The 566,744-nt window shown below is 44.0% G+C and overlaps 6 protein-coding genes and 4 long non-coding RNA genes across 18 annotated transcripts; 5 read left to right on the forward strand and 5 right to left on the reverse strand.

Annotated features, from left to right (window-relative positions):
* Positions 1–31,750: 31,750 nt before the first annotated feature.
* On the reverse strand, positions 31,751–187,499 carry LOC116789339. 3 transcript variants are annotated; one of them, XR_004357988.1, is made up of 7 exons: positions 187,381–187,499; positions 184,337–184,401; positions 178,927–178,955; positions 178,651–178,821; positions 116,208–116,325; positions 96,996–97,046; positions 31,751–31,798 (listed from the first exon to the last, which is right to left on the reverse strand). It is a non-coding gene; the product is annotated as an uncharacterized LOC116789339 (long non-coding RNA). The 3 variants fall into 3 exon arrangements; XR_004357987.1 differs by lacking the exon at positions 178,927–178,955; XR_004357989.1 differs by lacking the exons at positions 31,751–31,798; positions 96,996–97,046; positions 178,927–178,955 and adding an exon at positions 101,789–101,882.
* Positions 135,592–143,098, reverse strand: LOC116789340. Its single transcript, XR_004357990.1, has 4 exons — positions 142,967–143,098; positions 140,743–140,834; positions 136,784–136,932; positions 135,592–135,859 (listed from the first exon to the last, which is right to left on the reverse strand). It is a non-coding gene; the product is annotated as an uncharacterized LOC116789340 (long non-coding RNA).
* A 183-nt stretch (positions 187,500–187,682) lies between the features above and the next one.
* ACVR2A (activin A receptor type 2A) lies at positions 187,683–238,104 on the forward strand. Of its 2 annotated transcripts, XM_032693050.1 has the most exons (12): positions 187,683–189,502; positions 217,932–218,139; positions 220,047–220,156; positions 221,112–221,266; positions 225,784–225,807; positions 228,341–228,484; positions 229,251–229,394; positions 230,589–230,734; positions 232,879–232,993; positions 233,272–233,410; positions 233,975–234,105; positions 234,693–238,104. In XM_032693050.1, the coding sequence occupies exons 1-12, from the start codon at positions 189,448–189,450 to the stop codon at positions 234,885–234,887; spliced, it is 1,566 nt and encodes a 521-aa protein (XP_032548941.1). In that variant the 5' UTR covers positions 187,683–189,447; the 3' UTR covers positions 234,888–238,104. The 2 variants fall into 2 exon arrangements, with proteins under 2 accessions (XP_032548941.1, XP_032548942.1); XM_032693051.1 differs by lacking the exon at positions 225,784–225,807.
* Positions 235,990–251,934, reverse strand: ORC4 (origin recognition complex subunit 4). Of its 4 annotated transcripts, none has more exons than XM_032693063.1 (14): positions 251,899–251,934; positions 249,342–249,410; positions 248,067–248,146; positions 246,993–247,083; positions 246,024–246,099; positions 245,593–245,678; positions 244,413–244,461; positions 244,014–244,165; positions 242,655–242,828; positions 242,276–242,362; positions 240,482–240,590; positions 240,008–240,103; positions 239,855–239,922; positions 235,990–239,628 (listed from the first exon to the last, which is right to left on the reverse strand). In XM_032693063.1, exons 2-14 carry the CDS (start codon positions 249,408–249,410, stop codon positions 239,440–239,442), a joined length of 1,326 nt encoding a protein of 441 aa, XP_032548954.1. In that variant the 5' UTR covers positions 251,899–251,934; the 3' UTR covers positions 235,990–239,439. The 4 variants fall into 4 exon arrangements, with proteins under 4 accessions (XP_032548954.1, XP_032548950.1, XP_032548951.1 ...); XM_032693059.1 differs by lacking the exon at positions 251,899–251,934 and adding an exon at positions 250,992–251,145; XM_032693060.1 differs by lacking the exon at positions 251,899–251,934 and adding an exon at positions 250,992–251,122 and having other exon boundaries at positions 242,655–242,741.
* Positions 251,803–362,029, forward strand: MBD5 (methyl-CpG binding domain protein 5). Of its 2 annotated transcripts, none has more exons than XM_032693047.1 (15): positions 251,803–251,946; positions 296,385–296,482; positions 313,517–313,658; positions 316,250–316,440; positions 320,132–320,189; positions 327,513–328,204; positions 331,389–331,491; positions 331,853–332,033; positions 334,133–336,283; positions 345,707–346,699; positions 348,008–348,240; positions 350,001–351,206; positions 354,894–354,967; positions 356,874–356,949; positions 359,073–362,029. In XM_032693047.1, the coding sequence occupies exons 6-15, from the start codon at positions 328,092–328,094 to the stop codon at positions 359,142–359,144; spliced, it is 5,202 nt and encodes a 1,733-aa protein (XP_032548938.1). In that variant the 5' UTR covers positions 251,803–251,946; positions 296,385–296,482; positions 313,517–313,658; positions 316,250–316,440; positions 320,132–320,189; positions 327,513–328,091; the 3' UTR covers positions 359,145–362,029. The 2 variants fall into 2 exon arrangements, with proteins under 2 accessions (XP_032548938.1, XP_032548937.1); XM_032693046.1 differs by having other exon boundaries at positions 313,517–313,654.
* LOC116789342 lies at positions 253,994–254,306 on the reverse strand. The gene is made up of 2 exons (XR_004357992.1): positions 254,259–254,306; positions 253,994–254,107 (listed from the first exon to the last, which is right to left on the reverse strand). It is a non-coding gene; the product is annotated as an uncharacterized LOC116789342 (long non-coding RNA).
* LOC116789338 lies at positions 360,857–379,572 on the reverse strand. The gene is made up of 4 exons (XR_004357986.1): positions 379,544–379,572; positions 378,981–379,194; positions 363,559–363,861; positions 360,857–361,240 (listed from the first exon to the last, which is right to left on the reverse strand). It is a non-coding gene; the product is annotated as an uncharacterized LOC116789338 (long non-coding RNA).
* Positions 379,573–380,793: 1,221 nt separating this feature from the next.
* On the forward strand, positions 380,794–420,019 carry EPC2 (enhancer of polycomb homolog 2). The gene is made up of 14 exons (XM_032693049.1): positions 380,794–381,149; positions 395,350–395,509; positions 401,572–401,717; positions 403,527–403,733; positions 404,300–404,448; positions 404,709–404,841; positions 405,733–405,921; positions 406,171–406,260; positions 407,666–407,811; positions 407,904–408,247; positions 413,301–413,437; positions 415,140–415,299; positions 416,346–416,679; positions 418,639–420,019. Exons 1-14 carry the CDS (start codon positions 380,997–380,999, stop codon positions 418,709–418,711), a joined length of 2,421 nt encoding a protein of 806 aa, XP_032548940.1. The 5' UTR covers positions 380,794–380,996; the 3' UTR covers positions 418,712–420,019.
* Positions 420,020–427,298: 7,279 nt separating this feature from the next.
* KIF5C (kinesin family member 5C) lies at positions 427,299–499,800 on the forward strand. The gene is made up of 26 exons (XM_032693048.1): positions 427,299–427,511; positions 450,586–450,676; positions 455,117–455,190; positions 459,333–459,437; positions 461,973–462,021; positions 462,455–462,510; positions 463,397–463,484; positions 465,063–465,187; positions 466,584–466,688; positions 467,011–467,159; positions 469,518–469,666; positions 472,595–472,770; positions 474,075–474,143; positions 477,674–477,880; positions 478,757–478,903; positions 481,343–481,531; positions 483,238–483,355; positions 484,047–484,123; positions 485,150–485,259; positions 486,134–486,235; positions 486,859–486,919; positions 487,430–487,501; positions 487,999–488,103; positions 490,394–490,610; positions 491,714–491,827; positions 495,808–499,800. Exons 1-25 carry the CDS (start codon positions 427,386–427,388, stop codon positions 491,818–491,820), a joined length of 2,874 nt encoding a protein of 957 aa, XP_032548939.1. The 5' UTR covers positions 427,299–427,385; the 3' UTR covers positions 491,821–491,827; positions 495,808–499,800.
* A 1,909-nt stretch (positions 499,801–501,709) lies between these two features.
* LYPD6B (LY6/PLAUR domain containing 6B) lies at positions 501,710–550,085 on the forward strand. Of its 2 annotated transcripts, none has more exons than XM_032693077.1 (6): positions 501,710–501,818; positions 541,314–541,408; positions 542,589–542,740; positions 543,847–543,951; positions 544,824–544,954; positions 546,654–550,085. In XM_032693077.1, the coding sequence occupies exons 3-6, from the start codon at positions 542,626–542,628 to the stop codon at positions 546,816–546,818; spliced, it is 516 nt and encodes a 171-aa protein (XP_032548968.1). In that variant the 5' UTR covers positions 501,710–501,818; positions 541,314–541,408; positions 542,589–542,625; the 3' UTR covers positions 546,819–550,085. The 2 variants fall into 2 exon arrangements, with proteins under 2 accessions (XP_032548968.1, XP_032548969.1); XM_032693078.1 differs by having other exon boundaries at positions 543,847–543,945.
* The last annotated feature ends 16,659 nt before the right edge of the window (positions 550,086–566,744 follow it).

Genomic DNA, 566,744 nt, shown 5'->3' on the forward strand with positions numbered 1-566,744 from the left:
TTACAACTTTTGAACAGAAAGACAGAAAAGGTGTGGAATTCTGGACTTCCTTAGTGAGGGTGCTCCAAGGGCTGGAGCCCCTCTGCTCTGGAGCCCCTCTGGGAGAGCTGAGGGGGTTCACCTGGAGAAGAGAAGGCTCCAGGGAGACCTGAGAGCCCCTTCCAGGGTCTAAAGGGGCTCCAAGAGAGCTGGAGAGGGAATAGGGATGAGGGATGGAGGGATGGGACACAGGGAATGGCTTCCCACTGCCAGAAGGCAGGGATAGATGGGATATTGGGAAGGAATTGCTGGCTGGGAGGGTGGGGAGGCCCTGGTACAGGTTGCCCAGAGAAGCTGTGGCTGCCCCTGGATCCCTGGAAGCGTCCAAGGCCAGGTTGGATGGGGTTTGGAGCAACCTGGGCTGGTGGAAGGTGTCCCTGCCCATGGTAGGGGGTGGCACTGGATGGGCTTTAAGGTCCCTTCCCACCTAAACCATTCTGGAATTCTGTGACACCAGAACAGGAGCTACTCTCACCCTGTGTGCATTTAATGTGGTTGTGTCATTGGATTATAAAAAAAAAAAAAAGGATATTAGAATTTCCTTTTAAAATCCCTACTTTCTTCTGCTTCACAGCTGGCCTATAATTCATGTTGGGAATGGCAAGAATGAGGGGATATCCAAACTGTCCCCCACACCCTGTCTCCTCAGGAAACTCACTGTCATGTGGAATTAATTGCCTTTTTTTTAAAAAATACATATAATTTCAAGTTCATGGTCCAACATCTCTGATTCATAGTCATAAAAGTTGCACAACAGCAGAGCTGTATAGAACAAAGGTTAATTTGAGGGTAAAATACCCTTCCTAATGAAAGCCAACTGGAAACATGCTGGATTCAGGGACAAATCCCTGCAGCACTGTTGATCTTTAGTTTCTGATTGCCAGATTTAGAGATTTGGTGCCTTTAGACACCAGCAAGAGGAGGCACAGAGAGAAACCAAACCCTGCAGCTTCTGGCCTGGGATTCTCTTGAGATGTTCCAGGTTAATCCCTCTGTGTCACAGAACAGCTTTGGGACACCTTCTTCCCTTCGACATTTGAGTTCTCAGGCAACATCCAAACCCCAGAGATCACAGCACAGGTCTCTGGGCTACCCTCAGGTATTTAGAGACCACAGCTCTTGAACTCCAAAACGTTTAAAAAAATACCTCTTGACTGCTGGTTTTTGTAATTTCAGATTCTCTTCCACCCCAGTGAGGGCAGGACACGTCCTTCCTCCTGCAGCTCCGACCGCTGCAGCTTTGGGAAGGATCCAACCTATGACAAGACTCCCAACAGCACCAGGAGATCTGGGAGCCACGAGATCATGCTCAAAAATAATAAATGAAGCAAGAAAAAAAGCAGCAAAAGAGGAGAGGAAAGGATGGGAGAGTAAAGAAATGGAATTTTCTAAGCAGGAAGAATTATTGCTGAGGTCAAAACTGAAGCTGTTCCAGGAGTTTCTGATTAAATCCTCCTTTGTTCAGAAGTGCTGACGTGCTGAAATCCAAATGATTTGGAGAAGGGATCAATCTGATAGGACTTGTTCCTGTTGGGTCATTTGCCTACTTGTTTTACTCAAAACCTTGGCTCCCAGACAGCTGCTCTGATGGGCTATTGGGAAAGCCAGATTCCCAGGCTCCCCAGAAACTCGGGATTAAAAGAAATTAATTATTGATACAAGCCTGTGCTATGCATGTTTGCCTTATCAAGCGATCTGGAGCTGTGCCTGTGGCAGGGGAGAAGCTCATCTGATAGTGCTTTAATGAGGCAAAAAGCTCAGGCAAAATGCTCTGGGCTCCCTCTCCCTAAAAAACAGGAGAATAAGGAGTGAAATAAGAAGTTTTAAAGAGTTAAATATTCCCTGTTTTTATTAGGGAGATCATTTGAGCCCAGCACGCTGCCTACTGGCTTTGTAGGATAATTCCATGGTGAAATCATAAAATCCCGGGCATTTTGGGCTGGTTTAGGCTTTCAAAACCAACGTGGGCTCCCTCCAGCTCTCAGAGTTTGGGATTGAGATTTGAGCTCTGAATTGGGCAGCTTTTCCCGCTGGGAGAGGGCGGCAGCCGTGGCCCAGGGATGCAGGGATGTGGGATGTGGGGATGCGGGGATGCTCTGCACTGTGCACCGGTGCCATTAGGTGGTGCTTGAAACAGAAGATTGCAAGGCAGACAAGCAAGAGCTTGTGGGTGCTGCCCAGGCAGCCTGCTCGGGGAATATATTAGCCTAGCAATTTAAAATTACAAAATTTAATTTTTTTTTTAAAAAAAAAAAAAAAAAAGAAAAAAAAAGAGAGAGAGAGAGAAAAATTTAAAAAAAAATTAAAAAAAAAAAAAAGAAAAGAAAAAAACCTCATTCTAGGATTCAGTTTCAACTTTAAAAATCTGATTTCTAGGTCTTGGCAGAGCTGAGTAATTAAATAAATAAGTGGTCAACTCTTCCTCCTGCCTGGAGCATCTCTGCTGACACACACACGCCACACACTCCTTTAAATAAGCCTCTGTGTCAGTGCTCAGCCAAACTTCTCATCATGCCCCAGATCTCTATCTCTCAACTAAGGCTGATAACTGCATTTCCAGTAAGTTTTGAGTCAGAGATTGAAATGCTGTTTAATGCACCAGCTCTGACACAGGTTTCCAGGAAAAACTGTCCAAGGAAAACCTCAGTAGCAACTAGGAACAAGGTATATATTTATATATTTATATATTTACACTTTTTCACAGTTTCCCTTTGAAACTACGTTTGTGGGAAATGGCCTGTGACAAGCACTAAGAAGAGCTGATCAATAATTGAATTGGTAGCACAAATAAATTTGTCACTCCAATTTTATCTAATCCTTTAAACGCCTGTTGCACTGAGATCCAGGAGTCAGACTCCATGGTTCTATCCCTTCCTACTCAGGATATTCCATGATCCTATGAATAAAAAGTCCTTTTATTTCTTTTTTTTCCATCCTTGTAATTTCAATCCTTGCATTATTGAGTTATCATGAAATAATGAATAATCATATGTTATTCATGTTCTCTGTGCCACTCTCGATTTTACAGCAACTGTATTTTAACAACTCTCACAGCAAAGGACAAAATGGCTGAAGATTGAAAAAAATACAGAATCAAAGATCATGGAATCACCAAAGTTGGAAAAAACCTCCAAGATCATGGAGTCCAACCATTCCCCTGGCACAGCCAAGGCCACCACTGACCCATGTCCCCAAATCTACACGTTCTTGGAACATTTCCAGGGATAGGGACTCCACCAGTGTCCTGGGCAGCCTGTTCCAATGCTTGCCCACCCCTTCCAGGAATAAATTTTCCTTAATATCCAATCTAACCCTCCCCTGGTCCAGCTTAAGGTCATTTCCTCTTGTCCTATCGGTAACTGTTTATTCATCTATTTATAAACCCACAATTTCCTTCTGTGCTGCACTGAGCAATTAAAATAGAAATACTGAGAGAGATTTGAAGTGAAACACTGTGCTTAGGAAGGGAAGAACTGCTTGCCATGTTTGTATGAGATCATAAATCCCTGGAAGTGGCCTAAGCAGCGTTCTCACCTCTCCATGAGTTATCTTAAACACCAGGAGGTGGGAGGTAGTTTGGACAAAAGATAAAAATCCAGGCAGCTGATCCATTTTAAAGCCTCTCTCCTTCCTTTTAGGCTTCAGGTTTCACATAAATATTTCTTTAAATGCACACATCTATGTACCAAAACTACCGTTTGAGAAGCTTCCAAAACTTGGCTTTTAATTAAACCCATGAAAGTATAATGCTCACACTGAATAAGCCTCAAAAATAGAGGCAAAACTGAGAAAATATGCAGGCATTTTTCTTGGGTTTTGTCAGGCACTGCAAAGACAATTAAGTTTCTTTTCTTCACTGTACATATAATACTCAGAAGTGAAAGCTTAATTAACTTGTCAGAAACTCTGGCATCTCTTTTCTCGAGCTGCTGAACCCACCTTCCCCAAAAGACTTGAAGGGAAAATAAAAAAAAAAAAAAACCAACCTGAAATACCTGATCATGCATGACATTCCTGCCCCGTGCCACGGTCTGTCTGTCATTACCAGAGGGTTTTTTTATCCATCTGGGTGAGCACACTCTTTTCCCACTTGTCTGGCAGCATCTCAGAACCGGAGTTTCTCTGAGCTGATGGCCCCGATGCCACGTGCAGAAGGAGTGGGACATGGTGGCATTAATTACAAACATTTCTCAGGCAAATCCTGAAGCTTTCAGCAAAACATCCTCCATCACGAGGCTTTTCATGCCAATTTAAGGCCCTGGGAAAGCAGAACTTCTTTTACCCTCCCCCCGACAACACAACACCCTGTCCCTGGGGGGATTCGAAGCCGTGGGGATGTGACACTTGTGGGTTAGAGGTGGCCTTGGCAGTGCTGAGGTTGGACTCGATCTTAGGGGGCTTTTCCAACCTTAATGATTCCATGTGAGGTGACTGAGCAGGTTTAGGATGCAGGAAAAGGCAGAGCCCAAACATTGAGACCTATTTGTGCAGCAGGGCCAGCGCAGCAGCCCTGGGACTGCTCCGTTCCCCGCTGGCTGGCCCTGCTTTCTGCAGATCTTTCACATTTCTTCTGGCTCAGTCCAGAGGCAGCTGTGGCAAATAAGTCCCTGTCAGCAAGCACTGCCTGGAATTGTGCTCTCAGCAGCTGGAGGAGCCACTCCTGACCCTGCTTCCAAGAACCAGGAGGGGTTTGGATCAGAGTTCTACAAGAAACTCCAGGAGCAGAGAGAAGGACCGTCCTTTACCAAAGGTTAAGTTAACAAACCTAATGCTACCACTTAAATTTGGCAAGCGCAATAAGTGGCTTCCACATTTTCCGGGTTGGTTGCTTTTTTTTTCTTTTCTTTTTTTTTAACGCAGCCTTTCAACCTGAGCTCACTTAAGTCTGAAAGATATTGTGCTTTATCCTTCTGTAATCTCCTCTCAAGATCTGCATGTTTAACCAAAGAGCAAAGGTCCAGGTGCTTCACTGCATTAGTAACGACCCAATGTCTCCTCTTCAATAATGCAAAGCAGAGCAGAGCACGGCAGCTTTGTGCTTTCTCGTTTTAAAAACAGATTCAAACTTCTCTCTGTGGGGCCAGGTGACAGCACGAGGGAGTAGAAATTGGTGGGTTTTCTTCAAGGGATAATTTTTCACCTCCTCTGTAAATCTTTGTCTTTACTTCTCTGCTAACTTTGCTGCTGTTTCCAGCACTAAGCCAGGTTTTAGTGAGCTCTGGGATTTGGGGCATGGCACTGTCTGTTCAACAGACCTGAAGCCTGAGTAATTCCAAGTCCAGCAATCCTACACAAAACATCATATTGTGAAATCTTTCCCTCTACAGATAGATAATAAAAACACACACAATTCTTAACCCCTCCATACAAATCCATACTTTAGGTCTTTCTTTTTTTTTTTTTTTAAATAGAAGTAAATTAAGCTTCCACACTTTGCCTGTACCAGAGCAATCCAGAGGTTCACACTGACCCAACCTGTGTGTTTGCAGAACAATCTTCATTATTTCTCTTGATACAAAAGGAAGCTTTTCTGTAATGTATCATTATATGCCCAGGCCTCTTTGGGCACTCCTTGGAGAATACTTTATAAGCCCCTGTCTCTGTTATTTCATCTCTACAATGAATTAGAGTTCTTTGGTTTGATGTGTAGCTGCTCTGGAGACACCTGGTCCAGGTCTCCATCCACCAGCAGAACAGGAGAGCAGCAGATGATGAACATTGGCCATATATCTGTATTTATCAGCTTAAACCAAAAGCAGTCAGTGGGATGAACTTATCACTGGGAGAACCAGTGGGAATAAAACACACAGGGCAGACCTCCAGCATGTTTAAATGAAAATGTCCTGCAGGAACAAGGCAGCTCCTTCAGCTCCCATTCATGGGCTCCTGGTGTAAAAACCTTCATCCACACCTTTACCACGTGCACAGGAGGCTACAGCTCTCTGAACTGTCATTCATCTGTTAACTGCAAAACCCAAACTGAAAAATGAGCCATTTTCTCAGATGAACATAAACACCAAGCCCTGGATGTTAGTTGGGAATTTCCCCCCCCCACTCACACCGGCCGGAGTAGGGCAATAATCCTTCCCCCCATAACAGATTTAGATTAGCAGTGCCAGCAGTATTAAAAGGGGCCTTTTGAGCAGGGAAACATGTGCTGGCAGTCTGGGAAGGGTGTTTACAACATGTGTTTTGCAGGTATTAGTGCTCGTGAGACCCCGTGGCTTGTGAAGGCAGAACAGGTCCTGCCATTTCCCTGGAGCCACCACTCTCCTCCCGCCTCCCTGTCCCTTCCCTCCCTCCAGAGGCACAACTGAATCCTTAATTGTTTTGCTACAGGTACAGGCATAGCCATAAAACACACCAGTTGGGACACAATTAGTACTCTAAAAGGCAGGAAAACCACATCTGGCAAACAAGGCAGAGAGCCCAGGGAGCGCTTTATTCCAAACTGAGCTCTCCAAGGGGGAATATGTTCTAAAGCTGAGCTTTCCAGCAGCGTCTGGGGCTCTCCCCCTCTCTGCCAGGCTGCTCTCATTTTTCTGATAAACCAAACCAATCTTTCCCTACCAGGGTGTTCCATAAATCCTGGTCCCATCAAGGCTGGCCCTCATCCCACAAGGACAAATGCCAGCACCACTGAGGTGGTTGTGGTCACCACCGAGGCTTTTCCAAACAAGCCTGGAGGTGTTTGCTCATCAAAGCTGGAAGCCCCAGCCAGGCCCTGCTGTAGCACTGGAAACACAGGTTTCCTGACATTTAGCACACCCAAAACATGGAAACTTAACCAAAGGAAACTTGGAAGTGGAAAGGGAAAATGTTCACGGTTTGATACTGGAATGAACTGTCCTGAAGCTGCTGTTTCATATTTTATGAAAATGTAGATTATTCTGCCTGGTGTTGACACTGCAATTATACCACTGGTGGTCATATATATATTTCATAAAACTGTCCTGTTGCTACCTGGACCTTCCAGACTTTGTTTTAACCTCAAAGGATATATTTGGCCTAGAAAAACCTGCGTGTTGAGAAAAGAAGGTGGAACCAAATGGTTGAATAACAAAATGGACTGACAGACTTCTATGACAAAGAGTTCCTACTCATCTTGCACTTCTTTGGGCATCAAACTCCAGAAATTCAGTCCCCAAACATTAAAAATCCAGATTCTGCACTTGTTATTTTTCATTTTAATAATAATACTACTAATAATACACATACACCTAAACAGCAGCTTATTTGGGTCCAGGGTTAGAAAGGCCACAAAAAGATATGTCAGTGGAAATAATTGATACCTGGGTACCCAGGGTATGGGTTTTGGTTGATTTTCATGACTCAGAGGAGGAACAGGAAGTTATCTATAAGAATGATGCAAAACCCAGTTTCACCAGTTCACCTTTTGAGTTTCTGTGCTGTTAATTTTTAAGTTGGTTGTATTGGTCGTATGGATGTACCACCTATAAGCAGAATCATAGAATCATTTAGGCTGGAAAAGCCCTCTAAAAGCCTATCAAAGGGCTGTATAAAACCTGAAATCTCCCTTTGAGCATCTCACTGGGGAAACACCACATTTATGTTGCTTTCCCACATTAAACTTTCCTTTCAGAGTATTAAAACCATACAACCTGCGGGACCCACTCTCTACTGGGTGGGTAGACAACAAACCCGACAACAAACCTTTAAACCTCACAATTATCTTAAAGAATGTGTTTTCATACACAAATAACTAATTTGAAATGAAATTATCCATTTTAATTTGTCTGAGCTCTGGTTGTTTATTGATGTGAGCAGCGTGTTGGTCTCATGGATGTGGTGAAGGGAGCACACAAAAAGCTGGGAGGTGATTTACAGCTTTCACTGCTGGGATTGACCTCAACAGGAAAGCCCAAAGTCTAGAAATGCCTTTTGTCTTTTTTTCCCCCCCATTCTTTAACAAATATGTCACTGAGATTCGTCCCTATTGTTCAAAAAGTTGCGCTTTGGTTTTCTGTGGTTAATTAGAGCAGCAGAAATGTTGCAAAACACGCTGGCAAGTAGCTAAAAAATCTTGGTGACTCACAGAGTTTGACCAGTTCCTTTCATTTACTGATTCACTAAAAAAAAAATTTAGAAAAAAAGATGGACTGGAACAGTTTCAGGCAGCAAAAAAATAGTTTGAGGATGACTTTGACGAAATTGTTAGAAGTGATGACTGCACCTAAGAGCTCTGAAATGCTGGTGATAAGATGTTTGACATTGCCTCCCACAGAACTTGTTACAAAACACGTACCAGCCACATAGACACCGAGCTGGTGCCAGGGGAGATTTAGGATAAACAATTAATCCACAGAGTTAAGGGTGTAAAAGGACTCTCTCCTCCTTCCTTTCACTGGGAACGTGCAAGGCTTCAGTGCTCAGCAGTTCTGAGCAACCTTTATATACCTTTGTGACCTTCATACACATCTGGTTTCATATATATTTTACATGTATTTTATATATATAAATATATATAAATATATTTTTATTTTTATATAAATATATTTTTATTTATATATAAATATATTTTTATTTATATATATATATTTCAGTCTTGCACAGTAGCTGTACAACATTAATAACAGCATCAATGTCCACAAATTTTTACGCCCCAATATTTTTACAGCCACAATATTTACACCCCGATTCTCTGCTGTTTTTCTCTCTTATAAATAAATATATTTGAGTGGAATGGTGCAAGACAATAAACATCTCTGTTGTAAAACAATTATCTATTTTGCTTCAGTGGCTGTTGTTAAAATTGTTATTAAAATTCTCTGGTGTTCCAAGGATTTTTTTCCTGAGGCAAAGACCTTTTGGTCAAAGGTTGGACTTGATGATCTGGGAGTCTTTTCCAACCTTAATGATTCTAAGGTTTGATTCCTGCTTCTGTCTCTAAGTTGCTAGTGGGAATGGATTTTTCCTGGATGAGCTGTGTGAGAGGAAACTGAAATAAACTCGCAGAAATATCTCATAGTAAAGAAATTAATCAAGAAATACATAGTAAAGAAATGTAATCAATACATTTTCTCTGAAATCAAACCCTTTTGACCGAGTTGGTAGAAATCAGAATTCCAAAACCAGCACAAGCTACAGAGATAAATAAGGATATTGCTCCCATTTGTCTAGAAAACATGTTGCAAACCGCATTTCAAATGCAATTTGGGCGTTGAAGGAACACCAGCAGTTTATGTTTTGTTATTTCAGAAAATCCTCAATGAAAGTGCCAGTTCCAAGAGGAGGCTGAAGAAATCGGCTCCAGGCTCCCAGGAATGACTGAAGCAAGAGTTTTTAATTGAATCTCGAACGACTGTAGCTGTGTTTCTCTCAGTAGTGAGCTCCCCTTTCCACGTAGATCCAGTTGGTTATAGGTAATAAGATTACTCTGGGTTAGTGCCTGTAGCCTCTAAAACACTGCCAAGAGCGAATATGCAACATGTTGTAGGGTTAAGGAAGCCTAACACGGTGCCAACATCACACTGTGACATTGCCTGCGGAGTGTGAAAGGATTATATCCTGTCTTAACATACCATTTCACCCATGCCAGAAAATGGAAAAGACTCTAATCACTCAGTAAGTATGCGAGTCACTAAATATAAATCCAAACCGGTTTCTGCCGCGAGAATATCAAGTTTCCCTTAAGAGCAGCTCTGCTCTGAACGGTGCCTCTGAAATTTTGGGGCTGGAGGTTCTCATATTTATGGCATCTTGGTAATTTCCAGATGAAATGAAACCAGAGCAGAAGGAAAGAAGCAGAGGGTTGGTGTTGGGTTTGTTGGTGGTTTTTTTTAATACGAGCCGTGCAAACCTACTCCAGGTCTGGATTCTTTCCAAGTCACGCATTACTAAACAACAAAGATTTGGCAGCCAGATTTTACAGCTAATTTTTTTTTTTTTTCATTTCATTCTGGCTGCTTGAGTCAGAACTGAATCCTAACTCCTCTCTGGGTCTGCAGCGGGAAAAGTAGGTCAGGAGAGATAAAACCAAGGGAAACCAGGACAAAACTGTGGCTCTACCAAAGTTAATGGCAAAGCACAAACTTCACGGGGGCAAAGATCGCACTGGAGGCACAAAAACAGCTCAAGTGAGCTACAATGAGGCCATTTTTATGTATTTTATACGTTTTAACATGGAATTGTAGAGGTATTTAGGTTGGGTAACACCTCTAAGATCACTGAGTCCAACCAATAAACCATTGCTGCCAAGGCCACCAATAACCCACATCCACAAGTGCCACATCCACATGGATTTTAAATCCCTCCAGGGATGGGGACACCACAGCCAGGGCTGGATAACCTTTTCTGGGAAGAAATATTCCCTGATTTCCAATCTAAACTTCCCCTGGTGTAACCTCGTTTCCTCTCGTGCTGTCCCTTGTTCCCTGGAAGTTGAGCCCAAGCCCCACTTGGCTCCAGCCTCTCCTGAGGGAGCTGTGGAGAGCGAGAAGGTCCCCCCTGAGCTTCCTCAGTGTTGTCCTTACTATTAAAATTTTCGGTTTGGCATCCTGAGTCAGGCAGAGCTGCCTTTCCCCACCTCTGGGGGGGTGATTCCCGGCACAGAGACCTCCTGACAAACCGTGTCTAATTGTGCCAGGCTCCAGCAGACCCTGAGCCCTGTCCCAAGGAGCCTGGTGGCTGCCCAGCCCCAGGCTAAGGAGATAAAGCAGGATCACTCCAGACCTTCCCATGGAAGTGCAGGATATGGCACCACGGGTTCACCACACCAAAGGACAGAGAAGCAGAAGCATCACGTGGAAAAGCAGAACTGAGCAGAAGAAGACATCTCTTCAGGCTGTTGAGCCTTTCCAACCTCTCATCATGACCAAAAAAAAAAAAAAAGCCATTATTAAAATAAGAGACCAAAAAAAGATCATTAAAATAAGAGACAAAAAAAAGGAGTTGTTTTTGTTTTAATGCCTTTTATACTGGGCAAAATATTTGGCCAGAGTACGTCATTCCCTGCATCTTGACTTACTTAGAGTGTAAATGTGGTGACCTTTAAAAACTGGAACAAAATGTGCCAGAGAGGTTTCATTGTTTTATTACAAAATGATCAAAAATACCACTGGGAAGGAGAAAAAAGGTACCTCTTCTCCTAAGTAACCGCTAATGCTCGTGCCCTTTAATTATAGTTATAATCTAAATCTAGTTATAATTAAAGTCTTTAATTTTCTCCTTAAACCCACCTAATCAATGTTACATTTTCTTCTCTATTTTTTTGTTTTCAAGAATTAATCAAGTTAATGTTCCTCCTGAACGTGCACATTTGTACTCAGTTGTGCTGTAGCTGCTTTTGATAACAGCATTTCATTTTCATCTGACCTCTGATCAGGAAAACAACTTTAAACAACGCCAAGGAACATATATTATAGCACAAAAAAAAGCCCCGAAACTAAAAACAATCATAATTAGAAACTAAAGATTTAAGACCTCCAAAATTGCATCAGACATTTTCCCATTTGACAGTAAATCAAAACAGTGTTTCCAAATCTGGCTTTATAGTCAAGCTGAAATGTCTTCAATAATTTCACTTCTTCCCAGAAAGACTTTAGTCACCCACAAAAAAAAAAAAAAAGTCAAAAAATCAAGAGCTGAAGGAGAAATCAAGGCCTGAAAAAGGAACCAGAAGATTGTGTTTGAATGGAAGTGGAAAAGACAAAATTAATGAATAGACAGAATGAACAGAATGAGGATTGTTGGGAATCTGAAAAGGCAAATATACAAGGAGATCTCTCTGATATCTTTGATATTCTGCTGATGAAGGTTGCTGTAAATAAAGATGCTGCTAAATAAAGATGTCTCAGTAAAGGTGTTTTCAATCTTTTCAAGGTTTTTGGGGAGACTGCAGATATTTCTTCCACATTTTCCCTGCACAACACTTGCAACCCAAATTCCCTTCTGATAATCAGAGTGAGGGACTTACACACATGAAGAAAAAGCTGCAGTTTTTAATTTTGTTCAGACTAAGCAAGATGGTGTCGTATGGACCAGATCCAAGATGGATTTCAGTACCAATCTTTTGGTACTAACCCAAAAGGCTGCTGTTTCTTGCTTCAGAAAATGTTTTCTGGATGTCTGAGCTGATCTTTGAGCAAGTCCACCAGAAATGGACAGTCCTGGTCCCCTCCTCTTTCTCCCCTGTGTGTCCCACACCCCACTTTCACCATGGCTCCAGGAGATGCTCAGACGCAGCAGAACTGTAATTTATGGGGGATTTCACATTACATTTTCAGCAATAGGTGTTTTATCTCTGCACTGTAACAAATCTGCTTGATATCTGGCAATTTTTGGTTTCTGTTTACTTGCTTTAGCAGCCTAAAAATAGAGTTGTTGGACCAGCTCTTTCCACCCAAGTGAAACTTCCTCTCTGAAGCCAGCCCTGAAACAAAGCCCTTCTCTCTTCAGAGACAGAGGCAGCTATTCTTTGATCTGAGTGAAACCAATGACTCAGGCACTGAAATACAAGCCAAACATAAACAATAAATTCAGTAGTAATTAAAATATCAATAGTAATAAGAGCAACTTGCAGCAACATTTACCATTTTCACGCTCTTTTTACATCTAAAGTTCCACAGTTCTTTGGAGTAACTCAAGACTCTGAAGAACAGCCAGATCCTTGTGCAAACTTTGGGAGCTCACAAACACACAGGATGCTTCAAAACTTCAAATCTAATTTCAGATATGAGCTGTGAGTGACTTTGGAAGGAGTTAAGAGACATGAGAAACGACAGGGCTTGGAACTCAACGAGTCATGCCAACAAGAGCAACAAGAACTCCACGTTGCTTAAGCTACATCCCTTTATGGCCACTATTGCCACTGACAGGTAGTCCTTGGATTTGGATTTTCTTTCCAGGTGATGGGAGAAAGAGCATGGAAATGTGGCAGGAGTTATGGATCCAGGAAATAGCAGGTGTTTGATCTGGGACAGCTTTGAGGTGGAAAAGGCAGACGGGGGGGGTGAGGGGAAGGAGTCATTCCCAGGAGCAGGTGGTCCCTGGGGCCTGTCAAGTGACTGGAGGGATGTGGTCGTGATTGACAGCTTCTGTGCTGGCTGTCAGGGGGGTTGCTTCAGCTCCAGGGAGTTGCCAGGGACATATGGCAGGAAAGGGATAGCCAAATTTTAGGAGCACGTCAACAATGTAGGCTATAAAAATACCTTCTCCGGAACTTCTGGTGCCTGGAGGAGCCACAGGAGGGGAGTGGAAAGGGCAGAATTCCTGCCACCCCAGCACCCTGGATATAGTGTGAGGCTCAGGTGAGCTCACAGGAGGGGAAAAACAAGCTGTGGGTTCCCAGAGTTCCAGCAGTGACAGCCCTGATCTCAGGGCAGCCCACACACACTTACACCCCACCAGTGCTCCAGGTCTGAGAGAGCCTCATCTCCTCATCAAAAGCCACCTGAGATAAACCTGTTGCTGCCGGAAGACAGACACAGCTGAGGGTTTCCTGCACTGGGGGAGCCTGGAGAAACCAGTGTCAGGGCTGGAAACCTCCATCTGAAAGGGAAGGTGACTCTGGGAGGGCTGCAGAAATCACCATCTGAAAGGGAAGGTGACTCTGGGAGGGCTGCAGAAAGTCTGGTGGGGCAGAGAACACGTGTAGGACACAGCTCCTGGGAAGGACACAGCACCTTTGTGGGTCACAGTACCTGTGTGGGACACAGACCCACCATCCTTCTGACTCACATGGCCAAGCAGGAAGGCAGGACACACCACCCAGCCCTGAGCCAAGGCCGTGCCATGCTCAGAAGGTGATGTAGGGAAGCCAAAGGAGTCCTGGCCCGTGGCCAACCCCAGAGCAGCCCTGTAAACAGCCCAGCACCCCTTCACATCTGCCCCACACACACTGAAACCCCCACGCAAGGGCAGACCCACAGAGCTTCCTATTTTTTTTAATTAATGGGATTTGCCCCCGGGCCTTTTGGAAGCGTTCAGCCAGCCATTGTTGTTCCTGTTCCCACACTTTCCCTTCCTCAGCTGGTTCTCTGCTGTTGCAAAACTCAGAGGCAGTGACACAAAACGCTGGAAGTTCAAAAAACCTTAAGGAATGTCATTGTTTGTCCCAGAAGCTGCTCAGGCCCTGTGCGGGCGGCACCTCAAAGCTTGCAAAGGTCTCCACCAAAATGGCTGCTGGCACATTCAAATGCCTGATATTTCAATTCATATTCTGCATGGGGTTTGAATGTTTTATCAGTCACATGGGAGATAACATCCAAACAAACAAGGAACAGGTTTAATGATAATCCCTATCAGGAGTTATCATCTTTCAGCTGTTAAATGTCTCGATGTTTGGCCAAAGCAAATGCAGGCAGACTCAAGATGTCCATTTTGAAACAAAGAGAAACACTGAGAGCAGCCTGATTACAGTGATCTCAGTGGATGACTTGCTGTATATCCTGAGAATACAGAGATTATCTTGCAGGGATGGATTATATATTATTACAGCCCATTAGGTCCATCTTCTGAGTCTCACCGTTTCAATGGCACATTTAACATCATGCAAATATTGGGGGAAAATACCAGTTTTCTCACTCCTTTTTCAACATTGTGGACCCCCAGACTGAATTTATCCAAGACCAGTGTCAGAAAATCTGTCTTTAAGTTAAATGAGACTCAACAATTCATTCCAGCAGTGCACAGAAAGCTGTCATGTGTCCCCACCAACCAAACCTCTCCACACACGTACTGGGATATTTCACTACCAGAAGCTGATGGAGGAGCAGTGGCTCAGCCTGATGGATTTATTACAGTCCTGCTGTTGAGTAACTGAAGGGTCTTTCCACTCATAAATTCATAAATGATGGTTAAAATATTAACTGCAAATAAATGGAGAGGAGAGGCTCTGCAGAGCCGAGCACCATGACAGAGCTGCTGGCAGACAACGGGGAGCAAACCACCCCGACAGGGTGTTGGAAAAATATTTCCTCCAGCTTCTCTCCATGAGAAAGTCAGTTAAGTCCCCAGGTCTCTCCTGGTTTGCTGCCAAAGCCGTGTGAAAACACAATTGTTGCCTGATTTCAACATATAATATGACACAGACTTGATAAATACCAGGCTCAAGTTCACAGGCTTTACAAAGCTCTTTCATTGCATGTTTAAAGGGCTTGATCCTGGTCCAGCTGAAGTCAATGGACATTCTCTCATTTACCACAGGATGAGGTCCCAAAGCCTTGAAGGAATCCAGCCTTGCAGTTATAAAACACTGTCTCTCATGGACAGAAATGTTGGAGGCTCTTGCAAAAACCAGACTGAGAAAATGCAAATCGGTTATTTGGTGCAAAAGATCTAATTCCTTTTTGATTTGGTTTGGGTTTGTCTCTCCTCTTGGACTGAGCATTCCCACCATTTTCACAACACTGTTTTTTAGTGTCCTGCAGCTGGATCTCCTGGAAAGGACTGTCCAACCCTTGCACACAACCCTAAGGTGGGAAAAGCAGCTTCTGAACACAGACTTAGGTGCTGAGCAGAGCAACCTCAGTGGTTTGGATTTGGTTGCTGAAGGGACAGTTTTAATGTTTAAAAGACCAGCTGCAGTCTTGAACTGAAGCCAGTTTGGGCTCATTAAAGGTTTTATCCTGTAATATAAACCCATTGCTTGAAAAAACAGTTTTAGGCTAATATTTGCTGTGGAATTCCATGTGAAGGTTCCATGTAAATGAAATAAGACTTCTCTTGGGCCTGAATTTTTACGACATCGATGTCAAATTACTTCCAATTCATCAAAGGTTACTGCGCTGTGTTCTTATAACCAAGAAATAGAAAAACTGGGATTATTGCTGACACACAGTGAGTTCCTGAGTGATGCATTGCAAATGCAGTTCTTCAGGTGCCATGGAGGCAAGAGCAGCCTTTGCAAATGCAGGAGCAGGGGCAGAACTTTCTCCCATGGCTGCTGAAATAGCAGACAGGAAATTCAGTTGAATTCTCGTTGATTAGAATATTTTGTCAATAATGGATCACACTAAAAATAAACATTTACGTTCCAAACTCCGCCATCTCACTTCTACCTTCTGTTGGAAGTGACCCCAGGGAAATGTAGAACTGCTTTTCCAGTAACAGAGGCATAATCTGGTGCTCAAAGAGTAAAAGTGCAGCATCCAGATGTTGAAAGGTCAGCACATCGTCACTTGGAAGTTACTCAGCAGCTCTCCCAACCTCTGACCTTCTTTAATCAGAAGTCCAACAAACCCCAAAATTCCAATAACAAACGTCATCACTTGGGATAAATCTCTTCCTCCTGCCACTGTAAAATCCATAAATTTGACAGGAAATCAATCACCACCACTGCAAGAATATTTGAGAGAAAATCCCTTTTGAATTCTCGGAGGAGCTAAAGAGAATACCAAAAGAATCAAAAATCCCTCTCCTGAATTCCTTTGAAATGTACATGATCTCCCAATGGTTTCTCTCCAAAATCAGAAACAGATTTGCTAATGAATCAGATATTTTTCACACTTAGCATTGCCTTCCCCCAATAACAACAAGGACACACAGCATTATGGGAATAAACTTTGCTTTTTTAAAAACCTGAAGATCCTCAGAGACCTGAAAGATGATGGCAGGGACACAACTTCTGCCCCCATCCTTTAGGGAAGTATCAATAGGAAGAATCAACACTTTTAAAATAATAACCAGGTCATCAGATCCTCTGCATATGATGTAGATGTTGATGTCCTTCAAAGTCTTGGCCTTCTTGGCCTTCCAAAAAGGCTGAGAGAATTGGGATTATTCAGCCTGGAGAAGACAAGGTTTTGGGGTGACCTAACTGTGGCCTTCCAGGACCTGAAGGAGCTACAAGAAAGATGGAGAGAGACTGTTTGCAACGGTCTGGAGTGACAGAGTAAAGGAGAATGGCTTCAAATTGAAAGAGAGGAGATTTAGATTGGATATTAGGAAGAAATTCTTGGCTGTGAGGATGGGGAGGCCCTGGTACAGGTTGCCCAGAGAAGCTGTGGCTGCCCCTGGATCCCTGGAAGTGTCCAAGGCCAGGTTGGAGTAACCTGGGCTAGTGGAAGCTGTCCCTGTCCATGGCAGAGGGTGGAACAAGATAATCCTTAATGTTCCTTCCAACCCAAACCTTTTTGGGGTTCTATGGCAGTCAGAGGGAGCTCAAAGCCCCCCTCACAATGGGGTGCCCAAATCCCTGTACCACCAACCAGATGGTGAGAGGACTTTGCTTTTCCTTGCCCCTTGTGCTGCCACTCGACAAAACCAGAGGAGTCATGAGACTGAAAAGAGAAAGGTTCCAAGGAAAACTGACTCTTCAGCACCACATCTTATAGCAAGTCCTGGAGTCTGGCCTTGCTGCCAAGACTTGATGCATTTAATAGCAAACACTGAATGTGGAAATCAGTCTGTCCCACAGGTGGTGCAGATTAATCTCTGGTGAAATACATCCCCACACAGTGGCAAAAATCCCAGCCAAAGCTTTAGGGGCTGAAGCCACCCCACCTGATCTAGAACCCGCTGCTCTGACCTCTCCTCCTGGGAGGGGCAATGTGGTGGTGATGAAGATGAGAACGAGCTGCTTCTTGGCCAAATCCCTCTAAAATCCCGGATGTGGAGAAGGGGCCATCACAACCAGTTCCACCAGCAACATTTGGGGAAAAAAGGGAGCGATGGGAAGCGAGTTCTGCGTGTGGGAGGCTGCGCTCGCAGGATCTTCGTGCCGTTCCTCTTCCTTTCTGGCTCCCAGGGAGAGCCAGACATCTCCTGTCAGGCTGAGGCAGCTGGGCACACAGGGAAGCTGAAAACCAGCACAGGGGGGATGGCCAGGACATTTTCCTTCCTTCCCCAGTGGAGCTGAGGATATTTTGGTCGTGCAGTTTTGGATTTAGGCACTGGAGTCTGCCTCACTCGCTGAATCCTTTTTTGGATTTGGCCTTAAAACCTTATGTTCAGCAGCATTTGTTTTATCTCCGAGACTTAGAACACAAGGAGAATTTGGCTTGGCTGTTTTCTTTCTTCATTCACACCAGGAATCCTGTGAATTCATGTGGATGGAAGTATGATAATAATCTCTCCTTTAAATTCATCCCCATAATAGGACACCGAGGCTGCACAGCCACGCAGAGCACAAAGGGAGTGATTTGCAGTTCAGGATGTCAAATGTATCTCCAGATTTCTTAAGTTTTCACTGTAGTACTGAACTAGACTTTGGGTAGCAGACTGTGAGCTCTTTTAAAAATAGTTTAGACAAGACATTTGGGAGAAAATGTTAAAGCATATTAACTAGTGAATAAAAACTAACACAGAAAATTGTATTTTCCAAGCTGTGGAGCTGCTGAAGTCAAGGCTGTGAGACCTGTAACTCCGTCTCAAAAGACTTCAGCAAATTATACATAATGGCCCAGCAAATTTTACATAATGGGGACATTTCTGTTCTATTTTATACTTTTTAATTCATTGCATAAATGTAGAAGAGCAGAAATCAATGTTATGTGCTTATTTTATTTAAGTGTCTATCAGAGAATAAGAAAAAACAGACAAAAAAATACATTTCTAGAAGTAATTTGATTGTCAATATTTACTGGCAGGGCTTTATTTAGTCTGCTAAAAAAAAAAAAAAAAACAGACATGAAATTAAGACCACCTTGCTGATTAGAAGACTTTTGTTCCGAGCCTTGGAGTAAAATAAGTAATTCTAAATGTGCAAGTGTTTGCATTTAGTCACTGTATATAAAAACACACAGTTTTCTCCAGCAGGGAGCTGCAGGCATCCAATTGGGACTGTTATTCTGCAGGAATCTTTGCAGAATATACATTTTGAGTGAATTTAAATGATTCTTGCTTTTAGAAAAGCTGTCAGAGATTTTCACCGAAGCAGAGCAGGACAAAATAGACACGGAGCGTTCGGCACTTCCACAAAATACAGCAATCCAGCGTCCTCCAGGCACGGAAAGAGGAGGGTGAAAAGGTAATTCAGAGATGAGTGGACAAATCCTGGAAGGGATGGGTAAAGATAAAACAAGTTTCTGAAGTGCCGTGGAAAGTCTCTTCAGGGAAGTGATGTCGTACGAGAAGAGAGGACCAGATGGCAAACTGGCAGAGTGTGCTCCTCTGCCAAAACCAGCGTGTCAGGAGAAGGAGAAAAGTGGAATTAGACGAATGGAAGGAGATAAGAAGTGATTTGATTTGGAAGCACAAGAGCTGTCAGAAGATGAGGAGGAGTTTGGCTGAACTTTGTGGAAGTGAGAAGCTTCCTGCAAAGCAGGGCAACGAGTTTATGCTCCCTCAGTGAAATCTAGTGCTCTGTGTGCTCCCAAGGTGGTGTGAATGTGCTCAGCTCCCGGAATTGTGTCTGTTATAGGGTGTGAGAGAGGGAGTTCTGCTTCCTAACGTGGAGAATTAACTCTGTGTGCTCTGAGGGAACGTGGCTTTAACTCAGCTCATCACAGGTACCGCCACCCAAACCTTTCCTGTGCTGCCAAGATGGGAAAGCCACCGAGGAAATAAATGTTTCCCTGAATTCAGCAGGAGATGGGGATTTGTTTCTACAAAATGTCAGTGAGGACAGGGTGACACAGGGGTGGACAACTGTGGGAGAAGTGACCCTCCACTTCAGTTGTGAGGTGAGATCCTCACACCGATCAATTAAATATAACTTAATATAAATATAAACCAGACCTGTCATTGCCCTTGTGGCTGATTTAAATTTATAGGTTAAGTCTGGTGCAGAGAACAAAATCACGGAGTTCAACACTGTTTTTTTTAGTGTTCTGCATCAACTCAACTCAACAAATGTGATGCCCCCAAGCCAGTTCTCCCCCAGAGTCACCACCAACACACCCTGTCATCCCCAATTCTCAGTATCAACAGCCTGTGATGGACATGGGTGTTCACCCAGCCACTCTATCTCACATAACAACCTCTTTCCAACATTAGATGGCATTTAATAGACATATTAATAGACATAAAGGACATTTATAGACACGAGAAGACGCCAATAGACATTCATGAACTATGTATACATACATGAAGTCAAACCAAAGAAAGATCCTAATGAGCTTCACTTGGAGAAAGTACAGACTAAAGATGGCAAACATTAAAAAATAATTAAATTATTGTCCTAAATTCCCAACTGCTTCAAATAAGAAAAATGCAAGGTTAGGAATCTATCTCCTGTTTATATTTAGAACCATAGAATCACAGAATTGTTTAGGTTGGAAAAGATCATCTAGTCCAAGCATTCCCCCAGCACTGCCAAGCCCACCATTAATCATGTCCTTAAGTGCTACAAAATTCATATTTTCTTGTAGTTCTAAATGTTGATTATTTATTCTAAAGAAAAGGTAGTTCAAAGTGCCTTTTTAAAGAAACAGAAAATTCCTTTTTGGAGAATGTGATGAGATGAGCAAACTGCCTTGAAATAGCAATTTGATGAAAAAGTCTGCTTAGAAAGGGAGTGAGAACAATGGTGGAATGTAATAAATAAGAATTAAAACAAATTTAATCAGATGTTAAGAGAAATGTTTGGAAGACAATAAAATTTCCTTCCTGTTGTATGTTTCTATATATACCTGTTCTTACCAAAAAATTCCACTTTTCTCTGATGACCCTGTATATTTTGGGTTGGTTTGCACTCTGTTCTCTCTCCAGCCAATCTTCCCTGTGACATTCTGGCCTTTGCCAATGACCTTTATTTTTTGAGCAGCCCCACTGGAGGAGCTTATCTCTCAAGCACCTCCTCAATGTTTAAGCAATTAGAAATGGTTTGGTACAGCAGGATCAAATCCTCACTTGAAACCATCCCATTTTCATGCTTAAAGAACTAACAAACTCTCTAGTACATAAATAATAAAAAATGCCTTATTTTTAGTTATTACAGGACTAAAGTATGTGCGTGGCATAATAAATCCTGATTTATGAGCCAACAGCCCTTGGTTCACTTAATACATGTTACCAATGTAACATTCCAAATTTCATTTCATCTGGAAAACAGCCCTGTGAGGCAACAAGGATCTTTGGGATAAATACCAGCCTGTGCATCCCTGTGGCTCCTGCTTCCCTGAGCCATTAAAATCACCAGGTTTGAAGGTGGATCTTAGCTCAGGGCAACTTTCAAAAGGTGAAAAATATACCTTCTCTCCCCTCAGAAAAACCTCAGGTCTTTTCCTCAGCTCTATTTTAGACCGTGCAAGTTCATGCACAGAGTGTATCTGAAAGATCTAGAGTGTATCTGAAAGATCTAGAAGGGAAAACCTTTAATCAGGATTATTACAGATGACAGAGTAAAGATTTCTTTAATTAATGGTCCTTTCTGGCAACCGGTGCCACTGTAAAATTAGCTCCAAATTTGTTCTGCCATGTTTATGGGCTCCAGTTCAAAAATCCATGAAGTGTGGAGTGTTTTACAAGCTCCTACAGCAACACAGAAAAGCAGGTGGTTGGACACAGTACGAGAAGAAAATAAATGCAGCCATTTATCCAGAACAATTTGCAACCCACCGGGAGAGCTCAGATAGCAGAGCAGTGACAACTTCAGGATATCCATGGAGCAGCTCAGCTATGGAGTGATTGGATTTCCACCCCAAATCTGCACAACAATTCGGCTGCCAAGGAGAAAGATACGTGCAGTGCACACCCTGTCCTGCATCCAGCACTCCCAGGGCTGCATCCACATGGATTTATGCCTCTCATAACCTCAGTTTTCCTGCCAGGTTTTTATCAAGCTCTCTGCTTTTGCCATCATTAACCAAGTCTGTCAGGAACTCTGCGATAGTTAATTAACTAATTAATTGCTTTGCACGCCTGAGCGGCAAGGAAAGCACCTCCAAGGTTGACTTTGTTTATCACGGAATCCCAGGATGGTTTGGGTTGGAAGGGACCTTAAAGATCATCCAATTCCACCCCCTGTCATGGGCAGGGACATCTTCCACTATCCCAAAGCCCCTCCAACCTGGCCTTGAACACTTCCAGAGATGGGGCAGTCACAGCTTCTCTGGGCAACCTGTTCCTAGATCTCCACAGGGGTGAAATGGGAATTACTCTCCTGTTCCCCAGCTCTTGGACTGACAACAGGTGCTACCAGTCTTCCCATCAGAGCCTGAATTTTCGTGGATTTGGGTTTTTCTGTTCCCAACAGCGCAGCTGCCTGGAGCTTATTCTGCTCTTTTCCTCCAATATTACATTTCCCCCAGTGAAATAAAGCCATTTTTCCTGCTTAAAACAGTACTTTGAAAAGCTAAATTTAAGCCACTCCCCAACACAGGTTCACACATCCCTATGATTCTTCTGCCTGCTCACATGTATCCCAAGGATATTATTCGCAGGGATGGGACCCTGGAGCGGCTGTTGGAGACTCGTGACACCGTTCTGCAGGAGTCACTGGATACAGATGCAGGTGCAGATGCAAAACCATCAGGCACAACTGAAAAGTCCTTCAAGGCTTATAAAACATGCAGTGCATCTGTTCCTACCTCAGCTCCAGGGCTTTGCCTCTGCATCTGTGTCAAGCCACACAACAAGGAGGCACAGATCTGTTGGGTTTCTCCAGGCACAGATCTGTTGGATTTCTCCAGGTACACATCTTCTTTTTTGTTGTTAGGTTAGAACCTTTTTCCTCCTTTCCTCTCCCTTTTATTTTTTTTTTTAGAAGCGCTTCTGAACTCAGCATCGATTTACACTGATCTGCTGTTCGGTCTTCTAAGCACCTTGTCTTAACAATTTGATGCAATTTGTAAGTGCTCCAGGGCAGATTGTTCTCAGACTACTTAGAATTCAGTCCATGAGGAAGAGGGTCTACTCCACGATTTTTCCAGGGTCAAGCACCACATGGAAGTTGTGCTACTGGGCTTGTGTATTTTCTTCTAACACTGGAGCATTGCAGGTGAAGTTGGGGCAGAATTATGATGTATTTGCAGCCCCTTGGCAAGGTTGGCCACCCCTCCTTTGCTCTTCTTCTCTGTCTTATGAGGAAAGGCTGGGAGAATTGGGATTGTTGAGCCTGGAGAAGAGAAGGCTCTGGTGTGACCTAATTGTGGCCTTCCAGGACCTGAAGGAGCTACAAGGAAGATGGAGAGAGACTATTTACAAGGGCCTGGAGTGACAGGACAAGGGGGAATGGATTCCCACTGCCAGAGGGCAGGGTTAGATGGGATATGGGGGTGGAATTCTTGGCTGTGAGGGGGGGGGGGGCCCTGGCCCAGGTTGCTCAGAGAAGCTGTGGCTGCCCCTGGATCCCTGGAAGTGCCCAAGGCCAGGTTGGACAGGGCTTGGAGGAACTTGGAATAGTGGAAGCTGCCCCTGCCCATGAAAAGTGGGTGGAACTGGATAATCCTTAATGCTCCTTCCCACCCAAACCATTCTGGGATTTTTATTAGACTCCTAAGAGCTGTCACGTCTCTGCTGTGCTGGTTTTTGTTTTAATTCTGGGCACATTTCTTTGTTTCTGGGCACATAATGAGATCAGGGACTCACAACACCGGGTTTTGACCTCACCATTTACAAGATCCTCCTTGAACATGTCGTTTCACCTCCCTATTCCTCATTTAATGCATCCATAATAATACAGGGAACAACTCTCACATTGCTTTGCAAGCACAGCCAAAAGCAGCACGTGGGACATAAAGGTTATTTCTGTGAGTTTCTACCCTGAGCAGAGAACAATATTTCTCTGTCACTCCAAAGCCCTCCCCACATTGGCTCTCAGCAGCAGGGACAGCAAATTTCTTGTGTTCTGGGACACGTTCCCTGAAGGATATCATGGAAAAGCTCAGTGAGCACAAACTCCAACAGGTTCATTAATATTTAGTCGGTTTAATGTCCTTAACATGCTAAATGAACAAGTGGATCATTGATCCAGCCTCGAGTGACTGACTTGGCATAAGCAAACAACATTCACTGCAGCACAATGCAATTTGGGGTGTGCTTCTAGGAACAAAGAACACAGCCCATATTTATAGGACGGGGGATTCCTTGGAAACAGGGACTCTGGGAACAGTCTGTGGGCGTAGAGCTGAATAGGAGCTCCCAGCTCAGTGCTCTCTCTGAAAAGACCATCCCTCTGTCTCTGAATGCATAAGAAGAGAACGTCCTTTGTGAACCAGGACTCTTTCCCACCATCAGGTCTGACCTGGCCGTGTCTCCTGGAGAAATTATACACGATTGGCACAATAAAGGAGGCAAGAGCAAGACTTGCCTGTGTTTGGGGTTTTTTAAACCTCCTTCTAGAGGCTATTCTTATCACAGCTTTTTAAAAAAAAAAAGTGCTTTCCTAATATAAAACCAGCTTATAAAACGAGACCAGCAGACAAGAAATCGTGCAAAGCAAGTAATGATACAATTTATCTATAATTAGAAAGACTTAGGCTCACACTTTTTTTTTTATGTATCTGGAGGAATAACAGAGATTTTAATCAACAATCTGTTTAAATGAAGATGGCCTTGTGCTGTCTGCAATTTTTCCTACTCTGTGAGATGAACTTCACTTCTCCCTATTCAAAACTTGGAGATAATTTCTTTACTTCAGCAAAATCAGTTCTTTTTTCGCTCAGGATTCCCATTCAACCCTCATCTTTTCTTACTCCATATCAGAGGATGAAAAAGTATCCAGATCATACTCTGTGATTATTAATGTTTAGAAATCTGGCTGTACATCCTTTGAGTTGATGGACAAGGGGTTTTTTCTGCACTGGGAAACAGACCAAGACCTCAGTCATTAAAGCATAAGAAACCAAGGATTAAATATGTTCTGCATCCAGATCTATCTATCAAACCCATCTCTAAACATATGCACACACTGACAATATAATTCAGACTCTTACTAGTGCAAACAAGTTTTGTAGCCAAGCCACATTCCATTTAAAAGAGTTAATTTTCTAGATCCCCACTCAGTGTCCCCTCTTAGGAATTTGGGTTTCAGTGAAATCCAAGTACTTTCAGCCTCCTCAGGTTTGGGGTTTTTTTTAAAAACCACCCTTTTTCAAAGAGTGCTGCCAGCCTTCTTTACATGGCTCACATGAAATGGCACACTGGGGACTCCTGGCCTGTTGTTCTAAAACAAAATATGCTGTTCTTTAAGGCCTTGGGTGGGGAAAGGAGGGACTGAGAGCCAAAGTTATGTACTGGGGGAATTTGGCAGGATACAGAGATGTAGGAAAAATGAAGGAGATGCAGAGGCTGCAGAATAACACTGGACACAGGGTCTGGTTTTTAAACTTGATACTGTTTGCAAACCAAATTTGCCATCAGCTGTAAGGGCCCAGGATGTGAGCAGAGTCCTTTGGAGTCAACATGCCAGTGAAAAAGAAGGGGAAAGAGAAAAGCACAATATCCAGTGCTCAGAAAAGCTCCAGTTATTAATTATGTTCAGTACTCAAAGAGAAAAGGCACTTGGACCATTTCCTTGGTTCTGGTAATACTCCAGTTATTATATTCTTATGTATTTATGCTTCATTGCAGGAGGGAAAAAAATTGTTATAATACTAAAGAGATCACTTCAAAGCCTCGCAACGATCTCTAACTTGGACTCACATGAGAGCACATCATTTTTTTCCAGTCCCCTATTAAAAAATATTTTTAATACAAACCAAAACTAAAATAAAATAAAAAAAAAATAAAAAATTCCCTTAAGACAACTCATTGTTCAGAAAATGAACCAAACGAAAAATCCAACATCTTTACTTGATGAAGCTCCCCTCGTGCTCTCTGTTCCTTGGAACAAACCAATCCAAAACACGGCAAATGAGGAGCAAAAATATCAAATAAATTCCCACTCATTTTCAGCTTTTGGAGCTTTTCCCGCGGGTCCAAAGGAAAATACTCTGATTTTACGGGTGAAACGGCTCCCCCTTTTCCCCCTGGAAGTGCTCCCCCATTCCAGAGCTCTGGAATGAAATCCCTGCCCCAGCTGCCGCGCAGACACAGAATGTGTGCCGTCTACCCCGGGGTGAAAACAAATCGCAGCCAGTTTGCTGGTCACACGTTCCAACTGGGATTGTGCCATCTGTCATTGTGTTTGTGGAGCTATTTAGATTTCCAGCCCATACCAAACAAATTCCACCAGGAGGACTTCAAAAGGGATCATGTGGACGAGGGAACGTGCCTGGGGGTCGAGGGACCTGCATCTGTTCACGGCCTTAAATATTGTGTGGCAGAACCATATTAAAGGGGTTGGATCGGCATTCCCAAATCCTACAGGGCCATAAAAGCCAAAAAAAACCCCTCACTCCATCATTTCCTGCACCGTTAGCACCCAGCTCACTGTTTGGGTGTGTTAAACTGTGCCACACCACGGCTTGGGAAAAGTCTAATAAAACTAGAAATACCATTAGTTAAAGGTATTTTTAGTTAATTACGGCTGAATCTCCAAACATTTTTCAGGCATCTGAATTCTCTAAGGGTTTCAGCGAGAAACAGATTAAAAAAGTGGGTGTTTTCCTCTTTCCTGGGGCTCTCTCAACAGTATTTCCTTTTTCAGATGCTGCCTGTGGACCTGGGTAGAGCAGAATTCAGCTTTAGTTTTTATATAAAAAGCAAATCAGGGGCTGATTTGACCATTTTTAATCTCGCTGAAGGGAGAACTTCAGCCCTTGGTTGTTCCTCCTCCTCCCCCAAAAGCAAAGCCCATGCAGAGCTGCCAACTCTCATTCTTTGGGAATGAGACACTCTCATTTATTGTCTCAATTTCAATCTGCCCGAGGCCCAAAATAAAGGCAGCCACCATTGATTTCAGGAGGATATTTAGAAACATTCCAATTCTTTCTAAGTCAATTAGATGCCTGTAAACTGGCAACTCAGTAAATTTCCTGCTGGGGATTCAGGTCTTGCACCAAAACCTCCTGCTCCCTTCACCCAAATTTGCAGGTATTTGACAAAATAGTATGTAAAATGGGTGGCAGTGACTGGCAAATAGGAGAAAAAAAGCTCTCTGCCCTTCAACCAAATCAAAAATGCCCTACTGTGTAATGGGAATGACCCAAAAAAAATATAAAATATTCCTAATTATGTTTTTGGACCTACTTTCCCTGCAAAGAGCTTGGCCTTGCAACTCGTTAGGAAGAAAAAAGCAGAACAAAACAATAAATCCAGATACACCAGAGACAGAACTTCTGACCATTTAAGCACTTTGATGTGTACACAAACAAGTGGAATGCAGATGCTTGGCTTTTCCACTCGCCAGCAACTCGGAGCAGATGGGCTTGAAGGAGCATTCCAAAACTGCTGCACATAAGGACAGAGCTCCCCAGAGGTGCTAATAATACTAATTTCCCTCCAGAAGATGCTGTTCTTCAGCCCCAGCCACCTCTCCCGAGGCTGTTTGATCAATAACTTCACATCTGAGGAACATTCTCAATGCAGGATGCAAAGCAGCTTCTGCTGCTGGCTCGTGTTTAAAATACACCACGAATAAATGCACTGGCACAACAGGACTGAGGAGATCTGTGCTGTCAAAGTAAACCTTGAGATACCAGCACTTGGGTAAACAAAGTGAAAAAAAAGACAAGAAAATGAAGAGAAAAAAAAATATGTTTTGAAAAACAGCACAAAACCACCAGATTTTTTTCCATCTATTAAGAGTGCACAGGTTTGCAGGTACATTTCTCTTTATAAAGTGCTGCTGATTACAGGGAAGGGCTGAAAATTATTACAAAGCAACTTGGAAATCCAGAATGGTTTGGATTGGAAGGGACATTAAACCCATCCAGTGCCACCCCCTGCCAAGGGCAGGGACATCTTCCACTAGCCCAGGTTGCTCCAAGCCCCATCCGACCTGGCCTTGGACACTTCCAGGGATCCAGGGGCAACCTGTTCCAATTCACGGACTTACAGAATCATTAAAGTCAGAAAAGACCTCTGAGACCATCCAATCTGACCTGACAATGCCATGGTCACCTCCAAACCACGTCCCCAAGTGCCACGTTTAGATGTTTTTTGGACACTTCCAGGCAGTTTGCAAGGCAGTGGCTCCCCAGCCCCTGCCCAAAACCCAGGATGGAGCTGTGGGGAAGGGAATTAAGGGAAGAGCAGCTTTTACAACCAGCCAATATCCCACTGCTCTCTGGGACACTCAGGAACGTTAAGTTCCCCGAACTGCTCCAGCTGTGCTCCCATTCCAGAGGACACAAATCATGTGGTCACTTCACACATCCCATGCAAAAGCAAGGAAATAAAAGAGCTGTTTCAGATGTTGTCAAAGCCCCACCAGCACTTTCTTTGCTATTTTAATCATGTTTACTACAGCAATGCCTAAACAGCCAACCACGGAGAGACTCTTGATTATATCAAGGCTTAGATAGTCCCTGTTTATTTCCTAAGCAGATGCTGCTCATGATTTCCCTGCTCGTATTTGATCATTTCTTCCAATAACAGCTATAACTGAGAAAAGAATTGAGAAAACATTCTGTGACAGCTTTTCGTGTTCTGGATTAACTGAAAAGCGTAATCTGATATTCGAGTTGAGCTGTCGAGGAGTGGTTTGACACATCACTTGCATCTGAGGGGTTGATTTCCTGCCTGGATGGGTGAGCAAACATTTCTAAGTGGACATAACCACATATGAATGTGACCCACTGCCGGGCAAGGGCTAAATTGCATTTTGCTGCTCGTGGCACTGCTGGTTCTCACCCAAGGACGTGCTTGAAACGCAGCACAGCTAAAGAGATGCGAGTTAATTTTCCACCAACACTTCTGGCTGCACGTTTTGAAAGGATCAGGGCACGTGGAGAGTGGTCAGGGAGGTGCTCAGAGCTCCAGAGAGCACCAAGTTATGCATCAGATCTTATTCCAACAAAGCTCTGCTGATGGCAGTGGCAGAGAAGATCTGATTCCAGCAGATGACAAACCCATTCCACCAAAACGAATAAGCACATTCCTCGAAATAAATAAATTAACTTTTTTTAAAGCCCCAAACCGAAAATTAGCCTAAGATTTATGTCCCATCTCCCTCTGAGCTTTCTCCCTCAGTGCATTAATCAAGCCAAAAGCAGGGCAGGGATGGTTGTTTGCATAAGCCCAGTCAAATATGTTCGAGCCGTTGCCGTTGAAAGCAAAAAGAATTATTTTGCAGGAGGCTAAAACATTATAATACATGCAAAAAAAAAAAAAAAAAAAACCAAACAAACCCAACCCCAATTAGATTCCTTTATCCTGAGCATATGGCACAGAGGTACATGCTATGCACTAATGTCTTTTCAGAGCTATTTTGGGATCGTATGAGGCTGCAATCCGAGCGGAGCGGTGACAGATCCACAGGCACAACTGGGTTACATTTATCATGTATGCGGCTCCAGAGCTCCTCACAGCCAGCAGCTTCACAGGAAGGATCACAAACTGCCCTCCCCAGCCCTAATAACTCCATTCCCAACGTTTTCTGGAGAAATGTTCACTGGACAGAGAGTTTCACAGTGACAAGTTTGTTGTCACTTCACTGGGATGTGGCTTCAGTGATAAAAAGTGTTGTGAGATGCCTCTTTATCTCTTTACAGACCTTTTTCCTGCACTGCCTTTATGTATTCAGGTTTAAATATTCAACCTTTTTCGTGCATTAATGTATCTTCTTTAGTCTAAACTTAGTTGAAACTTTAATCAGGAGAGAGAACACGTTGAACCCTCTTCCCATCAGTGCTGCTTCCAACTGCTCATATCTCACACCAGTCTGACAGTGCAGGAGTGTAAATATCTGAGCTATGGATATTCCTTTTACACAAGAGTAAACAGGTTGTTTTGGAGAAGCAGCTTCAAAGCCTGGTAAAAAACTGCAAAAAAATCCAAGTTCTTCTGAAAGCAACAGCAAAATTCCCAGTGATTTCTATAGGGACAGGATTTCGTTGTGGGGGTTGGAAACAGATGACCTTTGAGGTTCCTTCCAACCCAAACCATTCTGTGACTTTATGATTTTAGTTAATGAGCTCTGAGGCTGACAAATATGTTCTGTTGGCTAATAACCTGTTGGATAGACCTAATTTAGTTATGGCAAATTTATTTTGGATGGGGAGAAGGAAGGGTCAGGCTCCCAGGGATTGGAAGTAGTAACGGGCTTGATGGTGTCTCCTTTATGATGGACATCACAAATAACCTTGTATATTGTTCTTATTTATATTCTGCAGCACCTTTACAGAACCGTGTTCTATATTATTCCTTTTCCTGATTACCTTGGCAAAGCCAGAGCTTTTCCCTCCTCCCTCATGACCTTTTCCAGGAGGGAAAGTCTCACCCCACCACAGGTCTCCATCTCTTTGGTGAGGAACACATTAGAAAGCAAAATAAGTCTGTATTATTTCATCCTTAAATGTTTGGGTTCCAATATATTCAGACCTAAGAGCACTGGAATGTCATCCAGCTTCCAAGGGCATCCACTACCTGAGTGTAGCAAGGGATGGGGAACCAAATCCCAACCTTCCCAAGGTCTGGAAGCACAGATCGTTTATGGAACAGATTCTGTTCCCTCCCAGAGCAGCAGCTGCACTCAAACACATTCCAGTGGGATTGTACAGCCCATGGACAAGGTTGTGGAAGGGAGAAGGAGAAGGGCTGCAATGGCACCACCTGCTCCTGTTGAGTTCAGGATGAGATGGGAATGTCAGAGTGTTTAAAGGAGTAATAACATTCATGGATAAAACTGTGTAATAGGTCATAAACAACACGAACACAGAAATCCCATTTGCCTCTATTAAATAACTTGATAATTATCCCCTCTGATACCAGGCTGACAACACTATCCCTGGGGAACAGCCACCACCAGCCACGTGGCACCACGAGCCTTTTCCAGATTTGTAAGCAAATATTAAAAAATGTTAAAATGTGACTTGATAGTTTCTGTGTGAGCCCAGAGAAACAGAATTGCTCTTTTAATTGTAAACCCAGCTTTATCTGTTATTGATACCAGCGAGTCGTTCTCCGCTCATCCATTCGATAAAAACATCACAACTTTAATTGCAAAATAATCTTTTACAAGGCAGGGTTATTCTGAGTGCTCAGTTATCTCTCTCACTTCAGCTCCTCAGAGGGGACTTTCTGGAAGGATTTGCATGGCAGTCAAAGCATGCAAAAATTTATAAATACCAACACAGATGCCAACATGTCGGGAGAAATGTAGTTATAACATTTGAAAGCTGGGAAGAAATTAATGTTGATCCTGATTGGAACAGTCACTGTATTTGCACTGTCTAGTGTGTTGGGGTTTTTTTTGAATAAAAACAACAACATAAATTCAGTTTGTAGAAAACACTCCACATCCCAAACTCCATTTCTTGGCCCCAACGTGCCAGTGTTACAGGAAGAGAAGGACAGTTTATTTAAAACAGGTCCAAGATTTAAGGCTGAGCTGACACAACTAATTTTTCCGTGCAAACACTGCCGGCTCCAAGGTGGGCATCGGCTCCAAATGAGAGATTCTGGAAGTTGGGCCCTGTCTCAGAGCAAGCAGCACTTGTGTTGGCTCTGGTGGGATTTTAGTCCTCCCCCCAGGACTAAATGGTGTGGCTGCCTTGGTTGTTCCAGACTTTAAACAAGACCCAGAGCAACTCAGGCTACAGAAATTCCCGGGAGGATAAACAAAAGTCTGGCTGAGTGTGCAGGTGGAAGGAAAGGGAATTTTTCTGTACAGCAATTCCCTCAAAAGATTTAAAATACTTCATATGTACTACTTAATTAATTTCCTAACAGAGCACTTAGTGGTGGGGAGATAGAAGAAGGGATGAAGGGATGAAGTTATAGGATTTACTCACAGAGCCCAGGGTAAAATTCTGTGAAGAGTCTTCTCCATGGTCCAGGGAAATCCAGCACCATGCCAAAACAAGCTTCTGCCCTAAAATAAGTGCAGACATTCCTGCTCAGCACTTTAGATTGGATATTGGGAAGGAATTCTTGGCTCAAGGTGAGGCCCTGGCACAGGTTGCCCAGAGAAACTGTGGCTGCCCCATCCCTGGAAGTGTCCAAGGCCAGGTTGGAGCAAACTGGGGTAGTGGGAGGTGTCCCTGCCCATGGCAGGGGAGTTGGACTAAATGACTTTTAAAGGTCCCTTCCAACCCAAACCGCTCAAGGATTCTACAAACTTTTATTTCAGCATTTCTAAACCCTTCCACATGTCACGAGAGAACAGCTCACCTTGTTGCTATGCTAAAAAAAAATGTGTATAGAGAGTAACAGAGTCACACATCTGGGAAAAGAAATGGGAATCTTGACCCCCAGTTCACACAAAGTGCTCCCCACTGGCAGTGGGAACACCCCTGTTAGTGCTGCAGCCCCAAAGACCCCTCACACACTGCTCTGCCAGGAGCTCACCACCATATGCTGGGGAAAGTCAGCCAGATCATCCCCCCTGAACATCAAAAGCACGATAGTTTGCCTTTTTTCATTAATTCAGTCTCATTGTCTGCAAGGAGAGCCAAGGACAGCTGAGCCAGGGCAGTGTCAGGACACATTAGGACTCATCAGGACTGCTCAGACTAAAGCCTTCAGGACTTTGTTGAGCTGAGTTGGATGGCAAAGGTGAAAACTTAGTTTGGCTTCTAATTACTTGTTACCCATCCAGCAGAAGTCCTCTTGTTAAACAGCAAAAAAGAAATGCCAAACACAAAAATGTAGGAGTTTTTTCCTTTATCCATTTCATCTTTTCTATCAAAACAGCCCCTCTACAACCTTAACCCAGCTTTCAGAACACGTGCTAAGAGGTGATTTATTGTATTGAAACAAAAAAGCATCACAGCCTCTCTGCTTTGAGTAATAGTTTCACGGGTTTGGAAAAAAAACCTGTGAGTTTAGGTGTAAATGCTTTAAAACCATCCTGATGAGCAGATTTAGGTAACACATCATTCTGCAGAGCAGGCTGACATAGTTTCTATTTTCTCTCTTGTGTCTGTGAGAACTGCTAAAGAGTTAAATTTTTTTAAAAAAATCCATTAAATTAAAAGTCATTTAGATTAAAGTTAAATTAAAAAAAAAAAAAACAAACCTCTGACAGCTTAAATAAAAAGCCATTTCTATAGTTATTCCCAGACTTCAGGTACAAGGGGCTCTGGGCAGTTTTAGTCTCTCATTCCAGAGCTAGGCCACCAAAGAGTTTGTTCAGCCACTCAGTTTGTCCAAAAACCATGAAAACCTACAGACTCTTTACTAAATCAAACAAGCAAATAAACCCTGATGTTTCTGATAAATGAGTTCCAAGAGGCATTCATACAGATTATGACTTGCACGTTTTCATCAACACATAAATTGCTGTGCTTAAATGTAAAAAGCATGTGAAGTAATGGACTCTATATCTTACTTTGAAGATGTGTCAAAACAGAAATGAACTTTGGGATGCAATAGCAAGGGTTTATATATTGATTTTGGAAGCCAGTCTGCACATACCTTTCTCCAAACATCACATATTTCACAAAGCAGCTGCTTAAAGCTATTTACGTTGCATTAGAGATGGACAAATGGGGCTGGACAACGTGTGCCAAAGTTGAAACCATTTCAATGGATGAAAAAAGTTCAGTTAGTTTTCACCACACACATTTCTTGCCTGTCTCTGGTGCCAGGACTAACCCAAGGCAGTGAAACACCTGGGTGTCCCTCACGTTTGATGACCAGAAGCAAGAAGAAAGACAGAACTCAGGCTCTGGTCCCAAGCCTGAGCTTCAGACAGTGTTTGGGTCTAGATCCATTTTTGGGTGACAGCTCTGTAAACATCTTGAGAAAGCACATCTTAGGGAAAGCTCAGCCCCTCCTGGCCGCCCTGAGAAGTTTCAGTGACTTTGAAAAGGCAGCCAAACTTTTGGGATCTTGTCCATGTCACAGAAGTTCTCAACGATCCGCTGGATGAAGTCCATCCTTATGATCACACAGTGCTTCCCTTTAAAGAGCACCATCACACCCCGAAGCCACTGAACATTTTCTTGCTGCCAGACAGTCAAAGGCACAGGCTCCAACCCTAAAAAGGAATCAGAAAATCTCGCCACCCCCCCTTTGCTTCGGTTTTCCAAATGGCTTTTTTTTTTTTTGATGAAACTCTTTGAAGTTCAGCTTTGCCTTCAGAACTCCTCTGGTGCTTGGGGGACGGAGGCCTGTCAGAACAGCACATCCACACATCTGACTGTCAGCTCTTGACTCCGAGCTCAGAACAGGGTTTAACATGACCAGGAATTCCCTGCTACCCTCCACAGAAAGTTTTCGTCTCCACAGTTCAAACCCATGGTGCCATATGCTCAACGACACGAATATCTTGCTCATCTTTATAAATAACTTCAGCTCCCTTCCCTGCCTGGCTGTTTTTGGCTGCTCGTCTCCAGCCTGGTGGGATCAGAACTGAGCAAACCCATTTGGAAACTTCACCTTCACCAAGGTCGTTTATATGGAGAACTGAGCAGAAGAAAAGCCCATAGCACTGACCCCACTTGTTTCCCCTCTTCACTCCGAGTTTTCTCTTTCACTCACACCCCGGGTTTCATCTCCACAAGTCAGTTCATAATCCATGTCAATGGCTCTTCTCCTAAGCTATTTTTAAATCCCCAAAAGCCCCATCAGGCTGTTGTGTCTCAGGGTTTCTACTGCTGCTTTGAAACAAGGACTGAAACAAGGCAGTTCTTCCCTCCTTATCTAGGCAGTTGTTGGTGTTTTTAAAGACATTTGGGGGAGATTCATTAATTATTTATGCTTTCTTTATTTTCCCTTCCCTTTCACCCCAGTGAAGCCCCACACAAATACCTCATTTATGTCTTTTACTCTTTCAGAGAACCCTAAAATGGTTTGGGTTGGAAGGGACCTTAGAGCCCACCCAATCCCACCCCTGCCATGGGCAGGGACACCTTCCACTAGTCCAGGTTGCTCCAAGCCCCGTCCAACCTGGCCTTGGACACTTCCAGGGATTCAGGGGCAGCCACAACTTATCTGGGAATTCTATCCCACCCCCCAACCACCCTCACAGCCAGGAATTTCTCCCCAATATGCAGCATAACCCTTACTTCTTGTTTTCTTTTTCTCTCTCCCTCTGCTTTCCCTCAGGTCCTTGTTCCCTGAACTTTCTCCTCTTTTCAGCAGCAAAAAAAAAAAAAAAAAAAAGGAGAAGAACAGGTGAAGTAGCAGCAAAACCAAATGTTTGGAATATTTTCCCTTTAAACACCCAAATGTAAAGGCATTTTCCCCATTCAGCAAGAACAACAGGAGGAAAAGCAATTGGCAATATTCAAGAATTGTCACAATTTCCTCATTTTTACCCATCCCTAGAAAAGAAACGGGAGCTATTCAACCACGAGCACATTTCACTGAAGTGACACTTAACAATCCAAAAATATGGCTTTTAGTTCTGCATTTCTGTCTGAGCAGGAGATGATTTTCTGGGTGGCTGCTGCAGCAGCTGCACTGGTCCACAAAAATTCATTATTTGAGAGGAAAAAAGAGGGTTAATTGTGCCGGATTGATATTTTTGGGGTGGTTTTTTTCTGTTCTGTTAAGGCAGACTTGCACATTTAAAAATGAATTTTCACAATATCAAAATCTGAATGCCACTTTCTTTCTACATCTGAGAATGGAGATGGATTATATTGACAAAAAACTGGAATGTGTTGCCTCCCAGGGCTGGGAAATGGCTCGGAGAGGGCTGGACACTGATAATTTCTGCTGACTCTGCATTCCGAGGTTCAGATCCAAATTTAATTAATCTGCTGAACACAACCACTGGATCCAAGTTCAGCTGCTGTTCTGCCAAGGGATGAATCATTTCACCTGTTCCACATAAGGTTTCACATCATATTAAATCCTCTTTTGTTTCAGGGACTTTTGTGGGCAAAGAAGTGAAAGACAGGGAGAATCTCAAAGCAGACACAGCATTTTGCTGGCACAGGGAAAGGTGGATTTGTGGGCTGAATCATAGAATTATTTTGATTGGAAAAGACCTTTTAGATCATTTAATCCAACCATCAGAAAAACATTCATCCATTTGAACATTTAAAATGGCCTGAATAACATGGTTATTCTTGAGGTCTTTTACTGATAAAAAAAAAGCTGCATCTATAAGTTTAAAAAAAAAAACAAACACAAAAGCAAAAAAAACCCAAATATTTTCCTTGGTTTTAAAGCTTAATTAATTGCATGTAGTAAAAACACCAATCTCAGTGCCACAAGAAGAGAGGTTAGACAGAATCTGTAGCCTGCAAGTTCCTTTTGTGCTAAAAAATATCCCCCTTTATCTCCTGAAAACATTATCTTTTAATAGCACAAGAAATCAACCATAAAGTCGAGTTTTAACCTTGTCCCCTTACATATGATTTTTTGTTTATTTAGATAATATTAAATATTTGATGTCATAAAATGTGTGCTTGACCTCATAGATCTTTAAATATCTCCCTTTTCTGACCAAGAGATGTATCCCAGTGTATTGGCCATGTTCAAAGACAGTCTAAACAACTTCCTGGCTTCACTGTGCAATAAAACAGCTGCCAACCCCCTTCTTTTTTGCTCTATTTCACAGCTCCAAATGCTCCAAAAGCATTAAATTTCCTCTTATATGTGGAATGTGGGATGTAAAGAGTAAAATATTCCATAATATGGAGACATCTATGGAGGGGTGTTTGTCCATTATTGTTTATATACTTTGCTAAACAGAGCAATACATTCAGTTTCCAGGAGGAGATGGGAGGAGTGGGCATTATTTTGGGATAAGGGTATAACTTTATGAGATATTTAAGCAAAGATGGCTGCATGGAGATTATTTCCTGGAAATATTCCACCAGGGAAATCTGGTGGTCTCACATACATAGGGGGGAAGAATCCTTGACTCCAGCTGCACATGAGGTAGAAAATAGTCTACATGGAGGCTGTTGGGGATAGAAATAAAAGTTTGGGAATATGGATTTTTAGATGCAATCTGGAGTTCACAATTGTAATACACTCCAGGAGATAATACCAGGAGTTAATATCCTACGTATTACTCACATGACTCCAAGTCTATTCCATAGAATCACAGAATCACTGAGGTTGGAAAAGCTCTCCAAGGTCACAGAGTCCCCCCTGTGCCCGATGCCCCCCTTGTCCCCCAGCCCAGAGCACTGAGTGCCACGGCCAGACCTTCCTGGGACACCTCCAGGGATGGGCACTCCAAACCTCCCTGGGCAGCCCCTGCCAGTGCCTGACCACCCTTTCCATGAAGAAATTCCTCCTGATGTCCACCCTGACCCTCCCCTGGCACAACCTGAGGCCGTTCCCTCTCCTCCTGTCCCTTGTTCCCTGGGAGCAGAGCCCGACCCCCCCCCGGCTTCCCCCTCCTGTCAGGGGGTTGCAGAGCCAGAAGGTCCCCCCTGAGCCTCCTTTTCTCCAGGCTGAGCCCCCCCAGCTCCCTCAGCCCCTCCTGCTGCTCCAGCCCCTTCCCAGCTCCGTTCCTTTCCCTGTACATGCTCCAGCCCCTCCATGTCCTGTCTGAGATCCCAGAACTGCCCCAGCCCTGGAGGTGCCCCAGCAGTGCCAGCACAGGGGGATGGTCAGTGCCCTGGGGCTGTGACACACCAGGGCTGGGGGCAGTTCTGGGGCCATTGGCCTCTTGCCCCCCTGGGCACACCCGGGATCATGTCCAGCCTCTCTCTTCAGTGCCCCCAGGGCCTTTTCCAGCTTTCCAGCCCCTCTTCCCCCGGCTGGAGCTGCAGGGAGTTGTTGTGACCTGAGAGCAGGACCTTGTTGTCCCTCACACCACTGGCCTCATTCCACGGATCCAGCCTGTCCAGATCCCTCTGCAGAGCCTTCCTGCAGACCAACATTCCCACCCAACTCTGTGTCATCCATGAATTTACTGAGGGTGTCAGTAAATCCACACCATCAACAAAGTGGTGACTGGACACCACCTGGATTCAGCCCCATTCCCACCCCTCTGGGCCCGGCCATCAGCCAGTTCCCAATCCAGCCAAGGTGCCCCTGTCCAAGATGTGGGCTCCAGCTTTCCCAGGAGAATGCCATGGGAGATGGTGTGAAAGGCTTTGCTGAAGAACAGGCAGATACATTCACAGCATTTTCCTCCTCAGGACCATATGGGCTGTGGCTCAATCCATTGTATTTCCACAAGATACCAGTAACATTTAAATATTAATTCCATGAGATGAGAGCCTAAAATAGAGCAGTAGGTGTGAGCAAATGCCAGGTCATGGTGCTCTGTGCCACTTTCATCACACACTGAAAGAGTGGCTGAGGCAGTGCCCGGGTCCCAGAGCCAGGAATTTCACGGAACAGCCCGAGGCCAACACTAAATTACACACTAATATTTTTTCTTTTTGTTAATTACCAATGTTTCTGTATTGGGAAAGTGGGACACAGCACGTGTAATTAACTTGTTTGGGCAAGTTATAGACCTTAGCTACAAACTCCACCTCCTTTCATCTGATGTGTCCACACCCCTGAGTGCCTGCAACGCTCCGTGGGATGCGTGGGATTGCTCCCACGGCACATTCCCAACTTTACATAATGTAAACAAAACAGCTGCATTCAGCAACTCTTGTAAAATTGCTTGAAGACCCAGGAGTGCACAAAAAAAAATCAAGCTGTGGCCTATAAGGCAGAGAAAAAGAAATTAAATCCCTTTTAAAAGAAAAACATCTCTGGGGTGAGGGCAACACCTAAGTAGAGAAAATTCCAAGAATTTTATGTTCAAAAAGAACACCAAAGTTCAACCAGCTGAACCCAAAGCTCCACAGTGCCATGGGCAGTGCTGGGAAATCGGAACCCACAACTGGTTTACCACCAGTGGAAATAACATTAATCCCTGGCTCTCCAGCCAAGCAGGAAATTACACTTGGGATATCACTGGGAAATCTGAAAGTTTTTCGAATTGTAATGAGGTATTTGGAATCCCTGCTGCCAGCAAGGACCCTCCATGCACAGAAATGGAGATTTGCAAAGGCAGGAGTCCAGAAATCCTGGGCACAGAGCTCATTTAATATCTGCACTCGGCAGCTCCGAAGCCGGGACAGCAAAGGTAATAACGAAATTCCAGGGAGGATCCGTGATGCTGAAGGGCTGAAAATGAGGGCCTTTGCAGGGATACTCCCTGTGCAAAGCCAGGCTGGGTTTAATTAGGGAGGTGTGAAGGTACCTGAGTAGGAAACACAGTCACATCTCCTGGTTATTCCCGGAAGCACAACTGAGGGGCTTCCATTCCTTCCCCCCAATCCCAGACTAAGGAGGTAAAGTGGCTCCTTCCTCATTAAACCAGCCAGGAGCAGATGGCTTGGCACCTGGCTGCAGCTGGGTTTGGGGACCTTCTGAGTGACAGTAGGTTGATATATTTGAAGGAAAAGGCCTTTGGGGGGATGCAGGAGGACACAAGGGATTTCATGCAGCAGTTGGTGATGGTTTGGTGGGACAGACACGTCGTCTCCTGCAAACAGCAGTTGACTTGCTCTGCTGAATCCCTCAAATCCAGTGTGTGCACACTCCTGCTGCTCCAATCTTCACAGAAACATTGTTAGGAACTATGAGGAATCTACAAACAACAAGAGGAAATGTCCACACTGCTCCCTTATCCCACAGAATGGATCCCCTGGTACTGCTTCCATGTTTTCATGTCACCCCTTTGGCACCCTTAACATTTGTCTTTGGCACCTCAGATATTTCTGACTGCTTTCTCAGCCTCTAGTGCTGGAAGAATCTTACCTAAAAAGTGGAGAGAAATTCATTTTTTCTTTCCTTTTTTAACTTCCCATAGTCTTGGCAGCAAACTGTGTCATGATGATGTTGGCAACAACATATTTGTGGCAGAAGGAAGAAAGCGAATCATAAAATATATGAAAGAAAAAGTTGACATTTTAATGAAATAACTTGTAACTTCTTGGAAAAAAGGTTATTAAAATGCACTCAGTTTATGGCTGTTTGTATAGGTAGGAGGAGGAGAAGAGTTGCTCCTCAAGCCTTTAATAAAAATCAAATAATAATAGCAGTTATAAATGATTTTCTAAATTCATTGCTGGAAAGAATTTTAGATTTGGGACATTCTGGGCTTTTCTGAGAACTTGGAGACTGCTGGCACAGGCCTGAGGTTCTGGGAGAGCAGCATGACTTGTTCCTCAGAATGATGGAGCATCCAGTGTTCCTTTCCGACAGTTACCAAAGCTGGCACTGACTTCTCACGCAGCTACAAATGAATTAGTTTGTCTTAAATGCTTCTCTGCCAGATTATGGAATTAGAGAATATCCCACATAGAGTCCAGCTCCAACAGTGACCAACATTCCCAGGCCCTGCCTTTGAAGAAGAAAGGATGGTGCAGCTCTGTAGACCCTCAAGCCCAGGGACTCCTCCTGTTTTTCTTCCTGCCATTGCATTCAACCTCTGGAGTCACACATCTCATTTTGATATGTCAGAAATCCAAGGAAAAGCCTCTTCCTGCAAAGCACAGCAAAGCCAGTGGCCAGCAGCCACTCCTGGGTGTTCCCCACAGAACAAGGGAGAACACAAGAATAAGAGGGAGAACATTCCCAGCCAGCCATGGATTTATCAGGGATGAGAAGAGTTTAGGACCATAGGAGCTTTTCTCCTGTCCTTTTCCCCCCAGACTGGGCTGTATATAAAAATGAAGGGGAAAGAATGATGGGATACATTGGACAGTCACCAATCAATGGTCAAAGCAGGACCTCAAGACAGGAACCTCAGACCCCCCTGTTTGATAAAGTGAATTCTGGTCACAAACAAACCTGCCTGGTTTGGTGCCTCCTGTCTCACCTTTTCAAAATGTAAACTCAAATTACAGGTAAATCTTAGGGAAATTACACTTCCCCTTGGTTTCAGCTGCAGCTGGAGCAAGGGCATTGCATTTCTGGAAGGATTCTGATATTTTGATTTAGATCCAAAGCAAATAAAGTCCCCTCCGTGTTTAACCAGACTCCACCATGGAAAGAAGAATCTTCTTTTTAGGAAGAGCTGAGACATTTCTTACACAAAGGGAAGAGTCATTTCACAAGACAAGAGTAGGCACTAGTGCAAAAAAAAAATTGTAGAAATACAGTTAACCCCCAGGAAGAGGAATTGGATGGGAATCACAGTGGGGCTTTCAGCTACAGGTGGAGGAAGGACGTTGCATTTCTGGAAAGATTATGGTCATTCCAAAAACTATCCTGAAAGATTTCTGGGATAGGGCTTCTCCTACAATGACTGCAATGGAACATGACAGACATATATATCCAGTACACTAGAATAATGTGTGCTTTACACTAGAGCTCCAAAGTGGACACCCAGCCCAGGAGCACTTACGGGATCCTGTGGATCGTGTTCCTGGTTGGAGTCATAAAAGCAGAGCAGAAATAGAGCGTTAAAAAGCACAAGACAACTCTGATCAATTGTTGGCCCTGCAGAACAGAGACTGCTTTGGCAGATCATCTGACACTCTCAGCCTGGAAAAAAGCCTTGGTAACCAAATAAATTTTCTTTTATTGGCAGCTACTGATAAAGATTCCCAATACTGGCCTGGATTGAAATGCATATGGACAATTAAAACTCGGGATCACCATCACAGTGTGATGGTGCCAGTTTGGGAAGCCTTATGTTATTTTATTTTATTTATGTTCTGTTCAAGAACTTTGCTGCTAATTACCATAAAAACTTCAGTTAATAATCAATCCCTGCCACAACTACAGTATCAGTTAGATTGTCTAATTAAGAAGTGGTGAGTGATTGGAATTCCAATATGGTGATCCAAGCACAGGCTGCAATCCTAAACAAATAGGAGTGGGAAGTTGCTGAACAAAAGATTATCTAAGCTTTAATATCGACTGGCAAAACTCTTTCTCTCTGGATCATCAGCTTCCAGCCCTGTTATTACAATACAAATGCCCAATTTCTGCTAATTCCCAAGGCTAATTCCTTCCAATCATTATTTTGTATACATTGTGTTAAGGCTTTTCACTTGTTTAAATTTGCATAATTACAGCAATTGTCTTCTAAGCTTTGCTCTACTGAAATCATTCTAATTTGGGATTTAGCCCATTTTGAAAGAGCAGGAAACTTCTGGAGAGCAACATATCTGGAACTGGCATTGCCTGGATCTTCTGTAATTCATCCCAAGCACAGGCAGGCAGTCTGGGAGGACAGGGGAAGTGCCAGAGTGGAATATAACTTTTTTTATGGATGTACTACCCCTGGGAGTATCATTGAGGAACTCCTGGAGCAGCAGTTGCTCCCCAGGTGACCCCTCTGATGCAGAGGTAGCAGACCTGGGCCTGGTTGGGAATCATTGGGTGCTTTGCCTGCGTCTCCTCAGAGGACACAGGACAGGTCGGGTGCAGGTGTCGAGCTCTGCAGGAGGAGAGGATGGGAAAACTGAAGGAGTTCCACATGGACCAGACCCAGATCAAGGGCTCTCCCTGTGGGAAGGAGTCCCCGGAGCCAGTGCCCCTCCCTCCTGCCAGCTCTGGGCTCTCCAGTGTGAGATTGTTCCATAGCATGTCCCTCCTCCAGCCCGGAGCCGTTCCCAGAGAACAGCAGTGCCAGCTCATCCCACTCCCCTGCCATAGACTTATCTCCCTCTCATGCTCCTGTGAATCCTTGATGATCCATCAGCCCCACTGCTCCCCTGGCAAAGCTTTCTGCCTCTGATCTGCCCAAAAAACTTTCTGGTGGTAGCTTTTCTGCATCCAGTGAGTGCAGGGGATCTGCCTGGCTTGCCTTTCACTTTTAAACGGAGATATGGAATTTTTTCCCTCTTAAAAAAAACCCCAACCCCAAACCAAACTTAATAACTCCTTTGTGTGTCACTTTGTATGTTCTTGTTGGTGGATCTTCACGAGAATGATTATGTTGTGCATATTTGTGTTGAGGAGTAAAAGAAGTTGTTGCCCTTAAAGCATCTAAACCGCCTACAAACATATTCCCCTCTTAGCTGCTCCTTTAACTGTCTTTTAATTACCTTCCTCATTATTAGGCAGTTCCTCTGAAGGTGCATTGATTTTTTTAATGTATTTTTTTCCCCTCCTACAAGGATCCTCAGTGTTAGGATCTGGACTATTTGGACTAACAGTCCTATTCTGGACTGTTTTTTTCACACACTGGTTGAATCAGATGAGGAACTGCAGCCCTCAGAAGTAACTGAACAATTATTCTTCCTCCTGCCAACAAGTTTTATTGTCACCAAGTGTTTCTGGAAGGAGGGACCTGGCTGTGGCACTGTCAACCAACTTGTTTTTCCTGGGATTTTTATTAATCCTCGGGTTGTTTTATCACCAGGGCCATGTATTCTCCCATTGTTGGGGAACTGACGTCCTGTATTTTGGCCATTTCTTCCTATCATTATTTTATTTCTATTATTCTGTTATTATTGCTCTTATTGGACTTCCCTGATCCTTGTGGGTCCCTTCCATCTCAGGATACGCTGTGATTCATGGATTCTGCCCCCTGAGCTTTCAGACTTCTGCTGTCCATGTAAAACCACTCACAGGGCTGGGTTTGATCCCTTTGCGTCCCCACGTTTGTCACACACATTTCACATCCTTAATGATTCCCACCCTGAGCTTCATCTGACTTTCCTCCGTGGCTTCATCCCTCCAGAATGGTTTCTGCTGAACTTTGTCCTGGCTTCCTTTCCCTCTCCCCTCTTATCTGCCTAATTATTAGTGCTGGGAGAGCAGAGCTCATCTCTGCTGTAGGTTATCTACGTTTCAAAAGCTTCTCATCCCAATACCTACAGCCCCTGTTCTCTGCCTTCTGCCTCTGTCTGCTCTTTGAAGCATCCCAGCTCCCTTTCATCTGCTGCCAGGACAACTTACCCCTTCCATACCTCTGCTCTGAAATATGCTCTGTACACACACACAGATGAGATAATCTGCTGCTTATTAAAAGCAGGGCTATCAAAAGGCAATCAGCAGCTCAGTAACACAAGGCAGAGTCCCTCAGGTTTGATGCAAAGGAGATATTAAGAAGTTGTTCCTCTGAGAAAAAGGATGAACTGGTGTTTGGGTTGGGATTTGTTCTTGTGTACAAGGCAAGTTAAAATAAAAACTCAGAACAGAGTCATCTATTAAGTATGAAAACCCATCTTGTTGCCTAAAAATCCACAGCCACATTCTTCATCATCACTACTAGAAATAAGCATCATCTTCCCTTCACAGGCTGTAACAAATTGGAGCATTAAATTGTGTTGTATTGGTGTCCTGACTGTGTTTTCTTATTATTCCTTTTCAAAACAAATGGATATTAAAAGGAGGGCTATCAAAAGACAATCAGCAGCTCAGTAACACAGGGCAGAGTCCCTCAAGTGTGATGCAAAGGAGATATGAAGAAGTTGTTCCTCTGAGAAAAAGGTGTTTGGGTCAGGATCTGTTCTGTATATGAGGCAAATTTAAATAAAAACCCAAAACAGAGGCAATTTAAAATAAAAACCCAAAACAGAGGCATAGATTAAGTGTGAAAACCTATCTTGTTGCCTAAAAATTCACAACCATGTAAACAGCCATTTTCTTCATCATCACTACTAGAAATAAGTGTCATTTTCCCTTCACATGCTGTAACAAATTGTTAAGCTGTGTTGTGTTGGTGTCCTGACTGTGTTTTCTTTCCTGATTTCTTCTTTTTCAAAAGAAATGAAAAGTTATTATCGCCCATTTCATCGACCGTTTCTTACCAAAACATCTGCCAGATTTTTAGCTTCCTAGAAATAGGTTAAAAAGTAGTCTTTACGCACTCAAAGTTTATTTTGTTTCAGGAGGAGAAGTAGAACAGGGGATTTAACTCTTTGCTGTCCATATCTACAGCGAATAAATCAAAATAATGGCTTTTCACAGCATAGATAAACCCTCCCAGCTTTGCTCTATGGAACACACTACCTTCTGAAGCAACTTTACAACATCTAAGAGTAGCACCCCAGATAAGCATAATTTCAGTTATCTGGGACTCAGAGGCAAAGAAGAAAAAAAAAAAAAAAGAAGAGTGAACTCTTTTTTTGCATACAGAACAGTCCTCAATAATTATTTTTTTTCCAAACAAAACATCAAATAAGTCTGTTCCTTCAGATGCTGCAGATGAATGGAGCCTGTCACACTGCCAGGGTGGGAGGATCTGCTCCCCAAGCCTTGCACAGGCAGAACAAGGGAATTCTCCCTCTGTAGCCACCTGAAAACAGCTCTGCTGTGTTTATGTTGTACCAAGTTGGCTGATCAGAGGATCTGTCCCCTTTCTTCTATCCCTGCAGGGCCACAGGATATCAGGCTTTCAAAGCCAGGATATTTGTCATTCATCCAGCATTTTTTTACTCCTCTCCAGCTTCAGGCACTGGCAATTTGTGTAGGTGAGGGAGGAAAAAAAAAAAAAACAAACCACCCTCTAATGGATTTCTGCAGTGGGTTAATTTTTTTAAATGAGTATCTTCTGAAAGTAAAGTGGCTGGGGGAGATCGATAAGGACAAGGAAGTGCTCCAAGGAACATGACAGGACATGTCCCAGGCAGCCCCAGAGTCTGAGATCGTTTCCATATGAAAAAAAAATAGTGAGCCAAATAATTTGTTCTTTTTGATTTTTTTTTTCCATTTGAATTAACAAAAGCAAAAGTCACTGGCACGGGTTGCCCAGAGAAGCTGTGGCTGCCCCTGGATCCGTAGGAGTGTCCAAGGCCAGGTTGGACAGGGCTTGGAGCAAACTGGGCTGGTGGAAGGTGCCCCTGCCCATGGCAGGAGAGCTGCACTGAATGACTTTTAAAGGTCTCTTCCAACCCAAACTATTCAAGGATTTTATAAACTGAGTTTTATTTCACCATTTCTAAACCCTTCCGTGTCCCTGCCCAGGGCAGGGGTTGGAATGGGATGAGCTTTAAGGTCCCTTCCAACCCAAACCATGATTCTGTGAATATTTTCTACTAAATACTCTGTCAAAAAATCACAGTTCAAAAATGAGATAAAATAAAATAAAATTAAAAAAATTTAATAGCTTATTTTGTTTCTCTTTTAGTTTCCTCAGCTCTAAGGATGAGCTCTAGGAATCAGCTCCATGATTCTACCAGAAGCCTATTCCTCCGGATCAGAAAATTATTTCTGAAAGATATGTAATGATGCAAATGATCCAATTTGCAAAAGGTCTGCTCTGATACAGAACATACATCAAATATACATGAGGTACCCTGAATAGTAACTGTGCAGTTAGCAGAGCAATAAGTGTAATTATCATCCTGGATTACTTAAAACACAAATTGGCATCAAATTCCAGTAGCCAATACAAGTGCAATGACAATTTGAGTTAGACACAATACTTTTTTTGCCTTTGAATGGAAGATAAATAATTGCAAAATGCAAACTATCCTGGTATGAAATAAATTCTAATGCAAATATTATATATGGGACTCCAGCTCTTGTTGCTTTTAGACTTAGGAAAACTGTTCACTGTCCTGTTGCTTTTGGGGAAGAAGAGGAAGGGAAATAAACTCAGAATTAATTTGTATTGATTTTTTTAGATCTCTACTTTGACATTTATTTAGTATAACATATCTTAGAACAGTTACAATCGTTTCCAGGACGAGTAATTAAATAGAATCCCAGAATGGTTTGGGTTGGAAGGGACATTAAAGTCCATCCTGTTCCACCCCCTGCCATGGGCAGGGACACCTTCTACTAGCCCAGGTTGGTCCAACCTGGCCTTGGACACTTCCAGAGATCCAGAGGCAGTCACAGCTTCTCTGGGCAACCTGGGCCAGGGCCTCACCACACTCATAGCCAGGAATTCCTTCCCAATTTTCCATCTAAATCCTGCAAACCTCCAAGGACAGAGAAGGCACAGCCTGGAGGCACAGCTCCCACACAGTCTGGACATTCCTATTCCCAGCTCCACTCTGTTGCCCCTTTTCCTTCCACCCCACACCGCAGTGAGTGAAGAGGGATAACTGTGTCCCTCCACCTCCTGGCCATGTCCCTGTTCCCACAGCCAGGGATGCTGCTGCCTCCAGCAGCTCCACCTTTTCCCCAGGGCTGTTCCCAAACCAGCTCTACATCCCTGAGACCCGTTCCTGGAGCAGCCAAACCCCACGTGCTGCCCGTGGCCACCTGAGCCCCGAGGGCTGAGCTGCCTCAGGGGCTCCTGCCCTACCTGGTGGTGCCACGTGGGGCTCCTGGGACAGGCAAAAATGCTGATAATGATCCTCATCAAGCTCCTCACTCACTTCCCAGGGAAGTACAGGTTCAGCTGTTATTAAATGAAGTTGTGTTCCTCATTTATGGGTAGATTTGGGAGTTTTGCTGGTGTGGGATGACAAACACAAGCAGCGTAGACTGAGATGAGAAGGAGGAGCTGTGCTGGGACTGTGATTGAGGGAATGCTGAGGAGAGCAGTTGCTGACACCTTCAAAATTCCAGCCCCAGAAAGGAATGCTCTGGCTGCCATCAATAATTAACAGATAATGGAAGCATGTTCAAATGGCACAATAAAGCAGGATTTGCTCTGCAACAGCCGCGTTTCAGATTCCAAATGCAAAAGCTGTACCCTGGGGATGGCTGTTAGTGGAGAGAAATATTATGATCTGTAATTATTATTTGTTGTACACCTCCACAGTTGTAACATCTGCATGGTTTGTGCTTCCATGTGATTGCTCTGAGCTGGGGAGGAAATATTGCTGTGACAATAATTACTTGCAAATTGCACTGAGAAAACATTTTACCTTCCAAACACAAATCAAATCTAATGCCAGTGCTGGCTGTCCCAGGAACAGGGGGAGATTTGTAACCAGAACCATGAGCAGGTTGTATGAAACAAAGCTGGAGAGTTTCTGTCAGCTCAAAAAAAAAGAACATGAAGAATTTCTGATCCTGGAGGAATTTCTCCCGAGTTACACTTTAAATGATGATCCTTTGTACAGCACACTGAGGCTGGAACAGTTGCACAGATTTGAAGCCATCAGGCTGATCTCAATTTAGGAAAGTTCTGCCCCTCCCACCTCAGAGTAAAATGTGAGGAATGGCAGACTGTGAAAATGGGAAGGATTGGAAATGGGAACTGCAAGTCTTGAATTTCTGAAATGAAGCAGCACAAGATGTCATGAACTGAGGGGTTTTGGAGACATGGGGAAATCACCCCTCTTCACAGAGCTGCAACTTTAATATATCAACCTTTGGAATGATGGACACTTTGGGTTGTTGGCTTTAACCTGCTCACAGGTCACTCAGGAGTCCCAGGTGCAGCACAGTGGGAATGTGCACAGAGATATTCCAAAACCCCAGATACCTCAAACCAGACCCAATCAAGTAACTAAAATTCCCACCTACACAAAGTTTATGTTCAGGATCCACGGTAACTCCAACCAAGGCATGACTTTATGTTCAGGATCCACAGTAACTCCAACCAAGACAGGAGTTTTGAGAGGATTAAATCCCAGCGCCAGGCTGGGAGGTGACAATCAGCTCAGCAGTGAACATTCCTCAAAGGGACGTTTTTGTCCTAGAAAGCAAATCCCTTCTTGGCACCGAGGGGCTCAAGTTGTTTTAATTATCCCTGTTCAGTTTAGGTTTTGAACAGCAAAGTAGTAGTTCAGCCCTTACACACACAAACAGAACAATTCCGGGATGCAGGATGATTGTTTCTTTGGGATTTCTGCTGTTGTTCTTTCTCCCTGTTCCCATGTCTCAGCAGCGCTGAACCTCCGATGGGAAAAGGATGAAATTCATTAAATGCCTTGTATAAACCATGTATTGTTTTGCTCCCTGGCTGACTGTGCTAGAGAAGTTAAAAAATAAATGAGTGTACTTTGGCAGCACCACACGTGGGTATCACCTACTTCTGAATAATATTTACATGGTTGAAGAATAGGCCATTCCTTGAACTGAAAATGGGAGTTTATTGTTGAAATAATTAATACAGACATCCTGGAACAACGGGATGAAGGGCTAATCCTGCCATATTTGGAATTATAAAACACTAAATCACTTTGTGTAGCTGCCAAAGTAGTTTACTCAGGAGACTGAAAGAAATGCTGATTTTTTTTTTTCTGTCAGTTCTGTGCTTTTCATTTGAACGTAGATCAGAGGTTTGAGTGCTTAATATGAGGTGATCAGGAAAGTGGTTGTTTTCTAAGGCAAAATTCAGGCAGTAGGGAAGGTTAGAAAACTTCATTGTCTCTTCTGACCTTCAACTCCTGAATACAAAAGCACTGAAAGCACAGAATTTGGATTCATTTTTTTTTACGCTGGTCCTCTTCTCAACATTAACTCAAATATTATTTGGGTTCTTACTTCTTGCCAGGACTTCCCAGATGACTCTGGGAATATATGGAGCATATTCCCTGGTCTTCTGTCAGCAACTCCCAATTTCCCACTGATCTCTGGCCCTTGTGCAGCTCCTGTTGATGCTGATATTGCAAGTTCAGGCCTAGGGATGATTGTTGCACTTAGAGGAAATACTTTCTAGCAGCTACATGATGGTTTGGGTCATGATGCTCCATCCTGGAAGTGTCCAAGGCCAGATTGGATAGGGTTTGGAGCAACCTGGGACAGCGGAAGGTGTCCCTGCCCACGGCAGGGGTGGAAGGAGATGAGCTTTGAGATCCTTTCCAACCCAAACTGTTCTGTGATTCTATGATTTTATAACGGGTCTGAATGAGAATAACCTATTAAATATATTTTTGGTTAAGAAAAATAGAAAAAAAATAGGAAATTGAAAGAAAATCTTTCATTTTGCAGGAAATGGAGATTTTTCTGTTTGCGCAGAAAACTCCAATTTCCAGCTTGTTTTATCTTACGAAAAGAAAAACCCAACAGTTTCAGCAACCACAAAGAGGCAATGTTTTGTTCTCAGTTAAGTTCTCTGCAGGCTGCTGTTCTCCCAAGTCACCCTGACACCCTCACACTTGCACTCTTCACCCAAATTCTTCCCCTCCCATCCTGTGAGGTGGGTCCCGGAACGACACGCCGGGCACGAAGCCAAAACTCTGCAGAGGACAACGGATCGTTCTGGATGAAATATCAGTCACCACAACCAAGTGGGACCTTTTTCATCCAGAAACATAAAATGCAAACTTATTCTCCGTGTCTCTATGTGTGTGTGTGTGTGTGTTGTGCCATCTGGCACTGGAGTCACGCACGGCACAGCTGGGGAACGCGGGGAGGGAGCCAGTTGTCACCACCTGAGCTGCCAACTGCCAGAGAAACCCAGCCGTGCTCCTTCCAGCCAGCACAGACATTTGTACACCACAAGGAAGGGAAAATGTAACAAGAAATCTCCGAGGAAAGCCTAAAACAGGAAATTAAGAGCCCCCTTTAACGACGCACGTGCGTCGAAAAGCGGGGAACGCGACACTCAGCGCATAAAACTCTTTACAAACGAGCGTGTGCACGTGATGTAAAGAATAAATACGTGTCTGGTGTGGGTAATATAACAGGGACTATAATCCAAAGTCTCACCACACAACAGTTCAGGTGTTGCAGCTGCAGTTTGCCTTAAAAAAAGTCAATTTTTTTTTGGCAATTACTGGCTGGAGGGGTGCGAGGTTTCAGATTCTCCTGAGATACCTGAGCTGCTTTGTCAGGGCTCTGTCACAACCACAGAGACGAGCACCTGTTGCCTGAGGAAACACAACCCATTTCTTCACACAAGGACATTCCACACTTATTGAAACGAGCAGCAAAGGAGAGAAAGGTAAATGAGAAATGAAAAACGAACGTGGGAGCTCGGGGCTGGTAAAAGAATTGGAAAACACCCCATTGTCTTTTGTGTAAATGAGGAAATTCAGACAAACACGGAAAACGATCCTTACTTTAACACCATAAAACTCACCAAGAGAAAGAGGTAAGGAGATGGCTAAAAGATACGTTTTTTTAAGATGCTGTTTATGTTTCTGCCCATCTAAAACGATCCCCCTTGATTTATTGGCCCAGAATGTATTGCTGCAGCAGCTGAAGGGATGATAATAGCCCTGGAAAAACGGGGATGCTGTTATTTGGTGATGGATTGAAGCACCGCTGAACCAGCGGGGGGATTTATCAATGTGCCTCTGAACTTGGTAAATGAGGCTTCTGGAAGTCTGGAAACTAAACTTGAGGAGAACTGCCAGCACCTCCCACTGCTGGGAGTGTTGTTTTAATTAGGGGTGATTAATTACAGCGACAATCAGGGCTTTGCTACGTGGTGGCAGATGGGGCTGGTCACCACAACCAGCCTGGCCCTAAACACCGTGGGATCCCAACACCACCATTCCAGTCCTTCACTTACCAATCAGTCAAGTGATTTTTCTAGTTATTTAATCTCCCAGTTTACTTGATCTCCTAAAATATTTGGCACCTTTGCATCTCCTAGTGAAAATTCCTCGATCTGCCTAGTTACTAATTTTTTGTGTCCTAAACGTTGCATAAACAAGAAAAAACTTCACAAAAATTTGTAAAAGAAGACTATTGTTAAAGAAAGACCATTGTCTTGCCAGTACCTGGAGTGGGAGCTGTGATTTTACCTAGAATCCACAGAAATTTCACACAATTATAAAGCCCTTTCCTAGAGGTCCAGAAATGACAAAACAAATGACAAAACATCATGTTTGCCAGGAGAAAAGTAAAAAACTGCAGCCATGTGACAATCCTTGAGGACTCAGAAGCCGAGGCACTTGTCAATCTGCATTTCTGGAATTTTTTTGCCCTTTCTTCTCAATTATGGAGCAAGGATTGAAACTCCAGAGCCCGTGTCTGTGCTGGTGGTGATCACTCCACTGAGCACCACGACAGTGGGAGGGACAGCTCCCAGCTCCCACACTCCCGTCACAATGTGTGAATCTCAGCTTTTGTTTTTATTGACACTGGCAGACAAAAGGATAAAAATAATCATCAGAAGTGTTAGAACAAGACAACAAATAAAAGATTCCCAGAGATTTTATAATTGTGGGTCGAGCTGTCGGATGGATGCTTGAGCTGACAACAGATGAATGTTGTGTTTTGATACACAGAGACCCTTCTCTTGTTGACAAACTTCCCAACAATGCACATTAAAACAAATTAATGAGGCAACTGAGTTTCTAACTGCTCCTGTGTTAAACTTCTGTGTTCCAGGAAGACAAGGTGGGGCTTTGGGGTATTTTCTGGGTGCCACCACTGAGCTGTGCAAATGACTCTACATCAGAAGGCAGCAAAATGTTTGGACACAGGTCCCAGGTCCCAGGAGCAACAAGCAGCAATTGCTCCTTCCTCAGCTGATGGGTCCTGCTGGGATGTACGAACAGAGCTGATCCAGCAGGTTTGTGATGCTGAAGCACAGATCTGCCCAGTCCTCCTCTTCCCTCCCTTCCCTGCAGCCTCCTGGATGTGTCCCATGAACCAGGTCAACCAGGAGAACTAAAAAGGGAAGAGTTCTCTGCCAGGTTAAAACCACAAGGGAAGGATCTGACAGGGTTGAAACAGGGAAGGTGGAGAGGAGAGAGGAAGAGAAAGGGAAGAAAACAGGACCTTTTCTTCCTGCAGGGACAAGCTGGAGGATTCACATTCCTTTAGCCCAGGCAGACCACGGGGCTGACCTGACCTGCTGTAACACAGTTCACCCAAGACTTGCCTGTTTGTTGCTGCTCAGGTGTCTCTGAATAGTGTTCAGTGCACAGCAAAGCACATCATCTGATGGGGAAAAATTCAAGTGACCCATCTTCACCCACGCCCTTGCCACAGGCAAGGACACCCTGGGTGTCCCTACCCACAGCAGGGGGTGGAACAAGATGATTTTTAAGGTCCCTTCTGACCCAAACCAGCCTGTTGTTCTGGGATTCTGGGATTCTGGGATTCTGGGATGTGTATCTCAGCTTAGGAGACAGACAAACACATTTCATCTCCTCAAAAGGAGCAATCTTTGCAAGTACCAGTAGTTTTCTAAGCAATGACAAATGGATTAGCAGAATGAACAGCAGAAAGCCCCAAGATGGGTTTTCTGGGATGGGAAGGAGAACAGGAGAATCAGCAGAAATCAAACTAAAATTTGATATTCAGATAACTGAAACAGAGCAACCGAGTGACGCCACATAAACTTGGGAAGGCAGCGCAGAGGAGCTCTGTCTGTCAGACCCAAGTGGGATGGCAAACAACCTGCTCCGCGATTTTTTTTTTTTGCTCCCCAAATGTTTGTTCTCCCATTAGCAAAGGGAAAAAAGCATCCCAGCTTGGCACAAAGTGTTCTGTCGGGTCACATCGTGCCGCTCGGGAACGCGTCGGATCGGACGTGACAGGACAAGTGCCGGGACATAACACGACCAAACAACGCCGGCGCTCCGGGGATCCGGCTCCGCTTCCCTGCCCACCCAGGATGTCACTCTGGGTAGGGAACAGCTCACCTGGAGCTCAAAGTGCTGTTGACTAGAAAGTGCTGGGAGCTCGGTTGGTGTCAGAACGCCCAGTTCACTTCCAGCACCTAAAGATCCCCGGGGAGAAGGGCAAACTCAGGCTGTTGACCCCCAAAAAAAACCCTAAAACCTATTTGCAGGCTTAAACTGCTCCAGAGTTGCTCCAAGATTTTCCTAGGCACTGATAGCAATCTTTTGCTTCTATTTTAGAATGAAAATAAAGATGGATTAATTTGAAAGGAAAAGCAGGCACCATTTCCATACTACCTGATATTCAGGAAATGGCTGTTTTTACTGCAGGGAGCTGAGAGAGCCCGAGGACGAATAAACAAATAGGCAAAAGGAAAGAGAGGAGATTAAACACTGTATAAACATGCAAATTATTTAAAGGAGGCGCCATGGGAGAGCTCTACCTGGGAGTTTGGGTGCACAATTAGCCCAGATGACTGGCACCCCAATCCCTGCACCGGGGTTACCCAGGGCAGGCACGAGGATCCTCCCTGCTCCCAATTCTCCATATCCTCCCTGCAGCATCTCAGAGGCATCTGCACTCCCCTTCTGTGCCAAAATGCCTTGGCATTCCCCTGCAAGTCAATGGCAAGAAAAGGCTGGAAGAGAGAGATGAGGGGGTGGGAGGAACCTGAGGTGAAGAACAGGAGATGAAAGAAAAAATGGGATTGAAGCACGGCTCAGATAAGAAAAAGTCCAGGAAAGAAACAAAGGAGGCTTTCCAGGTGTCTTATGAGGCTTCTCCCACTGGCAGAAATCTCTCTGCTGGCTTCTCCCTGGAGGTTTTTTTGTTGGTTCATTTTAAGGTTCAGGATTTTTAAGATTTTTGTGTTCTTTTTGGCCAGAGCTCACGGGACAGAAGGCAGCAGGGAGGAGGACAGTGCTTTTTAAGGTGTCCACGAAGAAAAGGGTGATCTGTGGGCTCAGCTCCAAGGGTGATGGGAATAGAGGTGGCCTAAGCCTGGTACTTATAGAATATCCTGATTGGAAAGGACCCACAGGGATCATCAAAGTCCAATTCCATCACATTCCTCCTTCACCCCTAACAAATCCCAGGCTTTTCATCTTCAAAACTAAGGCTGGCTCCCTAATGCTATTTAGGTTCCTTACAGGCCACGTTGTCTGCAAAGTAACAAAGGTGTTTGGTTCTTTAAATGTGTTTTAGCACTGAAAAATGTTGCATTTCTGAATGCACTGAACTAACTTTTAGATTTCGTGCCTAGAAGTGAAAAGTCTTTGCCATCTGGAGGTCAAGTGTTAACAAACATGTTCATACTTTGCAACAGCCTTGCATGAGAATTAAGAAGTTAAGCCTTGATACTCATGAGAGTGAAGCATCTAAGATTTTTTTAAGGATATGCCCTAATTTCTTTGGAATGTGAATTTTCAGAGCCTACTCAGGCAGAACTTTAACCATAGAATCATGGAATCACAGAATGGTTTGGCTGAGAAGGCCCTTAAAGATCATCCAGTGCCACCCTCTGCCATGGGCAGTGATACCTTCCACCAGCCCAGGTTGCTCCAAGCCCCGTCCAACCTGGGCTTGGACACTTCCAGGGATCCAGGGGCAGCCACAGCTTCTCTGCCCAACCTGGGCCAGGGCCTCCCCACCCTTCCAGCCAGGAATTCCTTCCCAATATCCCATCTACCCCTGCCCTCTGTCAATGGGAATCCATTCCCCCTTGTCCTGGAGGTCCAACACCTCCATATATCACAGAGAACAAAACATTACTGAGTGGAACAGCAATTTCAGTGGAAAAAGAGGAGATATTTACTGCTGAGTAAGGTAATTAATTGAAGTAAACGCATTAAGTGAATAGATTAAACTCAATTCTCCAGATTTTTGTACAATTTCAGACTGAGAATGCTAAAAGCCTCGAGCAAACTCAAAATAATTGTGGGAAATCTCCCACACTTCCCCTTCCCTGACAACCCAGGAGCCGAGTTGAGAAGTGGTGCGATTTCGCCGAGCGACTTTTCCCAAGTGCCCAAGTTCCAGAGCATATGTTCCAAAGCTGGCACCTCCCAGGCACTCCAGGCTGTGCCTTTCCCCTGCTGCACTGCGGCAGAGCCCTCGGAGGCTCCGTGCCCTCCGTGCCGGGGCTCCCAAGGGGTTAAAGTCACGCGGCTCAACTTGTCAGGATATTTTTGCCTCCTCGTCTGGCGAAGTTGTTTGTTGTGGCTCGTCGGTGCTGCAGGGGATCAGTCACTCTGGAGGAGAGGATGGCCAAGCAGTCCCACAGTCAGACAGTGACTGGCACTGTCAGTAAATCATTTTGTCAAGGGTTCGTTTCGCAGGGGGAATTGTGTGGTTGTTTGGAGTGAACTGGAGCGTTTTGTGTTGATCGGCTGCTGGGCCCACAATAAATGATCAATTAGGGCTTGTTAATACCACTCAGTAGGGGTTTGGACATGACTTGCTTCACTCTGGGTAGTTCCTTAGTCCAGCATATCCTCTCTCAGTTTTATGTGGAGCACTGGCATCATTTCTGCCCTGTGTTATTTTTGGTACAAAGCAGGGAAGTAAAATGGTTTTCCACATACTGAGGAAGGCTGAGAGAACTGGGATTGTTCAGCCTGGAGAAAAGAAGGCTCCAGGGAGACCTGAGAACCCCTTCCAGGGCCTAAAGGGGCTCCAGGAGAGCTGGAGAGGGACTTGGGACAAGGGATGGAGGGACAGGACACAGGGAATGGCTTCCCACTGCCAGAGGGCAGGGTTAGATGGGATATTGGGAAGGAATTCCTGGCTGGGAGGGTGTTGAGGCCCTGGCCCAGGTTGCCCGGAGAAGCTGTGGCTGCCCCTGGATCCCTGGAAGTGTCCAAGCCCAGGTTGGACAGGGCTTGGAGCAACCTGGGCTAGTGGAAGGTGTCCCTGTCTCCCTGGAATGAGATAATCCTTAAGGACCCTTCCAATGCAAACCATTCCATGATTCCACAACAACTGCCTTCCTTCAGCCCAAGCCTGAGTCTCCTGTCACTCAGTGCACCAGTGTGAGCCGTTCATGAGAACAGCAGAGTGGAGTTGCACTGGTTGTGGTTCTGTGATCCTGGCCAGGTCTTGCCCAAAACACCCAGAGGTAACAGGCTGTGGATTTTAAAGCTGTAACAGACTGTTGGAAGCTTTCAATGTCAGTCTGTTGGAGAAGGCAATTTTTTGGTGCAAGAGAAAGCTGCTCAGAGGCTGCACCTTGAAACTGTCACAGACATCCCTGTCCAACCAAAGGTGTCAAAGCAGAAATACAAACCAGGTGAGTTTGCAGAGCATTCAGTCCTTAATTATTATTTCTCTCTCAGTACTGGTAATTTTCTTTTTATATTGTCTATCCACTTCTAATTTATTGACTCTGGAACTGTGGGAGAAGTTATGATGCATCCCACAAGACTTGATCCCAGCTCTCCCTTCTGACAAGGATTGGTAAAACCAGTGGAAGATACAGAGTGGTTGAACAGGGACAATGAAATAAGTCTTCTGCTAATTGGCTTTAGACAGCAGCAGGCAAACCTTTCTAGGTCTCCCTCTAGGCAACGAGGAAAAAGAGGAATATTAGATCAAAAATCAGCTTAACATGTAGAAGCTGGTGCTGTGGCTAATGCTGCAGGATGGCACTGGTTCAAACTGTATTAGGAGAGAGATTTCAACCCACGTTGAAATCTTTCAGTGAAAGCCTTTAGTTTTAGCCCATAAACACTCCAAATGACAACCCACAGACAAGCCAGAAGATTAGGAAAACAGAAGTAGGATAATTATTTCAGATAGACACCAAAGCTCCACAGGACTTTAGCAAATTAGCGATCAGTTCATGTTGATGTGGCCTCCTCCCCTTGCTCTGGTCTTCCCAAAACTTGAGCATGGAAAACACTCTCAGAAACAATTTTAACCAAGAAATTGCTTCTGCAAACCAGGCAAAGAAAAAGGAAAAGAAAAGAAGAATGTAGCAGGGGCTACAGAAGTGGATATGGGAGGAATAATTAGAAGCATTTCAATTAAATAGACATTGTGAAGCCAAGCAATACCTGTGGGCAATATATCTGTCAACACACACATGAAGGATGTAAACAGAAAGAATGGAAAGGGAAGATTTAGTGCAAGTCACTGGGCATAGCTGGGAGTGATGTGATTAAATTAAGAAAGATAATTCAGGTTGAATCTGAAGAACAACTTCCTGACAGTGAAATGTTTCGGCTTCAAACAATCTCCCAGGTAAGCAGTTAATCCCCACTCTTTAAAACATGACTGGGCAAGAGCCCCTGTGCCTGCACAATGGGAACAGGGCTGCTTCTCCCAAGGATGGATTGGAAAATGAAGTAAGCCTTTAATTTCTTTAATGTTTGGGAACCTACTGTCCCAGTAGGGATGAGAAAACTGAGAGAAAAAGGGAGAGATAGGAGAAAAACCAATCCTAAAGTCATGGATAACCAGATTTCTTGGAGCGAATGGTTTAATGTTAATATAGAAGAAATAAAAGTCAATACCGGGGAAAAGAGGGGAAAGTCCTGGGTTGGAGTTCAGCACAGCCCTGGCATTTTATTACGATAGAACCATGGAATCGTTGTGGTTGGAAAAGCTCTCTGAGATCATCAAGTCCAATCATTTCCTGGCACTGCCAAGGCCACCACTAACCCATGTCCCCGAGTGCCACATCCATGTGTTTTTTGAACAATTCCAGGGATGGTCACCCCACCTCTTCCCTGGGCAGTGTGTGCCAATACCTGAGCCCCTTTCAGCAAAGAAATATTTCCCAATATCTAATCCAAACCTCCCATGGCACAACTTGAGGCCATTTCCTCTCATCCTGAGAATCACAGAATCCTGGAATCTGCTTAGTTGGAAGGGACCCACAAGGATCATCCAGTCCAGCTCCTGGCCCTGCACAGACCCATCCCCACCCTGTGCCCCAGAGGATCATCCAAACCCTCCTGGAGCTCTGGCAGCCTTGGTGCTGTGCCCACTGCCCTGGGGAGCCTGGGTAGTGCCAACCACCCTCTGGGGGAAGAATCTTTTCTAATATCCAACCTAAATGTCCCTGACACAATTTCAGGCCCTTCCCTGAAGTGAGTCCTGTCCCTGGTCACAGAGAGTAGACATGGAGCTGCCCCTCCACTGCCCCTCATGAGGATGTTGAAGACACAACAAAGTCTCCCCTCAGCCTCCCCTTCTCCAGCTGAACAAGTTCCCTCAGCCACTCCTCATAAGGCCCCTCCAGACCCTTCCCCACGCCCATGACCTCCCCTCCACCCTCCCTCCACCACCATCCCAGCTAATCACAAAAAAAAAAGAAATGAGCCTATCTAAGTCTCATTATCCTGCTGTACAAATTAAATCAACTAAGGAGAGGCAAACTTAAGAGCTTTGCCCAAGGTTACAATCATATTCAGAGGCAAAGCCAAGACTAGATCTGGAATCCTGCTTTCTCCTGTAATGTTTAGACTACAGCTCCTGCAGCAAATGCTTTCACACTTTATAGTGTTTACTAACTTCATAATGTCTGCTCACATACTGTTCTGCCTGAAGGAGCTGCACGAGAGGGAATTTCGTCAATGGAAAATAAATGTGGTTATTAGGAACTGGGCAAGAGATAGTTGGACAATTCCTGTCGTTTCAGGGGAAAGCCAACAGTTTGGGGATTGCTGTAAGGAAAAAAAAAAAAACCCAGGGATTATTCAGGCTTTCAGGCTTCACTTGGAAGGTCCTGGAAGTGCAAAGCACCATCCATCATCTTTATGATGCATCACATCACCTGAGGCATGAAGTAATCATCTAAAAATGCACTGCCCAACGTGCCCATCGTTACAATCAATACCCTCCACCGGCGGAGAATATTCAGGGAAATCTTTTATTCCACCCAAGGCTTGTTTTTATACAAAGAGCTCCATTATCAGAGTGGCACAAATGGAGAACTCACCTGACGTGGGTTGAGAAGTGGTCATTTTAGAAATAAAAGTGCACGGCTCAATAAATCTGGAAATCAGCGCCCAGGAGCTCGGATTGGCTCGGGATTAACTCTTGGAATATAAAAGAGTCTCAAAAATCAGCATTCTCTGTGTTTGCATGTAATGATTGCCAGGTTCATATTTATAGATACGCATTTAAAAATACACAGAAACAGGAAAATCAGTGCTGCATTCCTGCACTCCAAAGCCAGCGATCTCAGGTACCCATTTGGAGATGATTCCAGACAGCCCAGAAAGGACAGGGAACTGCACGGGCTGGAACAACGACTAATGCTGAAACTTAACTATGTTTTTATCTCTGTAATTCAGCTCACACACACAAACAAACAAAAAAAAGAAACTGTTTCTCAAACAGGGTCTCAGAAACTGATAGCTCTGAAGGACACAAACCACCACTTCCACGACCCACTCAATGCAGGCCTTTGGGAACATCACATGTAAACATCCAGCGTTCCTCAGGGTCATGAATTGCCACAGACTGGGATGTGAGGAGAAAAATGAAGGATTTTGGAACATGCAGAAAAAATATTCTCTGCACAGGACTAACAGACATGCAACTCAGGCCCTACATGTAAGTTGAAAACACATGTCTCTTCCATCTGAATCATGTGTTTTATATTACATTGTAAGCTATATTTTATATCATATTTATGTTTATATATATACGATATGAGTGCTGATTTTTTTAGAGGAAGGGACTTCACTGCTGCTCTTTGAGAAAGGAGGCAGGAGGAGGGGAGATGAGATGGGCTGGGGATGTGCTACAGGGCTACAGAGCATGAAAACATGGACTGGGGCCAGGATGGGAGGCTGTGGATCTCCTCTGACCTCTTTTTGGTTTCTAAAGGTAAGAGTTACTTCATAGAATAATGGAATTATAGAATCATGGGATATCCTGAGTTCAGAGGGACCCACAGGGATCACCCAGTCCACCTCCTGGCCCTGCACAGACACCCCAACAATCCCCCCCTGTCCCTCAGAGCGTTGTCCAAACCCTCCTGGAGCTCTGGCAGCCTTGGGGCCGTGCCCACTGCCCTGGGGAGCCTGGTCAGTGCCCAGCCACCCTCTGGGGGAAGAACCTTTCCTTAATACCCAATCCAAACTGGAGCCCTTTGCAGGAGTAACTGGGAACACAACGTTTCTCAGTGACAATTCTGCGTGAGCAAGAGTAGAGCCCTCCAGGGTCAGTGGAGTCAGGGTGTGAAGGCCAAGGGATGAAAACCTGCTTGTTCTCCCACACTGATCCTTCAGAACTGAAATTAGCAGGATGTCAGAATGGAAAATTCCCACTTTTTAAGCACCAGCATCTGAAGGTGCTGTCACCTGACCAGCAGGCTGATGTCCAAGCTCACATGTAATGCAGGTTGACAAGAAAAGTTTCCTGAGCAGGACCAGTCCATGGTCTTTCCTGGTGCTAAAAATGTGATAGCAGCCATTCCAAGGCTCATCCAATCTGAAAACTCTTTGTCCCTCTTTACATACTACTACAGCTCCTCACAGAGTATCCAAATGCAGATGACCTGGATCCAGGCTGCATAAAACCACATAAAATCAGAATCACAGAATGGTTTGGGTTGGAAGGCACCTTAAAGCTCATCTTGTTCCACCCTCTGACGTGGGTAGGGAGACCTTCCACTATCCCAGTTGGTCCAAGCCCCGTCCAACCTTGGAATCACCAGCCCAGGAATCTCATGTCATCCAACCCTGAGCATCCCAGGCTGGTGTTTCCCTCCTGTAACTTTTCCACACGTGATCAGACTCTCTCACTCTCATTCTTTTTTCCCTCTTGCAAAATACTCCCAGCTTAAATTGCAGACTTTGGAGCCAACACGTCTGGCTGGAGCTGCTCTGTCATTCATAGGCTTATTATGCAAATAAAACATAGACAAGCTGTAAGTTCCAATTGAATCCAAACACCCCGGAGCATCCAATAAATGGAGACGTCTCAAAAACACAACTCCACGGATGACACACATTTGTCATCCAGCTGAGAAATCTTAGATAGAGAGATGAATAAGAGCGAATTTACAAATGTCAAGAAGCTCCAGGAGCCTTTCCCCCATTTCTGTTGCTCCAGGGAAGAGTTGAGACCCAGGAATTAAAAAAAAAAAAAAAAAATCCCCTCACAGAATGGCAAGCTGTGTTTGCACTCCTTTCTTTCCCTGAAAGTTGAGCTGGGGAATAACAGGCTTCACTTTGGAGTAGTTTTTGCAAATCTTTCTTATATTCCTGAATCAGAGATGAAGAACTTCAACAAACTTATTACAAACTAAGCTTCAGTTGCTTCACAAACAGAACCAAAAAAAATTTACGAAGAAAATATTACAAATATTAAATATTAAAATATGACAAATTTTCAATATTTTCTTAATGTTTGAAATGTTTTTATACTAACCCAAGAGTATCATTAGATCATGGACTGAGACCTGTGCAAGAATAATTAACAATTTAAGCAAGGCATTTTGCTGATCACAAGTAAAATGGGAAAGAACATGACCCACAAAATTTCAAATAACTTTAATGGACAATGTAAGAGATTCTAATCATTATTTTTAATTTAGCAATAACATATTGTTAATATTGGAAATATTGGCAAGGAAATCCCCAGTTTATAACTGGTAATATTAATGAGGTCACAAGGCCTGTAGACAACAAAAGACACTGACAATATGTCAATATTCCTGCCAGCTTATGGAAAATCCATGCTGAATTTTTGGATTTCTGTTATCATAACAGGGGTGAAATGAGTATCAAAAGCCCAGTGAAACAATTTAAGGTTTGATATGCAGCCTTTTCCTATTGCAACATGTTTGAAAGCTGCTGGGATGTGTTACTGGTCCAGACCGGTCCCTGAATCCCATCGGTTGCGATCAGTCGGATGTGATTCCAAAGGCTCCTGCAGGTAACCAGGAGGCTCTGGAGTGGGTAAGGATGTGGTGCTGAGAAGTGATAAGGATGATGTCTGCCATGGAATGAGTGTTTGTAGAGGTTTGCAATTGCTTTTGGATCAAAGTCAGCAGATCTATGGATGGAACATTTGTGACTCACATGGAGACTAAACAGCAGTGGAGATGAGCAAGGCAGGACTAACTGCAGAGTTTGGAAAGATTTCATGGAAATTCAGGGACTTAGGATGTATTCACTGCAGTGTTGGGATCTGGGTGTGAGTAGCCACTTCCAGAGGTCTGTCCAGCTGCTCCGGTCCCAGGAGGGTGGAACTGGAAGAGCCCCCCAGGATCCCGGAACACTTGAGTTCCTCAGGAACCTCCCTTATGCTCCCCCAGAGATCAGAGCACCTTACTAAGAAACTCATCTGTAGTGGTGTGTTCCTGCTGGTCAGAATAACGTTCTAAATTACTAAAAACATTAAGAATTCCAAGTTCCGGCTTCTCAGCTGCTCCAATAAATCAGCGGAGCTCCAAGCTCAATTTACACCAGATGATGGCACAGCTTTGTCTCCCGTTCCTTCAGCGCCTGGAAGGCTCTGACACTGGAAAAGTCCAGGGCAGCAATTAGCTGAGGGAATTTTTTGACACATTTGTTGTCAGTGTACACTGTCACACCTCCCAGGTTGTCCTTATTGCTGCTTCCCACAACTACAGGATGAGGGCTAAAATATAAATAACAGAGGTGAGATAAAATCAGATGATGAGATTATTTCCTCTCTCCAGTGGCTTGCAGTGGCTTTACCCCTGGGACAAGTCTGCTGATCTCCACTCCCCAGGGCTGGGGTGCATTTCCCTGGCAGCAGTGACCCCAGAACAAGTGCTTAGAACAAGAATCCATAATAATCATTTCAAAACAAGATCCTTTTCCCAGGCATATTCCCCCATGTCAAGAGGCAGGAAGGGAAGTCTCTCGTATTTACTTTTACTGGAAAAGCATGACAGACTGGTCCTGACATCACTTTGTTTTGCAAAGGCTCAGCTTAGATATAATTACAGTGACAAAGAGAGTTACCCTCCCTCGGCCAGGGAGCAGTGCCAGGGAATTCAGGGATGCCTTCACTCAGCCAAAAGGTTTTTATGGATTACAGAGCAGTCTGAACCTGCACCCAGAGCAGGGGATAACACCACTGCTCTACCCACCTAAAGGGCAGATGAGATCCCTTCGTGAGAACCCTTGGTGAGATTCCTGAAGGAGTCAGTGCTGGGAAGTCCTGCTGCTTTGGAAGAGACCCAGGGAATTGCATTCAGCAGGACATCCTGGGAACAGGATGGCTAATCACAGTCAATTATTCGTGAAAATGTCACTTTAAACAGTCAGTGACTGAGGAATAATCTGTAGTGAAACCCTGCAAGTGGCACTGCAACGAGTATAAATTGGTGCTTTTAATAATAGCAATTATAAGTAAATTTAACCAATTCCATCATGTCAAAGAAGGGAGAGATGGAAGAACAGGATTAAAACAGGTATCTCCTGGAGCATCACAGAGAAGAGCACTCACATCCCCCTCAAGAGAGGAGAAGACCCTCCCTTTCCTTCCCTTCCTGTACATTCAGCTTCTTCTCCCAAGCAAAGGACAGGACAAGGGGAAGCAGACTCAGGTTGTGCCAGAGAAGGTTTAGGTTGGATATCAGGAAAAATTTCTTCCAGGAAAGGATGACCAGGCATTGGAACAGGCTGCCCAGGGCAGTGGTGGAGTCCCCATCACTGGGGAGGTTTCAGAGTCATGTAGATGTGGCACTTGGGGACATGGGTCAGTGGTGGCCTTGGCAGCGCTGGTTGGATTCAGTGACCTTAGAGGGCTTTTCCAACCTAAACCTTTTCCATGTTTAGTTAACAGGGAAGGGACCCCAGATGATGTTGTGTCCTATGGCAGCACCAGAAGGGGCCTTTTCCTTCTTCTTCCCTTCATCTTTTCCATTCACATAACCAACACCGTCAGCGATGCGTCAGGACCTTCTGTGCCCCAAGCACACAAAAACCATCTCAGGGTTCCTCTCTCACTCTCTGCTGCCTCCTCCCCATGAGCCCACATGCTCTCCATGGCAGGGAACAGTTATTACTCTGTGTTTGCACAGTCCCCAGCAAGCAGGGACCTCCTTCTGGACAACCTGTAGGTTGTTGTAATAAAAGGGACACAAAGGATTTATGGCATTGTTAGGACTCAGCCGAGTGCTCACTGAGATGTGGCTTCACGCTGTCACCGTTTTGTTCACTATCAGATTATCCCATTATCTCCACAGAATGTCAAACAGTGTCCTTGCAGCAAAAATGAACCAAAAAGCTTAAGAAAAATGTGCAAAATGCTGAATGAAAACCGTAAAAAACGTGAGGCTTAAAAATCTTTTGATTTCGCCACCATCTCATTTAATGAACTCCGAGCGTTTCCCAAAGCACCCGGTGAGTTTTAACTTCCTGAGATCCTTCAGCCACAAAAAAACCTCTACCTGGGACTGACAAAGCCCAAACTTCAGTGTATCACAAATGGGCTCCTTGAAGGTTTCTGCTATTGTGTAGAGCCCTGAGTTTTTCAGCTCTCTCTCTCTCTAATTTATTTTATTTTTTCCCCAAGAATGCTGACTGTCATGAATATTAAATCACATTTCCCAAAAGCAGCTATTTATTGAGCCTGTTTGCCCTTTATTACACAGAAAAATAGAAAGCTTGTATTTTCCTCTGCTGGGTAAAGATGCTTCCTAAGTAATCTGAGACGCTACTTTCATGTTTGCTCAATAAGTATTTCAAGATGCTGCTATTTTGATAATGTGCTGACTGATACATAATTCACAGCGATGCAAAGTTTAATAATATCTCCCAACTCCAATATCAAATGAGCTCTCAATCCTGACATGCTAAATCTTGCTGGGGAGCAGAACTGTTTCTCATTTGTTTTGTAAAATGATCCAGAACCTCTATTACTCAACGTAAACGTGGCGGTTTTACACCGACGCATTAGAAAAATAAATCACTTAATTCCTGAACACACACAAACACAAACATCCCTCCAGGAGGGAGGCGGATGAAATGATGATCCCTCACGGAGAAGATCCCTGCCCATCACACTCGCTGAAGGATGAGTTGCTCAAGACACCGTCCCTTCCCACGAATCCCGGCACCAATTAATTCTCCTGTGGGGAAGGATTTCGACGAGGAAGCCTGACCTGACCTCCACGAGGAAAGGACGAGAATCACAAGTGGCAACATAATTCCCTGGGTTTCTTGGAGGCTGCGAGCCCAGGAGATGTTTGTCTTTCACCACCAGTTCAGGTTCTTAAACCTGATGGAAATTTCCATAAAATCACAGAGGGTTTGGGTTGGAAAGGACCTTAAAGGGACCTCAAAGCTCAGCTCATTCCACTCCCTTTATCCCAGGTTGCTCCAAGCCCCATCCAATCTTGCCTTGGACTCTTCCAGGGGTGAGGAGTCCACAACCACTTTTTGTTTGCTAATGAAAGGCAGAAGTGATTTGTCTGCCTTTAAACACGGCCATTAGATAGACGCTAATTAATTATCTGAGGTGTTCCTCCCCCCTCCCCTATCACATCAATTTCTGGGATTTTCAGAGCCCTTCCTGAATTTCTCCCCCCATGTGGTAGGCAGGTATCAATCTCCCCCCCCCCCCCCTTTTAAAAGGCAAAAGCAGAAATCTGAGAAATTTGTCACTTCCACAAAATCTGAAAATTCGACAGGCAAAGCTCAATTTTTGCCAAGTACAACCAGAACCCAGGAAGATTTCTGAAGGAAACCTCCCTCATTCCCAACCATCTCCTCCTGGAGACTTGATAGCTGTCAGGCAGGATGAGGGAACCCTGTGGGAGAATAAAACACATCCCAGCATCCGATGCTCTCCCACAAGACGGAGCAAAATTCTCTCAGAAAAAAAGGCAAAAACTTGTGTGATGCCGACGATTCCCTGTCATCCCCTCGGCCTCACCGCCCCCTCCCTTCCTGGGGAGCCACACACTTCCCAGTGGAAATCACACCATGGATCAGCAACAGCACAAGCATTACTCCATCATTCCCTGACTGAGCTTCTCCCTGACACGTGTCGGGAGCGTTGGATCGGGGCTGGAAAGGATCTGGGAGAGACGAGATGTTCCCGGTTCGGTGACACCGGGGCTTTTGGAGCCCCATCTGTGCCTTGGATCCCATCTGTCGGGTGGGGATGATTCCTCACGCAGATCCTGGTGACTTTATACTCAGATCCATGGGAAAGGCAGCACCGGGAAGCAGAAGGCTTTAAATGCAGTGATGTTTCCACTTGGGAGATTTATTTTCTGACACGCATTTGTAAAAATATATATTTGCTTCAAAGGTGAAGGTGAGGGAAGAAATAAAGAAGTAAAAGTGGAGTTTCATTGCTTTCCTGTTTCCTGTCCATAAATTCATCTCATCCTGCTTTCAGGGGACTGGGGTGTCTTGTCATCTACCCTCAGATTAAATGTTTTCATTTGTGTGCAGAGGAATAAATAAGAACAGGGTTTATCTGCTGCTCCAGCACTTTTCTCCTCATTCCACTTGCCTTCTCTCCAATTCTCCAACTGCCTTTTATCCCTCTTATTCTAACAGAGCTTCAATAAAACAGAATTTGGACAAATTCAGAGCAGGAATCCCTTCCTTGACCCAGTCATGTATTTTACCTTACTAGTGGTCTGTGCTGAGGCATTTGCAGGGCTGCAAATCCAAGTTCAACACGTCACAGCGAGTTGGCAGCCAGTACAAATTCTGTAGTATGGAAATCTGGATTGGATACGAGGAAAAATATTTCTTCACTGAAAGGGTGGTCAGGCATTGGAACGGGCTGCCCAGGGAAGTGTTGGAATCACCACCTCTGGAAGCGTTCAAAAAACGTGTAAATGTGGCACTTGGGGATATGGGTGAGTGTTGGGCCTGGCAGTGGTTGGACTTGACAATCTCAAAGGTTTTTTCCACACTAAACACTTCTCTGATTCTGATTTACACAAGCAAAAAAGCTGCTCCAACACAATTTTTTCCCCATTTTAAACTCGTGTCATGTAATGGACCCTCTGTAAACTCCCAGTTGTTCCATAACAACCAGAACATTCCAGCCTCTAACACTCCTCACCCATGAGCCTTCAGAAACCACTCCTATGGCCCCAATCTCTCCCCAGCTGCACTTTATGAGTGAGCAAGATGTGACAAATTACAGAGGGGTTTAAGAACATTAAAATGCCAAACATATTGAGAAATGCTAAACAAAAAATCTGGGGCTTCTGCCTCTCTGCATGTATCACTGCCAACAACTACAACCTGATCTGTAACACCCAAAAATTACAAACAGGAGACAGAAAAACAACAAAACCTGCCTTGAATGAGTGAGACCAGCTCTCACTCTGCTGCTACACCAACAAGCACATTAAAAATGTAAGTGGGACTAAGCATAAGGACGGGGTTATGAGGAAAACAAATGGTGACAGAGACTTCAATCATTCACAGAACAAACACTGCAGTGCCACAGCTCAATGAAATCGAGTTTTCCAGCCATTCCAGTGATTGTCTACACTAAACAAACCACACTTTATACCCCAAACTGGGTGAAATTACCTAATTCTCCTGTTTTAGGCAGGACCTATGTATAGCACGGAAGGAATCAGTGAGCCCTGGGTGCCCTCACCAGACTGTGCTCCGTTGGCAGTGTTGTGTGGGATAAATCTCTCCTCCTCAGAGCTCTCTCTCTGCTTCCTGTGCTTATCTTATGCAATGAACACTAAAATAAGAGACTTTGCTTGCCCTTTCCCAGCTGTCTTTTCCCAAAGAACTATTGGGTAATGGCATAAACCTCATTAAAAGCGAAGAAATGGGAATGGAGAAGGTTTTCAGCCCTCTGTGAGGATCAGAGGGGGGTGTGCCCGATCAGGTGCCGCTCACCTGACTCTGCACGCTCCATCTGCCAGCACAGATGGAGGGATGGGACCAGGAAATGGCAGAGATGGAGCTGCTGCTGTGTGGCAAACAAAAAAATAAATGCCCCAGGGAGAGGGTTTTCAGGCATGGGAAGAACCCAAAGCTTTCATTGGAAACCTAAAATGGTTTGTTATAAAGGGAAGGAAATCTACAGAAATCAACAGCAGAGCTGAACCAGACGGATCCAGAACTTTGGCCAGCATCTGACACTTCTCAACTGCTGTGAAGGAAATGTTGATGTCTGGGGAAGAGAAGGCTCCAAGAGACCTTGGAGCCCCTTCCAGTGCCTAAAGGGGCTCCAAGAGAGCTGGAGAGACACTTTGGACAAGGAATGGAGGGACAGGACGAGGGGGAAAGGCCTTAAGCTGAAGGAGAGTAGGATTGGGTTAGACATTAGGAAGTAATCCTTCCCTGGGACGGTGGGGAGGCCCTGGCACACGTTGCCCAGAGAAGCTGTGGCTGCCTCTGGATCCCTGGAAGTGTCCAAGGCCAGGTTGGACAGGGCTTGGAGCAACCTGGGCTAGTGGCAGGTGTCCCCACCCACGGCAGGGGGTGGCACTGGATGGGCTTTAAGCTCCTTACAACACAAACCAGTCTATGATTTTATGATTCTCTGTTAATTTTTCTATTTGCATTTAACTTCAATGTATGCACAGGGCCTTGTGCCTTCTCCACATGTTCCTGGAACAGGTAGAAACCTCTGGAAGCTGTTGACCATCATGGCCATGGAGCTGAAGCTCAGTGAAGGCACCTCAATCCCCAGACACAGCCAGTCCAGACATCCCAGCTGAGCCAGCCACCCTTAATATTCCTGCATGGCTCTCTCAGGCTGATCCCTTCCTCCAAGCCAAGGGATATCTCTCCTTATCCCCATGAAATATATAAATCAATGCTGAGGAAAACAAAGGAAATCAATTGGTTCATCAGCTCTTGAAAAAAATCCAGAAATCACATTGTTATTTTAAATAATAAATATTTTTTTGTCTTTAGGATGTTTCCCCTCTGTTTAGGTCTCTCCATAGTTTCTGCTGCCTAAATAAAGCCCAGATTCTTCTTCCCCTTGTTACTACGGATGAATTTGCATTTCCAGTATGTACAACATGAAGCATTTGCTGCTTCACTTGAAACAAAATGAAAACCTCTTGAGGCAGCGAGAGCACCAACCACCCTGGGTAACATCTACTGATGCTCAACTCCACAGGTGAAGAGTCTGACCTGTCCCCAGCACCAGCACTGCCCAGAGCCTTCCCCAGCCTCTTCCAGCAGATCCCTGGGAGCCTCCAGCTTCTTGCAGAACAGCCTCTCCTGCTCCAACATGGGATGTCTTTCTAAAAATACTCCCTGAAGGGATGGTAGAGGCACTATGTGACTAAAGTCATATTGCTCAGAGGTAAAGGATATGGGGAATCTACAATGCACCACACAGCCCTCCAGCAGCTTATCCTGCAATCCCAAACTGGTTTAGGTTGGAAGGGACATTCTAGACCATTCAGTTCCATATGGACCATCCATGGGCAGGGACACATCCCACTAGCCCAGGTTGCTCCAAGCCCTGTCCAACCGGGCCTTGGACACTTCCAGGGATCCAGGTGCAGCCACAGCTTCTCTGGGAAACCTGGGCCAGGGCCTGCCCACCCTCCCAGCCAACAATTCTTTCCCAATATCTCATTTAAACATCTTCTCCTCAAGTTTGAAGCCATTCCCCCTTGTCCTGTCCCTTCATGCCCTTCCCAACAGCTCCCTTTGCCTTTGCCAAACCCAAATGCTCTCACACCACTCAGCACCACGTGGTTATGATTGTCCAAAGAAAGGGACTGTAAATGTGCTCCTTTTGGCCCTTAATAGCATCAGGGAGAACAATTCTTGGCTCATTTAGCAGGGAAGCACTTTAGGTGCCGAGCAGCACCGGGTGTCTCCAGGACAGAGCTGTCACCACACAAGGACAGAATGAACAGACAGCAAACTGATAATGATGGACTTTGAGGTGCTTCAGTCATAAATTCTCTTTATATTCTGAAGGGTGGAACAATTGGGCAATACTGCTGATGAGAACAGGGCTCACTGCACATTTGGGGTTCTCTGGGGTTAGTGCTGCATCCTGGGGCTCAGCTCCTGCCTCCAGGATCAGGGACACCCAAGCCCCTGATAAATCCCTTCTGCACAACTGAACGGCTCCAACCAGCCTGTTCTGCAAAGATCAGCCCTGGATTGAAATCCCTTTGGGGGCACAGTGAGTCACAACAAAAATATGCTCCCCAGAGACCTGTGATTGCTTCAAATGAGATGAGGGGGAGCAGAAAACGTTCCACTTAGGAAAAAAATTCACTTTGTGTAGTGAATTTTCTGTCTTGTTTTCCTTTCCCATTTTTATTACTCAGTAAGCACTCAGGAAAAAGGGGATCTTTGCTTTTGAGATACTCTGCACCTGCTGTCTAGCCTATAAAAATGCTGTTTTCAATTCAAAGCAATAAAACACTGCAATTAATCTAAATCACATCATTACGGTTGGAGCCGAGACTCACAAAATTGGCTCCCTCCACCTCCGTGTGCACCACTTATCTCAGTTCCCAAAATATTTTCCAAGCACATTTTGCCATTCTTACCCCTTTTTAAAATGATGGAATTATTCTTTATTTCATTGTATGTGTAATGACCTTTTTTGGCCATTTCCACTTGGTAATTCCACACTAAAACCAAAACAGAGGCGGCTTTCGCTTATGTTTAGTAACTCTGGAATTTCATGGATAGAAGTTTTGGGTTTTTTCAATAAACTAGTTTGTTGACTGACACTTTCTCCATTCATCCAGCCATGAAACAATATTTGCAAATTCTGGTTCCTCCTGTTATTAAGATACAAAAGTGTGGACAAAATCCCCAAGGACAGAAAAGAAACATGAAAAGAATTTCACAGGAATTTCCATTTTTCTTCCCAATGACATGACACCTGAGGTGACACAAATGAATAGGGAACAAAGATGCTACTTGTGGCCACAGAAGAGAGTGAATCATTCCTTTTATCAGATTTCCAATCCTTACTTCGAATAAACTTTGTCAGGTTGTCCTGGACTCAAACCCACAGCCAAATTTTAATTCCGACATTAGCAATGGAGAAGCTGGAAATCTGTATTAATAAGTTTGAAAGCAGAACAAAGAGAGAGACTGTTCAGTGGGAGGTCAATTTGAGTGATGCCCAAGGAAAATAATTCAATTCCTGTTGTTCTCAGGCCGTGCAGGACCAGCTGTGCCCCAAAAGATGGCTTTTACTAATTACTTTGCAAGCTGAACATTAGATTTGCTCTGTGGCAAAGATCCTCTTGTCTTCATAAATAAGCATTATTTTTCAGATTTTAGCTTTTAGATATTGGTAAAAGCTTCTGAATCCTGCCTGTATCTCCCAAAAGTCCTCAGGTGGGAGCACCCTGTATCCCAAGGCAGTTTTGCCAGGGTTTTGGATCCCAGGCCTTTGCTAAGGGATTTGGAAAGGCTGTTACACTTCTCCCATCACTGTGACAATTGTGATACCTGTTATTTCCAGTCTCTTTTCTGGGCCTGGTACCTCCTTGCACCGTGTTTCCCATCATGAACAAGGATGATTTCCCATTTGGATACAAAAAGCTCTCACTCCCAAGGAAATTGCTGCCCATCCATAGCCAGGAGGGGGGATAAATAAAGGGCTGAAGTGACAGAGAGGAGACACCTCTCAGTGACACAGAGGAAATGAGCTCCTCTCAGCTGCCCATATTTTGTCCCACAACCTGTGCTGACACCTCATCCTGAGAACACCATGCTGTCCATAAGTGATTATTCCCTCATTTTGTCTCCACTTCCCTCCTTTAATGGCATCAAGACTCTTCCATTTCCTCTATTTTCCAAATTAACCTCTTTTCCCTGCTCCCTCAGGTCTCTGAACTGAGCCTCTCCTGCTCCAAGGACATCCCAGGAGAGTTCATACCCAGCCCAGACTCAGCTGCCCAGACTCTGGGAACACCTATATTGTGACATTTGCAAATATTAGGGCCGAGTTTCCCTGGTCCAGGAGCTGCAGAAGGAATTTGGTAGGAGGAAATTCATTGTGCTTGGAAGGGGAAGGCTGGAGTCTTGCCTGGGAGTCGACTTTCCTGAGGTAAAAAATTTAATCTGCAGGACATTCAAACCATCAAGGGGAAACTAAGTCCCTTTGATGCCAAAAATCAGGATTTCAGCCAGTCCACCTGAGCTGGGATCAGAGCAGCTCCTCGAGGCAGTCAGGAAAGAACAGATCCCTTAAACCCCAACTTTCCATCTTTCCATTTAAACCCCAAATTTATTGGTGTCCTGGCTGCACTAACAGTTTATGGTCTTATTTTGGGGGAAAATGCATTGTAAAAGCCAAAACTTTAAAAAGAAACCTTAAGCTGCAATTTTATGGAGTTTGCAGGTTTTTTGGAGTGAAGTGATATGAAAGTGTAATCCAGGTATTTTTTTTTTTAGGAAATGTCCTACTACTATTTCATTTTTCCTGATGTCTTTACATCATCAAAAACAAGGAATCATAGAATTCCAGACTGATTTGGGTTGGAAGGGAATGTAAGAATCAGCCAGTTCCACCCCCTGCCATGGCAGGGACACCTTCCACTAGTCCAGGTTTCTCCAAGCCCCATCCAGCCTGGCCTTGGACACTTCCAGGGATCCAGGGGCAGCCACAGCTTCTCTGGGCAACCTGTCCCAGGGCCTCCCCACCCTCCCAGCCAGGAATTCCTTCCCAATATCCCATCTATCCCTGTCCTCTGGCAGTGGGAAGCCATTTCATGTGTCCTGTCTCTCCATCCCTTGTCCCAAGTCCCTCTCCAGCTCTCCTGGAGTCCCTTTAGGCCCTGGAAGGCACTCTCAGATCTCCTTGGAACCTTCTCTTCTCCAGGTGAACTCCCCCAGCTCTCCCAGCCTGGCTCCAGAGCAGAGGGGCTCCAGCCCTCGGAGCATCTCCATGGTCTCCTCTGGACTTTATTTTGGATTATTTCCAAAATAATCAAGTTTCTCTTTACTGTGAACTAAGAAGTCAGAACTTATTATAAAAATAAATCCACCTGAAGCCCAAAGTTTAAAGTTTTTCTTTCCCATCACATCTGTATATTCAGGCCCAACTCAGGGCATTCCCAAATGGATTTTATACACTTGCTTCTGATTTCTGGGTTTTTTTCTGGCTGAACTCTCCCTGGCAGAAGATCAGAGGGTGGGAAAGTCAGAGCAGGTGGCTTTAAAGTCCCCCTTTCTCTGCAGTCTCAGGAGCACCAATATGGAACAATACGGACTCCAGATTCCAGGGGTTTGGGGACAGAAGGGATTAAACTGCTGTGCTGGATGTCAGGGACAATAAAATAATCAAATCACAAGTTCTCTCTTGAGCCTGAGCTCAACTCAGAAGACATAAAAGAAGACAAGAACAGAGGCAAACTGGAATCAAGTACTGTGATATTAATGTCCCTTTTTTCGGTTAAAATGGAGATCAGGAGCAGAAATTGGGAGTGTGAGAAACTGGGATATTTTTGAAAGAATAAAAACAACCAACCATAAAAAACCACAACCAAAAATAAAACAAAACAAACAAACAAAGGGGGGGGGGGAGGAATTATTCTCATATTCAATTTGTAAAACCCTGATTGACGCCCTGATGAAGGATGGGTTATTTTCTTCCTCTCTGTTAAATCCCAGTGTTGCCAAAGGGCTTTCCAGAAAGCCAAACTCTCCCAAACGGAGCGATGCCAGCTTGAGTTTCTTGGCATTCAGCAACACTAATTGTCCCTTTTTTCCTCGCTGCTCTTTGCCACATTTCTTGGAAAACAACAGCTGTGTTTATTCCAATAGCACTATCCTGATGACTTGATGATAGGCTAATCTGCTGGAATTTCAAGCGTGGCTGTCCCATAGGAATCTCTGCAGAGCACCACACAATTGCCTTTGGATGACACAAATCCTTGGAAAGGCTTCCATACTTCTGGCCCGTCTGGGAGGTCACCCTTATCCCACTTAGGTCACTGGATTTCTTGCAGCATGCACCGTGTTTTTCGGGTTTTTTGGGAATAATTTCCTAATGTGTCAGTGTCAGGAGGTAATTCCACGACATACAGAGTTCCCCAAGCAGAGGGATGGAGGAGGACGTGGAATTACAACGGAAACAAGCTCAGCATCCACCTGGAAATCAGGGCTGGGAATTCAGGGTCTGGCAGAGTTCTCCATGAAACAACACAACTACAGAGCACATGATATCTTAGTGAGCAATTTATATAATATATCAAATTATTCAGGAGTAAAAAAAGCAGCCATATGAAGCTGAATGAATCCCATGGATTCCAGGAGGAAGCTTTCAGAAAACACACACCCAGACAGAGCTGTGTCAGCTCCGTCCCAGAGGGAGTGCCCAGGAATCACTGCTCACAAAATGGTGGTTACTCAACAGTAAAAAAGGTTACAAAAAGGAAGGGAAACTAGGATTAAACAACATTTTCTCCCCACCTGAATTTCTAATTAAAAAAATAAACTCTTGCAAGTGTCCAAGGCCAGGTTGGACGGGGCTTGGAGCAACCCGGCATAGTGGAAGGTTCCCTGCCCATGGCAGGGGGTGGAATGGGATGAGTTTTACACCACTCAAAACCCAAGCAGAGCCTTTGGAAAAGCCAGAGCACATCCAGACCCACTCCCAGGCCAAAGGCATCTCAGTCTCATTATCTGTGTTTGAGGTAATTTGGGCAAATGTTCATTTATTCCTCATTTGTTGCAGAGTTGGTCCCTGATATTTCCACTTGGTTCCTGCAAAAATGCACCTCCCCAGCTGACACATTGAAAACTCTTTGGGGATCTCCAAGGACTCTCTAAATGCAGGAAGAACAGGTGTGCTCTGTCCTCCTTCAGCTTCTCTTTCAGTGTCACTTGGAGCAAAGCTTCCCATTATTATTTAATTTGATATATCCACATCCAGCCACCAAGAGGTCTGGGAACACGAGCAGATTTCCTCCTTTAAAAGCAGACAGAGTTAGATAAACACCCAAAGTCCTGTGGCCCTGCACCCACAGCCCATGGGAACAAGGATTACTCACACCTGCACCTCAGCTTTGCTTAGTCTCAGCTTCTAGTCCTGGACTGCACTGCACCTTTATCTGCTAAATAATGTCTTATCACCACAGAATTCCTTATAGATGAGGCCACTGCACGATTTTGATCAGACCAATGCATCGTATTCTCCACATAAAGACAATATTCACTCCCTCTATAAAGCCACTTCCCAACATTTTAGTGATGCTCAGTAGTGATTTCTTGCTCCCTTCTGGGTGATGGACAGAAACATCTAGAACCAGCCTAAAAGTCTCTCTCCTTGGAATTTACTCCTCAGTTATTCTCTGCCGAAGCTCCCTTTGAAGCCACTTGGCCAACTCAACTTATTTAATATGTGCCAGATAATGATTTGTATTCCTTAATCAACATTTCAAATAAGACCCACTTCAAATATTTTATTTAAGTTCACGTTTATTGCAGCATCTTTTGCAGCCTAACCTGCAGCCTCAGAAAACCTAAAAATAGAATAAAAGATCGAGTTGGCTTGACCTCCTCTAATTCCAAACCACCCTATTGACTGGCCATTTATTGCTCCCATTTATTTCTGTATTCACACCATTTTATGTCCCTTCCTATTATTTTTCTCTGAACTGAGGAAGCAATTTCATCTCTGCTTTTGTCTGTAAGTACATATTTAATTATGTGGCCCTGATCTGCATAGAAATAGAGTCACTTCATCATTTCCTTGCCCATCTTCAGGACATAATTGAATTGTTTTCACACTGAGTCCCCACCCAACAAAGAGCTTTAAAACAAAGCTGTTGTACTTGTTTTCCAGGGTTACACGCCAGGCCTTATCTTACCTCTCCTAAAACAACAGCAAAATTAATCCTAAATACCCTTAAAAAGCACAAATCTTCCCCAAAAAAGAGTCCTGTTTTCCATGTAGTTGTACCTAAACACAGTTCCTCAATGCAGATGGTTCTCTACAAGTGCATTATAAGGGCTCGTGGGCTGAATAAAATCAGTGTCGCTTTCCTTCACATGACTGAGCTTCCCTTTGCTGGAAAATTAACTCCAAGGAACATCTTTGAGCTTTTCAGATTGAAAAACAGGCAAGAAGTTTCTTCTGCCTTTAGAAAAAGAAGCCAAAAAGAACCGAAGTGTAAAACACCTCATCTCTTAATTATATCAACTAGAACATTTCTGTGCTCGTGGGGCAACATGTCTATCTTAAATATTTATTTCAAGAAAGTTATTAGTTGAATATTTGTACCATACATTGCCTTGAATTAAATATAACCAGGACTGATTTGGTTAAAACGAAAAAAAAAGAAATAGAAGCACTTTTTTTGCTCAGGTATTTTCCATCAAGTAAGAAGGAACTGTCAGCAAATTAAACTGGTCTTAAGGACAGGATAAGTACTTAATTATTATTAGATCACTGAAAATAGTTCTCAGAACTAAAGCAAAGTTAAAATAGGTATTATCATGCATCCTGTCCTTTCTTATACTTATTTTTCCATATCAAACTTACCATGATTTGAGCATCAGAGCTCCCCCTCAAGAGCACAAGGTATCCCTGTATCACCAAAGCACAATCCCAGGGTATTCCCTTTCCTGGAGAATCTATTTTCATTCAAATGGCTTTAAACTGAGCTGCTCTTTGGATTTGCAGGATGAATTATCCTGTGAGAGCATCAGCTGCAGTGCAGAGAGCAAATGCTCTGGACTGGCCTCTGCTTTAAGGGCAGGGCTCCCCTGCCAGCCACGGGGTTTGGCTTAAAGCTCACCCAGGGTAAAGGACATTTTGGAGCCCTCCAGGTACATAAATCAACTGAAAAGTTTAAATCTAAGCCCAGAAAGGGAGCAGTAACAAATTTACAGTGCAAGCAGGGCCCCCAGAACGTGCACAGAGAGGAGCAGGGCTCCCACAGCTCCGACCTCACGGCCCTTCGCTGCAAATCCTGTCCTGCTCTCTGGAATGGCTCCAGGCATCTCCTGCATCCCAGTGTCCCCTACACTGTGCCCATGAAGCTGGTCACATCTGCATGTGCTTTATTTTATAGAATCACAGGATCATTAAGGTTGGAAAAGCCCTCCAAGGTCACAGAGTTCACCCCCCTGTGCCCGATGTCCCCCTTGTCCCCCAGCCCAGAGCGCTCAGTGCCATAGCCAGACCTTCCTGGGACACCTCCAGGGATGGGGACTCCAAACCTCCCTGGGCAGCCCCTGCCAGTGCCTGACCACCCTTTCCATGAGAAAATTCCTTCTGATGTCCACCCTGACCCTCCCCTGGCACAGCTGGAGGCTGTTCCCTCTTCTCCTATCCCTATTCCCTGGCAGCAGAGCCCGACCCCCCTGGCTCCCCCCTCCTGTCAGGGGGTTGCAGAGCCAGAAGGTCCCCCCTGAGCCTCCTTTTCTCCAGGCTGAGCCCCCCCAGCTCCTTCAGCTGCTCCTCACAGGACTGACTCTCCAGACCCTCAGAAATCTGATGATTTCTGAAGTCTTTTCTTCTTTCTGAACTCACCAAACACAACTTTCCAGGGGAACAGGGGATTTTAGAAGCCCCACCAACTCCCACCTCCTGCACCAGCCAAGGTCAGAACCTCAACATGCAGAAGGCTACTCACTCTCTCTCTAAAACAGTGAATGCAGATAATTAGATAATTTACCATCCTCTCTATAATTAAAATACAGAACGACCTCAGTGCCACGGTGCATATTCACAGCTCATTATTCACCAGGAGTCACCCAAACCACGACACCCATCTATTTTTTATGTTGCCAGTCTATTCAGGAGCTCATTCCAGGCACTCTGTGGGGTCCAAGGCCTCTGAAATGCTGTTTCTTCTGAACTGAGATCTTTTCCTGCTCTTCTCCAGATCCTTTCCTAAGCAGGAAACACTACAACTGGTCCAGGCACATTTTTGCCAAGGGAATTAACTGTTGCCCAATTCCCGTGCGTTTGCCATCATTAACTAAACCAAGGCTCAGGGCTGGAGGAGCTGCCCCAGTAGTTTTGCCTGTGGTGGAGTTTGCAACAGCTTCATAAGCTAAAGAGGTTGGTGGAGAAGCCACACCAAACCACAGCATCTCTCCTCGCTGGCAGGAGTGTGAGCAAGACTTTCATGGAGCCATAGAATGGTTTTGGTTGGAAGGGAAATTAAGGATCATTTTGTTCCACCCCCTTTCTGTTGGTATCAAGGTGGAAAAACATGTTTTAGGAGTTGAGAATCATAGAGTCTCAGAATGGTTTGGGTTGGAAGGGACTATAAAGATCTGCCAGTCCCACCCCCTGCCATGGCCAGGGGCACATTCCACTAGCCCAGGTTGCTCCAAGCCCCATCCAACCTGGCCTTGGACACTTCCAGGATCCAGGGGCAGCCACAGCTTCTCTGGGCAACCTGGGCCAGGGCCTCCCCACCCTCCCAGCCAGGAATTCCTTCCCAATATCCCATCTAACCCTTCCCTCTGGCAGTGGGAAGCCATTCCTTGCGTGTGTCCTGTCACTCCAGACCCTTGTCCAAAGTCCCCCTCCAACTCTCTGTGCAGAGATCCAGGAGCTCTACAACCCAGTGACTGGAGACTGTGCCAGCCTTTTGGGTCAATAGAGGACATCATATGGATGTCAGAAATGTCCCTGGACAGTATTTACAAGGTCAGGAGGGTAAATCCTTAAATAACTTGGATATCTGCTCTCCAATGGATCCATTCAATTGTATGTGGTTATTTTTTGCTTCTGAGATATTATTTTTCCTTGCAAATTTAACACTAATTAACACTCCAGTTCTTCAAGAGGGCTTATAAAAAAGACAGTGAGGGAGATTTTACATGGGCAGGGACTGATAGGACAAGGGGGAATGGCTTTAACGTAAAGGAGGAGAGATCTAGGTTAGAGGTTAGGAAGTTCTTTACTCACAGGGTGGGGAGGCCCTGGCCCAGGTTGCCCAGAGAAGCTGTGGAAGAGAGATCCCTGGAAGTGTCCAAGGCCAGGTTGGAAGGGGCTTGGAGCAACCTGAGCTAGTGGAAGGTGTCCCTGCCCATGGTAGGGGGTGGCACTGGCTGATCTTTACATTCCCTTCCAACCCAAACCATCCTGATTCTATGATTCTACAACTCCTAAAACATTTTTTTTTTCACCTTGATATTAAATACCAACAGAGAGTCACCCCAAGTGAACAGCAGAACAGTATGAAGGGGTTCAAAAAAGAGATATAAAGCTCTGCCAGCAGCAATTTCTGAAAGTCAGTTGGTGTTTCTTAATGTCATCAAGATCTGGGCTTCTCCCTGCTCCTGGTCTAAGCCTGAGTGGTTCAGCTGCCACCTCTGCAGCATTGTAACCCAAATGAGAATAACCAGCAACACAATGTAGATTTATGCTCTAATTTAAATCATTAAATCAAAAGTCACTGTGTACACACAGCTGCTTTTTGGAGAGCAACAGCAATTTCCTGCTTTTCAACGGCTCAAACAAATGTGGGGAGTTTTATTTAAAAGCCTTTTTTTGCTTGTTTCTTAATTGGTGAATTCTTGTGGCAAAGGCACCCAAACAATTCCGAAGAATTGCGAGAAAAACTGAGTTAACTTTTACTCAGTGGCACAATGTGGCCGTAAAAACTGGAAAACCACAAATACATGGAGTTATCTCCTGGTTTCCTTGCTGTCAGTAATCCTGGGCTGGGCTGGAGAGGGTTCTTACACTTCCAGTGGAGCAGCTGGAAGAGCACAATTCCCTTTAAGGTGATGGAATCCAATTGTCAATGCCAGAGTGGCCTTTCCCAAATTGTTACATTTTTATAGTCCTGAAATACCTGTTTTCTTTGCAAAAAGGAAAAAAAAAAGTAACATTTTACTGAAAAGAATAAACATTTCTCAGTGAAACCTTGTAGTCCTGGCCCAGGATGGATCCCCCAGGGATTTAAAAAAGATCAAAACTGTCAGGACTATATCAAATCTCAAGCCTTCACAGTCACTTTAAATTCATAAAAAATCAAAAGTTTTCAAAATAAGACATGAATATCTATTAGTGGTCAAACAAGGAACATTCATAATTAAATTATTATCCTTACTTTCCTTGCCTGCTCCCTATTTCCCTGGTTTAGCTCCAGGTTAATAGGTGTCTTTGCTTCTCTATAGAGATTTACATGTGATCACCAAAAAAGTACAAAGGATTTCACAAAAATCCCCCAAATTTGCTGTGGATACATCACTGCCACAAAGCTACTATTTTGTCTGCTATTTCCAGTACTCCTTAGATAACACACACACAAACACATTTATATATGTATAGATATGTATGTTAAACATGTGGAGTTCCTCCTAAAAATAAAGCTCATTCAAATAAAGCTGGTCCTGTGAAAAATATGCAGATATTCAGAAGACATGGGTAGAAAGGAATATTTGGTATCATTCTTATTTATCAAGGTAAAATTTGGACATTTGGGAACTGTTGTCTGGTGCTGGTCACAACTGGTCATGGACATGGCTGGATTTTGTTTATTGGCTTTGAGATTCCAAAATGCAACATTTCAGGTTCTGAAAGATTTCACAGCCTTTGGGACTGGATTCCTTCACAGGCCAGCCAATGAAACCTGGGTTTGAGTATAAATTAATCCTAGTGAATACTGACAGGAGTGGTAGCAAGGAGATCAAGGACTTGGACAGAAAATGTAGGCATGAGAAGACCTACACTACTGATTTAATACAATATTTTGTTAGTGAGGTCACTGGCTACAAAAAATAGTTAATTAATTATAGCCTGGTGCATGTGCTGAAACTGTAGGTTGAGGTCACCCCAAAATACATCTGACAGGAAAATGAAGGACTAAATGAAGGAAGAATCTCAGCCCTTTCCTCTGACACCCCAAATTCTTGTTGTCATTACTTGTGCAATTGGACTCCTTATTTTGATTCCTCAGCCATGAATAAAACACCCTGAATAAAATAAATAATCATATTAATTATGTACCAACAGTTTCTGTTGTTTCATTAATATGTGTTGAACCTTGTGTCTCCACATAAAGTCAAACTGAAGAAAGGAGTTTATTATTATTATTATTATTAATATGATTGTTATTATTATTATTATTTCCATTCTTGGAGTTTGTCACAGGGAGGTGGGGAGGGGATATGCCCTGGGGAAAGCAGTGTCATCCCTTTCTGAGCCAAGATTGGAATGCAGCACTCAGCCAAAGGCATGTTAATGAAACCAACCCCAAACATGACCTAGTGGGGACATTTGGGAACTATGGTGTTGGAATTGGATGATCTTCAAGGTCCCTTCCAACCCAACCCATTCTGGGATTCTGCGATCCCATGAATATATCGATATAAGCAACAAGAACTGCCTTTAATTGACATTTTCAAACTACCTTTAACTGATATTTTCAGTCATACACAACGGAGGCAAGACTTTATCCCTGAAAAGCTGCCAAGGCCTGTGACTTCACCAGGATTTGACTCAAAGATGTGCCAGGACAGAGCCTGCAACAACAGTCCAGGTGGTTATGGGGACACTTCTGAAACAACCACACGTACCTGTGTACTCAGTGCACAACTGCTGCTTGGGGAAAAGATGCTTTACAGTTACACACCTACAGACCTTCCCATGTTCAAGTCTTGGGCAGTTTGATTAGGAAATAATGTTGGAATTTTTGCCAGTGAATTCCTGTGGAACTCACAGCACGAGTTTTCTTTTAGGTGGGGAATTTCTTCCCTCTTGGGTACCTTTGTGCAGAGGAGAGAAGAGAAGGAGAGGAGCCCTTTGGTACCATCAGGTGTTTCTCACTCACAGCAACCGTTTCTCCAACCTGGGAAAACGTTGCTCTTTCCTCTCATTGTGGTTTGGAGGAGAGGGAGAGGTGGGAGAGGAAGGGAGGAAAGAGGAAAGCAAAGGGACGACTCACCCCTCTGAATTTCTGTTCTATTTATTGCCTTCAGACAGCCATAATTTATTAAGTAAACTACCTGGCACCAGTAGACAAACTCCAAGTCTCTGCTTTCCATTACCACCGATAGGAGAAGGTCTCCAGGATATATTCCAAATGCACGTAGGTGACGGGATCGATACAGGGAGGAGGAGAGCAGATTAATCACCAGCTGGGTGATGCTCTACCCCCAGAGCTGCTCCATTTAATCTCCACCTCCCGGGGCTCAGTCTAACCCAGTCCCATACAGGTGTTCCCAGGCAGTTTTGTGCTCGCCTTGGATGACCCAGGCCTGGTTTTAATTGCTTAACAAACATAATTTTATTAGGGAGATAAAGATATAGCTCCCACTAATAAGCTGGCTTCAAAATATAAAGAGCCTTTCAAGATTGGATTTTTAGCTGGCTTGCTGCTCTTTCTTTAGTATCTAATTGATTTTCTTGACATCTCTTTAGCCTGGCATCCTGCCTGCCTAAGTACTTTATCTGACCTTCAGGCTCTGTGCCAGCTATTGATCCAACCCTTCCAATGGCTGTGTTGTAGCTGCTCTCCCAACTTTGATAAGGGATAATGTACCAGCTCCAGCCAGGCAGGAAGTCAATGGCCACCAAATTTCCATCATCCTGCTCTCCCTGTCTGCTTATGGGAGTATTCTGAGCAGCACTGAAATCAGATCCTAAGCGGGGCCATATGTGCTTGTATTCCAAATTTCTCTTCCAGGAAATATTTTACCAAAAAAAAAAAATATATATATATATATATATCCTTGAATGAAAGTGTTTTGATTGAATTTTCAAGGCAGAGCTAAAATAAAGCTTTTCTGAAATAGAAGCAAACTTGAGCTGTTAAATAAAATATCAAAACAAAAAGAAGGGGACAAAAGGAAGTCGGATCTTCTCAGTGCACCCGAGTCAGTGAAAATATTTTAAAGGGAAGTTAAAGGAAGTTATTTGTATCTTTAATAACACTTCCAAGGCAGCAATTTATTATAAATTACTCACACAAAAACACAGCACAGAAATAAAATGGGAACGAAAGAATGAACATAAAACTTGCTAAATTGTTGCAGTCGAGGTTAAGTTTTCCCAAATCCCACTTTTCTCATGTGAGGCCTTGTGGCCACATTATTAGAGCCATCAAGCAATGTGAAGAGAAAACTGATATAAACTGTTTCCAGCAGATGTTATAACATGTAAAGGGTACAACACGAGGGAAGGGAGCACATGTATCATCTCCTGGAGGCAGCTGAACTAATTGGCAGCTCACAATGCAAGATTTTGGGGCTTAAACCTTCACCAGAGCAGCAGCCAAAGCCCTGAGATGGACAAGGGGGTTTGAAGACACTCCAAAGAATTGTTTTAATTTCTCCAGTGGAGTCTTTTAAATGGTTTTTTGGTTGGTTGGCTGGTTTTATACGCCCACAAAGATGCAGTGAAGGGCCGTGGGTTTGGGATGAAACTCAAGGCTTGGGAGGCACTAGTTGAACCCTAACACTGTTCAAAACTGCTCTTCACAACTACCTAACCTTTCAGCCTCCCTAAAACGTTGGGAATGGATGCACAAGGAACACTGCCAGATAAATACATTAAAAATTGCATTCAAGAGCAGACAAATACCACAGACAGACAAGAGCCATGCTTAGAAGGCACTGCTGCCCTGAGGCTCCTGCTGCTCCAGAGCCAAGTCCAGCCCAGGCATAACTATCAGTACTTAGATGTAAAACATGCACTAAAATATTCTGCATTTATATGCTACTTATATTTGCTCCAAACAGATAAAATAGACCCCATTTCAACAGTTATGCTTGTCAGCCCCCCATGGAAAGGTAGGGATTAGCAGGAGAGTAAAGTGAGCACTTAAATCACAAATTTCTGTAAAGAAGAGGGTTTTTTCCTTCTTTAAAGAGATAATAAACCCAGCTGAGGGAAAACTTCAGCAGGGAAAATTAGGGATTTTTCAAGTGACAGGGAAAATGTTACAAATAGACCATCACATTAGGGGACTTCTTCAACCTACAGGGAAATCCCCTGGGTCACATCCTGCCTGCAGATATCTAGGAAACATCCCACCCTTCACCTGCTCTGCGAAGTCTTGCGTCTCCCCACCAACTTAAAAAGTCCCATCATTTAGTCAAGGACTTTTCTGTTCCCCTCCAAAAGAAAGAAGTGAAGCTACAAATCGAGATTTTTGTGGATTGATCCACTGTTTCAACTCCCCTGGCCTCCCGTAAGTGCTTCCTATAGAGGCAGGACAGGAAGACGCCTCGCAGACGCCTTGGCACGGCCCCAGCAGCCCATCGGATCTGCTCCTGCAAAGAGCTCGTGGAAGCTTTGACTAAGACTGGCTCAAGTCCTGGATCATAAAACAAATGCCTCTGACAGGGAAGTCAGTGCTGAAGGGAAGGGAATCAGCACAACTGGGGCTCCGGTTCTGGAGCTGGAACAAAAGGACTGAGATAAAGGGTCTCCTCTTCACCTGCGCGTCCCAGTTTGCTTGTGCTGCGCAAACTTCCCGCTGTGGTTCCTCACTTTCTGCTCAGATGAACGAGTGGAAAATAAGGAAAGTGAGGAATGATCCTACTGCAGCTCTAAGGGCTGCTGGAGTGCCCACTGCTCTGCCTGGAAGGCAAAAACCCACAGGAACTGCTATGGGAATGGTCCTCAAGCAGGAGCTCAGCTGGCTGTGATCCCTCAGCCTCCCCACGGGGCTGTTGAAGTGCCCATTCTCCACCTGAAAGGGAGAATCCCACAGGAACTGCCATGGGAATGGTCCTCAAGCAGGAGTTCAGCTGGCTGTGACCCCTCAGCCTCCCCACGGGGCTGTTGAAGTGCCCATTCTCCACCTGGAAGGGACAATCCCACAGGAACTGCCATGGGAATGCTCCCCAGGTAGAAGCCTCCGCCAGCTCTGACTCCCTCAGCTTCCCTGTGGGAGCAGCCAAGGAACTGGAGGGTGAAGAGAGATGAATGAAAACTTACAGGGTGTTCTGAAAGCTGGCAAAAGGTGGAAGTAACTCAGGAGAAACCTGGATGAGGGAACATGATTAAGTGGGATGTGGGGCCAGGGATGAGAGTGATACACAGGGTCTGGCTTCCTTATCTTCAGGGGAAGGACTAATTTGCTTTATAGTTGCAATTAGCCCTTTTTCCCTTCCAAGTGCTGACATTCCATCCCAGATTTATAAGTTTCTGGGGCTATATCTGGGACCAGTCTGTGCATTTGGAGCCAGTGGGGGCGGTTTATTATTATTATTATTATTATTGCTAAAGACACAAGCCTGGGAACCACTAAATCCTACAGAAACCTGGATAGGGCTGGAAAATTTCTGTATCATCAATGACCAGGATATTCAGTGCCAAACCTTCAGCTACTTCAGAGGTGTGGGTGGACAAGCTCCTACTTTTCTTTTCCTTTAAGGAAAGGAACAATCCTGTTCAGTACAATTCCAAATGACTGATCATCAGGAAAATGTCACAAGATGTAAGTTTTTCCACACTTTTAGCTGAATTGTTTCATTGAGAGGTTTGAGAACTTACTGGCTGTTTCATTGGCAAATTCCTATTTCATAATCATGTTCTTAAAAAAGGCCTTTTCCTCCCTCTGATAATTTTTTACCTTTGCTTTAGTGAATTTTTCGGTTTAGGCTGAACATGCTTTTTAACAGAGATATTACTTAAGGGAGCTTAATATAATAGAACTGAAAATTTGGTTAATAACTCTACATCACTCAAATGTGGAGTAAATTTTCAAACTGGGACATCAGTTCTATTCTGTTCTTGGACAAACTGCTCCTATTTCCAATTATTCCCTGAGCAATTCCTGACTTTGGGGGGGTTTCATTTTTTTTTTTTGTCATCACATCCTGTCTCAATTCCACATTCTCACCAGCTCTATTACACTATTTCCTGACCTCTTATTAATTATATGAATATATAAATATAATATGTAGTATATAATACATCATATATTATATATACAAATGCTTGCTTTTCTTTATTCATCATTCCTTAATTCCTGATCTCCTTTGTTTCTCTTTATGATCTTCTTTTACACAACTTGCTCTGCTGAGGTTACCCATAACCTGGAGTTTTCTACACATTTTATTTTCAGTAAAGGCCACGACTCACACAGAAACTCCCCAGCACATGACTTAAAACACAAGTATCTCACATTTCAGCTCAGCTTTGAGATCTAACAACACAAACCCAAGCAAAATTCCTTATTTATTTTAATGAGACCAGAAGTTTACTGCACAGAAAATTAAGCAGCTTAATATCACCATGAGAATACACTCAATGAGTTGATCAAATCCTCACTTCTTAAGAATCTGGCTCAAACTGGGCTGAAACCACCTGGGTGAAATAAGTCCCTCCTTCCCAAGTGGGATGTGAAATCACAACAGAATTTTTCCACACTATCCAGTGTGGATTCTTGAGGTGCCTTGGCCTTGGATTAACTGGAAGGAAGGTCCAGATTAGATGCAAAAGCAGATATTTATTGCAAAGCCTGTTCAGCCCCTGCTTCTACTGCAGCATCCTCAAAACCCATGTCTGTATCTCTTTCATGATGACTAAATTTCTCCCCAAAGAGACTTTGATCCAGAAAAGTGCTGCTTTAATCATCATTGACTTAATGATTCTTTTGCAATGTCAATTAAACGGGATGAAAAATTAAACCATTTGCAGAACACGAGGACCTTTTAAATTACACTTTTCAAAAATATTATTTAAAATCCCGGTTATATAATCCTTTTAGAACTGTCAAAGAATAATACTGCTCTAACATTTGACTCATTACTCATGCCAGTGCTTGTTGGAACTCGGAGAGTTGGCAGATATTTAAATACCAAACTCACTGGAAATGGAGAAATCAGAGAAATCGGGAGGGGGGCACACACCCCATTCAGGTGCTAAAGCCTGTTAAACATGGAGTTTTACACTGCTGATGTCCCAGTTACGTAACAATTCCAGATTTCTGTAAATTAAACCATATATCCACTGCTGGTTTGTACTTTTGTTCGTTGAAAACACGTCGGGCTGTTTTTGCTGGGAACAAAACAGTTTTACCCTTTTCCATCCGTCCCTCCCCACTCCCACACACAGAGCACCCCTAGAGGGGTGTTTTAATCTTGAATCCTTCATTTCATTCCCTCAGAAAGTCGCCTCCAAACCGATAACTACCTTTAAAATGCCGTGTTTTCCACTGGAATAGGCCGTGAGTGTTTATACCAGCACTGACACCAGCTCTCTCTTTGAGGACTCTCTGATGGGAAACGGGATGAGAGGTTTAATCTGGGTCCTGTGGGATTTCCCCTGAGGGGGGAACACATCCGAATAAGCCCAAGCAACACACAAGAAAGGCTCCTTTGGCTTCTCCTGCCCCCGCTGCAGGTCACGGTGTTGGTCATGTGAAGATCAGGGGTGAGGGTTATCATAAGGAACTAAAATAAAACCTGGCAGTTCCACTGGGGATAAAAGGCACCATTCATGGAGCCTCCCTCTTCCCAACAGCCTTCATACAATCCCAACATAAATCAGGAGAAGCCAGGATCATGTCCAGCCTCGCCGTCTCCTGTGAGTTTTATCGGCGTGTAAAACCTTGTGGGGGTTGTGGAACACTCACTACCAAACATGTAAAACTTCATGGGGGTTGTGGAACACTCACTACCAAACATGTAAAACCTCGTGGTGATGGTTGTGGAACACTCACTACCAAACATGTAAAACCTCGTGGTGATGGTTGTAGAACACTCACTACCAAACACGTAAAACCTCATGGTGATGGTTGTGGAACACTCACTACCAAACATGTAAAACCTTGTGGGGGTTGTGGAACACTCACTACTATACCTCACTGCTCTGTCAGCCCTGCTAAATCAGGAATATACTCTGGAAACGAGTCTGTCCCTCCTTCACTCCACCTTTTATATGCATGAGTTCATTTAAAATTATAAAAAATAAAATAGAAAAGCAAAGAGGCTCAGGAAACTTTAAAAAATGCAAACCAACTAGTCCTAAAACACTTTCAAGGGAAGAACTTCTCTCTTAATGGACATATTCCTTCAAAGCCCCTCACTGACAGGGTTCTTGTAGCCAGTCTGTCACCATGGACTCACTGGTTGTCATGACTTTTAGGAAGAGCCAGGATTTAACAGGACTGGCACACAACCATGGAATATCCTGAGCTGGAAGGGACCCACAGGGATCATCCAGTCCAACCCCAGGCCCTGCACAGACACCCCAACAATCCCACCCTGTCCCTCAGAGCGTTGCCCAAACCCTCCTTGAGCTCTGGCAGCCTTGGGGCCGTGACCGTTTCCCTGTTCCAGTGCTCAACCAACCTCTGGGGGAAGAACCTTTTCCAGGTATCCAGCCTAACCCTCCCCTGGCACAGCTCCAGCTGTTATATCCCGGAGATATTCAGGCCAATTAGGTTACAAACCTTTGCACAAATTACAAACTCCAAGTCAACCTACTTGTACACTTATTAATCACCACTGGCACGAGCAAACAGACTCTTGGCCTTCCTCCACATGGATTCCCACACGGAGGAATATGGTTAACCTTGTTCACACCTGCCCCACAGCCTTCGCTGTTCTTCATGGATAAAGAGTTTCCATCATCCCATCTCCTCCAGGGAGGAGAAACAAGGCTGGTGTGACCAGTCCTACAGCATGGAGGGTCAGAGATCCCAGTGCCCAGAGCTGAGACGGAACTGCCTAAAATAAAATCAGACTCAACCTCACGCTCCAAACCACAACACTCCCTCTCCCAGTGAATAATTCCCTAATGGCCATGTGTCCCAGTCCTTACACTGTTGATAATCTGGCCATTGATATCACTGGTAATGGTAGGAATATTCTGGAAACACCATTTTTAAAAGTCTGTCCCTGACACTGAAGACCTTTAAATGACATTTTGAAGGTACGGGACTTTTGTTTCCGTGGGCAGTGAGTTGTTCCATAGCTGTGTTCCATGTTCCCCTGATCACCTGCAGCTCAGGTGTGTAAATGGGGAGTACCTGTCCTGCCCAGACCTCAGCACTCAGCAACATTTTATGGCTGAAAAGTTATTCTCCAAATTTGAAATAGAAAAGTTATTCTCCAAATTTGAAACAGAATCTAATGGAACCTCCTCCCACTTCTGTTATGCTTTTTCCTGGCAAGGGCAGCTGAAGGAAGAAAGCAGGAGCTGGGAAGCTTGGAGTTCTACACCAATTTTAGTGTCATTTTGTGATCCCTCACCTGAATTTCCACACTTTCCACATCAGCACCACTCAGTTTGAGTAAGTAAACTACAACATCACTGAAAGGTTGCAAAGCACAGAAGGATACAGAGAGAATTCCTCTTTTCTAGTTATAACCTAACACTCTGTGGATACCCGCTAATAAAAACAAAAGGAATCTGTCCTGTGTGATAAATCATCATCATTGATTCACTTGCAGCAAGATCTCAGTGAGAACACAGCTTCCTGTGTCTTCATGGTGTGGAAAATACTGGCTATGGGGTGTCCCTGGAATTTTTCTTCAGGTTTCTAATAATTCAGGACCTGATTCCCTGAGTTGTCATATCCTGGACACTGGCAGGAGCAACAGAAATACTTTGGAATTTGTTTTCAGCTTCATCTTCCCCAAACTACACTTTCTTACCTTCTGAACACACTGTGAAACATCAGCAAGGACCAGTGTTTCAAAGCTCTCAAGCTGGAGAAACATTTTAGTTGCTGCTGGGTGAACACTCTGGATATTTTGGGGCTCCTGGGACCAGAGGACCCGCAGGTACTTCTGAGGTGGGATTCATTTTCACAGGGAATTCCACTGAGGGAGACCAACTCTTCTTTACTCAGACACAAGGAGGATAACAAATCATTTTTGTCCAGTTTGATATCAGTCTGATAATCCAACACTCAAAAGCAACAACTACAGAATGCACTGATGACGACAGAGGATGAAAGAAAGGGATGAGCTGCGTTTTTAAGATTATTTCTAATTAGCCATTAATACCTTTTTTCCCTGCACATTTTACAAACCAAGGTCCTGGATCTTTAGAAGACACTAAAAAAGATAAAATAAAACCTGTTCAACATCACACATGGCTGGAAAGCACTGGGAAGGTGCACAAAGGCAGCTCAGCACGGGGAAGGTAGAACCAAGAATTTCCCACACATGCACACAAAGCTTTTTATTTTTATAACTAGAATCTGGAAGGTTAAATGAGGGGAAGCCTCCAAACAGTCCTGGAAATAATTTCAGAGCTATCACAGCCATATTTAAACAAGAGGATGGTAACAAGTAATTTCTCAGCAAGGAGTGATAGTGATTTCTGATGTTATCACAATTATTGAGCCATTAGCACCAGATAACCCAACACATGACTCAGTGTTGCAGCTCAGCTCTGGGTATCACCCCGCTGTGGAAAAAAGGAAGTTATACATCCTAAACAAACAGTGCTGCTGTTTTGTAACTCATTTCTTTCAAAATGTTCTCAAACCCTTTACCTGCTGAGCTCCCATCTGAGTAGAAACAACCAAAGACCGTTTTCTTGGAAAATTATTTTGGAACTCTGGGACAATATTCTCCACTGTAATTATCTCTTTTTAAGGAGAGAAATAACAGAAAGAAAGAAATATCACCCCACTTATTTACTAGCCTGACTAGATTTTGCAGATGATAGTTACTAGAAACAAGGCACCTGGGACATCTTGCAGCAGCAGTTTCCTGTTCTGAGTTCTGACCATTCCCCCTGAGAGGGAAAACACCTCCAGGAGAGGTTAAAAACCAGGGGGGGTGTGATGGCACAGTTAATCCTGTTCACAGTGGTCTCTTGGTTTAAATTGCTGCTGGGAGTGGGTTTGGGGCATGATTCCAGTTCTGGTAGAAGCACATTTTCCTGCCTGACTGTCCTGGCTGGTGAGCTGTGGCAGCAGCACAGGGCAGACTCCTGGGGCCAGGAGATCCAACCACCTCAAAGCAAGATCAGCTGGGATGGATTAGTCAAAGCTCTTGGGCACCACCAGCTTGAAAGGGTTTATTGTGATGCCCCACTGTATGAAACAAAGCCAGTTAAGAGGGAATTGAACTCTTATGTGGTATTGAAAATACATCCCAAGGGAGATTCACCCTCCATTCAGGACCATCCTCCTTTCATCCTCCTAAATTTCTGGCCAGGTTTCCACAGCAGTTTGGAGGGTTATCATCCTCCTCCCATGGCTGATGTGCACTTGCATTTCCGTGGTGCACTTCAGGCTTTGGAGGAGGCATGGAAGTAAAAGTAGGTTACGAGACATAATTTCTTTTAGCCACAGTTTGACAGGTGGGAATAGGCAGGAGCTGCCACCCAGCAAAGAACCAAAGGGATCCTGCCCCTCTGCTCAGCCCTGTGAGGCACATCCATGGTGCTGTGTCCAGGTCTGGGCTCCTCAGGACAGGAGGGACATGGAGCTCCTGGGAGATGAGTCTCCTGTGAAGGTACTGAAGGGTCTGGAGCATCTCTGGGACTGGAAAGGCTGAGGGAGCTGGGGCTGTTCAGCCTCCAGAGGAGACACTGAGAGGGGACCTCCCCAGTGTGTGTAGGGAGGGGGCAGAGGATGGACCAGGCTCTGCTGGGGGGGTCCAGCACTGGCACAAGAGGAACAGGCAGGAACTGATGCCCAGGAAGTTCCACCTGGACACGAGGAAGAAAAACTTCTTCCCTGTGTGGGTGACAGGCTGCCTAGAGAGAGTGTGGAGTCTCCCTCACTGGGGATATCCCAGAACCATCTGGACACAATCCTGTGCCCTGTGCTCTGGGATGACCACAGAGGTGTCCGGGTGAGGACACCAGAACAGCCCCAGCACGGAGCAGGAGGCAACACGGGAAGCTCCAGGCTGGGAGCAGAGCAGGTCCAGCAGCACCTGGGAGCTGCCAGGATGGACTTTGCTCTGCTGCTGCTCCTCCATGTGCAGGTTATTCCATGTAACACTAACCCAGATAACGGGATAAAGAGACAGAGCTGCTTTCCAGGTCACTCCTGATTAAAGGGGTACTTGGTACCAAACTGTTGCTCTGCTCCATAAATGATGATCAGCACCCAGGGATGGCTAAACTGAGCCCATCATCTTCCCTGCACATGAAACACTGGAGGTTTTTTCCCATTTGTTTTAATTAATCCCATTATCTATGAATTAACAGAATACTGTTTAAGGAAATCACGTCTTGCTTGGTCGAATTAATGTTTTAGTTGCATTGAAACCTTTCTATTCTCTAGAAGAAGTGTTAAATGTTTCCAAACCAAATGTTTGGGAGGTGAAAACACACAATCCACCCCAGTCAGATACAGAGATTCCTCTTGAGCAGAGTTAATGGCATTAGTGCCCCTCGGTCAGTGCAAAGCCCGGGTCTTATCTCTGACGTGGGCAGATAAACAGATTTCCAAGGCCAGAGCTCACGTGGCACCTTGGCTTTTAAGGTCACAGGTTACACTGCAGAGAGGTCAATTCCAAGCCACCCTTACACATGTTCCTAAATAAAAAGTAAGAGGATGTTTTGATCTATGTATTCACAGAGCCCGTGGACACGGTCAAAATATCAGTTATATACTTATATATTAAATTGCACTTACTATAAATCCTGCCTGGCTTACCCCACCTCTGTCTGCTGGGGAGCACATAAACAATCCCAACAGATATTCCAGTATTTTCTCTTCCCTAAAGTTATCATCACTCCTTTTTGTCCAAGAATTCAAATGAAAACCCAAGCAGGACGAAATTAAACCCACTACTCATTCTGTTGGTTAAATTAGGCTTAATAATTAAATAAATCATCTAAAGGATGTTTCATGGGAAAACACCACTTCAGATATCTGATTTCTTCATGGGTTGAACAAGAGTTATTTCTTTCAGGTAACAAGATCCTATATATGAAATATATCCTGTATATGAAATGTAATACATGGACACAACCACTGTCAGACTCTGTTCTGCTTCAGAATCCCTTGGTCTTCAAAAAAAAAAGACACAAAACCTGAGATTAACAAATAACTGTGAGATAATGTGAGTCCTGCAGGACTTTTCCACCATTTGTATGATAATGAACACCTGCCCATAGAGATGGATGTCTCTTGGACATTTGCAGCAACTCAAACTAACAGAAGGGAAAAGAAACTAATTTTTGGCCCCTCTTTTAGGCTGAGGAGCTACAACTCAGTTCTCCAAACCTGCTTAAAAACTCCATCACGACGAATTTCCTCGTTAAAAGTAAATAAATAACGTGGGATGTACAAGCTGAAGAAGCCCTTTTACAAGCTCTTAAAAACTGTGCTATGGGCTAGATCTTAGATTAATGTTGGTGATGCACACACTGGAAACCTGTAAAGCATTTCTGTAATTGCTAAGCATTATTATTTTTATTACTGCACCAGATGGAACCAATCCATCTTCGCAGATAATATCTCATAAATGATTCATTACTATTCCTTTAACCTAAAGTCTTTTCTATTTTGCAGATCCACCAGAAGTAACTATTAGGAGGCTCCATGCATAAAATAGTACATAAACTACCTAATGTCTTCCAAATGTAGGAGCCTTGCTAATGTTCACCCTTAGGATGGTCACATTGCTCCTGCTCCTTTCAGAAGTTGTTGGTTCTGGAGGATCTTCCTCATTTTCCAACACTGATTTCCAGGTAAAATATCACTGCAAACAGGGGTAAAGTTTATAGTTTATATTCCTGCCATTGGTGGCAAATGTGGACAAGGAAAATGCTTTATAAGAGATACAAATATCTCAAAAAAAATACACAATATAGTTTTACAATTCAATAATTCTTGGTTTCTCCCTCCAGTTAAACAGAGCCCCGTGGTCACACTGCCCATCTCCCCTTTGCCCAGTAACTTTTGGACCAATTTTAATCAGATCACAAAGCCAGGTGGACATCTCAGAGATATCATTTTCTATCAGCTTAATGAAAACTGATGGCTGGGAGAGAGGAGAAGGACACAAATTAGTGCTGCCAATGGTAAAAGGGCTCAAATGGGAGCTTATCCATCTCCCCCCAGGCCTGGGCTGCCTCTGGCCTTGCAGACACTCTTAGACCAAGCTCAAACATCTCCTGCCCACTTTAGACACTGATGATACTTTCAGTGAAATAAAGCTTGTCTAAAAATGTATTTAAGGTTGGTACAAGCAAAGGAATCATAATGGTATCAGTGACTGGTGACTCCAACACTTACAATGGGAAAAAATGCTGAATTGCACATCAAAAAAAAACCCCATTTCTTGGATTAGAAGAAAACACAGAGAGAGAAGCTAAACCCACCACAATTAGCTTAATATTTTGATGGATATTTTGATGACCTTGGGAGCATCAAGAGCCAAAAAATAATTCCCAGAGTCCAATGTGTGAGCCCCTGGGCTTGCAGGTCTGCACTGTTGCTTCCAGGGGATTATTTGGGTTGCCTGAGCTGCTCTTTACACCCAGAACAATTAGCCAATGGAATGGTAAAAGCTTGTTGCAAGTGAGGAGCCCTGGTAGGATGCCTGAAATATTTATGAGATTTAGCAATGAGAAAAGAAGTTACATTCCCCATGTAACACAGACATCGAGGTTTGGATGTGAGCTAAGGGGTCTTCTGCTTGTATTTGGTACAATGGGATAAATTAAGACTTCTTTGTTTTTTGGCTGAGTGGTTTTAGACTCAGCTTTAATATCACTTCTTTATTAGCTGAGGATTAGGGGTGTTTGAGTAAGGATGTCACACACAGCTCAGTTTTCTGTTGTCGCCCCTCAGACAACAGAATTCAAGCATGTCTGAATACACTGGAAATATTAATTTAAATACACCATTTAAACCTCAGCAGCAGCAAATACCAGGGGAGCAGAAATTAAAGCTGTTGTGAATGTTTATGTCATTTTGTTTAAAAACACAACAAACTACGAAAGTAAAAATTTAAGGAAACCCTCCAAGACAAACTAAAATCCAACAGTCAAGATAATGATCTGTGCTATGAAAAGCACAACAAGCAGAGGACAAGACATGGACTCCAAACTCTGGGGCCTGCTGCAAGCAGAGAAGGGTTTGAGCATCTTGGGAAAGCAGCAGCCCCACGAAGAATCCCGATCTTGGAGGACTTTTCCAACCTAAATGACTCTGTGACCCCACAGCCCAGCTCTCCCCTCCTCCTTGGCTCAACCCATCACCACTAAATCTGCAGCACGAGGAGTTTTCAAAGGTTCCTGGTACTTTGCCTGTTAATTCTTCCCACCTTCACTAAACTGCAGCAGAGGAAGGTTTGGGGATCTAATTTGTCAATGATATTAAACTTCTGCTCAACCTACTTCCTCCAAAGGTGTTTTGTTCATCACCAACACGTGTTTAATTTAGCTGGAAAAATGTGTTTGGGGCTGAATAGTAGAATTTTGCCACTGGGCACTTGGACACTGTCTCTCTTCTAAACATTTTATAAGAAGTCACTATTTCCCTTGGAAACCACATGAAAGCATCTCTTGAGCAAGTGGAGCTATCTTTGACTTGAAAGGCATCATGTGATTTCAGCCATTCCACTTCCAACCAGTTTTCCAGCTCAATTCTGACTCACAAAATAGTAAACTGCCTCAAAAGCTTGCCCTCAAAAATCTAAATTCATCTAAACTTTTCATGAAAATTCATGCAAAAACGCAGTTTTTCAGCACCCAAAAAAAAAAAAAAGGAAAGTCAAATGCAGGATAAAATGTTTTCTGAGCAGCTTCGAATTCCAGGTGGAAAGGAGAGTGTGGAGCCAGGTCCTCCTTTGGTGGAGGGTGACACAGTGAGGGGCAGGCAGAGGGTGATGGTGCCCTCCTAAAAATCCTTCTCAAAGGGGAACCCTACAAAGTGCAGGGTTGAGGTATCACCATGAAAAGACAAAACCTCAAATCCTTCATCTTTGACTGAGCTGTTCAATATTCCACTAGAAGGACTGGCATTTAAAGACCGACCTTTTAAAAATGATTTCTTTTCCACTCCTCTTGTTACATAAAATAAATATTCCTCCTAAAACCAGGCATAGATTTTTTTTCCTTTTGCTGACACCTCAGTTAAATGTGAGGAGCTGCATTTCACTGCATTCCCTCTTCTGACATGACACTGCTGTGAGCAGGAGAACCAAATCAGCCCTAATTCAAGAAAATCCCTCTAATGCAGGTAATTTTTAAAAATCTCTCACGACTGGGACCGTCTGACTTTTAACAAGGTAGGTTTGGCAAGTTCTTACAGTAAGTCATGCCCAGGAGAACAATGTGCAAGCAGAGCTCACTTCCTTCCCAGACATGTTTTCCCTTGTGCTCAGCTGTTCCTGCTAAGACTGGGATGACTCTGATACCACTTTGGCCTCTCAGTGTGAAGGTTTTAACTTTGTTACTTAGTTAATTCACTTGCCTTAACAGGAGGTTTTTAAATACAACTCCCAGCTGTTCGACACAACCAGGTTTCATTTACACATCTCTAATGGCCACGAGACAGAAAAGAGAAATCCCAGCCTTAAAACACACATTATTTTATCCCAAGGGAGAGAACAGCAAGAATTCAGCTGAAGGCACCGGGTAGGATGACAGTTCTGCAGAGAAATACGTTTTCATTTCAGGATCCCCACAGCTATTTTGAATTTAATTCCGTGGAAGACCACCAGGGTTTCTGCCTCAAACACAAACCAATCACCAAAGAAGCAACTGTGACGTGCAGGAAACCAATTCTAACGTGTTGAAATGGTTTAAAAGGAACCAAAAGGCAAAAAAATGGCAGGAAGTGCGACTTTGAAGCCTGCACCAAACTGGGGTTTGGGGCTCTGGTAAAAGGAGAAGTTTGCAAATTAAGTTATTAGCAGGGAGGGAGCTGTACAGGAATGATGTGGCCTAATCCAGATGGAAAGGGACAGGTGGGAACAACAGGAAAACAGGTGTCATCCCTTCTTTTGGGATGCCTGGGGAGCAGAACTGAGATTTGAAAGCTCACAACACACCTCTGAAGGTGTCCAGCACTGCCTTACCTTCCTGGAGGTGGGCACGTGGCTTGGGGGGTCACCAGGCTCAAAGGAACTCTGCCAAGAGAGAGAGAAAGAAGATTAAACACACTTTGCAGGTAAACTGGGGTCTGTTTTGACACAAGAAAATACTCTGTGTGTATAAAAGACGTGAGATTTTAAATCAGTTCTGCAGCATTTAGTCCAGAAAATGCTCCCCCTGCTCGGTCACGTTGCAGGACACAGAATATTTTGTATTCAGGTGGAAGAGAAAGGTTGGAAAAAAGAGAAAGGGTCAGATACAGGCAGGTAATAGCAGGGTGGGTCTGGAGATCAACTGATCCCCCGTTAAATTAGAATTGCTGAACCAGGGGGAAGTAAACACAAGTTACTAAATTGTGCTACTCTGACACTTCCCATTCGGAGAGAACACATGAATCACGGAGAGGGCTGAATATTTGTCACAGCTGTGATTTCAGCATCAAAGAGAAATTAATTTTAGCTCAGATTCGAGGGGAGTTTCCAGAAAACTTGTCAGTTCAGCCAACCGGATACTGGACTGCAAGGGGAGTTTTCCCTGGGGTTGAAGCCACCCAGGAACAAGCCCTCAGAACGCCACGGGATGAAGAACATGGTCAAGGGCTTTGGTGGCTTCTTGGGTGAAGGTGAAGCTCTCGGCACACTGAGACATCACGAGCTGCATTTTGATGGGGTTTGGTGCTTTTCAATCGATGTGCGCGCTGAACATTTTTGATTTCAAAGACGAGGGATCGTCAGCAATACAAAAATACCCAAATGCTGAAGCGCAGCTTTTCGGGTTTTCGTGATGGAAAATAAAAATGATGCCCTGAAGTTTTTCTGCTCTCCAAAGCGGTGGGTTTTTTTTTTTATTCTTGGCAACGACAGAGCTCCAGTTCCACCCTCAGTCCTGACTCACTGGGAGTGCTGGGGAGGGGAAGTGGCCCAACTCCACGAGCCTGCACAGGAGGGAGAGCTGGCAGCAAAAAGGAATCGTTTATATTCCAAAAAAAAAAAAAAAAAAAACAACCAAACACCGTGATTCTGGAGTAAACAAACTATTTGCAAGTTCAGGTTGGATTTTAGAGCAGAGCAGAGGAGACCTGAAACTTGGAGAGTGTCTAAAAGCTCGAAGCAAAACATTTGATGTGAAACAAAATGGTGCATTCAATTCCAAGTTAATCGTTTCTGCTGAGAAAAACGCAGGCAATTCTGGTTTTGTTTTTAAAAGCGAATTTCTGTATATTGCTGTTCTTACAAACCCTGCCAAACACAGGCACACACAGAAGTAAATCCAAATTTTAACCCCCAGGAGTCCAGACTTTCCACACTTATTTGAACCAGTAGCTGATGAAGACACTTGTATTTCCCAGATTCGTGCTACCACCCAAAACTTAAAAATGTCTCTAAATCACTTTAAAATGTTAAGAAGGATATTTTAGATGGGGGTTAAATCCATCTAAAGGTGATGTGAAATTAGGAGGAGGTGTCCTGGCTGCTCTGCTGTCCTGCCCACTCCTGCCTTCGGAGTTTGGCTCACTTTGGGGTGAATCAGTGCGGAAAATGAGGCAGCCAAGAACCGACTCCACAAAAACTCTTTTCTGCCAGCTGAGCTCCCTGAGCCAGCTCTGCACGGGGCAAACCAGCATCACAGGGTTTGGGGAAACAGGAGAAAAAATTATGCCTCTACACAGGTATGCAATTTTTTTCCATCAGCTCATTTTTCAATTCCTTATCTCCAACATAAGACCCTCAGCATATTCCAGTATCCCTCTGTTTCCTATCCCTGGGCTCAGCTCTCTCCTTTCAGGTACAAATAATTTGATTTTTAGCCCAATGACAGAAGCTAGAAACAAAAAAACCTACTTACAATTTCAACATTTCTCTAAAGAATAAAAAGCAGTTACGAGGCAATTTATGCAGTTGTTGTTTCTGAAACATAAAGGAGGCTCAGATTATTCTCAAATGTATTTTTTTCAGCAGCTCAGAATTTTTTCTCTGCCAACCTCTTATTATTGCACCTTCACTTCTCAGGACCTGTACATGCAGTGTTTTATGGATGAAGCCCATCGGATATTGCTGCAGGATTGGGCTCCAGTCCCACTGGAAGCTCAGAAACACATCTCCAGCTCTCACCCTCAGAGCAAACTACTCAGGGAACAGGATTTAAACTTCCAATATGCCACAGGATGACTTGCAGGCAAATCACTGGGGATTGATCCGTCAGCTGCTTCACAGCTTGTGTTTAGCAAATACATTTTTTCCTGTGGAAATCCTGCCTAACAGGTTAAAAGGGGATTTTCCACCAGAAAACCCACAGCAAAAACTGAAGTGGAATTGCAGAAATAGCTGAAGCTGACCCGAGACCCCTCTTTGCATCTCCAGCTGCACATCCCCAGCACCTTCCCTGGATCAGAGCTCTGGAAAGCTCAGCCTGAAGGACAGGGAGAAAATCAGGGCTCGGTCCATCCCTGAGCTGATCCAGTGTCCGGCTGCGGGATCCCTGATCCCAGGGGAGGTGTGGGAGCGTGGGAGGAGGTGGGAGGGCAGGTCTGGCCCCTTCCACACTTCGGGGCTGTAGCTGCAGGGAACGTTCACAGGAAATCTTCCTCCCAAAATAGGCGTTGTTCTTCTACACCTCCCACTGAACAGTGGGTACAATCCAGGAATACAGACTTTGGAAACTGTTTCAGAGGAGCTCTGAGGAATGTATCAAAAAGTCCATATGGTTTTGCCAAATCAAGTGTGCAGAACTGGGTAAATTTAGCCCTGTGCTCAAGATCTAAAATTTGTCTTGTTTGACCCAAGTGGAAGGAACAGAGTCAGAGGGGACTCAGACACACATGGATCTGATAATTCCTCATCTTGGGAGGGGGGGAAAATTGGTGAGTAACACATTATTTAATGTGTGGAAACAAAAGGACACCTCGGAACCCAAGGAAGGGCCATGGAACATGAAAGTACTCCCCAGACAGGTCCAAATAATGCTACTTTCTCTCACATATTTAGGTGGTGAAATCACAAGTGACAAGCGGTTGGCGCTGTGACAGCTGGGCCCATGTTTCCAAGTTTTTCCTCCTGTAACTCAGAAGAGTGAAAGCTTTGTTTTAAAGGAAGGTGGAAATTCTTACAATGAGACAGGAGGTGACGGCTCCAAGAAAAAAATGACACCTTGTTCATTGTAAAAATCACAGGTGTTCCCAAGGGTGAGGTGTCAGTAAATAAGGAAAGGCTTCCCAAGCCTCCCTATTTCCATGTTCACTGGGATAGCTTAGCCCAGTGCTGTTCATGCCATGCACCTGGAGCACCCTGGAGTTATGACCTTTCTAATTTCCCTTCCATATCCAAAGGTCACCCCTCTGGAGCCTCTGGAAGCTCAAGGTCAGGCTCAATTCCCCAAGCTCAAGGAGCTGAGGTTTCCCATGCAGATACTTCCAGGAGCAAATCTTGAACAAAAACTGCTCCTTCTTCCCCTCAAATCCTGGGGCAGTTCTGGGACCCCAGACCAGGACATGGAGGGGCTGGAGCATGTCCAGGGAAGGGAATGGAATTGGGGAAGGGGCTGGAGCAGCTGAGGGAGCTGGGGGGGCTCAGCCTGGAGAAAAGGAGGCTCAGGGGGGACCTTCTGGCTCTGCAACTCCCTGACAGGAGGTTGGAGCCGGGGGGGGGTTGGACTCTGCTCCCAGGGAACAAGGGACAGGAAGAGAGGGAACGGCCTCCGACTGTGCCAGGTAAAGTTTAGGTTGGATATAATGGAAAATTCCTTCATGGAGAGGGTTGTCCAGCCCAGGGCAGTGGTGGAGTCCCCAGCCCTGGAGGGATTTCAAAGCCCTGTGGATGTGGCACTTGGCGACAGGGGTCAGTGGCGGCCTTGGCCGTGCTGGGGGATGGTTGGACCTGATGATCTTAAAGGTCTTTTCCAATCAAAATGATTCTGTGATTCTGCGATTCTGGAACACCTTCTGCCTCCCTCCTCTTGTCCCCTCAGTGATCAGAGGCTTAGGCAACAGTTCCCTGAATGCCCCTTAAGAAAGAAGAGGATCAGGATGCCTTCCAAAATCCCCTATTTTCTGGCATGCTTGCCACGTCAGAAGAGTGGGGGGTTATCAAGCAGCACATGCAACAAAGCCCCCCAAAATCACACAGTAACACGAGGTGCAACTAGAAAAAGAAGGGTGTTTAAGCACCACTACTAATTTCAAAATAAGAATGCAAAAGGTTTATAAAACTGAGTAGGAAACATTGAAAGACAACACTTTTGTAATGGGAAATACAGGAACTAATATATCCGTATGAAAGGAACAAAGGAAAGTCCTTTGCTGATTGAACTTGTAGATTTATCCAGAAAAAAAATAAGATTTATAGCTCATTTTTAGTCACATTAAATGGATATCCAGCCTTGTGGATGAAACATTCAGGATGTTGTCCTGAGAACAGTGAAATCTCATATTAAAGGGACTTCAGGCGAATCCTGGCAATTTTACCTTCCAAACCTTTACTTTTACACGTTAAAAAAACATGATTATGCTTTTCAAAAATATCAGCCTATGGTTATAAAACTCTCCCCATCCTCTTTTCTGCCTCTAAACTTTAATTAAGTCCCCCCTCTGCTCCCAGGCAGCAGCAGCAGCCTAATGGCTTCAGAATATTTTCTTACAAACTTCAAAACACACAGACTCGCTGTGAGATGCAGCCTTTGAACTCGAGCTGCTTAAATAATCCCTTTTATTCTTATTTATTTTCGAAAATATCAGATTCTAATCCTCTCTAACCAACGTAATAATAATAAAAAAAAGAGCACAGCTCTTTGGAATTTTTTCTTATTCTTTTTTGTGATGTTTGGTGATGGATCTACAGATAACTGTGCAGGATTTCTCACATGAAAAGTGTTCACAGCTGCAAAAAAAAAAAAAAAAAAGGCATAAAAATTGTTCTCCTCAGCAGATTTTGGAGAAGTTTTGCAAAGCACTTTTCCTGACAGATGTAAAGCAAAGTAACCTGCCCGAAGTCACCCAACAGGTTGGGTTTCTGATGTGATTCTTTACAAATATCTGGAATAAACTGTGTTAGATCTTCAGGTGTGAATCCCAAACTGGTTTGGGTTGGTAAGGACCTTAAAGCCTTCCAGTATGCCAGGTTGCTCCAAGCCCCCCTCCAATGTGACCTTGAGCATTCCAGGGCTGGGGCAGCCACACACAGCTGTGTTTTTATCACATCCCACGTAAAATGTGAATTTCTAGCCCTGAATTGTCCTATATTTTTCTGCTAAACAAACAGCAGCAGCAGAAGTGTGTTTGTATGAGTGTCTTTCACACCACCACAAGTAAACATCACCTTCCACTTTGAACTGTTTTTTGAGTGGCTGAAGATTGATACATAAAAGTTGTGCTTTTATTTACTGTTGCAGAACAACAACATTTATGGCAGTTTTCGAAAAACCTGCACTTATCCTGCCTGCACTGCCTGCTTCTTTCAGATTCCCACGATGGATTAATAGAGCAGAGCCTGCTGTGAATGCAAGACACATTTCCTCACAGATTTGTTTGAAATATAAACTCAGTGCTTAGTTTGCTAAACATTTGTTTTCTTCCCATTCTGATATTTGGAAGGAAAATAGACGGCTCATAATTAGTAAAACATTCATTGCAGCATGAAATAACCACCAGTGCCTTTAATCTGTTGTTCAGAGGCTGCAGGATCTGGAGCTCTATAAATAATTCCTCCTTGCTCTTTTTTTTATTTTCTTTTTTTTATTTGTACGAGTGGCAAGAAATTCTAATTCTAGAATTAATTCCAATTCTAATTCTAATTCTAAGACTCTAATTTGATAAGGGAGGCTTGAGCACTGAATTCTTGAGGTGTGAACCAAGGAGGAAAGTTATCAGTTTTTATTGCTTGAAACAAAAGGAGGCAAATCTTAGACATCCAACAACAAAGGCAAAGCATTTAAGGCATTAAATATCTGCTCCTTGGTAGATATTTAATGGAGTCTCACAAGCCATGGGTGGCAAACACGAGGACTGAGCTGCTGCAAACATTCCTCCTGTTTCCTGGTGGTTTGAGGGCCCAGTTTCCCGTTTCAAAAGCTGTGAATGGACACAGCTTTGCAGCTGCACGTGTGTCCTGGGCTGAAAAAGCTCTTTAATAACCCTGAGAGTGGGAACTTCAATGTCCTTCCCGCCTCATCGCATCAGGGACTCACCAGGAACATTTGTGGTGGTGTTTCAGTGGGAATAACCCAATATTTCCAGTCTGAACATTCACATCTCTAGAGCTGCCTGATTCTTTTTATAAATCTCAGTGGGTTTGTTCAGCCAGAATGTGCAGAGTATATACTCTGAATTACATGTAATTGTTAATTTGCAGCAGTGAAAATGAAAGGTTTGAAATAATGGTCCACTTTCCCTTGGCACAAAGCTGTTCCCACTGTCCAGATGTTTTCAGGCAAAGCCCTGGTGACAGGCTGGAGTGTGACATTTTAAAATTGCTCTTTCAGCAAATGGAAACCTATTTGAATAAAAGTTAGGGAACGATCGTGGAAAACACAAAACCCTTCGGCTCTGAGAGTTCAACACAAAAATCTGCTGCTCAAGACCTGCTTGGACACCTGGGATGGAGAATTGAACCAGCAGATGTGGGACTGACTTGCCAATCATGTTTTGGACGATGGGAGAGCTCGGTGCTATTCATGTTTCAGTTCTGTCCCTGATCCTAACACACCAAAGTAAAATTCTTTAAGCTCAATGAAGGGGAGCTTTTTCAGCTTCTGTCAAGTTTGTAACTCTTGTTGGCCAAAACAAGGGGATTCTGTGGTGAAGGGCATGTGATTTATGGGTTAGATATTCGTGGTAGGTGTGGGAGCTCAGGGTGACCGTGTCACTCACACACAGCTCTAAATCAGTTTTCAGGGAATCCTGGAGTGGTTTGAGTTGGAAGGGAGCTAAAGACCATCCAGTGCCACCCCCTGCCATGGGCAGGGACACCTTCCACCAGCCCAGGTTGCTCCAAGCCCCGTCCAACCTGGCCTTGGACACTTCCAGGGATCCAGGGGCAGCCACAGCTTCTCTGGGCAACCTGTGCCAGGGCCTCCCCATCCTCCCAGGGAAGAATTTCATCCCAACATCTAATCTAAATCTCTCCTCTGAGCACTTCAGAACCTTGCTAGAAAATTCCCAGCCATTTTCCCAGGACTCTGGTGCTCCAGCAGCAGCAGCTGCTGTGTGTGCTCATTTTGAGGAGTGTTGAACATCCCGAGCACGGAGGGAAGGCAACAGCAGCTGTACACACTCAGCACCTCTGAAAATAGCAGCTCCACAGCCTTGAGGGTCTCATAGGTGTGAGGAGCTCAATTAGAGGGAAATTAAAGCGGTTCCATCACTAAACTACCTTAAAAGCTCTTTAGACAAAGGATATTTAAGTTCAAATCTGCATGTGTTTAAATTCCTTAAATGACTTAGAGGTAAACACCAGGTAGCATTTTCTGAAGTTAAAATTTTGCACAATCTCAATAATATGAACAATATTATGGCAAATATTTATGCACAAAATGTGTATTTTTCTTTCAAAAAGGTGGGTTTAGGGGTCAGTAAGTTCCTAACAAGCCTAACCACCCAAGTCACTAATTGAGAGATGATTTCTGGTCTGTAATAAGCAGTACAAATTAAACCCATTCATAACTTTGCATAAAGAATTCAAGCCAATTCACATTATTTATGTAAAATTATAACACTCAGGGTGTAAAAGGTCTTTAGACTTGAGATTTTGGCTGATGTGTCACTAAATAATTTGCTATTTGGATTAATGACTCATTAATATTTCAATCAAGCAGAAGAGGTGGTTGGATGAGGTTTTAGTGGCCCAGAAAAAGAAGTAACCAAACTGTGTTCTCCTAGAGGCAAAGAATTCCGTATTCCAGGAGCACAGAGATGCTCCTGCTAAACCCAACCCCAGATAGGGGCCAGCACCCCATTACTGCTCAGACAACAAACAACCACAGCCAGTGAGTGAACCTGGTTTACAAAGGAAGACTTTTGGGATTTGGAAATGTAGGGGAATTGTGGAGGGTTTCTTCCCTGTCACCTCTGCCGTGAAAAACTTCCACAACTGAGTCCATTTGTTTGGGAATGTGCAAAAAATCAGATTTTCTTTTAAGTCTGTCTGCTCAGGTGAAGGTCTTTGATGCACCTGATGATGAGCTGAAGTCATGAGGGGCCAGCACGTGGGAACCAACACCAGGATGTGGAGAGTGGAGAACAAGATTAAACATCACTGTATTTTCAATATCTCCACTTGTACACAAAATATACTTCCAGGGCAACCTGAATGGTTGCCAAATCAGTTTGACACAGATAGATAAACTGGAAAACACACACACTGTGGAACCTCCACCCCCTTTGTGCACCCTGACCTCAGATCCCACTGCTGAGACCCGCAGGAACCCTGAGCCAGGTTTACTCTGTGGCTTAGGGCAGACTGGCAAAGCCCCCTGCCAGGGCTAAAGCATCATGCCAAAGATTATTCCTCTGTGCTGAACCAACATTTATCACCCTAAAAGGTATATTTATCACCTGGAGAAGCACTGGGTCTGCCCAGCCCCAAAGCTTTGGGCAGGCTGGGGCACAGAGGAATTTTCAGCGGAGTAGCACAAGGATACTTCAAAAACCAGTCGGCTCTGGGGTGTTCATTCACAAACCAGTCAGTTCTGGGGTGTTCATCTGCATCACCAGGCCAAGGAGGTGACAGCAAACATCCCAGCTGGTGGCCAAAAGCAAAGCCAACAGCTCCAAGGCACGGCACAGGGTGAGGGTGGCTCAGCTCCCATCGCTGGAGCCCATTTTTGGTGTCACTCCATCCTCTGCTACCAGGGGAAAAGCTGCATCTTTGCTCCACCAATTTCCACTGCACTTTAACTCTGCTTTTCAGGAGAAAACTTCAGTGGGAGTAGCAGTAGTTTCACACATACAAAAGGAGCCCTATTTTAAAAAAAAAAAAAAAAAAAAAAAGGAAGAAAAAAGGAATAAAAAAGAAAAGGCTAAAGAAGCAGGAAGCGGAGGAGTAAATGACAGTGGTGGAGAGAAGAGATGTCTCCTTCCATTTAGACAGGCAGACATACTCTTGCAATTTAATGGATTATAAGGACTCAAAGATATTTACTGTCTCGCCACGTAAGTACATTCCAGTTCTTGATTTGCTTTTAGCATTGAGACCAGTCATATATTACATCAGTGTGCTTCTTGTTTGTTGAAATAAGTGAATAATTCGGGGAGGATATTCAATTCACTCTTTTTGCATTCCCTTGGTTCATCTGGTCTCAATTTCCACGAGATGCCGGTTGGGAAAACTGCAGCTGGAAGCACGTGGCCAGTGGGACAGACTGGTCAAGAGCTGACATTTTAGCTAATTTGTTGGGCTGGATGTTAAATTAATAACACACAGGCTGAGTGGTAACAAATTTGACGTGGTTTGGTGTGCAGAGTTCAGGGACACAGCTCAGCTGAGCCATTTCACGGCTCAAAAGGTGCCATTTCATCCCCTCTGTCCTCAGCCACGTGTCCCCATCCCATTCCTGGTACTTCAAGGCTTCAAGGTGAGCCAGCTTTGGGGACCAAATTGGCCCAAACCATCCTCCTTTTTGGTAGTGTTGATTTTCTGCTGGTTTAGGGCTCTCAGCTGTCTCCCAGAAAGGTCAAGAAGTCAGCCCAGAAAATAAAGCACGAGCAGGAGCCAGGGAAGAGAGGAAGGAACAGATTGCTGCACCACAAACCCACCATCAGAGTACCTGGCAACGGCTTCACACTTGTCCTTCTCATGTAAAAGGAAATTTAACAGCTCTGAAATAGGTAGAAATCTTGTTCCTGCCGCTAAAGCCTGTGAGCTCTGAAGTGCCAACCTTCTGAAGTGCTGTGGAATAAGGACTGTGGCAATTCCCCACAAAATCTTTTAACCCATAATCTTTGCCTTCTATTACAAGGCTTAAAATCGGGTCAGTCAGAGGTAGCCAGTGAAAACAGAAACATCAGCCCTCTAAATTCCCATAATATGGACGAGAAACAAAACACACCAGTGTTTACTCCACTGCTTTGGCGTGGGTTGGTTTGTTTGCAGTCAGACCGTAATTTAAACTGGCTCCTCACATATTGATATGCTGAGGAAATAAACAGTAAATACTATTTCCAATCCATCTGTTTGACTTGTTACAAAAAGCAACAGTCAGAGGCTTTTCAGAGCTGGAGGTTTTTCTGTACAGAACCGAAGAGGGAACTGGGGGTTTGTTACACTCTGAGAGCTCTGTGTGTTTGGGTGTAGTGTGGTTCCAGTCTGACTTCCCAGCTGGTTTAGTGATCCCAGGTTGGACGGGGCTTGGAGCAACCTGGGATAGTGGAAAGTGTCCCTGCCCATGGCAAGGGATGGAACTGGATGATCCTTGAAGTCCCTTCCCACCCAAACCGTTTTAGGATTCTGTGATTCTCTGAAAGAGTATAAAAGGCATAAATTAGGTGTTTGTGTGGGGCTTCACTGGAGTGAAAGAGAAGGGGAAAAAAAGCATAAATTAATGAATCTTCCCCCAACGGCTTTAAAAATACCAAAAACTGCCTAGATAAGAAGGGAAGGGCTGCCTTGTTTCAGTCCTTGTTTCAAAGGAGCAGTAGAAACCCTGTGGCACAACGGCCTGATGGGGCTTTTTGGGTTTGAAAGTAGCTTGCATGGGGCTTGGAGCAACCTGGGCTAGTGGAAGGTGTCCCTGCCCATGGCAGGGGGTGGGACTGGATGAGCTTTAAGGTCTTTTTCCACCCAAAACTCTGTTTTGACCTGAGCCACCACACAGACAAGGCAGTGGAGTCCAACTGCATCCATTAGGATTCATGTTCTGCTGAAAGATGGAATAGTCTGGGGAAAAAGAAAAAATCCCTCCTCGTCTGAGTGTGAGTAATGCCCTGCCAATGAACAGGGGAAAAGTGTTTGTTGACTCCTGCAAAACAAGACACAACTACCAGCTTTTAAGGGCTCAATTAAGCTGCTTTCAAGATCCAGGCCAGCAAGTTAGTACCTCCCTTTAAATATTAAAACTGTGGAGATGGATCTGAGCTTTACACTGGAACCCTGAGGTAGGTAATTTAAACCATCTGCACTGCAGAGCTGTTGCTGAGGCCAATAAAAATATTTCATAATTACTTTTTTGCTTCCTTTTTCACCAGCATCAAATGCCAGCATTGTTAAAGGTCAGAACCATGTCACTTTGCAACACTTTGAGGAAAAGGGTTTACCCAGGCAGCCAGATTGGGATTGAAACACTTGGCACAGCAGGAATATTCTCAGATGGAGGTTATGAGCTTTGGAAGGGCAGGTTTCAGGCACTCACCAGGTCTCTGACACCATGAGATATCTGAATTATTTGTTCTCATTCTGTGATTTCGAGTTTTCCCTGCAACACCCACTCAGAAGAACCTTTCAGTGCATTTTAGGTTCTTTCCGTATAAGCCTAAAACTACTGACAAACCTCACATTTCTTTTTGTAGCCTTGGTCAGCTGCAGATCTTTTTGAAAAAGGGATTTAATATGCTCTTGGCCTTGGCCTTTTGTTTAATTTCCAGTTCTCTAACAATGGATTAAAACACATAAACAGGCTACAGCTGTTCAGCCTTCTAAATTCTGACACCTCCTTCCTCCAGTTGGGACTACAGGCTCTATTTCTTTTTGTCTTTGGCTTTTTGTAGACTGAAATCCAATACTTTTGTCTGCATCTGCTGCTAAAAGCCATTTCTCCCCAGCCACAGAGTGGTCCCCTCGTGTCTCATTAAGCACATTTACATTTGGCTCATAAAATCCCAGCCAGAGCATTTCATGCCCAGCCCCAGAGCACTGAGGAAAAGGAGCTCCCTGCTCCTGGCTCCTGGAATGACACATGGCATCCCCCCCCCATTGTTTGGGGAGGACTCAAACAGAATCTTATTAAAAATAAGTGACTGCCATTTTGGAGATTTATTTTTTTAAAAAATAAGTAAATAAATAATAGTTTTCTGCAGTAGGAAATAATTAAATTGAATTACAAGGCACGGAAAATGTAAAATTCTGCATTGTGCATTAATTCCGTGGGGTGGGGATTTTTGTGAAGCTCCTGAAGTCAGTCAGGAGGATTTTAACCACAATAAGAACCCCAAGGTTTGCAAGACATTTGGTGCCATCAGCCTTCCCGAGGTGACACAATTCCATCAGGAACAGCAGAATCACCCCAGTGTGATTAAATGCAACCAACCAGCTCTGAACCAATCCCTTCCAGAAGTGCCACTGAACCTGTTCAGGTGACAGGAATGTCAGGAATTCATGACTCTGGCACACAGCAGTAGGAAGTCATTCCAGACTGGCTCCTACAAGTCCTGTTGGCTCCAGTTCAAGGCTTCCATTGATCATTCCTGTGGCAGCGTAACATGAACAAGGAAAAACAGCCAAAGGAGAAGGAAGCAAACATTGAGGAACACAGCCCTGGGATTCAACCTGGACAAATGGGATCCTGCCTCCTGTTCCAAGCCAACAAGTGGAACAACCTGTAGGCCACAGGTGCAGGATTCCCATCCCAAGGAGCAGCTTTGACCACCTGGCTCTGCTGCCTGAACTAACTGGACATTCCATGCAGCTCCTCCAGGAGGAAAATGAGCAGCATCAGACTCATCCAAAGCTGATGAAGGAAGTCAGGCCTGACCCAGAGTGAGTTGTCACATTTGCCTTCCCAGGAGCAAATGGGAAAAGCAGGAGTTTGGATGCCCCTGTAGGAGTTTCCAGCCAGCAGCTCAAGGTCTAATAGACTGGAGCTTTCAAAACATGGCTTTCAAAGAAGGGACAGCTCTTGGTGTCTCCAACTGCTGTTGCTAAAGAAGGCTCTGATTCCTTCACCAAACCTGCCAGCAGTGTCAGTGTTAGCTGGATTGACCCTGCCAGCACCAGGAGACACTGTGTCAGCCACCCCAGGGATCCCAAAGCACAGTGGAGACCTCTCCACTCTAAAATGGATGGGAGCAGAACGGGCTCATAGGCTTTTACCACACTTTGGGGAATATCTCCAATCCAAGAGCATTGATGCTGGTTCAGCTTCTAAGGCAGAATAAAAGGAACTATTCATAAAATCCTAGAATAGACTGGGTGGGAAGGGACTTTTAAAGGTCATCTAGACCATGGGCAGGGACATCTTGCATTCCAGCTTGGCCTTGGACACTTCCAGGGATCCAGGGGCAGCCACAGCTTCTCTGGGCAACCTGTGCCAGGGCCTTCCCACCCTCATTGTCAAAAGCTTCTTCCTTATGTCTAATCTAAATCAACCTAAATTCTTCAGTTGAAAGGAATGGCCACATGTCCTGTCCCTGTGTTTCTTACAGGCCCCCTTTCAGAACTGGAAGTTCTCCCAGAACCTTCTCTCCTCCTCTTAGTGTTGCTCAGGCAAAACCAACCACCCAACAAACATGATCCATCATGTAAGAAATGTGAGACTGTTAAAAACCAGAGGCCTTCAATTAACATGATCCCAAGCAAATGTGGCTCAGGAAAATCAACTCCCTCCCCTGATACTGGTCCTTCCAAGCCAGCAGACATAGTGAGACCATGACACAAGCCCAAGCCTGGCCTGCCCTCCTTCCTTTCCGACTCCCCAGCCAGAAGAAGGCTCAGTTTGGCCCTTTGAGACATTCTTCTCCACCCACAGCAGCTGTGAATTTTATCCAAGACATTCTGCCTGTGGTACAGGCAGCAAAATTCCTCAGCTGGAGACAAAGGAGCGTTGGTGTCACCCAGGAGGGGTGGGCTGAGAACTTCCTGCCCCCAGGAGCAGAGGAGCTCCCCTGGCAGTGCTGCCACCAGCACCCACCAACTTCCTTCCCATTCCCCATTCTGTGGCCAAACCTGCCTCTGGTCAGCAGGAAAACCAGGCATTCTCTTCCCTGAGTTTCCTCTTTCCCATCCTTACACAGACACAGAAGATAATCAGAAAGAATAAAGACTCAGATGTAAAAAGTAAGAGCCACGTGACTTCTGTTTCTTTTGAATCCTTACTCCAAATCCATTTGTTTGTGTTGTCCCCACTCCCCATCATCTCTGCAGAATCCCTGGTTTGAGGATATTCTCTATCACAGAATCACCCACAAAAGCCTCTGGGATCTCTTTTCCTGCCTTTTTTTTTTTTTTTTTCTGGAAGACACAAGTTTGAAGCATCGATGCTGGAGATCTTTAGAATCTCCTGTTCTGAAAAAAAACACCCCATAACTCTCAGGTAAAAGCAATTATTATGTTGACACAAATTAATGCAAACACCACAATAAAGTATTTTCAGCAGCAGAAGGAAAACTCTTCCTTCCTTCTCTGACCCAGACAGACCTGGAACTGAAATAGGTCTTTGAGCCTGAGTTAAACTCCCTGAGCAGGTGCTCCCAGCTGGGCCCAAGTGATGTGAACAGCAGAGTCTGGGGGACTGTTTGAGCCATTTTCCCTTCAAATGGCTTTATTTCTGACCTGCAAAATTGAAAGAAGGAGATAAGTGCTCTCAGGTCTCTCTCACTGCAGAGAACTGAACAGCTCCAAGCTCAGAACTCAGTCTCAGCTTTACTCAAATTTCTTCTTCAAATATGGTCCTTCTGCTCCTACAGTTGGGCATCAAGACATGCTCAGGAAGAGGCAAAAGACCAAAATATTCAAAGTATTAAGCTGTGTTTTACCCTGAGTGGTGCAAATGAGGCTCAGTAGTTCTGATCTGACATAGAGAGATGGAGATTCAAAGTAAATTCAATTCTGTGGAGTTCTCTTGAATAACCAAAAATATCAAAAATAATTTATAAACTTGCTCAGTTATTCCAGATTTTTCAGTGTTCACAGAAGTGTCAAATACTCAGACTCCACAGAAATTGATATAATTTAATTATTTCAATTTAATACCCAATTATTCTCTGGTGTCTATAGGTGCTTTATTTTAGAGACAGAACTCTTTCAAAACGTGCAGAGGAAGAAAAACTAAAGCTACATATCTAAGGTAGTACTAAGTATATTGAAATCACTTTTCATGCATTTTTTAAATGTTAATTTTGTGTGAAGTATTTACACCATTTCCTCACACCTATGAATAAATAATCCCACTCCTGTGAGTGTATTATTTGTGTGCACAGGGGAAAGCAGAGCAATGAATCCTAATTCTCTTCTGCATCATCCAGCAGGCTCCAAACACCCAGCAGGCAGAAGAAGTGGAATAAATATTCCACAGAAGTGGAATAAAGTTTATTTCTGAGGGAGGGCATTTTGGAAAATCCAGGTGGTAGCTGATTCCACCACACTGTGTTTTATTGTTAAATAAAATTGTTCTCTCTTGTGTGGGTTGATTAGACTTGTGAGGAATGACTTAAATTTTCATTTTAGGGACCTTCAGAACAAGAAGCAAAAAAGCTTCTTATGGCAAGAAGTCAATGGGAATAGTGGTAAAAGTCACTGCTTGGGCAGTGCAAGGAAAAACAGGAATTCTGTGATCCCAATATTATGTAGAAATGAGGAAAAGGGGCAGGGAACACTTTCCATGCTGCTCATGGTGATCAGAGAAGATTAGAAGTGTTGAGCTGTGCAAGTGCTGTGTGTGATGGGGCTGCTTTTGGCCAAAGCCAAGCACTGAAAGGTAAAGTCCAGTTTTCAAGGCCCTGCAAGATGAAAGAGGAAGAAATTGGGAGATAAAACAAATTACAAGAGCCATTGTGAGTGCCCTGGCCTGGTGGAAGGTGTCCCTGCCCGTGGCAGGGGGTGGAACAGGGTGAGATTTAAGATTCTTTCCAACGCAAATCACCCTGTGATTCCACAAATCCATGATCCTGTGAATTCTCCTACATACAGGAGGCATCAAACAAGAGCTCTGTGTTCTTTCACCTTGCCAGAAAGGTGTGTGAGCACAACTTCTCCTGCTGTTTCCTTTCTCTGTCTCCTTTTTCCCTCAAGTTCGTGCTCGGGGTCTCTGTGACAATTGTTGTCTGGGTAAGAGGTTAAATGACAAAAAAAACATCTCCTGGATGCACATCCTCCCTTCTTTCTAAAAGCTGCATTTTAAAATATATGTTTAAAGCATATACATTGAGTTTGGGGTGCAGTTGGTGGCCCTGCAGTGGGATGCAAATGTTGTGTGAGGTGAGATTAATCCTTCTGTCCCTCAAGTGACATATTTCAGGAATAGAACAAATATTCAACTGCCTGTATCCAACTGCTGCATCCTCAGACTCCTGTTCTTCCAAAGAATAAAATGCCTGAGCCACTCGTGGTGCTGATGTTCTGCTGAGGGCAGTGGGGACCCCTCTCCCAATTGTAGTGGGCCCAAGGTATCCCCCCATGTCTCATCACTCTGTCCCTGTGTCACACAGGCTGGGCACAGGTAAGGAGCACTCAGGGAACAGCCTGAATAAAAACAGAACAGAGGGAAAAAATAGATTCTGAGCTGTCTGGGGGACAGATTAAATTTAGCATAAGAGCCCAGCAAAGGAGAGAAACTGTACGAGTTGGGCTGCTGATGGCTCTGTTTAATCTCCCTCGTGCTGACCATTCCTGCCTCCTTCTTCCTGCAGGAATTGTTGGGAAAAAGAGGAATGAGGGACAATATTTATGTAAGAGTGAGGGGGAGGAGGAGGGAAGCACCAAGTGTTGATTTGCTGGGGGTGGAAGAGGCAGCCCTAACTCAGCACTGATTGCAAATGGAGAGAGAGGAGGTTTGGAAGAGCTATTAGAAAAAATTCTGCCCTGTGAGGATGGGGAGGCCCTAGCCCAGGTTGCCCAGAGAAGCTGTGGCTGCCCCTGGATCCCTGGAAGTGTCCAAGGCCAGGTTGGATGGGGCTTGGAGCAACCTGGGCTAGTGGAAGGTGTCCCTGCCCATGGCAGGGGGTGGAACAGGATAATTTTTAATGTCCCTGCCAACCCAAACCACTCTGGGATTCTATGATTTTATTACCATCTCCTGGTGTCTCCTGTGCCCCAGGATGCAGTCCCAGGTCCTACCACCTTTCAAACTATGGAATCAGCTAAAAAATGTCCTAAACATGTAGCAAAGACTGGCTTGAAATGTAAAAGTCAGGCTGTCATCAAGGACATGTTACTACTGTTTCCAGCCCAGGAAGCCAGGTCATTTTGGGTTCCCCTAAATAGAAAGTGGTGAGCCAGTAAAAAAAAAAAAAAAAAAAAAAAAAAAAAAAAAAAAAAAAAAAAAAAAAAAAAGGCTCAGATTCTTGTTGCACAATTTTTCTCCTCCTGCTCTTGATTTAATGCCAATGTAACCAAAAGATTGACCTACAAGAGCTCAGATTTCCTTCCTGTTTCTTCCCTCCCATCTCCCAGCTTCAAGCCAATAACTTTGTGTTATCTGCAAACACTGCTCTCGTTCTCTTCACCACAGCTAAACACACTGTCAGATGAATCAGCACTTCAGCATGAGCCAACCCCATCCCAACACCAGCAGAGGTTATATCAACACAGCCATGGCTTTTTAGCCTGGTTTCCTAAGAAAACAAGGCTTATGCAAACACAGCAGCTCCCAGTCTGCCTCTGCCCCTGTTCAGAAATGGTAATTTTTTTGAACCATGGGCCAGTTTCAACCATATTTAATGAAAGGATGGAAATCTCAGTGCCATTGAGGGAAGGTGGAAGGGAAAGCAGAGATTCCCAAAGCAGTGCTCCTGATGTGGGCATCAGACACAGGTGTGAGGTGCTGGGATTCCTAAATCTCATCTCTAATTAGCCCTTACCCCATTTGTTTCACTCACAAGTTTGACCTGATCCTGAAAAGGACCAAAAGGATCCAAAAGGCCCTTGTTTGATTTCTCTCTGAAACAGAGTGGATTTAGTTTGGATATTTGGGAGAAATTGTTGGCTCTGAGGGTGGTGAGGCCCTGGTACAGGTTGTCCACAGAAGATGTGGCTGCCCTTGGATCCCTGGAAGTGTCCAAGGCCAGGTTGGACGGGGCTTGGAGCAACCTGGGTTGGTGGAAGGTGTCCCTGCCCATGGCAGGGGGTGGAACTGGATGGGCTTTAAGGTCCTTCCAAACCAAACCATTCCATGATTCTGTGATTTGATGATTGGCTCCCCTTGAGCTCCACAATATCTTGTCCCAGAACATTTACCAACAATAAGACACAAATCCTCAAGCAAAGAGTCAAGAGTTGCCCTGATGTGCTCACACAGACATGTCCTGAAGCCAGGACTGCCCCACACCAAGGCTCTTGACCAACTTTGAGTTCCAAATTCCAGAAGAACAGCCTCCCACGCTGGTACAAGCAAATCCTCAGCCTGGGAGAGCTCCTTTTACCCTGACACTACAAAGACTCCTCCTCATTTAGTCCCTGACAAAACAGAACCTTTGAATCTTTTCCAGTCAGGACAATCTCTCCCTTCCCTGTAATCACACCCAGCTCACCCAGGGTGACAGAGCCCACCTTGTCACCTCCTCAGTGCTGCCTTTTGGCTTCTTTCTGCACCATGGGGAGATATTATATTATACTATATTATATTAAATTAATTACATTATATTATATTATTACATTTATTATATTATGAACTGCTAATGGCAAAGCCTCACTGCATCTGAACCAGCCAGTGAACAGCATGTCCTTTATTATTCCCTATTAGAGCTGCCACAACAGGCTGAGGTGACAGACAAGAACTGCAAAAAAAAAATAGCTAAAAGGTATCAAAAAACATACACATGTTCCAAGTTACTGAAAAAAAAAACAAACAACCAGGGAGGTATTTTTAGGCTCCCATAAACCGACAGGTGCCTACATTATGTTGCAAGTCTTTAATCTATAAAATTGGATTTACAGCCAGTGCTTCCACAAGAATGAATGTGCCTGAGAGCCACAAAGCCCCACATTCCCTGTACATTTAACTGGCACAAATTTAGGGCTTAGGAAAGAAATGTGCACGTGCTCTTTATAAATTTTCTTCAGGTTTTAGTGGCCACAGAGCAGAAGAGGGAGGGGAGGGGTGTTTTGGTTTTTTTGTATGGGTGTTTTGGTGTTTTTGTACCGTTGTTTTGGGTGAGCTTTCACTTAATCAGAGCTCTCACAGCATGGAAGTTTTTCCTTGGAAAGCTGGCCTGGAATCAGCATGTTTAAACAACAAACAGTTTAGAATCCAACAGCTAATGACTCCAGCAGGGTTAAAGCAAACCATCCCCAGTGGCTTCCCTCCCCAGTGCATCTGTTTTGACTGTGAAAACAAAAACTCACCAGCTGTACAGAAAGGATTTCTCCTCCAGTCTGCAAACAGAGCAGATTATTTCACCACAAATGCTGTCAGGTCTTTGTCTGGCAGGCAGAAATCCAACCCTGGGCAGATCCCTCCACCCTGTTAGCAGAAACATTGGGGAGGGTTTAGTTATTGCAGACAACAGATATGTGGTATTAAACCACTTGAAGCAATTATTGAGTTTGTACAACACCGAGCACTCGATTGTTGCAGCAGGTGATCCCCAAAACCAAGCCTGGAATTCAAAACTCGGTGTTTCACACCCAGTTTCCTCTGTATTCCAAACCACCCCATGTCCTTCATCACATGGATTTGTTTTCCCACGTGTATAATGCCCATCTACATCCTCTTCAGACCATAAACCACACTCATGGTGACTTTTTTTCAACAGAGATGAACTTGGTTACTGGCTGCTTATGTATTTCTAAATAATTTAAAGCCCAAAAATCAGATTCCTTGTAAAACAGGAGTAACTACAAGGATTGGGTGTTTTGAACACCTCAGAAGCAGTTCTGAACCTCAGGACTAAACCCTTCTATTCCCGTGGCTCTGCCAAGGGAAGCAACATTGATTTATTTAACAGTTATCAGGGAGTTTCTTCCACTCAAAATTAAATCATGACCTTCCAACGCTGACTGGTGCTTCTGCACATGAGATGAAAATGCTACAGGAGAGCACCTTATTCCCTTTCCTCTCCTGCAGAAACACCTCAGCAGGACCTGGAATGGCAGCTGGTCAGATCCCTGAGGATCCTGAGAGATCCTGAATTGACCATTTTTCCTGTTTTCCTTGGGTCAGCACATTCTGTCATTCTTATTTTCTCTAAGAACCACTTTCTCCTTTATCAATTCCACTCAAGTCATCACCAAGGCCATTTTTCTGGCCTCAGAAGTTATTGGAAGTGAGAAAATGGGTCTATTAAAGCAGGATATGGGCGATTTTTTTGATACCTTCAGCAATGTAACTTGATTTCTCATTAATAGCCTCCAGTTTTGATGTCTTACTGGTAACTCTGCTTCAAAACAGGGAAGTTGAGTCACTGAGAAGTTGAAGAACTTGCCCAAATAAATTCAGCAAACAACAATCCCAGCCCAGATTCCAACCACTACAATGCTCTGTCTTCCAGCTGCTTCTCTAGGAAGATTCTCTCACAATTATTGATCATTAATCTCTGCAGGTCTCTCCTGCACAAATGCCAAGAAGAAATCACAGGCTCCATAATAAACACTTGACAAACTTCTCCATGGAATCTGTGTCTCCTGTCTGACCTTATCATCCCTGAACTAGAAGGAGAGTAGGATTTAGCAATTAAAAAAATGAGTAGTTGTGCTTTAAAGTTATTCCTGCAAAAGCACCAATCCTTTCTGTCCTTTTAAGAACTGGTTACTTATTCTCTCTGAGGAACTGAGCAATAAATATAAATTGTGCAATTCCAAGCAATGAAAAGAGTTGGTTTGGTTTTAGTAGGATTTAGGAGTTCCCATAAGAGCAAATCATTAAGACAGATCAGTTCCTTATTCCACAAATATGGAATTAAAGGCGTGCACCCTAAACACTAAAAAGGGAAGGGGGGGAACAGGGAAAAAACCACACAGGGAAAAAGATCTTAAATGTCTGGGAGAGAAAGAGATTCCAGAGAGAGCAGGAACTGCAAGGGAGAACCAAGATCCAAATAAATGTATCCAGCACTCTCAGCATGTTTGTCTTGGAATTCTAAAGGACAACAAATGGCAAGTGGCTGAGGAATCCCTGATATCAAAGGAGTCTTGTGCCTGTGTGGATCCTTCTGGGAACATGAGCCAGTGAATCCCTGAATCCTAGAAGGCAGCACTCCATGTGGTGTCCGAGGTCAGCCCCTGAGGAGCAGGAAAGCTCTGAGGGAGAGGGTGATGTCAGCTCCAAACACGGGATGGAAAGGATCCAGGAAACTTGTCAGTTCTGCAGCCACTCAGGAACAAATATTTAACTTGGGAATCAGTGAGGAGACCAACAGGGAACGGGCAGGGGAGCTCTGGAGAGAGGCAAAGCAGGAATTGGATCAGAAAAGCAGGTCCTGTCCTGCTCGTTCCTCCAGCTGCTCTGCCCAGCCCGGAGCGTTTGCATCCACCAGGCACCTGGATTTGCATCCCCTTTGGAGACTGGGAACACCCACAGGACCTCATGGAGTGGCTGGAATGCCTTAATATGGAGAACTCCTGCCTGGTGGGGAAACAGCAACTTCAATGAAACTGCTGTCCCTTGGAATAAAAAAAATACCCCGGATTTGAACCTGCCATGCTCTGATACTTCCCCCCACATCAACCCCAGCCTGGCAGAACCGGTTTTATACACCCACTGATTCCACCTTCTGCTCTTGGAATGTTTTATGCCCCTGTGAGCCAGGCTGAAGAGCCCTTCTGTGAGCAGGTAATGGCTGATACACAGTTCATAAAACCACAGCTCCAGCTTCCTTCACACAAAGAAATGTCTCATGTCTCTCCCATGCAACAATTTCACAGCTGCCTCAGTAATTTTTTTTTCCTGGAATTTCTGCATCAACAACTATAAATCTCTTTTTTTTTCTTCAAACATGGGGGTGTTTATGAAATATTTCTCCCTTCCCTGCAGCGAAAAAGTGAAAAATCTGTCATTTTGGAGGCCACAAGCACAAGTCCATGGCTGGCCCAAGGAACCATCCCAGGAGGTTTGGAGGGAATGAGCTTAAGGAAAGTAGAGAATCATGGAATCCCAGGATGATTTGGGTTGGAAGGGAACTTAAAGCTCATCTCATTCCACACCCTACCATGGGCAGGGACACCTTCCACTAGCCCAGGTTGTTCCAAATCCTGTCCAACCTGGCCTTGGACACTTCCAGGGATCCAGGGGCAGCCACAGCTTCTCCGGGCAACCTGTGCCAGGGCCTCCCCACCCTCCCAGGGAAGGATTTCTCCCTAAGAAATGTCTCCCCATGCATTACAATTCTAAGGATGGAGAGAGAGATATTTGAGCCCTGATTTACAGAGCTGAAAACCAGAACAGGAAGGGAAGCCCAGAACTGCTGCTGCACCACAGCCATGAAACCCGGGAACTCACAGGATGCCACCAACTTTCCCTACAAATGCTCCCATCTGCTCTTCCCTGCCAGTCACTTCCTCTTCCCTCTTCTTTATTCAGTGCTTTGCTGTTTGTTCTGCTGCCAATTATTTCCATATTTTCCCAGAGTGGGTTAACTTCTCCATCAGATTTTTTTGATGTCTCTGGAGCCGCGAGCTCCTGATATCCCAGATGATGCTTTCAGATAATTCCCAGTCTCCAACAGCATTTCCCCCCACGGAGTTCCATTCCCAAACGCATTCTGGGTGCACCAGTATAAATCTGGAAGATAATTCTCATGGATGTGGTGCTGATATCCAAGTGCAAGCACAGGGGTGCACGTGCACATCCCTCCCGGATAAATCACTGGAGCCATGTCCTATTTACAGGAGGAAAGTGCAACCAGATTGTGGTTGGAACACAGGGATCCATGAGGAAGCTCTGTGTTTTTCAGGGATAAAGAAGGACTCTTCTTAGCCCCTCAGAACTAGATTAATCTGTGGGGCAGCTTTCTGTGTTCAGAAAAAACATTTATATGTATTTTAGATGATTGGCCTTCAGTGGTGCTTTGCAACCATTGCCTAAGCAGAAAAGCTTTGCAGAGTTACAACAAAGCACATTCATGAGCAAATCAGCCCCAAATTCACTGAACAATGAACACCAATCTCAAATTTGAGGGGGGGGGGGGAAGGACCTGCTAACAAGTTCTATTATGCTCAGGAGAAAACGGAATATAAAACTCATGTCTTAGCAATTTCAGGGAAAAGTGTTGCCCTTGTGCAGGGCTCAAACTTCACACCGTGCTGAGAATAAACTTGCAGACAGCCCTGACAGCTGTGGGAATGGTGCCACGTATTAAAATGTTCCAACCTTCCTCGGGGATGCCAACAGGAGGAGTGACCCAGCAGAGCATCCTGTGCTCAGGTACAGGTCAGCTGAGACAGGGAGCAACACCTCGGGGAGGCTGAGATTGGGAAGGGAAATAAAACCTAAATAAGTTCCTGAGGAGAAGCCGAAGGAAGAACACTTAAAAAAAAATAGGTTAAGAGTAAGAAATTATGAAATTCCACATAAATTCTTTGAATCCATCAGTAGGTACACATCTTGCCAGAGGAAAATGGGAAAGATTCAAGTTGTGGTGGAGAAAAGCAGGAGTAGGTAAATAAATGTGTTATATTTATAAATAAAATATTTCAGGTATCTCCTGCCCCCACCACTGATAAAAGGCAAATGTCTACACTGAGCCACGTCCATTGGAACTAAAAAAAATATAAATTAGCATATAGAATAGATAATTGTTGGAGCTGTTGGTGACCCATTCCTGGAAGTGTTCCAGGCCAGGTTGGATGGGGTTTGGAGCAACCTGGGCTAGTGGAAGGTGTCCCTGCCCATGGCAGGGGGTGGAATGGGATGGGCTTTAAGGTCCCTTCCAACACAAACCATTCCATGATTCCATGATAATCTTTTCACTAATTTGCTTAAAATGATGTGAAAGTCAGTGCATTGTGGCAGCCCCTGGAGTCCTCCTCACCACCATACCCAGAAATTGTGTTTTTAATCAGATTAGGGGCAGAAAGGAAAGACGCCACCGTTTGGAATTCCTGATCTGCACATCCCTCCTTGTGCCTCAGTGCTCGGAGCCTGCACCAGGCACAGAACCAGGGATCACACCCAGAGGGTGTCTCAGAACACTGGGGTAGGAGAAAGTTACTTATCCAAACCTAACTCTTTGCAAATTCCCAGAAAAAAGCCTGAAAATCCAAGGCACCATTCATGAGAATGGGAGTTCTGTGCGGTGGGAGGCACAGCCACGGGTTCCAGGCAATTTTTAGGTAGCTATGAAGTGAAACCACCCAACTTGGGGAGCACCTTCTCCTCTTCCCTGGCTCTGTGATCCCCTGGACTCCTGCAGGATCTCATTCTTTCCACGAAAATCAACCCAAGGACATGGATAAGTCTGCCTTATCCCAGACTGTGCTGCAGCCCCTCAGCCAAGAGCAGAATGATGTTTGCACGTGGAGCAAGGAACTCATTCCCTCATCCTGGGGTGAGACAGCACTGCAACCCTTCTAGGCCTGGAGGCTGCTCCAGAGGCTCCTTTGGGAACTGAGGATAAACATCCCGAGCCTTGCAGACCCACCCAAAGTGCACATTTCACAGTGCTCTGGGTGCCTTTGCTTATTTTCCGCTGCACGAGTGGCCGCGCTGGAGTGATGTCAGATTCCCTGATGCAACATTCCCTGGCACTTTCCCTTCCCGTGCCTCCCCTCAGCTCCCGGGCAGGAGCGTGGTGGGCGAAGGAATGGCTGGAATGTGTTTGTTGCAGCCCAGTTTGCTGCTCTGCAGTCACTTGCTGCTTCCTGTCAAGACTGCAGGGGGGGGGGGGGAAAACCAAACAGTTTTTTTTTTTAATATCTCCCGTTCAAATTGCAGCTGAGACTCTGTTTTCTCAGCATAAAAGAATGTTTTATTAATGGAAATTATGCAAATAAAAGTACTCTTAATTCCTTTTTTTTTTCCATTCGTTTTCTCCTGTTTATGAGGGCTCAGGCATGTAGGTCTCGGTATCTCACCCATTATCTATTCTGATGGGCTTGTTTTGCAGAACAAAGACATGGAAATTGGGAATCCAGTTCTCCAATCTCCTCGTGCTGTCAGGGCCACATGAGGAGGCACCAGGGGAGCCAGCAGAACAAGATTCACAAGGAATAACCTCGGGATGAGGGAGTTTCCCAGCTGTCACTGAGCCAACGGAGTAACTCTGCAAAGCTTCTCCCCGAGCCCTCGGAACCAGGGCAAGAAGTGCTCAGGGATAATTCTGCTTTAAACAGCTGCAGGAACAAACCTTCCTGGCTTTCACAGCTCTGCACAAGGACTAGAAGCTCATGGAATCATGGAATGCTTTGAGTTGGAAGGGTCCTTTAAAGATCCGACCCCCCACCCCCACCACAGGCAGGAACATCTTCCAATAGACCAGGATGAAGATGTTTCTTCTCCTTCCTGGATAGGTTGCAAAAAGCAGAACAAACCCACCAAAACCCTCACAAAAAAATAGGTTTGTGTCAAAGTTGAGGTTGTTGTTTCTCAAAAGGGGAAAAAAAAAGAAAAGCTACAGTTTTATTGATTATTCCCTACAGAACTCCCAGGGTGCTCCGAGTTCCATGAGAGCCATCGGAAAATTGCTCTCGCCTTGAAATCTTTTCAGGGAAAATAAAAAAAAAATTAAAAAAAAAAAAACTACAATTAACACAAGATTTTTCATCGTGGTAATAATGAAATCTTTCTGTCTGGTACCATCTGAGAGCAGCTGCCCTCAGCTGTCGAGCTCCAAGCCCCAGTTTCTCATTGCAGGCCCTTACAGTTGCCTCGCACGCAGCATTTTCATCTGTCCCATGACATCTGAAATTCGAGGCATTTTTAGACGTGTTCCTTAAATGTCGTTTACAGAGGTTGCTGCCTCGGAATATCTAAATCCAACTGCAGCTGTATCTCCCTAAAAAAAGCAAACGAGTTCCATTTATACGGCGCTCACGGCGTTAGAACCAAAAGCATCCATGGATTCCAAATTATTGGAGGATGTGTCTATTTTTTGCTTCCGCTAAAATCGGGAGGAAAATAACCACCAAAAAAAAAAAAAAAGGAAAAAAAAAAGGAAAATAAAAGAAATAGTGACATATTTCATAACAAGCAGGAGGGTTTTAAAAGCCCATCCTGCTTCTTGTTGATATTTCATCTGGATTTTTCGAAGCACAAAGATGTCACGGGATCATTGAGGTTGGAAAAGACCTCCAGAGTCAACCTGTGCCCAATCCCCACCTTGTCAACCAGACCAGAGCACTCAGTGCCACGTCCAGTTGTTCCTTGGATGCCTCCAGGGATGGTGATTCCATCAGCAATCCATTCCACTGTTCCCTGAGCAATCTGTAGGTTTTTATGCTTTAATTTACCCCATAAATTAAAAGTCACAAGACTCCTCGAGCGCTGCCCTCGGTATTCATCCCCCAAATAGAGAGTGGGTTGAGGCTTAGCACGTGTCTCTGTCCCTGCTGGAAACTTGCCCCTCCGAGTATTTTCCCTAAATCACAAGGGAGACATCCACTCTTACATTTATCCTGGATATTTCCATACTGGCTTTTCCCTACGGTACAATCCCCTTTTTTTGTTTTTTTATACGATTTTATTAGAAATTGTAGCTTAACACAAATGAAGTGTCACCTTTTCTCACCCCCCCCCCAACATCCCTCACGGTGTTTTTCCATGTCCTGCTACCTCAGATCCTCCCTGCTCTTTATTTTTTTGAAATATTTGTGACTAGAAGGAGGGATCTGCCCGGATTCTGAAGAGAAAAAGTGTTAAACAACAGCACTTTTGAGCTGCAACAGCAACACGAGCCACGTTCCCTTTCACAAGTACACTTCCCAAAGCAATAACGCAGAGTGTGAGTTAAACAAAGATGTTGGCACCAAAAGGGGCTGCAAAATTATTCAGGATGAGCGTTTTCCTAAAGATAATGCACGGAGAGCACTCAGCGGGGAGTTTGGGTTGGTTTGAAAAGTTCGACGTCTTTAAGCTACACCCTCCTTGTAGTGGCTGAACTTAATAAATGGCCTCGTCAGGGCAGCTGCAGCAACATTTTGTCGTGATAATTTGAGGTCTGATGCTCTGACTGGTGGAATTCCAGCAAAAATTAAAGTCATCTCCGAGACAAAACTACAATTGAAATCTTGGCTCGTTGAGCATACACGGGTTGCATCTAATTCAGAGTAAAGGCAAAATAATTCTAATTACTCAGCAGCCACTGCTCGAGGTTTTGATCAGCATTTATCTCCTTTAACCTTGATGGAATTTCATCCATTTAAGAAAAGTTTAGTCCAAAATATCAGATTTCTTATTTTTGTCTACATTATATGAATGAACTCTGGGGATTTTATTGCGTGGAATTTATTTTGTTGTTTGGATTTTAGGGTTGAACTCAGCAATATTGAACCTGCTTTATTCATTTTTGCCACTGTTTATATCTCAAAAAAGACCATTTATAGACAGATATAAAAAAATAAAGATACTCTTCATTAATAAAATATGAAAGCAAACACCTTTTAAAGCATCTATGAATTAATGTATCTTCAATTGAAGAAAGGCAGAGCAGGTGACTTTAGATTGGAATCCCATCATAAGGTTTAAGAAAACAAAATCTTATTCATTTGGGCATTTCTAGACAGAAAATCACTTTTTCCTGAGATCATGCCTGATTTTGACATCCAAGGATTTTTCTCATGCCAAGGCATGTCCACTCAAGGGTTGCAATTTAAATTTTAATCCCCCATTCCCACGTTACTTGTAACAACCACTCTGCTGTTTGGCCCAGGAAAGCAGCACAAAGGGGAAACTTCCCACTGAAAATGAGGTGTTGAGGGAGAATTCCTGGGAGGAGAGGGGAGCAAAAGCATTTACAGTGAGTCACCAAGGCTTTGGGAGCACCCAGGAAAGAAGGTACCCAGGGACACAGGGAAAAAGGAAGGGAATGTTGAGTCCTGCTGTGAGCAGGGTGAGGATTCCAGCAGGTCTGTGATGGTCACAGAGGCAGAACACACATGGGGACTGGTTTGCCTTGGCACAAGGCGTGCCCTGACTGTGGGATGTAGGGACAATATTCCCACTACACATCAGGGAGGAAATTTGTGGGATCCACTGACCTGCTCATCAGCCTCAGAATGAAGAATAAGCTCTATATGGTGCTAATTCTGAGCTGAGGCAGAGGGTAAAGTCCTATCTCCTTGGGAATTCTACTGCAGACAGGGATGGGGAATAAGGAAAGGGGCGAAGGAAGAGGAGAATAAGGAATTAACAATCTACCTGAAATTCTACCTACAACACACAGGGAGGCTTGGCATCTCCTCATTGGCATCTCCTCATAGGATCCACTGTCTGTGTCAGGATCAGGGGACAACCCAAGCTGGGAGGACCCTAATTCCAAGAATCCACGCCAACCTCCTCAGAGTTAAAACTGCTCGGGGCCTGGAAACACCCAAGACGTGTTTCTGGGCAATCTATTCCCCAGCCTGGCTGCCTAATGAGGCAAAAGGATATTTTTAACTATCCATTACACCATTAGCCAAGTTTGGCTGGGCTTTTGTAAATAAACAGAACAACTAAATGCTTTTCTGTTACATTAGTTAATAGACAGATCCCTGAATGTAGGAGAAAACCACCTACGGACGCAGACAGCATATGGAACTTGTTGAGAGAGAGCTGCATCTCCATCCTCCACAACAACAGAGTCAATAACAGCTATAAATACACTTCTGTCACATATTTGGGGGTTTGCTTTTTTGTAATTCAGAAGGTGGGAGAATCTAAACCAGGGTGGCACCGTCGGGGAGCCGCCGGACACGTCACGGGACTGCATTTCCATGCAAAGTTATGCAGATTTTCCACACTCCCAAGCCTGCACAGATTTCTCAGCGTTGCCCATGACCCCAGCACTGATATATTTCAGTGTTATAAACCAGGCTGTGAACATTCTCCTGCTGACTCTGCTCAAAATGCAGCTCCCAGGCTGCTCACAAACACCTTTGAAATGATGTTAAATCCCCTCACAAACACGGGCACCGATCCCTCCTGTAAGGACAACAATCAAGAAATCAGCGTTCTGGGGAAAGGAAAAGGTGCAAATTTCTCCTTTTGACACTTCAATAGTACAATAATGATGGTAAGAAGCTGCCAGGAACTACAAACCAGCTAAATATAGAGGTTTTTGTTTTCCCCTTTCAACTCCAGCTCCTGGTGGCAGCTCTGCAGCTGAGCAGCTCTTAGTCACAGCTCCGTGCTCAGGTGAGCAGTTCCTCAAGGATCCAGCCTCCCATGAAATTCTCTTTACACTGTCCTTTAATGTTCTTTATATACCTGCACCTGCTGGCACTGCACCCTTCTTAAAATCTTACTCCTTCTTTCTATATATATATATAGATAGATATATAGATATAGATATAGTTTCTCACACAGTTACAAGGCTTAGGCAGAGCAGGTCCCATGCTCTCTTTAATAGCAGACAGGTTTACAAACAGCTATTTTTGCCATAGATGTATTTAACAATGAGAAAACCAGGTATATTTAGTGGGAATATTATTGCCAGTGCTCCTGCAGGGATGATATTCCACAAACACGGCTCCTACAGCACCGGCACGGAACCCAGCATGGAAGTGCTAATGGGTATTTTCCTCCATAAATCCAATTAGTATTAATTGGAGCTACATTCACGTTTTGAAAGAGAAACACACACTAAGAAGTGACTTATCATAGTAGGATTACTCACCTATATCAACTATCAAAATGGTGGCAAACACCAATCACTCAGAGCCACGCTGAGATTATTCCCTACAGCACTCCCTGGGCATTCCAAGAGCCACTGGAAGTTGTGCTTTCCTTGAAATCTCTTTGTGGAAAAACTTTTTTCAGTCAGCACCAGGTTTTCTTGTCATTTCTCTAGTCAGCACATGTTGCCTCCAAATGAATTTGGGGGCAAATACCTCTAAATGCACAGCCATTAAAATCCACCTGCTCCCCATATATCAAGAGATATTTAACATTTCAAAGGAAAGCAGCCACACACAACAATCCCTCCATGCATTTCGTGCCCTTTTTGCTAAGAAATCACTTGTTCTGAGACTTTCTTCATGAAAAACAGAAGGGGAAAGAAAATGAGCCTGGTTTATTTTAGGAAATTTAAAGGGAAGCGTGTAATGTAACAATGGCTATGGAATGACTCCCTGTCTTTCCAGAAGGATGTGTTTCAGAGTTTGTTGAAAAATGTATCAACACAGCTTGAAACAGTTGGCTGTGCTTTGTGGCAGTGTCTGGTATGAACTAATATTAAATTTTGAAATTTTTTATGTTGGTAGTTATTATTAATATTAAAATATTAAGCTATTAATATAAAACTATTAATTGGGCACTTAAATATTCAACCAAGCAACCAGTGCTTTGAAACACTGACAGCACAGAATTAAAAAAAGAAATAATAAAAATATCTACATTAATATTCCTTCTTAAAACTGAGATTCAGAACTTACTCCCCAGACCTTAAGTGAGGTTAAAAAATAAAAGATCACAGGTGAGAGTGGATCATAACTTCAGTTAATAGTGGTTAGTTTAATGTAGGGTGATGCACCCACAGAGTGAAATAAGGCACTGAAAATAAACTATTCATCCTGAAAAAATATATTTATATTCTGTATATATATTTATGTCTATATATGTGTGCACTTATATATAATATATATGTTATATATATGTTATATATAATACATAACATAGGTTATATATTTTATATTTGTATATATTACATATATATACATATTATAAAGATGAGTCACAAAAACTTCGCATGAACCATAAAATAAGAACTAAAAGCCCACAAAGAAAACCTGGAATGATCAATTCAAACTACAACCTATTGATGGGCAATTCCTGAGCAGAACAGAAAGCTAAAGATGGCAAATGCAGATCCTTTAGGGATTTCTTGCTCATCCCTCACAGAGACAACCCCAAAAGACCATAAATGTAATTTCTAAGTTTACCAGGTAGTGGAATTTCAGTGCAATAAATACATTTTCACCCCTGTTTTGAACCCCACGGCCAAAGGTTCAGTGATAATGATGAAACCCTATAAAATTCCCCTTCCTTCCCTGCAGGACCATAAAACAGAAAGGATACAAATTCTGGAAAGCAGCATAACAGCATTTTTATTTATCAAAACTAACTACAAACTCATTTTAACTGAATTTTTCAAGGCACAGAGCTCTTCCCAAAGCTTTTTGTCCAGCAGCAGAATCAGCAATTACTTCTAGAGAAGAAATAATTTCCCAAACAGAAATAATTTCTCAAGAAATGTTTAGGGGGAACGGGAAGAGAAAGAGAGAGACCCTTATTTTTTGAACTTAAAACACTGTCCTAAACACAGGGTGTGTTTCACACCCAGGACAGATTTTAGAGCAGAGTTAAATTAAAAATTCTTGGAGTTTTCTAATGGAAATGCTGACAGACCCTAAAATACAGCGACACCCGTGGGTGTCACTGTAATAAAGTGGCATTTAAGGCTTTTTTTTTTTTTCTTTTCTGCTAGACTTTGATTTCTGCAAAGGTCACATTTGAATAAAACTATCAGTAAACCTCATTATCAGCTTTGCCAGAAAGGCACCTTTTTTTTTTTTTTTCTTCATTTTTTCAGCCTGACTTGCAGAGTTTTAAAAGACAAATTATTGTCCCTGTCAAACCTTTCCTCCCGTGTCGTTCTCGATGGAAATCCGGGAGGGCAAAGGGAGGATGAAGGACTTCCCTGGAGCAGAATTCCCTGTGACACAGCACAAGGCAAACCCTCTTGGCTCTCTCCCAAGCCTCTTTTCTCTTTGATTAGATCCCCATGGGGTGCTTAGGAAGCTTAAATACTACACAGGATTTTACAGCAAAAGAAAGCACTGCCAGGGGCTCCACCACCAAAATTCACAATTGGCTTTGCACAAAAACGAACCAGATTCAGATGGGACCTGTCCTTGTTACTGTATCACTGCCTGTACATCACTATTTGTTAATTTATCATGGAAAAGTTATTGAAAGTTTGGTTGAATTACAGGAAAGACTGAGACTTCTGCCTACAATTCAGTTTTCAGTTATGCTCTCAGCTGGAAAAATCAGAGGAATTCAGAATACAGAATTTAGAATTCAGAACCCAGAATATAGAATTTAGAAATTAGAATTTAGAATTCAGAACCCAGAGTTTAGAATTTAGAATTCAGAACCCAGAATATAGAATTTAGAAATTAGAATTTAGAATTCAGAACCCAGAGTTTAGAATTTAGAATTCAGAACCCAGAATTTAGAATTTAGAATTCAGAACCCAGAATTTAGAATTTAGAATTCAGAACCCAGAGTTTAGAATTCAGAATTCAGAATTTAGAATTCAGAATTTAGAATTTAGAATTCAGAACCCAGGCAATTAGGACCCTGAGTTTCTTCTCCCAGCATGTTTTCAACACTTTGGGGAACCGCAAAGAGATTTAACTGCGGTGATGTGGGACTGCTAAAATGAAGATCTGTCCCTGGGTGCCTTATTCCAGAGATATAATCCACAGTCCCCAGCTTCCACAACAGCTAAAGAAGGAGAGAAATATCAGGGAATGATGTCTGGGAGCTGCTGTGCTGGACAGGGAGGATCACAGGGCTTTGGAGGTGTTTAAAAAACAAAACCAAACCAAAAAAAAACCCACACAAAACCCCACCATATAAAACTACAACGTAAATTCTAGTCAGGCTCTGGATTCCATGCTCTGTGTCTTGCTACTTTCCTCACACATCCCTCCTGGGGTTTGATCCTCTTCCTTGGCAGAAGGGAGCTGCTCTTTTCCCACATCCCACGGGAATTCTGCTGAGCAGATCACAGGGGTCAGCTCCCTTCTCCTCCTCCCTCTGCCCTCACACACACACACAGATGGAAGGTGGAGCCCACTAAGGACCAGTGGTCCTTGATGGTGCCAAGATCAGCTCCAGACCAGTGGCCTGAGAGCCAGGAGAGCTCTGTCATAATTAAGGAATCAGCATCTCACTGCATGAGACTCAGAATCTTCTAAAATAAGGATGAGAAACCACCAACAGTCCAGAAATCCCATACAGAAAATCCCTCTCCACTATGGATATAACTGCCAAAAGAGCTGGCTGCCCCATCCCTGGAAGTGTCCAAGGCCAGGCTGGACAGGGCCTGGAGTGACCTGGGCTAGTGGAAGGTGTCCCTGCCCATGGTAAGGGGTGGAAGCAGGTTTTTTAAGGTCCCTCCCAACCCATTCATTCAGGAATTCAATGATCTTCTCCTTATCTCACCCTCTTCCATTAGTTATAGTCCACTAATTATTGGTGGAGGGTTTTAAGCCCTCACACCTATGTTTAAGTTCAACACTGTTTCTATATTTCCTCTGAACGACATAAAAGTAATTTCAAGACAAAAATAATTAACTGTGCTCCTGGAACACGCATCCTTTGCTTCACATACGAAATTTTCTGTGCCTATTTTTTCCTTTGATATCTTTGCTTAAAGGTTCCCCTTTGCAGAGAGGTTCCATCTGCATTAGGCTATTTTTTCTCTTAATTTTTTCTTAATTAACAAACATTTGTCTACAGTGGCTGCGTGTCCTCATTTTCCTATTTCTTGCTTTGCTTTTAATCTGTACCATTTCCTACTTCCTTGCCTGTCCTGGGCTAATTACTGGCTAATGAAGAGCTTGGAACCAACTTTGGAATGGGTTGGAGTCAGGAGAGAGTCACCAGGTCAGCTCCCACCATTCCAGGGCTGGAATCACTAATTCCTGGGTGGAGGCAGCTGATAGAACTCTTGTGGGTTCCAAATAAGATGTTCCACATTGCACTGGGACCACGAGGAGATGGAGAAATCCCACAATGAGCCATCCCACAAAGAACTGCTGGGATTGTGCCCGATGGAGATCCGGGACGCACACAGGAGAGAGGGCTCCTCACAGGGACACACGGAATCATGGAATGGTTTGGGTGGGAAGGGACATTAAAGATCATCTATTCCACCCCCTGCCATGGGCAGGGACACCTTCCACCAGCCCAGGTTGCTCCAACCTGGCCTTGGACACTTCCAGGGATCCAGGGGCAGCCACAGCTTCTCTGCCCAACCTGTGTCAGGGCCTCCCCACCCTCCCAGCCAACAATTCCTTCCCACTATCCCAGCTAACCCTCCTCTCTTCCAGTTTGGATCCGTTCCCCCTTGTCCTGTCACAGCACATGACACACAAGCCCCGGATTTCCCTGTTTTCTGAGAGCCCAACTGCAGCTGATCACCGACATTCCATGATCCCTCCCCCTCTCTCTGAGTGAAGCTCAGCCATTCCATTAAAAGTGCACATCCTTGGGAATGTTTCCTGATTGCTGCTGCAACAGAGCTTTTAATAAATCGCCTCCCAATAGCTGTGAATGTTAATAAAAATAATCAATTCAGCACTTAACACTTCAATCACAGGCCTATTTTTAGCCTATTACTGAGAGCCATGTTATAAACACACAAGTCTGTTGTGTTTGATGCTTTTCTCACAAAACTGGTGCAGCAGCACCAGAAACAAGCAAATAGATTAATTTCACTGTTACTTACTTACTATATCTCAGACAAAAATAATAACAGAGAATCTTTGCCTCCACTGGGTGGGTGTTCAGATATTTAGTGATTATTTGGTTTCTCTTCAGCAGTGATATCCCCTGAATTTAATTTTTTAGGGGATATTTGGAACTATTCACGTGCCTCCAAACCCAGATTGAAGTTTTATTCTATCCTGTCTCACTGTGATTTTTTTTTTCCAGTTTTCCTCCTTGAAAAAAAAAAAATCAAACTGATGTGAGAAAGCCACGAGCTTTTGTTTTCTGGAGGTTTCTCAACTTCTTTGTGCACACATAAATACATGTGTGGCTGTGTCATTTTAATTAGCAGAGCTTAATATTCAGGAAAGCTCAATTGCCTTGTGCAAGGAAATGACTCTTGCAGCAACCATTTATTGTCTCTACATCTTGATTCCGACCAGGAGGTTAATTAGAAACATGTGACTCATTGTACTGGAGACAGGGAGATCTGGACAATCCACAGTTTGTCCAACTGGAGTTCAAGCCAATGTGGGGCTTTTAAGCCTCATATAAGAATTTAAAACATATTCTCTTCCTCAAGGAGCAGCAAATTCTACGCTCAGAACTGTGATTCTGACCAAGCCCTGCAAAGAGCTTTTTGGTCAAAGGCAAATCCCACTTTTGGTTTGAAGTTTGTCGTGAGAAAAATGTAAAACAATCACATGGATTTAAATTTGGCCTTTCGGGACTTATAAAAAAAAGATGGAAAGTGACTTTTTGAGTGGGCAGACAGAGATAGGACAAAGGGGATGGTTTAAAACTGAAAGAGGGGAGATTTAGATCAGGTGTTGGGAAGAATTCCTTGCTGTGAGGGTGGGGAGGCCCTGGCCCAGGTTGCCCAGAGAAGCTGTGGCTGCCCCTGGATCCCTGGAAGTGTCCAAAGCCAGGTTGGAGCAACCTGGGCTGGTGGAAGGTGTCCCTGCCCATGGCAGGGAGTGGAATGAGATGATCCTTAATGTCCCTTCCCATCCAAACATTTTGGGATTCCCTGCATTGATCAGAAGTTTGAGGCACTGCCTTTGTGCCCCTGATTTACCACCTTCTCTTTGCATAATGGACCTGGTCCCTTCTGGCTGCTGAAGCAGAGGCACTCTCCCTGTACACCAGGACTGAGGCCAAAATCCAGAGAGTCTCTGGAGAAAGAAGCAAGATTAATTATTACAGGGATAGTGCCCTCCTCATCTCTGATATATTTTCGTTGATTACCGTAAGTGAACAGCTAAAAACAATTGATACTGATATTTTAACCACTAATGAATAAAACTGCAAGGGAAATAAATTTCAATAACCTTACGCTAGATTAAAAAAAAAAAAAAAAGCCCTTTTTTTTTTGCTCTTAAGCTTGTTTTTGAATGTGCTGAAGCAATGCCTGAAATAACTTTTAGTGCAGCAGAAGGCCCAGAGATTGTGAGCAGTGAAAACCTTCCCAAATTACACACACAGATGTACAAATGCATCCCCACTCTCCCCGTGCCTCGTGGCGTCAGGAGTCTGACTCAGAGCCCTTAAGTGCAGCAAGGTCAATGCCAAGGCTCACTGGTGTGCTCACAGCCTCTCTCCCAGACATTTTAATGTATCTATTAAATTTCTGCTTTATTAACCTGAGCCACGATGCATAGCAATGACCCTCCATCAATTAAAGCAGCCTGGTTCCAGGATTCCTAGACAAAACTAGGAAAGATAAAAGAAGGAGAAAAAAACACCCCAAAAACACCCAATGCATTCACTTATTTTCCAATCTGTTCAGAGCAAGGAATGAGCCTGGCTAAGGATATATATTACACAGGATTTCTGAAGCTTTAGGTATGCAGGAATTTCAGATTCAAGCCTTCAAGCCACAGCAAATGTCCCGTGAGGAAAAAGGGCCCATCGGATAATATCCTTTATTTCTGTCACAGCTGGTCACACTGAATGGTTGGAATAAACTCCCCTGGCTCCCACACACAAAGGCAACGCTCATTAGGATCAAGTCATGGAGTGAGGGATGTTTTCTGTGGGATAAGCTCCTGGAGAAGTGTCACTGGCCTGTGGTTTATCCTGTCTTGTCTCCTTGTGGGCTCGGAGAAGGGCTGGTTCTCTGTCAGGGGTTTGCCCGAGCCTGTTGTTGATCAGCAGAAGGATCTGTGCAGTTTATCTCTGCCCATCTCCCTGTTCCCATTCCCTATCCCCACACAATGAGGACCTCCAGGCTAACTTGGGCAGATTTCTATCCACTGAAGTCATCACTGTGTCCCAATTCCAGAGAGTTTTCCTGCTGGTTGGGGTTGGAAGGCCCAGCCCAGCAGAAGGGCTGAGTTGGGCACAGGACCACATTCCCACCTCTTTTCCCAGAAAGACAAAGCTGCTGCAGGACCTCATCCTGCTTAACCCCTTTTTACCTGCACCAAAAAGGGCAAAAAGTCAGGAAAACTTTGGCTGTACATTTCCTTTGCCATTTACCTTGACTAGGGCTGAGCAAACTCTCGGCCTCAGATTAAAAAATACCAGGAAAGGAGAACTGAGGAGGACCAAAATTGACAGGAAAATCTGGGGATGTGTTTCTTCTCCTCTCCACTTTTTTTTCCCGTGGAAATTTCACCTTTTGCAGTTGCTAGTTTGGCTAAAATAGGAGTTGGACCCGAAAATTCTTTATCCAAAGACCAGGATTGTAAAGAATTTATAATGCAAATTGTGATAATCATCCTTTGGGCATGAGATTTAAAAATCACTCTGTGTTCCTGAATCATTCCTTTCCAGAATTATAGAATCACAGAATCCCAGCATAGTTTGGGTTGGAAGGGACCTTAAAGCTCCTCTTATTCCAACTCCCTGCCACGGAGTGAAGGGAAAAAGGGATGAAAGGACAACAGAGAACAGAAGACAAGAGTTTGTCATGGACAATATTCTCTCTATAAACTTGCACACAGGCCTTGAGAAGTTGAAATTTTGCCCTTTCAAATAAAACCAGCAGTATAATAACATCTGTAACATCTGGAATTATTTATTTATGCATCGTATCTGTTGCTGTTCCTATTTAAAGAACCTCTCTGTAAGTTCAGGAAATGTTGTACATATGCAAAGGTCCCCTGAAAAATGTAAGAAAATCACTTTCCAAGTTATTGGGAAGCTTTCCTGCTGATTTTCCAGCCCCAGGGGTGCATTAGATTTCTGTTTCCCCCAATTCCTTTGCCAACAGTCAATATTCCATCCTCTGTAACTGGTCCAGTGATCCCAGTGTGGTTTCATAACCTATTTCTGCAAGAGGCACTGCAAGGAGGAGTTGGTTTCCCTCAGAATTATTGCATAAGCAACTGTGAAAAATCAACAGTTGTTCATTCTTTACACGTAGAGGAGCTACTTCCAAGAATTATCATGGAAAACCAGAAACTTGGTAGGTAAAGGTAAGGTTGGCACCTCTTGCAGCTCTGAAAGGGACTTTATGGACCATGGAAATGCATGTGGAAAATCCCTAAAGTAAATGTAAGAAATGAATGATGCCTTTATGACAAAACAACTTGGCTGAAACATTTCTTAATAGTCCCACGGTCAAACTACTTCTCCCTCTCACACTTTAATCATGATTTAAAAATAAGATCTAGAGAATCTCAAGCTACAATTTATTTATTTTGTTTAACTTAAAATCATGGAAAAACCATTTTCACAGGCAACAGAGTTTTTGTGTTGCACTTCACGACCACTGCACTTCAGGAACTCGTGCTCTGAGCAGCAGAAAACAATTCCTGACCCTCAGAGAGATGTATTAAAACCACAATTCCCTCCAGATGAAGACAAAACCCTCATTTGAGGAGTTATTAAAAAGAAAATAATACAAAATGGAAAAAAAAAAACCAGTGTTTTCACCATATACCATGAACCAAAACTACACATGGCAAAAAAAACCCACCACCTTTTTTTTTTAATTTAACAAGTGAATCAGAAACAGTCAGACTCAGCACTCTAATTTCCTCATTTCCTATAATTAACTGAGCTTTCAACACCTCTTCTAATTTACTGATGATTATCGTTTTATTCACCAATCTAGATTAGAACATAACTGACATTCTTTGCTACCCACTAGCTCAGAAGTTCTCATCTTTCTGCCTCGAAAGATAACAACCAGTTGTTCTCTGGTGGCTTTATTTTCCTTCCCCTCACCCAGTTCAGGCTGTCACACGTGTTATGGAAACCAGGAATCCTCCAAAACCACCCCAGGTTTGCTTTTCTCTGACCCCCATTTTTCATTTTAATCTAAATTATAGTTCATTTGGCTGTTTTATCAACCTGTTGCTTCTCCCTCTCCTGCAGAGACTGAGCCAATTTTTCGTGCTTTGATAAAGTGCTGACCAAAAAAAAAAGAATTCATGGCACCAGAGCAGGAATTATCCAGGTAATCTCCACAGCTCTTGATGGTGAGAATCGTAAGAATGCAAGAAGAACAGAAGAAATTCATGTTAAAAATAGAAAACAAAGCATTTCTTAGAATTATTCAGACGTTTTGCTTTGCTTTTCAAACACAACAGATTTTATCAGAGTTTCTTTTCTCTGCTTTCAGAAACACACAAAAAAAGGATCTCCTTTTTGTCACCTTTTTTTTTTGTCACCATTTTTTCAGTAGCAGTATCTGGGTGACTGTTCACAGAAACCACCCCCCCCCGAAGTGTGAGAGGTTTTCTGCTCAGATTTCTGCACCACCAGCTCTTTCAATGCCTTTTAATCTCACGGGATCATCGACTGCAAACCAAGAAGATCTTGTCTCACGAGATCCTGACCCAGCCCCTTCCAAATCTGAGCATTCCCACCTCTGCTTTTCCAGCTTCCCTTGGCTGTTTTCACACCTCTGTTCTTCCAGTGATGTTTTCCCAAACGTTTTTTGGGCAACAGAAACCACCTAAAAGCACTGAGGGATGTCTGTACCCTTCTGTACCACAGAATTCCAGGTGGATTAAATCCTGAAGAACTACAACCTGCTCTAACAGGAAACTCCTGAGAAGTAAAAAGCAGATAATTCTCCAAGTTTTTCCACAGATAATCTTCCAAGGAACCTTCACCCACTTTGTCAAAACTGAAGGATGAATTTATGGGCACACATGACATTCCTGGAGAACAGACACTCGGTGCTTTTTTTATTTTTTGACAAGTATCAGATTTCCACTCCCCGGCCCCAGAACAGGTACCAGATGGATTGACTCCTGCAGTGGGAACCCCCCCAAACTCCCTGTTTCCCCCAGGAAATATCTGCAGGAATGATCACAGCTCTATCTCCAACCCCAGCTCCACACACTCACCTGACTCGTTATGAGTCAGATCACTCACTGTTATTTCTCACCTGATTTCACCTGTTCTGCTCCACGTTCCATAGTTCCTGTGTTGTTACCACACACATTCCCTGAACAATTCAAATGCTTTGTAAGAATTCCTGGCAATCAGGGCCAGTGGGGCTGTGGACCCCTCTTTTCCCTCTCTGCTTTAGTTGATCTGTCCCCAGCAGAAATTGGTGTATTAACAACACATTAATGTATTAATGATTTATTTATTTCCCAGCTGCCTGATCTCAGAATTCAGTTCAGCCTTTCCCAAATCTCCCTGTGAACGGATAGGAACAAACTTCAGGTGTTTTAAGGAAGGAATTAACACTCCACGTGGCTCTGCCCTCTCTGCCACAGCCAATACCAACAATTGCAAAGGATATCATCATTAATATCAACCTTTTCTTAAAGACTTCATTCCCAATCAGTGTCTGAGCTGAGTAACTATTTCTGCATAAAATCCCTGCCCTGCAGCCATTCCAGTTGTGTTTTCCTGGGGCTTTGTTCCCCACCTTCCCTGATCCATCCTCACTCCTCATCTCCACTGCCAGCTCCTGTCCACACATTCCCCTGTAATGGAACTCAAAATTACCCTCAGAGTTATTCAGCATCTCTCTCTCTCCCCAAATCTCCCTCTTACCCCCTATTTCCAAGCCTGACTTCCACCTCCAAGCTAGAATTTATCTTCCTTTCCCTTTTTTCCAATATATATTTTATGCTCCTTCTGCTGCTGTTCCTCACGTGTGGTAATGATTTCCTGCAGAACTTGCCCCGGTTCCCTCTTTCAAAGCCCACTTGGAGAGTGTCCTTTGGGTGCTACCTATTTCCAAAACCATTTTAAAATCATTTTAGTGGTTTTGCTTAAAGCACTGCCTTCCAAATGGATCCATTTCATCCCAGTGCTGCCAAGGGTTTCCCTTTTTTTTTACTGGCTTCAGACTTAAATCGTCTCTTAAAACTGAATTGCCGTATCTGGGGGACACTTTTGGCTCAAAATGGGAACAAAACGTTGCAGAACAGGCCATGTTCTGTAACTTCACTCCCCAGGCACTGGAGTTACACAAACACCAGAGAACAGTGAAAAAACATGGGTTTGAGGGGGTTTGTTGGCAGTTTTCTAAGCAGAAATACAAATTTAACGGGAAGTTAAATGATTTTCAGCACCAGAAAGAGATTAAAAGTAAAGCCAGAGAATTCAATTTATGGTTCTTGATATTCATGGAATCCCAAAATGGATTCTGTTGGAAGGGACATTAAAGATGATCCAGTCCCACCCCCTGCCATGGACAGGGACACCTTCCACCAGCCCAGGTTTCTCCAAGCCCCATCCAACCTGGCCTTGGACACTTCCAGGGATCCAGGGGCAGCCACAGCTTCTCTGCCCAACCTGGGACAGGGCCTCTCCACCCTCACAGCTTGGAATTCCTTCCCAATATCCCATCTAACCCTGCCCTCTGGCAGTGGGAAGCCATTCCCTGTGCCCTGTCCTTCCATCCCTTGTCCCAGGTTCCTCTCCAGCTCTCCTGGAGCCCCTTTAGGCCCTGCCAGGGGCTCTCAGCTCTCCCTGGATCCTTCTCTTCTCCAGGTGAACCCCCCCAGCTCTCCCAGCCTGGCTCCAGAGCAGAGGGGCTCCAGCCCTTGGAGCATCTCCATGATCTCCCCTGGACTGGAATCAACAGATCCACATCCTTCTTACGTTGTTCTACTTGTGCTTCTCCAGCTCTTAATAAAATTATTCCTAGGACAGTCCAGCATCCCCTAACTCAGGAGTAACCCAGGAGCTGGTTGGGAGCCTCCTTCTCCAACAGCCTCTGGGGTCACTCCCTCCAGTGTGTAAATTAAATGCATAAAGGAGATGGTGTAAAGCCCAACTTCCCACTGTCCAACTGTGCAAATACCAAAAGGAATCATGGCCTTGATGGGAAAACCAGACCCCCCCCTTCCAGTGATGAGTTTAACAGAGCCCTGTGTGTCCACTGGGAACGTTCTCAGCTTTTTGGGGGGGTGGGATGTTCCACGTGGAGCGTTTCTGCTCCAGGTAATTGCTAATCCCAGTCCCAGGAGGGGTGTAACTCCAGGAACAATAACCAAACAATGCATCCCGTTTATGACTCAAGGAAATCCTTGGCACTGGCAGCACTCTGCTGTATTTACTGATCTGCCAGTGTAAACACATATGTTGCAAGACAGATGGACCTTTCCCCCCAGCTTTCAGCAATGGGTGTCTCATCAGGGAAGGGATTAAGGGAGATCTTAAAATCTTTAAACAAGGTTTGCCGGCCCCGGCCAGCCCCGCACAAAGGCCGGGATTATGGGACACAAAGGGCTGTGCTTCCCGGGAGCAGCCAGGCCACACTAAACAGATCATTCAGCAGTGTTTTAATTACATTACAGAAAAGGGGGTTAACAATAGATTTTGCTATCAACTGCAGCCAGGTGGCTTTGCCAGACAAAATTTTGGCTTCCCCGTGCGCAGAGTGCAGGTCCTGAATTCTCCATGTGCTGAACAACAGTGGGGCTGGGATTTTAAGGAGAACTATTTTTTGCCAAACAACGCCAAAATCAAGTTATTTTGGACACATTTTCTAGGAAAATAGAGGGGAATTTATAAAATGATAGAGTGGGTTTTATAAAACCAGAATCCATGGGGTTGGGGGTTAAATAAAATCCACAACAAGGCACTTAGAAATTTGACAGGGAATAAACTTTTTACTTTAGCCTTTACTTGATCCATCTAATATTTGTGGAATAAAAGTCCATGTTATAATAATCAGCTTCCTTTTTTTAAGTGGGGAGAAAACTCTGATGGGGCAGAACAAACCTGCTCTATAAATAAAAAAAAAAACCCAGATATACCCCTGCAACCTTTTCTAGGATCAGTTTTTCTTCCAAAGAATTGCAGGAGCCACCATAATTCATATTTGTACTTAGAATCCTTTAACCAGAAAGAACATATTTCTCCCTGTTCAGCTAAGGAAGGCTCCACACAAACCTTACCATCACCAACCCTGCTGTAGGACACTGGGAACAGCATTCCCAGGCTCCTGTTTTCATCACTGGCTCCCAGAGGGAACAACATCCAGAATTTTTATTGCTCTTTTTTTTATTTTATTTTAAGGGTTTTTTTTTTTGCTGTGAGCAGACTATCTAGCTAGTTTTAGAGACCAAATTTAAAACTGCATATGGCAGAACCGGAAAACCTCTGTCTTTTTATGGAGTTACAAAAGATTTGCCTCGAGAAGACTGAAATCTGGCAAAGGATAAAAACCCACAAACAGCAAAGTGAAGGTGGAGAGAGGATGAACATACGAATTTTGTCTCCTATTTGAGAATTTATTAATTAATTTTCTTCTGCAAGATTGGCTAAGGGAAAGTGGTGTGTAAATATGTGTGAGAGAAGAGGGAAGAGGAGACAAGGAGGGAGAGAAAAGACGTGAAGGGCAACACGAGAAATCCCTTTTTACAAGTAGTAAAATCCGACAAGAGGAAGAAATCAGTTATTTCCTGGAGGAAAACAAGCTGCTCTGTTCGGTTGAAGGTTCTGGGTTCAGATGAAGGCTCTCTCAGCGAAGATGCTGCACATCCACCCTGAGACCTTGTAACAACAACGTGCCCGAGGATCGCTCCGGGTGCGTCTCCCCCGGGAACCCTCAGAGTTGTTGGGAGATGCTGTTTGTGATCCGACAGGCTCAGAAGCCTCTCCCTCCCTAATTTGTGCTGTCAGGAGCATTTTGAACACTCGTTTTCCTCCAGTCTCCAACAACTTTTGCCCCACGGGCTCAAATCTCAGTTTTTCAGCGCGGTGACTCCCAGAACAGCAAACCTGGGAAAGGTTGGGATAAGGACTGACTGGCTCCTCGTATGTTATGGATGAACACACACCCCTAATGCTACTTAAAAGATTTAACGTCTGATATTCCCCTAATGAGATTAAGGGGACAAAGAATTGAAAACAAGGGATGTTTACAATTACTGGCACCTGAAGAGCAGTGATGTCACATGGAAAAATAAACTTTCCGCCAGAGGTGCATCTCCTGGGCGGTGTAAACGGATCCAGCTCTCGGTTGGCTCCTTGTGAATGTTCCAACACGGGAGTTGAGGACAGAAATTAAGGCAACAAAGGGTGATGGTCAGTTAGGAGACGAGCACACTTAAACGACAATAAAGCTCCACATTTAACTGATAACTGAAAGAAAGGAACGATGAGTAGAAGCATCCCACGCACACGGGCAGCAGGTCACCACTCCAACACCTCCCAGGTCGCAGGATGATGTTTATAAAACTCAACAGAAAATTGGATCACTGTTTTTTCTGGTATTTCTGTTTACTCAGTCGTGTTGTACAAATGTGTACCTGAGTTTCACCCAGAGACACGGCCCTGCCAGCCAGAGCACGAAAGCAGGTCCTTCATCTGTGAGCTCTAAATGTATTTATTTGCTCAGTTTAACATTTCGAGAGCTGGACGTGGATATTATTAATTGGAGCTTGGATCCCAAATGTGAGCATCCCAGAGGATGCAAAACAGAGTCATGGAATCATGGAGTGGTTTGGGTTGGAAGGGACCTTAAAGCCCATCTCATTCCACCCCCTGCCATGGGCAGGGACACCTTCCACTAGCCCAGGTTGGGAATTTTGGGATGAACTTCCCGGCCAGCACAGGGCCTTCAGCACTTTAACACATCCAACCCTCATGGCTCCTGTCCCAGGAGCTCTGCCCAGGGGTTGTGTTCGAGATCCCTCAGGTTTTTAAGGAGGGATGAACATCCCAAAATATCCCTTTACAGGGGAGTGCTCTGTTAGGTTCTCATAAAAAAAAAAACTTAATTACTGCCACATTTTTATAAAGAAGGAGAATGTCACAGCCTTTAGTTATGAGTCTGCTGATGATCCCAAGTGATGGTGCCTGAGAGAATCCCAGGTATTTGAGGGATCTGTGTCAGTTCAACACAGAGATTTGTTTCTGTTTATGGCCATTGAAGGCTCAGACCTCAATTTACTGAGTATTAAAATAAATAAATAAAAACAATGACCCACCCCCTTATTTATTTCTGGAGCTTCGATCCAGGCAGTGCTTATTCTGGAAAACCTCTTATCAGCTTCAAGGAGGTAAAATACTATGATAAAATATGCAGATTTCATTAAGCTAATTTTTATCTAATGCTATCTATGCTTTTAAAAGAGAATGTAGTAAAAATATTGAAGGGGAGGAATCTCCTTTACTTTCTTGTAGATTTTTTTTTAAGTTGAGGAGCTCTGACGTGGTATTTGGAGGCTTCTCCAGGGTTCTGTTTGCACAGCAAACACCACTGTTTTATTCTTCAGATGTTAAGTTTGACTGCCAAAGTAAAATTTACTTTTAAACTTCGTTTTTAATAAAAATATTGAACTGGAGTGTTTGGCAAGCATGAGAAACTAAAAAACCAGCCCATGAGAAAATGGCACCTTTCCCAAAGGGACAAACTCAAATGTGGTCTCCAGAAAACACAAAAACTGCTCTCAAAAGCAGTTTTAAACTACTCTCAAACCAGAGAGTCTTCCAGCTTTTTAATACACATTTTAGCTGCTGTATTTAAAATATTGGTTCACTGATTGTATGGAAACGAAACAGCTCAAACCTTTAAATTAGTCATACTGAGCTTCTACCTGTTAGTGTTGTGTCACAGCACTGATATCTCACAATTCCCTCAAATGAAAATCATGGAATTGTTTGGGTGGGAAGGGACCTTAAAGATCATCTCATCCCACCCCCTGCCACAGGCAGGGACACCTTCCACTAGCCCAGGTTGCTCCAGCCTGGCCTTGGACACTTCCAGGGATCCAGGGGCAGCCACAGCTTCTCTGCCCAACCTGGGACAGGGCCTCCCCACCCTCACAGCCAGCAATTCCTTCTCAGTATCCCATCTATCCCTTCCCTCTGGCAGTGGGAAGCCATTCCCTGTGTCCTGTCCCTCCATCCCTTGTCCCCAGTCCCTCTCCAGCTCTCCTGGAGCCCCTTTAGGCCCTGCAAGGGGCTCTCAGCTCTCCCTGGAGCCTTCTCTTCTCTGGGTGAACCCCCCCAGCTCTCCCAGCCTGGCTCCAGAGCAGAGGGGCTCCAGCCCTTGGAGCATCTCCATGGTCTCCCCTGGACTGAATGTGCTCCAGCAGCTCCACATCCTCATGCTGTTGTTCCCAGGGCTGGAGGCAGCTCTGCAGGGGGGTCTCACCTGAGGGGGCAGAGGGGCAGAATCCCCCCTCCCCTGCTGCCCACGATCCCTGTGGGATCAGCTCAGGGCACGGGGTCCACCAACACCCCCAGGTCCTTCTCCCCAGGGCTGCTCTGCAGATCCCTCTGGATCCCTGCCTTCCCTCTGGATCCATGCCTTCCCTCTGGATCCCTGCCTTCCCTCTGGATCCACGCCTTCCCTCTGGATCCCTGCCTTCCCTCTGGATCCATGCCTCCCCTCTGGATCCACGCCTTCCCTCCAGTGTGTGTGACTTCACACCCGGGGAGATTTTGGCTGCCTGGCCATGGGCTGTGGGTTTCCAGCCCCTCCTGAGCCTCCCCAGTGCTGTCCCCAGTAGCAGGTCCCACCTGGAAACACCTTTTCCAGGCAGCTCTGCCCGTCCCTGCCCCGGGAGAAAAGTCTGGGCATAAAAACGTCCTCCCAAAAGGCAGAGAGAGCTCTGGAATGCAAACAGAAAACGGCAGATGTGCTTCAAAGTTCAGAGCTGCCATCCTGCCACTTGCCCTTTCCCTAATCCAGCGCAGTCAGGACCTCTCACTGTGTTAATGTTTCCTTCCCAGAATCATTATAATGAACAACCTTTATAAATAATACATTTCCTCTGCTTCCTTTTGTTCTGCAGGGACAATTCCTTCTCATAAAACATCACACATGACAGAAGAGAACCATGATTTTGAAAGATTTAGAAATGTTCGAGCATCAGATGGAGGTTTTTTTCATACAATAATGTGGGGGTTTTTGTATTTAATTTAAATACTTAGCACAGTGCCCTTTTGTTCTAAAATACCCCTGCTGTACACACTAAAAAATTACTGGTCTCAAGCTTGTCTCTTTTATATTCTTTCTGTCAACAAGGAGTCACATTTTGCCTCTTCTTTCATGGAGCCATTGCAGGAAATGTCATTATTCTCTAGTCATAGCCCACAACTTCATTATCATTGTCAGCCTTAAATATTTATCTCTAGAATTTTCCTTCACTTTGGTGGTACAGAAAGACCTGGAGGGCTGAAGATGAAACACAGACCTTTTTTCCCACTTTGTTTTTCATATTATGAGGGCTTCTTTTAGGAATATAGGCCTAATTTAAACAGTAAGTTTAATTCTAAACACACAAAACACACAAAAGCAGAAATAGTCCTACTGGCTTGAAAGGTTTAAAATTATGTAAGTACATATTTACTTAAGTTTATGAATCATTATTTCTGCCCCAGTTACTTGAAAAGACACTGTGCATGTTTACAACTTGTTCAAAACATACTGATCTATATTCAAGATATTTTTTTTTCCTCGAAACGAAAAGCCAGGGCTGCCTATAAATTCCAGCAGCAGGGATTGAGCTGTGCTTGTTGGGAATAAATACACAGGCATAGGGGGCTCTGGGCCTTGCAAGCAAGACCATCATGGTCACCATCACAAATAAGGACAGTGACCAGAGAAAAGAAGCATTTACAGATGGAAATATCAGCAGGAAAAATATTTAAAAATGTAGATTCCCAGTCAGGAGACCAAAGTGTGAGGTGTCCTAAAGGAATGGTGGATATTTAAGTTACACCACACCAAATGGCTCCTTTCAGCCCCTCACTGGTCTCCTCTGACAGATCCAAACCACCCTCGTGTTCCCACTTGGGGTGTGACAGAATTAAAGACAAAAGGAAGTCGAAAAGCACAAAAATAATAATTGATGAGGGAAATCATGCCCAGAGAAGCTGTGGCTGCCCCTGGATCCCTGGAAGTGTCCAAGGCCAGGTTGGATGGGGCTTGGAGCAGCCTGGGCTAGTGGAAGGTGTCCCTGCCCATGGCACGGGATGGGACTGGATGAGTTTTAAGGTCCCTTCCAACCCAAACCATTCCATGGTTCTGTGATTCCATGAACTGCAGTAAATACAGATATTCCCACACTGGCTTCATTCCAATCCCTCAGGTTCACAACTGCACACCAGGCCTCAACAAAGAGACTTTAATGAGATATTTAGTAATTGGTAACAAATGAAAATAATTCCTCCATAAAGTTCCATGTAGCTCCCAGAGCCATCTGCTCTATATAAAGGGTGTGTTTGAAGCAGTTTCCCAGAGAAATCTCATCTGCCTTGTTGTCTGAGGAGTTAAAGAGCTGGATGACTAAAATCCAAATCTATAAATAAAGATTTTGTATAGTTTTTAAATTTATACTCTGGAGCTTTTCATATAATACAGCTTTTCTGTATTCTGCAGCTTCCTACATTCTGCTTTCATATTACACATGAATTCTATTGGTGCAGCTTCCCTGGAATCTGAATCCCCCTCTGAGAGAAAGCAGAAGAAGGGGAGAATCAGAGAATCATAGAATCATGGAACCCCAGACTGGCTGGGGTTGGGAGGGACCTTAAAGATCACGTCATCCACCCCCTGCCATGGGCAGGGACACCTTCCACTAGCCCAGGTTGCTCCAAGCTCCATCCAACCTGGCCTTGGACACTTCCAGGGATCCAGGGGCAGCCACAGCTTCTCTGCCCAACCTGGCCAGGGCCTCTCCACTGTACCAGCCAGGAATTCCTTCCCAGTATCCCATCTAACTCTGCCCTCTGGCAGTGGGAAGCCATTCCCTGTGTCCTGTCCCTCCATCCCTTGTCCCCAGTCCCTCTCCTGCTCTCCTGGAGCCCCTTTAGGCCCTGCCAGGGGCTCTCAGGTCTCCCTGGAGCCTTCTCTTCTCCAGGCTGAATCACAGTATCCACCATTATTGTTCTGTTTGGATCCCAGTGCAGATGCTGGATAAAGTTTTCTGGAACACTGACTTAGGGTAAAGTTCCTGATGCTGATAGAGGAGAGGAGCACCCACCTCTCCTGGCACCCACCTCTCCTGGCACCCGCTCTAACACCCAGTGCTTGCACTGACAAGTCTCCCCAGAGGACAGACCGAGCTGGATCCTCCCCCACAAAGAGCCTGCATGGATTGGAGTGAGCTGATAACCTCGTCCTCAGCACTGGGAATGACTCCAGTGAAGAGCCCGAGTTAAAATGATGTGGAATAAATTCCATGGAAAACACGTTTGTTTTCAAAAGCACAAATGTGAGTCCATCCCAAATGCATCCAGGGAGTCTGTCCTGGTGAGCTCCCAGGAGGTGGGTTTGGTGCTCCTGAGTGTGGAATGACTTAAGCTCAGCTGACAGAGGGAATGACCAAAGGGAAACTCTGGAGTGCTGTACTTTCCCTGGCTAAACAGATTATCCTGCCAATCCTGCCCTCCGGAGCCCGACGAGGCAGCGTTTGCTCCATGGGATCCATTGATGAGAGCCCAGCCCTGCTCCTCAGGGGCTTTGTCCTGTCCTCCCTGATTTCCACAGCAGCAGGAGCTGCTCCAGCAGCTGCATCCCTCTATGCTCTGAGATCCTGCTAGAAACTCCTCTGGAATGCCTGAGGAGCACAGAAATTACTGCTTTTGCAACACCCAGGAGGAATGATATCCCAAACCAAGACCGGGAGCAGCAGGAGGAGGCAGCACACCCCGAGGTGCAGCTCCTGGACAGCACAGCTTCCAAAGCTTTGGAGCAAAGAGCCACGGGGGGGGGGGGGGGAAGGAATCCATCCTTTGGGGCATGGATGCAGCTCCACAGTGAGCACCATAACGTTGGCAAGGGATCAATATCCCAGCCCAGAGGAGCACACATGGAAGTCACTCCTACCCCTCCAGTTGCCATGGCTAAGTTAGATTTGGGAGCCTTGAGTTTTCCCTGATCCCCAGAGCTGCTGGAGGCAGCTAAATTGTAAACAATTTAGCCTGGATTGTTTACAACAACCCAGGAACAACTTCATCCCTGAGCACAGAAGGAATTCCACATCAGAGCTGCTTTCTCTGCTGGCAGTTCCCTTCCCAGGCTGCAGCTCCTCTGGGATTCCTCCTGGAATAACCCTCCCAACACTCTGCTCCGACCAGCAGTACCTGACAGACTCCTTCACTCCCACATCCCAATTATCCCTGCCTGGCTGTGCAGCAGTGACTGGGTGTTAAACAATCTATCTAGTATATAAATTAGGTGTTTTCCAACCAGATTAAGATGTAGGACCCACTAATTGGCTTTTATTTCAAACTGGTGTCAGGGGTGATTGCAGAAAAACCAATCAAAGTTATTAATAGCATATTGATACTATTAATTGTAGAGAATTAATTGTATAGAATCCACGTGTGGAACCAGCACAGAAAGACACAGATGTATCATCCCCAACAAAACTGGAGTGCTCACAGTTCTCTCTAGTTATTTATTTATCCCTTCTTTGAATAACATGTATTTTGGGAACACCTCTAGAGTTAATATGCTATAAAAGAAAGGAGTTTTCCTCTCAGATTCCTCGCACACATTCAACCTACTTCCATAATAACTCTAAGAGCTTGTCTCCTCACTTCTTGTTAGATCAAAGCATAAGGACAGAATTCAAACACTGGGTTCTGTCTATTTTTTTTTTCGAGAGCTCCATCAAAACTGCCAAAGACACAACACCCGATAAAAAACAACCAAATGCCAAAAAGAAATCACAAATAACATCCTATTTTTCCCCTTCATTTCATTCTGAAGTGAATCCATAATTAAGGAAATATGTCACAATGAATGCACAGTGTTTTTATTTTTACATTATTTTCACAGTGTGTTTCCATTATGTCCCTTCTAACTTTGACTGCAATAGGAGCTCACGTAGAGGATTTTTATTTTGGAATGGTGTGAAAACTTCATTCCCATCTCCACAGTGGGTGTTGTGTGAATGCCAAAGCACTAATATATCAATATATTTTTACTATTATCATGTTCCTGTGACATACCCTGAATACAACCTGCTCATACAGAATAACTGGGATATAATATTTGCTCTTAAAGAAGGCGAGTCCCAAGAAAATAAACAACTTCCACTGTTTAGAAAGGTCACATGTGAGAGCACCACCACTGCCAGGAGTGATGGCCATATTTGGAATGATTAATGATGTTTTATCACTTTACATAAAACATAAGACTGAAAACACCACAACAATCTCTTGAAAGTTGTTCTCGGGTTCCACAGCAGCACCAGCTTCTCATCAGTGTCCAGCAACAGTTTTACTGAGCTTAAAAAATCCTCTCTCTCCAATATGAGACTGACCCAGCAGTTCATTAAAAATAAACCACTTAACATCTTGGAGATGTTTTCTGATAACAGCAAAATTCAGCAAATCCTGACAGTTTGGGTCCCTGCCCCATCCCTGTTTTATAAAACCTTTCCAAAGCACAGCAACAGAAAAGAAACAGCTGAAAATTTAGGGTGGGGAATTCCAGGAGGGAATTTTTCAACCTGACAGTTTAAAGTTTATATCTCACAGAAATGTCCAGAAAGAAATTATCATCATTTACTTTCCTAAAAATCAGCCTCTGATGTTTGGAAAACTTTCCCGTGGATTACAGTCTTAAATGTTCCTTGGCAGGGAAATTCTGCTAGAGGAATATTCAGTGTTTTTCCTGATAAAAGGGAAATTAGGAGATGCCAGCAACAAATTTGAGTTTGAACAAACTTCCTGTATTTCCTGGAAGCAAATATAACTAAAATCTTAATCTGCACCACCAGTAAAAGTATCCAACAGTTGAATCAGATCTGGTTTTAACATGATGCCATGTCCAGCATCAATACAATAAAGATAATTAAAACACCTTGATTTGAAAAAGAAAAATTCTTATTTGCCAATTGCAAACCAAATATCACAAATTCCATCTCAGCTTTCTGAAACAGCCTTCAAAAATAAACGTCAAAATCATGACTGAGACATTTTAGTCAATAAATGTTTTAGTAGAGATGTCAATTTATAACTTTCTCCTAGTAAAGAATGGAAAATTTGGCAGTAAACTGGGCTTAGCCAAGAAAAGAAAATATTCCAGGTGTTGATGGGATGCTCATAAGAAACTTACTGAAAGCAACTTAAATAACTGTTTTTAATTTGGGGGTTGTTTATCACTATTATTGTTGGTATTGTTAATATTGTTGCTGTTGTTAATATTGCTATTATTATCAATATATTGATTCTATTCAAAAACCTCCTAAAGTCCTTGCAGCAAAATGCTTTGTGTGTTCAACTCTGGCTGCTCAAATAATAATTTCTGACCAAACTGATGCTCTTCCTGGGCTCTTCTAAAATAAATTGAGATTATTCAACTATGATAAATATGCTGATCTTAAAGCCACATGAATGTCCTGAGATTCACTCTGATATTTTTAATTTTAGCCAAAAAAAGGAGGCAGTTTTAGGGCATATTCTCATTAACTGGTGAACTCTCAAATGTCACCGGGAGTTTGTGCTTGTTTTATTTGGGCTCCCTGGGGAATCCACCTGGTTGAAATAATAATAATAATAATAAATATATACATATATATACATATTCAACCCTACTAAACTAACAGAACCAAATGTTGCTGAAAGCAAGAAAAATATATAAATGTTCAAGGAAACACACGGGGCTGGGTTTGTCTTTGGAAGGTCGAGGGAGGTTTTCACACAGAAAAGTTTCCTTTTGAAACACAGAGTGAAAATATCGAAACACTTCTCGTTTTGGAACCCAAACCAGCCACAGTAAATTGGGGGTCGATGTTTGAAAGGCTTAGGAGTGTTTATTTCACCAAATCTGGCCACCAACACGCTCTAATTTCATAAGTTTCGAGCGGTTTTAAGGAGCCAAATTCTCCTTTTTAGTGTTTCAACACAAACCTACCCTCACGTTTGTATCTCGTTAACGAGTTTATAGGATTTTTGGGTCTTTGAGCCTCCTCCTCCCGACTTCAGTGGCAAAACTTCAGCTGAGTTCAGTGAAAGCAAATCAATCCACTGGCAAGAAAACTCATCCTCCCTCTGAGGACCCGCTTTTTTCTCTGATTATTGGAAGAAGCAGAGAAACGAGGCTAAGAAAAGTTGTTCCCCTCGCTGCCAGTTGGTGCTCCATTTATAAATATTCACAAATGCCTTTTCAATTTTTGGGTTGCTGCTTGATTGGCCACTGTGGTGGGTGGCCCAGTTGCCTGTTGAGGCCTCCCCAGTGGGGAGCTGGCCTTGCTGTTTAATCACAACTGTCCACCTTTAGGCTCAACCCCCCTGTTAAACTGCTGTGCCCGACTTACAGGCCAGACAAACTGTCTGAACGGGGCCTAAGAGGATTCTGCTCTAATACTCGGGAGGAATAAGGCTCTTTAATGCACAAAAACCCTCCTAATGGGGTCTGGATCTAAGTCTTCACTGCTCCTCCACACCACAGAGGTACCTGGGCACGTTTACCCCGCGCTCCAGCCCCGCACCCGCTGCTGGCCGTGACTTTAAATGTTAAAATGAGCCACTTTAATGTTATTTTCTCTCAGTGAGTAACACTTTCTCACTACACCAAGTGCTAGACAGCAATAGGAAAATTGGAACTGTTGCTTCCCAACTTCCCAGGCCTCCCCACAACAAGTGGTGTCCCGGAAAGTTTGTATTCCAAGGAGAAGGCTGGAAGGCCCGGTGTTTGATCACACAAAGAAACCCTCTGTGCTGCAGGTTCCCAAAATCATCCATTTTATTTAATGCCTTAACTGTTTGGTAATTGCTCCTATTCAGTCTCACACCAGCTTGAATGATTTGAGCTTTTAATGTGCCTCATCTCATTCTGAGGCACATCAATCCAGGATTAGATCCAGCAGCACCTTGAAATACTAATGCTTGTCACACACTTTAATCTGCTCTAAAAGGTCTTGTTCGTTGTGTGTTTAAATCTCTTAATAGCTTTTCCCTCTCCTCAGGTTTTTACTTTTGTGGCAACCCATTCTAGTTAGGCTGAAGTTTGTTTAATTTCCATTTTAGTGAAGAGCAGGAGCAATAATCTAAAAGCCTGAATTATCACCGTATTAGTCAAAAGGGAAAATCGCTTTTTCTAAAAAATTGACTTTTTTTTCCCCTTCCCCAAGCATGAAACTCTCTCACAAATGTATCTCTAGGAATAAAATGAACTTCTCAGAGTGTAAGAAGACACATCATCTATGAGGATCACCTGGCTCTGCACAGTTGGATACCACAGCTACATTTTTACCATTATCCTGCAGCACAAAGTCTGGGAGTGATTGATGCTGTTCTGCCAAACACCTCTCACAATAATGAGATTATTCTTTTTATTCCAGACTCGTTTTTACTCTATTGTCTAACTAGAAATCAGTACTTGGTGTTGGTCTGTCTCCTTGCACCATCCCAGCTCTGGCCATGCTGCTGAGTCCCTCCCACACCATTCCTGCCATTTTCCTTCCAATATTCCACCAGAAACCCAATGAGAAAGAATTGCTCCACGGAGTAAACCTGTAGGACTTTCCCAAACCCCTTGGAGATGAGCCACACCCCTTGGAACAGCTTCTTAAGACTAATTTGGAGGACAAAGTTCCTTGTCTCATTACTCACTCCACAGTCTCAGACTCATCAATGTTTCCTCAGGCTTCAACTATCCTCAGAATATACATAAAAAACTGTGCTATTCAGCATCAGGGACCTGCTTTGTGATAAATAAAAAACCCCCCCAAATAAATAAATAAATAAATAAATAAATAAATAAATGTTATCCCCTTTAAGGAAATCTTAAGCAATATTTGACGTTCAGGGCTTTTTTTTCCCACTCTTTTATCCAATATTAAATCAAAACCAATTGTCCCCATCTCGAAGACAGCTTTACTTCAGTCTCCTATATTTTTAAATGAGTGATGCTGTGGTTTTATTTGTTATGACATGAAGTGCTTCAGATCCTACTTGAGCAGGATTTTAGCAGTGACAGTACCAGGGGTGGGGCAAGGCTAAAATATTGTCTCGGCTTAGTCTGTCAAAATACTCCTCAAAACCAACATATCTGGTGGATGACAATAGTGATGTGGAATCTGTCTGTTCAGCTCTCAGGCACAGAAGTGATAAATGCAGTGAAATCCTTCCTGGATGTCAATCAGCTCAGGAATGAACGGAGCCATTCAGTGATCCAGGAGCATTCCCACTCTGCTATCCAGCAAATGCTGCCCATTCTCCCTTCAATATGTGTTGTCCCTACACTTCTCCACTGTTCTTCCTATTTTCTTTCACAGCTCTGAGGCAAAGGAGGTGAAAATCAATAGCTGGGCTGTTTATGAAATGTCACTTGGGCAGTCTGGGAATCTCACTCTATTCATCAAAGATGAGACTTAATTTCTCTGTCAAGAAATTACTCAGGAAAGGGTCACGTGCCAAGGTGTTGGCAGAATTTTCAGGCTTTACTCTCATTTAGGGATCATTTCCAGGTAGTTTTTCAATTGGAGCAGAGGGGTTTTATTAAAGAATCCCAGAATGGCTTGGGTGGGAAGGAACATTAAGGATTATCTCGTTCTACCCCCTGCCACAGGCAGGGACACCTTCCACTAGCCCAGGTTGCTCCAAGCCCCGTCCAACCTGGCCTTGGACACTTCCAGGGATCCAGGGGCAGCCACAGCTTCTCTGGGCAACCTGGGCCAGGGCCTCCCCACCCTCCCAGCCAGCAATCCCTTCCCAGTATCTCACCTAACCCTGCCATCTTTTTAGTTGAAAATCATCCCCCCTTGTCCCATCACTGTCTGCCCCCATAAAAATTTGCTTTTCCACCTTTTTATAAGCTCCCTGTAAGTCCTAAACCAAGCTCTTCCCAGAGCCTTGTCTTTGTGTGACCTCCATCCGAGAGTATAATTAAGGAAGACCTCACCAAACTACCAAGTGCAGCTCAACAGCCACCTTGATGAGCAGGGTTGAGTTCAGGTAACACCTGAACTTCCACATTCTTCCTCCAAACCCGAAGACATTCAGTTCTGGAGCAAAACCTTCACTTTCTCTCAATATTTCTCACGTTTTGTGTGAGGGGAGGGAAGTTCAGCGTGTCCCAAAACGCACATTCCCCACAGTTTAAAAGCCTGGTGGTTCTCTTCTCCTCCCTCTCGCTGTTTACAGGAGCAGGGGCAATTCCAGGCTTTGGGAAGTAGCTGTCCATGCCCACCCCCTGGCAGGGGGTGACACTGTTTGTTCAGCCCCCTGAGTCTGAGATCTGAGCAGAGCAGCACCCCGGGGACCAGGGGAATGTCACGTGTGCCCCAGAGCAGGGCTGGCTGCCAGGCCCCGGACCTGTGGTTCCAGAGAGTCTACATGTTAGTCTGGGGAATCCAACCTGCTGCTTGGAGGGTGAAACCATCCCCAATTTAAAACCTGCAGCCTTATCCCTCTGGAATGTCCCTGCAGATGAATGGAATATCCAACCACGCTGGATAAGCACATTAACTGGATGCTTTTACTAAAACGATCAGAAGTAAAATAACTCTGGTGACATTTAAATCACCATAATCTGTCCCTGCAAAGCCAACCCCGAAAGGAGAGGGACAGGAACGTTTATTCATTCCATTTGTACCCACATACAGCATCCACTCACGTTCCACAGGTCACCTCTGCAGTGGGAGGGCAGTTAAATTAAAATGTTGAAGGAGAACTTCAACACGTGGACACATGGTCAAGATAAACATGGATATGATTCCACATATTCTTTAACAATGAATGGGGAATATTGCACCCACAATGAACAGGTCTGGGCAGAAAATGAACCATTCAAACACTTTTTAAAAATTGCTGCCTTGATTTTGAAAATTGATTTTTATGAAGACAATCAAAGATTGCAGTGAATTGTCAATGAAAATATATTATTCATTTTCCAAGCTCCTAAAAGCCTTCCTTTAAATGATAGGTGATTAGGAGCTGCCATAACTGTAATTGGGTCACTCCAGCTTTAATCCCCACTTTCACACTTTAAAATCTAAACAGCTGAAAATAAAATCAGAAATGAAGCAGCAAAACACACCTTAAATTTGTGAGGCAGTAGCACTGTTCCAACACTGCAGAGGTAATTATTACCCTTAATAACACCAGAATGATTGAGGCTTTTAACAAAAGCTGCCTTGGAACCCTCTGCTACCGCTCAGAGTTTGAGTGCTACGAAAAACTGTCAGCAGAGGAATAAATGTGCTTAACCAGTGACAGGTATGTGATGGGATGTGCAAACCCTCTGCCCAGAAAGGGTTGGGAAAGGTTAAATTCCTTTACTGGCAGAAGGAGGAAGTTGCACAACAGTCCTCAGCCAAGGCTGAAGGGAAAACCTTCTAACCATGACCTCGAAAACAACAGGTTTGACAGAAGAGGGTTTAGGTCAGGATGTGTTTGTGGGTAGGAGTGGATTTCCTAAATATTGAGCACCACTGTTCCTAAACATTGTTGTTTTCCCAGCGGCTCCTCCCACGCACTGAGGTGTTGGACGCTGCAACCAACAATCAAAGTGTTAACACAGAGTTTTGGGACTGAAATGAGTCAGATCAGGCCCAGTTTGTCAGGTGAGGGAATCCCATTTTTCATACAATATCAGTTCTAATATTTCCTGTTGTGAAACCTTGTGCAGATTTATTCCAGCACTGGCACTTGATTTGAAAAAATCAGAGATGCCAATATAAACCTGAAATAATGGAGCAGTTCTTTGTGAGTTCTCCCCAGAGGATTTTGTGTGACTCAGGACCAGGCTGCTCTTCTGTGTTTAGGACGTGGAACAAACCAAAACCACACACAAAACCACCTCCTGCAGCTCAGGATGAAAATAGTGTCACAAAAGTTACTCCAAATGATGTCACCTCCACACAGTAGCTCGTGCAAGAACAGTGTGTCTGTAAGTGTGTGATCAAAAATCAGGAATGTTCCTGATGTATTCATCCCAAAGAGAAAATACACCTGTGTTACACCTTTAATCTGTGCAATTATATTTTGAATTTCTAATGCAAGTCCCAAATCAGTGTTTGTGATCCTGTTAATTTTACCACGTGCTCTTTGTTTTAAAAAGCAAGAGGTAAAAGTTTGAGCAGGAACAGTTAGACTGGGATGCTTTCACTTTGAATTCTTAAAGACACATTTTTTGGGAGGAGGATACTGGGGAAGAACAAAGACTCTGCAAATTAACCTTGCAAAAGGATTCTGTTGCAAATGATGCCCCGGAGGACAAGCCTGTGCCAAGAGCAACTCTGGGGAATAATCAGCTGCAAGGGCTGGAACTGGACAAGCTGCCCTTCCACTGGGATGGTGTTCAGAGGTGTGGAACACACTGGGAAAACACAGAGGGATTTATGGAGGCCGAAGGAATATTGTGCTGTGCTGTTATTTATTTCCACTTTCCCGTAATATTCCTGACCAGTGCTGTAAGCTGGATTGAGGACAAAGCCACAGTTTCTACCCATCCTTGCCTTCCTTACATTCTCTTTTTTTCAATAATTATTCCTAACTCTTACAACAGGTACCATGGAAAACACCTTCATATTTCTTTCTGTAAGATACTGAAATATAGAGAGGCTTTTCTGAAATGATAAAGGAAGTGTGTGACAAATTGGGAAGGGAAAATAGGCATTTCCTGAATCTGTCAAGCACCAATGGCTTCCAGAATTTGTCCCAAATGCACCTTTTCTGTCTTAAAAAGCAACAAGAATAAAGGAAAACTGTTTGACACACAAAACAGCAGGATCACAGAATCCTGGAATGGTTTGGGTGAGAAGGGACCCTTAAGATCATCTCATTCCACCCCCTGCCATGGGTCAGGGACACCTTCCACTGTCCCAGGTTGCTCCAATATGTTCTGGAACATTTCCAAGGATGGGGTAAATATTAAAAATGTCAGATGGATCAACATCAGAAAGCAATGATTTGTGAGAAAAAGGGATGATAAGAGTGTGAGGACAGAAGAAAATTCAAGGAGATGGGGCAGAACTTGCAGGAACAGAGGTAAAGTCGTGCAAGAAGAGAAAAAGAGGGATCAAAACCCTCAATGAAGCTTTTTTTTATATTCAAACCCACCAAGCCCAGTAACTGTTGCTGCCTGACAGTTTGAACGAGTGGTCAGTGAGAATTCTCAGTAATTCTCCCATTCTCACTCTTTCAGAGCTCTCAGGCTCCGCTGCAAATCATGTGATTGTAAAAAAAACGGCCTCAGAAGTTTTCTATCGAGGGTTTGGTTTTGGTTTTGTTGTTGTTTTGGTTTTTTTTTCCCCAGCAGGAAAACAGCAGCAATCACCAGGCTTTTACACAAAGAACTCAGCTCGAGCCCGAGATGGATTTCAACTTTGACACAAAAAGCAGGGAAACAGATTAGCTGGCAGCTTTTTAAGCAGTTGGCAGGGAATAACTATAAATTCACTTCTCCCACTGGCTTGTAAAGAAATTTGCTTTCCTGATTACTGGAAAGAGCCTCAGAGGGGAGGTTGGTGCAATCAGAACAGTCTGTGGTGCAGCAGTGCTCGAGTTCAGAGTTTCAGAAGTATCCAAGCCATGTGAACACCACCTTAATTTCTAATTATCCCTTTGAAACCGAGCAGGGGGTTGTTTCAAAAGACATAAACTTAATTCCCCGTGTTGGGTCTCACCTTTCTCTCTCTCTCCCTAAAATATCTCCCCCCAAAGACACAGCCCTGTCTGATACTCGGCCACACGAGTGTGATTTGCTGCAAGACACGATGGCAAAGGGTTTAATTTGAACTTCCCAGCTTGTGAGGTGTGTGGAGATACAAGAGAGATACCTCTGGGGGAATAAACACGACCAGGGAGACGCTCCAAACTCCTAATCCTGGCTGTGCCAAGGCCAGGGAGGGAACTCCAGGTCAGTGCATTAAGCCCTGAGTGCCAGTAATAGCTGCTCCTGCTCTGAGATGTCACTTTGCATTTGTCTGGAGAGGCCAAGAGAGGAGTTAAATAGGCCCTGATGGAGAGGATGGGCAGAGGGTGCCATTTTTAATCAGTAAATTGGTTTACAGAGGCAAACTTTCTGTTCAATTGGCTTTCAGCATTAGAGCAATAGGCAATAAAGAGAATTTGACCACTGAATTATTCTGCTCACAAAGAACTCCCCTTATGGAGAACTGTCTGTTTGTTTGGGTTTTTTTTTCCTCCTGAATTCAGGTGATTCATGTTCTGGCTTCATCTCAGGTATAAAATGATAAAAAACCACTACAACTGCAGTTGAACAGGGAAGGAAAGAGCCAGGCCAACCCAAACTCTCCCATCCACATATCCAGACCAGGCAGCCCACAGTCCCTCCTCTAATTTTCCAAAGGCCAGGAGAGTGCTTATGCCTCTTTTCCCTGTTAACCTTCACTATGATTCCATGATTTAAATCCCTCTGGGCTCCTCTAAATCTCACTCTTGGGGATGGGCCTGTGCAAGGCCAAGGGTTGGACTCCATGAGCCTTGTGGGTCCCTTCCAGCTCAGGGATTCCATGATTCCATGGACATTATCACAAAACAGATCTTAATAAAGCAATTTTTTTTTTTTTTGTATGTTTGGGTTTGTTTTTTTTATTTTAATCACCGTCGTTGTGCAACGTGGCGAAACGTCGGAATTCCCGGCATTTCTGTCGGAGCGTTTCCTTCCCGGGAACGCACACGAGAGGTGAAAGAATGGAAAGAACTGCAGGATCTCTGGTCACTGTCCACCCTGAAGGCCTCAGGATGGACATTTTGACTATAACCAGATGGCTGCAGGCCGCCAAACTATTCACATCTTCTGCAGGAATAACAGCAGAGTGACTCTTGTTTTCCTCAGCGCTTCACACAGACAGTCTGTGCCCCCGAATTCCGGCCAACCAGGCAGCACAGAGGCTTCCAGCCTTTCCTAAGGAAACCTTCCACCCCTCACACCTCATTCCCAGACCCCCACTTGTCGCTGCTTCAAGCTTTTTCCCCCACTTGGTTCCAAACCTCAGAAGAATCACAATAAAATGCTTAATTAAGCCGTCGTTTCAGTCTATTTCTCTGGAAGCAGCACAGCAACGTGAGGCCTGAAAAAAGATCTGTACAACTTTAAACCACAGAGTCTTTGATAGCTCAGACCACAGTTGTAACAGATATATTTAATAAGTTGACTAACATGTGGATTTAATAAACAACACTGTAGGATGTGAAGGGTTTGTGGTGTGCACAGAGAATTCAACGCCTCGTTGTCCCAGTGCCCCATCCTGCTCCACTGCTCCCAAATCATCCCATTCCAACTGTTACTTGAGGGGGACTGAATGATTTTTCTGATTGCCCACAGAAAATACTGGGCAGGAAAGGTGATTAGCATTCCAGTTAATGGAGCCCAAAGCTATTAATAATAAATCCATTAGTACTTTTAATTAAAACCCCGAAACTAGTCAGACAAAAATCTACCCCATGCAATAAAATAAATTTATAATATCAGGAATAATTAGCAAGGCATCCTGCAGGATTAAAAATAATTAAAATAATTACATTTTGAAGTATTTTTAAATAGGTAATAGACGGCTTCAAAGACATTAATAAAATTATATTCAGGACCTGTAGGCTACTGTCCTGGCAGGATAGACTGTGAGTAGAGTCTAAAATAATGAATTTACAAGTAATTAAGAAGGAGCAGGCACTGGGGAATTCTTTTTAATGATCTTGCCTTCCTTCTTGAAGATAACAAAGGTTTGGGGCCCCCTCCAGCAAAATTTGGTGACAGTCACACTCAGTGTGTTGCCCCCTGTTCACGGCACCCAAGGACAACAGATCTCTAAGAATTCCAAGATTCCAGCAGCACAAAGACTATCTGGAAGGATGGAGCCCAAAATTCCTATTTAGGCACCAGAAATAAGTTGTCTGGGATGGTTGATAAGAACTGGCTCTACCAGCAGTTTCCAAAATTCACGTTGTCTTATAGGAAAGCTCAGTGGACTTGGTCAAAACTTGACCAAAAAGGACATCTCCAAATGTCTTGTTTCCAGGGAAAATGACTCTGCAGGATAAATCCCTGAGCTGACTGGAAGTTTAGGTGATTTCACTTGTTTTCTGCTCACAGAATTCTTGCAGAGGATGTGCAGCAGCAGCAAGGAAGGGAAGAGAATTTCCAGTTTCCACGAGGCCTGGCAGGTTTAGGAACAAAGCTCAAGATTTAAGAGCAGCTCTACAGAACTGGCTCCTACCCAGAGGTTGAGCTGAGCTGGGTTTGAGTAAACTCCTGTTTCTCAAGGATCTAACCCAGGCCCCACCCAGCCTGAATCTGTCCAAATCATCCCAGTTAGGAATGTGTGGAGCTCAGGGAGGGGGGAAAGGAGAGCTCTATCCTGAAAATCCTCCAGTAGGAAATGTCTTCCTGGAAAAACTATCAGATGAAGAGGAGTGTAAGGAGCTTATCGAAATTAAAGCTTAGTTCAAATTAAAATATGAAGGAGAGACCAGCATCACGTGGACAAAACTGAGGCCCTTTAGTATGAGCTCACATGAAATTATCCCACTCATAAAACAACATCTTTTACAGCATAAAATCTCTCAAAGACCAGAAGCAATGGGTTACTTTGCCCAAAATAAAGACTTGTTTCAAAATTGATTTGGGGGTTTAAAGGATACCCAGAACCAGTAATTTCTAAATTCCAGTTCAAATTTACAGAATGACATAAAAGCACTGCCAAAGCAAGCCAAACAAAAGAGGTGATGGAATAAATTTCATGTGGTTCTATACATTGGAGACTCAAAATCTAAATATCCCAATACACAAAGCTGATGGAACAATTCCTTCTTGAACTGCAAAATGAATTTTCAACCTTGGTTTCTACCTCCTTCTGGTAATATTATCAATATTATCAATACCTACTTCAGAGAGGGAGATAATAAATGCATGGGTTTGGAGCTGGGTGGATTTTTTTAAGTTGTCAGATCTCATCATCACTGAACTCTATTTAGTCTGGCAGCTGCAGCCAGAGGTGTGAGTTCTGAGACACCTTTGGAAATAAAACTGTGAGAAGCATCCTCATGTGTTCATCCAAACAGCTCCGTTCCCTTTCCCCTTTGGATTGTCTGGGACCAGAACACAGGAATGTCAGATGTTATGGACTGATGTGCTGACAACATGTCAGAAATGCACAGCCAAAATTGCCCTCAACAAGAAGAATTTAGGCAACCAAGCACCTGAAAGACATAAGCAGGTGACTCCTACTCACCTGTAAAGAGCAGGAAGGAGTGTGACCACAGGATCCCAGAATCTGCTGAGTGGGAAGGGATCCACCAGGATCATCCAGTCCAACTCCTGGCCCTGTACAGGCCCATCCCCAAGAGTCCCACCCTGTGCCCCAGAGGATCATCCAAACCCTCCTGGAGCTCTGGCAGCCTTGGGGCTGTGCCCACTGCCCTGGGGAGCCTGGGCAGTGCCCAACTACTGAATAAAATAATAAAGGATAAATGGGAATTGCCTGTTCCTGCTCCTGAAGACATTTGTCTCAGAGCACTGAGCAGGCTTGGAAAGGTCCTCAATACCATCTTTGCTTGTTATCATGGAGTCCCAGGTTGGTTTGGGTGGGAAGGGACCTTAAAGCTCATCCAGTGCCACCCCCTGCCATGGGCAGGGACACTTTCCATTAGCCCAGGTTGCTCCAACCTGGCCTTGGACACTTCCAGGGATTCAGAGGCAGCCACAGTTTCTCTGGGAAACCTCCCCACCCTCCCAGCCAGGAATTCCTTCCCAATATCCAATCTATATCAAAACAACAGCTGTGCCAAGAATCCATATTTTCCACACCATCCTACTGGTGTTTCCTGGAAATTCATCCAATACCAAGTTCATTTTTGCACATCCTTGTAAAGTCCACAAGTACACACACACAGAGACTGAAAATAAATACAGGGTGCTAATGAACAGAATGCAAATCACAGGTATTAAAGGTAAATGTAATTAACTCTTTCCTCCAGACTATTCCACAAAGACTGGCATTAGGCTGGATTTTTACCTCTTGTATTGTCTGTCCTGGAATAAAAAATAACCAACGTGAAAATGAGCATTAAGGAAAATATCCCTCAGAAGATGTTGCAGTTTTAAGTAAGAATGATAGAAGTGTTGTAGAAAGGAATTAGGGAATCAAACTGACAGAACAGGTTGAAAAAAAACCCTTCAGCTCAGAAAATCTGCAAAAAGTCAAGAGCAGAGAAAACGATCTGAGATGCTTCTGCACCAGAAAAGTGGAATAAATAAAAACTATTCAGCAAGGTAATGGTGAATGGCAGCTCCAGGAGTGAGCAACTGAGCTTGGCAGGAAAAACAAAAGCTGAAGTGCTACACACTTGCATATGCTGAAACTCCAACTGAGGGCTTTCATTACCAGGAAGATTTAAATTAATGACAGGAAATTCGTGGAAGAATAATAAAAAATTTAAGTGAACAGGGACAAATGAAAAATCATTAGAACTTTGAAAAAAAAATTCAGATATAGACACCAGAGTTTATCAGAGCTATGAAACACTGGGGGGGGAATGAGTGCTGCCTACACATTTTTAAATGGTAGAAATATTAGTGCTCAAATTGCTGAATTTGTCATTGGTTTTATGGGCAATGAGTTGAGTTAGAAGTAGGAAGGGAGAGATTTAAGATACAAGCAAAAACTAGCTTTAAGTTAGACCTGTTAAATTTGTTGACAGGGGGGTATTTTGAACTGGGAAGGCTGCAGGAAAGAGCTCCTGGAAGCTTCAGCACATGTGGGATTTCAAACAGCCTGGAAAACAGCCTGGGAAACACACAGCAGGTACAGCCCCATCCTCACAACTGAGTTCAGTGTTCTCAGCAAAGCTCTGGGGCTTGAAAGTTCACCAGTTCTGCTGCAATAAATTAGAATTTCAACAGGGAGAGACTGCCCAGGGACAGAGAAAGTTGGTGTCCACCAGCACTAATTCTAAAATTCATCATAATCCCACAGTAGGGGCTGTGTGCTTGTGTCTGTCCCTATTCCATGTTCCTCTGACTCTGTTTTTACCTCCTCCTGCTTCATTTGGGTGGAGTGGAGCTGGTGTTGGACAGCAACACACGGAAACTGCTCCTAAACGCTTGTTAGTTCTGCAGCAGAGTTCTGTAGGATCTCAGCCTTTTACTGGGACGTGTCTTCACATCACAACAAAGAATCCCAGGATCACTGAGGTTGGAAAAGCCCTCCAGGACCATCGAGTCCAAGCTGCCCTGGCTGCAGCATGGGAGGTAACTCAGGTGGGATCCAGTCCTCCCCATCAGCTCCTCAGAACAGATGTGCTGTAATTACTCTTTTTTCAACAGAAAAACAAATCCAGAATCTGGGATATCTGAGGTGATGTTTGGAATCAGTGGCTTTCACCCCAAAATGAGCAACAAACCCCCTCATAAACCAGCATCTCTAGGCAAGTGACTGACAAGTGTCCCCTCCCTCTCAAAGAGGACGTGTTGGTGTGAGCAGGAAACCAGCATTTGCAGGGGAAAACTTGGGAAAAGTGGGAGCTTTGGAGGAGTCTCAGGCAATTCCCACAACTCAGAGCCAGAGCTGGAATAATTACAGTGACAAACACAGAGAAATCACAGGGAGTTCAGCCTATAGGTGCAGGATGTCTGTGTCCTTTCTACCACACAACAGTTTGTGTTCCGTGTCGCTCCTGTCGCTGGATCGAGTCTGGAGGCTCCAGGGATTGGAGAAAAACAGCCACTCCTTGGGCTCAATGTGGGATTTTTATCCTTAAAGCAGAATTATATGGACTTACATCACCTCTGCACCTGAACCGGGCTCGCATTCCCGACGCTGGTGTGAAAAGACACTCGGCCATCTGGGATTTTTCTTGAAAGAAAACACCAAGCCCTAAGAAGCAGCTAATACTGAACTGAGCAGCTGTGCACTGTCTCCAGGGAGAATTATGGGACATGCATGGGATGCGTGGCATTGCTTTGGAAGGGTTTGATTAGATACAGTTTGGGAAGGAAAAAAAAAAAAACACCACAGAAAAAAAAGGCTCTCCATCAAATAAACAGTCTGTTGTTGCAGAAGTTCTTTGGGATGCACGGCCTAACACGCTTCCTTATATTTAAAATACAGAGCAATTCCAAAAACTCCTCTGCTGGTTGTTACAGGGGTAATTAATTCTGGCTATAGAAGCTAAATACAGACAAAAAGTATAATAAAATAAATTAAAATGCACAAGGAAACATTACTAAAGGCGGTTTTGACCATTTATTTTTCATGCTTTTAGGAGCATCTACACCCGAAATGAGGAGCATAACAGCATCTAGCAAAAACTTCTCTTTTGAAGAATATAATCTTTAAAAGTGAAGTACACAGTGTGACTGCATTTAAGATGTTATTTTACAAGTTCTCAAGCTACTCCTGACACATATGGTACAAATTCTGTTGTCTTTGAAGTCATAAGCTGCCTGTAACGGTGGAAATATACTGAGGATTTAGTTAAATTCGAGCTCTGCCTAAATAAAATACTAGGAAATACTGACTTTTGTTAATTATTTATATCCAGCTAAGGTGTCTGAACAGAGAATAAATAAATTGTGCTGCTGGAATAAAATAAACTCCTGCAAGCAGCACACTTAACTCCTGCACAACCACTGCAACTGTAAATCAGGGGAAAAAAACCCTTTTTTGATGAAATATATATTTTTATGTATATATGAAATGATGTTTTATACATCTGTAGAAGTTAATGGATGAACCCAAAATAATGTGAATGTTTTCATTGCTTCTGTTGATTTTTACCATCCTCATTCCTTTCTGTTAACAAAGGGAAAAGATGATTCCGGGGGGTTGATTCCACAGGTTTTTGGGAGCTGTTCAAACAGACAGATCCCAACGTGTGGGAATCCGGGATGCAGAGCTTTGCTTTGTGTTTAATCACAATATAGAAGGGAAGAATAATTGCAATTCTCATTTCAATAAACAAACATCATTTTTTTTTCTGCCCCGTCTGGCGCTCACAAAACATCTTGAACGGCAATTTTGGTTTGCAACTTCTCTAAACTTTAAGGGTAAACAGAAGTGAGAAAACAACAAAACAAGTGGTTGTTCTTTTCTTACAAACATTTTATACACCAGTGGCTTGAAATAATGCAGGTGCTATTTCCAGCCACTTAAAAATAACTCCTAGGGCAGGATTTTCTAGTTACTATTGGGGGTGGGAGCAAGAATAGCTTCCCAAAGGAATATTTGGCATAGGAACAGTGTGATATATATTTTTTTTTTAATAAAAGATCTCATGACACTCAGGCACTTGCAACTCAAGGGCATGACAATTCAGCTGGAGCCCTCACACCAGCGAACACAGCAAAATGCACCTTATGTGCCCCAAAATTCCTGATATGCAAGGATGTGACGCTCTGTATGTTATAAGGACATGGGATTAGAAATCTTAAATGTACAAGTTGATTTCTAGTAGCATATCAGGCTGTTAACACGGTGCTGAGTGTGGTGTTTACTACCAATCAGAGTAAATAAACTTATTCCATTAGGACTTTATTGGGACCTGCCAATCTGCTCCTACTTGAGGTTCAACCTTTTAGATCCTGTGCTGGTGCAAAATAAAAGAACTGCCCCCCAGGATTTCTCTGTGGAACCAGAGGGAAAACAAAGTGTTCTGGTATCAGTTCCTAAGTTGATGGTTAATTAAGAAGCGCTTTCTGCCACTCGTTTTTCCCCAGGAATGTGAGCAAACCCCTTCTGATCCCCCATAAAGTGCTGTCTGGGGTTGTCCCAGTGTCCCCAAGGAGCACAAACAGCCCGTCCTGGGCACACTCAGCACCAGGAGGGCACCCTGGGAGGACAGAGGGGCTTAAAAAAGAGCCACCAAGAAATAGGAAACTGAACCAAACCCCAAAACGCTTCTATGACCTCACCCTTCATTTTAAGAGCTACTGTAGTAGCAGTAAAGAGAATATTGGGGCTATTTTGGCTGCAGCTATGCAGGGGGGGGTTGGTTTGCTGTCTGCAGGGAGATCCTGGGCTGCAGAAGTGGCGCAGTGTCATGGGAAGAGACACCAGCACTCAGCCAGGAGCCTCATTTCAGAGAGTTTTCCTGCCCACCTCCCGACAGCCTGACCTGGGAATCACTGAATGGAACCACTGGAAGAGTGTAAAAGCTCTAAAAAAGCAGCTGTGTTTGCAGTTTCCCCCATGCACTCACACACATGGTACTTAAATATATCACCAGGCCAAGTTTTGCACCACAGTGGTGCATACTGCAGCTGCATTTTATTGCAAGAACTGGGAACTATTTAATTGGCACCTCTGCTGGGAACGTGTTTAAGCTGGATTGCAGCCAGGAAAGGGAACTCACACCTTCATTTCTGCATCTCCCTCACTGTCCAGGTGAATCCCACCCCAACACCCACTCAGGTAGACTCTGATGTAGAATCCTGGAATCATTAAGGTTGGAAAAGACCTTTAGGGTCATCAAGTCCAACCATCAACCAGCACCACCACCATGGTCACCACAATGCACGTCCCCAGGTGCCACCTCCAGGGATGGTGACTCCACCACTGCCCTGGGCAGCCCCTTCCAGTGCTTTACAACCCTTTCCATGAAGAAATTATTCCTAATATCCAATCTGAACCTTCCCTGCCACAACTTCAGGCCGTTTCCTCTTGTCCTGTCACTTGTTACCTTTGGAAAAAATTTACTTTGAAAGGAATTGCTTTGGAAACACAACAATGATGGTGTGGACTTCAATTTTCTTACACAGGAAATCTCGTGACTTCCTGTTCTATTTTCAGCCCTTATCTACTAATTCAAAGTACTTATATTATTAAATAATAATTCATAATATGTTAACACTCAACAATTCAAAGACATCTTCTTATTTAACTATTTGCCACCTGTATGTAGTAATTATTGATTTTAGTGATTGATTTTAAATTCCTCATTAAAAAACGCTGGAGAGAATTTTTGTTACATCAACTGATACAATAATTCCAAACTGTATCAATGGAACTCGTATTAAGTAGTTACACACAGCAGCCAAAAAACACTTAGCAAGAAACAGCAAAACCTACTGCAGTTCTGTTTATAGCAACATTCCTGGAGCAGCTCTTGGAATCTCTTCTCCATGGACCAACAAACCCTCCCATTTCCAGACCTCATGAGAAAGACAGTGGGCCACTATTCTATTTCCTTCGTAGTTTTAGAGCAATAAAACTTAATTTCTTGCCTAGAAGTAAAGAAGGGGCATTTTTATGTCTAATTATTTGATGCAATTCTGCATGAAAAAGCAGGTTATTCATTTAATTCGGATTGGTGGCAAAAGCCTAAAGATATATCAGAAACTCAGCCCAAAAGCAGGATTTTAATCCTGATTTATAGGATTTCTCGAGGCACAAGGCCTTGATCATTTTTTAATATCACAAAAAAATTGAGAAGCCTCGTGAAACACGTGTGGTGGATTCTGTAAATCAACTCGAGTTCAGCCACCACCTTCTCACCCACAAGGCTCAGGCACGAGGAGGGAATCAGCCAAGATAAAACCACTATGAAAATGTTTCCATTGATCCATCACTATCCTGAAGGATTCAATCTCAGCAGAGGCAAATAAACCAACAGAAAAATACTGAATTTTCCACTAAATTTCAGTCAAAAAGTGAAAAACTTTATATAATTATTAGTAAGGGGGGGGCTCTAGAGAGGTTGTGGGTTACTAAACTCTCCCCAGCTAAGCAGTGGTAGATTCCAGAGTTTAAAAGATGTATGGAATAAGTATCCCAATCATTTCCACAGCAAACTCTCTGTTTGAACTGTCACACAAGTGATGCTCTCGATGCCAAACTGAACTCCAGCAACCAGAGTGAGTCAGAGTTTGCACAACGGGAGAAACCCTTGGGATGAAAAACACTGTCCAAGTCATTCACAGCATTCTAGGCCTGGAATTGGCTCCGTGCAGGAGAACACTCCCACTTGCTGAGAAAACAAAGGATGGCTGTGGAGCCTTTGGCTTCTCATCCCAGATCCACTTCCACCTGTTATCCCTGTTATTTTTGGCAGCAGAGGCAGGGCAGTCCCATGTGAAGTGTGGATTTCGCTGCCCAACCCGTTGGCAAATTCCATCAAGGGGGTTTCTCCGGGCTTGGAGTCACAGGCAGGGAAGTGCAATTCCAAAGGGAAACAGGAAAATTGGAGGTGTGAACCCCTGTCATGACACTCCCTCCCAGGGTGATGCAAAGGAAGGGAACAACGGGATGAATTCTGTAGTGTATCCACGATATTTGTGTTCTGTTTGCTGCTCCGGAGTCATTTCCCCTTGGATACTGTGAAGCAGGCAAAGAACAGCCTAAAATAAGGATAAAACCCCCAAGCTGAAGACCAGGGTGGAATTTTTTTGCAATATGGACTGATATCAACAAAATTAATTTTTTTTAATGGTTCTAGTGATGCCAGCAAACAGAAACCACGAAGAGAATGTGCCCCTGACAAAAAAAATCACTAACTGGGTGTGAATAATGTTCATCAACACATTCTCCTGGCTCTGGATGCCACCAAGGCCTGTAACACCTCCACCTCCTGCAATCAGCCCTTCAGGATCTTCCCGAGCAGGAGTCTGTGCCCTGAGCAGTGGCTTTGTGTGTGTTTGTAGGGTTTTTGTTTCCCTTCAATAGCCACTGATGGTGATTTAAAAACCTATTCATGCTTTTGGCCTCCGCAATCTCCCGGCGGCAGCGGCGCATTCCAACATCTCATTCCCCCGCTATTTAAGAACACTTCACGTTTGTGCACTGCCTGCTTCTTGTGGGGACGAGGAAAGGATGAAAAATGATGTTCTGTGCACCTTTCCCACACTATTCATGAATTCACAGCCCCCCCTCCCACAGCTCTGCATTGAGTGTTCTCACTGCAGAGTGGAAAAATCCCGAAGAATTCAATCTCTCTTCACGAGGCAGTTGCTTCATAATTTTGATCACTGTATTTGCTTCTCGAGTTACTGTCTAATCTTTGCAAGATCACGGTGCTGGTTTGAACAAGCCACAGTTTGCCAGTCTCAGTTTAAGATCGTGGTTACAGTTAAAAAGCAGATCACAATCACGGTGAAAGACACGGTTAAAAGTCGCCTCTTTCATAAAGAAAGCGAAAAAGGGGCATCACAAGTGACTAACAGCACCATATCATGTGATGTTCTGGTCCAAAGGGCTCTCATGGAAAAGTCTGACAGCTACAAAAAGACTTTATACTGTAAAAAGTTATTAAAAGGTTCTATCTCTCACACAGAGAGGGCATGAGATTGTAATTAGAGAAAAGCAGCAGCTAAATACAGGTAAACTCTGAGCAGTGTGAGGCTGTCACTGCGGGTACAGAAATACCACAGAGAGCATATGGGGCAGTAAATCAGCCCCTGGGCCTAAGAAGATCTCAGACAGGCAAAAACCAGCAAGCTGGAACAGCTGTGCCCCAGGAACCAGCAGAACAAATGGATTTACCACCTCCTGACTCCGGGGATACTGATACCTCTGGAGGGAACAGCAGGGCCAGCCAGGGAAACTGGAAACTACATTAACTGATTTGATAACCAAAGTTAGAAACACCCAAAGTGCTGCCCTGTTCCAGTGGTTAATGTGTTTTGCTCAGAAACTGAGCAAATGAACTGATTTTTTTTACTAGCTGATTTTTCAATTTAATAATTAACATTAACTAATGTTATCAGGATAACTCTGATATGAGACACTGAAAACTTGGGGGCTGTGTTTCACACAAGGTCTATGTGACACTTGGGGACTGACTGGTCACAGCAAAGCCCAAAGGATCTGCTTTTGCCCAGTTTTTTATTCCCAAACAAACAATAAACATACAGAGAGACTCTGTATTTTTGTGTGGCAAAGAGCACTGCTGTGCTCAGAGAGCAGGGTAGGGCCTTCACTGGCACAGCTGCTCCTGGAACCCAACCCAGGGCGTGAGGATAATCCCACTGCAGCCATGGGAAGGGTGCTCAGGCGCTGGAAGGGGGTGCCAGGGAGGTTTGGAGGTGTCCAAGGAAGGACTGGACGTGGCACTGGGTGCTCTGGGCTGAGGGACAAGGCAGGGATCAGGCACAGGGTGGATTTGATGGGCTGGGAGGGCTTTTCCAACCTGGATGATTCTCTGATTTTGTTGCTGTCAGGGATGGAGAGGATTTGAACGAAAGGATCACAGAACACGCTGAGTTGGAAAGGACTCACCAGGATCATCCCTCAGCCCTGAACAGGACCATTCCCAAGAGTCACACCCTGTCCCTGAGAGCATCATCCAAACCCTCCCTGAGCTCTGGCAGCCTTGGTGCTGTGCCCACTGCCCTGGGGAACCTGTTCCAACACGGATCTGGGCAGCTCAGCTTGGCACTGCCCTGCTCAGTGTGAGCCCACCACGAGAGGTTCTGTGATCCTGATGATTTCTGTACTGCAAAATAGAGAAGATCATCCTTTGCCATGGAATCTGAAGGTGAGAGGTGCCAAGGCAGGAGGAGGGCAATGAGAGTGGGGAAGGGCCTTGATTTGAAGCCATGTGAGGACCCTGAGGGCACTTGGTGTGTTCAGTTGGAAATGAGGAGACTGAGGGGGGACCTCACTGCAGTTCCAACTTCCTCGGGAGGGGAAGAGCTGAAAGACTCCAAAAACCCTGAACAAACCATTTGAATTCCTAAACTGAATTCCTAAATTTTGAAAATGCAAATAGGGATTTATTCCAGGTTGGCACACATGTTACAGGAAATTAAGATTTATTTATGATAATGAAACCGATACAAGCATTTATTATGGAAAAATAAGCTAGGGGGAAAAAAAAAAAAGAAAGAAGGAAATTAGTACTAAGTTTACTGACATTTGAGAGTTCCATGGCACATAAAAAGGAAATTGCATCTCCCATGCAATTTGTTCCCAGAATTGTTTATTAACAATGAACAGAGAAACTCAAGTTAGGGAGGAACAGCATCTTCTCCACCACCACCTGCAGTGGGAAACCTTCCACCAGAAATATTCCCCTGAAAAATATCTGTATCAGTCTCAGAAAATTCCCAGTCCCGCTGGACACCATCAAATGGATTGGGATGTGATCAAGCAACATGAGCATGTGAAACCAGGAGAGAACAGGAACACATGGTGACATCAACGTTAATGTGCTTCGAGAATTAGAGGGTTGGTTTTACCCTCAAAAGAATGAACTGTCACCTATTTTGTCAACCCACATCTAGAAAGGACACAGTGTTCCTTTGCCAAGCATTATCTTGATATTTATGGGAAGAAATAGCCATTATTTCATGTATTTCACATGTTCTCACAGAGACCTTCAAGTTTCAACCAACTGATCACATGGAAGATGTCTGATGAGTGTAACTACAGTTAGACACCAAAATTAATCTCCATATTTATGAAAACAATATTAAGGATTTAACAAGTCTCCAAGGTAGTGTGTATTAAATATTAAATGTTAAAATTGATCATAAAATGTTTTTTTTAAAAGTTTCATCCTTTGCAGTTATGAAATGGGATTCAAACGAACCAGCTCAAATCAATCACGAAATCTTAAACCATTAAAAATGTTTTAATGTGGCTGAAAGATTCTAAGTAATAAGATGTGGCAAAAAAAAAATAAATATAAAAATCAAACTGAGTATTTCTCTACACCAGCAGTATATATGTCAGAATATTTCCTTTTTTTGTGAAATATGGTTTTCCTCTACAGTTCCATTAACCCGTTTTATGCCAAAGGCAGAGTTGGAAATAGCAAAGCCAAATAAAAGAAATGATTTTTTTTCTCCATGTATATTTTCTTTGGTCTTTAATGAGTGGGTTTGAATGCTCCACTGGCTGCTCATACTAAAGTGTAATTAAACTCCCAAATTTTGAGTTGGTTTTTCACTATCTGGGTGAATCAGGTGATTTTTCTCTTTTCCATCAGGTGCCAACCGTGGAGTTTGGCTGAGAGGGAGAAGAGCACAGCAGGTTCCTTGCTGCTGTGCCTTTTGAATTCAGGTGAGGTGCAACCCTTCAACCTTATCAAAGCACTCCCAGGTTACTTTGAAATCGAAGCAACCTAAAAATAGGCTGGAAAATAGTTTCTGTAAGGAGAGAAGTGTATAGTAAACTTAGTTCAAAACAGAATCTTCGCAGCAGAACAAATAATCTCCCAGGCAGGAGATGATGGATGTGCAAAAGGATGATGTGCCATTAGAAAAGCTGCCTTTTGTACTAAACTGTGTGTCTTGTAAAAGTATCTTTTTCTCTTAGAGAAAAGAAACAGGGATTAAAAATAATCAGCTCTGCCAATGGTAACCTATTTTTAAACTAAATTCTATTCACTTGCTGTATAAGCTTTGTTTACTCAATGGTTGGCTTCTAAAGATACAGAACAAAAAATTGCATTCTAATATTAAATTAGTAATTGTGCAGCAGATGCTGGATTTTCTTTTCCTCAGCTTACCATTGACTTGGAATTAGAACAGTTGTGCTGCTGGATTTGTTACAGGAAAGGCTGAGGGAACTTTGAGGTCCCAGGAGCCTCAGGTGGGAGAGGAGGAAAACACTGAGTTCTGTGTCACCACATCCCAGAAATTATTGGGTGGAGAAGAGGAAGTATTTTGTGTTCCTGAAGGATCCATCCTCCTCCATGACAATCCAGTGGGAAACAGCCACAGCTGAGGCACCATCCCATTAAATGCACTTGCTCTCCCTCATTTTTAGGGTGAGGATTATTGCTGTGCTTCCCAGGCAGGGCTAATTGTCCCTTCCTAAACCATCCCACGGAGAAGAGAAGCAGCATTAATGAGAGTGAGTTGAAATGAGTGGAATTAGCCCAAAATAGTCCAAAATAGAAAAGCTCTAGACCACAAGATGAGACTTGTTTCATTAGCTATAAGTAGCACGATGTGTAGGAGCACATAAAGTGTGGCTACATTTCAAATATAAAAATATTACCATGAGGCTTCTCCCTCCCACTCTATTATACTCTCCAAGAGAAAAGAGAGTAGGTAGACAATGAAATTCTTAGTTCACTGCCAAGAATTCCAGTGCAAACAAATTATCAAGAGAATCAGGTAAGAATAATGATGTGATATTGATAGAGAAAGCAGGAGCTCCGTATAAATTAAAGTTTAAAATAAACTGTAGGAGTGACAGGAGGAAAAGGTAGAAAGGCAGGCAGGGAAAAAGATGTGTATTTTGGTAGAGGAAAGGGTCTGGACATCCTGCCCACACACCAGGAACACACACTCCTTGGAGAACAGGAGATCACCAAGGCAGGACTCTGCTCATGCAAAAAAATCAGGAATTTCGGCAGAAAACAGCTCCTAATTGCCAAAATTAGTCACTTGGAAAATAACCTGCACTAGACTCAACTATTATCTTCACTAAACAATGGAAAGCAAAGAGGTTTATTCTATTATTTCAAAGTTTAGGGGTTTAGGAGCTCAGTCTGTTTTCCTCAGAATATTCCTGTCATGTCCTGAAGCGCAGCCACACAAATCCAGGTATTTTTATTTTCCAATAAATAAAATTTATTTATTCACACTCCAGTGTGAAGAGATCAGGTGTGAAATCAGAATCCTCCTTCCCCAGGCCCTCCTGAGCAGTCTCAGGGATCATTTCAGCTGACCTAGTTTCCCTCCTTCCACCTCCTCCTGCTTCACGGCGTCTCACTCCGATGGATTTGATCCAAATCCGCAGGGAATTCCCTCGGAGACACATCCCCACTCAAGGACAGGGATTTATTGAGTCGGATGGAAACCCACCTATCAAGAAATGTTGATCATTCCAGCAGAGGCAAAAGAAATAGCAGAGGGAAATGGGCAAAATTATAAGTTACAAGATGATCTGCTTCGGTTGCAAGTCAAATTTCAGCAGTTGTGAAGAGCCACAGAATCAGCATTAAATGGATATTTCATCAGAAGATCCAAGGAATGATTGTTGAAAGGGGGAGTAATTATAAGAAAATTTTAAAAAATTAAGGAAGATGTTGTTTACCAACATATTGAACCCGCATAAGGATCCTCCAAGGTGAAAAGTCAAGGATTTGAATAAAAAAATCTCACCCAAACTCCTCAAGGTACAAAGAGAAGTGATTCAAATGTTTCATATTCTTTTTCCACACAAAATTCTGCCTGTAGGAAGTTTGTGCTTTCCAGCTGGTTTCTCACAGGGAGAAAAGTAAAAGTGGAGCAAAGCCTTCATTCTTATCAAGAGTAGAATTGAAATTAAGCCATTAATGTGGATACTTTTGAAGGTTTTTTTAAAGCAAAAATGGGATTTTTTAAAAAGAAATTATTGCTTTGTATGTATTTCTATGTAATGTGTGTGTCTATTTGTGTACAAAATGAATCACATGTGACCTAAAGGAAAAAAAAGTTGTCATAATAAGTGGAAAATAGCATTTCAAAATCTTGATGGACTTCCACATTTTACTAACCTTAGCAGAGAAGAGAATATTAGGTAGAAATTGGTAACTCACAAACCCAAAATTTCTGGTGTTCAAAGACCTGAACTTGATTTCATAAAAGCCTTTGATAACAGTTCTTTCCCTCTGCTTTATTTTATAGATACTATTTTATTGTATATCAGAGGCAGCAGAATTTTATCAAAGAAACAAGACAAACAAAGGACTAAAATGTCTGAATTCCCTGTGCCATCAGTCAACCAAAATCAAAGTTTGAACTCATGGAAATTAATGCTCTGACCAGTCTTACTAGAGGAGCTATAGAGGCTGCATAATATTATATTATATATATTTGCCAAAGTAAAGTGACTTTTTAGTATTTCAAGCCTAAAAGCACTTTAAAAAATAAAAATGTCACATGTTATTAATGGTTTACACGTTATGCAGAAATTGGGTAACTCACAAGACCAAAATTTCTGGTGTTCAAAGAAGTCCTGGACTAGATTTCATAAAAGCCTTTGCTAAGCTTTCTTTCCCTCTGTTTTATTTTGTAGATATTATTTTATTGTATATCAGGGGCAGCAGAATTTTATCAAAGAAACAAGACAAACAAAGGAATCAAATGTCTGAATTCCCTGTGCCATCAGTCAACCAAAATCAAAGTTTGATACAAATCCCTTAGAACTCACGGAAGTTAATTTTCTGACCAGTCTTACTAGAAGAGCTATAGAAGCTGCATAATATTATGTCACATATATTTGCCAGAATGAAGTGATTTTTTAGTCTTTCAAGTCTAAAAGTACTTTAAAAAATAAAAATGTAACATGTTATTAATGGTTTACACGTTATGCAGAAATTGGGTAACTCACAAGTCCAAAATTTCTGGTGTTCAAAGACCTGAACTTGATTTCATAAAAGCCTTTGATAACAGTTCTTTCCCTCTGCTTTATTTTATAGATACTATTTTATTGTATATCAGGGGCAGCAGAATTTTATCAAAGAAACAAGACAAATAAAGGACTAAAATGTCTGAATTCCCTGTGCCATCAGTCAACCAAAATCAAAGTTTGATACAAATCTCTCAGAACTCATGGAAGTTAATGCTCTGACCAGTCTTACTAGAAGAGCTATAGAGGCTACATAATATTATATTATATGCATTTGCCAAAGTAAAGTGACTTTTTAGTATTTCAAGCCTAAAAGCACTTTAAAAAATAAAAATGTCACATGTCATTAATGGTTTACACCTACATATTGCTGTACAATTAGAGAGTAGCAGCACAGGTAGTAACACAAACCCTACAAGGCTCGGGCTCTCTCTGTTTGACACCCCCAAAAACTGCAATTGTTTCCCAGGCCCAGCTTTTTAAGCATTAAAAACAATTAAAATGAGGTTTATCACCTGGTTTGCTCTGGAGGAGTTACACTTTTGTGATTCTTTAAGCTCTTTAGAACTCCCTCATCCCATTTGCTCTGCTGGAGATCTTTAAACCCACTCTCTTCATAGTTCAAAACAACATAACAAGATTAGGCCCCGAGCCAAGGAAATCAACCCCGTGCCAATTCCAGGCCTTGGAATTCTAATTAGAACCTCATTTGTATTAACCTCCATTTCTAACATCAGGACAATATCATCACTCCTGTGATTATGTCACTGCAGCAATTATCCTTTCCAGGAATGTATTGCAAGATGGGAACAGTGCAGGGTAATCCTAACAGGACGACTCGTGTGAGGTTATTAATAGGTGATCATTCCAGAAAAATATATATTAACCTAAAGATGTTTAATAGAAAATGTGATAAGGAGATACTCATTCATTAGCAAGAAGAATCTGATAAACAAGAGGATGTACAATATGTCCTAATCTAGTGAAAAGTCTCTCAGTGGGCTTGGAACAGAATAATTTGGCCTTTGGTCAAATTTTAGGGTTTTTCATATTATCAGGTGACCCAGGATAGTGGGATGTAAAGCATTCTCAGGAAAAGGTCATTTTTGTAGAAGGAATCTCTCCAAAGTCCAACAGAACACCAGACAGAACATATTTCATATAAAGGAGTAAATTTTAAAACCAAAACATATATTTTAATGCACCACCTTAATGAATTTATGAGCAAATCCTGTGCCTTAAATCACATATTATTTCTCTCTTGTGCTGAAGAGAGCTTGGAAAGCACACACAGAAATAAATATTGAAAATACACTTGTAGCACTAATTCACTGAGCAACTACCACTGAAATTAAAATAACAGTAATATTTTCAACAGAAAACTGCCTAAAGATGAGTATTGTCAGTGGTGTGTGCAAGTTAAATCTAGCACAATCCCAACAAAAACTGGGGATCTATGGAATGCTTGTGTTTGTGATGATGTGTTTAGCACAGCAGGATCACATATGAACGTGAATCTCAAAGTGTGAGAGCACTTCTGGTGCATGTTTGAGCTCTTGTTTTGCCATGAAGATGCTATTTTTGTTTCCATAGAAAGACAGACGTAAAAAATGAAACCGTAAATGTCCTTTTGGGGTTCACTGCCTCAGAACAAGTCAGCTAAACTTCAGAACCTTCAGGAGATTATTAATTGTGCCTTAAGTGATGGATTCAGATTGTATTTCCACATGATAATGATCAATACTGTTTGAAAAAATAATTCAGATATTCACAGGACATCTTAAGCTGAGCACCAAAATTATTTCTCATCTCTGAGGATTTAAGTACAAGTCTTCTTTGTGGACAAAATTATTTTGTGCATGGAAGAAAACTCCTATAAAAACAGCCATGAAGATATGTTTGAGTGTTATCCTGGACTAGGGGAAAGTGTCCCTGGAACAGGATGATCTTTAAGGTCTGTCCCACAGATTTCCATGCAGAACCTCCCAGGTTCTGGCAGCCAAGTGGGAAATGCACATGGGAACTTGTTGCTTGGGGCTTTAATCAAGCTCAGCTGCCACAAAACCTCTCTCAAATATTTTGAAAGCCTTTCAGAGTTTATGATGCTCTGGTTGGTGTTTTACAAGCCACTGGGCTCCATTTCATTGAAGAAGTTTGTTTTGGACTATCATGAGGGACAACCATATGAGCAGAACTTCCAGTGATTCTCCCCAGAAGTTTGTTGCCTGTGCAGCTCCTCTGAACACAGAGCAGAGAAATCCTACATTTTAATGCACTCAAAACCAGGCAAAGTTCCTTCCACCAGAAAAATATGATTGATTGTTCCAATGACAGTAATTGCATTTTAGTAAAAGTAACCATTATGGTAATTTTTCCTCCAGGAAGAGACATTTAACTAACTTAAGTAACTTGTTACTTTTCAACACATTAACTTTGGCAAATTTCACATTACAAACGTACAGAGTTCACAGCCACAACAACGTGCACCACTCAGGGAGTGTGCACACTTTTTTCATTCTATATATCAAGCAGTGTTTCCAAATAGTATCTGCTAAAAGAGAAAAAAAAAACCAAAAAAAACCACAAAAAACCAAAAAACTGTGCATACATAACACAGCATTAATTAAACTGTTAAGAGCAGCTCTAACACGTCCCCTGCCAAGTCTCCTGTTGAAAAATTCTGCCTTTCCAAGTAGCAAAGTTTGTGTCATTGGGAGATATTAATTCCAGGGCTAAAATGCCAGCTCTGGGAACAGCAGAATAAAGGATCCTTTTGGGGAAAGCAAAGCAGATCAACAGCGACTCACGACGCACCAGCCAGAGAGGTGGGTGGTGAATGACAGACACAGGAAAGCTCAGGGTGCAAAAAAAGGGTGCAGAACTCTGGAGCTCCAGATCACAACATATCAGAGAGCAATCCCTGCGACAGACCACCTGTTACATCACTGGGACATCCAGAATGTTCTTAAAAAAACTCCAATATTAGCATTTAATTTCATGTATGGCTTCCAAGCAGCACTTGAATCCCAGCCTGACCCCTGCACTGTGAAAGAGGTGCACCATTTTGAACACCCTATTTTATGAGCATTCAGTGCCTCTCAGGTTGTAGGAACTTCTCATTAAAGTGTAGCTTCTGATAATTAAGAGCTACAGCACAAAATAATTTAAGCAGCCAGGGTTTGTCTCACACAACTTCGCGAATTAAAATAAAAACTCTCTGCCTTTGCTTTAAAGATAATAATCATTCCTGGTGCTTTAAAGGGATTCTAAACTGCAGCTCTTTGCATTGCCATCCTCCTGAACATTTCTACACTGGAAAAGAACTGAAATTAAACTGGATTTAAATGTTGGGTTTTTGAGAAATTTCCTTTAAATGGAAATACCAGGAAAAAAAATAAAATCTGAATTTCAATGGATCAGATTTTAAATTTTCACTTCACTTTTACCCCTGGTCTAAGGAGCACCATTCTGGAGGAGGTTGTGCTTCCACACTCAGGATCTGGGTTGGCAGGTCCAGACTAACAGGTTCTGTCCCATCTCACTCCTCCCTTCAGAGAATCAGAGACCTTTCAGCTCTGTTCACTCAACTCATTCAGTGGGAAATACTCTATTCTGGAATTTAAGTGGATTTTTTGAATGGATTCAGATTAGGGAGCTTCAGTTTTAAGTTGTGGTTTAAGTATTTAGCTGGGACAGTCAGTGGTTTTACTCTACTCTTATTTAAAGATCTCACTTTTAAGGACAACAATAAATGCTATAAAGGTGGAGGAGAGTCTAGACAAAGATACAAAGGGCTAAGAAATAAAAAGTTGGAGTAATAATCTGTATTATCTCAAAGTCTGCTGAACTGCTTTTTCAGCAGCAGCCTTCCAGATAATTTTACATAAACCCTTAATTATTCTTTTCCTATTTTTTCATTTTTTTTTTCTTTGGTTGGTAGGTTAGTTGTATTTTGGGTTTGGGGTTGTTTTTTTTTTTTTTTTAATTTTAAAAACTTGCACCTGTAAATTCATCCATGATTTTTTTGACTTTTATAACCAAAAAGCAACTATTGGGTTGCAAACTCTTAGTGAAGCAAAGCCAGAACTCTTGAGCAGTCAGAATGGGTTGGAAATCCACACAGTCCAAGAAAACTTTCTTTCCAACATTTTCAGGACAGGGCTGGATTCCCCTCCCTGGAGGGATTTCAAAGCCCTGTGGAGGTGGCATTTGGGGACAGGGGTCAGTGGGGACCTGGGCAGTGCTTGGGGATGGTTGGACTTGATGATTTCAGAGGAACTTTTCCAACCTAAAGGATCCTGTGGTTCTTTAAGACTAAAAAAAATATCTCCACTGCTGTTGATCTTCCACACAGAATATTTAAGAAAACATCAGAATTAGTTTGGCTTCTCAAAGCTGAAGTGAAATCAGAAATAAACCAGTGACTGACACAAACAGCAATAACCTGGGGCACACCTTAAGAGCTTACTAACATTCCACCGTGGAATTTTGTAAGATTATTTTTATAACACAGTGTCCTAGTTACTGTTGAGGAGAAAACTCACAGTTGAAACAGAACTGGCAGCCAACCTCTTTAATTAGTCCTTGATCTTTCCCGTGTCTCCTAAATGACACAAAGCAAACCACATACCTGAATCTTGCTTTGCAGGGTGCAGGAGTTAATTCTTCAATTAATTCCTCAATTAATTCTTCAATTAATTCTTTAATATCAGCTGAAGGAATTGGTGGTTTGGTGGAGGCTTCTCAGGCACTCGAAGCAACTCAAAATAACGTCCTCTCCTCAGCTTTGAGCAGGTGTGAGCTGTTAAAAAATCACACAAAGCCCCCAATCAGGGGGTGATGCACCTTTTCCTGCCCACACCCACAAACTGCCTGTTCCCTGTAAAAAGGGGTTCATTCTGCTCACCTGGCAGCAACTCCGAAGAGAGGGCACACCTGGAAGAGATTGAGACTCAAATTAAGAACTCCTGTACATAATGCATTAAATTTGGCAGGAAAGACAGGGGGGAAAAAAAAAACCACCATAACTACTGTTTGCATTGTACTACGAGATTACTTAAATTAAGGGGAATTTGTCTCAAAAAAGGCATTTAATTGTCTCAAAAATTCCAAGCAGCACAGTGCTACATAAGGCCTGGGAATAACAAAAGGAGTTGATGCAACCAACCACGATCTGTAACTTTATCCTGATGTCCAACAACACAATAAATGTAATTTGGGATGAGTGAAACTCTGCAATTCTTTGTAATCCAAAGAAAAACCACTTGTGAAACTCATGGATTATTTTAGCAACGTTTTGGAGGGAAGGAATGAGGGACTCAGAGTGTCAGGTTGTAACAGTGACAAGCACAATTTCACCCAGGTCCTGTATTTTCCTCCAATTGTTTTGTTGCACAAATACTGAGTGGAACTGCCTAATACAGCAAATATCTGCTGTGAGAGGAGAGAGAACTATTTCAGTGGGTGTGGAAACGTGTTTTGCTTAGTTTTGGTCACAGAAGATACAACTTGAGGTTTATTCAGAGCAAACTGGTTAAAGGCAGGCAGGTGTGAGAGACAAAATGAGTCCAAGCCCACACCCTGGGCCCTATCCAAGGTGTGCCTTGGGAGTCAGGGCTTAAAATTATGACCATTAATCCTCTTTTAGAATGTCTGGCTGTTTAGCAAGGAGCCACAGTTTAAACTACAGTTCCACAAGCCCTTTAAACCAGCCCTTGAACACCAAAAAAAAGCAGCTCCTGGTTTCCTTCACACACTTGTTGTGGTCTTAACCCCAGGAAGGTGCTGAGCTTTAAGCCAGCATAAATATTGGTGAGGCTGGGAAGGAGGAGAGTTCAGAAAGGGATTTAAAGCTCCTGCTTTGGTTTGGGTTGTTCTCTGGGCTGGTTTGAACCCCAATCAGTTCCCCAATCAGTCCAATGTGCAGCTGCAGGAACATTTGTGCAGGGCAGGGCAGCATCCCTGGCTTATGGTGGCTTAAAGTGTTTGTGGAAGTGCAGCAGGAGTGTAACTGAAGATCTGCTGTAGCCTAACACTGCCAATAATCCACAGATGCCATTCCAGAACACAGGAATATTTAAAGCATATAAATGGCCTGGCCATGTGCTCTGCAGAGGGGCCTGACAGAGGAGAGCTGAGGAATTGCAGCAACAGCTTGAAAAATATGTGAGTTTTGAGGTAATTGTGTGTCCCAACAGCGAGGACAAAAATGGGATTCCCAAGCCACTTGGGAATTCCACAAAAAGCTGGATATGTGCACATCCATAAGTGTTGTCTTTACCTGAGACCACAAGCTTTGTGCCTCAGTATATCCTGCAGTGTCCAGTCTGCCTGAACACTTTATCTTCATTTCTGTGTTGACAGAGTGACTCTATCACAAGGATTATTCCGAGTTATTTGAAGGGAAAATGTTATAATTAAATTCTAGCTGAATAAAAAATATAACTCCACCAAAAAAAAAAAAAAAGGCACGTTTTTACCTGGTACAAATCTCAAGTAGAATTTAAACAAAGCAATTATGGGACATGTTAATATATGTCATGTTAACATATGGCAGACATATGTTATATATTGTGCTCAGCCCACTAAGTTTTTCTCAGGTGGGAACCAGCTGAGAGGTTTTAAAGATAAGAGGATGCTATGATTTTAAAATAACAGTTAAATAGTTCTAAAAAACTAATTTTTAAAAATGTTTCTTTCGATATTTTGAAGCTTGTTTGCTAAATATTTGACAATAAACCTTTGGGATTCAATATTTGACAGTAAACCTTCGGGATTCAATATTTGACAATAAACCTTCGGGATTCAATATTTGACAATAAACCTTCAGGATTCTTCCGTGCTAATTAATATGGATGAAACATCCAGCCCTCCTGTAACACAAAACACACATGACTCAGTGAATTCCTGATATTTTAATGACAATAAAACTTGGAAACCAATCTAGATTGGGACTATGAGTTGAATGGAACAAGAAAAAACCTGCCCTTTTCCCCTCTTCCCTGGCCTGAGCCTGAGAACTTCCATGGCAATGCCCATTAAACCTGGCAAGGGGGGTGGTTTCTGAGCATCCAAACTCTGAGTTTTTAACAAAAAAAGGCAAAACTAGGCACTGCTGTGCACAATTCCAGGAGAAAAGAACCTGCTCTTTCCACCCAAATGGCAGCCAAGCAACTGCTGCAGTGGAATGAGCCTTCCAAGCCATGGGAATGTCTCTCCTGGGAGCTGGTTAAGCTTCCTTAACACTCTTAATCCACCTGGATATGGAGCTGCCAGACACGCTGGCACCCACCTTCCCAATCCCACAGGGCTGCCCAGGGGGCTGAGGGTTTCTTTTCCCTCCCTCTGGATCCTCACAGGCTCTGGGACACAAAATAATTCAGTTTTCCATAATTTTTCCTGTGTCCTTCAAGAAGTACTTTAATGGAAGTGAAAACCTCTCAGGAACTTTGAGGAAAAACAAGGTGATAACAGTGAAATAAATTCTGTTTCTCTGGCAAAGAAAGATCTTATTTAGGGAATGGCATAGAAGGAGGGACCTCTAAAGCAGCTCTCCTGGCTGTGCCATTAATTAGTTCATCAAATATTCATGGGGAAAAGAGGAATGGCTTCAAGGTGGTGGTGCTCCAATGGAATAATCCCAACGTTTTGGGGCAAATATGGGGGAAAATCCACCATCCACGTGTGTGTGTTTCACCTTCCCTGATGCTCTGTGTGAAACAAAACCACTTTTCCCTCTGCAGTTCCACAAAAGTTGATTACTTGATGTTCCTAAAACCAGATGTGTGCACTGTGGATCCCTAAAAACAACCTTTGTTCTCCTTGCCTAAAAATTTCAAGGCCAAAAAAAAAAATTTAGGAAGGTTGATGCTATGCAGAAAACTTTCTAGTTAAATGGAGGAAAAAAAAAAAAAAGGTTAAATTTTATCCTTTTTAAAACAGCCTGAACTGAAAAAAACTTCTCATTGTAGGGAGTAAAAGGAATTTTGCCATCTCAGATATTAACATGTTATCTGTTCAGTGTCTGAATTGTAATTATTATACATTATTATTAATTAATTATTCCAACCATTTGCTTTTGTAGGAAGGTTTTATTAGCCTAAAACTGCTGCCTCTAGAAGCAGGAGGATTTCTTCTTTCACATAAAACCTTGTAAGGGTTAATGCTACATTCTCCAGTCACAAGAAACCATTAAATTATTAGCAATAATAAACAATCCTTGACTCCCAGTTACCATCTCTTGTAACCTGGCTGAAAATAACATATATAAATAATAAAGTAATAAATATAGAGACACAATTTGGGATTAAAATCTGGAATTAAAACACACATCACAGCCTGGAAAATCAGCCAGCCTTCCTGATCCCACTCTCCCAGTCCTCACAGAAAGATTCCAGGATATTTGGGATGGCATCATAAGTAGTTACATCTCTTCAAGTATTTTAAGGGTCTCAAAAGAGCCAAAAGTCACATTGACACAATAATTCTGAGGAGCACACAGTCAAACACTCCAAATATCTGCCAATCTCCCCCCTTTGGCTGCTTTGCTCTCCTATTTCTTTACATTTGCAATTTAATTGCAAATTGATCATCTAAAATATATAAATCTTTATCAACAAACATATATGTATGTGTATAAAGCCTTTCAAAGTAAGAGCACGAGATACAACCTTTAAAATTTAGGATCATTGTCAGGAAACTGCAGCAAAAAAAGCCCCCATTTGTAACATATTGTAAGGATTCATCAAAAATAATGTTGAAACATGACAATGTTCAGCACTTTCACCTTCTGTGATGAACACAGTGTTAGTTCATAAATAAATTTATAATATATTCTGAGAAGGAAATCTCCACACAGACCTGAAGAACCTTGTTTTCAGAACACAGGACTTTTAGAAATTCACCTTGGACTCTTCATGGCACCTCAAAAAAAGAAAGGTATTTACAGTATAAATGAGGACTGTGGGACAATACCCAGAAAATGTGATTTCCCTGGGAAATCCAGATGAAATCACACGTGATAAATGTCACAGCAGCAAAAACCTGGGACACAACAAACTTGCCTCCAAGAGACAACGTGGGGTCTGAAAGCAACAGGGAGCTCCAGCTGGATGATCCTGCAAATCCTAGAAGGAAACATCACTCTCTCCTCCTGGAAGAAAGGCTTGGGAGTTTGGAATCCCTGCTCCAGGATTTTATGGAAAAAAAAAAAAAAAAGTCTGGAGAGCAGGTCAAAAAGGAAAAATAATCACGGGTATGAATGCAGCCTTGAACGACAATTTCTTGGCGGAGATTGTATTGAAAACTTTGCATTTAAAATTTTGCATTTAAAATTTTACATTTAAAATTTGATGTTTAAAATTTGTTATTTAAAATTTGGTATTTAGAATTTTGTATTTAAAATTGTGCATTTAAAATTTTGCATTTAAAAATTTGCATTTAAAATTTTGCATTTAAAATTTTGCATTTCGAATTTTGCATTTCGAATTTGGTATTTCAAATTTTGCATTTCAAATCTTGTATTTCTGTGTTTGCTTTTAAACTTGAGGCAGGAAAAGAGTTGTGGTAGTGAAGGTCTACAAGCTCCAGCTTTTTCCATTGAAAAGGAATTTGTCACACACACAAACTCACTCCATGAACAGCTTTGCAGAACGTGAGACAGGGAAATCCTGTCCATTTTCAATTTTTGGTACTGCTCAAAACAGGGTTCTGAGTTCAGCAGGTATTTCACTGTGCAAGCTTTGGGTTTCAGTTCCTCAGCATTCCAAAGGTTGAATTAATTCCACATTCTCTCATGCTTTAAAGTTATGTGCTATCCACATAACTGGAAAGCACCTCAAGAGTTTTGGGACAGAGTAAAAAAGTGCAAAATGATGAATAATTTGTAGTGATTTTATTATCTGTCCACTTCAATAAAACTGGAAACTTGTATTGAAACTCTTTTGGAATATTATGAGTTCCACATAAATTATGTATATGAAACTAAAAATACTTTAAGGTAGTTGTTTTTAATTAGGGTTTTTTTTTTTAATTTAGGCTGTCCTCCAGTATCTGCACTTCTTCCCAGTGGCAAGTCAAGCTGGCTGGTGAGGAGAGAGATGAATTCCTTGCCATTTTGGTCCTTTTTGGTTTGGTTATGTCAGGACAGTGCCTGAACCTGCTCCTCTCTCCCTTCTGAGTTTCAAAAGGAGAATTATCTATACCATGAGGGAAGATTAATGAGATAAAGCCAAGGGTTCTACTCCTGATATGACAACCCCCACTTAAAAATGCTTTTGTAGGTGCTGTGAATGAGTCCTGCACCAAAAGTTTCTTACCTATCATGCTGGATTTTGGTGTTGATTCAGTGTGGGGACAGCTGAAATCCTCAAATCCTCAATTCCTAGGCCTGCTCCAACGAGGGGAAAAAAAAAATGAGACATTGCTGGGTTTTAATTCTCCACATTATTCCCTGAAAGGAAAGTTATATTTGTGCTGCCTCTAGGCAAAGAACCATCCCACATGAGCAAAAGACTGGAGCTAAGATCACATTCATTTCATCTCTCTGCTGCTCCTCCTGCTCTCCACAGATGCTTAAGTCCCTGACACTGTGTCTTCAGTGCTCATATGTCACAGCAAATGATTCATTAAAAATGCAGAGACAGATTGATCTTGGAAGAGGGGGAAAGGGAAAAAAAAAAAATAAATAAAAATTAAATCTGGAGTTTTAAGGCGAAAGGAAAATAGAAAGGAAGAGCCAAAAGGTGAAAAAGGGAAACACCCCCAAAAATTCACATGAGAAAGACATTTAAAAATAAAGAGCAGACAGCAACTGTGCTGACATTTAATTTGTCTACTTGGGATAAAACTCATCCTTTTACGAGCAATAAAACAACAGCCTTGCCCAAAGCCCTTGGAGCATTTTGCTCCAAGTATCTCATAAAAATGGTTGGCAGTTTCCCTACAATATTTGCACCAAACCGCCCTTTTTTTAAAAAAAATGCAATTAAATGGGAGCAAATCCCTAATGCAGGTGATCATCCTGATTCACGGAGCACTGGCTCCCATTCAGCCTCAAAACTCGGAAGGAAAAGGGAGAATTAAGTTTCACTGGTGATTCCCGTGGTCCTGATAAACAGGTGATTGACAAGATTAACCCCACACTGTTATTGGGTTTGTAATATTTCCTGGGGGGCCAGAAGGATTTGCTCTGCTAAAGGAATCCTGCCAGCAAAAAAACCACCCCTGCCCAAGGATAAGAAGCTACTTGAGTAAGAGACACCTCCTTACCGTGACATCCATGCAAGTGGTGTTATACAGGTGACATATTTGTTCTATTTTTATCAGAAATAATCGGTAAAATACAAGTATGGACCATAATTTACATTCTGTGGGTAAAAAAAAAAACAAACCCTAAGCCAAATACCTGCAGTGGGAAGTACATACATATATAAATATATATATATATATATATATGTATTCACACACACACACACAATAGCAATATTTTTAGCTATAATTTCCTGCTCATGTGGCAACATGACCGGCTTTCTGAAGCAGCTGAGCCATGTGAAAACCCAACCTGCAGAACAGGTCACGTTTAAATATTCTGCTATTGAAGAATATTAAAAAACTCCCGATTAAGTAGGAGTGTTGTAACGCTTAACGTTAATTAACGCTTGTAAATCACGCTGAAATACTTGGATAAAGGGTGGCATAAAAGGTGTTGCCACATGTCTTGATGCTTCGAGATGTGCACAAGCCCTGACATCTTGTTTTGCGCTGGGGATGTTTCAAATCATAAAAAAAAAAATACGGTCGCTGGATGAATTCAGCAGTTGGGAAGTGTTGGGACACGCCAAGGATGCCCTGATTAAGACCTCAAGCAGACACCTCGATGTGAATAGACTGAAGTAGGTGCCTTTCTTGGTGTCTGAATCCTGGTGGATCACCAGGTCTGGTTCCTGAACTCCGATCTGAGAATTAGCACAGCCTGGCAATGTTACTCGGCCTTGACTCAGCTGTATATTCACATGTGGGAAAGATATGTAATATTCCTTCCAGTCTAGTACCACCTAGTATTCATATCCCTAAAAAAAAAACCTTAGGGTATGCCATGAGGCAGTTTGAAAAGGAATCTGGAATCACTCAATACCTATCTGGGGTTAGTGAACAGCACACCCAGTTCTCAGAGAACTTGGTGCTTGTTGCTTATGCAATTACAGGCCTTTATAGGATACAGAAATTAAAGGCCAGCGCCAAGGCCCTTGTGCTTTCCCACCTGGATCTCCGGCTCTAAAGGCCATGTCTTCCCTTTTGTCCAGAGGCAAGTCATTTTTATGACATCCATTTTAAAAAAGCATAGGGATTGACACGAAGCTCATGAAGGTGCAGAGCCACCGTCCTCAAGGGGGATGATTTAGTGCAAAGTATTCTGTGTAGAGGGATACAAAGTGTTTACAAATGATTTACAGAAGGAATCATCCATCCATCCTGCTCTGTCCCTCCTCTATCCCAAATCCAGCTGCTTGATGCCCACTGGAGAACAAACCCGTTTGTTCTGCCCTCCTCTGTCACACAGTGCAGTGCTGTGTTTGTCTTGGGAACATCCGAAGGTTCTCTCATCCCAAATAAATCCTGGGAATTGCCGGCCCGCGGCGGCCAAAGGACAAACAATGATAGGAAACAGGAGTTTGTTGTGATCTGGCTGAGTAAGGTGCCAGTGCCAGGGAGCTCGGCCACCACGCCGGGGAGCACCCTGTCCTTCAGGGGGCCAGCGCAGAGCAGTTAATTAATTAATGACCTGCATGTGACACGGCAGGGATGAACAATCACCTTTTAATGTGGGATCGTGGAGTGACAGTGTCATAACACACGCTCCAGGTGCTCTCCAGTATCTGAGGGGGGAGATTGCCAGAGACATGGAGAAGGGCTTTGGATAAGTGATGGAGGGACAGGACACAGAGAATGGCTTCCCAGTGCCAGAGGGTAGGGATAGATGGGATATTGGGAAGGAATTCCTGGCTGGGAGGGTGGGGAGGCCCTGGCACAGGTTGCCCAGAGAAGCTGTGGCTGCCCCTGGATCCGTGGAAGTGTCCAAGGCCAGGTTGGACGGGGCTTGGAGCAACCTGAGCTAGTGGAAGGTGTCCCTGTCCATGGCATAAAGATTGGAACGAAATGATCTTTCACGTCCCTTCCAACCCGCTCCGTGAGCCTCATTCTACACTGTGGCACCACCAACGCCCCTGAGGAACGTGCCCACAGCCGCGGCTCCCACCAGAGCCACCTGTGGGGCACGACCGGGGCCATTTCCAGGCTGGGGTGTGGGTGAGACGCAGAACCAGGACACCATGAGCCCCCACTGGCGTTTTCCCTCCATCACCCGCGGACGGGAGCATCAAGCAGCCCCCCGACCCCTCGCAGGAGGCGAACCCCCGACACGGGGTGGGGGTCGGGGCGGAGCGGGGCGAGGGTGCCCGAGGGGCCGCGCCCTGAGGGGCGGGCGGGGCGGGCCGGGAGCGCGCCCGTGAGGCGGCGCGCGCGGGCCGCGAGGGGCGGGGCGCGCTCCCGCACGCCGGCCCCGCCCCGCCGCCGATAGGCGGAGCGAGCGGGGCTGGGCGGGGCGAGGCGAGGAGCGCCGCGCTGCGATTGGGAGGGGCCGCTGTCAATCGGAGGCGGCCGCCGCGGCCGCGGGGAAGGAGGGGGAGGCGGAGAGGAAACAAAAACAATCGCCCGGGCGCCGCCATCTTGGGCCGGTTCTCCGAACGCCACTCGGGTGAATGGGTAGATATGAGATTACCACGGCGGAGCAGCGGCAGCGGGGCACCCACGGCTGTTCCGCGCTGCCAGCCACGCTCGGCGGGCTCTAGGCACGGCCGGCGCCGCCCGGAGAGAACCCCCCGGCTCGGCCTTTCCGCCCCTAAGCTGCACTGCTGGAGGGACAAAGTTGGGCTGAGCCGCGCTGCCTCCGCCGCCCGGGAGACCGGGGAGCTGAGCCGGGGTCAGAGTTAGGGGAGAGGGCGAGCAGGGCAGCGCGCCCCGCTCCGCCGTGTGGGAGGCGCGGGGGGAAGGCGCTGCCTCCCCGCCCCTGCCGTGTCCTGCTGCTCCTCGCTCCGCGCAGGAAAAGGAAAAAGAGGAGGAAAAAAACGAGGCGACAACCGGATCGAGCTCGGAGGGGTGGGTTTGGTGGAGGGTCCGTGTGAGCAGCGGCGGGGCGGCCAGGAAGGAGATGTGTCCGTGAGGAGCGTGGATCCATTCAGGACTCGTGAATCTTGGATCCAGCCCGGACCCGTGAGGAACGTGGATCCAGCCCGGCCCCGTGAATCCCGGATCCATCCATCCTGTGAGGCACAGCCCCGCTCGCCTCCTCCCTTCCAAAGAAGCCCGGCTCTCCTGGAAGGAAGCTCGGCGCTCCAGCAAGGATTTGCCACAAAGAATATACCACCCTCCTCCTCCTCCTCCTCCCCCAGCGCCTGGATACACTGCATTTTTTTTTTATTTTATTTTTTTTTTTCCTACCCCTCTCCCCCAGTCGCTCCCGTGTGTTTAAAAACCAAATATAGCCTCTTTGCGGGGGGAGGGGATGGAAATCTCCTAGAAGGATTGGAAATCTTGCCGGGATTCGGGAGTGCTGGAGAAGGACGGCGGAGCCGGGGGGATGCGCTGCTCTCTCCGCCTGGCCAAGGACTAGAGCTTTGCCCCTTCCCAAAGGTTGGTTTGGTACCAGACTGTTGGGTTTTTTCCCATCTTTTCCTCGGCTGGGCTGCGCGAAATCCCTCAGCATTACTAAAGAAAAAAACCCACGTGTGGCTGGTTTTTAAGGTAGTTTTTTATTTTCTCGTCGAGGAACTGACAGAACTTCCTCCCTTCGCCCCGAGGTTTGGAACTGGAATGGAGCTGCTTTTCTCCCAAACACTACAAGGTGTGTGAGGAGGGGGAGGCAGGACGAAAACGTCGTGTGGACTCATCCCGGCCCGACCCCCCGACATCCACGAGGGATGATCCTGCACGGCGCTTGATGTGGAAAACACTTGGAGACTCGAGAGACTTCGTCGTGTCCAGCAGCTTAATTCTTGACTCATTTTCTTCTTGTTTTGGTTCTTTTTTTTTTTTTTTTTTTTAAGTGGATTCGTAGCATTACTTTTGTGAATTGAATTTTGCCACCGTTTATACAGAAGCCAAATGACACGTGTGTTTTGAAGCACGGTTCCAAATATATTTATCCCTCCCTCGACCCGGATTCTCTCTAGAAAGAGCCGCGGGGAGGTCGTCAGTGTCTAAACAAACCTGATTTTAGTGTTTTCTGAACACTACCTGCTGCAGAGATGTTGCTATAAATTGCTTTATAACGGTTCAGCAAGAAGGGAGATTTTCTTTTTTTTTTCCAGCTTGCAGGACCCAGGAAACTGGATACTTAAAAGTCACTTAAATGTTTTAACAGCGTTGGAAAATGGGAGCTGCTACTAAGTTGGCGTTCGCTGTTTTTCTTATCTCTTGTTCATCAGGTAAGTGAATGTTCTTGGATCTGTTGCTTTAAACGGAAGGGTTTCGGGGTCAGCACTTGGAAGCTTGGGCTGAGGAGAAATGCGTTTTCTTCGGGTGACAAATGTTTGGCTGCGAAGGCAGAAGCTGCTTTTGTGTTTATTCTTAAAAACATAATAACGTGAAGCACTTCAAACACGCGCAGCGCTTGGGTTTCAGATCAATTGTGTGGAATAAATGTGGAGACATAACCACCTAGTGTCACATCAGTAATCTGGCAGCGCGGTCACTGGTGTGTTGGATGGCGTGTTTTTAAATAAGAATTACCCAGCTGAAATGCTCTTTTTGCTTCAGTTTGATCTCTTACTCCGGGACTATTCACTGCTGAACGTCGACCTTCGTTAATGCTTCATTAATTTAGAATAGGTGCTGCTGCGAAAGCCGGGGCTCGTCCTTTAATGACAGCGAGGGGTGAGGTGGACGAACAGAATTGGGGCGAAAAGCCAGGCTTTCGGTTTCTAAACAGTAACTTGTAACCCTTTGCGTTTCGCTGTTCAACACGTCAGTGCGAAAACCACTAATTCCCTCCTGAAAACAGCACAGTTGGAGTTCCAAGAGCCAGCTCCGAGTGCTGGGAAGGGAGCGGGGTGCGAGGACTTCCCCACGCTGCTCCAGGAGGAAAAACCATGGCAGCAACCAGTGGTCGGGCAACTGTTGGTCCTGTTTTGCTCGGAGCCCCGTCAGTCCCACAAAAAAAAAAAAAAAAAAAAAAACGATTAGGAGCCGCGTAAGGATCTAATAGTGTTTCACAAGCACTCCCCGCTCGCTCTTTGAGTGGATATTTAGTTTATTTTGGTGTATTTAGCGCTCTGTGGAGGTTTTCAGCCCGGCGGGGCGCGCAGAAATCCACTCGTTTCGCACCCTCAGAGCCACCAGGCGAGCTCAGCTCCCCGCAACGCCGCCCTTTAGGATTTCAGGGTGCTGAAACGCAGGATTTTTTGCTGAACGGGACGTTTTTGGTTTTTTTTTTTCGCTGCGGTCGGTAAATGGATCGTCTAGCCTTGTGTCTGGAGCGCCATCGATCCGTTCCGTGCGCGCTCGATGCGCTGCGAGAGGAGGGGGCAGCGCCGCCAGGAATAAACCCCCCCCCCAAAAAAAAAAACAACCCTCCCTGTTCGAAGCGGAGGAACAGCAGGGCAGGGTAAGGACACCCGCAAGGTTTCGTGGGTTTTATTCCCCTTCGGAAGCGAAACGTTTTGTCTTGCAGTGAAATACGGGTCTTTTCGCCTTTTCCCGATGTAATTAAGTTAGGCAGCGTTCCTCTTCTTTCGGGGATGTGTTTTGTAGGGAAACTTTCCCCCCTTCCCTCCCCGTTTCTCGAAGACTTGGTGCCATCTGCTCTCCCTGTCTGTCCTTCTTCCCCCTCTAAGATCCTTTTGCCCAGAGCACAGAACAGTGATTTTTGTTGACGTTACCCATCGCGCATATTAAAAAGAAAGGTTGAGCAACAAAAAAAACCCCGACTTTTTTGTAGCGTTTCTTGCTCGGGTTGGTGAGGTAGAAAGGATGCTTCTCTTGCTTGTGAAGAATTAATCTTGGCTAAATGAGCAGGAAACTGCACTCCGGACTGCTCCTCGTGTTAATGACACTGTTCTGATGGTTATTCTAGTATTACACATTAAGTGTTCCGGTACTTAACAATTACTGAACTACTTTCTGCTCGCCTAAAAATTTTAGAATGTCTGCAGTCCTGCTGCGGGTCTGAAAGTAAACGAGTTCAACAGCAAGCTGTTGGGTTTATGACCAAAATTAGAAGGTTATTTAAGATTTTAAGCAAGAAGTACAGGCATTTTTATGAGTAGCGTTAGAACCGATTCGTCAGGTGGAGTTTTAGACTGAGATAAGTCCCATCATCATCATCACCAGAAGTTTCTTTTCCAGTCTTTAGGCTGATAATAAGCCTGCCCAGGTTCTGTGTTTTAGAATATTGGCGGTGGTTGAGGAAATCCTGGAGTTCAGGTGTGGATGTACCTGGGTTTCCTCTCCAGCTCCTCACGGCCTGTTTGGGTGTCGGTTTTGCTGTTATTTCTTACTTTATTTTTATATACAGCTCTTTTCTGCAGATGTTTGCAGAGCCAATTAGTACCCCTGTTCTTTAAATAGGTGAAAACGTTGTGAGGTGGTTCCACCCTGGTGGGTGTGGAAGCCTCTTCAGGTTCAAAGAGATTTTATTTTACTATCTGCAAAGTGCTGTATGAAACCCTGCAAATGGACAGGAATTTCCAGTGGATCTGATCATCTTTGCTAAGGGAGTGAAAACAGTTCCCCCTTCTGACTAAGATATTTGAAAAAGAGCATCTGTGTTGTTATTAGGCTTTAAAATATTTGTAGATGCTCGGCTGGAAGTGGGTGTAGGTCTGTAGTAATCCAGGAGGATGAGATGAATGCACATTAACTCAACGTGAAAACAAAGTGCCCGGGTCAAGGTTCTCCTTGTGCCCTCTAATACACTTCTGAGATAAACCTGTGTGTGGTTTTGATTTAATAAGGAACAGAAGGTCCTGAAGGAATAATAAAATACTTCTGAACGAGCTTCCTGTGCTATAGGTGAAGGCAGCACTGGAGGTGAGCTTCGCCAGGAAAATAGTAACTGAAACAGCTCGTTCATCAAAGAAGGTTCTCTTCAGATATTTATCTGTGTCCTCCCCTCCCCCAAGGAAGGGTGTTTGTGCTCTCCGGTTTTTGTGGTGGTTGCTCAGCTGGGCTTTGTGACATTTCGGGAGCAGAGAATGTGTGCTTTCATCATTTGCTCCGATTTTTTTGGAGCACACACCCTGTGCAGCTGAAAGTGGGGGGAGATGTTGAAGCAGTGGAATTGTTTTCAACCCCAGTGTTTTGTGGGTGCTGCAATTCAACATCTCCCCTTTTCCTTTTGTTACTCTTAAGCTCCTTATTTCCCAGAAATCCTTTATTTCCTTCTACCTGCTCAGCCTTTGGTGCCTGGGTGGTCCATCCTCAAGGTAGTTCTGCAGCTCTGAGTTTTGCAAGGGGCAAGACTTGTATTTTTTACAGCTCATTTAAACTAAAATCGTGCTAAAAATCACCTGAGCAAAAGAATCCACATCAGAGAAGCCTTGGTCCTCTCTGTCTCTCCTGATGCCACATCACTCTCAAGCCACTCACAAGGTCTTGAGTGATTTTGCTGAAGGAAATGGCCTGGCAAAGGTACCTTTGTAGTTGAAGTAGCATTTTCTGGGTTTTTTTCCTCTGGTTTTTAATTTATTCTTCTCCTGTCTCACACTGATTATTATCAGGGAAATTACTTTTTTTTAAAATTTATTTCCCCCCCCGAAAAAAAAATAATAACTAGAACTGTAAATCCTGAGATCCTGCTGTGACTTCAGACCCTGAATTGGTTGGGTGTTCTAAAGGAATCTGGGTGGGGGGGGAAGGTGAGACTTCTCCCTTTAATTTTGCTGCTGTAACTTTCTTTTTGGACATTATTAATTTCCTAGTTAGTTTGGTAGCCCTTGAAAACCCTGCTGGAGGTTTGGGAGTGTCTGTGGGTTTGTCTCTGCTGTGTGTTCCCGTGACTGTGGCTGGACCCTCCTCACTTTATTGCACGGGCAGGGCAATAAACCACTTCAGATTAGTGGTGCTTTGGCAGTAAAATCCTGCTCAGAATTCCTTTTTTTTTTTTAATGAGAGTTTACACTTTTTTATATTGATTTCATATTATTTTTATGTTAAACGTGTTATCACTGGGCAATACCCCAGCACTGGTGAGAGCAGGACTTGTAAACCTACTTAATTCTGTTTTCAAGCACAGGTACCTTTATGTAGAGTTTGATATTCTACCTGATTACAGGGCAAGAAGCTGTTAACTATTTCTGACTGTTAATACTTAACATTTACAAGCCCTAAATCCTTCTGGGTGATGGGCAAGAGCCCTGCTTGTGCCAGTGCAATATTAGAGCATCACTTAGTGATGCTCTGCTTTTACAAATGCTCCCAGAGATGCTGCTGTCAGGAGTTTATTTGCTTTATCTACCCTTCAGACACGAGTCCTTGCTCATAAATAAAGCTTAAATAAGTTTATCTGCCTAATTCTGGATGCTCTGAGTTGGTGGGCAGGTGTTCTGTGTGTGAGGGAAAAGCTGCTTTGTGCTCTCTGGGGGTGCAGGAGATAATTACTGCTCTCATGAATAATAGTTTTCAGCTGGTTTTAATGGAGAATATTTGAATACCTTTTTTTTCCACCACCTTTCTGGAATTAGGGGACAAAATTCCTTAGGTGATGGGTTTGGCTGATGTGTAAATAAGGACAGATAAATAACTTTTTTTTCTTCTCTGTTTAACCACAGACATTAGTTTTTGTCATATCATTAGTTCTAGGTAGGTGGGGAAAAATAACAGTGTTTTTCCTGCCTACTTTTTTCCTTCTGGCCTTCTACACTTGTGGTTTTTCCAGGCTGGAAAAAAAAGAGGGAGGTTTTGACAGGGAAATCTGAGTGCGGAAGAGATTTCTGGGTGAGGGGGAGATGCTTTTACACCACTTAATTAACCAAAAGCAGATTAATGCAAATGCCTGCTGGAGCTGGATGGGAGCATCCATGGGCTGTTGGCTCTCTGATGTTGCTGCAAATGAGAACTCCTTCAAAAGATCAGGAAAATTACGGATTTTACAGCCCAGTTCTCGGGAGATGGAATCTTAATGTGGTTTTCGTTGCCTCGGTGCTCGAAATTGGGCACATCTTATTATTTCCATATGGAAATTGGGAGTGTTATGGGGTGGCAGTGGCTTTGTGGCATCTCTTGTCTTCTTTCCCCACAGTGTCTGTGTGGTGGTGGAGGTTTTTTCCTTAGAAAAAAAAGCGGAGCATGTTTAGGTTTAATCCCACAGAAAATGAATATTTACTACCCTGTTGTTTACATGACATCTCTCTGTGGCTAAAAATCCTAAATGTGCATTAGTTGCATCAAATCCTTCTGTTGCTGGTGGAAAGAGAGCAGAGAAGGGTTTATCCATGGCAGGAATTATTGTCCTGGATTCCCAGCCAAGTGAGCCTTGGTGAGAAAGATCCACATTCCTGGTTTTCCTCTGGATTTCCTGGCTAAAGCTGTGTAACTGGAAGCAAGAAAAACAGGCAGTTGACTTACTAACTGGAGGCATAAATCTTTGGTTATGTGGTCAGAGGGATTAGAAAAACCCTTGGAAATGAGGGGAGCATTTGTGGGAATCCCACCTGTTCCTGCGGGCGGGAGCAGCTGGAGGGGAGTTGGGATGGGATCAGCTCAGATTGGGTGTGGAGCTCCTGCTTTGGGACAGCACCTGAGCAGAGGTGGGTGCAAACCCCTCAGTTATTCCCCAAGTAGTTCAGTGACAGAATGTGCCTTCTCTTCCTTCTCTTTGGGAGCTCTCCCAGATTAATTAATCCCGTTTTCCGGCTCGCTGTCCAAGAGGGATGAGCGGGGCCGGGGGGGGGCTTTTACCTCTCTGCTTCCTTTGTCAGGGTTCTCCTAATGAACTGGGCTGGGATTCCTCTCAGGGAGAAAATGAGCAAGGGACACACTCCCAATTGTGTTGGTGCCAGGGAAGGTCCGAGTGACGCTGGAACCCCCAAATCCCGGTGACTTTAGAGCCTGGCAGGGGGGAACAGGAGCCCTGGGCTGTGATGCCAACTCAGTGTTTGAGGGTAAATTAAGTATTACCCAGTCCTAAAAAACCCCCTGTGGTAGTGCTGGTGTTTCTGCTTAAATTGGTGCAGGATAACCTGCTTCAGATTAATAATTAATTAATTAATCGCCAGGATGCAGAGTCAGTCCAAAATTGTAATTAATTTCACCAAGCAGCTTGTTGGTAACTGTTAAGCTGCACTGGCACAGCCTTCCTGTGATGTTGGGCACCATTAGTTGGCAGGAGTTTCGACAACAACATGTTGTTGAAATAATTTAAATGGCTGGATCCCGCCTTCTGACATTCCTTAATTTGTTAGGATAAAACTTGTGTTTTTAAGGATTTATATGAAGCTGTAATTAGGCAGTAATTCCGTTCAAAATGCTGCAACCCGAATGCAATTAAAAGCAAACTCCTGCATATTCCTGACTGTGATGGGCATGTGAGAAATGCCAGGATGCTTTGCCCTGCTTTTATAATTCTTTAATTACAGGAGGGAAACGTTGCCTACAGTCAGTGAGTTGGACTGAGGGAGTAGATAATGAACTAAAACGCTGGATCTTGGCTTTAAAAAACCCAATATTTCTCAAATCCTTCAGTCTTCTGAGCTTCCTGGAGTTGTCAACTGAGCTGAAACTAAGAAAGTGGACAGTGTTTTGCATTTACAACAAAATTGTGTGTGGGAATTACAATGCAGTTTGGGTTTTGCTGTCTGCTCTCGTTTTGGTTTATGCCTAAATGAGGCTGTTGTCCCAGTTGGGAAGGTTCCACTGTCTCTGCAAGGATGGCAGCAAATGAGTGAAGTTTTGCTGCTTTAATTCTGCCCACTGACACCATTAAAAGCTGATACCTGATAAGTTGCTTCAGACAATTTAACCTGAAAGTTTTGTTTGCAGAAAGCGGCTGCACAATTATTTTGAAAACTGTGAGAGTCTGTATAGCTCAGAATCGTGTGGCTTTTTCTAGAGCTTTAACTCCTCCTGTGTTTTCCATTCCTGAATGGGGAGCAGTCGATGATTTCCTGCCACTTCACCAGAAAAAGGATTAATTTTTCTAACTTGCAAAGGTGGCAGATTGACTTTTAAAACTGGATGCTACAACGAAATGCAGGAGGGAGAAAGTGGTCAAAAAACCCGCTTTAGGATGGTGTTTGTGTGTTTTCTGACAGATGCCAAACTCTTTGTGTGGGTGAGTCAACAACACACAAGGGGTTGGTTTGTTTGTTTTGGAAATTTTGTTTGGTCGGTTTTCTGGGGGGGGGAAAAAAAATGGGAAGGGGTAAAGCAACTGAGGGATTGGTTTTGATTTTATTTTTATAGGCTTGACTGTAGCTCTGAGGGATGTTTTAGAGCTGGTCTGTGGCTCCTCTGTCTGAGTGTGTCTGGATTGCCAGGGAAAGGAGCTGCAGAGGGAACACAAATCCCTCTCTGCTCCCAGGGCAGCCCTGGCAGCCCTGGAGCTTGTGCCAAGCGATGTCTAATGAGCTGCCACCCAGCTCTGAGGGGTGGTGCAGGCAGGGGGGCAGTGCCAGGAGGACTCAACCAGCATTCCTGCAGCTTCAGCTCTCCAGCATTCCCTCCTCTCCCGCCTGGGAGCCTGGAGCGGGTGCCGGGAAAACACCGGCGTGGTTTGCACTGGGTGCAGCTCGGAGCTCGTGTCAGACTGTCCCACTTACAGAAGAACAACCTAAAATCCAAACCCAAACCAACCCATAACCTGCTCTGGGAGCAGAGGGCCATCATCCCATGGGGCCCTGAGGAGCAGCTCCGTGACCAGGTGTTCCAGGTGTTCCGTGGAAGGGATGTGCTCAGTCTGTGACTGTGGCCCGAGGGCCAGGGAACAGTTTGATCTGCAGTGTAGACACAGAATTGGGAGAAAAAAGTTCCCTACTTTGTGTTTAAAGCTGATTTTTTTTTATTTTAGATGAGTACTGGAAGTTTGGATGCAGCACCAAACTTTCACCTCTGTCTGCCTGGTTTTAATGTCGCCTCAGGGCTGTGAATGGAAACGGGGCTGCCCTGTTTGGAATTCCTGCCCAGTGCAGTGCCCACCAAACCTTCCCAGCAGAGCTATGCCCAGTCTGCAGCCACCACTGGTCCCGGGGCAGAGGCTGCTCTGTCCCCAAGGCCCAGGACATCGTGGGTGACTTCCATGACATTCCCGTTGGCCTCTGGTCTCCCTGGAGTGACATCCCTGCCCCTGAGCTCCCCCACCTCTGGCATTGTCTGCAGATCCCTGGGGCCTTCCCACCTCCTCCAGGCACCCAGGAAGGTCTGACCCTGGCTGGGTCCTGGGGGAGCCCTTGAGGGACATCCTGTCCCTTAGGGAGCAGTTCTGTTCCCATCCCAGCTCTATCTGCAGATCTCTTTGCTCTCCCAGCTGATTTCACGGTGTTCCAGCACCTTCCTGCCTTTTGGTGCCTCACCAACTTGGGATTTAAATGGGTTTTCTTTTCCCAAGTGAAGCCTGACCTTATTTTTTCAGGTCCAGAGTTCTTATCTCACCTAGATAACACTAATCTCCAAATTATCTTCAAATACTGCCTAAATCATCACAGTGGTCTTTCTTGCCTCAGCTGTGTTTGGAATACCTGGATTTCAGTATCAGCACATGAGTTGGAATTCAATCTGCTTTTAAATCTAACCAATGATTTCATCAAGCCTTTTAACATGAAAAACATGTTTCCTTCTAGGAATTTCCACACAAACAGGGAAGTGGTTTAATTTTGTTGTTGAGGTGCAGCGTTAAGTGTAGGAGATAAAATTAAACTTTGCAGTAACTGTTAATTTTAGACTTTTTTTGCTGGTGTTTGTCAGCAGAGGGTACAGATAGTTCTCTTCAGCTCACAGCAATTACATGATGGAAGTGTTTTCTTTAAATATTTCTGCGTTTCAGGGTTGACAAATATTTAGGCTGTGAAAGTTGCAGGATGGCACACAATTGTTTCAGTTACTGTACGTTTTATAAAGAATTAGGTTACTTATTTTTTCATTTGTTTATGAAGCTGCTTTAAAAGTAACATAGAAAAGACCACCGGTTAAATATTTTTTCATTTGAATTCTCTGATCTTTAATTTTGCAAAGGGTCTGTTTTGCAAGTTGTCCCCGGGGATAATTGAATTTCATTAAATTTAACACAAAGCCTGTCAGAAAGATTATCCTAAATGGCTTTTAAAAACGTTAATGGCTCGATTGTGTTTTATTTAACTTAAGGTTGTGGCACTGGGTGGGGACAGACCCCAGCAAATTAAGCCTCATCTAACCTTGCCCATTTAGAATAATCCAGATGAGCTGTGAGCTCCTGACTGCTTTCCATGTGCCATAAATGTATTAAAACCAAGGAATAACTTGTGAGAAGGGGATTATTTTTTTTTTTCATTCCACTGGGCATGGAGTGAATCCCTCATGAAAAATCCCGGTGCTCCAACGGAGCTGTACTTTTCCAGTGCCTTAAAAACATTGGGATGGATGACGAACAAAGGCCAATTAATTTTACTAAAATGCCGTTTGCCAGAATATTTCTCGGAAATTTAATAATCCCAGAGCTGTTTCTCTCAGAGTTATTATAAATATGACGGTGTTGGAAGCTCTTCCATGCCCAGGGAAGACGTGAGGGAAGAGGTAAATGACCAGTTCCCATTTCTTAATGTGTCAGAGTCAGAAAATGCCTGTTGGAATTTGGTGGAATTTGCTAAACTTTTGGGATATTTGTATGCTGACAAAGGATATTCTGGAGGGGGAGCTCCAGTTGACCTGAGCTCTTCTCCTTCATCTGAACTCATCTTCCCACTGTCCTCCTCCTATCCAAAGTCAGTCCCTTCTGTTCATTGTTCAGGCAGCTTCAAAACCCATTTAATTACCTTCTGCTTGTCCAGAGGGCTCGTTTCAGTTGTAGGATTTTGAGAAAAGCTGATCAGAGAACAGGGAGACAGAAAGTTCCTCTTCCTCACCCCCATCCCCACGTGGTGCTGGAGCCCCACCTCACTCTGGGTTCAGACTTTGGGCTGGGCTCATCCAGCTTGCTAAAGCAGCAAAAGGGACTCGGAAAAAAGGGCCAGTGGCTTTTTTCAATCAGTTTAAAATGAGGGCAAGAGTTGGGTGAAAAGGTGATGGAGCAAGGGAAGAGATGGGTGGGATTAAGGGCTGGCAGGAATTGTCCTAGGAAGTGAATTACCCAGGGAAAAGGACACAGTGTTGGTGAGTGGAGCTGTTCTCTGTGTTGGGTAAGAACAGGAACATGACACAGTTAATTATCATTTTTAATAACCTGCATCTTTGAAAAGAATTTTGTTGTCTTTTCCAGAGTTTTTCCAAGGTTCTCAGTGCACTCCTATTCTCACAGGGTTTTTTTCTCTTCCCGTGCTTTTTAAATACCTTCATGTTGTTGCCCAGAGAAGCTGTGGCTGCCCCTGGATCCCTGGAAGTGTCCAAGGCCAGGTTGGATGGGGCTTGGAGCAACCTGGGGTAGTGGAATGAGATGATCTTTAAGGTCCCTTCAGCCCAGATCATTCTGTGATTCCGTGATCCAAAGGAATAGGTGACCAAATTCACTTTTATCTCCCAGGCTCGCTGGGAACAGGGAGGTGGGAACCAAATAGAAGCTTGGGACTGACACAGTCACAGAGCAGCTGATACAATACGAGTTGCATCCCAAACTTAGGAAAATATTTTGGAAAGGCTGTTTGCAACATAATCTTAGCAGTGTCTAATTTGTGTTACATTTTAACTGCAAGTGCTCCTGGAAACTTACACTGAGCAGCTCAGCAGGAAACTTTGTGCAAAGACTCTGGGAAAATTCTGATGCAGGCAGAGAACTGACAGCACTCAAGGGGCTGGAAATGATGAGGGGAGAACGTAGGTGAGGTCCTTCAAATATTGATAATATTTGATAGTGCCTGACTGTACTGAATCAAAACACAGCATCACGAGTCATATTTACAAGCAGAGGCTGATCTGGGGGTTTTACATCTCAGCTGAACAGCCTGCAGCAGTTCTGGGTCTGTCTCCCTGGGCTGAGAGTTCTCCATCTCAGCAGCATCTTCCAGTTGCCAGGGGAGTGTGAAAGGAGGAGGACAGTTATCAGGAGTTCTCATGTTGGTGCCATTTCAGTTATAAACTGACAAAAGCCATAAACCAGGAATATCTTCCAAACATCAGGGCACAGTCTGGAAAGAAGAGATCAGGATGAGATTGTGGTACTTGGAGTTCAGCTGCTGACCAAGTCTTTGGGCCACCACCTGAACTCATCATCCTTTGGTGACACTGCAGTGTGAAATCAGCCTCGGGGTTGCTTTGAACCTTCCCTCAAGTGCTACTTGAGGATTTCTGGTGTGTTCAAATCCAGGCCTGGGCAGCAGAAGAGATAAATCTCCAGTAGCAGTATTGTGAAATTTCTGCATAAATCACGACCAGTCTAGAGCAGTTTCCAAACCATGGAGAAATCTCACTTTCTATGTCGTATGAAACGTGTCATTGATGTGTTTCTTCCCTGCCATGGTCATCTCAGCTCAGCCCAAAACCTGCCTCCCTTTTAGGGAAGAGACAAGCAAATATTCCAAGGCCCAGACTGCAATTCCCAGCATCATGTTCCATTGGCTGCTTCCAGTTAACTGGGATATTTAAGTTGCTTTGTCTTAATCTTTAAACCCTTCCTTCCTTGAGGGGCTGGATTCTGCTGAGAGCATCAAGAGTGACCTGCCACCACTGGAGAACAGAGGCCCAAATGTACATTGGTTTTCTTCTTTCCCCCCCCCCACTTTTCCTCTAGCAAGGCTGTTTATTCCTGGGATCCATATCCTGGGATCCATAACGTTCCTTTCTTACTTACCTTTGCCAGCTCACCTTTTTATTCAGCTCAACAAAATCTCCACCCCACCTGCCAGTCCCCAAAAAGGACTTTGGTTATTTGTGGCTGGAGGAGTCTTTCTGGAATCTTAGGAACTAAAGTGCCTTGTCTGGAAAATTCTGGAGCAAAGATGGAGATAATGGCAGTGGAAGCAGAGAGAGAAGTTTGATCCCACACTCTTCCTATCCCCTTCCAAGCAAATCCAGAACATTACATGAAGGAAGTGGGTTACTTCTTGTTGTTCAACTAGTTCTCAGCCAGGCTGGCACTTGGGAACAGCTGATTTGTACAGGAAAAGGAGGAAGAGCCCTTGGATTGATTTGGGCTGCCATGGGCTAGTAGACTGAGGCAAAGGGAAGGGAATGACTGACATTCCCTGGTCAGATGATCCTCATTCCTGTGAGATCAAACCACTCTGGGGCTGACGAGGTCACCGAAGCCTGGGCCCGCTTTGGGAGCTGCTGAGCTTCCACACAAAAACCTTTTATATGGAATTGCCAGTAGCTGCCTTGTACTGGAGAGCTCTTCTCTGGGAAGTGGAATCCTTAAAAAAAATTCTTGGTAGTTCAAGGAGGTGGCCCCGAGCCTGGGAAGGATGGGCTGGGCTGGAGGCACCACAGGTAGAAATGTAACTTCTGAGTGTGCTCCCTGTTCTCTCCTGAGGTGCTGAGGGCAATTCCAGCTTCTGTGGGCACCAGGCCTGAATTTCTCCTCTGACCCGAGCAGGGAACCGGGATCCTGGGAGTTCAGGGCATTACCAGTCTTGGAATCTCTGTGTAAACAGCCATTGGTTAAACAAACATTGTAGGAGAGGACTAAGGCAGCTGGAATGTTGCAGCCACCTTGGCTGCGAGCAGGGCTGGGGGAAGGGAGGTGTCAGGATCCTGCTCGCCTTGGTTTTCAAGGAAGTTTTTATTAACAAGGTGGCTCAGAAAAGCCTGGGATTCCATGTGTGGTCTCCATAACACCAGTCCTGCTGCTCCTGACAGGGCAGAATTAACCACTCCTGAGGCTGCTGTGCTGGAAAGTTGAGTCACTGTTGCTGTTTGGCCACTGATTTACCAAATATGTTGGTGTGTCGGCTGTCAGGAGGTAATCATTGTCCTGGGGGAAAAAAAACCAAAATAAAAACACAACTAAAAGCCCCCAAACAAATAAAAACCCCAAAACCAAACAAAAACCCCAAAAGAAAGCAAAAAACCTCAAACCAAACCCCCAAATTAAAAGCAGGCTATTTGTCTTCTCGTTTTTAAAAGCTGTTCTCCTGTCGATCTCGGTGCTCCAGCTTTTTGCATTCCCATCTAAATACTCACGGACTGCTGCAGGAAAAACACCTGGAACAGGCAAAAGATATGAGAGTTTTGTCCCATAAAATTTTTTTGTTGCAGTTGTGGAGCTCTGGTGTTCTGGGCTGCCAGGAGGATTTACTGCTGAGTGGATTCCTCAGCTGTGACAAGGGGAACACCTGTTTGTGTGTGAGCAGCAAAGACATCTGGCAGCAGAAGCCCTTAAACTTGTGTTTGTGATTTCTGTGTAAAACACTCCAAGTGCAACTTTGGAATTCTCTCGAGAAGGGAAGCGTTGGTCTCCTGGAGATCGGTGATTATTTTAAAGAAAACAAAGCCTTAAAAACACATCATCATTCTGTCCTTAATACCTGAAAAGCTTTATTTTACTAATGAAAAAATGCATGTTTTGAGGTGTTAATAACTAAGAATAAAAGTCCCATATGAGCACACATATAACTTTACCAAATGTGAACAGCTTGAAATCTGCTGAGTTCTTTTCTAAGTATCCAAAGAATTCCAAGCATCAGACTTGGATGATGTGGCTTTTAGGCATCATTCCTTTTTAAATCAGGTTGGGAATTTGAAGTGAGTAACCCACATACTGCTGAGTACCTGTAATTTCTCCATCCCAATCCACTCCAGCATCCTACCTCGGGCTGATAACCATGGCAATGTATTTCAGGGTTGCTTTTTGGGGCTGAGTACCTTGATAACTTGTCTTTTCTTCCTGCTCAGCCCGGCCAGCTGCTTCCCATCAAACCCCCTGAAATGATTGATGAAGGTACTTTAAACAGAAAAAAAAGTACATTTACTAATGATGGATAATTAAACGGTGGAACTCAGTGTTTCAGAACATGTGGAGACAAAAAATGATCTCGCAGATGGACAAATTCAGGGGGGATGGTTTGTTCAGAGGTGATTAAACTTGCTCTGGATGGAACTTCCAGATCAAATCCTTCCTGACTGCCGAATGCTCCTGCCAAAAGAGTCCAGCCTACAGCTCCCTGTGCCTTTGAGACATTCTCCTCAAAAGGATATTTGGGATGAAAATTAGGCTGACCTGCGTTTGTGCTGAGCTGGCAGCTTAATTCCAGACTGCTTCCCAACCCTTGGATGTGTTGGGACACATTTGTTTCCTCGTCCTTTCCAAACAGGACAACAGTTGTCACCTCAGTGTTTGCACTTGGCAGTTGGGGGTGTGCGTTGAGGGGGGCAGCACTGAAGTGTTCCTTGCTCTGGAGATTCCCTTTCCCTCCTGTAATTCCTGCTGAAGGGGGAGTGGTCCTTCCCCTCCCTGGGCCGGGTTTCCACAGCTGGGCCTGGCAGGAGGGAGGGAGTTGACTCAGCACTTGGTGTCCTGTGCAAAGTCCACTCTGAGCTCTGCTTCCCCCTGGGTTTGGGAGGTTAAATTGTAGCTCCCGCTGTGATTCCCTCCCGGAGCCCTCCGAGGGTTCTGTGGGGGCCAGGGGGGTGTGGGTGAGGCAGGGGCTGAGCAGTGAAGGCTCTGGGGGGATCCCACAAGTGCTGGGGGGTGAATCTACCCCGCTGGGTTGGTCTCCTCCATCCCAGCCAGGGTCAAAGTCTGGCTTCTCCTCACACCCCGTCAGCACATTCCGTGTAACGTGCTGGCTCCAAACCTGCTCCTTCCAGGTGACTTTAGTCCCAGTGGCAGTGCAGACATGGCACATGGCATGGGCTGAGCCACACTGGCTGTCCTGGGCTCCCTCAAGTTGCTTTGCTGTCCTGAGTCCTTTGTCACCAACGGTGCTTGAGCAAAACAGATCCAAACTGGTTGATGTGTGCTTTGTACTCCTGTACTCAAGTCCACATTTCTTTTCCCTGGTATTAAGAGTCAGGCACTGATAACCTTTGGGTTAAAATTCTGGCTCTCTAATTCCCTCACCCAGATAATTGAATGGTCTGAAAAGTTCCTTCATCTTTTGAACCTTGTGCTGGTACAGAACTCCTCGAGTAGCTGCTTTCCTTGACACGGGGTTAGTCTGATTTTCCAAAATGCTGTGAAATCCAGAACTCAGCATAATCATTGAGTATTATCCCATGGCACAGTCCATGAAGAGATATTCCTTGCCTCTTCCTCAGTGGGTGGAATGCTCTTTCTGAGGGATCCTGCTACATCACTTGTGTGGTGGCTTAAGGCAGAGTGGGGAAGGTCTGGTGAATTTGTGCTTAGCAGAGAATGGCATTAATGGAATTGCAACTTAAATTTCTTTTTTTTGGAATCTTTTGGCTAATAAAATTTGCCTATTCCTCTCCTGCTGACAGTGTCTGATATTTGGTAATTTCTTAGGGGTGTTTTTGGGCCTGTCTGGCAGGTCTGTCCTAAATAAATCAGTGGACTGTTATGGTCATCTTTGTCCTCTTAGTGAGGGAGAGGAGGGATTCACACCCTGGGATTCACACCCTCTGGGCAGGGAAGTACTTATGGAAAACATATTTCAGGAACACCATTTTACTACCGTGGAACTTGGGCTTTTAATCATCAAATTTAAGGCTGTTACTTTGTCAAGGTGTCAAGAGGCTTTTTCATGTAGCACCAGCATTCACGTTCTGGCTTTAAATGTGTTCTTGAAGAAGAAAAAGGGCAAAATCATATCCTAAAGTGCCTTCTGGATTTCAGATCACCTGATGTCATTTCCTTAATTGTGAGCTGAATTTAGAAGACAAATTAACTCGTGGTGGCAAGTGCAGAACTCCCACCTGAAAGCTTTTGTTTGTGGTGGTGTTTCCTCCTGAATCCCTGAGTCATCCCTGGACTTTGCACGTGTTTTCCACTGGAAGTTGAGTGAGAACTGTCAGAATTTATTCAGCCACAGCCTCATTTCTTCTATTATTAAAGGATAGAATATATAAAATTAATTCCCTGAGGTGTCATGATAAAAATTGGGAGTTTATGTGGCTGCAGTTATGATAGAAACTTAATTTTATTTGCTAGGTACAAACCAAGCAGAGTGTCCAGTTCTGGTTATTCTGCCAAATTTACCTAATTAAAAGTAAGCACAGTAAAAACTTTTGCAGTCCAAACCAATCCCATGGTTTTGGATAAATAGCCAAGGTCTGAGGGAGCCTCTGCATGGTCTTGCAGCACTTCAAAATTTCCTTCTCTATCCAAATACTTGGAATTATTGCTTTTTTTTTAACTTATCGTGGTGGAATCAGGTAAGAAAGTCGAAAAACTGCCCAGAAAATAGATTTCCTTGCTGTGGCACCCTGAGTTAAATACCAAAACAACACCCAGAAATGAACTTAAACCATAATATAGGAGGGTATTTCTCTGAGCACTCCAAATTTCCACAGGTGTGGGAGTCACAAAAAGTGTGCAGAGAGCCTCCCTTTGTTAAACTGCTTTTTGTAGGAGGTTAAAGTTACATTAAAAAAAAATTAAAAAAAAAAGAAAAAAAAGTGTTGCCAGTAGGACTAAAGATAGGAAATGCTTAAAATAACTCAGGCAAATGAACTCCAGCACTCCAGGAACACTGCAGAGCTTGTGCAGGGAGAATAAACCAGGTGCTTCAGTGAAATATTGACTTTTCAGGGGGAGCTGATGTTACTGGGGCACTGCTGGGAAACTGTCTGTGCCGGAGCTTTGCATCTGAAAAGAGAAGGCGACAAATTGGGAAGGATTGGAGGGGGAAAAAGGACTTCCAAGAATAAATCTTTTTGTCTGGAAATGCTGTGTTAGTGAGGGAGTGAGGAATCTCAGAGCAGGGAGCAGCGTGGTGACTGACCCAGAGGAGGGATTGCTGACCCTTCAGCTGTTATAGAAATATTAAAAATCAGTATTTTCAGTGACTCCCGGGGAAGGGGGGGATTTACACACAGGGGGCTTTTAGAACTGAGAGATTTAACGCTGAGATTTGGAATCAAACTCCCCAATTTGGGCTCATTTTCACAGCTGCTGCCTTGGGCTTATGAGACAATGGATATTTTTTTTGGTGGATGTGTCTCTCCCGTGTATGATCCCGGGGCAGATCCTATGAAAACCTTGGCAGGAGGGAAAACACTCTTATTTAAAGACACTTTTATTTAAAATAAATGACATGGTTGCTAGTGAGTATGCAAAGTTATTATTAAAATCAATGAAGTGATTGCTGGTGAGTGATGCAAGAGAGGATGGACCAGAACATAAGCACGATAAAGGTAGACAAGGAATAGATTATTTTTGTATCAAGGGACATGTATTAAATCACACAAATATTCTGCATCACCACCTCTCCAGTTTTTAATTCCTCTATAAAACAGAGGAGCAGCATAAAAAATGTAGAAAATATAGGAAGCAAATTGAAAGGAAGCTGATTATTTATATTTATTATTTATATTTTTGAGTCGTGTCCCAAAGCTATCTTCCACTTTATTGCTGCCTGCTGAGCAGGCAATAAATACTCCTTGAACACAGGAGAGCAAATCAGAACTTAATTCAACATTTAGGGAATTCCCACTTTATCCCAGCAGTGCCAAGTAATTGTTGCTGCTCACTGGGCTTCCTTACCAACACTTCATCCCATCCCTGTGCCCACATCCTTTATCCAGGGAACTCTCCAGGTGTATTTAAAATTCCACGAGCTGGTTTTTCCAAGTGAGCAGGACAAGCCTTGTAATCACCCATAGATCTCTGATTTACAGATCATTAAAAATACTTGCCACATATATATATATATATATATATAATTTTGATTTTGGAGGAAAAGTCGTTTCTGCTTGCTCAGGAGGTGATAAGATTGTGGACTAAATGTGATTAATGTTCTTTGCAGATGTTGCTTTATGTGCTTAGGCTTTCAAAGTAAAGCAGTCTAGACTGTCTGTCTGCATTCTCCTGCAGCTTTGATCTTGATTAAAACTGGTTGTGTTACATTTATCATCTCCCTTTCTCCGCTGCCAGAAAGCATCTGAAATGTTCCTCTGTGGTTTTTATTTGTTGGGATAGAAGGAGACTGGGGGGGAGCTGGAAAAATCACACATTTCCACGTGTCGGGGGAGCAAAAAAAACGGGCGTTTTGTGCCTCGAAAAGGCTTCAGAGCAACAATTCGGGTGATTTCAGACGTGGGAGAGGTTGTTCCAAACAGGAATTCGATGCAGAGGGAGGGAATGGAGGGAACACAAGTGGGGGTTTCCCTCCTGTTGGATCAGGATCTGAGGGAAGGTGGTGGGGGCTTTGATCCCGGGGCTGTCTCAGCTCTGATATCGAGGAGCTCTGAGCCCCCATTTATTTCCTTCTCCTCTCCCTGATTTCCACCCTCACAGCTCCAGGAGGATGGAGCTGGATCGCTCCAAGCTCTGGGAAAAGGGTCAAACACAGCAAAACACCCGAAGAAATACAATTTCTGGGGGGCTGGTACAATCTGGGAGAGCAAACCAGCTGAAAAAAAAGTGATTTTCTCCAGGCTTTGCTCTGGTATTAAACCTCTGGTTGCTTTGGGAGATGAACATTTGTGTGCACCAAGCACAACTCGAGGGGTTATTTCCAGATTTGAAATATTTATTGCCCTAATTATCATTATTTAGGGCTGATCTGAGAACTGGGTGTGTTTTCTGGGGAGGTTGAAGCGAAGACAAACCTTTTAACGCCGAAACAATTTTGCTGGTTGGTCAGTGAAACATTTTTGGGCGTTTCCATTAAATATTAAAGGTTTATTTGCTATTCCAGGCTCTGTTGTCGCTCCCACGTTTTCTTGGTCACAGTTGTTCATGGAATATTTGTATTTCCTGGACCACAGTGGTGTCTTAAACCCCAGGATGGGAACGTGCTCCAGGGACAAAACGGGGGGAGAAGTAACCAGACAACAAATTAAATAATATTTACCTGTTACAAACCACTTGTAAACCCATTATAGGAGGCAGTGAAGTCTGTGTTGTGGCATTACTTCATTTTTTCCTGGTCTTTATACAATCCTTAAGCTCTTCTGTTTTTGTTGTGTCTTGGCAACAAAAGCGACACAAACATTTTCTGATTTTTCTTTTATTATTGTTATTATTATTTTAATTCATTTTTCTTTAGTTCCGTAGCAAAAATTACCATTTCAAGGCTTTTTTTTCATTGATTTGCAAGCTATAAACCCACATATTTTAGGATTATTGTGCTGTAGATCAGGGTGTGTCATATCAAAATTCAGCTTGACCCTGTGCTGTCAAAAAACCAAAATCCAGCAGCAGTAAATAAGTTTTTAGTGTTGTTTTGAGTACTTTTCATGACAAACAGACAGTGATGCTCCTGTTGACTTTCGTTTTTCTGAGTGCATGCACATGGCTCCTAAATGAGAGTTTAATTTGATGTCTTAATTATTAAATTAATTAAATATTAAATTAATTGAATCACTCGAATAATAATAAATTTAATCTTAATAAATAATAATAAATAAGTTATTAAATAAAATCATAAATTAAATACACAACTTTTAAGCCTTTAAAACATGCCTTCAGTGTCTTCACACTTAGAGATAATTCCAACAATAACCTTGAGTTTCTAAAAGGTGGTTTTGTGCTTTGTTTTGTTGGTTAACACCAAATTTATTGTTACTCAGACATAACCATAAATAAGAATATTTTAGTCTTATTTTTCCTCAGGGGTTTTTTTTCCCCCTGAATTTTACTGGATGTTGGGAGATTAGAAATACAACCTCCAAATATTTTTATTTTAGGGAGATCACTCATAAATTACTAAAATTGAACCTTTTAACATTCCTTCTGATGAGAGAAAACAGAGGTAATTTCATCCCATTCTCCCAAATTTCCAGGTTGAGTCAGAGAATTTCAGAAGCATTTTTCTGGTGGCAAAATAACAGGAGCTTTCATCCACTTCAGAATTTCTTTTGAGAAGACTTTCTGGATGGATTAATATTTCTTTGGCCGTTTTTTGGGGGCCAAACTGCGTCTCCATCATCATCTTCTTGTGCCAAAAAGCTCTTGCAGGATTTATTTGGAGTTATTCCCCTCATCCTGAACAACAAACAGCCTCAAAAAAGGCTTTTTTCTCCTTTTTTTTTTGCCTTGAGAAAAACACTGAGCATGGAAACTTATTTTTAAGTGCTTGTGGGCAGGTAAAAGAAATAAAACCCACATTTTTTGAGGGTTATTTTTATATTAATTCGATTCTCATGTTCGATCAGAGCTGATTTATTTATCATCTTCTTAAAGTCCCTACTACAGAATTACAATTAAGAGTGGTACAAATGCAATTTTAAGTTCCTTTTTCCAGTCAGTTCTTAAAGCCCTGATAACAAACACAAGCAGAGTTAAGTTTTAATATGAATTATCCTGACTTTAATCCTGTTTTGGTTTTTAAAATGCTTCCTTTTGGGATTTTTTTCTTTCTTTTACTTGTCAATATCTGGATATAATTAATAATAATATTTTTTTTAAAAAAAGGCCACTGGAAAGCAAAATCTGCTTCATTAGGAACCATAAAGATCAGGAAAAAAAAAACAGAGCAGAAAATCTTGAGGTGCAGGAGGAAGTTGCTTTGTTGTTCCATTGTTTTCATCTTAAATATGTGATGGTTTTAACAGCTTACCAGTCACTTATAGCAGAGTTTATTCTCCATAAAAACTGGCATAATGATGATAAATAAATAGTAATAATGATAAACAATGATAAATAATGATCGTGATAAATAAAGCTCACTTGGAGTATCTTTAGAGCGCAGAAAGGCGATGCTGGGGCTGAAAAGTAATAAGAATATTTCGATTTAAATATTAAATGAAATGTGCAAAGATTTCCTGAAGGAAGAAGAGGGGTGAGTGGGGGAGCTGGGAAGCCTGGCCAGTGTGTGCCTGCCTTGGCAGCAGAGGGTTGGGCTGTAAACAGGGGTCTTTCCAGCTCCAGAAATGGGATTTTTACCCTAATCTTCAGATTACAGTCTGGGCAGCAAAATCAGGCAGCCTGGGAGGGGACTGACAAAATCCACCTCAAGGCACTGCCAGGTTTACTGGAGGGAAAGAGGCAGTTTTGCTGGGGTTTTAAATGTGATCAGTGCTGATTCCAGAACAGAAAAGACACGGAGCTGGGAACTGGGTGTAGGAAAGGTTTGGAATTTGATGCCCGCCCGGGAGAAATGGAATTAAACGGGCACAAAGCTGGAGGTTGTGGAGATGTTTTGCTTCAGCAGCCACAAACATAGCAGGATTTCTGGGCTGAGAGGTGTTTCCTCAGGTGTGTGATACTGCAGCCTGACATTTGGTCCAGTTTAGGAATAACTTCCACTTTAGGAATAATTTCCACTTTAGGAATAACTTCCACTCCTCTGGGCCGGTTTCGGCTCTTTTTGGTGGAGCTGCAGCTCAAAAATGTGTCTCAGACCCCACTCTTGCATCACAACACACCCCAGGAGCCACTGATGTGCTCTGGGAGTGAGGCATCCCATCCCAAAGTGCTTCTGAAGGAGCATTTCCCAGCCAACAAAACCAGGATTGATGCCACAGAGATCTTTGGGAATGTCTGACTGGAGTTCTGACTGGAGTTCCGGCCAACCCGTGCGAGCGGGAGGAGCTCGGAAAGTCCTGTTGGGGTGAGGTGGAGAAGTGAAAAGGAAAATATAAAACCCCCCCAGGATCATTGCATGTGAGGATTCAAGACTGAAGCTCACCATAAATAAGTTGGAGAGTTGGAAGAGGGAGGGGTAGGGAAGGGTTTCCAAGGCTGGAATTTTTCAGCGCCCCCCCCGCCACCCCCTGCCCCGTGTTATCCTGTTTGCCTGCAGCTCCAAGGTAATCCCTGTGTGTGTGTTTACACAAATCTGGAACCTGTCTTTCCCACTGGGGAGCTGCCATCTGGACTGGGGCAGCTGGAGCTTGTCTGGATGTGCTGGGCAGGGATGTGCATCCCAATCCAGGGGGGCACTGCCCGGCGCCCGGACAAACAGCTCAGCGCTCCGGGACTCATCCCGGCGGGTTTGGAGCGAAACAAAAGGGCTGATGTAAAAAAAAAAGTAAAAAAAACCCGTAAAAAACAAGTGAGAAGTAGTTGTAAATATGTTTATGCTGAGAGTAAGCACAGAAAAAAAAGGGCAGCAAAAGGATTTTAATGTAAATCAGGAGCTCGCTCAGCAGCCGCGGGATGAGCGGGGAGTGTTTTCGCTTGGCGGTGGCACCGAGTGGGACACGACACCCACGGAGGGATTTGTTGGAGAGCTGAGCTGGAGGCAGCACCACACTGGGCCTGTTGTCTTTTCAACACTTACATAAGGTCCTGGAAGACAGAAGAAGGATGTATCGTGTGGGGGAAACGTGGAATGCGGAGTTGGATCCTTGCCTCGGAGATGTCTTGCCTGTGTTTGTGTTTCTCTGGGGGTGTGGTTCTGTTTGCTCCTCTGGCAAACTGCTCAAAAAGATTTGCATTGTGCCTGAGTGATTTGGAAGGCAAAAGGTGGAATGATTTCTTCTAATTAGCCCGACTGAAATCTTCTGTGTGTGTTTTTTGGGGGTCAGAAGGGAATTCCTGATTTCTCGTTGTTTATAGCAGTGAAATATTGACACTCATTGTAGTCAACAGGATTCTGGAGGATGCAGGAGACAAACAGTACAGAAGAGTTGGAAAAAATGTCATTTACCAATCTTGTCTTACTTATAAGGAAATTTGAAAGCAGCTAAAATTCCCATGAAGCTTTTCCAACTCTTCATTAAATGATTAATAAGTTCGAATTTCCCATCTCCAGGAGGCTGCAGGAATGTCACACTTTCATTTTAGGGAATTCTGAGTGTTTCACAGTTCCTGCAAAGTTTCATAGCTCAGGGAAGAACTTCCACAAATCCCAACCCCGAGAAAGGATCGTTTTGATCCCACATACCATCAAAATTCACAACTGGGTGTCCCTGGGAGACGCTTCCCGTGTCTGGGAAGCCGGAGCACTGCAGGATTCCAGTTGTTCTGGGACTCAAATCAGAGGAACAGCAGTGACAGGTATCTGACATCATTCCTGGGAAACTCCCTGCCAGGCCTCAAAATAGAAATCGTGTTGGTTGCCACCAGCAGCCTGAGAGTCATCCCTGGAAAGGATTCATTCTTCCCACTCCGCTTTGGAGACCCTCAGGTCGTTTGTTTGGGCTTTAATTGGGTGCCTTGAGTGCTCTTTTTTAGTTCAGTGACAGCATTCCAAGATTCCCTGGGGGAATGGTGTCACTCAGTGTGCCATGGGAAAGCATCCCTGGCTCCCAGAGCCAGGTGGAGGTGGATGGAGGTAGAAGGACAAAACACCATTCCAAAACTTTGACACTCAAAATTCTGCTTTATTTTTGGCTCTACTAAACCAGCCTATGGAAATCAGCTGGAAAATGCCAAAATGGCAAGAGAGCTCCTGAAGAATTAACTGAATCTCTGGTGTTTTATCCTTCTGGACACTCAGGGTGCAGCAGAACCCCAGTTTGACACTTTTCATATCAAAAACTGAGTCGTTTTTATTCTTTTTGTGCCGGGAAAAGGAGGATGATCCCAACTGGGAACTGTCTGTAGCTTTAATGCCTCTTTGGCCCTGTTCTCTTTTTTCCCAACATCTGAGTGTGTGGGATTTAAACCTTTCTGGTGATTTTGTGTTACTAATTGTGATCATTTTAATCACTTTGACACCTTCTCTGTCCTGCTGGGGGGGGGACATTTGCCCAGCACATACAAGGCAAATGCAGCCCCAAGGCTGTGCTCCAAAACACACCATTTGTAGGGTCTTCCAAGCTTTTTTCCCCCCCTGCAGGAGTCCCCAGCCAGCAGCTGAGAGGGTTTTTGTGCTCTGTGCTGCTCACACCTTGCAGTGACAGCAGTGGCAGGTTTGAACTTGAAAACATCAGCCCCTGTTCTGGTGTGTCCCCTTGAAGTTGGGAAGTGTGAAAAATAACACTTCACTCGAAGCCTCTGGAGATTCCCAGAGGATGACAAGCTTTATCTTGCCATTCCTGGCACCTTAATTTCTCCCTAAACATCACCCTGACCCTTTTTCTCCCATTTTCTGCCACGTTGTTGCTTTGCTCTTGAAGTGATTCTGGAAAACTCGGGCACCGGAGCTTTGGGGTTTTCCCACTTCCTTAAATCCAGGCTTAAATAAGACACTTGGAAGCACAAGGCAGAAAAGGGAATTTCTCTACAAAATCCTGCTACAACATTATTAATTTGTGCCAGCAACAGGACAAACTGGGAGGGACTGTGAGGGGGGAACACATGGCAAGAGTAAGTCCAGCTTTTTTTTTCCTGCAGCAAGAGGACCATGCAGTGACAGGACAAGGGGAAAAGGCTTTGAGCTGAAGGAGGGGAGATTTAGATGGGATATTGGGAAGGAATTCCTGGCTGGGAGGGTGGGGAGGCCCTGGTACAGGTTGCCCAGAGAAGCTGTGGCTGCCCCTGGATCCCTGGAAGTGTCCCAGGCCAGGCTGGAGCACCCTGGGCTGGTGGAAGGTGTCCCTGCCCAGCTCCAGGAGCAGCTGGAGGGTTTGATCTCTTGGCTGCACCGAGAAGGATCTGGGTTCACACCCACTGTATTTTTTTTTAAATAAAACCAAGATATATCTGTACATGTAAAATAACATCATCAAGAGTTTAGACTCTAAACACCATTTAAAGCCAGAGCAGCTGACTCTAAAAATCCTTTTCCACACTGTAAGTCCAGGAGACCCATTCAGAGTAGAAAAAAGTTCATTTTCTAGTTACTGTCCATCCAGCAAACCAGGGGCTGCTGGTTTTTAACAATCCAGATATTATTCTTCTCTCTTTCCTCCCTCTTCCCTGTCTTATTTCCTGTTGTAGATCCATCACCCTCCATGGTTCCCACTCTATTTAGGAAACTGTGCTCTTAAGACTTGGTGTGCTGCCTTTAGGCAACTCCTCCTTCAGTTTTCCAGCTCTGGATTCTTCCTCTGGAAAGCTCTTTTTCCACAAGTGTTATCTCAACTCCAGGATTTCATCCTCCCATGGGCAGGCACATCCAGGCACATTTTTTCTTGCAGTGTGAACTGCAAGAAAATTGAAATATTTTCTAATTATATGATGAGATACCTAAGCAAATATAGATTTCCTGATGTCCCCCCACTATAATCCTGGAGAATAATGTATATATTCTGTGCTCTACAGAACTCTGCACTAAAGCTTCCAAGTTTTCTGTAGGATGCATGTTGAGGTGCAAAACTCATGGATTTTTAAATCCTATTTTAGGAAAAGAAATCAGGTTAATCTTTACATTCTGCAGTGTGGCAGCAGTGCAGGTGATTTGTTACTTCGCTGCCTTGTTTCTCTGTTTTTTTCCCCATTCTTGCCTCTCCTGAGTTATTTGCTGCTGGGCTGGGATTTAATGAATGTCCTTTGGCTCAGCTCATGGGAAGTGCAGTCCTTGGGTGACCTGGGAGCTTTGAGAGTGGTGAGAATAGCACTAATATTAACCTAAAAAAAAAAAATCAACAAAATAAGTTTGGGGACGTGGAAAACCAGGACAGAAAAGTGCTTTCTGTTGGAACCTTTATTAGCTTGGAAATAACTCCTTTATTTTCCCTCTGAGGGGAACATTCCCCCGGGGGTTATCAGAAAAAAAATTGGGAATGATAAAATCCTCCTTCCTGCTTGTGGAAACATCAAAGCTGGGCCTTTTCAGTCTATATTTGTATCTGTCTTCAGATGCATTTGTGGGGTTAGAAAGTGTTTGAGATCAGCGTGGAAACAACCACAAAAACACAGATGGACAAGCACTTACCAAAGGTACCTGTGCTGCTGCAGCTGAAGGGGTTTTTTTTCCAAGGTGTTATTTCTGTTTATACTGCTTTTCCTGTTCTTTCTGTTCCTCCAGAACAGCCTGTAACAACTCAGATATTTTAGAGCGTGGCCTGTGTTAAATAACTCCCAATGTCCAGGCCCTGTGGTGCTTCAGGCCGCTCACAAACTGCTCCACTCCTTGGATTTCGGTGCAAAATTAACCTCAAACATAACACAATTCCAGCAACCAGACTGAACTTCACCCTTTAATTCTTTTATAGACAGTAAATTTTCTAGGGAATAGCAAAAAAAAATAAAAATGTCCTTTAGTGTCACACGAGAATTTCTGCATCAGAATGAAGTTCAAGTGCAGAGTGATGGGTTTGTCTGGGTGAGTTGTGCAGCTCTGAAATAGAGATGATTATTATTATTATTATTATTATTATTATTATTATTATTATTATCATCATTATACAGTGGTGACTCCTCCTAGATGGAAAAAAAGTTTCTAGTTCTGTCCAGACGAGCTGCCAGAGCAGTGTTTGGGAGTGGGAGGAAAGGGAGGATGTGTTTGTGTGGAAATTTCCTCTGGAAATCAGGGAGTTTGGTGTTATCACGTCTCAGACATTTTATTTATAGCCTGAGGAAAACCATCCCTGCATCACAGACCCGAGTGCTTGTGTTGCTCAGTGTCAGGTTTACCAAATAAAGCAAATGGAGATGATAAACTCTCAGAAGTTTCTCCCTCTGGGTGTCATGTAGAGGTATCTTAACAGACAATTCCTGTTCCATCCAGTGCCTTTTCCCAGCAATCCCTCCCTAAATGGAGGCCGTGTTAGTCCTCGGGAGCTGTGCACAGGTTCCAGGGTTTGTCCCTTTTCAATTAAAAGAACTGCCTGGATTGTTGTCCAGGCATTCCCATAGTCCTTCTGCTTGGAAAATGGGAACCAGTCCTTCCAGTTGCTCCCGAGGTGAGGTTTTCCAGGCTGCCCATGTGCCCTCTGATGGAATTGCTGCCTGCCCTGCTCCCGATTCCGGTGGATCCCGAATGGCAGTTCAGGAGCTCAGCAGCACGTGCTGGTTTGCTTCCCTGCTTTTCTTCCCTGCTGCAGCTGTCCTGGATGGACAAGTGTGAGGGATAGAGCAGCACTGGATAACACACAGATTAACTGGGATCCAAATTCCATGATGTGCTCCAATGTCCTTTGCTTTCCCAGTGCGTTTCCTCCCAGGCTTTCAGGCTTTTCCATCCATGGACACTCCGGAGCTTCGCTCGTGGCTTCTTTGAACAGCAGCACTCTGCCTTTAGGGATCCAGGAATTGCTTTCCTGAGGACCTGACAATTCCATGTGCGCTCAGGATGGGTGCAGGAGTTTCCTTATGGACCTGCTATGCCCAATAAATTTGCTTTATTGGAAGTGCCAGCTGCCCTTCTCCCCCGGGAGCTCCGGCCCTGAGCAGGGGGTGGCAGAGCTGGTTGGAGCAGATGGGCTCAGGGCTTCTTTGTGTGCTTCCCCTTCTCCTCTTCCCTTCCTTCCCCCACATTCCTGCTTTTCCTCTCTAGAGTGATTAATCCAGGATTGTCCAGTTTAGCCTGCAAATGCCTGTCCAGGTGGGAAACTCCAGGCAGATCCAAGGTCACTAAACCAACAGTTGGAACAGTGGGATGGGCTGAAGTGATTCAGAGCATTCATGGATAAAAAAAAATCATGGATAGGAAAACCTGGCTATAAAAATACACGGATAAGGAGGATATTTGGGCAAAGCTGATTTTACTGGAGTTTCTGCATTTCCTAAAACTCAGCTTGTCCGTGGCCCTCTTGGCAGCGGGAGAGAGGGAATAATGGCACGTGTGAGAGAAATCCAGGACTTCTGCTTTATTGCACTGACAGACCCAAATTGGGCAATCTGGTGCCTCAGCTGTTCCTTGCCAGGGCTGGGAGCTGTAAAGATCAGGCCATGGCAGCGCAGGGAATGGGATGGGGAATGGGATGAGGCACATGCAGTGGCACCAGCTGGCTGGGCCCCGCTCCCGTGGCACATCCAGGATCCTGCCACTGCCTATTTTGGGAATGCCTCGCTGCCAGGTTTGGGGAGGAGGCGGTGTGGGATGCTCAGCTGACATCCCAGGCTGCAGCAGCTCTCAGGTGGGAATCATTCCCGTTCTCCTCAGAGGGAGTGGGGCTGGGTTTCCATGCTTTTAATACAGGTGGAGCTCACGTGGGTGTTCCCAACGCGCTCTTGGCAGCGTCTGACAGACAAAACCAGGAATACAAGGCTCTTCTTCCTCCCTTCTGCTGCTTTGTGACACTTCTGCTTCCTAACAACCTTTGCAGGAACCAGGCTGGTGCTTCAGATCACACTGGGAAGTTCTCCCCACTTGGGGGGGCCTCATGCAGAATCCCAAAATAGTTTGGGATGGAATGGACCTTAAAGCCCATCCCATTCCATCCCCTCCACAGCGCTCCTGTTTGCTGTAATTTGTCAGCGAATCGATTGAATTTGTCATTTAAAAGGCAAAATTAAATTCCCAGGTTCACAAACCCTTATTTTCAAGCATCCTGGGATGTGGGATGGCCCCATCTTTGGGTTTCCAAGATGGACTTGCTGCCTTTTTGGCTCGTGCACCAAGACAAGAGGCAAAACTGCCTTTTGGTAAATTCTCCTGGCTGAAGCACCTCCTTTGGCTGATATTTTAATTAAACCTTCACTGTTCAGTGTTTTAAATCTCCTCTGCTGCTGCTGCTCAGGGAGAAGCGTTGTGCCACGACTCATCCTTTGTTTTTTCCCAAACTTGCAGAGAAAGTTGTGCAAGGTTTGACTCGACAGAAGCTCTTTGTCCCGTGTTCCATCCTGTGGGATGGTTGTGAACTTGACGTTAAAAACAGGGAGAGCTTGGATTGAAAAAGGGGGGAGAGGGGTTTTTATCCCTCAAACCCTGGTTCACAGTGGTTCACTTCCCATTCCAGGTGCCATCCTTGGCAGGTCAGAGACCCAGGAGTGCATCTACTACAACGCCAACTGGGAGAAGGACAAAACCAACCGGAGCGGGATCGAGCCTTGCTACGGGGACAAAGATAAGAGGAGACACTGCTTTGCCACGTGGAAGAACATTTCTGGCTCCATTGAGATCGTGAAGCAGGGCTGCTGGCTGGATGACATCAACTGCTATGACAGGTGAGGCAGTTTCCCTCGGAATTGGGAATTTGTTTGTGATTTTCAACCTTTCTGCCCGATTTCGGCGGCGTCCCCTCTGCAAACGGTGCTTGAGACAGGAGATAACACAGTAGTCTGTGAATAATTATATATTTATCCTATAATTATCTTATATATGAATAATTATGTTATATCTGAATGATTATGTTATATCTGAATGATTATGTTCTATCTGAATGATTATGTTATATCTGAAGGATTATCTTAGGTGCCCTTTGTTTTTGCACATTTGCATTTAGGGACCAGATTTCACCTCAGTACTTCATCTTGTTTGCTGACTACTGTGTTTTACCTTCTTTTGTTTCCTTACTGTCTATTAGAAACCCCCAGGTATTTAATTTATGCTTCTTTAGGCCATTAATAATAGATTTTCTAATGCCCAAACAATGCAAACACAGTTATTGCACCCAGAATGCGAAATTCTAGAGGTTCTTTTTTTTTATCAGACTTTTCCAAAGAATTTGGAGTAGGAAAGCCAGCACTTTGTGGCTGCAGTTCACCAAATCATGGAAGTATTTTGCCACTTCATTAAAAAGCTCAAGAGACACTGAATATTCTAAACTTTCCAGCCATTCTTTTAATAACAGATGGTCCTGCAAGTCCCCACGAGCAGGAACAGCAGGACTTGGGGTTTGTTGGATCCTGGCTGAATAAAGGTCATGACTCTCTTAAGAAATGGCATTTACAGTTTTTAAACTACAATACTGGGTTTATTGGGCCAAAACACTCATTGTTTGGAAAGGGAGAGGATTAAGAAATAAATGCACTGCGGATCTTCATTAAAAAATATTTAGAAATTGTTGTAGCAGTATTTTAGAGATGTTTTCCTCTGGGTTTCCTGAGTTGTTGAGTTGTTAGAAGAAATCCTTGCAGTCATTTGTCCCAAATCCAGTTGCCCCCCAGCCCAGGATGTTTTCAAAAAAAAATCCTGAGATTAAATTCTCCCTTGAGCCAAGAAAAGGAAATGGAAGAAAAAATAAAATGCGGGAAAGATGGTGAGGAAATAGTTGGGAACTGAGTAAGAATCTGTGTGTGCTCATTAATTAAGTTGGGCTAATAACACACACTGACTGCTGTGTTTGTCCAGAACATCCCAAATCTTATCTCTGCAGTGGTTTCACTGGACAGGGAGTCATGGAATGATGAACTCCAAACAGCAGCACATGGAGAACATCAAAGAGAAAATGTTCCCTGGAATTACAGCACATTGAAGCTGCAGGGGCTGGTGCTGTGAAACAACCCTAAGTTTTGAAGATGAGCCCAAAACTTCCTTGACAATCTTCAGCTGTATTTAAAATCCTCAGCTGTATCTGGATTTTCAGATTCCCTTCCTGCTCCGAGGTTGGGTCCTGCCTGGTCCTTATTTCTCCTCCCAAATTTGAACAGTTCCACCTTATTTGTTACTAAAACTCCTTTCCTGCAGTTAATCCATGGAGTGGAACAAGTCCTGTCTCTGAGCAAGGGGGATTGTACAAATTTTATTTTTTTTTATTTTACTAAAAATACAATAAAATTCCAAAGTTCTCCTTCCCACTTCTCCCCAACCCCTGCAACCCTGTGCTGGGGGTCTGTGGTTCAGCGCCCCTTTAAATCCAGATTTCTGCTCTTCAGCCTCCTGTGGTGCTTTGCTTTAACTCTGCCCCAAACCCAGCAAACCCACGCTGCTTCTGTTCTAACAACATTTCATTGCAACCTCAAATACCAACCTTTTAATTGATTTAAATTATCCAGCTGGTTTTTTGGGTGCTGTGTCGTCCCGGGCGAAGTTTTAAAGACGAGAACACCGATTTTTTTTTATTTTTTTTTTCCTTAAACAACCTCCCCTCCCACGTGGAACTGGATCAATATTTCCCTGTTCCCTTTCCCAGGAATGATTGCATCGAGAAGAAGGACAGCCCTGAGGTGTTTTTCTGTTGCTGTGAGGGCAACATGTGCAACGAGCGCTTCTTCTACTTCCCGGAGATGGAGGTGACACAGCGTAAGTTCCTGGGACACTTTGGGGGAGGAATGTTCCATATTGTGGCTGTGCAGGGGGATGAGGCTTTTCCCAGCATCCTGGGGTGGTTTTCCTGCAGGAATAAAGGGTTTCCTGCAGGAATAAAGGTTTTCCTGCAGGAATAAAGCTCTGTGAGCTCACAGAAAGCTTCTTCCAGTTCGAAAAATGTTCTTCCCTTGAAGTGATTAAAAGGTACTGCAGCTCTTTTCCAAGGGTGAGAAGGAAGGATAATCTGAAATAATTGTCTGTTTTAGATAGAGGAGTTACTGTCAAATCTTACCTTAATTGTGTAGTTACGCTGCTGTAAGTGTCTATAAATTGTTGGGCTAAAAGCTGTATCATCCCTGCTCCTTTCCTTCAAACAATCCTCTTTAAACTACTTGGAACTAACTGCAAATTAACACATTAACCTCTAAAAAGGGGGACAGAATTTCCTCCCGGGTCACAAATCAAATCCAACAGCCAGGCTTAACACACAACTGTTAAAAAAACCCATAAGCAAGAGATGATTTTTCTTGCCTGTCTTCTTCCAGTCGGGAATCTAATCTTTGCTGGAGAAGTGAGTAATGTCACCGACTGAGCTGAAAGCAGCAAATGTCTCGTGCACCAAATAGCCAGAGGAAGTTGTTTATGAAATGAAACAACATTTTCTGGGAGATTAAAATAGCCTTTGTGGAGCCAGGAGATATTGTTGTCATGTCTGTCAGTGATCCTGCCAAGGCAAGAGCTGACATTCTCCTTCCCTCCCGTGAAACCCCCTTTGCCCGGGGGGCTGCGTTTCCACGCTTTCCAAAAAATGCTGCCTTTATCAGGAGGTGTTAGTTGAATATTTCATGGTCTGCTGGGTGATCAGGGATTGTCAGGAAACCAAGCTGATGGGTGTTTGAGCTCTGGGGGGGTTTGTTTATTAAAAGCTGTGTCCTCTTTTCCCCCGCAGCCACTTCCAACCCCGTGACCCCGAAGCCCCCTCTGTTCAACACCCTGCTGTATTCCTTGGTGCCTATCATGGGAATTGCAGTGATTGTGCTCTTTTCCTTCTGGATGTACAGACACCACAAGCTGGCCTATCCCCCAGTGCTGGTGCCCACCCAGGTAAGGCCCTGTTTCAGGATTTTGGGGTTTTTTTTAATGGCAACACCGTTCCCTGAGGAGGATCCGTCCGTGGCTGAGTCTCCACCTCCCTGGTTCAGAGCTGTCAACGCTTGCTCTCCCCAAAAGCAGAAAATTAAGCTTTACTTCAACAGCCTTCTCCCATTAATTACTTTTTTATGGACATAAAAGCAACTTCTTCATGGTATTTGGGATGGAGGGAACTGAAAACAAGGCTTGAGGTGGCCAAGATACCGTGAGGGGCTTCTCAGGGGCTTCTCAGGCTGAGATTAGGACTGGAGCTGCTAATTCATCTTGGCAACTTGAGGGGAATAGAAAACAGTACCTTGCACATGATGAGCTGTTTTTGAGGAATCATGGAACTGGGAGACAGGTGCAGTTGAAGGGAATGGTAAGAAAACCTTTAGTTCAGTAATTCCAGGGTTCAGCTCAGCTCGTGGCCTTGCTGCCATTCCCCTCATCTTCTCCTCTTACTCCTTTATGTATTTTCTGTTTTGCCTTGAAATGTTTCACTTTTAGCGGTGTTTGCCTTTTATTTTGTTTTAGAATGTTTCAGTTTTAGTGGTGTTTGTGTTTTATTTCAAGCACTGGGAGATTGTGGGCTCCAGATTTGGGTGTGAACTGGCCATGCTGCACCCAAACCCAGACCTTTTTTGGGGGAGTTCCTGCTGCTGGGAGTTGGAATCCAGCTGATTCTGGAGGTGGAATTACTGTTGGTACTGGAATTCCTCTTCCTTCAGTTACATCTGGAGGTTCAGCTGAGATCAGGAGGCTTTTATGGAAAGAGTTAACACCGGAAATCTTTGAGAGCAGAGCAGGAAAAATGAAGGAAAAGTGGAAATGGAGAAAGAAATGACTTGGATTTTTGCAGTGGGAATTACCTCGAGCCTCCTAACTCAGTGCAGTGACCAGAATACACATCCTCTCATAAATGCTGATGCTATTTATGATCAAACCAAGTGAAAACACGTGTTATTTTGGGTAGGGTTGCATTTAGAAAGGCCGGGTGCCCGTGTTCCGTGTTTCCAGTGCCGCCGCTCGGCCGGAGGGTTTTCCAGGAGCCGGGATTGGCTGTGCCTGCTCAATCAGTTGTTTTGGTTTCAGTTGCACTGTAATAGATCAGACAAATTTGGGGACAGGCAGTGGCCATATGTTGTTGCCAAGTGAGAAGCACATAATTTCGGGAGGGAAGTCTGTTTGCTGTCCGTGAGGAGCCGAGCGCAGCTCCTCGCACTCCCCGCAAGCTGTCGGCAGAATTACTTCAGCCCGCCCAGATTTTGATGGATTTGGGACTTTCCATCGAGCCCAGTGGTCTCCCCTGTAGGATCAGCTCCCTAAGTGCTGATTGTGGGGATCTTTTCAGCCTGGGAGTTCCGCCCTGAGGGAATCAAGTCGTGGGCGAAGGGGTGGAAAAGCGAGCGAGGGTTAAATACGGGATCGCAAGAATTGTGAGATTCTCCCTCCTTTTCCTGCAGTTCTCTCCTCACCCTGTGCCTGGTACAAGATGAACCCCCAAATTTTTAATAAGCAGGGTAATCACCTGCTCTGTCCATGCGACTGTGCCTGTTGGGATCAGTGTGTGTTGGTGGCCGAGCTGGTTGTGGTGTGGCAGCATTTGCTGCTCCTGTGGTGAACAGACATTAAGGGCTGATGTGGAAAGGCAGGAAAAGCTCCTCCTGCCTGAAGAACTAAATGAAATCATTATGTAAATCAAAGGCATAAAGCATTCCCCACTTTCCATCTGATTACAGCTGGAGACACAGGAAGTGGGAAGAGAGGGAAAAGTATTAGTAACTTTATGACCACTGCACATTCATGCAATTAATAGATTAACTATTAATATTACATTTAATAACTAGGGCAGGAGAAGAGTTTGGAGGCAAATGGATTGGGTTTGAAGTGTTTGTGTAGCAGTGGATGGGTCAGATGTACAGCAGACATTCCCTGGAAAACAGGGATTGGAGTGAAAGATAAAGGGCATTTAGTCTTGGCTTTACCTCCTCCTGTGCTCCCACTGTGCTGTGGGGGGAACTGTCCACTTAAAGCTGAATAATTCCATAAAACCTGTCACTTTTTGCCTTCTCCAAAGAGTTATTAACAAATCCATCTGTAAAACACTTTGAAAGAACTGTTTTATCTTCTTATTTACATTTGATTTAATCACACAGCAAGCACACGTTCATTGTCTGATAAAATTTCCCCCCCCTCCCAAAAAAAAAAAAGGATTAGGAATGTCTTGCTGGATCACACAGTTGCTTTTTTCTTTGCTTTGGGTTGTTTTTAAAATCGGAGTCATCTGTTGAGAGGGTTGCAAAGGGGCTTTACAGGTTCACAGAACCTTCATAACCAGTCTTTGTGATTCCTTGTGAAACACTTGGACTCACTTGGGTCATCTCCTGGAGACACACAGCTTTTTATTCCCTAAATTAACTCTAAATCCACCAGATGCACTTAAAATTTCTGGGATGATCTTTATCCCTCTGCCTCACTGGGAAAACCACAGGAGAAAGAAAGAAGTTAAATCAGATGTTCAGGTTTCCCCCATTTTGGTCTCCCAGCCACAGTTTTTTCTTGTTCTTGTTCCAGGTATTTTATTAGATAAACCCATATGAGATAAAAACATTTTAACCCTGGAAAAGTGCAAGGGAAGGGGGGTTTTTACAAGGATTTAGTCCTGGATGTGCAGTGGGTGAACAGCTTAAAACTGAGTCCTTTTTTTTCCCTAATAGAATCCAAGGGCTGTTCCAAGCAGTAAAAACAAATCCAGACTTCAAACGATCTTCCCCTGAATGGGAACCTGAAGGGAACTTCTTAATTAAAGCACAATTAAAATTAAAAGCCAGTTTTAAAAGTGTTTCTGTGGTGAACTTCAGGTCACTTCGGGCTTTTGCATTGATTCAAGCAGAGCATTGTGTTGCAAACTCCGTGTTTGCCTCAGTCCTGGCTTAGGGAAAGGTTTAATTTTAGGATTGGACCTGTCAGAGTGGATCCACCTGAGGAATCTGGATTTGGGACAGAAGGTTTAAATGAGCATAAATTTATCCTTTAAAAACACCCCTACTGTGTGTCCGATTTCCCAGTGTCTGGGGGGAGCTGCTCCAGTGGGAAGTTTAGGAGGGGACTCACTTCCCAGAGCTTCATTTTTGCAGTTCATTCTTCTGCTCAGAGCAAAATGGTTGAATTCAGACTTTTCTTTTTGCTTATCCCTGAGGGATTCACATCTTCCTCAGGAGCTGGAGAACTTCTATAGTGGATAGGAATGAAAAAGGGGCTTCACCCTCGGCGTGGGTGTTGTGCTGACTGACAGGAGGAGGGGGGATCCTGGTGGATCCCAGTGTTCCCAGCACTGGATTGATAAATCCAGCTCCCAGCCAGTCTCTTCTCCAAGAAATCCTTCAGCCCTCAGTGATCTGGATAATGCCCAGTGTGTGCTCAGCAGTGCTCAAACACAGGGAAAAGCTCCCGTTGGCTCCGTGCTCCGGAGTGTCTTGGGCTGGGAAAGGGAAGGGGAGAGGAAAGGGATGGGTGATTCCACAGGGCAGCTGAATCCAGGTGGTGGCATTCCATGCTCTTCCAACAGCAGCTCGTCCAGACAAAGGAAAGGGCAGAGGGGAGGGAATCACAGAATCTGGGAATGGTTTGGGTTGGAAGGGACCTTAAAGATCATTTAGTTCCAGGGAGACAGGGACACCTCCCACTATCCCAGGTTGCTCCAAGGCCCATCCAGCCTGGTCTGGGACACTTCCAAGGATCCAGGGGCAGCCACAGCTTCTCTGGGCAACCTGGGCCAGGGCCTCACCAGAACAAAGTTGAGGAGCAGGATCAGAGGTGTCTCTGCTGAGGTGACACTGAGGTTGTTCGGTCAAAATAAATGAAATTAAAATAGGCTTTAATTTTCAGTGCTCTGGGACGTGGGTTTGGGGTGGGTTTTGTTGCACAGCCTGTAAATTCCTGTTGGAAAGGACCTTTCACGTTGGGCTGTTTGTTGGGCTGTGTGTTGGGATGTGTGTTCCCCTTCCCGACTCCCAGTTGAGTGGAGTTCTCTGTAATACTCAGCAATGGAGCCCAAATCTGGGAGTTCTAAAATTCCCGTCTGACTCCGACATTCCCAGCAAAGTGCCGGGAATTCCGGTGGTGCGGCGCTGCCCCCTCGTGGGCACTGGGGGCATTGCAGGGAACGCGTTCCCAGCCCTTTGGAAGTTTAATTCCCGGCGTGTTCGAGTCCACTTTGTAACACCTGGAATGGACATTTTGGGCTCTAATTATCAGCTAATTGTCCGTGTAACAACCCTGCTCTCCCCATTTTCTTTGCTCACATATCAGTGCTGGATTTTTTTCATTCTAATTTTGAACGATATTACTGCTGCAAGACGACTCCCCCCTCACGAATCCTGATGTTAATTCACCACTAACCGACTTTATCTCCTATAATCTGCTTTTTCCTGCCGTCCTGGGTGCCAACAGTAACTTCTCTTGCCTTGTTCTCTCCTCTCTCCAAGCATGCCTTTCATATAATGATCGAGGTAAGAGCCTCCGTTCGTGTCTGGGGACGTTTTGTGTTCATAAATGTCACTTAGGAGAAAGTAGAGGGGTTTAGGTTGGAGTAATATTTAAATAAATATTTTCCTGGAAGGAATTGTCAGAGTTCCTTCAGCCTCCACTCACTGTTTGGCTTCAAATTATCCCACTCAGGGAAGTGCTTTTAATGGATTTGTGTTCCGTGTTCCTTAAGCTCCTCTCCGACCTCAGGACCCATTTTTGAGGATGCTTTAGGAAAACTGATTCCTGGGAGTCATTCCTTCTTTCAGGAATATTCTCCCTGTGTGACTCATTCCAAGGGAAAGGGCGGGAAGGGGAAATTGGGCCCTGGATTTTGGACAGCTGGGGAAAGCTGTGATCCCAATTTATCCCCGGCAGGGCTTTGCTGACATTCCACCCTCATCCTTGGCGCCACGGGATCATCCCAGAAAGCCTCACAGGGATAATGGTGCCTGTGGCATGTGGGACATCCTTGCTTTGGAGCTGGGAATGTTTCTGTGTGAAAATAGTCCCTGGAGTTGTGGAGTTGGATTTTAACCAAGAGAAAAAAAAAATCAAGGAAAAAAAACAAGGAAAACTTTCCTTTCTGGTTCTGTAAGAGCAGGAATTGTGCTTTCCACTCAATCCCAGGGTTTGTTTGGATTGGAGGGGGGTGGGAAGGGTGTTGCTGCCTCGGAAAGTCCGGAAGTTTTGACTCCGTGGAAACGTCTCCCCAGGAAAGGGAAACCCCGGGAGGGGCTGGGTCAGGGCCTGGGAACAGCCTGTGCAGTGCCAGGGCTTTCTAGGAAACAGGAATTTGGGATGTGGGAAGGGTTGTGGTCCAGTGGGACATTAAGGAGCAGCAGATTCCGCTGCCACTTTCACTTTCAGCTCTCGGGGAGGGATTTTTTTCTCCATCAAATCCCGGAGAAGGGTTCTTTCCCTGGTGGTTCCGAAAGAATCCAGGCACTGTGCCCTCCAAAATCCCAGCAGGGTTTGTGGGTGGAGTCATGGAAAGGAAGGGGAATCCAAGGCACTGAAGCAAAAGGAGATTTGGGCTTATTTCCACAAATTTGGGCAAAGCAGGAGGGTCAAAACTTTAAATAATTATTTACAACTCTTAAATCCCAAGGGCTGCTCAGGGGGCCGGGAACAACGGGATTTTACACCTCAGAGTTGGCTCTGGGCAGTAAATTTGGGAATCTTGCTGCCAGTTACACTTAGAACAATTCCCAGTGTTTGTATTTCCCAACCAAGGGCAGTGCTTCCCCTGGAATATTCCAGGAGGGAATGAAAGGCACCAAGGGAGGGAAAACGTCCCTCTGAGACTTCCTTTGCTGTGTTTGTTGTCCACCCAAACCCAGCAGTTCTGAGGGAACAGCTTTAAACATCCATCTCTGGCCTCCGGGAAAGGATTCCCTGCTTTTTTTGGGGAGTATTTCAACGTGTCTCCAGTTGGAATTTCAGTTCTTTTTTTGCAGGTATTAATCTGTGGAATTAGGGTTTGGAAAACTTTAGGGTTGGGGGGCAAAAGAGGAGCCCAGGAGGAAGCAAGAAAATTGAGAATCTCCTTGTCCTGTTCCCGTGGGGATACAGGACAAAGTGGGAAATACAGGATGTGCCATTCCTGTGCCAGGAAGGGAAGTTGTCCCGATCCATGGTAAGGTGGATACAGGGATGTGGGTCCATGGGGAGCCCTGTGGGAGCTCCATCTCACTCCCAGTGTACAAACCCTCTGGGACAGGCCGGGATAATCCCTGAGGTTTCATTCCAGCTCTGTTCCCGAGGGCTTGGATTTCAGGGACACGCTGGCAAAGTTGGGAGCCATGGAAGTGGCTGGGGAGGAGCTGATCCCCAAACCTGGATGTGAAGGGTTCAACAGGTCACACAAAGTCCCAGAAACACAAAAAAAACCCCAAATGCACAAAAATCCTTGAAAGCATCCAAGGTGCTCATTCCAATTCCAGCTCTTTCCAAAGTAACAAGTAAAGCTTGATTATCTTTAGTCCTGAATTTCTGCTCTGCTTTCCCTCCTGGTTAAAAAATTCCTTAATTTCTGCTGTGCTTTCCCTCCTGGTTAAAAAAATTCCTTAATTTCTGCTGTGCTTTCCCTCCTGGTTAAAAAAATTCCTTAATTTCTGCTGTGCTTTCCCTCCTGGTCAGACAATTCCTTAATTTCTGCTGTGCTTTCCCTCCTGGTCAGACAATTCCTTAATTTCTGCTGTGCTTTCCCTCCTGGTCAGACAATTCCTAGATTTCTGCTGTGCTTTCCCACCTAGTTAAGATTATTCCTTAGTTTCTGCTGTACTTTCCCTCCTGGTTATCCAGGTGTGTTCCATGCCCCCTTGCCCATCCATGAGCATGTTTTCCCATCCCATTCCAGTTCCCTTTGTGTCTGTTTTTTGGGGAATCCCTTGCAGTGGGGGTTTGGCTCCGTGATTCCGGTGTCTCCCGGGATCCCAGCCTTTATTTGTGGTGCTGTCCTGGATATCCCATTCCCAGCAGAGTTCATTAATTCCCGTTTTCCCTCAATTCCAGGATCCTGGGCCTCCCCCACCGTCCCCACTGATGGGTCTGAAGCCTCTGCAGCTCCTGGAGATCAAAGCCAGGGGCAGGTTTGGGTGTGTGTGGAAAGCTCAGCTCCTCAATGAATACGTGGCAGTGAAAATATTCCCCATCCAGGTGAGCAGGAATTCTTGGAATACTGGATTCTTTCTAATATCATCCCATTAAACCAGCTTCTCTTGCCCCAGTGAGAGATTTTACTTAATTTTCTAAACCCAAACCAAAATGTCTTTGGGGTGTGAAAGATGCAGGAAGGGTTTTAACTGAATTAAAATAAATATTTTAATGCCTGTTATTGAAATTTGAATTAATGGGAAACAAAAACATATCATTGAGATATTGAAATATAAACTTTGTGTCTCCAGTCATAAAAACACACATGGAGCACCAACAGCTTGAAGCACACAGGAAAACACATCTCCTGGCCAGTCAATAATCAAATTAAATTGTGCTCAGCAGGAAAGGCCTGGAATTCAAACCTGGAATTGGGATTGGGGCAACGAAATGGGCCTCAGCTGAGGGAGACAACACTCAGTTCCCAAAAAGTGCCCTGGGAAAGCCTGGCTTTAAACTGGGCCCAGAGCTGTGAGAGCCACTCAAGCTAAAGAATATGAGTGTTCCTACATGGTGCTGTTGGGATGGATTAATTAATGGCATTAATGATTAATGACATTAATAATTAAGCCAACCCCACCCACTGCTACCCGAGGTGCAGAAACGTGCCGGTGTTGGAAACACGGCCGGTCCTCGTTCTCCGGGAGAAATCCCGCGGATTCTTGGCCAGGTGGTTTGCAGGTGCACCTGAAATGCTGGGAGGGGGATTCCTGCTGGAAAGGCCCCCGTTTCCCTGGCATTCAGTGGGATTTCTGTGCTCGTGTCCCAGGACAAGCAGTCGTGGCAGAACGAGTACGAGATCTACAGCCTGCCGGGCATGAAGCACGAGAACATCCTGCAGTTCATCGGCGCCGAGAAGAGGGGCAGCAGCATCGACGTGGACCTCTGGCTCATCACGGCCTTCCACGAGAAGGTGGGCACGGAGCCCAGGGCACCTGGGGCTCCTGTGGCTCGGGCAGAGCAGGAGCAGCCCCGGGAACGTTCCACAAACGTGGAATCCGGGCAGTTAAGACACAAAATCTAAAGCGGTTTTCGCTCGCTGGTCGCTTTGGTTGGGTGTGAAATGACTTCAGTTTGTTTTCAGACAGCTGAGAAGGTTGTCAGGTTTGATTTAACAAAAAACAACAAACAAAAATTAATTGGTGCCTTTTTTCCTTCCTTTTTAGAATATTTTTTAGAATATTTTGTAGAATATTTTGTAGGATATTTGGGGGTGTCCCCCACAAACCTGTGAGTTAAACAAACCCCACCTCGCAGAGCTCGTGGGGGTTTGTTTTTGTTCTCCTCGGGTTAGTCTCTAAAATCAAAGCCACAGAGATGAATTCTGTTGTGCCAAGAGCTGATAGTCTATAAAATCTATAAAATCAAAATCGATTTTATTGTGAGAACCACAGTGAGAAACATAAATGGGATGGATTAAGCAGCAGCATCGACGTGGACCTGTGGCTCATCACAGCCTTCCACGAGAAGGTGGGCACAGATCCCAGGGCACCTGCAGAGCAGGAGCAGCCCCGGGAATGTCCCACAAATGTGGAATCCAGGCAGTTAAGACACAAAATCTAAAACAGTTCTCGCTCGCTGGTCGCTTTGTTTGGGTGTGAAATGACTTCAGTTTGTTTTCAGACAGCTGAGAAAGTTGTCAGGTTTGATTTACCAGAAAAACAAACAAACAAACAAAAATTAATTCCGCCTTTTTTCCTTGCTCTTTAGAATGTTTTTTAGGGTATTTGTGGATATGCCCCACAAACCTGTGAGTTAAACAAACCGCACCTTGCAGAGCTCGTGGGGGTTTGTTTTTGTTCTCTTTGGGTTAGTTGATGATCTCTAAAGTCAAAGCCACACAGATGAATTCTGTGGTGATGAACAGCGAGAAACACAAACAGGATTATCTAAAAATACATCCGGTGTTTTGTGTTGAACCATTTTGACTCTACATTTCTTCCGAGTGTGCTTCTCTGTGCCAGTGCTGTTGTCCCTAAGGAAGGCCAGGCTGGCAGCCAGAGGCCCTCCAACTGTTCCCCCCTCCGGCTCCCCAAGATTCCGGGGTGTTCCCGGAGCGAACGAGCCCTGACCCGGCCCCCGTGGCCGCTCTCCCTGTTCCCCTCAGGGCTCCCTGACGGATTTCCTGAAGGCCAACGTGGTGTCGTGGACGGAGCTGTGCCACATCGCCCAGACCATGGCGCGGGGCCTGGCCTACCTGCACGAGGACATCCCGGGGCTCAAGGACGGCCACAAACCCGCCATCTCCCACAGGTACTCCTGCAGCCCCAGGGATGGGCTCTGCAGCCCCAAGGATGGACTTTGGATCCCCAAGGATGGGCTCTGGATCCCCAGGGAGGGGCTCTGCAGCCCCAGGGATGGGCTCTGCAGCCCCAGGGATGGGCTTTGGATCCCCAGGGATGGGCTCTGGATCCCCAGGGATGGGCTTTGGATCCCCAAGGATGGGCTTTGGATCCCCAAGGATGGGCTCTGGATCCCCGGAGATGGGCTCTGCAGCCCCGGGGATGGGCTTTGGATCCCCAAGGACGGGCTCTGGATCCCCAGGGATGGGATCTGCAGCCCCAGGGATGGGATCTGCAGCCCCAGGGATGGGCTCTGCAGTCCCAGGGATGGGCTTTGGATCCCCAAGGATGGGCTTTGGATCCCCAAGGATGGGCTCTGCAGCCCCAGGGATGGGCTTTGGATCCCCAAGGACGGGCTCTGGATCCCCAGGGATGGGATCTGCAGCCCCAGGGATGGGCTCTGGATCCCCAGGGATGGGCTCTGGATCCCCAGGGATGGGCTCTGGATCCCCAAGGATGGGCTCTGCAGCCCCAGGGATGGGCTCTGTGGCTCCTGGGAGGGACCATCCGGGTGCCCCTTCCCAAGGGGTTGTTCCCAGCTGGCCCAGCAGGCATGAGCCAGGCCCTAATTAATTCCTAACATGGAATTCCAGCTTCCCCTTCCCCTGCTGTCCATGCATCCATGGATCCAGATATCCACAGAGCCATCACCCCTCCAGGTTTATTCCAAAAGCAGGCACAGCATTAGCCCCAGTTGCTGTCTTATTTGTTCCCATAAGAATAAAGATGTGCAAGGGTGATCCAAGGGTTTATTATTATTTTATTTGTATTCATTTTTATTTATAATAAAAGTATATAGAATTATATATAATATATACATATACATATTTATATATAATATTTATATATTTAAATAAAAATATGTATCTAATATTTATATATTTATATATAAATATATATTTATATATGATATATTCATGTATAATATATTATATATTCACACATTATATATTATATATTATATTCATATATACTATATATATTTTACATGTATATATTTATATATATTTATATATATGTACATATTTATATTTATTTATATATGTATATATATTTTATATATACATATTTTGATATATATTATTTATAGACATATTTTATATGTATGTATTTATATATTTATATATAATATATACATGTACCTTATTATATATAGTATAAATTTTATATAATTTCTATTAATATTGAATTATTTTATATATTAATTCCATATTGTACTTATATATATTTATGTATAAATTAATATTATGTGAATATAATATATATTACATGTTGTATATATTATATTCTAAGTAATATTTGTTTTGTAATTTAAATTAGCTATTTCTTAATCATTCTTTGTTTTATTGTATTATTACATAAAATATTTTATGTATCTGTTGTATACATTTATATATAAATTGATATATATTATATATAATGTATAGTAATGTATTGATATTATATATCAATATATAATTGATATATATTATATATAATATATAGTACTGATATATAGTATATATAATATAATAATTTATATTGTAATATAATATATATTATATTACAAATATTTGTATTCATTGTTTAAATTACCTATTTCTTTATAATTTTCTTACCTTTCAGATGATGTTCTTTGTTTTATATTAATATTATATCAATTCTTTATATATTATATTTGTTAAATATTTATATCTACATATAAATTATATAAAAATCAATGTTATATAATTTATAATATATATTATAAATTTATATTATATATATTATATATATAATGTGTATATATTATATATACATTGTATATAGAATTATATATATAATGTATATTACATTATGTATTATATTATAATATATTATATATTTTATAAATGTTTATTATTATATTAGGAATATAATAGCATTTATTATTATAAATAATAGCATTTATATTGATTGTTGCCTAAATTATCTCTTTATCATCTTCTTACCTTCCACACCATAATGCCGGGTTATGATGTTCCTTTTTCCTCAGAATTTCATCAGTATTCCATGTTCTAGATCCCTAATTTCGGGGTCCTCTCTTTACCTTGGCAGGGACATCAAAAGCAAGAACGTGCTGCTGAAGAACAACCTCACAGCCTGCATTGCTGATTTCGGGCTGGCTCTAAAGTTTGAGGCTGGAAAATCTGCAGGAGACACCCACGGGCAGGTAAATCCCCATTTATTCCCAGGAATCTCCAGCATCCAGAAAAATTCCCCCTCGGACTCATTGCGTGGCCTCTCCCCCTTATTTTATCCCGCTGGATAAGGGTTTGGATAAGAATGTTACAGTGTTTTATTCAGTAACGTGGAGAAACTTGAAGGGATGAAACTTCCAAGATTCAGTGCTGAGCAAGGACTGGGCACGGGAATGTTTGATCCTGGACATTCCTGGAGCATGGGGTGTCCGTGCTCGGGTCCAAGCTGTGGTGTCTCCCGCCCCTCCAGGTGGGCACCCGGCGCTACATGGCCCCGGAGGTCCTGGAAGGCGCCATCAACTTCCAAAGGGACGCGTTCCTGAGGATCGACATGTACGCCATGGGACTGGTGCTCTGGGAACTGGCCTCGCGCTGCACGGCCGCCGACGGTACGGCACGGGCTGGGATATGGGATCATTCCCTGGGATTCGGGAGAGCTGGAGGGATGCCGTGTGTGTGTGAGCGAATGGGATCCAGCTGGTGGTCAGAACTCACTGGCCCTCAGTGTCCCCAGGGTTTGGCATCCCAGGAAAAGCGTTTCTGACACGTGAAATCCTCCTGCCTCCCCTGGTAAGAAAGAGAGACAATTCCTGTGGAACTCCTGGAGTTCATACACCTGGTTTGTTCCGAGTTCAGCCCCAGGTTCAGTGTGAAGCACGAATTACAAGTGTTTTGAGAGAGAAATCTCGTGTGGGTGCCGGGACAAGTCAGGATTAGCCAAGGGTAAGGGAAAAGGCTCCAAAATGTTTTTGGAAAAGTTGCGTTTTGAGTCAGTCTTTCAAGCAGTAAATTCCACTGAGTGAATGTGAGTGTTTTCCCTGGGCTGGGATGTTGTGTGTCCCAGCAACTTCTCCGGGAGGGTGTCCCTGCCCCTGGCAGGGGTGGGACGAGGTGGCTTTGAGGTCCCTTCCGAGCCATTCCAGGATGCTGATGAACCCCTTTTCCCCGTGCAGGCCCCGTGGATGAGTACATGCTGCCCTTTGAGGAGGAGATCGGCCAGCACCCCTCCCTGGAGGACATGCAGGAGGTGGTGGTCCATAAAAAGAAGAGGCCTGTCCTGAGGGAGTGTTGGCAGAAACATTCTGTAAGTGTTACCAACCAACCGCCCCAAATCCTGCCCAAATCCTGCCCAGCCCCTGGGGTGTCCTGGGGAGAATTTAATAATTCCAGTAGGAATTAAATGGGCTGCAGATTAGTGTGTTCTTCATCTCAGAATACTCTTGGAGTGTTAGAAAATGATTCTGTCAGGTTTTTGGGGGAAAGAAGAGATTCCTGAGTTACTTTTCGCTGAAGTGACACTTGATGGCTGAAGAATTTCACCTCTAGAATGCTGTGGTGATACTGCAGCACTGCAGGGGAAGGGTTTGCTCACTGCTGGGTGTTGTTTAAATATCAGAAAGAATAATATAGTACATAATAATATAACACATAATAATATAACAATAATAATATAATAATAATAATATAATAAATAATAATATAACAAAGCAGACCCGAGGCCCCATCAAACCCGAGTCCAACGCCGCGTCCTGTCCCATCAAACCCAAATCCGGCACCGCGTCCCGTTGGACACCAGGGTTCACACTTGGCAGGTGGACCTTAAATGCCTTTTTCTTAGCTGGGTGAGCCCTCCCTGACTCGGTGTGTGCCCGTTTCTCCCCGGCTCCGCAGGGAATGGCGATGCTGTGCGAGACCATCGAGGAGTGCTGGGATCACGACGCCGAGGCGCGGCTCTCCGCCGGCTGCGTGGAGGAGAGGATCATCCAGATGCAAAAACTGACTAACATTATAACCACAGAGGACATCGTGACTGTGGTCACAATGGTGACGAACGTGGACTTTCCTCCCAAAGAATCCAGTCTATGATAGTTGCACTGGTCATGGAAGTGACCGCGGGACTCTTCGGCGGAGCTGCTCCAGCGCACGGGCTGCCGGCGTCGCTGCCGTGCCGGCGGGAAGAGCGGATGGTAAGTCTCTCTGGAACATCACCAAGAGGTGTTTCTCCTTTGTTTGCCCCTTCCTCCTCCCCGGCGTGGATCCATGAGACTTCCTGCATTCCCTGCTCACACCTGAAGGACGTGACCGGACCCCTCACGTGCCGACGAGGGACTTTACATGAAGAATATGGATGGACCTGTCGGGGCTTAACGAGCGTTTTAAACACTGACACCCGATTTCTTAATCCCTGGCAGAAGAGACTAATTCCTTAAACGAACTGCTGTTATTTTTTTTAAAATCAAGGAAAAAGAAAAACGAAAACAAAAAACCATTTCATTTCAGATTAAAAAAAAAAAAAAACAAAAAAAATAAAAAAAAAAAAAAACAGAACGACAGAAGAAGAAAAACAAACCGACAAAAAAAGGGTAACTTTTGTTTTTATTGCATTCGTCGTCGTTTCTATCAAAATGACTCGTTGTGACGCGACTACGACACAGCTTGTGAATGTTCCGTGTGCTGCTGTTCCGTGTACAGAAACGAGAGGAATCAATGGGATAGAGCAAAGAGGCTTCCAAGTATTACTTAACCTCCCTCAAAACCAGGTATACCTCAGTTCCACCTCCTAAATTATCGTCGACAACACTAATTGGGATAATGAACCGCTCCGTGTTTTGTAAATGATGTTATTCCCGATCCCTGTGTTATTTAAGAAGGGGAAGGTGCCCCCAGGAATGGCCATTCCCAGAGCCGTGTTTTTTAGCCTTTTCTTGTACTCGCTTGTTGTGTATAAAAAAAAAAAAAAAAAAAGTGCTGTTTATTGAGAGAAAATTTTCCTTCCTCTTTTAGTTGAAAGCTTTTCCCTTTGTTTCCCAGAGTATCTCATCCATTTATTTAACTGATACTATTTAGGTTTGCTGTGTCTGAGGAATATTTGAAAACTTAAGCATGACTTTTTTTTTTTTTAATTTTCTGTGAGCTGTGACACTGGAAAGCTCTGAATTCTTGTTCTTTTTTTTTTTTTTTAAAAAAAAAAAGTCTTTTTTTTCCTATTTATGTTCGTGCCGAGGTCGCCGCGTGTTCCCTGTCCCAGCAAACAGTGGGGGCTGTGTCCCTGTTCCAGGATCACCTCAGGAAGCTCAGTTCCCCCCCCCCAGTTCCTCACTCTCTGCTTGGAATATTTGCAATTCCCTCCACTCAAAGCTTGTGCCATCCCACAGGAGTGCAGCTCACGCTCCCTGTGATCCACAGGTTTATCCTGGAGTCACACAAAGAGCTCTGGCTCCAGCTTCCAGATGCGAAATTTCAGGGATAATTAGTTGTGCTCACGATATGCAACGACCATTCCGAGGTAACAAATATCCACAGCACAGACTCGCCAAAAATGAGGAAAAACGTGGAAGTGGCTTTCCCAGCTCCAACGCCGGAGTTCAGGATGTCACACCTTGCGTGGGAATTAGGGTGACTGGGAGCTGGGTGCCGCAGTGCTGCTCCCAGTGCTGGCTCACCGCGTTTGTTGGATCCTTTACCCAAAATTCCAGGTACAATAAATGTTGGGATTGGAGCGCAGAGCCGGCCGCGGCCCCCGGTGTGCTGAGTGTGTGTCCGTGTTCTCCCTGTCTGTCCAGTCCGTGTCTTTGGAAAACAGCTTTAACAGTGCAGCTGGGAGCCCACGGAAGGGTGGCTGGAGCGTGGATCTGTGCAGCCCTGAGAGGGGACTTCAGCCCTGGGAACAGCGGGATGTGATGGATACAGGGAGGGAGGGAAGGGCTGATGTTCCACCCGGGGCTGTGTCGCTGTTGGTCACGTCTGTGCCTGAGGGACCTGCTCCAAGGGGACTTCGGGAAGGGGGAGAATTCCACTTTGTGACATTTGTGACACTTCCCTTTTTAATCCAGTTTTAATTTAACTTCCCACACACACGGGACAGGAACGGAGTTCTGAACAAATCCCAACCCACGTGTACTCCCTGAGACCTCTGGGCTCCCAAGGAGCAAAACTGGAGCAAACGGAGTTTAATTCTGTGCTCTCTGAGATCTGATGCAAACCCTGACCACGTGTAAAATGTCCATCATTTGTGTTTCCCTCAAACTCGGGTTCTCACAGCACTTGTACCTCTGCCTTCTCACTCTGCCTTTGGCTATCCCAGCTCAGTTCTTGTCCTGCTCCCATTTCCTGGGATTTAACAGCGTGATGTAGCATCCCTGAGAACAGGCTGCTCCTCGGAAATGCTTTTTAACTGGTCAAACTGGTCTCCCCTGGGCTGTCCTGGTCCAGCTGCTCTCACAGGGGTTTGGACATGAATTCTGCTTTCGCTTCTGGAGCAGTGACTGAGTTGAGCTGCCAGGGCAGGATCCAGGGAGCCTGGTGCTAGGGAATACTGTGGCATTGTCCCTGCCTGTCCCCTGGCTCCAAGCCCAGGGATGGCCCTGGAGTGGTCCCTGAGCCCCAGGTGTTGTTTCCGTGTGAGAGGCTGACAAGTTCCTGTCCCCGTCCTGCAGGACTCCACTCACGCTCCCCCTCAGCCCAGGCCCACGGGGGGTGTTCAACCAGCGCTGGCATTCCTGGGCCATTCCCAAACCCCACCAGAAACATGGAAACACCCAAGGCAGGCGGGTGCAGTGCTCCAAGGCCAGCTCTGGGTGTGACAAACCGTGTCCTGCTCACCTCAGCACTGATCACCACCGGTAGGGCCCCCCCTCTGCTCCTCCTCCGGCTTTTTGAACCTCTTGTAAGACATTGGTGGTACAAAACACAGGAAGCTGCAATACACATCCATGGGCAACAGGACTCCAGTAGCATCCTTGATGGAACATCTGTTACCTCAGATACTCAACCAGCAGGAACTGCTTTTGTTCTCCCTCCTCCTTTCATTTTGTTTCAGTCCATCTCCTCTCCGTTCCCCCTCGAGTTTGGGGAGCGATTTCTTTACCTTTCCTCTCTGTATTTGTCAGTGTTTTTGGGCACAGGTTGTTGTACTACTGTCAAAAGGTACTTGCTGGGTTTCTGCAAGTGCTAAAAAAAACCAACCAACCCCCCTCCCCAACCCTCAATAAAGTGATTGTTAAATATTGTACAAATACAAATGTATACTCTGCCCTGTTCCCCCAACGGGAAAATAAAAAATGTGACTACTCTGACTTGCAAATGCCTCCTTTTAAACTGGTTTTCAGCAGGTGGGGCTGTTCTTGAGCCAAAATGGGAGTTTTGGGGCAAAAAAAAAAGAGAAGGGGAAGGTGTTACAGGTCAAATGTAGAGAGAAGCAAAGGGAGAATCTGCCTCAACTCCAGCACTTCTGAGGGAAAACTCACCTCTTCTGGTGTCAGCACACTCCAGCATTCCCTATATTTTATCCCTTGGTTTTTATCCCTGTTTGCAGTGCACTGAGGAGGGTGAGACACTGTTCCCAGGGCAGTGCCAGGAGAAGCCATGTGTTGGGAATTCCACACACTGCCACTGATATTCCCACTGCTGCAGCCCGAGGTCAGGGCTTGGCTGCCTCTTCCTTCTCCAGGGATGGGCAAAGCAACCACTTCCCCGAGAGCTGCCTGTCCCCCAGCTCCCCAGGAAGCAGTGGATAAACCCCTCCCATTTTACAAGGCCAGCTGGAATTCCATGAGCTCCACTCAAACAGGGAGATTGGGGTTGGCTGAATCCACACTTTCCTTCCTGGAGAAGAGCTGCTGCAGGAAAATCTCATATAAAGTGTGCAGCAGTGGCATCACTTAACAGGACCTGGATCATGAAGATCTTCTCGGTCCCTTCCAGCCCTAACCATCCCAGGATTCTTTCCCTGCTCTGCCCCTCGGGATGTGCAGGTGTGCAGACAGGACCTCTGTGAAGCAAAGAGGAAAATCAAACCCCCTTTGACTGCAAAAAGGGCTCCTCACCCCAGAGCTGACAGCAGAGTCCAGGGCAGCGCTCCTAGCTGGCTCCATTGGCATTCCCAGACCGTCCTCGTGCCGGGATACACCGGTCACATCACACTTCAGGTGGAAACGGCAGAAGGTGGCACAAACCACCAGTTGCAGCTGAAGCTTGTTGGGATTAAGAGGTTTAATTAGGTAAATTTTGCTGTGATTACAGATTTAATTGAGTAAATTTTCCAGGTCAAGTGAGATTTGAGGAGGAGGAGTACGGGTGGGCTGGTGTGGCTGTGCTGCAGGACGGCCAGGGCCACACCGGAACGGGGAGGGCAGCGTGTCCTGAGCCAGGATCCAGAGGGAGGAACTCCAAGGAGTTGGATTTCTCCAAGTGGAGACTGTGTGCAATGAGGAGAAGTTGGCACCGAGCTGAGCTAAAGCACCTGAGCCTTGGAGTCAGTCACAGTTCTGGCCGCTGGGAGACAACATCTCCTTCAAATCCATCCCAGATGGATCAGCACAGGAGGCTTCTTCCAAGGATTCATTAATCCAAACACGCTCCTGTGGGTAACGTTCCTGGCACTGGCACTTCCCTGCTGGAGCTGTGCTGTGCCAGGAGCTCAGAGCCAGCTGAGGGAGGAGGCTGCCCACTGCTTCACGTCCGTGGGGCAGTTGGGATACACCTGCAGGGCATCCATGATCTGGGTGTTGTCCAGCAGCAGCCTCATCAGGAGATATTCCCGCTGCGCTCGCGCCGACGGCCTTTCCAGGGGCTTCACCAACTCCAGCTGCAGCAAGTGCTCAAAGGCCTGAAATACAGAGGAGGGGAAGGTGAAGTCATTCCTGCCAGGAGCCAGACATTCCCAAACCCCCTGCCGGGAGCAGGGCGTCCTCCCAGCCCCAAAACACCCCAATTCCCTTCCGGGGTTGCATCTGACCCCTCGGATCTGTGCTCTAGAAAATAAAACCACTTTCTAAATTTCTAAATGCTTTACAATTAAAAAAAAAAAAAAAAAAATATCATTTCAGGCTCACCTTCATGACAACTGGCTTTTCGAAGTTGTACATGGAATGTGCTTTCCTCTGGATGAACTTCTGGAATTCTGCGTCAGTAACAGATTTGAAAGGAAGGATTAGTGAGGGGACAGGGTGTGATTTGGTGTCTGTGAAGCTCAGGATTCCTCTCACCATTGTAAACCATCTGGAAGTTAAAGGGTTCTCCATCATACACATCATTCAGGTGTTTCATGGCTATGATGAGGCAGATTTCCAGCACGGACAAACCTGCAGGGAAAGACGAGAGCCCTCAGGATTCCCCTTAAGCACATCAGAAGCACAGGCAGTTCACTCACTGTATCTGTTCCTCTGGTCTTTTTATGCTCCAGGCCTCACCCATTTGTGTTATTTACCTTCATTATGTAAAAAAAAAAAAAATCCAGAATTGGAGAGAACATTTGTTTTCCATGTGTCTGAAGCAAGAATGTTAAGAAATGGGTTGCTTCCACGAAAAAGCAAGAAAATTAAGTATATAATTTGGCAGTTCTATCCCTAGAGGTATGAGCTCAGGTTATCCCTGTCTCTGGCATCAGGGGGATTTCAGGGAGGGACCTGACACTTCCCTGTCTCCTGAGGGGCGTTTTTTGGGAAGAGGCTGAGCTTTACCATGCACGATGTTGGCCTTGGAGTCGGTGCTGTGCTGCCTGCTGGCCTCCTGCAGGTCTGCAGCCGTGAGCAGGGGGTGGTGCACGGTCACTGCACCGACAGCCAGCATCTGCAAACAAGCAGGACACGCTGCTCATCCCATTCCCGAGGAACAGACAGTTCCTGCCCGGAGGCGGGACGCACAGCAACGCGTTTGTCCCACCGTCACCTCCTAGAAACATTAAGGAATAGAATTCCCACGTACTGAAAACCTCACCAGTAGCTGGAGTTACGACCCCCCCCCTTTGCCAGGAAGGTTTTCCAAGCTTAAAACTTCAAAGCCTCCCCCCACTGGAGGAGATAAACCCCGAGGAACCTGTTTGGATCCATTCCCATGGATCAGCACTTCAGCAACTGCTGCGAGAAGGACTGACAACTGCTTGACACCTGCTTTTGTACACAGGGACACCTCCCACTAGCCCAGGTTGCTCCAACCTGGCCTTGGACACTTCCAGGGATCCAGGGGCAGCCACAGCTTCTCTGGGCAACCTGGGCCAGGGCCTCCCCACCCTCAATTTCTTCCCCAAATCCCATCTCAAACCACTCTCTTTCAGTTTAAAGCCATTCCCTGTGTCCTGTCCCTCCATCCCTTGTCCCCAGTCCCTCTCCAGCTCTCCTGGAGCCCCTTTAGGCACTGGAAGGGGCTCTCAGCTCTCCCCAGAGCCTTCTCTTCTCCAGAGTTTGTCCAGGAACTCCTCATTCATCCCTGCTCCTATCTGTATTCTGTGCTTTTATTGGAAAACCCCTTTCCAAAGGGAAAGTTCAGACCATGCTGCAGAAAACAATTGGGAAGTTGACTCTCAGCCTCCACTCGGGCCACAGGGACAGACTGGGGTGCCCCTGGACTAGAAACAATCTGGAATTGTGGTGATGGGGGAAGTTCCCTGCCAGCATTCCCTCCTACTTACTGAACATGGAAGTCTTCCCAGGGCCATTTTTCCCACACACAGTGAGGAGCCTTTCCTTCTCTCCCCCCTGAGATAACTGGGAACATTCCAAACTACCAATAAAACTTCTGGAAGCTTCCTCAGGCCTTTGATGTTGGATAACATTTGGGAGATCAGAGTTAACTTCCAGCTCAGCATTTCTATGGATTAGTTGCCTCCAGCACCTCAAGATTTGGGATTAATATCCCATTTTTTGGACTTGTGTCACAGTAGTAGATGAATCAGGGATTGCAGGTGGGCTCCCTGGATTGCTCCATACAGGAAACCAGCTCTGGGGAAACAATGTGGTGCCTCCTCATACAGTTCATGAAGGGATTTTATCTGATCCTGGAAGTGATAAAAGGAAGAAAAAGCATTTCCTCCATGTGAAGAACATAGGAAGAAAAAGAAGGTTTAGTGTAGGAACAGATTTAGTGAAAGAGGAGGAATATTTGGGTGCCAACAGTTGACTTAATGGCAGAAAAAGCAGGTTTCCACATGAGCAGCTTTTAGGATTCACCAGAAACCAAAAGGAGTATCAGAAAGGAAAAAACAGTTTGAAAGTATTTCACCTACGTTTTTGCTTTATAAATGGAAAGCCTTGGAAAGAGTCAAACACCCAAAGGCCTGAACTAAACAGGACACCCTTACAAGGCACCTGGAACACAGAAGCTGGAATTACCCACGTCCACTGACACAGAATGGACTGATGAAGCTGCAAGAAACCAAAACCCTGCTGGGAAAACCACCAGAGGTGTTTATTGATTGTTGTAAATAAAGAAGGTGGGTTTTTATATATAAATAAATATATATCTCTCCAAACACATACCAAGAGGAAATAGAGCGAGCGCAGGTCCTTGGTGTGGTGGAAAAGGTTCTGCAGCACGTCCTGCACAATTTTATCCTCTGAGAGATGCTAGAAAATAAAGTGATATTTAAATCATCTCAATTTTAGACTCACCTGGAAAAATAAGAGTTAACTGATTTTTTGAAAGAGCTCAGCTTATGGGTGACAGTACAATTCTTCAGCTTTCTGTGACCATTTTACCTCCAAACTTCAGTAAGCAATGATTCTCTGTCATAATTTAATTTATTCCATAAACTCGAACAGTGAAAGGAAATACCAATCTTAGGTAAAAGCTTTACACTTATAAACTGGTCCTACTGTAGAATTTTTACTGGAGCCAGGTCCAAAAAGCTTTAAGTACCTGAATATTGTCATTCCATTTCTGTGCAAAAGGCTCGTCAGGAAATTCAGCAGGAAGGGAAAGCTGCTCCTTAAATATCTTAATGTACTGTTTAAAATCAAAGGAATTCATCAAATATATCTGTCTGTGAGAGAACCTTGATTTTACTCTCTTCTCCAGGAGCTCCAGGATATCCTTGTTTTAAACAGAAAGGAAAAACAGTAATTAAAAAAGGATATTAATTCAGTGCATTCTTTGCTACAGTACAGACAAAATACCCGAGTAAAAGGTGCTGAAAAAGAAAAAAAAAAAGAATTATTAAATTCTCAGGTTTCAGATGTTCCAACAAGAGCTTTGCTGACTGTTTGAATTGATGTGCCTGGCAATGCCTGACAGCCCTTTCCCCAGCCCACGTGATGCCCCACATCACACAGGATCAGCAGTTGCTAGGAAACCCTGCAACGTTGCTCCAGAGATTATGGAAATGTCTCAGCTCCTTTAAGCCTGGAATCAAGACATTTCATCCCAAACTCCAGGCAAAAGTTGTCTGTGTGCTCACACCACAGGCCTGTTGTCAGACTGAGAGAATACAGCTTAAAAAAAAAAAAAACAAAACCAACAAAAAACCACTTAAGAGCAAAAAAAAAAAAAAGCCCCTCAGAAACATCACCGTGACCGTGGGGCAGCTCTGAAGAATTCCTTAATTACACTCCAAAAGTATCACCTAAACCCCAGATTCAGCACTGATGAAATATCCTAATTATTTTTCTCCCTCACCAGCAACCCAGTTCATGCAGAAAACAGTTTAATCTTCGTGAAGTTTCCACAGTGCTGCAAATTGATTAGATACTTAATCACATAATGCAAATATCACAGGAAATTTAACGTGGATCCTGAACCCATTTTGAACGTGCCAATGTTTCAGGAAAAGTGCCCTATTGAAGTGCTCAAATCATTGGCCTGAGGACAAGGAATCTTTTCTAAGCACTGTAAGGCTTAAAAAGGGCAAGAACAAGTCTGTTCTTGCTGACCAAGAAGCTGAAATGCCCAGGAGCTCCTCCAAAGAGTAAAATATAATATAATATAAAACAGTGTAATAGGAGACAAGTCTCCTTAGAAATGGAAACCTGCTCCTCTTGCAGTAAAACTGAAGGCTCTGCAGGTTTGGTTTTGTTTTTTTTTTGGTCATTTGATGTTTGCTCTCAGCACAAATTATTATTATCATCATATCCTTCCCAATTCCAAAGTGAGAAAATGAGAAAAGTCTTAATTTAGAAAAGTCACTTAGGGAATAAAATACCAGCGTTCCAGGAGAGGAGAAAACATTCCAGGTAAGGCAGAAGGCACTTTACAAAGGAAGGAGGAGGTGCAGTTTCTTACCTGCCTGCAGGTGAGCCCAATGATGGTCACTGGAGTCTGTGCTGACTGGGAGATGTCAAAGAGGTTGTAGAGCAGGGTCTGGTTCTTGTGATGGACAAACAGGTCGAACTCATCCAGGACAAAAAGCACTGGGCAGCTGCTGGTTCGGTCTCCTGCAGAGCAGCTGGAAAGTCAGCAGGTAACTCCACCACCAGACCTCCCCCTCTACAGCTTTCACTAATCACAGCTTGAATAATTGACATATTTCCATCTTTAACTCTTAACTAAGCCCTCCTTTCACGGGGCAGAAAGAAGAACACACCGAAGAACTGGGAGGGTTTTGACTTTGTTGTGCCCAGCAGCGTTTCTGGCCACAGGGGAGGACACAACAACTCCCAGCAAAGGTTTATTTTTCTTTACCTTTCCTCAAAGCCTCCAGGAGGAACGCAAGGTTTTCAGCAAAACTGCCCTGCACGGGGAAGAAAAAGAGATTTTTTGATGGGATTCTCTGAATTGTTTAACTACAATTAGTTCAAGACAGGGACTGAAGGCCATCCCCTTCCAAAACCTTCTGTCACTTCAGGTTGTATAATCAAAACCCCTTCAGAGCAAGAAAAATAAGGGTTAATTCCACATCCAGCCACCTTTTTTTTTTCAGCCTGAAATCCCCAAAGTGCCTCAGACAGGCAAAAATTAGTGATCAGAAGGATGTCTGCAACAGGCTAAATTTACAAGTAGCTTCATCTTCCCTTCAATAGCTGTTGCATCCTCATTTTCCAGCCACACACGTGGAAAAAGTGGCACCTATTGTGTTCCACTGAGAGTGAGCAGGAGGCAGGTTTTGGTTTAATTTGCAGCTTCATTAAAGAGATGAAAGGACAAAACAACAAATAACTGTGACCATCCTGCTCCAGTTACACACAAATTTACACACACACACTGCATTTCTCACCTCACACACCAGTTGTGAGATGGGAAATAACTATAACCCAACACCACAAGCCCTGTCAAGGGTGGCAGAGAAGCCAATTTACTCCCTGAATGCGAGTTCCAGAAGAAAAGAGAATGTTTCTGTGGAGAGAAGGAGGTTCCTGCAAGTCCAGAACATTCCCTGAGTAACGGGCAGCAAGCTCTGATCAGTGTGGCCCCAGTTATTTCACACTCAAATAAATGAGATTTCATCTTCATGACTGAATTCAGCACCTATGTAAATGAGTTTATCTTTGGGAGAAGGGCAATAGAAGCAAATATTTTAATGGAATTTTAATTCCATGCAAAACGAGAGCTCGAGGAAGCCTGGGCAGATTTCCCTATGAAATAGGAAAGGTTGCATATATATTTATGCACTGAAAATACCAATGCACCTAAAGAACCTGCTTTTTTGGTTGGTTAACTTGCTAACTCTTGAAATGTTAAAAGCAATGCTTACAAAATACCCCACCCCTCTGAACAAAGTCTCTTTGGAGTGCTGCAGTTTGGCCCATTTAGGGGCTTGCTGAGAGAGACTGTCCTTTCTTCCTCCTCCTCCAAGGAACAAGCATTCCATAAAGCCAGTTTCCCAGGCAAGGGTTTTTGGAGGGAATTGAGTGAAGATACTCACAAAGACTTTATCCCCAACCACGTTTTCCAGCTGCAGCTGCCTGGTGATCTCCTTCAGGGCCACTTTATCACTGGTCTGCAGGAGCCCTGAAATAAAGTGATGTTGGTGAAGAACTGGCAGTTCTCCTTCACTCCCACTAGAAACTCACCCAGAAGCTTCTCTCTCCCTCTTTTTCCAGCCTTCCAAAGCTTTGCCTTTTTTCAAAAAAAATCGGGCTAGACAGGAATTTTCCATATCTAACAAGTTACTTAATTTGGTCACTCAAAGCACAAAAGTTGTCTCTGAACAGAGGAACACAGAGAGAGGCATTTTGGAGCTCACAGACAAACCTGCCACACCAAATTGCTGCAACCAAACTGTATAAATATTGAGGATATACAGGATTAGAACTGGATAATAACATAACATTGGATCCATGCTGAGTTACTTGCCATTCAGGTGAACTTCCAAGAGGTTCCCTCTGACTTGTTTCATTTCCCTGAGGTGTTTTAAGACGTGATTTAATAACTGGGAAGAAAAAAAAATACAGAAGTTTATTATGAGAAGATTAATTGCCACTGGTTTATTAATTCCTTCCCCACCACCACTCCATGGTATTTTGGGGGTTATCCTTCCTCTGGAGCATCTTGGGTAACAGGAAAAGGTGACAACACTGGTTTGGAAATGCAAAACAAGTGGCCAACAGAGTGACAGGGTGACTGGTGTCAGCCTGGATATGTTTAACATCTATTAACTTATTTCTATTCAACTTCTTTAAAAGCCTGAAGGCCACTTAGGAAGACTTCCAGTGGAATTTTTCTAATTGTTCCATCTTGAATACCTCCTGCACTAACAGCCAATCTATTTAGCACATTATATATTGATGCAAACATAAAAGACTTGAGTGATAATATTGAAGGATAAAACACTTCAGTTCCATGTCAATCTCTTCACATCCTTCAAATAAAAGGGAGTTCCTTTAAAATACAAACCTACAAGTTACAAACCACAACCACCAACATGAAACCTCCTGGCAACTGAGGTAACAACATTCCTTGACAGGAATGTCAATCCATTTTAAACAGGATTGAGACACCTGATCATTTTTTATAGAGACTTTTACAGCTTTTGGATGCCTCTTCAGTCATTTTTACAGAAAGAGCAGGTTAATTACAGAGTGATCAAAAGGTGGTTTTAATTGCAAAGACAACTGTAAGGAGCCCATTTCTCCACACTGTTGCTCCACAGAATTAGCTCTGGAGAAGTCCTGGAACGTTTTGAATTTATATGTGAACCATTCCTTTAAAAAGAAGCAGAGATGAAAATGCAGCTCCAAAAGCTCCCAGGAGTTCAGTGGGGTCGTGCAGGTCGTGCTTAATTGGATTTGCTTAATTTGATGAACTTGTCATGGGTGTTCCTACCGTGCTCTTCCCTGATCCTCTGGGCCCCACGATGAGGGCAGAATTACTCTCTCCATGCAAGGTGGTTCTTTTCAGCAGCTCCAGCAAATGCCTGTGATGGAAACAGCAAGAGGCTGAAAACCTCAGAGCAGAAAAACATTCACTGAAACTCAGGAAAACTCAGAGAATAAGAGAAAACCTGCTACATTTTCAGCTTCCTCTCAGGCCATGCAAAATGTACTGCAATAAAGCACAGAGGGCAAATGACAGCCAAGAGCCCTGATCCATCTTGGGAGAGGAAAAGCAGGAGCTGGGAAGGATATAAACATAAATAAACACCTGCATGCAGGTAACACTACACTTTTTAATCAGTGTTAACTTTCTCTCTTGTAAAAGAAACCAGTGCTCACATCAGGTGACTCCACTTGCACAAAGTTACTCTTGGGAAAAAACTGATGGTTTAAAACAAGCTCTTTAGATACACAGTTGCTATTTTTCAGACTTTGACCCCCATCTGGGAGATGTTTGGGATTGGGACAGTGTTACTGTCACAGTAAGTCACTTCTTCCTAACTCTGACCTCCACATCTGGGTGAGGTTTGTTTTAAATATGGGGTTCTACTTCAAAACCCACAGAGTTTAAATTTAAATTCTATAATCCATCCAAAGTTTAAATTTAGTTTCTACACAGCTTACCAACAAACAGGAGGAAATGTGAAGTGAAAATAAAGATTCACAGCAAGAGAATTTAACTTTTTGCTTGGCCAGGCCAGTAAACAAAGCCTCAGAACGTGCGCTAAAAGTATCTTTCAGGCTCAAAAAAAAAAGGAAAAAAATAAAGTTGTTCCAGGAATTACAGGTGTGAAACAAGGACAAGAAATCCAAAACTCAGAGCCTGACAAAACCAGCAAGGAGCAGTTGTACAAAACCTCTTAAAATCTGAGGCAAAGAATTTTTAGAAGCCCTGTGCTGCAGGTCATTTAAGCCAGTAGAATTCTGAAAAACAGATGCAGCAGAAGATTCTGACTTCACCTGGTTTTTTTTTTCTGCTGTAGCTCAATCAGAAATGACTCAGTGTTTGAGGCTGCTGACTCACCTGTACTGGAATTCAATCCCAAACAGTTTTCCAGTAGCACTGGGGCGGTGACAGAACCTTTCACGTAGAATCTTTTGCACCTACAAAGATAAGAATTTATCTGCTTTTACCCAGGAAGAATTTTTGGTGCTTCAAACACCACAATGTTCCAATAGTGTAAATACAGCAACAGAATAACTGTGAAATGTGCACGTTTGTGGTGTTACAAATATTCTGTAACATGTAAATATTTGCTGACAGGGGGGTCTTGAAAGTAAAAATAAAGTTGCAGTGGGTAGAATACTGGATAAATATTATATAAAAGAGAAAACTCAGGCAAAATGTATCAGGGTGTCACCAGAATTACATCAGCTCATTTGTTAGTTACAATTGTATCTTCAATTCCCAAAGAGCACCACAGCAGATTTCACCCTGCCGCTTCATTAGCAGCAATCCCAATTTTTAAGAATTTAAAGGACTCTACTACTTACTTAAGCAACCCAAAAATACCTCTGTACTCCACCCTTTTACAACATTTGGTGTCCAATCCAAGTGCTCAGTGCCAATGAATTTCAGACCAAATTGCAGACTGTTAGTGAGGTGATGTTCCTCTAAAATGGGAGGGACCCACACTGGAGCAGCCTGATTTTTTTAGTTACTTTTTTTTTTGTCCTACTGAAGTCTCACTGATTTAATTTCCAGATCTGTTGTGTTTAAATCAATAATCTGAACAGCATTGCCCCTTCATAAGTGAAAAGGCTCTTCTGCTATAAATAGATTTTACAGGTAAATGAAGGGAGGAGATGGAAATGTAACAAATCACTGAGCCAGAGGTAATTCCCTACAAGATGCAGCACAGGTTTAAGCAGCCACTTTCAGAAAACAGAAGAATAAAAGGTTAAACAAACAAACTGAAAACTCATTTGGCAGCTGCTAAAAAAAGTCACCTGGGTTCTGATTTGCCCTACAAACTAGAAAATAAAGAACCTAATTAGATAAAAATAGATTTACGGAAATCTGTTGCCACAAACAGCTGCAAAAGCACAAGGGCATCCCTTAGCTTTTTTTATTAAGGATCCAAGAAGCAGATTATTACTGTAACACTTGAAGCAAACAATCAGGTGAGAAGCTGAAAGAAATACAAAACCCATTTACAGCCCCAGAAATTACATCCTGTACCTGTACAAGTCTTTTTAACTGGTCCAGTAAAAAAAAAAAAATACAGAATTATGTGGTGGCAGAGGATGGAAAATTCCCTAACTCAGAACCAAAGTCACAAATAAAGCTGTTCCTGACCTGTGAAATGCACTCAGCACTTGCTCCACAGGTGTCCTTCAGCTTACGTTTGCTCATTGCAGATTTCATCTTGAAAGAAGGCAGAAAACATAAAGATTACACTAAATATTACTCGCCAAATAACCCTAACCAGAAACTGTACTTAGATGTTGGCTGTTTTCAAGGACTTAGAACTGTAAAGAACATCTTTTCTTAAATAACAATGCAGTTTGCCTTGCTAGACCCAAAACACTGAAAGCATTTTGAATTCGTTTGTGCTCAATTTTAATTTATTTTAATTAGTGTTTAGGATGCTTTGGATAACAGTAACCACAGCATCTCTCTGGATAAGCTGGCTCTGGAGGGGGCTTGGAGGGCTCCTGAGGGGACTGGGGGGCTCTGAATGACCCCAGAGGGGCATTTAGGGAGATCCTGAAGGGATCAGGAGGCCTTGGAGGGGTCAGGAGTGGATTGGGAAGTTTGGAGTGGGCTCTGAGGGGGATTTGGGAGGGGACACTGAGGGAATTAGGGGTGCCAGGGAATGCTCTCAGGGGGATTTTGGGGGCACAGAGGGTGCTATGAAGGGGATCTGGGGGGCCCTCAGGGGATTATGGAGGGGGCTGAGGGGAATGGGGGTCTTGAGTGGGACCTGAGGCTGGTGTCTGACCAGAGAGGGGAGAGACTGGGAGGGCTCTGAGGGGCTCCATTGGACTGGGGGGGTCCTGAGGGGTCTGGGGGGCCATGGGAGTGCTGTGAGAGTGGGGGAGGCTCTGAATGGGGGGTTCTTGGAGAGTTTGTGAGGACCCTGAGAGGGCTCATGAAGGGTCTGGGGGGGCCACGAAGGGCTGGGAGGGGGGTGCAGCTCTAAAGGAGGGGATTTTGGGGGGCTGGGAGGGTCTGTGAGGACCCTGATGAGGGAATGTGGGGGCCCTAAGGGGCTTGGAGGTCCATGAAGAGCTGTGGGGGCCTGGGGAGTGGGAGAGGCTCTGAGAGGAGGATTTGAGGGCAGGGAGACTGAGAGAGTCCGTGAGGACCCTGAGAGGACCCGTTATGGAATGGGGGTCCCTAAAGGGCTTGCAGGGATCCATGGGGGGCTTGGGTGGGGTAAGGAGCTCTGACGGGGGGATTTTGGAGGGCCAGGAGGGTCTGTGAGGACCCTGATGAGGGGCTGGGGGGGGGGGCAGAGGGGGAGGTTCTGAGAGGGGGGGATTTTAGGGGGCTGGGAGGGTCTGTGAGGACTATGAGGGAACGGGAGGGTGTTCCCTGAGGGGCTCGGGGGTTCCCCGAGAGGTTCGGGAGGGTGGTCCTGGGGGTGCTGCCCGCCTTACCTGTCCCGGCCTCACCATTCCCCCCTTTTCCCCTCGCGGCGTTTTCCCGCCTCTCCTCCCTCCCCTGAGGGCAGGAACCACCGCACACCCTCCCCTCAGCCCCCGCCTCGCCCCCCACACCCCAGCGACCCCCGGACACCCGAACCCCCCTCAGCACCCGAGCCCCCCCTCCCGCCAGCCCTTGGGCCCCCAAAACCTTTAGAGCTCCCTTCCCTCAGAGCCGGCGCCCTCAGCGCTGCCGGAGCCCGCGGGGATGGAGCGGGGGGCGGACGATGGGCGGGGGGGCGCATCCCCGGCTCCCCGGCATTCCCGCCCGGGTTGAAGGGGGGCTGTGCTCACCTACCCTGTGCTCATCTGCACACCCTTCCCCGATCCTCCCCGCCGTCCCCTCACGCCGCTTTCCCGCCTCTCCTCCCTCCCTCCCTCCCCTGAGGGCGGTTCCCTCTCGCGCTCCCATCGCCCCGCGCGCGCCGCCCCCTCACGTCACCCCCCTCCCTCCCTCCGTCCCCGCTCTCTCGTCACTTCCTCCCCCGTCCATTCCCCCCCCACCACTCCCCCCAAATCCTTTTTCCCTCCCTCCCCCCTCCATCATCCACTTCCTTCCTCCCTGTCCCGGATCCGATTCCGGGAGCGGCGCGCGCGGCGCTGTGGGAAGTTTCTCCCCCCCCCCCCCGCTTCCACCACCACCCCCCGTTCTCTCCCCCCCCCCCTCCCTCCCATTCCCTCCCCGCGGCCTCCCGAGCTCCCCCGGGGCGCATGCGCGGTGGCGGCCGCCGCTGCTGCCTGCCCTCCTCTTCCTCCTCCTTCTGCTCCTTCTCCTCCTCCTCCTCCTCCTCCTTCCCGACAGCGGCGGCGGCGATGAGGAGGAGCGCGGGGGGGGGCGGCGGCGGGACGGCCGGTGGTTCGCGCCGCTGAAGAAGGGACACGCACACACACGCACACACACACAGACACGCACACACACACACACGCACACACACACACGCACACACACGAAGAAGCAGCGCCGCGCCGAGGCGGGGGCGGGGGGCCCCGAGTCGCGGCCCCCCCCCCCGCGGCCCCGCCGGGGAGTTTCTTCCACATCCCTCCCCCCCCCCCCCGCTCCTCACACACACACACACACACACACACACGCACACGCACACGCACACACACACACACACGAACGCACCGAGACACCCCCCCCACCCCCGTCCCTCGGGGGCGGCCCCGCGGAGCGCCGCTCCCTCCTCCTCCTCCCCCTTTATTACCCTTTGTGTGCGTCTCCGCCTTCCTCCCCGCGCCCGGGGGGCCCTGAGGTGAGTGCGGGGGGAGCGGCGGCGCGGGGGGGGGCGTTTGTTTACCCGCTGCTCACCCCCCTGGTTCCCCGCTGTTTGCCCCCGGGGGGGGCCCGGCCTGTCACCCTCGGCCCCTTCTCGGCGCCCCCCGGCCCAGCTTTGTTGTCGGGGGATGCTCCGGGGATGCCCCTCTGGGTGCGGGAGGGGAGGAGAGGGAGGGAGGGGGGGCGGCGGTGGCAAAGTTCGGGGCGGTGCTGAGTGTCCCCAAAGTGGTGTTTTCCCGGGATAACACCGAGCCCCCCCCTGGGCTGCCCCCCCTTTCTCCCCCCCCGTCCCCCTCCCCCCCCGGGCCTCAGGCCGTTGTTTGACTTATTGTTTGAGTTATTAAGGTACAAAGACCACTTGTACAAAGACCCTCTCCCGCAGCTGAACTTCCAGGGATAGGCAGCCCAGGGGCTGGGCTCGGTGTTTGCGGGGTCGGGGGGTGGTTGGTGGCAGCCCCTGGTTTGTCTCCGGTGCCCGGCTATATTTGGGCAATGATTTGTTCAAATATATATGTCGGGATCTTGTTTTTCCGTGGCTTTTCTGGCTGGGAAGGCCAAATGTCTCCATCAGGTACCACTGGCGGTCTGACCTGACCATGTTTTCTGCTGGTTGCGTGTCAAAATGTCTGAAATAGGTTAAAAATGCGGTGGGTTTAAATGTCAAACTCGGTCCTGGGCTCGAGGAAATGTTGGGAGAGGCCTTTGCAAGGATCCAGGAGTAAGAGTTGGGACATTAAGGCCGAGTTGGAATCGGAGTCCTCTCCACAAGTAGGATGTTTATATTAAAATTGCTGTTGTCTGCTTATTCCTGGGGCTTAATTACGTCCTCTGTAATTTCAGAAAGGCGGTTTGAGTGCTTTGGTTTGTTTTTGGTCAATTAAGTGCTGGATGCTGGGCCATGGAGTAGGCCATGGGTGTGTATTCCAGAGGGGCATCCCGGTTCCGTGGTGGTCAGCGGGGAGTGTGTGTCATCCCTGGAGGATGCCCACAAGAAAGAGCTCTCCTGACGTGCTGTTGTGTCTCCCATTTCTAATTTGTACGTCCCTGCCTTGTGTGGAGCAGCAGTTTTGTGATCAGGCTGGGGAGAGTTTGCGAAATCCTTGATTTGGCAGGGTGGGAAGGACTGGGAGGCAAACAAGAGTTGGGTTGATATTTGACGATGCTGTGGTGGAGAACTGAAGGCAGCAGCCAGGGCTGTAGTTCTTTCTAATAGTTTGCCATGAGTTTTCTTTCTGCTCGTGCTAATTTTGGGTTTAAACGTGAAAAGAACATCAATAATGGTCGTTAAACTCTACAGAGCCGTGTGTAAAACCCTATCATTGGAACGTGAGACTCCCTTTTTCAGTTTGCTACGGGCAGGACTTGGGCAGCAAAAGCCTGTCCAAGAGTGAAGGATGTAATTTCCTTTTTTATTTCATGACAGTGCTGCTTTTCTCCACCTGAGATCCCATTGATCTCCTTTCATCTGCCCATGGAAACCTGGAGCGGCTCCGGGATTACGCTCCCCGTGAATGGGGGGCTGCAGCTCTGCCCCCAACTTCATTGGCCTCCAGTGATGAGATCCCTTTAATTCTTACAGGGATTTAACAACCTCTCTGTGTTTCAGAGTCTCAAATAGGTATGGTTTGGTAAACAGTAAAATTCCCAGAATTCCAGCAGAATTCCGAAGCCGGGCAGGATAATTCAGGGTCTTCCCTTACTTGAAATCCTAGAGATAAAATTCCTGATAAACCTTCGCTTCCATAGGCCTCCAGCTCCTGCAGCCAAGTTTGTGCTGGAAGGACAGAGGTGGATTTGGGAGGATTGGGGAGTGAAGGTCCCTCTGAAGGAGCCACTGGGTGGGACTGGGATTCTGGGGGGGGGGGGTTGGAGGCAATTCCTGCATTTCTGCAGGACCCCCAAAGGGGTCTCAGGCTAACTCGGGGCTTCTGGCTGCTGTCACAGCCTTCCAAGAACTGAAGGAATTGAATCCCTCAACCTGTGCTAAGACAGACTGTGAATCATCAACAGCTACCACTCAAAGGCAACAGTTTCCTTTTATTTGGGTTTTTAAGCTCTTTTTGCCGCTGTCATCAGTAGGGATTTAGAACTGGTAATTGCTTGTAGGAAAACTTCGTGTGGATTTTCCAGTTCTTTACCTTTCGAGAGAAAATTAATCATTATTTTCCCGTATTCCTGGTGGGACTCTGGGGCAGATTGTTTGGAATTAGCAAGGACCTATAAAAATGCTGTTTAGGCCTGACTTATATTTGTCTTTTAGCAGTGTTTCCTTGGAGTTTGCTGCCTTACCTTCCTCCCTTTTGGGGGGTGAATGTGTTGGTGTTATTTGGACTGGGCAGGAGGATGTTTGAGGAGAATCTTTATGATGCAACACTTGGAATAATGGAACTTTTCTTGCAGTCCTGGGGTTCTTTGGTTGTGGAGGGATCAGTCTTTCTTCCTTGTTAAAAAAAAAAGCCCTGGAGATCTTGGCCTAAGTCAGAGTCCAAGTGGAATGCCTTGGTTTTCAGTGGGTTGCTTGATTCCCTTTTGTCAGGAGATTTATTTTTGTTTTTCCTGCTGTTAGTCCTCGCATGTGGCAGACGAGTGGCTGGAATACAGTCCAGAACTCCAGCGCTGCTTTCTGGATCAGCAGCCAGTGCTTATCCTGGATGTTCCTCCTGGGAAGCAGCAGCCAGGTGGGAGGCCCCTCGTGCCCATCTGGAGCCCCACTAATGTCCCAGTGTCTCCATGGGCTTAAGGGGCCACGTGCACAAAGCACTTGAATCTCATCCCTTAATGGCCAGGGACTCAAATTTGGAAACGGGCTGAGCTTCCTTTGCAAAAATCCTGGTAAAACTTCAGGAAAAGCAGGGAATTCTGTTTGTTCTTTCGGGCTTCTTGGCTTGTTGGAGGGTTTAGTTTTGTGTTGTTGGTTTTTAAGATCCCTCTGTAGGTTCCTATCCTGCCTCAGTGGAAGTGGAAATCACTTTGTGATCGTGGAAATCACCCTTGATTTCAACAATAAAAAGGCACAGGATCCGTTTCTTTCTTTTTTTTTTTTTCTATGCCATCAAGGACCTGCTTATTCTTTTAAAGAGTTCCTTGAACGTGTGAAAGGCTCTCCTTGGCTTTTCTCTGCATTTCCTTTTGGAACTATGAGGTGCAATAATCAGTCTCCAATAGGCCTGCCCAGGAACCAAGGCTGAAATTTTTGGACACAGCTTTCAAGAGGCCTTAATTTGATCCCTGTAGCTGGAGCTAAACAAAAGTGGGAATAAAACAAGAAGCAGCAGTTAAGAAATGAAGAAGTGCTGACTCCTTTCCTCTCTCCAACTCCCAGTTCTTTATTGCAGCAATACCAATTTTTTTTTATTTTATTTTATTTTTTTCTCGATGAATCGTCTGGAAAGGAGTTCAGGCTTTTGCACTGTTTTTAAATAGAGGCAAAAATTTGTCAAAACCTCCTAAATTATGATGTTATGAAGCCTGTGAGTACATATGCAAATGAGATTAGCTGCATACACAAATGCACACGTGTGTGTGTATATATATATATATATATATATAAAAATAAGGCATAAAAGAGGTGTAGAAACCAGATAATTTAAACTTCTAAGCCCTGTTTTAAACTCTTTGGCTCCCAGGGTCTGTGTTTTGAGCCCTCCACCTCCCTGTTGTTGTTTGGATCTGGCACAGGGAGCAGGAATCAGGGGCTATTCATAGACCTTTGTGAGCTGAGTTGCTCAGCTCGGTTTATCTGCAGCTTGACAGGTGCTCCCATCCCCAAAAACCTCCACTGCCTCCTCTCCTTCCCATGGGAATGACTGAGGGACAAACTGTGGAGCAGTTTCCATCCTTGGTTCATTGGGCTGGAGCTGAGGGACATGGCAGAGGGAGCTGGACGTGCCCCAGATGCATTTGTTGTTTGTTTAAATGGTTTTTCCCCGAAATATTCGGTTTCAGGAGCATTAAATGGACTTGAAATGGTGAAACGCTTGAAAATTCCTTTTTAGGTTTCTAAGACAGAATGAAAGAATTTCATTTATTACTCAGGTTAAATTCAGTATGCAATTTTTCTTTTTCACAGATTATTTTTTTGTTCTCCAGAGAATATTTTAAAGTAAGCAAAAGCAGTATTTTAAAAACCCTTATCGTGCAACAACATCTGGTATCTGAGACCTATATTAAGGAGTATATTAATTCATTATCATGATATGAGGCAAAATTGAAGCCTGGGATTAAAATATATATATATGTTGTCATAATTTTTGCTTAGTCTGCATTTTCAGTGGCGTCAAAAACACAATTATTTTGGTGTCTTGCTGAAGGAGGAGCCACCTGAAATGTAAATAAAAGCTGAAATATTGGGGCCCTCGCTCAGGCAAATCCCCACGTGAGGGAACCAGCACAGTTGTCAGTTGTTTGCACAACAAATCCTGCTGGATCAAATGGTGATATTCCCAAGGTTTAGATCCAGGGAGCCATAAGATAATGTTGCCTCGTGTCCTCCCCCCCCCTCCTCTGCCAAAGGAAACAAACACAGCCTAAGTTGGGAGAAAAATTTGGCCCAACAGAACCTGGGCCCTCATATCATAAATACAGATAGTCAGGTTTTTCCATCCCTGCTGCCTGATGTTTGAAAAAACATGGAAATTCAGTTGGAGTCGGCCCGTTCCAGGCTTTATTTTTAAGCTCTGGTAGGTTGTTGCCAACGTGTTATTTGGGATTATCTGTTGTGGTAAATTAGAGACTTCATAAAAATATGTGAACTATTTGGGGCTTGTCTTCATCCTTCAAGCTTTTACCTGTCTACTTCATGTGTGTATATATATATATGTGTGTATATATATATGTATTCTCATGTATATATATTATGTATATGTGTATATACATGTATTCTCATGTATATATATTATATATATGTGTATATATGTATTCTCATGTATATATATTATATATATGTGTGTATACATGTATTCTCATGTATATATATTATATATATGTGTATATATGTATTCTCATGTATATATATTATATATATGTGTATATATGTATTCTCATGTATATATATTATATATATGTGTATATACATGTATTCTCATGTATATATATTATATATATGTGTATATATGTATTCTCATGTATATATATTATATATATGTGTATATATATGTATTCTCATGTATATATATTATATATATGTATTCTCATCTACATATATGCTATATATGTGTGTATATATATATGTGTTCTCATCTCTATATATGCTATATATGTGTATATATATGTATTCTCATCTCTATATATGCTCTATATAGATATGCTCTCTCTATATATGCTATATATATATATGCTATATATATATATATATATATACTATATATATATGTATATATATTCTATATATATGTGATTAGCCCCCCTAGAATGAGTACAAGTGTCATGGTTTGGGGTAGATCTGAAGCTGTAGCATTGAAAACAATAAGCAGCTGGCACTGGCCTTATATTTTGACTGTGTTTGCCCCCCTAATCTGTTTAATTTAATTCAATTTTTGACTTTTAAGACTGAGGCAGCGAAGCTTTATGCATCTATTTAATTTTTTTTTTTAATATATATAAGCATGCTGTCAATTCAAGGAGGGAAATTTTATTTGTTTCATCTTTATGTAGAAGAAAAGCACAAAAAAACAAATCTAAAATCTGCTGGATCCTCTCTCATCCAACCACCAGATAAGAGGAAGAAATTTTATTTTTTTTTAATTTTTTTTTTTTTTTTTTTTTTAGTATCTGCTATTTTTGGAGGAAAACACTGCAAAAAAAGTGAACAAATGAGATCATTGATTAAGGAAACAAAGTAGTCAGGAATCTGTAGCGGGCTGGTTGTTTTTTTTTTTAGAACAGAACTTCCTTTTGTCTTTTAGGGGCTCGGGGGGGGGGGGGGCAGGAGGGGGGGATCCCGTTGTTCCCTCGGAATCTTTCTGGGGAAGCAGCTTGGATCAGGTTTCAGGGGAGATGTGTCGGGACAGCCTGGGGATGCAAAGGTGTTGTCTTGCTGTTCTTGAGCCTGGAATGTGGAATATTAGCAATTTGCTGGTTTTTTTCCTCTCTTTTTGTAAACTTTGGGAGCCTCCACATTGATCCTGGGTTGGGAAAGCTTTTTAAAGGTGCTGTTTCAAACTGCTCCTCCTTTTACCAGGAAGGGGTTCCTGGATTTTGGGGTTTGTTTCTGCTCCAGTTTACTAAATACCAATATATTCAATAAATGCAATAACTGCAGGAGCACCAAAGTGGAGCTTTGGACGATGATTTTCTCTGTCTCAGGGAATCCTTTTCCCTGGTTCTTTCCAGGTTCACGCTTGGCACTTGGAAAATCTGGGAGACACTCGGATCTATATTTGGGGCTGTGTTTTCCAGGCAAAACATCCATGGTTTTCAGCGGAAGTTTGGCCTTAAATAAGGGCTAAATATGTATCAGAGCAGGTATCCAAATCCCTCTGCCCCAACCCAAACTCAAGGTATAATCGACTTTTCCAAACTTGAGATAATTCAAACGCGATCCCATCTCCTCAGGGCGCAAGAATGTGCTATATTTAGTGGCCAATAACTCAAAAATCCCTGTGTTTAAAACAAACAAACAAAAAAAAACACAACCACACAAACCCCAACCCAATCCCCCAGATTTCACACAAGGCTCCAAACTCGGGGGCTGACGTTGGAGCCGAAGGATTCCACGCTCCCAAATATGTGACTGGTCGGAGCCTTTTAAAGCCCACGTGCCTTCCCTCCGAGTGTGCCCGGCGTTGTGGAGCAATAAAGCACAGCAGTGGGCCAGCTGAACCCAGGGCTCCAACCATATCTGGGCTGGAGGCTCTTCAGCTCCTCACTCACCTCTGTTTTAAAATTAGGCAAATCATTTGCAGCGTGATTCAGTTCTAAAAATGACCCGTCCATCTGCCCCGGCTCTGACGTGTCGCAGCTCCCCGGGCCGGCCTTCCCAAAGTCCTCTTGCTCCTGGAACATCCTGGGGCTTTTGTATCCCACTTTTTCTATGCTTAGATGTGCTTGGGTCAGGCTTTAAATTGATATAAAACTGCAGTGTGGCTAATTTTAATTTGAATTTTTTTTAAGTAAGTGTTTCTACTCTGGATATTTTGTTATTAAAAATCTCTTTGTGAAATCTTTAATTAAAAAAAAAAAAGGGTCTGTTGTGTTTCTGTTTCTGATGCCAGTGCTGAAATACTTATCAGCATTTTGGGTGCTAAATCAAGCCCTAAATCAGGAATTTTTCCTGATTTCCTGTCCCAAAGTTCTTGTGCAATGTGCATTTGTAACCCATTAAAGTTTCCCAAAGCTGGTGCCATATCAATGGGTTTCTGAGAGTTGTGTTACTCCTGGAACATCCTGGGGCTTTTGTATCCCACTTTTTCTTTTCTTAAATATACTTGGGTCAGGCATTAAGTTCATACAAAACTGCAGTGTGGCTGATTTTAATTTGAATTTTTTTTAAGTAAGTGTTTCTACTCTGGATATTTTGTCATTCAAAATCTCTATGTGAAATCTTTAATTAAAAAAAAAAAGGGTCTGTTGTGTTTCTGTTTCTGATGCCAGTGCTGAAATATTTATCAGCATTTTGGGTGCTAAATCAAGCCCTAAATCAGGAATTTTTCCTGATTTCCTGTCCCAAAGTTCTTGGGCAATGAGCACTTGTAACCCATTAAAGTTTCCCAAAGCTGGTCCCATGTTGGTGGGTTTCTGAGAGTTGTGGTGCTCCTGGAACATCCTGGGGCTTTTGTATCCCACTTTTTCTATGCTTAGATGTGCTTGGGTCGGGCTTTAAATTCAATATAAACCTGCAGTGTGGCTGATTTTAATTTATTTTATTTTTTTTTTAAATATCAACCGATTCTTCTCTTGATATTTTGTTATTAAAAATCTCTTTGTGAAATCTTTAATTAAAAAAAAAGAGGATCCGTTGTGTTTCTGATGCCAGTGCTGGAATATTTACCAGCTTTCTGGGTGCTGGATCCAGCCCTAAATCTGATTTTTTTCTTCCTGAATTGTGACTTCCCAAAGTTCTTGGGCAATGAGCACTTGTAACCCATTAAAGTTTCCCAAAGCTGGTCCCGTGTCAGTGGGTTTCTGAGAGTTGTGTTACTCCTGGAACATCCTGGGGCTTTTGTATCCCACTTTTTCTTTTCTTAAATATACTTGGGTCAGGCATTAAGTTTATATAAAACTGCAGTGTGGCTGATTTTCATTTGAATTTTTTTTAAGTGTTTCTACTCTGGATATTTTGTCATTCAAAATCTCTATGTGAAATCTTTAAATAAAAAAAAAGGGTCTGTTGTGTTTCTGTTTCTGATGCCAGTGCTGAAATATTTATCAGCTTTTTGGGTGCTAAATCAAGCCCTAAATCAGGAATTTTTCCTGATTTCCTGTCCCAAAGTTCTTGTGCAATGAGCACTTGTGTCCCATTAAAGCTCCCCAAAGCTGGTGCCATGTTGGTGGGTTTCTGAGAGTTGTGGTGCTCCTGGAACATCCTGGGCCTTTCATATCCCACTTTTTGCTTGGATAAACATATTTGTTTCAGGCATTAAGTTCATATAAAACTGCATTGGGAGTGATTTTAATATTTTTAAATATCAACCAAGTGTTTCTGCTCTTGATATTTTTTTAAATGAAGTGTTTCTGCTCTTGATATTTTGTCATTAAAAATCTATATATGATTTTAAAGAAAGGGGGTTTATTCTGTTTACCCTGATGTCAGCACTAAAGTATTTCTCAGCTTTTTGGGTGTTGAATCAAGCCCTAAATCCGGAATTTTTCCCGAGTCCTGACTTCCCAAAGGTCTCGGGTTCTAACCAGGACAAGCTCCCCAAAGCTGCTCCTTAGGCAGCTCCTTAATCAGCTGGTCTGTGGATTCCTGCTGGATCACCTTCCTCCAGCTTTTCCTGGGCTTGTGGTTTTTCCTGGGTTTTTCCTGGGTTTTCTCCTGTGCTGCTTTCCCTAAAAACTTCCCAGTTCTGGCTCAGGCTTAATCATCTTTTGCAGCTCAAACCCTCCTCTGATGGAAGAGTTCTCCTCAGGCACGTGGTGAGGTGGAACTCAGGAGCACAGCCCTGCAACTAAAACATTACCAGCAAATTAAAAGAGAATATTCTTCATTTTCATTTCTATTTCTAGCAAGTTACATGCCAGTAAAGTATTCCTGTAGGTGGGAGCTGCATTGTTTTTCTTGAATAATAATTATCAGAGCAATAGCAGTTGTTTTGGCAGAGAAGGAATAACATGAACTTTGTAGAACCTGCTGTTGCAATTTTATTTTTTTTTTATATTACGTTCATTTTTAATGTAAAAACAAAAAGGTGTTAATATTCAGCTTTTGCTAATTATTGCAGATAATTGTAATACTTGGTGTGGAATTTATTTGTGGTGTCTGAATGTTTCTGAGCTATTAGAGGGAAAATGAGGTGCTTTTTACTTTTGATAGGCAGTAGTCAAACAGATACGTAATATAAGAAAATATTGATGATAATGGTGGTGAATGTCAATTTATTAATCCCTGATGGTGAACATTGAACTGAGGGTATTTCAAGGAATCTCCAGTTGTTGCCTTGAGAGAAAGCTCTTTATAGAGACTCATTTAAAGTCCTGATATGGGCCTGGAGTTGGTTGTCGTGTTCTAAAGGCCTTCCCGGGCGGGTGGGATTTCAGGATTAGGATCTAGGAATCTGTGTGTCCATCAAAAATTGGCAAATAATTACTCCTTTTTTTTTTTTTTCTAATCTCTGCCTTAATCCTACCCAGTGTAATCCATAATTATTCCCTGCCCAGTTTGCATGGACTCTCCCCTTGTTTACTTTTGCCTTGTGGTGCCCCGGCAGAAATTCCCGACAACTTTCTGACTCCTGGTTGCTCAGAGAAGAATTGTTTGGTGCCCAGCTTGGTGGCCTGGCACGGATAAACATCAAACTGCAGTTACTGGGTGGAAATATTGTGATTTTTGTGCCCAGGATGGGGAGGGAGTTCCCCGGAGCTGCAAGGTGCAGCCTGTGGATAACCCTTCCTGCCGCTTCCCGTGGCTTTCAGGGTTAGGGAACGAGGGGTTCTGGTCTCTCTGGGGGGGGAAAGGGCTGTAACTGAAAGTGCTGGAGGGGCCTCCAGGGCTGGGAGTAGGAAGGAAACCGGTGGTGAGACGTTAGGAAGAGGCAGAGTTGGGGGAGAGGGCTGGTGGATGGGAGAGGAGCAGTGTAGGGGGATGGGAACGGGAGAGAGGCAAAGCGGGAGTTTGGGGAAGAGTTGAAGGCTGGGCTGGTGTGGAGGTGCTCAGGGCTTTAATGGAAATTGGGGGGATTTGGGGAACAAGGGCCATTTGGGTGTGTAAAGTATTTGCTGGGATGGAAGGGAGGAGGTCACAGAAATATAGAATGGTTTGGGTTGGAAGGGACCTTAAAGATCATCTCATCCCACCCCCTGCCATGGGCAGGGACACCTCCCACTAGCCCAGGTTGCTCCAAGCTGCGTCCAACCTGGCCTTGGACACTTCCAGGGATCCAGGGGCAGCCACAGCTTCTCTGGGCAACCTGGGCCAGGGCCTCCCCACCCTCCCAGCCAGGAATTCCTTCCCAATATCCCATCTTGAGATAGCCATGGGAAGCCATTCTGCCTCATCCTGTCCCTCCATCCCTTGTCCCCAGTCCCTCTCCAGCTCTCCTGGAACCCCTTTGGGCCCTGGAAGGGGCTCTCAGCTCTCTCTGGAGCCTTCTCTTCTCCAGGTGAACCCCCCCAGCTCTCCCAGCCCGGCTCCAGAGCAGAGTGACTCCCTGGGATAACAACATGATGGGAAGGGGAGCTGGTGGCTGTTGTGGAAAACCCACCTGATGGCCTTTCTGAACACACAGGTGTGAAATGTATTTTCACACACAATATCAGCCAAGCAGTGCTGCTTAATCACAGTCTGTACGCACCAGTCTCAGGATGGTTTGGAAAGGGAAGTAAACAGGCCTCCAAGTGTCCAAATAATTCCATAATATTGTCCCTGTGGCTGCCTGGACATGGAAGAGCTGGAAGTTGTGGCAGTGCTGATGCCCAGGCCCGGCTGGGCACCAAGCCCTGCTGCCCTCGCTGATAACTCCTGTCAGTGCAAGAGAAGTGCTTCAAATCCTGGAGGAGTTTGGCCTGGATGTTCAGCTTTCCACAAGGGAAACTTTAGGAGCTGAACCCCTGAGTTGGGCTCAGCTTTTCTCCTTATCCTTGGTTTTGATCGTGGCTGTGGCTCCCCGTCCCGGTCTGGAATCAGGCCCTTCCCGCAGCACCAACAGCTCCAAGGACGGACCCCTCCATGTTTAGGTTTTCCCTAGGAAAGCATCCCATGGTTATCCCCTGGAAAGGGGGGCTGGAATGCTGTGCATGCCTTCCCTGCCTCGCCCGTGTGGTGTTTACTTTGAGTGTATCCTGAGTAAACAATCCCAATCCAGTGCTGCACATCCCAGGCAGCCCCATCCGTCCTTCCCTGGCTTTTTTCATCCAGCCCTTTGACATCATCTGACCAGGGCTAAACACACCATTCCTAGGCAGGGAAAACCACTGATTTATATGGATCATTCTGATCCAACGTCAGGCAAGCAAAATCAAAAAATAGTTGGGACTACCTAATGATTCAGAAATGCAGCCACGGTGCCAAAAAAGTTTAGCATTTGCTGGCTTTACACTGGAGCAAATGCATTCTGGTAGGGAATTTAACTTCTTTGTTTTAACTCTCATCTTCAGAGTTCTGAGGCTTAGGAATTTATCCCACAAAAAAAACCCAACCACCCTGGTTTACAATTATTAGAAATATGAAAATTAATCTTTAAATTTCTCGTATCTCCCTTTTTTTTTTTTTAAATAAATATTTCTAGACTTACATATGCAGGGACAAAGATTCTTCTTTTAAGTAGAGCCAGGAAAGTTTCTATTTTCTTTTTTTAACTTTTTTTTTTTTTTAATGGAACAGGAGCTTTAATATGATTTAGCATTTTCTGGTTTAAGGTAATGGTCTGAAATAGGGCTTGTGCCATAGGAAATAAATTCAGTGTACCTCGGTGAAGAAAAGTGTTTCTCTGGAATAACCTCAGTTTCTGTGTCTTTTGAGTGATGAATTATTTCAGTAAAATAGGAACAAACTTTTTGTTTCCCTTACCAGGGGAGAAACTTGATTTCTGAATTTAATTTCTCTTGGATGGTTTGAACTCAGATTTATTCTCTGTTAGTTTCTGGTTAACTGGAGCTCACTAGAAATTATCTGAATTTTTGAATTTCTTGGTTTTTTCCTGTTCAAAACTTTAAAGAACCAAACCTACCCCAAAGTACTGTGTTTTTCTCCCCACTACAACATTGTTTTTAATAAATATTCTCCTCCAGTTCTGCCAAAAGCAAGAAAAAAGGGATTTGTTCAATCAGCTGAAATAAAATTATCCTCAGACTAGCAATGAGATGCTTATGCATTTTCCCCATGATTCACTGTTTGATGAAAAATATGTTAATATTTGCTGTAATTTAGGAAACCAGATTTGAGAGGATTTGGGGGTTTTTATTTAGGTTTTTCTGTAGTGACACACGAGTCAGTTGAGTCTTTGACTTCAGACAGGCTGGGAGGGACAAGAGCAAAGAGAAATTACCTGTCCTGCCTCAATTATCAATCCTCTGACAATCTCTCTTGTTAGATGTTTTTCTCAGTATTATAAAATACAAAATTATAAAATGAAACTTAATTATAGCGGATAAAAACGAGGAAAACAATAAATTCCTGCAACAGTCCAGGATAAGGCAAGAAATGGGAAATACATGGAGATATTCAATGTTTAAAAGTGCTGGCTTCATTTTCATTGATAACCAGGGAGCTTTACATGACTTCTGCTTTATTCTGATGTAGAATTCCTGTTCCTTTTTTTTTTTACTGTGTAGAAAAGTCATATCCTGGCATCTAATAAATTGTTTAATTATTTTATTTTTTTTTTTAGTATTTTTTAGTATTTTTTAGTATTATTCATTTTGCTGCGACTCGGCGCTGCCATAATAATATTAAATGTTAATAACGTGGTTTGGGTAAGAAAACTTTTAAAATCAATGTCTGCACAGAGCACTGTGTGTTTCTGCAGAGAAATTAATTGCTATTCAGATTTCAGAGCAATTCTTTATTCTGTGTATAAATGTGGCTTTTTTTGGGGGGGGGGGTGTGACTTTTTGATGTAATTATCCCATAGGCTCCACTTCCCTCTGGGATGGATGGGACTGGTCTCTTTTCCAGAGCTCAGCTGATGTGTCACAGTGAAGTGCAGCCCATTTTTCTCTGTGCAGTGGGAAATAAAGGAGTTTTATGACTCGGGCAAAACCCTTTTCCCCCGTTTGTGTTCCAAACCCTTTTCCTAAACACAGCTCTGAGGCCACTCACTCCATCTTCTCAAGGGCGACGGATTTTTCTTTCCCTTTCCTTTCTGATTAAAGTTTTTTGAGAAAGGAAGCTGTCAGGAGGCACTTCATGGTTTTCCCTCCGTCGAGTTGACACCCCATAAAATTTTATTTCGGCCGATCCGATACCAGAAGGGAGAAAACGAGGGACTCCCAAGTAGGGCACGGGAGAAACTTGGGGGTTAGTAAATCTTTTTCAAGGGGGAAGGGAAGTGGCTCAGTGCCCTCACAGAGGTTCCTGTGTCAGCGTTTTGGGAAGCCTGGGAGGGATTATCTCCAGCCAGCAGCAGGTTAAGAAGGACAGGGTGGGAAAGGGAAGGCTCAACTCCCACCAGGAGGGAAATTGGAGATGTTAGCCTGGTTCCCAACTGGTTTGGCTTTAGATGCCTTGCACTGTCTGAGAGAGTTTTGAGCCCACAGATTAAAAAGTGAGTGCTAATGTCTTAAAATAGATGTTTTAATAGGCTTTTGGATGGTTTTGGGGTGAATTTGTCGTTGAGGAGAGACGAGAACACGACGGATGAACCGGAGTAACGTAACGCTTCACACGCCTCTTTGGGGCTGGGGGCTCTGTGTGTTTTTCCCCTCCATGCTGCTCTCCACATCCATGGAAGTTTTCCTGGGGACTGGCCCCTCTCTTGAGGGCTTGGGCAGCGTTAATGGAATTAGTTCAGGGTCACTTGGCCACGGGGTGTCAGCTCAGTGTTTGTGGCAGGTGAGTCGGGTGTCTGCTCCCCTCAGTGGGCTTGCTTTGGCTCCAGCAGCAGCTTTTCCCAAGGCACAGCAGCGTTCCTGACACACTCCAGGGGCTGGTAATGCCTGTGGAACGTGGGAGTGGGGCAGGTGGGGCCAGGTGAGCTGTGTCAGGGCAGTCCTGTCGCTGCCAGTCGAGACTTGCAGGGACAATCAGCACAATCCCTCACTCCCGGGGTGTTCTGCCAGGAAACCCCTCCTCATTTCAGGGGAGTCTGATTTTAGCCTGGCTGCTGCTTGAGACTGACCCTGGTAGGGACATGGAATCCTGGAGATACAAATCCTGGAGATACAAATCCTGGAGAACTTCCTTTAAGAAAGTCATACGTGGGACTTTCCCTGGGAGAATTCCACTTGTCCTGTGCCTGGCCAGGGGAATGAGAAATCCTCCAGCAGCCTGACAGCAGGTGGACGTTATCCAGGCTGCAGCAGTTTGGGAATCAGACCTTTCTGTTTTGGGAAGTTGTCATTCCTGCCGTCATGGAGATGCCCAGTAGATACCTCACACTCAAGATACAGTTTATCCAGCAGTTTGCTGGGAAATGAGGAACAGAACAAATGGATCTTGAGCAAAAGCTGGGTTTGGAGAGGATGGTCTTCCCTGGGTTAATCATTTATTGTGTAATTGTTTTAATTTTTGTAATTAATCTGAAGATGCTGCAGGGACATTCCAGGCAGGGTGGGATAGGTCCAGGGGAGCAGGGAATGCTGCTTTAGGGGCCTGCCTTTGCCTGGTGTGAAGATGTGGAAGGAGAAAACCTCACCTCAGTAATGAGATGAGATGGCTGCACTTCCCCCATTCCTCTTCCAAAACTTAAAATGTCATTGTATTAAAAAAAAAAAACCAAAACAAACAACAAAGCTTTAAACTAACCAAAAGCACAGGGAATAATATTCTGGTTCCTTGTCCACTTGTAAGTTCAGAGTTAAAACAGTGCAGTAAAACAAAAATTGATGTAAAATTGTGCCCTTGGAGAAATTCCACAAAGGATCCAGAATAGTGATTTTTATTTTTTTTTTTTTTGCACTGAGTCTTCCACTGGATTTATATATTCTACAGCTTTTCTAGCACAGATAAAAGGAACCAGATCAATGATATAATTTGCCAGTTTGGACCTTGGTTTCTATTTTTAAGTCAGTGATATCTAATATTTGGTAGGGGTGTGGGAGCGTCTTCTGAAGGAACATTTGTCCTCTGACCACTTGGGATTATAAGGCCGGAATAAATAGGGGAGAGCAGACAGAATTTATAAAATACCAATCTGAGCAGAACAAAAGGATTGGGGGTTCTTTTCTTTGGCCTTTTTTTTTTGTTCTTTTTTTATCTCCTAACTTGAAAACTACTCCCCAGTTCTTCCCCACCCCCCAGCCGAAGGAATAAATGACCCAAGAATTCGTCTGAACTCAGACACCAAGAGAAGCAGAAAAGGTGAAAAGCCACAGGCAGTGAGGGAAGAGGAGAAGGAGGGTCATAAAGGATTTGTTGTGTGGTGCCCAGGTTGTTAATGCTGTTAATGATTGAACTGTTTATGGGGGATTACAAAGCCTTAGGAAACGACTCTGCTCAGGAATTCCACTGAATCCCAGAGACAGGGACAAAAAGTTTAGCAGGATGCTGGACTGGGGCTGGGATTTGCCAGTAGGAGTTGTGGAAGATCCCCAGAGCTGGTGAGGAGCCCAAACACAAGTGGCTCCAGGCTCCTGCTCCTCTTAACTCAGCCCAGCAGAGCTCCTGGGACACCAGTAATTGTCTGGAACTATTAAGTTACACCAGCAGTGGCAGAGTTACAAGGAGTGTGGAAGTTTACAGAAATATGCAGCAATACTTGCTAGACCTGTAGATCGAGTTTGGGGGTTGGGCACTTTTGGGTTCTCTTTTCTATAGGGGGTTTTAATAAATGCAAACCTCCTAAAATCAACTTGATAGGTGCACGTTTGTTATTTGTGAGTCCACCTGGGTTGTCCCGGGGATCAGGGAAGTGGTTTTACTGAGAGTTTTACCAGTACCTTTGCAGTTAAAGGGCATCTTAACTTGTTACTTCTGAGGTCCCACAGAAGGGTAATGTTAATGTCATGGTTTATAAACTGCAAGTCACTTCCCCTGTTTTACCATGTCGTAATCGAGTTTACAGCAGCTCTGGTGGTGTTTTGGGCTCGCTGAGGGATTTCTGGGTGGGGACCTCAGGGAGGACTCACAGGGGTGCTGTGACTTGCTCCGTATTGTGTTTTGCTGCTCCGGCCTGAAATCTGTTCACAAACCTTTCAGGCACAATCTGATCACAGGCTCTATATTTAGAAATCGAGGAGGAACCTTTCAAACTCCCTGTAGTGGAGATGGGAAGGGGAGGAAGAGCCACACTTGTCATTTCCCTCTGGAAGAGGCTTCTCCGTTGCTAGAAACATTCCTGGTGTTGTTCAGCGGTTTGATCGGCCTGTAATTGTGTTTTAAGTACGAAAAATGCACATTTTTGATGTTTCTCCCAAAGTCAGGGACCTGTCTTTACTCTTAATAGTTCTGCTACTCTTAATAGTTCCTGGGCACCTCGCTGTGGTTGTTACAGATCGCGTGAAGTGGCACGTGTAGAGGTGGTGAAAAACGGTGAAAATGCTCATTTAAGCAGTGCCAGTTTTGAGCATTGGAAGATTCAGGGGATATTGAGCAGATAGAAAAGCTGGAGCATCTTGGCCGCCGTGCTTTAAGATCTCCAATTCCACCCCCGTTTGTGCAGAAATCATTAATCCGAACCACGTGTCCGGCGGACGCGGTTTTGTTTCACCTCTCCACGACACGGAGTCTGGGGCAAAACTCGTCTGTGAGCGAAACCATTGGCGTATTCCAGATGGGAATTTCGACTGTATCAAGTGAGCACCGTTGGCATTAATTAGCAGAATCCACCAGCTGCCAGTCAGGCTGGTTTTGGCCGTGGGTTTGTGCTCAGTGGGGCTGACCTGGGTACAGTAACTCAAGTGTTGGCTGCTCTCTGGTGCAGCAATTTGAGCTCACTCTTGCTGTGAAGGGGAGCAGCCGCTTCCAGGGAAGCTCCTGATCCTTGGAAGTCATTCCTGCAGCAAACTGTGACAGTATTTGGTGTGCAGGCTCCCTGCTCTTGGCGTGTTACCCGCTGGCTCCTTCATAATGTAACGTGAAATACAGTAAATACAGGGTGTGAGGATACGGGGATGAATCCATCAGTTCAGGATAAATGTCATTTTTTTGTTGTTTTTCTCATCAGTTGTTCGAAATTTGATGTAAAATGTTGCATTAAACCTTGGCAGGGATCAATGTGCCACTCTACTGTGTAAGTTTAGGTTCACCTGTGAGCAGGATTTTGGACAAATATCCCTAATTATCTTTCCTCAGAAACCCCAGGAATCTGCTTCTAAAAACTTGTGACTCTTTGCAGCTGTTGTGGACTGTGGGCAAAAGGGGCTGTGGCCGTGTCTGAGATCTCTCTCGAGCAGTTCAGGGGATCATTTAGGAATATTTCATGGTGCAGTTGTGTTCTGCAATAGTCACAGTATCCATCCTCATGAATAATTTGTGCTCTTTCTGAAGTGCCCTCCTTCAGAGCCTGCTCTGTCAGCACCGAGTGCGGGGAAACCTCACGTGGCAAACGTGGCTTTAGGAGGATGAGCAGCTAATTAGGAGGCTCTGGACCTGGGAGAACGTGCTGGAGTCGTGCATGTCCAGGATAACCCTCCTTGGGTCACCTGGAACACCTCCTGGACTCCAGAGCTGGAGCTGCAGAGTGTCTGGATTTGTCCCAGTGTGGGGGAGACAAGCGATAGTATCACGTTTTCTGCTTTATGTGGATATTTACAGACAGCAATTACTCATCTCTGCCTTTTTTCTCTTACAATGCAGGAAGTTTTTCTGGCATTTAAGTAGCTCGTCTCAATTTGGGTTTATTCCTCCTAAAGCCAGAGTCAAAAGAAACCTGAGGGAGAAGTTTTCTTAAACCAGGCTGTACATACAAAATGATGGCTGGGTTTAAAAAGCAGTTTAAAAAATTCCTACAGTTTCAAAAATTCCTACAGTTTCAAAAATTCCTGCCCAGGGTAGTGCTGTTCAGATCCAGCAAAATAGTCATGTAGGGGTTGTAACTGGTAGAAAGTTGCTGTTGCTTGTTTAAGAAACTAGAGAAGAGAATGAAAATCTGCCTTTAGGTTAGAACCTGAATTCCAAGAAGCAGGATGGAGGTTCTCCAGCCTTCACTGGGGGTTTATTTGCCCAGGATGCAGATTTGTGTTGTTCCCTTTAAGAGGCTCTGAAAGGCTGTTGGTGTCTGAAGTTCAGGTGCCTGTGAAAGGTTTGGGATGTTCCTGTTAGAGGATGAAGTGGGTTCTTCTGAGTCGTGCTGGGGGTAAATTCAGAGGTAAAGCAGGATTAGCTTTCCTGGGGCAGTCAGGCCTGGCAGAGGTGTTGGAAAAGAGCTCCTTGGGAGTCCTGGCATTGCAGACATTGCTCTTCCAGCAAAGTGAGGAACAGGGATGTGTTACACCACCAGGGATTGTCCCCCTCTGCTCTGCTCAGGTGAGACCCCCCTGCAGAGCTGCCTCCAGCCCAGGGGAACAACATCAGGAGGATGTGGAGCTGCTGGAGAGAGTCCAGAGGAGGCCACGGAGATGCTCCCAGGACTGGAGCCCCTCTCCTCTGGAGCCAGGCTGGGAGAGCTGGGGGGGTTCACCTGGACAAGAGAAGGGTCCAGGGAGAGCTGAGAGCCCCTTGCAGGGCCTAAAGGGGCTCCAGGAGAGCTGGAGAGGGACTGGGGACAAGGGATGGAGGGACAGGACACAGGGAATGGCTTCCGCCAGAGGGATAGATGGGAAGGAATTGCTGGCTGTGAGAGTGGGGAGGGCCTGGCCCAGGTTGGGCAGAGAAGCTGTGGCTGCCCCTGGATCCCTGGAAGTGTCCAAGGCCAGGTTGGATGGGTCTTGGAGCAATCTGGGCTAGTGGAAGGTGTCCCTGCCCATGGCAGGGGGTGACACTGGATGGGCTTTTAGGTCCCTCCCAGTCCAAACCATTCCATGACTCTGTGCTGTGGGTGCTGCACAGAATCCTGTGGGATGGCTGTGACCTGTACAGGTGTCCCAGGCTGTGATCCAGCCACCTCCTCCCTCCCTTTCCCCAGGAAAGCCTGGATGCAAATGTGGCACAGAGTTGTTGAGGATGGTGCAGAACTTCACCTGTAACACCTCCAGTCACAAATCCAACAAATCCATGGAGTTGCCTGACAAGATACATTTGGGTCCTACCAGGATTTTCAGTTCCCAGTCGTGTGTTCAGTGCTCTGTTACACACAAATAGGAATTTGTCATGGAACTCCAGCTGTTTGGGAAGGAAGCAGAAGTTGTGGATGTATCTGGGAGATGAGTTCGTAAACCCAGGGAAGTTTTGTGCCAGAACCCTTCTGAAAATGAAGGTGTGGCAGCAGGTTTTTATTACCTGGTGTGTCTGGTCCTTAACCACAGCCATGCTATTAATTAAAAGGCTAAAAAGGAGTTCCTTGGTATCGTTCTGTGGGCCCTCAGTGAGCTGGAAACACGGATACAGACTTTTGTAAATACAGCTGAGGTGGAGACACCTGAGCAGGGTTCTCTTGGCTCTGTAATGATGTCTCTGATGGATCCATCAGCCCATTTTGGGGTTTTCCATGGCAGTAATAAGATGACAGAACAAGTCAACTGGGAGAGCTTTGTCCCAAACAACTTACAGTGTTTGCAGGAGCAGGGAAGTTGGGATTTTAATTTTCTTGTATAAACTTCCCCGACTTTAGAGGGAGAAGAGTCCTTCATCCTGCCTTGGTTTCTTTCCCTCTCTTTGCTGCTTGGCTTTCCTGGCCCACACTTTAAGTTGGTACTAATCCTTTAAGGAAAGGGCTGAAGCTTTTTGGCATTCCTTGGGTTTGTCAGGACACGATCCCTCTGTGGGAGAGGGCGGCTACGGGATCATTGCTGGGAATGGGAGAGAAGAGCAGGAAAGAGCTACCAGTTACTTCCTGCTTGTCCATGAGGAGCAGGGGCACATCTCCAAAGGAAGTGGGAAGAGAAAGCTCTGCCACAAGCCTTTGGGAGAAGGATCTCTTCTCCCCTGAGAGCTCAGGTGGCTCTGGGAGAAACCTGCTGGAAATGCGTGTCTGCACAAACCCACCTCTGCTCCGCTTCCCAGGGGACTCCACGTCTTTCCTGGTCATCCACTGGGAGAGGAGACACCAGCAGGGACCTGGCTCAGGGCCCAGGAGGTGGGACTGCAGCAGATTTAGGGAGACTGGGAGTCCCTGGGGTACACAAAGCACGGGAGCTGCAGCGGGACAGGCCGGGACACGCTGGAGCCGCTCGCTCCACGCTGCCTCTTCACGGTGTGCGTACCCAGAGAGGGAAACTGGGTCACCCCTGCCTGCCTGGGGGTCAGAATTCCAGCCTGGAACACCTCAGGGGGGGGATTTCCTCACCCCTCCTCCTCCTCCTCCTCCCCACCCACCCCAAAGGAAGGAGGGTAGACGGGAATCGTGTGTTTGAGCAGAGGAAAAGGCTTTTTGCTGCTCTGGGAACAGGAGGAGTTTGGTGCTGTGATTGTGCCTGGGCTCAGCAAATCCAAGGAACAGCAACTTCCCTGCGTCTGGGAACCGGGAAAGGAGCGTGGATGGGTTTGTTCATTAAATATTTAATTGCAGCATGTCAGTGATGCCATTACCTGAGCACAGGTGGATGTGGCTGAAAGCCTGAGCTGTCCTGCTTTATATGGGCAGGATCCTTGTGTCTCTTATATCCCTGCCTGGACTTCTCCTCCCTGCAATTCCCAATGCATCTCTCATGTCTAGTCCACAGTAATTCCAAGCTGTGGTCGTTATGTCCTAAAAAGAAAAAAACATTTCTAGTCCAAAATAACTCCAGTTTGCTGAAGTCCATTCAGATTCACAGTGGCAAATATCCAAACATCCTTCTTTTTGCCTGCTTCCTTTCCCACCCTCCAGACTTCTTCTGAAGGAAAATAAACTTTCAGTTCCAGTCGAAATGCATTTTATTGCTGGGAATCTCAAAAGGAGGCGAATGGGAAGGGAAGACCTGTGGGTGAAAATCAGAATTTCACAGCTGATTCTGTCCCGTTTGGGGACATTCAAACCCTTTATTTGTATTTTTGGTTTAAAATATACAAATGGATGGTTTTATCCTGCTAAAGCTGCTTCCCAGGGGCAGTGTGAGAGCAAGAGTGGTTGATACCTGTATAGGGGTTTTTGTGGGTGAAAATCCCTGTAAGCTGTAAGATATGATTTAATCAGGTAGGAATTTGGGAAATGCTGGCCATCATTTTTCAGCCCCACCACCATCCCGAACTTTGCTTTTAAGCTAATGCAGTCCAGGTGGGTTGTTGCTGTTTTGCACACTAATATTGGTATTTAGGGGTTTTTAATGATCCCTGCTAATACTGAGGCAGTGGGAATTATATAATAATGATTAAGGAATTTTTTTTTCCCTTCAGTTGCTTTGTTTTCCGGTGTCGGTTACGGATCAGGTGTTACAGAAACGGGATTTATTTTTGTGTTTCACCAGGGGAGGGGAAAACAAGAAAAATATCTCTTAAAAAATGAGTTTCTGGTAGAAGAAGGAGAAAAAGAAGTGGTTTATACAAATGCAATAAATAAATAAATAACTCTGGGAGAGGGGAAAAAAAAAAAAAGAATGTGAGTCCAATACTGCAGGAAACATGAGACAGCAGAAAACAGCCTTGGCAGAAATACTTGACGGAGCTTCCTCCTCCCCTGAAGTGAAATTGTGATTAATAACAGGCACACTTGGCAACTTCAGGCCGCTGATGAGCTGGGCTACAATTTATTTTCTTTGCAGATAATAATTTCAGATAAATATCACTAAAAGGCAGCTCCGAGCTGAGGAGGCAAAGCAGTTAAATCCTGCCTTAAATTTGTTTACGGGCGTCACGTGGGAGAAGTTTTCCTGGGTTTTCCGGGTGTGCTGGGAGAGGAATCACTTTGGGGAACGTTGGGAAGGGGGAATCTCGGTTCTTTGGGCGTTATTATTATATTTATAGGACAAAAATGATATTATCAATAAATGAGTTGTATGGTGACGCCAGGGCTGGAAAGGGGAAAGAATGGGAGGAGGGAGAGCAGAGATGAGCAGAATTCCAACACCTCCTTATTCCCTCTTTTTAAACACAACCCCATCCATGCAGGGGCACATTTTGGCTGGAGAAGCTCAATTTTGGACTCTTTTGGTTTCAAAGATAACCTTTAAAACGTGTGCCAGTGTTTCCAGGAATACAGGCAGAGTATTCGAATGGAAAAGCGACAGCAGGAAAAAACCTGTAACGTTGTTTTTTAGGGTTTTTTTTTATCTTCAAGGAACGTGAAAAGTAAGACAAACATCTCCATTTTTATCCTGTTTGGAAAAAATCTTGTGAGCAGGAATAAGAGTTTCACTTCTGAGTATCCTCAGCTTGTTATCCTTTGTAATTATTTTATTACACCTTTGTAGCACCTCATTTGGGTTTTATCTTCTGTGATATTTTGGGGGTTTTGTTGTGTTTTTTAATGATTTCAAAGCTGTATCTATTTCTGTGACTTAAGTTGGGGAAAAATATGGCATTTTCCAAGTGGCAGCTGAGAGAGATTAAATAACTTGCTCAAGTCAGAGTTGGGATTAGAAATGCAGAGTCCCTGAAAACCAGATTATGTTATTTCTGGCCTGAATTAGAGACTAACAAAAGAGATTTTAGAAGGTGCTGTGGTGCATCCTCCTGGATTTATCATGCCTGGGTAATAAATAGGAACTGGTGGATTAATGTAGTGGGAATTTTGAGGTGGATTTAGGAGGCAGAAGGGTTATACCCCTGTTGGTTTGGGTTTTATCACGTGTTCCATTCATGGATAAAGTGAATTCAGCACTTGAAATTTGTGGGAGCTGAGAGGACAGACATGGATTGGGGCTGATAAAAGAGAGGGGGAATTTTTTTGGTGCTGTTCTTTAGGTAGAACCTGGACTTTAAATTAAGGTATCAGGCAGTAATTAAGCGCCGTAATCATGGACATCACTGGATTCATGAGAGGAATTAACAGCAAAAAATCATAATGCAAACTTCTGCTGCTCTTTGGCATTTCTGTACTACAAGTAGAGCAAGGAAAGACAGTTCAGGAGACTTTCTTAATTAGTGGTATCTAAATATAAGGAAAATACTTCTTCCTTCTATATATAAACCATATATTTTGTGTGTTATATATAACATATTTTTCATGCTTGTCACTGTGTAAATAATCTCAGATATCAACATAGCTTAAAAAGTACTCTCAAAACAAGGTTATTTAGCATCTCTGGGAATTAATGCTGTAATGAATCCTGTTGTTTTGGTGCTCAGGCTGCTGAATTACTGCTGGTTTTTGTTGTAACATCTTTTAAATGTTGGTCTTTGCTGAGTAAAAGTAAGTTTGTACAGGAGTAGGACTCGGCTAAAAAGATGAAAATGTGAAAGCAGCAGTCTCAAAATACAGGTTGGTCCAAAAAATCCCCCCCAGATCCCATTACTTTTGGAATGAGTGGAGAATTTGGTGATTTCTACAATGGACTTTGTCAGGATGGTGAAGGGGGGTCGGCTGAGGAGGTTTAGTGTGCACAGCTCTGTGCCTGCCTTTGGGAGCAGTGCCAGTTGTTACCTTACAGAGATAATAAAACACATCTGTTCTTTAAAAAGGAAAAAAAAAAAACACAACACATTTTTCTACCCTTTCTTCAAGTCTTCACTGTCAACTCATCCCTTACAAATACTTTTTATTTTTTATTTCCTCTTCTATCCAGGTAACTATTCTGCATTCTTATCCTGACCTAAGAACAGCTTCTTATAAGAATTAAAAGTTTGCCTTCACAGTGTCTACTCCTCACCTGGAGGGCAGTGGGTCCCTCACACATCTCCAGGACTTTTTAGGAATAGTGGGGCCTTCATTCATCCTTTGGAAAAGGACAGAAGTTCTTTCTCTTTGTTTTTTTCTTGGCTGCAGACAGTTTTGGGGGGGGGGGGTTGGGGTGTTTTCTGGTGTCCCAGTGGGAAAGAGGAGCAGGGTTTGTTGATGTTGGAGGCTTTTCGAAAATTCCTTCTAGACTTTTTCTTCCGTATTAGAATCACAGAATCGGGAGAATTTTGGAAAAACCCTCCCAAGATCATCGAGTCCAGCACTGCCCAGGCCACCTCTGACCCCTGTCCCCACGTGCCACATCCACAGGGCTTTGAAATGCCCCCCAAGATGGGGACTCCACCACTGTGCCAGGGCTGGACAGCCCTTTCCAGGAAGGAATTGTCCCCAGTATCCAATTAAACCTCGTCTGGCACAGCCTGAGGCCGTTCCCTCTCCTCCTGTCCCTTGTTCTCTGGGAGCAGAGCCCAACCCCACCTGGCTCCATCCTCCTGTCAGGGAATTGCAGAGAGCCAGAAGGTCCCACACAGCTTTTAAATCCCTCCAGGGATGTGACTCCACACAGGAAACCTGCTCAGTGAAGATATTTTTCCTTAATTCCCAGTCTAAACCTCCCTGGTGTTGCCACAACCCATGTGTTGGAGTGGATCCTGCTGAAGGATGGGATATTTTTTGGGCTCCCAGCCCTTTCCCTCAGTGCATCATTAACAGGGAATGGGGGTCTGGGACCATTTTCCCATATTTCTGTGGCTAATTGAAAAAGGGAGGTGTGCTGGGAGCAGTCTGGGCAAACCAGACCGGTGTGGGAGAAGGTTGGGTGGTTGTTAGGGCCGTGTTGGGATGCTGGGGGAGCATATGGGGAAAGGTCCAGGGCTCAGCCCTATTCCCAGTGCTGTCACTTCCTTCCCTGTGCTCCTGGATTGATCCCACTCTCCTGCATCTGTGCCTGGAAAAGTGACTGATGGCAGCCCTGCCTCACTCCGGGTTTAATGGGAAATTTATTCCTGTTGGGAGAGGGCTCGACCTTGCAGCCCCTGCAGACAAGGATTCCTGACAGGTTTTGGGGGGGATCATTCCAGGGAGGTCTGAGCCCTGTCACTGATGTCTGCTTTGCTTTTAGGTGGCCTTTCCACGATATCTTTACTTTTCCCAATTTATAATGAGTGGAGGGGGGGAAAACCCGGCTGCTCTCGGAGCCGAAATGCGGCAGAAAAGGGTGGGAGCTTGTCCCGGGTGAAGCGGGCGGAACGATTTCCTGTCATAATTCCGTGTCTGCCGCGGGAGTTCATCATTGCAGGCGTCGGAAATGTCACGGGAGAAATCCCAGCTTTGATTTTGTAATTAGAGAAGCGGCGCCGTGACTTGTTTGGGGTCGGTCGGGGTGGGTTGTTTCAGGATAAAGGAGGACGAGGGTCGGGGAAAGGTGCCGTGCTTTGCTGGGAGGGGAACGGTTGGGGTTTGGCCTCCAGCTCTGGGTGGCTTTACAGCTAGTGAGTTGTCTGAATCATGGAATCACTGTAGAATCATGGGATGGTTTGGGTTGGAAGGGATGTCGAGGATTATCCTGTTCCACCCCTATGCCCTGGGCAGGGACACCTTCCACTATCCCAGGTGGCTCCAAGCCCCGTCCAACCTGGCCTTGGACACTTCCAGGGATCCAGGGGCAGCCACAGCCTCTCTGGGCAACCTGTGCCAGGGCCTCCCCACACTCCAAACCAGGAATTCCTTTCCACTATCCCATCTATCCCTGCCCTCTGGCAATGGGAAGCCATTCCCTGTGTCCTGTCCCTCCCTGCCTTGTCCCCAGTCCCTCTCCAGTTCTCCTGGAGCCCCTTTAGGCCCTGCAAGGGGCTCTCAGCTCTCCCTGGAGCCTTCTCCTGTCCAGGTGAACCCCCCCAGCTCTCCCAGCCTGGCTCCAGAGCAGAGGGGCTCCAGCTCTTGGAGCATCTCCGTGGCCTCCTCTGGCCTCTCTCCAGCAGCTCCACATCCTCCTGATGTTGGTTCTCCCAGAGCTGGAGACCTCGGAGCATCTCCATGACCCCTCTCTGTGTAACCGTTATCCCGGGAAGAGCTGCGAGAAGGAAGCAGGAATGTCCCTGCGTTCAGGCAGTTCCTCCCATCCCGGGAAAGCTCCTTTCCCCCCCATTCCCTGGCTCCCGTGGCAGGTGGCCCTGGCTGTGGTGATCCCAGACTGGCCCAGCGTGTGCCGGGCTCTCCCTGCCTTCTGGCCCCGGGGCGGGAGCAGATGGAGCAGAAAAGGCCGGGGCTGCTCCATTCAGGGAACATCTGGTTTGTTGGGATGCTCGGGATGCAGCCGGGCCGGCAGCTGAGGGCAGGGCAGGGATTAGAGGCACGGCTGAGCTTTCCCTCAAATCCCTGCCAAGGGACAGCAGCGACAACAGGGCTGAGACCTTAAAGTGACTGACCCACCCTGACAGCTCTGGGGGGCCAAATACAGAGGGAAATGTCCACTGAAACTTTAATTTATTGAATATGATATATGGATTTTAGATATATAGATATATAGATATTCAATATATATGATATATAGAAATCTATAACATTTATGTTTAATTTTATTGAATTTTATTTAATTCTTACATTCTTAATATAATATAAATATATTATAATATAGGATATATATAACATATCTGTAGTATATAATATATATTATTGTAGTATATAATATATGTAATAAATATTATATATATTGTATATGATATATATGGTATTTATTATATATTATGATATAGATTATTATATATCATTGTAGTATATAATGCGTGTAATATATAATATATGTAATATATAATATATTATATATATATTATATATAACATATATACTATATAGTATATATTATAGATTATTATATATTGTATTATTGTAGTATATAATGTAAGATATATAATATATATTATATATAGTATATATTATATATTATAATATAGATTATTATATATTTTGTTATTGTAACATATAATACATGTGCTATATATTATATATATTCTATATAGTGTATATATTATATATTGTAATATAGATTATTATATATTATATTGTTGTAGTATATAATATATGTAATATATATTATGTATATTGTATATAGTATATATATTATGTATTATATATTATAATATAGATTATTATACATTATAGTGTAATGTATATATTATATATCATATAATATGTATATAGTATATATATTATGTATTGTATATTATAGATTATTATACTTTATAGTGTAATATATATATTATATATCATGTAATATATATAATATATGTATAAGTATATATTTTTAAAATGTTTCCATTATATTAAGAGTTTAGGAATTAAATAAGGTTAAATAAAAGTGACTGACCCGCCCACACAATATTGAATATAGAGGTTAAATGTCCATTTAAATTTACTTTAATTTATTAAATATATTTATATTTTATATATAAATATATAATGTTTATATTTAAATATATACTTAGATATATATTTAAAGTGTATTTACATACACTATAGTGTATATATAGGTACTATATAGTGTACATATAAAATATATATAAGTATATGTATTATATATATTTAAATATATTTCTATTATATTTAGAGTTTAAGAATTAAGTAAGGTTAAATAAAAGTGACTGACCCACCCAGACATCTGTGCTTGAGAATATAGAGGTTAAATGTGAATTTAAACTTACTTTAATTTATTAAATATACTTCTATTTTATATACATATGCTTCTGCTTATATATATTTCTATTTATATATATATACTTCTATATGTACTTTATATATATGTACTTCTATTATATATAGATATAAATATATATATAATATAATATATATAAAATCTATTTTTATATTTAGATATATTCTTATATATATTTAAAGTATATATATACACTATATGATATATATAGATACTCTATATACTATGTATAAAATATATATTCTATATAGTATATATATAAAATATATATATAAGTATATATTATATATATTTCCATATATTTATATTAAGAATGTAAGAATGAAATAAGATTAAATAAAAGTGACTGACCTGCCCAGACATGTTTCAGAATATAGAGTTAAATGCCCATTTAAACTTACTTTAATTTATTAAATGTACTTACATATATGTAATATACATATCATATATTTTTATATGTTTGAATATATAAACATAGCTCATACATTTTTATATATTTAAATGTATATTTTATATATATTTATATAAAATATATAATATATTATGTAATATAAATATGTAGAGATATATTTATTTTGAAAATATATATTTATATTTTAAAATATATATTTTATATATATTTATATAAAATATATAATATATTATATAATATAAATATGTAGAGATATATTTATTTTGAAAATATATATTTATATTATATATTTAAGCATTTTAACCCTCTATTTAAGTTTTTCCACTGCCCAGCTTTTCTTGAATGACTTGAACTTTGCCTAAGATGTCTCTGTTACCACTGTATATTTTAATTTTAAGGAATACTAGTGGCTTTTTTCCCCCCTTTTGTTTGGAGACTGTTCAGCTTCCTGTGCAATTTTCATGGGGCAGGTGTAAATGGGTTCAAATTGGGGTTTAATATCAAAATAAAATCAGAATAATGGCACGTGAGGCGTGTGCATGAACATAGTGTATCCATTTTTATGGCTGTGAATCAGTGTTCTGTGTTTTTATAAGAGCTGTGCCCTCAATTCCTCCCATCTGAAAGGTGGCAACGTTAAAGAACGTTGGAGAAATCCCATAAAAGGTGGGAGTTGGACCCTTCTCCCAAGGAACCAGTGACGGGACGAGAGGAAAAGGCCTCGAGTTGTGCCGGGGGGATGAGGGGGTTAGGTTGGATATTGGGGGGATTTTCTTCCTGGAAAGGGTGGTCAGGCATTGGAAAAGGGAGAGTGGTGAGTCCCCATCCCTGGGAGGGGTTAAAATCCATGTGGATGTGGCACTTGGGGACACGGGGCAGTGGTGGCCTTGGAGGGAGCGCTTGGATTTATCTCAGAGGGCTTTTCCAACCTCCATGATTTATATGATTATATGGAAAGATATTGGGTGTTTAAATACGATCAGGTGGCTTTGTCCACGCTTTGAGAAACAACATAAACACACAAACCAACCCTACAAAAGCAAAAACCCCAAACCAGACCCTTTCCCTGCCTCTTTTTGTGTTCCAGACCGGATATTTTAAAGTCAAACGGAATTATCGTGTTCAGGGATTTGGAGGTGTGTTGGTGCAGGACAGGGAAGGGCAGGGAGAGCATCCTGAAAGTTTGCACCGTTTCTCGAAGTGGCTTTTTGAAAGCAGGATTTGTCTTCCCAGAAGGGTGGAAGCAGCAACGTTTTGCCACTCAAAACAAATGGATTGCCGAATCCCAAATATTCGCTCGGAAGAAATCTGTGTGTTTACTCCATGAGAAAAAAAAAAGAAATTAATGAATTAAATCGAGAATTCTTGTACAGCCAAAGCGGGTTTAGATGGCTTTTTTGAATTCTGTAATTTAGTAAGCTCCAGAATTCCCTATATCCATTCCCTATGTCCATTCCTGGTGTTGGGCTGTGGATATCCTGATAAAATCAGTGTATTCTGATGTTTGCAAGTGTGAGAGGTTGTGTTCAATGAGTGCATTTAAGTGAAGTACTTACTGCTTTGGCTATAGATTGGCCTCCTCTCTCTTTTTATATTTCCCTCCACAAATAAATGGATGCTCTGTGAGATTCCTGGCGGGAGATCCTTCAGGAATTCTCCTGCAAATAAGGGAGAGTTGCTGATTATTCCCATCAGTCTTAATTTTTTTTTTTTTTTTTGTGGGAATCCTGAGATTTTTCCAACCAGCTCTTGACTCTTTAAGTCCTTGGGAAGTCCTCAGATTGGCCTTTCTTGCACGAAACTGTGGTGCTGAATAGTGGGAAACGCCGATGAGTGGAATGCTCCAGTCTCCTGGCTGGGATATATCCATTTTTCCCTCGGGAATGGCCTCGGATGTGCTGTTGTGGAGCTTCCAGCAGCCTGGTTGGGGCTATAATTTATTGAAATACTACAAAAACCTTGTTCTGCTCCTCCTGCCAGTCTGCAGGGACTGATGTCCCCGTGTGATCTCGGGATCCATGGCTCTCCAGCTGGAATTGCAGCCACCGGGATCCACTGGCGCCGCCGGAAGGTTCCAAGTGGGAGGTGCAAATCCAGGCCCGTCCAGCAAAATTTTCCCGTCCCATGTGCCATTCCTGGGGCAGCAGCACATCAGCAAAAAGCTTTGCTGCACAGTTCCAGGATTCTCTGATGTAATTTTCATGGAATGCTACTTCAGGGATGCGACTCCCTTTGAACAGCGCTGGGAACGCGGCGGAAGTTGTGCTTTGTCACCTCTTGAAGTTGTTCTTAAAAGACTCTCCCGGCCCTTCATGTGTGATTTTTTTTTTTTTCCATGGGGGTTTGTCCCTGAAATGTTCCCGGTTCCTCTGAAGAACAATTCCATTTTTAAGGTTTCAGCAGCTTTTGAGCAACTGATGAGCGACTGCTCCGTGCTCTGGATTTCGGGAACGTTTGCCTTTTTCCTTGTTTTTTTCTCCTGTCACACATGTTCCTACATCCCTTTATGAAACTCCTTCAGTCATTTTGGTGCTGCAGCTTCTTCTCATTGAAAAGCCCATTTTTAAGCCTCTAATACCAATAAATAATACCAATAAATAGATACTGTCTTTATTTCCGTTCATCTGCTTCCTTAGTTACTTCTTATTTATTTCTTATTTAAGTTCAAGCCCAGACTTACAATGTTTATGTACTTTAAACAACTCCGAGTTACATCATCACCCCAAATCCTAAAGAATGCACTTCTCAGTCCACCCAATCACCCTAAAAGTTGTAACAAACAATTTCTCTGTCATCTCTCTCTTTTGTGAATAGTGAAGACTGACCTTCCCTCAGTCTTTACTATTCACATGGATTTTAAACGCTCAGGAAAGTGGAGTTTCTCTTCCCAAATGCAGCAGCACTTTGTGACTTCTTAACCAAATTGTCAGACGTTCCTAAAAGGGGGATCCTGGAAGTATTAATCAAGTTTAAAACAGTCCCTTAGTGGGATCTAAACTTTGTGTTGACTTTTCTCTCTTGGTTGTGTTTTGGGTTGTTGTTGTGTTTTTTTTTTCCTCTTCTTTAAAGGCTGTTGGATTTCAACTGAAATGGTCCAGATTTGAAAAATTAGGAGTTAAACTCCTCACGCCGAGGTTGAATTTTGTACCTCCACCTCAAACGTTGCTTTGAGTGATGAAGCAGTAGCTGGTTTGTGCTTTGCACGGGAAGGATTTTGACAAGTGGAAGTTTTACTGGTGTTGAATGTTGGGGTCTTTTTTTTGCAATTTACACACTGCAAAATTCCGATTTAAAATCCGATTTCTCCCGTGCCGTGTTCGTTTCTCAGTCGCTTTGTCCGTACCTTTAGCGAGAGCCCAGGGTTTGATCCGGGTTTGATCCAGGCTTGCCCACGACCCCGTGGAAGGAGATAAATAATGGATGTGCTCCGTGGAAGAGCAGAGGAGGGAGCACAGCTCAGCTTTCCCACCTGTGGCACAGCTGGCTCAGCGCAGGGAAGATGAAAGGCGGGAGATCAAATCGTCTTGGGCAGGAGAACTGGAAGTGCAGAGGGTCAGGAGCGTCCCAAATGTGAGGAATTATTGCTGGGCTCAAATGTGGGAGTCGTATTTTCAGTGTATTGATGTAAAATAAGGAAATGATGAGGAGAACTGGCGTCAGTAGAGAGGATACACAATGGTCAGTATGGATGGGATTTAATTTGGGGCATGAGAGGGTGAAGACATTTCAGGAGCCCAAGAAACTGTGGACAGAGAGCAGAGAGATCAAGTTGGGGCTGCAGTGGCAGGAGAAAAAAACTTGAAGAAAAAAAATAAAAATAAATGAATAAGGCTTCTGGTTTTTAATCTGAGCAAAAATGTGTCTCATGAGAGTCTGAGCCCGGGTTTGGGGGAATTGTCCTGAGCTCTGAGGGGTCTGTCCCTCCCTCCAGCAGAGCTGTGCAGGGTCAGGGCTGTGGCCTCTCCATCCCTCTCCATATCCCATCCATGCCAATGGATAGAAGGCTCAGGGACTTACACAAGTGGATGTATAAACTTCATTGATCAGCAGGAACCTCAGAACCCATCAGGCATCTGGAAATGAAACCTGGCCTTGCACCACATGTTCTAATAGCTCCTAATGGATCTGTGTTCCAGAACTCCTGCTGCCTTTCCAAGGGAATTCATCTGCCTGTCCTCCTCAGCCTCTCGTGCCAGCACCAGGGATGCTCTGATCCCTCAGGAACAGCTTCCTCTTCATATTCCTTGGATCACACAGGTTTTCAGAGTTCAGACCTGCGTGTCAGGAATCCCAGAATGATTTGGGAAAGGATCTTAAAGCCCATCCAGTGCCACCCCCTGCCATGGGCAGGGACACCTCCATTATCCCAGTTGCTCCAACCTGGCCTTGGACACTTCCAGGGATCCAGGGGCAGCCACAGCTTCTCTGGGCAACCTGTGCCAGGGCCTCCCCACCCTCCCAGCCAGGAATTCCTTCCCAGTGTCCCACCTGAGATCTCCTATTTGTTATTTTGGTTGATGAAACTCTTAAGGTGGACGAGACCAAGTCTGGGAAATACAGATTCTCCTTTTGGTCACAATCAAAAGACAGGGTGGGATAGGGCATGATTGGGTAGGACAGGACAAGTCACTGTCCTCGAGATGTTCAGGAAGTTCCTGATGGAAAGGGTTGGGGAAGCAGCTGAGGGGAGGGATTCAGGGAGCCTGGAGTGGGATCAGTGTGTGCTGGTGGTGCAGGAGGAGGGAGGTGAGAGCACCCAGGGATTCACATCTTGGAGCTATTTTAGGCTCTGTTCTTCTCCGTGGGGAATTCCCATTCAGCTCAGGATTCATTCTTGTAAAAGAGCTCAGTGAAGCTTTGTGATACAATTTTATATTAGAAACCAGGGAAACTGTAGAAAATACTACAAGAATGATCCATCTCATCAAGGCTTTTAAAAATAAATGAGTGTATTGCAGAAAGAGGAACGTCAAGGTAGAGTGAAGTGAACACAGGAGCAGCTTTACCTTCTAAGCACATAAACCCAAAGATTATGATGATTAAATTATAACATTAATTACAGCAAGTGCTAGAAAAGAAATCCATGGAATCTGTGCCTTTTCCTCCCAGAAAGCAGTGACTCAACAACAAACTGTAACCTCAGCTGCCTAAAAGGACCCAACTCACTTGGAAAAATATTTCCTCCTGTTTCAAAGGGAAAAGCAAATCTTGCTGAGGTATTAACATTTTGTTGGCAGCATCTCTTGCTCCTGCAGAATTCAGAATATCTCGGGCCTTGACAACCAAGAAATGAAAAGTTATGGGACGAGAAAATCCAGATTTCAATCTTCCCCCCGCTGAGCTGGCAGATTGTTTGCGTGCGCTGAGCAGGGGATGGGGCAGTGAAACATCTACATGGAGCTGCTGGGTTGGGTTCAAGGAGATTTATTCAACCTTTCCCCCTCATGTACAGTCCTTTTGCATGTCTCTGTTTCATTCCTGCAGTAACTGGGGCTTATTTTCTCTCTGAAAGGCGAACAGGAGATGGAGGTGTGCGTTACATTCACTCCCTGTAAATTATCTTTCCTCCATCTGAAACATTGGATTTCTTGGGTTTGAGTGGCCAGGATTGTCTGTAAACACAGAGACACTCAGATGTTGATTCCCTATAAAACCATGTCATTCAATATTTACTTTGCACAGCAAAAAACATTAAGAATTATGTAAGAACAGTAAAAGTTTTGGGTTGGGGTTTTTGTCCCGGCGATATTATTAGTGGATAATTTCATATTTGATTAATTAGTGTGTATTTTCCTGGTTGATTATATTATGTGTATTTTTGCGTGTATTTGCTGTACACAGGTTACCAGAATCAGAGGATTATCAGGAAATCCCTGCTCTCTCTGAATTTTAGAACTAAAGGCTCGTGATATACACCACAAATATCAGATTTTTTCAGCTCTGAAAGGGATGGAACTGGCTGGATGACTTATGGCTGTGTCTGTATGGACACTCCAAGGGATTCCAGCCACATGATTTAATATTCCTACTGAAATTGGGCCCTGCCTTATTCATCAAAGACACCTGAATGTGCCTTTGTCTGGTCTCTTAAGGAATAACGAGAGGGAAAGAGCGAGGAAAGGGAACGTGCAGGACGAGCTTTAACAGCTCCCATGTGCCTAAAATTGTAAACAAGGGAGAAAAACAGGGAAATGCTCAGGCTTGGAGTGAGAAAGAAAGGGGGAAACGGAGAAAGGAGAAGGTTCAGGCTGAATGTCATGAAATGTTGTGGGGTTTTAGGTGACTCTTCCAAGGAAAGCAAAGAAAAAACTGTCTCAGGGCAAAGGCCCTTTTTTTTTTTTCTCCTTGCTTTTTGGGGTTTTTGTTTGTTTCTTTCTTTCCTTCAGCTTCACCACTCAATGGAAAAAAAAAAAAATCTCATTTGGGGGTATAAAAGAAGGGGTTAAATTTTTGAGGCGTGGGATCATCAAAAAATCATCCGGTTTGAACCTCTTCCCGCTATCCCAGATTGTTCCAGCCTGGCCTTGGACACTTCCAGGGATCCAGGGGCAGCCACAGCTTCTCTGGGCAACCTGGGCCAGGGCCTCCCCACCCTCCCAGCCAGCAATTCCTTATCCATAGTAGAGAATTCCACTGTATAATTTTCTATAGCAAAGAATTCTACTTACAACAAGGAATTCCTTTTTGTTTTTCTTGTAGTCAGGACCTTCTTTCCCTGACTTCAGTGGGACTCTGTAGGAATGGAGCCATCAGGGTAGTTCAGGATTTAGTTTTAAGAGAAGCTGAAAAAAATGAGGGTAAAAACTGGGCTGAAGTGGGTCGAGACAGAGGGAGGAAGATGGAAAGAAATTAAGTTTTCATACAAGTATTTTGCTTTTTGTTTGATTTGTTTTTTAATGCCTATAAACACTGTTGCTTTATTTACCCTCAGCAGGGCCTAGATGGCAACTCCACCAGCACTGTGGACTGTTTAATTTGAGATTAGAACCTTCTAAAAGAGCAAGACCTGGCTGTATATTTATGGTCTCTTCTTCCCCACCGAAAGGAACAACCCAAATTTCAACTTCTAAATGGGTTAAAGAGCTGACAGTTTGGAGCAATATCATTATTTTGACGTGGGTGCTCCTCAGCAAAGCTTCTGATGTCTTCCCTTGAAAACTTTTCGTATTATCTCCAGTGGCAGAACATTCTTGCAGATCAGAATTGCTTTGGTGGGGATTTAAACCGGTGATTTAAACTGGCCACGAAAAGGATGCTTTGCTTTCTTTTCCCCCCAAACCGGTTGGAGAGATTCCTGCCCACTTCCTCTCTCCCAATTCATCCCTTCTCCACGTGGTTTTCTCCCTTTTTTTTTTTTTTTTTTACTTGCACCGGTGGTGGATCTTTGGGGTGAAGAAACAGTGGGGATAAAACAGATTTTTGTGTGTTTTTATTGCAAGGGGGAAGGTGGTTTAGCTGGAATCTGGAGACTCACCTCCAGTAGGTTCAGTTTGGGGAGGATTTTATTTGTTTTATTTGTGCCTTGGCATTTTTCTCTTTCCCACACACATATTTCCTCTCCCAAATAACCACCAGAAACTCAGAATAATCTGAGGTACTTCTAAGAAACTTTGAAGCTCTGTAGCTGAAGATGAAAATTGTTTCTAAAATAGTTTGAATCTATCATTCACCATTCACATTTTCACTAATGTGAGGAGAGTAAACTTGGGTGGTTTTCCTTCCCTTTTGTGTCCTGGATTTGAGATCTGTCACTTCCAACCTGGCAATGGAGTGTTTGTCACCTGGATGGAATTGGAGACCAGCGTGACCTCGGATCTGTTCGCTCTGTGTTTAAACAGAGGGGTGATGTGATATTTTGTCCAAAAATACCCACAAATATCCAAATATCAGAGATATTTGGATATTTCCAATCCCTGGAATTCCTCCCAACACCAAGAGACCGGGATGTGCCGGTTGAGGTTCTCCCGGGAGACGCCTCAAAAAAAAATGAACGAGGTCGTTTTCTTCACAAAAAAAACCAAAAAAACCCAACTTTCCAAACCTCATTTCAGCCGAGCAGGAAAGGGAATTGTGCTTTTATCTGCTGCTGGGTTAATTTTCCCCGTGCCTGTTGTGGAGGTGGGATAGTGGTGCTTCCCAAAATCCCGGGAGAAACGGGCGCTTCCCTGGAAGGTTTTCTTCTTGGGGAAGATGAGATGGAAGGAGAAATGCTGAAGACAAAAAGCTGATAAAGGCAGGAATATCAGAAGGAATGGCAGGCTGAAGGCAGAGTCCTTGACTGAATGTATCTTAAACAGGGATCTGTGGGAATCCAGTTGGGCTCCTGAGCTTTGGAAAAGAGAAAAAAATAGGAAGTTTTTACGTTTTTCCTTATTTAATAAAAATTCAAAAGGCAAAAACCTACTAAGAATTTTTTTTATAATGTGCCCAAACCCCCTGCTTTTCCAGAAGGCAGCACAGTGGACTGTGAGGAAATGGGATTTTATTATTTTATTATTTTATTATTTTACTTTTGTTCACTGAGGAAGGAATGCAGGCACGGCTTCAAAGAAATCTGCTGTTAAGGTAAAAAAAAAAGTCCATTATTACGTTTTAAGGAGTGCTCAGAAGTTTCTGGGAGTGATTTGGGGCTGATCTGTATGTGCTGCACATGCAGCTGGAAAGGGAGATAAATTCCTTCTGTTAGTAACACAATCATCTCACAAGGTATTTTTGTATTAAATTAGATTTGTGTAACCAGAGTGCTCCTGTGGAGGCTCCTGAATCGTCACTAAAGAGCAGCTGATCCAAGTTTGGCCCAAGGAAGAAAGGAAGTTTTTGGAGGATTATATTCCCTGCTCCTGATGGCAATCCATCAGAACTTGATATTTGTGCACAGGCTTGTTTTAAAAGCACTGTAATTACGGCAGGGCTGTAAATCTTATGTTAGTGGAGATATAAATATTAAATATGAGCCATACTTTGAGCTTAAACATTCCTTGGAAAATGAGGATGAAGGAAAAGGAGGTGGAGAACAAGTGTATGTGAATGTGAGCCTGGAGAAGTGGGATGCAGGCGTTAAAAACATCTTAATCTTCCCTAAAATCTTTGCCTGGGTTTCAGTGTGATGGTGAACATGCCCTGCTATGTAAAGAAATATTCCTCCCTTAAATCTTGTGGGATTTGGGAGCACTTAGGAATTAATTTGTTTCCAGGAGTTCCATCAGAAGAGAAATCCTTTGTAAAACTGCAGGTGTTAAACTACAGACCAAAAAAAAAAAAGCCCTTCTTGGGCTGGGAAATCAGACACAGTTATTAGTTGGATGTTGAAATTAAAATGCAGAAAAGGCCCCTGAAACCTCTTGGTTATTATTCCAAGATTTCAGGGAAACACTTTTCCCAGTCTTTTTCTGCTTTCTTTCCTTAAAAAATAAATAAGACATTTGTGATTTGATGGAAATATCCATACAGTTTTGCTGCCAGTGACACCACAACTCATTCCTTAAACATTAATAAAGTTAAATAAATTCCAGTGACCGGGAGAACAGGGAATACTGCAGGCCCAGGGCAGCTCCAAAACCAGGCAGAAACTGCTGGAAACGTGCTCTAAAACTGTGCTCAATAATTATCATTCAGCTCAAAGAAAGGAAAAATGCCCTTGAATGGAAATTGCCATAAGATCAACCAATTAATGCAGCTCTTCTGTTGCATTTGATTGCCTTTTCTGCTCTTTGAAGGCAGAAAATAAACCAAGAGATGTATGTGAAGAGATGCATTTTTTTTTCCTTTGGCTGCGTAACCAGGGATTGATACTTCCATAAATTCCCTGCACTTTGGGCTTCGAAATGTTTCTAATGGAATTTTGGAGGAGAGGAACGTTTCCTCAGACAACTGGGGCATTTTCTCTGTTTTAAAAGGAAGTCTCTGAAGAGGTGTCAGTGTTTTATCTGCCCCTGGGTTGGATTCAGTGTCGTGATTTCTGCTTATCCGGTGTTTGAAAGCACCAAACAACAAACCCTAATTATTTTATAATAGTAAATGTCAGCCTCAAAATCGACCCAAAATAGAATTTCAGCCCAACTTGCAACACCTTTGCACCTTCTATATGTGAGTGTTGACAGGGAATTGCCTCCCAGAAATTAAAGCAGCAGTCCTGCAGTTCAGCTCCTTGAGTTTTTAGGTCTGTGCTTGGACAAATTTAACTGCTGGGACACGAGTTCCCCCCGTGCAGATTTGCTCCAGACACCGACTGCCCTGGAGGCACAAAACGCTCCGGCACAGGGTGGGAGCGACTGCCACAAACCAGAGGGGAATATTTTTGGAACCACCTCAACAGCAGAGAAATACAAAATACATACATATATATGTATATATGTAATTATAAAGCACAGTTGATGCTTGTTACAAAAATATTCCCCTCTTTTCTTCCTCCAACCCAAAAATAAACAATGGGGAGCGTTCCCGAGCCTCCCGTTCGTTTCCACGTTTTCGGCGGAGTTTGGGCTCTTCCCGAGCCGCCGGTTGACAGGGATCCTGTGTTTCCTTTCCAACTGTGTCATCACCACGGAGAGGATTCCGGGAGGTCACCCAGAATCCCCCTGTGATCGTGTTCTGGGCGAGCAGAGTAAGAACTCTGTCATCTCCACGTGGGAATCGCGGCGGGAAGTGTATTTTTGGCTGCGCTGGATGTTTGGGTGAACGGCGAAGTTGTAGCGTTTTCTTTCACGTCTAAGAATTTAAAAAGGTCAAAATCATCCTTTTTTTTTTTTCCTTTCTGAATTTGCTGCTGCGTCCCCTGAAAGGCGAGGGGCGTGTGAGTGGTCACTTGGTGGTTGTTTTTAATTAGCCTGGATTCAAAGAGGGCCGGGGTGAAATGTGAGTAAATCTCATTACTCCGGCAGCGGTTGCTTGACTACAAAGAAAGTTTATATTTAGTAAACTCACTTCCCTGACCTGCTTTGTGGGGATGATGATGATTTTCTCGGCGTGGCTCTGGGTTTGCTGTTCCCCTGCTCCCTTTCCATGAATGGAGGATCCTTCCCGGCTCTTCTCCTTCGTTTCTGGGCTGCTCACACCAAGGCTCTTCCTGTTGGTGGTTAATTTAATCCATGGAATTCCTTCCCAAAATCTTTACAAATAATGAATTGTCTAAATCACAGACTCGTTGTGGAATCCCAGGATGGTTTGAGTTGGAAGGGACATTAAGGATTATCCAGTTCCACCCCCTGCCATGGGCAGGGACACCTTCCATTAGCCCAGGTTGCTCCAGCCTGGCCTTGGACACTTCCAGGGATCCAGGGGCAGCCACAGCTTCTTTCAAATTCCATCTTATTCCCTCCCCACCCTCTCAGCCAGGAATTCCTTCCCAATATCCCATCTATCCCTGCCCTGTGGCAGTGGGAAGCCATTCCCTGTGTCCTGTCCCTCCATCCCTTGTCCCCAGTCCCTCTCCACTCTCCTGGAGCCCCTTTAGGCCCTGGAAGGGGCTCTCAGCTCTCCCTGGAGAAGAGAACATATATATATAATTTAGACTTTAATATTTATATAGGGGCAAGTGTCTGGTATACCAGTGCCCCACACCAGTGTCTCCAAAAACTGCCGTTCCTCAGCACACCATTCAATCAGTAAAATCAGTGAGGATTTCATGGTTTAATTTCAAATACCATCTTTTTTTCCGGTGTTAATTAGGAAACTCGGCTGTATTGATGTCAATAAATGGCAAATACCAGCTAAAAGCAGGATGAAATTCCTTCTCAGGACAGTCTTGGAGAAGCCTCGTCTGTCAGGAGATCTCATTAGTTCTTGCTCGCTCATCTCTGACAAAAACAGCACAGACCTGCTTTATTTATTTCTCACTTAAAACTATTAATTTAAAAGAAATATCGAGGCTGCCTTTTCTGCCTTATTGTGGAACAAAACAAAAAAAAAGGGAAAAATCGTGTTTGGTTTTTTTTTTTTCCCCCTCATGATTCTTTCCCAGTGGTGGCCTTTGCAGCTGAGCTGAATCATCCTCTGAAATCAGGGAATTCAGCCTTGGCTGGGGGCGGCTGGTGCAGGGATCGTTCCTGGTTTTCCACACCTCAGGTGTGAGCACCGGCACGTGTGAAAGGGAAACCTGGAAAACAAAGACCTCAGCGGTGTTTGTCAAACCTCCTGGTCCTTTACGTTTGCCACCAAAGAAGAAAAACGAGGAGCTCCCTTCCGAAATTTCTGCTGTTTTCCCTGTGCGTTTTTATCTTGCTGTGAGAGGATCTCGGTGTGACTGAAAGGATTTTTTTCCTCAAAAACAAGGAAAAACACCTCCCAGAGGCAACAACTGACGGAGCTGGTTTAAAGACTTAGCACCCACCAGCACGAAAAACAACGTCTAAAACCAATTTATTGTCTTTCCTCGGTGGTTTTTGAGGGTTCACTTTGAATAATCATTGTCGTGTGTTCAGATCTTCAGAGTTACAGAGAATATATGGAAAGTTTTGTGTCTCAGAAGGTGCTGAGTTGTATCTAAAGAAATGTTTTGTCCCCAGTCCAGGAAGGAATTTGAAAAATAAGAAAAGGAATCCAAACAGATTCTTCCATTTGAGCGGAGACATATGTTTGGTGGGCTGGCACCAGACTGGGATGCAGAATCCTGTAGAACCAACTCCTCGGGCTCTGGGATATTTAGAGGATCAACATCCAGAATAAGGGGCTGGAGAATATAAAGGCGGGGGGGGGGGGGGGAAAGGAAGGAAAAGGAAGAATTGAGCACCTGAGGAGCAGCCCAAGGGATTGTGGACAGGGTGGGGTGAGGTCAAAGGTTGGGCTCGGTGATCTCAGTGGGCTTTTCCAACCTCACTGAGTCTGTGGTTCCGTGAATTCCAACCACTCTGGGCAGTACGTTGGATTCACTGGGAGCACACGGGGAATGGGGAATTCAGGAGCTGGAGATGGCTGCAGGGATATGATCCTATTGGTGTCGTGGAGACTCCTCTGGCTGGAGGGTTGGAATGGAAGGACAGGCAGGGAGATGAGGATGGAGCATCATCCTGTGTGTCCATGAGCAGCTGGGGCGCACGGAGCTGCTCCTGGGGATGGACCAGGAGCTGAGCAGGAGCTCAATCCAGGAAACTCCTGGAATGTGCTGGCCATGATTTCCTTCCCCAAGGAGAGGGGCTGTGCTGGAGCTGGGCCTCACCAGCACGGAGGGGCTGGGGGGGTGGGAAGGGGCTCAAGGGCTGCAGTGACTGTGGAATGGTGTTCAGGATCCATAGGGATCCATTGGATGGGGCTTGGAGCCAGGCTGGGAGAGCTGGGGGGGTTCACCTGGAGGAGAGAAGGTTCCAGGGAGACCTGAGAGCCCCTTCCAGGGCCTAAAGGGGCTCCAGGAGAGCTGGAGAGGGACTGGGGACAAGGGATGGAGGGACAGGGAGTGGATTTCCACAGCTATCCCAAGATGGGATATTGGGAAGGAATTCCTGGCTGGGAGGGTGGGGAGGCCCTGGCACAAGTTGCCCAGAGAAGCTGTGGCTGCCCCTGGATCCCTGGAAGTGTCCAAGGCCAGGTTGGAGCAACCTGGGCCGGTGGAAGGTGTCCCTGCCCATGGCAGGGGCTGGAATGGGATGATCTTTAAGTTCCCCTCCAACCCAAACCATTCTGGGATTCCATGTAATTGTGTCTTTTTTTACATCCGTGTTAAATGATGTTCAGGAATCTCTGAATAAGATGATGTGTTTTTAAACAACAGACATTTTAATTTCCTTGGCAAATTCCCATGAACTGAAGATGAGATCACAGTGACTCCTCCTGGTTGTTGGGGTGATGGTCAGGAAATCATATGAAGCACAACTAACGTAACACTGGGGGGCCATTCATCAAAATGAACAGGTCCCCTAAAATTCAGAAGATCCCCTTGGAACATGTGGTTTAACACAGAAGAAACTTCTTCCCAAAGCCCTTTGAGAAGGCTTAGAGGTTTTGAGAACAAAATTAATGATACCCTTACAATTATTGCAGTTGTCGTGTGTGAGAGAGCAGTGATTAAACCCCATCACAAATAACATCTGCAGTGGGAGCAGAGTTGAAATATCTGCATTTTGGTCGTGCAGTTCACAGAGGGAAAGAAAATATCATCTCCTAACACAAAAGGCGACGTGAGAGTGATTTACTTGCCAGGCAAAAAAAAAAAAGAAAAAAGAAAAGAAGGAAAATGAAGATGTTTTCAGTGGCACTTAAAAAATCTGGGGAGAATTGGGTCTGATTCGACTTGTTAGGAAAATCCAGTGTTAGGTTTGAAGGGCAGCTGATAGAAAACCTCAGCACTGAATTACGTGTGCAAAGGTGCTTTTAAGGGAAACTGGTCACAGATTTGAACCACCTTGGAGACTCTGGACGTGCTGAGGAAGAGCTGTTTGAAAAGGTGTCATGAAATGTTTCGTTCCTTCCCCTGTGACTGCTCCGTGGGGTGTTTTCCCTTTCAAATGACGGTTTTTTGACTCCAGTTCTCACTGAATCTTCTGTGCTGAACTTATTAAAGAAACCAGGTGTTGGCTCCCACTCTGGCTTCTTCTTCTTCCCATATTCATTGAGAGACCAGAGAGACCAAAGGAGGGGCAACCAAAGCCAAGCAGGGCCATCAGAAAGTGGGGCTGGTTGGCCCTGATGTTTTTAATGATCTTTTCCAACCTTAGTAATTCTCTGATTCCAAGGAATTGCAGGTCATGGCTGCCCAGACCTGTGGATTTCAAGGCAATTCTTGGGGTTGGTGTTCCCACAGGATTCTCTGGGTTGGGAAAGCCCTCCAGGATCAGGGAGGGACTGATGGCCACCTTGGCACCAGCCCAGAGCGCCGAGTGCCACGTCCAGTCGTGTCCTGGACCTTAATTCACCAACTTCTGTCTCAGATGGGGTTTGTTTAGTGATTTCCAGCGCCAGCAGAACTTGTTCACCTCCTGTTTCACAGAGACTCCTGTGAATTCCAACTGTTCCATGATGAGCCTTCCATTATTACAAACTCTTTATTCCCTTCCTCTCCTGCCCCTCGACCCCGCCTTGAACCTCACCTGAAAATTCCTCATCGCTCCCAGTTCCTGCACAGCAGTTTTTTGATGCTTTAATTGGGTTGGTTTGTATCTGGAATTCTTTCCCCTGCTAATCCATCAACTCTCAGCTTGGCAAACCCCAGGGTACAGTGGACATCCAATTTCTCTTTGGATTTTCATTAGGGAAAGAGAGGGAACATAATCCTGGCATACCCTGGGTAATTTTATTTCAGAGACTGATTGGACAGTTATTTATCCTACAAGTATTTTAAATTTTTGGAAGCACTAGGCAGAGCAGAGAGCATCCATTTAGCAGCTCCAGAACTTACTGCTTTGAGGAAGAAGTTGGTCAGAGAGGTGTTTATTCTCCTGCAACAGGAGTTGGGGGGCATGGATTGACTTCAGAAGAGACAAACGTGGACAATTCAGATAAAACTTTATCCTAAACTGAGTTGAAGTCACTTTTTGCATTGATATGGGCAAACTGCTAAAAACTTGGGGGTTCTGCTGTTACAGGTATTTAACTTCTATGGCTTTAAATAGTAAATTGAAAAGCAACAAATTGTCCCCAGAGCTTGTGATCCCATCACCTTCCCACTCGCGTCCTGACTGTTGGCAATGGGGTGTCCCAGGCCTGCAGACAAATAAATGAGTACTTGTGAAATGATATTTTAAATATATATATATATTCAGGCTGAATAATTTTATTTTTTATTGTATTTTTTGCTTTATGAAAGCACCATAACTTGCTCTTATGGTGACATCCTAAAGCTTCACTTGGCTTTTCCAAACTTAAGGAGGTGCTTTAACTTTCCATCTATCTATTAGTGCTTGTGACACACTTCAACCCTAATTTGTAATTTTATTTAATCTAAATTTGAACTGGTGGGGTGAGTAATGCTGTGGTTATTTGGGTATAATAACAGTGAAATCCCCAAGTTTTGTATATTTATTAAATATACTAGTGCAGAGTAATTATTGAGGGCCTCCAAGAGTTAAATACCTGTGTTATGGCTCTGGTCCTTGTCTGTTTATTTTAGCAGCAGCTCTTAAATTCACGTGTTGCTTGAAATGCACAATTTTACTTTCTGCCTGTTTAATAAGTAAATAAATAAAATAAGTAAATAAATATTTTAAACCCCAGTTGGTCACATTAAACCCGGTTTAAATCCTGCTTTTGGTGTTGCCCTGCAGATCCTTGCTGACGATGGTGGTCGCTGGAGGCATCAATATTGAAGATTATCTCATTTACAGACAAGATCTTTGAAGTCTGGTCCCTTCAGGCAGCAAAGGTAAGGGAAATAATCGAGATTATGCCTTTTTCCAGAAGGAATACGTTAGGTTTTGGCCTCAAAAATAACCAGGCTTGAACAGCAGCTGAAGGTTGGGAGCCAATGTTTAACCTCTTTTTTAATAAGTTTATTTATTCTGCTAATGTGAAAAATAAGCTGCATGGAGGGAGCTCGGTTTCTTTTCCTCCTTTTAGTTACAAGAATATGAGTCATTAACTTCTTTCTTTTTTTTTTTTTTTTTTGCCTGCATTTAATGGCTTTTCCTTATTCTTCCTTTCTCACAAGTTTTTTGCCCTGCAGATGAGTTGGAATTATCTGTGTTTGTGTGATACAAACCCAGCATTACCTTGTGTGTTAAAACCTGGAGAGTGGCTGAGGAAAAAAGCCCAAAAATTAGGTGGAAAAGAAATAAAATAGGGGTCAATCTCCCGAAAATTCCCGTAGAATTGGAGAAAACTGGCTTTTAAATTGAAAATTAAGGCATGGACCTGATGTATCTTGTGCTGTTTGTTTTCCCTGCTCGTGGTGTTTGTGGACTTCTGATCCAAATAAACGTGGGAGGTTCAGGGGAGCTTTGTTTAAGTATCATTTTTTTCTCTTTTGGGAACTTTTTCGCCTGCAACACAACACGGTGAAAACTGATTTAAGGACCAGGTTTGGTCCGTGTTTGGGAACTCATCTGCTGCTTTTGGTCTCATCTGGATCTGCAGGGAAGGGGCTTGTTCTGCTGAGCTTTATCATGTATATCTTTATAATATATATATATTATATAGAATATTATATAGAATCTTTATTTTGCTTGTTCTACAGATCTGACTAATATATATATATTTATAATACGTATATTATATATATTATATAGAATCTTTATTTAGCTTGTTCTACAGATGTGACAAATATATATGTATCTTTATAATACATATATAATACATATATTGTATAGAATCTTTATTTTGCTAGTTCTGCAGATCTAATATATATCTTTATAATACATATAGAATGCATATATTATATAGAATCTTTATTTTGCTTGTTCTGCAGATCTTACTGATATATAACTTTATAATACATTTATAATATATATAGAATCTTTATTTTGCTTGTTCTGCAGATCTAATCTATATATAATACATATATAATACATATATTATATAGAATCTTTATTTTGCTTGTTCTGCAGGTCTTTCTTATATATATATCTCTCGATAATACATATATAATACACATATATAAAACATATATATATATAATCTTTATTTTGCTTCTCCTGTAAATCTTACTGATATATATATCTTTATGATACATATATAATACATATATATGATACAGAATATTTTGCTTGTCCTGCAGATCTTACTAATATATATATCTTTATAATACATCTATTATATAGAATCTTTATTTTGCTCCTTCTTTGCAGATCTTTCTATTATATATCTTTATAACACATATATAACATACATATTCTTTATTTTTCAAGCAGTATGACTAGAGGATTCTTGGGAGAGCTTTGTTAGCCCAGACAAATTAAGTGTCTCATTTATGTAGTGTTTATAAATTAGAGGAAAAAAAAAATTAGGGCAGTTCTCTTGTCATTTCATTTTCTCTTTGTTTGGGGGAGTTTTTTTCACCTCCAGAAGGGAGATTTTTACATTTAAAAGACAAACCCTGCAGAGCTGAGAGAGGTTATTTCTCCTTCTGCCATATTGAGGGGTTTGGGTTTGTTTTGTTGTTACAGCTCCCTTCAAGGACAGACCTTTCCATATGTTTTTATTTGTTCTAAAATGGGAATCTGCAACATTTGGTGACGGAAAACCAAATGCTTTTGGGGAATAATCATCAAAAAAACCCATTTTTTTACCCGTGGAAAAAAAAAAAATGGGGCAGGGAAAGTATTTCTCTCTATGAGGTTTGTGTTTTACTGGTTATTTCCTCAAAGTTTTAATATGTACATGTGGATAAACCTCAGGGCACTTCCGTGGAATCCAAGAAAACATTTAGTTCACATTCTGGCCATCTCAGCTTGGGTTTTTTCCTCTTTTTTACCACCACTAAAACACTCCCAGCTCTGGGCAGTGTGGTGCTTCCAAACCTGGGTGACCTTGGTTCACCCACGTGGCATTTGTACCTCACCTTTAATTAGAGGATGACATCCTGTTTTCCTCCTTGCATTAAATAGATGGCATTTCATCTGTGACCTCCTGTCTTTGACTGTTCAGTTTGTGGTTCCAGATCTTCTGGGCTGCAAAATGTTCAGACCTTGCTCTGCAGATGGAATTAAGAATTTGCCTTTTTGCTTTGTTGGACCTTTTAGCAACGGGTTTTATGGAATCCTGGAATGGTTTGGGTTGGAAAGGACCTTAAGGATCATCTAATTCCATCTCAGGGACAGGGACGCCTTCCACTATTCCGGGTTGCTCCAAGCCCCGTCCAACCTGGCCTTGGACACTTCCAGGGATCCAGGGGCAGCCACAGCTTCTCTGGGCAACCTGGGCCAGGGCCTCCCCACCCTCCCAGGGAGGATTTTTTCCTCATATCCAATCTAAATCTACTCTCTGGCAGTGGGATTCCCTGTGTCCTGTCACTCCACACCCGTGTTTGCTCCATGACTTTCTGAAGTCCCTGTTGTTTTGGAGGAACACTTTCAGTTCTGGGAGCTTCCCTTTGCCAGCTCCTTGGCTGGGCTGCTGAGCTTTGTGTCCTTCCTACAGCAGAGGCAGAACTGGGGTACTCACCCCATGGAGATTCCTTCCAGCCAGGGAAAGAGAGCAGTCATCCTACAGGAATCAGAAGGATTGTTGGCTTAGGCATCTTTTTTTTGAAGTCCTGGTTTCATTCTTGATCCTTCTTCAGCCATCCTTCCTTAATTCCTTGCTCCTTCAGTGTCTTGTGTCATAGAATCATGGAATCAGGCGGGTTGGAAAGGACCTCTGAGCTACCTGTGCCACGGCCTCCCCACCCTCCCAGCCAGGAATTCCTTCCCAATATCCCATCTATCCCTGCCCTCTGGCAGTGAGAAGCCATTCCCTGTGTCCTGTCCCTCCATCCCTCATCCCCAGTCCCTCTCCAGCTCTCCTGGAGCCCCTTTAGGCCCTGGAAGGGGCTCTCAGCTCTCCCTGGAGCCTTCTCCACTCCAGGTGAAACCCCCCCAGCTCTCCCAACCTGGCTCCAGAGCAGAGGGATCCAGCCCTTGGAGCATCTCCATGGCCTCCTCTGGCCTCATTCCAGCATTTCCATATCCTTCTTGTGTTGGGGACAAATCCAGCATTACCAGAGAAAACTGGTTATTCCGACGCGTTGTCTCAGAAATTCCCACACCACGTAATTCCAGGATGTGGGATGTGTCTCTGCTCAAAGCTGGGCCTCTCACTATCCAAACTCCAGAATTTATAGGGCTGTTTAGTTCTCCTGAATCCATAATCCAGGCCTGGGCTCTGCACACTCTGTGCTCTACATGGTTTTCTCACAACTGTGTCATTCCCAACATTTTGGGTTTAGTTATTCCAAGGCAGACAAGGAGCAGGGCCTGTTCTATAATTTTTCCCCCATTTTTCCATCTCCAGGCCGGATCCACAGACTATTTTTCCTGAATTATCATTAAACCCAAGGAGCCTTTTGTAATGTTTTCCTGAGAACAGTCAGTTTTCTGTCTCTCTCTGTCTCCTTTTCATGTGAAAGGGTTGGGGTTGTGTGAAATCCCAAGGGAATTTCTCTAAAGCAGGACATAAATGAATTCTACCTTCAGAAATTTAATGAAAGGAAACCTACTTAATTCCAAAGTTTCTTCCACAGAAATTATTTAAAGGATTTGGGGGAGAAAAAAAAAAAGATATTCCTATAAAGATTCTCACATCTTCCCATAAGATATATCCTATAAGACATTCCTATTTTCCCTATAAGATATTCCTTGCTCTTCATTATCACTATTTTTAGGTGCATTTCTGAGCCTAATTTTGAGATTATGTATTAAATATCATAGATTTGATAGGTCTGAGCAGAAAACCTTGTGCCACTCTGCCAAGTTTTTGCACAGAGCAACAAGTTTGTTTTCCATGGGCCCCGTTTCTCTTCCAGCTGCTCCTTCTGAAACACGTAATTCCTGTCCTGACAAAGGAGTTAGAGAAGGAAACCTGGCCACAGGTACCCCTTCAATAAAAGGCACCAGAGGAAAACCAGTATCATATTTATATTAGGTATTATAATGTATATTTTAACCTCCCCCAGATGATCCAGCAGCATTTTTTGCTTATGCTCCCAATCCTTGCTTGGAAGTTTGATCCATTTCCCAGTGTGAACATTTCTGTTGGTTCAGGTACATATCTTTCCCCCCCCCCCCTTTAATTTTCTTTTTATCTCCAGCCCAATTTAAGCACTTGAGTGGCAGCCAGTGACATTTGCAGAGGACAGATTCTGCAGGGAAACGAGCAGGTGACAGGGGAATAATGGCACTCTGGAACAGTCTGACACGTGGGTGTTCCGACTGGAGGATCCTCTTTGTGCTCCAGGAAGTTCTCATGGAGCAGCTTTGGGTTTATATTGTATTCTCAGAGCACGGAATTAAATCTATACCCATCACACATGTGGTTCTTTACACCATTTCAAGCACCAGCCTAGCTCATCATTCCATTTCAAGTGTCAAAAAAAAAAAATCTCAGGGAACCGTCTCTGGCTGTTCTGTCAAAAATTATGTGCATATTAAATGCCTTTAATATTTATTACGTTGATTGTGATCCTTGGAAAACAATTATTGGGAGCTGGTGATGGGAGAGAAAAGCACTTTGTTCCTACAGAGGGACACTTAAAGCACGTTGCAAAGTCATTCTTGTTATAAAACTGCAAAACTCGTGTCTTCCACTGACAGAGCCCTGATTTGGGTGATGCTGCTTAAAAAAAAAAAAAAAAAAAAGCCACATTGCCACTTTTTAGATAATTTTGCCACCTACCATGGATGATGTGAAGGCTGTGGCACCCTGGTACTTTACCTGTAAAAAACAGCTGTTTTTTCAGTGTGTTCATTTAGAAAGGATTGAGATTTAAGACCAAGCCAGGCACGAGGGTGTAGAATTTGGGGGTTGCTCCCAGGTGTGTTCCCATAGCTCAGTTGGTTTGGTGTCTCTTAGTCCCTAAAATGCTCCTTTCCGACCCATTTTCGGTGGGAATTATTGTTAGGAAGCCGTACAGGCATAAGAAATTATTTTTCTGATTTTTCCTAAGTTGAAACACATTTCAAACCTTCAAAACCAGACTCCAGGGAGAGGAGGAGGCCCTGCTGGGACACAGATGTTTGGGATGCCCCTGGATCGTCACGGCCTAAACACCTGGAATTACACCTTCTGTGGGAATAGTTTTGATTTGGGGCTGAAATTCTTTTGCAAAGAGGGAAGTGCAGCTGATGAGGGAGAAAATGCTTCCAGACCAGGGGCACTTGTTTGTAAAAGCGTGTCTTGGAGTGAAGGTGGACATGGATTGGGTGGTTGTGTCTGACATCTCGAGAGCTGCTCCACAGATTTTGGATTTCCTGCCCATGGCAGAGCCTTTTTTTTTCCCAGGCATCTCAGGGAGAGGAAGGGAAGGCTCCAGGGTGATCTTATTGTGGCCTTGCAGGGCCTAAAGGGGCTCCAGGAGAGCTGGAGAGGGACTGGGGACAAGGGATGGAGGGACAGGACACAGGGAATGGCTTCCCACTGCCAGAGGGCAGGGAGAGATGGGATATTGGGAAGGAATTCCTGGCTGTGAGGGTGGGAGTGGACTGGAATGGGTTTCCCAGAGAAGCTGTGGCTGCCCCTGGATCCCTGGAAGTGTCCCAGGCCAGGTTGGAGCAAGCTGGGCTGGTGGAAGGTGTCCCTGCCCATGGCAGGGGGTGGGACAGGATGAGCTTTAAGGTCCTTTCCAGCCCAAACCATTCTGGGATTCCACGAAGATCCCCCTGAGTGTTTTGTGTCTCCTTGCATCACTCATCCCTTTCCACAGCCCCTGGATCAGAGCTCTCCTCCTCAGTAGCTCCCTGCTCTTGTTCCAAAGCCTGGCAGTGACTGAGATCTCCCCATTTCACCCAGAAAACAATTTCCATATTTAATTACCTCTAATAGTAACAAACTGCATTTTATATAAAGTTAATACTCCTCTACCTTTCATCTTGGAGCTCTTTTCCAACTTCAACCATTCCATGATCTGGAAGGACTTGAATATTTTCCTTTTGTTTATCCATATTAAATTCTCCACAGCTGTATTTTTGCTTGTTATTATAGTGCAATACTCTTTCTTCCCCTCCCATTGCTGCACAGGTGCTTTGGCATTTTCTTGCACTACCTGCAAAAATGAAAAATGATGCCAATTGGGAAAAGTTTGTGGAAGGCATTTGTGTGGAAATAACCTCCCAGAGAGGTCCTGTCCAGCATAAAATTGATGTATAATGTGCTAAGTTTGTGGCTGTACCAGGGATGGGCCTTAGTGCTTCGTCCCCTAAATTACTGAGAGAAGCAGTGCTGGGTGTTAAATAGAGATTTTTTGGAGGCTGAAACATTTATTCAAGCTTGTGCTGTCCCAAATAAATGGTCAAACACAGAATTCTGAGGGAGGGAAAAGTGGGATTGGTGTGTGCACTCCAGGCAGGATCCCTCCGTGTCCTTTCCCATTCTGGATCAAATCTGGAGGAACAGCTCAAGCCACGAGGGATTTTAGGGTTCAGGTCAGGGGGATTACATTTGGGACTAGAAGGAAAGAAGGGTCTGACTTTCTCCTCCACCATCAATCCCTAAGTCCGGAAGTAAGGATATAAGAAGCTGAGTTTAGCCCCTCAGCTTGGGAAGGGAACTGGCTGGAAGTGGGATGAAGGGAAGGAGGCAAGGAAAGGTTGCAAGGACTGCTCTGTACTCTTACTCCTCTCTTCCTTATGTGTTGGAATAACTCCTTAAATTTTAGCTTGGATTCAAATTCATGTAGTATTTACTATAATGGGATGTATCCACCAAAAAAGGGGGAGAAAAAAGCCCAAACTACATCCTGCAAAAAAACCTCCTGGACTTGACACAACAGCGAATTGTTTTGTTTGGGTGGAAATAGAACTTTGTGAAACATAAACTCGGGGTTGAGCCGTGTTTTAGCAACGAACTAAATGGGGTTTGGTGAGGATAAAAAGGTGGTTTTAAAGCAGGCAGGTTGAGGGTGCAGCCCTGTTCAGCTGCAGTTGCTGGATCCCGACGTCCCGGCTCCGTGGGAATCGATGGAAAAAGCTTTTCGGTTCCACTCCCAAAGCACGGAATCGCCGGAGTGATTGAAGTGTGTTCCATTCCTGCATTCCTGGACAGGCACCTCATTCCAAACACCTGACCTTTCTGCTGCTCCTGACACATTTAGGTAATTTTGCAGCTTGTTTTGCAATATGAGCTCCGGCCTGGAGATTCCATGTCACTGAAATTCCTTCGGATCTGCCCTTGAGCTGATCAAGGATTTTGTCCCGTCTAAAACCTGCTCATTGGAGACACAAGGAACACTGTGAGAGTTCTGAAACCATCCCTGTTGTTCATTCCCTTGATTCTTTTGCTCTGGTAAAAGGTAAAAAAATACAGATTTTGGAGTATTGAAGACGTTTCTAACGAGGTTTTTGTGGTGAGATCTCCTAGACAAAATAAACAGGTGTTATTTTGTAATAGATTTTTTCCCCTCACATCTGAAAATTAAGTTTCACAAATGGCTAAATTTAGGGTTTGGCCAACAAATGTAAGTGGTGGGACAACCTGTGACACATCTGGATTTGTCCAAACCCATGTTGAGCTTGTCCTTGTCCGCAGCAGCTCAAGGCCTGACAGTGGAACAAAACACAGAACTATTTCTGGGAGCTCCAAGAACACTGAGTGAAGGCTTTCAAGCCTAAGAAGCAAAACAACACAATAAACCCACAAACCTAATCTGTGCTTCTAAAGAAAATGGGCTAAAATAGCTCCAAACTCCGCTGCACCTTCAAGGCACTCTCTGAACATCAGAAGAACTTGGATTTTATCTCCTTTGCACTCCATGACATGGGCTGGGTGTGGTTTCAGATGCAAATGTTGCTGATCTGCAGCCCCCTCTGACATTCTCTCCCTCTGTAATAAGATATGAGAGGGCTCACTGGCTGCCTGATTAGGGGGATTTAATTTTGGAACAGCTTCCGATGGATTTCCCATACGGTACCTTGGGATGGATTTGGACAGGAGTACAGGATTTAAGGCCTCTGGACAGTCCTTTGCAGGAATCAAACTGTCTCCTCAGCTGTTGGTTCCCAAGTCCAGAAATGGCTTTGGAAGGTTTGGGAAGCAGAAGGAGATCTGTCCTGCATGTCCCTTAATTGGCTTTGCTAATTACTCTGAGTTGTGTTGGCGCTGATGGCTCACCAGGAGAAGGTTTGCATCCCATGGGAAGTCCTGTCTGGATGTTTCACTGCCAGAGTGGACACTGGCATGGTGAGGGCAGTGATTCCTAATGCTCCAGGTCCTAGATTATCACAGAATCGTGGAATGGTTTGGGTTGGAAGAGGCCCTAAACCTCATTCAGTCCTTCTGCTTGACCAGGTTGTTCCAACCCGGCCTTGGGCACTTCCAGGGATGGGGCAGCCACAGCTTGTTTGGGAATTCCATCCCAGCCCCTCCCCACCCTCACAGGGAAGATGCCAAAGCTTCTGCCAGCTGTGTATCCAGGAGGAGATCACCCCAAGGAATCACTTTGGGAAAATTGTACTCATTGGGCGTTGAAAAATAATGATTTTTTCAGTATTAAAAAACACTTCCAGAAAGGAGCTTGGGAGCTGAAAACTTCACCCCTTACAGGTAGTTCAGCAGCTGGGTATCCATGGGTGATCCCATGGGATGAGGAAGAGTCACCCCTGGGCTCAGGACTCGGAGCAGGACCTGCCCAGCCATGTAAGATTTGCATAATAAATGTGATGCTAAAGCCAGGTAATTAGTGATGACTAAGTGAGAAGTAATGAACTTAATGGACTTCCAGCTCCTTTTCCACAGTTTGAGGGATTGTTTCCTATGCAGGAGGAGATGGAGTGAGAAATGGGATATATTTTGCCTTAACATCATGTGCTGTCAGTTGTGGTTGCTTCATAATTCCACCCTCCTTTCCCATTTTGTATTCACAAAATTCACTATTTACCCTTACCATGTTTCTGTTGCCATACAACTAACATTCCAAAAAGCTCTCTTGGAATGCACCTGAACAGCAACATCCCTTTTTTTTTGGTTTAAAATAATATAAAAAAAATCTGATGCTGTTGCAAATCCCGCTCGGTTCAAGGGAACATGGCACATGGAGATGGTGTGTCCCGGGAAATCAGCACTGGTTTGAAATGTGTACAAGCTGCAAACAGGCTATGCCAGAACTGCTTGTGCCAGTGCCAACTAAAAAGAAGAAAAGAAAGAAAAAAAAAACAAACCACCCAAATTGTTGAGTTTCAGAGCTGATAATTGTGCTTGGGAGCCGGGGCTGGAAATCGGGAGTGACTTTCCCGTGGGCACAACAATTCCTGCCTGTAATGATACAAAAGACCTGAAATCCCCCATTCCTCAGTTACCAAAATACAACCTGATGCAACAGCTTTGCATTTGGCTGAACCTGAGGTGATTCCCTGAATGTCAAACAAGTTGATGCCGGGGGGGATCCAAATCCATGAAAATGTGACGTCAGGATGTGTGACCCTGACTTCAGAGCAGCACAACGTGTTAAATTATCTTGCTGTGGCTCCAAAATTATCTTGCTAGAGCTCCAAAAACCTTCAGGGATTTAAGGTTTTTTTTTTCTTAAAGTGTTACTCTTGAACAGTGGGAAATTTAAAAGGGATTCAAATAAGCTTTTATTCCTTTTTCTTGGTTTTGGGACATGGCTATGACAGTTCTTGGTCCTGTGAGGAATGAGAGGGTACAGTAATATTTCTGTGCAGGTGAATCCATATTTTCTCTGTTTAATGTTTGAAAAAACACTTGTTTTAAACTGATCTTTTTTTATCTGCTGCCTAAAATACTTTTAGGTGCTGAGATAGAACCTTTTTTTACCCTCCTGTGTTCACCATCACGTGCTGAGTTGGGCTGACCCACAGTAGTTCCAGCCCAATTATTTGGCTGTCTCCATTTGTTACGTTTTCCTGGGTGTTTTGGAATAAATTCTGCCTGGAGTAAATTTACACTGCTTTGTAGTGAGGCCCCAGGATGCAAAATGAGGAGATTCTAAATTTTGAGGAGATTCTAAATTTTGGTCCTTCAGCAGAGGGCATGTTGAAAGTTCAAAAAAGCAATAATTCAGGAGACTGAATGTGGTTTGTGTTGACTCTTTGGAACCCTCCTCAGGAATTACTAATCCTGCCATTCCACTTAGGAACAATTAACTACTATTTGCATGAACTTTTAGAGCATCACCACTTTTGCAGGAGTGTTCCTATCCTGTGTCATGGCTTGATCAGATATATATAGAGATATATAGAGATATAATGTATATATATATATTTATATTTATTTCATGTATTTTATATATATTTATATTTATTTTATATGTTTATATATTATAGAAGTATTCTTATATATTATATGTTATTTTATATATATTATATATATTATTATATATTTTATATATACCAGCACATTTGGAGGCACATTTTAGTAGGGTTTGTGTTGGCTTTTTTGGAAGAAGCACATCAAGCTTTCTTCCTGTATCTCATTTTGTTTCTAAAGTGAGTCATTTTCTCAAGCATCACATTTTGAGGAGTCACATGTCAGTTCAAGAACATAACCCTCAAAAAGGTTGTCCTGCTGGAGCTGAGGGAAAACCTGAACAGTGTGACTTGCAGCTGCCAAAGCAGAATGTCAAAAGTGTATATTGAATAATATCTATACTATGAGGCTGCTAAAAACTTGGGAGTGGGAAACTCAGCTGTTTAAAATCTTATCACTTTTGTAAGGAATTCCTTTCAGCCTTGAACTTTTTGAAGGTGGTGGGACCATTCAGCTCCTTTAAATTGAACATCTCCCTGCTTGGTTTGGATCAGCTTTTAGCAGTTGGAGCCCCAAAATATTGATTAGTAGCTCCCAGGGGATCCAGTTGTCCCAACAATTTCTATCTCACATAATTCAGTAGGAATTTGCAGGGTTTTCTCCTTCTGCTCTCTTTGGGAAGTGAATTCTGTCACCTGGAAGCTCCCATTAACTCCTTCCTGCCAGGCCTTTGAATTAGGGAAGTTTGTGAGTACAAAAGAGGAAACAAAAGCTTCAGGGGTCAGAAACTTTTATTGTGCCTAAATCCAGAAAGGGTAACAAAAAAAACAGGCTAAGAATGAAGGAACTGGGACATTTAAATTGTGGTTTCTGTGAAGAAGTAGAAAATTCAGTCATTAAATTAGACCAGTTGACATTTTGCAATTCCCTATTCTTAAAACCACACAAAATTCTAAGGCTGCAATGTTAATACGCTTAGATTTTAATTATGAAATAAATATAATTATGTCATTATTAAATTAAGATCACTTGCAGAGCAATTAAAAGTGTTTAACTTCTTGTATATTAGGAGTTTCTTTGACTTGAAAGGGTGGGGTTTTTTTGGTTACAGAGCAAATTTTATGTAAAATCATGTAACGAAAAAGCAAATTTAGGTTTTTTCCTGTCTGACTGTAGAGAAGATGTGGGATAAAAAAATCACATCCACGTTCCACTTGGTGGGAAGCGTTAAGGAGAGATCGTGTTCTCGTGGAGTTTTGGTTTCGTCCCCTTCCCCCAGAATCTCTTCTGGTTATCTCAGTAAACCAAATCCCCGGTACATTTATGGTGCCCTGTGAGAAGGTTTTCTCAAAATTAGAAGTTTTTAACAGTGTGATGGTTTTCCCTGGGATTTCCCTTTGCGGTTTGTCCGGCTCACACTTTACCGGGCAAGGGCAGCTTCGACTTCTAGTGTTGGAAAAGACCTCCAAGATCCTCAGGTCCAACCATCAACCCATGGCCACCACTGCACCCTGTCCCCAGGTGACACATCCACACGTTTTCTGAGCACCTCCAGGGATGGGGACTCCACCACTGCCCTAAACAGCCCATTCCAATGCTTGATAACCTTTTCCATAAAGGAATTTTCCCTCATATTAAACCTGACCCTCCCCTGGCACAACCTGAGGCCGTTCCCTCTCCTCCTGTCTCTTGTTCCCTGGCAGCAAAGCCCGACCCCCCCCGGCTCCCCCCTCCTGTCAGGGGGTTGCAGAACCAGAAGGTCCCCCCTGAGCCTCCTTTTCTCCAGGCTGAGCCCCCCCAGCTCCCTCAGCCCCTCCTGCTGCTCCAGACCCTTCCCTGGACCTGCTCCAGCCCCTCCTGGATTGCTGATCATTTCCTTGGAAATCTCTCTCATGAGAATCATGAGGGCTGAAATCTTCCCTCCAGGGAGGGGCTCCTCAGTGGCAGCCTGGAAAGAAGCAGGGAATAGATGTGGGCTTGGAGAACTTTCCTCATCCTGGCTTTCCAGGCCCAAACTACCAGCTCAGATTTTGTCTGTTTTTAGGTTTTTTAACTGAAAAAGTCTTGTATGACTAGAAATGCTCCCACACCTGGGCTGAGGGACTACACTGGGACAAGTTTGCCCCTCATGAGACCCCACAGGGAGATCCTGAAGAAATTAAGAGTCATGTCCAAGGGATGAGGAGCAGGAGAGTGAACTCAGGCGGTGTCAGGTGAGATGTGGGCGAGGAAGAGTCCCAGGACTGTGCTAAGTGCAGGTTCCCTCCTTGAGGAATTAGATCCAAGAGGAAAAGTGGTGGAGAGGAGAGGAAAAGATGGAGGAACAGGAATTGTTGGTGAGAGAGTCCAGGAGCCAGATTCCCAACATCACCCAGAGCGGGGGAAGAGGAGCCAGGCAAGAGGATATGTGCTTTACCCAAATGCCAGGGACAATCTGGAGGAATTGCATCTTGAAATTAGGATTTCAGGTTAAAAAAAGAATTATCTCTGCCCAATTCTGCAGCAAAATGACTTATTTTTATGATCAGCATGGCCAGAACAACACACGAGGTGGGGATCGATAACTGCCCGAGGGCACCGTGGAGTTCCCAAATCTGGGAATTCCTTAAGGCATCAGGAGGGCTTGGATTTGGTTATACATTAAGTAAATATTATCTGCAGCGTTTTTCTCATCTCTGGACTTTTCACAGACTTAGAAAACCTTGAAACAAAGTGAGTTTTGTTGACTTTTTAAGAGGATGGGCACTCTTTTCCCCAAAGACATTCGGTACATTTGTCATAAATAATATTTAATATTTGTGTTTGGCCTCAGTGCTGTTGCAGCAGGTGATACATATTCCTAAAAATCAGAGGAATGTTGGAGTATTTAGTCCCATGGTACTTGGAAACAGCTGAAAAACAGACTTTTATAAAAACATAAAACCTTTTTGTAAGAACGTAAAATCCGTGGAAGCTTCCTGAAAACTCCTTCAATCCTGGGCTAAATTTTTATAGAATTTTGATCTCTATCTATGAATAAATAAAGTGGATAATTTTGAAATGATCAAACAGATTCAAATAGTAGGGCATTTTATATAAATATAGACTCAGGAGTGATCCAATGTGAATTATATTAAACTCAGTGGGAAACCATCTATTAACCTTAGCAAGAATAGAATCAGAATTCCAGAAATTCTGATTCGGGTGTCCTATGCCAGGGGATTGTTAAAACCACCATCCTGATACTTCTATCAATGAATTGGACAATTAGTTGGATTAATTAGTAGCAGCATCACTTTGAAAGAACTACTTGGAGGGACTATTCCTCACTGGTGAAGGAGGTGGTGCATGGGATGTGCTGGGAACTGGGGTGAAATTCCTCCTCCGTGGAAATTTATTTTCAATTTGCTCAGCCTTTCCAGTTCCAGGCAGGATAATTTCTCTTCCACGATTCCAGACCAGTAGAAAATGGATGCAAAGAGTCTGTGCTGGGTCACTGAGAAGAGAGTTTAAAATAATCAAGATTTGCCAGTGATGGAGATTTTGTGCATTTTTAAATAAGAAGCACCACAGTTTGGAGAAGTTTATGTTATTTTCTTTGGGGAGGGTTGAAGTTTAAACAATGGCATAATGTCATGTCTCAAAGCAGACACTTTATTATGTGATGATAAAGTGTCACGAGGCAAAAATATAAACTGTTTGCGTGCTTGCTGCATTAAATGTCCTCTTTCCTAATGAGTTTGGGGCTTTGGGATAAGGGATTCAGCTGGAAGTCCAGGTATCCTTCTCTTCTGGTGCTGGTTTCTATTTATTCAAGTGTTTGCAGAGTTGTTTACGGGAATGGAAAAAGTTGTGATCCTGGGGTCAACACAACTATGTTTGTAAAAGGTAATCTGAAATATATTTATATAAAATAATCTGAAATATATTTATATGAAATAATCTGAGTCAGGATATAGAAATGAAGGTTTTCTGGTGAGTTGAGGTGTCTGAGCACAGTGTGGGAGCATCTGGAGGAGAGATGGACCCTGGGGTGGGGAGAAGATTCTTTCTGTCTCCTCTTTGGGTTATTTTACCAAAAGTCTTCACTTTTTGGGGGGATATTTATATTTTGTATGATGAGGCTTTGTGTTAACCAGAGAAATCTAGAAAGGGCTGTATTAACATTGTCCTCTCCTCATTCCACTTTTGGAATAGTGATGTATGTAGAGACAACACAGAGAAGCTCCCTGCTGGGGTATCCTGGATATCCTGGTCCAGTGGAACATTCCCTACCCATGGAACTGGGACTGGATGGGCTTTAAGACCTCTCCAAACCCAACCCATCCTGGGATTCTGTAATAAAGAAATTCCCTTATTTAGTACTTTGTAGTAGTAAATTCTTTTTACTAACCCGATCTTTTGTACCTCTGGCAACACTTGTGTGGGAAAAACAAGAGAAAACCCAAACTGGTGTCATACAGACCTGAAATTGTTTGTTCATCATGTCAGTTCTCAGCAGTTTCCCAGCTATCTGTGTATTAAATTTAAGGAGAAAAGTTGATTCCATTCCCATTGTGAGGCAGTACTGGGAAAACAGGTGGGCAAAGGAGCCCAGGGAAACACAGCAAGGGGTTAAAATTTCTAAATTATTCATTCATTCTTAATTCTAAACCCAGATAAATCAGGATGTGTGATTGTTGAAGAGACCTTCAGTTTGCAGGCTTTAAATCTTGAGTGTTAACTTCATCAGGATATGAAGAATACAGAGAATATGTTATTGTTTAATGTGCAAAAAGCAGGCAGGGCCTTCCCATAGCATTAAGTATTAGACTTATATACATATCACACAGATCAGGAAGCAAGTTAGTATGTTAGACTTATATATATATAAGTTAGTATATAACTATATATATATATAGTTAGTATGTTAGACTTGTAATAATATATAATGTCATTAAAAATTAAAAATGTGATAGTAATTAAGCCTTATATCTAATTTTTGAATTAATTTCTCTGCAAAACCTGCCTGCTTTAATTGTACTTTTTTCAGCTTTTGTGTTTTCCGCTTGGCACCTCGTGTTGTCAGGGGGGTCATAATTCACTTTTGAAGTCGTGCTCATCTGGCCAACTCGTTGTCCCACAAAAGCCCAGGAAAAGGCCATATGTTCCTGCCAAGGTAGCCTGGGAAGGCAGGAGAGTCGCTTCTCTTTTCTTGTGCCATCTGTTCTGCTTTAACTTCATTTTCTCCAGACCCCATGTCTAGCAAATATTGGGATAATAGATGGGAATTCTAATCAGCGAGGAGGCCACAGGGTTGTTTTCCAACAGCTTTGTGGTGACTTCACTCAAGTATTCCAAACATTCCTCCTGCTCTTTGGCATTGGAACAGTTAAAGTTTAGAACTGGGATCCTGAAGTTTGAATATACAGGCAGATAAATATAAATTCTGTCTAAACAATGAATATCCCGAGGCCCTGCTATGAAAACAGGAGATGGGAAAAGCCTTTCCAGGACTCTGAAATAAAGGAGCAAATCCTTGGATTGCCCCAAGTGGCCTGAACCAAACTCACCGCTGCACTTTCCCCTTGGAGTTCCTCATTCCTGCCCACGTGCCACTCCTTCCCAGCCCAGCACGGGCATTCCTGCAGCCCCAGGGATTAGGGAACTGATCTGGGTTAAGACTAATCCAGCAGAAATACCCAAATCGGCTCCCTTGGCTGATCCACTTGGGAGCAGCCTTGGAGCAGGGGCCGAGTTGTGCCCTCTGACACGAGGAAGGGGCTCCACCTTGGGGGTTTCCTCCTCACATTCCAGGGAAAGGAAGGAGTGAGGACAAAAACCTGGTGCCCCCACAGTGTTCAAGCTTTGAGGAGCCAACAGAGCCCTGGTTTAAGCCAGGCCTAGATTGGTTGAGCTCTGCTTTGGGGAAACCTGAAAATCCTGCGAGCCCTGTAGTTAGTCCAAGCTTAATCATGCACAGATATTTCCCCCCACTCTTAATGCTGGTTCTAAGAATAAAATTAAACACAAGGCTCTGCTTAGGCCGAGTTTGTGACTCACCATCACATGTTCAAGTCACAGAATTCCTCGTAGCTGTGTTTGTTTTGGGAGAAAGTCTACAAGGCATTTTGGGAGAAGAAAGTCTGCAAGTCTATAATCTACTCTCAATGGGGGTTTTTATGTTAATTTTTTTTAATGTTAATTTTATTACTTCTTTTTATGTTAATTTATGTATGTATGTATATGTGTGTGAGTGTATATAAAGAGAGAAAGTGTGGATATAAATCAGATATAAATAAGCAAAACCGGGCATCTTTTGTACCATTTCAGTTCCCTGAAGTTTTCTGGTGGCTCATCTCAGGAATATCTCCTTTAAGAGCCCTGTTATCCCTTCTCCAGCTGTGTGGGCTCTGTTCCCACAGCCTTAAATCCTGTACAAATGTAAAGCAGAGGAGGATAAGGCCAGACCTGGACCCTGCCTTGGACTGTAGGGAATTCTCCTGATCCTGTGTTTGTGGTCAATGAAAAAAAGGGATCCTTCCATTGGGAACTTCAGGGTGATTTGCCTTTCTGCAGCCCTTTCAGTCCAAGGTGTGTTTCCTTGCAGGAAGAAGAGGCTTTATCGCAACAAAACGGGCAAAGAAACACAAACACTTGAAGAAACAGCACTTCTCCAATTCTTCCCAAAAGTCCAGAGCCCCACCAGATCCTGGTGGATTCCAGCCACCAGTCTTCCTGCTTGGAGGTAGGTGAGTCCTCTCTTTACGTCTCCTGCTGGTGGCCCAGAGAAGGTGAGAATTCCCCATCCCTGGAAGTGTCCAAGGCCAGGCTGGAGCAACCTGGGATAGTGGAAGGTGTTGCTGCCCCATGGCAGGGGGTGAGACTGGATGGGTTTTAATGTCCCTTCCCACCCACACCATCCTGGGATTTCTCTCCTTGTCACATATTTAGATAATAAACACAGTGATTTCAAGTTTTACCATGATTTCTTCTATTTTCTTTGGTGTGTCACGAGTGTTTGGTGGGCTCGTTTATCCCCTGGTACTGTAGTGCCACCACTAGAAATGAAAGATAATATATTTATTTTTAGTCCTATGAAACACAGTGCAATGACTGAATATAATTTTGTGTGAGTCTGACACTTAACAAAACAATTATTGAAAATTAAAATCAGACTTGGAGGCTCCTGAACTGGTCCCCAAGGTTTTGCTGATGTTTCCCAGCGTGGAGCCCTTGGCTGTGGTTTGGAATTACCTGCTTTGGAGGGATGTTTTCCATTGATGCCACGGGGTAAATGGGAAAAATAACCTGAGAACCAGCCAATAATCAAGTTGATTGGTTCAGAAGAAATGCATTTCAAACCCACCCTCCTTACACTCCTCCGTGACAGCCCACAGTTGAAAAGTTGAATTTGTTTCTCTCACGGTTTTGTTTATTTTTCCTTTTTTTTTTTCTTCAGTATCTTTCGTTTTAGATGCACCAAATAACACCAGAGTTGTAAGAATATTGTATCTGCAGAGATTAGAGGGGCACAGGATTTTTTTAATCTGTTGGCACAGCCTCGTTATGTAAATAGAAAGCTCGCAAAGGGAGCCACGCAGCGAAAGGCTCTGGAAAAAACAGATGTTTCTTCCCCAAAAATACAGTCACCATGAGATTCCTGCAGCTTTGGAGGACTCTGGGAAGTTTAATGTTATGGATATGTGTTCAATCAGAAAATAAAAATATTATAATCCTTAAGTCCATTTTTATATCATCAGTACAGACAATTTTTGCCATTATTTTATTGACACTGTGTAATTTTAATAAGGTAAGAAATCAGGTTATTTATGCAAATTAAATTTTTATAATGCTTTCCTGTAGATTTCTTGAGGCCTTTAACAGAAGCTTCTTTCCCTGATGCTGCTCCAGTCCTTGCACTGTCCATGTGACCCAGTTTTTTTTTTTAAGCCCTGCTCTGACTAAGGTTTTATTCTTGGGCTGTTTCATCCATCTATTGGAATTGTTTCCAGTAAATTAGTTTTGCAGTGTTTGCTGTGATCAGCATTACATGCTCCAGGGGAACCCTTGGTAAAAATGGCTCTTATCAATACCTTTCAATGTGTGGAAACATTAATAAAGAATTTGAGATGAAGATTGTTTTATCCGTAGGGAAATTATGATCTAAAATATCTTTTTATGCAAATTCTTTAATGGGGGATTATCCCACCTTTCTATTTGATTTCTTACCATAAAGATAAGCTACATTGTGAAGTCATGGATTCTTATTTATCTGTAATTATATGAATGGTCATGTTTTGAAATAATTCAATAATATCTATGTGTTAGAATGGTCATGTTTTGAAATCTATTATTATATAATAATACCATGATATCATGATGGTCATATTTTGAAATAATTCAATAATACCTGCATAATATATCATAATGTTTTGAATTATATTATTTTATAATAATGGTCACATTGTGAAATAATTCAGTAATATCTATATATTGTATGATAATATCTCTGGACTGAATGTACATAATATTCAGTATAAAGAGCAGGTAAACCCTGTGACTTGTGTGCTCACACCCTGTTTGTTTGGCTTACCTGAAATTTTTTATTCCTATTTTTGTATCAGTGGGTTTCCTGTGACAGGAGAAGGATTTAACAACAGCCAAGAGCCTTATTGTGGTGACAAATGGCTCCAAATACGAAAATCAGAACAAATTCATTACGTTGTCTGTAGGATTTGAAACCCAGTGATGCTGCAGCTGTTTTAATTGAAGATTTATTTTGTAAAAGCTGTGAAATCCCAAATAATTCTGAATTTGATGCCTGTGCTGAGTCCTCAGACTCTCAGATCCAAGGTTTTAACCCCTTAGTTCTTTGGATGTGCCTCTAACCTGATGAGTTCCAAATCCATGTCACCCCTAAAAGAGTCTAATTAATTGATTTAAAGGGCTGTTGACTCTTCTTGGTGTCAGGGACATTCAAACACATCAATCATAACTCTTTAAAACCCAACCTTTTCATCCTTACTGGGAGGTTTTTAGTGTGGATTAGCACTACCTGAGGTGGCTGAAGACATGACCTTTTTCTTTGCCTACTAAGGATCCATACACTCATTTTTATAGGAATTTCCTCACTCTTCTGGCCAGTGAAACACCATCAAGTAATAAAAGGCATCTTTGTTTCTGCTCAGTTCCAATCAGAGCCATCCTACCCTTGAAAATCAAATATTCTTACGGTTTATATCAAGTAGTTGCACTAGGACTTACAAAGAGTGACCAAGGAAAGTGAAATAAAGACATTTGGCTCATTTTTTTAATTGAAACACTCTAATTATCTTCTCAGATGTAACACAGGGAGCAGGAATTCCTCAGATGAGGGGTGGGGGAAGCCCAGGAGCCACCTCGATGGACATAGGCCACTGTCGAGAGCACAACAGGAGACTGTCTAAAGCCAAGCTGAAAGTGCACCAAGAGTTTTAAGGAGCCTAAAGATCCCCAAGATAACCCCAAGCAAGACCATGAGAAGCAATGTAGGTGAGTATTCCAAAGTAAATCTCTGCGTTTATCGAGCTGAGAAACTCCTGGGTTTTGATTTTGGTGGTTTTACGACGCGGCAGCAAAGTTCCAAGGCAAAATATTTGGGCCAATATTAACAAAAATTAAAGAGAAGAACAGGCATCTTCAGCATTTGATGGTGCTCAAGTAGAGAAGGAAACAGTTTAGCCATTTATACCTTTGTAGAGGATGGACAGTGCACCCATAGGTGGAGTTTTGATAAGAGAACACAAAAAAAGATTTAAATGATTGCACGGAACCAGCATACGAAGAACAGCATTTGAAAGGTGAGAAAACTCCAAATTTTGTGTCGCGTGGAGTATTAGTCATATTTGGGAGCAATGTATCTTGCCATGATTGAACAACAGAGCTCCAGTTATCCATGCTGGAAAATATGCAGCACCACTCCTGACCTGGAATGTGTTGTAGCAGCAAAGTTGGAGCTGCCTTGCCCTGGGATCCAGCCAGAATTCCACGATATCAAATGAAATGCTCTTATTCTTATAGATTTTCATCATCAAAATACAAGGTTAGGGCCACGTCAACAACCAGCAGATGGGGAGAAAGAAGGGCCCAGGAAGCTCAAAGAACACGGGAAGCAGAGCTATAAATACCAGGCTAATTCCATAGCTTGGAGATTTCTCCAAAGCTTTTTTAAATCCCTCCAGAAAAGACTGAAGAGATCCCTGATCTGAAGTGCCCCAGTTGAAGGAATGTGTGTGGTTTTAATTTTTAAATAAAATTATGGCCATCTACAACGGGCTGTTGGGGCAGCTCAGCGAGTCGGTGCAGGGTCTGTGCTGTGTTTGCTACCTCAAAATAAGGTTTTTAAAACACATTGGCACGTTTTCATTCTTATCTTATTCATTTCTTCTTCGGAGAAAATACGTAATTTTACCTACCTGATCACCTTGGAACCAATAAGTGCAATATTCCCACAGAACACTGGATGTTCACAGCTCATTTTGAATTTTTTTTTTTTAGAGAACTGTCTCTTCCAACCAACACAAATCAGTCTTCTTTGGGGGAAGTTTATGAAAATAGGGAAGATATTTTGATTTTTTTTTTTTTGTTTTTTTACTTTACATTTAGAAATGTTACCAGTGGAACCTGAAATTGAGGGTGCACTTAGAAATATTTACTAAATTTAATACTGAATACTTTTAACTCTTGAAAGCAAGTATCAGATTCGATGGCACTCCAAGGAGGGTTTTATTTTCATGTTTTAATTGAATTTGGTGAATCTGTGATGTTGACAGGTCCTAAGACATGTGTCAGTAGAAAACCTGGATTATGAGATAAGGGAATTGCTGAGTGTATAAGCAAAGGGATTCTTTATAATTATTTATTTATTATTTGAAATAATATTTTAAAATATTTATTATCAAAATGCCATTTAAATATTTATTATCAAAATACTATTTAAAAATGTTTCTCTATTATTAAAATTTAAAACAAACCAATTTTATTAAAACTGGTGTTAGCCAGAAGAAGCCAAAGGGGAGAAAAGCAGGACTGATGAAAGAACAGCTGAAAGGATTGGGTTTGTTTATTTTATTTATTGTGGGAGAAAAGGGAACACTGTAGGATGGGCAGAAAAAAAGAGATAAGAGGTTTTTATCAAAGCAATGGTGGGGGTTGCTCTGTAGATTTAAAAAAAATACTAGAAAACAAGTTAATTTTGCACAAAGGCTAATTTGGGATAGACGAGGGGGAAAAAACAGACCAAATTTTTTTTTTGTTTGCCTCATATGTGACTGGAAATGTAGATGAAAAACCGGGATATTTTTCTTAAGGAACTTTTAAAAATGCATTAAAAGGGAGATTTCAGACGATTTCTATAGTTTTGACCTTCCCCAGTGGCCGTTTTACTCTCCTGAGATCCCTCTTTGCACCCTCAGTTTCTCTGATTCTCTCAACCTAAATTTTGGGATTAACTTTCTCTTGTTTTCCCTGCGAACTTTTCCTGTTCCTGACAATACCCTTCAGTTGAAAATGAGTAAAATCAGTAAGATGAGTAAAAATGAGTATACTGCAGTAAAAATGAACCAAAAGACCTTTTTTAATCTTAAATAAAATGCTTTGAAAAAGGCTCCGATTTGAAATGGGAGTGAAATCCAGCTCGAGCAACATTTTTGGAAGTTTGCCACAGGTTTCCCTGAATTCAGGTGAAGTATAACATAAAAAAATAAACACCTGCAGAACAAAATGAGGCCTGTTTTCCCTGTGTGTGTCTGGAATTCTGATTTCCCAGATTTTCCTGCCGGGAGTTTACGGCATTTATGGCACCGATGGCTTTGTTTATGTTTGTTTGTGGGTTTATCTTTGTTATTGGCCTAATTTCTTTTGATCAAGTGTTAAATATATTGTGATAAAGAGGTGACTAAGTTCTTCTTTGCCCACATTTTTCCACAATAACTCACTTCTTTTTGGAGCAGGGACCAGAAAATTCTCACTATCTGTGTCAGGCCTGAATTTCCAGAGCCATTTTTGGGGCCTACTCAGAGAATAAAGGACCGGTGGAGCTGTAATCAGCATTTGGCACAATCCAGCCCTTAGATTGGGATGAAAAAGTGTATTTTCAAGGTTCTTATCTTCTTTGGAGCTTTGTTCTTGAACTCTTGGATGTGCTGAACCCTTGAAGGCCCACATGGTTTTAATTTCTGGGTGCCTGTGGGCCTTACTCTCATTTTTCTCTTCCCTGCTTTGATGAGCTGGTGGAATTCTCTTGTGCTTGTCGAGCTTGAATATGATTCACCCTTTTGTTTCCTTCCTTCTGAAGAGAATCAAGCCCTTTTTTTGTCTGGTTTAGTGCATATTCAGCCTATTTCACATGCACTAAAACCGGGTTTTACAGCAGATCAGGTGAGCTAAACCAGGGACACAGAGCTGAGGGTCCTCACCAGGTCCCGCCTTGCTCTGCTTTAAACATAAATATGTCGTGTTTGGGGGGGCAAAAAACGTCCAAGGAATGTTTGCCCCGGAATAAAGAATAAAATATTCTATCATAAAATCAACTGTTTCATTTTCCAGGAGCCAGACTGGAGCCTTCACCCTTTATGGGACAGTGAAATCCGTCCTTATCGAGGTGTCGGCGTGAGCACGTCTGATAATTGTCACGGAAAAATTTGTCCCCAAAATACACAGACAAGAACATTTGGGCACTTTCCTTCTTTTTTTAGGCTAAAAACACCTTGGCTTGCTTAAAACTAAATCTCAGAGTGAAGGGGATGGGGCAGCCAGACACTCGTGAAGCACAAAAATCTGATTTGAGACTAGTGGGGTGTGTACAGTCAAGAATTTTGATCATCTGTGTTACCAGAATACAGATTAAACTCTAGTAAAGCTGATTTTTTTTTTTTTAAAAAGAGAACTTAACATTAGCATTTTCTAAATATTATATTTTTTTTCCCCTGTGTTCGTGATGTTTTAGGAAATTAAATATGCACAAAATACGAAGTGGAAGCAGTAATTTTAAAGGAGAAATAATAACCTAAGAAACTCGAAGTATTTATAAATATGAATAAAAATCAATATTAATTAACAAAGAAATTATCTTTAATAATAAATAATAATTAATATCTTGAAATAATAATATCTTAACATCATAAGTGGAATATATTGCTCGCTATTGCTTCTCTTTTAACTGTTTCAACTGATTCTTTTTCAGCTTGGAAAGAACAAGATGAACAGACCCACCTTCAATCTGATGCTTGATGAGGAAAAAGGTCAGGCTTTTTCGAGTTTTATTTGAATCCTGTGCCCCTCTGGCAATTAGTGCATTGAAAAATACTTTATATGGGCATTACTTGTTTCACAGCTCTTAAATAACAAAGCAAATGTGACGTTGTAGTGGCAGAATATTTTGAAATAAATGGTATATTCATGAACCAGCTGACTCAGAGCAGGGGAAGGGGGAGAAGAAGCTGGAGAAGGAAAGGTCATGTATACAAATCTTCATAAATCCATTTAAAAATGATTACACTTATAACTAATAGAGCTGGTGTAGCAAGGAAGGACTGTTTGGCATTTAAAAGGATTAAAACACACTTTTTTTTTTTTAATGTCTTTGAATCTCTGAGTCCTCTTTTAGAAAGTAGAGAACTGCCTCTCAAATAAAACAAAATAGTGGGGCCAAATTCTCCAAATACATTCAATTAGTAAGTAATTACCCATCATATTACACAGATTTGTAGCACCCCAGGGTTCAGAGGCAGCAAAAAACTCAACTATTATTCCATTAATGCCAGCTGAAGCTGTAGGTTTTGCACTGAGATGTCTGAAGAGATGTTTTTTATTGGTACCATATTTTTTTTAATACCTTAAGTGGATTTTCATTAGGGAAATTGCTGAGCAGAGCTACGTAATTCAGTGTAAACAGTGTAAAAAAATAGCACTTGGGGAGGAAAAAAAAACTCCCTGTGTCTAAAAATAGCCCAGTCATGTGATTGTTACTTTGGCACAAAAGCATAATTTATGGGTTTAATTTGCAGTCCTACCACAGTTCTGACGTTCCCCTGCACAGAAACTGGGGCTGAATTATTCCAATTATTCCACTCCTGCTCTGCCCTGACCGTCAGGTGTCTCACACAGAGGAGGGTTGTTTGGTTTATTGTGATCTCTGCTTTTAAGATGTGGGAGGATGGGTTTCATTTTTCCCCTTTCTTGCTTGATTTTTGGTCTCACAGTGCCCAGTTAATGGAGATCTGGGGTTATTCCCATAACTCTGCCCCGGAGCCTTTCGCCAGATTTCCAGGAATCCGGTTTTATTCCTGGTTTTTAGTTGCTCCTCTAAAATCTGGTTGAATTTTCAGGTTGAGATTGTGAAAGTTACATTTAAATGCTGTTTTCTTTTAAAATAAAACCTTTATTTTCCCGAATTTCCATTTCCCCAGTAACCTCTAAGTCAATAATGTCCAGCAAAACCGAACAATTACAAATAGTTTTTACCTCTTTATTTCCTGCATCTGTTTATTAGATACTTTAGGAACATTCTGTATCAAACATCCCTGAAATTCATATACTCTTCATTACAAAAGCATTGCAGGACTGTGTTTAATATATCAGATTCCAGGTTGCTGAGGGTGGGCACCAAGTTCCTCTTTCTTTAGACAATTTCCCCTGAAATAAAGTTGATTTAATAACATTTCTTCACTTCTTATTGACATCTAGCTCAGTAATATTCTATATAATAATATTCCCTAAGAAAGGTGTTGCTAACGGTGACATCACCCTCAGTTTATTTCTCTTACCTACCAAATATTAGTCTTAATTTTTAATAAATCTGGGAGCTGTCACTGTGTTGACACAAAGTAGGTCTGTCTCGTGTTTTTTGACCTATTTCCCTTTGTAAAGAATAAAATTAATGTGGTGGAAGGGCTGGAAAAGCATCATAACTCCTGTGTATTCTTCCATTTAATAAATTCTTACTGAAGAGCCAGGGCTGAGGGTTAAAAAGAAAATCCTTTTGTTTCCTGCCTTTTTTTTTTTTTTTTTATTACTGATGTAGGGCTTTTTTTTCTTTTTGTGAAAAGCCTTTCAGAGGTGCCCTGTGTGTTTTGTGCACGTGGAAGGTCTCGAAAGGGTGGATTTAATCCATCCTTTCACTGCCAAGTGACAACCACAGTTGCTCCCAGCTCTGGGAATTACACAGAAAAGTGTGTTAAAAGTCATGTTTAGAGAAAGTTTTGGGTGAAAAGTCATAGTTAGAGAAAATTTCAGGGTTTGGTGCTAAACATACAGGAAATAAAGTGCTAAAAAAATCCTACTCCTTCCCAGTTCCATTGGACAACTGTCATGGCACAGTTGAATTTCCTAAATTAAGGATACTTTGCAGCTCAGTGAACTCTGATTTTTCCCTGGACATTGATAGGAAGGATATCAGATGTATTTCTGATTAATTAACAGCAGAATTAATCAGGAATACGATGATCCACAATGCTCTAAGAGAAGGGATTTATATTATATATCTATATAATATATAATATATAATATATAATATATGTCTTAATGGTGTAGATTCCTGAATGGTAGGTCTGAAGGAGCTGCTTTGCCATCTAATCTTGGATATTTGGGAATTTAAATGCCAGAGGGTTCTGTGCATCCTGGTCCAGGTGAGCCAGGCTGGGAACTGGGGCGTGTCCACTGGGATACTGGGAAAACTCCTGGGCTGTGGATGTAGAGACAGGCACAGTGGCCTGGAATCTTGAGGGGGTTTTGCCATTTATGAATGAATTATCCAGACAGCTCCCATGGGATCATCCAGGTTGGAAAAGACTTCCAAGATCATCGAGTCCAACCCGTGACCAAACACCACTTGGTCAACTCACCCAGAGCACTGAGCCACATCCAGAGTGTCTTGAGCAATTCCAGGGAATCATTTCACAGAGTGGTGGCTTCCAATCCTAAAAAAATCCCCCAGCATCCAAAGTGGTATCAATTAGGAAAACATAAGCTTGGTTATAAAAGTCCTTTATTCAGTTGGAAATAACTCAGGATCAGAGGGGGTCGGACTGGTATGAACTGGTCTGGCACTGGGGTGATTTCAGATGTGTTATTTTAATGCAGTTATTCAGTGCTGGCAATGTATTCTTAATAATCAGGATTTAGGAGTAAGATAAAGGTGTGTTTTCACCCCAAAAGCTGAATTCTGTCATGTGTAAATCACATGTAAATCACATGCATGGCCGTTTCGTGGTCCTGGAGACCAACACAATGAGAGAAGATTGAAGGAAGGAAGGTTTCCTTTACACTTTTTGTTTGTTGAATCATCTCCTAAAAATAGCACTTCATCAAATATTCACCACTGGTCTAATTAGTCAGGAGAAAGCTGCTTTTCAGAGTGGGAAAGCATTCCCAAAAAGTGATGCAACGTTTGTATGGGATGAGATGATACAGGAGAATCCCAGCTGATTGCTTGGATAAACTTAAACAGATTAATAATGTGCAAACCATGACCAAACAAAAACTCCTTTTCACTCTGAGGGGAGGGACAATGATGCTTTTCAAGAAGCTAACAGTTCTTATTAATTCTAAAACCCCAATAATTTGGTTTGAGGGCATTTCCCATTCCAAATGTATTCTGTAGGTTTTTCTGTGCTACAAAGGAAAGCCTCGAAAATTAGGGTGTGATTTGTGTCTCCAGGCAGTGTTTGGTGTGTGTTCCAAGGCTTTGCAGAACTTTATTCCCAAAATGTGGTCATTCCATAGGTGACCACTGGGATTTGTGCATCCTTTGTGATCTTTGGAATTGCTGGGCACCGTTAAAAGTTCATGGAAAAAAAAGTAATGGAGCATCAAAAGTGATTGGAGGACAAGGGGGAGTGGTTTTAAACTGAAAAAGGAGAGATTTAGATTATATTTTAGTGGGAATAAATTCTTTACTCAAAAGGTTGGACAGGGCTTGGGGCAACGTGGGATAGTGGAAGATGTCCCTGCCCGTGGCAGGGGCAGAATGGGGAAGAGCTTTAAGGTCCCTTCCAATCCAAACTATCCTAGGATTCCATGATGATTCTATATTTTTGCAATATCAGAATCCAGGCAATTCGTATCTAATTTAATTTTTTTATTTTAACACCAAGTTTTCCCTTTCCCCACTTGACTAAAGAAGTTGTTAAAGCCAACACGAACAGCTTGAGCGTGCAGAGAGGCCCTAAAATGCAACATTTCAAAAAAAAAAAAAAAAAGAGAAAAAAAAGTGAGAGAGCCACCTTAAAAATTGAAAACATACCTTCAGCATATGAAAATTAGGGGAGAAATTTTCCATGGGGGGAAGGGGTCCAGGGGGAAGAACTCGGTGTAGTTTTGCATAGTTCTCCAGTGAAATATTTCGAAGGGTATTGTAATGGAACCCGATTGCAAAACAAATCTAAAAGGCATGTCCTGGCTCACGGGGAAAAGGAGGAATTGGGTTAGATGTGGAAAGTTGTGTTTGCTCGTGCTGAGATAACAGGAGTTGTCTGGAGCTGTGAGGAGGCTGTGGAGGAGAGGGATTTATTGCATGGGCTGATGGGAGTCAGGCCTTTGGGTGGGATCCAGTGTCCAGAATACCTTGGATTTGCTCCAGCTCCTTTCTATCCCAATCCAAGGTGTGGAACACTTCAGATGGAGTGTTCGGATGGGGAAGGGGATATTTCTGCAGTCGTGGAATTCACAGGATCACAGAATCCCAGGATCACCGAGGTTGGAAAAGCCCTCCAAGATCAGAGTCCCCCCCTGTGCCCGATGCCCCCCTTGTCCCCCAGCCCAGAGCACTGAGTGCCACATCCAGGCCTTCCTGGGACACCTCCAGGGATGGGCACTCCAAACCTCCCTGGGCAGCCCCTGCCAAGGCCTGACCACCCTTTCCAGGGAGAAATTCCTCCTGATGTCCAACCTGTCCCTCCCCTGGCACAGCCTGAGACCACTCCCTCTCATCCTGTGGGGTTGTAACTCCCTGGACTAGTGAGAAATGTAAAGGTTTGAGCAGTCTGGGGTTATGGAGTTAAATGAAATAACACACAGGAACTTTCCGTGGGGATTAGGGAGGGATTTCTGTACCAAAACATGGATGGGCACCTCTTCCCTGGGCCATTGCAGTGGTTACTGTAAGGACTGGGGGCTTTACTGCCTGCACTTTGTGGAAATCCAGGTGGAATTTGCTCCTTAGCCATTAATACCCGAAACATTTAGGAGCTGAGAACAAATAAATGTTATAAATTCCACTTTAGCAATTCTTACTTTCCACAGAATCTCAGAATCCCAGGAGGGTTTGGGTTGAAAGGACCTTCTGGATCATCCCATTCCAACTCCCTGACACCTCCCACTAGCCCAGGTTGCTCCAGCCTGGCCTTGGACACTTCCAAGGATCCAGGGGCAGCCAGAGCTTCTCTGCCCAACCTGTGCCAGGGCCTCCCCACCCTCCCAGCCAGGAATTTCTCCCTAATCTCTCATCTAAACCTGCCCTCTTTCATAAAAACATTTAAATACTTTCCACAGAAGAAGCAATTAAGGACTTTTTTTTTTGCTCCTTTTTGTGCTGTTTCACACCCTGAAGAAGGTTGATGTGATCAGTTGTGGTGGAGGTGGAATGAGATGTTAACTGAGACAGGGCACTGCAGACCAAGCAGAAATACAAGGCTTTTTCCAAGTATCTCTTGCAAAAAAAAAAAGCAGTTGTTGGATCTTATTTGCTCATAATGGATCCAGGGAAACTGCCCTAAACAGCAACGTGAGCCACACAAGGCTGGGCTGAGATGAGCAGCTTTCCCTTCACCCTGTGCTCCCACTATTTTAACTATGTATTTCCTGGTGTTGTCATGTCACAGAAGGTTAATTCTCACTCAGAATAACAGGGAAATTATTCCCCTATTTTAGCCTTCCACAGGACCTGCAGGAAATTCAGCAGGAAGGTAAATTCTGCCTTGGGTTGGATGGAACATCATCTGCTCCCTCCTTAAGCAGGATAAAACCAATCCAACACCAGGATTCCTGAGCTGTTGCCAAGAGCTTCCAAATCCTATTCCCGTGTCCCAGAGTGAGGATTGTTTGGACAAGGTGTCCCTGTGACATTCCCTGGGAGCTTTGCTGGGCAGGAGCTCCTCAGTCTCCTGGTCCCTTCCCCAGTCTTGTCCAGCCAAGGATTACATCCTGTTGGAGTGCTCCAAAGTCTTGGGAAGTGGAAGCAGATCCCTGCAGATCAGGCTATTCCAGAAGGCTTCATCCCACAGCAAATCTGAAATCTCAGAATCTTTAAGGTTGGAAAAGGCCTCCAGGTCCAACCTTTGCCCAAATCCCCCCCGTGTTCTTCAGATCTCAGCCCTTCAGTCCAGGGGCTCTGCCCAACCTGCTCCTCTCTGCTCCTCATCCTTGGAAATATTCCAGGGGTTTTTCTTTCCCCACGGAGCGTTTGGAGCTTTACATTTGTAAGTGGCACATCTGAAGAGAATGTTCTGTGTTAGGGGACTTGAGGGAACATTCCCAGGACTGTGTTTATGCCTCTCCAGTCTTCCTTTAGGAAGGAGCTGTTATTCCTGTTCAATGTAGATTTAATGTGGTGCTCTTGCAGAAATGTGGGATCCTGAGTCTCCATGTTCCATTTCTAGCTCAAAAAAAACCCCTTTTCTTATTAAAATCAGTCAGGTCTGTAAGGTTTACTGTGTTTTAACATGTTGGCATAACAGAGGTGTCAGGAATGAGGCAGAATTGACAAGTGATCCCAAATAAAACCTGTTAATGTTGTTACTCCAACCGTCATCGGTGCCTTTTGTGTTTGAATTTTAGGATTGCTGTTTATTCTGATGGATTTACTGTTTCAATCCCACATTCCCATATTTGTCTCACCTTAACAAACCACCCAAACTCGAGAGCTCACTCTCACCTGGTCAACTTGGAAAGCTGTTTTGGGGAAATAACATAATTTTGGGGGAATAACATCATTGTGAACTTCTGTCATGAAGAGTTAAATCATGGGGAGGGGCAGGAATTATTCCTGAAGATATTCAGGAATAATTCCTGAATATTCAGATTGTTTCCCAGGTATTCAGAGATCAGTGCCTCGATGCTGCATTTTCCTCTTTTTACAACACAATTTTTGGAAAGATGATTATTTAAATTTAATCCGAATGCAGCGGTTTTCCATTTTTATGGATATTACGGAGCCCGGAAGCAGCTTCCTCCACATTAAATTCATTCAGGTTTATAAACAATTTTTAAAGGGCATTAATTTAGTCATCTGCTGATGGTTCTGAACAGAAGAATACGTGAAAATATTCAGTGAAAAGATGCATCCCTTAATTCACCCAAACTGTACATTAACTGTGCAATAGCAGCTTCACTCTTGTTGCTTTTAAGATGTAGTTGCATCCACGTATAAGTAGAATTTGCTGGCAGGTTTATATTTACTCTAAGCCTTGTTTTAATGGTTTTGAAAATCTTGGTTTCAATCTGACATTGAAAATCTTGGTTTCAATCAGACATTGAAAATCTTGGTTTTAAGCTCTTTAAATGGCTGCAGCTGGGCAGAAAGATTTGGGGAAAACGCCTCACGTCTGTCCTGCATCCTTGTTTTTCAGGCTGTTTTGTTGGAGCCAAGGAGTCATGAAAGAAACCCAAGAAGACAACTTGGACAGCGAGCAGAAGATAAAAAGCAAACAGAAAGAATGTGGCATACAAAGGGTGTAATACCTGGAGGTACTGGAGCTGACTCATATTTATAAAAAAAATGAGACGAGCTTTCACCAAGTACAAGTTCTCTTAAGCCAGTCCTCGAGCTGGGAGCCATGCTGGGGAACTAGGAATTCTCCTTTTCCCCTCCTCCTTTCTGGCAGGTAACGAAAGGATTGGCGAATTATGATTTGCCCAAGTCGGAAGCACTAATTTTTTTCCTCTCTAGAGTTCGTCCTTATGAATAGATAAGGAGTTTAAACCTTGCATATTTAATGTGGACTGTGGTGGGAAAGTGACTCGTTGAACCAAAATGGCCACTCGGAAGGACTTGGTTTCAAACTGAGCTCGGAGCCTCCCGATGCACTTTGTCCGATTCGGGATCAGCCGTGCTGCAGGGCCTGCTCTGGGAGGCCAGGATGACATGTAGGAGAAGGAGATCCCCCTCCTGTTGATATCTCCGGAGACTCACGAGCAGAAACGGGAAAATGAATGGTGGGAAGGAGTGTGACGGAGGGGACACGGACGGAGGGCCACCAGCAGTGCAAGTTCCCGTGGGGTGGCAGCGGCGGGTGGACCAAAGTGGAGTTCTCTACATCAGGTAAGGTCACCCCAGGAGCTCCTGCTTTCCTTGCTCTGGGAGTTCTGTCAATAAATTAATTCACTCTGCCAGTTAGGCCAGTAAATGAGGGACTCGGCTCCTTCCTCGCGCTCAAAAACGTCACGGGAAACTTGTTGTTTTCCGAGTGGATTTTTGAAGCTGAAGGAGGGCAGGGTGAGATGGGATATTGGGATACTGGGAGGGAATTCTTGGCTGGGAGAATGGGGAGGCCCCGGCACAGGTTGGGCAGAAACGCTGTGGCTGCCCCTGCATCCCTGGAAGTGTCCAAGGCCAGGTTGGAGCAACCTGGGCTGGTGGGAGGTGTCCCTGCCCATGGCAGGGGATGGAATGAGATGATCTTTAGGTCCCTTCCATCCCGGATTATTCCAGGATTCTGTGATGCTTTTGAAAGGGAATTTAAGTTACGTAACTACTTAATACCTGTAGAACTTCTGTGGCTACTCAGTAACTCCAAAAACCATCACTTTTGTTATGCCCATGAAAGTTCTCTGTTCACTATCACTGCTGTTCTCCAGCAAGATTTACTCTCCTATGGATTCCTCACATCTCTCCTGTAGGAAAAGAAACAGGAACATAAGCCTAAATCCAAAGTTTTAGGTACTTTATTTGTTTATTTTCGTAGCTTATTTGGATTTTTTTTTTTTTTTTGGCTTTGCCCCGGAACGGTCACGAAGAAATGCGTTGAAATTGGTATTAAATCAATGTGTTCAGACAAACAGACTGTAAATTAAATGTTATTGGAAAAAAAAGATCAAATCAGCTTTAACAAAACGTGGGGAGAGCAAGTTTGCATCACACAGGTCCAGCCTGTTATTTGCTTAATCTCATTCCACTCTTCTGTCATTAAAATAACCGGTCCCTCACAACATTTTATGTATTACCAGGACAAAACCCTTTAATGAGTCAAAGCCTGCTCCAGTTTTACACTAAACTACCATAAAAGATCAGATGCAGTCCGGGATTTCTTGTTGATGTTCCCAATTAGCAGAATCCAACCAAATCCGTGTCAGCGATACCCATAGCAAGAGAGAAATCGCCTTCCCTTGCACTTCTCATTACAACTCTAATTTACTGGGCCTCTGCCTGAGTTAAAAATCAATGAGAAAGGAAAAGTTCTGGGTTGGTTGAGGTTGTTTTTTTTTTCCCAATAATCTTTATATCCAGGCACCAGGACATCGAATGCTTTGGTATTTTTACATGATCCCACCTGCTTTTGAACTTGGTTTTCTGCAGCTCTGAGAGGTTTCATACATTTCCTGCAGCCTTGGGAGTGATTGTGTTATTTCTACCCTCTTGCCACGTATTTTTTTATTCTTTAATTCAGTGGTTAAAGGGTAGAAGTCAAATAGTCCCATCTCCTGCTTGACATGGAGCATCCACAGGGCTCAGCCAGGGCAGCTGGATCTCCAAGGATTGAATCCTGCTCTGCCCTGAAGTGTGCACAGCATTTATGGAGACAAGGAAAGGTCAAACAATATTGACTCCACAGCTATCCTAGGGAAAATTAGTGGATATATTAAGATCTGACATGATTTAACCAGGGTAGATGATCCCAGCTGAATAAAGACCTTGTGTTTGTGCTCCCCTGTAAAGCACACAGGCTTTGCTGGCAGCTGGCAGCAGTTGCTTTGGATTAAATCAAGATTAAATCCATTAATTAACTAGTTTTTATTACCTGGTAAAAGCACTGAGTTGATTCTCAGGGCTTTGCTTGGTAAAACTGTGCTGCTGCCTTAAAGTAGGGCCTAAACCATCCCTGGAAGTGTCCAAGGCCAGGTTGGATGGGGCTTGGAGCAACCTGGGTTAGTGGAAGGTGTCCCTGCCCATGGCAGGGGGTGGAATGAGATGATCTTAAGGTCCCTTCCAACCCAAACCATCCTGTGATTCCATGGATTCTTACAAAGGAAGCGTGAGGAGATCTGTGCACACAAAAGAGACTTTGCAGTCATGGCTCTGCCCAGGAACAGGGAAAAAAATGGGCCTTTTTAAAATTTGGTGGTTTCTTGTGGACAAATAACCCTGGCTGTACGTGCAGGAGAGATGGTGGATCCCAAATCCCACAGATTCACTGGACTGACCTTCCTTCACACCCTCTGATCCATGAGCACAGTGTGGGTTTTTTTCCAGGCTCCAGGATCTCCTTGATCCTGAACTGGTCACGTGTGTCCAGTCAAACTGCACAAAAGGGTTATTTAAGATTGATTTATTCCAGAAATATTCCAGAAAAAGAAGCCTTTTTTTTTTTTGTTTACCCAGTCCTGACCCCAGAGCATATTTAACATGAATTTTTAAGCATCACAGAAAGTGTCTGTGGAGATCTTTGGTGCAGATGGGATGGTCCAGAGCAAATCCCATGGGAAGCTATTCCATGGGAATAGCTGTGGAGTGAGCATAGTTCAGGACAGGTTGGCAAAATCCAAAGGGATCGTGGTTCAACCAGTCTAGAGCTGAAATTAAAATAAATTGAAATCAAGAGCAGTTTTCCCCCTCCTCCCTGAGGATTGCAGACAGGGAAGGTTTGACTTCCTGACCTGTCACTTCAGCCCTATTTTTAGTTTGCTCTTTTATCTTCCTCACCCTCAAAACTGTCACTGTTACACAGATTCAGCCTGAGCACTTCTCCCAAAAATAACTATTCCAGGGCAAGTCTGGCAAATAAATCCCTGATTTAAAGTGTCAGCAGAGCTGGAAATGTCACTTGCAGATGTTGCTTTAGATGTCACTTGGTTCTTGTGCGAGAGGAGACGTTTCCACCTTGGGTTTTAAGCGCCAAAGTTTGTCACAGTTTGTTTGGAATTCGTTTTCCTGATCCAAGCTGTTCCACTTGGGTTGTTTTCATTAAAAATGGGGCTATTTACAGCTCCTGGCTCCTGGGTGGGCTGTTCCTCACTCCCACTGAGAGGGTCCAACTCTTAGCTGGATGAAACCAAACTTTGTGCAGCTTAAGAGACCTGGATGCAACAGTTTTATTTCCTTTAAAATATGTTTGAGAGGGGGTTTTTTTGGTGTTTTTTTAATAAGTCTCGTTGCAGTTCTTGACAAAAAACAAGAAATAATATGAAAAAAATGGTAAATATCAGCTCTCCCTGTGAGTTTTTAGACTGGCAGGTGCAAGTCATGACCTATCAAATAGCTTTTATTGATCATTTCTGTTCCTTTACAGTCCCAGTGGGTCTTTATTATCCTGCTTGGAGCAGGTGAAGACTTACTTGCTGACTGATGGAACGTGCAAGTGTGGCCTAGAATGTCCTCTTGTTCTTCCCAAGGTAAAGCAAAGCAGCATTTTGGGTCTTTACTGGAATATTTATGATGCCAGCTGATGTGCTGTGCCATGGCTCGACCTCTGTTCACATCATATATGTGTATATCAAATAAGTAGATTGCACCCAAAGTTATACCCTAAAATCCAAAAGTTAATCTCCCCTCTGCCTCCTCCCCTCTTGGAAAGGATCTGACTCAGCTATTAGAAATATATTTATCATTTCCAAACTTCCTGTCAATGTAGGAGCAGTCAAAGAGCTCTGAGGAACAGAGGAAAATTCCTGTATATTCTGTATAAAATTGAGGTGTGTTTGGTGAGTTTTCTGCCCATAATCATGGCTTAAACACTGGAATTTTCACTCCCAGGTGTTCAATTTCGATCCTGGAGCTGCTGTGAAGCAGAGAACTGCTGAAGATGTCAAAGCAGATGAAGATGTCACCAAACTATGCATCCACAAGAGGAAGATCATTGCTGTGGCTACACTGCACAAAAGCATGGAAGCACCTCATCCTTCCCTGGTTCTCACCAGTCCTGGGGGTGGAACAAGTGAGTAGAGCTTAAATCCTGCAGAATCACTTAATAATCTTAATTTTATATGTGTAATTACTATGCAAAACCACCCCCGAAAGTCTGATGTGTCTGTGAGTGCAAAAATAAACAGATTTAAGGAATAAATGGAGTGATCAGAGATGTAGGGAGATAGAAAATGAGTCTAAATCAGGTCATTCCCAGCCTAAGAGCATGATTTTCTTGGAAAAGGTATCAGATTGTTCTAGAACAAAGAAAATACATTAACTCTCATCTTTTGGAACTGTGGCAGTATGTCTGATATTCTGTCACATGGGAAATTAGAGGAGCAGAATAAAGTGATTATGAACGGATTAGGACGTGGCTAAATGGGAAATTGTGTTGTAAAGGAGAATATACAGCAAAGGAGATCTCCACTGTAATTTCTCAAGGATTATTTTTAGGCACCAACCTGGATTAGCATTTTAATTATCCATGTCAACATAAAAAAAAAAAAAAAGAAAAGAAGTAATTCGTTGGTGGCTGGGAGTTGACAGGTGTTACCAAAACAGGAGAAGGTCAAAACCACATTGTAAAACTGGGGGGATCACTGAGATCTGGAGTGAAAGAAAAGGTGTAACAACAAATCCTGATAATTCTGGGGGTGTTCACCTGGCAAAAAACAACTTTTAGCTGTAAATTATTGAGAAATGGGACCCATAAGATCAGATGGCAGGATGGTGCTGACCAGTGTGAAGTTTAACCCACGCTGTTCACAGGACCGATTTTCACATTGAAATTTAGGATTTTAAACCTCTGTTTACATTTTTTTTCAATGTCATTTCATTTCTAACTAACAGTGCAATTTCCCAAGGTGCTACACATTTTCCTCCTTAATTTTTTTGATGAGTAGTCCTTAAATGTACTTAGTAGTACATTCTTGTTTTCAAAAAACTAGCAGAATGAAGGAGGTGAAACCAGGTAAGTATTCAAGACGTGAGTGACATTAGTGTGCTTTTACCTTCTCTGCTGGTCAGAATTTTGTGCCCTAAGCAAAGAAGAAGATTTCCCAATAAATGGCCTTTGCAAGCAAAATATCTTTTCATTTTCACACCCTTACATGTGACCATTTGCTTAGTTCCAGCATTCAAGGTGAGGCCTCTCATTTTATTTTGCAGTTCAGCCTTGAGTTTTGTCCCCTAAATGACACTTTGGTTGTATTTTGGGACAGGTAAAATGTTTGTTTCTGTGCTGGTGTGGCTGGTCGTGCAAATAGGATGAAGGCAGGAATGTCACTCTGCCCAGGCTGAAGGAGAGATGGGAATGGGATTCTTGCAAGCAGCAGAATTTCAAGGCACCTCTGAGTTCCTTTGAACGTGGAATTTGCAGCTCCCAATTGGAGTTTGCACATTCGGGGGCTCCGTGCCAAGCGCTCCGAGCTGAATTGCAAATTCCCAGAGCAGCACAACTGGCAGAAAGTCCCCCAGACTTTGGAGCTGCTTCTGATGATATTCTGAAAGTAAAACATTGGGGATAAAAAAAAAAAATCTTTTTAAATAAAGATGGGAGGTGGCCTCGTGCTTGTAGGGAGGTCTGGGTTCAAAAGTGGGAATTTTTCCCTTGTAGAGGGGTTCCTGTGTCAACATGTGCAAATATCCCCAAGGCTTTTATCCTGAAAACAACCACCTAAAGCATCCAGAATCCCTCATCAGGGACAGTGTTTGGGACAGCACCTGGGAAGTGAGTCTCAGTCCTGGCTGGGCTTTGTTCCTCTTGTCCTCAATAGATGGTGCCAGAGGCTCCTTTTCCCTGCGACAGCGGCTCCCTGCTCCTGCCAGAGGGCTGCTGCTGGAAATCCGAGAGTGGGACGCTGGAGGTGATGGTTAGAAAAGACAGAAGGGCAGGAGAAAGGTTTCCAGTTGTCCATATTTATATGGGATATTAAATTAAGATCTGTACAGGGCGACAGGCGCCGTTCCGGCAGCTCCTCAGTGCCTGGGGTTTCATTCCTGTGGAAGCCAAAGTTTAGCCAAAGGCTTCCTTGCTTTTAGGAATGTTTTCACACGCTGTAGTTCTGCACTGAAAAACCTGTGATGCTGCGTTTCCAAACAGTGACTGTTGTGTGTTTTTAACACCAGGTGCAACTCCAGTAGTTCCCACTCGAGCAGCAACTCCGAGATCCGCGAGGAATAAACCGCATGAAGGAATTACAAATTCCGTGATGCCGGAATGTAAGACTCCTTTCAAGCTGATGATTGGGGCATCCAATGCCATGGGGAGGCTGTACGTGCAAGAGATGGCCGGGAGCCAGCAGCCAGAGCTCCATCCTGTGTATCCCAGGCAGAGGTTGGGGAGCAGTGAGCTGGGACAGAAGTCTCCATACCGGGGCAGCCACGGCGGGATGCCCAGCCCGGCTTCCTCGGGATCGCAGATCTACGGCGACGGCTCCATCTCTCCCAGGACTGACCCGCTGGGGAGCCCCGACGTTTTCACCAGGAACAATCCCGGTTTCCACGGAGCTCCCAACTCCAGCCCCATCCACGTGAGCAGGACGCCGCTGTCGCCGCCGTCGGTGATGCTGCACGGCTCCCCCATCCAGTCATCCTGCGCCATGGCCGGCAGGACTAACATACCTCTGTCCCCCACCCTGCCCACCAAAAGCCCCGTCATGAAAAAGCCCCTGTGTAGCTTCCCCGCGGGGATGGAGATCCCGCGGGCCATGTTCCACCACAAGCCCCCCCCGCAGGGCCCTCCCCCGCCCCCGCCCCCCCCTCCGCCGCCGTCGTGCGCCCTGCAGAAAAAGCCATTGCCATCCGAGAAGGATCCCCTCGGCATCCTGGACCCCATTCCCAGCAAGCCGGCGAGCCAGAACCCCGTGATCGTGCCCCCGTCCCCGTTCCACGCGAGCGCCCACTCTCAGGTACCCGTGATGAATGTAAGCATGCCCCCCGCCGTCGTGCCCCTGCCCAGCAACCTGCCCCTGCCCACCGTCAAACCCGCCCACGCCAACCACGCGCCCCACGGCCAGAGGGTCCAGCACTCCGCCTCCACCTCCCTGTCCCCGTCGCCCGTGACCTCCCCGGTGCACATGATGGGCCCCGGGATGGGGAGGATCGAGGCCTCTCCCCAAAGGTCGCGCTCTTCCTCCACGTCGTCGGATCACGGGAATTTCCTGCTGCCCCCGGTCGGGCCGCAGTCGGCCTGCGGCGGCATCAAGGTCCCTCCCAGGTCGCCGAGGTCGACCATAGGCTCGCCGAGGCCGTCCATGCCATCCAGCCCTTCCACCAAGCACGATGGACTCGGCCAGTACAAGGACATCCCCAACCCGTTAATCGCTGGAATGAGCAATGTACTGAATCCTCCCAACAATGCAGTTTTTCCCGCTGCATCGGCTGGAAGCGGTTCCTTGAAGAGTCAGCCCGGTTTGCTGGGAATGCCTTTAAACCAGATCTTGAACCAGCACAACGCTGCCTCTTTCCCAGCCAGCAGTTTACTGTCAGCAGCAGCCAAAGCACAGCTAGCAAATCAAAACAAACTCGCTGGTACCAACAACAGCAGCAGTAGCAACTCTGGACCTGTTGCCGGCGGCGGCAACTCCGAAGGACACAGCACTTTAAATTCCATGTTCCCTCCTGCTGCCAACGTGCTCCTCCCCACCACGGAAGGGCAGAGCGGCCGAGCAGCACTGAGAGACAAACTGATGTCTCAGCAAAAGGATCCTCTGAGGAAAAGGAAGCAGCCCCCCACCACGGTGCTGAGCCTGCTGAGACAGTCCCAGTTGGACAGTTCTGGGGTTTCCAAAGCCGGATCCGATTTGATAAGAAAGCAGAGTCAAAGCTCCTTCCCCATCAGCTCCATGTCGCAGCTCCTGCAGTCCATGAGCTGCCAGAGCTCCCACGTGAGCAGCAATAGTTCCACGGGCTGTGGGAGCTCCGGCTCTGCCCTGCCCTGCTCCGGGAACCAGATGCATTTCCCGGAGCCTGCCCTGAGCTCGGGCGGCCTCCAGGCCCCGCTGGCACCGGGGCTGCCCCTGCGAGGGGAAGGGCTGCACTGCCACGGCCCCAACCCTGCCTTCGGGCACGGGGCCAGCCCGGGCAGCACCAACCACCTGGCAGGGCTCATCAGCCAGATGCAGGCGGGCGGGAGCTGCGGGATGCTCCCGCAGTCGGGAATGGCTTTAGGAAACTCCTTGCACCAGAACCCACCTCAGGCGCGACTCCAGCCACCCTCGGCTCCGGTGATCCCCAACAGCATCGGCAGCAGCTGTAACCAGAGCAGCCCTGAAGCAGGTACGTGGCCTCCTGGGGGGATTCCCCTGCGCTTGAGCTCTTGGAAATATGGGATGGCTGGTTTTGAAGGGGTTCCTTCCACATGTCTGTGTTTTAAACTCGAGTTTACCCGTGTGAGAAGTCGGTGCTCATACCCAGGTACTGAGGTAAGAAGAGAGAAGGCTCACAGCGGCTTTCCAGTGTCTGCAGGGGCTACTGGGAAGCCACGGAGGGAATCTGCTTCAGGAACTGTAGTGGCAGGACACAGGGAATGCCTTCCCATTGCCAGAAGGCAAAGTTAGATGGGATATTGGGAAGGAATTCCCAGTATCCTGGCGGTGAGGGTGGGGAGGCCCTGGCACAGGTTGCCCAGATGAGCTGTGGCTGCTCCATCCCTGGAAGTGTCCAAGGCCAGGCTGGACGGGGCTTGGAGCATCCTGGGATAGTGGAAGGTGTCCCTGCCCCTGTCCCTGAGCTCTAAGGTCCCTTCCAACCCAAACCCTTCTGGGATTCTAATCCAAACCAGTGGTAAACAAGAATATATCTCCCTTGTCCTGGACAAAATCGTCCTTCCTGTGCCAACTCCTGCTCCTCTGAACTTCCACACACACTGCATGAATAAAATCCATGCACTTTTGAACATTCCCACACCTCTTTTGTCACTTCCCCAAATAAACTGGTGGGTTTTTTCCAGCATGCCCTGCTAGTCCACCCCACGTTGGAGTGTCTGGGTGATACACGTGTTCCTCACTGCTGCCATTAAAGAGTTGGTGTTGTCAGAGATACAAAGAGTCCCAAAATTTACAAAACAACCCTTTCCAGGGCCAGCACAAGGAAATGCCGAGTCTGGGTTTGCCTTAATCATGATAATTTTACTAAGGTGATAATGCAATGGTTGGATAAACTGGATATTCAGTTGGAGGAGTGGAGAGAGGGATTTCCTGGTTTGTTCACCGGTGAAGACCCGGAGAGGAAACGGGTTTGCTGCTGTTCCTGTCTCTGGGCTGTTCAAACATAGAAGGGGAACAGCTCAAAAATGTGACTTTCATTGACCTGTTTCTGTTTGAGCAAAGCGTGGAAAGGTGGCACCTGTGTGAGTGAAAACCCAGCTCACACCAAAGTGACCTTAAGGTGCAACTGGTCTCTCAATAACCCAAGAACCTGACCTGAATTTCCTGAGCTTCCTCCTTTAAAATGCAGAGTGGAATCCTATAAAAGCTGAATCACGGAAAAATAATTGTCTAATGTTATGCTGCTCACGGTTTCTGATGAATTCTGAAGGGTTCCTCTCCATTCCTGGGATAAAAAGGCCTGGTTTTCCCTGGGCTGGGGGGGTGGGAGGTGTTGCAATCATGCAGCTCTCAGTCCTTGTCTGGCTCTTTTGCCTTGTCATGGTGACACAGAGGAGATTTCCCGAGGCATTTTCCCTCTGGAGACTTTGTCCTGCCTTCTGCACGGAGCAAAGGTCTGGCTTTGCACCAGGAGTTTGCTTCCCTGTGCTTGTATTCCCTGGGATCCTCAGGAAAGCTGGATAAGGCAAATGCAGCCGAACAAATCCGAGTCAATCCCCACAAGAAAATGTTTCAACACCAACACCCCCTTTGGTTCTCATCCATGTAAGAGCAGCAATAGGTTAAAACCCCACCTGGGAGCTTCTGCTCTGCTGTGGAATTCCCAATCCCCTGGGAATGGCTGCTGGAATTACAGCAATATATCTATAAAGCTTTCAGTGGCATTATCTAAATGATAAGTAGCAGTTCCATGTAGGCAGAAAGTTGGGAATATGTTTCATCCCTCGCTGCCCAAGAGGTTGTTCCTTTAGTTTCCGTGCCTAAAAAACACACACAACCTGCATTTCATTATTTTATTGGATATTCCTGATGAAGAGACCCCTTTTCTTCTCTGAGATGGAGCCTCACGTTGTGTTATCCTTGTGTTAGTCCCTAAAATTACACATAAACCTTCCTCCAGCCTCCTGCCTGAGCCCCCACAGGGCTCAGCTGTGGGATTTACGTCTCATCCACAGGCTGTGGGATTCCAGATGGGGACATTCTGTTGTGTTTTCATGTTCTGTCCATCAACAACGTGGGAAATGTTGAGTATTTTGTGTTAATAACAACTTGTGTTAAAAATAAAAGTGAGTCTCCGGTCAGCACTCAGCTCTGGGACAAAGCTGGGAAGAGGAATGTTGGGAATTATCCTGTCCTGGGGTGTTAGTTTTGGTGCTGGAGCTGGTGAAAGCCCATTAAATTCAGTTTTCCAGAGCTGAGTAAGATGTTTTCAGGAAACTCCTGTTCATATTTCAGCTTGTGGCTTTTTTTTTTTCTTCCCCTTTGTTTTGAAGTCTTTTAATTGCTAAGTCTGTGCCTGTGCCAACACTCAGAACAGCTCCTGCTCCAAAATAGTTCCTGGGAGAAAAAATACTGTGAATCCCCACAATTAGCCGAGCTTTTAATTCTGTTTTAACCACATGGACCAAGCTTTGTTATTCTGGCTCTTGTTTTCTCCTTCCAGAGATGATATCTGCAGTTCCCAGGTAATTTTCAGTGGGAGTGTGATGGGATTTTCTCTTTATTAGGATGGGGCTGTATCACTGGGTGATGGATTTTATTGTAGGTTGGTTTATTTAGGTTTTTCTTGCTGATAGGGAAGTTAAGGGAACCACAATAACCACAGCAAATAATAATAAAGATGATAAGTTGTCTTGAAGATCAGAAACATGAGAAGTTTATTGGGGCAGATTTGGCAAATAAAGGCTTTATCCTTTTCCCTGGAACTGGTGAAATGTGCAGAATAGAAATAGTAAAATAGAATTAAACAGGGAGGAGCTTCTGTCCCTCTCCAGAGGGGTTTATTTCAATACAGCCAGGATAATTGGGAATGGAACAAGGCCTTGGAAAACCAGAAGTGGTTTAGGAGGCTTGGATTTAATCCACTCAATGCAGAGGGTCAGCTCAGTTGGGTTAAAAAACAGAACAAACCAAAACAAACTCCATAAAACACATTGAAAAAGAAAAAGAGAAACCAAGTGAATTTCTGGCAACATAAAAATGGGAATTCTCAGTGGAACTGGGGATGCTCCTGGCAGGATTGTATCCCAAAATCCCCTGGAAACACTTTGGATGGAAAGGGATGATGGTGCTGTCACATCCATAAACTGAATTAAAGGTTAAATGTACTGGTGGATTAAGTGGAAAATCAACTTAATTTAGGCCCTTAATTCCCTGAAAACGGTCTTTTCTGTGCATCAAAGGTGGAATATTTTCAAATATATCACATTAAGTGGTGTATTTGAACACATGAGTCTACGGATTTGCTTCCCAAAATTCCTTTAGATCTCCTGGAATTACAAAATCAGTGGAACTTCCTGACTCCCGAGTTCAGAAGAGCAGCTGGCACCTCTGGGGGACTCATTGTGCCTGAGAAGAATTCCTTATTAAACTGGACTAACCCCTGGACAGGATGCCAAGCAGCTCCTCTCCTAATTACAAAGCCAGTTGAAATGTCCTGTTGATTTTGGGGTTACAGAAACTTCCAGAGGGACTTTTCCCTGCTTGGAAACCATGACAAGGGATCGCTGGTGTTTGAATCTGCACCTTATTTTCCTCTGTTATTATTTTTGGGGAGAGAAAAGTGATCATTTATCTCATTCAGATGAGAACTTTAAAGAACAGGGAAAATGTTCTCTGCTTTTTTAGATGCACTTTGTGGTTTTCTTGCGTTGTTTTATCTCTCAAAATTTGAATTTCCCGATAACTCAAGGCCTTTGATTCAACCAGACCCTTCCCTGGTTGGTGCTTTAACTGCCATACAGTTTTTTAGGAATTTACAGTGATAAAAGTTAAAGGATTTGTGAAAAACAGTAATAAAATAGCACAGAAAGATGAGCCTTATTGTGGAGAAAAACTGAATTAATTAACTGGGATTTCCTGTACATATTTAGCTCTCACCATCCCAGAATATCCTTAAGCAGAACCAATGGGCAAATCCAACCCTTTCCAGGGGGAGGAGTGGGGATTATTGGAGGAAATAATGCTTTTTATGGAATTTTTAGCTTCCCAATGCTTTGCAGCCACAGCTGAGCACAGCACAACAGTTTTCCTGAAATCATGTTAAAAAACAGCATTGAGGGTAAAATTCAGAATTCAGAGGAGATGGGGAAAGAGAAGAGCCAAGGGTGACAATCAGTCAGATGTTAAATATTAAAAAAAGCCCAATTTTCAGGATTTCTGTTGTCCTAAAAACAGTTTGGGGCTTTTTTTGCCCTCCCCCCCAGAATTTTGGGGCCAACATTCCAGTTGTTTTGTTGTAGGTGTAAAAACCCTGTGATGATTGTAGGCACAGCAACATGGATATCACGGACAGGGAGGTAAATATTTCCCAGCAGAGCACATTCCACGAGGATGGGGAGTTGCACAGGAGGGAATTTCAGGTTTTTAACTGCTCCTGCTGGAGGATGTTTTATTTATTAGTCCATTTTTTGCAATTCTCCCGTGCAGGATCTCGATAAGGATGAGGACTGACAGCACTTGGTGCTTAAATGCTGAATTATGGCTCCTTGGGAATTGGAATTGGAATTGGAATTGGAATTAGCCCCTGTAATCAAGGGGATGCCAGACAAACATCTGAAATGTTTTCCACTGCAAACAGAAAAGGGAGAATATAGTGGTTGAAGTGCATAGCTCCTGGTTCCCAGCGTGAAGGGAAGGGGTGGAATAGCTAAAGCAGGAATATGTCTGGGATTTTGAGTACCTGTGAGGTGTGTTTTCCATCAGTGATGACACTGGGAAAGGGAAGGCTCTGAAAATCACTGATTTAACAATATCACACTGCTGCAAACTCTGTGTTTGTGTCTCTGAAGTTGTTATTAATTCCTGTTCCATGTGGTGCTGCAGCAGCTCCTGGAACAGGGACGGGTGACCCTGGTGGGTGGAGGAGTCACAAACCACGGGAGCTGTGGGAATAATTGCAACGTCTGAGTGATCCTTTTGTGCTTTCACACCTCCCTGATCCCGGGGTCAGGCCTGCAGGGAAACTCTCCCCACTCCCATGGATCCTTTGGGAAGGATTGTGCAGATCTCTTCTGTGTGAGCTGTGGGGTTTAACCTCAGGAGAGGGTGGGAGTGGTGGAGGCTGGAGCAAGTTCCAGGACCCAGGAGTTAAATGTGAGCTCTGACAAGGGTTTCCCAAACTTGGAATGTTCTGAATTTAACAAACAGCAAAGAAAATGCCCAGTGTAAAGCAAAGGGAACTGTGGTTTTATTGGATATGGAGAGAGACCGTTTACAAGGGATGGAGGGACAGGACACAGGGAGTGGTTAGATGGGATATTGGGAAGGAATTCCTGGCTGGGAGGGTGGGGAGGCCCTGGCCCAGGTTGGGCAGAGAAGCTGTGGCTGCCCCTGGATCCCTGGAAGTGTCCAAGACCAGGTTGGAGCAACCTGGACCGGTGGAAGGTGTCCCTGCCCATGGCAGGGGGTGGCACTGGATGGGATTTGAAGTCTCTTCCCACCCAAACCATCCTGGGATTCTCTGATTCTATAGAAAGTAAGAATTGAGAAAGTGGAATCCATAACATTTCTTTGTCCTCAACCTTAAAAATGTTTCAGGTGTTAGTGGCTAATGAGCAAGTGCTGCACTTTTGCTTTTCCAAGTCCTTCACACACCTATTTTAGGGATTATTTTTATTCCACAAATTCCAGCAATGTGTTCTTGGCTACTGAAATACTAAAATACATAATGGGGAGTTTCTCACAGAGAAATTAATTGTATAATATTATTTACATTATTGTTTTCTCATTGGCATGCTTTAACTGCAGTCTTTTAGGAAAATATATATATGTAGTTATAATCAGGAAATCATGGAATGGTTTGGGTTGGGAAGGATCTTAAAGACCACCTGGTTCCATTCCTGCTGTGGGCAGGGACACCTTCCATGACTCCTGTAGGACCCAAACCAAGGCAGACTGTGGATTGTATCCCACCATTCCAACAGCACATGTGTATTCCTGCCTTTTCATGGAAGGACAGTGCTGAGAAGTTAATGATAAATACCTTCCACTCTGATTCCTTTATTTTAAGTGAACAAGGATGGTGAATCTTCTGGAACACATCTTCTGGACCCCTTATTTCATTGTCTCTGCTGAAGAAAACCTGTCAAGGAATACTTTGAGAAATGAACACAGATAAAATGCACACAGGAAAATGAACCTGCTGTCAAAAGAGAACACAACAAAAAAGGCTCTCAAATACAATAAGTAATGATGTTAAAAATATAGATCTTATTCAGTTTCCATTTATTTTCTTTGGCCCTCTTAGGGAACAACAGAGCTGCTTTTCCTGCATTCTGGATGTTTCTCCTTTTGTTATTTTTCCCAGCACAGCTGGCAGGAGCACCTTTGGCAGAGCTCTGTGTCTGCAGGAGCTGCGAGCCAGGCTCTGTCCTGGGCTTTTATGGCTTTTGGTCCCACTCCTCCACCTTGTTTCCATTCCACCTTTACCCTTCAGACCATTGTTTCCAGGGCTCACAGTGCCATGGTTTTGTGGGACTTGGAATCCCAGTGGTGATTTCCTTTTGGTGTTCAACTCCTGTCTGTGTTTCTCATCCAAACCCTGCTAATTGTCCTCTTGTAGCCTGGATATGGTGACAATGAACCGCTTCAGGGTGGGATTTTGGGGGTGTTGGGGTTTTGTGTGAGTTGCTGCCCTGTCAAAACTCTTCCAACTGTTGTCCTTCTCCAGGCTCCAGGGAAAGGCAGGTGGTCACAGCTGCGATCCTGTTCTCCTTAGGGAGTTCCATTAAAAACAACATGTGGGTCTGGAAATCCCTTTGAATAAAGTTCAGACCCAAAGCACATCCAGAGTCATTCCCACGTTTTGCTGCTCTTTCAGGGAACTCTACATATCTCAGAGTCAGGGAATTGTTAGGGTTGGAAAAGACCTTTAGGATCATCGAGTCCATCATCCACCTGCTGATCCTGGGCATCCTTTGCTTCTCCTTGCACCTCCAAAAGCCAGGATCTCAGAGAGTTCCTGTGGAGCTGGGGAAGGACAGTTCCATTGGGATCCCAGAGGGAAGGACTGTCTCTCACATAATGGGCACTGTACTTCTTTTACAAGGGGGAAAATGCAACTCAGATTTTATCTCCTGGCCTGGGGCCAGGCATGGAGAAGCTCTGGCAGCTTCTGTATTCCAGTGGGAATGGCTGTGCCTGCACATCTTCATCTGGAACATTGACTTGTCGGAGGTGGTACTTGGGAAGAGATCCAGAACTCATATTTTGGCAGTTCAGTCATGAAGCTGTCCCAGAATGTAGCTGTAAATATTGTCTTTGCTGCTACCCGATTTGGGACTTTTCTCCCCCAATTCCTGCTGTGCCTTCCTATCAAATATCCCTCCGGGGGGATGTTTGTCTGTGTTTTATTTCCTGCTGAAGTCTGGCTGCTCATCACCTCTTCCACTCCCAAACTTCTCCAGCCTGGATTGAAATAAGGACACATTTTCTTCCTCCTACTCAGGATCCATCAGGATTTTTTTTTTTTCCTCAGTAGCAATTAATTAGTTGTTTAATTAATCTGGAGAAAGGGCAGGTGTTGAAGATGCTCTGGTGGAGTCTCCAGGAGTGGTGGGTGATGGGTCAGAAAGCAGAGCCCTGTTTGCCAAAAAAACAGCAGCAGTTTTCCAACTCTTGAGATCTGCTTCCCAGCAAACACTTTTCCATGTGCTCCTTCACCTGAGTGGAAAACAGCATCATAAATTAATTACAAACATCCATCTCCCATCCCTTGGGAGGTACAGCTGATTCTTCCATTAAAACCACGCAGGGATGGATGACTTTGGGAATGGTGTCTCTTAAATCCGTAGGTCGGTCTTTGGGACTTCTCCTGCTTTTTAAAAATGAATAAACAGATGAATAAACAGAATTAAAGTCTTTTCTCAGTGATTCCACAGTGACCCATCACAAGCCTGGCATACTGCTGTACATCTTCCTGTGTGCACATGGGCTTGAGAGAGGCTTTTTTTCCTGTTTTATTTATTTTGGAGACGGTGCCAAAGGCTCCAGAAGCAGGTGACAGCAGGATGGGTGCGTTGGGGGGTGACAACCTCCACTTGTAGTTGGTTTTCATGGATCTGCACCATTAGATTTGTCACTGACTTAAATAATTTCTGGGCAGTTTGTCCAATGAGCAGCTTTTTATTTGCTCTTCCTGCCCAATCTGAGGTGTTGAACGTGAAGCCATGAGTGGAAACCCAGTGGGATGTGTATTTTGGGGTTTTCCTTCCTTGTTCCAAACTGAGTTCAGTGCAGTGCCCCGTGCTCTGTGTTAATTTTGGACCCTTTTTTTGAGTTGTCAGAATGTCACAGTGCTTGAAAAGCGGCGGCTTAAGTTGCAAATGATGTAAAGAGTTGGTTCAGCTCTTACCAGCTGAGTGTGTGGTTGAATATCCCTTTTCAAATGGTATTTGTGGAGAAAAATTATAATTGATTATTCGGGACCTTCTGATCTCTGGTATTTGCAGGGCAGTTGAGGATGGAAAGTTATTTCACTGCGTGAAACCATCGTTAAATCCATTTATAATGACACAGTTTTAGATATAAATCTAATACTCCAGTGTTCTCCAGTGAACTGCAGTAAACAAAGCAGAAGGACATATTTCAAGGCAATTCCCTTTGCTTTAATCCTCCCAGGTGTTTTTTGGGCCAGTTCAAGACTCTACCTTAAGGAAAAAATAACAGTATTTTATGCTTCAGCTTTGCTGAAGGGGTGTAAAGATACCCAGATAAACTTTATTACTCTTTCTTTGTAACTTTTTCATAGTAAATTTACCCAGTTGCTCTTAGTTTTCATGCCAAGTGATGGGTTTGATTTTACCACCCCAATCCACATTTTTTTTCCGTATAAATCACTGGGGGCCGTGAATGCCAACAAAGCTGGATCAAAATCTATTTTACTTATTAGATTCATCATGTGTTTTAATTCGGGAGTCCAAAATAATGCTTTGAATAATAATTTAAAATCCGGAAGCCCGTGAATTAAATAGAAATGGAAATAGATTGTGTTCTCACACTCTTGCACCCAACGTGATCCATGATCCTTCTCCCAAGTGGTTAATCCCAAACTGGGATTAGCTGGGACCATAACTGGTCCACAACTGGCTCTGTTATGTTCTGGTTGCTTTGGGGTTTGTGCTGATGGATGAAATCCTGTTCTGTCCCCATCGAAGAACTTTAAGAGAAACACCAGTTCAGTAATTCCCGATGGGCGTCTGGAGTCGCTGGTGGCAGATCCGTCCATATTGTAAAAGGACTCAAGTCTGGGTGCTCCAAACATCCTTTTTCCCGTGTGTGGGTGTCAGACACGACTGGTTTGGGTTCTTGTGCGACTCGGGTGTGTCTCCAACAGGCAGAACCCCGTTAACAGCTGGATTTGTTTGTGTTCCAGGCGGTTCGGGGCCGTCATCGTCCATCGCCATCGCCGGCACCAGCCAACCCGCCATCACCAAGACAACCTCCGTGCTGCAGGACGGTGTCATTGTCACCACGGCAGCCGGGACCCCCCTCCAGCAGGGCCAGCTGCCCGTGGGCACCGACTTCCCCTTCTCCGGCCCCGAGGCGCCGCTGCCCTTCCCGCAGAACAGCGCCGGGAGCGGCGGCCTGCCGCCCGCCCTGCACCCCAACCTCCTCAGCTCCCTGCCTCTCTCCTTGCCCGTCAATCAGCAGCAGCTCCTAAACCAGAACCTATTAAATATCCTGCAGCCTTCAGCGGGAGAAGGCAAGTCCGAGGTCAACCTCAACCCTTTAGGTTTTCTCAACCCGAATGTAAACGCCGCTTTAGCTTTTCTCTCCGGCGACGTGGACGGGCAGGTTCTGCAGCCCGTGCACTTCCAGCTCCTGGCAGCCCTGCTCCAGAACCAAGCCCAAGCCGCTGCCATGCTCCCCGTGCCATCCTTCAATGTGACCATCTCAGATTTGCTGCAGCAGCAGAACCCCCCCGTGCCCTCGGTCGCGCAGCCGCCGGCCCCCCCCGAGCCCCTGCCCGACGGCTCCAGGGTGGAGACCCTCCTGTCCAACCCCATTCCCAGCTTTCCAGGCGCCGACACGGCTTCCAACCCCCTGCTCCTGCCCGCCGGCTCGGGGCCCTCGGCGCTCATGGCCCTGAACCCCCAGCTGGTGGGGGGTGTCCTGAACTCCGCCGGCCACCCGGAGGTTTCCATTGCCACCTCCTCCCAGGCCACCGCCACCACCACCACCACGTCCTCGGCGGTGGCAGCTCTGTCTGTCTCGGCGCTGGGCGGTGGCACGGCCGTGGTGTCCATGGCAGAAACCTTGCTGAACATATCTAATAGTGCTGGGAGTGCTCCTGGGCCAGCCAAACTCAACAGTAACTCTGTGGTGCCACAGCTCCTTAACCCTCTCCTGGGGACGGGCCTGCTTGGTAAGTCCAGTTTTCTTCCCAGGTATAAAAGGAAGCTTAAGAAAAATAAAGAAAGGAATCAAATGAAGAGGGGAGGGGAGGGGGAGCTTTGGATTTCAGTTTCTCTTTGCAAAAACTCTGCTTTGCCACCCTTTTTTTTTGTGTGTGTGTGTGTGACAGGTTATTTGTCAAGAATAACTGTTCTAGCAGGAGATTTAAAGCAAATTCTGCTTGGATTCCTCAATCTTTAATACTGATTTGGGAAATTATTAATTCTGCCACCTAGACCTTCTGTAAACACCCGAAAATTGTGTCAGCACTTGTTTCACTGCTCAAGGAGCAGCAGCTCAGGAGCCTCCCTGGGTGCAGAGTGTGGCAGCACAGGGTTAGTGGGAGTAGCTGTGCAGGACCAACACCTACATCCCAACAAAAAAGTGATTAAAAACCCCTTAAACACAAGATTTCTTTATCCTGGGTGATGATTTTTTGATTATTTTTACCAAAAATATGTAAAAGAGTTAGTGCTTCTCTGTTTGGTCTGTGTATCTAATTAAATGTGAGGAATTTGATAGTGGCAAAGAGCTGATAAAGTATTTTAACTTAAATATTAAACTTAATACCTCATACTGATCTACTAATGACTACAGTGAACTCAACCCTACCTGACATTTTCCATGTAAAATACAACTAACCAGTGATTCTGCAAATGGAAATTTTAAGGAAAACCAGAGCTTTTAATTAAAAAAAAAAAGAAACCAAGTAAAAAATGGATATATTTTAAGCTTTACTGTTTCATATTTATTTTACTAGGACTAGAATTTCCACATTGAGATTTTCATATAATACAAACTATTAATACAATTTTTACTCTAGAATGTACAAAAATAATTGTTTGGTGTTCCATGTCTGGGGCAAAAAAGCCTTTTCTCATTCACAGCTGGCTCGTGTCATAATTATTAAAAAACCAGTTTTGTTGGGGTTTTGAATTATTTTCACTTTTCTCTGTGTCTGCTCCTCCTCCCTCTCCCCACCCCAGTGCTGTTTGAAGGAGATTCCAAGACATGGGCTGTCACAGAGGCTCCTTCTGCCAAACTTGGCTGTTCCCAGAGTCCTGTCAGGGCCCTTCAGGCAGATCCAGGTGGATGTGACACAAGAAAGGAGGAACAAAGAGCAGGAGAGACATTCCCTTGAGGACCTCTGGGAGGCTGGAGGGGAGCAGGGCTGTTTTACAGAGGCATTTTCAGCAGTCAGTTAAAACTGGAGTCAAGGAAATTCCTGCTGAAGGCTGGGAATGGCTGTGACTCGTGTTTGCCTGTGTTTGGGTTGCAGGTGACATGTCATCCCTCAACACTACTCTGAACAACCATCAGCTGAGTCATCTCCAGTCGCTCCTGAACAACAATCAGATGTTTCCTCCCAGTCAGCAGCAGCAGCAGCAGCAGCAGCAGCAGCAGCACCTTCTCCAGGGCTACCAGAACGTGCAGGGCTTTCAGGGCCAGCCCCAAATCCCTGGCCCAGCCACCAACCCAAACCCCATGGCCTGTCTGTTCCAGAATTTCCAGGTAGGAAGCAAGAGGGAAGCAATATTCCAACAAATCTGCAGCTCTCGGGAGGGAAAATTACATCCCCCAGGGTCTGGGTTTCTTTGCTGATTAAGGCAATGTGATCCATATAAATTATATATATACACTGTCTACATTTTACTCTTTCACTCTGGGTTTTGCAAATCAGTGACATTTTTATGGAAATTTTATACCTTTCTCTGCAGGAATTGGGTCCGGTTTCCTTGGAAAGAGTTATGCTGCATGTATTGAAAAAAATATACTATTTATGTGCTGACAATACTATGAATTTTTAGCAAAACTCTTTTCCATTGTGCAGAAAGGATCATAAATTCCCATTCAGCCCATTCTGATAATGCAGCAGTGAGAAATAAGTGCTGGAACCACTTCACAATAATTAGAAGCTTAATGAGTTATTGTAGGTGACTGTGTGTGCCAGTCCTCTTGTATTCCCACTGCAACTGCATGGAAGAGCTGTTGGATTCTGCAGCCTGAAGAAAACAGGGATTAGAGTGAATGTAAGGAGGGAAAAGGAAATGTGTCATTTCTCAGTGTAGATGTCCCACTGCAAAATCTCAGTTTTCTACCTGCCTGTTCCCTCTCCTGTGTGAATTTTGGTAGCTTTAGCTCAGTGGTTTTTGGCACCAGACTCCCAGTTCTATAAATAATGGTCATGGTAAGCAGTTAAAGGGGCTTTTGGAATATTTTCCTGTTGTTCTTTGCGGTGTTTTGTTACAGTGCTCTCATTGCCACTGTTGTCCCCACCTGTGGATGTGACAGGAAGTTCAAAAAGCTCAGTTGGTTTAGTCTGGAGGTGCCAGGAAGGGAGGAAAGAATAGTTGAGAACAGAACTGGGGGGCTGTGGAATCTCCTTCTCTGGAGATACGTAAAACCCACCTGGATGTGATCCTGTGCCACCTCCTGTAGCTGGAGCTTGGACTGGATCATCTCAGATGGAGAAGCCTGGAGAAGAGAAGGTTGTGGGATTTAGATGGGATATTAGGGAAAAAATCCTTGGTTGTGAGGGTGGTGAGGCCCTGGCACAGGTTGCCCAGAGAAGCTGTGGCTGCCCCTGGATCCCTGGAAGTGTCCAAGGCCAGGTTGGAGCAACCTGGGCCGGTGGAAGGTGTCCCTGCCCATGGCAGGGGTGGCACTGGATGGGCTTTAAGGTCCTTCCAAGCCAAACTATCCTGGGATTCTGTAACAAAATTACTGACCTTGGTAGAGTTGTTTAGGACTTGAGAGAAGAAAAGGAAAGTGCTGAGCTCAGTCAGATGAGGAAATTCCTGAAAGGCTCTGGAAGGGATGACATTGAACTCTCAGCAGTGCATGGGGGACTGGATCACGTCAAGGTGTCCAGTTTGATCCACGAGGCAAAGTCTGAGAGCCAGTGGGTCTGATTTCCTCTAAATTAGGGGTTTTTGTTTTCTCTCTACCTTTTTCTGCATTTAACTTCATAACTGGTATTTAATCAAAATAAGGTGGTGTCCTGTGAGGAACAATCACCCTGGCCACCACCTTGGGGTTTAATTAAAACGAGACCAAGTTTGTCTGTTGAAATAGTTGTGGAGTCTCCCTCTCTGGGGACATTCCAAACCCACCTGAACGAGTTCCTGTGTCACCTGCTCCAGGTGGCCCTGCCTTGGCGGGGGGGTTGGACTGGGTGATCTCCAGAGGCCCCTCCCAACCCCAACACCTCTGCGATTCCGTGAAACGTTAATCCAGAATATCAACTCCCATCTTCTCCTGTCCTTCCCCAGGTGAGGATGCAGGAGGACGCCGCGGTCCTGAACAAGCGGATGATCACCCAGATGGGAATGGCGCCGGTTCCCGAGAGCTCCAACGCGATGCTCCCTCCCTTCCCAGAACCCTCCTGTGAGCTGCAGCCCCGGGCCGAGCCCCCCCTGGGGCAGCAGCCCAAGGATTCCCTGCCCGTGGGTGGCCCGGGGGACCCGTCGGTGGACGCCATCTACAAGGCGGTGGTGGACGCGGCCAGCAAGGGGATGCAGGTGGTGATCACCACGGCCGTGAGCAGCACCACCCAGATGAGCCCCATCCCCGCCCTGAGTGCCATGAGTGCCTTCACAGCCTCCATCGGGGACCCCCTGAACCTCTCCAGCGCCGTCAGCGCCGTCATCCACGGCCGCGGCGTGGCCGTGCCCGAGCACGAGGGCAGGGCCAGGGGCGCCCGCGGCGCGCGCGGCCCCAAGGGCGCCGAGCACGGCAAGAACCCCGGGGAGGGCGAGGGCTACGAGTATTACAAGGCGACCAGCTGTAACACCCCCAAAAAACAGTGGGAAGGGGAGCAGAGCCCGGTGGGTGAGATAAACAGGTGGAAGTGCGAGGAGTTCCTGGAGCACTCCCACCTGCACGGCAGCCCCTGCCACGAGAGGCCCAACAACGCCTCGGCGCTGCCCCTGCTGCCGGGGGAGCAGCACCAGGCCCTGCTGCCGCAGAGGAACTGCCAGAGCGAGAAGGCGCTGGAGGAGAATTTCAGGTATAACAATTACAAAAGAACTATGCTGAGCTTCAAGGACAGACTGGAGAACACTGTGGAACGCTGTGCACACATCAACGGGAACAGGCCGCAGCAGGGCAGGGCCTTCGGGGACCTGCTGAGCGCTTCCAAACAAGACCTGGGTCTGGAAGAGCAATCCCCGAGCTCCTCCAATAGCTTGGAGAGCTCCTTGGTGAAAGACTACATCCATTACAATGGAGATTTTAATGCCAAAAGCATTAATGGGTGTGTGCCCAGCCCCTCGGATGCTAAAAGCATCAGCAGCGAGGAGGACCTGAGGAACCCCGACTCGCCTTCCTCCCACGAGCTCCTCCACTACAGGCCAAGGACGTTCAACGTGGGCGACTTGGTCTGGGGCCAGATCAAAGGACTCACTTCATGGCCTGGGAAACTGGTGAGGGAGGAAGAAGTTCACAATTCATGTCAACAGAACGCTGAGGAGGGGAAGGTATATTTATATATCTATGCACATCTCTCTCTCTCTCTCCACGTGCCCACCAAAACGTCGTCATTTTAGTCTTTGTCTCTTATTTTAGCAGCACGGTTTGGGTTTTTTTCCTTACCTGTAGCTCGTAGGACTGAATTTCCCCGTGGTTTCCCATAAGAAACTCGTGCCAGTTGCCTTCAGACAGGTTAGATTTGGGCTTTACTGAATCAGTTGTGCGTGGAAAAGTGGTGTTGCCCAAAAAAGGCTTTCACTGCCATTGTGTGTCCAGTCAAATTTCTGGCTGTGTCAAAACCTGGTGTGAAAATACCTAAAAGTGTTGAAACTGCAAAAAAAGGAGAAGTGATCGAATCAGCAGGAGGAGTGTGTAATAAGGGGAATCTTGCTGATTGACACTGAGGAAATGCACACACATTTTCAGCATGAAAGGAGGTTTGGATCATCTTTTAGAAGTGAGGAAATTTGCTCTTTCATGCTGAAATCCTTTCTTTTGTGTCCACAAATCGTGTTGCTTGTTGGGGAATATACAGGCAATACAGTTATCAAGGAGTTATTGGTTACTTTATTACGGTAAATATTTCCAAGTCTGGTGTCCACTACTTGTATAACATTTCATCTTTGTAGTTCTTATAAAATAACTGGGGTTGTTGCACCCTAATTCAGGAGAACTTCAGTCTCTCTTTGCAGGTGACAATATTCCAGAGTTTGTCCTGGTGTAACTCTGTCCCAGCCCAAACCAGGACAAGGCTGCAGAGCTCAATCCTTGGGATGGTCACATCCCCAAATTTCCAGTCACTTTACGAAGTGCAGGCACAGGAGAAGACCCCAAATTATTAAAGATTAAACAAAACTGGAAAAATCAGAGGTACAATATCCCTGTCCCACGTGAATCAGGAACACAGTTATGGCTCTCACATATTCCCAGTATGGATTTATGTATTAACTTCCAAAATTGTGTATCCACATCTCTGTGACTGATATAATTGTGTTGGGTATAACTGAAGAGTTTTGGGTTTAGAACTCCTGTAAAGAGGTGAATTTATTTTGCTTTCCATTCCTTGGCAATTCCGTGTTTCCTCCCCGGTTTGGGGACACCAGAATGTGTTGTTGCTTTGTGCAAACCTGCCTCCTTTGTTTTTGTGGGATTTATGTGCATTCCATGAATATTGTGTGAGAGAAATCCAGTGGCACCCATTTCATTGGGTGCTGAAGCCCAAAAAACAGGGAAGCAAAGCCTGGGAATGCTCCTGTCAAGGTACCACTTCAAGTCCCTCATCAGGAAGTCATGGATCACCTCTGGCATCAGAAGACCTTTAATTTAATCAGTTTAAATTTAAAAAAAGAAATTAAAAAGTGTGTCTGATTGTCTCCATCAAGAAGCACAGAGTGAACAGCCATTCCAAAGGGCAGTAGTTGGGGGTGAAAGGTGGGATACAGGGAAAAAAACCCCCACACCAAACCAAGAGAAATAACCTGGAAAACCAAAAAGAAATTGCCTTTAAAACCCAATGGGCTTCAGGAGTTCTGCCCTTCAGTCACATCCATGGTGGGAGTCACCTGCAGCACTTCTGGAAATCCTCTTTTCCGTGGAGCTTCCCTGAAACATCTCTGGAAGTGTTTGTGGAACAAACGTGCCCCTCCTGCACTGTGACATTAATTTGCTGTTGGGATTTGTGCTTCTCCCTGTTCTCTGGCTTAGACATGGTTTGATTTTGGTTTCCATGGGGGTGTTGGAGAGCAGCCAGGCTGGGGTTTCCCCAGCAGGAGAAAGGAGGAATCTTGCACCTTCCTTTCCTTGTTTTCTTGGCTGTTGGATGTCAGAGGAGCCCAAGGGAGGTGCAGCAGCAGGAGCAGAGATGTCTGGGAAGGAGAGGAGCGAGTCTGAATCCACACATCCTAAACCAGAGGATGTGTAATTAAATCAATGAGTCTGATTACTGTCCACCTCAAATGGACCAAGGGTTTGAGGGCAACAAGGGGAAGGTCCAAGGCTTTGTTGAGCTTTCCTTGGTCAATCTGCTCAGGGCAAACACTGTCCTTAATGGGTTAAACTGGGCTGGTTAAACTGGGCTGGTTAAACTGGGCTTCTCTAGTCTTACAGGTGTGACTTATCCACGTGCTGGAAACCCCATCTGTGTGTATGATTTAGTGTTGCTACTTATTTTATTATTAATGGTTGTTATTATTGATATTAATAATTATTAATTATTAATCTGGTAGACTTGCTTTGGATGCCCTGTTTTGTAGTAATTTGATACTTCTTTTTAAAAAGTGGGTTTTAATGTATAACCATCACAAGATACCAGTAATGAAGACATGGAGTCCTTTCTGTTGCTGAACACAAGTCCTTTATCACTCAAACATGATATTAATTCTTTATATTCTTATTTAGCCTTGAACCTTCTCATTTATCTTGTGGCAGGTGGTGACAGCCCCTGGCAGGTTGTTCTCTAGGTACCCATGGAAAGGGATAATTCCCTGCCTTGGAAAAGCTCCCCAGGTTTCCAATAAGTTCTGTTTCTTCCCTGTGCATTTGTGTTCTTCCAAAATCCAGCGAGGAGAGGAATTGTTGGAAGTATTTGCATTAAAAGTGAGCACAGTTTTAAGGGGGAAAACGCTCCAATTTGTGGCATAATTGAATTGAATTCCTGGAAATTGAGTTCTCACCTCCCCACATGCAGATTCCTCCATTAGTGACTCCTGGAATTATTCCCCAATTTCATTAGCACAGGCCTGAGTCAAGACTTGGGGAATTGGATCTAAACTTGTATTTTTAGAGATTTTGACAACCTGCTCACTCATTAACTTCCCCCTTGTCACATCCAAACATCAGTTCCGTGGGGCATATAAATTATTTAGGAATTGAAAAGGCTGAGTTTGGAGGGAATTTGCATTTCAATCTCATTTTTGCGTTGTACGAACTTAATAAATTTGTGTTTATAGAATTCATTTTCCCTGTGTCAGAACACAAAAGCTGTACTTTTAACAAAGCAGGTTCTTGTTCAGTTAAAAAATACCAATCAAGATGTAGCAAAGAAAAAAAGAATTCAGCTTTCCTTTAGGTTGGTGTGTCATAAATCCTGATTTGGTCGTTTTCACAAGCAGAAGTTGCTTGAGCCACATGAAAATAATCGAGTTAAGTGGACTCAAGTTTTGAGAATGCAAATGCTAAAATTACAGAGATGATATAATTAATTAATTATCTTCTTGCTTTTATTGTTTGTACTGGGATGAACTGGTACCCCTTGCTTAAAATACCCACAGTTCAAATTTCCAGTTCAAACACACTCAGATACCAGTGTTGGCCCTTGCCCAAATCCATCCCTGACTCAGCAGGTTGCTAAAGGATGTTCTTAAATTAAAGAAAAAAATTAAAATAACTGATTTTAAGACTCTTTTAGTGAGGAGTCGTGGATTCCTAAAGCACAAATAAAGCTTTTCCTCTGGAATAGGAAGGAATTTGGCCTTCAGTTTTCCACCCAGAAATCAGAGGTGATGGAAACACTTTGATATTGAGGGCACCTGTAAGGACTGTATCATGTGTCCCAGTGTTTTAAAGCTTTCCAGGGTGGAGCCTGCTGTGCCTGCCTGGTTTTTTGGGATGAGATTCCAGGCTGCCAGGGGGGTGAGAGCGATGTGTGGGGATTGCAGCTCTGGGTAACGTGGTTTGGTGTTCATCCCTTCACTCAGGTGGAGCCAGAGAAGCTGAAGACACTAACAGAGGGGCTGGAGGCCTACAGCCGAGCCAGGAAAAGGAACAGGAAGTGAGTAAATCCTCCTTCTTTACCAGGGAAATGCAACCATCCCACTTTTTTTGCTTCCCTTTTGGTGAAGCCCAACTGAGGAGATAATTCTCTGATTCCTCCTGTTGGTTCTGAGAGTCACAGACTCACCCAAGACCTTGGATATCTGAATTTTTAGTGCCTCTCCTGGTAGTTCCAGTAGCCCCTGTGAAATGTCATCCTGCTTGTGTGAGCTTTCCTGGGAAGGATTCCTGATTTTCTAGTTTTTTACCAAAAAAAAGTCATAACATCAAAAATATTATGACTAAATATCGCTTTTTAACCAGCTCTGCCCTTCTCTCCTCCCTCTCCCTCTGGCAGAGGTTTGTTCAGAGAAATTCCCTTTTTATTCAGGTTTTTTGAACAGGTTTATTCAGAGACATTCCCGTTATTTCCCGTTGCTGGGAAGTGTTTTAGGACTTATAGGGCCTGGCTGTGTTTAACCAACCCAGTGCAGAGCCCTGGGTCAGACCTGGGGGAGCTGGTGGGGTTTATCCTCCTTTTTAGCTTTTAGTGAAAACACAAGGATAGAACAGTGTGAGACAGCAAATACTGGGATGTGAAGCATCAGGATAGACAAAACCAGGAAAATTATTGAGTTTGGGGGTAAAAAAAAACCCCTCTGGATGTTTCTAAAAGGATGACAAAGTAGAAATTGGGATTGGGTTTGTTCTGTGATGCTGCTGCGTATTTGCTGTGGCAGGGAAAATATATTCCTTAAGTCTAAGTTAGAATTCCAAGTCAGTTCTCAATAAGTTAGAATTCCAAGTCAGTTCTCCCTCTTCCCCTCCTTTTAAGTTGTGAGCTTTGCTTTTATTTATATGTCACTTGTATACTTAAAGGAAGTGATTTTTTTATGCCAGATAGACAGTTTTGGTGATTGTTTTTTCCCAGATCATCCCTGTTTCAGTTTATCTCATGGGTCAAATCCTTTACTGTCTCCTCATGGACCCTTCCTCATTTTCCCATGTACTGTTCTAGATTTATGTGGCAAAGTCATTGATTAATGACTTTGGGAAGAACATCCCAGCTGAGCTGATGAGCTTGATTTCCTGGTTAACCAGAGGGGGAATGACCTTCAGCTGAAAGAGGGGAGATTTAGGGGGGATACTGAGAAGGAATTCCTGGCTGGGAGGGTGGGGAGGCCCTGGCCCAGGTTGCCCAGAGAAGCTGTGGCTGCCCCTGGATCCCTGGGAGTGTCCAAGGCCAGGTTGGAGCAACCTGGGCTAGTGGAAGGTGTCCCTGCCCATGGCAGGGGGTGGCACTGGATGGGATTTAAGGTCCCTTCCAACCCATCCTGTGATTCTGTGATTAGAGGGAAGGGTTTTTATAGGAAGTGTCTCCTGTGAGGGACTGACCCCCTGTGCCAGCTGGGGACAAGGTGTTCCCTTCCCTGTCTGTGCCACCACCTCCCCTCAGGATACAGATGGTTGAGATGGTTCTCTTCCTTCTCCTCCTCTTCCTCCTTTTCCTCTCCTTCCTGCCTCTCCAAGGCAGGATAACAAGGATGACAGCACTTCCTGGATGCCCATAGTAGTGTTTCTCAGTGCCTTGGGGTAATTTGGGGTTGGAAGAACAAAGTCTTCCCCCCAGCTGTCCCACAGCCCTTGGGGTGCTTCATTCCAGGGTCAAACCAGGAATATTTGAGGTAATTAATGCAACACCTGTTTAAAGTTAGAAGGATATTTAACTTTTCTTCAGCAATACCAACACAAGCCTCACTTCCCATAATATTATCCAGAGGTCTGATCTTCCTGCTTGTGCTCCAACAGCCTGGGAGGCTCCACAGTTACAACATTCCCAAGGAGTTCCTGTGTTTATCATTCATTTTTAAGGGTTTTTCTGCTGTTACCCAGGATGACTGATGCATTATTTCTTTTCCTCCTAGAAGTGGAAAGCTAAATAACCATTTAGAAGCTGCTATACACGAGGCCATGAGTGAACTAGACAAAATGTCTGGGAATGTAAGTTCCTTTTCCTCTGTCCCTGCTCGTGAGGGAGGGTGGGCTTGGGTTGCTTCCTACCAACTTTTGTTTCTATTTCCTTCAGTAATGTGGAATTTTCAATGGTTCTCCTGCATTAAGAGGCAGTTTGCAGATGTCAGGTAGTTCTGAAAGACGGGAAAAGTCGTAGAATTTTAGTTGCATTGCCAGTTTCATTGCTTTTGACAAGAGATTTCCACCCTGAAAATACTGGGATCAGTTCCAGTCCCACTCCTGTTCCAGGGGATTTCTCTCACTAATGACACAAAATCAGGCTCATTTGTTTCTCAGTTTGAGTAGAAACCACATTTGAAAGGATCATTCTTTGCATGTAAAACTCTTGGAATAAAGTTTTCCTCATGAGAAATGAAAGATGTTGCCATGAAAGGTAAGTTTTAAAAAAGAGTATTTCTAATATCACGTCCAACAGTGGTTTTTCTACCATAATTCACTGTTATTATCTCAGTCCAGAATCTTCCTGATATAGAATTTAGTTTATATAATGTTCTCATCTTCATATTTAGTTGTAATTTCATTGGAGCCCACTGGAAAATTTTAAAAAAAAAATCTACCACAGCACATGCAACCTCCCAGACCTTATAATTAGTAATTAATTATTCAAGAATGGAAATGAATATTCCATTAATTATTTGAATAATTCAAATAATTAATTAACATGCTTGGAAGTGCGAGTAACACTTCAGGGGAGCTTCTGGAGTATAAAAAGGAAATATATAAGAATATTCTTTTTTCTTTATATGTATTTATATATAATCTATATATTATATGAATTATATATGTGCATATATAAGAATATAGATATTTTTCTTTGTATATATTTCTATATAATGTATGTTATATATATATATTCTTTATAGATATAATGATAACTGCAGAACAGAGCTGATTTCAGAGCCACCAAGGAATATTAAATAAGTTTTTCAGTAGCTTTTAGTGGCTGCTCTGGGTAATAACAAAATCAGATATTTTGCTTAAACTTCTGAATTTTACAAACTGGGATTTGAGCTTTGATTTAAAACAAGGGGTGTTTCCCTGCTGTCTTGGGAAGGACCAGGAAAGCAGGGTCTGACTGTGGGTCTGTTACAATGAAATCAGGGATGTGGGGTCGGGCTGGACCATCCTGCTGACACCTTTTCCATGTGTAAATCCAGGAATTCCGAAAGCTGCTGTGCACTGTCACTGCTGGAAGTGGATTTGCTGAGCTGGTGGCTCTGTCACACCAAACTGATGCACCTGAGTGTCAGTGCAGCATCTTGATTTATATTTTAATTATCCGGGCACGGAACTCGTGCTCAGGGTTCATTTCCATGAAGATTACCATTCCTAGAAACACTCCCAGGAATCAGCACTCCTCTTTTTAGTGACTTGCATTTTTTTTTCAGCTACTACAGCTCAGGCATCAGTCAGTTTGAGCTGGAAAACGTGTGGGATCCTCAGCTGCAGGAGGGAGAGGCAGGGAATGGCAGGGGGCTGGAGGAGCTGGGAAGGGCCCGGGAAGTGCTGAAGGATCTGTTCCTGCTCTTGGGAAGCTGCAGCTGCCGCCGACAGATGGTGGTGGAATTCCACACCAGGCCCCAGCCTTCCTCCTCCTCCTCCTCCTCCTCTCCCACTTGGTTTCTCCTGATGGAAAATTGTTTTGCTCTCAGATCAGTCCAGCCCTTGGCTCAGAATTGAGTGTTTCCTTTGAAACACAGGCCGAGGAGTTTGCTGATGATTCCTTAATAACCCCACAGCCCTGGGCTGGACTGCCCTGGCTTTCCCTGGCATTTTCTCACCACCTGCTTCCCACCTCATGGCTCTTGTCCTGACAGGCTCTCCAGGTTTGCCACTGACAATCTGACAGAATTGCAGTTGGGGCATCAGGTCCTGGTTATGTGGTTTCCCAATCACTGCAGCTGGTTTGGGATGTGGCATCCACCCTTTCCTCCCAGCTCCTCAGAATTCCTGAAGTTCCTTTAATTCAGGCTTCTGTGCAGCTGTGGAATATTGAGCCCTGTTTCCTAACAGCCCTTTAATCAACCCTGTAGCTCATTGACCCCCCTGCCCACTGTCCTTTGCTAACCTGTGAATATACTTATTTTTAGGTCCACCCAATCCCACAGGGAGACAGACAAGTGAAGCCTCCAAAACTCAAGAGGAGGAAGATCTCTAGATAACATTGAATGTCTTTGTTACTGGTCCAGTACTTGTGAACACTGAGTCCATCTGTAGGTATTGCTCTAGGCTGGTACATCACTATTTATGTGGGGACAGCTCGATGCCAGCGGGGCACACGCCGGGCAGTGGGACAAGATTTGGAATGATCAGGAGGGATAGAAGTTGCTGGAGAAGCCAATCAGAAATCTGGAATGGTTGCAGTAACAATGTCAGATGATTACTGAATTTTTTTTTTTTCTATGATACTAAAAATTGTGATTATAAGAAATAGTCCAAATGTTTCTGAGAAATTTTCCTTGTGTATATAGATAATACAGAATTTCCTGGTGATATCTGAACTGTAAATATTGTACAATATTGTCATGTACAAGCGTACCTAATGCACACTTTATCTTTTATTGTACAAAAAATAGTGTACAAAATTCTTTGGTTTCTATTGAGTACACATACAAGAGACTACCAGTGTAAAGTGATAAATAAAAATACAGCCTAAATGCTTTTATATGATAATGTAAAAGATGCTGTTTTTGTATTTAACAGCAGAGAGAAGGCATGATTATGTAATACCTTAATTATGACATCCCCTTCACGCCACTGAGTGCTCATGGATCCTGTCTGTTTGGAATGAGCCTTGCCTGGAAGTGCTGTACTCCACTCAGGTCCCTGCAGGAGAGTGCAGATCCCCCATGGGATGTGGGATCGCAGCTCCGATGGAGAATTCCGAGGCCGCGGCCGTCGGTTGCTTTTGGTTTCCGTAGCTTTTCCAGTAGGATGCTGTAGGTTGGATTGAAGAGGAAAAAGGAACAGTAGGAGGCCTGTTTTAGTCAAGCATTTCTGTAGGTGAGGTTTCAGAGCCCCCTGAGGAACTAACCAGTCGATACCCCCCCCTAACATTGACCCCCTGGATTAATTAGCTGAGATTCTCTAACTTCATTAACCCTGCAGGGGGGCAGAGGCCCTGCTTTGAGAAGGGATCAGTGTTGGTTCCAGTTGGTTTGGCAGTAGAATGGAAGGGCAGTGCTCTGGAAAAGGTAATCCCGCTGTCCATCCCTCGGTATTGAAACACAAAAAGGAGTTAAGGGTGGCTTACAAAACTTATTAGCAGCAGTGATTTTTATCAGTATTATGTAACATATCAGATTTATTTTATTTAAAAAGAATTATTTATACCATTAACAGATTCTTATATATATTAATGTGGCTGAAATGCGCAGGTTAAATCTATTAACCAAATTATTTATGTTATATTAAGTGAGAAATGTGAAACATATGTAGAAAAAAGAAGAAATTAATACACTACAGATTTAAAAGTCTAAAGCTATGAGCCATTATAAACTTAACCAACGGGAGTGTAGCACAACATTCTTTCCATTGGATTTCATTTTTCTTTTTCCCCACGGGTGGTGGGGATGGTGAGGGGAGCCGTGGCATCCTCAAGGCTTCCTGGGATAGTTCTGCTCACCATTCCCAGTCCCGGGGTGGAGTCCTTCATCCGGGATCACCACTTACCTCAGATTCCTTTCCCCCCGCGTTCCCGGTGTCGCTCTCTAGCGAGGGCTGGCAGCGATCACCTCCCTGGGGTCTCCAGGGCGCCAGGATCCCAACTCCTTGCTCCTGTCCCAGGTCCCCCGGTGCGTGTCCGAAGGAATGACCCCGAGGATGACGATTCCCTGGGCTGGGCTCCCGCGTTCCCGGGCACGCAGCACCTACCTCTGGGCTCCTCCGGGCTCGTCCCCTCCGGCCCGGGCGGGACCCCTCGGCTCCATGGGGCAGCTCCATGGCCCTGCTCCGCTGGGTTCCCATTCCCGCTGTTTTGGGGTGCTCCCGTTTTTCCGTCCCGCGTCGCTCCGGTCACCGGTGCCCCTCGGGCGTGTCCGTGGCTCCCTGAGCCCCCGCTGCCTCCCATCCCATCCCAGAGCTGTGTTCCAAGCTCCTGGGAGCGTTTAGGTGTTGTACTCCCCGGTGTTTCCGTGGCCCCGCTCCCCTCGGTGGATGAGGCATTGCTGGGGGGGCAGGAGTAGTTTGCTTTCAGTCCAGACCGATTTTTTTTTTTCTCCTCTCTTGCCGAGTTTTCCTGGTTTCGTGTAAGCAGTTCCTGTAAATATTGTGAGCGTTACAGGTCGTGCAGTGTTGTAACATTTTCAAAAAATGTTGCACCGACTTTACAATTAAAAAAACTGGTCACTCATACTTGAATTTTGCCCGTAGAGCCATTTCTTTCTCTTTGCATTAAAGCATAATCTACTTTTTTGATGGAGGCCCAACCCTTCTCTTTCTACCTTATTATTTTTTTGTTTAAGAAATCTCTATTTTTTCTAATAGAAGACTTAAAAAAAAAAGGAAAATTTAAAAAAAAAAAAAGTACTTTTTGCCTACTTTCTAATTTAAGAGAGAATTCCTATATTTAAAAGGTGGAGGGGGGAAAAAAAAAGAAAAAAATAAAAAAAAAAAGAAAAAATACTCCATTGTGGCAAGTGGAACACCACTTTATTTGTCATTAATATGGCACAATCACCCCAAAGTGAAGTGGCTGAGTACAGCGAGCCCACGGCGTCGATCAGGACCTCGGTAGATTTTAGGGAACGACGTGATTCCTTGAGGATGTAAAAGTGTTACGTATTCTTGTCTATTTATTTATTTATTTATTATGCTTTCTTTTTGCTGAGTGGGTGACAATGTGGTTGAGTCATTCAGATGACGTTCAAATTAAAGGAAATAATTCCTCTTTCTGTTATGGTGCGTTTTGTGAACACCATAAACGGAACAACAACGAAAATATTTTCATTTATTCCAGTGGATTTTCTTCGTGTTCTGACAGAAAACCTTTGGCTGGTGTCAGCTGCAAAACTAAGATTCACATAGTTGGAAAATTAAAGAAAAAAAAAGGCAAAAAAAAAAAAACAAAAAACAAACCCACCCCACCTCTGATGTCCCAGGTCTGTTTTCCTCACAGTCTAAGGTCTTAGGGGTTAAAAGGAACTTAAAATTTAAAGGTCTTTCCTCAATCAGCTTTGCAGAAGGTTTCTAAGTGATGTGATATCCTTTTGGAGTCCCTGAGTTTGATGGTCTAGAGATATTAGAGGGCTCGTGGTGGACTGAATTACCTTAGGACTGGTACCTTTCTTAGCTACAATTTGTATTTTGCTATGTAGGGTTGTAATGTGAGAATTCCAGAAGAGCCGTAGCATTAAAAGTGCTTTTCTATTTTTAAAAAGAAAGAAAGAAAAAAAAAAAAAAACAAACCCATTCTAGTCTTACTAAGAATTAGAGGATTTTTTTAATATCAGTTTTGTAATTTTTTGATAAAGTTGTCAATATTATGATTAAATCACCAGAAAAAACAGTTCCTGTGCTGTTCTCTTCGGGGCAGGGACTCCGTGTTCCGATGGCTTTGCACGGTGCCACCGTGGGATGCCCGGCCTTAGACAGGGCACCTCTGCCAGGTTAAATAGCGACCAGCAGTGCTGAGGGCGATTTAGGGGCGTGAAGGCCAAGAGAATCCACAGCTGACACTGCAAATCCCATAGCTGGGCATTGCCATGGAGCTCCTGGCGGCGGCGGCGGCGTCCGACGGGTAAGTTGAGGGAGCCGGTGGCTGTGGAAGCTCATCCCAGCTCACACGGCACATCCCAGCAACAGACCCACCCAAAACGCCTCCCATCCCACCCTTCACTCCGCTGTTCCCACCAGGCTGAACTCAATATCCACATTTCAGGATCCCCCCAAAATCCCTAAGATTTCCAGGAATCCCAACCACACCAACAGGTCGTTTAGTTCAATATTCCCCGCGGGGAATTCCCCCTCGGTTCGCTCCGGGGGCAAATCGATGCTGCAGAAACACTTTGAGGCTTTAAAAAAGTCCTACCCAAAATAAATTTGTCAGCTCACGAGCTGAGGGGTTTCCATGGACCTGCCAGACCAGCCCACCAAGCACTCCTGCCCCGCTCCTCGTGTCTCTGGTTATCCTTGTGCTCCCCAAAAATTCCCACTGGCCACCTCCAGTTTAACTTGGACTGATGATCCCTTACATTTGCTTTGCCTTTGAAAGCCCAGCAGTGGGAAATCGGGCCCCCACGGCTCATTTCTCTGTGCCAGGTTTTACAGTTGATCCCTCGGCTGCCAACACTTGAAAGCAATTTTTGTTGTTGCTTTAAACAAAATAATAAAATAAAAAAAAAAAAAAAAGAAAAAAAATCCCAAACTTTAAAATGGAAGATTTGATTCGAAATATCCCCTGCGAAAGATTCCATCTGTCAGGAGAAGTGTTTGGAATTGTCATCCCAACAGAAGGTGAGGGGTTAGGATTTAGAACAGGAAACAAATTATATATATATATATATTTAGAATAGTTCTTTCTGGAAATGCCTATTTTGGAAGAGGTCTGGGAGACGGGAAGGGGTTTGATGTACTTACACGGGATGAAGCGGGGTGGAGAAGGAAGAGCAAGAGCATCCTCACATATTCCTGTGTCCAGATCCCAGGAAAGCACTGGCACAGGCTGACACAAGTCCAAGAGAACCACTGTCACTGTTGTTTCAGAATTCCAGGCAGGAATGGATCCCGGTGAGGGAGTGATCCAGGGCTGAGCCGTGGGTTGGGCCCGGCTGGGAAGGGAGCTAAACCAGGTACAGAGTGGGATGGGGAACAAAGGCTTTTCCAGCCACCTCCACATCCAGGTCCATGCTGCAGGTGAGTCCTTTGGGCACTAATAATTCCCTAAATGGAAGAACAAATGGAATAAATAGGGAAGAATAAATACTTTGAGTTCAAAAATACACCCGGTTCCTACTCAGCTGGGTTCTACTTCGCACAAACCCCCAGCATGTTCACGGGGGGGTTGCAGAGTTTGCTGTGAGGACCCAACTTTTCAGACAGAAAACAGGTTTATGGGATGGACACGTTCTTAATCCTACTTCACAAGTTCCCATCTCGTCAAATCACAATCATTTCAAGCCTCTTTCAAAGAGAAGCAATTCTAAACTCCTGATAGAAACACCGCTCGTTTGCAGTTCCAGGAAAATCATTTCTTGCTCCTCTCGCTGATTTTTCTCCAGGGACAGAAAATGTCATAAAAATAACACAAAAATTATTGGGGTTTGTCATTATCTTTCTCAGTTGTGGGATTGAGCTCTCTGCTGCTGAGGAAAAAGGGAAGATTCACCCCTGAAAAATAAGGGGAAACTTTTTTCTTATCCTGTCCTCTCCTCGATCCTATCCTATCCTATCCTATCATCCTGTCCTATCCTATCCTGTCCTGTCCCATCCTGTCCTGTCCTATCCTACCCAATCCCATCCTATCCCATCCTGTCTTCTGTTTGATTGTGACCAAAAGGAGAATCTGTAGTCCCAGTCTTGGTCTCATCCACCTTAAAAGTTTCATCAATCAAAATAACAAATAGGAGATCACAGGTGGGATATTGGGAAGGAATTCCTGGCTGGGAGGGTGGGGAGGCCCTGGCACAGGTTGCCCAGAGAAGCTGTGGCTGCCCCTGGATCCCTGGAAGTGTCCAAGGCCAGGTTGGACGGGGCTTGGAGCAACCTGGGCTGATGGGAGGTGTCCCTGCCCGTGGCAGGGGGTGGAATGGGATGGGCTTTAAGGTCCTTTCCAACCCAAACCAGTCTGGAATTTAATAAAGGAACCTCTCTGAGATTTTTCTCAGAGGAAAGTGGGAGATGGAGCAGAGCCCACAGACCCACACAGGCAGCAGCTGCTTCCCAAGGTGTCACAGTAAGTGCCAGGAAAAACCTGGTACTGCCTAAACCTTTGTCATGGACAACTTGGTTATGACAGAATGAAAAAAAAAAAAAATAGAATAAAGTGTTAGAAATCAACTAAATAAATACAACAATTTTTTTTAAATACTTTTCAAAAATGAGAACAAACTTAGGACATTTATAGAAGTACAAGTTTGGTATTTGCAACCCTAAAATAAATAAAATTAAAATAAGATAGGACAATAACTTTTATAAAACTGCTTATAAAGTCCTGCTTTAGCACCCACTGGGACCAGTTTTTGGGCAGCTGCTGGATCCAGATGTAGCTTCCAACACCTTTTATCTGCAGGACAGGAATGTCCTGCCAGCACCTCGTTCGCATCCGTACAAGGAGTGAGGTGGAATGAGTTTGTCCTGAAGTGGGACACACGTAGGCATGGAAACACATGTCCAACATGTGATCCTTGTTAAAATACTTGGAATAGTTGTGGGGGAATTAGGCTGAAGCCCAGTAATGGTGCAAATTAAATCTGTGACAGGCAAAGAGTCCTCGAGGGGGCACTTTTAAGCTGGGTTTAGCGAAACACAGAACCGAGCTTTGCGGAGTAACAACAAACTATCTGCATCTGTTAGAAGGGATGGGCTTTGCTAAGAGCAGAACTAGCAGCACCGAGGGGTGTAAGAAAGGCAACAAAGCCCAGCAAGCAGCAAATTCTGAATTATTCCACGCAAATGTCAAGTTTTAGGAGCGACTGTGGATGTAAATCTCCTTTTGGAAGGCTGAGCGTTGCCATTAAGCGACTCCATATGACGCTGCATCTGCCGGGGTTCATTTATATCGTTTTATTTTTATGCGTGCCAGGGAAAAGGACTGGGAATTTCCACGTTCAGATCTTAATAGCATCATTTCCCCAGCTTCTGTTGTCTGTTGATTGAGTGTTTGGCGAAGGGGTGATTATTTCTGGCAGAGGTTAAATCCGTACCCGACCTCCCACACCGTGAGTCTTCAAATGAAAATGGGATTTTGAGGAGAACTTTTACTTTTCCGTGTGTTGACCCCAAGTTGAATTCCTTGGGAAGATGGGAAGGGGGAGGAGGTGCCCGTTACAGAAGCCCTGTGCCGGAGGACTCCCATCCCCTCCATATAATCAATCTATCCAAGTATTTCCCCAGCTCTCATTATCCCCAGTGCCTCCAGGATAAGAAGCCGAGAACAATCACCCATTGTCACTTTATGAAGGAACTTTTTCATCTTCCTTCCCCAAAGACTGAATTGTTAATTAAGTAAATTAAAATTAATTACGGCGTGTGTACGACAAGATGTTATCGCGTCTGTCCCCCGAACTGAGCTCCCTCTGCTGCGCCTGCACGCTCGTCCTCCATGGAATCATGGAATGGTAGGACAGGAGGGAGTGGCTTTAAACTAAAAGATGGTGGGATTAGATGGGATACTGGGAAGGAATTCCTGGCTGGGAGGGTGGGAGGCCCTGGCACATGTTGCCCAGAGAAGCTGTGGCTGCCCCTGGATCCCTGGAAGTGTCCAAGGCGTCATTAGCAAGATATTCCAACAGAGCCACATTCCAAAGGACATGGATGCTGCATTTCTATTAATTAGTTTTCAGAGGAAGATGTTGCCATTAATTAGCGACAACGATCCTCTTATTAACTGCCTGATAAGGGTGACTTAAGTATCCAATAAAATAATGGATCAAGAGGGAATGAAGTGTATCAGGAGGATAGTTGGACCTGCAGCAAAGTGAGTGCAGTTACTTTCTAAATGAAAGCAAAGGGTAATGGCTTCCTGATTTTGATCTGAAAACTTGTAGGAGATGAACATCTCAGATGTGTCAAATGCTTTCAGAAGAGCAAATGTTCCACAGGCTGCTCAGAGCCAGGGCACTTCTCAGCATGAGCTGGGCCAGGCCAAGGAGGGGCCATTCCCACCCTGGGAAAGGGGCAGAAGAAAAGGTGAGGGTTGTGCTTCCATCCTTCAGCCCCCCCTGTTCCCATTTACAGGGAAGGCAGATTTATCCCTATGTCTCATCCCTGAATCCAGCTGTTGGGGCACCATCCAGATAATCTCAGGATGTTCCCCAAGCAGGATTAATAACATGTGTTACAGAGCTGTCACTAATTATCTGCCCTTTACTATCAGGCCCATGGTGTTGTTTGTGGGCTTTTGTAATGATTCTTAAAAGAAGGAATGAGATTTCTCCTTGAAAATATGCATGAGTTAGGGGCCTCCTAACTTCTAACTCTTAAATCTCAAAGAAGTTTATTTCAGCTTCATTCTTCAATAAAACCAAGCCCAGGTAAGGGCACAACTCCTGGTCAGAAGTTCATGTTCTCTCCTGCTCGTTTCTGGAACCAAAGAATAAGCAAAACAGCTCAAAGTTTACATTTCTCAGAAAAATAAAAGTTATAAAGGTTTCTTTTAAACCCTCTGCTGCAGAAAGTCATCAGGACCCGCTGTATCAGGTAAATAACCATGAAACCAAAGTTGTCTTGTCTCGAAATAGCTGCTTTTAACTCAAGTTGCACATTATCTTTTTGTGTTTGAAATCTGAGAGAACTCTTCCTTCAGACAATTGCTTCTGTTCAGTGTTTCAGGGAATTCAGAAACACGGGGGTGTTTGGAATCTTTTCTAGAGCATCCTCTAAGCGCAGTGTCATGAGCACAGTCTGATCTCCAAAGCAAACCCGGCTAAATTTATTCCTGCTCCCACCCACCCTGCTGAGGACTCTTGCCAGAGTTACCTGCTCACACGTCTGGGTCAGGGCTTCAATGTTCCATGGAAATTGGATTGCTCTCCCACAAAGGCTTCCAAAGGCATTTGGAAATTTATTTCTCCCTTCGGTCTCGCTGATTTTCTTTTCCCAGCTGCTCCACAGCTCCTGTTCCCCGTGCCAGGAGGTGACCTTGCACATTTTGGGCATCACCAAGGCTAAAAGGTTATGCTTAAAAACAAAACTTCTAGTCCCAAAGTGGTGGTGGAAGGGCTGTGCCTGTGGGGAAGCCCCAGCCAGTGCCACCAAGCTGAGCTTTGCATAATCCTTGGCAGTTTTTAAGCTCCATCAGGCCATATTTGACTTTTTCCCCTTTGCTCTGACTGGGACATCATCCCATGGTAGCAATCACCTCCTGATTTCAAACCTCAGGGTTGTTTTTCATCCACGTGTCCTCGTTCTGATGGTTGTTCAGCTTCTCTGCCTGGATGTGTCAGCACTGATACCTCCACAGCCAGCAATCACATCCCTCTCCAGCTCTCACTCCGTCGGAGCAAACAAGGCACACGCCTCTCGTCCCTTCCCATTTGATCACTTCTCCAATCCCTTGGTCGTTTTGGCAGCTGTTTGTGGCCAAAATAGGGGATTTGTTGTACCTGGGATTTGGTACTTCCCAGTAGTCTCAGTGGTACGTGGCTGTTTCTCTCCTAAATCCCCTCAGATCGTCGGAGCCACACTTGGAGCTTATGCTCGCATTGGAGTCAACTGGTGTCTAGAACTGGTTGTTGGTTGTTTCCAGTTAATCAGATCTGCTTTTAAAAGCCCAGCTTTTCTTGTTTAGGACTAGAATTAGTATGAGGCACTGGATTGCAGAATGCAAGACATTAATATAAAAAAAATTAAGACGAAATTTAACCTTGCTATACAAGAGGGCACTTAACCTAGAGCTTGTGCCACACGGTTTGTGCATTAATGCCCATAATTAAGGCAATGGCCTTAATTAAATTAAATTAAAGGTGGTTGACTTGTTTGTGCCATTCTTACTGCCAGTCCTGGTGCAGTGGCAGACACCTGCCAGCTCCATGCAGGAATATGCCTCTCGTTGAGATGTGGATTTGCCCATGGTAGAGAGAGGGATGTGTTTCCCAAACAGCAGCTCCAGCTGCCTCTTAAACAACCTGCATGGAACAGTGTGGTTTGCCCTGGAATAACATGGCACAGGTATTTCCTCACTCACTTTTCCCATCTTTGGAAGCTTTGACTGTGTTTTTGTTCTGAAAAGCATTTTTTATACACTACAGAGTCCTGATCCATAACTTAGAAAAGCTGTGGCTGCCCCTGGATCCCTGGAAGTGTCCAAGGCCAGGTTGGAGCAACCTGGGCTAGTGGAAGGTGTCCCTGCCCAAGGCAGGGGGGTGGAATGGGATGATCTTTAAGGTCCCTCCCTACACAAACCATTCCATGATTCCATGATCACTAGGTCTGCCCCACACCAAACATTATTTCTCAGCCAAAGCCAAATGGACTTGAATTATTTTCTCAGCCTTTTGTGGAGATGTTGTTGTGTGACCTTGTGCAAGTAAATGCATAATCATAAAACAAGGAGCTGATTTTTGGTGGTGTTTATGTTGCTGGAGGTATTGACTGTACCACATCCCTGCCCTTCTGTCATCCAGCACTTTCCCAGTCAGAGTTTTCCTGCATCGCTTTCCCTACAGGACAAATTTCTCCCATTCTTTGATTGTTTCCTGATCACCAGCTCTGGTTTGTCTGGCTCCCAGCACAAGCTTAAGGGAGAACCAGAGAATCCCAGAATCATTAGGGTTGGAAAAGACCTCCAGGATCATCGAGGTCAACCACTGACCAACCACCACATTGTCGACTCACGAGACAACCCGGTGTCCTTTTCCACTTCTCCTCTTCATTTGCTTGTTAATCCACAGCTAAATCCTCTTTACAATGGGGAGATCCTAATAATCTTGAGTTATAGGGTTTTGTAACCTAGAGGAGAAGAGCAGGGTGTCCTAAGATGGTAGGACTTACAAATCCATTGGTCAATAAAAGAAATAAAAAGTACAAAACAATGTGTTTTTTCATCTTCCAGCATTGCCATCCTGAATATCACATTAAAATATTGCCTAAACCCTTCTTTTAATTTCCTTTTACATCTGGCAGCTACTTGCAAAACATTTCAGAATATTCGGGGAAAAAAAAAAAAAAAAGAGAAAGTCTGTCAAAGCTTCATCTTCTCCTAGGATGGGATTCAGCCGAAATATTCTGTAACAGATTGAGTTATGTTTTCTTCTCCAGCACCGTAATTGGCTTCATGTTTCATGATATGAACGACTCCGGATGATGTTCCTCCCGTGGATCCAGAGGTATCTCATATTTATATCCCAATAAGCTTCTAATATTGGAGAAATACATTGGGTTTTAGGCCCTGCATGACAGCTGTAGCTCTTTCAATCATTGTTATTATGGAATATTTGCACGAGGTGCCATCTCTGTCCACGTAGACAATTTTTTTTTTGGCAGTTTTGCCACACAGTTTTCCTCCCTGGGTCTCTGCAGAGAGTGAAGACTCCACTTACTGAGCTCAGCAAGTGGCACTTTTTGACTGCCTGTTCCTTCTTGGTTCGGCTGCAAATCAGCAGAGGCAGGAGCTGCACAGAAAATTAGAGGCTTTGTTTTAAGAAAGTTCATTGTTGCTGTAGCTCTGATCCCTCTGGCTTTTATTTCAGCCAGACAGACGTTCCCTGGCTTTTGGGATCGATGAGTGAGGGTATATATTGGGAAGTGGTGTGGGTTTGAAGTGGGATTTGCTTTGATATTTCTGTGCAGATCCATGTGATGGCTCCCTGACTCATACAGCTGAAAATAGGTAGTGATATCAACCACAGAATTCTTCACAGATTTCCCCCCCACACACCCTTTTCTTGCTTAGTTAGCTGCTCTTCCAAAAAATCCAGGTCATTATTCAAATCTGTGCTTAGATCAAAACTCCAGATAGCATCACTCTTACTCATTGATGATTCACTCTGGAGCAAATTTTGGTCCTACTGAACAAACTCGGTGTTGCCTTAGTCATAGGTTTGTTTAGCAAATCACATGTCAGGCTTAAATTAAGCCCTTGCTTAAAGCAGATATTTTTTTTTTAATATATTCTGGAAAGGTTGCGCGTAAGATTTATATAGACAAGATTTATACTGAAAACTTGTCAAAGCAAAACCAGAGAATGAAAAATTCCGTTAATTCTGGGGGAAAATACGAACTTAGGTTGGCAGCAGCAGACCTGAAGGAGCTACCTGACATTAAACTTGTTTTCTCAAGTCTATTTATAAATTAATTTTAAATCCTGACTTTCGGGAGTCTTTGGAGTAACAAACCCCCTACCCACCACCACCCACAGGGCTCAGCATCACCACAGCCTCTGCTCTGCCACTGCTGACGCCAAATCCACCTTTCCCGAAGATTTTTTGATATTTTTGATCCTCAGGCCAATATCAAATTTGCAGTGAATCTTTGAAACTGTCACCATACGGCTCTTTATGTTAACGGGGCCACTCTGCCCCGAGCGAGGAGAACAGGAATGTAGCTGAAATTAGAAATTTAAAGCTAAACACAAAACAGGTAATGCAAATAAAACCATTTCCAAAAATAGTTAGAACAGAACACCTGTGGAATTACGTTGAAAGGAAGGGCAGGAACGGAGGTGGAGGATCGGGTTATAAATCACATGGCAGATGGAAACGGGGTTTGGTTGGATCCATCCAGAGCTCCAGCTCCTACACCATTGCAGTGAAATGACTCTGGAAGTGCATTTGCTGACAGAATATGGGAATGGTTAAAGAAAGAGAAAAATCCATGAAATTTAATATATTCAAAACAGGTCCTGGACGATGATGTGCCCATGGGAATAGGCCAAATGCAGGAATGAGACTGGCAAACCACAGCCAAACCACAGCAGGATCCATTGGGAAAATTACCATCCCATCTCCTGATGCCGTAGAGACAACGGCTCCACTCTCATTCCCAGCTGGAGAAAAGGAAAAGCTTTAGAGGTGCTGGTTAAGCATGACCAAGGTTCTGCCCACAGTGGGATGGAGGAGCAGTTCCTCAGCAAATTAATAACCCCAACCCTGTGCCAAGACCTACAGCTCCTTGTTGTGGTTGCCCTGTCAGAGGGAGAACCTGTTCCCTTTCCAACTGGCAATGGAGCAGAACAAAACCTGTCATTAAAGAGGTGCCAGCAGGAAAGGGAAGCTGGGGATGGAACCATAACTTCCCAAATTGGAATATTTTCATATGTCCCAGGTGACACGAGGGCAGTGTTTTCTTAAGCTTGGTAGCTTACAAATGTAGTTTGGATAATCCAGAGAGGTTGGGATTACAACTCCTTGACACTCCCAGGATTTATGGATCGTTTTCCTCTGAAGGATTAACCTGTGACTTCAGGAAAAGCTCACGAAATGTCTGTGCGTTTAAAATCAAGAGAGAATTGTGCAAAAGAAATTCCTTAACCAACCACCGAATTCTTGGGGGAAAATGGGAATGGATTAATTTGGGCTCCTTGAAAAAAAAACTATTGTATTTCTTCAGTTGAAGTTTTATACTGAAACTCTGATGTAATTTTCCTATTATATAACGGCATTATTTTCCACTCCTTTATTTCTCCTTTGTTTCCAAGAATGATTAATTGGTGACACCACTCGGGTACTTGCAGGAACATTCCCAAACCCAGCCATTCCTTTGTCTGAGGACATTTTTGCCACACCTGGAGCAGCCAGAAGCACCAGTGCCCTGATTTTTAATCTCGTGGGCATTATTTAGGATTTCAGGGTTAGAAACTCCCGTCATGGCTGCGACATTCCCTAATTTTCCCACGAGCAGGCATGGGATGTCTTGCACAAAGGTTACCAGAGCCTCCAAAGGCTCAGTGGTGAGGAGTAACGTGGGCCAGGAGTTGGTCTTGCATTGACTCACCATGGGGTGACCTGGACAGAAAGGGAAATGGTGACAACTGTTGGTTTAACAACACTTGTGCAGGTGCTTCAGAAACGGTCCCCCGTGGTTTGGTCACCTCTTATGTTCTCTTAGACTTCCAAGTTGTTTTCAGCTGATGCTGCTCCTCTCTGCACTGGCTTTCCAGTGAATCCAGCCTCTTCCCTGATCACCTGGGCTCACTGGAAGTTGGGTGTTTGCAGTGCCTTGAGGGGGCTTCTGCCCAGGAACCACAAATATTCCACAAATATTACAGAGTTATAGAACCACAGAATCAATTTGGTTGGAAAAGCCCTCTGAGATCATCTGGTCCCCCCTGTGCCCCATCCCCGCCTTGTCCCCCAGCCCAGAGCACTGAGGGCTTTCTTGGACACCTCCAGAGGTGGGGACTCCAAACCTCCCTGGACCCATTCCAATATTTAATCATCCTTTCTGTGAAGAAATTCCTCCTGATGTCCAACCTGAACCTCCTCTGGTGCAGCTTAAGACTCTGACCTCTCATCCTATTGCTACCCTGAGTTTTCCATGATTTTAATTTTCAAGCATCCAAGGCTCACGTGTGAACACTCAGAGTTTGAAGGCATCACCTTTCCCTCACTTCCAGCAGTGTCCTCTTTCCCTGTCTGCTCCATCCCGTGCCCACGAATCAGTTCCCACTTTTCACTCTTTTCTTCCTTTATTTCTCAGTGAACTTCAGAGAAATGTTGTGAGAGGGTCCTGCTCTGTCTGTGCTCCAGACCTGAGTCTGGGACACACGGAGGAGGCTCCTACATATCCAGCTTCAAGTTCAGCCTCAGAGGAAGACACAGTTGGGCTCAGCTGTGTGAAAATATCCTCTAAAGACCAATCTGAGGTGAGACAGAGGCTCCCCAAGGCGTGCCTGGCTCCATTCACACAGTGAGGGAGCCTGAGGGGCTGTGCAGGCCCCAAACTTCCCTTTCCCTGATGACTCAGCTCTCTCGGCACTGGGCTGGCGTGTGCTCCAAACTGGCCTTTCCTCAACTCCATGTCCCATCCAGCCTGGCCTTGGACACTTCCAGGGATCCAGGGGCAGCCACAGCTTCTCTGGGCAACGTGGGCCAGGGCCTGCCCACCCTCCCAGCCAGGAATTCCTTCCCAATATCCAACCTAACCCTGCCCTCTGGCAGTGGAAAGCCATTCCCATTCCCCCTTGTCCTGTCACTCCGTGCCTTTGCCAAAAGCCCATCTCCAGCTTCCAAAATAAACTCACTGCTCCTCTTTCCACAGTTTGACTGTGAACCAAAAGCACAAGCGTGAAACAGCTGCATGTGCTAACAGGCAAACCTCTCCCATCTTTTCAGGGAGCAATGTGGAATCATCAGTCTCTTAAGAATCCATAATCACTGAGGTTGGAAAAGCCCTCTCAGCCCATGGAATCCCCCCTGTGCCCGATGCCCCCCTTGTCCCCCAGCCCAGAGCACTGAGTGCCACATCCAGGCCTTCCTGGGACACCTCCAGGGATGGGCACTCCAAACCTCCCTGGGCATCCCCTACCAAGGCCTCACCACCCCTTCCAGGGAGAAATTCCTCCTGATGTCCAACCTAAAAGAAAAACCAAGAAAGAAGCAAGAAGCAACCTCTGGGTCCCAATCGCTTTCTTGAGGGCTGACTGTTCACACTTTCAATGGTGTGAAAGTGGCCACCAGGTCTGGAAAATAAAAATAGGCTTCTCATGCTCAAAACCCCAGCCCAGGATGAGGTTCTCACTCACCACCACTCAGCAGTCCCCCGTAGGGCCCCATGTCCAGCTGCCACGATCCCAGGATATGTTTGGTGCTGGTGCAGCAAAGAGATTCCAAGAGATTCCAAGAGATTCCAAGAGATTCCTGAGCTGAGCACTGTTGTTCCTGAGGGAGCAAGAGCTGGTGTAAAGGTGTGACCTTGCTGGAGCAGCTCTTGTAAAGCACTTGTGCATTTATGGAGATCTGATTGCATGTGGAGCAGGAGATTTCAATGAACAGCAATTTGGAAGTGGGAATACTGTATCAGCTTTGCTATGACTGATGTCTGCATAATGAAAGTGTCTTTTTTTGTACTGTTTTCTTAAAAAAACCCCCTATTTGACAAGGAAGTACAGGAATGTGAAGCTTGAATACATCTTTAAATCTGCATGTTGATTGCCTAACTTACAACCAGGACTAAAAGCTTCCTTTTGTTATTACAAATGTGTGCCCTGAGTACTACAAAAACAGGATCACCACTGTTTGTTTCCAACGTAGCACTTTCATTTTCCTTTTGACTCCTCTTGCAACCGAGATAATATTTCTGTTTCTTGGTGCACAGCAACGTTGCTGAGAGACTCTTGTTTTTCTCTGATGGCTTTCAGCCCCATTTTGCAGAAAAATGTCACAGGATGACACTGCTGCCATACAAGTGACAATAAACTTCCCTCTGATTTGCATCAGAGTCAGATAAAAGTAAAATCTTTCCCTCCTGGGGAAACACCTCCTGGCTGACACCAGGGGAAGTGCTTTGAGGAGACCTGGGTCATTTCTGCAGCGGGAAATGGTTCTGCCCTGGTTGGAGAGAAGCACTGGGGAGATATTTGGGTTTTAAGGGGTTGTGGGAGGACTTAAGAAATTAAGAAGGGAAAAAAGACTGAGATGTGATGATAAAGGTCTGGTATTTGCAGATAAAGGAACAAACGCTGCTAGAGAAGGTCAAGTTTTGTTGGTAGAAAAGCATTTCCCTGGACACCTTGGGAAGCCTTGGGTATGCCCATGCAAGGTTTGGATTTTCTTGGAATTTCCATTGAATATTCCTGCCCCAGTGAGTGCTGCTACTCCAGATCAGCCCATGGTATCAACCTCAGAGCAAGGTGGGCAGGGAAAATGTTGCAATTACTAATCAGTAAGAAAAACTGTTCAATCCAGGCCACTAACCCAGAAGACAGAGGTGATCAAGGTGAGTTTGTTGGGTTTTTAGGTAAGAGTGTGGCTTTAGAGTATTTTAAAAAGTGACACTTGGTGTGTGTTTCCTGATTTCTTATTTTTATCTAGTGGAAAGTGTCCCTGCCTGTGGAATTAAATGATCTTTAATGTCCCTTCCAACCCAAACCAGTCTGTGATTCTATGATTTTAAAGTTGCCTACAGATTTATTTTTAGAAAGCAGCCCCACTTCTACCCTTGTGCTGAAATGCAGCAGAACTACGAAGCTCTGAGGAGGAAAGGGAGCATCTCTTACTGCTGGGGCAGAGGTTTCCAAAGTCCTCTTTTGGGCGAGTCCTTCACTCTGACTTGTGAACTCTGAATAAACATTGTAACAGTTTCAATGCCCCATTATTCTGACTTTATCGATATTTTAAGTGGCAGGATGGGGTTTGATTTTTGATTTTTCAGCACAAGCCGGGGGAGCTCCCAGCTCCTCAAAATTCCAATGAATAAATAAATTAATGTCTCGAGTTTGCCTCCTGAGGTGTGAGATTTTGGGATAAATTTGTATACATTTGTAAAATTGGTTTTCGTGATTTTTCTCTGCTAGGACTTTCTAAATGACAGTTGATAAATCTCTCTCTCTTGAAGGCCTATCTTCCAAAACTGAAGGCCATAAATATAATCATTATTATGTACTGCTTTTAACAGTATATTTCTGGTTCCAGGCACAACCATGTTTTTCCTCTTCCCTGGTCACTGCACTGTAAAGTTACATTTTTCCTGTGGTAAACCCCCAGATTTATGTGGTTTTGGGCTGCACTCCTACAGGTGCTTAATGGCTTCACTTGATAATTCCAAACCAAATTAATCTGTTTTCCTAATTGCATTGTTGGTAACGAACTTGTTGAATTGTGTCATAAAAGAGCACAGTTAGAGTCAAGAGCAGGTTTAATTTTTGAGTGAGAATCCGAGATTTTACAGCACAGGAAGCAGCTGCAGCAGGTTCCTTCAGAGAGCTGCCGACCCTCCCATGCCCGTGGTAACCCTCACACAGAAAGCACAATTCCCTTTCATTTTAAACCTATTTCTGGACACAAATAGTCCTGACATAAAACTTTCAGATCAGGAGCTTCCTGCTGCTTTTCATCACGTTACCTTCCTGCTATAATTTGGGGAATCAGCCATTTCCATAGCTGCCCTTTTATTTCGTTTTATTTGGTGTCTGTTGCCGTCGGGCTCGAGATTTTAACTCCATTTCCAACTTTTTATAATTTCCATTCAGAGCTTTACATCTCCCAGGAAGCTATTCCACGCTAGATTGCAGGTTTTGGCTGATAGGTTTTTTTGGTGACCTTAAAGAGGAAAATGTGCAGGCTGCCAGTTCCCTCAACTCCTGGAATAATTGGAAATAGAAATGGTTTGGAATGATACATTAACTGTGAACATTAGCCACTAAGCATGCTTACTAGCTACTTTGATCAAGCTCTTTTTTCCTGACAAAACCCCCTTTGAAATGAATAGGACAGAGGTTCCTTTCACTTCAATCAGAGTTCTCAGACACGAGGAGAAAGAAGGACTTCATAACCTTTAAAAAGACTCCCCTAGTCCATTCATGGATCTCCTGGAAAGCTCAGCACTTTCCCTTGTGCTGGAGTTACTAAGCCAGCCTCCTGGACACTTTTAGGCTCCCTTCTAGTGAAGATTTGCTTAAACATGAGATCAAACCCCTCTGTAATGAGACTGGAATCCGGGATGTACAATGGCAGCAACACCGGGAATATTTGAGAGCGTGGATTCATCAGCATCACTTCCTTAATTGCATCCTCTGAGTCTGGAGCTGGCAGGGTGCAGAAGACAATTCTTCTGAACATTTACTATCTTCGTTATTTTTGTGTATTTACAGTCAAATCATTAGCACCCTAAAAATTCCAGTTTATCTCTTAACACCCTACAATCCATCAAGGTGTTGAACAACCCACAAGGCTGAACAACCCTGTGCCTTGTCAGGGGCCAAAACCACTTCTGGACTCTCTGTTTCTGTGTTTTCTGTGCCTTTTTTGTTTTTTTAATACTTCTTGTACTTGTAAGGTAACAATACAGAACATAGAACTGCTCATGCCATGTCATGTTGCAATAATGTACATCAAGATAATTGTCTGTAAGTGATGCTTCTGCTTGGAGAAGATTAATGCAGTGAGAGGGAAAAAACCCAAAAAACAAACAACAGGAATAACAACAACAACGAAACAGGATACATTTGCAGAAAAGACCACCAGGCTTCAGGCAGCTAGGGTGAGAACAAGGATTCCTTGTGCTAAATGTCACTCTGGAGAAGCAGAACCAAAAGCCCCCGAGCCTATATGACTCTGACATTTCCACTGATACAGGTGCTCAAGTGGAATCTGGGGGGTTTCAGTCTACCCAGTGCTCAAATGTGCATATTCAACTCCATTATCTCCACAGAAAACATAAAGACAAGTCAGAATTCAGCTGCTGAACAAGTAATTTCGTTTGAGACGTGATTTCCTTGATTTGTGCATCAAAAACAACTTATTTTGTCTACAGGTGAGGTACAGCTCATGATTTTTTTCACAGCTAAAATTCTTCAGAAAACCTGTAATATTTTACCAGAGGAAAAGATCAGATTATGCACTTAAAAGATTGATGGTTCTGGCTTAAAGCTAAACTAATGTAAGCTGAAACTTCAGTTTTGCCCATGTTCAGCTCTGTGCAATGGCTTTTTTGACTACATTAAAAAAACCCCTCTGTATCCTACAGGGCACCATTTTAAAAAAATTGCATTGCTTGTAGAAATAAAATAATGGGATGAGTTTAGGACTAAGAGCCACCTTGAGGGTAAATATGTTCCATTTTTGTTCTTTTTTTTTTTATTATTATTTTTTAAGCTGTGAAAAAGAACAGAACATGCACACAAAGGGAAAAGGCTATTATTATCTATTGTTCAGCTGTGCTGACTGAAAGGGGAAACAAATCTTAAAGCAGTGTGTAAAATGCCTCTTTTTTGCAGAAAGGAATGTTCTTTCTGTCTTTCAGCTACTTGAGGAAGTACTTCAGGAGGAACTGCCTGTTCCACTCAGCTGCCTCACCTTTCCACATGTATGTCACCTGTGCAGCGGGGCTGTAACACACTCCAGGTAATGGAATTTTTATGGAAAATACAGCTCATGCAGAAAGACATCACAATGGCTCTTTGAAAATGCCAACCCTCTGCTGCTACCAATTAATCATGAGTCACTTTAGGGGTATCAGACCCATTTTGGCCGCTTCCAAAACAGTGCTGAGCTATAAATTCTAGGCTAGAAACCATACAACTGTTAAACATTTATGTCTTCGTCCTAATCCAAGTCAAGAACTGTACGAATAGAAAATTTTAAAGGGAATTATAAATGAGCAAAGTATCACACTTCTGTTCTCTGTTGGTTTTCTCATCACCTTTAAAGCTTCATTTGCTCACATGACTATTACTGAACATTTACCTGATGTTTTCATAGGAGTTAATCCAATTTTCACATCTCTTTCCCAAGCTAATTTGGGTCCGTGGCTGATGAACGTAATGTTCTTCCTCTTGCTTTTTGCCTCCTGTGTATTACTGTGCTTGTTTCATCTGCCTTCTCTCTCTCTCTAGCTGACACAATTCTTTATTCTTCATTTTGTAAATCATGTGTTTGTCAAGAACGGTTGTTGTATTTGCTGTATAAAACCATGTAAATAAAAAATGCAACAGGTAACTAAAAATGAACGGCAATTTAGAGACTAAACCTATTTTTTCCTAATTAAAAAATGGAATATTAGGTACAGCTGGCACTGTGATCCAAATGGTTAAGCTCTGACTCACAGTTTTGGTTTAATTCAGAGGCAGGAGGTTGCACTGACAGCTCCTGTGACAGCTCTGAGGTGGAGGTGAGTTTAGTAAACTAAAACATGACAAGTTCCACTTCAAAATGAGGAAGAACTTCATTATATTTAGGGCAGCCAAGCACTGGAATAGGTGCCCAGGGAAGGTGTGGAGTCTCCCTCTCCAGACACATTCCAAACCCACCTGGATGCTTTCCTGTGTCACCTGCTCTGGGTGCCCCTGGTTGAACTGGATGATCTCCAGAGGTCCCTTCCAACCCTAAATATTGTGTGATTCTGTGGAGACAATAAACAAATAATTGAAACGTGCAAGCATGAGTTTGTTTCTAAGTCACTCAACTCTTCTAACGAGCTCTTTTTATTGCTGGAACACTTTAAGTTCACACCAGCCGACGAGCTGAGGAGAGGAACCAGATGATTTGTCCAGAGAGCAGGGGACACTGTGGGGACACAGTGGGAACACTGTGGGGAGACAGCAGGGAGACAACAGGGACCCAGTGGGGACATGGTGGGAATACTGTGGGGCCACTGTAGGGACACTGTGAGGATATTGTGGGGACACTGTGTGGACACTTTAGGGACAGGGTGGGGAGACAGTGGGGATACTGTAGGGCTATGGAGACACGGAGGGGACACTGTGGGGAAACTGTGGGGACACAGTGGGGACACTGTGGGACATGGCATGGACACCATGAAGGCACTGTGTGGACAATGTGGAGACACAGCAGGGAGACAGCAGGGACACTGTGGGGACATGGAGAGAATACTGTGGGGATACTGCGGAGACACTGCAGAGACTCTGGGGACAGTGTGGGGACACAGTGGGGATGCTGTACAGGTACTATGGGGACACTGTGGGGACATGGAGAGGATACTGTAGGGACACGGCAGGGACCCTATAGGGACACTGTAGGGACATTGTGTGGACGCTTTGGGGACAGTGTGGGGCGACAGCGGGGACACTGCGGGGACACTATGGGGATGCAGAGGGGATACTGTGGGGATATTGTGGGGACAGTGTGGGGACACGGCGTGGACATGGTGGAGAAACTGTGGGGACACTGTGGGGAGACAGTGGGGACGATGTGGGGACACCGTGGGGACACTGTAGGGATACGGCAGGGACACCGTGGAGACACTGTGGGGACTCTGTGAGGAGACAGCGGCGATGCTGTGCGGACACTGTGCAGACCCAGCGGTGGCACTCCCGGGACACCGTGGGGACCCGGCGGTGACAGTTTCGGGACACCGTTCGGACACTCCGCTCTCCCCTCGCTCCCGGTCCCGCCGCCCCCCTCAGGCTCCCCGAGGCTCCCTCAGCCTCCCGCCCTCGGCTGCGCGCGCAGCGCCGCTCCCGCCGCGCGGGCTGCCGGGACGGCTGGCGGCCGTGGTTAATGTCCGCCATGTTTGCCATGGCGCAGGGAGCGGACCGAGCGAGCCCGGCGCGGATCTAGGGCTGCGGGGCGTGCGCGGCGAGCTACGGGCGGCCCCGCCGGGAGCTGCGCCGGGGCGGCGGGACCCTCCATGGTGGCGCGGGCGCGGCGCGGGAGCGGCTGGGAGGCGGCGGCGAGGCCGCACTGAAGGCCCCCCCCCCCCCCGCCCGCCCGGCCCCGGGGTGTTATTGTGAGGGGGAGACAATGAGCAAACTCTCCTTCCGCGCCCGGGCGCTAGACGCCGCCAAACCGCTGCCCATCTACCGCGGCAAGGACATGCCCGACCTCAACGACTGCGTCTCCATCAACCGGGCCGTGCCGCAGATGCCCACGGGGATGGAGAAGGAGGAGGAATCGGTAAGGGAGCGCGGCGCAGGGGGGGCACCATTGTTTACAGGCACCCCCCGCGCGGGCGCCGCCGGCCCGTATTCACCAAGCGCGCTACGCCCGGCCCGCCGCGCCGCGCGCGGGGCGCTGCGCAAACGGCGCAGCCTCGGCCGCGCTCCGCGCCGCGAGCGGGGCCCGCGCCGCCGGCCGCCATCTTCTGTGCGCGTCCCGGCCGCCGCAGCGGGGCGAGCCGTCACACGGGAGAGCGGCGGCGCGGGACAGCGCCGGGGCACGGCCGGCACTGCGGGGGTCGGAGCTGCGGGGCGGCGCGGCGGTGTTGTGCCCGAGCGGCTCGGGATGCCGGAGCGGCGGAGCTGCAGAGCGGGGTGCCGGAGCAGGGAGCTGAGGTGCCGGGACAGCTCGGGGTGCTGGAGCGGGCGCGGAGTGCCGGGGCGGCTCGGGGTGTCTGTCGGTTCGGGGTGTCACTTCGGGGAGTCGGGGCGGCACAGCGGCTCGGGGTGCCGGAGGTGCCGGAGCCGCTGCTCGGAGGTGCCGGCTCGGGGTGCGCGGGTGCCGGAACAGCCCGAGGTGCCGGAGCGGTGGAGGGGCTCGGGCTGTCGGAGCCGCTTGGGCTGCGGGCTGTCGGAGCAGCTCTGGGTGTCGGAGCGGCTCGCGGTGCCGGAGCAGGTCCGAGCGCTTGTGGCGTGGTGGACTAACGCTGATACTACTGCCGGCCGATCCTGCTGTGAGTGGCTGTCAACTCGCTCGGGCTGGGAAGGTGGCGGCGGCGAGGAGCTGCTGGGAGCAGCGTGCTCTGCTGTGGCACCGCACGGGGAGCGAGCGGATCCCTGCCGGCGTCTCCCTGTCGGAGGGACAGCGGGATGTGTCCCAATCCTCCAGCCGAGCCCGGCGGCCGTGCAGCGCGGCGTGTTGGGCTGTCAGTCCCTGCGCTTGGAAAAACGCTGCGGCTGGTCAGGGGATGGAGGGAACAGCCGGGCACACACACAGTGTGACTGGTCAGGGGATGGAGGGGACAGCCGGGCACACACACACTGTGACTGGTCAGGGGATGGAGGGGACAGCCCGGCACTCACACACCGTGACTGGTCAGGGGATGGAGGGGACAGCCCGGCACTCACACACCGTGACTGGTCAGGGGATGGAGGGGACAGCCCGGCACTCACACACCGTGACTGGTCAGGGGATGGAGGGGACAGCCCGGCACTCACACAGTGTGACTGGTCAGGGGATGGAGGGGACAGCCGGGCACTCACACACTGTGCACATATCAGGCTGGAATGGACAGCCCGGCACACACACACTGCACGTGTGGGGCTGGAGGACACGGCAGCTTTGGCTCCCTGTGTGAGGCAATGTCTCCGCGCTTGTAGCCACCCCCGGAGTTATTTAACAGCGATGTTTTGTGCTGCTCGCTGTGCGTGGCGTGTCAGAGGCGTCAGCTGGACCCTTCTCGTGAAGTGCTGGACCTTTAAGTGTTATTTCGGAGTCAGCCGGCGCGTGTTCAGGTTCGATGTGTGATGTGTGTTCTTCCCGTAGTGTTATGGGAGGGAAAAGCTTTTGTGCAGTTAAGTAAACGTGAGTTTCCGGGGTTTCTGGTGAGCGGTAGGACAGCTTTGAAAACGCTTGCTTTGCTTTCCGGTGTCCTCCCAATGCGCTGGCTCTCTGAACATCTTTTCTGTCCGAACGAGGTTTATTTGGTGCTCCTCGGGGTTGTATAAGCTCAGAGGCTGTCGCCTGATGTGTCTGTACTTGCAGGCAGAGCCGATAGTAAAGGCACCCTCCCGAATTTCCTCAATGAATCCGTGTCTCCGCCTCAGCCAAACCTCTGTGCCTGTGGATTGGCTTTTCCGAGGTTACAGCTGTCAGAGGAGGCTCCGTGCTTCCCTCCTTGGTTTTACTCACCTGACTGGTGATGCTAAAAGCAATCTGTTTTATCGTCGTGGAGTTTTGTTTTCTTTTCCTGTTTACTGTGTCTAATACACTGTGATCAAAGCTTCCAGTAATTCCCAAAGAGTAACTCTGCTAGAATCTGGGATTGGAGTTAAAAGGAACAGCGTTGTGGTACTAATGAAGCAATATTGGAGACTAATTTGGTTTTCTCAGTCTTGAAGGTCTGCCTTGCAGTGCTGTGTTTGCATTTAGTATCTACGTGAATTTTTAAGTCTTATTGTTATTTTGATAAATCGTGTTTTCTTTTAAACCTGTCAGAGGAAAATTGCTGTGAGAGTTCAGGCAAACCAGCTGCTTGTGGGCTGCTTAAATAACTGAGGAGATTAGATTTAGACTTCAGTAAAACCGAAGAAGTGTTGTCCTAAAAAATTGCTTTTCTGTCAGAGTGAGGTTTGTTTCCTCTGCACTGACATGTGGCTCTATTTGATATATTATGTAATAGTTCCAAAATGAAACGATGGAAGCAATGCATAAGCACAGTGCTTGATGCATCAGCCAGGCAAGATTATAAATTCTACTATTCATAGATTATTCAGATTATTGCCATGGAGTGATGGTTTCAGTCATGGGATTGCCCTTATTCCGGCGTTGCAGAGATAATTCTTTAATGTAGTTTTTTTGGGGGGCAGTGATATATAAAGCCCTCCTAGGCAAGGCTGTTGTAGATGACAGTAAATTAAATATTGGAGAAATACCTAAACAGCTTTGATTCACAGCACATACTGCTGTGAGCAGTTTGATGTATTTTGAAAGGGACTTTTCAGGGGGGGAGGGGTCTCTACATCCTCACTTCTGACATCTCAGTTGCTCGAGTGTCTCAGGGCCTTTTTCTAGCTCAGGTTTTTGCTGGGGTGCATCTCGTGAAAGGTGTTTGAACCCTCAGGGGTAGCTGCTGTTTTACACTTGCTGGGTGGAATCACACAGGTCCTATGACACACTGTGCTATGGGGTCACACAGCACCTTCTGGGCTCTGTTCCACTGGAAATAATGATGATTTACACATTTGCAGGATTTCAAATGGTTCAGAGCAACATGCCTGTCCTTTACAACCAAGTTTCACTAGGACAGGCACGTGCTTTAATTAGTTTGTGATTGATCTTTTTTTCCTATACAGAGGTGCAGATTTTGATGCATTTATTCGTGATGAATATTCTGGAACTATTTCTGTATAAGCATCTGAGAGATTTATACCCACTTGCAGCGTTTCACAAACGAACAGCTCATTTCTCTCACCCAGGGATTCCAGCTGGGAAAGAATTAGGTTTCTCTTCTGCGGCGTGTTTATACTCCCAGTGTTTATAATTTACTCCAAATGAGACCCGGGGAAGAGAATTGCGTGGGTTTGTTTTTAAACTCAGGTGAGGCAGGGATCACTGTTAAACAGAAGCAGGAAAATGCCCTTTTGTGAGCTTCAGACACTGAGCAGGAACACTTGGGGTTGGTTTTTCTGATGAGTAAGAGTTGTGTTTCCTAATGCTAATGAATTGTTTTGGTGAGAAGAGGGGTGGAAATTGCAGAATAGATAAACCCTGGTTTTGTTTCTTATCACATGTTTTTTATTTGAGTACATATTACTGGAGATTGCTGAGTTGCACATTGTGTGGGGGGGAAAATGATGTTTAGTAATGAGGCAAATCCAGGCTGAAGGCGCTGGGAAATGAATTTTCCCGGGTTGGGAGAAGCTGAAAGTGTGGTGGGAATGGATGATCCCGGGATTGCCTGGGCAGAGCTGTCTGAACCTTCCTCCCAATCCCTGTTTGAGCATCCATTCACTTACAGTTTGGCATTAACTTAGAGAGGGGAAAGTGCCTGAATTGCAAGTTAAGGACGTGATTCGATGCTTCTAAAATTTTGACAGTTCCAGTGAGAGGGGACTTTCTTAGTGATCACCTCGGGATGATCTGTCTCTGACCATTAAATATAACATTCAATTCTGATTATTTTGACAGGCTGGAATCAGTTAACTTGCATTTTTTTTCTTGCTTTCCCCTCAGTTTGCTCCCTCTCCACCCCTTGGTTCGTTCAGTTTCTGCTCTAACACTGGAAACATAAAATGTTCATCCTCTGGCTTTGAGGCATCCTGGAGCTGGTGGTGCTCCTGAAGCAGCATATTCGTTGTCCTTTCGAAGCAGGGAGCTTTTAGCTTTGCACGAGGCATACTTTTCTTGTTTGGCAAACTGTATAAACAAAAATATCCATGATGAATATTTGCTTTTTATGCAGTGAACTAGGAAAGCTCAGTCAGGAGGACTTTGAAATATATGTGCACACACACACAGAAGATCATTAATATAATGGCAGTGCTTATTTGATATTTAAAAAAAAAAGGTTATTATGACCTACTCCTACATTCACTTTTCTTTGGAACGTCCTTTTATGCTTAAACATTTATTTTTTTGTGATTTCTGTTTATAAGACCAGATAGTTTTCTCTTGGAGAGAGACGTGAAGTTCTGTTGTTTGTTGTGTTGTCAACAGCCACGACTTGTAGGAAGGCACTTAAATAAATGTAGCCAAGTATTACAAGGTCACACAGGAGGGGTGAGGTTGGAGGGGACCCTGGAGGTCGCCTTGGCCACCTCCTCCTCAGGCAGGGCCACCAAGAGCCTGTTGCCCAAGGCTGTGTCCGGAGTATCTCCAAGGTGGGAGGTATCAGGTGTGGGAGGACTTATTTAAGCTGCTGATCAAAACTACTGTCCTGGTACTGCCTGATGCGGTTGGGTTTAGGTTTAAAAACATAAATAAATACCTAAATGACTCCCCATGTGGACAGAACCTGCTCTTAACGGGATGTTTGTGTGGGGGCTGTGCACTCTCACAGTTCCTTACCAACAAGAACAAAGCAGCAGCCCGGACACCGGGGTGTAAAACAGAAGGTCAGCAGAGGATAACTGTGCTTCAAACCCATGCAAATGTTCTGTAAGACAGAAATCCCTCAGAAAGGCTTCACGGAAATCTAAGTAAGAAACTCAGAAGATTTATTTCCATGCAAAACCAGGTGAAATCGAGACAGCAGACTTTGCTTAGGAAAGGAATGTTTAGTTGTTTGTTTGTTTTTATTAGAATCAACTGGCTTATGTGTTGGGGAAGTGCAGTTTTCCAGGTTGTTTCTCAGTTTGGGTTCAGCCCCTGTATTTATTTACTCACTTTGGGTGTGTTTGGAGGCTGCTGGGATTACTGGAGTACATTTGGCAGCGGGGAGAGGGTTGTGACCTCTGCTCACGGAATTCTGAACTTCAGTTTTATTTGAGATCCCTTTCCCTGCCTTCAGGTCCTGTATTTTCCTCTGTCCCTTTGAGACCCGTTGTGCTGAGCAGTGATGGTCCTCTCCAAGTGCACATTTCGACACGTTATTTCAGTTTTCAGCCCCGATCCTCGGTGCTTTCACCCGCAGCGTATTTTTGTGGCAAACACAAACTTCCTCCCAGTCCGGGGCCGGTACTTTAACATCCTTTCGGATGACGGTGTGTCAGGATTAGCACCGAGCACCGCCGAGCTGTTGAACCGAGGAGCTTTGGCTTTAATTTGTTGTGGCTGAAGCTAAACGGTCCGAAGATTTGCTTCTTAAATCTCCCATCTCCCGGGCAGTTTATTAGGGTTTATCACATTAACACCTATCAGCAAACCTGCAACAACTGCTCGGGAGCAGCGGCTTAGCCCGGGACAAATGTCGCTGATCTCCGAGGTGCTTTTGAGCTGCAGCAGCAGCAGGGACGTTCTGCTTTTTGGGGTCTGAGCCATAAAGTGGGGGGTCAAAGCCCGTTGTGGGGCTGTGGATCATCCCGTGCTTTCGCCAGGAGCGCGTGGGAATGGTTGGAAAGCTTTGGTGTCATCCTGAGGTTAGACGGGTTCAGCCCTATCTTAACACCGCAATCCTAATTTAGATAAAGGGGCGTTTTTGCTGCGGGTCAGAGGCTGCTCGGGGTCAGTCGGGCTGGGAGATGTGTCCCGACTCCTCCGAGTCCCTGCAGGAGCACAATGGGATGTGCCCGCTGTTAATTAATCGAGTCACACCTCGGGTCATTATGCAGGAACTTTCCCTTGTAGGGAGGTTTCCTGGGATGAGGTGTCATTCCACGACAAAAGCTTAGGGGAGCACTTTGGAATCTGCCCTTCTGCCCTGTTTGGCTCAGCTCTGGGATACCTCAAACGCAGGGAGCAGTTGTTCCTTTTCCTCGAAATTAAAGAAGAAATACCTCAAGTTCCCTTGGATGTTGCTCCTGCTTGGCCAAACTGAGCAGCAGAAATTGGTACGATTTCTGTTTTGACTGAAACCAGGAGAAATGTTCGAATAATTCACATCAACAGACGTTAAATCTGCTTACAGTAACCCCTGTTTTTAATTATTTTTCCTAAGAAAGATCATTTTGGCTGGTGCTGGATGTTCAAAAGGTTATTTGTGATTTATTTTGCCAGCAAGGTTAATAAACTTTGTTTATACTTGTGAACAGTTACGTGCCTTAATATATTTATCATTCTAACACATTTAATATTTACATAAACCTTGGGTGTCCCAAAAGCCACTGGTGGTGAAGATCAATTGTAGAACTGAAATTTCTGTAACAAGTAGAGAAGAACTGGACCAGAATATGAAAAGGTGTAAGAAATAGAGAACATAATGTTATGAAACTGAAAGTAACATCGGTATAGAGTGTCATAATTTTATATTTGATTTCATTGGTTGAAGAAAATAAAGTATTTGGGAATATACTACTTAAAAGATTTGATTTTTTAATTCAGTTTGCAAATTCCTACTTGTTTGTATAAATAATCACTATGTAATTATTATTAACACTGAAGGTGTTGGGTTGAAATACTGACCATGTTCATACAAGAAATACTCTAAATATGAGGAAGCAGGAAAAAACTAAATCTGGGTTCTAATTGTGTCCCTAATTGACTTTGGTGCAATTCTGATTGTGATTAATAAATTTACACCCATAAAAACCTAATTAATCCTCTGGTCTCAGTTTTGGATGCTCAGCACTCCCAGCGTCCACTGTGGCAGGATTGTTGTCTGTCAGGTGTGTTTTTCTGTCACCTCCGGGTGAAGATGTGCTCAGCTTGACTTGTGAGGCTGTTCCCAGTTCACTAAATGCCATTTTCCCCTCAGTTTTCCATATCAGTAAATTCCTGTCTCATCCCATCCCCCGGGACACCCGAAGCAGTTGATGCAGAAACGCTTCCTCCCCCTTCTGCCCGGCTCTTTCCTCGTGTTTACATTGGAATTTCTGATTTGTTTGTCTCAGCTTTGGGCCGCTTTTCTGGCTGCACCTCACACTTCGTGTGTCTTTGACCGGTGGGAGCTGCTTAACAAAAACTCTGCCTGCTTTGAAGCATCCTGGTAATTGTGGTTCCTTGTGCCAGGCTTGGATATAAACTGGGATCCAGTGACTGGATAAGGGACAGAGACATTAGTTCAAAAAGTAATAATATATATGTTTTTTTCAGTTAAAGGTGTTTAATTTAAAGTGGAATTTTGTAGTTGATTTTTAATAATTTTAATTTTTCTATATGTGTTTTAATTTTTGGAACCTTCTCCTAAGTTGTCCAAACTTTAGAGCCAATCTGGTATCTTATTTTTTTAAAAATTATAATAGAGTGGATTTCTGTGTGATTTGCCAGATCTTCAGCCCTCCAGGTTTCGTCATTCAGTGATGAAACACCATTTGTTTAAAATCTCTAAAACACAAATCCCCTGCTGTTGGGGGGTGTGTGTGTGCCTTAAATCATTTACAACTTTGGATGTTGCTCCTGGAAGGAAAATGTTCCACGTAATCCGGGGTTAAATGCACGGAGGGAGAGGTGCCCTGATCACCTGTCCCAGCTCCTGCTGGACACTTTCCAGTTTTCCCTCCTGGTGATTCTTCCTCCCTCGTCTCCGAGGGAGTTTTGTGACTCACGGTCACATGGAGGTTTGGATGTGTGGAGCCAGGAATAAACTGAATTCAGAGTCTGTGTTTGAGATTGTGTTTAATACAGGGGAAAGCCAGATCTCCCTTCTCAATAAACATACATTACTCATAAGCTACCAGAAGCAGCTTTTCCAAAAGGATTTTTTTAATAATTCGGTTTCCTTCGTTGTTACAACAGCAATTTTATTTTTAATAATTAGTTTATATTCGTGTTTTTGTTGACTGGGAACTTGTGCAATTAAATGTAGCTTTAAAATACAGTGTTCTGGTTGGTGTGGGGGTTTTGACAGTTCACAGACAGCAACAGTTTTGTTTCAATATGTTCATCAATAGTGAAAAATCACTATTTATAGGGATCAGAAATTGCTCATCTTCTCATACATTACTGCTGTCCCACTCAGGGTGATATTTGGGATGTCTCACAGTTGTTTTGTGGGGTGATTGAGATGGCATTGTTTCCTTTTTGTGAATTACAGTTATGGAGGGGATTTGGTTTTGGTTTGGTGCTCAGGGGTGACTGAAGGAAATGGTTGTGATCTGTGCTCATCTCCCTGCCCCTGTACCTTCACCAGTGCCTCTAATTTCCACTCTTATTTCCCAGATTACTTTAAAGTGCTTAAATGGCTTTAGGCCGACTGCCAGAGGGGAGAGGAAGGCATTCCTGGGAATTGTTTGGGTCCAGAGTGGATTTTAACTCATTTAGATACACATCTCCTATGCAGACCTGTCTTATCTGGACCCCGAGCTCCTCCAGGGCAGTTTGAGCCCCATCAGCTCAAACGCTGAGATGACACCGAGGTGATGGGTCTGTAATCAGCTCATTGGTATGTAAAGTAGGCCCAGAATGGCTTGGCTTGGGTTTTCCAGTTGCACTGGCACTGCTTTGGGAAGTTGCAGTTGTTTAGTAATTGGGAAAGGGAAGAAAGTGATGGAAAAGTCATTGAATCGTGGAATGGTTTGGCTTGGAAGAGTCATTAAAGCCCATCCAGTCCCACCCTTGCCATGGGCAGGGACACCTTCCACCAGCCCAGGTTGCTCCAACCTGGCCTTGGACACTTCCAGGGATCCAGGGGCAGCCACAGCTTCTCTGGGCAACCTGGGCCAGGGCCTCCCAGGGAAGAATTCCTTCCCAATACCTAATCCAAACCTTCTTTCTTTCACTTTAAAACCATTCCCCCTTACTTTGTTGATTTTTTTTTCTGTTGACATATTAATTCACTCACTTCTGAAATAATAAAAGTACTTTAGAGTAGCTAAATAATACCAATCTCACCCATTCCAGGGACTTGTTGGGAATTTTTAGGATGGAGTGGGACAATTTGATTCACTTTTCCCTGCCTGCCCTCACTGAGTCAGTAACAGCATCCCCCCTTAGTCCATTTTTTGGCCTGGAGTCAGAATTCACCACTCTGGAAGGCAGGAGTGTGGCAGGTGGTTCTTGTGATTATGTTTTTGTTTTTTATTTTAAAGGGGTGGGGGGTATCATGGTGGAAAACCCTGATATGGCCAAAAGTTGTTCCATGAGCCCTTTCCACTTGTGTGCCCTGTGCTTCTTGTGGTTTTTCTTCAGCTTCCTTCCACTGAGAGTTGGAAGCTCCTCAGGGAAGCTGGGAGGAGTTTGTCCTATAAGTGGTTTGGGTGCATTGGTTGCAGCTCAATATATGGATTTTTATGGTTTGCCCTGAATTAATTGATAACTAATAGAGCCTTTTAAGGGGACACCCTGTGCAAGAGGAGACAGCTCTGATTCCTGATTAGATTAATTCTCCGTTGGATCAGCAGGAGAATATGTATTATCAACTTTGCCAGTCACTGAAATACTTGTGTTTCAAAATAAATTGGAAATGAAATGTGTTTCAGCCCTCAGGGGTGGACATTTTCGTGGTGCACAGACCACAGGAAGCAGAGGTTTCCTGCTCTAAATATGTGTCCTTATTTCCATCGACTGTTTTCCATCCCCGGGGCAGAGAGAGGGGAAAGAAAGGAAAACAAGGCTGAGGGATTGTGTGGGATTGGAGGGGTTAACTGCAGAAGAAAGCAAAAATTGGGGCTTGAGTTGCCACTTTTTCTCTTGAGTATCTTTTATATAAAAAAAGTGTGTGTGCAGAGAGGGAATAGATGGGGCTGAGGCTTCCAAGGGGGGGAAGAGGCTTCTGACCAAATTAGCTTTGGAGCTTCCTGACACTTCCCTCCCAAAGTGTTGTCAGGAGGTGTTACTCGCTGTGCCTGAGAGCTCTGCAAGATGAGTCTGCACATTTCCAACCCAAATACTCTGCTTTTTGTCTCTGGATCTCTGCATTAAATATAAAAATGTCAGATGATTTATATTTCCTAATTTGAATACGATGTTAAGCAAATAGTCTTTAGTACATTTTGCTTTGCTTTGATTCTGGTCTTGATGCAGGTGTGTTGGAAGGCTGACTTGGCCTGGAAATGGCTTATTTTGGGTAGGTAAAGCTGTTGATAAATTCACTTTTCCATTGTGCTTGCATGGAGTTAAAGCCAAGTGAAGGTGGTGAAATAACTTTCTAAGGAGCTGTAGCATCCCTTGTATGGTGTAGTTTTGAGGAGTGAAGAAGGGAACAGGTCCATTTAATCCTAAAGGTTTGTCTTTTAGGGGTCTGTATCCAGTATGGAATTGCTCACTGGAGTTGGGTGACTAAGGCAGATCAGCTTTGCAGTGTGAGGATGGTGCTCAGCCCTGGGCATCTCCAGCCAGGCTCATCCCAAAATCTGGCACAGTTATTTAAAGCACCATGATCTCTGTTTCTAAGAGAGGACTTGGGGGTGGCAACAGGGAACTTAAAGATTAAAGAAAAACCAAACTGGTCCATAGGATCTAAGTGCTCTGGAATAGCAGTGGAATAAAAGGAAGCAGTTCTAGTGAGTTTGGAATGAGATGATCCTCAAGGTCCCTTCCAACCCAAACCATCTGGGATTCTGTAATACTGATAAATAGAGTTCTAATGGGTAAAAATAATATTCAGTATTGATCCCTGTTTCCCTTAAAAGGTCCTAGATATTATTTTTGTTAAGCTTTGATTTATTACCGTTGCTGGACTTTTTGTTTTAGTGAAGAAACTCCCAGAGAGAAAGTTCAGGAAGAACACGAAATCCGTGGTGTTCAGGGATGAAAGGACATGGCAGGGAAAGTACCTTGCCCTGAGCTGGATTTTAAGCCTGGTTCTAAAAGCTGAGTCTTTTTAGGTACCACTGTTGTAGGATTTGTTGTTGTTGTTTTCCCTCTGAAGAAAACTGGAAGGGAGGATTGCAGCATCCCAGAGCTGTGGATATTGTGGACTAAAGCTGGAGTGACTCCCTGCCAGCCCTGTGGTGAGTCTGTCAGGTCTCTGGTGCCTGAGCTGGGAGGTGGAGGTGTGAACCTGCTGGGAGCAGCTGCTCTGCTGCCTCTCCATAGGGAATGATCCCTGCAGGCAGGACAGCCTGGCTGCCCCAAGGAAAACAGGCTGGCATGGAGGGATTTGCTGTGAAGGGCTCTCAGGGAGGGAGCTGTGCCCAGAGTGTTGGGAGAGAGCTTTGGGATGGAGCTTTCCCTCGGAGAACACCCTGGTTTAATATATAAATATGCTAAAGCAGCAGCATTACCTACACTAAACATTTAGATATTTCTAATGCTGTTTTGAAGCAGTAGTCCAGTCTGAGCTGTGTTTGTTTGGAATCTTTTGGTCAAACTAATGAGAAAGGTCTGGATGTGCTTTTCAAGGAATTAGTGGGCGATAACTCTTTGACAGGTGCTCCTTTTTATCCCCATGGCAGCACATTCTGTTTGCTGTCAGCACTGGTTCCTCTGAAGCTCCTTTATTTCGTGTGAGACCTCTGGAGCTGCCCTACTGCACAGCAAAGTACAAGTTTAAAATATGATTTGTATTTCCAAACCACGAGAAAAGATGGAAACTGGACCAAAAGGTGTATTGGTATAGCAGGGAATAAATCTGCCTGTGAAAACATTTTGTAATGTTAATAAAGCCATTTAAGTAGATGGACTTCCATAGAAAAATCTTCTGGGTTTAAACAGAATTGTTTCAGGAGTTAAAATTTATATTTTCTTTAACTTCACCTTCAGCACAAAGATTTGAGGGCTTTCCCCAAATTTTAAAATTGACATAGTTTATCTGCCTCTTTTGGAGCTGTGCTGTTTGAGCAGTGACAGCAGCACTGCTGAAAGCTGGAATTTCTGTTTGAAAGCTGTGTTATGCTTGAAAGCTTTTTATAGTAAAGCCAGTACTAACACCTATTGTCACATTTGCCTTGGGAGCTCTTTGTGTTCTTACTACAGTGCTACAACAACTGAGAAAATCTGAATTACTCATCGGGCTGTGGAGCCAGAAGGTGTTTTGAGTTTTGGTTTCTGTGTCTTTCACTGCTTTTTCTGAAAGTTGAACCTTATTTACCTTATTTTATAACGCTCTTCCCTCTTACTCTGCTGTCCCAAAACTTCTCAGAGTTATTGAGGAACCCTAAATCTGTCAGTGGGTTGCCAGAGTGGCTGAAAGCTCTGGCTGTGAAGGAGAGGGAACTGCCCGTGGTGCTTCTGGCAAAGAGGAGTTAGTACATCATGGGAACAGGTTACTGGGGAAACTGGAGGTTTTCAGGACATGGACATGGAAAACAGCAGCTCTGTGGTGTTGACTGTTGGAAGGCAGCTCTGGGGACATCAGCTGAAAGCAGCCCAGTAATGAAACAAATGTTCTTTAGCTGAATTAGTCAGCGCTGCAAAGCTCTCCAAGACACACTGGAGTGGTGGAGTGACAGATTTACTCAGTGTGTAGTAACTCCAGCAGATCACAGCAGCTCTTGGATTGCATGCTTGTCTTAATTCTAACAGCATTCCCTTGGGAACCTGATGGATTGATTTAGTGTTGCCTCATCTGCTGCAGGAGATTCCCAAAGCTGCTCTTCCACTCGCTGATTGTTACCTTCCAACTCTGCAGAAATTGCATTATTTGGGTTTCTGCAAATGTTAATGTTTAAGAGGGGATGGTTTATGTTTTCAAAGATCTGTTTCCCTTCGCTACCCTTTTTTTAAATACGGTTCTGTGGAATTACAGGGGAAGAAATCCTGGTTTGGGGAGAATTTCCCAAGTGTGTAGCACAGTGCCTGAGTGCCAGACTGCCGTGGGTGCCAGGCTGCACTGGAGTGTGGTGTCAGTCCTGGCCTCTTGCAGTGTTAAATTGTGCCAGAGCAGAATATAGACCAGCAAACCCTTTTTCCCCCCTTCTTTTGTTTTTGTTTTTTTTCCCAGCACTTAGGGGGGTGGGAATGGCTAGAGGATAATCTGCAGCCCCTGGAATAGGCAGGGTAAAATTGCACAGGGCTGAGCTTCTATTTCAACTTGATGTTCTGCTGTGCCATCCTCCCTCTCCTCAAATTTTGGGGAAGAACAGTGAAAGTCTCATTCCCCTGTCAGGCTCCTCCTTCCACTAGTAGTTCATGTGCTGGGATGCTGCAGTTTGCTTGTTTTATATTTTATTTACACACATGGAAAACTTGGTGCTTAACTTTTCCAAAGGGCTGTGTGGATTTAAGGTCTTGTCCTTTGAGGAATTCCACTCTTCCTCTTCCCTGTACACACAAAAGCCTTTTGAAGTCTTGGCATGAGGTGGTTTTGTAATGGTTTGAAGTTTAACATGAATATTCATGAAAAGCTCTTTAGGAGAGGAGTTACAGGTTGGCTCTGACTTGTAGCAGTAGATGGGTTTCTCTGAATTAACTAATAAAATTATGTGTGAAAAAAATCTTTCTGAAACACTACATTTATTGTGATCTTGATTTGACTTCAAGTGATTCTGTGGAACTTTGTGATTTCTGTCCCATAAGAATAAAATGAGGTGATACCTGTTCAGGGAGTCCCTGCTTTAAAGGTGTTACTCTGTGAGAACTGTTAAAGAAAACAGGCCAGTAAGGATTGCTGGGCAGACAGGAATGATGAAATTTGCTATTCTTTTGACTTTATAATCCTTTAAAGACCTGATCTTGCATATGTTTTCTTTCTGAGAGGTTTGGGTGGGTTTGGCTTTTACCAGCCCTAATTTTCTACCTCTGTGTCATTCGAATGCCTTTTTCCCAGCCTGGTGGAAGGTGTTGTCTGAACAAAGGGTTCTCTTTATCCATTTGCAATTCTGCTCCTGCACTCATTGCACCTCGGATTCCCATCAGTCAGGAACCCCAGGGAATGCTAAATGATGGAGAGAAGCCCTGGGAGAGGAGATCTGGGTGTCCCGTAGGACACCAGGAACGCAGGAGGAGGAGGGATGACTGTCTTTGTATGGACTTCACCCCACCGGTACCTAAATAAACAAACCCTTGTGTTTTCCTCTCGCAGGAACATCATTTGCAACGGGCTATCTCAGCACAGCAGGTCTTCAGAGAAAAGAAGGAGAGCATGGTTATCCCAGTCCCCGAGGCCGAGAGCAATGTCAACTACTACAACCGGCTGTACAAAGGAGAGTTCAAACAACCAAAGCAGTTCATTCACATCCAGCGTAAGTTACCAAACACTGGCCTTGTTGTGTCTGCCTGTCCCCCCTCATTTAACTCCGGTAACCTTCAGGCAGCCTGAGCACGAAGTTGCTGTAAAATTAAGACTCACAAATCCCAGGGGGATTTGTGGATGTAAATTCCGGTATCTTCTCCAGTTCTGGAAGGATTTCAGGTGAATGTGAGGGTTTTCCTGCTGTGTTTGTTTTGGGCTCTGTGCTGATACTGTGTGTCCATGTACAGCCTTATCCTGTCTGTTGGGCTTCCAGGAGTGTTGATCCAGCCTTTCTCCTTGTGTTGTTTTCCTTCCTAATCCTGAGAAGGAATAGCTGGACCAGCCTGGCTGCCTCCTGAGTGCTTACACTGATGCAGGGAGTGGAAGAGAGGTTGTTTTGCTCAAGTGTGGAATTCCTGTCAGCTCCAAAGTTCTGTATGAATGGAGATCAGTAAAACAGAAGAGTTTTTATAATGAAACCACCCTTCATTCTGCTGCTCCTCACAGAGTTCCTACAGGTCAGGGCAGCTGTGCCAGCTCTGGAGTTGAAGCTGTTCCCTATAGCTTGGATCTGTTCTGGGCTGTGGGGGACAGTTATTTTTCCCTGAGGTTGGATAAAAGTGAAGAATTGCCTTTAAGCAGGGAACTCTGAGCTTATTTTACAGCTGAAATGAAGTATCATTCTGTATGAGTTTAGCTTCCTGTGTCTTAAAAGATCTAATTAATGTAAACTTGTGGTCACTGGATTAATGTAACACTTTTTTTGGTTGATGTTCTGCTGACAAGTGACACACTCTCATAGTTCAGTTGTTCCTTGGCACACAAACCATGTTTGTACTTTGCAGCATGTGGTTTAGGAGGTTGTTTTGTGCCTTGGACTCCTCCCAGGAGTTTATCTTTGTAGCAAAACTTTGGATTCAATTATTGCATCCTTGCATCATTTCCCACCAACACAGTGAAGTGTCCAATTTATTCCATGTATTTACAAAATAGGAGATTTTTGGAAATAATGTACTCAGGGTCCTCTGTGATACAGTAGAGACCACAGTGGTGATGTGAGAAATGAGGTAAAGGCAATTAATTATTTCTCTCCTTAACAGGAGAAGCAAACCTGCAAGAAAGGCAGGGTGAATTAACTGCAGTGAAGCTGCTGATTGAGGAATGTGTTTTATTCTGTTCTTTGTTGCACACTGCCAGAAACACTGTGAATACTGTTAATAAACATGTCTAAAAGTGTTAAATGTATTACACCAAAATGTTCTTTGTCTTGTTGAGACTCACAGTCTTTCTGGACAGAATTACAGGAGATATTTGAGCTGAAGATAAATATCAGATACTGCTCCAAGATAATTTTTGCCACAGATGCTGGTTGGAGTAGGTGTGATACAAGGCAGCTTTATGCTACATAAACTGCTTAGGAATTCTGCTTTAATGCTAAAAGCACAAAAAGCCACAATACCCACTTTGGCCAGGGGAATTACGTAAACTGATGTCAAATGCCAAGAGGCCACATACTCTAATCCATCCCTACTGGTGGTTATTTCTCGCAAGTTATGATTTGCTGTTCATCTGGTAGCCCAAGATTTGAATGTATTTTGCCTTCTTTTATTTAGATCAGTGGTTCAAAGCAGAGAAAAACCAATTTCTTTGTAAAGCCTGGGATTTGTGATTTGTGATTAAGCCTGGTTGGCCTCAGTAGCTCAGCTCAGCTGAGCTGAATGTAAAGCAGAAACCTTTGAACTATTCTAATTATTCCAACATGCTTAATAATTCTCCAAGAATGTTTGTAAGTGCAGTAACATGGAGATGGATTGTAAGTTATTGGCATGTAGGGTAAGTTAGAACACTTGTACCTTGCTGGAATTACAGCTAAGGGGGTGTAAGAAAATAAGTGTCACTCATGGAAACAATAAAACAATCTTCAGTGAGTTGTGTGGGATGAACTCCAGTCACTTTTAAAAAGGTGAACTTTGTGGCAGAAAGCTTATCTCTTTATTTTTTGGTGAGGTGAACCTCTGTATTTATCAGTTTCCAGGGCATCATTGCTGGTGTTGGCACAGGCAGAGTGGAAGGAACGTGGTTTGCTTGGGAGGGAGTAAGGAAACTGCTTCTTCCAGTGGTAACTCGTGCCTGTGGCAGCTTCAAATGAGTGTGGAACCACAGCCTTAATTTAGTTAGCTAAATGAAATTAGTTCATTTAGTTGAGCTAAACCCAATTCAGTGTAACTTAACTGGAAAACAAATTGCATTTGTGTAAGTTGGTATAAACTCAGTTCCTGAGGGAGCTCCAGTAAACAAAAGCAAGTCCCTGTGGCAGGTCCTGCTGTCAGGAGTGGCTGGAGGGGCAGAGGGTGGGAACTGGGAGGTTGGGTTTGCAACAACAGTCAGCAAACCAGCATGTCCTGGGCATTCCTGGAGGGAACTCTGTCCCTGGAAGAAGCTCTAGGCATTCCTAGAGGGGGCTCTGTGCCTTGTAGAAACGTGGAGTGTGGAGAAATGCAGATGTTCTGGAGGAGGAAGGCTGGATTCATCAGTCAGTCACAGGAATCTCCCAGGAGTTAGCAGGGGTTGTCTTTAAACTGGCAGACTGGTTGTGGGACTGCCAGGAGCAGCTCACCTGGAACAGGGGCTGGTCCTTCACCAGGTCTTGCAGCTCCAGCTGTTCCCATGGCACAGGCAGGAACAAGGGGGTGATGGATGATCCCATAAACCACCCCAGTCTTGTGATGGCTTTTGATGCCAGTGAGCAGCCACAGCTCCAGGGTGAAAAATGGCTTTTCCTGGAACAGTTACAGGTTACTCAGTACTTGGGGAAAGAAGAAACCATGATTAAGGATGTCACTGGAAGTGTGTTTTGAGGAGCAGTGGTAGATGAGCTCCAGGGAAGGAGGACACTTCCATGGGTGTCCAGAGCTGTGACAAGCCTGCTTGGGGTTGATTAACTCCAGAGGAGGAGGAGTGGTAGCTGTGCATTTCCTGAGGGTCTTACACCTCCAGAGGCTGCTGAGACTTTGTGCCCATCCTGTCTGCACGGGAACAGGTGGGATCAGGTGCTGCTTCCATCCCTTCAGTGCCACGAACCTGCAGCCTCCCTGTAAACCCCCTCTCTTTGAAAGGGAGTCACACTGATAGCTACAAGTCGTGACAAACAGCAAGAGAACACCGCTGCCAACAGGAAGGCATTGCTGCAAGGCTGGAAAAGTGGGCTGTGTGACAAGGGCTGCTGCTGTTCTCACAGCAAGGAGGGGGGTTTGTTTCAGGAAATGGATTTATTTGATGTGTGGTGATCCTGGCAAGTACATCTTGGATACCTTTTATCTTGTCTTCTTGATTATTTGTCAAAATACTGAGCAGAGAGAGGGAGGGACCTTCCTGCTTCCAGCTGAGGTGGACATGGTGTCCCTGGAGGTGCTGGCAGTGCAGGAACCTGTTTTCCCTCTTGGAGGTGGAGATCTCACCTTCCCACCACTCATGATGTGTTCCTGGGGGTAGTTGGTCTTTTAAGGTGCTTGTTGATGGAACAGTTGGGCTTTTCCTATTTTTTTAGCTGGTCTTAATGTCTCCTGGTTGCCTCTCACCTGAGCCCCGTCTGATTTTGTTCAGGAAAGTGGATGGTTCAAGACCTTTCAGTGACTTTTCTTTTCCCATTGTGGGAATGAGGGCAAGCACACTGGGACTGCTCACAGTTTATGGGTGAGCAGCATCACATCCTCTCTGCCACAGGGATCCTCCTGCTCACTGATCCTCTGGCTTAGAAAAATTCATTTGAAACTTTTTGCACACAGGGGATTATTGAATTATCTACTGTGGAATTGCTGTTGGGTTGACATCTTTCTGGTGCAAGACCAACATCTGTCTGAGGGCAAACAAGCAGGGCCTTTAGTGGGTTTCTGTGCTTTCTCACATCATCTCTGAGAATAAAACACCTGGTTTTTGGAGTAGAGATACCTGCTGTGTTTTAGGAGAGCTCTCCTAAAATAATGGGAATTATTTTGATAATGGGTCTGTAGAATTCCGGCCCCTTCCCTAGAGCAGAGTTGTTTGGATGTGATTTCCCAGTGCACATGAGGGCTGTAGGAGTTTTGTAGGATGGTTTTGGGGCAGCAAAAACTTCTGCAGTTTTCTTCCTGGTGAAGGTGGCAGTTTGTGTTCTAAGAGGTCATGGAATTACAAAGTGTAGGAGAGTGAGAGAGAGAAGTGTGAGCTGCCAAGGCTGGACTTGCCTGGGAGGGCTCTGAGGAGCTTTGCAACTCCAGTACCAGGTGGAGTCATGTCCTCAGCCCACATTTAAAAAGGACCCCACAGCAGAGCCTGGAGCAAAGCTCCCAGGAGCTGAAGATGATCCATAAAAACTGGTTTTGTTGAGCCCAGCACTGATTTTTGGCAGGCACCTCAGTGCTATTTGGTTGTTGAGCTCCCTGAGCAGGGTGGTGTGGCAGTCACCCAGGTACCATAACAATCCCTCTTCTCTCAAGTGCATAATCCTGCCTGCTGATGTTTTTAGGGCTGTTTTACAGAACTAACAATTAAAAAAAAAAATCTGGGTCAGTTTTCTCTCCGAGTTTTTGATTCCTGCCACTGGAGAGGCAGGATCTGATGTTCTGAGCTGCAGTTTAAATCTAATATCCAGTTAATTGTTGCAGAACTGTGGGTCAGGTGCCCAGTGACCGTGTCTTAAATAAGCTTGCCATGCAACTTGTATTATTGAATTAATAATATTAATAATTCTACTTAATTCATAGTTACAGCCTGTTACTATTAGATTATTCTCAAATAAACTCTTACAGTGTGTGTTAAACCAGAGAACACTCTGACCAAGTGATGTCAGAGTTGGTACAGTTGGACAGTGTCTCCTCTGAGGTACCAGGTTGAGCTGAAGATGGTGAGGAGCTGCTTTTTGTCTGCATCTGGCTGGGTTTTCATGCACAGCCAAACAGATAAATACAGGTTTAGCTCATTTATTGCATTGTGTTAGAGATGGGGGTCTTGGGCTGGGCTGAGGTGTGGGAAGAATATGCTGCTTATCACCTGACTCTGGGAGAGAAAATGCTGTCATTTGATTAAAAGATGTTTTTTAGTGGTTTTCTTTTGCTCCTGGTCTTCCAGGTTTTTGTTTTAAGGTTCAGCTCAGTAGCAGAGGTTTTGTGAAGTCAGCACTTTGGTGTAGCCACGAGTTCAAAGCATAAAGATAAGATAGTGCTGTTTGTCTAATAAGAATAGAATATATTTCAACAAACACTCCCTGTTGTCGATACTGTAACGTGCTGATTGAATTATTGGGAGGGTTGGAGCTGGGGTGTCACCTCCTCAGGGTTTTATTAGCTGCACTTAATGTTTCCTGTAAAGAATTCTTCACTGTCCAATGCACTTGGTTTGTATTTATTGTAAAATTTCATTTCTGCTGTGTTATGTGAATGGTAACTTCCTTCTGCTTTTAGTAGGACCAGGAATGCTAAATGTTGTCCAGTATGGAAAATAATTAGAACATTTTGTAATAAAGAGATGAGTTTTGCTGAAAAGTTGGGAACAATATTTGGAGAGTGGAGGAATAGTCAGGCCCTACATCTAGAGCTGACTTCAGTCTGTTAAATATTTTGAGGCTCTGGGTTTGTTGAACAGCTTAAAAGTGGGCAGCTGAAATGATACTGGAACTTCAGTGTAAGTGCTTTTAACCTAGTCTGGAATTTGATTGAAAATCATCTGAATTGTTAATAATTTTATTCTAAAGGAGTTGTATTATAACAGCATTAAGAAGCATCTTTGCCTTTGTTTTGCAAAGATAAATTAAAGTTTCTCTGCCTCTGGTAATTTTTCAAACCAAAGGTTTTTCCTGACACCCCTTCAAGCCCTTTAAAATTAAACTCCTTAAATTCCCTTCATAGTGGAAGTCAGAGACAACTTCTGAGTGCTCTTTGTTACATGGGCAAACTTTTTAGCCTAAAGAAAAGAGTGTTCTGGCAGAGATGTGCAAGCCTGGAATTTTACCAGTCAATTTTGATGCACATTCCTGTGTCTCCAGAGCGTGTGATTTCCCAAACATTTCAATTCTTGCCGTGTGTATTTTGATTTCAGCCTTTAATCTGGACAATGAGCAGCCAGATTACGATATGGACTCCGAGGATGAGACCCTACTGAACAGGCTGAACAGGAAGATGGAAATCAAGCCACTGCAGTTCGAAATAATGGTTGACAGGCTCGAAAAGGCCAGTTCCAGTCAGGTATTGTGGGAAGAAACCACTGAGTTTTGTGGGTTATTCTGGTGGGAGGGTTCTGGGTGGGTGTTTGGTTTTTGTGTTCTACTCCCAGCACGAGCGTGTGGGAGTCTGCACCTGCACAGAGATCCCACTGCTGTCTTATGGTCACACTGTCAGCATTAGTAATTTAGAAAAACAAGGTGGGGAGGGAGCTTTTAGGGGGGCTGGCTAGGGGAGAGTTGGTTTTAAATTTTAATTCCTGAGCACAGCGTGTTAGAGAGGGCAGCTGACAACTCGTTTGAGCCGTGGTGGTGTGGAAGGAAGCTCGTGGTGATCAGGGGGTGAATAGATGTTACTCAAAATCTACAGCTGAGGGAACAGTTTCTGAAAGGCAAATTTGAAACAGGTGGAGTTATTTCTCCCCAGCTCTGCCTCGATTCCTCAACCTGATTTAGTTCAGTGCTGTGTGTCAAGAGGCCAAAATGTCATTTTCTTACACCTTAGCAAGGTAAATCTTTACCTTTAATAAGGTAAAGATTTCTTACTATGCTAAGAAAACGGTATGTGAAGGAAAAAATTAGGGAATAGCTTAGATGATACCTGTTGACCATGCATTTGGATCTCTTAGGGCTTTGATATAAACACCCCTGTTTTGGCTTTCAGTTCAAGTCACTCTGGTTAGCACTTCTCAAGACTTGATACTCAGCCTCCTTATGCTGCTTTCACCTTGCATTGCTGGAATAATAAAGTTAAATTTAAGAACTGAAAGGTGCTTTTCAAAATTAAAATATTACCAGAATATAGAATTTTCTCTGTAGATAAAAGCAGCTCTTGCTGCTCTTCAGTTTCAAAACTGAAATTATTTTTAAGCAATATTTTTCTCTTTTAAAAGCAGTTCAGTGTTTTTCTAATTCTCCTGTAGATTGCCAAGGTTTTATTCTACTCTGGCAGGAATTAACACATAATAGCAGTGGTTGGACTTAAGCTATCTTTATTTTTCTGAAATTTATTTTTTTTTTCTGGTTATTCTCAGATTTGAGTTTGACATGTCACAAAAGTGCAAATTTAAGTTGTTCTCTTGATAGTTTTCAAATTCTGGGGAAGTCATACCAGAACAACCATTCTTTTTATTTAATGAATGGGTTTAATGATATGAGCATGTCAAACTAATGTGCTAGTTAGTCAGTGATGGGGTTTGCATTTATTTTGAGTCTAATTTCCATATAAAAAGCTGAACATAAAAATAAAAGTTATCTTTAAATTATCTGTGTACAGCTACCTCCTACTGAAATAACTTGCCCAAGAACTGAACCAGCTTTGTGCTGTAATAAACAGGGATGGTCATTATCCTTTTCCATCACCAAATAAACATTTTGGGGGGGGGAGAAATTAAGAAATAAGTTCACTTAAGAGGATATTCTCTGAAATAAATTATCTTGTAGGGGAACCAGCATTAAACTGCAATGGCTAACCAAGCAACTTTTTTTTTTTTTAAGAAAAACTAGTGAGATTAAAGTAGTTCCTAAATCATGATCTGCAAGCTGTAGTAAGTTATTTATATCCTGTGCTTGTAGTTTTGAGATTTCATGAAAGATGGATGAAGGTCTGGAGTGTTGTAGGGAGGATGTGATGATGCTGGCTCAGGAAATTTGGGAACTCTGTAACTTAGGAAGAACAGCTGGTGGCTTAAGTACTGGAGTGTACATGAATATTTTTTTCCTCTTGTGCTAGAAAATAATGAAGTTTACTCAGAAAACGTCCAAGAGGTGGGAGTGCACGATGGCTTTCCCTACACCCCCATCCCAATTGCACCTTTCCTGTGTTCTCCTGTAGCTTGTGACACTTCAGGAGGCCAAATTGCTGCTAAATGAGGACGACTACCTGATCAAGGCTGTCTATGACTACTGGGTGAGGAAGAGGAAGAACTGCCGGGGGCCTTCCCTCATCCCCCAGATCAAGCAGGAGAAGAGGGACGGCTCCACCAACAACGACCCCTACGTGGCCTTCAGGAGGAGGACTGAGAAGATGCAGACCAGAAAGGTGCCTTGGATTTGGATTTGTCCCTTGGAATCCTGCAGGGATAGGGAATCATTTGGATCCCTGTCCAGGGGACGGTTTGTGTCCATTTGCTGGAGAGCTGAAACTCAGAGCGGCGTCTGTAGCGGTTGTGGGACTTGCTGGGTTACAAACTTCCCTTTCTGGGGGGGAAAAAAGGGGAAACAACCTTCCACTTGCCATGGAGTGAATAGTTCAGGTTTCATTTTTTTGTAGCACGATGTGATTTGAACCAGGAAGTCTGAAATTACTCAGCATTTTGCATCAACTCTGCGTGGAATCAAGGCGGGAAAAGTGTTTTGGGAGCCAAGCCGTGAATTCCTTGTTCTGCCAAACTTCCACTGGGTTTATGTGGGATCTGAGCAGACAGAGCAGGGGGGGAAATGGCTGAGAAGTTGGGGTTTGTTTGCAGGTTGGATGTGCTTTAGGAAAAGCTGCTTTGGAGTGTGCTCCCGAGCCTCACTTGCAGCAACATTTACGTCACTTTATTTGTGCAGTTTAAGCCTCGTGGGTTTTGGGCTTGACTTAAAATGTGTCTGATCTCTGGACAGAACCGAAAGAACGATGAAGCTTCTTATGAGAAGATGTTGAAGTTGAGGAGGGAGTTCAGCAGAGCCATAACCATTCTGGAGATGATTAAGAGGAGAGAGAAGACAAAACGGGAGCTGTTGCATTTAACGTTAGAGGTTGTTGAGAAAAGGTAAAATTGCAGGTTACACCTGTAAGAGGTCATTTATATAACACCAAGGTTTTAAATTTCATTGAATGGGTTTGAAAGCATCTCTTGTAATTTATTTCTGTGTGTCTTCTGCACACGTGGCTGAAGGCTTGTATACCACTTAAATATGTACTTACATATAACTTCAGAAGGTGAAATAAAAGGGGTTTGTGCAGACTGTTGGCCTTTCAGACATTTCCCAGTGGAGATGCAATATTATGGTTTTAATCCTGTTTTTCGAGGTACCACTTGGGTGATTATGGAGGTGAAATCCTCAATGAAGTGAAGCTCAACAGACCTGAAAAAGAGATGGGCACAACTCCATCGTCTCTCCACAACGGAAACCATCACAAAGTTCAAGAATGTAAAGTGAAGGTAAGGTTATTTCCTGCTGGGAATCTTTTGTTATCGAGTTCATCATTCCTTTGGATATGCCCAGGTTGGAGTTGAGATGTGGTTTTGAGGCAATAGCCTGAGATATTGGCAGTTCCAAGGTGCTTGGAGGTGTAGGCTGAGAGCTGAAGTTTGTATTTAGCACCCGCGACACCTAGTGGTGCTGGAATTCCAGACAAACCCCGGCTGCTTCTCCAGGAATTCTGCCATTCCTTCTGCTTCTCCTCTGGCTCTGAAGCTGAGCTCCTTCTCTGGAGTTACTTTCAGTCAGTTATTGATAAGTGGTAATTTGGGGTAAACTTAAACTGCGCTGGCGTCTCCTTCAAAGTGAGAGTTTTCCAAGTGAAATAATCTTTTTTTAAAGGAAAGCTTTGAAGTTTAATAACATTTGTGTTCAGGGGAACAGTTTAATATCGATGGGAGTTGCTCACCACAGAGGGTTTGTGTTAGAAACATCTTAAACAGCCAAACCAAATACCATCACATCTGTACAAAAGTATAAACACGAAGCAAACTAGGTGCTTTCTTTTGAACGTATCTGAGCAGTTCAAAAAATGGAAGGTGCTGTAGAAAAATGAGATTTCAGAAAATAACTGGAATAGGAATTCCAATTACAATATACTGACTGTACTGCAAAGCAAGGAGCCTCTTAGGCTGTCTTATGGCTTGAGAGCTTTGAGTTTGTCTTTACAGCTATTTATTAATAAACAATCAGAGGTTTAAGTTCTCTTTTTTCGCATTTTGAATAAATTTTGCACGACGTGTCTCAGATGTCTGCTTAGGGAGATAAGCAGCCATGTCTTGGTAATTAACCTTTCCTCTTCTCATGCCTAATTTATTTCACACACACTGTTTTCCCCCCTTCCCCCCCAGCATCCTCATCACTCCTCCCTGAAGGAGGAGGTGTCCGATGTTGTCCGTCAGAAGAAGAAGTACCTGAAGAAGCCTAAGCTGGAGTGTGTGGTGACTCCTCAGCCCTCAGCTGAGCCCCTGCCTGTGCTCAGCAAGAGTGACATCAAACAGTACGACTTCCACAGCTCAGATGAAGATGAGTTCCCACAGGTAACAAACACCCTGCTGCAAAAATCTCAGGGTACTCACAGCTGCCTGTAATTTGGCCAGTGTGGCTTGTCCACCTCTGTATTTAAAAGATCCCTGTATAAACTATGATTTTTTCTTCCAAGTTATGCTTTGAGAAGCTGCTTTTAAAATATAACTGTGGCAGTCTGTGTTATTTTATACAAACTTGTATAAAATAAATAAAATTGTGTGAATGTGGCAGTGGGGAGAATGACATTGTTTCTGGTCCAGGTACCCTCACCAGTGTCAGAAGCAGAAGAAGAGAACGATCCCGACGGCCCCTGTGCTTTCAGGAGGAGAGCAGGATGCCAGTATTATGCTGTAAGGCCATGCTGTTGGATTTAGGGTGGTGGTTTGGTTATGGTGGTGGGTTTTTTCTTAAATTTGGGCTGGCACAGTGTTCTTGTCTCAAGTCTTCTGTTCCCCCTCTCACCACCAAAACTTTGATGAATCCAGAGACAGTTTTCAGTCTTTGGGAATGACTCTCACTGTACTATCACTCTGTGGTTACCTGAAGGTGATATAACATGTCTCCTGCACACCAATTCAGCCACTGCTAAGAAGGGAGATGATCTTTTTTTGTCTCCTCACTTCCCTTAGCACATCCTTTCTCCCCAGCTCATAGAGCTCATTAGAGTTAGATCCCAGTTGTCCCAGTTCTGAGACCTGCTGAGGGATCCTACCAGGACATTGAGTCTGCCATTGTGAGCAGAGGGGTTTCATCTGTTGCAGATATTTGCCATATTTAAGTCAAAATTTTGTTTTGAAATCAGTGCAAACTGTAAATATGTTGAAAACCATGAGGTTACAATTGCAAGAACATCTTCATTTCTGCTTCCAGAGGGTCAGCTTCCTTCTGGTTCCAGAGGGTCAGCTGGAGCTTCCCTCTTGCTTAGAGTTTATCCTGCTTTCTCTTTTCCCTTAGCCTTAACTCCTGTAGCAAAAGGAGTTGACTGAAAACTTGTATTTTCATTCTTTTCTGTTAGTTTTCCATTGCTGTTAGAAGCAGGTTATTTAACAGCCTAAATGTTAGGTTTTTTAGGTAGTTTGTCCTTTTAAACTACCAAAGCCATTTGAGTTTGGGTTCACTCAACATAAATTGATTGACTCTACAGCCCTGCATTTAAGCTGATCACAGAAATTGATAATAAGTATTATTAACCTGTCATTTGAGACAGCACAGAGCATTTCTACTTGTAAAGATGGAATCAGAGAATCCCACAATGGTTTGGGCTGGAAGGGACATTAAAACTCATCTTGTTCCACCCTCTGCCATGGGCAGGGAGACCTTCCACCAGCCCAGGTTGCTCCAAGCCCCATCCAGCCTGGCCTTGGACACTTCCAGGGATCCAGGGGCAGCCACAGCTTCTCTGGGCAACCTGGGCCAGGGCCTCCCCACCCTCCCTGTGTTTTACATCCTGTGCTGAATTCCCAGAGGAGCCAGTGTCAGACTGGAGGTGCTGGGCCAGTGGGATGGGTTTATGTGCTGCTTGGCAGAATGAATTAATTTGGGCTCTTGCTGTATTTTGTTTGTGGTGTCTAATTTTATGGCCGGTGAAGGCTTAATGAATTCATGATTTTAAAAAGAAATCTTCTTATGATCTGAGCATATTAATCAAGTGATAATTCCGTGGGCATCTTCAACCAGGAGTGCCCCAATCAAACCACACTCTCTGAGTGAGTGTAAAATTGCCTTTTCTGTTTTTTTTTTTTTTTTGCTTTGCAGCCTCGTTTGGACCAAACTAACTCTTCGTCCGAAAACCCCGAATTGGCAGAATTGGACAAACTGAGGTTCAGGCATTGCCTTACAACTCTGACAATTCCGAGGAGGTGCATAGGATTTGCAAGGAGGCGGATTGGCAGGGGTGGAAGGTACAGCTGTGTTGCTTTAACTCTTCCTGCCCCTTCAGAGTATTAAAAAGAGACAGTCAGACTGATGGTTTTTCCCAATCCTCTTCCCTCAGGGTTATAATGGACCGAATATCCACAGAGCACGATCCTGTCCTGAGGCAGATTGACCCGGAAATGCTGAACAGTTTTTCAAGCTCTTCCCAGACTTTAGACTTTTCTTCTAATTTCTCACGGACCAATGCTTCCAATAAACCTTGTGAAAACAGACTGTCCCTTCCTGAAATCCTAAGCAATATCAGATCATGTCGACTGCAGTGTTTCCAGCCCAGGCTACTCAATCTCCAGGACAGCGATAGCGAAGAATGTACCTCAAGGAAACCAGGGCAGACTGTGAATAACAAAAGAGTCTCTGCAGCATCTGTAGCTTTACTGAACACCAGCAAGAATGGCATATCAGGTAGGCAAGGGTTTGAATTCTTCTGGAGCTTAAAATACTGAATTTTGGTGGTTTTACATGTGACTGGACTGATGACGTGAGCACCGGTGTGTATCTAAACCACAGATTGAAATAACTAATTATTTTGTGTTTCTTGGAACATACAGAAATTTCCCTCTTCCTCCTGCTTTTATTTCATCAGTTCCAGTAGAATTTGGTGAAGTGCTGGATTCAGACACATTATTCAGAGGGATTCTGCTTGTATCAAGAATTGCTGAGGTGTAATTAAGCCTTCATGACTCTAATTGGTCTGACTGTGTTTAAAGACAGAAGAATTTTCTTTATGAGTGCTAAAGAAAAGCCCTTGGTCTGAAAAGAGCAAAAATGTTGACACTGGAAGCGTCCAGTGATGCACCTTCTCTGATTTTCAGCTAATCATCAGCCACTGATTAAGTTTGGGAAATTGTCTTTTCCCTTAAATGTCATGTCCAGCTCTCCCAGCCAATGCAGACTTTGTGACCTGGCAGCTCCAGAGGAGCAAGACACATTCTTATGTTAAAAAAAAAAAAAAGATAAAAAAGTTTCTCATTGTGTCTTCACAAGAATATAATATATACATAACATTTGCAAATGCTTGTAGACCCGTTGTTGGTGATCTGGGTATGGCAGCACTGAAGCTGGAATAAAAGTTTCCAAAGGAAAAAATTGTTTTAAGCTTAAATTAAATAGCCTTTGCATCACTTGCTCTATATGCTAGAGTTGTAATTGCTCAAGTTTTAGCATTGTCACTTCTTTATGATCATAAAAGACTCATAATCAGATGATTCTTTAAAAAGCTGAACAACTGGAGATAAGCCAAAAGAGATCTCCTACCAAGCATCAGCAAGCGCCTGAGTCTTTCCCTGCTCTGATCATATTCAGAATTAGGTGTTGTAAACCAGGATGATTAAACAATATAATAGGCTGACTCTGAATTCCATAATTAACTCCCTGTGGTTGTGGAATGGTCCATCTCTTTCACACTCAGTTGCAGGAATGGGTTTTTAATCATCAATAACATACCTCTAGAATTCCTGTGTGCAAATTGAAACCTAAGCAGAGAATATTTATTCCAGCCTGATACTTTTATATCTTTTCAGGTTAGTCCTTGTAACCTTCATGTTGTTCTCTCCTGTGAAAAGATTTGCACAGGAATATTTCTGCTGCATGAAAAGAACACATATAATGTGCTATGGCTTTATTTTATGTAATTATTCTTTTTGAAAGAACACAGAGGGCTGGAGAATTCCACCTGTAGCAGAAGGAGGCAGTTGTGTGTGATGGGATTATTAAGCACCAAGAGATGTCTTGTTAAAGCAAGTGCAGAAAATAAAAAGAGTTAAGGTTGTGAAACGTGGACTGGAAGGAAAAACAAGGGTTTAGCTGGTAGCTCCTTATGTAACAAGAATGAGCAATGCTGCAAGATTCCTGTTGGCAGGAATAAAGTGTGACAGCACCAAAGTATGGGAAGGTGCTTAGAAAGATCCAGGTTAAGGTGATTAATTTTTTTCTGGGTTTTTTTGTGATAATATAATAAATATCAGTCAACTACTGAAGGATTAGCTGGATGTAACACTTTGAATTCTGCTCTGGGTGGAGTCTGCCCAAAAAATGAGGAGAAGGTTTTGGGATGGAAGCTGATCTGTGAAGGAAAAAGGTTGAAGAGATGTGTGAAATCCCATAACTGGCTGTAGGATTGCAGCAATGGGGGAGAATTCCTGTAGCTGGGAAGATGGCACATGATGATTAAAACCAAAATGAGAGCAGTGTTTATCTGAAGGGAAAGGGGAGCCCTGTGTTTTGTAGATAATAAAGAAGAATAAAACATCAGCCCTTCCTGAGTCAGGTCATGCCCATCAACAAGAATATCAATATCCAGATTGATCAAAGTCAGATATCTGTGATACACTCATGTGGGCCAGCACTTGTGTGCTGCAGGATTGGCACTATTTGGGAAAGAGAACTAAAGGGAAGGATGGAGAAATGCACATTGGAATGGTGGGAGAGGCTGCAGAGAAACAGCTCAAAAATGCCTAAAGCCAAAATCTGAGGAGTCTGAGCCACTTTGGGCAGGAATAGTAATAAACTTGTGTTATAATTTTAAAAATCATTGGGGAATACAGAGGTCCCTCAGCAGCTGAAGTGCATTATGCAGGGAAATTTATGGCTGTGGAGGACCTTTTTCATCCCAGATTTAAGTTGCAAACCAGATCCTGTAATTCTGGTGCAGGATCAGACACAACAGACAACAGAATTGTTCCCCAAATGACTGAACCAGCAAGAGGCACAGTGTTGGATTTTCTCACTAGTAAATAGTGAATAAATTTGAAAAGGGCTGCTCAGAGTCTGGTTGTGCATTAAATGAGCACAGTACTGTCACTGCATTTATTGAAGTCATTCTCTTTGCTGAAATCAGTTGATTTTATAGCACACTTACCTGTGAGCATAAAGCTGCCTCCAGAGGAAACAGTGGCAGTACTAAAACTGATTACTTTTATTTTATTTTTTTTTTATGGTTTTATTTTAGAGAAGACTTAAGAGTTGCTTTGGTTTTTGCTGCACAAGAATATTTAAAATCACCTCTGCATTTTATTTTTCCCTGTATTAATTAAGCAACTCTTCCTCTGGTATTTCCTCCAATGCACTGTAGAAACAGAGACTAATATTAAAAATGTGTGACCAGTCTTTTCTTCCAAGTGCCTGATCAGTGCATGAATAAAAAACCAATTCTTTGAGCTAATTAACTCTTGCTCATGTCATAAGAACTGCAAGTGGGAAAACCACGTCCCTGGATACAGAGGACAGCTATTCCCAGCTGAAGGATTTTGCTTATGGAACAAACTTTTAGCTTTTAGAGGTATTTTTTTTTTCCCCCAGCATTAAACACCACGTAGAAGTAATTAATAAAACGCCACTTTCGGGGCAGCCTGTAAGATGATCTTTGATTAAAGGCTTCAAATCCTAAGAGAAGTGACATAAAAATGCAACCCAAAGCTGTCAAGGAGGAAGACTTAATTTGCCAGTGCCTTTTTTTTTTTTACCCCGTGGTGGTGCAGTATTTCCATCCTGTGGTAAAAGAGATGCTCAGCAGAGCCCTTGCACTTCACTCTGACCTTAAAGGCTGCCTTGGGACAGGGGAAAAGTTTGCTTTTTTTTCTCTCTAGGACCCTTCAGTTGTTTGACTTGGCAGAAGCCAAATGATCTTAAATGTGCTAATGAACATCTGCTGGTTTCTAACAAGGGGAACAGCTGAGTTCAGTGTGACCACTGAGGAAATACCTGAGGGAGGGAGCAAAATCCAAACCTGTAAAGGCAGAGTAAGGGATTATTGCATGGCTGGAGTCACCTCCCCTGCACCTTGGAGTGGAGTGTTTAATGACTTCATGGCCTCTGTCAAACTGGGAAGGAAGGGAGATTATAAACACAGAATATAACCTTGTTCTGAAATGAGTTTTTTTTAATAAAACAAAAGGCATCATCTGGAATTCGTTACCTCAGAGCTTTAAAATAGAAATATATATTCCATAGAAATAAATAAATAAAATAAAATATATATTCCATAATGCTGTTCTTGGCCCTCTTGCCTTCAGTAATGCCACATGTTTTGGGAGACTGGGGTGAGGGAACTTAGCAGGGTGAGCTGACTGAACTTTGAGTTAAATGCTTGTAGTCATAGGTAAGAACCTGCAGGAGGAACAAAGTAAAGCTAAATGCAAAATAAATTTGGGGTTAGATTAGGTTGGAATTTGTAATATCCCTGCAGCCCAAGAGGAGTAACTCTGGGTCTTTCTGAGTAACATGGTTGAGAGCTGGTTTAATAATGTAGCAGTAGAGAAGTTTCAGTACCAATTTCTAAGCAGTCACAGTCCTAATTCTGGTACTTTTTAAGAATGGAATTTCAGGACAACTGCAAATACTAAAAGTAGTAAATGGTAGAGCCAGGCCCTGAAAGGTGGATCACTCCATATTTTAATGTTAACCCAGTGTCTCTTGATAAGAGGATATTGCAGAATCCAGGTGTTTGAGTGCAGGACAACTTCAGTCTTGAACCTTGCTAAAACAAGGTTCAGGATAAACTGTTGAAATGTATTCGTGGGAATCTCTGAGAAGTGAATTCTCTCTTTACTTCCTCCTGAGAGAGCTCAGTTCTGAGGTTGGCATCACCTGCACAAAACTCAGGTTTCAACATGAAACACTTGGCAGTGTTTTCAGTCTACCAAGTCTGCAGTTCTTAGGGAGAGAATGTTAAAAACAGCTTTTCCAACTTCATTCCCTTCATGTGTTGGGAGCATGAGACTTACTGGGGTGGCATTAACCTGCTTTTCATCAGAACTAACTTATGTCACTCCTAAACTGTTACTCCATTTAAAAATGTCATTGGCAGAGAAAATCCTGTTCAAGTGAAACAGGAGCAGATCCTTCAGGAAAGGTGGGAAAGAGGAAGGTCAGACTGGAATTGCCAGATAGGTGAATAGTCCTGTCAGGTGAGGGCTGGTCTAGAACTGCACAGGCTGTTTAAATCTCAGAATTTTGGTGTTCTCCAGTGTCAGGCTTGTGTTTCCCTGCAAGTGTACTCTGGTGTCAGAGAAAGGGACAGCAAGGGACTGTAGGAGAGGAATTTGGACAGGAATAAACTCCAGTGCTCCCTGGGAGAGCAGATGCCCAGCTCAGCCCAGGATACTTCATCCTCAGCCCTGATTTTTAGGCCAGTGCTTGTTTTCTGAAAGGCAGGAAAATATTTTCTCTAAGCTTTTGCCTAAAGCTACTGGAGAGAAAACCACCAAAGATAAAGACTGCTTAAAAGCAACAGTGTTCTTTTGTTCTAAATTGATTCACTGTAGGAACACAACAAACAAACAAACAAATGTAGCTTGACCTCTCCTTTACATAAGAATATAGGAAGATCGTTGGAAGCATCTGACACAATGTATGTTGTCTTTGAGCACTTGTTGTCCAAAATAGCTGCACTGCTGCCTTTCAGATGTGTTTGCTTTGTGCAGGGCTGTGTAACTCTGCTCCCCTTTCTTTCCTGTAGTAACAGGGGGTATCACAGAGGAGCAGTTCCAGACACACCAACAGCAGTTGGTGCAAATGCAGAGGCAACAGCTGGCTCAGCTGCAGCAGAAACAGCAGTCCCAGCACTCCTCCCAGCAGGCACATCCAAAAGCACAGGTACTGCTCCCAAAATGTCCTCACATGCTGCTAATTCCTGTTTGCTTACTGTGTTCATCTCTTATACAAGTTAAATATAACAGCCCAGTAAAGGTATTACATTTTAGAGTGAATGTTGAATATTTTTAGTCAGGTTGTATTTTTTTATAAGTTGTATCTCATGGTTGCATTTTAGAAGTTGAGACTTCATGGTTTCATGTGTTCCCTGCATCCCCAAGTGTAGAAACACCAGTGTGCTTTTAAGTCTTACTACTTTCACTGGGTTTACCTCCCTTTGTGTAACAGCTCTGAAGAGACTCCTTTAATAAAATTACCTGATGAGGTAATGTTCTATTATGGTAAGGTTCTATTATGAGCAGATGTTCAGTGAGTCCTCCAAATTGGTACCTCTGAGAGGAAAAACAGAGCTTTGCATATTTGCATATTCTGTCTTCTAAAAGAATCCCATTTTTCCTCTGTAATACCTTGCAAGGGAGGAAAGATTTTCAGGTGTGCTTAGTTCTCTGTTACTTCCTTACCAAAAAAATACAAAAGCTGTTGCTGTTGTCTGTTACTTTTACTTTGAGCATTTAATATCTTAATTGCTTGTGCTGTTTGTTCCTTCTCCTCAGTGTTTTCTACTTCAGTTAATCAGGGATTCTGTGTTGGCAGAGGACATTTTTTAAGTGTAAGGAGATGATGCCAGAATATTTAAACAAAAGGAATGAATTTTGGATCTTTAAAACACTCTAAGCTTCTGTGCAAAGTAATTTCTTAAGTCAATATAAATTGCAATTGCAGAATTAACCTTCTTTCCAGTAAGAATGGTAAGGCTTACTGTTGTTTCAGAGGAATTGGGCTGATGGATAATGTGTGATTTCCAGAATGAGCAGGGCACAAACTGCTGTGGTACAAAATCACTCCATGAGAGTGGATGGACCAGAAATACTAAACATCCTTTAGGTTTGCACCTGCAGAGTGTTTCCTGCCTGGAGACAGGAGAGAAAGGAGACTTGAGAAGCTTAAGGCATAGTCATCATCTTAAAGGAAACTTCTCAAAGACTTCCATGGGATCCCAGAATGGTTTGGGTTGGAAGAGACCTCAAAGATCATCTCATCCCACCCCCTGCCATGGGCAGGGACACCTTCCACCAGCCCAGGTTGCTCCAAGCCCTGTCCAACCTGGCCTTGGACACTTCCAGGGATCCAGGGGCAGCCACAGCTTCTCTGGGCAACCTGGGCCAGGGCCTCCCCACCCTCCCAGCCAGGAATTCCTTCTCAATATCTCATCTATCCCTGCCCTCTGGCAGTGGGAAGCCATTCCCTGTGTCCTGTCCCTCCATCCCTTGTCCCAATCCCTCTCCAGCTCTCCTGGAGCCCCTTTAGGCCCTGGAAGGGGCTCTCAGGTCTCCCCAGAACCTTCTCTCCTCCAGGCTGAACAGCACATGACAAGAGTGCTCTGTTGTGCTGAGAACTGCCCTTGCCATTGAGTGGCTGGATTGGGAAGGACTTGCCCAGCACTCCTTTGGACACTGATATTCAGCTCCCCATCAGTCTTGTGACACAGAAATATTCCATGTTTCAGTGCAGTAGGTTACATGTAGAACAAGTCTGTATTTACGTGGTGGTACTTGTGCACTGGAGCAATCCAAACACTGTATCATTTTGTACTTAGGTAATTATGAAAACCACTTTTTTCCCCCTCTTTTTTTTTTCCTCCCAGGGCTCCAGCACCTCTGACTGTATGTCCAAAACCCTGGATTCAGCCAGTGCCCACTTTGCTGCCTCTGCAGTGGTCAGTGCTCCTGCCCCCGGCCGCAGTGAGGGCACCAAGGAACCCAACACCAGCCACAACAATATCAATGGTGTTGTCCAGCCTTCAGGTGATGATGCTTAAAACTCCTGTCTAGTATGAGCCAAGAATGTCAGCTGTTCTTACTTACCAACTGATCTTATTTCTCATTTAATAAATGAAAAATCAAATGTATTAATTGTGATAGTTTTAAATAACGTTCTCTAAAATACTCTTGGGCAGTGACATGTGTCACAGAATTACAGAATATCCTGAGCTGGGAGGGACTCACAAAGATCATCCAAGTCCAACACCTTGCCCTGCACAGGATCCCCAAGGATCCCCCCAGTCCTGAGAGCCTTTTCCAACATCTGTTGTTAATATGGATATAAAGCTACCAAATGCTCTTTTACATTGGGGGAGCATTGTGTATTTTTCCTTTGGTTTACCTTTTGATAATCTGTTACCATCAAAAGTGTGACAGCACCTTAAAACCAGTGTGAATGTGTAATGAAAAAATAAATCAGTTGCTTAAACATGAAGCACTTTGAGAAGGAAACGGCCAAGTTGATAAATTATTTGGTCATTATCTCAAAGGTTCAGCCAAAAACATACTAACCAGCTGCTACTGGTAATTCTTTTGACTTCACTGTAAGTTTTGGGTTTCACTGCATTTAGGATTCTTCCCAAATTCAGGCAGAAGTCTAGGCACTGGCATTCAGTGCCTTCCTCCCACCCCTCCTCCTGGTTGTGCTGGTGCCATGGCCACGTAGCCAAGAGGCAAATGTGATTCGACATTGGGCTGCCAGCACAAAGAAAAGGCTTTTAGAGTAATTTGTTGTTTTAGCAGCTAATGAAGTGATTAGTTTTATAGACCTTCTGCCAGGCTGGGTTAATGATAATATGAAATGAATAGAGGGAGAAAAAACACGACTGAATAAAATCAATATACTGGAGCAGCTCCAGGAAAGGGGGAGAGAGAGAGAGACATCTGTGTGTAATTCTCTGAGATTGTGTCCAAGAGGGCAGCGCTTTGAGGGCTGTAAGATTAGGCTGTGAAATAAGGATTCTTGCACCATCCCAGGGACAGACATACAGCATCACCTGGTTTAATAAACAACATTTCTGTCGTAACAGGAACCTCCAGAACCTTGTACTCCACCAACATGGCTTTATCATCCAGCCCAGGGATCTCCACCGTGCAGCTGGTAAGGACAGTTGGCCACAGCACCACAAACCACTTAATCCCAGCGCTGTGCACGAGCAGCCCCCAGGCTGTGCCCATGAACAATTCGTGCCTGCCCAGCACGGTGCACCTCAACAACGTCAGCGTCGTGTCCCCCGTCAACGTGCACATCAACACGCGGACGTCGGCGCCGTCCCCCACCGCCTTAAAACTCGCCACAGTCGCTGCCAGCATGGACAGAGTGCCAAAGGTGACCCCCAGCAGTGCCATCAGCAGTATAGCAAGGTGAGCAGGGGGGCAGTGCCATCAGCAGTATAGCAAGGTGAGCAGGGGGCACGCGGGCGGGGCTGCCGCGGTTGTGCCGCTTGAGTCACGTGGAATCGCTGAGGTGTTGACGTTGGGAAGGGCCTCCCAGTCCACCCTCTGCCGTGTCCTGTCGTTCCTTGGGCACCTCCAGGGATGGTGATTTCACCACCTCCCTGGGCAGGTTCAATGCTTGACAACCCTTTCCATGGAGAAATTGCTCCTGCTGTGCAACCTGAACTTCCCCTGGGGCAGCTTTGAGGCTGTGTCCTCTCTTCCAGCCCATGGAGTGCACCCTGTGCTCAGTCCCCCCAGCCCAGAGCACTGAGTGCCACAGCCAGTACTTCCTTGGGCACCTTCAGGGATGGGGACTCCAAACCTCCCTGGGTTCCAGTGCCTGACAACCCTTTCCATGGAGAAATTCCTCCTGCTGTGCAACCTGAACTTCCCCTGGTGCAGCTTTGAGGCTGTGTCCTCTCTTCCAGCCCATGGAGTGCACCCCGTGTTCGTTTCCCCCTTGCCACCCAGTGCCACATCCAGTCCTTCCCTGAACACCTTCAGGGATGGGGACTCCAAACCTCCCTGGATTTCAATGCCTGACAACCCTTTCCATGGAGAAATTCCTCCTGATGTCCAACCTGACCCTCCCCTGCCATGGCTTGAGGCTGTGTCCTCTCTCCAGGGTCACAGAGTCCCCCCTGTGCCCGATGCCCACCTTGTCCCCCAGCCCAGAGCACTGAGTGCCACAGCCAGTCCTTCCTTGGACACCTCCAGGGATGAGGATTCCAAACCTCCTTGGGTTCCAACGCTTGGCAACCCTTTCCACAAAGAAATTCCCCCTGATGTCCCACCTGAACTGCCCCTGGTGCAGCTTGAGGTTGTGTTCTCTCCATGCCCAACTCTGCACTAGAGAACATTGTTTCCCCCCCAAGAGACTTCCCAGAACACCCTCAGCACCTCCAGTGTGGCCAAACCAACAAGAGCTCATTTGGCAGATTAACCCCCCAAATAATTTGCACTGGTTTTAGGCACCAGTAATTTTGGTTAACTTCAGTAAGTGTCTGAAATGGCCACTTTAATGGCAGTTTTAGCCATTTTAATTTGTGCCTTCTCATGCAGCACTTCCGTGTAGATTCTGTCAAACTCTGCACACATTCTCTTCATAACTTTGGGAACCCATTTTGTAAGATACAGGCTGGCACATACCTTTTTTATATAAATATATGGATACGTGTGTTATCTATTTATGTAACTTACAAACCAGAAAACTGCATCTTACATAGATAGATAAAATGACAGAATCATAGAATTGTTTAGGTTGGAAAAGACCTTCAAGATAATCAAGCCCAACCATTAAGATGTTTATTTTCATTGAACAGCAGCACTGTTATTTTAGGATACTCAGAAGATGTTTCACAGCAGTGGCAGGAGCTTGCAGTTGGCCAAGTTGTCTGAAAATGGCAGTACTTGGGGTTTGTTTTAAGTCTCTGCTATTTAAAGAAACAAAGCCACATGTGTCTATGAACTGGAAAAGGAAAAAATGGGTCTTAGTAAACGATTAGAAAAAATTTAAGATTTCTTGCACTCGAGGGGGAATTATAACACTTTGTTCACTGACAGAAAAACTGATGCTGAGTTATCCTGGTGTATCTTGACTTTGTTCCTTCAGGAGACTTTTTAGTGCTATTTAGTGCTCTTATCCATCATTTAGGCTGGTAGTTGACAATTAAATGCACTGATCTTGTAGAAGGGGTGCACTGTCAGTGCAGTAACAGCAGTTGTGTTGGAAGCCAGTATTTCCTTTTAAATCACCTTTGCAGTGTGTGTGTGTTAAGGCTTCTCCCTGCTCCAGGGAGAAACACACAGCAGAGGAAAGAAATGATTCAAACTGAGGGGATCCTCATTTTCTGGCTGTAACCCTGGAATTCTGTTGCCTTGCAGGGAGAACCACGAGCCAGAACGCCTGGGCTTGAACGGCATAGCAGAGACCACAGTAGCCATGGAAGTGACATAACCTCCCCCCAGTGTCTCCACCTGTGCCCCTGGGGTGGTCATTTAATTCCACCTGAATGCAAAACACAGCACTCTGTGGATCACAGAGAACTCAGACAGACCTAAATGGACTCGAATTATATCGTGTATTAAGTCGATATATAATGTAAATTTTGTAAAATTTGGGAAAATCACTACCTTGTAAAATAGTTTATTTGTATCATCAATATTATTTCTGTTACTTGAATAGTAGATATTCATCATCATGCTTTTGCACTTGAATTTGCAACTGAATGGATTAAAAAAATAATTCTTTAATGGGATCATGAGCATGACATGGGATCCTGCATCACTTGTTTAAACTATTTATTTTGCCATGTTTACATTTTGTATCTTGTACAAATAAATGCAACTTTGTGTCTAAAAAAAAAAAAAGTTAAAGATTCATAGCTAGGAAACAAAATTCTTGTAATTTTTTTCTAAAGGAAATGTAAAGTTTTCACTTGGTTCATTTTGTTTCACAATTTGACTAGATGGACTTTTTGGTAAATACTTTAGTGGCATTTCACTGTCAAATATGAAGTTCAAGGCAAAATAGTATTTTCTATTACTGTGCAGGGGAAAGGGATGGATCGATACATGCAAATTTAATGTAGTCACTCACTTTTCCATATATTTTGAATGTATATTTCTATTTATAATACCAGTTTATAAAAAATAATTACACAGGAGAGAGAGAGAGAGGGAGGGAGAGAGAGAGAAAAAAGAAAAAACAAACCACAGAGAACTGAGTAGGAAAATTATGCATCTGGCACACGTGAAACTGTGCAGATCTGAGCAAAATTTTCACCTCGATGACATTTTATCCGAAGACTCTGCGTATTTTAACCGGCTTTCCAACTGTACCACACCCCCACATTAAAGGATATTTTACCAGGTATGTATTGCATTATATATCATTGCAATAATTTCATTATTGGATGTCTAGATATCGAGCCATCCCAGGTGGTGGGTGGGGAGGGGAGGTGGGGCGGGGGGGGGGGGGAGGGAAAGGGGAGGGGGAGGGTCGTGGCAAGATTGTCTTTTCAATTTTGGAGAGTTTTCCTGTGGCTACAAGGCAAGTAACGGGTTGGAAAAAGTCTGACTGTAAGCGTTGGACACCTTCGTAGTGTAGTGTTTTAGTGACTTTTTTTATACGGTTCTTGTACATTAGATACGTGTAGTGGTGTTTCCGAATGTTTGTTTATGCACTAGTTCAGACAACTTTCCCTGTTACTTGTTCTTGATAAGTGAAAACTGCAGGGAAATAAAAAATACATATCAAAACCTGGCCATGGTGCACATGTGGTTCTTTCACAGGGTGCAAGCAGTGACGCCTGGAAGTTTTTAGGGGTTTGTTTAAGGGGGCTCCTGGTGTGGTTTGCAGCACGGCGTATGCACTGGTTTCCAGAAGGTTCCAGGTTATTCCCTGTCTGTGGAAGGGGAGGGATGGGGCTGGAGGTTGGGATCTGAGACCTGGGAATCTGGTGAATGAGACTTTCTTGTTCTTCCAGAGAAACTTGGGGTGCATCGTTTGACTGTTGGATTCTCCACGTTTGGATAATGTTTCTGATATTCCTTACAAATCACAGAATCTTTGAGGTTGTCTAGTCCAGACCCACCCTCCTCAGAAACTCAAGATGTGCTTTGCCTTGATGTCATGCAGTCAGTGTGTTTTTCTTCTCAGCTACATATAAAGAGCTATTTTTAACCCAAGTTGTGTTTCAGCCTGCTTTGTCTTGCGTTGTGGAAGTTAAAATTTCTGGCAGCTGAAAACACTTTGCAGAGCTTTAAATACCAGGAGCTCGTCAGAAACTCAGATGTCTAAAATTAACTGTTTTTTGCTTCACTGAGCCTTTATTTTTTATTCAGTCTGATGTCTCCAGGGAGAGGTGAGAACAGATTAAACCTGTTGAGAGCAGTCAGAAGGACCCACGACCTGCCTTGGTCAGGTGAGGTGTGGTGGCAGCATTTTGGGGTGTCAGCACAAGGGGGGCACCTGTGCAAAGGTGTTTTATTCACTGCTCTGGGCTTTCCCTAAAAAACTGCTCTGTGATCTTTCAAGGTGTGTCTGAGCCTTCCTGCAGAGCTGGGCTCATTCCTGGGAATGACTGACCCACGTGGTCTAAAGTATAAATGAATTTTCTCTGAAAGAATTACTGAAAAATCTAAGCCTGAAAAAGAAATAAGTTATTCTCCTCGATTATATAGAAATAACCTTGCTTCACACCATCCCCAAAACCCTTTGGAGGCTTAATGAAAATGGGAAGTAATTTCTTCTGCAGATTGAAAGCTGTGGACTCTTTCACTACAGACATGGATCATTTTCAGGGAAAATTGGACTGAAGATGTCTCAGATTGCTGCCTGTCTCTGACTTGGGGTAGCCTAATCCTCATCTAATTACTTTAAAAAACCTTTAGCTGGAGCTTCGAACTTTTAATGGATTCTGAGAAAATGGGAGGTGGAGAGAAGGATCCCACGAGCTCCCAAGGCTCTGATGGTAAGTGCCAGCTGTGGAATGGGGTTCATTTAAAGGATTAGTAAAGCAGAACTGGAATTGTCATCCTTAGAATTTCTGGCAGTTAATTGTGTGCCTCAAGTGCAAGAGAAGGGGAGTGAATATGGGATAATGAAGAAAAAGAAAGTCTGCTTTGTCCTGATCCCACTAAACAGCAAGGAATGCCACTGACTGAGTTGGTTTTGTGCTGTTTTACTGTGTGTGTTGAGGATAACACTCATTTTTAATTCCTATTTCAAGAGGATTTGAATAGTGATTTTTGTTCTGTCATTTGAATGTCATTCAGGTAAGATTGTTAATTCTTACTTAGTTTATCTACAGCAGTTTATACTGGACTCCATGTTCATGTGCACAGTTTCCATTAAGTGTCAGGTACTAGGTAATGATGATTCTGTTTCTAATTAGGTTTATCAATTTAATTACAGACTGACTGGAGTTTTGGTGTGTGTTCAGTTGTCATCCCAACAGGCTTCCTGGGTCTGACTTCAGAGAAACAATTTCAAATCTCACTTCCATGTTTGTTCTACTTTTAGGTTTTGCAAGATTCAGACTTAGAAAGGTGGAGAACGACCTTCATAAAGTGCACCCAGTGTATCTCTAAATGCATCTGCGTGTGCTTTGCATTTTTTAATGATGTAATCTCATAAAATTAAGGAAGAGCACCCATGCAAGTTCAATTCAACCCCATTTAATCAGTCTGGATTGTCACCCAGTAAATACAGTTTAAAGAAAAAAAGGAAAAGTAATGTAGCTGGAAGAGGAAACCTGAAAACTGAAAGGGAGTAACAGTGAAGTCCTTCCTGGGCCGTGGCCACTCCTCAGCAGCTTTGTCCAGCCCTGTGGATGTGTCAAGAGCCTCTCCCTGTGCCTGTCACAGGGATTGTTTGGGAATCACTGAATCCCAGAAGGGTTTGGGTTGGAAGAGACTTTAAAACTCATCTTGTCCCACCCCCTGCCATGGCCAGGGACATCTTCCACTAACCCAGGTTGCTCCAAGCCCCATCCAACCTGTCCTTGGACACTTGCAGGGATCCAGGGGCAGCCACAGCTTCTCTGGGCAACCTGGGCCAGGGCCTCACCACTCTCTTAACAGCCTCATAACTTTGTGAAGTTATGATTATTTCTGTGACTAAGAATACTAAAATCTCTTTAGTCCAGTTTGGCTTCAGTCCATTGCACCCTGGTTTAACTCCAATCCAAGTGGAATTGCCCAGGGAGGACGATGGAGAAGGATCAGAGCAAGGGGCAAAGGAAGGAGGGAGGCAATAATTCAGGCAGATACTTGGCAGATAACAAAAAACCTGCAACACAACAGCCATCTCAGCCTGAATCTTTCTGTCTGATGGGAGTACAGGCCTGACCATCCGTGTGGGATCATACCCTGACAAGGTCTCCTCCACTCAGGAATGTCAGCAGGGATGAACTGTGCCTGTCAGCTGTGGGCTCTCCCCGGGCCAGCAGAGCTAATGGAGCAGAACAGGATCCGGTGACCAAGGCACATCTCACAGCTGCACTCCCCAAACCTCGGGAGCACTCGGGGCTGATTTTTAACAGAGCAGAAGCTGCCAAGGAGCCCCACGTGCCCAAACCCCCCCCGGGGGCCGGGCTGGTGGCAGCTGGCTGGGAATTGGTGGCAGCCTGGTGCTCACTTCCCACCGTGGCTCTTAACGCTTGGCTGCCCCTGCCCCAATTAATGTCACTTCACTGAGCCCTGCCCTGGGGATAAAGTGCTCCTTAAAATAGCATCGTGTCCCCCCCTCCCTTCCTGATGATGATCTGACTGGACTGGTCCTGGTGGGTTTAAATCCCCGGCGCTGTAAGTGACACCAGAAGATGGCATCAGCTGCCTGCGATGCTCTTTAACTCTTTCTGCAGCTCCAGGGACGCTTTGTGGCTTGAGATCGTGGATTTTTTTGGTGGCTTTTAGTGCTTTTTTTTCAGCTGGCGTTTTTATGGTTGCTTCATAACTTCCTATAATTTAAATATATAATTTATAATATATAATATATAAATTTATAATTCCTCCCCCCCCCGAGTTCTCATCCTTTGATTCGGGTGATTTATCGAGGAACCCAAATAAAAAGATGGCAACTTGGAAAAATGTTTTGAGTTATTGAATGTAAGCAACTAAAAAGGCTTTGCTGTTTTACAAAGCGGCAAAAAAAAATAAATCTATTTATTTATTTTTAGTAAACCCATTTTTATAGGTAGGTTAACATGATATGGATGACTGTATAACGTGAATAATTTATGTTAAGATTGAGATTTATGTGTGTACTTACGAAACTTATATATATTTTACAGGAAGCGTTTTGCAAATCAGAAGCAGTTCTGCTCTTAAACTCCCTGCCAAACACTTTCTCCAGATATATCTTTGGAGTGCCAGTGCTCCATTCCCACCCCTGACCTTCCGTGGAGGTGTGAGAAAGGAACCCCCACGGCCCCAATCCCCAAAGAAATCCTTCCCTGTGGGATCAAAGGGATGTTGTGTGTGAGATAACCATCCTGGGTGACTGAGAGGGTCAGTTGTGCAACGTTTTGCTGTTGCATTTTCCCCTTGCCTGGCCCAAATGTTCTTGTCCCCCAGTGCCCCTCCTGAGCTGTGGATGTGCCTCCGTGCCTTTGGTGATCCCTGGGGATGCACATTGCATGCTCCTGTACCTCACTCCCTCCTAACTGCCTTCTCAGCACTTTTTAGCTCGTTTTGTTGCCCGTTTTATTTATTTGCTTATTTATTTTTATTCCTGCTAAACCCTTTCATGTCCTGGCTTAGCAAACGTGTTCCCTGGTGCACTCTGACGGTGTCTTCTGGTGTCTGGGGGGCATTAACTACTTGAGACACTTAAAACTGCTTTTTGTCGTGGGGATCCCAACCCTCTGGGGAGAAATCCTTTCCTGCCCCTTTACCCACAGACATCTCAGCACTGCTGGCACAGGCATTTCATCAGATTTCCTCTCTCAGGCCACTGCTGATGCTCCAGGATCAATGGGATCTGCATTAAAGCCGCTTTCCCTGCTGACAAATTACACCCCTGGCCAGCACTGAACTGTTAAACACAGCAGAAATTCAACCTTGGTGTTCTTTTTTTCTCCTGAAGCTCCTTCCCAACTCCAAAGCCCGTTCCTGGAGCCCAGAAGCAATGAAAGGAAACAAAGTTCTTTGAGCTCTGCACATGGGAAATTGTTTTTTCCCCTTTCTGAAATGCCCAGTTCCTTTATTTCTGTGGGATCACCTCTATCACAATCCACGTTCTGGTGTCCTTCAGGACTGTCACCTGTCCCCCCCCTTAGTTTTCCTGCAGCCTTAACACCTTGTTATCCTGGTATCTTGTTCTCTTATGATCCCAATGAATTCATTGTTCCTTTTGGGAAGCTCTGACATCTTGTGCTGTTTGAACTGTCCCAACTGAGGTTGGCTCAGCCTGAGAATTTCTTCAGGAAAAAAAATCAGAGCTCGCTGTCAAACCATATTTGGTCTGCCAGGGTGAGCTAAACTGTGGAATTACAGCTGGAGGACTTGCTGGGAAAGCAGGAAAATGAGGTGACATCGAGGTTCTCTGGCTTTTGCTTTTGTGGTACAGGTGGGAAGAAAATCCTCTTGTGTTCTGGTGTAAGAAAGCTCAGTGAAACACAGCCACAGTGGTGTTTCTTGTAAAGTGAAGGACTGAAAAATGACATGGGTTCAGAAGTGAAAGGGAGTAATTAAGGTGACAGCGGTGACATCTGACTGGTTTTGTGTCTCTTCATGCTTTATGTAAAGCAGTTTCCCAACAAACTCCACATCACACCTTCAGGCACCCAGCCCAACCTGGAAGGAGCTCACAAACCCCAGGAGGGGCTGATCACTCCCGAGTCTGGCTGAAAATTCCTGTTCCTACTAGGCTGCTTAACCTAAGCTGGTAATAAGTAGTAAAAATAGCAGCTCAGTGACAATGAGGTATTGTCTGCTCCACAGACAATGTCACATTGTTTGTGCCAAAACTGCTCAGAAAAGATGACCCTTTGAATTCTGATTGCAGATTATACCTGCTCGAACAGGAAAATAGATTTTTTTGCCTATCTTGCTCCAAAATGAGCTCTGGATAATGGAGGAAAATAAGGATTAATTCATCCAAAGGGTTGTCTTTTATGACTAAGCCCCTGCTTGTCATGACTAACAGAATTTGCTATTCAGGGTAAAAGCTTGAAACATAAGAGAAATAAAAGGGATAATTGGTAATCCACGGGAATAAATCTCATTATATAATAATGTCTTATCACATGCTGCACATTGCTAACTCTCCTCGATGCAATTGCTTTCAAGAGGGGTGTGAGAGCCTCTGGAACAAGCCTGCTCCTCACATCTACCTCAGGTAATGAGGACAACCACTGGAGCTGGAAAAAAGGGAGATTTCCATCAAAGTGCTGGAGGACTGTCCACCATCACCTTAATTGTAGGGCTGAGGCTAATTGAGTTAAACTGAGACTCAGGAAGAAACCCGAGTTTTAGGAATTGCTGAAGTCTGGGTCATGTCCAGAAGACATCAGTGGTGGTTGGAATCTTCTTTAGTGGTCCAGCTTCTTCTAGGGAGAAAATGATGGAGGAGGAGGAGATTTCCTGTGGTCCAGACCCTTCAAATCACGTGAATGCCGTGAAATAAAGGAGTCTTGGGCACAGGGGTGGGGACAGGAGGGCAAGTTTTGCAGGTGCTTTTAGCAGGTAAAGAAGGAGCACTGTTGGAGGAGGAGCAGAAGGACAGCACCCCTGATGTGTAGGAACAGCCTCCAGCCCTTCCATCTGTTTTTCCCAGATGCTGATTCACCGACTGCGTCGTGACCAAACTTCCTGTCAATTGAACGAGGTCCAAGCGTCACCCAGAGGTACCATTGCTTCTGCTTCTCCTCACAGCAGTGATGTAATATGTGTACATAATGTATTCCAGGAATAAATAACCTGGTTAGAGATCCAGCTTGTGCCAGAGGCAAAGCACAGCTCTGTCCTCCCTCCTTGTCCCTTTAGGATTTTCCCACAGAGAGCACAGGTGTAATCCAAGATTTGAGCCCCTCGAGATTCCAGTCAAACTCTGCAATTTTTGTTGTTGTTGTTGTAGTTAATCAGTAGCTGTAGCTGGATGATTGTGATTGAACAGTTACATTGTGAGTGTCATACACATGGCTAATATTGTGTTTTAAGGAAAAGAGAAGACAGTCCCAAGGTTGATCTTTGGGAGGGGTTGGGCTCAGGAACCTGCTGGTGCTGGTGTGGGTGGGGGTACGTGGACAGCACCTGGTGCCTGAGCTCAGATTTTTGGTTTGCTGACCAGCCAGCCTTGTCTTTGGTTTGAGACAAAGGGATCTCAGGGGAGAACTCAGGGAAATTCTGAGGGGAGCTCTGAGAAGGGGAATCTGAGGGGGAAAGGTGCTGAGTGGGGCTCTGAGTTGGGGGCCACTAAGTGGGGTCTGAGTGGGAAGGATGCTGAGGGGAGTCTGTTGGAGCAAGTCCAGAGCATAACCCCAAAGGTGATGAGGGGCCTGGAGCACTTCCCATATGGAGACAGGCTGAGAAAGTTGGGGCTATTCAGCCTGGAGAGGACAAGGTTGTGTGGAGACCCCATAGCACCGTCCAGTACCTGAAGGAAGGGACTCTTCATAAGGAAGAGGGACTCTTCATCAGGAACTGGAGTGATAGGACAAGGAGTGATGGGATCAACTGAAAGAAGAAATTTAGTGTAGATATATGGAAGATATTCTTCCCTGTGGGGATGGTGAGACACTGGACTAGGTTTCCTAGAGAAGCCGTGGCTGCCCCTGGATCCCTGGAGGTGTCCCAGGCCAGGTTGGACGGGGCTTGGAGCAACCTGGGCTAGCGGAAGGTGTCCCTGGGAAGAGAAGGGGATGATCTTTCAGCTCCCAGCATCCCCCCCCCTCCGGCGATCCCGCATCCCTGTGATGCCGAGGGGCGGACGCCGCGCTCCCCGCACCGCCCCCGTGTCCCCGCGCAGCCGCGGCCGGTGCGGGGCCGGTCCGGGGCGGGTCCGCGGGCTGCCAGAGGGGCTGCCAGAGGGGCTGTGGGGGCTGTGAGCGGCTCTCGGCGCCCCGGCCCCGCCCGGCCCCGCCCGCCCGGCGGCCCCAGCCCGGCGCTGCCGCTGCTGCCCGGCCATGGCGGACCCCGCCGAGTGCAGCATCAAGGTGATGTGCCGCTTCCGGCCCCTCAACGAGGCCGAGATCCTCCGCGGCGACAAATTCATCCCCAAATTCAAGGGCGACGAGACCGTGGTCATCGGGGTGAGTCTGCCGCATCCTCCTTCTTCTTCTCCTTCTCCTCCCGCATCCCTCCCGCGCGCGGGCGGCGCCAGCATCGCCAGCATCGCCAGCATCGCCATCCCCCGCCGGGGACACGGCATCGCTCCCCGCCGTCCCACCGCCCGCGGGGGACCCCCAACATCCCCCCCCCTCCGCCGTGTGTCCCCCCCCCCCGGCCATTGTTCCCGCTGCGGCGGAGCGGAGGTGGGGGGGCGTTGGAAGGATGGATGCGCTCCCCGCGCCCCCCCGGCGGGGCTGCCCCCCGCCCACCCGGCGAGGGGTCCGGGCTACCCCGGGGGTCTCCGGGCAGGGCCGGGGGCGCGGGGGCTCGGCGGGCTCGGGCGCTGATGTCATGCCGGGCACTGGGCATGCTCGGCTGGGGCGGCCCCCGCGCTCCGCCGCGCCCCTGCGGCAGCGCCGGCGGCGGAGTTACCCCAGCCCCGGGACCCTCAGCCCAGGGGTCCTTATCTCCGGGACTCCCATCCCTGGGATGCTCATCCCCGGGGTGCTCATCCCCGGGGTTCCCATCCCCGGGGTCCTCATCCCTGGGGTTCCCATCCCCGGAGTGCTCATCCCCGGCACCCCCATCCCCGGGGTCCTCATCCCCGGCACCCCCATCCCCGGGGTCCTCATCCCTGGCACTCCCATCCCCGGGACGCTCATCCCCGGCACTCCCATCTCCGGGACCCTCATTCCCGGGGTCCTCATCTCCGGGACTTCCATCCCTGGGATGCTCATCCCTGGGGTCCTCATCCCCGGGGTCTTCATCGCCGGCACCCCCATCGCCGGCACCCCCATCCCCGGGATGCTCTTCCCTGGCACCCCCATGACCAGGACCCTCACCCCCTGGACCCCAATGGCCGGCACCCCCATCCCCGGGATGCTCATCCTTGGATTCCTCATCCCCGGGACCCCCATGGCCAGCACCCTCATCCCCGGGATCCCCGAAATCCTCATCCCTGGGGATGCACATCCCCGGCACCCCCATCCCCGGCATCCCCATCCCCGGCACCCCCATCCCCGGATCCCCATTCCCGGGAGCGCTCCGTGGCCGCAGCGCATCCCCGAGCGGGCGGTGCTGGCGGGTCCCCGCCGATCATCCCGGGGCGGGGGGGGGGGACGCGACCCAAGTTTTGTCATCGCGTCTGAAAGGATCCAATCTCCCGAATCTCGAGGGTCCCTCTGCCCGCAGCGCCCTCCCCGCGCTCTGCAGGGGCTCGCGTGTTCCCAGGGGTTGATTCAGAGGGAACAAAGGGTGCGGGATGTGGCTCCTTCCCCGGGGCTGATTCATCAGCGCCTCCCTTTCCCTCCCCGCGGCTGGAGCCCCCCAAAAACGGGTCCCCGGGAGGGGTCGATCTCGGGAACCTGCCGGTGCTGGTTTTGGAGGGGGGGGCACGGACAGCACCGGGTGCCTGAACTCGGGTTTTTGGTTTGCCTTGTGCTTGGTGCTTTATTTCACGTATTGGTCCTCTGTGCTTAAACCAATAACGTGTTCCACACCAGACAACGATAAAGAGGTCTTAAAAGTAATTGTCAGTGCAAGATTTGTTAAAATTCTTCTTAAAACCTTGAGTGTGTGAGAAACTCCTCTCGTGAAAGTTGCAGAACAGTTGCAAGGGGAAAATGAGTCGATCCAGGACACAAACGGTTATTACCTTGTTTTCTTATTCTTTCATGTAATTTATAGAAACGTTCCCCCTGTAGCCAAATTAATTGTCTTTCTTTGAAGGTTAAAGCTGTACCACCCCCAGCAGCCTGTTAACAATAGAATAATCAAATTGGTTATCAATCTTGGTCAGCAGGGGAGGGCTGGATTTGGCCAGCAAATATCAGGAACGAAAATGTAACTGTAGGACAGGCATTTGGGTGTTTTAAAAAAAACAAATGTCAGCAAATTCCCCTCCCCCCCTTAAACAAATAAACCCTCAGACATATTAAAAGCAGATTAAAATACATCTACTGTAAATCCTTTAGCAGGGGCTGTGTTTTTAAGAGAAACGGAGTTTGGAATTCTCTTTTCCCCGCTTAGAATGTATCTTTTTCCATAAAGTATCTGTTGTCCGTGGAAAACAGTAACTAAGATGCTCTGGAAGAGGTTTTTTGTTTCTTGCTGACAGGAGAGAATTCCTTCGGTAAAGGTAAAAGGGAAAAATAACAGCAACTGTTAATTTCCTACCATGGAAGTTTAAAAAAAATAGAAACAAGCAAAGCACGTGCATTTATTGATATAAATATTTATTTTATATATATATTCAGGTTGGCAGGTTGGAGGGGGTTATTTTTGCCATCTTGGAAATCAGAGGCTTAGACTTTCTTTCCCAGGGCAAGGTTTTAGGGGCACATTTTAATCACCTCCACCAGTGCAATATGTCCTCAAATCCAGCTTCTGCCTTCCAGAGAGAGAGAGAGGAACCATCCAGCTGGGGCTCTGGGGGGATCCTTGGAGGTTTGCAGGTGGAAGTGAACATGAAAATCTCTCTCTGTGTTCTTTGTCCTCTTTATTTGCAGCACCGAGCTCCTTGGGCTTTGGTGTAACTTGATCCCCAGAGGATTCCACTGCAGCATGAGTAGGAAATGCTACTTGTAATTCTCATTTACTGGTTTTAAGGAGCTGCTTCCCTCCAACAAATAATGCCTGGCAGGGGAAGGAATCCTGATTCTGGTGGAAAGCACTACCAGAGTAGACCTCCTCTTAGAAAAGCAGGGTTTTAGGCTTCAAAACCTCTTAGAAATGTTATATAAAGTACAAATAAACCAGAACCAAACACTTTTTTTTTTTTTATGTTTTACTATAGCACTTGAAAACACTGCAATGCAGCTTTTATTTTTGATTCGTATGTTGGAAAGAAAAGGGTTCTGTTGAAATTTAAAAAAACCCAAACCAAACCACCAACCCCTCCCAGAGGAATTGTGTCATCACCTAAGAAAAAATAAGATAGAAATGATTTAAAGGAAGCATCTTATTTTTTTCCCCATGACTAGTAAGCCTGAATAAATTTACTTCTTCCCAGCAAACAATGGTGGGGAAAATGCCTTTTTTTTTCTTTTTTTTTACCTCTGAACTTCCCACTGTCATCTCCCATTATACTTCCCTGGGGCCATGAGCAGATTTGCCAGCCAAAAACTGAAGGTTGGATGGTATTTCTGAAATCAGACTGGGTGATGTTTCTGAAAACGAGCAGCAATGGAGGGAGTTTAACCACTTAGGTGTGAGTTTGCCTTTCAGGCTGTGACTTAAGCTGCATCTCTGTGATGCCTGGGGTTGTGGGGGTCAGAGCTCCTCCTCAGGGAATTCCCAGGGCAATGTCACCCCCTTGGAGTTGGGATTTGACCCCGTGTTTTATGTCCTGGCCCCTTCCGTCCATCCCATCCCCGTGTGCTTCGCTCTCGTGACACAACGAAGTGTGGAACATCACAAGCCTCACCTTCAGTTTTCCTTTGGTTAAATCGGACAAAACCCTCTGTGTTTTGATTCTGCTTCAAGGTTTAGGCTATAAAAAGCCTCTCAGGTGGATCTCACCTTTAACCAGGGCAGGGAAAGGCGAGGGGGGTAAATCCAGCCCTTTCCTTTGCGCTTGGCTGCCCAACAGAGTCCCCAGACTGCAGCTTCATTTTATCTCCATCTCTGCAACCTCAAGGTGACTCTCTGATTGATTGTGTTGGCTGACACACCTAAAAATGTATTTTCCTAGCTGGCTTCCTTCTCGTGGGCTCGTTGGAGAGCGTGGAGCTGTTTGCTGGAGTGAGCAGTGGGGATAATCCATCGTGGGTTTGTTGTGTTCATCCCTGTTCCTCCGAGGGCTTTCAGTCCTGAGCACCTGCAAAGGAAGGATGGAGAGAAGCCCAGCACCTGGTGGGATGCTCCCCAAGAGGGTGCTTTCTGCTTTATGTTTGTGGGAGAGAATGATTCCAGCCCTGTTGTAAAATATTTAGGAATTAGTCGTGAGGAGATGATGTTTTCACCTTCCTTTTTCTTTTTAAGTCCGGAGCGACCACTTCCTTTGAGTGCAGGGTGATTTTTCCAGACTTGTTAGGAAGGAGAACATCCAAAAGGCAGCTTGTGAGGCTCATGTTGTTACCAGGAAGGGGATAAAAGACTCTTCATTGTGGCTGTCAGCTGCTTTGGGCGCTGCAGCGGCGGCAGGGAATGTGTAAAGCAGGGAATGTGTAAAGCCCGGCTTAGCGGGAGCTGCTGAGCTCTGCAGTTCCCGGTGTCAGGCACAGGCAGAGCCTTTCCCAGCCCCTCAGTGCCCACCCCGATGGGCTCCTGCCCGTGGGAAATCCAGCAGAGAGCCGGATCAGAGGGAGGATCCCCCAGGGTTGAGCTTTGCTCTCACGGGGGAAATTCTGTTGTCTCATCCGTGAAATATTCCACATAAATAACTAATGTGCCTCAAACCAAACAAGCAGACTCATCACCTGATACTCTACTGTGGTCACTGCTGTTCTGCAGTGTCATGTTCCATGACAGGAATTCCTGTGCAGGGCTAAGAGGTGGATTTGATGATCCTTGTGGGTCCCTCCCAACTCGGAATATTCCGTGAGAGAAAGGAAAACAAAGATTGATGGCTGATTCCCTTGCAGTGGGTGGGGTGGAAGCTGAGCAAGGTTGTGGGGTTTTTTTCCCCTCTTGGAATGTCTTGTGGAGAGATTCTCGCTTATTTTCATCCTTAAAATACCTGGATATGTTTTAGCTTTTCTTTCATATGTGCCAGTGAAGTCAGCAGAGTTTGTGCTAATGAAAGGCACGTTCTTAATGTGCTTTTAAATCCCTCCTGTACAGAGACCTCTAGTGCTGTCAAGCAGTTGTCACTCTGGGGTTAAGACAGACCTAAAAAAAGAGAAATTTATCCCTGTGATAATAGATAAATGGCTAGTTAAAAAAAAAATAAAAATTAAAGAACTATCCTGTGCTGCTGGGCTTTCTTCCTGGTGCTTTTGACAACAGCCAAGCTTCCATCTCTCCCACAAAATGCACAACCCCTCTGCTTGTGGAGGATTTGTTCGTGGTGGATCTATAAATACCTTTTATCAAAGCTCCTGCTGGATGGAAGATGTGAAGATGTGACTTCTGTCGTGGTGTAAAAGCTGTCAGGGGATACACAGAGTGCTGTTCTCCCAGCAGATCCCTTAGCCTGGGAAGCTGATCCCTGCTTTGTCTCCCGGAATCTTTGGTGTGTTTTCCAGCTCTTCTTTCCCAGTGAGGGATGAGTGAGTTCTTTTTTCTGTGAAGGGCTGGTGTGGGATACAACCCCTGGCACGGCTGAGCACGGCATTTCTGTGGAATCCTGGTGTCTGAAGACACCAGAGCTGCCAAACACCTTTGTGGGAGCTGCTGCTGCTTTCAGGAGTGTCTCCAACCCTCCCAGAGCCTGAGATTTTCCTGCCCCAAGCTGCTGCCTTGGCTGAGCAGAGCCAGGACGTGCTGTGCTCATCCCCCCGGGGCTTTGGGTGATGCTGCTTTCAGGTCAGACCATTTCCAGAGCAGCAGCAGCAGCAGCACAAGACTGACAGATCTGGCACTTGGGTTTTTGCTTTTTTTTTTTTTTTTGGAGGGGTTGATTTTTCTTAGGAGGTGCCTCAGGAAGAAGCAGGAGTCTGTTGCTGTTCACTTGGGAAAGGACGACCACGGGATGATCCCGCTGGCTCTGGGTGGATTTTCTGTACCTTGCAGGAAAAACTGTTTCATTTACTCCTGAAAACTGGTGTGGCCATTCAGGGAGCTGAGTTATTTTCCTAAGGTGCTTCACATACACTTTCAGGAGCTTGGGAGAAGGTTAAAATCCTGGGATGGGATGGACATTGATGAAGTGACTGGCACAGGAGTGTCTTGGTTCTGTTTTTACAGTGTGTTGGCTAAAAAATGAAACAGTTCTGGAGCTAATTATCAAGAAATACATTTATTTCTTGGCACAGCGAGACTCCCATAAAGCACAGAAGCAAATGTACAATATTACACTACCACAGTGTAAGTTCAGTGGAAAAAACCCTGTCTTGATAAGGGCATTTGAGCTTCTCCAAAGCCCAAACATTGTTCTGTCCCACCCTGCCTTTGCATCTGTCCAATTCCACAACCACAGGTATCGGGATGAGTGGCAGCTGATTCAGCTCCTGGGATTCTGTTGGCACTGAACCAAATTTTGGGGTTCTTCCCATCCCATTAAGATTCCAAGCAGAATCCTTGGCTGGTTAAACACTGCTTGGAATGTTCTTGCCGGGTTTGAGCACAGACCTGTGGGGACAGAGTGGTTTGGGGGGGGGAGTTCTCTTTGGTTCCCTTCTGAATCCTCTGCTGTTTTCCTTCTGGAAAGGATGTTCTTTCAGGCTTGTCTGGAAGTGCTGAACTGGGGGGAAATTATCCATCAGGGATCAATGTGTGCTGCACTTGTGTATTCTCTTCTCTTTTCTAAAAAAGCAGTGAACTCAGGTGTGAAAACAGCTTCTATTTACTGGTGGTGGTGCTAGAAAGACAATTTACTCAAAATAAAGAGCTTGTTTTCTCACCAAAGTGATTTCCCATTTGTGTTTTCTCGGGGCATCATTGGTTTTTTTTACCTTTTCCTAATCCCACTTGGCAATTTTTTCTCTAAAAAATACCTTCATCCTCCTCACCTCTCCTGTCAAAACCACGGATTCCTGCTTAAAGCTTTGAAACCTAAAATACAGCTGATGTATTTCAGCAAGATAGGCTGTCAAACAACTGGAAAAGGTAGTTTCAAGCCACTCTGTGTTGTCTTTTCCCCTCTGGTACCTCCTTTTGGGCCCAGAAGGTTTAGACATTGAGGATCTGTCCTGGACAACCTCTTTCCAGCTTCTGGCAGGGGTTGTTCCTTCCCCTGGGATGCACCAGGGAGTGACTGGGGCTTGGATTTGTTTGGTAAATGTTTGTTGAGCGTGGCACAGTCAGATTTAGGGAAGGATGAGATGCCACTCTGAAGTCTTTAATATTAACATTTTTTTTTCCCTGTGGTAGTTTTTTGAGGATTGAGGTTGGGAGGAGGGGAAAACAGAGGAGGAAAGATGATTTAATTTAGTTTTTAACTTGACTGCTGCCACCCTTGGTATTATTTCAGTGTCCTTCCTGTTATCACGAAAATGAGTCACTTAGGATTTGTCTCCTTCCAAAATTCTGTCTGGTTGCTGATGAGTTTCTGCTTAAAATCTGGCTGGTTTAGTTGAATACAAAAGTGCATTTGGAACTGTGAATGTTTTCATGACAAGATCTCTTCTACACGAGGGGATTTGTTTGTGGTTTGTTGGTTTTTTTGTTTTATTTTTTTTAAATTTTTTTCATGACATCTACGCCAGTCCTGTGCACTTGTGTCTGTTTTTGTTGGGTTCCTTTGAGCTTGACATGTTTTGTCTTATGCAACCCAACGAGACCAAGCACAGGAACCTCCCAAATACTTCCAGGCTCTTTATTTTCCCTCTTTTGTTCGTTTTTGTGTTGCTGAAACCTTTTGAAACCCAGGTGTAGAAGCAGAACAAGTGATTTAGAGTGGCTCAGTAACTGTCTGACACTTTCTGACTTCGACTGTGGTGTTGCCAATGTTTGTTTTTCCAGCCCCAGTGGAAGGTACACACTGGATAATGGTGCTTGGCTTTGTGAACAGGGAAAATGCCTTTATTCCATTTTACTGGATTTTGGAGTGTGAAAACATCCCATGCTTAAATAATCCCAACAAAACAAACCCAACACAGCAGCAACAGCAAAAAAAAAAAAACCCTTTACCTCAAAATATCCCAAATGGGATCCTTCAGAATCATAAAGGTGTGGAGTGGCAGCTATGGGATTCCTGATGGATTTTATTCATCTCCTGGGAAGACCCAAGCCATTCCTATGTGTTTGTGGCCTCTTTGGTTCTTGACTTTGCATGGGATGTCCTGGAAATGTATGTGATTGTTATCAGGTTCCCTTTATAACATCAATAATTGGTCTCATGACAGCTTCAGGAAATGCACGTTTTCAAAGTATGGCACAGAGTTTAACTGACACCAGGAATGTGGGATTTTTTTTTTTCTCCCCTCCCCGAGAAATGAGTATCCAGAGATAAAAACTTAAATATTTGATGGCAGTCCTCTTAGATGTCTTTGCCAAAAATGATTCATTTTTTTCAGTGCCTCTCTGCTAAGAGAAATTTTTCTCTGCTCCCTGTTCACGATGATGGACAGGAGGTGCTTTTGGTTGATGGGAGAGACTGTTCTGGGTCAGGGAGCAGTGGGATTCCTGCAAAACTGGGCTTGTTTTGAAGCCTTTGTTAAACATTTCAGCTGCACGAGGAGGATTTGGTGCTGAAACCACGTTTTATTGCAAGTTAAATGGCCCAAAGGCTTTCAGTAACTTTTGCAGTGCGAGACATTCCTGAATTCGCTTGGACATTATTGCTGTGACAGGCTGTTCTGACAGGCTGCTGCCCTCGTGGCAGCCTCTGAGCTCAAGACCTTGGAGTTGGAGGGGTGAAAGTTGACTTTTAAAGTCACCTTGGGGCCGTGCAGGGAAGGCTGTGACACACCAGAGTCATCGTGGCTGCTGAATTATTCCCCCACCGAGCAAAGGGTGTGCAGGAGACCGTTCCCGGAATTGGGGTAACTGGGTTAGGGAGTATTTTTAGCAGAGCTGTTACCAGAAGTCGGATTTTTCTGCAGTTGTAATCTCTTTTGCTGCCTGCCCAGCCCTCCTGCATTGCTGGGATCGCAGTATTTAGGCCAGCAGGGAGATGTGGGAATGCTGCAGCTTCTCCCAGAGCTCGGAGCTTTTGTGTTGGTCACTTGGTAATCCTCTGCTCCTCCCAGGTTTTCCTGGGGATGCTCAGGAGCTGTTCCATGGCACACACAGTCCTCTGCACTCCCACAGCTCCGTCTTCTCCAACTGCACCAGTTAATTCCTCTCAAACACTTATTTTTATCACTAAATAAATCACACAAATGCCACTGCTCAGCATTAACCTGTCACCCTCAAACTGCTGCCCTCATGTCATATCTGTCCTCTGCTTCTCTCTCCCTTTACATTACTTTTTTTCCCCATCCCCTTTTATATTACATTTATTGTTCCCTCTCTCCTTTTATATTACTCCCCCTCCCTCCCCTTTTATCTTGCATTTTGTTTGTTTTTCTCCTCTAAAAACCTCCCCGTGTTCTTTTTTTGTGTTTTCTTACCCCTTTCTGGGTCAACCCTAAATATCCACCCTGCTGTCATTTGATAAACACACTGCCTTGATTATCCCCCACTTTAGGGTGTCTTTCACAATTTACCTTCAAAGCAAACCAATTCAATGCTGCAAACAAATCTTAGAGTTAATCTCACTATCCAGGAGCCACGTGTTCCTTCATCCTGGAGAGAAATATTTGCTTATATTGGTAACAGGGGATTTATTCTACCCATTGCTTGCTTTATGTGCAGCCCAGATTTTCAGAGTGTTATGGAGTAACCTCAGCCATAAACTTCAAATGGAGCTGTTGTCAGCAAAACCAGCTTATTTTCATCTACCACATGTGATGCTGGAGCTGTGGAGCTCTGAGGAAGGGTTGCCTGGGCAGGAGCAGGAAAATGGAAGCACCTGAGGTGGTTTCATAGCCAGAATTGGTCATAGTCTATCACTTAATACGGGATTCCTGTTTCTTCTTATAATTAATTATCCCCTTGTTGTGTTTCCTGATATGAGCAGGTGCCATTCCAGCAGAGGCAGCGCTGTCTGAATGTGTCATTTTAATGGAGCTCAGTAGGTTGCTTTTTTGCCTTGATGGAGCTGTAAATCTGTTAGCAGGGCTTGGATTGGGTCTGTTTTGGAGGCAGACTTTGTGCTGGAACTCAACAACTCACTGGATTTGACTTGCCAGTGACCTGAGGAATCAATTCCTTGATCCCTGTTTGTGCAGTGGGAACACTCCTTGCTTTTCCCTGGTATTTTATTATAGGGTTTGGAGCTTTAAATCTCAGGGATTTCTGATTTTTGAGCAGCTGCCCGTGCACACTTCAGGCTCATTTTGAGAAAGTCATTTGGGACTCTGGGAAACACAAGAAGCCTGAAAGCTGAAGCAGCTGCTGGACGTGGGAATTCAGAGCAATTACTGTGTCCTGGAGTCCTGGAGAGAGGCACCCGCAGTGTTTAGGATCTGGAGAGCTTTGCTGTGTGCCTGCCCTGCTTTTCCAATGGGATAAATGTGTCCCTGGATGCAGGAGGCAGCACTCAGCCCCTCCAGGTCCTCCTTGCTGCCTGCTGGTGTGGCTGGGAACAGTTATCCCTCCTTCCATGAACAGTTATCCCTCCTCTTGGATACAGGAGAAGGATCAGGTGGAGAGGAGATCTTGCTCATTTACCAGTGACCCCCAAGGCTGAGCTGGTTTGTGTAACAAAAACCACTTGCTTTTTAGTTTTACCTTATTATTATTATTATTATTATTATTAAAACCTGCCATTGGGAGTAGCTTTCAGAGGCTTTGGGATCCCGGAATTGTAAATTGGATAAGCATCGACGATGGGGGAGATGAGACCTCGGTGGCTTCAGGATTAAGGGGTTGGTTTTTGTTTGGTTTGGCTTTTTTTTTGAAGCAGTGCCAAACGCTGAGGGTGGCTTGAGGCTGAAATCCTGCAGGTTGTGGCTTAACAGGAAGAGCAACTGCTTGATATTGATGAAAACAAAAGGTCTTCATGATTATTTGCACCCTCCTTACCTCCTGCTAATTGCCAGCCCCGGTGTGTTCCAGGTTCTGTTTGTCTCTGCTTTAGAAAAAAATCAGAATATGAATGATGATTTACATAAGAACAGGTCCTGTGTTTACATGACTCATTTTGCAGGTCCTTCCCTCATTTCCCCTGTCGGTGTGTCAGGAAGCAGCACCAGAGCTTTCACTCATGGGTACCAGTGTTGAACACCATCACTGAGCTCAGGGAAGGGAGCATGGCAGGGGCTGCACCCTGCTCTGAGGGTTTGGGAATTGCAGAGGGAATACATCAGCATTGCTAAATCTGATAATGGAATTACTGGCAGATAATTCCAGGCCCTTTCTGGATAATTTAGCAGAAAGTGGGGCTCTTCTGCTGATCTCATTGCTGTGCTGGAAGAGCTGTAATGCATTTCTAGCTGCAGGGAGAGCACAGGAGGGGTTATGAGCCAGAAAATCTATTTTTTTTGCTCATAAAAAGCCCAAAAAATGACCAAAGAAGGTCCAGGCAGTGCAGTTGAAAAGGAAATTCTGCAGCTCTTTGTCCTTACAGAGTCCACAGAGGGTGTTTTGCTGTGTGTGTCTGGGTGTGGTGTGTTTTACCCAGCTCAATAATACCACTTTTGTTCATATATATATATTCAATATGTTCCTATTCAACTGTCTGAGCTCCAGTCTGTGTAGTAACACACTCAGAACCCTTTGCCAGCTGTCCAGGAAAGCCCAGCTTGTCACCACCAGTTTCTCAGTGTGGGACAAGGTGGTGTAAATATTCTTACTGCCAAATGCAGAGCCAGGTTGGGACCTTGGGTTTTGAACGAGATTTAAACAATTCTGAATTTCTTGATGATTGATTTCGTTTATCAGTGATGAATTAACTTATCAGACATGCAAAAACCAGATTGTTAAATGCTCCGTTTTCCTCCTGACAACTGGTGTAAAAAAGGGAGGAAACGGTAATTCTGGTTTGTGAGGAATTTTTCTATCTCTACTTGTCTAATCACCTTACAGGATGTTTTTATGAACTAGAGGTACAAATAAGAGTGCCTTGACTGGAGTAGGATTGCTGAGGATTTCCAAACCAAGCTCTGCAGCACCGTGATCCCAGTCCCACAAACACCTGGGTTTGACAAAGAGCATTGGGGTCTCCATTTAGCAGGTTCCTATTAAGTTTTTTAAAAATATTATTAAAATTTATGTATATATTTTTAATAATTACCTGGTCCTATTATGTTTTTTTAAATATTATTAAAATTTATATATATTTTTTTAATAACTACCTGATCCCCCCGTGCTTGTGCTTGAGGGAGACTTGGATGGCTGGCGCCGAAATTGTGAGGTTTGAATAAGTCAAGTAAAACTTGGCAGATTGAGTTCTGTTCTTTTATTAAATCCAGAGGGAATGAGGGATGGAAGGAAATCAGTGCAAGAAGCAGAAGCTGGTTGTGAGGTTGTGGATGGGGGGTGAGCAGGTTCCTCCTTACACAAAGAGGAACAGGGTGAGAGGAACTGGGCTCCAAGTGACCAGGGTTTGTGTCTGGCTGTGCTGGAGGGGTTTTGGGGGAGCTGTGCTCTCTCTTCTACACCCCCATCTCTCTGAAACTGGGTGTAGTGAAGGGGGAGAAGAACCTGGGCAAACTGGGAGAAGACACTGGGCAAACTGGGATAAGAATCAGGAGGTAAAAAAAAAAAAATCGGTGGAAGTTTTTGGGCACCACGGTTTAAAAAAGACATTAAGCCATGAGAGAGCATCCAAAGGAGGATGGGGAAGGGTCTACAGGGGCTTTATGAGGAGGCTGGAGAAGAGGAGACTGAAGGGAGATCTCATTGGGGTCTTCAGCATCCTCACTCCAATCTGTGCCCTGTGTGAGAAGGAACAGGACCCCAGGGAATTTTTAGGTTGGATCTCAGGAAAAGGTTCTTCCCCCAGAGGGTGGTTGGGCACTGACCAGGCTCCCCAGGGCAGTGGGCACGGCCCCAAGGCTGCCAGAGCTCCAGGAGGGTTTGGACAACGCTCTGAGGGACAGGGGGAGATTGTTGGGGTGTCTGTGCAGGGCCAGAGGTTGGACTGATGATCCTTGGTCTCTTCCAGCTCAGAATATTCCAGGATTCTATAAAGACTTACCAGAGGGAAGGGAGGTCAGTGATCTTGTGATGGGGCTCAAACACTGACATTCCGGTGCCTTCCTTCCTGGAACAGCTGATTTTCCTCTCTGTTCTTGTTAAACAAGCTTTGAGCTTGTGGGACATGGACCTGGCAGGGCTGCAGAACCAGGACAGGGAGAGGTGGAGGGTGCCCAGAGCCCCCTGAGAGTGGCCCTGCCCGTGCAGGGTCTGTGCAGTGAACGCTGTTCTCCCTCTGTGCCTGAAGAGGTTTGTTGCCAGGAGCAACTTGTCTGCATTAGTTTGTAATTGCTCTGCCAGCCTTGACATCTCAAGGCCCTTCCATCCCCAAGTCGTGGCTGTTCCAGCACTCCTTGAGCTGCAGAGCTGAATGTCTCCAACAGATGCAGGTCAAGGCCTCAACTCATCCAGCTACGAAAAAAGAAAAAGGTAATTTTGGGGCAGCCGTGCATCAAATATCTCTGTGGGTAAAACCTGTGGTGCTTTCTGCCCTTTCAGTTCTTCTTTTGAGTACCCCTTTTCAGTGGAAGAGGTAGAGGGAAGTACATCCTGTCGTTCTCCTTCTGTAATTCTCCGAGTTTTAATTAAATTGCATGAAAGCAGGCTGGTGCAGAGCAGCTACACTGTAGGGTTTTAAAATCCTGCTGCAGCATCAGGTCTGTAAACATTCCAGCTTCCAGCACTCCTGGAGTTCAGTGCCTCAGTCTGTAAAACGAGGAAGTGAGTCTGAGTTGTTGTTACTGGTCTCCCAGTGAATCAGGAACAAACTCGACCAGCAGAGGCATCGAGGGGTTGTTTCCTGAGCTCTGGGGTTATGGTTGCTCTGTGAATCAGGAACACACTCAACCAGCAAGATATCAAGGGCTGAGGGTTGTTTCCTGAGCTCTGGGGTATGGTTACTCCGTTAGGTTATGAATGTCTTGGATACTACTAGCCTGGACTTTGGAATACTCGAGATTTTCAGTTCTTGAGGGCAGAGGAAAATAAATCTACACGTCCCAGTGCTGCTGTTGGTCCTACAGTTGCTGTTGGTGAGGGTGGGATGAGAACACTCAGCTCTGGTGCAGAATCATGTTCTTGCCGTGGCCATCACACAGGGGGTGCTTTGGCTCCTCACAGGTCACTTTGGGGAGCAGAGACATGCCTGGGCTCGCTGCTGGTGGGAGTGCCAGCACAGTTTTCATAGAATCATAGAATCAGCTGGGTTGGAAGGGACCTCAGAGATCATCAAGTCCAACCCTTGATCCACTACCACCATGGTTACTAGACCATGGCACTGATGCCACATCCAGTCTTGTCTTAAAAACCTCCAGGGATGGAGAATCCACCCCTTCCCTGGGCAGCCCATTCCAATGGCTGAGCACCCTCTCTGGAAAGAAATTCTTTCTAATCTCCAACCTAAACCTCCCCTGGCACAGCTGAAGACCGAGCCCTCTTGTCTTGCTGAGAGTTGCCTGGGAAGAGAGACCAACCCCCAGCTGGCTCCCCCCTCCTGTCAGGGAGTTGCAGAGAGTGAGGAGGTCTCCCCTGAGCCTCCTCTTCTCCAGGCAGAACAGCCCCAGCTCCCTCAGCCTCTCCTCCCAGCACTTGTGCTCCAGTCCCTTCCCCAGCCTCGTTGCCCTTCTCTGGACCTGCTCCAGCCCCTCAATGTCCTTCCTGAACTGAGGGGCCCAGAGCTGGACACAGTACTCGAGGTGACCCCCCAGGAATTGAGACCCCCCAGGAATTCCCCCCTCAGGATTCACTCACACAGTGAATTAGTGACTCTGGATTAATCCCTGAATAAGACTAAAGCCCAGCTGCAAGTGCCACAGTGTGCTCGGGAAGCACTTTCTCCACAGAACAAACACGGGCAGTGGGGTGCAAGGACCTCCCTTGTTCCCTTTTCCAGGATTTATCCACCCTGACGGGACACCCCACGACCAGTGGTGAGGATTATTCCCTGATCCCCCTCCATCCCTTGCTTTTCAGAGCACGCTGACAGCAAAGCTGCTCCCGGGGCCGGCGGTGCCCTCTGGTTTGGTTGTGACCCCTCCTGACCCGAGGTGGATTTGAATCCTCAACTGGCAGTGCTCAGGATCCCATTACTAATCTCCTGAGCCACCCAGTTGCCCCATAAATCTGCAAGTGATATGTTTAACAAAGCAGAGATTAACACAGAGGCTGCCAGGGCAGAATTGAGATGTAGTTTGGGCTGGTTTGTGCTCTTCAGGCGGAGCTTTCTCGGGACCGTCACCAAAACTGCTTTGTTTTGAAATATTCACCTGTTCTGCTTTTTTGTTGGGGTGTTATAAACCCTGACAACCTGCTCCACGCAGCTTATTCCCACAGTCCCCACCCACGATGGCCTTGTCTGACCCCTCTTCTGTTGCTGCCCCGGGATGCTGCCTGGGGGGGGGTTTCCTGTGTTGTTTTCTGGCTGTGAAGCTGTAATTTTTGGTGAAAGGAAATCACGGTGTTCTCCAGATAACAAAAACCCAGCCATTTCAAACCGGTTTTGGAGCACTGAATTTTACAAAGTGGAAATGAATCACAAAAATCACAGGATGGTTTGGGTTGGAAAAGCCCTTTAAGAGCATCAGTCCAACCATTCCCCCAGCACTGCCCCGGTGCCCCAGGTCCCCAAGTGCCACATCCACATGGCTTTTAAATCCCTCTCCAGGGATGGGGACTCCACCACTTTCCTGGGAGCCTGTTCCAGTGCTTGATCACCCTCTCTGGGAATAAACTTTTCCTAATATTCATTGTTTTCATTCTCAACTGCTCCTAGAATCCCAAGACCTTTAGCTGGAGGAATCTCAGGCTTCCTGAATTTATTTTCTCTTCTCCAAAGAATATTTTCTGTGTTTCCTTTCTAAGCTGTTAGTTTGCATTGTTTTATGTACAAAATAAATAGTCAGATTCTCTCATCCCACTGCTACAAGGAAGTGGGGTAGGTTGTTTGGAATGCTGGAGCCTGGTGAAAACCAGGAAAAATTTGGATAACTTGCACTAGTTTTCACCAATACAAGTCAATAATAATAATGAGAGAGCTGTGACTCAGAGTATTGCTGTGTCAGAACTATAAAAAATGTTGCTCAAGAGGATTATTTAACAGTTGCCTTTGTTTTGGGAGCTCTTTATACTTAAAATTCATATAACGTTTCTTTAAGAGCCTTTTTTTCATGCGTAAGACAGGTTTTAAAATAAACTTCTAAGGTTTGATTTCTTAAATTGCAGATCTTTAGCAAAATAAAATAAGACTTTCTGAAATGTTGTTTTTTCTTTTTTTTTTTTTTTTCCAAGGAGTTAAAGGTTCTTTCTGCTGGCAGGGAGAGCTAAAAGTGGATCACTGGCCACGAGCCAAACTCCGTCAGCTCCACAGAAATATTCATAAAGTAGATCAATAATTAAGCCCTCTATGCAAAAGTAATGCTGAGTTTGTCTCAGATTGCTCTGCAGTGCCTGATCATACATGGTTTAATTTATTTTCCAAGTGAGTTTTTTGGAATATTAGCAGGATTTAAGCTTTTTTTTTTGGACAGCTTGGTATGACTATTTGGCATATTCAGGTTTATTCTGAACAAATTTCCTTTTTTTTTTTTCTTTTTAACCCAAGCAAATTTTGAAATTTCATCCACTGGGTGATTTGCTGCTGTTCCAATGTTTTTATAGGGCAAGATGACACAAAAAATGGATTGGGATGGCAGTGGCATTTACCTTAGTCAGTACAACTAAATAAGGGGAAAACATAATAACTGAATTTAACATAATAACTGAATTTAACTGCTTTTCTAATGGTTCTGTTTTCTCCCTCTGTTTGTAACCATGTTTAAGATTCTCAGTAGAGATAAATGGCTTTAGGAGAATAGAGCCTGTTTATTTCTTGGGCTTTACCAACAAAACAGTAACAACCCTGGAGCTGCAGAACTTCTGTAGCTTGTAGGGAAAAGAATTCCCTCTGTCTCATAAGTTCAGTGTAATTCCAGGGGGGATTTGCAGGGCCAGCTATTTATCCCACTTGGGAATGGAGGAAGTGTTCAGTCAATGTGGCCTCTGCATTTTCAAAGGGAGTGAAGACTGGAATTCCTGCTCTCTGGGCTGGAGGGAAGGAATGTGTTTTATCCCACTTTCTACAGGAGAAACTCGGTGCAGTGCAGGACGTGCCTGGACTGAAAAATGGAATTGCCACTGGTGATAATTTGCTTTCTCCCCTCTCTGAAAAATTCTATCTTCCAGGCCTGCAATTACCCATCTTTTATTTATAAAACCTTTCCTACAAGAGCACTTAGGGGAGGGAAAACTTATCTGGGAAATAATTTGCCACGTTAATTAAGCTGCTGCACGTCACGTGGTGCTGTTACCTGGGTGCTCTGGCAGTGTGCAGCCAGTCAAACCCACTCAGAGATCATTCCAGCTGCATCAATAAAACTCTTGGAGCTGGACAGGGAGCCAGGATAACAGTGACAGGGATTCAGCACAGTCACAGTTTGCCAAATGATTTGTCCGATAAACTGAGCCCTGGGACCAAAAGCTTTCCCGAGCTGATGATTCCACGATTCACTGCAGCTCTTTCACAGGGATAGAGGGGGGAAAAGAACCCTCCTGCTCCTGCTAAGCCCCTTTCCAGACCTCCTAGCACAGGGATGCAGCTGGAAGCACGGACACATGGACCTTGTGACCTGTGGTCCCACTTTGGTTGCTGGTCCTTAGGTCCCCATAAACATGGATGCACCCAGAGTGAAGTCTCTCACCCAGGAAGAGAGTTAGAAAGGAATTCTGGAAGAAGGTGGGACTGTGCTGATGGGATGTGGGGCACAGCCAGACAAGCTGGGTGACCAGCAGCCTCCTCACAGAGCTGGGGCTTTTCCCCCTTCATCCCGTGTTGGTTCCTCCCTAAATCACCCACATCACTCCCTTTTCTCACCATTGTCCTCCCACAGACATCCCTAAACTCTGGTATCATCCTGAAATGTTGCCCTGTCAGGATGGCTCTTCCTGGCTCAGAGCATCCCAGAGAGGTTTGGGTTGGAATGGGACCCTAAAGCCCATCCAGTGCCACCCCCTGCCATGGGCAGGGACACCCTCCACTAGCCCAGGTTGCTCCAGCCTGGCCTTGGACACTTCGAGGGATCCAGGGGCAGCCACAGCTTCTCTGGGAAACTTCTCTGGGATCCCCTCCTGCCTCTGTGCTCTTGTGCTCCTTGGGATGTGTTGTCTGCTGAAGCAGAACAAACTTGTGTTTATCCCGTGAGAAATCTGGGTGATATCTCTAATTTTAGGGGATGGCTTCAGGCTAAAACTCCTCATCACACCCGAATGTCTCCTCACAGCCCCCCAAAATCAAAGAAACCCAGCAGTTTGTATTCTCTCTTCCTCTTTTCTACTTAAGCAATTCTATCCCTGAGTTCCCTGCTGGCTCTTGGGAATTCTGTCCTGAGCCACCTCACCTTGCCCGTGGTTTTTAGGAGGACTTTGGGGATGGGGCTGTGGATTCAGATGCCTGAAGGTGAGGTGTCATCTCACAATCCAGGGCTGGAGTCGACCCTCAACTTCTACCTGAAGATCACAGGGATTTAATCATGGAATTATATTAGGGCTTCTCATTCTTAGCACTGAGAACTCCTCATTTCCTGTCTGGGTGGAATTTCGGAGAGTTGAGAGGTATTTTATTTTATTTTATTTATGTTTTGAACTGGAAATATATTTGGTTATCTTAATTTTTTTTAATTGAGACTGCATTAGCTTCTGCTGACAGTACAGCTCTGTGATGGTGCTTGTAAAATTTGGTAAATTTGGAATTTATGGTTAAAATCCTTTTGGTACTTGTGAAATCCTCCTTTTTTTTTTTTTTTTTCCTTTTAAAATACCAAGCCTGTAAACTCAATAGGAAACCTTGAAAACGTTAAGCCAGTGAAATAATAATTGGCAATATCTATGAAGACAATCCTTGGTGCTACTGAAGGGCCAGAGCAGAATCCATTTTGCTGTCAATACAACTTCAGCAGGAATTGTGTGGGTGGATTGGAGCACTTATCCCAGCCATTATGCAGCAGTGGCACAAGTTAATGGAACAGATTGTCAGGGGGACTGTAGGAAGCAATTGCATAGGAAGGAAGATGTGATTTATGTATGAGAGATAATACACTGCATGTAATGAGAAAGTTTGGAAAATAATGTATGGAGGAGGTGCACGGATAAAATCGTTGGCATAGCTCAGAAAATAACATTTTATTTCTGGCTGCTTATTGCTTCCTTGAATTGCTTCCTGATTTTGGTGTTTAATTCAAGCTGAGTTACATTTGAAAAAAAAAAACAACAGTGATGTTATTTCTGAAGATGACAATGGGGAGAAAAAAAAGGACTGCTTGGGATCAGGCTAAAAATCCAGGGGATGTTTGTGATTGTTCACCCTCCCTCTCTGTTGTGGAGCAAACCTTTTGGATCTGTCAGCGTGTTCTTTTTGTAGGGTGGGTTTGGCTTTTGTTGCCTTTGAGGGAAGTCTGTCAAAAATTGAGATTATAACAATAACAGGAAAAAAATCCGAAAAACCTCCACCCCAAAACATAAAAACCTGGAGCTGGTGGGTGTGGTGGTGAGGAGAGGAGCACGAGGAGACAGAAGGAAGGGTCCCAGAGTTGGACAGGGTGAGGGGGGGGACATGGGGAGAACCCAACATTTCTCCAACATCGGAGATCCAGGCAGGAACTCCTGAACAAGGAATGAGGGAGGAGCATGAGGAGCTGGTGGTGAAGGTGAGGAGAAGGAGGTTGAGCGGGATTGAGGGAGTTTAGGATGGAAAAGAAGTGGTGGCAGAGAAAAAGAAGTGTAAACCCTCAAGCTGAGGGTGGGCAGAGGGTCTGTCCCTCTTCCCTCCCTCACGGGACAGAGCATGAGCCTTTAGTTGCCTTTGTGGAGGTGAAGCACAAAATCCCCCCCAAAAAAACCCCATAACTGCTCTCATTTTGTGCAGTCATTTTGTCCTTCACACCCATTTATTTTCTTCAGGTACCAGGGATGAGTTTTCCAGCCTTTCAGCTTCCCAAACAAAAATCCCCGGGAAGAAATCTGATCCGTGAGTTGCTGCTTTACGTGTGCAGCTTCTCAGTCTGGCAGATAAATAACACTTTGCAGGAAGTGGAGCACAGTTATGATGGGATTGCTTTTTTTGGGGGGGGCTCTCTGACATTCCAGGCACTGGAAGACCTGGATTGATTGCACCAGAATGGTGTTTGCCTGGAGTGCTGTGCTTCCCATGGTGGGATGATGAGCTGACATTGCTCTCTAAGCCTCAACTCAGGCATGAGGGAAATAAATGGGATAAGGGGATGTCTGGGGTTGTGTGTCCATGTGGGTTTTGGCCTCTTGAGTTAGGGATTATTGCCTAAGTGCTTGGGATGAGCAAAATGGGGGTAAGGAGGCAAAAAGTTCCGTTGTTCTGGAATAGTTATAGCAGGGCTGGGCAGCCCTTTTCATCCTGGGAGTGAAGAGCTCTGTCTTGCTGAGAGCCACAATGTGCACTGGCCATGAGGAGCTGTGGAGAGGCAGAGTTTGGGGTGGGTGCTGTCTGGGTGCCCCCACATTCCTGGGAGTGAGACCTGGGATGGGGGCTGCATCAGTCATGTCGGTCCCAGTCGCCTCTTCAGGGTTGTGTCTCACCAAGTGGGTGCTTGGGGTGGCCCAGTTTTCAGCACAAACCCACAAATTATTTACTACAAATTACTTAAAACTCATAAATTGCCTTCTTATCCCTGAGTTCTGAAATCCCAGGGCAAAATATGAACACACTGGCATCAGGGGCTGCATCAGTGGTGTTGGTCCAAGTCTCCTTGTCAGGGTTGTGTCTCACCAAGTGGGTGCTTCAGGACCCAGTTTTCAGTAGGAACCCACAAATTATTTACTAAACAACTTACAAATTTCCTTCTTACCCTTGAGTTCTGAAATGCTGGGGTGAAACATGAACACACAATGCACTGGGATTAGGGGTTGTGTCAGTGGTGTTGGCTCGAGTCACCTCTTTGGGGTTGTGTGGGTGCTTGGGTGGCCCAGTTTTCAGCACAAGCCCACAAATTATTTACTCTAAATTATTTACAACTTACAAATTGCCTTCTTATCCCTGAGTTCTGAAATCCCAGGACAAAATATGAACAAACTGGGATCAGGGGCTGCATCAGTGATCTTGGTCTGAGTCACCTCTTCGGGGTTGTGTCTCACCAAGTGGGTGCTTGGGGTGGCCCAGTTTTCAGCACAAACCCACAAATTATTTACTAAATAACTTACAAATTGCCTCCTTACCCTTGATTTCCAAAATCCTGGGGTGAAACACAAGGCACACACGCAGCCATCCAACACCTCCCTGTCTCCTTCTGCCCCGTGGCTGCTGCTCAGCCGAGTTTCAGGGAGCGGGCGAGAGGGGAAGCTCCTGATCTGCTTGAAGTCGAATCAAAGTGTGACAAAAATGGTTAATTGGGCAGAGCATTGGAACAGCTGCTGGAGTGGCACACGAGTGGCACATCCCCACGACAGAACAACCTCCTGCATCGGGTACCAGCCACCTCGTTCGCTTTGAAGGCCTTGTTAAGTCGGTGTCAGGTCTCTGATGGCAGATGAGAAGGATGTTACAGGTCCTCTTAGTGCAGCTTTAAACGGAGGGTGCGTGTTTTAAATGCAAATGTCGTGCTTGTTGTTGGGTTGTAGGGAGCAGAGCTGCTGTCTGAAGGATTGATTGGCCTTTTAAGTGTCAGGCAGCTCTATTTTTAGGGGTGGTGATGGGTGTTTCTCTTGTAACCCATTAGACTCGCTGCAAAGAGGAATCAAAATGCCTGTGCAGGTTGTATCCATATGAATAAGTGTCAGTCCTGGTGTCACCTGGGAATCGGGGCAGCTCCAAGGGGAAATGGTCCAAAATGTCACTGGGGGGTTTCCTCGGAGCATCTCTTTGTTGGGGCTGAGGATAAAAATCACGATGACTTCTGAATAAAAAACAAACTTAGAGCAGCATAACAGCCCGATGGGCAGCCTGGTTTGGGTCTAATTGGGGGTTTTATTGCCACATTTACATGTTTAGCCTAGAAATGAAACCAGTAGAGTGCTGGGACTGGGCTGGGCCACCCCAGGCTCGGCAGAACCAGCACTCAGGACCTGCAAACTCCAGATTCTCTCAGCTCTGAGTGCTTTTCTCACACCAAATCTCTCACTAGTTTTCGGTGATGAGCAGCAAACCCTTTGCAAATATTTCCATGGCTATTCCCCCAATATTTACATGGATATCCCCCCCAATATTTAGGTGGTTGTTCTCCTAATATTTACATGGCTATTCCCCCAATATTTACATGGCTATTCCCCCAATATTTCCATGGTTATTCCCCCAATATTTACATGGTTGTTCCCCCAATATTTCCATGGCTGTTCCCCCAATATTTCCATGGATATCCCCCCAATATTTCCATGGCTATCCCCCCAGTATTTACATTACTATTCCCCCAATATTTCCATGGCTTTCCCCCCAGTATTTCTATGGCTGTTCCCTCAATATTTATGTGGTTATTCCCCCAATATTTATGTGGCTATTCCCCCAATATTACCATGGTTATTGCCCCAATATTTCCATGGCTATCCCCCCAGTATTTACATTATTATTCCCCCAGTATTTACATCATTATTCCCCCAATATCTACATGACTATCCCCCCAATATTTATGTGGCTATTCCCCCAATATTTCCATGGCTGTTCCCCCAATATTTATGTGGCTATTCCCCCAATACTTCCATGGATATCCCCCCAATATTTACATGGCTATTCCCCCAATATTTATGTGGTTATTCCCCCAGTATTTACATGGCTATCCCCCCAATATTTATGTGACTATTCCCCCAATATTTATGTGGTTATTCCCCCAATATTTATGTGGTTATTCCCCCAATATTACCATGGTTATTCCCCCAATATTTACATGGCTATTCCCCTCAATATTTGCGTGGCTGTTCCCCTGTAACTCCCAGGAGAGGGAGGAAATAACCAACTCTTGCTGGTATTTCAGCTCATTGTGTCCCACAGCCCTCCCTGCTGACCCAAATGTGAGCACACAGGAAACATATGCCACGTTTTATTTGCCAGCTCCAGAAAAGATGGGTTTGGAGCACACGAGATGTCACATCTGTTTAGGCCACAAAATATTGCACTGAATGGCTCCCTTTGTGAGAAACTCTGCATTTCCTGATGCCTGTTAAATTGGGATTATAAACTGTGTTAAATGTGCTTTATCTTATGAGCTTCTCTTTTGTTTGCAGCAAGGGAAGCCGTATGTCTTTGATAGGGTGTTACCTCCCAACACAACCCAGGAACAAGTTTATAATGCCTGTGCCAAGCAGATTGTTAAAGGTAGGTGTTGTCTTTGCTTATCCCTGCTTGGGGGGAGGGAAAGAGATGTCTCCCTGTCCCCTCCAGCCGTTTAAAGGCTGGATAATAAATGCTTCGGTGTCTGGGTGGGAATTTAGTAATTAGTGATCCCAAGCATTTCCTTTTTTCAGGGGCTTGTCTGGGTAAAAAAATAACCACAGAAGGGCTGAAGGAATTGCAGCAGTTGTTCCTTCCTTTCTCCTTGTGTTATTCCACACAAACACTTGCTTTTTGTGACATAAGGAACAAAAAGTGTTTTCTTCGTGCAGTGTGAGACTGTTCAGTCCAGGATGAGTGTGGAATATCTGTACCTTGGAGTGGGAGGATGGACTATGGAAGGAGAGTGTAGAAAGCACTGGTTTCTGCTTTGCATGCACAGAGCTTGCATTTAAAATTGAAATGAGAACACAGGTGCCTCTCAGATAACACCCTGTTTGTTTGAAACAAAACCTTCATGAGCTGTTGAATTTTCACTCGAGAATCAGAGTTTTTAGGTGCATTTTAATAACCTGCCATAACCCCCCACCTCCCAAATCACCCTCAGACCTCACACGTGGTCCTGAGGCTGGGTGGTCCCTCCCTGGTGGTATTCCTAACATCATGGAATATGCTGAGTGGGAAAGGATCCACAAGGATCATCAAGTCCCACTCCTGGCCCTGCACAGACACCCCAACAACCCCCCCTGTCCCTGAGAGTGTTGCCCAAACCCTTCCTGAACTCAGCCTTGGTGCTGGGACCGTGTTGCAGCATCTCAGGGGTTCTGAGTAGTCCCTGGTCTGGTTGTTCCTTGTGTGGTGTCCCTGTGCTCTCCCCGGGTTTGGTCCTTGGGTTTTGGTTTCTAAATCCAAGTGTGTGGACAGTGGGAATGGTGTCAGAGCCGGCCAAGGCTGGGTGGTGAACACTGGGGAATTCTGGAGATACTGGGGGTGTGCACAGAGGTGCAGGAGCTGCTGGAGCCATGTGGGAGGACCTGCTGGGGTTTTAGGGATGGAGCTGGATCTGCTCAGAGCTCCTGTGTGGGGAGAGCTCCCTGGAACGAGCAGCCCCGCTCCAAACCCTGGGTGCAGTTCTGGAGGAAATCAGTTGTCCCGCTCCAACAACCCGGAGCAAACCAACCTGGTCCCACCCAGGTGATCGGGGGCGAGGTCCAGGAACAAAAATGTTGCTGTTGGGGAGTGAAAACGAGCCATAAAAATTCAGTTACCTCTTCTCAGAGGGAGCCTGATTGCAGCAATTCTGCCTTCAGATGGGTAAACCTTTAATAAAACCTGGTGGGGCTGGAGCTGAGGGACCATCAGCTGGGGTTGCTGACACACCACTCAGCTGTTTGGAAGTTTGGGAAGCTGTTCCAGGACTCCAGGGTGTGCTGACAGGAGCAGCACTGGGCTGTTTGAGGGGATTTATATCCCCTGTGGAAGTTGGTTTTCCTCTGAAAATGGTGAGAGGAATAAAACCCTCGGTGAGAGGGATTTGGGAGAACTAAATCAGCGAGTAAATTGTCCTCGTGCCATAAATAGGAAGGAAAATAACTCTCCAAAGTCCTGCTTGGAAAGAGAGCTCAGAGTTACCTTCCCTGGAGAATTTTGGTGGGGAAGGGGAAAAAAAGAGAAATGGGAGAAAAAAGAGAGAAGAGGAGAATAAAAAAGTGAGGAGAGTGATGGGGAGGAAGAGAAAGGGAGGATGGGGAGAGGAGAGCATAAGACAGGGAGTGAGGGAGAGCACAGAGTGATGTGGTTTTTACTGAAATATATGAAATAAAACACTAAAGAAAATATTAAAGAAATAAAATACTACATAATTAATAAATAAATAAATATGAAAATATGAAAATACGCACTTAGGATGTGGGGAATCACCACTGGGATTGCATTTTTTACTGAAATACACTAAATATTTTACTAAAGTAAAATAATCAATAAAACACTAAAAATAAAATACCAAAAATAAAATACCCAATAAAATCCCCAAATAAATAAAATATTAAATTCTGTACAATAAATAAATAATAAAATCCTAAAATAAATAAAATCCTCAAGTAACACACTGGGGTGTGGGGAATCACCACTGGCATTGCACTTTTTCCTACAATACACTAAAGAAGATATTAAAGCAAAATAATAAATAAAGTGCTAAAATAAAATACCGACTAAAATCCCCAAATAAATAAAATATTAAATTCTGTACAATAAATAAATAATAAAATCTTAAATAAAATACTAAAGTAACGCAGTGGGGTGTGGGGAATCAACACTGAGGATTGCATTTTTTTCCTAAAATACACTAAATAAAATACTAAATAAAGTAATAAGTACTATCCAATAGATAAATAATAAAATACTAAAATACTCAGTGGGGTGTGGGGAATCACCACTGGGATTGCGTTTTTTCCTAAAATACACTAAATAGGATACTGAAGCAAAATAATAAATAAAATGTTAAAAATAAAATATTGAATAAAATCCCCAAATAAATAAAATATTAAATTCTGTACAATAAATAAATAAATAATAAAATCCTAAAATAAATAAAATACTAAAGTAACACACTGGGGTGTGGGGAATCACCACTGGGGGTTGCATTTTTTACTAAAATACACTAAAGAAGATACTAAAGTGAAATAATCAATAAAATAGTAAAATTAAAAAACCAAATAAAATCTCCAAATAAATAAAATATTAAATTCTGTACAATAAATAAATAATAAAATCTTAAAATAAATAAAATCCCCAAATAACACAGTGGGGTGTGAGGAATTAACACTGGGATTGCACTTTTTCCTAAAATACACTAAATAAAATACTAAATAAAGTAATAAGTACTACCTAATAGATCAATAATAAAATACTAAAATACTCAGTGGGTTGTGGGGAATCACCACTGGAGACTGCATTTTTTTTTGGTGATAAAATGCTATTTATTCCATCCCTCCTCAGGAAAAGGCACATCTGGCAGCAGCTGAGTGGCCCTTGTGGGGAGGGGAAATCCAACTGGAAATCAGGGAGGAGGGAGTTGGACCAGGAATTGAGAAAAACACTTGGACTTAATCTTTTTTTTTGTGTGTGTGTGTAAAAATCCCAACTGGTCTTAGTTCAGTCACTTGGTTAATCTGGTTAATAACCCTTTTCCTTCTTTATTTCCCCCTTTCTTTCTTTTAATTCAAAAAGTTTTTTAAAATTTAACTCAGTTTGGCACAAAGTAGAAATAGTAGGAGTGAACTCTTATGGAGCACTTACACTAGATTTTTTTTATCCATACAATTATTATTTCTAATTACTTATTTCAGCTGTCATTTCCTTAAAGAAAAAATAAGCAGTGGCTCTATTTTTATAAACAGATGAGGATGCTAAATTATATTCTGTGTTTAATTAGGATATTTATTTTTAAATGGCTTCATTCCAATTTCATCCTTAGTGTTGCTGCACAGGAAATGTGAGTCTGTGCAGCAGAAAAAAAAAATCTCTTCCCCTTTCCTTTCTTCTAATCCATTTCTGTTCTTTGAAATCATTTTTATCTGTTTTTTTTTTCTCTGATTTTTTTTTTCATACTTGTTCCTTCTTCATTCCTTTTGTATTTTTCTAATGTATCTTTATTTAATTGTCCTTCCTGTCTGGGCCACCTGCTTGGATACATATGGACATCCAAATTAAGATATTTTCTGTGTGTGTTTATGTAAATATAATATATATGACATGTCTAATAATATATAACACAGCCATGTGTATATATTTACTATAAATACACACACACACACACAGATATATTTATTTCCTGGAAGCCTCTATTAGTAGAGATCCAGAGGGTGGGAAACACAAGTATATTTTCCAGCCTTCCCAGATTTCTGAAAGCTCCTGTGGGCATTAAGCACTGCCAAGTTAAAAATGGATATTCTTATATCTAAATGCAGTATAAAATGACTATTTCTCCCTTGAAAGAAGTCTATTTTCAATAAAGCAAATTCCTGCTCATCTGACTTTCCTCTTTCTTTGCTCTCCTGCTTTGTAGACTTGGGGAAACTTATAAATTAATGAGGCCACAAACTGTTGAGGGTGAAATATAATATGACATTTATAGTAAGAAATATACATGAATTTGTTTAATGTTCTCTGTGCTTTAAAATGCAGGCAGTTAAGCTTTTTCTTTCCCATGTTACACAGATGTATTGGATGATATGTAGTGTCCAGAGATATTTTTTTCCCTGGAAAAATAAGCAATCAATAATCCTGCAATTCTCTAATTTAGATATTAGTACGATTTTTTTTTTGTTCTAAAATTAGCTCCATATTTTAGCCATATTCCCCATTGTTTACTTCAAAAACACATTTTCTGATTGAACTTCAACACTGTAAAGACATATGAAAGGCTGATAATGCAGATTTAAGACATCAGTGAGAGTTTTAATTGGTTTCTTCTTCTTCTTGCAGATGTCCTGGAAGGCTACAATGGCACAATCTTTGCTTATGGACAGACATCATCAGGAAAAACACACACCATGGAGGTACAGTTGGGATATTAAATCAGTTTGGGAGCAGCAGTAGGATTTTATGTACCAATTAACCTGAACAGGGCAGTTCTTTGGAGCTCTGAGGGACACAGAAAAAGAGATTTGGGAACGTTTGGCCTCTCCTGCCTTTGGTATTTCATTCAACCTGGAGTGGTTTTTTTTTCAAGAGATATCTCCAGATATCTAAATAAACTAACAAACTGTGAGTAAAAAGAACAAAACATCCTGCCAGCTCAGGGATGTGCAGATTTTAAAGGACTTCAGTGAGATTGGTTAAGCCACAAATGGAAACAGTAATAAGGGTCTGTCTGCAGAGTTCCCTTCGCAAGGCAGGGTTATGAAAATTCCTGCCTTGCTTATTGGTCTTCTCATTTGCACTCCCCTTCTGGGAATACCCCTCTGGCATTCTGCAGCGCAGATGGATGAGTTTGGAATTGCTGCTTTGGAGGAGAAGATGAAATTAGGTGAAATTACACCAAATTAGCCCAAATTCCAGGGGCTGCAGTCCTGTGCCTGTTCATTTTTCTGCTGCGTGAAGTGTGGAGGTTTTTTTTTTTCCCTCTGGTTTGGGTTCTTTTTTTTTTAACTGTTCGATGCAGAAGACATTTAGACATCCCAGTTTTGCTGAAAAAGGAGGATCATTCAAGCATTTAATCCTTGCATGGGATTGTTCCTTCCCAAACCGGGTTGTCTCGTCCCGGAGCGTTTCAGTTCGACTGCGAATTTTGCAGGTCGACAGCAAAGTTTGGCTGAGTGAGAGATGAAAAAAATGAGCTTTCCTGGGTTTAACACCACCAGATGGTTTTTGTAACCTGAAGGTTAAAGGACAAGGGAAGCCAGAGGGCCCTGGTGAAATGGCTCCATTCCTGGAGGATGCAATAACTGGTCTAATTAAGCCCGTCCTTGGGAGCAGGGGGGGAAATCACTGGCTCAGCCCTCACAGATGGCACAGTCCTGAGTAATCCACCAGCTCTGGGTGTAATTAAATCAAAATGTCTGCAGGGCTCGAGCTGGTGCTTCCACATGGCACGGGGAAGATCTCCTAAAGCCAATTTATATTCAGAATTACAAGCTGTGATAAAGAAAATGACTGAGGAAAAACGACTGGTTCTCTTCTCTAATAAAGAGAAAACTGTCATTTTAGAGTGGAATCAAGTCTACATTCAGCTTTAATCCCCCCTCTTAGCCTAACATCCTCTTGTGAAGTTGCTAAAGTATGTTGTGGAAGGAAAAAAAAAATAAGTCTGAAGTTGGAGAAATAGTAAATCCTCTTGGTAAAGCTGTTATGGAGGATTTTCTGTGAAATGTGAAATACTTCCTAGTGTTGGTGTTAAACTTCAAGAGGATATGGTGGTATAATAGAGCCAGGATGGGCTTTCTGACAGACACAGGTCTAAATAAAAGAGTTGCCACCTGTACAGCAGGATAAACACCTGCTTAAAAATCACAATTTTTTTTTGCCCAGGGGATTAAATTGATGGGCTTTGACCTCACAGGAGAGTTTTCAGTGCTTGGCCCCACAAACTGTAGTTATGATGTCAACATCCTGAAATGAAACAGCTCTGTCTCCAATGTTGCACTTCACCTGCTGTGTTTAAATGGGGAGATTAATGTTCTGCTTAAAATCAGTGGCTTTAATGAGCACAGAACTCTCTGTCCAGGGGCTTTGGTGGAGTCTCCTAATGCAGTGTCAGTTTTGCAGCAGCTCCAGACTCTTCCCGAGGTTAAAGCTGCATCCATGAGAGTATTTGTGCTTTCTTTCTCTTTTTATTCCAGATTTCCAGGGAATATTGTGCCTTTACCTTGCTCTTCCTTGCCAGGTTGTCCCTCCTAGTGGAAGGTGTCCCTGCCCACAGCAGGAGATTAGAACTAGATGATCTTTAGGGTCCCTTCCAACCCAAACCTGTGTGTGATGATATAAATTGTAGTGGGGCCTCTTATTTTAATAAAAACCCTCTGAAGTTTCTCTTGATTTAAAGAGTGAGGAGATCTGAGCCCAGGAAGTTGTAGAAGTGGTTGAGTGTCGTGCACACCTCGTGTTTTTACAGCTTGATTTCTCCTGTGAGCTGGAAGAAGCTGTGGAAAGGAAACCACAAAAGCATTTTTATCACGGGGGTTGTTGGGGCTGGGAGAATGTTTAATCAAATGCTTTTACAAGTTTACAAGTTGTCGCTCCCCAACAATTATTAGGGGACGTGTTTATGGGCACAGCAATCCCAAAGGTGATTTTGCACCTCTGTGGCACAACTTTGAGTTCAAAGCCTCCTTTCTCTGAGGTAACAGCCCAAAGCCACTCGGGGAAAAGGGGCATGGAATGGCTGGAGCATTCCTGGTTCTGGAGCTGCCTCTGTTGCTGCAGGAACTGTGAATTTTGCTGTACTTTGTAGTGTATTTTGAATTTTGCTGTACTTTGTGTAGACACAGCTTTGGCTGGATTTGTGTGCCCTGAAGAAACACCAACAAATCTCTGTTTATCCTGGTTTAGGAAAAGCTCCTTTCCCCTCCTTGGGAAAAGCTTTTCAAGGGCTTTTTCAGGGAGAAAGGATGGATGGTGTGAAAATAGTGCTGCTGTCACTGTGTTTTGGAGCCAAGCGCTGTGCTGGCAAACAAAGTGTTGGGGGATGTTTGCACATAAAGTTTTCCTCTTCATCAAGGGTTTACTTTATTTAACCACCCTCTTTTTCATTCTCATAGTCTGGAATAAAATGGGAAGCATTTTTTTAGTTTTTGAGTAGCCTAATAAGATACTGGTTATGGTGCTTCTGCTGCAGAAGGTGATATTATTTGTGTAATATAAATCAAATATTCGCAGTTTAGGTACAGCTGAGTGCTGCTTTATGGGGAAGGCAGTCAGCAAGGGAACTGATTTATCTCTATTCCCTCTTTTTTCTGCCTCAAGATGTTCATGTAATTCAAGGGCAGAAAACCCAGTAAACTGCTTTAAACACAGGCTGTGGGATGGAGGGAGAGGTTATGTCAGTTCTTTGTGTTAAATTGCCTTCACCCCGGGTTGATGCTTAGAAGTTGACTGTCATTTCACCAGCTTTAGATAAATGAGGCAGTGTCTAAAAAGCCTATATTTGAGTATGCTAATAAAGGCTGGGGAAAGTGGGAAAACAGGTCAATGTGACCCACTAGTCATTCACAAACACACATGATATTGAAAAACACGTGCATGTGTGTATAATTTTCTTCCTATTTTGCTAAAAGAATGCTGGTGTTTAATAATTTTGGCAATTTGGAATTGTACCTTCGCCCTCTATATTTACAAAAAGTAATAATTCTCCACCACTGTTTGGAGTAAGACCCTTTTTGTGCTGATCTGGGCCAGTATTAATTGGCCAAAAATATATTCCAAAGGTGTGTCAGAGATTCTAGACACCGTGTTCTGATGGAGTCTTTGACTACTGACTCGGTAATGCATATTTAAACAGTTTCATAAAACATTTAGAAATAACAATACAGTCCAGGCTGCAGTGAGAAAAGGGGTTTATTTCAAATTGATATTTCTGTTCCATTTCCAGTGGTGTTAGCTCTCCTCTACGTGCCTGGCTTAGGGGGAAAGAAAAAAAAAAAGCAATGCAAGTGCTGTGCAGCCAGGGAAATTGTTGGGATTAGTTAATATTCATTTCTGGAAAGAATAGAGGAAGGTAGTTGTGCAAATGAATATGGAAAGCAGGAGTGTTTGTGAGGCACAGATCTCTGGCTGTAGGCCCAAGCGAGCTCAAATCAGAATATATTATTGTAATCCTCAAATCCTCACAACCCAGATTTTCCTTCTGCTCTGTAGCATAGTGGGGGAAGAGAAACAGGATTGTTTAATGCTCCTTTTGTTGCTGCCAGGTTCCCAAATACCTGGTTTTAAGTGGGCTGTAATTTGTGTGTTTGTTTGTGTTTGTTCCTCTCCTTGGTCGGAGAGTGACGGTGCAAAGAGTGGCAGGAGCTGCCAGAACAAATTGATGCTCCATGGGGTGAGGAATTCCAACGTTTCTGTGCACTGACATCGAGTAAATCCCTCCCCAGAGCAGCACACATCCATAGGGACCCTCTGGAAGAGGGCAGGTTTGGGCAAAGCTCTCTCCCCTCTCATCCCGAGGGAGGATTTCCGAATTAACGGGTCGGTTTTGCGTCCGCAGGGAAAACTGCACGACCCTCAGCTCATGGGAATCATTCCAAGAATTGCACACGACATCTTTGATCACATCTACTCCATGGATGAGAACCTGGAGTTCCACATAAAGGTAAATGTGGAGCGACACGTTACGTAACGGGACGGGTGGAAGTCGGGCCAGGCGGGAAATCTGCCCTCGCGCCGCGGATTTTTTTCCTCCCTCCTTCAAAAATCACCACGTTACTGAGAATGTTTCCTAGAAATAACCTAACCCAGCTGCTGGTTGTTGATGGAATTTTTTTCCTGAGCGTGTTTCCAGCTCAAGTTTCCTGGGAAAAGCAGCCACCGGGGTCAGAAAACACTGATTTCGCTGTGGCTTCTCCAAAGGCTGGAGCTCAGCCCCACTAAAAATGACCATAAATACCATCAAGGACATTTGTGGGAATATTGACATGCTGCTGTCTCAAGGATACAAACAGCCCTGCACAGTATTTGGGGTTGAAATGGGGGAGAGGTGGCTTTGGGCAATTCGTGGGAGGATGTTTAGAAGTAATTTTTAGCTCAAAAGCTGATTTATGGGCTCTTCATGGTGGTGCTCTAAGGCTCCACTTGAACACCTATGTTTTTCCACATCCCTGTCTTGATCCCAGCCACATGATCTCTCAGATTTATCTGAGTGACCTTTAATCCCCCCTGTTCATCCAGTCTCCTGGGGAGCTCTCAGCCATGGGGGGCATTGCTCCATCTGGCAGAGTTGGGGTCAGGCTGCAGCTCGTTTCCATCAGTAAAATCACCCAGTGGATTGCAGGAAAAATGGGTCCTCTGTGTCACCCCCCCCAAAAAACCCCACAGTAAACACACCTGGGTGGTTTCAGTGAAGTTCAGTAGCTGAGCAGAGGTAGATGTGAAGGCGCTGTCCCTTCTCCTTCCATGGGGGATGCTCCCTGAGAATGGAGCTCTCTGTCCTTCCCGTGCCTAGAAGTTAAGAGATAAGTGACTTTTTAGTTCTGGTTGCACTAAAGCACTTGAAGCACTTCTGGGGGAATATATATATATATATTTATTTTAATAATCTGGTGCCTCTGAACCAGCTACTGCTCTTCTGTAAGGACTCAGTATTGAGAACCTTCTTAGCAGGGCCTGTTTGTGGGGTGCTCATGAAGTACAGACAGTGGTTTAAAGTACAGATAAACCATTAAACACTTCATTAGACCTTAAATTGTAAAATACTGAGCTCCTTAAGAAGAGACACCTCTGAATTTTCACACAAATGGCTTCCACAGGAGTGATTTCCACTGGTTTCTTTCCATCATCTGCAAAGCTTTTCCCACGTGATTCCCAACAGATGGAGACCCCGAGACGTAGCAAATTCCTGCCCCAGCAGAAGACATCACTTTATAAATCATGTCCTGCCAGCACAGGATTGTTTCAGTGGCTTCCCATCAGAGTTGACATCCATGAATATCTTAACAGAAAAGCTGCCTAAATAGCAGGGAGTGAGTGAGTGATTGTACAGGGAGCTGTCAGGGAGAGAAATGCCTGTTCTGTCATCAGGAGCCAGGATTTAACCAAACTGTCACACTGCTTTAATAACTGAGCCAACACTGAAAATTAATATCTTTTTTTTTTTTCTCCCCCTCTTTAATACAGATCCATTTAGAACAGGGAGGGGAACATGTGTTGGTCCTCAGCAGTGTGTTAATAGGATGATATGAAGCACGTGGGTTAAGTCTGGCTTAACTGGAATGAGCTGGGCCAGAGCTTGGCTTTAAGTGGGGCACAGGGGAAGTAAAGGTACAAAAGCAACATATATCTGTATTTAATGGCAGTTGTCACTTAGGAAGATCAACTCATCCCTATGAAAACCCCAGATAATTTATTTTTCAGGTGAGAGAAAATGAGACTTTACTAAACAGCAAGTTTACTGATCCCTAGAATTTAACCATCTAGTATTCTAGTTAAATAATCCCTGAATGAAGCTTATTTAGGGAATGATTAGGCCCCACTCCCCTAACACATTTTGTTTGCTTCTACAAGTCAAATACCTTTTATTAAGAGACTCATTCATTTGTTTTCCTTCTTAATTTTTTTTCCTTAGGGCAGTTGTGTCTCTTTGTTAGAGAAAAGCTGATTTTCAGTTTCTTCTTGATTCATGACAGAATCATGGGCTTAATTCAAAACTTTAATATTGCTTAATTTAAAAGTTTAATTTAATATATATATATTGTTTAGGCTTATGTAAGTCTTATGTTACAGGTGCTTTCTGCTTTTGTGTGGGTCAACACCAATATACCTTTTACAGCTCTCAAACCTGACCCTTCTCATGATGCACCTGCACTGATATGAAAGTATGAAAATATGAATTGATTGACTCTGCTCAACATTTTTTGTCAATTTTGCCTGTGTTAAAAAAAAAAAGAGATAAGATTTTCCTGAAGGTTGTTTTTTTTTTTTTGTATATTTTTCTGATGAATCATTGATAAATGGAGAAGGATCAATGACTTGTAAATCATTCAAGATATAAGTATGTTCCCAAGAAAGATGTAATTCAAACTGTGTGGGAGCTGGGGTTTATTTTAGTTTGGTGCTTTGACAGAGATGGAAATACAGGCACTGAGATTTTTAAATCACCAATGTTTAAATCTGTTTATGATTATTTAATTAGGTTTCCTACTTTGAGATATATTTGGACAAAATAAGGGACCTACTGGATGGTAAGTTCTGTGTTTCTGACGTGGCTGAGTGACTTGACTGGTGCTTAAGGGGACACAGTTACTTTATTTGGGAGGGAATTAAATTTAAACTGTGTGACTGGCTTTGAGAAGGAGAATTTTGCAGTTTAAATCATCTGATCTGTCTCTTGTGCACCTGCCTCTGCAGTGCTACAGAGCTTGGCTATGAATCAGTGAGCACAGAGGGTTTTACAGACCTCAGGGCAGGTCTGAGCCTCTCTGGCAGTTGATATTCTTAAAGTAAAACTGTATTTAAAAAACGGGGAGAGTGTTTTAGAGCACGTTCAGTTCAGATTACTCCTTGCTTTGCTTCTGTTAAGAGGGTTTTACACATTTAATACATTCAAAATGTGCCTGCCAGGACTACAGTTAACACATGTGGAATGTTCCTGATTACCTTAATCTTCTTTTCTAGTGTCAAAGACAAACCTCGCTGTACATGAAGATAAAAACAGAGTCCCATATGTTAAGGTAAAAGGATAATTTAATCCTCAGTTTTTCCTTCTTTCTCACACGTGCATCTATTTGCACATTTCCATTTCCATCCCCCTGAAATGATTCAGCTCGTATTTGAAGCCTCGAATGTTCGGGTTGTATTGGCTCCTGGATTGAAACAGTTTCCTGAAATATTAATGGCCTTGAATCATGTTTGTTTTATTTGCCTGACTTTGAACATTTCCATTTTGTTGGTATGATGTTAAATTTTAAGTATTCCTGTTCCCCTTTCATGTCAGATATGAAGGAGAACAACCTGAAGAATTTTGTTCTTGAATATTTTGTTGCACGGGTGCTTTAATCTTGTAATACTTTAGGACAGATTTGTTGGCTTAGGAATCAGTTTTGTGGATTTCTGGGCCCTCACTTAAATGTGGCATGTTTGTTATGGACATATGTGAGCCTTAATAATACACATAGAATATTCTTTTGTTTATTCTCAGCCTGAGGAGCAAAAAAAATAAGATAAACTAATGTATTGAGTAATATTGCATTGAGACAGAGCACAAGGGCTTTGCATCTTGTCTTGTAGTTTGAGAGAGAACAATTCATTTGGGTATGTAAATCCAACCCAAATTAATAACAGGAATATGTGTCATATGTCTTCTACATAGAGAAAATTTCCTGCTGCATGTTTTGGTTTGACTGAGTCTTTAATCTTGTGAAGAGCAGTTTCCTCCCAAGTTTTACCCCGTGGACTCCTGAAAGTCACCCAAAGGCAGGTTTTGCTCCATTGCCTTGCTAACGAGCGTGGTTGATGGGGATGGTTCTCCTAATTATTTCGTTCATTAGTGCTAAATACTCCTCCTGACAGCTTTTGGAGCACTAGGAATGCCTCTGATTCCCACTTGCCTCTTCCTAGGGTTGTACAGAAAGATTTGTGTCTAGTCCTGAAGAAGTTCTGGATGTCATCGACGAAGGGAAGGCCAACCGGCACGTGGCCGTGACAAGTGAGTGTTCCCTGGAGCATCCCTGGCTCTGGGGTTTGGGTGGTTGTACCTCCTAGTGAAATATTGATCCTTCACAAAGCACTCTGAGTTACTTACACCAACAAATTATAAGCCTTTAAAATTAATAGTCTGTGCTTTTGTGCCCTTTCGCCGCGCGCGGAAACATCGATCGGCTCTCGGCTCCGAGCCCCCGGATTTAAGACGTGGCGTTGTGTTGTTCCATGAGCCATCCCAACGTGGATTGTTGCACAGGATAAAGGTGTCTGGGAATGGTGAATAACTAAAATGGTGAATAACTAAAATAACCTGCATTTCTCTTTGTGCTGCAAGGCCAGAACTGGGAGCGATTCACTGGTCAAAGTGCAGCCGAGGAGCGCAGAGCAATTATCAGCCTCTGCCTGTTCATCTCTTGCAGTGACCTGGATGGAGTCCCAGTGATGGCAAAGCAAACAAATCTTCCTGAATTAAACCCCATAATAATCCCTTTGGCCCGTGCCAAACCTGTTGACTTGCTGGCATTGCAGGGATGAAAGGGCCTGTTCCCCAGTTTATACTGGGAGATGTCTTTGATCCAACAGCAGACTTGGCAGAGCCTCAGTTTATAACTCCAGCCTTGGTCGTGGGGTAGTATTTTGGGTATATTTTTGTTTTTTTCTGTGTTTTTTTTGTTTTTTTTTTTTAATTTAATTTAATTTGATTTATTTTGATGCCCTTGGTAACTCCTTTCTCTTCCATGTCTCTACCTTCTTTCTTTGAGAAATGCTGTATTACTTCATCTCTCCCGTGCTTTTCCCATCATACTGAGAGAAATTCCTTCTCCTTCTTCTGAGTAGCATTTCCTCCCATTATTTCTGCTATTTTCTTCAACAAAAAAAAACCCAAATACACCTTTTTTTTTCCTGGGATATTACCTATTGCTTTTGGTGCACTTGGAAAAGTTCTGATGAAGGTTGACAGACAATGAATTTTACCTAGAGAAAATTAGGAAATGTTATTGGAAAAAAAAAAGAATTCGGAGATGGAGGAGGAAAAGGGAATTTAAATAATTATGAACATTGATGGGAATGGGGGAAAGGTGGAGCTGGGCTTATGGGAACAGAGAAAACAGATGAGAAAGTGGTTTACTCAGTCTTAATATTTTATTTTTGCTACTTCATGAAACTCCAAGCATAACATAATTACAATCACACTTAAGACAAGTGGAAGCTGAACTTGTGGCTGCCTGTGTTTTACCTGTGACCTGAGTGAAGGAGGATTTTGAAGTATGTAAGCAATAAAAACCATTCTGAAATTTGAATTTAAATAGTGTGGGTTTAATGAAAACTTCTGCTAAATGTTGGGAGACCTCACACAGTTGCACCAAGACCTGCCCAGCTTCTTTTTATTGCAATTATTATTATTTTGGTCATGTTGGGAGAGAGTGGGAGCTTGCTTTGTAGCCCATGAGCTTTATTTAGGGCTCTTGCAGTGGTCTGGGCTCTCCTTGTGCTTTTGAATTTGGTGGCCATAGCCCAGCTCTGATGAAACCCAATCCCTTGTCAGGTTTTAAAGCCATTTAAACCAAGCCTGTGATTGCAGATATGAATGAACACAGCTCCAGGAGCCACAGTATCTTCCTTATTAACATTAAACAAGAGAATGTGGAAACTGAGAAGAAACTCAGTGGGAAGCTTTACCTGGTGGACTTGGCTGGAAGTGAGAAGGTGAGTTTTCCTTTTCCCTGAATTCCTGAATGGTCCTGGTGGGATCAGTGCAAACTGAGGGAGATTTTACAGAAAAATTACCTTAGATTCCCTTTAGAAAGGTTATTTTCACTTTTTTTAATGTGTGGGATGGAGAAAAGGAGCAAATCTGAACTGTTGGGATGAAATGCAACCCCCTCAAAACCTGCAATCACTTATAATGGAGTGGACTTATATATAACTTTACATTTAGTTATGGGTGTTTGAAAAAAGAAATGTAATTTTTATTAGACAGCTATTTTAATTTGCTTATATTCAAACATATCCTGTTTCTAGATTTTCTGTAATTATTGCACATATTACAATGAAATGCCAGCAGTTAACACAGTTTTATACCTTAAGTCTTTTTTGAACTCCCTGAATGTCTCTCTTGATTGTGGTGACTATTTCTCCTTTCCAATATAGAAAAATAATAACCAGAAAAAAACCTTTATCTGTTTGCCAAAAGAGTAATGGTCTAGAACAGTATTACAGTGCAAAAATATTTCCCAGTTCTCATTTTCATGCCTTCTGAAGTGTTCAAAACTGGTTTTAATGGTGTTGCTTGTTGGGACACACTAATTGATAACCCACTGGTACAATGCAGGAGTTAATAATGTTGGTGTCTATAATTGCATATATTATTATGTGTTAAATTAAAAGCTCTTTATGATGTTTATAAAATGAGGGCCTACTCAGGCTCTGCACTTGTCTGAAAAAATTGTGGTTCACCATGTTTGGATGTTGTACAGAAAACCTGAAACAAGGGTTTCCTTGGTGGGTTGTCTTCTTAAAAAATACAGTTATTTTTCTTTTATGTCATGTAGCATTTTTAGAGGAAAGTACAGATAGTGTAGTTTTAATTAGAGAAAAAATATGGCTTTATTATACATTTCTGTGCCTTTCCCCACTCACCCCCTCAAAAATAGAGAGAGAGAACAGACTAAAAACCCTGTTGCTGCCTGGAGGAGTGCTGGTCCCAGGACACCATCCTGCATTTGGAATGAGTGGGATCGCACTTTCCTGTCCTGATACTCTCAGTCCACACAAGCCAGATACAAAGCCAAGATGGTCATTTTGAGGGTGCCCTGAGAACATCCCTGTGGTGTTCCCTCTCTGGATGGTCTTGGAATTGGTCCCCGAGTGTCCTCAGGCGAGCACAGACTTCTCTCCCTGAACACAAAATAAAGGTCAGCTTGCTCTTAGAGGTGGAATTATTACAGGCCTCCCCTAACAAAAAAGTCCATGTCAAGTTCTCCTCCTTCATGCTGAGGCCGAGCTTGGTTTGGTTGAACTCCAAGAGCATCTTTAAGTGTTGCACTGTAGCTCTGTGTGTGCCCCCATGGCTGAGCCTGACTGTTCCTGCTCTCTTTGGTAGGTCAGCAAAACTGGAGCGGAGGGAGCTGTTCTGGATGAAGCTAAAAATATCAATAAGTCTCTGTCTGCTCTAGGCAATGTGATATCTGCCTTGGCAGAAGGAACTGTAAGTAATCCTGTTTTGTGTCGTTGAAAAATGGCTTTTTATGTATCTGTTTCTTCGCCACCCTCATCGAGGGGAAAAAAATAAAAAAAAGAGCTAACATTTCAATTCAGAAGGGAGAAAATATTGGCTTTCCAGCCACAAACCAGTGACACTCGTGCTGCTCTGCCCGAGATAAGAAGCTAATTCTCAGTGATTTCACCTGAGTGGTTATCCAGTCTTAGCACAATCAAAACAATTCCCCCTCAGAACCGCCTCAGATCCCTTACACCTGTCACCGTTGACTCTCGTGTTTAAAATGAAATTGTTCTTGTGTTTGGATCAGAAAACCCACGTTCCGTATCGAGACAGCAAAATGACCCGGATCCTTCAGGATTCCCTGGGTGGGAACTGCAGAACCACCATTGTCATCTGCTGCTCCCCCTCGGTGTTCAACGAGGCAGAGACCAAGTCCACCCTGATGTTCGGCCAGCGGTGAGTCCTGCTGGGAATCCTGGGGGACGCTCCCCTGGGCTCTTCCACGTCTTCCTGGGGCTGAGGGGGAATGAGGCAAGAAGGCAGTTAAAATAAGGAAGTTACGGTTTCTGGAGTCGTTCAGAAATAGGACTGGAGAAGTTGAGAGAGCTGTCCCTTCGTTCCCAACGGCACCAGAAAAATAAATGTTAATGTTGGCCAGCAACTGCTCTGCTTAAAAGCCCTGGTAGGTTTTCTTGCAGAAAGTACAAAGTGTTACCACAGTGCTTTTGAGTTTTATGGGGAAGGTAATGGCACTGGGCAGTTTTCTGTTGGATAACCCAGTGGAAAATGTTCCCTTTTGCTTCGTCTGATGCTGCCCCCGATGCTTTTAAGAGGTGTCTTCTCCTTGAATGGCACCTCAGGGATCGTCGTTATGGTTCTAAAAAATATCTTTAAACCATTAAGGAAATGGAAGAATGTGGACCCTGGGTAATATTGACAACTTTGATGGATTGCCATGGTGGCTCATGGACATTCTTGTGTCTGAAGGATCTTAACAAGCCCTCAGAAACGAGCAAGGACAAGATAAACGTGGATGTATCCAGGAAGAAAATTTCTCTCCCATATGTGTTCCTTGCCAATAATCATATGGAAATGCATTTGGAAAGTTTGCAGAAGTAGGTCAGGCTCATTATGTAATTACTGCTCTTGTGGTAATTGAGGAGAACTCGGGTACTTTGGAAAATTACTAATTTTGATTTATTTGTGTAATAGCAGAAAGGAAGAAGCCTAGCAGGTTAGGATTGTTTGAAGTAGAATTTAACAGTCTGTAGGATGCAATGAATTTGTCTGAAAATGGGTTGTTTTCCACCATCTGTAATTTTGGGGCTACAAAAGAAGGCTGTGGCCATTAAGTTAATCAGGTTTAGAGCTGCCATGTGGTTTTATTTCACCATTTTATGATGAGTAAGAGGTTACTGAAGATACAAGCTTCCACTTCCCAGACCTATGTGTGCCACAGAAGGTACATGACTCAGGGGTGATTACTGGCTCCTTCATTTTTCCTAGCCAAAAAAAAAAAAAAGTATTATATCACCGTTAAAATAAGTGTGAGGAGAAAAATTCATCTTCACAGGCCAGCTACTACTAATCAACACATACATATCCTACTCTGTTAGTAGTGAATCAGCTTATTCTCTTTAGTTTACTTCATCCATCATTAGGATAAACTTTATGGTGTGATGTTTTTTTTTTTCCCCACTACAGTTAAATGAATGTGGAAACTTGAGCCCTGCTTTTGACAGAGACAATATGTAAACCCTGACCATTAGGAGTTATTTTAAAAGCACGGGGTGATTTTAAAATATTTTTTAAGGTACCAAAACTTCCTGCAAAGCACAAACTGGTGGGAGGTTTGTCTGTTATTCCTTTGCTTATCTTCTGTTTTTATTCAATGACACTGGAGCCATTTGAAGGGACTCTGTCTGAGCAGTGGAGGGCAAAGATCTTAATTCACAGTGATTTGTTTGGTTTTTTCTTTTGCAGTGTGGCTTTGCTGTTGTAGGTGCTGTGCCTTGTTTTCTGCTTGCTTTGCATTTCCTGGCACGGTTGTGGAGGGCGGGTCGGAGCTGGGCACTTTCACAGGAACAAAGTGCTGCTGGTTGTTGTTAGAAGGGTTTAAATTTCGGGGATGTTTTTGCCTAGAGAGGCAGTAAATCATGAGTAAATCATGGGTAAATCATGAGCCAGTGAACTCCAGTGGCACAGGCATGAGCTGAGCTTCCCTCCCTCAGCCCTGGAGTAACCCTGGTACCCGGCGGTGACCCCGATTCTGCTCCCTCCATTCCTTCCACCCACAAAATTGAATTTGTTTGGCTTTCCAGAAGGACAGATTTCCATATTTGCCTCGCTGGGTTGACATCCTTTGTGCTGAGATGTTGGAAACACGGCTGAGTTTTGTTGGTGGGGTTGAAGGGATGGTTGTGACAGGACGGGGAGAGCCCGTGGTCAGACGCTGTGGTGGGTCTTGGGCCAGGAGAGGCTGTGAGGTGACAGCTCCCCCAGCACAGGAGGAATGACAGGGCTTGGCTTTGTCCTTAATCCAGGCACACATTCCAGAGCTTCTCATTCTCATAGAATCCTAGAATTTACTTGTGTTGAAAGGACCTTAAAACCCATCCCATTCCACCCCCTGCCACAGGCAGGGACACCTTCCACTAGCCCAGGTTGCTCCAAGCCCCATCCAACCTGGCCTTGGACACTTGCAGGGATCCAGGGGCAGCCACAGCTTCTCCAGGAGTTTCCCTTTGTGTTATGGCCAAACTTTGCACTGAGACAAAAGCCAGACTGCAGCTGATCCCGGGTTTTGTTGTGCAGAGCCAAGACCATCAAGAACACGGTGTCTGTGAACCTGGAGCTGACGGCCGAGGAGTGGAAGAAGAAGTATGAGAAGGAGAAGGACAAAAACAAGAGCCTAAAGAATGTTATCCAACACCTAGAGCTGGAACTGAACAGGTGGAGAAATGGTACGTGCCAGGAATCGGGAATGGGGGAGTGTCTTTGTGGGATTAAGTTACATCTGTTTAAACCTTGCCCTAAGTCACTAATTCTAAGCTCACATTCAGGCTTCGAAATAGGAACTGAAAGGTGAAGAAGCAAAAACCAGGGAAAGCAGCAGCAGCTCTTTACAGAAGGAACCATTTAAATTCCCAAATTAGTTTGATGTCAGGTGTAGAGAGTACAGGGAGGCATTGCTAATTTTAATGATGTTAATAATATTAATAAAGAAAAGGAAAAATGGCATTTTGTTGGTTTTTTTTTTTTTTTGAAAGAACTCTGCTCCTCAGGCTTGAGAATCAGTTCCATTGTGCTTTAAGGTAACTGGGCCTTGGGTTTTTTTAATAATTGGGTTTAACATTAGAATAATTAGTCCTTTAGTACAATGATTGGGAGTGTCATCTGGTTGGAAGAATCACCACTTGTCTCCTTCTGTGGCTTTTAAGTGAAGTTTATGTTGAGAACAGCCAATTTTCTGTTTAGAAACACAGGAAATTGCTGTTCAGGTAGGTTGTAAGATCAAGTGTAAGACAGTAGAGAAAGAATAATATTTTTTTATGCATACCTACAATTAAAGACATTTTATTTAATCTGGAATGTTAAGAAATAATTTTGTCAAACCATCCTTGCTTCAAATTTTCTGTTTCACATTTAAAAAAATCAAACCCCAAACTCCAAACCAACAAACAACCCCCCCCCCAACCCAAAGAAACCAACCCTGCATCCCTCCCGAAATCTCCACAAACCCCTGACAGTAAAACCCAGCTGCTTTGGAGCAATTTTTAATTTTTAAAGTGCTTGTCATCCAGGGCCTGTGTGTCGATGGGCGAGCCAGAAGCATCTAAAGCAAGAAGAAAATTTGTGATTTAATTAGAAGTCACGCTTTGTGAGCTGGGTTTGAACACCCTGGGTGCAGCCACTGCCTGGAAGATAATACCTGACCTTTGTGGGCTTCCCTCTCTCATCTCCCTGTGCTGTTTGCTTGCCTTTCAGATGAGATGGTTACCTCATGACTGTGCTCCCTGCCTTTCTCTGGAGGCTCCAGCACAGGGAATATTTCCCTTATCAGCACAGTGCCATTGCTATGGAGACGTGGGGCTGCTCTTGGGAGTGCCGGGATTTACGACCTGCCTCTTCTCCCTCCTTCATCCCGTGTTTGCTAAATGTGACCACTTTCATTTCCTCCCCAGCCCAGAATCTCTTTTTTTTTTTTTCCAGAAATCCTTTCTCTGTGCTGTGTAAACAAGCCTGTCTCTGCTGTTTTGTCTAAATACTCCCCCTCCCCATCCCCCCCATCAGCCCTGCTGTTCTCATCCATGTTACCCAGCAATACATTCAAAATACTATTGATTTCTTGTCTGACCTTCTGCAATCCCATCCTTTGGAAGGATATGCTGTCAAAGGAGCCTCTTTACAAAGGAGAGTTTCACAGGAATTGCATCTTGGATAATATTCCACTGGTGTGGTTTATTCCAGAAATTCAGAGGATATTATACAAAATAAATAGATATTATGCAATATAAAATGGTAGCAGGAAATGGGTGTGCCCACTTCTCACTGGGGCTGGATTTCAGCAGCCAGGTCTGTCTTTTACAGGTAGGAGGTTGTTGTCCAATGAATGGAAAATTAGACATTCCTTTTGGGAGGCTCCTGATGGATTCTCCACAGCCCGAGTAGCATTGTCCTGTGTACAAGCCTGACTGAGCCCACCTTCCCTACTCTGCTCCAGTGAAATCCAACAATGGAAAAACCCATTTACATTTTTCTCATTAATGACACAGAATGTCACCGAGCCTTTAGAAATAGGGCAAAAAATATTTTAAGTGAAGTGCATTGTTAAAGGTGACAGTGCTTGATTTCAGATCACGTCTTTTCACGCTTTAAGCTTGAAAAAAGTTATTTACTCTGTTAGTTGGTCTTGCTCTTTCATGTCCTGTTTTGTTTCACTTTGGGGCCTGAATCAGCCTGTCTGGGGTTTGATATATTTGTCCTGTTTCCTTGTTTCCCTGCCAGTAGGATAAAACAGAGCCTTTTAGCCAGAGGAATGGCTGGTAAAGCTTTATGGGGCTCAAATATTGTAGCTTTTTGTGGGAAAGAAAATTTGTGGAGAAGGGTTGGCTGTAACCTTCCCACACCCTGAGCACTGTGTGCAGCACTCAGGGGCTCAGAGTCTCCCAGCAGGCTGTGATGGGAGTAGATTTAATTTCTGGCATGAGCACTTTTGCCTGTCTCTCACCACTGAGCTGCAGCGGGGTGGGAATTGTGATGCACCACCACCACTGAAGGAAATGATCCTTGGAGACAATGATTCCAAAGTAAAACGTGCCTGGTAGGCACGGACAACATCTAAAAGTTGGTGTTTGTGCTTTAATTTACGTGGCAGAAGGTGAATATTGCTTTAAACACACCTGTCCTGCTGCTGTCCTGGTGCCCTCCCATCACCTTCCAACACGGTTGGAAATCTGAACAGAAAGGGATATTTAATCGCCAATAGTCTTTAGGAAGTCAGGGCTTTTCCCTCCTTATTTCCACCTCTGTTAAACCACGGAGTTAATCCCATCTGTCCAGGGCTTGAGTGAAAGCAGAGCCAGGAGTTCAGTGTTTTTAAAGGCAGCTGCTCAACCTGTTGCTCCGTTTTCACAGGATGTTAAGGTTGGAAAAGACCTCCATGATCATGGAGTCCAGTGGTGATGCATGTTTGTGTTTCCAGCCATGGAGATCATCATCCTAATGAGGATGGCCATCTTTCCACACCTACTTTTCCTTGTCCTTTGTATCCCTGGCAGTGGCATAAAGCCCTTCTTTGCTTTCCTGGGTCCCTCTCGGTGACTCTGAAGGCCCATCCTAAGATATCCACGGTTTTGGACACCCCTCTGTCTTGGGTTGTGTGCCTGCAGGAGAAGCTGTGCCAGAGGATGAGCAGATCAGTGCAAAGGACCAGAAGAACCTGGAGCCTTGTGATAACACCCCCATTATTGACAACATCACCCCCGTTGTCGCCAGCATCTCCACGGAGGAGAAGCAGAAATATGACGAGGAGATCGCCAGTCTCTACAGGCAGCTGGATGATAAGGTGGGATTTCACTCCATTTGCTGGGTGTAAATGGAAAACTCTGCCAAAACGGGTGGCTGTCTGTCATCCTTGACCATCCTGAATTGGAAAAAATGTTGGAAAATTCCAGGCACTCTTCGTTGCATCAAATCAGATCTACCTCTGCTCCCTGTGCGGTGTTTGGGGTCGCTCTCCATGAAATCAGAGCCAAAGTTCCCTTTAATTTTAATGTCTCAGTACAGGCTTTTCATCACTCCTTTTCTTCAGTGGTTTCTGTAAAATCCCCCACCAAACTGTTCTCCCCCTCACAGGGGAGAGAAAACAAGGGGGACTGCATCTTAATATTTTTATAATGTATTAGAATTTTAAGGAAACCACAGATGCATCCCTCGGGTGTCTTTTGTTAGTGCTGTTCTAGCTGGGCCCCAAAGTGCAGGTGGCTTATTTATTTATTTATTTGCACAGCTTGAAAGTCATCATGGGCACTTAAAGCTCTCAGCAATACACTTACCCAGGGATGGCCATTAATAGCTTTGGCTTGTGTGAAACTGATAATTGGGGGAGGAAAAAAAAAGGCCCACTAAAGCCATTGACCATCGTGGATGAGAGCAGCATAAAAGGCTGTCTAGAGAAAGGGGAGCTTTCATCATGAATCAATACTCAATTCTAAATTTCAGTTGTAATTAGCAGGGAAATGTCAGAGAAAAAAAAATAAAAAGCTCCTCTGTGCCCTTGTCTGTTAATGTTGGAGTTTGGCTGTTTGTGAATAGCCAGGGAGGGAGTGGGTTGTGTTTAAACCTTAATTCTGAGGTCTCTGGTTACACCCAGCAGTGTGTTGATGGCATTGAAAAGAGCAGTTGAGGTGTTTAAGAAATTACACCTATTTTTCTGATGGAGAATATGTGCCCAGTAGCAATCTCCAGCTTTTACATATTGATCAGGAAAAGGAAAAAAAAAAAAAGGCAGCCATTCTTTCACTTTCCTCCTCAAAAGTAGCAAAGCCCTTTGAATTATTCTTGAGGGAACTGGCAGCAGGTTTGAGTTTTGCCCTAGAAAACACAGGAAGAAAATTTGGTGCATTATTGCAGGACTATAGGAAATGAGAAGGCATTTAATCCCCAAAACTACTCCAAAATATCACCATTTATTTGCATTTACTGTGTAGCTCTGTGTATGTGTATTTTTCTCCCCTCTCACACCGCTCCAGGGTCCACAAGGTTTGCTGTGTTATTTTTCCTTCTTTTCTAAAAAGGGGAAATAAAAAGTGACCAAATGAGAACAGTGAAAAGAAACTAAAAAAATCTCCAACCCTTTTTTCATTGCAGGACGATGAAATCAACCAGCAGAGCCAGTTGGCTGAAAAACTAAAGCAACAAATGTTGGATCAAGAGGAGGTAAGCAAGTTAAAAAGAAAAAATAAGCCAACCAAATGAAAAACTCTTACATTTTCCTCAGGAGCCCCTTGTTTAGTGATTCTGTCACAGTTGTTCACATGAACTGGCTAAAATTCAACAGGCAAGAGAAACCTGCGTGTCAGCCAGGTTTAAACTTCAAATTTCATAATACTGTCAGAAGAACATTAAACCTTGGTAACTCCTTATAATAACAATCCATCCTGCTGGGAGGTGATGCTGGAGGTCCAAGGTAGGAGTGTGGCCAGTATTTTTCGCTTCAGATGTGGTTTTCAGCATGTCTGTGCCCTCTCAGGTATCCAGGCACTATGGACTGCAAGGAGTTACAGATTTCCTGCTCTGACTGTATAAAAATTACTCCTGGTAATAAATTACTGATGTTCATTATTTTGGGTAATTAGAGACAGTAATGGGAGAAGTCTGTGAGATGGAAAAATTGATTATTGGTGCTGCCACGGGCTTGCTTTAAAATCTTGGATTGCTCACTTGAAACGTTTGATTTCATTGTCTCTGTCCATAAAATGAATGTTTGTTGGTTTTAAGACAGGGGAAATATGATCACTAAACCTACAGTCAGGTTATTCCCTGGTCTGTCATTTGTTTACAAGAGGATTTGAAGATGCAGAATGAGGCAATAACACTAAATCACCAAGTTGTCCAAATGCTGCTGTGATATTTCTTAGAAATTGCTTTTAGGCTGGCGGGAAATGGATAAGGGCCATCCAGACCCGGAATATAATCCTGCTGTGGGAGTTCATCCATCACCAGTGTCTCGAAACACTGCTCTCTCTTTTCAGGCCACACTGCTGGGATTCTCTAGGAGTGTCTCTGCCCAGCTGGAGCACAGCGCTGTTCTGGCTGCTTTTTTGGGGTGTGAAACCTCTCTTTTCATGCAAAAATCCTTCTGTCCGTGTCTCAGTCCTTACCCAAGCCCTCAGAAAGGGCTGCCAGGGCCCCCTTATCGTGTCTGAACATGGCTGTTACTCGTCACTCATGACTTACCTGCCACCTTTGGGGCTTGTCCTCTCTGCAGGAATCACCAACCTTATCTGATTCCATGATTAAGCTCCTCATGCCCTTGCCACAGCTTTATTTGGCTGCCCATGCCTGTGGCTAACACACACAACAGCCTTTTATGCCTTCCCAGCACCATTATTTTCTGATGTGTGTTGTGGTTCTATTTGTGTCATCTCACCTCTCCCATCTTTTTCACATCACTCTTCTCACCCAAAGCTGATTTTAAAGCTTTTTTTTTTTATTTATTTATTTTCTGATGTCTCATTTTTTGGGGGAGATGTGTATTCCTTTGTGTTAGCTGGTTGGGAGCAACTAACACAGTTATTCCCCACTCTCCACATTCCATACTCGATATCACACCTAGAATATGAACCAGGTTTTCAGTGACCCCTAATCCTTGCCTTCCAGGCCACTTTCCCCCCTTTTTTTTTGCACATTCCCAGCTTTGCTGACTTGGGAAATCTCTGCAGCTGATGTCTCACTGCTTGTTCAGAAGCTTTATCTGGTTCATCTCAGGAGCTTGTCCGTCTCTTACCTTGGAAAGCTCATGTGATATTTCATTTTTCAAGGTGTTTTTCCACCTGCTCTGTGGGAGGGATGTACCTGCTCTGTCCTGGAGCTGTGACTGGCTCAGTGATACATGAGCTGAGAGCAGCTGCCTCACTCCGCTTTCCCCTAATTAACCAGAGGCCTTTTTTCTGCTTGATTAAGCCAGCAGGTTAATTATAAATCTGAGGCCTGCTGCAGATGGCATTGGGCTGATATTGGTGTCTGTTGGTGCCTTTTCACCCCGGCTGCTTCTTAGGGTGCATTTTTTGGGGGGTTCTTAATACTCCACCCTGCACCTCACATGCTGTGAACAGATCCACGAAGTGCTGCAATCATTGTCCCTTCCCTTTGTTTACTGTTGGTCCTTATAATGTGTCATTAATGTCCTTTGAAAATCCATTTTTTTCCCCACATAATATCAGCAAGAACCTTCTGGGGAGCCGTGTTTAATGCTCCAGGTGATGCACAGCACTCCTCGAAGTCACAGCAATATCCACGCAGAAAATTTCTTAAGTAAATGTAAATAATAGTTCCATCTGTGTTTGGCAGAAAGATTATTTTAAGCTATTTTGTTGTTTAAATATTTACATGCCATCTGGCTTTGGCAACTCGGCGGGGTTTTTCCATAACGTGAGTGCACTTCTGAGGCTGCAGCATTACCAGAGAGATAAATTTCCCTTACATCTGAATCCTCCCTGCACCACTTTTTGGGCACGTGCCAGCCTCTGGAGCTGCCTGCCTGGTTTCCCATTTTCCATTAGAACTCTGAGCCAAAAAAAATGGGGGGAAAAAAAAGCCCTGTCTTGTCTGACATTCTGCTTTTTGTGGTCTGTTTTAGAGGGGGGTGACAGGTCAGGAGAAGTCAAACCAACACAGTTCAGCAGGGCAGGTTTTATTGCACTGTCCAAGAAAGCTTCAGTAAAGCTCTATTAAACTAATATATGTATATATGTTAAGCTAATCCATACATAGGAATGCTCGGAAAGAAGTGAATTCTGTGAATGAATGTCCAAACTTTGCTGTTAGGATAAGCAGGAAAGCCTTCTTGTATTTCCTACAGTAGTTTTATACCTTATTATTCTCTATTTTATGCAAAGTTAAGTCCCGATTTTGTTATTATTCTCAGAAGTACAATATTAGTATTAAATGTTAGGTGGCACCTGTTATTTATTTTCACATCATTCTGCTGGTGGGTCTGGGTTTGTGCTGAGAACCCAGGAGCTGAATTTTCAGGATTTTAACATCTCACTGAACATTGGTTCAAGGGCAAGGGAGAGGACCATGCAAGTGACCTCAGCCCTGTCACTGAAACTCCAGCATCTCCCCTAGCAGTGTGCAAAGCGTAAATTTAATAACTTTTACCAATTGGAAATACTCACTAGTCTGTGTGAGGTCAGTATTTGCTTCTTCAGTTAATCTTCTCCCTCAGCAAATATACGAGCAGCTAATCTGTCTTCAGCATCGTGCTTCAGATGATAACTGAGAATAATCATCTTAGGTTTGCTTATCAAAATATTTCTTTAATGCCCCAAGGTCTCTGAGGCTGCCTCAGAGAGCCCTTTCCCTTGGCTCAGTTCAAAGCTCCGAGTCTGTGTTGAAACATTTCACTTTGTGGTGTTTTTTGGTCCTTGCCGCAGCACCATATTGAGGGCAGAGGATTTCTTTGGAGCTCTGATACTGCTTAAAATAAGTTTCTCTGCCTCAGTCTTGTGTCATAATAGGATTTGATAAAGATTTCATTGAAGTTCAGAGGTTTTTTTGTGCTTCCTTCAAACACATTTGTGCTGAAGCTGGTGCCATTTCTGGCAGAGCAGCAGGATTTCTTTGCTCCTGCTTTCTCTCTTGCACACACATTTTCTCTCCCTCTGTCTGTTTTTGCTCTTTCCAGTGTTGCCTTTTGAGTGAGCTCTTGGGCGACTTAATGCTTCTGTGATATTTCTTTCCAGCTTTTGGCCTCCACTAGGAGGGATTATGAGAAGATCCAAGAGGAGCTGACCCGTCTCCAGATCGAGAACGAAGCGGCGAAGGACGAAGTGAAGGAGGTCCTGCAAGCCCTGGAAGAATTAGCTGTCAACTATGACCAGAAATCCCAGGAAGTGGAGGACAAAACAAGGACCAACGAGCAGCTGGCTGATGAGCTGGCACAGAAGAGTGTAAGAGCAAGTTGTTTGAAGTGCTGGTTCCCTCCTCACCCCCCAAGGATTTCCACGGGGGTCCCCAAAACCTGTGTCGTGGTCCCCCAGCAGCAATCAAGATCCACATTTGCTGATGCTGCTTGTCTCTCTTCTATCTTAATTAAACAATAAAATGAAGGGAATGCAGGCACTTCTCTGTGGAAGCTGGTGGCAGATTGTGGCTTTTGCAGCCCTTGTGTTTTGCACACCCTGACAGCGACTGAACTGAATGTGAGCCCTGGCCATTCTGTGTTTTGGGTGTTTAGAAACTCTTATTGTGCCAAGAAGGCTGTGAAAATCTGCTTTATGCAAATGGCAGCATTCTGGGTTTTTCTGGACTCTGTACTGAGGGTCAGGGCATCTCAAGGAAGAGATCAGAAAAAATAAATCAGCTTTTTTGGCTGATCTTAAGGGAAAAAATCAGAGGGAAATCAAGATTGGTTTATTAGCTTAATGCATCCTTTTCCCTTAATTCATTACACAAAGTGATGAAGCTCTTGTTAACAGATATATTTCATTAATGACTTTGTTATCTACTTCAGTAGAACAGATTAGTATGAAATCCATTCGAAAAAATTGAATTTTATATCCTTCTATACCTATTTCTCGGTGATTAACCTTCTTTGATGTATTATGCAAATAAGATTCTTACCGGATTTGCTACATTTAATACATCTAAAGTAGCCTTGGTAGCAAGTGAGTTGTGAAAGTGGATTATGTCAAGGTGGAAGGGGACGTGTCAGCACGTTGTGCCACGGGCACGTTCAGGAAAATACAAGACAATGCCACGTAACCCAAATGCCACGTGAGAATTGGTGGGAGAGGAGGGTAACTCTTGTTTTTAAACCTTCTCAGAGTGCCCTGACAGCGACCCAGAGGGAGCTGGGCCAGCTGCAGGAGCTCAGTAACCACCAGAAGAAGAGGGCGACAGAAATCCTGAACCTGCTGCTGAAGGACCTGGGGGAGATCGGGGGAATCATCGGAACCAACGACGTGAAAACAGTGAGTTGGTTTTGCTGCTTGTCCCCCACACCTCCTGCAGTGTAAAAATGCTCCATCTGATCATGGAATCACAGGGGGGGTTTGGGTTGGAAGGGACCTTAATGATCATCTTGTTCCATGGGCGGAGGCACCTTCCACTAGCCCAGGTTGCTCCAACCTGGCCTTGGACACTTCCAGGGATCCAGGGGCAGCCACAACTTCTCTGGGCAACCTGTGCCAGGGCCTGCCCATCCACACAGCCAACAACTCCTTCCCAATATCCCATCTCTCCCTGCCCTCTGGCAGTGGGAAGCCATTCCCTGTGTCCTGTCCCTCCATCCCTTGTCCCCAGTCCCTCTCCAGCTCTCCTGGAAGCCCTTTAGTCTCTGGAAGGGGCTCTCAGGTCTCCCTGGAGCCTTCTCTTCTCCAGACTGGACACCCCCAGCTCTCCCAGCCTTAGCAGAAGGTTTCCAGCCTTTGGAGCTGGAGTTGATGCGGAATATGTGGATCCAGCAGTCCTTCCCCCAGGACACTGCCATGGAAGTCCTGGCTGGAGCTCTTTGTCTGGCTCAGTGTCTGGACACACAGTTCCCACAGTTATTCCCAGCTCAGTGTTTAGGCCCAGACTAGTGCAGCCCATCTGTGGGTTGATGCACTGATTAATGGGGCTCTGAGTTCCCCCCAAAACTATTCCCATGCAGCCCCACTCCTTCCTTAGCTGGCATGGCTCAGAATTCCCAGAACCTGAAACAGCTCTATTGGTGAGATTTGGCACCTGGAGTGGCTACTTTTTGTTTGAAGGTTGGTGCAAATTTTGGGCAGCTCTGCTTTGAGATTGGCCTGTCACACTCCTGTGGGAGATGAACACAATTCCGAGTTTCAGAGGAGATATTTCTATGGTCTGTGCTAAATGACAATGACAGAATTTTTCCCTGGTCTGGAAAATCTCCCAGGTGATTAATAACTATCTTACCTGTCCATTTAAAACCACATGAAAAATACCAGTGGTTAAAACTTCATAAGAAATTCATTTTAAAGATGTATGTGAATTCCTTGTGATACACTCATTTTTCTTGCTTTTAGTTCACATCTTGTGAAGTCCTGCTCAAGCCCCCTTTATTTAGCAGGATGCTCCAGCCCGCTCCTGCTGCAGAGGACACAATCCCTGCTGTCCCTGTGGTGCTGCAGATGCCAGGAGCAGCAGACCAGCCTTTGGCAGATGTCACAGCAGCCTCTGGTGGCCGTTGTGACAGGGACAGTGAGAGAAAACCTTCGAAAATGGAGGCAGAGGCAGCGAGATACAAATTTTTATATAACTAAGATGTCAGCGTTTTTGAGGACAGCTGTCAGCATAAACAAGGCCAGATTGAGAAGTGTTTGGAAGAATAATTTCAAATTTGTTGGCAATTAGCATTTTCTCCAAGTGTGTCTAATTTCAGGCCAGACTGAGAGTTTTGGAAGCAGTGTCATTTTTTTTAGGCTTTTCGGGATGCAGCACATGCTCCCTTCCCCTTGGCAGTGCTGGGGAAGGGTGAGAAGTAGATGAAGTTCATCCCTGTGCTCGCTCAGGGAGAACCTGCACAGCCAAGCTGTGGTTACAGGAATTCAGCAGCTGAAGAAAAATCATGAAGAGAAAGACAACGTGTTAAGCCAGTGAAGGAAATTATGTATAAGTAGAATTATACTAATATTTAGAGATGAGAGCCATTAGTTTTCTCTTGCCAGGTGATTTCCAGACCCATGTGTGTTTTACAGCTGCTCATGGAAGAAGCACAGCCCTTCCAGAGGGGAATTCTTGTAGGAGTACTTTGAAAATGCTCTTCAGCTTTTTGGAATGGTGAAAGAAAGAAAATTTCCCCTGCTGGTGACATGAGAATGATTCTCTGAAATACACTCTTGCCATGATGGTGGGCTTGATTATTTTAGATGTTGAACCACTGGATTCATAGAATTATGGAATATGTGGAGTTGGGACCCACAAGGACCATCCAGTCCGACTCCTGGCCCTGCACAGACACCCCAACAATCCCCCCCTGTCCCTCAGAGTGTCCTCCTGGAGCTCTGGCAGCCTTGGGGCTTTGCCCAGTGCCCTGGGGAGCCTGGTCAGTGCCAACCACCCTGTGGGGGAAGAACCTTTCCCTGAGATCCAACCTAATAACTGTCAAACTACATGATACACATACACACATATATAAAAAACATACAAGATACACACACAAATCAAATCAGGAACTTCAAAAGTCCTTACAGAAGGTGTCTACTTAATATAATAAGTGGTCTTTGCTTTGCAGAAACATTCCAGTTTTGATTTTTTGTCCCCATTTGGGGCGTGAATATGAGTTGTAAGTTCTCCAGAGCCTCTTTCTAAAATGATATGTGGGCTGTCAAACTGTCCCAAACCCAAGACCGAGTCTTTACCCTGATCCTGGAGCAGCACAACCCAACTTTCTGTGTGCTCAGTTGGCAGATGTGAACGGGGTGATCGAGGAGGAGTTCACCATGGCCCGGCTCTACATCAGCAAGATGAAATCCGAGGTGAAGTCCCTGGTGAACCGCAGCAAACAGCTGGAGAGCGCCCAGATCGACTCCAACAGGAAGATGAACGCCAGCGAGAGGGAGCTCGCGGCCTGCCAGCTCCTCATCTCACAGGTGGGGCTGCTCCTCCCCTGCTCCCAGGGCTCCTTCCTGCCTTCTCCCGAGCTTTGAGGGCTTCCTCAACCTCTTTCCTCGTGGGATGTGCGTGCTCGGAGCGAGAAATGAGGCTTCATGGGGCAGAGGGGTGTTCCTCGGGTCTGTTTTGCTGGGTTTTCTCTCCCTTCTCCCATTCCTCCCCCTCAGTGTTTTTCAGCACATCCTGTGGCGAGATCGTGTCGTGCTGTCCTGAAGCGTGTTTTATGGAATAATGCTGAAAAGGCCATATTCCTCACCCTGAATTTGTATGGGATTTCCATGCCTATTTATGTGGAATTTCCTCACCCCGAATTTGTATGGGATTTCTACACCCAGTTATATGGGGTTTCCTCACCCAGAATTTTTAGGAGATTTCTGTACCCATTTATATGGGATTTCCTCACCCTGAATTTGTATGGGATTTCCATATCCATTTTTATGGGATTTGCTCACCCTGAATTTGTATGGGATTTCTACACCCAGTTTTGTGGGATTTCCTCACCCCGAATTTGTATGGGATTTCCATATCCATTTTTATGGAATTTCCTCACCCCGAATTTGTATGGGATTTCTACACGCAGTTATGTGGGATTTCCTCACTCTGAATTTGTATGGGATTTCTACACCCAGTTATGTGGGATTTCCTCACTCTGAATTTGTATGGGGTTTCTACACCCATTTATGTGGGATTTCCTCACTCTGAATTTGTAGGGCATTTCTACACCCATTTATATGGGATTTCCTCACCCTGAATTTGTATCTTGTATCATCTTACAAGCAGCTTGAGAGAAGAAGCAGTGACCATATTGTTCACTGGCCAAACCTTTGGAAAGCTCCCCATATCTGCTTTGTTAATATGCTGCCAAGATAACAAGGCAGCAATATATGAAATAAAATGTTATGGAAAACTTTATAGGATGGTTGGCCTGTGGGATGGTAGGGGGTTGGCCCTGGCTGGATGCCAGACACCCACCAAAGCTATTCTATCACTGCCCTCCAAAACTGGACAGGGGAGAGAAACTCTAATGAAGGTTCATGAGATAAAGACCCAGATCCCTCACCAAATACTTCACAGGCAAAACAGACTCATCCTGGGGATATTAATTGAATTTATTGCCAGCAAAATCGGAGCAGGATAATGAGAAGTAAAACAAATGTTATAAACACCTTCCCCCACCACACCATCCTTCCCAAGCTCTACCACCTCCAGTGGTGCTGGAAGATGGGAATGGGGGGCACAGTCAGTTCACCACAGGTTGTTCCTGCTGCTGCTCAGGGAGAGGAGTCAGAGTCATTCCCCTGCTCCAGGGTGGGATCCATCCCATGGGAGACAGTTCTCCATGAGCTCCAATGTGAGTCCATCCCATGGGAGACAGTTCTCCATGAGCTCCAACATGAGTCCATCCCATGGGAGACAGTTCTCCATGAGCTCCAATGTGAGTCCATCCCATGGGAGACAGTTCTCCATGAGCTCCAGCGTGAGTCCATCCCATGGGAGACAGTTCTCCATGAACTGCTGCAGCCTGGGTCGTTTTCCACGGGGTCCATCCTTCAGGCACAGCTCCAACGTGGGTCCCACACTGGGGAGACTCAAGTCCTTCCTCCTTGATGGGGGACAGCACCTCAATTCCGAGGAAACGGGCTGTGCTGCTCACATCTCACTGCTGTTCTCCTCGTCTCCACAGCACGAAGCGAAGATCAAGTCCCTCACAGACTACATGCAGAACATGGAGCAGAAGAGGAGGCAGCTGGAGGAGTCCCAGGACTCTCTCAACGAGGAGCTGGCCAAGCTGCGCGCTCAAGGTACCGCTCTGGGCCTTGGGGTCACCATTCCTTTTAGCAGCTGTGTCCCAGAAAATGCCGTGTTGTGTTTTAACGATGGGAGAAATTAAAAAAAAAAAACAAAACGCATGAATTCTTCAGCCAAACAGCACCAGGCAGTCTTGCTAAATGTTCTGTAAAATTGTTAGAGATCTGTGTCTAATTTCAGTTGTCCCTCTGGCAAATTCCACTCTAAAGGAAGCTGCTTCCCTTAGGTGTGCAAAAGGTGTGTCCTTCCCAGCTCCTGTGCAGGATCCAGATGATCTCATTTTAAGGATTGCTTGTTTTTCCCCCTTCTCATTTAATGTGGAAAATGTGTATCTATCAAGAGCAGTTCTTGTAGCTTTGCTAAGATGCTGTTTTATGTAAAATTCCATCACTCTGGATTTCTGCACAAGGGATTTTCTCTGACTGAGGGAGCAGCAGGTGGTGACAAGACCTTTTTTTTCTTTTAACTCCTCCTGCATTGTTAGAACAGAATTTTTATTCTGTTTCCTGATCTTCCTACCCCGCTGATAAGAAATGACCCGGTTCTAGAGGCACCATTCCCCCAGTGAAAGCAGAATTGTGATAAATGGGATTATAAACAGGCAGGGATAGGTTGGGAAATGGCTGGACGTAGCATGTCTTGGAATTGTGTGGTTAGTTCTCAACTGTCTCCACCTTCAAACAGAAAAAATGCACGAAGTCAGCTTCAAGGACAAGGAGAAGGAGCATCTGACCCGGCTTCAGGATGCAGAGGAGATGAAGGTAGTTTGGCACTGCAATTTTAGAGGGCATTTCTCAGCGAGATCCTTTCATGCAGCTGATAATTGGGGTGTAATTTTGCCTTCCTGTATTAAAAATTGTATTGATTCCCCTCTAAGTTATGCTCATTTTCTGCTGGTGGGACTCCGCTGAAAGTCAGTTTGCTCAGGAGTGAGTCAGGATGCTGAGGTTGATGTAATTTAGGTACTAAGAGATTTGATTTACGAAGAGGCCACTTTCCCAAACTTTGGCAAGAATTCTGACTATCCCCTGGAAGTAATAATAAAATATAAACCTGTTTTCTGGTATTTTTCCCCTGGAATGCAAAGAAATGTTAGCAATGAGTTGGTTCAATGGGGTTGCAAGTTGCAGACAAGGAAAAAAATGGACTTTTTAGAGGTTTGTCTTCTGCAAAACTTTTCCCTCCATTATAAAAATTTAAAGGGATTAAAGCAGTTGTACAGTTCTTCCTTACAGCTGGAAGAGAAAAAACAAATCTTTTTATCAGCAATTTAAAGAGGTGCATTGGGGTTTTCTTACTAATCTTAGAATTTAAATTTAAATAACAATTTAAATAGCGGGTCTGTGGATACACAATTTTCAGAGGGGGAGGAGGGTGGTTTGGGTTTCACTTCTGTCACAGCTAGAGCTCTTTTTTTCTTGGTGAAATAGAGCTGTACACATATTTCCTTGGTGAAAAAAGAGGTGAAATAACAGAGGATTGGTGTAAAATCAGTGTCATTTGTGGCACTTGATATTCCAAGCCCCTGACTTTCACTGATGGCAGTTTTTGCAAGGAAATGAGTAGAAATTGGTGTACATCTGTTGCTAAAAACTGAATTAAATGCTCGGATGAGCAGACACAGTTTTTAATCACAGAAAGATACGCCAGGCAGATTCCTGAATTAACTTGATCTGATAATTTCCCCTCAAATCCAGAGGAACAGGTTGATTTAGGGGGCAGGTGAGAAGGAAGCTCAGCTGTGTGTGCCTGGATTTGTGTTTCATGCCCGGCTCTGGTGTTTGCAGAAGGCCCTGGAGCAGCAGATGGAGAGTCACAGGGAAGCCCACCAGAAGCAGCTGTCCAGGCTGAGGGATGAAATCGAGGAGAAGCAGAAAATAATTGATGAAATCAGAGAGTATGTTCACTCCCTCCATCACCTTCTCTGTCCTGTGACACTACAGGGATGTTTTGGGGTTGCTTTTGTTAGTTTTAATGGATGTTTATATGTAGTATTCTGTCCTTTATATGTCCTTGTATGCAACAGCCAACCCTGTAATTATTTTATAGGGTGGATTACAGTCCCTACTTCTTTAGTGGGGAGCTTTAAGTCCATAAAATTATAGAGAGGAAAAAGGAGGAGTCATGTTACACCTGCAGGTCAGTAGGTAAGAGGAGCTTAGAGGAGAACAGATTTCAAGAGATCACAGAATCATTTAGGTTGGAAAATACCTTTAAGGTCATCAAGTCCAACCACTACCAAAGCCACCACTGACCACGTCCCCAGAGAGGTTTTTTGGGGGTCTCTTACAGCAACTGCTCCTGTCAGACTTTCTGAGAGACTCAAATTATCCCATTTTCACACCCTTAATATTTCCTCCTGGCACACCAATGTATCTGTTAGTCAGATACTCCAGCACTTGGACAACGGAGTGTTTTGCTTCTTGTATTCTTCTTTTTCTAAAATCCAGGCAACCCTGGTGTAGTATTTATTATTTCATCATATTTATTGTGTGGCCAAGGACTAATCACAGGAAAAGGAGAAACATGAGGAAGCAGGACAGAAAGAACAGGTTGTGTCCTTTAAGGTAAAGGAAACAAACCACTGAATTTAGTTCTCTAATATTTTAAAATTTCGTTCTTCGGGCTCTTTATGCTTAATTTCTTTCAGAATTTTTCGGCAGAGAGTTACAGCTTTTCTTTCTCTGTCCAGCCCCACTTTGTTCATGGGGATTTACCCATTTTCTGGGGTTCAGGCCTGAGCTGTACTGACTTTTCCTTTCTCATTCCAGCATGAATCAGAAGCTCCAGCTGGAACAAGAGAAACTGAGTGCTGATTATGATAAATTAAAAATTGAGGACCAGGAAAGAGAAATGAAACTGGAAAAGCTCATGTGAGTCAAGAGTTTTTTCATCTGGTGTCCTTCAATCTCTCAGTATGATCACAGGAAATGTGCCAGTGAGAGGCATTTGTGTTGCAAAATTCACATTGAAAATATCAACTTGCAGCATTAATAAATGATTACCAATTGCTCCATATTTTTATATCAAAGGCTTTTTAGCAGTAAGTTTGATACTTGCCCAAAAAGATTTTATTAGAGCTCTGATGTTATAAAATATCACAGCAAGTGTTAAATCTCTCATTCCTTAATGCACAGCAAAACCAAGAAAAAGGCTGAGGAGTTCAGGTGGGGTTTTATTGATTTTTTTTTTTTTTCCCCTTTGGTTTGGTTTGGTTTTTTTTAAGTAATAAATCAGCTGTCTGAGTAAAACCCTTTCCTGGAAATGAGAGATAAAAATTTCATGTGAGGACATAAAAGATGCAGGTGATGACTCAGCCCTTCCATGGGAGAAAGCTGCACATTTGGGACAGTCAAAAGCATAATTACAGATGCAGAGATGTACAATTTACTCACATTCTGCAGATGTGCTACTCCAGCTGAATGCTGGTTGATTCTCTTCTGTTTAATATGACTTCAGCATCTCTGATTTGTGTTCCATGTTGTGATCTTTCTAGACTGCTTAATGATAAAAGAGAACAAGCAAGAGAAGACCTTAAGGGGCTGGAGGAAACAGTGGTAGGTCTTAATTACACTTTATTGAGCTTTGTCCCCTACATCTGTATGTATACCCAGATGATATATATATTTTGATTTTTGAATAAATAAATTTTAACTACCCAAAATAAAATTAAAAAAGGGTTGCTCATATTCTCTTCAGTCTGGCTTTGGGGCTGGATGGCGTTGGGATGAGCTGCCCTTTCCTACACGTGGGTTAGTGTTTCCCTCCAGTCTGGGGTAAGGTGGTTATTTTGCTGAGCCTGAGAAGTTGATGCATAATTAAAAAAAAAAAAACAAAACCACAAACAAAAAACCCACAACTGGGAAAACTTGGATTTTGGCCAAAATTTTAAAAGCACTTAAAACTCCTGAAGTGCCCATTTGCTAAAGAGAGAATCCAGAGCTCTCTCCCGTGCTATCAACTAAAATCCAAGGAGAACTTTTACACCAGAGTATCTACTGTATCCTACTGAGGGTTTTTTTTTTAATCTTTTTTTTTTAATGGTTATTTTATTGTTTTTATTCCAGGCAAGAGAACTTCAGACTCTTCACAATCTGCGCAAACTGTTTGTCCAAGATCTTACCACCCGCGTTAAAAAAGTGAGACTCTGCTCCTTTTGAACCCAAATCTTGCCTTTTCCTTGCAGTATTCTTGTGATCTGCTGGAAGCCCTTAAGTGCATGTTGTCACCAAATGGGATATTGTCTTTTTTAACAACAGGGAGAAACAAGATTATACCTAGTCTGCCGTTTATGACCTTTTATTTGGTCATCATTCATTAAGGACTAGTTTTAGTTAAGCAAATGAACCAGTCCAATTGAGTTCAAGTAAAAATATTCTCAAAGATGGTATTAATGGGCACCAGAAATCATTCAATATTACTTGATTTTCCTATTCAGTATCCCCCCATAATTGTTCAGTAAGAACAGTTTATTTTTTATACAGCGGGTTGTTAAATATCAAATGAACAGGCTAAATAATTTTAATTTGGGGCTCTGGAAGACTTTTCTGCCTTTGGGAAGCTTAAATTTCCCGAAGAGCTGAGCTTGCTCTGGAGTTTCTGCCTGCCTTTGCTGAATGCTGAACTCTCTGTGCAGAGTGTTGAGCTTGACAGCGACGACGGAGGTGGGAGTGCCGCGCAGAAGCAGAAAATTTCCTTTCTTGAGAACAACCTGGAACAGCTTACAAAGGTTCACAAACAGGTAGGGGCTCCCCTTCCCTTCTCCCCTCCTTCCCTGCTTCCCTTCTTCCCTCCCTCAAACAAAAAGTACGCTTTTTTTTAGTGTTTCCAAGGATAATTTTGGCAGGTGACCTGCGCTGCCTGAGGGAAAGGTACCCACAGGTTTTAACTCCAACTCCTTGGTGTCAAGAGCTGGTGTGAAGCTGCTCTTCCCACCACCTGTATTTCTATGAATGTGTGAAATAAGCATTATTTTCTCTATGAAAATAGACTTTAGGTGTTTTTTTGGCACTAAGAAATGCATAAAAACAGCTGGGTTTTTTGTGTATCCCAAATTTTGACTCCTGGGCTAAAGCTGCTCAGAGACACCTTGGAGGTGACTCGAGGGGGTTCAACCAGCACAGTGTGAAAGCAAAAAAAGGGAGGTTTTCTGGGCAGCTGAAGGGCTGGTGCCTCATTTGTGGGCATTCCACCCCTCCTTCATGGAATTCCTGTTTCACAGAATCCCAGACTGGTTTGGTTTGGAGGGCAGTGCACTTTTCTGAAACTGTATTAGTGAGACACACTCTGAAATTCGCTTTATTTATTCCTTTGGAAGTGCCAAGAGGCCAAGTGGTGCTGGGACCACGACAAGTGTCCACTAAGATTCAGTAGTTTGAGATTCCCAGGGAACAGATGGTTTAAAGGCCTACTTTCTAAATGTGGAAATCGGGACATGTTGGAGGAGTGTCTTTTTCTTTTGCCATTTTGCCTTTTTTTGCACTCAAATCACGCATCTGCTGCCTTTCAAATCCGCGTTTTTATAGCTCTCATTAGTGTGTATTTACTCAAAACCAACTTAGAATCCACAGCTCGTAAGAAACTTAGAGGGAAAAATTACATTGGACTTGACCTGACTGTGCTGCCATCCCGCTCTGATTCCATATCATCACTATTTCCTAGAACAAGGGTTCAACACTTGCAGAAAAAGCACATTGTGACAAGTTTTTTTAGCTTGTTTTGTGTTTTATTTCAGCACTAAGCCTGGCCCAGCAGGTGTAAAACATTTTGATTGTCAAACAACATGTGAATGTCAGTCTGTGCTGGTGCTTTACTGTGTTATTAATGTGGTGGTTAAACCACTTTTCACTCCAGAAAAGGGAGGATCACTCCTTTGGAATAGATTTCTGCTGACTTCTAGCGCTGGTTTAATCAGTTCAGTAGAAATTGTGCTGGATTTTTCTGACTGTTTTTATTTATTAAAAGTCAATCCTCTCTCTCTTGGCTGTTGGTGCATGGAAAGTCAGATGTAATTTAGATAATTGATAGACCTCGCTCAGGTTCATATTAAATTGAGGAAGTGCATGAATTCAAAATTGCATATAATCACCATATTTATAGCTACAGAACCTAAAAGTGATTTCTTAGTGAAGTTTCCAATTTCTTAGTGAAGTTTCCAATTTTCCCACATGCCTGGGGAGGGAACACACAGGTGAACGTGTCAGAACCATTTGAGATGATGAATTTTGGGCGATCCCCAATGTTGTCTGTGAGACATATTGAAGCATTACTATTTTGAAATCACAAGGTGATCAATTATTTGCAAAATATTTCTGTGTTCTGAGCAAATGTAGAGCTTCTGCTGCAGCTGCTGTAAAGTCTAGAGGAGCAGATATGGCAGAAGAGTGTCCTGAAGTGGCAGGGTTTGTCCTGGAGCCCTCACCCTTGAGGATCAGCCCTGTGAAATTTTGTTGGATGGAATAACCAGTGGCATAAACTCCCTTGTTCTTTGACTTTCCTGGAAGATTTAAATGAATATCACACCTCAGGCAGACAAATGAACCGTGTGATTAAAACCATGAAGTTTGGACAACTCTCTCAGGGTCATGGTGGGATTGTTGGGGTTGTCCTGTGCAGGAGATGGAATTGATGATCCTTGTGTTCCCATTCCACCTCAGGATATTCCAATGATTCTAAATTTCTCTTTGAAAAGAGAATATTTAAATGAATATCACACTGCAGCCAGACAAATGAACCGTGTGATTAAAACCATGAAGTTTGGACAACTCTCTCAGGGTCATGGTGGGATTGTTGGGGTGTCCTGAGCAGGAGATGGAATTGATGATCCTTGTGTGTTCATTCCAGCTCAGGATATTCCTCAGTCCTACATTTCTCTTTGACATAAGCTTTTCCCAGTCATTTCTGGGAGAAACCCGCTTTATCCACAGCCCCGTGAGGCGCGAAGAGGAACCGGCGGCGTTTTCGGCCTCTCCCTGTGGGAGAACCCTTCCCGCGGTCTCTAACGGGCCCTTTTGGACATTCCTTTCCTGCAGCTGGTTCGTGATAATGCAGATCTTCGTTGCGAGCTTCCTAAGCTGGAAAAACGCCTTCGAGCTACGGCAGAGAGAGTTAAGGCCCTGGAGAGTGCACTGAAGGAGGCCAAGGAGAACGCCATGAGGGACCGCAAGCGCTACCAGCAGGAGGTGGATCGCATTAAGGAGGCCGTGAGAGCCAAAAACATGGCCAGGAGAGCACACTCTGCTCAGATTGGTAAGGCCATGGAGCTAAAGGGTTGCCCACGTTCCTCGTGGTCGGTGTTGTTGGCTCGGGTTTAAGCCGAGCTTGGAGAGCAGCGGCGGAACCGCGGGGGCCGCTTCTTCTCCTGGGGTCTTCAAAGGCTTCACTTTTTAATAGAAATCTGCCCCACCTAAAGTTTAAAGAGCCTCTGCTGTTTAACTCGGTAAATAAGTGGCATAATGGGGCTTGTGTGCCCTTCTAGTGACCTGAAAACTTGTCTCCTTAAATTAGTCTCTTACTTTCTTCCTCCTCCCCCCACGCTCTCCCTTTCTGCTTTCATTATTTCCTTGCCTTTCTGGACCTTGTCCCTTTCTCTTTCTTTCCCTTGATTACTCCTCCTTGTGATTTAATTTGGGGCTGTGCAGAGTCAAAAATTCTTCCTGTGTAATTCAGATACTTGATGTGTCTCTGTGACACAATGTGTGCCTTTCTGGACCTTGTCCCTTTCTCTTTTTTTTTTTTTTTTTCCTTGATTACTCCTCCTTGTGATTTAATTTGGGGCTGTGCAGAGTCAAAAATCCTTCCTGTGTAATTCAGATACTTGAGTTATCTGTGGCACAACGAGTGCACACGACCACGGGGTGGTCAAGATGGGGCAATTTTGAAAATGATTTGTTGGGATTGATGAAACAGGAGGATGATGGTCTGGGTAGTGGTGCAAATACTGGTGTTTTAAAACCTAAGAGAGAATTAGGCAGCACACAGTATTACCTGTGTGGGAAGCCATCGACAGCTTTGTCTTGGCATCTTCTGGAATGATATAAATCATCAGATTGGACATGGAGAGTGCATCACTGCCCACCAAGTGGCCATGACTCCTCTGTGTTGTCCAGGCAGCCCATAATCTTTGGAGATCCCAAGCATGGGAAGGCTAAAGGGCTCTGTCCCAAGCAGAAGGTGGATGTGTTGGCTGAGGGAGGGAACGCCGTGTTCCGCAGAGCTGGATCACAGACCCCTCTGCCAAGCACAGCTCCGTATTTGGGAACAAAGGGGTTTGTACCAGAGGAGAGGGTGAGGTGGAAAACCACCTGTGAAAGCTGAATGTGTTGTTTGGTTCCCTCTTTTCTCCTGTGCAGCCAAGCCCATCCGCCCTGGCCATTATCCAGCGTCTTCTCCGACGGCTGTCCACGCCATCCGAGGGGGAGGGATGTCCAACTCCAGCTACTACCACAACACCAAATAGGCGAGAAGTAAGACCAAAATACCTTCCTCGTCTGTCCCTTCACTGATCACCCACTCCCCTACAGTTCAGTCTTGCTTTCAGCAGACACTGGGTGTATTTTTTCCATTTTTAGTAGGAGTCGTTTGCTGATATTTAAAAAATTACTAATTGAGTGCCTGTTAGAAAGGTTTGATTTTAATGGCTTATAAGTTAAGACTTTTTTAGTAAACTATAATCTAGTAAATCTGTACTGAAATTCCCACTTAGAGGCCTGAAACTCATGTAGTAAAAATAGAGTTCCAGAGGTTCCTTCTGCCAATATCATTTGCTGCTTTCTGTACCATGAATGTGTTTCCATGTTGTGATATTCCAGCCTGGGACAGGGGTAGAGCAGCACAAATTTGAATGGCACAATTTGGGAAACATTACTTTTGTTTCTCTTGCTTTGCACTCTTACTCAGGTCTCTTTTAGAGAAGAAAATAATTAAATATTTTACTTTAATTGCAAGGGCTTGAGGATTTCTCCTGAGCAAAAAAAATCCCTGGAAAGACGAGCAGGATATTCCCAGGAGACTGTTTCATGGACTCTAACCTCCCATTTCCTTCTTTAAATGCTGGTTATCTGAGAGATTTTATGTCTGTGTTATTTTAGGTGATCACTTTATGTCACAGACAAGCCAAGACCTGGATGGTAGTGAGTGGCAGTGCAAAGCACCCAGGGCACTGCTAATTTGTCCCTCCAAGTCTGGCTTTTCCCCCCCTCCCCTTGAGGCTTAATTCTGTCTCATGACTCTCCTCTGATGGCCTGTGGTTTCCTGGAGGCACTCAGCATTCTTGGGTGGCTTTCCCTTTATTTTGGGAATGCCTCACGTCAGGCCTGCATGCCAAGCATCCATCACAGCACACTCAGGCTCTCTTTGTGCTGGGGGATTGTTCCTGCTCATTGTGTTTTCCCTGGAGCTTCAAGCAACATATTTTCTCCATGGGTAAATTAGGGCAAGGCTTTGCTGAGTGGTTTTGTGCATTAGTTCAGTCTGAACTGAAAGTGGCTTTTCCAGCTCACAAGTGAGGTGCCTGTGTCCATCTGCTCCATTGCATTCCCACCTCTGGGACTGAGGAAATATTAAAATATTAGTAAAACACTTCTAAACTTTCATTGCAACAGCTACTCTGGGGCAAAAAAAAAAGCTGCTATTTGCCTAAATTAAACTTACTTTTAATATACCAACTGCTGGGAAATTAAGTCAGACTCAAACAGGCCACACATTAGGTACAGGCACATGTCAAGTGAACAACCTGATTAGATTAATAAGAGCTATTAATAAAATTAAAACTGGGTGGGTTTATAAGAAGATAGGACTGTGGAAATCAATAAAAAGCAATCAGAAGGCACAGAATACCTGTCAGATATTTTAGATGCTGAAGGTGGTGCAGGATGAGCAGATTCAGGCCACAGTTGGAACGTGTTGCAGAGGAGCTCATGGAAGATGAGGGTGGAGGAAAAAGAAGAAGGAAGACCTCAGAAAAAAAAAATGGATAAAGTTATGGATTTATGGTTTCTGAATAAAATTAGAAAAATTCTGAAAAGCAATACCTCAGAGGCTGGAATGAAATAATTTAAACAGTGTGCTGTAGAATTTTCTGCTCACATCTAGAAGTAAGTCTGGAAGATGTAGTCAGGTAAGGCCAGACAGTGATGGAAGAAAGTCAGTTCTCATCAGTTTTGGTCCTTTGGTTTAGAAGATTATTGGCAAATTGCAGCTATTTCACTGCCAACATTGGGAGTATCAGAGTAATCTGAATTTTCAGCTGTTTGGATGAAAACCCACGGGCCTGAGCAAGAGTGTTGATAAAGGTACTACTTGTGCAGGGAAAACTTTATCCAGATTATCTCCAGAATATTGTTGAGACATTCCTTTTGAATGGTGCAGTTTCACACAGCTGGAATTAGATCAGAACTTGCTTTTATATTCATTTAACAGCAGTGAAATAAAGGTGGGATTTCCGTACCAACATTTGCTGTCGAGCCATCCCCATTTCCAGAATGACAACTTTTTACCAGGATGAGGAGAGATTTATCTTGCATTCATTCATTATTCACCACAAAGATAATAGACATTTAGTGCTGTTAGAATGATCAGGGATTATGATTGATTGACCCAGCAGCAGATGGAAGAGAAAGAAATGTGGGGTGTTAATAAAATGTGCTCCTGGAATTGCACATTGCTGGTCTCCAAGAGAGAATTCCTCACTCTGTCCACATTGTAGATGGTTTTGGGAATACAAGTGCAATGATTTTTGTTGCTTTTAAATATATTCTTCAGCCTAAATTTAAAAGAAAAATAATTATTTTTGTGAAGGGATGTGTTTTGACAACACTTTAAAGAGCAATACTCGATGGCTGTGCATTAATTTCCTCTCATTGTATATTGTCATATTTAAAGCTCTAGCTGGGGATAGTTACTAAATATAACTCAATATCTACTCTACAAAGTTTAGATTTCAAAGAATTTAATTTTTTTCAAACAATGCCTGGAATTCCAAAAGCAAAAATTGTGGCATGCATTTGTTGTTTTGACTCCTTTTCGTGCTGCCCCACAAAGTTTAGGCCAGAAACTGCACAGAATTCTCAAATTCACTATATAGTCTGGGTTTATGTGTTTGTGTTTTTTTTCTGAATCATTAAAGAAAAACTTAGTTAATAATCAGTTTTAGAACTGGAAATAAGCATAAAGGTGGTGTCTGGGCAAACCTGAGTGTCCCTTGCAGTGTCTGGTTAGTGGCTGCCAGGCTGAAGTGGATAACGGGGCAATTCTATGTTGAATTTTCATGCTTAAATATGTGGCCAAATCGGTGTTAATAGAAATCAGCTCATTTTGAAGTTCTGCCTTCAAATTCAAGATGAATAAATATTTTTAATCCAGCCAGAACACTGTTAATGCAGCCAATAAGATGCATAAATTAATAACCATCTGGTTTCCTATAAGGTGTTAATAAAGAGGACAATTAGGAGCCAACTACAACTCCCAACATTAATTTAGGGTAAATTTAAAAACACTGATGCATCAATATTTATGTATTTATTTTTGTAACTTGATCTTGAATTTGGACAAGGGTGTTTTTTTTTTTTTTTTTAATAACTGTACAAGAAAATGGTTCATTGAGGATCCTTGTAAGGCTGGTTTTGTGTCAGTGTATTCAAAAACGTTCCAGGCACTTTCAGTTGCTTACATGGTGCTTTCCATATGAAAAATGTGGGGGAAAAAAACCCAATTCAAACCCAAGAGCTTTTAAAAGTCTGTATGTGGAATGTTTTGTGATCAACTTTATTATTTGTAACTTTTATAAAGGTGAACCAAGCAACCTTGGCACTTGGTCACGTGCCTTGGGCTTTGCTTCTGGCTGGAATTATTATAAATTAGTGAGAAAGATGCCTGTATAATGTGCATATGTAAAATTATACACTGTAGTGTTATAGCATTAGACTGGATATTATCTATAAAATACTTTATACATATTTATAAACACAAATATTTATTTATATATGTGTGCACATATATATATATATCAGGAAAGACTCTCTGTCAGCACATATAGAAGTATTTATATTTTTTCATGCCTTTGTTTTATAATTTTCAAACACAGCTGCTGTTACTTTCCTTATTGGTACAAAAGATAAGCACAGATCTGCTCTTGAGCACATCCAGTGGGGAGAAAAATCCCATTAAAGGAACAGAAAGATTATAGGGGAAAAAAAAAGTTAGGCCTTTACAGTGTTTAGGCAGGACAAACTGCCAGGTTACGGGTGGTAAAGAATCAGTGTAAATCAAGAGAATTGGCACATTGTGACAAATTCCTAATTCCATGAATTGTTCCCACGTGCTTTATGTGGCTCCGTTCGTCGCCGTCGCGGCGGCTCTTTGGTTGCTGGACGTCACCTTTGGGTCGATCTCCTTCCTAACCCCAAAAATGCGCTAATTCTCCCTTACTTTCTGCTCTCTTTGGCAGGTCAGTTCCACTTAAGCATGTTAAGGACTGTCATTAAGTCACTAGTTTCTTTTCTGCCCCTCCTCGACCCACATCCCGTTCATCCTGCGCTTCCTCCGGCCATCGGCAACGCACCGGTCCCAGGTACCCCGAGCTTCGCAGGACCTCCACGTGTACAGAAGTGTCCAGATCCTTCTGCAATGTATTGGACATTCCCATCTCAGTAAGGATTAGGGAGTCTGCCACTCCGAGCCCACCTTGGCGCTGGTTTAGGTTGGCACTTCCACACTCAGAGCGATGCTTATTTTTTTTTTTCTCCAAGTCCTCCGTTGGCATCGGTAGATCCCGACTTCTGGCATCAAGGAATTAATTATTCACTGACCAAGTGCCACCAAAGGCAGGTGATTGTGCTCTGTCATGACTGATTTACTGTATAATATACATATTATTTTATATTTTTAGGGGATGAAAATGTGCTGCTATATGGTTTTCGTTTTACTTGCTTTACATTTTCAGAAGGAAATTTCCCCAAAGAACCATTTGTAAAATCCTGAGGGAAAAAAAAAAAAAAATTAAATAAAAATCTTTGGACTGTGTAAAATAACCTTTATTGCAGTACCTGGTAAAGATCAAACGGGATGCAGAGAAATCTGTTAGTATAGAGCTAGGATTTGAAGTTTGGTAGTTCCATGAATATTATCTGTGTGATAATCTATTTTAAAATTAAGATCCGAGCTGCTGCTTGTAGTTCTCCCGACGGTGGTGGGTTTTCCTGGAGTGTGTTTGTGAGCGTTGTTCCCTAGGAAGTTTCGAAGGCTTTTCAGAATGCTGTGGAAATCTTGTCTAGGAAAATCTGACAAGCGCTTCCCCCCCCTCTCCTCCTCCTTTCCCCTTCCCACATGCCTTTGGGAATTCAGATCCCGGAGGGAACAGTCCCCCGACCAGAAAGGACATAGCTTAAAGGAACAAAGGAAAAGAAAATCCCCCAAATCCCAGATGCTCCCTTAAAAAAATCAGAGAGTCCAAAAGGAGGTGAGAGTTGTACACTCGAGCTGTCCTTTGCAGGCCAAATTTGGGAATACATTTGCAGGGATTTGAGGAGCACATTCCGAGGGGAAAAGAATGTTTTTTGTAGGTCACTGTATGCAAATCATCCTACGGATGGTGCTCACCGAGGGAAGGACGAGCCTTTCCTGGATCTCTTTTTTCCAGCCAGGCAGCAAATTCCCATCTTCCCAGCCAGGGGGCACTGGAATCGCTCCGGGAAGGTGCTGCTCCTCCTCCTCCCTGCCTGCACATTCCTCCCGGGGCAGGTGACACGGTCGGGCTTAGGGAAGCCGGGATTCCAGGAGGGTTAGGCCGAGCATAGCCCTCTAGTCTTCTTTTGCAGACCTTTGCTCTTATTTAATTTGAGATTGATTGGTTGGTTGGTTGGTTGGGTTTTTTTTTAATTTCTGAACCTGTTTGTTAGTAGGAGTAGAACTATTCAGTTACTTAGAGTGTTTTGGAAGATTGTGAATTGACTTTAGATATTTTTTTCTACTGAAACTAAGTTGTTGCAAAGTAAGTTGGGACTTAATTTAACTGTTTTGGTTTTTTGTTGTTTGTGTTTTTTTTTTAATGTTGCACTATTTTGGGGAGCGTTTTGCTAAACATATTTAATGAAGCTGCAAATTTGCATGTATTTAATTTATTTTGTATTTTTCAAAGTTTTATATTTTCTTTCTTTACGTGCATGTGCACTGCCAGAAGAATGAACTGTGAACTTGCCATATGCAATCTTGAATAAAATCCACTAATCCACAACTACTCTGTGCTATCTTACCAGCTGCTGGGAGCTGAAGTTTCTACTCTGAACTAATAATCCTCTTGTTTTGGTTCTGAAACAGCTATTTTGGGAAAGATACCAAACTTATTTACTGTCAAAAGATTTTTGTGTCGTAGGAAAACTTTTTGTTCTGTCTTTCGAATTGGGAGTTTGTTATGGAATTGTATTGTAGATGCAATATTAGCTTAAAAATAAAAAAAAAAGGTGTGAATTCCTCAGAGCATCACCAGGGCAGTTCTGGAGGGCAGTTCTGAGAGCCTTCTGCAGCTTGAAGGATAAGTTGACTTGGACATCTCTTAATGGTGCTAGTGCTGATCAGCCAGTCAGTCCCACTAGCCGAGAACAAATTAAGTTTCTCCAAGTTCACTTTTCCATCCGGACTGCAGGAGGATTTCCTCCAACTGGAATGCCAAAAAGGATGCCTTGGGCTAAAATTCTCCAAATGTGTAATAACTGGAAATCACCAATTCTCAGCTGAACATACTCTGCTTCTGTATCTATTTTGATTTTTTTTTTTTTAAGCCTATTTTAATCGGGCGACTTCAGTTTGTACCGCGTGCTGTATATTCAACTTTTGTACCATTTTTAAGGCTTTCACGTTTTATATCTGGAGAGGAAAACCACACATCTGCTCTGCAGAGATCCAAACCTGTCTCCTGCCGTTTCTGCCACCTGATCCTTACTTTCTTTGCTCTTTGAGTGTTGTGTTCTGTTTACCCGAGGCTCATTTTCAAGTTGTGGTTTGTACAGCGCAAAGGAAATTTCACATCTAAAAATGTCATGCATGGGACAAATTTGGGTGGAAATATGAATGGGAAACGTGTTTCAGATGGAACTAAAGTGCATATTGTTCTTTTTGCTAGTATTTAAAAAGTATTTCTGGCTCACTCGAGCTTCTCTTAATGATATGTTCAAATATCTTGTGTTTGTCCTTGAGTTCACGTTTCATCAACTTGTTTTCTGGAAAGCAAGGAAAGTTTTAGGCCTGGAAAGATCTTGGCTGATGCATTTTTAAGTTTGTATTCAACAAGGGTGAGAGTTTGATTATCCTGAATATACCGAAAACTTAAAAATTAAGTCACAAGAATTTTTACTACAGAACCCTGAGTAGATTTTCAATTTCATTTTATAAATCCTGATGGACTAAGGTTGCACATTTGCCTGAAATCTTTATAAATCAAAGAATCCTGGAGTGGATTGGGTTGGAAGGGACCTTAAAGACCATCCAGTGCCACCTCCTTCCATGGGCAGGGACACCTTCCACTAGCCCAGGTTGCTCCAACCTGACCCTTGGACACTTCCAGGGATCCAGGGGCAGCCACAGCTTCTCTGGGCAACCTGTGCCAGGGCCTGCCCACCCTCGCAGCCAGCAATTCCTTCCCAATATCCCACCTAAACCTACCCTAAGAATTTTAATTTGAACACTGTTTAATTTTCAGAAAAGGGTGTTTAAACCCAACGGTGCCGAAGGTCCGACGGGAAAAGGCCTCACCAGGTTTCCGCTGTGGGAGGAGAAACACCTCCCGCAAACACCAATTCCCACCTCGACGGGAAGAGGGGAGGAATCAGGAAATAAATTCATAGCAGGATAATCTTAATCTCCCCTTGCTTTGATTTTTTTGTTGTTGTTTTTTTCTGTCTTCACTGTGCCTGTACGAACTGCGACGTGCTCCGGCAGCATCCGCCGTGCAGGAGGGAACTGCTCCGGCCGTTCCTTCCCGCCCTCACAGCCCTGCCCATGGACACCCCTCTCGCTGTGGGAGAGCCACGGGGGGGGGGGGGGGGCTGAGGCATTCTGTAGATTTATACCTGTCTAGTTTGTAAAGTTGTGTAACGTGTACTGCAGATGTGTATTCTCTGGGCTCTGTGTATCTTTACAGTAGTGTTCAATTTAGGATTAAAAAAAACAAAAACAAAACAAAAAAAAAAAACCTCCCAAAAAAATAAATTGTGGACACGTTTTGCTGGTACCAAGGGGAAATTTTTTTTGCCATTGCATCAAACGATGCTGAAATGTATTAAACTCTTGATAGGAAACCTGAACCCTCTTTCCCCCATCCCGTGGAGATAAGTCTTTTATCTTCATCCTGAAGTTCTACCGGAGATGGATGGATACACTGGCAGACTGCATGAGATGTATCATTCGAAATCCGTTACAGTGGAAAATAAAACTGAGCTAAACTCTGCGGTGTGGGCCTTGTGTGACACGGGACATCCAGCAGGGACTGCTCTCTGTGACAGGGACAGCACCCAGGGAATGGCCTGGAGTTGAGCCAAGGCAGGGTCAGGTTGGATCTCAGGGAAAGGTTCTGCCCCCAGAGGGTGGTTGGGCACTGACCAGGCTCCCCAGGGCAGTGGGCACAGCCCCAAGGCTGCCAGAGCTCCAGGAGGGTTTGGATGATCCTCTGGGGCACAGGGTGGGATTGTTGGGGTGTCTGTGCAGGGACAGGAGTTGGACTGATGATCCTTGGGGGTCCCTTCCAGCTCAGGATATTCCATGATTCTCTAAGTGACCCATTCAGTGGAATTGCACTCCAGAGCATGCTGGAGTCCATGTCCAAGGCCACACTCTGGATTTTAACCTTCCTTCTAAAACTGCACCAGGTAATTCATAGAATCCCAGACTGGTTTGACTTGAAGGGACCTTAAAGCTCATCTCATCCCCACCCCCTGCTATGGGCAGGGACACTTTTCACTAGCCCAGGTTGCTCCAAGCCCCATCCAACCTGACCTTGGACACTTCCAGAGATGGGGCATTAATTAGAAGGTTTGGATGACTGGGAAACAAAGACAGCATTTAAAATTTTTTTTTAATAAATAATTGCATCTTCTCTATTATCTCTCCATGGACACATTCCTTCTTCCTCCTCTTTTTTAGTAGCCTGGAGGATGACAGGGAGACTCTTCCACTTACCCTCTGCATGCATTTCCATTTTTATAGGAATATTACACTCACTTTATGTACAGTGTAGTGAAGTTCCTGCCTCCTTGCCACCTCCCTTAAGTCATACTTGGGAGCTTTATAAACAGCTTATTTCCAGTAATTATTACTCTGAGCATTTCTCAATTAAATCATTACCTTTCTCCTCAGCAATGGAAATTCCACTGGATTCCGTAGAAATGGATTGCTCCCTTTTTTTGCTCGATGAGTGGATTTCTAATGAGAATTACGTGGTTTTTGCACCAAGCCTAGCAGAGCTAGAAATTAGTCTGGCAAAATTTGGAGTTGATTATTTCTAAATCAGAATAAATATTGGATTGTGCTGCTTTCAGTGCGTAAAAGGCGCTTCCTCATGCTCTGAGAAGCTGCTGCCTGCAGGATGAGGATGGATCCATCTGGGAAGAAGAGGCTTTCCAATGTAGATGGTTTATGTTAAGGAGAGCAGATGGGAAGTCTGAACATTCCCCCATAGCCCTGCAGAGGAAGGCAGACGCTGTGCGGTGCCAGAGCTTTTTCCGTGAGTTAAAACCCTTCTAGATCTCTTTGATAAACCTCGTGCCTGGAGGATGAACTCAATTACAGAGCAGACTGTTTGCAAGTTTATCCCTACAATTTCACTTTCGGAATGTGGGATCGCAGCAGTTAATTAACTCCATGAAAACATCACAAATTACTGCATCCATTTCCAAGATCCGGCTTACGCAACAGCCCAGCGAAAAACAAAGGGTTTGCATCCCTAGAAAAACACTCACTGCGAGCCTGTCACTGTTGATTTCAACACTTCTTAACTCCGACTTAAATACTTTAAATTTAGCGCAGCTGAACCCAATGGAGACTATTTATCCTAAAATGAGGTTGGTCAGTAGTTTGGGCTCAAGTTACCTGGTGGTCACACGAATCAGCTCGTCCTTGATACGCTTTGATGCCACGTTGATGCCGGGCCCGGGGGAAGGGGAGGGTGGCAGGGAAGGTATCGAGGAAGGTGTCGGTGCAGCTCTCGGGGGGATGCTCGGGTGGGGGGGTCCCCTCCTCGCCCCCTCAGCCGCCCGGGCGGTCCCGCCCTGCCCGCAGGTCCCACCGCCCCGGGGGCGGGCGCGGGGTGTCCGAGCCGAGCTCCCCGCCCCGGCCCCTCCTCCGGCACCAGCACAGCCCCAGCCCCGTGTCCTGGTGCTCCAGTGTCCCGGTATCCCGGTGTCCTGGTATCCCGGTATCCCGGTATCCCGGAGTCCCGGAGCGGCCGCCGAGCCCGCCCCTGCACGGACGGTGAGTGCGGGGAAGGGGCCCGGGAAGGGAGCGGGGCTGGGACGGGCTCGGGGCTGGGAGTCCCGTCCTGCCGCCCCGGGGGATGCTGAGCCGCGGCACCAACCCCGACGGTGTCGGGGAGCGGGAGGTGGCACCGCAATCCATGTGTCTCCAGCCCCGCGGGGAAGAGGAGGTGGCACCGAAATCCATGTGCCCCCAGCTCCGCGGGGAGTGGGAGGGGGCACCGAAACCCGGGTGTCCGCAGCCCCGCGGGGAGTGGGAGGTGGCACAGAAATCCATGTGTCTCCAGCTCCGCGGGGAGTGTGAGGTGACACCGAAATCTGGGTGTCCCCAGTCCCAGGAGTTTTGCGCAGCGAGAAGTGGCAGCAAAATCGGGGTGTCCCCAGCCCCGTGGGGAGCAGAAGTGGCACTGAAATCAGGGTGTCCTCAGCTCCGCAGGGAGAGAAAATCAGGGTGTCCCCAGCCCCACTTGTTTTGGGGAGTGGAAGGTGGCACGAAAATGAGCGTCCCCAGCTCCGTGGGGAGCAGGAGGTAGCAGCAAAGTCAAGGTGTCCCCAGACCGTGCAGTTTTGGGGAGCAGGAGGTGGCACCAAAATCAGGGTGTCCCCAGCAGCTGTGGTGCTGGTGGGAAGGAGCCAGACTGTGGGAAGGAACCAGGCTGTGGGAATCGCTGGGTGTGCAGCGTCGAGGGACCCAAATCATAGCCCGTGGTTTACAAGTCTGTTGTAAAAGTGCAGTTATTGCACATCTCCTGATGGTTATAGAGCTGTAAAAAGGTTCTGTGTTCCACAGCTATGGCAGCAAAGCTTGGGCTCTTTTAAAGGAGGCGTGTTAAGCTTCACTGTAGGAAGTGCCAGAACACAATAAAAATGTACCTAGGGAAGCCAATACCAGCAAAAAAATACAAGCTGCCCACCGTGAAGGCTAGAGAGGGACTTGGGACAAGGGATGGAGGGACAGGACACCAGGAATGGCTTCCCACTGCCAGGGAGCAGGGTTGGATGGGATATTGGGAAGGAATTGTTGGCTGGGAGGGTGGGGAGGCTCTGGCACAGGTTGCCCAGAGAAGCTGTGGCTGCCCTATGCCTGGAAATGTTCAAGGCTTGGAGCAACCTGGGCTAGTGGAAGGTGTCCCTGCCCATGGCAGAGGGGTGGAACAAGATGAGGTTTAAGGTCCCCTCCAACCCAAACCATTCTGAGATCCTATGAAGGTACGTGAGCAGGTGCTGGGCTGACACTGGCAGGTTGTTGCTGCCTTTTGCATGGTGTTTCTCCTGAGAAGGGACCCTGGCTCCTTGTACCTATTCCCTATATCCAAATGCATATCCCTGCACTGAATCAGGCTGTAAATCCCTTGGAACAACCACCAGCAGTGTTGTTTGGTATCACAGGCACTGAGGGCTCGGCGCTGTGCGAGGCCCACGGGTGCTCTGCTAATGCAGGGAATGAAAACAACCCCAGCGTTGAGGAGTGTCCGTGGTTCACCCAGAGAGAACTGGTTTGCAAGACTCAGCTGGTTGATTCCTAAGGGCAATCTCAGGAAAATGGGTTTGTGTGATTTCCCGTCTGTCAGAGGGTAAGTGCAGAGAGAGCCTGGAACCGCAGATGGGGAGATCAGAGCAGTGGCAGAGCCACGTGCTGCAGCCTCTCTCATAAATACAGGACTGGTAATCCCAGATGCTCAGATAATGACTCAAGTTTCTCTCCCTCAATAAACATGGTTTTGTTTAAAATTATAAAATCTTAAATGCCGAGATCTCTCTTTCTCGGGTCAGTTTGGAACCTCTAAGTTTAAGGTTTTAGAGCTTTTTCTGTAACTATGAACCTTCCCACTGTGATGCCCCATCCTGCCTCTGCTCCAGTGAGTTCTGAAGAAAAGGACAAAGAAAATTAAAAAGGTTTATGATGACAAAGGGTTGTGTTTGAGAACACAGGGACCAGCTTGGAGGAGGAGAATTCAGAGCTGTGGTGTCTGTCTCCTGTCGGTCCCTGGCCAGGCCGTGTACCTGCAGTGCAGGTGAATTCCAGAGGTAATTGCAGATGGATGTTTAATAGCATGGAGGAAGGGAGTTGTCCTGGTTGTTACACAGCTTGGTGATTCATCAGTCTTTGCAGGGTGATAGTTTTGCTCCTCTAGTCAGCCCACAATTAACTCAGTTCCCAGTGTTTTCCCTCTCTCCTCCATGCCTTGCTTTAACTTCAGTTAGCATTTCCCAGCGTGGTAATTGCAGTGCCATCCCTTCCAGAGTGGATAATCTCCCTCAGCCTGGCTTTGCCAGAGCTGCATCTCCGAGGTTGGACATCTGGCTGTGTGATGTTTGCTGTCAGGGGCCCGGGAAATCCTCTAATCAGCTTCTGCAGGACAGATCCCACGTGCTGATCCTGGAAACACTCGGAAAGAATTCCATCCTCTGGCTGGCTCTGGGGGCTTTATCTGGCAGGAAGAAAAGGGAGAGCACAGCCAAGGTGGGGAGATGTGCTGGGGAACGTGTGCCTTTGGCAAGCACAAGGTGCTGCAGGGAAGGAACCAGTGCTACAGGAACAGGCACCTTTTCCTGCACCCTTGGGAGCTCTGGAGAAGGGACACCTGTGCCTTGGGAATTCTCAAGTAGATTCCTGCCATGCAGACAGGTTATCACCATCTCTTCCTGCTTGGTTTTCTATTTGCCCAAGCTTCAGCTGTGGGAGAAGACAGAGGGAATATTTCCTTTTCTACTCTTTATACAAATTATGTAGGAGAACCCTGTCTCAAATCAGGAGTTGCAAACTTGGATTACAAAACAGAGTCACTATGATTTCCACCTTCTAGTGGAAGGTGTCCCTGCCTGTGGCACAGGGATGGAATGAGACGGGGTTTAAGGTGCCTCCCAACCCAAACCATTCCATGATTAAAAATAAAAAAATAATGATAATTTTACTGCATGAATTCTCATAATTCTGAAAACTCCCCTCTGTTTTTTTTTTTGTTTTTAAAGTGTAACTTCCTAAATATTTTAATTCCTCGTGTCCATGGGCTGGATCTTGTGGATTCAAAGGAAAGGAATTTTTCAGTTATTCAAGTGTGTGACTCAAAGGCCTCCTGGATGAGGAGGGTTCAGAAGTGGTGAAAAGGTACCTCTGATAGTGCCACGCCAATAAACTTCAGAAGGAATTTCTGAAGCTTAATTCCTGAATTAAGCTTTCCTTAAGGATTGAGTGGGATCGGGTGATGCCTGTGATGTTGGCAGTTATTGTGCCATTAATTGCTGTGAGAATCTTTTAATCTCAGTAAGAGCTTTCCCCTGGGCTTTGCACGGGCTTCCAGCTGATCCCCGGGCTGGTTATTCCCAGTGCCAAATGCTGAAGTTGGCACTGGGAACCCAATCCAGGTTGGATTGGGCTTGGAACAACCTGGTCTAGCGGAAGGTGTCCCTGCCCATGGCAGGGGGTTGGAACAAAGTGGTCTTTAATGTCCCATCCAACCCGAACCATTCCAAGATTCTGTGATTTTAAGGGAATGCTCAGGATAACTGTTGGCAGTTGTTGTTTTCTCGCTGTCCATGAGCAGCCAGAACACAGAGCCCAGACCAGGATCCCTTTTCCCAGTGCAACAGCACCAATCTACCCACACCAGCAAAACCAGGCTGGGATTTCTTGCCTCAAGCCTGGGGCCTTTTGATGTACCTGCTCTGAACTCCAGGTTTTTGGCTTTGAACCAAATGAGGGTAAAATTTGGAGTTTTTGTCTGGGCTTTGCTTTGATATTTAAACAAATTTAAACTCTTGTGTGAAACCTGCTTAAAATACACTTGGAGATCCCCCTGCTGATATCACTTTGCAGATATGGAAATGGGACAGTAAAGGATTGGAACCTGAGTCTTTGTGCTAAAAAAAAAATCACCCAAAGAATCATCCTAGAATAGTTGGGGTTGGAAGGGAATTTAATATCATCTCATTCCACTCCCTGCCATGGGCAGGGACACCTTCTACTAGTCCAGGTTGCTCCAGCCTGGCCTTGGACACTTCCAGGGATGGGGCAGCCACAGCTTCTCTGGGCAACCTGTGCCAGGGCCTCCCCACCCTCCCAGGCAAGGAAAGATTGAGGCTTTAGCAATATTCTGACTGGATGAATGGCTCTAGATAAGTAATTTATCTTCTTTCAGTGTATTTCTTGTCTCATTCTGAAGAATTGTGGACTCTTAGATCTAATATTTCCACTCACCAGCTCTCAGTCCAGGGAAAGGTCCACTCCATCCTTCATTATCCTTCATTCTTTATAGTAGGAGTACATGCTGAAAAGCAAAATGGGAGGAGATGCTTGCAGTAAGAAGGTGAAAAATTAGATGTATAAATAGATTGAACATGCTGCTTATTCAAAATTTTGAAGTGGAGTCATTTTAACACTCACTTTAATTAATTTTGCCCATAAATTAGCGTGTCTGTGAGAACAGTTTTCTTTCCTGTGTCAGTTGAAATGGCCTTGTAGTTTTTCAATGAAGAAACATGTCTGTCTTCCCTGCAGCCTAATTACACTGGTATCATTTGGTATTTCCAAATGATAGAGAAGCTAAGACTGAAATCCTCAGGATGTATGGACTGAAAACTAACACCAGTTGTAGGAGCAGACTTGATTTGCATCTATATTTTTGCCTTAGGTTTAAATGCAAGATATTGTAATTTTTTTCTGTTATTTAAAAATTGAAGAAACTAAATTAAATACGATCTATAGTGGTCTGTAGGCCCTCAGGATGATAATAATTCCTTCCAAAATTGCTCCATGTGGTTTTTCTCCTAAGTGTCTGACACACAGGGCAGCGTTGAAGCTGTGTTGGGAAGAGCAGGTTGCCATCCTAGGCTGGCTCATCCTCTGGGATCTGTGGAGCTGCCCCTGGCAGTGATGAATAACTCGTGCTTCAGGGCAGACTTATCTCCTCCCTTACACACCTTCCCAATTGGGCCATGTCAAAACCAGCAAGAGGTGTAAGATTATCTCCCCGACCCCAGCAGATCGTGCCCTGGAGTGTGGTGATTACCCTGCTCGGAGTCTAAACATGCACGAGTGCAGATGGGAGCACTTACCCGTCATCTAATCCTGTTTTTTGGGAAAAGTGCTGCCCTGGCTTTGTCTTGATGTGAATAAACCTGTTGTGGCAAATTGCACTAATTCAGGGCTCAACTTAATGGACTGAAATGGAGGCTGAGGGGTTATGACATGGGGAGCAGCACAGGCACCGTGATGGGGTGAGCATGGTGTGTCCTCACGGGGCCTAAAACCTTCTTACAGGTGCTGGTTCTGCCTTAGACTTGATGTCATTTAAGGCTGGATATGAAAAGCTTTGGTGCCTGCTTAAGGAGGACTTATTAGATGTGAGCTTAAAGTGTTGGTGTTCCTTCTTTCAACTGGTAGCTAAGAAAATCCATAGAATCACAGAATAACCTGAGCTGGATCCCACAGGGATCATCGAATCCAACCCCTGCCCTGCACAGACACCCCAACAATCCCACTCTGTCCCTCAGAGGATCATCCAAACCCTCCTGGAACTCTGGCAGCCTTGGGGCTGTGCCCACTACCCTGGGGAGCCTGGTCAGTGCCCAACCACCCTCTGGGGGAAGAACCTTTCCCTGAGATCCAACCTGACCCTGCCCCTGGCACAGCTCCAGCCATTCCCTGGGTCCTGTCCCTGCTCTCCCCCTGAGGAAGTCGTAGACCATGATGAGTCTCCCTCAGTCCTTTCTCCAGGCTGGACAAACCAAATGACCTTGTCTGTGCTTTCTTAAGGTCTTTGAGCTGCAGAGCATCAGGTGGCTGTTCAGGTCCCAGCACTGTTTCCTGGCTGGGATCATCATTTTTCCTTGCAAGTCCACTGTCTCCATCTGTTTTTCCTGGCTCAACTAGTGTGACATGTTCCCTGTGCTCATCATTACGGTTGTTTCTGTAGTTCCAGCTCTTTGTGGCTGCAGGACCCTGTAGGATAATCCCCCATTTGGCTTTCAGGATTTATCAGCTTCTTGATCTCAGCTGCCCAGGGTAACATGGCTGCTCCAAAACTGGCGTCTGCTCAAAGGACAGGCCCCGTGTCCATCCTTTAGAACTGAGCCTACAAGTCAAACTTCTTAAATAAATTAAGATTGCAGTGGTTCTTCCCTGTTTGGAAACATTCAGGGCACCTCATTTGCCTTGATGTAGAGTCCAATTAGACGATGTTTATATGAACATATAGGAGTTATTTTTAAGTATATTACAACACCCCAACAGCTCAGATTCAAGAAAGCAGCTTGTCCAACTAAACCCAAGAGCTCCTGGCACAGCAGCTGTTCCTCTGGGGTATCAGTTTTTAAAACACCACGTGGTTGTGAGGGCTGAGGATTCTCTCCCTTCAAAGCTCATTTCAGCCTCAGGCTGCATTCTGTGCATCTTAATTCTTTTATTTTTCGAAGATTATTACAGCAGTTCCTGATACCAATCTAGTCTGATAAAATTCAAAACTCACAGCACAGAAGGGAAAGACCAGTGGAGTTTCAAGAAAGAGCTTTCCTGTGGGTATTTTTGTTTTCATTTCTGGTTTTTTGGACAGTCCTTTCTCCCTTGGGACCTTCAAGGATGTCCCATATTCTCCCCTGCTCCATCCCACCATCTCCCATGTCAGCCTGGCATCATAGTGAAAACTGGTTTTTGTTGGCATTTCTAACAGGGGAATAAACTTGTTTTTGCTTTTTATGAAGGAATTTTCTCCCTCTCAGATCAAATTGATGCTCTGTGCCTTAATAATGGTGTTTCATGTCGAGTTATTTTGCCTTAACAAAATCCAAGGGATTTATTGCTTTAATACATGTGTATCACTACCAAGATACAAATTAAAGTAGGCAAAATGTTATTGATTGAGGGCTGTACTGTAAGTTTACAGGAGTTATTGCTGAATAGTAGAATAGTGAAAAATTCTCGCTCATTCACTAGACCAAAAAATGAACAGGATAATAAAGTGTTCTTTATTTTTATATATATATATATAAAAATATAAATTTTTATATATAAATAAATAAAATAATATATAAATAAAATAAAGCTTAAAAAGAATATCACCATTACGTTCAGGAGGACTTGCTTACCTCTTTATTTCAGCTTAATAAATGTATATATAGATATAGATATGTAGAGAGAGAGAGAGAGAGAGAGATAAAAACTTTTAAAATAACATTTCAGAATTAACTATTTGGCTTCATTTCTTCAAAATGATCCCGTTCAGAAACAAAATTCCCATCATTCATTTCCTTCCCTTTAATAATTCTCCATTTGAAGAGATCACCAGATTTATGGGATTACAGCTAAAAAATTTACGCTGACACCAAGGCTCTCTAGTGCTAAAAAACCTTAAAATAGGTGTTTACAATATTAGTGAGGTATTGAGGAGCTGCAGATTTACAGTGGATCTGCACAGACTTGAAAACATCTCTTCTTCTGTGAGGCAATAAATGAAGTTAATAATTACAGTACAATTAGACGAGAAGAACGACGCGTCAAGGGAGGGAGGATTTCTCCTTGGCTGGTCCCAGGAAATGAGGGATTTGGGGTGTCCTTTGGACACTCTGTAATGCAGGTGCTGTAAAATACCCAGAGGAACAAGCTTTTGTTGAAACCAGGCTGTTAATTTAACTAAAAATCTGCATTTTTTTTTCTTTAGGAGGCAGAGGTGAAGGGCTGTCACTGCCTACCTCGAGAGCCTCCAGGCACCATGAATTCTGTGCTAAATCAAGCTGGAATTCAGGCATTCACCACACTCAGCTGGAAATGAGGATGGGGAGGCCCTGGCATAGGTTGCCCAGAGAAGCTGTGGCTGCCCCTGGATCCCTGGAAGTGTCCAAGGCCAAGTTGGACAGGACTTGGAGCAACCTGGGCTGGTGGAAGGTGTCCCTGCCCATGGCTTTAAGATGAGCTTTAAGGTCGGTTCCAACCCAAGCCTTTCTACATCTTTATCATTCCATAATTCAGGGCATCTGGTGTTCAGGCTCTCTGTTTTTCCTCCCTTTATACCATGACTAACCAACCTTTTGAATGTGTTTGGTAGTAGGACTTTCATCTAATCACAGTGCCTGAGACTGCTTTACTACCTAAATCTTTGGATACATGAGTATGGACTAAGTGCTGCATCACCTTCCTAAGGATTTGGCATTGTAGGGCATCTGACATGAAACGTGATGGAGTGGAATGCTCTTCATGAAGAGAATATCAATTTATCCCTCACATTTCCTTTGTGTTATCCCAGCTTTCCTCATGTCCATGTCAATGAGCTGTAATTGTGTTATCTGGTCCTTTTTGGTTTGCCGTGGTTTGGGCAACAGACTCTTTAGTTATAAGCACATGGAAGTACTTCCTGTGTTCTGAGGAATCACAGGATCATGGAGTGGCCTGGATTGAAAAGGGACCTTAAAGATAATCTCATGTAGGGACACCTTCCACTAGCCCAGGTTGCTCCAACCTGGCCTTGGACACTTCCAGGGATCCAGGAGCAGCCACAGCTTCTCTGGGCAACCTGAGCCAGGGCCTCCCCACCCTCCCAGCCAGGAATTCCTTCCCAATATCCCATCTAACCTTGCCCTCTAGCAAGTTTAAAACCATTCCCCCCTTGTCCTGTCACTCCAGGCCTTTGTCCATAGTCTCTCTCCATCTTCCTTGTAACTCCTCCAGGTCCTGGAAGGCCACAATGAGGTCACCCCAAAGCCTTGTCTTTTCCAGGCTCAACAATCCCAACTCTCTCAGCCTTTCCTCATAGGAGAGGTGCACAAGGATCCTTGTGGGTCCCTTCCAAGTCAGGATATTCCTGCTAAGCAGATTTTATTTTCAAAACGACGACGACAGCAGTTTATATAATTTATGGATTTACCTTGCAAAGAATCAAAACACAACCTCTTTGTGTTAATATACTAAATATAAATATATAGTATATTTAATATAGCAGAGTGGTGCCATTAAATTGAATTGGAAGCTTCTGGAACCAAAAATATGAGCTTGAGTAAGAGATCCCTGCTCAGGGTGACCAGTGAATTCACCTTCTGTGTCCTGCACGCTGTGGAATGATGTGAATCCTGAAAATAGATGATCCTTGCTGTGTTTGTTGTTCATTTATTTTTGCTGCAAGTCCTTCTGTATTTACCATAATGTGTCCTTCCAGTGCTTGCCAGCTGCAGCCATTCCTGCTTGGATGATGGATTGTTTTGTATGAACTCTTGATAGGTGAGATTTATACATCTTACCTCCTTGCCAGAATTCAGAACTCCAGTCACTCAGAGCAATTCCTGAGCTATTGTGAATGTCCTGAGGGAATGCTCTGCTGGGCTTTACTCCCCTTCCTGACCACCAGAGACTTCAGCAATGCCCTGGTGATTTGACAGATGGGTGGCTGATGGGAAAGAATTGTTTGCTGTGGTTTGAAGCCAGATTTCAGAGGTATAGAAAAATACTTCACTTTGAAGCCAGATTTCAGAGGTATAGAAAAATACTTCACTAAGAATTACCAGGAGAAGAAGAAAAGGCCTTTAAAAAAGGATAGTTATGAAATGTGGATTTTTTTATTGTTGATGGAGAGGTTTCTTACCTTTTCTTATTTATACCAAAAGGCACACAGGGTAACATCAAATAATTTCATGCATTTTTTTTTTCTGTGTCATGTAACAGATGTAGAGATCAGAATTCGGTGCACTGACTGTAGAGAGCTGGGACAGCTGACCTGATCTGATCAAAGGCATTTTTCATATCATATCATATATCATATCCTATCCTATCCTATATAATGTCTTCATCAATAAAACCTGAGGTAGCTGCTGCTCAGGGTTATTATAATATTGCTGGGCATTGTTCTGCTGGTGGGAAGGCTGAGTGGTTGCCTCTGCACCACTTATTAAACTGCATTTTCGTGCCTTTTTTTTTTATAAAAAATTTAAATTTTATATAATTTTTTTAGATTTTTAAATAAAGCATTTTTTTAAAAGTGCTTTCTGGAGTGTCAGACACCCTGCAATAACCCGAACCTCTTGTTTGGTATTTTGGCTGCTCTTGGATTTTTCAAACCACCAACTCCCATCCCTTCCTTGCAAAATAAGACCTTTAAAGCCTTTAGGAATTGCAGCTGTGGGGTGGGATGGTGCCTCCCAAAAAGATGGATGACAAAACTACCCTTGGACATGTTGTCACTTCTTTTTAGAAAAGCACAGGGCAAACAGCAGCTCTTCTGATGCCTTAATTCAATGGAAAATGCTCCAAGAGCTGCAGAATGGGCTCAGATTTTAAAAACAGATGCCTGATCTTTTGAAAAATCAATACAGAAATATAATGAGAGAAGGTACAGGGAAGCAAAATGTAGCAAGGCCACTTTTAGCTGTTTTTAAAGGTTGTTCTGTCTTGGGGAAAAAAAAAATGTCCGAACACCGGAAAATGCCATTGGACACATGAATTTATTTATGAACACTCTTTGTATCCCACTGTCATGCCAGAGGAAGGACAATTAGGGACAGATGCTGGGATTTTGAAGGCTGAGTGGCTGCATTGTGCACAACCTTGATGGTCACAGAGATGCACATGGGGCAGTTTTTGGCAGAGCGGAGGGAGGAGGAACCATTTCCTCTCCTTTCTTTGCTTTGGGCAGCCTTGCATTATTTCGGGGGGCTGCCCTGACTTCAGCATTCAGAAATGAGGGGGCAAAATTGTTTTTTTTTAGGGTTGACCTGAAGGCCTGGAGGTCTTGGGAAAGACTCACTCCGGGGCCGTTCCATTGGGTTATCAGGGAAATGGTGCCATGGCCATTAAAACCATGGAACCGGGCAGCTGGTGCCTGGAATTCAAACTCTTGGCCACCACGAGAACGTGGTGGTTCCAGAGGGAAAGCTACAGAGGAAGGCTACTTGTTCAAAATAAGAATCCAGGATCTCCCAGGCTCTATCTAGGTGTGCATTCAAGAAAATAAACAGAGCTGATAGACTTGTGCTGACATACGATTGCTAAATTGCTTTTTAAAATTATATTAATTATGTAAATAGTCTACCTGGCTATTTTAACTGTGGAATTTTATGTATGCTGGAAGACTTTTGTCCTTATAAAGTATAGATAAGTTAACCCTCCTGTTATTTCTAAGGTTTGGGGAGTGGTTAGAACCATATTCCCATCTTCTTTTAGTACTGCCAAAAATGTGGCATTGCTTCAGTGATGATGAGAAAGTCCAGTTTGTATCACTCTTCCCACAGCAGGTTTCCTTTATTCTGTGTGGCTATAAACCCTTTTTATTCTCAGCTAATTCCCAGGTAGGTAGAAAGTATATATTTGTTAAAGATATACTTCTACATGTGGCTTTGTGAGCTATCAGTAGTTTGACCACCCGAAGCAATTACGTGGTGAACTCTTTTAAGAAGAATGTGGAATTGCAAAGGAATCTTTGCCTGTGTGCTTAGTTGCCAAATTAAAGGGAACTGAGATCTGCTCTGAGTTGTCAGAATGTTCTCTTAACTAGTTAAACCGTGTTTACAACCTTGCCTGTGGTTAACCACCACTAGATAAGATCATGGACTGTCTCCCCGTGAGTGCTCACAGGTGAGGGGTTGATGATACAATTCACATTTAAATGAATCTTCTGTGTGCTTTATTTATTTTTTTTTTTAATTGTCTTTGGCTCCGAGGGGAGCTTGCTTTGCTGGGAGGAATGTTATCAGTTTATTAACTCTCTCAAAATAATCCATTGTAGGTGGAAAGGTAATGATTGGCCTTCTAACACTGCAGTGCTTCCAGAAAAAAAGGCTTCAGCGGTTAAGGCTGCTCTGATAATGTGTTAAATCACATGTCTGGACACATGCAAGACATGAAACCTGAAACTTGGCAGTTTCTACCCTTTTAAGTCAACAGAGCTAAAAGCAGCCACAGTACATCTCTTTGACTGTTGTTCCTGTTTCTTAGTTATCACGGGAAAGCCAAGAGAATTTATTTCAAGCACTACCCTAATCTGGGCTATTAGTGTAAGTCTTCTTCAATTTTCACTAAGGTTCATCAGGTGAAGGTGATATTTGAGCTGGAGCATTTGGGGTTTGCCATTAGGGTCATTGTGTTTTAGTGCTACTTATTTGTGGAAATATAGTATTTTATGTGGAAATATAGTATTTTAAGCTTGTTAAATTAGCTAGGCAAATGTGAGGGGCTTATCCTCCACCACTGCAGAATTGCTCTGCAGAACAAATCTGAAAAATAATCATACTTGCAGCTGAGTTTCTAGGTAACCTTTTGTGGGGTAAAGTTCTTATGTATTTCCAGTTGGGCATTTAAATGAAGGATTTTGTTATGAGCACCTGGAGCATTTGATTATTCCCCCAAACAATGGCAGGAGCAGGAATTGTGTGGATTGTGGCAAGTGTCTTTCATTTTCATCTCTCTACTTAGTTGTAGCTTTTTTGATCTCTTCTTCATGTGCTTTGCCAGATAATTTGATTCAGGCTGTGCATGAGATTTACATTTCTTTGGGCAGCCTCAGCACTTGATTTCCAGACAGAGTAGAAACAGCTGGACTGGGAGCTGTTCCATAATCCCTGGATGAAGAATGCTCCCTCCCATGGGATGGGTATAATAGTGTGATTGTCTTTTGGCCACTGGATTCTGACCTGCAGGAAACTGGAAGTTTCCACCTGCAGGGAATTTACTTGTTTGGAACTACTGCCTTGCTGGAAGGAGGCAAGTTCAGCTCTTCTGGCACTTCAGCCAGCCTGGCTTAAGCTTCATTTATTTCTCTATTACTATGAGATAAAACAATTAAAAAAGCACAGGTCTCGTGAGGAGCAGCTGAGGGAGCTGGGGGGGCTCAGCCTGGAGAAAAGGAGGCTCAGAGGGGACCTTCTGGCTCTGCAACCCCCTGACAGGAGGGGGGAGCTGAGAGGGGTCGGGCTCTACTCCCAGGGAACAAGGGACAGGACAAGGGGAAACGGCCTCAAGCTGTGCCAGGTTGGATATTAGGGAAAATTTCATCATGGAAAGCCCTGGAACAGTTTTCCCAGGGCAGGGGTGGAGTTCCCATCCCTGGAGTGGATGTGGCACTTGGGGATAGGGGTCAGCGGTGGCCTTGGCAGTGCTGGGGGATGGTTGGACTCGATGATCTTAGGGGGCTTTTCCACTTTCAGCAATTCCAGTCCTTATTCCAGATCTCTTAAAAAAAGGCTGTTGACGAGCCTGGATTTTCGAGAACACCATTTCCCTGCTGGCTTCTCCCTCCTGTGTCTTACATCATATTTTGTTTCTCTCCATAACGGACTCGTTGGTAAAATGCACGTGCTGAACCAAGTCCCTGTGATGTCGTGTGGGATTTGGCAGCACCCTGCTGGGAGGAATTCTGATGGGAGATGCCTGGCTAATTCCCAGCACATGCAGTTCCCACAGACAACCTGGAAATGGGTGGGGTTGACGGGAGCAGGAGCAACAAAGGTCTGAAGCTGAGATTGCCTTCTGGAATGGCAGCTCATCAAAGGGCCAGGGAAATCTATAAAATGAGCAATAAAGTCACTTTGAAAGTTTCAGGTTTACTCATTTTACTACCGCAGGAAGACGCTTGTAATGTATATACACGTAAAACACTGGTTAGTATTGGGGATATATTCACATAAAGTGCATATTCTTTGAAGAAGTCGATAAGGGGAAATCCCTCCAGAACTCTTCTAATAACTGTGCTCCTGCAAATGCATTGCTTTCTTCTGGGAGAATTTTAAACTGTGCAAATTTGTGTTTCTTTAACTGAATTGTTTCCTTTGTGTAAAGGATGCAGTAGTTAATCAGCTTCTGAGTTTGCTTGGAAGAGGGTTAATTGTTAATCACTCTCACCAATACTCAGAAGTGCCTCAACTCATTTGGTGAAATGCATTTTCCCTGCATGTTTTTCGCAGTCTGCTCTAATAGACATCGATTATACAGCTTTGCCATGTGGCTGAATCCCTGGAAATTCTGATATGTTTTGAAAATAGCCTTTAGAACAGCACTGAAACCCAGAAAATGCCACATGGAGCTCTAACATCAGTGTTTTGTGTGCTTTACTAATGACAGGGAATTCACAGCCAGCTGTCAAGGGCTCCATTCTACCTGTGGGAAGCTGCCTGGGGCTATGCAGGAGAGGGAGGATAGGGAAATACAGGTTTTTAAACCAGGGCTCTCTTGGAAATAGAGAGCTTTATTCTGGTTTACCAGAGGCGTTTATCTTAGCTGAGAGTGCAGATGTTGTATATGCCAAAGTCATTGAGTAAAAGAGTAAAAGGGAAACAAAGCCTGGAATGCAGGTTTTCCTCCTTCCTGGTGATTCTGTGCTCTGTGTATGTGGAGTCTCTGTGTGTATGTGGAGTCTTTCTCTGTGAGTGTGGAGTTTTTCCCTGTGTGTGTGTGTAATTTTCCCATCTGTGTGGAGTTTTTCCCTCTGTATGTGTGGAGTTTTTCCTCTGTGTGTGGAGTTTTTCCTCTGTGTGTGGAGTTTTTCCTCTCTGTGTGTGGAGTTTTTCCTCTCTGTGTGTGGAGTTTTTCCTCTCTGTGTGTGGAGTTTTTCCTCTCTGTGTGTGGAGTTTTTCCTCTCTGTGTGTGGAGTTTTTCCTCTCTGTGTGTGGAGTTTTTCCTCTCTGTGTGTGGAGTTTTTCCCCCTGTGTGTGTGTGGAGTTTTTCCCCCTGTGTGTGTGTGGAGTTTTTCCCCCTGTGTGTGTGTGGAGTTTTTCCCCCTGTGTGTGTGTGGAGTTTTTCCCCCTGTGTGTGTGTGGAGTTTTTCCCCCTGTGTGTGTGTGGAGTTTTTCCCCCTGTGTGTGTGTGGAGTTTTTCCCCCTGTGTGTGTGTGGAGTTTTTCCCCCTGTGTGTGTGTGGAGTTTTCCCATCTATGTGGAGTCTCTCCCTCTGTGTATGTGGAGTTTTAACCTGTGTGTATGTGGAGTTTTTCCCTGTGTGTGTGTGGAGTTTTTCCCTGTGTGTGTGTGGAGTTTTTCCCTGTGTGTGTGTGGAGTTTTTCCCTGTGTGTATGTGGAGTTTTTCCCTGTGTGTATGTGGAGTTTTTCCCTGTGTGTATGTGGAGTTTTTCCCTGTGTGTGTGTGGAGTTTTAACCTGTGTGTGTGTGGAGTTTCCCTCTGTGTGTGTAGTTTTTCCCTCTGTGTGTGTGTGTAATTTTCCCATTTGTGTGGAGTCTCTCCCTGTGTGTGTTTGTAGTTTTTCCCTCTGTTTGTAGTTTTTCCCTCTGGGTGTGTAGTTTTTCCCTCTGGGTGTGTAGTTTTTCCCTCTGGGTGTGTAGTTTTTCCCTCTGGGTGTGTAGTTTTTCCCTCTGGGTGTGTGGACTTTCTCCCTGTATTTGTGGAGTTTCCCTGTGTGTAGTTTTGCCCTGTGTGCGTGTGGACTTTCTCCCTGTGTTTGTGGAGTTTTCCTGAGTGTGTGTAGTCTTCCTGTCTGCAGGATGGACCTTTGATGTTCCCTGCAAGGTGTATCAGTTACCACAGGAGAGATCAAGGGCTTTCCCCTATAAATGACCCCACAGGTTGATAGGACACTTTCTTGGAGAACCCATGGTCTGAATCCCAGCAGGAATTAACCCAGATCTCCCACATCTGAGGCAATGTGTTGCCTAACCCCCCTTGAATAGAGCTCCCAAAAGGGGCCCAGCCCCTACCAGCAATTATTCCCTCCCCAGGAGTGCTGGAATCTGCTCTGGGTGCCATCTGGATCAAACCCCTCGGATGAAGCCCTCCAGAAGGGCTTGTGAATACAAGTGTGAGCCTAAGCTGGAAGATAGGGTGGAAAGCTGCTCAGGCCTGTCAGATCTGGGTGTGCCTGAAAGCTAAATTTCGTGGGATTACAGAATGGAAAACTTTGAGGAGCCTGGGGAATCTTGGTAGCAGCTGTGAGGGTGAATGTGAAGTTTGCACTTTTTTGTTACCCCGATTTTTTTTCTATTTTGTTTTTTTTTAAACACAAGTTCCTTTGGCGGATATAAAATCGGGTGCTTGGAAAAATTGCTGGTTAATGTCAGTAAAAAAGAGTCGTGTCAACCCATCTCATCAAAATCAGCCCAACTCTCCCAGAAATAATTTCTGACGGTGGATTTATGTCTAGGACTCCACTGGAGTTTGGTTTAGGTTTTTCCTTGTCTCTGTGTCGGTGAAAAAGGACTTAAATTTGAAGGATTGGCAGGTTGTACTTGGCTGCATTTTCACATCCTGTGAATGAAACACCCAGATGTCTTTCTCTGCTGGAGGATTGACCTGTCATTGCAGTGACCAGTGGTTTAGAAAGCTGGAATTTTTGTTTTCTATTTTAATAGGAAAGCCCTGAGGCTGTGAATATGTGTCGTGCAGTGCAATACCCCACAGTGTACCAGAGTGTACCAGACATGAAAATTCATTGTGCCTGTAGCTATATTAGTGTGTTAAATACCAGGGTCATTAATCTTTCCTCGCCTCAGAAACTCTTAGTCCATGTATTAATGTGTTTTTGTGTGAGATTTAATTGCTCAGACTTGTAACAACTCAAAACCTTAAGATCCTGTTTCCCACTCAGTCTTGAGAAATCGGTTCCGTGGAAAAGCAGCAAGTGGTTGTCTTTTGATTGTATTACATTTTCCATGGCATATGGAGGCTCATCTGTGGGTTATAAAGGAGTGGAGACGTAGGCTCAGACTAGGGCAGGGATTTTCCAAAAGTAAATAAGCAGCCAGGAGTGATGCTGGGAAAGGAATTCCAGAGTTATGGCTTCCTGCACTTAACTGGAATCATGTCAGCACCATATTTGCTATCTGAAAGAAATTACCACAATAAAACACCTTAATGTTTACCTTAACATAATAAAGGAAGGTGTTTCTAACAATAAAATATGATTAGACCTGGGGAAGAAATAAATGGTTGCTAAATGAGCTTCAGATGAAGGCCAAGTGTACCTTTTATTAAAGTTTTGACTTTCACATTGCATAAGCTCAAGGCAGCAAAGCTTATTTCTAAGAGGTAAAAAAAAAAAATATGTTAAAAGTTTAGAAAAATTTTTAAAAGGTTTTGACATTCAATCTGTCATCATTGTCTTCTCAGGAATGCACATGTTTGGAAAAAAAAAAAAGGCAACAGGAGAGGTTCTGTTGAATGACATTGATCTTCTTTGGAGTTCTCGTTTGGTTTTCTGCTCATTAAGCTCCTGACATGGAAACAGACTTAAAAAGGCTGAGAACTGTGACATGAGATGCAGCTTTTAGACTTGTCAGCAGGTCTAGCAATAAAATATAGACTGAACTCGGTTTTTATTACGTTTTTTTTAACAGCTAGAGCCAATATTTGAAAATGATGGTGCAGCAGCGGGAGAGAAGAGCTGATGGAAGAGACAGCATAGGAGACATAAATCATACATTGTGTATATTTTCTCATTTAAAAACCTATGAGGGAACAACTGTGATGTTCAAATAAATTCAATTTCTGTCTCTGATGCAAAGAGGAGAAATTCATTACCAGAATCATCACTGGATAATAGGAAAAAAAGGGAATCTTCATTTATTTTTCTGTCCTGTAGTGTCAGAAGCAGCTCAGGGCCTCGTGTGACCAGAATGAGAGGGTGGGTGATGTAACCACAGAGCAGCAGCTTCTCCACGGGGGTTTTTGGAAGTTTCTGTGTGGTTTTGGCAGAGTTTGGTGGCCTTTTAATAGGCTGCAGCTATTCCTTTAGATGGTACCTGTGGTGGCAGAAATGCTTTGATTTGTACAAACTGCACAGTGGAAGGGATTTGAGTTTGTTTTTTTTTTTCTTTATTTGATGTTGTGCTGAGCTTGCTTAGGAAAAAAAAAATTAGAATACCTGGCTCTTACACCACTGTCCTTTTCTTTTTGAATTATTTTTCTTTCATATGGTTTTCTAGTACTTATTTATACCCATCTAGAAGAAACCCAAGTGCTTTTTTGTTTAACCCTTCACAGCTGTGTTTGATACTCAGTGTTCTGCCTGAACTGAAGTATTTTGCACGGGTTTTTTTTGGGCTACTATTTGTGAGTTCCATGCCTTAATTTGTATTGTGGACATGGAAGCAAATTGGGGCAATTATAATGCTTTAAAGACGTGCCTTCTTTTCTTTTTGAGGGAGGGGAAAAAAAAGAAAACCCAAACCAAACCACCAAAATAACAACCTTTTTGTTTTGAAAACGTAGCAAATCCTTAGCACAAATTAAATTCTATTAAATATTTATTCTGTAATAGAGTGAGAACGTGTTTGTAGTGGAATTCAGTGCAAAGTGGGGACCAGGAGGTTTCACTGGAGCTTGCCAAGGGTGACTGGGCCTCAGCGAGTGTCTGGATGGAGACTGTGAAATTAGAAGAGACATCTCATGCTGAAACCTCCTTTTTAAATTAACTTGCACCAAGTGCAAGACTTCAGGCCCTGCTTGAGGTAGAGTTGGGGCCTTTCCCAGCAGAAGTGAAGACACAGAAATCAAAATCAAATCAAATTCTGATCTCTGGTGCACTGTTCTTGTTTAGCTTCACGTGGAGGACATCAAGGGGGTTGGTGAAGCCATGGAGAAGTAGGTGACACAGGCCTGAAATGTTGTTTAAATCCACATTCAGCCTTTTTGCCCTGCGTTTTCTCGCTGTTTTCAGGTTGCTGAAGAGAAAAAAAAAACCTTGGTGATCTGGGAAATCTATGGGAGTGATTGACAGGACACAGGAGGAGGTGATGCTGGTTGGGTCTGGCAGGTTGTCCAAGTCCAAGGCTGGGATCACAGGGAGGATCCTGGTGCTGGGAATCTCTGCAGAGCTGAGCAGCTGATGCACCCTGTAGTTTCTTAAAATACATGTGCATGGGACAGAAGTAGGTCCTTCTCCCTTCTGGGAAATGACACATGACTTGCACTTTTCCTGGTCCACCAGTGCTGCTCCACAGTCACCCCCCTGTGCTGAAAACAGGATTTTCCAATTTATGAAGTGCACATTTTATGTCAGGAATTATTAAGCAAAGTAAAATAAGGGATTTATTTGCCGTTTCTCCAGGAGAACAGGATTCTATCACACCCAGTGGTGACTTGGGAAGACAAACCCCATCACCTTGAACATCTCCTGCTTCCTTTTCTTGATGATTCTACACCTTCATGATTCCATATGGTGTGGAATATCCTTTTGGTCTTCTGGAGTCAGTTCTCCTGGTTATGCCCTCCCAAATTCTTGTGCCCCCCCAGCCCACTCACTGTTAGAAAATTCTGTAAGCACTGCTCAGCAACAGCTAAAAAATCAGTGTGTTTTCAGCACTGTTTGGGTCATAAATCCAAAGCATGGCACCTTCTGAGCTACTAAAAATATATATATATAACTGTCCCAGCCCGACTCAGTACAACCTTACAGGCATTTGTTGATGTTTTCTTTTAGGTTTCTGTTAATCTCAGCATATTTCACATCTTTGGTGCTTTCATCACTTGAAAACCCAACCAAGCATGGATTCTTTTTGCTGGTTAATTCTCCTCTCCCCCCCCCCCACTTTTTCACTTGTCTGCTTCAAAACGTGGTTCCACATTCCCAAACCAAAGCAGCCTTTCCCCGGGGATTAACTCTCCTCCAAAGACTTTTCATATTCTTTAATCTGAGGAGTTTCTACTCTCTTGAAGTGTCAGGAATTGATGTAAACCACAGGCTTGTTTATTGTCTCTGTCATGGAGAAGTGGAGAAAAGTTGTTTATTTTAATGGGGAGGGTTTTCCCCCAGCCTGAAGTGAGCATTAGACACCCTGTTTTGCTCCACAGAAAACAAGGATGCGGCGTCTTTCATGGCACAAAAGGAAACAATTGTTCCTGAACTCTCATCATGTTCTCCTGGTTTTCTAAACAAAACCCACCCCCCCAGTTGTTTCAAATAATACCCAATTAAAAAATGGGCTTCAAACGAAATGGGATTTGTGGGACTGGAGAAAAAAAAGAGGCTCCTTGTGCTTGATGTGTTTTAAGCGCCAAGAGTGCGACCTACAGGTGTTGAATACACAGTAATTCCACTTGGCTTTGGGCCACTAAATTAGCCACCCTGCTTTCTTTATTCCTGCTGGGAAAATTGCAAGTGCATGGGTTTGTGTCTCCTTGGCAGGCAGGAGTTTTGCAGGACATTGATGCCGAGCAGACTCCAGACAGAGTGCCATTGTTTATCATTAAACTGTGCCAAGAACTTATCAGATGCTGTGTAATGAGCCCCCTTCTCTTAGGGATGCTTTGGGGCAGAAAAGGAGCTGCTGACAATTACTGACATTCGTTTCTTTGGGGGGTAATTTTAAAGGAGAAAATTAAAAAAAAAAAATTAAAAATTCTATTTTTAATTATTTTTTTTTCATGAGTTTCACCTGGTCTGCCAGAGGACACTCCTTAAATGGGATTTTTAAGCATTTGTCTGGGGCAGGTAATGATTTCTCACCGTTAATATTGCGTTTCCCAGGTGTTGGTGGCTCAGGGATTGTCACTTTTTCTCCATCCCTGTGCCAACTCTGCAGGTATGGACTCGGTAGGAAAACTGATCCAGTATAAAAAAAATCAGGAAAAAATCCCCCAGCACTACCAGAGTGACAGGTGAAAATGTGTGTAGGTGGGGTGAATTAAAGGCTCAGTGCTGCCAAAAGATCCTGTGCTGTTTCCCTGCTCTCCAATTCCTTCTTTCCTCACCCCCCACTTCACTCCATCCACCCTCTTGCTCACTCCACTTTCCTTTTCCCTTTTCCCTTTTCCCTTTTCCCTTTTCCCTTTTCCCTTTTCCCTTTTCCCTTTTCCCTTTTCCCTTTCCCCTTTCCCCTTTCCCCTTTCCCCTTTTTCCTTTTCCCTTTTCCCTTTTTCCTTTCCCCTTTTTCCTTTCCCCTTTTTCCTTTCCCCTTTTTCCTTTCCCCTTTTTCCTTTCCCCTTCTTCCTTTCCCCTTCTTCCTTTCCCCTTCTTCCTTTCCCCTCTTCCCTTTCCCCTCTTCCCTTTCCCCTCTTCCCTTTCCCCTCTTCCCTTTCCCCTCTTCCCTTTCCCCTTTCCCCTTTTCCCTTCCCTTCCCATTACCTTCCCTTTTTCCTCTTTTCTTTCCCCTTTCCTTTTTCCTTTCCTTTCCCCAAAGCCTTGAGGCCACGTGGATGCTCCTACAAGGAGTAAATTAGTGGAGCTTCCAGCCACTCCACAGCTGGGAAATCCTCTGGGATTTTTCCGACTCCATGATCTGTTTCAACTCTTCTTCTGCCTGGAATCCCAAGCTGTGGTGGCAGCTCGGGAAGGGCATCAAATGGGCACTGCAGCTAAAACAGGCAGTGGGGCTGTTTGGGAGCTCAGGGAAATCATCAGGGCTAAATAAATAAATAGAAATAAAAGAAAATATATGTAAAATTCATTTTTAAACCAGGCTGCTGAGGGCTGGGAAAAGCCTTGATGCAATCAGCTCCCTGAAGTGCTCCTCGGGCAGTGGTGGGAGTGTCTGCTCGTGGTACTCTTTCAAATGGCAATTTGTAAGATTTCTGCCTGACTGCCCAGAGTAATCTGAGTTTAGAAATCAGCTATTTCATCAGCTGTAAAAGTTTACTCTCGCTGTTACAACTGGTTTCCAAGACTGCAAGTGAATTAGGCATCTCTGCTTTCCACTTGGCCTCTCTGGGCTGATAGAATATACTGGATATATATATTCAGTGGGTGTTTTAAGTGTAACATTTTTGGTTTTGTCAATTATAAAATGCAGCAGAAAGGGCTATCAGGTGTTAATTTGGGGCTTGGAGCAACCTGGTCCAGTGGAAGGTGTCCCTGCCCATGGCAGGGGGTTGGAACTAGATAAACTTTAAGTTCCCTTCCAACCCAAACCATTCTGTGATTTGGTTTTTTAAAAGCCCACCTTAAATTATTATTAGTTTCCTGTAAGAAGCATCATGTTAGAAGTCCTAGAAATTGCTTTATTTTGCTGTAAAACTTTACAAGTCTTTTGATTAAAAGGAGATAGGAGGGGATTACAGAAGATAAAATGCAACCAAGCAAACTTTCAGTCAGTTTAGAAAAATATTTGAACTATTACCTCCTTCCAGGGATATCATGATTAATGACCACTGAGCAAAGAAAACTAACCTGGAGTGATAAAAACCTTCCTCGGTCACATCACCTGCCTCAATCCCTCTCCATAAAACAGTGCTGGGATGCAGCAGGGGAGGATTCATGTGTGGAGAGCCCAGGTTGCACTTGGAGAATCCAATTTAAGAGACCCTGGTGTGGTTCAGCTGTAGGAAAATGCAGCATTTTTTGTGGTCCAGAGCATCTTGTCTCACTTTTTTTTGGGTTCCAGATTTATGGAAAAGCTCTGACATCCCCCAAAAAAGAAATTTCACCTGTATTTCCTTGCCCAGATAATCTGGTTCATGGAAAACTGTTTCAGTTTTGTTCTTTGTTTGTTTGTTCCCACTTCGATTTTTTTGCAATATAATAAGTTTGTGGCGTTCTTGGATATTTGAAGCTTTTTAAGCTAATTGTGAAAATTCTCTCTATAATTTTACCTCTATTTAGAGTTGCCTTTCTACTTTAAATCACCTTTTGATGGTGACTTGCAGCCTTCTCTACTGTAGAAATACTTCTCCATGCTCTGTATTGAGTAACATGAAAAAATGAAGGTGAAAATACTATTTTTTATGTAAGAATAAGAAAAGGAGTGCTCAGAATGACTTAGTCTTACCTTCTGCATTGAGACAAACTTACACAGAACCATTTAGGTTGGAAAAGAAACTTTTTCTCCATAAGATTTTTTTTCTGAAGTTAAATCCTGATTGATGGGAAATTTTCCTGTTGCTTTCAGTGATCAGGAGTTGAACCACTTAAAACTCCTTTAATGCTTTGCCTATTTTTTTTTACCATGGAGCAAAAATAAGATTTTAATTTCTTTCCCCAGCTTCTCCCATGGTTTTCTGGGGTTTAGTTCTTTACTTTCTCCTCAGCTTTCATTTCAGCCTAAGTAAGGTGATTTAATAATTAACTTTTTAGTAACTTGTGTGCAAATTCTCCTTTTTATATTTTTTTTTTTCCCAAATGGTGCAGGACTAATCAGGAGTCCTTAGGTGACACAGTTAGTAACAAGCATTGGAGCATGAGTTACCAAATGCCTCTTCTGTCAAATTAAAACCACTTCAAAACAGTTTGTGGTGCAAGAGGAAATATTTGAGTGATATTTCCCCTTCCAAAGAGAGCAGCAGACTGAGAGCATGTCCCTACTTACTCTGTCCATGTTAATTAGTACAGCAGAACAAAGGAGGCAAAAGCAGCTGCAGATGATAATGTAGTGTTCCAATTAGTCACTTAGACCAGGAAATATGTTTGGTGTCTTTACTGCAGATTTATTACAAATTTATGGCCCATCCACCAGCTGGGAATCGCTCAGTAAATCTTTTCTAATTTCAAGGCAGCCAAGCCCAAATTAACTGTTGTGGTTCAGTTCTTCTCCTCCATTTTATGCTTTGTGTTCCCAATTTTTGCCTTCAGGTCTGGGCTGGACCAGGACCAGAATATTTTGACATGGTTCATGTGGTTCCTCTGCCCAAAACAGGTTGGGGGGTCAGTGCCAAGGAGGGCACGAGGCTCCTTCAGGTCCTGGGTGTTGAGTCAGCTTGTTAATCCATGACTGATTATTTATTAATTCATTCAACACACCAGGGCTTCTCTACACATTCCCTTCTTGAAAAAAGGGAGGTGATGGCCCAGCACCCACATGGGTTCAGCTGTGCAGCCACCAGACCTCTGGGTGACTTTTATTTGGGTGTGTTTTGTTGTGCTTGAAGGCCAGAGTGCAGGGTCATACCCGCAGCTTCCAGCTGGGCAACTGCTCCTTTGGCTTCTGGCTCATCCCACAGGAAATAAGTTAAAGCAGGATGGGGCTAAGTTGTGGAATCACAGGATAATTAAGGATGGAAAAGCCCTTCTAGCCCAGGGATCCCCCCTGTTCCCAATGCCCACCTTGTCCCCCAGCCCAGAGTGCCATGTCCAGTCCATCCTTGGGCACCTCCAGGGCTGGGCACTCCAAACCTCCCCTTCCAGTGCCTGACCACCCTTTCAGTGAAGAAATTTTTCTCATTACACATTAAAATAGTCGCTGTGTGGGGCTCAGTGACGTGATGCTGTTTGGCAGGGAGGTTGGGAATGTCAGACTCCCTTAATTTCTTACTCCTTGCAGTGTAAAAAGGACACCTGTTACTTGTTCTTCCTCAATTACCTTCTTCTGAGGCACCACCTCTCCTCTTAGGGTTCTGTGTCTTTGCACACTGGTTGCTTTTCCAAATCTTTCAGTCACTGAATTATTATTAAATTGGCAGTCAAATTTCTCCGCTCTGTTCTTCTCTTGTTTCTGCCTTTCTTTTTTATTTTTATTTTTTAATGGCTAAATGGAGTCCCAGACTGGTTTGGGTTGGAAGGGAACTTTAAGATCATCCAGTCCCACCCCTGCCATGGACAGGACACCTTCCACTAGCCCAGGTTGCTCCAAGCCCTGTCCAACCTGACCTTGGATGCTTCCAGGGATCCAGGGGCAGCCACAGCTTCTCTGCCCAACCTGGGCCAAGGCCTCAACACCCTCCCAACCAGCAATTCCTTCCCAATATCCCATCTATCTCTCTGGCAGTGGGAAGTCATTCCCTGTGTCCTGTCCCTCCATCCCTTATCCCCAGTCCCTCTCCAGCTCTCCTGGAGCCCCTTTAGGCCCTGCAAGGGGCTCTCAGCTCTCCCTGGAGCCTTCCCTTCTCCAGGTGAACCCCCCCAGCTCTCCCAGCCTGGCTCCAGAGCAGAGGTGTAACTTCATCCACACCAACAACCTCTGTGCTTGCCTGCACTTGGACTCAGGACCATAACCACCCTCACCAACCATACCCACAGTATAATCAGGTCAAACCCACCAGCCTGAGCCTCCCAAAGCTGTTTTTTTTGGGGCTGGGTCACACCCTCTGCCATAAATCTGCTGCCATAACCCCGCAGGCTTTTGTACAGGGTAGTGCAATATGCATTCATCTGTGTCTAGTTTTGTATCACCTCGGTTTCTAAACCCAGGTAAATCTGCTGAGGGTTTATTGATCCATTACCAAAGCACGTGAGGAATGTGAACCAGCTCCTCAGGAACCGGCTCAGGGTGGGGAAAGGCCAGAGTTTATTTTAAGACAGACTTGCTGGAGGGGTGAAGTTCACAGGGAGCTTTGTGACAACACAAACCAGCACCCAGGTTGTCTGTTCCTGCTCATTCCTGGGCTGTGTTTGCATAGGCATTTATACAGCTGGGGAGTGAACTGAGCCAGGGAAAGGAAAGTGGCTGAAAGAGCCACTTTTTTTTTTTTTTTTTTTTTTTTTTTTTTTTGGGAGTTATTTTCACCTGGAGCAGTTCCTGTGCTGAAAAGCTGCTTTTTTGGGGGGGGTTATTTTCACTTGGAGCAGTTCCTGTGGTTTGTGGTGTGGCCACACGTGGGGGGCAAGCTGGAGGTGGGATGAAATTGGGGGGACTGGGGGGTGGCTGCTGCTTGCACTAATTAAAGAGTATGAATAAATATATGAATGTATGCTGCTGAATGTCGTCTTCCAAAGCCTTTTCCCACTTCTCATCCTCCCAGCTCCCATCCTGGCCCTGGCCCCCATCCTAAGGAACTTGGGGATGCTGAATGGCTCTACTAGTGCTTAAATTCTGCAAGTGTGGGGAGCCCTGGATAATTCTCCATCCAGACACTTCTCAGGCAAAAATCCATTCCATAAATCTTGAGCAATCTGTGGGTAGCAATTTGGTTCTTGCATTTCCTGGGAGAAAAGGTTCTTTTTTTTTTGCCCCTGCACTGCACAAATGATGTTAATAATGTGATGTAAGGACAGAGAATTTGGATTTTTTTTTTTTTCTTACTGTCTTCTTCATAGGATCTCAGAACGGTTTGTGTTGGAAGGGATATTAAGGATCACCCAGTGCCACCCCCTGCCATGGGCAGGGACACCTTCCACTAGCCCAGGTTGCTCCAACCTGGCCTTGGACACTTCCAGGGATGAGACAGCCACAGCTTCTCTGGGCAACCTGTGCCAGGGCCTCTCCACCCTCACATTAAATAACTTTTTTGGGTTTATATTTTGATTTGTTAGGATGTGCAAAACTGGAACCATTTGGTATTGGTTAATACACACAGTTAAAAAAACCCCAAACCCCGAACAGAGAAGTGTGACTACATTTGCAGGAACGTAGAGAACATCTAAGGGATTTTTAGACTTGAGATGGGATAAAAAAAACTCCTGTCAGCACCATAAAGGGAGAAAATAACAGAGTTGTAAAAGACCCACAGCACAGAGTGTTGGTTTTTAGCAGCTGTGACATTTTCATAATAGCTGAAGCCCTGAAACTTCTGTTCAGCGTTTTCACAAGCAAAACACCCCGTTTGGAGATCTCTGCCCACAGCCAGACTTCTGTAAGTAAAGGGATTATGAGGCACAAGCACGTGGATTTTGATTTTTATAGTGTGTGTCGAGCCTGAATAAGCAATGACTGATGAGGTACAGCAGGCTTTATACTTTATATCTTTTCAGAATGAAAGGTATGTGTTTCTAAAAAAAAAGAAGGGAATTTTTCAGAAACCCTCACAACATTTGGTATTCAACAGCAGCTGGGAAGAAGAAATTTCTATCTGTTGAAACCGGTGTGTTGTTGGAGGAGGTAAATCCACATTGGCTCAAAAAAGTGAGAATAATGTTCCTATTTCTTCTTTACTGTTGTGATAGTTTAATGGATTTAAAAACAGTAGATTTGGGCCTTAAAAGGAATGTATGTCAAGCTGGAACACAGGGCAGGGACACCTTCCACTAGCCCAGGTTGCTCCGAGCCCCGTCCAACGTGGCTTTGGACATTTCCAGGGATGGGGACAACCTGAGCCAGGGCCTCCCCACCCTCACAGCACACTATAATTAAGTATTTAGAATCCTCAAGAGCTTCCACAGCCATTGTAGGTGTCAGGGAGCTGTTTCAGAGGGTTTTGCCATCCCTTATCACCTCAGGAGATGTGTTGTTGATGTTGGTGAAGTGCCTCTCTGGTGACAAGTGTTGAAAGGAGGGTGGAGAAGTGCAGGAAAGACTTTCCAAGGCTTGTGATCTTTTTCTTACCCAGTCTGTGACTTGTGGAGAGCTTCAGTTGTCACACTTGGCATCTGTGATTCAGAAGCATCCAAATTCTTCCTTTAAGGTCACTGTGTCTTCACTCAAGTAGCAGTTGCTTTCAATTCAATCAGAACTATCTAATAAAGCTTTCTTTTGGGTTCATTTAAAGTTATATCACAGTCAGTGGTTGGCTTAGTACCTTATTAGTGTTATTTGTAATAGTTCTCCACGTTGAAGTAGCAGTTGACGTTTCAAGGACTAGTTTCATATTTTTTTTTTACACTAAATACAGCTTTGTAAAGTACCTTGAACTCTGTGTTTGGTACAGAGGTTACAGTTATTATTATTAAATTTCTTAAAGGTTACAGTTTATTATTATTATTATTATTATTATTATTATTATTATTATTATTATTATTATTATTATTTCCTTTTTCTGCTGAGATGTCAGCAGTTAAATTTGATTTCTTGGCAGCTGACACAAAGAAAATAGGTAACACAAGAGGACTGCTCTGTTTGCAAGGAAGTCCAAGAGAGCTTTTTGTTTGGCAAGTTGGAGGGAGATCTTGGAGCAGTTGGGAGACATTTCTACCAGGATTTTATACTCCCTGGAGTGTCACCCTGTGTTTTCTCTCCCTCCCATCCCTGATTGTTGTTCCTTCCTCTCACCTGCATTCCAGCAGTGGGTGAAACACTTGGACCTGACAGTAGCAACAGGAGAGCAGGAAAAATATGGGGAAGAGATGGATGACCCCAAAATCAAGTAAGGAGGGGAGGAAAGAAGTTTTTGGATGTGGGGAGAGGACAGTCACACCTCCATCACCCAGCTGGGGAGGCCCTGTGTTGGTCCTGGCTGTAACCTCCAACCTGGAGCAAAATAACCAATAAAATTCCAGCAGTTTGTTAAAGAGGAACATTCCCTCACCCTCTTCACGTGTGTTACCACTCATGAGAGGATCATGCCAAGTGTTTTCTGTCCAAGGCAGCTTTCTGAGCCCGGAAGGTAGCTGTGATACAAAGCAGGAGAACTTTCACGTGGATGGGATTCTTAAGCTCTATTTATAATTAAGTCAGGATTATTTATTTTTTTCCACTCCACCCTGTTTTTTCCCCACCCTGCCCTTCCGAGCCTTTGAAGGGAGGCCAGCTGTCAGGCATGTCTGTCACAGTTCTCCTGGTTCTGGAGAGCTTCCAGTGCCAGAGATTTTGGGCAGCTTAGAGGAATTTATCAAATAAGGATCTTGAGATGATCACACCAGAATTGTTCCATCTCGGGGTGTCGCAGCTGAGAGAAGGGGCTGGAGATGCCACTTATTTTTTAAAGTTGCCTGTTCAGAATGGCCATAAAAATGGAGAAGGAGGCTGATCCTGGCCTTGGCCCAGCTCTACACCAGTGCTAAGCTCTTGACTAACTGTAAACCCAGCCCTAACTGGAGTGAAGTGCATGTTGGTTTATAAATATGGGTCCCTGTGATCATCGAGCTTCTATTCTGTTGGAAGCTCCTGTGGAACTCAATTTTTCCGTGGTTAAACCATGGACAAGGCATTCCTTTCCCCTTCAGTGCAATATCTGTCAGCACTGATTGGTTAAATCCTGCCTATTTCTGTTCTTTAGGGAACAGAAGTAATCACACTGAATTGTATATTAGATTTTAGAATGGTGTTTAGGTTTTGACTGTGTTTTTCAACAAACTTGCTTCCTTGGAGACCATTAAGTGTAAAATTGGATTCATATCTGTAAGAACACAACAGTTATGGCTGCCAACAAATGCCTCCCAGTCTGTCATGGATTAAATAAGTTTAAAGTATCCAATTATTCTTTTTATGATGGAAAAATGAGAAGGCTGGTGACTTGCCTTAGATGTTTGCAGAAGAGTGGGACACAAGACCCTTCCAAGTCTTAGGCTGGTAATAATATGCCCATTTTTCCTTGCTTGATAGGTTCTAAAATCCCAGTCAAATGACTTCTTGGAGGGAACTTAAACCTTATTATGAATAACTTTCAAAACTAATGCTAATTACCCGTGATCTTTCATCTGTGGAATAATTTCTGTAGAGGGTTGTACGACAGCTAATTAATTTTCTTGTCTCTAGTTATTGATTACTCAGCTTGCTTTGAGTGATGTGTTCTTGGTTCAGCTGGACCAGCCCTTTCCATGCCTGATCCTTTTGTCTCTGTCTGCCCTCCTACGTGCTGAATGTTTTTTTTCTCTCCACACAGACTTTATTCCTGAGGGTTTAAGCTATAAAAACCTCATGCAGAAGCTTGGCTGGGTTAACTTTTTGACCCCATTTTTGGGTAACAGTAGCAACCATCAGCAGATGGAGAACTTTTATCTTCCTGCAGCACTTCGTGGTGTTTGCACAGCTCCTGATAAGAGCTGGAGGAATTCTGCCCCTGTTTTGGCACCTCCTCACCGTGTTCGAGGGTTGTAGGAGTCCAAAAATTGCTACAAAAAGCAAAATATGCATTAATTTTTTTTCCTCCCAGGTTCATACTTTATCCTGTGTGGAAAAAAACAGTGTCTTTCATATTTTCTCCTTGGCTAATGACCTCCTTCTTTATTTAAAAGTCCTCCTGCTCTGCTTTTTCCATAATTACTTGTGGCGAGGCAGTTGGCTGACTGTGTTTTGAGTTCTTTGGAATAATGGGTGTTTTAACTGGATTTTTCCTTTTAAGGGCTGTGTTCTAGGTCTGAGGAGTTGCAGACCCCAAATAGGTTTTGTCTTACAGGTTTGGATAGGGAGAACTGGAGGATGGATGTGGAGCTGCTGCTTTGCTTGCCGTGGGTTAATCACGGCTGTGTTTTTGCTGTAAGATTTTGGAAATTGCACTTTTTCTTTGCATAAAAGGTGGCAGAAACATGTGATTTGGGTGCTGAGTGGGCCATGGGAGTGTGTTGCCACTGCCTTGGGGCTGTGATGAGAACAGCAGCAACCTGATGGGTCTTTTTTTTTTTTGCTCAGAGAAGCTCTGGCTGCCTCATCCCTGTGAGTGTCCAGGGCTGGGTTGGAGCAACCTGGTCTAGTGGGAGGTGTCCCTGCCTATGGAAGGGCTTGGAAAAAGATGGGCTTTAAGGCCCTTTCCAACCCAAACCATCCTGGGATTCCATGATTTATAGGAGAAACCAGAGACCTGCCCAGAGAAGGTCTGTCCCAAGCCTGTGGGTTGAGATCCACATGCATGGTTAGCTCTGTTCCAAGTTTTCTCCTGACTCCATCCTTGAAATCATCTGGCTGTGTTTCAAACCTGGAATCTGCTCTTCAAGGTCCCAAATAAATAAATAAATAGTTCCAATCAAAGGTCAGGCTCAGACACAGGAGTTTCTTGAGGTGGAATTGGAGGGTGAAGGGAGTGGGGTGATGAGCTGAAAGCTGTGGAACATCAAAGGGGTTTTTCACACCAGGGTGGGAAGTGCAGGAAGTGACACAGGGATAATAACTGGGAATTTGCAGAGTGCTCTCAGGCATCTGAGCTGCTTTCTGTGTATCAGCAGATCAGGCTGGACCTGCAGCAGGGAGGGTTTGAGGGTCATTCAGCACTTAAACACGTTCTGAATAATTTGGGGTTTGTTGTTGTACTTAACCTTTGATCTTGTTTTGCATTAAAAAGGTCATCATACTTTGTTTACTTGGCATGTACCTGGTTTCTTTAATTGCTTAAACAACCAAGGATTTCAGGAGGTGATGGAGAAACACGGAACAAGAGGAAAATAATCTTTTTGCAGTGCACTCTCTCTTGGTCTACATTAAAGAACATAGCTTTTAGTCTTTCTTCTGCTGACATGGTCTTCTCTAGAATATTTTTCTTACCTCTCTCAGCATCTTTCTGCTCAATGGTTTGTCTCAGCTCCTGATTTATTTTGTTAAACAAACACAGGTGCCTTTTATGGGCCCTGATCAGCTGTTCTGGTCAAATGGTCTATTTAATTTTTGTGAAGGTCCCATAGCTAAGTTACACATTTATACCTGTAGCACAACCAAATACCATGCACTGGTTTATATTTACTTACCTTCTGATACTTTCATAGCACAAGTAGCTGCACGCATCAATATAACCTGATTAAACAGTATTTTAAAAGTGGAAATTCTGTTCCATCAGAACCAGATGCACAATTTTGTTCTAAGCTGTTCCCTTCAGCTGCTCCATCCACTTCTTTGCAGGTATTGCAAGATTTCCCTGGAAATGTTTAAAGATCCTTCCCAAAACCACTGAGGGGTTTTTTGCTGGTGCAGCATCCCTTTATCCTGATAACCCAAGTGATTAAACATCACCTGAGAACCGTTCAGGAATGTTGTCCCTGGTTTTCCCTTCCCTGCTGCTGGTTTTCAATCACCAAAGCCCATTCATGGTGCATAAGTGAGAGCACAGAATTGCAGCAAGAAAAGTTATCTCAAAAGGCTGCTGAACTCCTTTTTTCCTGTCATAAAGTTTATTGCTTCCTGTATATTTGCCTGGCATTATGGAAGGGAGAGTTTCCCCCTCATTCTGCAGAATTCTTCAGCTTACACTCAAAGCTCTAAAATTTGCTGGTTCAGTTCACTGTCTAAATTCTTCACTAATTAACTTGTCCTGACCCTCCTGTCCGTATTTTTAAATTTAATTTAATTTTTTTTTTAATTTAATGATCTCAGTAAGGTTTATTGGTGCAGCATTTTTCTTATGTTTTCCCTTCTCTGTCACCACACAGTGAAGACTTTGCTAAACCTCTCCTTTCCAGTGCAGTAAAAATTAAGAGCCTGAAAGGATGTTCTTTTTGAACTTTTTCTTTTTTTGGGGATTTAATCCTGTAGCTCACTCAGAAAATTTCGCTCCAGGCTGGCACTTGGGATTGAAGGGCTGAGTTGCAGAATGTTTCAGTTCCGTTATAAGGTGCAGTGTTTTTATGTGCAGCATAAAAAATAAAATAATAAAAATAAACAGCATTTAGTGAAAGGTGTCCTTGCCCATGGCAGGAGGTTGGAACTAGATGATTTTTAAAGTCCCTTCCAATCCAGGCCAAAATTCTATGATTTTTCATAACTCTATGATTTTTTCATAACTATGATTTTTCATAATTCCATGATTTTTCATAACTGTTTATTTTCTTACTAGTATTTGTTGGTTTGTTTTTTATTTTCCTTTACTAGTGTTTGAGGGGTTTTTATTAGTAACGTTTGGGGTTTTTCTTTCCACTATTAGTGGTTTGTTTTGTTTTCTTACAGCTGATTTTTCTTTCCTTGTGTCTCTCCAGGCACTAATTTAGCAACGACCCAGCAGCCTAAAATCCACCCAGGGTTGTACAAAGGGTTTCTGGAAGGCTCTGAGTAACCTCCTGAAAAAAGCAAGTGGTGCCTTTGATTGTGAAGAGTTAGAATTTGAGCCCCCATGCACAAAAGGAATAAGATTTCTTCTTTTCCCCCAGTGAATCACTTTTTATTTGGAGGGGAACAGCAGTAAAGTGAGTTTTCATCTGTGTTCTTTTACATGGATATTTTGCTCCAGTGGCCTCTGAGCGTCCCTGGAATTGGCCTGCAGGGTAGGAAAAGCACAATAAAGAGAAACTCCTACAATAAACTATTTATTCAGCTTTTCTGGTGTGTTGGGCACCTGTTTGGAAATGCACTGTGCAAATATTGCAGGGTTTGCTCAGTGGTTTGGACGTGTCTCAGCAGGTAAAGAGCATCAATAGTCCCAGGGAGCTGGAGCAGACACCCAACCCTGCATCCCTTTGGGAAAGGGGGGAGTTGTCAGGTGGTGTGGATCAGAAATTTCCAATCAATTTAAAATAAATTATTAAAAAAAAAAAAATAAAGAAAGGCAGGTTGAGCATTTGCCTCTTGGGTTTGAGCTTAGTCCACTCACAGCAGCTCAAAAATCTTGGAAGAAATTCTGCAAAGCAAGTGATGCCATTTCCCATGCTGGGATGGGCATTCACTGCTGGAATACAATACTTTTATGTTTATAAATTGTCAGGCATTTATTGGTTTGAATTTTTAGTTTTAATTTTTTTAGGAGTTTTAATTTTTTAGGAGTTTTAATTTTTTTTTTTTCTACGTGCAATGGTTTTCTGTTTAGCACTGCTCTGGATTTGGGAGCAGGAAATGAAGGAAACAGAAAATTTGGCACCTTTAATTTGTCAAATTAAATCAGGTAATCTGTACAGTGAATAAATCTCCCCATCCAGGGCATTTCTTACTGGTCCTTGGTGCCACATTACCAGCTTAATTAAGGATATATCAGTGTCTTCGGGGCAGATAAGTGCCCAAAGAGACTTTATTTTTATTGCTCTTCTAGTTGAATGAAAACTGGCTTTTAATTCAGATTATAAATGATATCCTGTGTTTTGTTTTATTATTCCATTGACTTGGCTGAAAGGTTTTATGAATATTAGGCTTTGAGAAGTACCAGCCAGGAATACCCACGAGCTAGAGGTGATTTCTTCAGAGGTGTGAAGGTGGGAAAGACTACTGGAAGTGTAAATAGCTTTAATGTGCTTGGAAAATATGATGGAAGAGCAGGGATGGTGCTGAACAGAATCATCCTGGCACTTTAATTATATATATATATATTATGTGAACTCCTCGAGCAATGGAGACAATTTTTGCATCATATTGAAGAAATAAGGAAATAAAAATGGGAAATGTGTGTCAGGGTGAAGGGAATATTTGTTCTGGACCAAACCAGGATCAGTGGTTTGAATCCCACCACGGTCATGAGGCTTTTGAGGCAGGAAAAGCTGAGGAGAAGAGGTGTCCCTGTCCCTTTGGAGGGAATAAAACAAGGGTCAGGATGGGATTTTTTTTTTCCTGCAATCGACTTTTACCTGTTTCCTTCTAATATTCTGTGGGCTACTAAGCTGAGAATGACATTTTAATGAAAACCATTGGGAAAAAAATGCTATGAAATGCTATTTGTCCTGGACAGTGGTGAAAATAGCAAATATTATGGATGGGTTTTTTTTCTTTCTGAATCTTGGGAATGTTTCCTTAGCTACTGTAATATTCAAAGCTGAATCTGTAGCAAATGCAATGAACTGAAAAATCACAGGATCCTAAAATCATGGAATCCTAAAATCATGGAATCCTAAAATCATGGAATCCTAAAATCATAGAACCATAAAATCATAGACTCATAGAATAATAGAATAATGGAATCCTAGAATAATAGAATCATAGAATCTTAAAATCATAGGATCATAAAATCACAGAATCAGAGAATGGCTTGAGTTAGAAGGGACCTCCAAGTGTGATTTTTCTTCCAGCTGCTTTCCATAGGCTTGTGATTCCTGTCCCAGACCGTGGATATTTATGGTGAAGGTCAGTGAGAGAAACTGTACAAAGCTAATTTTTTTCCCCCCAAATAATTTAAATTAAATATCCTTCCATTCCATTATGAATGCTTAATGCCAATTTGCATCCCTGGATGTGGAAATTATGTGCTTCTAGTCCAGAAATTTGAGCTTCAGAGGAAGAAAACGGCGGGTGCAGAGTTTGGGTTTGGAGCTGAAGTTATGCCATAGATGTCAACAGAGCTTTTGTGGACCTGTGAAAGGAGCTTGTTATGTTTGTATTGTCCCTCCCTTCGAAATCTCTTGTCTCTCACAATGCACCAGAGGCTGTTCAAACACCAAACTGTGCCAAAGGCTGCTTGTGGGGAACGGTTCCGAGCCAGGAAAAACCGGAATGAGCTTTCTGCTGCTTTCTGCTGCTTTCTGCTGCTTTCAGCTGTCTGGATTAGGGTGTTGATGGGAAGGAAAAGCCACCTTCCCCTGGCTGAGGTTGGATGGGTCAGCAGTTTGCTGAGAGTGGCTCATTTAAAGCATTTCCAACCCAACAAATCCCTCTGAAGCCTTTTCTGTGCCTGGAACCACGAGAGGAATCCAATCGGACTCGGTGAGTCCTCTCGGGAAAACAAAGCCGGTTCTCCTCGCCCCTTTCATCTTGATTTTCCAGGGATCACATTTCCCAAACTTTTGTTTCCCAAACAAGCCTTTCCCGAGGGGGATAATGCCATCAAGTACACGTGGAGATAGGTTCTGTCAGGTGAGTTTTTTTTTCCTGAAGGACATCATCAAAATGCCTCTCTGATGATCAGCTCAGCTCCCCCTTTGGCAAATTTGGGAGTGAAAAGTTCAGCTGGAAGGGGTGGTAGGAACCAGAGTGCTGCCAAGGGGAGGGGATTTTCATCAGCTCTTCTCCATTAGTGTTAAGTTACAATTTATAATAAAACCATATAAAAAAAAAAAAACAACCAAACCAAAAAAAGGAGACTGTACCGTAGGGAAAAGCCAGTATGGAAATATCCAGCATAAATGTAAGAGTGGATGTCTCCCGTGGGATTTAGGGAAAATACTCTGAGGGGAAAGTTTCCAGCAGGGATAGACACATGTGCTAAGCCTCAACCCACTCTCAGTTTGGGGGATGAATATTGAGGGCAATGAATAGCAGCCCTGGGAATTGCTGGTGTCTTCCCAGAAGCTCTCACAGTGGTTCCTGGTGCATTCCAGGAGCTGACAGGATTCCAAGGATTGCCCAGGAACACCAAGCTGGTGTAAACACGAGGCAGAGATGGTATCAACACCATAAATCTCACACATCAAACCCTGCCAATATCAACCTGACTCTCTGTGGGGTTTTTTTCCCAATTATAGTACAATTATTGTCATAAACTGGTGGCAGGAAGGCCTTGGGGTGCTGCACTCAGGGATATCAGAGGCCTTTTCCAACCTAAAAAATTCCGACATTCTGTGATTCTTGGCCATTTTCTTATTCTTGGGAAAATGAAGGCAAAATAATCACTCTGGTGTTGTGTTGCTGTAGAAAATATAGTGCCTGTGGGTTCAGTGGAGTGTCAGTTGAAGGGCATTTTCTTTGGACTCTTACAATAAAATTAGAGGTATTTTACCTTTTCTCCCTCTTCTTTCAGCTCCCACGACACCAAACCTTTTGTGACCTGGGAGAAGGTTCCATCTAAAACCAGAGGTTTAGTTGAGTACCTTGGAAGGATTAAAGGTGTCTTTTATTGGTTGTGGTCCAAGGCTGGAATTGTAGAAGAAAAATACTGAAAATCACATTCTTCTCTTCTCTCCTACATTCAATATGTCCTTTAAATTTAATTTTCTAAACTTATTTGTACGAAAGTGCTCAAGAAAAGAAAAACCACTTCTTAGTCCTGTAATCCCCTTTTTTTTTTTTTTCCTAGAGTAATATTAAGTTCCTATTTCCAGTCAGGCACAGGTGAGAGAGAGATTTAAACCATTTACCTGTAATGTAAACTGTTCCAAGCTCAAGTGTAAAAGCTTTTGCTCATCCATAACTTTGCCAAAGGGCAGTTCTTTGAGGAGATGGAATATTTGCAGAAGAGAATAGGAAATTTAGCTGGAAAAAATTTAAATTTAGCTGGTAATGCAGTGGATTGTGAGATGGCATAAATTTATTTTCTACAGATGATCAGGGATTCTGAATTTTAAGTGAATGTCAGTTTGGGCTATAAGAGGAATGTGATGTAATGCAGCTTTCATTACATGTTTTCTCCTTGCAAATACCTCACTCCAGTGGTACTTCTCGGGTTTATCATGTTAATCAGACATTATTTTGGTAATCAGGCATTATTTTCATTTCAGAGTCACAGCAGTTGGGTGGATTGTGTAGTCAGACACCTCTGTGTCTCCCAGTCATTCCCATCACACCTCCCCGTGCCAACATTATCCCCGGAGCTAAAGGATGTTGTCATTCCCAGCTCTGTTTGTGCTTTGCTTCTCTAAGATCTCAGATAAATAACTCCATAATTTCTTGTAATTAAGCCCCAGATTTCATCCCAGCCATTGTTAAGGGTGAACATAAAGGAATGTGTTTAAAAATAATGTTGATAAGTTCAATTTTAATCTGTCAGTGGAGTGTAAAATATGTTTTCCTCTGTTATTCTCTGCTCGTGATAACAGGCAAAAAGTCAAAAAGCAGAGACTTCAACTTGGTGGGTAAGAAAAAGTAAAACTTGTATAAAAAATAGTTTTAATTTGCAGATCCACAATAATATTTTGGTGGGGGTTTTTTTAACTCTTCAAAATATTTACTTTTCACCCCCTTTTTATTTCAAGTGTTTAGATTTTTTAAATGCCTGTTTCCCAAAGGGGTTTTTCTCATTTGTTCCATCCATTTCTTCATTTTGGAGTGGGGTAGATGATGCCTTATAGATCAAATTTAGAGGAAAACGTGAAAATGGCATTTTTTCCCTAAGAAATGGGGGAGCCAAGGAGCTGGGTTTTGCCCCTTTTAGATAAATTCAATTTTCATTTTTTGGCCTCTCTGCTTCCTTGCAGGGAACACCCGATGACGTCAGGTGTTGGGTTTAACTTTTTCAGCCCTGAACACACATACCTTGGTGCCTGTGTATTCCCCAGCTCTTATGTCCTGAAGTGGTATTTAACAGGCTTAACAGGAGCATTTGCAATTATCTAATAGCACCTGAAAATTGCTTTTACTAAATGACAGCAGGAAGTTTCATTTGCATTCCGTATCTCCGTGTTCAATCTGCTAATCCTCCAGCAGGAGCTGCCAGCAAAAACAACGTAGACAGGCTGGAATTTTATTAAAATCAGAAATCAAGTTTCCTATTTTTCTGTTACACACCACTGTAAGATGAACCTTAAAACCTCCTGGAATATACTAATTAGTTCAGCCATTGTGTGCCTGGTTGTTTTCTTGAGATGTTCTTTATTCTTGTTTTTTGGTTTTTTTTTTTTTATATGAGCAGCCCTTCCCTCTTGGGTTGTTTTCCCTCCCTCCAGGAAAGCTGGAACTCCGTGTTTCCTCTTGTTTATATAAGTTAATCTTCCACGTTGTGACAGCTTTTTCCCTTCGTTAATGAGGGCTCCTAATTGGCCCTAATGAAACATTTACTCACGCTGCCTGATAATATTATATGAAAGCACAACAGAGATGAGAGGCTCAGAAGAAAACAAGCATTTTAAAGATGCCAGATAAGATATGAAAGCCATTTTTTGGCCAATATTTTCCCATTTTATTTGAGAAGGGCTCCTGGTGCAGCTGTGTAACCAAGCCCACGTCAAACAACATCCATTATTTATTGGCCTGGTTGGCAAACAAGGACACCTTTGACTACATCAAATCCTGAGGTCGATTTACTGTGCCTTACACCAACCAAAGAGTGGCCTTTTTGTGTTTGTGTTCTCTGAATTTTTCCATTTGGCCTCGGCTTGTCCTGGGAAAGCGATAGGAACTCGGGGGGTGGGGGTGTAGGAGAGAGCCTGGATTTGTAGAAAACTGGCACAGGTGTAATTGTGCCTTTTATTTGCTGTCCAGGTGCTTCAGATCCAGTTACACACCAGCCTCCCCATAAAGGGAAAGTTTCCTTAACCCAGCAGGAGCTGCAGAAGGTCCAGGTTGAGGGGATGAGTTTTGCAAATGCTCTGCCACTGGAATAATTCAGTTCAGTGGAAAATTGAAATCATTAAATGCTGTCGAGCTGCTTGAAATTTGATTAATTTGAGAAGTACCATACTTGATTAAAACTGGGTTGCTAATTTATAAATATCTTGAGATATTCAAAGGGCTGAAGTGTCTCCAAGGCCAGGTTGGATGGGGCTTGGAGCAGCCTTAGTCTAGTGGAAGGTGTGGAAGTGGAAGGGAGTGGAACAAGATGAGCTTTAATGTCCCTTCCAACCCAAGCATTCCATGATTCCATGAGAAACAGAGTTATTTTACAAAGAATCCATGAAGAAGGACGTTGGCCCCCCAAAAACATTCTCCTCATGTTGTTGCCAACATCACTCAAGCAGCCTCTGTGCATTAAGGAGCCCTCTTGGAGTCAGGAAAACTGGATCCCTGATGGTCCAGGGACACAGGATAATCAGGATCAGGAATGTGTGGCTCTGAAAATTGCTACCTCCTTGTGCTGGAGTTGTATTTTTAACTCCACACATTGAGGGGACCTGTTTGCTTCATTAGGTTCATTAGGAACCTCTAATTAGGAGGCTGAGGGTTGTCTTTGCTCTTCCAGGTTCCCTTGCTCCTGATTAGTGCTTCTATTTTGGGCACAGCTTGTGTGGAAAGCTTGGATATCTGTGGAGTGTGGAATATATATTTCACCTGGAGTGGTTTGGTGAAATGGTTTATCCCATTATTCATTGGATAAAGATTTTCCCTTGGAAGAGAAGTAAACTCATTCTCATGGAAGGACTGAGCAGCCTCATTCCTGCACTTTTTGCCTTTTTTTTTTGTCTTTTGTGGCATTGGGATGTCACAGGGAGGAGGGATTTTTTATTTCTTCAGTAGCACAGCCCTCAAAAAGTCAGAGCCAAAATGTGTAGTTCAGGTGCTTCTCTGGATATTTTGTTATAAACCCCAAATTTTTATCTTAGTTTTCAATATGGATAAGGACATAGAGTGTTTCAGCTAATTAGTTTCTTCCAAACAGAATTATAATGATTGGTTTCCTGTTTGTTTTCCACAGGCTCTTCTACTTAATGCTTTAGATTCTGGGCTGTAATCAGAAGGAATCTGGACCATCCTACAGAAAATAGTGTTGGAGGTGCAGTGGGAGTAGAGGTGAGCTGAGGCTTCCTCAGGATCTACTGAAGTATGGTCATAAAGCCAGGATTTAATAAGCAGATCTTCAGTAGGATGGCAAAATTCACGATTAAAATCACAATTGAATACTCAGTTCATAAAATTGAACTTTCTGGTGTTCGATTTGTTGGCGAAACCATCTCAGCTGGAAAAGAAAAAAACCAAACCAAACCAAAAAATATAGGAAAAAGTGGGGAATTCTGTGTCTTCTCTGCTGCGGTGACTTTTTCAGTTCGATGCCTGGGCCTGGGCAGGGTGTGTTGGGAGGGTTTGGAGGGAATGCCCTTGGCATCCCAATGCCCTTGGCATCCCAAAGCAACACCTCTGGTTTGGCTGGAGCCTCCACTCCAGCTTGTTTGTCCTGCTGGGAATTTGCATGGGTGGAGTGAGGCTGATCCTGCTTTTTTTTAATCTCCCAACCAGCCCCCGGTGTCACTGCAGTTTGCCACAAATCCCTGTGTGTGTGTGTGGACAGCTAAACACCAACCTGACCAAAATGTTCAGTGCTTAATTCTCCTCCTCCATAAAGCCTTAGTAGAGACCCAGGGGGGACCAAATAAATGTATTTTTGTGTCATTTTATCTCCTCCCTCTGCACTTTCCGCCCTGCGCTTCTCCAAAACTCACCTGCCATCCCCAGGTTTTTCCTCAGCATTTCCTTGGGATGCACTTTAAATAAATCTGATTTACACTCAGAATGAGATTGTGGAGCTTATCTGAAGTCACTAATCTTACACTGATCTGACTCAGATAAGGAATTGGTTTGGGCTCGAGGCTGGTGGTGTTAAAAATGACATTTCCCCGCTTTTTTGCTCTCTTTCTTAATATTATATTCCAGTTTCAAGCAGGATATAAAGGAGTTTAATTTTCATTTCGATTTTTAGGAGACCTTCCAAGGAATCTTTGAGGTTGACATCGGTTGGAAGGGCAAACACATGGAAAGGAATAACGTGAACTTGAATTTTGTGGAAGTTTCAGGATTCTGGCCAGCAGAAGGCACTCCCAGCCCAGCTTTGCGTCGTTCAGCAGTTCAGACTCGCTGCCTTTAGACCTCCCCACGGAATTCCCAAGGCTCCAGCCGTATTTCATGGGAAATTTGCTGTTCTCCACGCTCGGTTCCTCAGATTTCCCCAAAATAATGTGTTTTCTTCCTTTGCCAGGGCTGACTTTGGCTTTCCATGTGCAATAATCCTCAGCATGTCCTTGTTCCATCCCACTCTGGCCGGGGCCTTTCTCCTGCTCTTCCTCCTTCCAGGAATTTGGGTTTCAGCTGAGAACATCAACTTTTACGACGTGAGGCCTCCCCTGGACCGTAAGTAGGAACTTTTTTTTTTTTTTAATGTCTATCTCTAGTTTTCCCTTCATATTTTATCTTAATATAATATAATATTTAGCTTAATATTGTAGTTACTCCCCGTATTCTTCCAATCTTTTAGGTTTTAGGTGGTTTTCCCCTTCAAACACGAGAAAAAGTTTAAAATAACAATTTTGCTTTCCAACTCACAGCGCTTCATTTTGAATATTTTTCAAGCTGACTGTTTGAAAACAAACAATTGCAGGCACTGCTAAAGAAAGAGTTCACATTTTAAGGTCTTTCCTGTTTTATTCTATTTTTTCTGGCTCTGAAATGTCTCCCCACAGAGCAGATTATGCAGTGGGTTTCTCATAAATAATACAGGACAGGTGGTTTTTGTCTTTTATCTCGTTGGGGGTTTTGTGAAGGGAAAGAATAGGTGTTCTGTGTGCAATTAATTCAGTCTGAAGGTAATTAAAAACCTTGTGGGACCTGTGAAGCCAGTTGTCACTAATAGCATCATTTTTTTTTGGCCTCTTATCTGGCATCAGAAGGGTTCTATCCCTTCATTTTCATTATCTGCATCATTAAAACAGTCAGGACAGGCAGATAAATTAGATATATATGTGCATCCAGGGAGCTGTGCACCTTAAAATAATTGATTTAAATAATGTAAATAAGATTTTAAGCCAGTCCTCCCGATCCCTTTGTTAAAAGGATCCAACTTCTCCTTCAGAGTTGAAAATCAAGCTCTGAATCTGCTTTTTAAGATGCCTTTTTTTCCTCATCAAAGGAACCCAGAGCCATTTGAATGTAGATTGAGTTTGTGTGCCTGTGCAAACCTCCACGAGGATGTAAATAAACTCTTCTCTCTCTCCTGCTTTTCCCTCTTAAGTGATTTATTTTGGTTTGGGAAAGAATGAAAACACGAGGATATATTTTAAAGTTCAGGCCTTGCAAAACCAGTTGGAAATGTAAAACTTCTTTTATTCCTCTAACAGTAGAAATATCCTTGAAAATATGCGAATGTGTGAGTTTTTTATATGTGTGTACAGGTAATATTTTGAACATTCTGGGGTTTTTTTCGATACTTGCAAACTTACTGTGTTTTGATGCTTTTAAAGCCACCCCATTTCCAGAGAGTTTTAAGTGCTTTACCTGTGAGAATGCAGAGGACAATTACAGCTGTAACAGATGGGCTGAAGATCGATGGTGCCCTGAAAGTAAGTGTGAGTAAGTCTGGACTGATGTGAGGCTTAAATGTGACTCACCACCTTGTAGAAGTGTGATTAATGAGATTAATGTGCCAACTGTGGTGCCCTCAGTCTTGTTATTGATGATATGAATCATATAATTTCTGCTGAGGTGAATATCTTGAGCGTTTCAGAGCGCAAAGCAACAGTGAAAAAATTATTTATAAAACATTTTGTATAATACATAATATATAATGATACATTATCAATATACTCATTGAAGTCTTAATAATATAACAATATATATAATATCAATAATATTAATTATATATGTCTTTCTATGTGTGTATATATATGTAGTTGTGGGCTTCCTAGGAGTTAATTTTAAAGGTTTTATTTTAAATCTTAAAAATTGTCTTTGTAGCCTCATCCCATTCCCTTTGGATGCCATCCCAAGATTTAGTGGCTTCCTTGTGAGCAGCAGGACTTGAATAACCAATATCATACCTGTATGAGGGGATGATGGATCCACAGAAAAGAGTGGAAATGTGTTTCCTCATTTTTCTTTGCACTGATATTCCCAGTAATGGTGGGAAAGGGGAAGAAGTAAATTAGAGGAAACATGTCTGAAACAAAACGAGAATGTGCTGCCAGAAAGAGCAGAGAATGGAAGATAAATGTGTAAATTATAGTGCTAATAAGGAATTGAAATGGTAGCAGCCTCCCTGGAGGTTTGAAGGGTCAGTTAAGCTTCACATTTCATCACTAATTAATCGCTAAATGCTATTTTAATCAAGCTGAAAATAGCCTTGTGCAGCCAAAATAATGAATTTCCTAGGAATATTTTTCCGAAGTCTTTAAACACATTTATTAATGCAAATAAACCTCTTAAAAATCTTATTTTCCAGGCACTCAGTACTGCTTGACAGTTCATCTCTTCACAGACCGCGGGAAGAGCACGTCAGTCACCAAAAAATGTGCCACGGGCGAGGAATGTCACCTCGTCGGCTGCCACCGGCACGGAGAAAGTGGCCACACAGTAAGAGCTCCTCTTGCCCTGCTCCTCGAGGAAGAGCAGCACAAGTTGGGCTGGAGTTTTGCATTCCAGGACTCGTTTTTCCTGCTGAGCCGAGCGGGATGTGCCAAGATCCGCTCGCCGGGTGTTTAACAATAGAAGTGGGGTTTCTGCAGCCCTTCCTTCCTCCTTGCCTGTTCGTGTGGGACAGGGTGGGACAAGAAGTCCTGAAGGAACACCTGAGCTTTCTAGGGTGTACCCAAGGAGGTTTGGGAGTTCTCAGAGAGGTTGTGCAAGACTCTGTTTGTCTTGAGTTTTTGTTCCATGAGAAAGAGCTAAAACTGCTGCCTTCTCTCATCCTTGGGTTGGGAGTTTATTCTTAATAATCAAACACAGCTCACCAAAGTATTATTTCCTGCTATAAATAACCCACTAATTCCTCAGTAGTTGTGAAGATGAATTATGTTATTTTTACCATGGAATATTTCAGACACCAAAAAACGAAGCAGGCAACATCCATGTTAAATATCAACAGATCTGTCCATGTAAAATATCAAAGGATCTGTCCATATTAAATATGAAAGGATCTGTGTGTTCTTCTGACTCGATTTCCAGTGATTCCAACAGGTTTTGGTGGATTGAGGGAATGAAATGAGTTTGCAACTTGCCTTCTATTTTCATGGAATCATAAAATCACAGGCTGGTTTGGGTTGGAAGGTTAAAGATCATCTCATTCCAAGCCCCTGTCACGGGCAAGGTCTTTATCTTAGAACAGTTCTTTGCCTTTGGATTAGATAAAAATTGGCATTTTATTCATTTATTCTCTTGGCTTTTCTAGTAAGGAGGGTCAAGTAAGGAAAATTGTTTTCAGATTCCCTTTTGGAAGTCAGCTGTGTCAGTGGTTCTGTGGCACCAGAAACTGAAAAACAAAGTATGAATTCAGCACTCAAAGCAACACTGAATATAAAAGCTGAGGGGGAAAATGAATGGGAACGACAGTTTTTTACAGCCAGAATTTTTTAGTTTAGAAAGCTGAAACCTGGAATGTTCAAATGCAGGTTTTTAGCTCGTGTGTTAGAAGGGGAGCTAAAATAGGGCTCTATTTTCTCCAGTGTTGGTGCACTTGTCACTGTGTGACATCCCATCCCAGCCTGGTGACACCACCAGGGGATGAGTTGCTCCAGGAAGGCTCTGCCCAAGATTTGGAAGAGATTTGATTGGGGTGTGTGTTTGATTTGGGGATGATTTGCAGCATAAATGCTCCTTCTGCTGCTCTGGGCCAGGCTGCCAAGTGGAGGTGATGGGTCTGTTCAGCTCAACTTGGCAACCAATTGAAGGAACGTTCACAGAATCACAGGATATGCTGAGTTGGAAGGGATCATCCAGGATCCAACAGGATCATCCAGTCCAACCCTTAGGCCTGCACAGACACCCCAACAATCCCACCCTGTCCCTCAGAGAGTTGCCCAAACCCTCCTGGAGCTCTGGCAGCCTTGGGGCTGTGCCCATACCCTGGGGAACCTGGTCAGTGCCCAGCCACCCTCTGGGGGAAGAACCTTTTCCCGATATCCACCTAAACCTCCCTGACACAGTTCCAGCCATTCCCTTGGGTCTGTCACCGATCCCAAGAGTAAAGAGATCAGTACCTGCCCCTCTGCTTCCCCTCCCCAAGCCCCTGCTGAGCTCCCCTGTGTCCAGTGACGATCCTTTTTCCCCCCCCCAGGAGTGTGTTTCCTGCTGTGAGGGCATGATCTGCAACGTGGAGATCCCAACCAACGACACCAACGCCGTGTTCGCCGTCCTGCCCGCCCGGAGGACGTCGGGTGGCAGCAGGAGGACAGTCAGCGTGGCAGTGCTGGTGTCAGCCGTGATGGTCACCCTGTCCTGACCCTGCACCCTCACCACAGGCCTCCTCTGAGGGTCCACGGGCCGTCAGAACTGTCAGGATCTTCAAGGAGAAATCACTGGTAGTTCCTAATTACAGAAAATGCAAGTGCACATCATGGAATCCTTGGATATTTTAAAGAAGATGCTTCACGTGGCCCCCGGCATTTAGAAATATTTACAAATATTTGCAAATAAACTCCAGGACAACCCACTTGGACTGAGCAGGAGGGGTGAACTCAAGTCATAGTTTACTGGTTTATGATGAAAATGCACATTTTCTTGGCGTGTTTTCTGGACAGAGAGAACTGTGACAATCACTTTCTCAGCTGAGATGAAAGGGAACTTTCCATGGGCAACGTGGAAACTGCTTTTTAACTGCTTATAAAGGACCCAGAGTTTCTTCTCTTGGTCAACAGGTGCATTTAAGCTTGTCTTTAGTCGTGGTTTTCATAGAGAACGTATATGAGAGGACGACTTCTGCTTTGATCAGAGCTATAATTCCTACTGCCAATAATACAAAACGATCCTTTATATCTCGCTTTTCTTCAAAATGTATCACCTTCTGGTTTTGAAACGGTGTGAAATGATGGAGGATTCCTAAAAATGACCAGAATTCCTGATCCCCTGCCCCCCAGGGATGACTTTCTTGCAATTGAACCTCACCTCAGCTGGATTTTCACCTTTGTGATGTTGGAATCCCACGACTTTGAAACTGCAGCTACGACCGAGCAGCTTTGTTGTCATAAAAATTGTAAGTGGGCACTTGGTAGAAATAAAGAGAGAAGTCTCTGTTCTCTCTTGATTTGCAAGAAGTTTCTCCCAGAAATATTATTGCCCTTGATGGATTTTCTAGGTCAGCACTGTTGGATACCCCAGGCCTCTGGACATCATCCTGTTTGAAAAGTTTGGGCCAATATTCTGCTTTTCCTGACAATATTCTGGGGCTTAATGTGGTTTATTTGCATAGTTGGACTGTCTGACTCCTCATTTAGGTGGTTGTTCACCTCCTTCATCAATTAGAATCTGACAAACACCAGAGTTTAGATGATGTACATTTTCATACATTAATTTATTTGAGAAAATTGATTTTCAGGCACTCCATGGTGTCTGTATTTCAGCTTGGGGTTCACAGGTGTTGGAACTCAAATATGTTCAATTTAATGCCTAAATTAGCCACACCTTTTGGAAATTATGTTCCTGCCTATGCACATCCATAACTTTAAATGCCCTTTGAACCTGAAAATAATTCATGAATAATGGCAAATCCCTCAATTTGTGCAGCTGAGGAAAGAGAAGTGTATTTTTTATGATATGTAAGTGTAATATGATTTTTTTATTATTATTTACATTGCACTGAACAGCCTATAGAAGGTTTATTTTTAAAAGCCTAAATACTGATAAATTCTTCACTATTCAGTGTTGTTTGTATGATGTTTCCTGTCTGCTGTGTTACTGGTTTATATCTTCTCCAGAAATGGCACTTTTGATTAAAAATATTCAAATATTTGCTGGTGGAAAACATTTGTGGTGACAAAAATTGCTTGGTAAACTCCTGGCAAAACCTGAGTTTGAATTAAAATCTCTCCTGACCTCAGTATAGTTTAGAATTTCATCTGCTTTGGCTTTTCCCAGTTTTTGGGAATATTTACAGATGCCAATCCTCCCTTTTTGGAGGGTGATTTATCCTGGTAGAGGCACTCTGTGCCCAGAGACATTAAAAAGGACAAGAAAACTTGATTAATTTGCATTTCTCCAACTTTGATTGCTGGAATCATTACTAAAGCGTAGTTTTGTGGTTTTTAAGTGGAAATAAAATTTACTGTTATATTTCATAGAATATCCTGAGTTGGATCCACAAGGATCATCGAAGCAAATCCCATCAAAAGAAGATGAAGGTTTAAAAAGAATAAATTAAAAGTATAAGTATTTCAGAGCACAAAGCCATTTCTGTAGAGCGGGGAGAGAGAAAGGAATAAATGTGTTTAACATTCATAATTATTTTGGAGTATTTCTATTTTGTGGTGATTTGTTAAGGTCATTTTTAGCATCATCAGTTTTCTGTGTTGAGTTGCTTTTGAAGGAAGGAAAACTCGAGGTTTGATGAGATTTGTGCAAAAAGAAAGGGACTTTTTTTAGCTTTATGGGTGGTTTTGGGGATATTTATTGGGTTTTTTTATTTTATTTTTTTGATTTTTTGGATCCACTATCCCAGGTTATCAGCCTGTATTGGCAGTAAATCAAATTCTTTACAAATGTCTAATGGAGAACATTATATTAATGAGTTTTCCCTGCAGCAAAGTGGGACATCATTCCTCAGGTCTGGAAAGCAGCCCGTGAGAGTTGTCAGTGAGAAGGAATTCCTGGAATTGAGGTTTTTCTCTTTGTTCTTGGGTCAGAACAGAACATCCTGGGGTTTATTTGGGCTTTTTGGCAGTTGGTTTCTTGGTCTTTGGGGATGGTTTGTTTTTGGGGGGGTTTCTGGAAAGAGTTTTTGAAGGGTTTTGTGGGGTTTTTGTGGGTCTTTTTTGTTTTCTTTGGGTTTTTTGTTTGTTTTTTGGAAGGATTATTTTGCATTGATGGAGAAAGTGGGACATGAATTGAAAGAGCTGAGAGAAATTGTTGCAGGTTCTGCTCCTGTGAATGGTTCACTTCCATCTTGTTAAATAATGTTGGGATTTATTTGGGACAAGAAGAAGAAGTGGGAAGAGCAAACCTGCATCTTTGCAAAAAGAAATCGCATATGAAAAATATTCTAACATATTTCTAGATAAGATATTGAGGTAGGAAATGAAAATGTGACACTGTTACTTTTTAAACCCAAATTGTCCTTTGCCCTTTGTCTCCTTACAGGATTTTAAACAACTTAAAAAGTTGTTTAGATCCACAGGTAGCACTTGTTCAAAGGAAAGCTTTCAATTTGCTTTTAGAGGACTATAATTTGATTATAATTTCATGGCTGAACTCATTTGTGCATTTGCAGGCAGGTTTCAAAGGGCTACTTGAACTTAATTTCAGGTTTCCTTTGGTGTTTTCCATAGTTGTCATCTCTGTGGAAGTAAAGTTTTGGAGAATGTCAGGGAATCTCAGAATGGTCTGGGTTGGAAGGGACCTTAAATCTCGTATTTATGTGTGTTTTATACACATATATGTGTATAATATACATATATATGTGTGTATCTATTATGCTGTAATGGCTGGATTTTACCTAAATGGAATTATCTAATGCTTATGAATTTAAGGGGATTTTAATATTACTTTAAGTCCATATATGAAGAGTTAGTAAAATTAAAAGTAATTAGATGAAAAGTAATGAAAACAGATTAAAAGAACCTGGTGAATACTTGATTATAGTTTTCATTTATCAGTGAGAGATCTGTCCCTCTCTCTGTGACTTCCTTCAGTCCAGAAAATTCAGAAATTCAGAAAATGCTTTGACTAATCCAAGTTTAAATGTTTCTCTTAAACCTAATGTGGCTTCAGCCCTAAATGTCAAAAAATCAGCGATTTGGCCGAGTGACATTTGACTGCCAATGTATTCCTTTCTGTTTGTGCATTATTTCTGTTCCTGAGCTATAAATAAGTGTTCCACTCACACACATAAAACATGTCAAGTAATCCCAGACCTGCTCTTGGACACTCAGTGATCCTCCTTTTCTTCATATGGACTATTAATATTTCCTAATAACTGAAGGTTCTAAATCACATCTGTCCATCCCTGAGTCTCAGGGTTTTCAGCAGCTGAAATGTTAAATTCTGAAGGTTTCATTTGTAACATTTCCCAGTTAGAATATCCTAGAATTTCATATATAATGATCCCAGAATGGTTTGGGCTAAAAGGGACCTTAAAGCTCATCAGCGTAAAGGTTGTTGTGGGGACTGTGGTGTTTGGTGAGGTCTCCATGGAGGGACAGGACACAGGGAATGGTTTCCCACTGCCAGATGGTTAGATGGGATATTGGGAAGGAATTCCTGGCTGGGAGGGTGGGGAGACCCTGGCCCAGGTTGCCCAGAGAAGCTGTAGCTGTCCCTAGATCCCTGGAAGTGTCCAAGGCCAAGCTGGATGGGGCTTGGAGCAACCTGGGCTAGTGGAAGGTGTCCCTGCCCATGGCAGGGGTGGGACTGGATGAGCTTCAAGTTCCCTTCCAACCCAAACCATTCTGGGATTCTTTTTTTTGCATCATAAAGTGTCAAACATCACCCTGAGCCTGATCATCTCCTGGATCATCAGGAGAGCTGGCAAGGCCCTTCACTGGGGAGCTTTGCTTCACTGCCTCCCTCACTGAAAAACAACCTAAAATAAATGTGGGAAACAGGGGAAATCCTGCAGAAACAGGAGGATTAGGAGAGTGAAAGAATCAGGAGAGGATGAGCAAGGAAAGGCGGTGGGACAGCAGCGTCTGAGCTGTCCCTGCACAGCCTGGGGAGGGGGTGGGTGGCCACACTCTCTGGAAAAGCCAATTAGAGAGAATTCCAAGAGTCAGTGTGGGGGAGGGAAGGCAAAACATGGTGGCAGCGTGAGGGAACTTGACTTCTGGAAGTGCTCCTTCCAGCAGGATGAAAGCGCGGTGGCGGTTCCGGAAATCGCCGCAGCGATTCATCTCTAACTGCAGCGTGGGGGCTGGATTGGAAACCTGAAACCTTTTTTTTTTTTTTGGCTGGGCCAGAGAGAGAAGATCCATGGGGAGGTGGGGGTTTGTACATCCCAGTTGTGACAGTGGATGCAGTGACACTGGGTGTTGGACTCAGAGGAGCTGAGTGTGGTCGGCGATGCTTCCGGAGACACCTGGATTCCAGAAAATAAGTTATCCAGAGGAAAATCCTGCCCTCCACGAGAACACTGGCACTGCACAGGTATCAGGACTATTTTCCATCTGTCATCAGAGCATCCCAAACCAGTCATTAGGCCTGAGCTTCCCTGCAACTGCTGCGGAATTTGCTGTCCTGAGGCGAGGAATTTCGGAGCTCCCTGACCTGACCTCCAACCCTGGCTGCCGTTAAATCCTGTAAATCTCTCAGGTATGAAAATCCAGCACGGGGAGGTGATTTTGGAGATAGCAAAAGTGACTGAATCGCTGTGGGTTTGGGTTTTTTTTTTTCTTTGTTGTCTTATTTTTGACCAAAAAAAAGATGGGGAGTAAACCTTTGGAGTAAACCTTTGGAGAAGGATCTTAGGGGTATAGATAAAAGAGCGATCCGATGGATAAAAGTGATTGATGGATTCCAAAACTGATATAATAATTTAATTTTTCCAGGCGTTTTATAATTGAGATGAAAAGGTTCTGATGGATTTAGATTAACTGAAAAAGTCCCTGATCAGAGATGGAAAATAAAGGTGCAAATGTCTCTGCAGGCTGAGGTGCTCTTATGCCTCTGCTTCCCTCTCCCTGGATTGGGGGGGGGGGGGGAAGAGCAAAACCTGTTTGGCCTTAAGGTCCATCAAGAACTTGCTCCCTTTCATCTTACAGAAGGCATTTAGGTGCTGCTTTAAATCAAGGAATCAAGAGGTTTGGGTTGGAAGGGACCTTAAGGATCACTTTATTTGAGCCACCCCAACACGGGCAGGGAGACCTTCCACTAGCCCAGGTTGCTCCAAGCTCTGTCCAACCTGGCCTTGGACACTGCCAGGGATGGGATATCCACAGCTTCTCTGGGCAACCTGTTGACATAATAATTATCAACTATTTATTTAATGTTTAATTTAGTGTTAATCTTCACCTGCATGCTCAGCCCTGAGTCTGTTGGAAGCACATCTCCAACACTTCCCCCACAACATCTTCCTTTCCAACAGCTCGGAGCAGCCTCTTTTTACCGTGTCCCAAACTGCCTCAGGTGGTTTGGAGACCTGTTATTAATCTTTCCTCAGAGAAGCAGCTTCCCTTAATAGCTGAAATGGAGCCTAAATACCATCCAGGGTATCTCTTGCTCATCTGACCTGTCTGTGCTGTCTCGTTGCCTCATCCCAGACCATCCCACCACCACCCCACGTGCTGGTGTCGGGCTGATAAAGGCTCCAGAACTGGCAAAGGGACACAAAGTCTTCCCTTTTGTACCTCATTTTCATGTGCTGAGGGATAATTTCTATTTTTTATCTTTTTTTTCCCTTGTGATGAACCTTTGAAACCCACCAGAAACATTTTAGGGTGTGACTTTTGGGCTCTGTGAGCTCTTATTTCCCCTACATCACAGGCCATATATGACAACAAGAATCGTGGCCCACGTGGGTTTTATTCTGCTTTTTTTTTTTTTCCTGGCCAAAAGCTGGAGGCAAAACATCCATCAAGGAGGGAAGAATTTATGTGGGGCCTTAGGCTAAAAACTCTCAGGTTTCCTTCTCGCTTGCAAAGTGAAGCAAAAAGATCCATCTGGCAAAAAAAAACCCCACCAACACCCAAACTTCAGAAAATAAACTGTGGGTGAGTGTTGTGCAGGAAAATTGCTTTGTAGGCAAAAAAAATTCCACTTTTGGTTTATTCTCATGACTCGCTTTGGTTTTTAACAGGAAGTACCTCCACGGGTAAAATAATGTATTTAAACAGAATGATTTTTGTATCCCATTTGTTTCTGCAAACTGCAAGTTTTGTTTTAGATTTATTTTTCGTGCCACTGCCTCTTATGAGATTTTGTTAGTTATTTATTTGTCCCTTTAGCCAGATTACACAATATACCTGTACCAGAGGTAATCTTATATACAATAATTTAATATATACAATTTTATATAGCCTTGTCTGACACTGATGCCCTCCAGAACGAGCTGTTTAAACCCCTGATACTTCCTAGGATTAACCAGTAATTAGTCCTCTGAAAAAGCTTTGCTCATCCCAAAGATTTGGGGGAAAAAATACAGATATTAGTGTGTTTTAAATGTTTGAGTAATTCTAATTATTCTCCTGCAGTTCCACCACGTAATTCTCTCTATATTTGACCTCCTGTAAAACACATATTTATTGTGTCAGAGGGGTGCTGGGGATGTATTAGAAGGCACTTAGCCTCGTTTAATTAACTTAAAATTAGAGGAACATTTAATTGTTATTGATGTTAACAATGTTTAAAAGGTTAATAAATGATAATGTTAAAATGTTAATAATATATATAATATTATACACAGTATATAAGTATATATAATTATATATAAATATACGTGTATAAATATATACAGATAAATATATACACATAGAATTACTTGTAAAGCAATAATAAAAATAAATAAATAAATATAAAAAATGTTAAAAATAGTAATAAATGTTAGTGTAATTAAACCAGGGGCTAGACATTTGTCATCCCAGCCAGTTTTGTGTAACCCTGAAATGAGGCTTGTCATGCCATCATAAATTTAATTTCTGGGACACTCCAGGAACAAAATGTCCTTTCCAAACTGGAGAAGGGAGGGAGTGGCCAAAGTTCTTCTCCCTTTTAGTATCAAACAGGCTCCTCAGGGTCAGATTTTGAAGCTGCTACTTCAAAATACTTTTAAGAGTATTTTACAACACCCTTCAAAACCTGCCCCCAAAAATTATCCAAGCCAACTTTTCCAGCCTGGTAAATCAACGAGTGAAGCTTGAAAGTCTTACCCACAGAGAACAAAAAAAAAAAAAAAAATCCAAATAATTTCTGTTGCAGGGAAGATCCCTGCGGTTTTATTGCTGCCAGGGGTGCATTAAGGAGCAGATTTTTGAGGGGTTGAAGCATCTGACTAATCCTGGCTGGATTCAAAGGGAAGGACCAGCAGGAACACGCTTTTCTCAGCTCAAATAAAGCCAGAGCAATTTGTCTCAGGTGAAAAGCAGCTTTGCTGGTTTTTTTGTGCCCCTCCCTCTCATGAGCTGCTCGTCACCGGCCTTAAAGCAGGAACAGGAGTTTCGCCCAAAAAATCCATAAAAACTGCTGGCAGGGATCTCTCACGGGCTTATTTTTAATTTTTTCTTCTTTTTTTTTTTCTGTTCTGGGTGTTTTAACTGAAGGTTATAACTGATATATAATAAGGTTATAACTGATACATAACTGAAGGTTATAGCTGATATATAATAAGTTTATAACTGATATGTAACTGATGCTATAACTGAAGGTTATAACTGATATATAATAAGGTTATAATTGATATATAACTGATGTTAGAACTGAAGGTTATAGCTGATATATAATAAGGTTATAATTGATATATAACTGATGTTAGAACTGAAGGTTATAGCTGATATATAATAAGGTTATAATTGATATATAACTGATGTTAGAACTGAAGGTTATAGCTGATATATAATAAGGTTATAATTGATATATAACTGATGTTAGAACTGAAGGTTATAGCTGATATATAATAAGGTTATAATTGATATATAACTGATGTTAGAACTGAAGGTTATGACTGATATATAATAAGGTTATAATTGATATATAACTGATGTTAGAACTGAAGGTTATAGCTGATATATAATAAGATTATAATTGATATATAACTGATGTTAGAACTGAAGGTTATAGCTGATATATAATAAGGTTATAATTGATATATAACTGATGTTAGAACTGAAGGTTATAGCTGATATATAATAAGATTATAATTGATATATAACTGATGTTAGAACTGAAGGTTATAGCTGATATATAATAAGGTTATAATTGATATATAACTGATGTTAGAACTGAAGGTTATAGCTGATATATAATAAGGTTATAACTGATATATAACTGATGTTAGAACTGAAGGTTATAACTGATATATAATAAGGTTATAGTTGATATATAACAAGGTTGTAACTGATATATAACTGAATGTTATATATCAATATATATTAATGTTATAACTGAAGGTTATAACTGGTATATAATAAGGTTATAATTGATGTATAACTGATGTTATAACTGAAGGTTATAACTGATATATAATAAGGTTATAACTGATATATAACTGAAGATTATATCTGATATATAACAAGGTTATAATTGATATATAACTGATGTTAGAACTGAAGGTTATAACGTGGGTGATGTGGGAGCTCTGAGATGGTCCTGAGGGACAGGGGAGCCCATTGACCAGCCTGGAAAAGTTGGCTTGGATAATTTTTGGGGCAGGTTTTGAAGGTGTTGGAAAATATGGACGGCAGCAGCTTCAAAATCTGACCCTGAGGAGCCTGTTTGTTACTAAAAGTGAGAAGAACTTTGGCCACTCCCTCCCTTTTCCAGTTTGGAAAGGACATTTTGACACTTCAGCGTCCCAGAAATTAAATTTATGATGCCATGAGAAGCCTCGTTTCAGGGTTACACAAAACTGGCTGGGGTGCTAAACATGTCCAGTTTATTGTAGTCCCTGGGTTAATTATATTAACATTTATTAACATTATAAACATTATTAATTTATATATTAGTTTTATATATTTATAAATATATATTTATAATACATATTATTAACATTATAAACATTATTTATTTATATACTACTTTTATATATTTAGAAATACATATTTATATTATATAGTATCAACATTTTAACATTATTATTTATTAACCTTTTAAACACAATTTATTAACCTTTTAAACAGTATTATTTATTAACCTTTTAACATTATTATTTATTAACCTTTTAGCATTATCATTTATTAATACTTTTAACATTATTATTTATTAATCTTGTAACATTATCATTTATTAAACTTTTTAACGTTATTGACATCGATACCTTAAAATTACATGAACATTCAATCGTTAATTAAACCAGGCTTGGTGCCTTCTAATACATCCCCAGCACCCCTCTGGCACAATAAATATGTATTTTACAGGAAGCCAAATACAGGCAAATATAGAATTACATGGTGGAACTGCAGGAGAATAATTAGAATTCCTCAAACATTTCAAAACACTGATTTCTGTATTTTTTCCCCCTCAAATCTTTGCGATGGCAAAGCACCTAAATGCGAAATGCAGCCTCCTCTGGAGCTCTTAAGTGCACAGTAATTACATCAAATTTGCTCAACTCTTCCCCCTATCCCTTGAAATCTAAGAGAGGGGGAATGTGCTGTTGGACATTAAGATCGATAGAACCCTCGATAGGCCGGAGCAGCTCAATAGCTCTGTGTTCCCTCCCTGGATTCCTTCAGTATTCCCATTGTTCCCTTCAACTTGATAAATGCAAGGAGATAGTGCAAGTGCAAGGCTGGGCTGTCCCGTTTCTGTGGAGGAGACGGTGTTTTACCCGGTGCAAATTCACATTTTGGGTTCTGGTTATAACCCCGAGCGACGCGACGTTCATTTCCCGGTGTTTGTTTTTATGCTCTAATGCCTTTTAAAAACCCAAACGTTGCTCCCTGTTAGGAGGGGTTGATCCCAAGGCTGCTGATTTCCAGAAGTGCTGTAACCCAAGCGTTTGGGCACTGATATGGGGCAACAATGGTGTTATTCATGCTGGGCTTCAGAGATTGGAAATGAGTGATTACAGGGGCTGCACTGCTGGCTTTGAAAAAAGGGGGGCTGTGCTCCGTTCCATATTTATTTTGGGGGGAAAAAATAGCATTTTTCATTCCCCAGGCAGATCTGTTAAACAATTTCCTAAGAGCTGGGAATGCTGAAAATCAGATGCAGGAATATAATAATAATATATAATTGAATATAATATAATGTAATTATATATATATGCAAGAATATAATAATGATAATAATATACAGGGCCAAAATGCTGTTCTTGAGGATCTGATCTAAGCTGCATATTGGTGATAATACTTTGTGCTTCTAAACAGCTTTTCCCCCAACCCCTTCCTGTTTGAGGTCTGATTCTCTGGGATGTCAAGGCTAAAAGTGATGGTTTCGCTCTGGATGGAGACTTGAGCACCAGGGCACCACGACTTCCACTGTGGGTTGGGAATTCAGGCTGAATCCTGAAGGTGTGAAATGACCCACCTCTGTTTTCCAAGATTCAACAAATGACGCCAAATTCATCAAAACAAGGTACTGTTCCTCAAAACCAGTACTTCATCATTTACTGGAGAGAGATGACCAAAGCCACAGAGCCCTAAAATAGGTTTTTCCAGAAGCATTTTAGAGCTGGTACTGTAGGAAAAAATCTCATTGAAAATAATGATTTTAGATTTGTAGCTTTTCCTTGGCCTCTTTCTGGGGCTAAAGTAATAGAACCACACAATGGTTTGGGTTGGAAGGACCTAAAACTCATCTTGCTCCATCCCTGCCATGGGCAGGGGCACCTTCCACCAGCCCAGGTTGCTCCAAGCCCCATCCAACCTGGCCTTGGACACTTCCAGGGATCCAGGGGCAGCCACAGCTTCTCTGGGCAACCTGGATCAGGGCCTCCCCACCCTCCCAGCCAGGAATTCCTTCCCAATATCCTATCTATCTCTCTGGCAGTGGGAAGCCATTCCTTGTGTCCTGTCCCTCCATCCCTTGTCCAAGTCCCTCTCCAGCTCTCCTGGAGCCCCTTTAGGCCTTGGAAGGGGCTCCAAGGTGTCCCTGGAGCCTTCTGAACCCCCCCAGCTCTCCCAGCCTGGCTCCAGAGCAGAGGGGCCCCAACCCTTGGAGCACCTTCCCAGCCTCCTCTGGCTCCATCTCTGATTCCATGTGGCTTTGAGCCGTCTCAGACAGTGTTGAGCATGTTCAGTTTGGTTTGGTCCTGTCCAATTTTGCTCATGTTCCCTTCAGACCCTTCTCCCCAGCGTAGTTTTCCCATGTTCTCCACACATCCTGTACCTGCCCGGGCCCATGTGCACACACCTGATGGGCTCAGCTTTGCTGGGCTGGGCTTTGATTCCACTCCTGTTCAGGTGTCACTGATCTCCTACAACTTCATGTGTATGGAAGAGATAAAATTCCCTTACAACCATTAAGAGAATTTTCCAGAATTTATGACCAGTAAGCCATTTTCCACTGAGAAAATGGCTTTTATAACCATTGCCCTCCAAAATATGTACCTGGGTTTGATCTATTGTTCAGAGTCAGGATAATGTAGGATTTATCTGTGGCAGGTGGTGTAAAATTCATGGAGCAAACCCCAGGCATTTGTTTTGTCTTGTGCTTTTTCTCCCCTCCGATTCATTTAAAAATAATTTTTATTTGTTTTAAGCAAACTCTCGTGGATTGCTGTGTTCATTATTTAAAATCTATATCTAAAATCAATGTTAACTATCTAAAATCGATGTTTAAAATCAATCTTCATTATTTAAAATCTATATTTAACTTGAATATTCATTATTTACAATCTATAAAGAAGGGCTTTGGGCTCCAGCCTAGGTAGCTCTGGCTACTACAGCCAATGAAGTAGCTCATGTACAGAATTTTGGCTACTTGGGAAGGCAAAATATGGATGCAGGTGCATTCAGAAATATCATAAAGCTATTTACAGAGGTGCAGAAGAGCAAAGTGTGAGTTTATATGGTGAGTTAAAGATTAGCAGTGGTAAAACAAGTGCTGCAGAAAAAAAAGAGGAGCCAGAGAAATACAGGCTTGGGTTTTCAGGAGAGACTTGAGTGTTGAACATTATGAACCACCATGGGGAGAATTAAGCCCTGAATTTGGAATTCCACTTGGAATAAAGCAGATCCAGTGCCTGCATAGCAGCAAACTAAATTTGGTAAAAGATTCACAGTCTGTGCTTAAAACAAAAAACCAGAGAAAAATAGTCCAAGTCAACAGAAATGTTGTTGAAATGTTGCTGGAGAGGGGCAGGACCATGACAAGGCTCCCCAAATCACAGGCAGGACAGTGGAACCATGGCTTTTGTAGGAGTTGGACCTGGAGGAGGAAAGACCTGATGATCTGGACTGGGGGGTAAAATAACATCTCTGAGACCCTAAACCAATGCTCTGGTTTAAGCCCAGGTTGAAGCTTTGGTGTCTGTCTTGCTAAAGCTGAGAAAAGGTGGGGAACTCCGTCTTCTTCACTCCACTGCTTGGAAAAAATGAACTCAGATCTGTACAAACAAGCCTTGGAGAGGGCACAGTTCTGACCCATTGCCACGGCTATTCCCAAATTTTCAGGTATTTCAAAATAGCAGAGGATGATGCCCAAGAGGAGAGGACCTGCCTGCAGGAGAATTCAGGGCTGGAGACTTTCTGCATCTGAACAGAAGCATTTCTAAGAATTTACATAGAGATTGGGTTCCAAATCAAGGTGAGGGGAAAGAATCTGATGATTAAATAACTTTCCACAGGGGCGACAAATTCCCTTCTGTATTCAGGTTTGGGACTCAAACACCTGGAAGAAGGGAAGGGCCTAAACACTTTCCTCATACAATTCCTTGCCACAGGAGCTGCTGTTTGTGTTCAGTTAAAACCAGGTTTGCACAGGATCTGGCTTTACAGAAAGGTGGTTTGGTCAGAGCCTGATTTATACTATAAAGGGAAGAAAAAAAAACCACCTGTGCTGACAGTTCGTTGGCAAAAATCTTTATGAGAGGATTTTTGGAACTTGCTCTTTTCAGCACTCATTAAAATCTTCACCCATAGATCAGTTCAGACAGCAGCAGACTGACGGAAGGATTTTGGATGTGCAAATGCAGCACGTACAGTTGGTCTGCAAGTGTGAGGGCAATGTGACATTAGCAGTGACATGTTTGGTTGTGGGACAGCCTCTCCCTCTCTTAAAATGCCCCTCAACTCGTAGTCCACGGGAGTGGGATTCATTCTCATATTTAGAATGAGTACTTTCATAATTTTCTCCATTAATATAACATCACCCTTGCCATTAATCATCTTCCCTTAGCAAAACATGCTCTTGGAGGAATTTTGTTTCATGTTCCCCTCCTCCCCAGTTTCTGCTATTAATCTTAAAGACAGTCATCCCTTCCCAGCTTTTCAGATTAACAAGATAAATTATTCACTAATGTGTTGGAAAAACAAGTCAGAACTCCCAAACACTATCTGGAGTGTCCTGTGCCCCTGGAAAGGGTTGGGGGCAGTTGATCCCTGTAAAGTTTTGTGCCGTCCAAGCGGTGAGAGATGGAGCAGATGTTCCTCCTGGGGCTGTTTGCAGAGGGTGTTCCAGATGGGTTCTGGTGTCTGAATGAAGGGAATACCTGTGGTCAGCTTGCCAGTAGGTGCAACTGGTGTTATGGATCTCAAAAAGGCTCAGAGAGGTAGGAATGGAGGCAACTCTGCTCCCTGTGCTCCTCAGCAACTCCTGTCCTGGACTGGAAGATCTCTGCTGAGGGCAAGGAAAGCTCTTCCTATTTTTCCCTGCCCTCTCTGTTAGGATTTTGCTCCTGTCTAGTTTGAGTGGTTTTTTCTGCATTGGGATGTTCACTTGAAGGCCAGGTTGGACAGGGTTTGGAGCAACCTGGTCTAGTGGAAGGTGTCCCTGCCCATGGAATGAGATCTTTAAGGTCCCTCCCAACCCAAACCAGTCTGGGATTCTGTTGTGGACAGGCTGAATAGATGGTCCCCTGTCAACCTTTAGGGAACTTACCCTTTCATTCTGTCAGAAAATGTCTGTGGGTTGAACAGCCCCCACCCATTACACCTTTCCCTGAAGGTCATGAGCTCTGAGCTCTGTTCTTTCTTGTTTCTCTCTTTGATGCTTTTCCTTCTCTGCTGGTTCAGCCTCTCTGTCTCTCTCTGTTCCCCTCCTGGTGCTGTCCTGCCCTGTCCTAAAGTGCCAGTGTGGGAGGATGTGGGTGTCTCCAGGGCAGAAGGCTCTGGGAAGCAGGATAGGGCAGAGGTACAGGACAGGGAAAAGAAGGAGGAAGAGTCTGTGTGTGAGGCTGAAGGCAACAGGGAAGCACTGGAGGGTCCTGTATGAGCTACAAAATCATGAGAGCCTTTCTCCCCCTCCAGCTGGGGGTCCAGATATCCCTCTGATGAGCCTGTTCCAGTTGCCAGCTGGACTGAATCCTGGTCTAAAACTGTGTTGGAAACATGGAATGGTTTGTGTTGGAAGAAACCTTAAAGCCCATCCCATTCTACCCCCTGCCATGGGCAGGGACACCTCCCACCAGCCCAGGTTGCTCCAACCTAGCCTTGGACACTTCCAGGGATCCAGAGGCAGCCACAGCTTCTCTGGGCAACCTGGGCCAGGGCCTCCCCACCCTCATCACAAGCATTTTAAATATAAATATATATATATATTTTCAAGCATGTGAGGAGCCCAACTGAATCCAATTCCCATTTTGGGGCTGGGGAGCTTCATGGCCACGAATGAGGCATTCCCATTCCTTGGTATTCCTAGTGCTGAGCCACTGGCTGCTGCTGTGCATTGCCAGAGCATTCATTATCCTTGAACAGGCAGGTTTTTAGCCATTATGTTTTCTGTGAAACTAAGTCATCTGGGTGATGAAGATTTCTGGGATGAAAATAGTCCAGACAAGATCGGTTTCCACTGTGCTATTTTAAGAACAGAATCAGTCAAGTGACAGCTAATGAGCTTGAAATGATGCCAAAAAAAAATTATCAACAGAAACAAAAAAAGTGTAAAAAGGCTTTAACTCCCACTGGTTCCATTTCCAGTGAAGCAATTTATCATATTCAGTGTTGGATACTCGTAATCGAGATTCGAAGAAAAAAAAGAATTAAATGAAGAAACATAAGAGCACATCTAAAATTTTTCAAGAGATGTGAGTATTCCAATGAAAAAAAATCTTTGGAAAGCAGCCCTTTAGCAGCCTGATTGCAACCAGGGATGGGGAAAGGGCTGGATTTCAGCTGAGTTCTGCAGTTTGGGAGCGTTCGTGTGTTGCCCAGTTACTATCGGGGAGCGTTTGTGGGAGATCTCATCTCACATTCCTCCCTGCTCGCTGTGGATCCCTGTCTCTCCCAGGTGAGGGAATTTATCTTTGCACTGATGCAATTTTTACAGCTCCTCTGGTTTCTGAGCAGGAGCAGACAGCTCGGCTCCGGGGCTGGGAGCACAAATGGTTACTGGGAAGTAAACAGAGAGGAGGAGTTGTGTTTATCCTTCAGGTTCCTTATAGATCCTTCCAAATATTGCCTGTTCACCCACCAGGAAAGAGGATTCCCAGGTACAGTTGTAGTCCCATGAATCGATTTTAAGATTCCCTAGAAATTTCTATTATTTAATATAAAAATTCAAAGTTATTGTTATATTACAGGTATCATTTATATATGTTTATGATGCATTATATGATATGATATGATATGATTATATATATATATATACAAGGGGCTGGAATTATGGGACAAGGGGGAATGGCTTCCCGCTGCCAGAGGGCAGGGATAGATGGATATTGGGAAGGAATTCCTGGCTGGGAGGGTGGGGAGGCCCTGGCCCAGGTTGCCCAGAGAAGCTGTGGCTGCCCCTGGATCCCTGGAAGTGTCCAAGGCCAGGTTGGATGGGGTTTGGAGCAACCTGGGCTGGTGGAAGGTGTCCCTACCCATGGCAGGGGGTGGGAAAAAATGATCCTTAATTTCCCTTCCAACCCAGACCATTCTGTGATTCCATGACACTGTGATCATCTGAACAAGATTCCAAATAATTTCTGATATTTGTAATGTTTTAACAGTTGGATCCTTGATTAGGTACCAGGGAGATACCTCTGTTTAAATCCTCACTCACCCAAGTCCCCAAGTCCCACATCCACGTGGCTTTTAAATTCCTCAGGGATGGTGAATCCACCACCTCAGGATCATCAACACTGGATTTGTATCGACGTGCACAGCACTGTAAATAACCAGAAACTCTCTCCTCAGCCCAAAAAGATGCTACAGAGTGGGAGGAAAATCTAGCTGGGCTTTCCTAGCTCTGTCACAGCCTCTCCTCACAGTGACTTTTAGGCTCCCTCACCAGCTCACCGCTGGATCCAATCTGTCCAGGCCATCTTTGCATTCAAATTCCCAAAGTTTCTCCCCTCCTCTCTCCTGAAGATTCCTTTTAGGCAGCTTGGGAGCAGCTTAAAAGACAATTAGGAAAACAAAGATGCGATCTTGGAGTGACACCTCCTAACAGACCTCTCAGGCTCCCAAACTTTCTCGTTAATTTGCCCCAAATGCAGGCTTCCAAAATGACAAAAGGATTTTCTCTCCTGGCCCAGAAATAGTCTGTGCTTGGAGTATAACACACACTATCTCCATCTTCTTGGCTCCTTCCCAAAGCAGCTTCTCTTGGCACGCTGCACTTGATGGGAATGATATTGGAGGAAGAACAAAGTGCGTTTTTTTTTTTCCAAAGGAAATAATAAATCTGCTGTGGGCTTTGAAAACAAACTGACATAATCAGACAGGGGGGTTTTATTTTATTTTTTAAGAATGTAGGAAGAACACAGGTGTCATTTTGGACCATTAGCATCTGAGCTATAAAGACATGCAAAGTATTTCCCAATGGCTTTTCCCCCTTCTTTTGTTTATTTTCTTTTTTTTTTTAAATTAAACAAAGCTTTTTTTCATCCTGTGTATTAAACATGGCAACACCACGGTTCTGCCAAATTGCCAATATGGTTTTCTGAGCAACTACAGCTGGATATTTAATTTTCTTTTTAAAATTTGCTTGTCATTTCGCCACTTAATATTTCATCTCCTTAATGTAAAACCCCAAACAAAATATCCATCTGTAAAATCAAAATATACAACAGGCAATATGGTTTGCTTGCTGACTTCAGATATCAACTAAAAGATACCTAAAGAGGGACAAAACCCAAGATGTTCTTGATAATTAAAAATAATTAATATGTTGATGGAATTTAGTTATGGGGGGAAACAGACATATTTGTTGTTTTATTTTTTCACAGAACCATGGAATGGTTTGGGTTGGAAGGGAAATTGAGGATCATTTTTTCCCACCCCCTGCCACAGTCAGGAACACCTTCCACTATCCTGGGTTGCTCCAACCTGGCCTTGGACACTTCCAGGGATCCAGGGGCAGCCACAGCTGCTGGTGACACTAAAGGAATTTTGGTGCTGTAATATTTCAATTCTAGGTGTGAAGAGCAAAAAGAGCAAGAAATCCTCTAAAGCTGTAAACAAAAAAAAAAAAAAATCCTGAGGAGTTTTCCTGTGTTTCCATTTTTCTGAGGAGTGGGTGGAGCTCAGAGCTCTGGGATTCATTTCCAACTTTCCCTCCCGACTGCAATGAAGTTCCACAAAGCCTCCAACCAAACCTCTCATTAGTCTCATTATTAGTTTTCACTCTGCTAAATACAGCATTGCTGCTACTCCCAGTTAATAAGAGGCAGTCAGGGTCCCTTTCATGCCTGTCACTTGTCTGCCTGCTCTTTGCAACACAAAAATAGCTGGTGGGGAAAAAAAAAAATTAACCCCCTTTTTGCTCCACTAACTCTCTGGTTTTGTGCTTTCTTTCATGGTTCTCTGCTTTTTGCGGCTGCTGCTGATCCAGAAGTGCTCCTTCATCCAGTAAAAAACCTCACAACTGGAGTTCCTACTTGGTGCCTGCCTCTGGAATTCCCTTCCTGGCTCAGAGTCGCAGGAAAAACACGCAGTAAGTTGTTTGCTGGAATATTGGGATGGGCTGAAACTGCAGTTTATAAACTGTGGTGTGTGTTGTTCAAACATCCCACACAACCCTCAATACCTCCAACCACCCAGCCTGGCCTTGAACCCTTCCAGGGATGTGGCAGCTTCTTTGGGCAACCTGGAATTTTTCCATGCCTTTGAAACATTCCTACTTCCCCCCCCCCTCCAATTTTCCTTCGCCTGCCCATCTTTCTAATTCCATTATTTCCTATAACATTTCCTTGTTCATTTGATGTATTATTTTTTAAAATCAAACTAGAAATACGTTTTTTTTCTATTAAGCCAGTCCCTCTCAAAGGGGTGTCCAAAAGGAATAATGTTTGAGAGTTATTGAAAATTAAGGAATGCTGAACTGATATGAAATCCTCTTATTTTGGAGATGGCTTTGGTGGTTGGAGTGTTAAACTGGACGGAATTAAACTTATAATTGATTAGATTTTTCACTCTCTTCAAGTGATCCTTAATCCAGGAAGTCTGAAGTCAAATGAAGGATACAGGAATTCCCAGTATCTCCTGTTCTTCATAAAGTGCTGAGATTTAATAATGTGTTTCCAGTTTTACTACTGGGAAAGTAGTTTCCAAATGCTGGAGAACAGGAACACCACAGATTTTTACTTTCCTTCCCTCTGTAGGACTGGAAAATTCAGTCTTAATTTAGACTCCTCGTTCAGTCTTCAGGCTCTGTGTATCTGCTGAACATTATTAAATGTTGTTAATTATGTCACTAATTCCATGTGAAACCAAGGATTGTTCGGGCATGTAGGAACCCCAACCTTCCATTTGCAATAGGACTGTAAACCACCAATAGCTTGGGATATGTCTCCAAGGTGTGTTGTCGTTGAGTCTCCCACCAAATGAGTGAATTTGGAAGAATTTTGGAGCTTAGAACTTTCAAAACTCGATATTTTTGGTCGTGTTTCTTTGATGGAAATTCTGATATCCTTGACGTTGATTTTGGAGCTCTTTTTTGCTACCTGGGTCACGTGGAGCTTTTCCTCCACCAACACCCCCAAGTCCTTCTTTTCAGAGCTACTCCAACATCCAGCCCCAATTCCACAAGCCCAAAGGTTGATGATTTAGGTTTTGCCTTCCAAAATCTTGGTTTAATTGAAAATCAGTGGTGTCCCTTCAGGACCCACCTCCAATCACTGAGCTGCTCTTTCAGGAGCCCCAAGTGCTGGGTGCTCCTGGCAAAGCTTCAACAGAGACATAAATGGGACCAAAACTGGCAGAAGGCTCTCAAAGGAGGACATAACAGCATTTAATTTAGGCAGATGTTATATTTGATGCTTTGGGGCACTATAAATACTTATGCTTAATAGGAGAGTTACTGTTCTGAGGCACAGATGCCAAGCCCAGCCTTGGGCCTGGACCAGTCTAGGTCATGATGGACACAGGGAATGAAATGACAGTCCCAGTTTAGCTCTTTTCCCAGTGTTTATGGGGAATTTGAGGAATCCTTTCTAGCAGTGCTGAGCAGCTGCTGCTTGTACAAGAATTAGCTTTCATCTCCCCCA

This window comes from Chiroxiphia lanceolata, chromosome 7 (assembly GCF_009829145.1).
Source record: "Chiroxiphia lanceolata isolate bChiLan1 chromosome 7, bChiLan1.pri, whole genome shotgun sequence".
NCBI lineage: Eukaryota > Metazoa > Chordata > Aves > Passeriformes > Pipridae > Chiroxiphia > Chiroxiphia lanceolata.

What these genes read in the sequence shown, in the direction of transcription:
- ACVR2A (XM_032693050.1), top strand. Translation starts at nt 189,448, where the DNA reads ATGGGAGCTGCTACTAAGTTGGCGTTCGCTGTTTTTCTTATCTCTTGT. An exon ending in TGAAAATATTCCCCATCCAG is followed by an intron (nt 228,485 to 229,250) that starts GTGAGCAGGAAT and finishes CTCGTGTCCCAG; the next exon opens with GACAAGCAGTCGTGGCAGAA. An exon ending in GCGCTGCACGGCCGCCGACG is followed by an intron (nt 233,411 to 233,974) that starts GTACGGCACGGG and finishes TTCCCCGTGCAG; the next exon opens with GCCCCGTGGATGAGTACATG.
- ORC4 (XM_032693059.1), bottom strand. Translation starts at nt 251,105, where the DNA reads ATGGGAGCGCGAGAGGGAACCGCCCTCAGGGGAGGGAGGGAGGGAGGA. An exon ending in AATGGAATGACAATATTCAG is followed by an intron (nt 242,363 to 242,654) that starts GTACTTAAAGCT and finishes TTTATTTTCTAG; the next exon opens with CATCTCTCAGAGGATAAAAT. An exon ending in CAAGGCCAACATCGTGCATG is followed by an intron (nt 240,104 to 240,481) that starts GTAAAGCTCAGC and finishes CTTTCCCTGCAG; the next exon opens with GTTTGTCCGTGCTGGAAATC.
- MBD5 (XM_032693047.1), top strand. Translation starts at nt 328,092, where the DNA reads ATGAATGGTGGGAAGGAGTGTGACGGAGGGGACACGGACGGAGGGCCA. An exon ending in CAGTCCTGGGGGTGGAACAA is followed by an intron (nt 332,034 to 334,132) that starts GTGAGTAGAGCT and finishes TTTTAACACCAG; the next exon opens with GTGCAACTCCAGTAGTTCCC. An exon ending in GTCTGTTCCAGAATTTCCAG is followed by an intron (nt 348,241 to 350,000) that starts GTAGGAAGCAAG and finishes GTCCTTCCCCAG; the next exon opens with GTGAGGATGCAGGAGGACGC.
- EPC2 (XM_032693049.1), top strand. Translation starts at nt 380,997, where the DNA reads ATGAGCAAACTCTCCTTCCGCGCCCGGGCGCTAGACGCCGCCAAACCG. An exon ending in TTCAAGAATGTAAAGTGAAG is followed by an intron (nt 404,842 to 405,732) that starts GTAAGGTTATTT and finishes CTTCCCCCCCAG; the next exon opens with CATCCTCATCACTCCTCCCT. An exon ending in CGGATTGGCAGGGGTGGAAG is followed by an intron (nt 407,812 to 407,903) that starts GTACAGCTGTGT and finishes CTCTTCCCTCAG; the next exon opens with GGTTATAATGGACCGAATAT.
- KIF5C (XM_032693048.1), top strand. Translation starts at nt 427,386, where the DNA reads ATGGCGGACCCCGCCGAGTGCAGCATCAAGGTGATGTGCCGCTTCCGG. An exon ending in ACGAGACCGTGGTCATCGGG is followed by an intron (nt 427,512 to 450,585) that starts GTGAGTCTGCCG and finishes TTTTGTTTGCAG; the next exon opens with CAAGGGAAGCCGTATGTCTT. An exon ending in AGGGGCTGGAGGAAACAGTG is followed by an intron (nt 486,920 to 487,429) that starts GTAGGTCTTAAT and finishes TTTTTATTCCAG; the next exon opens with GCAAGAGAACTTCAGACTCT.
- LYPD6B (XM_032693077.1), top strand. Translation starts at nt 542,626, where the DNA reads ATGTCCTTGTTCCATCCCACTCTGGCCGGGGCCTTTCTCCTGCTCTTC. An exon ending in ATGGTGCCCTGAAAGTAAGT is followed by an intron (nt 543,952 to 544,823) that starts GTGAGTAAGTCT and finishes CTTATTTTCCAG; the next exon opens with GCACTCAGTACTGCTTGACA. An exon ending in ACGGAGAAAGTGGCCACACA is followed by an intron (nt 544,955 to 546,653) that starts GTAAGAGCTCCT and finishes TCCCCCCCCCAG; the next exon opens with GAGTGTGTTTCCTGCTGTGA.